General features: G+C 37.5%; 7 protein-coding genes across 9 annotated transcripts; 4 read left to right on the top strand and 3 right to left on the bottom strand.

Moving 5' to 3' along the window:
• Positions 1-8,112: 8,112 nt before the first annotated feature.
• LOC131430467 (galactosylgalactosylxylosylprotein 3-beta-glucuronosyltransferase I) lies at positions 8,113-11,128 on the bottom strand. Its single transcript, XM_058595481.1, has 3 exons — positions 10,529-11,128; positions 10,025-10,370; positions 8,113-9,965 (listed from the first exon to the last, which is right to left on the bottom strand). The coding sequence occupies exons 1-3, from the start codon at positions 10,762-10,764 to the stop codon at positions 9,591-9,593; spliced, it is 957 nt and encodes a 318-aa protein (XP_058451464.1). The 5' UTR covers positions 10,765-11,128; the 3' UTR covers positions 8,113-9,590.
• A 2,597-nt stretch (positions 11,129-13,725) lies between these two features.
• Positions 13,726-19,015, top strand: LOC131431186 (molybdenum cofactor synthesis protein cinnamon). The gene is made up of 5 exons (XM_058596748.1): positions 13,726-13,907; positions 16,981-17,111; positions 17,165-18,252; positions 18,311-18,650; positions 18,706-19,015. The coding sequence occupies exons 1-5, from the start codon at positions 13,886-13,888 to the stop codon at positions 18,949-18,951; spliced, it is 1,827 nt and encodes a 608-aa protein (XP_058452731.1). The 5' UTR covers positions 13,726-13,885; the 3' UTR covers positions 18,952-19,015.
• Positions 19,016-21,530: 2,515 nt separating this feature from the next.
• Positions 21,531-35,980, top strand: LOC131431788 (endochitinase-like). The gene is made up of 6 exons (XM_058597676.1): positions 21,531-21,657; positions 21,714-21,892; positions 31,993-32,381; positions 32,434-32,557; positions 32,618-32,803; positions 32,938-35,980. The coding sequence occupies exons 1-6, from the start codon at positions 21,600-21,602 to the stop codon at positions 33,244-33,246; spliced, it is 1,245 nt and encodes a 414-aa protein (XP_058453659.1). The 5' UTR covers positions 21,531-21,599; the 3' UTR covers positions 33,247-35,980.
• Positions 35,981-42,728: 6,748 nt separating this feature from the next.
• Positions 42,729-44,011, top strand: LOC131431665 (beta-1,3-glucan-binding protein-like). Its single transcript, XM_058597511.1, has 2 exons — positions 42,729-42,961; positions 43,026-44,011. The coding sequence occupies exons 1-2, from the start codon at positions 42,755-42,757 to the stop codon at positions 43,980-43,982; spliced, it is 1,164 nt and encodes a 387-aa protein (XP_058453494.1). The 5' UTR covers positions 42,729-42,754; the 3' UTR covers positions 43,983-44,011.
• Positions 44,012-46,495: 2,484 nt separating this feature from the next.
• LOC131431732 (beta-1,3-glucan-binding protein-like) lies at positions 46,496-48,198 on the top strand. Its single transcript, XM_058597597.1, has 3 exons — positions 46,496-47,086; positions 47,146-47,303; positions 47,357-48,198. The coding sequence occupies exons 1-3, from the start codon at positions 46,835-46,837 to the stop codon at positions 48,150-48,152; spliced, it is 1,206 nt and encodes a 401-aa protein (XP_058453580.1). The 5' UTR covers positions 46,496-46,834; the 3' UTR covers positions 48,153-48,198.
• LOC131431733 (uncharacterized) lies at positions 48,189-49,939 on the bottom strand. The gene is made up of 3 exons (XM_058597598.1): positions 49,743-49,939; positions 48,923-48,982; positions 48,189-48,861 (listed from the first exon to the last, which is right to left on the bottom strand). Exons 1-3 carry the CDS (start codon positions 49,826-49,828, stop codon positions 48,189-48,191), a joined length of 819 nt encoding a protein of 272 aa, XP_058453581.1. The 5' UTR covers positions 49,829-49,939.
• Positions 49,940-55,996: 6,057 nt separating this feature from the next.
• LOC131432228 (protein slit) lies at positions 55,997-501,781 on the bottom strand. 3 transcript variants are annotated; one of them, XM_058598368.1, is made up of 20 exons: positions 500,817-501,781; positions 354,914-355,956; positions 99,267-99,338; positions 89,549-89,620; positions 88,946-89,017; positions 82,260-82,403; positions 81,942-82,177; positions 66,851-66,992; positions 66,631-66,774; positions 66,330-66,545; positions 65,993-66,150; positions 65,770-65,923; positions 65,482-65,700; positions 65,349-65,420; positions 64,918-65,286; positions 64,629-64,844; positions 57,677-59,195; positions 57,437-57,608; positions 56,224-56,366; positions 55,997-56,136 (listed from the first exon to the last, which is right to left on the bottom strand). In XM_058598368.1, exons 2-20 carry the CDS (start codon positions 355,147-355,149, stop codon positions 56,050-56,052), a joined length of 4,443 nt encoding a protein of 1,480 aa, XP_058454351.1. In that variant the 5' UTR covers positions 355,150-355,956; positions 500,817-501,781; the 3' UTR covers positions 55,997-56,049. The 3 variants fall into 3 exon arrangements, with proteins under 3 accessions (XP_058454351.1, XP_058454352.1, XP_058454353.1); XM_058598369.1 differs by lacking the exon at positions 88,946-89,017; XM_058598370.1 differs by lacking the exon at positions 88,946-89,017 and having other exon boundaries at positions 57,494-57,608.
• Between the last annotated feature and the right edge of the window lie 3,384 nt (positions 501,782-505,165).

The following is a 505,165-nucleotide window of genomic DNA, read 5'->3' as shown; positions in this document are numbered from 1 at the left end:
GGCAAACGCGCCTTATGAATTATCCTCTTTGATACTCGTTTATACCAAACATTTCAGAAAAGTTTAATTTTGAATTATTTGAGGTCACACAACTGAAAATTTTATCATAAAATTGTGATCATATTTCCGATGGCATGTAGCAAAAATTATGTTGGTTCGTTAGATACAACAAGAGATATTCACGATCAAAAACTTATCACTCTCTCAGAGGATAAATTTTGAAAAGGCGCCCCATAATAAAGTAAGTCGTATTCACGACAAAATCAGTACATTACAGATAGTTCTGTATGAATGGCACTCTGTTGGTAAATAAAAAAAAATAAGCATAGTCTAGATGACAGACAGATTGTTTTTGGTAGGGTAACGTGGCGCCATCATGACATTTGCTAGTACTGTCCCAACTAAAGCAATATTCGAAATGACCGTTAAAATGATTGAAGAATTTAATTTGAGTGTCCTGTCCGTTAGTCTGTGCTCTAATCGCCCTATTTGTTGGCATGGAACACGGAGGGCGAAACTTACGTAAACAAATGGAATGACAGTTTCGCCCTTTCTAGTTCTTTGTATTGCTACGATTGAGATTTTTGTAGAATCCTAAATAGAATGTTTAGGCAAATTGGAGGATTTTGAAGCATTTATTGGTAGGAGAGAGAAACTCGATTTGTTCACTTTTGTGAGATTCGTCCTTCTTTTAAAAAACAGCTGAAATGTGTTTGCCGAAATTTCGAAATAGGTCAAAGTGGTGTAAGATGACGGTCTGGGAAAGTTGCCACATTTTCGAGTTTGAAGTTATAGAAGTGCTCTAGAGTTGAATTCACTTCGTAAGGCGACAACAAAAAGGTAAGTAAATGTAGCGAATTACATTTTATCTGTAAATATTAATAAACAATAGTAAAAGATGGTATTTCATAATGACTCATAATCATAATGATGATGATTCATAACTTATTTTCGTGACAAATAGGACACATTTACAGCGTTTTTTTTTCGGGAGACTAGGGTAACAGAGGTATTTGGCCCCACTTTAGGATTGATTTTATTTTGGCCCACTTTGTAAAAATATCCACCAAATGCTTCAAATTGATACAACATGGGTTACTCAACATGGATTAAATCCATAAAGTTTGTTAGGTGGGCCAAGATATTCAAATAAAGTTTTTGAAAATATCACGATTGGCGAGTTTGTACTATTAAAACATAACAATCATTTCGTGTTATGTAAAGTATATGGTTTCCGATTTTTGGATGCAAACGATGTGGATTATCGAACATGCCTCTAGTCATTCACGCCAACGAGGAGTTGAAGTGCTGGGGAACTTTTTCAGTATTATTCGCTACAGTGGGGTTTACGTTTTAGAGCTGATCGAAAACTATGGAACTCTGAACATAAGCTGTTATGTTTCTCATATGGAGAAAATAGCAATAGACTCCGATGGTATTTTATACTACACAGAAAAAAATGTAGCGTACATCGAAAACTTCCACAAAATTTGATATAGCTTTTGTCTTATGATTATTGTTTCGTCTAAATATAATTATTCGATGAATTACTATCCAATTACTATGCAGTTTTTTCTATGTGCTAATTTTTCATGAAATAGCATGATAGGTGATTGTATTTTAATGTATTGTAGTCCTTTAAAGGACTACAATAAATCGAAATACAATCCATCTTTATGCTCCCAGTTACTAAGAAAACAAATTTTCAACATTGTTTAACCCTAATCTTATTTTCCCAAACTGCTGACGTGAAGACTAGTAACAGAAACTTTTTGAGAGATCGTGTGTTCTTTGACTTTCTTTTACACGGTTAGAAACGCTTTCAAACGGATCGATATAGATGTTTAGATAGATGTAGTTTTTTTGCGCTTTCCATTGAGTTTTCGTGTTGTATTTGAATAAACCAGATTTGTCGTTTCCCTCGATTTATCGCTCAAAATTCTTCTGCAAAATAAATTATTTTTGTAGGTAAAATGTTTACTATCATGCGGCATTTTTTAATTCAGGATGGTTATTAATACTGTTTTCATTGAGAAATGTATTCATTTCCTTCAAGCACAAAGCAAATCGTTCCAGTATCATACTTGTCGAAAGCCATTGCATTTTATTATAAACGAGGAGCTCGGAAAATTGAGTCTCAATTTTTTTTAAGAATTTATTATTTTGACCAGAAATGTGGCCATTGATGACGCGGTTCGGTGAAAAGCGAATACACATGGTTGAGAGATAGAAGTGGTGTCTAATCCTCGTTATTCTACATATTTCAAGTATCTTTTCATAAAATGAACAATATTAGAACTAAAATGAGCCCGCAGAGTATTATTTTTTTAGTCTTTATAATCTACCAGGAACGTCATTGTGGTTTGTCGAGCTAAATTCGTCCAGGACCCTTGTCGCCATTTTTAATATGGTGATTCATCAGCAATTAAATCGTTTCACTAGAAGAGTGCGTGTAATTTTAATGATTGTAATAGTGTAGTGATTGGACATGAGTCTGGACATCACACGAATGAAATCCCTACAAACATCCAGTCCCCTGAACCATGCCTTTGTAGATATTTTAGGAATAATTGAGTACATCTACCGACCCACATCATCTTTATCCCAAGAAGCTGGCCAGTAAGTGTTTTTTGGCGAGACGCGCTATAGAACTCGTTGAAAGCAATCGGTCTCTCATAAATTTCACCCTCAATAGCACCACGTTTGGCTAAAATATCGGCTCTTTCATTGCCTGGAATGGAGCAATAAGCCGGGACCGTATGTCGTTCAGGCACTGTTTTATTTTGCCCAATAAAAACGGTTCATTTTTGCCAGCAACGTTTGAACGAATGGCTTCAATTGCACTCAGACTATCTGTAAAGAGAAAATAATGGTTTGGAGATAATGTGACGATTACACTCAAACTATAATGAACTGCTGCTAAGTCTGCTATATAAACAGATGCAGGTTCTTGAAGCCTAAATGAGACCGAAACATTATTGTTGAATATACCAAACCCAGTAGCCTCTTCAATTCGTGATCCGTCCGAGTAAAATATTTTCTCAGAGTCAATATGCCTGAACTTACTTTGTAAATATTTTTGGGGTTTCCATCGAGCGTAGGTGTTCCGGGATTCCACGCAATTCGCGCTGCATGGATGTGTCGGAAAATAAAGTCGGCCGGGAATCGAACCCTGGCCGCCCGCGTGGCAGACGAGCATTCTACCACTGAACCACCGATGCTTAAAAATTTAACTGCATCGGTCGGGAAACGAACCCTGCTTATATTTTGTATGTACTTGCTTTTCTCTATTTGAAAAATTTTCAATAACTTTTTGATTTCCCGGCAATGGAATCTGAATGAATTGTTTTTCTAGTTTACGTAAGCTTTAAACCAGTGTTTCACATCAAACTACTATTCTCGACTATTTTGCTCATTCAATTGTGTTGATTAAAGTGTTTTTTCGAATACTTATTCTATTTTTATTCCTTAAGAACTTGATTTTTCGTTAATTTTGCATTTCTACCAATCACACTATACCCAGCCTCAATATGAGAAAATATTCCATTTGACAAAGCGTTTCACTCGGTGAACGAGTTACTACGTGTTACTTTTAAGGAAGTTATAGGTGTCAAGAAGCGTTACATGCGTTACTTTTTTTGTAAGTTATAGGCATTACGGAGCGTTATATGCGTTACATTTTAGTAAGTAATAAACGTTACGAAGCGTTAGTTTTTGTAAGTTATAGACGTTACGTTACTTTTTGTAAGTTATAGACGTTACGAAGCGTTACATGCGTTACTTTTTGTATGTTATAGACGTTACAAAGCGTTACGAAGCATTACATGCGTTTCTTTTTTGTAAGTTATAGACGTTATGGGGTGTTACGAAGCGTTACTTTTACGTAAGTTGAAGGCGTTACGAAGCGTTACAAGCGTTATTTTGTCGTTAATTATAGGCGATACTAAGCGTTACATGCCTTGCCTTTTTGTGAGTTATAAACGTTACGAAGCATTACATGAGTTACTTTTTGTAAGTTATAGACGTTACGAAGCGTAACATGCGTTAATTTTTCATAGGTTATGGGTGTTATGAAGCGTTACAAGTATTACTTTCAGTATGTCACAGGCGTTACGAAGCGTTACAATTGTTACTGTTTTGTAGATTATAGGCGTTACGAAACGTTACATGCGTTACTTTTTTGTAAGTTATAGACGTTACGAAGCATTACATGCGTTACTTTTTCATAAGTTATAGGCGTTATGAAGCGTTACATGTGTAACTTTCATTAAGTTACATTCGTTACGAAGCGTTACAATTGTTACTGTTTTGTGAGTTATATACGTTACGAAACGTTACATGCGTTCCTTTTTTGTAAATTATAGGCGTTACAAAGCGTTACATGAGTTATTTTTAAAAAAGCTATAGGCGTTACGGAGCGTTACAAAGCATTACAAGCGTTACTCGTTTGTGACTTACAAGCGTTACGATGCATTACATTACTTTTTAGTAAATTTTAGGTGTAACGAAGCGTTACCTTTTATAAGTTACAGGTGTTTCGAAGCGTAACTTTTTGTAAGTTGAAGGCGTTACGAAGCGTTACATGTGTTACTTTTTTATTAATTACAGGCGATACTAAGCGTTACATGTCTTACTTTTTTGTAAGTTATAAACGTTACGAAGCTTTACATGCGTTAATTTTTTGTAAGTTATAAACGTTACGAAGCATTACATGCGTTACTTTTTCATAAGTTATAGGCGCTATGAAGCGTTACCTGTGTTACTTTCAGTAAGTAACAGGCGTTACGAAGCGTTACAATTGTTACTGTTTTGTGAGTTATAGACGTTACCCAAGTAACAATTTTTGTTACGCTAGCTTGTTTGTAACTAGTTTGCAACCAGATATTTGAGTGATTGTTACTAGCATCTAACCACTTGCATGACTCAAAAAGCGCAGTTTCTTCTAGTTGTTAAGTCGGCTAAAAATAAGTTGTCGTTACGTTGTAATGCCATACTGAAATAACTTATCTTTTCATAACTTGAAAATAACTTGTTTTCAAGTAAACTAGTTGAAACATAGTCACCATCGACATTATAAACATTAAATGAATCCGGAATACTTTTCTATCATCAATAAAAAAGCAGAAGAGTACTTTAAATCACAAACTTCATACAAGGTACAAATTTCACAACGATTTTAAAACTGTCGAGCGGAATTCAATTTTACTTAACTGTTTTTTCAATCAAAATCTGTTTATAAAGATATAAAAAATAAACAACAAAATAACCCTATGTTCAGAATGCTCAAAATTATTCCAAGTAGAGTGATTTCTCATCATTTAAAATTCATATATCATGAAAATTATAGAATTATCACAATCGATGTTCAATTCCTGTATTATTTTCTTCGTGTTTATGACAGTGCATAGAACAAAAATGACTATTCTGCCTTTCGCTATTTTCGGCAAAAAGTAGTTTTGAAAAAAGTAATATCCTGGTTTTATTTAGGTCTCATACACTTCTTGAGACTCCATATTGTGTTCGCCATATTCAAGCCAACAAAGGATATTTTGTTTGTATTTTCGTTATCATAACGATAGGAAAACCTACCGATAACTATCTGAATCAATGAAGAAATTATATGTTATAATCTTATAATATCTAAGTTATTACTACATCAATTCACAGTAACGATTTACATATACGCTTACGCATTTATAATGGTTTCGCAATGGAAAATAAACCTTTTTTCAACTAGTAGCTAAAAGCATAGCTGTGGTTAAAGATATGTTAAAATCAAGTAACGATAACTTGCAAATGATAATTAGTTCAATGTTTACGTTATGAAGAAACACTGCTGTCACCATGTTTTAACCAGTATAACATAAAAAACATATTCTTGCTCTTGTTGCAACACAGTTTGGACTTTGTCGTATCAGAACTAGTTGCGAATTGCTACTTGGGTACGAAACGTTACTTTTTTGTACATTATAGGTGTTACAAAGCGTTATATAAGTTATTTTTGAGAAAGTTATAGGCGTTACGGAGCGTTACGAAGCATTACAAGCGTTACTCGTTTGTGACTCACAAGCGTTACGATGCGTTACATGCGTTAATTTTTAGGAAATTTTAGGTGTAACCTTTTGTAAGTTACAGATGTTTTGAAGCGTAATTTTTTGTATGTTGAAGGCGTTACGATGCGTTAAATGCATTACTTTTTTGTAAGTTATAAACGTTACGAAGCATTATATGCGTTACTTTTTGTTAGTTTTTTGTGAGTTGTAGGTGCTACCCGACAAAAACTGAAGTCAGCATGAGTGTTTCGAAGCGGCACGAGTGCCTCGAAGGGCGTCTCAGTGGGACGGGAAGATCACGATGTCGGTTTTCTGGAATCGGCATCATATACTTTAGGAGGACTATCTTAAATAAGAAAAAAGTATCAGTATTAGCGTGCATCAATGAAGCGATTGAAGACCAAAATCGCTGTGAAATGGCCTTACATAAATGCATGAGCATTGCTACCGTGGTTAAAATCAACGGGTTAGGTTTCGATTACTTAGGCATCACTCTCGTTTACCCGATTTGGCTTCTTCGTACTATTATCTGTGCTCAAACGTTAATTTATCTCTGAGAAATGTATGAGTTTTGGAATTTCAGACCCCTACTTCCGGAACCTGAATCCAAAACTTGCATAGCCAAAGCAAATTTGTATGACCATCAACGAATATTTAGAAGATGTTTTCCCTTTTTCCCAACAAATTTAGAAGATGTTTTCCATTCTCCACGAATCAGTAAATGATCTCAGAATATATGGCATCATGAAAAGTCTTGTGGATTGTTGTGCTTTATAAATATTTAGAAGATCTTCGACATGTGTTACAGAAATAACATGACAGTAAACGTAAGAAATGTAATACAATAACCTTCTCTCGGGCACAGTCACAAATTTTATTTGAATACTTCATAATGACAGTTCCAGTGGCAAAGTTTAAAGTGTCTGTTAAAAACGCCGATAAAAAGTCACACCGAGAATTAGGTACATAAGTAATCTTCTATAATATTATTTTTTTATTTGTGTTTATTTTGCCTTGTATCTTGAGTAGTCAGTGAACAAACTTTGCCTGAATTATACAACGGCAGCCGCGGTATACAGATAAAAATATTTTGTGAATTTACATCTATTTTCATGCACATATTCGGAGCAGGTAATTAAATATAAAGTTACTTTACAATTCTGTAGGTTTCAATATAATTTAATCGCAAACTAATGGCGTTAATTGAAAGATACGGTTATATTAATTGAAAATTCAATGCAATCCGATTTAGTTTTGCTTCTATGAAAGTTTTCAATCAAAATGTCGATTCAACCCATGTCTATTCCATGTTACTATTCATTATTTCTTTCTGTGTAGTTAATTATTTTAAATGTTGTTCTTTCTATATAGAAAGGATGTAGAGTTCGACTCAGTTCGATGAGATAGGAAAATGTTTGTGTATCTTTCAAAGATTTTCCTCATCACTCAATTTTCTCGGAGATGGCTGATCCGATTTTAACAATCTCAGGCTCGTTATTGATCAAGTTTGAATTAAAAATAGCTGTCATTTCTGGTTCCGGAGATATAATGGTGTAAGAGACGTAACCGGCAGAACGCATTTCATAAGAAATGATCGAAACTTGGTCATGTTTTTTCTTGTATACCAGGCAAATGGAACAGAAGGATTGATATGTCCCTTATACCGTATACGTGGTACGCGTCCTAAACAACTCACAAAAAAAGAAAAAATAAACAAACTAGCATTGATGCGTGGCGCGACCCAAGAAAATTTTCAGAGCGAAACTACGCGATTGGAGTCCGATCTAGAGCGACCTCAGGTTGCTAAAACAAACATATCAAACGTTGCTAGGGTGACTCTTGGTCAGCTCTCGGGCTGCTCTGATCAATAAACGAAAACGGTATTAGTAAATCAAAACCGTCGTGTGATATGCAGTGAGGTAAACACGCGGCATGAGCTTTCAACATAGCATAGCAATACTTCTTTAACAAAAATCACAGCTTACTGCGAATATTTCTGAATTGACGAAGCATTTTGTTTTGGAGCGGGGACTTTCGGAGATACAAATTATACAGGGACTTGATTTAATAACATAATTTTATTCAATTGACATTATACATTTGTGGTCTGACGAGCCTTCTTGAAAAACACATTTAAAATGTTTCTGCATGTTAAAAGTTGTTCTATGAATACGAGTACATGAATGTGCATCAGTTAAAAATATTTTCATTGTGCCGTCTATCGAAATCTATCAACCTCAAATATCATAAATAGGAAATATCTCATATATTTTGTGTTAAATCTAGTTTGTTTGAGCAAACACTAAACTAATCACAAGCTGATTCGAGCTTGAAAATCCTTTCAATGTTTCATTGAATATATCTACGGCTATATGTTATTTCTACTATCAAGCTTTAATCATCCTTAGCAAGGTCTATTCGTGATGTCGGAAGCAGGTGGTTTCAATGTTACCAATGCAGTAGTTTTAAACTTATCACAAGAACTTTTTCGGATTCCAGTTTTGAGGAATTCAAAATATTATTCGCGAAACATTTGCACACCTTAACTGATAGTGGTCCCATACCAAAATTAAATTTATGGCAACTGAGTGTTCTCAGTTTAGTAAACATATTCCAAATCGTATTGAAGACATCGGTAATTTTTGTGTTGAGAAAAGTTCTGGAGTTGCGAATTATTTTAATCTTACGCAACGACAATGTTTAGATCGTTATTATTGAACCAGACAAAAAATGTTAGCTTTACTATAATCTCTGTTTTGAGCGCTTTCTACGTTATTCGGATAAAACGTACTAAACATAGGTACAAAATAGGGGAACTTTTTCAATGCATTCCAATTTCCATTATTATCTGTCATAAATTGGCTTTTCGGGAGGCACAGGCTGTTGTGTGAAAAGCCATGAAAGTCAAGCCGAAATATTAGAATTTTTCGCATGAATATTAAAATAGTTGTATCCAGGAATTCTCGTCGCGTTTTCGTATTTCAATATAACATTTGAAGCACCTCGTAGAACATAAAATTCCGTTTAATATACTATCAAAATTTAGATCGATTTCAGTTAAACCGGAAAGATTATCTGTCATGTGCATGTAGCACTACTAGTGTGTAGTAACAGTATCTCGAAAGAACGCATTATACCGTAATTTCATTACTCTTCCGTTTATAAGATATGATCAAATGTGTTTGTTTGTTTGGATTTATTCTGCATCATATAGCAAAAGCGCTTCATAACTCTAAAGACCATTATCTATTTTTTATGAATTATATCTACATTGAAAAAAATTACATGCTATCTCCGAAACTGATGTTGAAGTCGACGGATTTGTTCACTAATACTGAATGTTGGCCATTTTATACACATCTTTATGCTACAATATCAGAAAGTAACCGAAATAATATTTTTGCTTGCTTTCCACATTACTATGACAACTAGGCAAGTTTTTGTGAACTAAACGTACATCAAAACGACATTCGATTATATCGTATTGCTGGTTTTAAAAGGCTTTTTTAGTCTATCAAATGTGGGCGAGATTTATCATTAAACTTCGAGTCCGTCATCAGATCTTTTGCCAGACTTTATCAATAGCTTTTCCGCGTCAAGTTTAGGTGCCTCAGTACGCGTGTGCCATACCAGCACATCGGTGCACTTATTAGCTAACGGTTGCATTTCATGAACAATGGTGAGGTGCCGCAACAGTTCACTTTCCTGATATCCACGTTCAACTTCGTAGCTAAACTGCGCTTGTGGATTATCCAGAATAAGATCGGAACTTATTGCGAAACCTGCCATATCAAACGGAAACGGTCGCTCCGGTCGCCATGCACTGTTGAATCCCAGGACAATCCCATCCCTATTCAATACCGGCTTCTCAACCATAAGTCCACCGACCAGTCCGACAGGCCAAACGCCAACCTAAAATGCATAATTGTTAAATCAGTTTACGACAGTGTGCAATATTATTTCCAGCTCACTTTATTCCGTTCAATCTTGGACATTTCAATAAACAAATCAGTGCTGTAGGTGTTATCGTCATCCATAAAGTAGATAACAGAGTGTCTATCCCGCCCACCACTTTCAGCGAGATGTTTTCTAATCCAATCCAACGCTTTATTGCGTTGCTCTACGCCGCGAGGTTTTAGCCAATTCGGGTCTTTCCCCTGAAGCTTCATGTTGGTTGGTGTCTTCGCGAATAATTGAACACTTCTTTCTTGGAGACCACTTCTGCTAATAAGATTAGCAACCAGATCTGTGTTATGATCAGCATCCTCCACTAGCACCCAAAACACGTTCGGCACCAGTCGAATCACCTGAGATAACCTAAAGAAAATTATCAATTTCGTCATTACCTCATCAATTGTCATTCATCTTCGTTTACTGCTGCCCATCATACATTATTACTTTCAAGGCCACTCAGTGTTATGTTGTGGAACACACTTCCATAACTCAATCATACACATACTAAAACATTTGTATACCTGGTTAGTTCTGCTTTTTGCACCGGTCGTGAATACGTTGGCGTTATGGCGTAAATTGTTGGTCCCTTCTGGTTAGGCAGGAAGGCTTCCCGTTCTGCAACAAACTCGGGATCTTCCAGTGCCTGATTATTCTCATCACAGTCTCGGCTTGAACTTAAACTATATATCAGCAGGAAGCCTAATATCACTAGCACGACATAGAAGTGCTTTGTCTTAATGCGAATTTCTTGGTTCATTATTTTGAAAAACTTGGATTATAATTTATAGTTATAAAAACAGCAATAGATTATCTACTTGGACGGGCAAATGCTTCCTGGCGAGCTTGTTTCTCACATATTAAAGCAATAGTCAATGATTCGCCGTTTTTTCAAACTCTGCACAGGTGCTTTCGTACGAAGGCTTTCTGAAACTGCACACGAAGGCAAATCTTATGTTTACATTTCGTTAATTGGAAATAGCCGCTCGTACTCGTTATTCATAAATGATCGGTTTTGTGTCGCATTGGATCAAGTGCCAAAAACTAATTTAAAAGAAATGCAGCTCTGGCTTTTGTATAACTTTTAATGACTATTCAACAATAATATGTGTTAGATATGACTAGACTCTACTTGATAAGAGTGAATTTAATTTTAATGTGGAAGATATAGCATTTAAATAATACTATTAAAAACTTGTTTTTTCTAAATTTTCATATTAGTCCTCTTTGATTTGACACCGACGGTACGGAATGACTGTCACCGGTGTCACTGTCATCACGGTGGGTACTTTTATAATCATCAAAGGTCTTACTTCTAGTAGAGACGCCAACCAAATTATACCAGATCACATTTGTGGGCGTTTTTGGAATAGAGATGAACATGCCTAAATTTAGCGGAATGGCAATATCGACACTTTTCATATAGAGATCAATTTGAAGCTAATCACATTAAATTACCTATTTTACAAAATGGACCGGAATCAAATTAATCCCAAAGTGGGCCAAAATAAGTCTGTTACCCTACAAAACCTATGAGCTACAGAACGCAGATGCGTCTAATATTCTAGAAATTCAATATAAATTTTAAGGGTATCCTATGAAACGCAAGAAATATTTCAAATGAGTGATTTTCAAAAATTATGTACAACCCAATCAGCGCTGCCAACTATACCGATTTCTCGGTATTTAAACCGATTTTTGGACTCGATACCGGAATACAGATATGCTCTCTCAAAATACCGATATTTCAATTTTCATACAGATAAATACCGATTTTCAGTTTTTGTGTTGGAATCCATAGGGGCACACCGGTCGAGCGACCAGTTTCCGCACTAAATCGATGTTTGATTTTTCGAGAAAGTTATTGTACAGATAAATTTTTCCGCCAAATACAGTTTTTTGGAAAAACAGTTGACAGCACTGAACCCAATCTTCAGTTCCTTCCGAATAAAAACAAGTTTGTTCGACTGAAACTGATAAAGATAAGGTGAACCCCTTTGAAGTTGTATTACATTTATGGTTGTAGGTGAACTGTCAAAAACGCTAATGTCCTGTAGATCTCCTCTCAAAGTTTCCAAAATTTTTGAATTTAGAATAAGTTCATTTAGTTTCGACACGTGTTTGTCATAAAATTGGGATATGGTGATTCAGGTCTTTATCGATATTTTAAAAATATTTTGAATTCTACTTTTAGAACAAATTGACTGAATACAGAACATTTATGAATCAGCAGGGATATATTCTTACCCACATATTAAACAATTGCTTTCTTATGCAAAAAAGATTATTATTTTTGCAGTGTTTCATCAAATGTTATGAAACATAAAGTTTAATCTGATTTGAATTGTGTTTATGATAAAAAAAATTATGCAAAATTTCTACTAGTAATTGTTTCGTTTAGCATTCGTTTAGTTACAACTTTTGGTTTATTAATGATGATATTTTTCACTACTTTTCTTCGTTCTATTGCTGTGTAAAATGATTTCTCATTTGAGAAGTAACCTGAAAGATATATTCAGAAACCATTATTTACAACCTTTCTTAAAATCTAATTTATTCGACAGAATACCATGTTAACTGAGAAGACATATTATGCAAAAATATATTGCAGTCTACTCGAATAAATCGATGTGAGTTAAATTTAGGAGTTTTTGATCGTTACTTTGAGAACGTGAATTTATTTCACTATAGACTTAAACGACCCAGTCATCATAAATAAAAATTACAGCAGTTCGAACCAAAGAAAACATTCGTTTTACACCATAAATTCAATTTACAAAAAAGTGTTAATACTAAGAACCTTTTAATCACTTTTATCTCCGAAATTGGATGTTAGATCTGGATGACATCAAATTGGAACCATAAGACCTTTCATTTGAACCTCAGATTGTAAAAATTGGTTTAGCAATCTCTGAGAAAAACGGAGTGAGATTTGTTGACACATCAATACAAACTCTCACAGGCATTGCTCAATGCGTTATTGAATGAGTAACGTTATTTTATTTATTAATTAATTTTACTCATCAAAACAATTGGATTTGGAAAGTATATTATATTATATCACGAAGAATTAGACCTATGAACCAAAATAGGTTTATTACTCTACATTCTGCCGAAGTCTCCGTTGATTTTTCAATAGGGCGTATAAGCAAGTTCTCTTTAATCACTCTCTCTTTCGATTATTGTAATGTGATTAAAAAGATTTTCTTTGATATCACTATTCTGTTTGAAAGTCGAATGTTTCGGGTATCATTTCATGCAAAGAGTTGAGTCGACGACGTTGAGTGATAATAGAAGAGAAAGTAAACAAAGAGAAACTGTCACTTGCTTATACGCCCTTTTGAAATAATTAATCGAGAAGTATGTTTACTGTAGTAAACACAGTGGGTACAATTTAATTTTTCACGTGCCTTTGAAGATTGACAGTTCAGCTACGGTCTTACGCGATTCCTATGGAGCACGACACAAAATGAACCATTCGGATTTTGGGCAAATTTAAAATGTTTAAGATTCTGTGCTAACAATCCGCTGAACGTCTAACTAAATTCACACTTACATACTTTTGTCTGCAAACATAATTGAAATGATAAAGAACACACCATGTTCGATAGTGCCATTTTATTATAACTATGTAGCCTGGGTAAATTGAACCAAAAAATCAATCATTTGATTAAATTTTCCTAATATGTGAACAAGCATTAAAATTTACCAAGTCAAGTCAGTTGAACCCGTTACTTTCCACAGCATTGTGTTAGATGTAATAGCCTCTGTTCTAATGAACGCTAAAAATGATTATTTTGTTTTGTTATCAGTTGTTCAAGCACCGCCGTACGCGGTAATTCGTTTTGATATTCCGTTGTAGCGCTTCCTTTCGAATAAAAATGAAATTTACTGTGATCACAGGTACGTTCTCGATTAACAAATATTCGGAGTAAAGTTTGCAAGTTCACACTCAAATTTATTTTCATCCAGTGTTATTTCACTTCGTTTGTGTGGTGTTTGTGTCACTTTTGCATCTAAATATACAGTTTTACGTATGGCATGTGCCTACTAGAGTGCCTATAACCAGAGTGACGACATCTCATCCGTAATTTTGGCAACAATTCAAAACATTCCATTAGCTTTACATTGAATTGACAGGTCGTTTGCTCGTTTGGAACTGGGAGCTGTCATTCCAAACGAACAGCTGTCGCCACTCTGATTATAGTCACTCTAGTGCCTACTATAGCATGCAATTTAATTTACTGTCATGCGTATTTTGCGTTTGGATTGTAATTTGATCGTTATTATGAATAAGTCAGGCTATAGAGGAGATGATATGAAACACTGAGCAAGCAAAGAACATTTAAGGTACGCACAATTAAAATTGTTTACGAAGATCTGGATAAAATTCAAAAGCATATATAACAGGATAGGGCGACCTTTCATTTGATTCTATCCAAGTAACCAGCAGTAACGGAACGATATCGTCTATTTGTTTCATACATATGTATAGATATACAGGTTGCATCATCCGAATATAGTTGAATGCGAAGATTAAATTACTATGACGGTTTTATATACTTCAGCTTGACTAACTGCATATAAACTCAGTTTTACAAAAAGAATCATGAAATAACCGTTGTACAATTGACCTTGATTTCCAAAAACCTATAAAAAGTTAGAGTTAAATCAGTCATTTAATTTAATCAGATGATCTTAACGGCCAGTCTTCCGAAGCAAACTCTACATTGTTGCGTTTGTTGTTTGCTATCTATGGTCTACAAACTAAAATCTGATTTCCACCATGATTTCAAATCCTTATATGAGCATGGAATATCGTAGCGCTCATTAGAATCGCTATTCATCTAGTCAATTATCGATTACATGTCAAAATGATCGGTTAGATGCCGCTTTATTAGTTGTTTGCAAATTGTTGTGTAATAATTATCGGTTCTTTCTGTAAATTTCCATACAAGTAGTAAAATAAACATATAAACTAAGTGGTATTTATTTATTTAAATTACGCGATGTTTGCTTTTAAAAGCTCTCATCATTGTTCATGTTATTCGTCAACGATCAGCAGAAAAATTAAAACTAGAACCGAGAACAAAACAGTTTGAAATGTTTTTGAGGAGTAAACCAAAAAAGAACGAGAATTGGCGAGCATTTAAACGGAAGGCGGAAAATGGAATGTTTTTTGGAATAGTCTCTAACACTAATACGCGGTGGCAAAACCGCAAACAGAGAACCGACATACTCAAAATGAGTTTGGTAATCAACTACAAATACCTACATCCTGTTTTGCGTCTTCACATATATAGGGTGATTTTTTAAGAGCTTGAGAACTTTTTTAAACAATAAAACGCATAAAATTTGCAAAATCTCATCGGTTCTTCATTTTAAACGTTAGATTGGTACATGACATTTACTTTTTGAAGATAATTTCATTTAAATGTTGACCGCGGCTGCGTCTTAGGTGGTCCATTCGGAAAGTCCAATTTTGGGCAACTTTTTCGAGCATTTCGGCCGGAATAGCCCGAATTTCTTCGGAAATGTTGTCTTCCAAAGCTGGAATAGTTACTGACTTATTTCTGTAGACTTTAGACTTGACGTAGCCCCACAAAAAATAGTCTAAAGGCGTCAAATCGCATGATCTTGGTGGCCAACTTACCGGTCCATTTCTTGAGATGAATTGTTCTCCGAAGTTTTCCCTCAAAATGGCCATAGAATCGCGAGCTGTGTGGCATGTAGCGCCATCTTGTTGAAACCACATGTCAACCAAGTTCAGTTTTTCCATTTTTGGCAACAAAAAGTTTGTTAGCATCGAACGATAGCGATCGCCATTCACTGTAACGTTGCGTCCAACAGCATCTTTGAAAAAATACGGTCCAATGATTCCACCAGCGTACAAACCACACCAAACAGTGCATTTTTCGGGATGCATGGGCAGTTCTTGAACGGCTTCTGGTTGCTCTTCACTCCAAATGCGGCAATTTTGCTTATTGACGTAGCCATTCAACCAGAAATGAGCCTCATCGCTGAACAAAATTTGTCGATAAAAAAGCGGACTTTCCGAATGGACCACCTAAGACGCAGCCGCGGTCAACATTTAAATGAAATTATCTTCAAAAAGTAAATGTCATGTACCAATCTAACGTTTAAAATAAAGAACCGATGAGATTTTGCAAATTTTATGCGTTTTATTGTTTGAAAAAGTTCTCAAGCTCTTAAAAAATCACCCTGTATAACTGTCTGACATTCTGACAATACTCAACATCCAGTAATTCCAATGCAGTAAATAGACCTAGATAAAATTCAATAACTGTCTCTAATAAATTGATGTTTCATTTCGGAAACTTTTGACAATTATTTTTGTTGTTTAAAAAAACGGAATTCGGATACCTAAATAAGGTTGTTTGACCCACAAGACCAACAATTTACAGTAGAGATTTGTTTTAGTTTTGTTAAGACAAAGCCGTGCTCAGATTTTTATCAGTATCCAAGGAGAAAAAGAGATTGGAAAACCTGTTTTAATCAATGTAGTGTTGTAAAATGGCTTTATTATCCTTACCATATTCTCCGTATTCTGTACTACATGCTACTGTGGGACTCATCAAATCCCCTAGGATGCGGACTTTTTCTTGAATATGAATTTGTGTGATTTCTTCGAACTGTGTAAACGAACCGGGCCTGTGTTGCAAACCCCCCCGGACCTATTATCGCAGCTTTTTCCTGATCATAAACCTCTTCCATAGCTCAACGATCAACGCCAATGACATCAATGTTACGCGCTAAACCAAGAGAACTATGTCAAACTTGATCATGTTTCCGTTTATTTACACACCGCATGAACTGTTCAATTAATGTATGCTTTATTTTTTAGTACTACTGTTCATACACACGCTGACATTGTTTTAAAATCATCTTTTGAAATAATCTTGATCTACCTCATAATCATCAATTCACTAACATATCTTGTTTATGCATATTAAAGTAAGTGACACCTGCTCAAATGGAACTGCAACTGATACTAGTGGACCACATTTGATTGATCTAATCAAGAATAAGCTAGGTGGATCAGATGTGAACTATTTGGTTATTCCTGATGAAATCGAGATCATAAAGGTATACAGATACTAAATCAAATGACAAATACGCTAATTCTTAGCCCTTCCCAGCAATCTCTTATTTATTCCGCTGATGTTCTGAAGGTGAGTGCGATTTTTACCACCGGTGGCACTGGCTTCGCACCCCGAGATGTGACTCCTGAAGCGACCAGAGCGGTATTGACTAAGGAAGCACCGCAATTGTCACTGGCAATGACTTTGAAAAGTCTCGAAAAAACTAAATTCGCAGTGCTTTCGCGAGCAGTGTGTGGAGTTCGCAATCGCACTTTGATTACGAATTTGCCCGGAAGTAAAAAAGCTGTGGATGAGTGTTTTTCTTCAATAGCCGATGTAATTCCTCATATACTACAACTTTTGGTAGATGATGTAGCGAATGTTAAAATAACACACTCAAATATACAGTCCGGAGAGTCAAATGTTCATATTTGCCCACATCAAACAGGAAAAGGAGGAGATGACCGAAATTCTCCATTTCCAATGATTAATGTGAATGACGCTTTACAGACAGTTATGTCGGCAGTTCCTTCTCAATCGACCACCAAACGACAAATCAGTAGAGTGAACATTCCCCCATTTCGAGCATCAGCTAAGGACGGTTACGCGTTAAAATCAATCGGTGGCAAAGGAGTTAAACGGGTTGTAGAATATGTGGCTGCGGGAGACGGCATAATTCGTGACAACATTAACATTGATGAATGTTACAAGATCAATACCGGGGCACCCGTCCCAGATCAAGCCGATGCGGTGGTTCAGATCGAAGACACAAAACTGGTGTCATCAGACAACGAGGTCGAACAAATTATCGAAGTTTTATCGGATCCAACTCCCAATCTCGACATTCGTTCCGTTGGGAGTGATCTGCGGATGGCAGAGGAAGTTTTCGAATATTACTTTCCGTTGGATGCAGCCCAACAATCTTTATTAGCATCAATCGGAGAACGGTCGTCGGTAGAAAAGCTAAAAGTGGCTATTATATCAACCGGTGATGAACTTATTCATCCATACGAAGAGTTAGATCAAGGAATCTCTTTGGAAGGTAAAATTTACGATTCCAACACGACGATGTTGGTGCAAATTTTGAAACAGTTTGGATTTAATGACGACCAATGTACGATAGAACAGTTCGTTGTGAAGGATGAGTAGGTTCATGGGAATATTAAATGGTACTTCATATAACTATAGTTCTTATTCTTGCAGTTACGATTCACTTCGGCAAATAATAGAAAACATAACCGGTTCTGTGCATGCCATTTTATGCACTGGTGGAGTATCAATGGGTGATAAGGATTTCGTCAAACCAGTGTTGAAAGATTTAGGATATGATCTGAAGCTGGGACGAGTGAACATGAAACCAGGAAAACCTTTTACTTTTGCAAGCAAACAAAAGACGAAATTTTTCGGTCTACCGGGAAATCCAGTATCTGCCTTTGTTACGTTTCACATCTTCGCACTTCCAGCTCTTAAGAAATATTTGAGCTACATCAACGACGCTCCATGCAATCCAGCTAAGCTTCAACTTCCTCGAATAACCGTAGAGGTTTGTAAAATATTTCAATAATTTAGTATTATAAACAATTTTAATACAACTTCAGCTAATCACTGAAAACTACGAGCTAGATCCTCGACCAGAGTACGCTCGAGCTAGTGTTTTTTCCCGTGATGGAAAATTGTATGCAAAAATCACCGGTGCCCAAATCAGTAGCCGATTAAAAAGCATTGTTGATGCCGATGTTTTACTTCATCTTCCACCACGTTCAGTTACGAAGGCAACAGTGACCAAAGGAGAACTACTAACAGCTTCAGTTCTGAAATTTGATTTCATCTCCTCCTATGATTGATGTAAGAATCTTCATGACATACGAGGTAGCTTAATAAAATTCAAGCTTGTTTGTAGAATGAAAATTCAATTGATTCTAACATTACGAAAACGATACCCTTCGACAATTCCCATTTTAGTTATTTATTTTTAATGAAGATTTTTAAATTTTGTCATTCATACATCTTCCTCCCCAGAATACTCGTAGAGCCAACATTGCCCAGTTACACTGCAGAAAAATTATATGATCGTTCGAGTCGCACTCAAGAGGGGGCTTAGGGAAATTTTTTTGATTCCAAAAAATGTCATATTCGCACTCAGAACAGGTCTATCGAATGAATGAAACCACAGAGGCAAACTTAAATTCATAAAAACATCTCTAAAATTACACTTTTAATTCATCCAAGCCTAACCAACTTGTTCACAATCAAACTATGGATACATATGACACAGGCTTGTGCGCAGATGGTGTTAACCGCCCATGGAAGATTTTTCAACATTAAGTTCCATAAACAATACGGTACTTATATAAAAGTGCAAAAAACCTGACTTTCTTTAAAATTTTTGCACCCTCCACATTTTGAACCCCCCTCCCTCCTTGAAACCTTAACCCCCCTCTTGAACTCCACTCTCCTTCTGAAACCTCCTTTAAACACCCCCCTTGAACATGTTGCATTGGCATCGATCAAATACTCCAGCATCCAGTTCGCTTTCACATCTCATCCAAGTCAGTCGATGAAACAAAATCGACCGTCGATACAAGAAATTGAAGGTTTTCATCTTGATAACAAACAAGTGCATTTGCTTCAATGTAACAAGACAAATAATGTTTACATCCAGTTTTGGAAAGAGTGAGAAACAAAACAATTCGCTAAAGATAATACTTACTCTTTCAGTCGCAGACCACGCGGGTCTCTGCTGTATACAGGAGGTGTCTCCATTCAACTCGATGCATGGTTGTTCACCGCCAGCCTCGGTTGCTGCGAAGGATCCACAGGTGTCCTCAACTTGATACATCCTGCCAGCTGCGCGCCTCTTCTTCTTATACCGGTCGGATCGTTATCGAGGATCATTTTAATTGGATTGTTCTCAGATATTCCAACAATATGCTCGGCCCACCGTAACCGCCAGACCTTGGCCGTTTGGACGATGGTTGGTCCGTTCAAAAACACCCAGTTTTGTTGATAGTTAACGTCCTACGACGGCGAATTTTGTACGATCGTAGCGTCCTGCGCATTTCAAAGTTTCTGAATTTCTCCGCTGGTATCATTATCGGCAGTCACCAGTGAGCCCAAGTACACGAACTCGTCGACCAAATTTATCACCGCCAATCAGAACTCGTAATGAATGGCTGACATTGTTTTCTCTCAAGCCACTACCTTTCATATACTTTGCCTTTGACACATTGATGTCTACTTCGATACGCTTGGTCTCAGCTTTTAGTCCGATGTATGTATCTTTCATCTTCTCAAAGTTGCGTGCAATAATGTCAATATCATCAGTGAAACCAAGTAACTGGACGGACTTTCTGAAAATCGTGCCACTCGTGTCTATCCTCGCTCTTGCCACTCGTGTCTATCCTTCGCTCTTCTTATTCTTATTACACCCTCCAATGCAATGTTGAATAGAAGACACGAAAGGTCTTCCATCGTGTGGGCAGTGCACGTTAATGATGCTGTAATTGGAAAAACGGCCTTTAATTCTCAACTTACACATACTAGCGTTGATCGGCGAAACCAGCTCTGATAAATTGAAGTGACTTCCATTTTGGAGTTTTTGACTACTGTTAGTTACGGAAACCAAACACCGGTAGATCTTAAGCCGGTTTGTTGGTTCATGGAAGCAAGATCTACAAATTGGAACCGTTTTCAGTTAGGAAAACTGTTTTATATATTATGCCCGGTCATTGAAAAAATAAAAAAAATGTTCCACCCTATTATACTGGAACCGGAGATCGAAAAAGATTTAATAGCATCATATAGAACCAGAATATATTTCATTTAATCACGAGGTTGCGAAAATCGGCTTAGCCATCTCTGAGAAAAATGAGTAACATTATTAACCAAAACCCTTAGTGACCTTTTACACTATGCTACTAGCGCACTCGCTTTTGGTTTCAAATGCTTACTTGGGATAAGTATTCACTTACTCCTAGTGATCAAACTCTTACATGCAGCTTTTCTTTTTAAACATTCAGTAATACTCAAGCTTGTTGAAAAATTTGATGCACATAGAGATTGCTGTACTTTTCATATGAGAAAGGTAAAAAACTGCACAAGTCATTTGCTCTTTCTGAAGGTCAGTATGCTGATCCTATTCTTATCAAAGATTTATTTCGTGGTGAAATGAAAATTGAACACGCTGGATTAAATCAGAACAAAAGAATAAAACAAAATAATAAATGCTATATCTACCATACTATGCAAAAAGTCATGCTGACAAAAAACGTTGGAATGAAAGAGACGTACAATTAGTTGCAATGTGCACGACAAACAAAGCATAAATGAAAATCACATTACAGTCCCAACACATGTCATCAAGTGAACCAAACTGATTGAGCTAACTCAATATACGACCATTACCTTAAAATCTGTCGTTGATGCTTTAGGTGTTGCAAATAAAAGAATACTCATAACATTCGTCGATTTAGTCTTGTTTTGAATTGATAACATGATTTCGTTGAAACTTTCAGTCTTGATTTTTGTTTGTCTTGTTAACAGTATTGAAGGTAAAATGATAAATTTAATTTTTTTCCGTTTGAGTTCAATTCAAAGTTCTTTTTAGCTATAACAAAAGAAAATGCTATGACAGTATGCTACTTTAGTAACTGGGCCATTTTTAGGCCAGGTGTTGGCAGATACACGCTGGATGACGTACCCGGTGGTTTGTGTACGCATGTGATGTATGCTTTTGTAGGATTTTCGGAGAGTTCGCCCAATAAAATTACCGAAATGAAACCAGCTGTAAGTAAATTGATATCGATTGGAGCTTTCTGCATGGTCTAGATTTTAGGCCATTGACACTGGATGTTGTTTACGGTGTCAAACATTGTTCAGTCTTGTTCTAACTCTTAGGCTTCACGAAATTCAAATCGGTTTATATTCGAAGATGTTTATAAGGCTAAGAACTACTGCGTTTATTTAAAGTTTCGTTTACGCGTTAATTGTAAAAATATGAAAATATCAGATGCACAGCCGATGAAACACACACACACACACACACTTAATAGCTTTGTGTTGCCATATCTATAGTCCCCCGACAGAAGGATCTAACTGCAAATGACAGTTTCTCTTTCCTTACTTTTTCTTTCACGACTTACCGGATTGATTTTATATTTGACACCTCACTCTTTGCAAAACTTTGAAGTTGACACCACAAGCTTAAGATTTATAGTAGAAACTTTCAAAAAAATACAGTAATGATTCCGTAATAATCAAAAGAGAAAGTAAACAAAGAGAATGCCACTTTCATTAGTATTTAATACGTACTTTCTATTAATATTCGAAGGAGAAACAGTTTTTTTTAATATGAGTATCAATACTATAATTAAATTAATATCACAGATACCATAAAAATACATGTTGATGGTAATTTAAAAAAAAATCATAGCATTATTAAAAAAGTGGGTGGGCAATGTCAGAGACATAACTGGATGACGTGAATAAAACTTCAAACTTCTGGATACCTAAAATCATTCTCAAAAATTGATATATTGTGTGAATTGTGGAAGGTTTCATTTTGCTTTTAGAATTGTTACGGTGCACCTATACTAAAGTACGACGAATTAACGACACACTTATTCTAAAGCACAAATTAATAAGACAGGGCACAAGAATTAAAAAAATGATTTCAATGGAAGAAAATATCAAATAGTTCTTTAATAAATTAATCTAGCAATATGAAAAGTTAATTGCACAGACTAGCACGAATGAAACATGTCAACTTTTACATTTTGTACCTACCCAGTTAGTAACCCGAAAATGAAATACTGCTCATTGCATCAAAACCGTCTTTCAAGTACGAGAAAGACAAACAAGCGTCGTTAGTTTTTTCCCTTTAATACACGTTGAAACTAAAATTTTTAGAAAACTGTAGTTTTGAGTTATTTGTGGTTATTTTGAAATAATGAAAATTTATCATAAATTGCTGTTCATATTTCCGATAGCGTGAAGAAAAAAATATGTTGTTGGGTTAAGCACAACAAGAAATATTCACAATTAAGTTCTACCTATTCTTGTACAGGGTAAATTTTGAAAAGACACCCCTTAGTAAAGTAAGTCGTAATCACGACAAAACTTGGCAACCTTGTGATCCGATGAGATGAACACATGGCGAAATCAAGTGAAATAAGTGCAGCTTTTCATCTCATATTTTTGAAGATTTTTATTGCTTAGTGGAAGTCTTCAGTCGTTGATAAAACAGTTATACTAGTTCATGGACATTTTTTTTTGTTTTTCAAGAATCAAACAAATTATTTTGCGATTTATATAGGGTAAGGGCTCCCTATTTCATCGCAGCTCCAATTTCCATCTCATTCCTTCACCTCAGAACTTTGAACATTAATCATATCTTTAAACGTATTTGAACAAAACTGTGGAACGTTTTAAAACATTTATTCTAGGTTTTGCCACACTTTCCAATTGAACAAAATAGTTAAAAACCCTTCAAAGATCGCGTTTTTTATTTAAAATAAACTCACTTTTTGATTTAAGAACCACTTTCGTCTGAAGTTTCACAATTCATCATGTTTCTGAATATTTACTAATCGATTCGTCTCAAAAAATGATCACTATTTCACATAATTACACCACTATTCAATGTTGGATGACTTTATAGTTAGTAATGTTCACTTTCCACTTGTTAATTCAACGATTAAAGACTTCTGAAATTACCTGATAAGCAATAAAAGCAATGAAAAATATGAGATGAAAATTTGCACTTAATTCACTTGATTGCGCTATGTTTTCATCTCATTTCGTATCGCAAGGTTGCCAAGTTTTCTAATAATGTTAAATAAAAAAAAAAATTATCATCAACTAGTATTTTTTTATATCCGTGACATTAGTTTAATTATATCATTGATATTTATATATAAATAAAACTGTTTCGGATTCTAATATTACCAAATAGAGCGTGTTAAATACTAATCAAATAACCATTGTGGCAAATCTAGTAGCACTGGTTCCTTTCCGCTATACGTCACACTCAGAAAAATCTTCACGTTAATGCTACGTGAAAACGTATGTGATTTTTATCCATAGAACTTTTCTTGTAATAATTATGTGATGTATAGATAGCACAGAATGAACTCATGAACTCTTAGTTCACCTTTGTATCACGTAATATCTATGTGACTATTTTCGTTGATTCTATATAATGGTTTTGTGAAATTTATACGAAGCTCATTTAAATTGTACTGTAAAATTAATTTCATCTGAACTTACTTTTTACCAGAATTTTACTTAATAATCTATATTAAATCCTAATAGTGTATGTTGGTACTAGAAACTAATAAATTACATAGTCTATTGGACGAAACATTGCGATAAATTTTGTTTGCACGCAGATATTCTGAAAATTTTACTTTTAAATGGCATAAAATTTCGTTTCTGTTGAATCACTGGTGAAAATCCCTTCTAAGCCGCAAAACTGAAGCAAACGTTGTTTCCTTTAAGGAATTCATTCAGCTGGAACTAATAGTTCAGGATGTGATTTTGTTAATCCACTTTCAGAAGATTGATGTGCTGGAAAACAATTCAGAGGTTTTGCCTTTTGGACTCCACTGTAGAAAAAAAAATTGAATTGTGTTTCAGTCTCGTATTTTTGATGCACAGAGTTCGCGTAATACCAATTGGTCATGCACATAAATTGTTGAAGGTTGGTTTCGTCGAGCCATTAGCGGCCCTTACACGATCATTAAAAGTGTCATTACTAAGTAATGACACTTCTGCTCAAACGCTCGTCATTACTGCATTACTGTACATCATTACTTTTTAGCATTACACGATCATTATTAATGATGAGTATTTGTAACTACTCCAGCAATAGCAATAGCAATATTTTTATTTTCGTTTAGCTGAAGATTAATTTGATTTGCCATTGAAACGTTAAGGTTAATGAAATATTAACAATTTAAATCTACACTTTGTCATTTTTCGCGTATAGTTCTAAAGATATTCAGCACTTCCACACAAAAAATAAGAAGAAGAAATAATGTTGGTAATGATGGAAAATCCGGAATTCCATCATTACTCGTGTCATTACTGGACTCGTAAACCATTACTTTTTAGTAATGACACTTTTAATGATCGTGTAAGGGCCGCTATTCAGTAAACTCAAAAAATGGTACATTTGCTTATAAATTATTCTTCTGCTCGGTACTAATATTAGATCTGAAAGTATAATAAAAATTAGCTGTCGATAAAATCAATGAGCAATTGTTTACCCTAAAATCATTGTGATAAATACCGTAGAAGGGCCAAAAAGGATTTGGCCTATGTTGATCGAAGTTTTTCAATAGACGCCATATTGCGAGCATCAAATGAACATGACAAAATGAATTCAAGTATGTACGTGACACATAAAATATATGCTACAACAGCAATAATGCTGACATATGATTCATTTCATATTCAATCATGATCCGATGGTTGTTAAGAAGATCACGTAAACTCCGATGACAAAGCAATTTTTGGAATCTACGTGTTTTTTCACATAAGGTTAACGTGTGGATTTTTTTGAGTGCACCATAACACTGTTGAATGTGTGTGTTTCATCGGCTGTGCACAGTGATGCCAGATATTTTCATAGAAAATATGTATCTGCTCTATCTGTTTTCACTAATAAAATGAATCAAGTTCAAATTCATATTCAAATTGGTTTTATATTTTAATATAAATGTTTCTCAGTGTTCATCATCAAACATTGGCACAAAAGATTTCCATTTTAAGATGTGATTTGTCCGTTGATTAGTAAACTTTTAAAGAAGTACTGTAATCAAATACTAATAGATACTCAGAGAGAAAAGTCTAACGTTTTACTTCTCACTTTTCATGAACCTTTACAAATCTGTATTAAATTTAGAAAATCTGTAATCTGATTTAACGAACGCGAACGCAAAAATCTATACAATACGCAAAATCTATACAATACAGATAAATCTGTATGAATGGCATCTCTGGTTCTACATTTTATTTTTAGAAGGGCTAATGTCTAAATAGTAACAATTCTTTTTTTGATATTTTTTTAAGTTCTCCAAATTAACTGCAGAGTAAAATTTTAAATTTCAAACGAAAGGTAATAAAAACGATCCAAAAAATTTTAAACGTCGAAATGATTCCAAACTGTTTTGTTTTAAATATCGTGTGTTGTGTCATAGTTGGCATTAGGCCCTTTTTAAGGAAAATTCTGACATTTTGAACCTGAGAGTGTAACAGTGCAATATTTTGGTTTTGATTGCTGTCGCCATTGCTAATTTATGGGATGAATAAAGGACCAACGATAGAATGAATACAAAGCCTTTGAGATGAAATTAGGAACACAGTAGTGAACATATCAGAAGCGTTTTTAACAGAGTTTTTAATTATTATTTTAATTTCCAAGGAATGTGAGCCAATTCCCAATGTGGAGCAAGGCGAATTAAGCAGAAATTTGAAAAAATCGCAGTGATTTTAATGGCATTATATTACATATCAAACATGCTAAAAACTACTAAGCATTTTAAATCGTCTTGTTAGTACTAACGATTGAACGACAATTTGATGTTTTACATTAATCTCTACATTGAATGACTAGGTTTGTTCTAATTTGCGAAGCTCTCAAACATTTACAGAAGAAATAATATATGAAATGGATACCTAAAATCATTCTCAAAAATTGATATATTGTGTGAATTGTGGAAGGTTTCATTTTGCTTTTAGAATTGTTACGGTGCACCTACACTAAAGTACGACGAATTAACGACACACTTATTCTAAAGCACAAATTAATAAGACAGGGCACAAGAATTAAAAAAATGATTTCAATGGAAGAAAATATCAAATAGTTCTTTAATAAATTAATATAGCAATATGAAAAGTTAATTGCACAGACTAGCACGAATGAAACATGTCAACTTTTACATTTTGTACCTACCCAGTTAGTAACCCGAAAATGAAATACTGCTCATTGCATCAAAACCGTCTTTCAAGTACGAGAAAGACAAACAAGCGTCGTTAGTTTTTTCCCTTTAATACACGTTGAAACTAAAATTTTTAGAAAACTGTAGTTTTGAGTTATTTGTGGTTATTTTGAAATACTGAAAATTTATCATAAATTGCTGTTCATATTTCCGATAGCGTGAAGAAAAAAATATGTTGTTGGGTTAAGCACAACAAGAAATATTCACAATTAAGTTCTACCTATTCTTGTACAGGGTAAATTTTGAAAAGACACCCCTTAGTAAAGTAAGTCGTAATCACGACAAAACTTGGCAACCTTGTGATCCGATGAGATGAACACATGGCGAAATCAAGTGAAATAAGTGCAGCTTTTCATCTCATATTTTTGAAGATTTTTATTGCTTAGTGGAAGTCTTCAGTCGTTGATAAAACAGTTATACTAGTTCATGGACATTTTTTTTTTGTTTTTCAAGAATCAAACAAATTATTTTGCGATTTATATAGGGTAAGGGCTCCCTATTTCATCGCAGCTCCAATTTCCATCTCATTCCTTCACCTCAGAACTTTGAACATTAATCATATCTTTAAACGTATTTGAACAAAACTGTGGAACGTTTTAAAACATTTATTCTAGGTTTTGCCACACTTTCCAATTGAACAAAATAGTTAAAAACCCTTCAAAGATCGCGTTTTTTATTTAAAATAAACTCACTTTTTGATTTAAGAACCACTTTCGTCTGAAGTTTCACAATTCATCATGTTTCTGAATATTTACTAATCGATTCGTCTCAAAAAATGATCACTATTTCACATAATTACACCACTATACAATGTTGGATGACTTTATAGTTAGTAATGTTCACTTTCCACTTGTTAATTCAACGATTAAAGACTTCTGAAATTACCTGATAAGCAATAAAAGCAATGAAAAATATGAGATGAAAATTTGCACTTAATTCACTTGATTGCGCTATGTTTTCATCTCATTTCGTATCGCAAGGTTGCCAAGTTTTCTAATAATGTTAAATAAAAAAAAAAATTATCATCAACTAGTATTTTTTTATATCCGTGACATTAGTTTAATTATATCATTGATATTTATATATAAATAAAACTGTTTCGGATTCTAATATTACCAAATAGAGCGTGTTAAATACTAATCAAATAACCATTGTGGCAAATCTAGTAGCACTGGTTCCTTTCCGCTATACGTCACACTCAGAAAAATCTTCACGTTAATGCTACGTGAAAACGTATGTGATTTTTATCCATAGAACTTTTCTTGTAATAATTATGTGATGTATAGATAGCACAGAATGAACTCATGAACTCTTAGTTCACCTTTGTATCACGTAATATCTATGTGACTATTTTCGTTGATTCTATATAATGGTTTTGTGAAATTTATACGAAGCTCATTTAAATTGTACTGTAAAATTAATTTCATCTGAACTTACTTTTTACCAGAATTTTACTTAATAATCTATATTAAATCCTAATAGTGTATGTTGGTACTAGAAACTAATAAATTACATAGTCTATTGGACGAAACATTGCGATAAATTTTGTTTGCACGCAGATATTCTGAAAATTTTACTTTTAAATGGCATAAAATTTCGTTTCTGTTGAATCACTGGTGAAAATCCCTTCTAAGCCGCTAAACTGAAGCAAACGTTGTTTCCTTTAAGGAATTCATTCAGCTGGAACTAATAGTTCAGGATGTGATTTTGTTAATCCACTTTCAGAAGATTGATGTGCTGGAAAACAATTCAGAGGTTTTGCCTTTTGGACTCCACTGTAGAAAAAAAAATTGAATTGTGTTTCAGTCTCGTATTTTTGATGCACAGAGTTCGCGTAATACCAATTGGTCATGCACATAAATTGTTGAAGGTTGGTTTCGTCGAGCCATTAGCGGCCCTTACACGATCATTAAAAGTGTCATTACTAAGTAATGACACTTCTGCTCAAACGCTCGTCATTACTGCATTACTGTACATCATTACTTTTTAGCATTACACGATCATTATTAATGATGAGTATTTGTAACTACTCCAGCAATAGCAATAGCAATATTTTTATTTTCGTTTAGCTGAAGATTAATTTGATTTGCCATTGAAACGTTAAGGTTAATGAAATATTAACAATTTAAATCTACACTTTGTCATTTTTCGCGTATAGTTCTAAAGATATTCAGCACTTCCACACAAAAAATAAGAAGAAGAAATAATGTTGGTAATGATGGAAAATCCGGAATTCCATCATTACTCGTGTCATTACTGGACTCGTAAACCATTACTTTTTAGTAATGACACTTTTAATGATCGTGTAAGGGCCGCTATTCAGCAAACTCAAAAAATGGTACATTTGCTTATAAATTATTCTTCTGCTCGGTACTAATATTAGATCTGAAAGTATAATAAAAATTAGCTGTCGATAAAATCAATGAGCAATTGTTTACCCTAAAATCATTGTGATAAATACCGTAGAAGGGCCAAAAAGGATTTGGCCTGTGTTGATCGAAGTTTTTCAATAGACGCCATATTGCGAGCATCAAATGAACATGACAAAATGAATTCAAGTATGTACGTGACACATAAAATATATGCTACAACAGCAATAATGCTGACATATGATTCATTTCATATTCAATCATGATCCGATGGTTGTTAAGAAGATCACGTAAACTCCGATGACAAAGCAATTTTTGGAATCTACGTGTTTTTTCACATAAGGTTAACGTGTGGATTTTTTTGAGTGCACCATAACACTGTTGAATGTGTGTGTTTCATCGGCTGTGCACAGTGATGCCAGATATTTTCATAGAAAATATGTATCTGCTCTATCTGTTTTCACTAATAAAATGAATCAAGTTCAAATTCATATTCAAATTGGTTTTATATTTTAATATAAATGTTTCTCAGTGTTCATCATCAAACATTGGCACAAAAGATTTCCATTTTAAGATGTGATTTGTCCGTTGATTAGTAAACTTTTAAAGAAGTACTGTAATCAAATACTAATAGATACTCAGAGAGAAAAGTCTAACGTTTTACTTCTCACTTTTCATGAACCTTTACAAATCTGTATTAAATTTAGAAAATCTGTAATCTGATTTAACGAACGCGAACGCAAAAATCTATACAATACGCAAAATCTATACAATACAGATAAATCTGTATGAATGGCATCTCTGGTTCTACATTTTATTTTTAGAAGGGCTAATGTCTAAATAGTAACAATTCTTTTTTTGATATTTTTTTAAGTTCTCCAAATTAACTGCAGAGTAAAATTTTAAATTTCAAACGAAAGGTAATAAAAACGATCCAAAAAATTTTAAACGTCGAAATGATTCCAAACTGTTTTGTTTTAAATATCGTGTGTTGTGTCATAGTTGGCATTAGGCCCTTTTTAAGGAAAATTCTGACATTTTGAACCTGAGAGTGTAACAGTGCAATATTTTGGTTTTGATTGCTGTCGCCATTGCTAATTTATGGGATGAATAAAGGACCAACGATAGGATGAATACAAAACCTTTGAGATGAAATTAGGAACACAGTAGTGAACATATCAGAAGCGTTTTTAACAGAGTTTTTAATTATTATTTTAATTTCCAAGGAATGTGAGCCAATTCCCAATGTGGAGCAAGGCGAATTAAGCAGAAATTTGAAAAAATCGCAGTGATTTTAATGGCATTATATTACATATCAAACATGCTAAAAACTACTAAGCATTTTAAATCGTCTTGTTAGTACTAACGATTGAACGACAATTTGATGTTTTACATTAATCTCTACATTGAATGACTAGGTTTGTTCTAATTTGCGAAGCTCTCAAACATTTACAGAAGAAATAATATATGAAATATAAATAAGTAACATCCAAATCGTAACTGTTTCGAAAGTAAGAAGAATTCTCGGGGGAACTAACATAATTGAGACATTTTTGTCGTGAATACGACTTACTTTACTATGGGGTGTCTTTTCAAAATTTACCCTCTGAGAGAGTGATAAGTTTTTGATCGTGAATATCTCTTGTTGTATCTAACGAATCAAAAAAATTTTTGCTACATGCCATCGGGAATATGATCACAATTTTATGATAAAATTTTCAGTTGTGTGACATAATCTCAAATAATTCAAAATTAAACTTTTCTGAAATGTTTGGTATAAACGAGTATCAAAGAGGATAACTCATAAGGCGCGTTTGCTTTTCTCGTATTTTTAAAGCTCATAGCTCAGTGATCTGTGAAGGGATTTATATAATCTAACTATCAATAGAATTGAAATTTTTCAACTTAAACGTGTATAGCAAAAGCATTGAAGAATTTCAATAGTACACTATTGAAAAACCTGTTTCATTTGACCCATGTCAACACCAGCCAATCAGAACGCGTTCTGAGGAAAAGAACAAAATATCTGCTTCTGTACAACAAATGTTGAACGAAAAATGTTCCGAAAAGTGGTGAATATCGTAGTGAGTTCATCAATTTGGTACTTCTGAATGCTAGAAACGAATCCCTACAGCATATTGATAGTTTCTATCAATAAATTATGCAAATCCGAAATGAAATAATCGACATTAAAATTCTGTATGCGGCTATTGTTATTGCCGTTAGGACCGCCCATTAGTGAAAAAGCTACAAACGAAATCAGGTAAAAACAAGCCTCTCAACAAAAAGTGAAGCCTTCTTTGTTTTTGCGAAAAATGGGCAAAAGGGGAATGCTTGCATAATTCATACAATTGATCAACTAATTGATTTTCGGATGTGTTAAGGAACGTGTCAGTTGTTTTCGTACTCACGACATCCAGTTATGCCCCTGACATTACCCACCCGCCTTTTTTTAACTAAATTATAAATATGAATGATCTGAAACTAAATGAAATGTTCTCATACTTTTTACCAGGACGATGTAAATCCAAATGGTTTGCGTAAATTCTCTGAACTTCGGAATCGTATTCCAGGAATCAAACTACTAGTTAGCGTTGGAGGATGGGGTCAAGACTCGAAAAAATTCACTACGGTGATTTCCAGTGCCGCTAATCGTCGGCAGTTTTCCAATAGCGTCGTATCGCTTTTAAATGCCTTTGAGCTCGATGGCTTCAATTTCCAGTGGCTTTGGCCTGGACATGCAGGTCGAGGTGGAACCAGTGAGGATAAGACGAATTTCGCACTGCTACTGAAAGAACTAAGTGGTGCACTCGAAGTGGACGGCCATGGCAGGGAACTGACAGTAACAGCACCAATTGAAGAATTTAGGTTGAACGAGGGGTATGCTGTAGCGGACGTATGTCGGTTGGTATACCATTTTTAGTCTTACATAAGTGTAATTCCTCGACGGTTGCAGATATGTGGACTTCGTTTATCTAACTGCCTACGAACTACGAGGGCCTTGGAACAATTTTACTGATGTACATACTCCAATGCAAGGGAGAGTCTTCGAACCTGAAACGTTGAAGCATTTTAATGTGGTAATTGTTTCGATATCAAAAATTTTAATAAATAAATAAAATAATATAAAATTGTTACAGATGGAAGGTGTGTCGTTATGGATACGACGCGGATGCCCAGCTGGCAAACTTGTCCTTGGCGTTACCACGCAAGGTGTAACATATACCTTAAAAGATTCCAATAAAAATGGGCTGGGAGCTCCTATAGAAGGAGCAGGAGAAAAAGGCGAATTCACTGCATCGGAAGGTTTCATGGCATTTTATGAGGTTAACATCGCACACTGATATAAATTAACTTTTAAATTGATGCAGATTCCTGTGAACTACCAAAGTCATAAGAAATTTGATCGTCTTCGTTTTTAGTTTTATCACGTAATAATAGTACAAGTTTTTCATTTCAGATATGCAAACGAATTCAAAATAGTTGGACGATTAACCGAGATGGCACAGGAAAGGTTCCCTTTATTAGTCAGAACGATCAGTGGATTGGATACGATGACATTGAATCTTTGGAGTTGAAAGTTAATCTAGTGAAGCAAAAAGGTCTCGCTGGAATCATGATCTACGCTTTAGACATGGATGATTTCCATGGAATTTGCGGTCGCAGATACCCAATATTGGAATATATTTCAGCAGAAATGAAGAAAGTCCCATCAGCGACAAACTATGACATTACATTCGGAATTGACAGAGAAAGTTATTATGATTAATAATATTCCATTGTTCTCAAATGTTAAAGTATGTCACGAAAACTGGTCCTTCAACTCATCTAGCAATAGCCCAAACAACTCTAAGTTTGTAAAATGTATCGTTATGCAACTATTTCATTCCACTGTGCTATATTCAATTACAAATTAAAAACTAGTGTACATCTGCAATTTACATTATATAGGATTATTGTACCAATAATTAGTCAAGCCATGACATTATTTAGTTTCGGTCTACAATCAACGATTAACGGTGAATTAGAAACCAATATCTTCACCTCGGCTTTATATCACTTCCGTAGGCATTTCAAAATTTCCGTAGGCATTTCAAAATTTCAACACATCCTCTTGTAACTTCGGAACTGATCGATTTCGGGGGTAAATTAAATAAATAGAAACATTTAATACAGTGAAACATTTAATTTCTATCTAAATTTGGAAAAATCGGGCAAGTCATCTATGAGATATCCATTGCTTACTGTGTCGAAAAGGGCAGACGCCCCGGGCGCAACGTCTTGGGGGCAAGCGATAGTTCGGCTTATACAACGTTTTGTCTTTTTCTATAGGAAGATAATGGAATTACTGGAAGAACCGACTTTTGATCGAAGCCCCGAAGACCATTTTGTTATATAACATTCAACTCAGCTCGACGAGATCGGAAATTGTCTGTATTTTCACTTTATTCTATACGCCTTACCTTATTCGGAGATGGCTTTACCGATTTCTACAAGCTTAAGCTCGTTTGAAAGCTACTATTGAATTGTGGATCAAATTCGAAGATCAAATGGCTCTTTTGGTTCCAGAGATATTGATGGTATAAGTGACGAAACCGCACTTTTTCGATTCGCATAATTTTATCAGATTTAACCAACGATCGAGTTCAAATGTAATATTTCCAATACATGATGTGCGAGGAATCTTACCGAATATGTGACGTTAGCGCTGCACGGTGGTTCAAAAGCTCAATTTCACACTCTTAATTGATAACTCTTTAAAACGTGATATTTGAGGTACAGTATCTTCAGCAAAGTTGCTTAGAATGATAGACGCCATCTTTCGGAAAATTTTATTCATGTGATTAATCCCCCTAAAAGCGAGATAAAAATATCAGTTTAGCTCTAGGCCAACATAAGGACTAAGTTACTTTGACAAAGTTGTGCAGAAAGTTAATTTAAACAAATTTTCAGAAGGTATATCTGTGTAAAGCATACAAGTAAAAATCCTGTAAAAATCACCGTTGTATGAAAGCTCGACCGCAAGAGGCCAATGAGGGATCACTGGGCTACTCGAAACGCCTCTACAGGAGAATCGCTACTATGTGATCACTTTCTAAAACAACAGTTAAATTTCTTACACATATTGGAATCTCTACTTGGATGTCTGTTCTCTGTGCCTCTACTTTAAATTAGTTACTTGGCAATGTGTTCCGGACAGAATCATCTGTATCTTACGGTTAGACTAGGCTCTAAGCGAAAAACGTTTCTGCGTAAAAAAGAGCTGTTAATAAAAGAATCCTCTTTCAATAACATGTTGTATTTTAGAAGCATTGAAACTTTCGAGATTTCGTTCAAGTTTGTAATTGTCAATAAATTCACCAGATTCGTCAAGGCACCTGAGCTTAAATGGAGGCGTGCAATGAAAACTGAATTGTTGGTCCCCAGCCAAATATTCCTTTCTGCTTCGTTCGAAGTATGTTATTTTACATTCTAGCTAATGTAAAACAAGTTCAAATGTTTGGCGAATCTTCCTCCTAAGAATTTAAAAACACTGTAAACTTTTACTTTCTCTTTTTTATCAACGAACACATTTTGGCTAAGGAACCTTCTATTGTGTCAGAAAGTCGTTTTGCTTTTCATCATACTTTCAAAATCTAGCCAGCGAAAAATCCGTAGACATGTGTTACAATAAAAATAAATACTGATTTGCGTAATGGTAGCATGTCATTAGAAAAGACTTCTATAATATTACTCAGTTATACCTTTATTGGAAATCATTTATGGGCAACTCAAAGAACCAGTAAATGCTCGTTAACTTTTATAGCCGAAACAAACATAAAAAATATTTGAAACGTAGGTTTCGATCTAATCTCCAGACCCGTTCTTTTATGACTAGCCCCCAAAAGAGAGCCATATTTATCAAATTTGTTTACACTTATCAAGCATATTATCAAACGTACGTCTCCTGTAATCATCGAGTGATTGGCAACTTGTCGCTTATCGGTACACGCTGAAAAATCCAAGTTATTTGGAGCAAAAATAAGATTTGTTTCATTGCAACCCAGAAGATGGTTGTTTCTAACAATATTTAATATATGAGACCAGAGAGTAAGATTTTACGATGATATGATTTCTGACGGTAGGTGATGTACTTAGGTACAATCGATCTTATAAAATCGAAACATAGTTTAGATGTTTTTTGAATTGAGAATATAATTAGCTAGATTTATTTCTTCGTTTAGCGTGTATATGGAGCCTAGAGAAATTATTTCTTTGTTCATATTCTGAACAATCACTTAGTGCTTTTACCTTTTTCATATAAAAAGGCATGTAATCGCTGTAAAAATCTAGATTTAGACCATGTTAAAAAAATTAAGGCCCGGAGAGTTGAGTGTCATGTAATATTCAACTCAGCTCGTCGAGATCAACTAATATCTGCTTTTCAATGGGATGGACGCAGGTCTTACAAGCCTGTTTCCATATGTTCGAAACCCATATGTTAATAGACAAAAATAAAAACGATTACATAGTAAATTCAATTTGAATAGTTAGTTTTAGATGAACTAACTTTAGATAAAGTATATAATTGTACTTCTTTGAAATTACAAACTTGAAAGAAATGAACAAACGACTAGTTATTTCAACTAATTCTTATTTTTGTAAATATTATACATTTTTGTTTGATTTTAAGAATAAAACGATTTCTTTTGAATCAATTTGCTAGGTTATTTCTGATACAGCTTTTCACTTATATTCGTTTTCAAATTCTTAAAAACCAAGCTTTTGATTGATATTGGAAACATTAAGACATTTAGCCCTTTTGTCACAAGACGATCGAGTAATTGACATATCACATTCAAGCCCTGGTATTTTAATTATCATAACATCCAATGATTCGGTTCACCATCAGTCCGGTCAGGATAGAGATCATGTATCAAATTTTTTTGTACAAAAAATGTGTTAGTTTAGTTTATATTCCAGCTTGAAATACACATGAATCAAATTAAAAATTCGTATAACTATTTTGTTATTTTAAACATACTCAATTTCTCTGCGTATAGGTTTTTTAGGCTTGTAAGAAACTCACATTTTTTACAAATACTTTGAATAAGTTCCAGAGCTCTGAGTAACGATTTGAACATTGTCACAATGACGGCCTTTTTTCCATCCGGTTTATCGGAATGCTAATCAACAAGAGCAAGTTAGCAAAGTACCTTTTTGATGAGCAATTAAATTTGAATCATAACGTGAATTTTCAAACAAAGAAAGTTCGCATCTTTGAATCGAAAGATAATCCTTTCACCGAAAACGTTTTGGCACTTCGCTTCAGAGCTTGACCATGTGACATGCGCTCTGGATTATTTGTGAAAGCCTGCATCCACAGCGCAACTGAAACGGTCATTTTCTAACTGGGTGCATGTATGCAACGACATTAGGAACCTACTATCCGATGAAACATTGAAAATCCCTTCTATTAGATCATCATTTATTAGATCATCTCCTCAGCCAATAGTCTTCTTCCGTTCCATGCATAATTGTCCCATATATATCCGAAACCCTAAACCCTCTTTTGGGAAAATATCATGTATCCAGCCCCCTCTAAGGTTTTCAAGGTCGAAATTTTGCAAACTTTAGCCGGCATCACTTACCCATATCCGATTTAGCTCAAATTTTCTATAGGGGCTTTTTTGAGGTGCTTAAACTTTTAAGCTCTACCGCTTTACAAGATTAGAGATTATCATAAAAACTAATAGTAGCCTTCAAATGCGCCTAAGACTTTCGAGTGAAAAACACATTATGTCGGTTAAGTCATATGTAAGTTTACATTTCCCGAACCGAGAATATTGACATAATTTTCCAACCGTGATCAAAGACCACACTACAGCTTTCAAATAAGTCTAAATTTAACAAAATTCGTTGACTATCTTCGAGAAGTTTGAGCCAATGAGAAATTAATTAATTTATATTGTTTATTTATACCCAGCTTTAACCTAGTTGCGGTCTTTCGACGGGTTTGTATCGTAGAGGAGAGGAGGATAGGGGATTTGGGGGCGAAGCCAGGTTTTCCAGCAATCATATTACCTTTCTATAGAGTAAGGCAAAAACCTTTCTTAATCCACTTAGTGGTGTGATAATGCCTTTTTCTAGTCATTTAAAACATTTATAAGATCCTGTCCTTGGCCATTAGTATTGCGAGCTTATCAAATGACCAAATAGTAGCTTTCGAACGAGTCTTAGTCTTTCTGAAGTGATTCTCCCATCCTCGAGGTATTTCGTTGTATTGAAAAACACTGGAATTTGTCGGATACGTCACATATAACATTACATCTCTCGAACCTTCCAAATTTGATTGACATGGATAGCTTTAAAATAAACCTAAGTTTTTATTGAAATTTGTTGAATCATCTTCAAAAAAATTCAGCCGAATGTGCGGTAGTACGGTTACGTCACTTATACCATTCCACCTTCAGAACCGGCTATGAAAACCATTTCATTTTCGAACTTCATCCACAATTCACTAGAAGCTTTCAAACGAGCCTATACGTGTTAAAATCGGCTCAGCCACCTCTGAGAAAATTGAGCGGTTAAAAATCAACGCGTTTGGTACGTAACTCTTGATTCACAATTAAATGGTAGCTTTCAAATGGGCCTAGGCTTGTTGAAATCGGTTCAGCCATCTTCGAGAAAATTGAGCGATAAAAAAACCTTTAAAAAGTGCACATGCATACACATACATACACATACATATACAGACATGATCCAATCTCGGCGAATAGAGTTGAATGGTATATAACACTACAGATCTCCGTTCGAAAGTCGTTTTGCCTTTCTCTATAGAAAGGTATTCGAATTGCTGGAAAACCGACTTTTGAACGACATTCGACTCAGTTCGACGAAATAGGAAAATGTCTGTGTGTGTATGTGTGTGTGTGTGTGTGTGCACTTTTCAAGATATTTATACGCGCTCAATTTTCTCAGAGATGGCTAAACCGACTTTAACAAACTTATGCACGTTTGAAAATTACTGTCAGGCCATTGATCAAGTTCAAAGATGAAATGGCTGTGACTTTTAGTTCCGGAGATATGATTGTATAGGTGACGTAACCGACAAAACGCATTGTATTTTTACCGCGCAAGTTTCTCGGAGATGATCAAACAGATTTCATCAAGTTTAGGCCCGTTTGAAAGCTATTGTTAGGTCATTGTTCAAGTTCGAAGATCAAATGGCTGTGACTTTTTATTCCGGAGATATAATGGTATAAGTGACGTAACCGGCAAAACACGTTGTTTTTTACCGTTCTAATGTATAAAAGGGTGCCAATATTTTGGAATCACCTCTAATTTCGTGAAGCGCTATTGTTCAAAAGTTTAAGCACCTCGAAAAAAGTCCCCATGCAAAATTTGAGCTAAATCGGACATTATTTATGGGTTAAGGTTTGAAAATGTTTGATCTTGAATAATTACTATAGGGGGAAGTACATGAGATTTCCGAAATAGAAATATTTTTTTCTGATGTCAAACGTCTTAGAATTGCATGAAACATCGAGATTTAGTGTCATCTAAAAAAAAATGCCCAGAAAGTCGATTTTTCAAAAATCTCAGAAAGTCGATTTTTCGAAAATATTTTTTTTTTCAAGATGACACTAAATCTCGACCTTTCATGCAATTGTAAGACTTTTGGCATCAAAAAATTATTTTGAGACTATTTTGAAGAAAGAGAAAGGCATTATCACACCATTAGGTGGATGAGGAAGGGGTTTTTTCAGTAATTCTATTATCATTATATAGAGGAAGGTAAAACTCGTGAATACGTGTTTTACATTACGTTCATCTGACGTTCATTAACAAAGATTTCGACGACTTTTAAGTTCAATGCGACGATTGAAAGATCGCTGACAATTTAAACCAACGATTTGTTTTTACTTTTGTCTGCAGTATGTACTATTGTTATTGATTTTGGATCTGATTACTTTCCGAGTTGTACAAACTTTTATGTCAAAATTTACACTTTTTTGAAAATGTCTGAAACAATTTACCTTGAAAACTAAATATGGTTGCAAATTTATATATCTTATCGAAATACCAATCAAACAAGCCGTAGATTAGAGAAATCCGTCAATTTTTCACGGAGATACCGATGCACTATGGTCCGAAACGGGAAATTAGCATGACATGTTTTCACTATTAAATATTAGTTTTTTGTAGTTGGTGTCTTCACAAAAGTTATTTGTAATCAAATGGTGCACCTTTTAATGAAAAAAGTTACTCATTTAGATTTTAATCTGAAATCTAACTTTCTTAATTGAACTCAAAAATGATTTTGTTGTAAAATAAAGTTGTAAGAAATTTTATTGCGAGCAACTTTGTTGAAAAAAGCCCCTCTCTAGCTCTTCATTTGATCGAGTTACATCAATTTTTCCAAGTAAAAGTAGGGTGGCCCTGAAAAATCACTTTTTTTATTCTAATTTTTTTGTGAAACGTTCCACCGAAAAGTTTTTTTTAGAAGAGTAGTTTTTGTGTGTCTCATTTCTCGAAAGGGCAATGTATGGAACATTTGTAGAACTAATTTGATACTATTATTTTGCTGAAGAAAGTATGTTGATACGTTAACGCGTTTAAGAGTTAAGCAATGTTTTTGAATTTTTTAAGGTATTTTTAAAACTAATTTAAATAAGTTAAAAAAATAACACCCTTCCAATTTTCTCTTAAATGTTTACTTATATTATGACCTTTAAGAAACTGCATAGGATACATTTTCATCGATCTGGCATCTAATGAATATTGATATTTGAAGGTGGACTAGTTTTTGACAAAAAAACAATCATAACTTTTCACTGATAGCTCATATAAAAAAGTTTGGTTCAGCAAAATTGTTTCACAAAAAAAGTTGGAACAAGAAAAGTGATTTTTCTGGAGCCACCCTACTTTTACTGGGGAAAAATTATGTAACTCGATCAAAGAGCTGATGTCATATATCATTCGACTCAGTTCGTCGAGATCACAAAATGTCTTTGTGTATGTGACAAATAATGTCACTCAATTTTCTCAGCGATGGCTGAATCGATTTTCACAAACTTAGATTAAAATGAAAAGTCTTGTGGCCTCATACAATTTTCTTGAATTTCATTTTGATCCGAAAATTTCTTAACCGATTTCCACAAACTATGAAGTGAATAAAAGGTCTTAGAATTCTTTAAAAAATCCCCGAAAAGTTGATCCAGATCCGACTTTCGGTATTACAGTGCGATTAAAGAAAATTTCATGAGTATTTTTCACAAGCGATGGCGAAATGAGGTGCACATTTTCATAAAACTTACTGCTAAATTCATCTAGTTGGCATATCTTGTTAGTTAGTGAATATATAAAACTACTTTGGAACTACTAGTCTCCGGTTTTCGCTTCCGAAAGCTTCGATAATTGTAAAGAAAATCTCCAAAAATGGATCTTCATTTTCTCAGCAACGGTTACGCCGATTTCCACGAATCATGATTCAAATTAAAGCTCTCATTTCCTTCAAATATACTGTGCAATCTTATCCAGATCCGATTTCCGGTTCCGAAATTATAGAGCGATGAGTGTCAAGTGTATTTCCGTTTTCGAAAACACCGATAATAGCGAAGGAAAGCTCCAAAAATGGAACACGCTTCGAAGTATATGTCAAATAATGTCACTCATAAACTAAAAAATCAATAGTGGTCGAAAACTGTAAAACGATACTCACTCAATTTTCTCAGATATGATTTGATCGATTTCCACAAACTTAGGCTCACATAAATGTTCCTATAGTCTCATAGGTTGCTGTTTCATTTAATCCGGATCCGACTTCCGGTCCCAGATGTATAGGGTAAAGTGTTTTTAATCATTTAGTACGACGATGCAAAATGAAGAAACATTCTGATTAATTTGACATAACTGTTTACAAATTGAAAAGATGAGGTTGGCCCATACCCAAAGAAAATTTTTCAAGTAATATGAGAAAGGCATCATTACACCACTAGGTGGATTGAAAAAGGTTTTTTAATAAAGCAATCGTTTACCATTCTTTCTAGTCACTATTTGGAGAGACAAACGAATACTGATGCAGGAAACATTACGAATCGATAAAAAAAGGGATCATCTCACTGCTAGGTGGATGAAGCACGTAGCCAATGATCAAGTTCAAATGGATTATTGCTGATACTATTTTGTTTCGATACTGTTTTCGATAATGCGATGTAAGCGTTGAGTCAAACTATTCTGAACTAACCGGAACAATCTGAATAAATTTGTGATTGTAATCAGCCCAAATTCGTGTCAGAAATTATCCTAACGAAAATATATGTTTCAATGAGACTATTTGAATGACAAGAGAAAGGTGTTATCACATCACTAGGTAGATTAGGAAGAGGTTTTTTCAAAGTAATCAATTGAAGTTCGCATTGTTTTTTGTTCAAAACCTTTATTTCTGAGTTTTTCTGCAAGACGACGTATATTACATGCTTCTTATAAGATATAATACCGTATGTATTCTACGTAGAAAACCTGTAGAAACCAACAGCGCCGTGCCAGAGGTAAGTAAGTGTAGAGTAAGGTTAGGCATAATACAGAGAGCGAAATATTTGCTAGATAACAATAGACGAACTGGGGCCAGGTAGGTATTAAAATACGACTAGTATAAAATTACTGTAACTTCGTAACTCTAATCAACTTGAAATTCTGATACAAATTTTTTAAGATATTGCGCAGATTTCTAAAACTTCTAAGGAGATTGAGCGTTCCAAAATTTCGTGTAATTTTTATTTCGTATAGAATCTTACACTAGTTATCAAACTTGCCATCTCACACAACTTACTAAATTGACTTTATGATAGTAAGTTACGGATCTACAAGAAGAATTTGGGACACTATTTACTACTGACGTGATTTTAATCCATAATTTATGAATGACATTAAAAATTCGTACACTATGTAAAGTTTTTTGCAAATACTGAAACATGATATTGCACTCTCATTACGCAAAATAAATCAACATAATATAAAAGGTTGACATCAAGATAATAAACACGCCGGGAGGTCGTGTCGATGCGAAAGATTTGTATTCGCTTCATTCATAACATTATTAAAAGATAACTTTAAAATAGCATAGTTGTTAAATTGAGAATAATTTTGAGAATAAAAAATAATAAATGATACTCACGGTTCAAGATTAGATAATCAGTTGATAAAGATTAATTACTGCCCAAGACTTTTTCGGTATAAAAGACAAGTCAGCAAAACTGACGAATTAGTGTCTGGTTCGGTGTTAACGTGTTAAAATGAGGTTAGTGTTATTGCTTACGTGCCTGTTGGCACTTGTAGTGGCTGAAGAAGGTGTCCCCAAATGCACACCTTCGGTGACCACGGCTAGCGGAACTAGAGCGCCTACCGGAACTATCTGTTCAGGATCTCTCATTTTTGAGGATACCTTTGATTTCTTAGACTTTGAAAAGTGGCAACATGAAAATACGCTTGCTGGAGGCGGTGTAAGTATGACTGTGCAAAGTCAGTGAACTACGTTGCAATAAACAATCAATTATTGTTTTACAGAATTGGGAATTTCAATGGTATACGAACCATCGATCCAACTCCTATTGCGAGAATGGAGTCTTCTATATTCGTCCTACTTTGCTAGCCGACGACACTGGAGAAGCGTTCCTGACAAGTGGAACCTTGAACATTCATGGAGGTCAGCCAGCTGATCAGTGCACTGCACCATTTTTCTGGGGTTGTGAACGAGCCGGCACGGATTCAAATCCGATCAACCCAATTAAAAGTGCTCGAGTTCGCACAGTCGAATCATTTAATTTTAAATACGGTCGTTTGGAAATAAGAGCACAAATGCCAACTGGTGATTGGCTATGGCCAGCTTTATGGCTTCTTCCAAAGAACCAGGTTTATGGATCATGGCCAGCTTCCGGTGAGATTGATCTAACCGAGTCACGCGGTAATATTGATTACCATGATGCCAACGGAGTTCATATTGGAGTTGAACAGGTCGGTTCTACTTTGCACTTCGGACCGAACCCAAATATGAACGGCTACGAATCGACAATGAGCCACCTAAACAGTGCTGCGGGACAGGGTTTTAATACTGGATTCCACTTGTATCAATTAGAATGGACAACCGATCATATCACATTCAGTGTTGACAACCAAGTACTGAAACGTATTGATGCAGGAAGCGGATTTTGGGCTAGAGGGGGTTTCCAAACTTCATCACCCGCATCAGAGAATCCTTGGCTGCATGGAACTTTAATGGCACCGTTCGACCAAGAGTTCTATATCATCATGAATCTGGCAGTTGGCGGCACAAATGGTTTCTTCCCGGATGTTCCACCTGCGACCAATGGTGCTCGAGGAAAACCGTGGATAAACCTTTCTGGTACTGCAACTCGTGATTTCTGGAACGGTCGAAGCTACTGGACTCCCACGTGGAAAATGACCGAAGACAGGGGAAAATCATCGTCACTGCAGGTTGATTATGTTAGAGTATGGGCATTGTAAACAAACAATAAAGTGACTGGAACATTGTACTTAGCTTACCTAACAGCTATAGGCCTGGGGTGTCCTTTGCTGTATCAAGCATACGTCTCCACATAACTCGGTCCATGGCTGCTCCTCGCCAGCCACTCAAGGCACGGATGCTTCTGAGATCACCCTCCACTTGATCGATCCACCTTGCTCGCTGCGCTCCTCTTCTTCTTGTGCCAGTCGGATTAGATTCAAGAACCATTTTCACTGGGCTGTCGTCCGACATCCTCTATCACATGCCCAGCCCATCGTAGACGTCCGATTTTAACTGTCCGCACGATAGGTGGTTCTCTTGGCAGCTGTTGCAATTCGTGATTCATACGCCGTCTCCACGTTCCGTCTTCCATCTGCACTCCGCCATAGATGGCCCTCAGTACCTTTCTTTTGAAAACACTGAGGGCGCGTTGGTCCTCTGCCAACATAGTCCAGGTCTCGTGGCCATAGAGAACAACCGGTCTAAAGAGCGTTTTGTAGATGGTCAAATTCGTGCGTTGGCGTACTTTTCTCGATCGGAGGGTTTTTCTGAGTCCAAAGTACGCACGATTCCCTGCCAAAATACGTTTATGAATTTCTCTGCTGGTGTCATTATCGGCGGTCACCAGTGAGCCCAAATACACCAACTCGTCAACCACCTCGATATGGTCACCGTCTATCAGTATTCGTGGTGGGAGGCGTAGTGTTTCTTCTCTAGAGCCTCTTCCTCTCATGTATTTTGTTTTCGACGCATTTATGGCCAGTCCGATACGCCTAGCTTCAGCTTTCAGTCCGATGTAGGTTTCCGTCATCTTCTCAAGGTTACGTGTCACAATATCAATATCGTCAGCGAACCCAAAAAGTTGTACGGACTTTCGGAAGATCGTGCCACTCGTGTCGATCCTCGCTCTTCGAATCACATCTTCCAGGGCAATATTGAACAAGATACAAGAAAGTCCATCACCCTGACGTAGCCCTCTCCGAGATTCGAAGGGACTCGAGAGCTTCCCAGATACTCGGACGTAGCACATCACTCTATCCATCGTTGCTTTGACCAATCGCGTCAGTTTATCCGGGAAACCGTATTCGTGCATAATCTGCCATAGCTGTTCTCGTTCGATTGTGTCGTATGCCGCTTTGAAGTCAATGAATAGGTGATGCGTGGGTACGTTGTATTCACGACACTTCTGGAGTACTTGTCTTATCGCGAATATGTGATCCGTAGTGGCGCGGGCTCCAGTAAATCCGGCAAAGGATTTGGTAGAGTACCTTGTAGGCGGCGTTCAGCAATGTGATTACGCGGTAATTGCAACAGTCTAGCTTATCGCCCTTTTTGTAGACGGGACATACCACTCCATCCATTCATTCCTGCGGCAGAATCTCCTCATTCCAATTCCTAGAAATCATTCAGTGCAGCGCTCTAGCCAGTGCCTCTCCTCCATGTTTGAGCAGCTCGCCTGGCAACTGGTCATTGCCCGCGGATTTGTTGTTCCTCAGCTTGCCGATCTACTCACTTATCTCCGACAGATCTGGGCTGGGCAGGGCTGGAAATCTGTCGTCGGCTGAGCGTGCACCCAGATTGATTCCTGCACCGTTCTCTGTATCTTGTGCTTCGCCATTCAAATGCTCGTCATAGTACTGCTTCCACCTGTCGATCACCTCACGTTCGTTCGTGAGAAGGTTACCACTGGTATCTCTGCACATTTCGGCCAGTGGCGTGTAGCCTCCACGTGAGCGGTTCACCTTCTCATAGAACTTCCGTGTGTCATTTGCGCGGTACAGCTGTTCCATCGCTTTGCGATCTTGGTCTTCCTGGTGGCGCTTTTTCTTCCGGTAAACCGTGTTCTGTCTGTTCCGCGCCTGTCTGTATCGTTCCTCGTTTGCTCTAGTGCGGTGTTGTAGCATCCTCGCCCTTGCTGCTTTCTTCTCTTCGACCAACTGCTGACATTCGCCGTCAAACCAGTCATTTCCTCGATTCGATAACCTCGTACCTAGAATGGTTGCAGCAGTGCTACTCACGGCGGACCTTATGTTCCTCCAGCCGTCTTCAAGAGTCGCCGCGCCAAGCTGCTCTTCCGTTGGTAGCACTAGCTCCAGTTGTTGCGCGTATTCCTCTGCAGTACGAATGCCACGTAGCTTCTCGAGATTGAGTCCCGGCGTTCCTGTGCGACGAGTATTGTGCACCGTCGATAGTTTTGAGCGCATACAAACCGCGAAAAGGTAGTGGACAGAATCAATATTGGTACTGCGGTAAGTGCGTACATTGATGAAGTCGGAGAAGAATCGCCCGTCGATGAGAACGTGGTCGATTTGATTTTGAATTATATTTTTAATATAATTTTAATTATATTACTTGGAAAACCCCGAAAATTAATTTACATCTGATTTAAATGATCGCATAAAATTCATTATATCGTTTCACTACAATTTTTCCTTTTATAGACAGTTTTATTGAATCATTTACATTCCCGAAGCAGGTTGAATGCAATTTACCAAATTTGTTTCTAAATGGCTCAAACCAAGATGTAGTTTGATTATTATTAGTTTGCGTAATATGAGGCCATCGTAACCGTAGAATGTGTTAAGAACTAAAATCTTCATGAAATCTCTCCTGGTCTTCCGCCAAGTGATCACATCTCTGGAAAAAAGATTGATATTTTTATTGCTATATCGTTGACGTTCTCTGACCGGGGAATAGATAAGATAATTACTTAATTTGCATTGACGAGTCATCAGACAGCTAGATTAGAAAATTCAATAGGCAATAAATTAGAATAAATGCATCAATCTGCTATGAAAACTTTGCATTGCCAATTTGTCCTTCTTTGAGTAACGATGGAAAAGAACTAAAAATGGGGTTCAAAATTATTGAAAGTATTTTGTATTTGTCTGTATTAGTTGTCTTTAGGAGCCAGATGACATATGGTTTGTCTGGAAACCTAGGAGCATTGGATCTGAATTGCGAAAGACCATCAGTAACTACAGCCAGTGGATCACTTATTGATCGGAGCCTGTTCTGTCCAGGAGAACTCATTTTTGAGGACAATTTCGATATTTTGGACTTGGATAAATGGCAACATGAACATACATTGGGTGGAGGAGGAGTAGGATTCATTCATTTCAGAACCTTTAGCATCATAACCAACTAACAGGATTTTTTTAGAATGGTGAATTTCAATACTATCTGAATAATCGAGAAAACTCATTTGTCGAAGACGGAGTGTTTTACATAAAACCAACTCTGTTAGGAATTGAACCGGGAGGTGAAGAGTTTCTTTCAAGTGGAACTTTGGACATTCACGGTGGAGACCCTGGAAATTTGTAAGCGTTGTTAAGTGACACTAATATTACTACTGAGAACCTTTTTGTTTCAGTTGTACAAATCCAGCTTGGGAAGGATGCGTGCGAACAGGTTCTCCAGATGCTATATTGAATCCAGTCAAAAGCGCTCGGGTTCGTACTGTCAATTCGTTCAATTTCAAATATGGTCACCTGGAAATCAGTGCCAAACTACCAACTGGCGATTGGATGTGGCCAGCGCTTTGGCTCATGCCACGCATCAATCAGTATGGCACATGGCCGGCTTCAGGTGAAATTGATCTTATGGAAGCGCGCTGTAATGTTGATTATCATGATGAAAATGGAACCCATTTGGGTGTGGAACAGGTTCTATCAACCCTACACTTCGGCCCAAACGCCTGGACGAATGCCTACAATACATCCACTGTTTCGAAAAATTCTCCACCTAGTCAAGGATTCAACAAAAATTTCCATCGTTACCAGCTGGAATGGACTCCAGATTATATGGCGTTCCATGTAGATGATGAATTTCTTTTTCGAGTAGACGGACATTTTTGGGAAAGGGGGAACTTTGATGAACGAGCTCCTGGAACCCGCAACCCGTGGATCACCGGCACGAAGATGGCTCCATTCGATCAAGAATTTTTCATCATTATGAATTTGGCAATTGGAGGTACGAACGGATACTTTCCTGATGACAATGTTATAAATTCCGCTCCGAAACCTTGGTCCAATCAATCGCCGGTGCGAGTCGCAATGACCAATTTCTGGAAACAAAAGGATAATTGGATTTCCTCTTGGAACTTGGAACAAAATGATGGAAAAGAAAGCGCTTTTCAAATAGATTATGTACGGGTATGGGCATTGTAAGTGAAAAGAACTTTTGATTTACTAATAACATTCGCTTTATTTCGTTTGTAATTTTCGTTTCTTTCGGTTGAGATTTCCCTGAATACGGTTAACAGTTAGAGGAACGTAAACCGTACTATCTTTTGTTAGTTTACCAGGACCGTGTTTTTTTCTAGAGTACGACGTTGTTGTTGATCTCATATCGGATTCAACTTCCATTTCTACCGGACTATTTCTTTTAAACGAAATGTAGTCAGTGCATTCTTCGGTCACTGAAGATTTTTTGGGAGCGAATATTGATACTTCTGGGACGAATGCACGCTTCGTTAAATCGTCTCTTGTGAGGTGTAAACGTGTAACAGTTTCGGGATTCAACTCTTCTATAATTTTTTGTTGTTTAGAGTTCGATTTACTGTTTTCGGAGGAAATATGGTATAAATCATCTTCATAACCGTTCGCCTTGGTAATTTGTGTCATCAACTCCAACAAATTGGATACTTGTTGCTCACAACTTGCGCTGTTAGGTATGGCAACCAGTCTTTCCCATGAACCATTGCATCGGAGTTTTTCAACTGCTAGAATTAGAATGTGTGATGAGTTACGTCGGGCCATGCGAATGATTTGTTTCCCTAAAATTTGCGGATGGAAATCAGAGCTAAGAAATACTGCACAAGCCTTTCCTTGGCTTAGCAGTGGCATAGCATCTTTCAGGCCATGTATCATTAGATTACTGAAAAATGAAAAATGTATCATTATAACTGTTCTTGGAATGTTTATCTTGATTTACGAACTTCGGTACTTTTGTAAATATTGTGTTGAAGACTTCAGCATCATTTGCTGGGACCAGTGGCCTATGAATAATGAAAAAAAACATAGTTAATATAATAATTGATTAGATATAAAGTTGTATTCTATAATCAAACATATATTCAAATACTGTATTTCAAGTTGAATTTTAATACATGAAGATTTACACGCATAACATATATATTAAATGTAACAATAGAATTTAGGAGAATAAAACTCTCGACCGCATTTAATAATCAGTATTATTGGGAAGATTAATATAATAGACAGAGATAAAGATGTAATATAATAGAATAGTATGCTTGGAATAAACTGCATATTTTTAACTTAGTGCTGACTCGGCAAACTCTATACAAAGACTTGATTGTTTATTGGTAAATCTTTACAACATATTCAAATTAAAAACTCTCGGGAACAACAGACTAACATTCAGAGGAAATATAGATTTCGATGGGTTTGAATCTGAATTACACCAGAGAATGCCTCCAAGTATAGATGGTTACTTTTACTCATGTAAAAGTTTGTTTTTGAACAAAAACGGAACTATTCGACCTATCTCAACTCATTTGCATGTCATCAGGAAACTCAATACTTCGCATTTTGCAGCATTACCGAACGGTTGAGAACTGCGGCTTGCGAGTCTAACGGTCGAGGTTAATTTTGTAGCAAGTTGGATATTAATTTAATTATTGTAGAAACGAGAACAAAATCATTTCTGAATGAGAGAGGCAAAAACGCCTCAGCACATTGTAACAAAATTGTGAAGAACGCTGGGAGTTAATCCCTGAAATGTATTTCACTTACCATTTGGTTTTGAATGGTTGCACCAAAACGTTACGGGTTGTTTTCACTGGTTTAACACTCTGCACAAATTTTGCCTTGCCGCTCATTTAAATTTGAATTTGTACCGATCAACCTACTAGAATAAATACTTTTTTTACTTCAGATGTCACCGAAACATTTCCTCATAGATGCAATATATTTGTAAACATTTTTATACCAGACCAATCATCCGGTCTTATAATCACTTCTGTCTAAAGACTGGCTTATTATTTAATTGCACGCAATGTATTGCATGTGTACAACATTGTGTGAAAGAATTTCAGGACGGCTGCCAGCGTGCAAAATCTGACTGGCAGCCATCCTGGTGCCCAGCAGCCTCACTGGTGCTTTTTGGAAAATTGTTGTTCATATACCATTCTTACTCTCAAATAAAAATTCACATTCTATTCACTTGAAAATCACAAAAAATGATTTCAAATGTCAAATTGAATATTTTACGTGACGAAAATGAATGTTATACGAACATCCCCTAAAATTAATAGAGTCATCACATAAGGTTATGTGAATTAACCAAACGTCAAACAATCTACATGAATTTCCAGTGTGAAAAGGCTGTTGGTCCACCTAAAACGAGTTCAAAATCGGTATGAAGCTAGAGACACTGGAACCATGTAATGCGACTTCAACCTGCATCGGTAGTGTTGTGGGAGTTTTCGGATCTCGACTTCGGCTTCGGTTGGATGGCAGTGAAAACAAAAACGATTTCTGGAGGCTTGTCGATTTGAGATACCACGACGCTATTAGTTGCTTTTTAAGCTATTGAAATTATATGCTAATACTCTGAAATAAATAAGTTATTTCCATAGTATTTTTCATTTCATAGATTTATATAAAAATCTGAAATCTTCCTTTTGACTTCAACCAATATATAAAATAGTAATTCTCTGGTATCTAAATTTGATATGAACTGATAGGTAAATGTGATATGAACAGTACATTACATTTTACCTATGAAACACGTAACTTTTACTGGATTATGCATGAAACAGCTTATAAATGCCAGTCCATTAATTCTACGTGAAGAGTAGGGTGGAAAATATTCACATAGCTTTTCACGTAACTATAACATGATTATTATTTTGAGTGTATTGTAAATTGTTGGAGTTTCATATTCATATATCATTCATGAAATTGTCGCGACCTGTTTTTTGCTCGCCAAGTCTGTTCAACGTATCATACTTCATAGAGAAATTGCTGCCAGACAAGTCATACTTGCTAACTGCAGATCTGTTTTCGGATATACAGACTTTTACCTGGCATTTCTGAGTTTTATCAAGATTGTTTCACTTCCGGTGAAACTTTCAACGGGTGAGCACGTTGCATCGTGTTAGTCCGGAGAAAATTCGAGTATTTCGCAAGAAAGAAAGGATTTTCAGCCGTACTTTGATGATTCAACGCAGCCACACAGCGAGATTTTCGCTTGTAGTCAAGTGAAAATAAAGTCCATTGGACTATAAACGAAAATTAACTGGCAATATAGCCTTAGTTGCTGTGCCATCAATTCGGTGTCATCTCAGTGAGGTGACGCCAACCAGAAAAGAAGAAGAAGATCAAGCTGGTTGCAAATGCAAGGTCTAAAAAGTATTTACGCTACTGGTTTTGTTTTCAGATTTCTTGATTGTTTTTCAAGTTATACAAACTTTTATTCCAAAAATTTCAGTTTTCTGACAATATCTATCACAATTAACCTTGTAGCCGAAATATGTTTTGAAACTTCAATACGGTCCAACAAGCCATAGATTGTTTTAATCCGTCTATTTTCAAAGATATCGATAGTTTTGTGTAAGCGACTTTTCTCCCTATTCCAGTGCACAGTGGTCCAAATTCACCAAAACTCGTTTTTTGTTTGCGCTTCAGAGGTTGATTTTGGAGACTAAGAATCTTAGAGAAGGCTGGATCGATTTTGACCAAACTGCAATATCTTCCTGAAAATATATACGCTATTGTTTTTGAATTTGATGATTACTTTCCGAGATATATAAACTTTTATTTAAAAATGTACAGCATTTTGACATCTATCACAATCGACCTTGAAAACTTAAAATTGTTCCAAATTTAGATACCTTATTGTAATTCCAATCAAATGACTGATAGATTGTAAGAATCCGTCGACGATTCACGGAGATATCGATTTTTTCGCCATATTCCAATAGTTTGGGTTTTGAACGAAGCACGATGAAATGATGCTTGGAACTAAAATTAGACACAATTTTCTGCACAATCATTTTTGAGTGATTGAAAGATTGAATATAGTCTTCCTCCGCATAGTATTTTGGTTCGATTTATTTTTAGCACGGTTCTACAACTTCTGAGAGAAAAACGATTATTGATGCAGAAAACATGTGGATCTACAAAAAAAGGTATCATCACATTGCCAGGTGGATTAAACACGTTTTTTAAACATAAAAACGTTACCTACCTTTCTATAACTGGTCTCCATTCCCCTTTGCGGAACATTTCGGCAACAATTAAACACAGTTGTTAAATAAAATTTTCTGTATAAGACAGTATATTTTAGCTGCTATTACCTATAATACATGGGTAAATAAAATAAAACTCAGCTTTGATAATTTAATAAAAGAAGGAAAAATTTTGTTATTTCATACTTTTGTAACAATACAGGTTAACATAAAGCTCAATCGCGTAAATTCAAAGAAAAACTTTTGTTTCTTGATTTTATTTGATATTTAATTGCAATATTTGCGTAGCAGTGAAAGTTTTTATTGAAATCTAAACGGAAATGTGTTCAACGTTTTTATCAGAACAGCTGCTCTTGCGTCCACTTCCAGATAGACTGTTTCCCTTTCAGATGTTGCTATGTATATAAAAGTTTCATTTACTCTTTCGTACCAATGGTCAGCTTTTGGTTTCTCTAGGAAAATGATTATGACAATGAGTTTTAAAGGATACAAGAACGGTGAAATTTGAATAGTATGCACATTGGTAGAAATACATCTGTGAGTATATTCGATTAAAAGATACAGTGTTTACTCATTTCTATCCAGTTAGATTTTCTTTGCCGTGGGCAATAGCCTTTATGCTTAATATTCTAACATTCGCTTATCTTGCGGGAGCATGTCACGTTGTTACATGTTGAGTCTACGGATTACATTTGGAGACACCACTGCAGTTAGTTGAGTATAGGTTTTCTTAGAGGGAAGGAAAAAATTAGAAATACCGTATGATAAATACTCTCTGCCAAAACTAATCAACAGGTTCCTTCTTTAGCTACGATTTCGTACCGTTAATAAAATATATAGGTTCCAATTTTTATACGATTTGCATGTTATTTTCAGCGTTTAAAAAATATGTATATGATTATTTTTCACCTTGTTTACGTTTTAATCTGACTGTGTTTTCGTTTCTATCAAATGTTCATCGTTTAAAAGGCAAGATTTACATTTTTTTTATTTGTTCGTTCGTTTGCTAACATTCGCTGTTCTCTTTACGACTATTTGCTTCAGCATCGATCCCTGCTTTCTGCTATTCCACCTTTTAAAAAACACTTGTCTATGCGTTTTTTTATCAATTAAATAAATGCTTGTTCAATTTCTATTCATTGACTTTGTTTAAAATAATGATTTCGCGACTACCCTTTGTATTGTTTTCTTTTTTTATTCAACCGCTGTTGATCATGTTTGAACATATAGCTACCGTCACTAGGATTGTTTGATGAATCGGCGATCAATTGTCGAATGCAGTGTCAAATTGAGTGGCAAGTAAGATATACAAAAATATTTTACAACTATTGACATAAGTGACAATTTGTGTTTGTTCCAATAAATTAGTTTTAATTCTATCTATATAACATTTGCATTTCTCTTTTTTGTAAAATTAACCACTTTCCGATTTCGATAATGAAATAACAGAAGTAGGAGACTCGACTGTATTGTTGAAAATCGATGCATATTTTCTGTGTAGACACCTTTATTTTACACATTAATCCTGGAGAGGGTGATAACCTAACCGACCATCGAGTAAGTTCTACTAGATTATGTTCTAGCTTGGCATATCTTCTGCTACTCTACGACATTAAGTTTCAGTAGAATACCATACACTCATTGTTTTTGTATCTTACGGTTAGAATTAAGCTCAGCCAGAATCAGCTTTCGTTTTGTTAGGTACTCAATCGAGAAACTACTGTTCGCTACTACTATCGACCTACGAAGCCACGATATAGCTGATAGTAGACATTCCGGCCGTCTTCCCTATATGAAGAAGCGCCTTTTCTCAATCGAATACCTGGCAAACTCTACCAGTACAGTGCTCGGAGTTGATCAACGATCCTCGTACGAAAAACAGCTCCAGCTAGGCCGAAAAATGTTCCCATCACGACGCAAGCAACCACAACCTGCATTGCACAGTGAACAGTCGGATGACCGGGTGCCACGTTGTTGTAATGATGTCGATGACGTCGATAATAGTGATCATCACCATGTGGCCTTATATATTTCTCGTCGATTTCATGTTCGAAGGCAGGAATGATAGCCAAGTTTATCACTTCGGGTACTGAGTTATCATCAGTACTGACCCATTCCTCTTCACTTTCTTCTTTGATTACACGTGGCGGCAGAGCAGGTGTAGTTCGTCGATTGATGTAAAACCTAGATCGACTAAAGCCATTCACACTGTAGCCACCACGATCGCCGAGAGAAAGCCGATCGTCGTACTCAACGTTGGCATTGTTTCTAAAGTTTTTACTAACGTAGTTACTTATGATTCTGTTGTTGGCATTCGAATTGTTTGAATTATTGTCACTTCCATTGATGCTGTTTAGCAGTGACGACAACAGGTTGTTACTATTAGTGATCCTCATCTTATGGGTCGATGTTTCGATATTTGGTATTTTTATACTAGTATCTAGGTACAAGTTTTTCTTAATTCCTAAAACCTCCGATAGGGGACGATTGATGAGAAGTGCATTCTCCTGGCGCTCCTCTTGAGCGCTTCCATTCTCGTCAAAGTTCTGTTTGAGCGTATCATCCCACTGGGGCGGTGGTGGCGGCGGCGGCTCTATCGTTGTAGTGGTAGCAGTGGTCATAGTGGCAGTAGTGGTAAAAGTACTCTGATTCACCGTCAATTCTCGTGACGGTGGTGTCGTTTTGCGCAGTTCAACCTGTCTGTTGTTTGCTGCACTGTTGGTCGAATCAGATTCGACAGTTGCCGGGTCTATGATCACATTGTTGCTGTTTCTATTAAAACTATCATAACTATCGTAATTACTATTATAAATACTATTTTTAGTGGTAATATTTTTAATACTGTTGTTAGCGTTACCGCTACCACTGCTACTGCTACTAGTACTTTTGTTGTTGTTGTTGTTGTTGCTATTATTGTCGATTAGTTGGGTCAAAATGTCCTTGTCGGTAATTGGTTCGTACTTGTTCCGAAAGGTTTCGCTGTTGTCCGAGGCACCACGGTACAGAAGTGCCACTTTTCCATCAGCCGTTATAACCGGTGTAATTTTCTGCTGAATTTCCACTGGTTCACTCCGACTCTTTTCGTTTGGTTTCTTTGCATTGTCATCCTCTGGGGATTTTGGCTCAACCTTATATACAATTCCCACCTTTCCGTTTGGTGTGGAGATCACTTTGATCGAATCGTTTTTTCGCAGTTTTCGACTCCCAGACGATAACAGTTCTTCACCGTCACCGTCAGTGAAATCATCAAACCGAGATTTGAAGCGATGTGATGCTGTTTTACCTTTTATATAATCATGCATAACATTTCCACTATCCGGTGACGAACCGGCACCCAAGTGACTACTCTGACCGGGTTTCTTGTTGTCTACCTCTTCGTCACTGTAGTCATCGTAGTAGTCATCGTCATCTTCAAATACCGGTTTCTTGTTCTCTTCGTCTCTTTGCTTCTGCTTCCGAATCATTGAATCGGCATCCTCGTACTCATCATCTTCAAACAGGTCGTCGTCTTCCTTCACCTCTTCTTCTTCGTCCTGTGTAAACAGCGGTTTCGTTTTCATTTGTTCGAGCTGTTTCATTAACTTCTGGAAATCATCCATCGGCTCCTCCGTGGCATTCTCCAGGCCCACGGCCTGATCATTCTGCATCATATCATCTTTGTCGAAATCGGTCTTGAAATTGACCCAGATATCACTAGAACTAGTGTTGTCTCTTTTAACACTATCGGTTGTACTTAACCTAGCTAAATCTACACTTAAACTATCGAATCCTGCTACGTGCACTGCTGCTGCTGCTGATGTTGTTGCTTTAATTGGTGTTGATGTTATTCGGGTAGTCGCGTCTTGCAGTCAGTAGCATTTCTTTGTACAATGACATTTGCGCACGATATCTAGGTGCTTAATGTATTTGGTATTGTTGCTACATACCATGCGTACCTGCGATAGAAAGGAGCCATTAGGTGATTTAGAAAAAAATGGCTATATGGAGCTGATCTTCTCAAGTATCGATAGTGAAATACATACTTTTCTTCGTCGTACGACCTTGGCCGCGCAGCACTGATTTCCGCAGCCTCCAACGCATTTGGCGTACTTTAGCGGCTGCCGGGATCTGCAATCATTCTCTGTGTAGAACTCTCGTACCTGTTCCTTACGACAAGTAGAAGCTCCTGAAACGCAAAAGCATGATTAGATCGGTATTACTAGATTTTCACTGGATGAAGTAGTAGAAATAATTAATCCAGTAGGCTAACACAAATTAAATTACGTCAAATATCCAAATAAAGTTTAATTACTATTTAAACACAAACAACGTTTGTGTTTCTAACAGATGAAATGTAAGGTTTCATTAGAATTCAATAGCAAACTTTTCCATTAAAAAGGTAATAAAATAGTAAAGTAAGTTTGTAACGTCAAATGTGAAGAAAGTTAAACACATAATAGACAAATAATATCGCAAATAGAAAGTCAAAGTCAAAGAATTCTTCAATGTTATTAGCTTATTAAAAAAGATACTGGCCCTTATTACCGGTGTCACTACACGGTGAAAACCAAGTGAAGTGACTGTGACCCTTATTATGGGTATCACTTCACGGTGGAAATCAAAAGAAGTGAATTTAGGTTATTATTACGGAAGTCGCTTCAGAGACAAAAGTAATTACTTGGATGAACTTGATATCATTATGAACATCACGCCACCAAAATTTTGTTGAAAAAATTAGTTTTTTTCCACCACAGCGATCAGTTCACTATGCGTGATACTGGTAACAGGTAAAATCAAGTGAAGTGACATGTAAGTGAAGTGAACGTGAAAGTGGAAGTGAGAACGGTAATAAGGGCCACTTTTCTTTATTTGTCCATAAAGATAAATAGGGGAGAAAGAGTTTAAAAGCCATCGGAAAGTAATACAAAAAGTTTACTATTCTGATTTTTGGATTGAATGAAACGAAGCAACATTGGAAAACATATAAACAAAACATAAAAGAAAGCAAAAAATCAACTTCTAGTCAGCGTTATGCGTCTACTGTTGTCATGCAAAAGTTCATCTCTTCCGTTCGATCGGAATTTCGATACCAATTTTAAAGCAATCGTTAATCATGCATTTTTTTTCGAGGAAGATTGTCACAGCTGCTCATCTGTTGTTGTTCGTGAAGATCTTCCTCAAATCATAATCAAAAGCTACCAAACTGTGATCGCAACAATTTTGATTCAGAATAATTTGTATTTAAATTCGTTATACCGGAAGAGGGAGCTTTGAAGGGGTCCTCGTCGACGACTACCGATACCGAGCCCTCACCTTGGTCACAGAATTTGCCCTTGGCACCGTTCTTACACTTGCAAGAGTAGCTGCCCTTGCCGTTGGGAATGCATTTTCCACCCCGTTTGCACTGATGATTCTCACATGGATCCACCTGTAGAAAAAAGGGTAATAGGTTAGGATGATGGAAATAAATGAACTACAGTCATTTGTGATACCTACCTCCTTGAGTATCATAGGTGTTTCCTGCATAAAGTCATCTTCGACTTCTCCTTCACTTTCAGCATCTAATAGAGCACATCCGGGAGTTACCTTCTGTTGACGTGCGGCGTTCAAGAAGTCTACCTGTTTGTGATTAATCCACACTTCTTTCATGCATCCTTTGAAGCTGGTAAGATTACGAAGGTGCCATAGTTTATAGGCCTGCTGACCTGGTTCAGCTGGTAATCCGCCAAGAAACATTGGACTGGTAAGTTTGAGAAAATCTTTCGAACCTTCGTTTATTATTGATCGCGCCAATCCGCGATCGACACGAAGGGTGAAATTTTTCTTCACAGCGAGTAATTCCACTAGATGGTACTTGCCATCGGCAACCATCTCGAAACTATACATTGTGGAGACCGGATAGTTTCCAACGTCGTAGCTGACGCGAATCCGACCGTTAAAGAGTTCCACGGCCAGATGTTCGTTGTTCCCATCGTACATTAGGACACCGTTCTGCTGCGTACTACTAAACACGATCGTTACGTTTGCTTCCGGTTTAGTTCGCAATGGTTCCAACTCGACGAACGAATCGTTGTGTAGGAATGTTAGGCTAGTCAAATATTCACATCGTTTTCCTGAGTATCCTGGTGCACACTTGCAAATATAATCGGCACTAGATGGATTCGGTTGGAAGCAGACACCGAATTTGCATTCGTGCTGTTGGCAAGGTGATGTCTGTGGGTACAACATAGCGACCATTGGGGTTCCTTCACAGAATTTTCCTGTAAAATCTGAAGGACACTTGCACACGTAATCATTTATGCCATCAATGCAAGTTCCACCATTCTGACACATATGATTAACACAATCGTCGATGTTTTCTGTGCAATTGGCTCCTTGGTACCCAGCAGTACATTCGCAGCTATAATGAGTTGAATGATCGACGCACTTGGCATTGTTCTGACATGGATTGAAATCCTTACTACAGAATTCTATTTTGGCTTCACAATACTCTCCAGTATATCCCGGCAAGCACGCACAGCTGTAAGAATTTACACCATCTACGCAGGTTGCATTATTCAAACATTTGGGATTGATACAGTCATCGATATTAGTCTCACAACGTGCTCCCGTATAGCCGGACACGCACTGACAACTGAAGCGACCTTCCTCAAGTACCGTACAGGTTCCATTGTTCCGGCAAGGATTTCCGTAGCATGCATCGATCATCAGCTCACAATGCGACCCATGGTAACCCGGAGGACACTGACATTCATATTGTCGCTCCGGAAGCGCTCTGCATGCGGCATTATTCTTACAAGGAAACGTGTAACATGCATCACACTTGGATAGAATCTCGTTGCTTACTTTGCCCTTGCAAACAAACTGGCTGGCTGGTGTCGATAGTACCAGCTTGTCCTTCATCGGTTCCGGTTCGGCGCAACGAGCTATGCCAGGTTCGACGTAATCTCGTTTGACCCACTCCGATAGCCACCTTAAAGAGCAATCGCAGTAAAGGGGATTACTTCCGAGGGCTCTGTGAAAGATAGAAACATTCGTTTTTATTCTGATTGATTTAAGAGTGAACTTAATTTAGAAATGAAAAGATAGTAGTCCCCGTTTTTTTTGGAAAAACTGTGCGGAATTTTCCTACCCTTATTTGTCTGGTTCGATTTGAATACGAGCTACTTACGGTAACAGAAATTGAAGAAACCACAGTGGAAAATCATTGGAATGGGGAAAACCCAAAAATTTCGCAAATTGTTACCGTCTAGGCTCGTTAAGATTCTGAGGTCTTTAGTGTAATAAATGTTTCAAGACATATTTGCGTTATAAAGAAGTGAAGTTATACTGATATGAGAATGACCTACAGTGCACATGTACGGCCCCTTGTTTAGTTCAAAATCTTCAGAAAGGATTGATTGACAGAGCAGTTCCATTGATAATTGAAAATTCGCACCGTAGGTAGAACTGAATACCGTTACTTATATTATTTTGTTTATTTTTGGGAGCAGGAAAAAGCCCGATGGAGATGAAATTTAGCAATCTCCCTCTCCAGCAGGCATAAAGCCTCCTCATCTTTCGTAATAAGGCTTAACACTAACAATAAAGACTAATAATTTAAAATAAACCTATAACCGTATATCTAGTAGATGACACCAAGCACTACAGGGCAGCAAAAGTGTTTTTGCTTAAATTGGCGGAGAGAGAAGAGAAAAATGGATATGTAAATGGATGATGAAGGTGGGTGGAGGGGGTGAAAAGTAAGTGTGGGCGAACAACGGGGTTAGAATCGGCATGTAGATCTAATTAGTGATCGAAAAGATGGTTCGAGTCCAGTCTCTGCGGTAACATTTTCGCGGTTTTCATTACATCATTGTGTTCACATGTCGGTTTTACAATTTTTAAGTTCAATGAGCCTTCCCATCGCTTCGCAGAAAGAACTATTTATTTCACTTGACGCATTGTAATTACTTTTTGTTTTGTGTTTGTTGTTTAAAAGATAGTGGTTTTTGCGCCTGTCTGAGAATGGCATGAAATTTGTTCAACTCATATAGGCTTTTTCCCACTTTGTCGGTTCATTTAGACATATGTCCGATGAACCTAATAAGAAAGAAATAAATAAATACTCCCGAAAAAGCTGTTGAAGCGTTCAAAAACCATGTTTTGGGGGGTACCTCAAGAAAAGTGGAATAATTTGAAAACAATAAAACCATTTCCGATCAAATATAATACTGTTATAATTTTTAGGCTAAATACATAAGTAACAACCTTCGTATTGCTTATCCTTCTTTTCTGATTTGTGAAATATTTCTAGTCATCCAAGGACTTCAGTGAATCACGAGTATGGAACGTGAAGATTAAGTTCGTTAGTGGATTTTGTCATTCTGGTAGATCTTATGGTCTGAACTCTAGGTAGTGTTTGGGTGAACGAGCACTTCTTCATAATTTGCCACAATGATCCCATTAATTGAATGTGATACCACGAGTATGGATCACAAAAAAGGAACTCACTATTGTCATCGATTACGTTGGTAGACCTTAAGGCCTATATTCCAAGGAGGTTTTGAATGGACAAAAATTTCCACAGACAATATCACAGTATGTCAATTTATTTGTTTTCCAAATCCTTTCTGGTCGTTTATAATCAATAGCTAAGGAATTCGGAAGATCATACCAAGTGGGCCATTTTGGTAGGCCATTACGAATCACATATTCGCAATTAAACAAGTACTCACGCATCATTCTTCATTGACTATGGCTGAACATGCACCAATACGGATTTCCAGATAAACTGGCGCGATCGGCCAAAGCAACGATGGATAGAGTGATGTGTTGAGTCCGATTAGCTTGGACGCTCTCTAACGCCCGCACCAGGCATATCTCAGCATTGACTGATTGCAGCACACTGGGACGCACCGTAAATTATACTTTGGAAGCCTCTGACTCTCCTGCCTCAGTCGTGCCACTGCAGCCTGCGATCGACAGCCGTCCCGGTCCTGAGAGCAGGTGCGGAAAAGGGGGTTTCCAAACTACTAGCCTGGGCAAGTATCCATTCGTTTCCAGTATTTCAAGCGCTGAATCGTGTTCTAGTTCCAGTTTGGTGTCATTAATCCACCGGCCGCTGGGACGCACCGAAGTTGGTATAATGGAAGCCTTTGACCCCCCGCCTCAGTCGTGCCACTGCAGCCAGCGTTCGACAGCTTTCCCGGCCCTGAGTGCGAGAGCGTAGATGAGGTCTTCCAATCAGCCACTGCCGGCAAGTACAATAGTACCTTGTACAGTTCAAGCATTCACTACCTTCCTGATTCCAGCACAAATCGGTCTCGTTCGCGCTCTCAGCCAGTTTTATCATACTTCTTATTGTATTATCAGAATGTTAGAGGGCTACGTACGAAGATTGACGATTTGTTTAGTGCAGCTTCTGATGTGGAATATGATGTAATTGTGTTAACTGAAACGTGGCTGAATAGTGAAATTAATTCACTTCAATTATTTGGCTCGATGTACACGGTGTACCGTAACGATAGGGATCCAGTAAATGCTGAAAAAAAAACGCGGCGGTGGTGTGCTTATTGCTGTCTCCAATCGGCTTTCGTCTAAACGTAAATCTGTTCTGAATCATGCTCTTGAACAGCTTTGGGTAAACATTCGCAGCCATAATACTGACATATGTGTAGGTGTGGTATATATCCCCCCCGATTCTACCGATAACGTTATTATTGACTCCGCATTTGACATCGCTCAATCTATAGATCCTAGCACAGTGCATTTACTGTTTGGTGACTATAACCAACCAGGTCTAGTTTGGATGGAAACTTATTCCGGTTTTGCAATCCCTGATCCATCTGGATCAACCTGGACAAGGCCGAACGTTTCTTTGCTGGATGGAATGTCGCTACTGAACATGGTGCAAAAAAACGCTGTTATTAACATGCGCAACCGTACGCTAGACCTGCTTTTCGTAAACGAGGAAAATTCAAGAAACTGCATCACTACTGAAGCATTTGAGCCTTTAGTAGCCGTTGACGCAAATCATCCTCCGCTTTCTGTCACTTTGACTTGTCCTCGGCTTGTGCGGTTTGACAATGTGTCTGAAGATACGCTGTTCAACTTTTCGAAGACTGACTTTCCCGGACTCAATAATGCACTGTGTGTTATCGATTGGGGTTATCTACTGGATAATGTTGCTGACGTGGATACAGCTGTAGACTGTGTGTTTTGCGTGACCTTTTCTTAGTATATGTTCCCGCACCCCGCCCTCGTCCAAAGCCACCTTGGGGCAATAGAAACCTACGTGAGCTTAAAAGGTTGCGAGCAGCTGCACTTCGGCACTATTCCAATTGACGAAACCCAATAACAAGGAGGGATTTCGCTCAAGCTAGTAACAATGATCGGTCGTACAATCGCTATCTCTACTCGAAGCACGTACAAAAAACTCAATCCAATCTGAAACGAAATCCGAGGAAATTTTGGTCCTTTGTTAATGGCGAACGCAAAGAAAACGGACTTCCTTCCAGCATGTTCCTTGAAAATGAAACATCGAACACTCTAAGAGGCACCTGCAACTTATTCGCACAACACTTCTCGAGAGTATTCAATACAGACTCGGCTAATTCAACTCAGGTGGAACGATGCCTTTGAAACGTTCCATATAATGTGATAAATATTGCAAACATTCGATTTTCTGATGAGGATATTATGACGGCAATAAGTAAGTTAAAATCCTCAACATCAGCTGGGCCAGATGGAATTTCGTCTATAGTATTGAAAAGATGTTCAAGAGCATTGTGTGCGCCCCTCAAATTAATTTTCAATCAATCAATGTCGCAGTCACGATTTCCTGCATGCTGGAAAAAATCGTACATGTTCCCGATCTTCAAAAAAGGAGATAAACAAAATATTGCAAATTACCGAGGTATAACTTCTACAATCACTAACTTGACATAATTTTGTTCCCTTTGTATTAAGAACATTGAAACTGGATCACAGATAGATACAATATATACCGACCTGAAAGCAGCGTTTGACCGTGTAAATCATACGCTCTTGATTGCGAAACTGGAGCGTCTAGGTGCATCGTCTAGTTTCTCTCAGTGGCTTAAATCATATCTCATAGGCCGAATTTTATCAGTGAAGCTAGGAAATGTCGAGTCACAAAACTTCGTTAACGAATCAGGTGTTCCTCAAGGAAGCAATCTCGGACCATTGCTGTTTTCATTATTTTTAATGAGATTTCTTTTGTCATTCCTCCAGGATGCAGACTTATGTATGCGGACGATTTGAAACTGTTTCTTGTTGTGCAATCGACAGCTGATTGCATGGAACTTCAGCAGCACCTAAACAATTTTTGTGAATGGTGCAATCTCAACCTCTTAACTATAAGTGTGTCCAAATGCTCTGTGATTTCTTTCACACGTAAGAAAAGCCCGATAGTCTGGAACTACACTTGAAAGAGTAACTGTTTTCAAAGATCTGGATGTGCTTCTTGATTCTCAGCTCTCCTTCAGACATCACTACTCGCATATAATTGCTCAGGCAAATAGAAACCTAGGTTTCATCATGAGGATCGCCAAAGAGTTTACTGATCCATACTGCTTGCGAGCGTTCTATTACGCGTTAGTACGGTCTACCCTTGAAGCCGCAGTGCATATTTGGTGTCCTTACGTCAGTGTTTGGATCAATAGAATTGAGGCAGTTTAATCCCGATTCCTGCGATTTGCTCTTAGATCTCGGCCATGGCGTACTCCGTCAGAGCTTCCACCATAAATTGAGCGCTGTCGTTTGCTCGACATGGACACACTAGACAAACGACGAAATATACTCAGAGCAGTATTTATAGCGGAATTGCTGAATGGACAAATTAATGCTCCGGAAATTCTCTCGAAAATATGTATTAATGTCTCTCCAAGAACGCTAAGAGCGCGGAATTTCTTGCGACTCGACTTACGAAGAACGGAATATGGTCAGAACGAACCGATTAGGGCAATGTGCAATGTTTTCAATAGTGTGTACGACCTTTTTGACTTTTGTGTATCTGGTGTTGTTTTCAAGAATAGGCTTAAGAGACTCGGATAGAATATAAGTAGAACTTAATTATTTTTTAGCACTGGACAATGTTTGTATTCGTAATGCTAATGTTTTTGAATTGTAACTATGTAAACTATGATGAATTTCAAATGGGTTTTTCCCACTCCACCAAAAACTCCATTGAGATTAATCCAGGTCAGATGGAAAGAAATAGATAAATAAATAAATAAATAAATAATAAATAAATTAGTGAGATTAACAAAATCCCTAACATTATTCCGACAAGAAACCAGCATAGAATTAGCATTTTAAGAAAAAATGCAGAATCAATTATAGAAATGAGCTTTTCTAAAAAATATGACTGAAGTAATGAAATTTGATCATTATCTAGGGAAAAGAAAAAAAGCAGAAAACTAACCCCGTTATCAAAGTTACTTACATGTGAGTTATCGATAGAAGATCGGCAAAGGCTCCGTCCGGAACCATGGAAATGTGATTTCCATGCAGTGAAAGCACTTTGAGATTTTTCAATCCGGAAAGCGCAAGTTGCTGAACACACTGCAAGTTGTTGTAGCTGATGATGAGCGTCGATAGTCGAGTCAAATTGGCAAACGTGTAGTTGGACAGAATGCTGACTTTGTTGTTACTCAGATCTCTGTTGATGGACAACGTGGAAAAAAAGGGTTGGACAATTGATTCATTAGATGAAAAAAAAATGCTCTACGTACAGTCGGGTCAGCGACTTCAGGTGGCTAATTCTGTCAGTGTGAATCATCGATATTTCATTCGATTCCAAGTACAGCTCTGTTGTTTCCGATGGGATGGATTTCGGAATCTCCTTTAGCTTTTTCCGTGAGCAACGAACTACAGTTCCCGTACATGTACATGACGGTGGACAGTATCCTTCCCCCAGACAGCCTTGGTCAGCCTCCGACAAACACTTGAACTCAAAGTGCGGTAAATCTTTCACCGGAACGTCACGAACTTTAGTAGGCGATGAACAGCGAGCCGGAGGTCCACCAAGTTGTTTTTTGCGAAGCCAATCCGAGAACCATCCGAGGTGACAGTTGCACCGAAATGGATTGGAGGCAAGGTTCCTAAGAAAAACAAAATTTAGCGTACATAGTTCAGGATGAAATATTTTAGCAGTAAAACTTACAGTTGTGAGAGTGATGAGAGAAAGTCGAATGATCCGGGCATGACACAAGACACCAGATTATCGTACAACGACCTAGAATGGGTGAGAAAATTATGCTAAAGATTGATTGTAAAATTAGCATTCAAGTACTAACAGAGTTTTGAGCTGGTGTAACCCAAGGAACATTTTATTGTGAACTTCGGGTAGTTTGTTTTCGCTGATGTATAACTCTTGGATCTTTGTAGCACCTTCAAAGGCGTTCGGTTCAATGTTCATAATTTGGTTTCGACGTAGGTCCAGTTTGATTAGGTTCGGTAATCGCCCAAATAGTCCATCAGAACGAATCCGGTTTAATTCGTTGTCGTTGAGTAGGCTTAAAAAAGAATAATAAAAATTTTAAATTTACATAGCATTCGGTTTTTGGTAACAACTCGATACTCACAGTTCTGTTGTGTAAAGTGGTATATCCCTCGGAATCTCCTTCAAGCCACGAGCCGAGCAGTCCACCGTGGTCCTGTCGCAGTGACAGGCAGCTGGACACTCTTGATCCATTCGACACTCTCCAGCATATTTGATTTTACTCAAATCTTCGGAACCTATGGAGTGAAAAACCAAACATCCTACATGAATGCCAAAAGTATTTATCGATTACCCGAAAAACCTACATTTGAATTTCTCGTCCTTCAGTGCTTCGATTCGACGTCGCTGCATACGTTTAGGTGAATCACATCGTGCACCACTAGTTTCAATTGGATTTTGATGTAAATAATCGCCTAGCCATCGTAGATTACAATCGCAAATAAAGGGATTACGCGCCAAGTGTCTGTAGAAAAGAACATGAAACAAGTGAGCACCACCGGACAGGGATATCCATTGAAAATTATGTAAACTCAAGGGACAGTGGTTGTGTAACGGAAAGTTAAACAGTCGTAAATACATTGGAAGTAGGATTGAGCATTTTAGCATAAACCGATTAGCTTTAGTGAACGGATATTAACTTACAAAGTTTGAATGCTTTTGAGTGAGTCGAACGTGCCGTTGGCCAGTGTTTGTATGTTGTTATCATACAATGACAACAGACTGAGATTCTGTAGATCCTTGAAAGCATCCTTCCGTACGCACGATATTTCGTTGGCGTTCAGCAGAAGCAGCTGCAAGGATGTTAATCCCTTAAAAACACTCGCCGGCAAATCCTTAATTTTATTGCCATAAAGGACACTATCGCAGGCGCACGGCAAAAAAAAAGAAAACAATGTTATTTATTTATGGTAATAATAGAGTAGCTTTTGATGGGGAAACTCACAGCGACGTAAGCGATTTTAGACCGCTGAAGGCATCGTAGGCAACCCGCGAAATATTGTTATTAGAGAGATCTACCCGCTTCAGACGGCGGTGACTGGCGAATGCTTTCGGTGGGATCTCGGTGATGTAATTTTGCTCCAACCGCCTGGAAAAATATTTTCGTTAGCCGTTCATTCTGCGTGCTCGGCGAATCTCGCCCGTCGATTTTCGGCAATACTCACAGTTCGGTGGTATCCTCCGGCAATGTGGCTGGAACGCTGGTTAAACTTTTCTCGCGGCAATCCACGATACCGTCGGCACACCGGCAAGGATGCGGGCAAAGGCTGCGGCCACCGCATTCCATCGGAGCATTTTCTGTCAGACCTGTCGGTGAAACGGAAAACGGTGGAAAATGGTTTATTCACCGTGTGCAGTAGCAGAAAAAGGATGCACGAGGGAAAGCTGTGTGATGGTCTAGTGATTAACAGCTTCCAACGCACACTGTTGATGAAAAATGCGTACCGCAGTACGGGCTTTGTATATTTTTTCTAGCTGAATGGATAACATCCAGTTTGTGTTATGAATATTTTGCATACAGGATAATACCGACGTTTTCTACTTGAAACTTTTGTCTATTAGGATTGGAAGTCATTTAGGGATACCTGAACGATATTGTATCAGTTTTTTTTTTCTCAAAAGGTTATTCAACTGCTTCGATATCGAAATTATATCTAATAAAGTTTAAAATTCAACAATGATAGACACAATAAGATATAATTGAATATAAATATTCAAATCGGATAAAATTTTTAGTTTCTGTTTTAATAATCAATATTTTCTAAGACTTTTATACAAATTCTAGTGATATCATTAAAGTATATTCAAAATGATTTACATGTCTAACAGCTTATAACAACAGGTTTTAATTTTTTGTTTGGTTCCGATTATTAGAAATCACGTCGCTGAATGTTGAATCAAATATTTTTTATTCGTTTATCTATGATACTTCTTTATTGGCTTTTCTCCATTCTAATGGGTAATTTTTGTGCTGATATCTTTTTGGCAACACTGTTTTTGACAGATCACGCGTGAATCGTGGCTTGTGTCACTGTGAAACCTGTTTAGTTTGGTCTATAATTTAATCATGAATCGTCGTTGGGTCTATTATTCAATCATGAATGGGCGCTGGCCAAGTTGGAGGAAGATCCACTCTTTTATCAAAAAATTGTATTCAGCGTTCATTACTGGTTGAATGGATATGTCAAATTGTAATTGTCAAAATTGTATTCAGACGTTCATTACTGGTTGAATGGATATGTCAAATTGCCGCATTTGGAGTGAAGACCAGCCAGAAAAATTGCAAGAGCTACCAATGCATTCCAATAAATGTCACTGACTAGTGTGGATGCATTATTCGTGAAATACTGACCAATAGGTTGGAGAGAGTGTGCCAAAATTGGACCTTGCGTATGGGCCATTACATTTGCATTAAAATCATCTTCAAACATTAAATTATATTGATCGTTCTCAATTTTTTTTGTTTTAAAATCCTATACCTTTAAAAAATCACCCTTTATAAGAAACTGTCATTATAAATTCTTCCTCGGTCGGTCGGATGAAACGAATCTATTTAATTTCACCAAAGCAAATCGTTTACAATTCCAGATTCCAGACCCAGGTCCAGGACTCAGTTGCCGAATTTAGTCCCAGCGAATTCAGGTCTAGACTCCAAGTTAAGATTCCAGGTCCATAACTCAATTCCACAAACCAAATCCAGGCTTTAAATTTAGGTCCAAAATCCAGGTTCAGAATTTAGGAGTAGAACTCAGTTCCAGAAACTACGTCCAGAACTCGAATTCAGAATCCAGATTCAGAAATCAGGTCCAAAACTCCGGTCCAGAATTCAACTCTAGAAACCAGAATGTAGGTTCAGAGCCTTGGTTCAGAATTTAGCTCTAGAATAAAGATTCAGAATTCAGATTTAGAATTCAGGCCTAGAACTCGTTTTCAGAAATTAGGTCCAGAATCCAGGACCAGAAATCGGTTCAATAAATTAGTTCCAGAATTCAGGTTCAAAAATCAAGTCCAGAATCCAGAACTCTGTTCCATGAACCAGAATTCAGATACAGAATCCTGACTCAGAATCTAGTTCCAGAATCCCAATTCAGAGATTAGGTTCAGAACTTTTCAGAGGTTTACAGAAACCAGGTCCAGGTTTTAGTTCCATAATCCAAACTCAGGAATTTAGTTCCAGAATCCAGATTCATAAATCAGGGTCAGAATTCAGGTACGGAATTCAGATCTAGGTTCCAGGTTCAGAATTTAGTTCCAGAAACTAGGTCCAGAATTCACTTCAAGAATAAAGTTTCAGAATCCAGGCTCAGAAATCAGTTCCAGAATTCCGGTTCAGAATTCAGTTCCAGAATCCAGATTTAGAAATCGGTTCAATAATTTAGTTCCAGAATCCGTTTTCAGAAATCAGATTCAGAATCCAGGTGCGGAATTCCGATCCAGAAACTAGGTTCAGAATTTAGTTTTGGAAACCAGGTCCAGAATTTAGTGTAAGAATCTAGGTTGAGAAATCAAGTCCAGAATCCAGGTTCTGGATTCAGGTCCAGAATACTGGTACTGAATTCAGGTGCAGAATTCAGTTCCAGAAACTAGGGCCAGAATTCACTTCCAGATTTCATTTCAAGAAACCAGGCTCAGAAATCAGTGCTAGAATCCAAGTTCAGAATTTAGTTTCCAAATTCAGTTACAGATTTCAGATTCTGAAATACGATCTAGAATTCAGTTTCCGAAACCAGAACCCAGGTTCAGTGCCTCGGTTCAGTATTCAGGGCTATAATCCAGAAATACGCAAGAGAAAAAAAAAACCATCAAAATTGTTAAACATAGAATTATTTTAGAGAATTGGTTAGTTTTAGAAGAAGTAAATTTATTGATATGCAATTTTGTGTTAGATAAAAATCAATCAAACAAAGAGAAAGATTTTCGATATTTAGAAGTTCGAATGATCCGATCAGAAGAAAAAAAGATAAAGCGTACCTTGTTATGCTCTTGTCGTCGACAAGCAAAAGAGCTTAATACCAGAACAGAATATTTAATATTGCCTCTTCCGTGAGCAGAGTAAATATATGATGGAGATATTCCCAATACCAAAATAATAGCACAGTAATATTGAAATGTAGAATACAGTGAAATGCATTTGAATTATCTTTGAGAAAAAACGATTGACAGTTTCGAAAAGTAGGGGAGAGTGTTCAGTTGCCGGCACCCTACCATAACTTATAACAGAAAGCAGATAGCGTCATTCTGACAAATGTCATGTGTGTGTGTAATAGCAGCACGTCCTTTTTGAGCCGAATACCAAAGCAAACAGACGTTTGAACTTTTTTCTGCGCTTTATAGTATCATTAATTGAAGACCATCAATCGAAAAAGTTAGTGGATTGAATATTTCGTAATAATAGTTTTTTCGTAATTTTCAAAATGTCTACCGATGTTGGCTACCGGCACTCCAAGTTAATTCGACTGCAGTAACGTATTAAATGCCACGGAGCCGGTGAAAGACCGATCAAATCAAACCAAAGCACAGTGGTTCAAAAGCGCAATTTCACGCTCTTAATTGATAACTCATAGGATCGTGGTTTTTGAGGTATAGTATCTTCAGCAAAGTTGCTCAAAGTGATAGACGCCATTTTTTGGCAAATTTTATTTATGTGATTAATCCCCCTAAAAGTGAGATAAAAAATTTATTTTAGCTCAGGGCCAACATAGGGGCTAAGTTACTTCGACAAAGTTGTGCAGAAAGTTATTTCAAACAAGTTCGCTGAAGGTACTATTCCCGTAACTTGAGTGTATTTCATGTTATAATGTATTTTTTGTAAAGGGTGTCCAGAAATCAGTTTTTGTAAGAAAATATATATATTTTCAATTTATATGTGTTTTTCATGTTATACAAAGTTTTTCCTCTTTAAAAACTACACAACTTTCTCAAACATACTATGCTGCTATCATTTCAGTTTAATGAAATAGAGCAGGTTTTCATGTTTTTTTGAATAAAATTCTCACTTGTTTATAATCAAAAGGCGCAGGAAGGTGCAGATGAGACTACTTACATATTAAACTACTTCCAAAGAGCTTTCATACCGTGGGTGAATCATTCGTCTGCGATCGTCTGCAGGCGAGATATTGTCTCTTCAAATATCCTTGTCCCTGACATTTGCAATGATAAGGTTCATTGTATATCAGATCAGATTTCAGTATATATTCATTACTATGGTACTTGCCACAAAATATCTACTCATCAATTAAAGTGGAGGTCGATAAACGCTTGCTATATTAGACTGTTCATAATGATTAAGAAGTTTATTTTATACAGATGTCGGGAGTATTATACACGCGAGCAATCCAGATCGGGATCCCATGAATTGGTAATTAGTTTCATTGGATCTTTTGATTACAAATGTTCGTAAATATCCAGTATAGTAGTCCAAGAAGAATCTGTCGAACGATGCTAAGAGTCTTTTAGCTGGTTAAGAACACTATATCAGCTATCATAAAATAAATATACATAGTTGAAAAATGAGTTTTGATAATACTTTTTCTACCAGAAGATGACATAACTTTATTCGATTTGATGATGGCTTTTTAAAAGTCGTGACAAAACAGTCACTAAACTATGCAATTTATAGACTTCGATGTGCAAAAAAAATCATATTTTGTGGCAAGTACCATAGTAATGAATATATACTGAAATCTGATCTGATATACAATGAACCTTATCATTGCAAATGTCAGGGACAAGGATATTTGAAGAGAAACGACGAGTAATTCAACCACGGTATGAAAGCTCTTTGGAAGTAGTTTAATACGTAAGTAGTCTCATCTGCACCTTCCTGCGCCTTTTGATGATAGACAAGTTAGAATTTTATTCAAAAAAACATGGAAACCTGCTCTATTTCATTAAACTGAAATGATAGCAGCATAGTATGTTTGAGAAAGTTGTGTAGTTTTTAAAGAGTAAAAACTTTGTATAACATGAAAAACACATATAAATTGAAAATATATATGTTTTCTTACAAAAACTGGTCTCTGGACACCCTTTTCAGAAAATACATTATATCATGAAATACACTCAAATTACGGGAATAGTACCTTCAGCAAACTTATTTGAAATAACGTTTTGCACAACTTTGTCGAAGTAACTTAGCCCCTATGTTGGCCCTGAGCTAAAATAAAATGTTTATCTCACTTTTAGGGGGATTAATCACATAAAAAAAATTTGCCGGAAGATGGCGTCTATCATTCTGAGCATCTTTGCTGAAGATACTGTACCTCAAAACCACGATCCTATGAGTTATCAATTAAGAGCGTGAAAATGAGCTTTTGAACCACTGTGCAAAGGCGCCGTCATAAAAATCATCGATCAAGAGAACCAAGGCAAAGTCTCCATCAGGCAATGGAGGCTTTTGTCCAAAACGCCTCCGAAAAGAATAAATTCCGTTTTTTCTTAGAATAATGGCAGTTTGCTTTAATTTTTTCATTTTCAGCGAAATTTCTTGGGGTGCCGGTAAGCGAACACCTTTTTTGAAATGTTAAGAATTTATCACTTTACTAAATTGATAATAAAGTTTTTACAATCAAATGAATCAACTTAGTTTCTTGATCAGTTTTTTACTAGGGACCTTAGCTTTCCATTGATGCATATATGTCCGCATAATGTGAGCTTCAGTTCGGTTTTACATCTCATCCAAGTCAGTCGATAAAACAAAACCGCTTACGTTCGGGGCAGAAGAAACCAAGTACAGTAACAGATCGGCTGAAAAGTTCGTATCGTTTCTATGAGAGGGCGCCACTAGAATTAAATCCATACCATTTTCAGTTAGTACCAAGCTTCAAAAGATACGTGTATCAATTTGACAGCTGTCTCATTATTAGTTTGTGAGATATTGCATTTTGAGTGAAGCTACTTTTGTTATTGTGAAAAAAATGGAAAAAAAGGAATTTCGTGTGTTGATGAAACACTACTTTTTGATGAAAAAAAGTGCCGCCGATACCAAAAAATGGCTTGATGAGTGTTATCCAGACTCTGCACCGGGCGAAGCAACAATTCGAAAGTGGTTTGCAAAATTTCGTACTGGTGATATGAGCACCGAAAACGATGAACGCAGTGGACGTCCAAAAGAGGCTGTTACCGATGAAAACGTGAAAAAAATCCACAAAATGATTTTCAATGACCGTAAAGTGAACTCTTCACTCCGGAGTCCAATCGACAGTCAGCTGAGTGGACTGCACGCGATGAACCGAACCCAAAGCGTGGAAAGACTCAACAATCGGCCGGTAAGGTTATGGCGTCTGTATTTTGGAATTAGCATGTTATAATTTTCATCGACTACCTTGAAATGGGAAAAACCATCAACAGTGACTATTATATAGCGTTATTAGAGCGTTTGAAAGACGAAATTTAAAAAAAAACGGCCTCATTTGAAGAAGAAAAAAGTTTTGTTTCATCAAGACAATGCACCGTGTCACGAGTCGATGAAAATCATGCTGAAATTGAACGAATTGGGCTTCGGATTGCTCCCTCATCCACCGTATTCTCCAGATTTGGCCCCCAGTGACTTTTTGGCAAAAAAATGTGTGTTTCTATTGAACGATACGAACTTTTCAGTCGAACTGTTATTGTTTAGTAAACAATAGAACGACCTCCACATGAGTGAACCAAACGAACAAAAGCTACGCCGACACGAAAGAATACAATTGTTGTTGACTTCAGGCAGTGCAAAATTCGACCTTCGATACGAGAACTTGAAGGTTTGCTTAAGGAGCAAATGCATCTTGACATTAAACGTGTGCATTTACTTCAATGCAATAAGACGAATAATGTTGTTTACATCCAGTTTTATAAAGAGTTGGATGCAATTCCATTCGCAAAAGACAATAACAATGTGCACTATGTGGAGCACGAGAACATTAAGTACAACATTCCAGTATATATGGATGATAGTGCTATAGAAGTGCGTGTGCATGATCTTCACTCAAGCGTCACCGATTCTTATATTCGCAAAACTATGTCCCAATAGGGAGAGATTCTCTCTATCGAAAAAGGAAAGTGGAAGAATTTTTTCCCCGGTATTCTAAATGGTGTACGTTTATTACGCATACACTTGAAGAGGCCTATACCTTCTTATGTGATTTTCGGTCAAGATACAAGAATTCGGTGCAAATCACTTGTTATCTATGACAATCAGATGGCCACATGTCAATATTGCCAAAAAGCTGTTCACTACGGTAAGCCATGTGATAAACTGGACAAAGAGACAACTACACCAAAGGACAACAGTGCTTCCTTCACACAAACTCCAAGCAACCCCAGAACACCTGTCACAGCCGCCAAAAACAATGAAACAATCAGTATCCTCTATAGAACAAAGTACACCGGCTGCAGTTAACAACTTACCCTCCAATCAACCAGCAATTGCAACCAATGTACAACAAGGTGCATCTACAGCAACTAGCAACGAAAAGAAGACGGTTATAAGCTTGAAATAAAAGGGTGCCGGTAACCGAACACTCTCCCCTATATTTCTATTGTTGATGCGTACCAAATAAATGACACAATAAAAAAAACGATGAATAACTATTTTACTAAATTTGTACATTTTATAATCCAAAATTTTAATGTATACCATACAGGGCCGCTTCTACAGAGGGGCAGTAAGGGCACGTGCCCCCGGGCCCACGGTCAGCAGAAAAAGATCATTCATTTAGTTAGGGACACGCGTATTCACGTCACCCAGTTATGTCCACCCATCCACCTTTTTTCTCTTACTATTCATAGTGGAAAGTCTTTCAAGTTGTACGATAATAACATTTTCAACGTACGCATTAACTGGATCATTTGATCTAGGATAATTTTCAAACAATTTTCATCATTTGCACAAGAACGATGTCGTTAATAAACGTTTTTAAAGCAAATTTTATTATAGTGGATTGATTCGTTTGATTTAATTGGAAAAGCTCTGCGCGAAATCACTGTTTGAAGTCATCCATGCAATCGTTATAATACATAAATAAATCAGCTTAAATATTGCATAAACGCAAGCCGATATAAGAAATCCTCGGATGTGCTGAACGCAACGCATTATACAGTTCCTGTTCCGCGATGCGAACAATTTTATTGATTAAAAACAAGATCATCTCTTACTGCAGAATATCTATCAAATACTTCTACTACAGTTTAAGCAATCGTTGCACGCTTAAGCTGCTTTTTATGTCATCTTGCACTACGCAAACTTAAAGTGTTACCATTTTCATCACGGGTTTAACAGAAGAAAAATGTATTTGTAAACTTAATCATTTATTTTGTATTCCATTTAGTACAACATTGATCGGCAAAGCGTCCGTTGGAGTGTGAGTAATCTTATTGCGAATCGAGTAACAAATCCCAATGGGACCTTTGGACATGTACTGACAGGATAGGGGAAAACGTGCGCGTGTTACTCAGAATATCAGAACCCTGGTTAATTGAACGTTTGCACGGAAAAGCCAACGATCGCAAAACAACTAAAATATTACTTGTTCTTCTGAATTTGATTGGTTCAAATTTGGTACAGTTAATCGATTGTTGCTTTGACTAATGTGCTGGCAGTTTAGCAATGACACCCATCAAAGACACGCACCACAAACAAGTAATGAAACGTTACAGTTGAGCAATGGCATATACCATAAGTGAAAAATGCCACGTTTCGATTATTCAGTTATTTGAACTTAAGATGCCTATTGCTATAAATATTTATTACTGCTAGTCTCTTCGGGGGCAGCTAATCGTTCACCACTTGAACAACGAAATTTTGCCTAAATAGCTGCTTATAACTTTATCACTAAACTCACAGATGATATAGAAATACAACAAAAGATAAAAATTCCCAAAGGGAATTCACCAGCAAAATGTTCATAGGGCAATAAGAAATTTTTCTTTCACTTGCAGAATGGCTCGCCGGAAGAGCTTTTTTGATTCGGTTTTCAAGAATGTTGCTGATAAGCCTAATGCTACAGATGCACTCTCAAGAAAATACAAATAGTCCCACTTCACTTTAGCAGCAAATTTTTAAGCGTTAAGTGTTTTTAATTATATTGACAGCTCGAAAATACATTACTCGCAGCGGACAGCCTCGAAAATACATTTTTTTTTGTTTTTTTTTTTTGCCCACCACACTCCCCCACACCAAAAAGATTCAATTTGAAGCCCCCTGGTAGTGGACGCAACTAGTCTCAGCGGAAAAACAAGAAACAAATAGACACTGGCAATAATAATACTAGAAATACAAATTTAATTTTGATTCAAAGTCCGCTGAGATTCTATTTATTCATGGTTTGATGTGCAATTTATTAAAGTGGAATCCCAGTGGAAAAGATTTCCTTTTAAGGGATCCACAATTTAATTACTACGCTATGTTGGAAAGAAAGTACAAATTAAATTAGGTAATTAGTTATTAATATGAAATACTGTTGACGATAAATACATTACATTATAAAACAAAAAACTTAATTAGCTAAATATCTCGTTCAGTCTGTGCTTAAAATGGTACTTTAGTCTAGCCGCAAATGTGGCACGATTGCTTATTCCTCGCATGTCAGGCGGAAGTGCATTATATTTAGTTGGACCAACAAAAAGGATCCGTCTTTGACCAAGGCTTGTAGCTGCTCGAACACGAAACAAATTGTTACTACGGCGTGTTGTTCTAGAATGGGATATAGTTGGGAACTGTAGGTTATGGTGTACTGTGGATTTATACAAATTATCATGGATGAATAGCAACGTTTGGACATCACATAAGTATGTTATTGGTAAAACATTATGGTTTCTGTCAGAGTATAACAATAGACTCGAGAATAGTAAGGGTTTATTGAAAATGATTTTTAGGCATCTGTTCTGTAGAGTTTGGAGTTTCTTCAGATGAGAACTAGCGGCTCGCCCCCACACCGATACCAAGTAGTTGAGCTGTGAATGGATATAAGCAAAATAAAAATTTAACAGCACACGCTGGGGAACAAAGGACTTGACTCTCCATAAAACACCGCAGTACGACGCCACGTGCTTGGCAACAAACTTTATGTGGTGAGCCCAGGTTAATGTGGGGTCGAAATATATGCCCAGATACTTGAAATAGTCAACTTTTTCAATAATATTGTGTCCAAGCTGGGGATGATTATGCGTTGGTATAATTTTCCTTGTGGAACGGAAAATCATATACTTAGTCTTTGTGGCATTTAATGATAATAAGTTCGCATTGAAATATTGATCAAGAGTTCTTAAATCACTTTCCATTGAGTTAATAATAGCATTGATGTCACTGTCAGGATAGAACAGAGCTGTGTCGTCGGCGAATAGTCGTGGAGTTCCTTTAAGATGTAAATTACCTATATCATTAATATATAAAAGAAACAATAGTGGACCAATATTACTTCCTTGTGGAACACCAATGTTTATTGGAGCAAGGTTGCTACTGTCACTTTCGATGGATACAAATTGTTTTCTATTAGTCAAGTAACTACGGATAATTGAATTAGCAATGCCCCTGATCCCATAGCAATCGAGTTTGTCCAAAAGTATACTATGATCTAATGTGTCAAAAGCTTTTTTAAGGTCTAAAAATAATGCACCAACTATATTTTTACTATCGATCTCGCTTATAATTTCGTCAACTAATTCAATTATAGCGGTTTGGGTGCTAGAACCTTGTCTGAAGCCATATTGGAATCTAAAGAGGATATTATGCTTACTTAGGAATTCGATAAGTCTAGTGACTAGAAGTTTTTCAAATATTTTGTTGAATACGGACAATGTAGATATAGGACGATAATTATTACAATCACAACGGTCACCCGATTTGAACACAGGAATGACTTTAGCCACCTTGAGGCAATCAGGGTAGTAACCGGTCTGAATAATTACGTTAAAGCACTGAGAGAGTATTTTTGCGAATGCAAATGAATTATGTTTTAGTACACTGACAGAGACGTTATCAGGGCCGTTACTCTTCTTATTATCCAAACCTTGTATTAACAGTATCACTTCATTTACAGATGAAGGACGTAGAAAAATAGAATCACAAACACGACGAACGTTACTTATTGGACAAAAAGATGAGTTTACAGGAATAGCTTTAGCTAATTCGTTACCGATATTTGAAAAGAATTTGTTGAAAATATCACAAACTTCCTTGTTGTCATTAATGTTTTTGCCCCTGTCGATCAAGCGTATCTTATCCTTTTCTTTTGTTATTCCGAACGTAGATTTAAGATTTGTCCAAAATTTCGAATGAGGTACGTTAATGAGAAGGTTTTCGTAATAATTTTTTTTATTCGCCTTTTTCATGGACTCGACCTTTTTAGATATATGTGATAGCATTTGTTTGAGATGCTGATCGTGGGGGCTTGCCTTGATACGTTTGAGGTAATTGCTTTTTATTTTCACTAGTGTCCATAAATCAAAGCTCATCCATGGGCAATGATTACCTTTCACTGTGACTGTTTTAGTTATTATTCTTGTATGTTGTTCGAGTAGAGAGTTATATACGAAAACTATAGATTGAAGAACTGTTTCAGCGTCCTCAATGACATCAATACTATTAATAAAATTGGAAAAATCAAGATTTACCTGACGATAGTTAATTATTTTTTTCGTTAACGTCATAGGTTCTTTATCAGCCAGTATTTTGAAAGTTGTTAAGATTTGAGAGTGGTCGCTTAGTTCATTAAATATTGTGTCGTTGCGAATACGATTAACGTCGTCAAGTTTACAAATAATATGGTCAAGTATATTGTCGCTAATTGGTCTTGTAGTAAAACAATTTGTACACGAAAAGTCATATGATTCTAGCAGAGCCTTATATCTTGTCACAATATTGTTATGAATGAGATTTATAGGAACATTTATATCACCTACAATAAAACACGTATGCTTCGGTTGAATTGAACACATCAAGCTTTCTAGGTAAACGGAAAATTCGTTAAAATCAAAGCTAGGGGGACGATACACACCATGAATATTATAAAAATGTCCTTTGATACAAAGCTCGATGTTTATATGGTGAAATCCATCGGACGTGTAATTCTTAATCAGTCTATGTTCAATATCTTGTTTGACATATATTGCTAGGCCTCCACTAGAATGTTCTCTACAAGCATAAAAGGCTTTATAATGCGGTATTTTATAGAGAGCACAATTTTCATTTTTCAACCATGTTTCTCCGATTACTATAACATCTATAGGAGTTTTAAAATTGTCAATATCAATTAATATATCATCAAATTTTGAAATATCGTTAATACCTCTTACATTCCATTGCAAAATCTTAAGTGTTTTTTTGTCGTTTACTGTATAGTTGTTATTGAACTTATAAATATTTTCGTGAAAAAAATTTTTGGTAGTCGTATTATCCATTTAAAAGAGAAACAAATAACAACACATGTAACATCAATATAATAACTAAATTAAGTTCTTTTACGCTTGAGTGTTACTTGATCTGGGGAAGGAGACGTCAATTGTGTGGATCGGTAAAAATGTATAACACGATCCAGATCTATTTTGTTACGAATTTTTTCCAATTTAGAATAGTCATCCTTTTTTACTAATATAACTCCTCCACGACCTGGCCATACATACTTAATATTTAATAATTTTTGAGATTCTCGCATGTTTTTTAACAGTTCCAAAGAAGCAGTTGACAGCTCCTCACGAACTGCCACTTTCATTTCAGTTCCATTAGTCTTGAAGGATTTGTCAACAGCAGTAGCAATCAGAGGGCCGTGTTCCTGCTTCTTGTCTAGAACTGTCTCTCTAATGGCTTCGTCTTTGAAGACCACTCGTATTGGAATTGGAGCGCCGCTGTTTTTATTACCCGCATACAGTTAACTCTTATATTTTTCTATATACTTTCTCTCACATGAAAAGGCCACTACGTAACTGACATAAATGGAGTTCATTTGCCATTGAAAATATTCTATATGAAACGTTGCTGGTGAAATGAAGAGGATTTTTTTTCTTCATTTTGCTGTCTTTGTTCTTCGCCAAGTGACAGCATTTGAATACAGCAATTTTATTTACCTGAATGGTTATGATAAAATCAACAGATATGTTAGTTAAATTAAAAACATTTTAGTTGAATTTATTGTAAAGACTGTCCCAGAAAGTATGGACGCAACCAAGAACCGCTGCCATTTCGAAATGGCAAGAATCTGTCAATTTTTATGGCTGCGTCCTGTTGTTCACACTCTTCTCTAACCACTTGTGCAGTTGTTTATTCGTTTTCATTAGTTTGGTAGAAAGCTATGGTCTGGCAAGCAATTTTTAGCTGCGGTAAGATTTCGAAACCCTTCATCACCACTGCTTCAATGAACAGCGAAATATACATCATGGAATGTTTTCAAAAACGACTTCTACCCATGATTCGAAGCCACAAGGATCCTGTTGTCTTCTGGCCAGATCTTGCTTCTTGCCGCTACTCGAAATCAACGGTAGAATGGTATACTACCAAAAATGTCACTTTCGTCCCAAAAGACATGAATCCACAAAATTGCCCTCAACTTCGAGCAATTGAGAAATTTTGGGCATTAACGAAGGCACATCTTAGGAAACATGTTTCGGTAGCCGAAACCATTCAACAGTTCGAACAAGATTGAAAAAAAAGTGTCAAAACTTATCGCCAAGAAGTCTGTACGGAATTTAATGAGGAACGTTCGCAAGAAGGTGCGCCAGTTAGTCTACAATGGCTAAGTAGCAAATGGTGAGAATAATATTCTGTTGTTGTAGTCTAATATTATCAGTATATCGAATAAAATTTGAATATCTAACACTTGTGAATTATTTACAGCGAAATCGAAGTGCGTCCATACTTTCTGGGACTTTTGTGATCTGCGGGTTCTCCGTGTGTACAAAAATATCAAACCAAAAGAAGCATCTGTATAAAGTGGATGACCAGTTGCCAGTTGCTAAGTGGACCAGCTTGTATGATGAATAGACTGTCAACAGTTAAACTGATATTGGCATAAACAAACACGAATACATTACTAAAATATGAAGCGCATCTGTCCAAATCTGCAGACCAGACAAAACCGTTCTCCAAACCTGTAACCGTCTCACATGACGGGAAATAAAACCAGAACAATTTCCCACACACAAACAAACCCAATGCAAGTAAATTATTTGGGTACAATAAATGGAAATCATTAACTCCCAATCTCTATAACCGCGCATCGTAGCGGCACATGTGCGTGATGCGTTGGAAATCGTATCGGGAACCGAGTGTTCCGTACCCAAACAGTGGCGCAATTTTCCCAGTAATTTGATTTTATTGATCGCACAGGACGTGCCGGACGAAATGAGGAAAATATCGGCTGCAGAAAAAATACTGACACAATCCCGACACTACAATCTCCACATTCAGCGACACACACACGCAGTGACTGCGACAGAAAGGCGGACAGGTGGTTACGATAGACCCGCTAGAACCCAGCCAGGCCTCCCGGTTATGGGAGAAAAATAAATTAACATTTGCATATTCATGAGTGTCACGTACACATCCGGATGGAAAATTATGGCACGATCGATCTGTTCCTCTCTTGTTGTTAAAGTTTCTTTGTTAGGGTGCCCCGGTCGCTGGGGAGGATTCCCGGTCAGCCGGAACGAGCCGAACATGCTGAAAAATCTTTCCCGAACACGTTTTCACTGTGATAGCTACTCAATCTGGTATACGAAAAAAAATACATCGATTCGATATGGCCTGAATACTGTTTATCAAGTGCTAAACCTACAAAAACAAACAATAGTTATTGAATGTGCGTGTGAGATGAGAAACAAAGTGGCGGTCCGGATCGGTGCTCGGCACATTTAAAACCAAAGTGTCAACCTGACACAAATTTGTTTTTGATCGTTGGCCTGCGGTTTTTTTTTCACTCGAATTTCAATAAAGCTTCCGAAGCGACTCTATTAAAGTAAGCTCATTTGTATGTAGTGTATGGAAATGAAACGATAAAATTTGAATAACAGTGTTTACTTATTATTTATAGTGGATTATTAGAAAAAAGATGTGTACAGAAAACACATATTTATATTTTGGATTTTATGAACGAACGAGGAGTAAATTGAAATTCGATCAATCCAAATTCTTCAACCACTCCAAAACGGTACACAGCTTGACTTGAGAATTCATTGAGATGAAGTCATTCGTCCAACTAAAAAGGTCAGTTGACCAAATCATTACCGAATATTACCAAAATCAAAACAAAATTTTATATTTTCGGCACACTTCCCGCTTCTCCTTACCTGAACACTTGAACTCCTGGTCGTGCAGATCGGCTACATTTTGACCCTTGAGCTGACTGGGAGAGTGGCATCGCGTGTACGGTGCCAGGCGTGGAGCATTTTTCAGATACCGTGCCAACCACGACAGATGACAATCGCACGCAAACGGATTCTCCGAAAGGCGCAGGGCACGCAATCGTGGCATGCCAGAGAACATATCGCGCGGCAACGTGGTGATGTTGTTATTATTCAGCGTCCTGTTGTTAGCCGGATTGGGAAACCAAAATCGGGAAGATCAGTACACTTTACTGGTAAGGAGAGAAAAAAAAAACAACTTACAGGATTTCCAGTTCCGCCAATCCTTTAACGGCTTGCTCATCCAGGCAAGTGATTTGGTTGTTGTCAAGCTGTAGACTCCGCAATGAAGAGGCGCCTTTGAAGGCTCGCTTCGGAACAGCCGACAGAGCATTGTGGGAAAGGTCTCTGGAAGAGAAAAAGGCGAAAGTAATGTACTGAAATGCTACCATGATGCTGGGTTCTGTTATAAGTCAACTTAAATATTTACAACTGCCACTCCATGTCGTTTGAGATCTATGATGCATTATGTAAAACAATTATGTTGTATTGGTGCAGTCTTTGTTGTTATTTTACGTGTTCAGGATGACTAACATACATGCAGGGTCACAAATTGGATTAAATGTTATTTCAATATACATATTATAATTTAAACAATATTTCCTAATATTCTTTAAATAATACGTAGAAATTGAAGCATGAGTCATTTCATATCAGAACGTAAAGAAGTTTTGAAAAAATATTACTACATATTTGGTTTTGATGATTTCTCCATTTTTTCTCCAAACAGGGTCACGGTACTCCCATTCATCTCAGCTTCAGTAGTCATATCACAAACGAAAACCGTTAGTTAGAGTGAGATATGCTGTCTCTGTTCGATAGATTGACTTCAAAGATAAGATGAAAATAGATGCATTCGCTTCGAGTTTTTGCGTCGTTATAACAGCAGTGTAGCTCGAATACTGCACGATGAGTTGTAAACTCGCAAATTTAATGTCATAGAACTGCAGGAACTTTGTCGAACGAGACAGACGGGGTGATAAAGTGTGCTAGGGCTTCATAGTGTTCGGCAAGACGCGTAACCAATCAGCGACAGAATGTGTGTGTTGAAGATTAAATACCGTTTTTTCAATTACAGCAGCATCAACGTACACTGTCCACATGAGACGAGACCCGATGAAGAGAAGGAAGCATTTTACGCGCAGCTGGAACGAATCAGGATGTGAAACTCATCATCGGCGACAGCTACGTAGCGATAGTACTGCCATGAATACGCCCAACAGCTGAAGCTAGTGCTACCAACGGATGACTGGAGGAATATAAGGTCACCCGAAAGTAGCACTGCCACAACCGTACTAGGTACGAAGTTATAGAATCGAGAAAATGACGGAAAATGCCAGCAGTTGGTCGAAGAGAAGAATGCTGCAAGAACGAGGATGCTGCAACACCTCAAGAGAGCGAACGAGGAACGATACAGAGAGGCACAGAACAGACAGAACTCGGTTTTCCGGAGAAAAAAAACGCCACCAGAAAGATTGTGATGGTGAAGCGATGGAACAGCTGTACCGCGTAAATGGTACACGGATGTTCTATGAGAAGGTGAACTGCTCACGTAGTGGCCATACGCCTCAAGACGAAATGTTCAAAGATACCAGTGATAACTTATCATGGACGAATTTGAGGTAATCGACAGGTACTACGACGAACATCTGAATGGCGAAACACAAGATGTAGTGAACGACACAGTGCTGAGGATCATTTATGGCGGGGTGCAGATGGAAGACGGAACGTGGAGACGGCACATGAATCATGAATTGCAACAGCTGCTAGAAGAACCACCCATAGTACGGACAGCTAAAATCAGACGTCTACGATGGGCTGGCATGTCTTAAGAATTGTAACGTTTGGTTTATAAAAACCGAATCATAAACAATCAGTAAATTTAAACATTACGTGCATGTAGGTAGATTTAATTAGGAGTGCAGACAAAACTGTAAATCTGAAAAATTGGGCGCACTGGTTCACTCTGACACGAGGCTAACTTGACAGCCAGTGTGAGAGAGTTGTTTTTCGGTAGTCAATTTCCGCCAGAACGAGAATAGAAGTGGAGTTTCCTCGAAAGTTGCGGCCGTCGAGCCGCGGGACAACGGTTTTTGAGTCTTAGAAGATAAGTGAAAAGAAAAGTCCTGTTTACCAGGGAGATCGAGCGGAAGCAATCTCCTGAACAGTCCGGATTGGTTGGTGCCGTGTACTTTGACCACATGGCGCACCGGAGTATAGCAGCAGACTCGGATCCGAGGTCCCCACTCGCGAGGCAAACGATTCGAGCGTAAGGAAAAGAGAAAGGAAAGAAGTCATCGCCGAAGAGGACACGCAAATTAGCGACCGACGGACCAGAGACTCACCGGCATCCAACGCTAGACCGGTGGGAGTACCGGCATCAACGTCATCACCCACGTGGGCGTCAGCCGGCCCATTTTCGCACAGTGCTTGAAGGGCGGCGGCTAGACAACTGAGTGCGATTCGACAAGAACGGCACTGCTCCAGGAGAAAGGTCATCGTTGAGCTGGTTTAGGGCGGGAAGACAGATTAGTAACAGAATGTCGGACGACAGCCCAGTGAAAATGGTTCTTGAATCTAATCCGACTGGGATAAGAAGAAGAGGAGTGCAGCGAGCAAGATGGATTGATCAAGTGGAGGGTGATCTCCGAAGTATCGGTGCCTTGAGTGACTGGCGACGAGTAGCCATGGACCGAATTATGTGGAGACGTATTCTTGATACAGCAAAGGACACCCCAGGAATATAGCTGTTAGGTAAGGTAAATAAGTGAACGACACAGAACTCAATCTGGGCGCACGCTTAGTGGACGACAGATTCCCAGCGTCTGATCTACCGGAGTTAAGTGAGGAAGGTAATCTGAGAAACAACAAAGCCGCGGGCAATGACCAAGCTAGGAAAGCTGCTCAAACACATGGAGGAGATTCGACCGCAGTAATGGATGGAAGCAGTGATATGTCTCATCTACAAAAATGGTGATAAGCTTGACTGTTGCAATTATCGTGCAATCACATTTCTGAACGCCGCCTACAAGGTATTCTCTCAAATTCTTTGACGCCGTCTATCACCAATAGCTAAGGAATTCGCAGCGCCGTACCAAGCGGGATTCACTGGACCCCGTGTAACTATGGATCACATATTCCAAGATAAGTACTTCAGAAGTGTCGTGAATACAACATACCTACGCATCACATATTCATTGACTTCAAAGCGGCATACGACACAATCGATTGAGAGCAGCTATGGCAGATTATGCATGACTACGGTTTTACGGATAAAGTGACGCATTTGGTCAAAGCAATTATGGATATAGTGATGTAAAACGCTCGAGTATCTGGGGCGCTCTCGAGTCCCATCGAAACTCGAAGAGGGTTACGGTAAGGTGATGGACTCTCTTGTCTCTTGTTTCAAATTGCTTTGGAAAGTATAATTCGAAGAACGAGGATCGACACGATCGACACGATCTTCCGCAAGTCCGTACAGTTTTTTGGTTTCGTTGATATTGTGACACGTAACCTTGAGAAGATGATGGAAACATACATTGGACTGAAATCCGAAACTAGGCGTATCGCACTAGCTATAAATGCGCTGAAAGCAGAGTAAGAGACTCTGGAGAAGAAACACCACGTCTCATAACTCGAAAATTAAAAAAAACGGTATTGATATCGAGACGGTTGAAGAGCTCGTGTATTTGGGCTCACTAGTGACCGCCGATGATGATACCAGCACCGAAATTCAAAGGCGCGTTTTTTTGCAGGAAATCGTGCGTACCTTGGACTCAGCAAAAACCGGTAGTTCTTTATGGCCACCCTTAATGTTTTCGAAAGAAATGTGCTGCCGACCATCTATGGCGGAGCGCAGATGGAAGACGGAACGTGGATACGGTGTATGAATCACGAATTGTAACACTTGCTTGGAGAACCACCTATCGTACGTACAGCAAAAGTTGGGCGGCCTTGAATCGGGTTACACGAAGACGTTTGCTAGATACTGCAATGGACACCACAGGACTAAGTTGATAGGTAAGGTAAGGTAAGTAAGTGTCCAGATAATAAATGACTCAAACTTAATATCAGCTTCGGGGTTTGTTATTATTTATTAGTTGGGTTATTTGAAGCGGATGCAAAAATTATAAAGATCTGATTTATCCCAACAATAGTAGAACTCGGTGTCTGAAGTGATTTCTTGGCTTTTACTGAAGATTGCCGATTGATTAATTGACTGTTCATATATTTGTCCTTATTTGCTTGGAGATCAGAACGCTAAATTTAATAATAATATACGATTAGACTTGTTTGACGAAGTAACCTAGGGCAAAATGACTTATTTAATGAAATAGTTTTCGACGAAATAATTTTTATGGTGAAGTGATTTATGGTAAAATAACTATGGTGAGTGTGTTTAAAGAAACATGTTCAATTTCAATTATATTCGAAGTAGTTTCATAAGTTGAGCTGACTGGTTGAATGCTTTATGAAAAAAACAGGGTTGTGTACGAGACACAAATAATCTCAGAGACATGATTAATACAATTTTCGAAGTGACTGTAAAATTTACTATACAAACCGTAAGCTACCATCTAGAATCCTAAAATTTGATAAAATATAATCAAATCCGTATCGGAAACATAATTAGGTTTCGCACGAACATGACATAACCATAAAAAAATTCACTGAATGAACATAATTTGACAGTTGGTGTTATTGGAAATGTAAAGAAACCACCGATACATGTAAAACATGAACTTCATTCCGATACATGTCAAACATGAGTTCATTTAAAACCTAATTGATATAACGTTTTGAAAAAATATCAACAAACCGGAAACCACCGTTAGCCAAGAAGTTTGTTCAACAGCATTCAAAACAAACACTTTTTGCACACTTCCGTTTCCGTTCGTACATATAGATTTCAGTATACATGACAGAAACCGCCGGTGAATTGTTCGCTATGTTTAGTGCCTATTAGTGTGCAACGTTCTATGCGTTCAATAATGGACATAACTAAGAGTATAGGTTAGTGTTTCCGACATGTCTGATATTATATAGCATATAGCATCGACGAAGATTTTTGTCTTTCTCTACCTCTTAAAATTATCGAATTTATCACTTTATTTAGAGAATCTACATTGATCATGTACAGAAATGTATATTATGAACTGCTTCCCGGGCGACGAACTATTCAAAGAGGTTGAAACCGGGGTAAAACAACAACAACAACAGCATCACCGCTATCGAGAAAATTGGTGTACTTCAGACATACATTTTGGAATCATTTCCACCATATGGGACCGACCGACACTCCATTGTATTCTGTATTTTTTTAATGGTAAAATACAGTTTCACTTTTACATTGAATGACCAATCAGAGTGATGCTTCCGAGTTGATATATCGCTTACTCCTTCGAAATCATAGTCTCCGTTAGGGAAAGCCAGCAAACCTGCATAGTGTCTTAGATTTTTAACCTCATGCTCATACTCATTATTAATAAATATTTCAATCCTATAATAAACGAAATATGTGGCTTGATACAATCTAATAGAAACTTAGAGATATCTAATCTATATGTGACATACCTGGCCGCATTTGTACATGTATTTTTCCTTGAATTTCTAATTCGATCGACTAAATAGAAAACAAAGCTATATTCTACATATAAATATGATGGAGTAACATCTTTTTTGTACAACTCCAATACCCTAACCATGTTCCATTAAACTAATGAATCATATATCTTTTAATAGATGGTACAAGTCACATTTAGGCTTCTTTACTTTTGAACTGTGAGATAATCTAATCTATAAAGTCTTTTTCTAAAAATTACGATGGGTGCTCGATAGTTTTTATCACAATGGATTTGTGGTTTTTCCTATTAAAGAATACAAACATACTTTGCATGAGATTGAACCAATTTATGAAGCGCTTTTGAAGAAAGTGTCCTCAAAACATGTGCTTTGAACGGATCAACCGCCTTTTCGAGCGTCAGGCTGACGACTCATAAATTCAATGGCGAATTATTGAATGTATTTAATTATAATGCCCAGAGTTGTGTGAATCTCACGGTAAGTCATATGTCGGTCTTTTGAAATCAGAACACGAAACATATAAATATAATTTTTGACACAACAACTGATTTTGATTCTCAAGATAATTCCTTTTTTCATCGAAATAAGGCAAAGGCATTACATTTATTTTGTGAAATTCCTTGCTTTGGATCTTTCTGTTTTAACAGACTTCGCGGCCGACTCCTAGCGCACAGAATCATTACATGGCTAATACTATGATCTCCTACTGACACTATAAATCCTTCCAGGTCGGGACTCGAACATACGACTAACAAAGTTTACTGAACATAATTACCCTTTAAACCACTCAATTGCTCTAGCAATTTAAACAGCTCAACGTTGTTGATATCAGATTTGACGTATGGGTATAAGTGTTGCCTATACTTATCGAGCAAATATCGTAACCCTTATTGGGCACGCCACTAGTTTGAAAAGTAGTGTTAGAATACATTTGAAATTTTTCCATAATTATTGAAGAATAGAATATTTCCAAAAACAAAAAAATAGAACAATACTTACATTATTCGAAAGCGACAATAAGCAATGCAAAATACAGAGCAAAATGACGTACTTGATTTCAATTAGACAAATTCCTTGATATAATAAAAAAGCATGGTTATTGGATAATAAATCATAATGACTTCTTCAGAAGCATGCCATGCAGTACGTGCGAATTAATTGATATTTCCAGCCAATAATGATAATCACAGCTTTTAAAATAATGACACCATCGACCGCAAAACAATGAACGCGGCATGGAGTAGCCGGGAGCGAAGCGACAGAACCTATATTCAACAATAAATCATTTCCTACATCCTACTACTTACAATCGTAATAAATTAGCAGCGCTCGATAAAAAATTATCTGGTATTGATTTTAAGCGATTGCTATTAAGTCGTCTGAAAATAAAAAAGAGAGCGTGAGGCGAGAAAAAGGGAAGAGAACAATTATGAAAAATACACACACCGAAATGAAATTAAACGTTTCGTTATGAGAATAACAAAAAAAAGTTGAAGAGGCGGTGCCGAATGACACAAAACACAATACAAAAGTGTATACAATGGATAAAAAAAGCTATAAGCAGACAAAACAGAAGGCAGTAGAATGGCAGCGAAGCATGATAGATTAACAAAATCGATTATTCGATAATGATTTTATCGGATAATTTTGAATTCCGTACGCCCTCGGGTTTGATCGGTTTGTAGAGTATTGTGTTTTGCTCATCGGTCGTCTGCCAACCAGTGTAAAAAGTTGCATAGATGTAAGAAATAAAGTTGGCAAAAACTGAAACATTCAGTGCAATGCATCCTTGATCAATTCCATCACGCTACAATGGAACCTTTTGGCGGAAGCAAAGCATTGAATGTATTATATTATCACATCGAAAGTGAAAATTTTACATCATAAGGAAACTTGAATGCAACACTTACAGTCGTTCCAGAGATATCAGATCGAGAAGGGCATCCTTTTCCACTGTATAGATTTGGTTGTCAGTTAGTTGCCTGTAAGAAATAGGTTGGAATATGCATTATAAACTTTAAATAAAACTAAAAATCGTTATAAGAGCAAATTTTTAGTGGCAGTAGATATTTCAATGTGACCGTTATAATATCAAACTAGATTGTGATAAATAAAACACAACATTTCTAAATAAACATGTTGGAGATTTAATCGTAGTTTATCAACCGAAAAAAATCAGGACGACCATTTTTTCTGTACCCTAATAAAGTTTCTTTTCAACGAAATTAGTGTGGAATGCTGAGCCGTCAGTGATCCACGAATCCCACGAATAAATTATTGCCGTGACCGTGTGATGCAAGATCGCATTCCTGCCGTGAATGGCGACAGTCTTGATTGAAAAAAGATCACAATTTCACAGCGAATAAATTAATTGGTCGGTATACAGTTTTGTGTTGAAAATTCGTGTATAATTAATTACGGATCACCCGGGGCCTGTCCACGGGACATAGACCTTTCTCCGGGAAAGTTTACGAGAAGCTTGTGGCGGCACCCCGCACAGAGTTGCATAGATCTTCGCCATGCTGAGAAACATTAGGTGATAAAATCGGAGAGGAAATTTGATCGCAAACCCAAAAGCCATCGGTTTCATTAGTAAACGAACCTATTGATACTGTTTATTATCACCCCAAAGCGATCGCTTCATCACCCCCAGAGTGCTGATTTAGCTCAGGTAGCTTTGCTTAACGAGCTCATTATTCAAATAACATGTGTAATTTGATTTCTTTCGTTGCTGGCCTTCGGTTTTCGCCATCAATCGTTCCCAGAGACTGGTTGGCTATGGACTGCACACTTTTTCGATGGAACTTTTCTAATCAAAACCCAAGTGGTGCTGACGTTCCAAAAGTGTGCTCATATTTTCGGTCCTAACGAGTAAACATCGATCGAAACATGTTTCACTAATGGTTAATTCATGAATCGGAGGCGTAGTCTGAGATGCCAGCGAGCGCCAGTTTTGGGGATGATATTGTGTGCGTCAAGCTGTGACTTCTTCGTTTGATTTCGATAATTAGCGGAACTGAACAGTATCGGTTTATTCTGAAAATATATTCAAAACGTTGCTGAATGAATTGTTTAGTGCAGCCATGAGAACACAACTATTAGATGAAAATGTTCAATGTTACCGTAGACAGGATTAGATTAACATGAAGTGTATCTTTTTATCTTCTCATGAAATCATGAGCACTATTCATGACTTTATCAAGGAAATTATGGATGAAACTTGCGTTACATGCGCAATATATTACAATTCACTCTCGGATGTTTTCTCCTCAGATATTATTTTGAATGTACCGAATCTAGTAATACTTGGTAAGATGCAATAATTTCTGGTGGAATAATTGAAAGGCAAAAAGCAAAAATTAAAATCCAGGCGCTACTCGAGTTGTTTACTTAATTCTGCGAAATAATTTGAAATTAGTAATGAATTGTTTTTAATAATTCTCCAACTTTTAGAGGATAGACATCATATAAGGTCATGAAAGAAGCTAAGCATCGTTATACCTATCATTTGACAAACACTAAGCTAATGTATTGCATAAATAAATCTAAATGTATTTTTATACTTGGGCAGAACTTCGACTTGAGTCAAGATTTGAGAAAAAGAATGAATTTTCATGTAACGATAATACATCACGATTAAAAGTTCGCGGATCATGAACCAGCGGAACTTATTTTGCTGAATTCTAATAGTAACGCATTTTACATTCCTAGATATAATTTATGGTGTATTTCTTTTCAAATGTTTTTAAGCATAAATTCAGTCATTACCCAAGTAACAATTCGAATACCTTATGGTTCTGATTATAGAGGTTTTAACCATAATGTCATTCGCCTCTTCGAGTCAGGAAAAACATTCATTCGACTAATTCATCACGCTATACCTGTCCCCTGATTATAGTTTATAGGAGTTTTGTAATTTATTTTTCAATCACTGACAACTATAATAAGTGTCTCTTTTGACAAGTAGCATCATAGTTTTCATAGCTTCTATAAAACCCTTTACCCAGACTAACAATTGGGCTGAAAATAAAACAATTTGTACTATAATAAAACCATGCTTACACTCTTAATATTGCTTTCAAACATTTTCTTCGAAACATTATTGTCAGTTCAATTTTTTCATAAATCTACTTTTGAATTTTGCGTGTTGGCAGTTTTACTCAGGGCAAATTTAAGGCTTCTGAAGTATATTTATGACACATTTGTTGTGGGCTATTTGATAGCTACAAATATTTATTAATGTGAAAAATATTACATTGGTATCAGGTGTACAACTTTGCTTCCGCCGTTTTCCGATAGATGGCTGTACCGGCTGAGGCTGGTCAAAATACATAGATGATAATGCCTTTGAAGTGAGTGTGTACAGTACCTAACGAATTGTCATCGCCGTTTCAGTGACAGTTGTTCTTGTTTTCGTATTATTCAAGCTCGGAAATGTCTGTTTATGTTCCCAATTCTCGCCATTTGCGGGAAGTTTTACTTTTCTATTATAATTCGAAGAAAATGCAGCTGAAGCGCATCGAATACTCTCAGAAACTTACGGTGATGCTGATCTGTGTAAAACAACGCGTCGGGAGTGGTTTCAACGTTTTAAAAATGGTGATTTCGATGTCGAAGACAAACGTGGTGGTAGAAGAGAAAAAACCTTCAAAGATGAACAACTAGAAGCATTGCTTGATGAAGATTCGTGCCAAATCCAAAAGAGCTTGCCGAATCGTTGATAGTGAGTCAGCAAGCTATTTCAAAACGTCTCAAGGCCCTGGGCATAATTCAGAGAGAAGGAAACTGGGTACCGTACGAGTTGAAACCGAGGGACATGTGAGCAACTGCTTCAAAGACAAAACCGAAAGGGGTTTTACATCGAATCGTAACCGGTGATGAAAAGTGGGTTCGATACGATAATCCTAAACGCAGAAAATCATGGGAAAAGCCCGGGCATACTACTTCGTCGGAGGCAAAACCGAATATTCACGGCCCCAAGGTTATGATTTGTATTTGGTGGGATCAGCTCGGTGTGATTTACTACGAACTCTTAAAACCGGGTTAACCATCACAGGAGATCGCTACCGAACGCAACTGATGCACCTTAGTCGCGCGCTAAAAGAAAAGCGGCCACAATATCAAGAGCGACATGACACGACAATGCTCGGCCTCACGTCGCAAAAGTGGTCAAAAAGTACCTGGAAACGCTGAAATGGGAAGTCTTGCCTCACACGCCGTATTCCCCAGATGTCGCCCCTTCTGACTTCCACCTATTCCGTTCGGTGGCACACGGATCTGTAAGCACTTTTTCGTAATAAAGCTTAAAATTTTGAAAAAAACTGCGGAAGCAGAGTTGTACACCTGCTATATCTTGATATATAAAAAGATTTTAATTAAATGAAATGTTTCCTTCATTTTAAGATGTTTTTACTTCATCTAATGTTAATTTATTTATCCTACTGTCTCACTTTCGTATAGAAAAACAATGAACAGCAAATATGGAATTTATTAGTTATAACCTGTGGAATAGTTTTTACTTTTTTTCCAAAAAAAACGTTTATAATAACGACAAATAGAATACAATGGGGGCATTCCACACAAAATCAGTCAGAATTTTTTCCCATCTTACCATTTTTTTCGGTTTTAAACTCTGAAATATATTCGATACGTTTGTTTTTTAATTCCAATATGATACGTGAAATTTTCGAGAAATGGTTGAAGTTCCGCTCTCACAAAAAGAGTCTTTTCACAACAGCCTATACTGAAAAATGTAATAAAGATACAAAACTTCGTTCCAGAATTTCAAACAAGTTTCCCTAAAAACAATCTGATTGTTTATTGAATGAAAAAAAGTTCAAAGTTTATAATCAAATAGAATAAAATTCAAACTAAGGACTAATTTTTATTATTATTTTAGTTGAAAAAAGTAGTCTCAGGGCTATGCCTCAATTCTGGCAAAGTTTTATAGTGGAAAGATTAACACTTTCGGAGCAGTGAATAATTACCAAGCCTCAGAAACAGTCGGAACGGTGTTTTAAATGACTGTATCTTCGTTGGTATTGCACCGATTTGTATAATTTTGATACCAACAGATAAAAAAATCTTTTGGAGTTTTGGGATCAATGTAAACTAATACTGACTTGGATTTGAGCACTGTCCAATTTAGAAAACTGAAAATGTCGGAGCAGGTACTGAAAAATGACGTATGCTTCGCAACAATTTTTGAGAATCTTAACATCTATCGCGATAGCCTATTTTTTTATTTTGAATCATTCATGTTAACACTAGTGGTAAGTTATTAGACTTCAAAGGAATCAAATATTTTCACAAAATCACGTGTGATTAAGTAAATTTTGTTAGAAAAATTTACGTATCGTATTGAAATAGAAAAATACCTATCGAATATTTTTGAGTTGTAAACAAAAGAAAAATTAGTATAGACTTCTTTTTGTGGGGTTATCAGTAAAGCAAGGTTCACGCCAATCAACCTCAAACTATAGGCTAGCTCAAGGCAAACATTCGTGCAGAAATCAACGCTACAACACCCGAGATGCTCGAAAAGGTAATGGCAAACGCAGAAAAATGGAGTAATTTCGTAATTGCCAATCAAGGTGACCACTTGATTGATAATGTTTTCAAAAACTTATTCAAAAAAATTGAATAAAAATACATCACTTATAGAAATCGAATATTTCTTCTCAAAGTTATTAAAATGAAGCACCCTGTATAACAAAAAAAATATGAAAGGAACTTATAAAACTATAACAATACATTCATATGTATTTAATAAAACACTAGGGATGAGATTTTTATCAGTTTTCTTTCAAAAATTTTCAATTTCTAAAATAATTGACCGATCTTGATGTATTTGGTATCAAAAAACGTGGGTATTTTTTAAGTAGTATAGTTCTCCGAGACCATAATTCGGATTGGTCAATTTGAAGTGGTTCTAAAGTCTCGATGCAGTTTTACATTGTAAAGGTGATTTTATGCCAAAAAGAAACACTGTTTTTGACAGATCAGTTTGGTCTATAATTCAATCATAAATCGACTTACGAACGAGCATTTGCTATCAAAATTCATGCTCAGTTAAGAGACTAATGTCGTTTTCGCTTGATTCCAAACCTAACCCAGTTTTCACTCTAACTGCTGCCAAACCGTTTGTTTGAAGCCAGGTTCGAACCTAGTTTCAACGTTGTTGAACTGAAAATCGAGTCAGTTTCGAACCTGGTTTTAAATCAGTTTAACTCAAACCCCCGTTGCTAAGTGCGAAATCAACACAGTTTCGTGAAAAGTGTTTGTTTGATGAAACTACCCCGGGTCAGTTTCAGTTTTCTCAAGCAAAAACGACATAAGAGACCCACTTTTTTATCGAAAAATTGTATTCAGCGAGGAAGCTTATTTCTGGTTAAATGGATACGTCAACAAGCAAAATTGCCGCTTTTAGAGTAAAGACCATACAGAACCATTGCAAGAGCTACCAATGCATACCAAAAAAGTCACTGGTTGGTGTGGATCATGGGCCGGTGGCATCTTCGGGCCATACTTCTTCAAAGGTGACGATGGGTGAAACATTACTGGGAATGGAGAGCGCTACCGTGTGATGATTGACGATTTTGTTTACCCAAAATGGAAAAATTGGACATGCTTGACATGTGGCTTTAACAAGACGGTGCCACATTCTTCACGACACGCGAAAAAATGACCAAATTGAGAGCCGCCTCCGGTGAACAGTTTATCTCACGTTTTGAGCCCGTCAAGTGGCCACCTTGATCGTGTGATTTAACGCCTTTGGACTGTTTCTTGTGGGCCATGTTAAAGCTCGTGTCTACACGCAGCGATTGACGCACTGGAAGCCAATATTGGAGCATTTATTCGTGAAATACCGGCCGATATGTTGCAGAGATTGTGCCAAGATTCGACCGTGCGCATGGTCCATCAAAAGCGGAGCCGCAGCCAACATTTGCATGCAATCATCTTCAAACATTAAATTATATTGATCGTTCTATCGATTCCAATAAAAATTTCATTATTTTCTCAAATTTATTGTGGTTTTACCTTTATTTATAAATATAAAAAATCGATTCAGATCGACGAACTGAGCAAATGTCCGTGTGTGTGTGTGTGTGTGTGTGTGTGTGTGTGTGTGTGTGTGTGTGTGTGTGTGTGTGTGTGTGTGTGTGTGTGTGTGTGTGTGTGTGTGTGTGTGTGTGTGTGTGTGTGTGTGTGTGTGTGTGTGTGTGTGTGTGTGTGTGTGTGTGTGTGTGTGTGTGTGTGTGTGTGTGTGTGTGTGTGTGTGTGTGTGTGTGTGTGTGTGTGTGTGTATGTGTGTTGTCAACTAAGAGGTCGAGATCTCAGAGATGGCTGGACCGATTTTGATCAAACTAGTCACAAATGAAAGGTCTCCCCGTCACCCTGAACGCTATTGAATGGTTTTGAGATCGGATGTTTACTTTTTGAGCAATACGATGTTTTATGTCAAAATTTTCAGTTTTTTGACAGTATCTGTCACAATTGACCTTGAAAACAGAATATATTTTCAGACTTAGATTCCGCACGGTAATACCTATCCAACAAGCCATAGAATTATCCGTAAATGGCTGAACCGTTTTAAGATTCAAATGAAGTCTAAGAATTATCTAAGATTCAAATGAAAAGTCTTTAGATTCTATAAGTCATCTTGCTTTTCAGTCAGATCCAACTTCCGGTTTCGGGGATACAGGATGATTAGTATAAAAATGTCTATTTCACACATTAATCAGGTTTATCGGGTTTGCAGATTTGGATAGTCGATAACCAAATAAACTTATTTCATTTTTGGTTGTATTCAGTTTTCATTTCAGAAGGCACCCAAAAATTTAATTCGCACTACGATTCCTGAATGATTTCTACATTGATTTTCAAACATTTTAAAACAAATGTAAACTGTACAGCTACTCAGGTGAATTTGTCTGACTTTTATCCAATTCTGACTTCCGATTCTGGAATTGTAGGATGATGGATTTTTAAAATTCAAAACGATATAGAAGATGACAATCCCGAAAAGCTTTAAAGTTGGACTCAAAACTATAGAAATTGGCCATACGAACCGGTTTGGGTTATGCTGGTTCCTGTATACCGGCTCTGGAAGTACCTTAAATTACCGTAAACTCTAAAGTGGAACTTACATATCATGGCATGTTTAATCGATTATCACACTTTTAGATTCAAATTCGATCCGATTTGCAGTTTCGACATTACAGAGCAATGAGTGATTGTAATCTCAAATTGCCGCTTAAGACGACGGACATTAGAATAATGTCATGAAAACTGAAACACCAAAGAATATTCATGCAAAAAACACATGCGGAAGATATCATCTCATTGCTAGGTGGATTAAGCGCGTTTTTTTTTTAAATCAAATCCTATACCTCTTAAAAAATCAACCTTTTTTTGTCCATTCTTGTAAAGAATTTGTTATTTTTAAACACATTTTTATACCTATTCAAAAAAGTCTTTTCGGGAGTCGGTTTTGGTACACTCGGGGAAGGTTTGCCCAATGATTAGTTTATTCATATTGAAGCGTTTTAGTAAATTTTACTCATTTCAGATTACTGTATAATATGTCGAGCAAGGATTTTATTTTAATTCCAATTTGTTTGCATGCTATGGTAAGTTCTAGCAGGATAGTAGTTACTGAACTACTTGGTAAGTAATCATACACACTAAGATTGGATTTCGCTGTTCGACGAAAAATTACTGTAAACAAAAGAAATAACCGATGTTTCGGTAGATAAATTTCATTTCATAAAAATTATGCAAATTTTACCGAACGATCAGTTTCACGCAAGTTTTTATCACATAATTCTACATTACATAGACATACAATTCATACGCTAAATCTGAATAGTCGTCGAATGGATTGAGGTGGACAAATTTTTAGAACCTTAGAACTGCTTAAAGCTTTTTATTCACTTATAGGCAGGAAATAACATATATCGTTGGAGGGTAATTTCTGGTAGACTCGACGGATTACGCAGTGTTCTGTAAGGCGTTCATTATTCCGGTCAACCGTCACACAAAGTCACTTTTTTTAGTTTTTCGTGGATATATAAAACGACAGGTTCGAATTTTTCAATTCGTTTCTGTGAAAAATATCTAATTCCGAGAAACCTATAGTAAGTTGAAAATTTGTATTGTTTTTTTAAATAATAAAATCCATTCAAATTAAGAATTTTTATTAAAAGAAAACAAACACAAAATAGATTACCGAACCACCGTTAGATTTGTTTGGTTTTCGCTTTACGGTAGTTGTTTGACAGATCAGCAAAATTTGCATTACCGAACGATCGGTAATCAATTCAAATGCCGAACCAGAATAGCGGTTAGAGCAGTCGCATAACTACAAACCAAATAAGCAGATATAAACAATCCTTCGAAATAGATGTAAAGTTTCATCGATTGGGCAGGTCTGATGAGTCGATTGCTAAAAAATTGGATTACGAGTATACCGGAACTCAGCTCCTGATTTAAAAAAAACGGTAGTACCGGATGTAGTGATCAAAAACTTCAAACAAGACTTCACTTCATTTTCTCAGAATTCTGAACCGATTTTCACAAACTTTTTTTTTTTTTTGTTTCAATTATAGAGGCTTTAACATCTTAGGTCATTCGCCTCTTCGGACCAGAAAATCTTTCTGACCCTATGTGCGGGGTTGGGAATCGAACCCAGGCGGGCTGCGTGAAAGGCATCGACTATCCCATCACGCTACACCCGTCCCCATTTCACAAACTTAATTTTTAAGGAAACGTGTTATGAGGAAATATATGGCATTCGAATTTTAGCCGGATTCGACTTACGGTTCCGGAATTACAGTGTGTTAAGAATTTTGAAACGTCATTTAGAATGTCCACACAAAAAAGACGAAAGACGAAGAATATAACAGAATATACATGAGAATATAAGAAAAATCCTTATATTTAGCTTCGTACCTAACAAGCATATTTATTGTTGAAACATCACAGCACTGATTCGACAGATTTCGATTCTCAATGTACAGAATCGTTGTCAATCTAGCTGCTACTGCTGAAAACACTTCCAATGTTATAATTGAAACTGAGGAGAGTATCATCTTATCCTCCGAAGCGGAAGCACAGAAACTTACGACTAAGTTTACCATCGCCACTTTTACCATATTAAAAACCACAACAAAGTGTGAGAATTTTGATTCACTGTTCATGAATATAATATTAGCAATTCCGCACCACTTCTAATGGAAACTAACCTCACAAAAGTAAAATTCAAACTAGAACTGCTTTCATGCGGCGAATGTCGTATATAGCGTCTAATGATTCGGAAATTAACTGGATGTAATTACAAGTTTGAAAGCTAGCTTCTTAACTGCTGCCGTCGAAAAGCGGAACACTACGTAGCGAAAGTTTTCGTAACACTATTAAAAGTACTTGAGCGGCGGCGCGGCTGATTCGCATTAAATTTAATTATTTTCCATTATAAAAGGAATCAACTCGCTGCCGGTGGGTAGCGTGTGTCTAATGTCAGGAATACAGTGACTAGCTACTAGAAGTATGCCAACTATTATGGTGTGTCAGGATATGCGAAATTATACTTTCCGAAATTTGATAAACTCCAGAAGCGTCTATACTTACAATATTCGCAGTTTTGACAGGCTCTGGAAATCTGATTCATAGATGATAGTGATGTTGTTGCCCTGCAGGTCTCTGTAAGTGGAAAGAAGGAAAAAGGAAATTAGTTTACGTTAGTTTTCACAAAATGTTCTCGATAGTAGTTTCGGCCATCCCGCACCCAGAGGGTCCTGTCTCGGATGGTTCATACATATGTGTACTTTGCTGCCAATCGCTGTGTCAATTATTATTAAATGTAAAACTTTTCCGTAGTGGCAGGAAGCACCATTGATAAAATCTCGTTATCGTTCCGGCTTTCCGGCGATGCAACAAGAAATATCGAACGTGGCCAGCAGATGGTAGTGTACTGAAAGTATAGCCGGAAAGGAGTGCTCCAACTGGGAAATTTATTTTCGCAGCTGATAACGAACACTAGATAAAATGAAAAGTTTTTCCGTTTTCTTTCGACTTTCCACAATGGTAGGAGGTCCGGCTGTTGGGTTTGCTCCGTCGTCGGACAAAGCCAAGTGCGGATTTAGGGAAGTACCATGCGATGTGGCGCGATATGCTGTGCGTTAAATAAGCTGAAATTATTTTATGTTTGCAAAAACCCAAAAAGGTGAGGGTGATTAAACAAGTTAAGTAATGGCTGTACGTCACGCAAATGTAATACTAAAGGACGGTTATGAGTTGCGGTGTTTATTATATTTTATGTGACTAGAACTGGAGCTAAATTATGAATAAAAACGTGATTAATCCACCTAGCAGTGAGATGATACCTTTTTTTTATCAATCCGCATGTGTTTTTTTGCATGGATATTCTTAGGTGTTTTAGTTCTCATGACATTATTTTAATTATCGTCATTTCAAACGGCAAATTGAGATTTTAATCACTCATTACCCTGTAATTTCGAATCTGCAAATCGTATCGGATTTCAATCTTAACGTGTGACATTCGATTAAACATTCCATGAGATGTCGAAGTAAGTTCCACTTTAGAGTTTTTCGTCATTATTTATGGTACTTCCAGAGCTGGTATTCAGGAACTAGCATAACCCAAAATGATTCGAATGGCCATAAATTAATACGCCAAACAATTTACATCTTCTATATCGGTATGAATTTTAAAAGTTCATCATCTGTAATTCCAGAATCGGATAAAATTCACCAATTTTGTATGGGACGTTAAGTCCTTTAATTTGAATTTTTGTTTTTGAAGTTCGATTTGGCCTTTTTGAAAAAAGGATTAAACTTTGAGAAACGATTCGAAACTGGATCCGGAGTTCTAAGATCGGTGTAGCCGAAATCAGATAAATTCACCTGAGGAGTGTGTAGACATCTTTGAGAAATTGTAGTGCGAATTAAAATTTGGGGGTACATTCCGAATCCAAAAAAGAATACCGCTTAAACTGAAATAAATTTATTTGGTAATCGACTATCCAAATTTGCAAACCCGATAAACCTGATTAATTTATGTGACATGGACATTTTTATACTAATCACCCTGTATCTCCTAAACCAGAAATCGGATCTGACTAATTTTTATAGGATTTTAAGACCTCTCATTTGAATCATAGATGATTCTTAGATTTCATTTGAGTCTTAGATCGGTTCAGCCATCTACGAGAAAAATGAATTGCATTATTTTAATTTCGTTTCACATGTCATCCTGTGGTTCCGAAATCAGAAGTCGGATCCAAATTTGGAAGTATACTAGTTTTCATATGAATCTGAGTTTGTAGAAAACGGTTTAGCCATCTCCGAAAAAATTGAGTGAAATTATTTGTCACACACGCATTTGCTGATCTCGACGAACTGAGTCGTATGGTATATGGAAGTTATGTTCTTCCAGCTTTTATTGCTGTAAGTAGTTTAAATCAATATAATTATGGAATTACTTTCAACTCGAAAATGCTGATATCATCTGGTTTATAAATGCCATATTCGAACGATTATGTTGCCAAAAACGAACCGTGCTAAAATCGGTCCAAGGCAAATTGTCATGAAAAAGGATGCTATACACAGTCTTTTAAGCACTTAGAAACAATTGTATGTCACAGTAGAAAAATCGTGTTTTCCGTTGCTCCCAAGCATTTCTTTGTCATACAGCGCTCAAAACTTCTACTGCTGGAATAAGGGAAAAAGTCGTTTACACAAAAATATTGATATCTCCGTTAAAAATGGACGGATTTTAACAAACTATGGCTTGTTGGATAGCTATTACCGTGCGGAATCTAAGTCTAAAAACATATTCTGTTTTCAAGGTCAATCGTGACAGATACTGTCAAAAAACTGAAAATTTTGACATAAAACTCCGTATAACTCAAAAAATAAACATCTTATCTCAAAACCATTCAATAGCGTTTTGGGTGACGGGGAGACCTTTCATTTGCGACTAGTTTGATCAAAATCGGTTCAGCCATCTCTGAGATCTCGACCACTTAGTTGACAACACACATACAGACACACACACATACACACACACACACACAGACATTTGCTCAGTTCGTCGAGCTGAATCGATTGGTATATGACATTCGGCCCTCCGGGCCTCGGAAAATTTGTCGAAAGTTTGAGCGAATTCTATACCTATTTTTTATATATATATAAAAAAAGGTAAAACCGAATATATTATCCAACACAGAACAATGGAATTCGCGCACAAATTTGCAACTTTGTTTTGGTTATTCTGGTTTCCAACGTTTAAGTGAACGAGTTTATTTTCATATTAAATTTCATTTGATAGCTCATTCCGACAGGTTTTTTCGATTAGACGAATTGATTTTATTAAAAGATCTGGTTGTTAAGATTGTCGACAATTTTAAATAAACGATTTTCATATTGAGTACGACCGAGTAGTTTCAAAAGATTTAATTTTTTTATTAAATAAAGCTTGTGAAACGTGAATACGCAAAATATTTTGAAAGCTCCACACCTTCCACATATACTAATCGCCATTAGCGGGAGTATCATCCGAAATTTATGGATTATCTAGATAACCAAAGCAGTTTCTGTTGTGTCGTGAGTGAAACCAGTTAGACGGACCTGTTGCTGCGAAGATATTTATTCGCTCCAAATAAAACAAGCAGGTGACGTGGGCTGAAGAGAGCGGAGTAAGTTCCGCAAAGGATCTATTAATGGCATTTAATGAACCATAAAAATCACTGTTTACTGGTGGATTTGAAAATCCATTTATTAAAACTCGCAGTTTTTGGTGGCTAATGTTTGCTTGAATGCTAATGGCACCCATTATCTACCGAAATTTATGAAGAGAGGAGCAATTTGAGTAAGATTAGTATAAAATCAATTTTAAGTTCATTCAAAATAGTTAACAGTTCTATCAACGAATATGGACTATTGAGTCAGTGGGTAATTTGCGCTGCATGCGAATGAAGAAAATATGATTAACTTTTAATATATTTTAGGGAGTGAGCATATTAGGAAATTGCGCTTTGTTGAAAAATACCAAGCAGATTTTTCTTTCTATTTATAACAGAATAAAGGAGTTTTCATTGAAAACTTTACTTTCTGTTTTACTATATTACGAGTATTCCACTATCTTTACGTTTCGTCTTAGACTCGTCAGTGCAGAGCAGTTCAAATTGAACTGCTTACTGCGAACTTAAACAGTCCAATTTGAACCGCTAAGCAGACGTTAAGTTATTGCGATTTGCAACACACTTGTAATAAGCACCGAAGTGCTAAGTCTTTCCTTTCCTGCCGAACGAAAACAAGTTTCGGCTAATACTGAATCGACCAGTACTTGTTTTCGTTTGATTATGCACCGTTCTATTAGGTCACGGCTCAAGGAGATGTTTCCAATATATATATATCAATTCATTTATTCGAATCAGAGCTGCTAAATGTCACTATCAACTAGCAATTTTGCACGATGAAGATTAGAAAGCTTATGTCACTAGACTGCTGCCAACCAGGCTCTACCAATCTTCATATATTGAGTGCCTGAGAACCGATCGGTCATAACTTAAATTCTTTTGATATTACACTCACCCGGACGCTCATTGATTGACGATGTGATTGATATTATCTTCATTTCTCCTGTCACTGCTTGATTACGACGTGACTAAATATAAATCAAGCAGCATAAACATTGATTTAAATTCATTTACCACAATAAATTCCGAGGCCCCATGACTTTTTGCAAAGAACAATGAATTTTATCAATTTGTGTTCATGTTAGAAATTTTCTAATTCAACAGGGAATAGGAGAATGAGAGAGCAAACAAAAAAATCGTCTGTCTTTGACTGAGTATACTTCTACTTGGTCATAGATCTATCGAGTATCTCATTTGACAGACACTTTGACCGTACCGATTACAGTTGACGATGATTTTAGTCAGTCTGTCAAGGTCATTTGACATGTCTGACAATTTGCAACTCTGATTCGAATATGTTTGCAGGAAAAACAAGTTTGGTTCGGGAAGCCATTTGCAGCTGTGGATTAAAATTACCGTTACAAATTGGTCTTAGCTCACCAAGGAAGAATGCCCGGAAAAACGCATTCTATCACTCATCGCAGTATATACAAGTTCTATAAAATTTTGGCTCAATTTGGACAGCAGGCACTGCATTTGAGAGACACGTCAGTAGAACCGCGACAACAGAGTGGAAAATAGCCTATACTTCAGAGATGGAGAAATGAAGTGATTGCTAGAGTTGACGAAAAGAACGTCTAAACGATGATGCAAGGTACATAAATTGACTTCCATCATTCCAAGGAATGTAAAACGGAATGAAATTGCAGATGTTTGTTTAAAATTTGAGTGCAATCAAAGTTAACTATTTTATTTCATAGAAATATCCAGAGATTGAGTTCACAAAAATCAATGAAAACATTCTACTTCTAGGAATTATGTTTTATTTTGCTCGGATACAAAGCGTTGGCAATCCTGAAACGGATTTCATGATTTTCGCTTTTTTAAAATGCATCTAAAATCACTGAAAAACGGACTTTTATTGTTATTCAGGGGTTTTGATTAGGAAGCAAATTTTGTGTTGCATTCGTACATAACCTATTTTACTATACTTTACGTTTCGTCTTAGACACGTCAGTGCAGGGCAGTTCAAATTGTATTCAACAGTTGCATTTAAACTGCTAATTGGAACCAAAATTAACGCTTCTTGCGTGTTATATTGCGCAGAAGTGCAATGTCTTATCTGATGTCCCGACGGCAAACAAATAAACAGGCAACTTTACTGATTGACCACAGTTTATTGTTATTTATGGGTTTTGGTTCACAGCCAATGTTGTGCTACAGGCGCACATAATTGATTTTACCATTGATTTACGCGTCGTTTTAGACGTTTATTGTTTATTGTTGATTTTGCAGTATATCTGACAGTATGTATCATGATGAATAAAAATTAAAACCTCTTAAAATATTCTGCAAATTCATCGAGCGGGGATCAATTTGTTACGGATTTTTTTTATCTGCAGCTACAAATGGCTTGCTGAACTAATTTTTTTTCAATGAACATATTTGCACAAACGAATTAATATCTGTTGGAAACATCTTCTTGAGATGTGACGAAGTAATGATGCAAATGTTGTACTCAATTTCAAAAAATCAAAATGTAGTAAACTGAAACGGTCCTCGTTCGACAGTAGCTGGGTTGGATCAGTCAAAGACAGAAAACCCGTATCTTACGAATTTCCGTTGAATTGTTTTTATTCTGGTAATCCAATTTGAGTGGAACGAGTACCACACAAGAGAATTCCGCAATCTACTCGGTTGAATGTCCACAGTACATATTCCGTATACAATTCGAAATGAAGTGCATGAAATTCTTCGGAACTGATCGTTTTGAAAAGAAAACATGTTGTCAAGTATCTATATAATTGTAGCTTTTTGTGAATCGGACACATACTAAATGGCTCCCAACGCAAGGAAAACTCACCTCGCTGAGCCGAGAGTTCAAACATCAATGCTAATGGGTGACTGCAGAATTACTTTTTCACACAGAGGAGGGAATTCTATCAGCAAACGATGACTTAAGTCGGTAAAAATTCATGTAATTTTTATAATTTTTTTTAAATGAGTTCGATCAAAAGAGATATAATAAGACTACTTGATTGAAAGGAAAAAGGCACACTATTAGTTGAATTAGGAAGCCGTCTTTAAGCGGTGCTACATTATCATCCTCTTAAATGATTTATTTGTGTGCCCCTAACAAAATTAATGACTTTTATTTTTGCTCGGTAGGCCCCGTCAAGGGACCCTTAAGACCGTGGACCCGAGGACATGTGTCGCCACTGCCCCTCTGTAAAAGTGGTCCTGTAATGTAGACATGTAGCCAGTTGATTGTCATACGCGACCAGCGAGCTTTGTGTCATAATCGAAAGTTACATAAGAAGGTATAGCCTTCTTCAAACGCATCCATAAAAAACGTACACCGTTGGGATATCGGATAACAAATCCAAAAGATTGTGCTTATCACTAACTCTTGTAATGGAATCATAAATTTCTTCAAATTCAATTCACCACATTCACAAACGCTAGAATTATCGTTGTCGTTTTCATTGACATTTTTAAGCAACACGAGCAGATTTCACATGTAGATGTAGATGTAGACATGTAGACTTTGTCAAAATAGCATTCTTTTTCCACGATTTATCTAGGCTGTCTTGTTAAAAGGGCCAACCTTTTTCAAACTTTTTTTTTCAAATAGTTGTAGTGAAAAAAAAAGACAAATTCTACAGTAAAGCGTTATACGAGTGATTTGTACAACATCAGTCAAATTTCCGTATAAAAATACTGAAAAAATCCTTATCGAGTCGTACACTTAAGAAAAACAATGGAAATACCCCATTACTAGTTGCCCGATATTAGCAAGAAGCATCAGTGCTTGTTATAAAAACTTTTTTCACTTAAACATGTCCATCAAAATGCATATGGAAGATTGACAAGGAACATAATTATTTATGTTTTTGTTTTGTAAAATTTAAAAATTGAATTACTTTTTTGTAGGATTTGACATTTTCCAGCAATGAATATTAAAAAAATGATTTAAAAGTTAGGCTTTTTTCGAAAGACAGTGTAGGTTCATTTTGAAAACAAAAAAAAAGTATGCAAAGTGGCTTTTTGTGACAAAATTTACATGTTCAGAAGATTTGTCGCGAAATTCGTAATTTTTGTTTTACTTTCTGCTGTCTCCGGAATTGGACAGCATTCAAAACAAAACATTGTTCAACCGTTTGAATATACATAAAATCATATTGAAAATATCAAATATATCATATTTGAATATACGTAAAATCATAGTGAATAAAAGAAACAGTTGAATCACCTATCGCAAAAATCAAAACTTGCGATATTGTAATTTTATGATCGAAGGGTTCTCCCTGTAGAATGCAATGCAGTTGTAGTTAATGAATTCATTTGCTTTCAACTCTTTACGTAACTGAATGTATACAGCATTATTTGGTTGAATTCAGTTGAAGCAAATGCACTAGTTTTAGATCAAGATGCATTTGCTCCTCACAAAAAGTTATAATAACTTGAATCGATTGTGAAGTTAACAGCGTCTGTACACACTAAGATTTAATTCCTTTGTTCGGTAATATTTTTGACGAGATCTTTCGGTAATCTATAGAAATAACCGATATTTTGGTACATGGGTTTTATTTTACAACAATTATGCAAATGTTCACCGAACTATCAGTTTAACGTAAATTTTCATTACAGAATTCGGTATTAGATATACACTTGGTACGGTAAACCTGAATAGTCACCAAATACGGTAAAAATCATACTGTCCGTTTGGTAAAGTTATCTTCCAATGACCGAACTTCTGTGAAAACTGATTGTCATGAACTGTCAAACAGTTATTAAAATATTCAGTGAGTGTCTTTTTATTAACCAAACGAAAAAAAATGTTTAAGGGTTCATCGAATGGATTGAGGTACAGGTGATAAAAGTTTTTAAGACATTAGAGCCACTAACAGCTTTTTGTTTACTTATAGGCCGAAAATAGTTTTGTATCACTTGTCCACTTGCTGCCAACACAAATCGTTCAAGGGTAATTTTTGTTGAACTCGACGGATTGTGCTGTGTGTTGGAAGGCGCTCATAATTCCGGACAGTCGGAACATCGGACACTTTTAAAATTTCTCGTTGAATAAAACCATTTTCTCCATTCGTTTTTGTGAATATGTGTTGTTTTTTGAAATCCGAAAATCCAGAATTTTAACCAAAGGAAAACAAACAAACAAAAATTACCGAACAATCTGTTAGATCCATTTGGTTTACAGTGTACGGTAGTTTTTTGACAGTTCAGCGATTACCGAACGATCGGTAATCAATTCAATTACCGAACTGATTACCGAACGTTCAGCTGTTGAAAATTCGGTAAAAAATTACCGAATACTGAGAAATTTTCTAAGTGTGTAGTGTTTCACCACATTATCTTACGTTCGTTAGGTTTTCTCTATTCGATATTTTCTAACTGTTCACAACTGAAAGCGGATCAGATGTAAAAGTGAACCGAATTTTTTTTTTATTCAATAATATAATATAATATTAAGGCACACTGCTTAAGCTCTAAGATGCCAAGGGTATTTACTAATCTTAATTATCGTCTAACTTAAAACTAGAGTAGTATCATTATGTAATATAGTATCTGGCGATCGGTAGTGGCCGGTGAATTGAATTTAGGATGAGATGATTCCAGATGGCGATGGTAACTTTCTATGTTGGCCGCATTCTTCGGTCCGTGAGGGTCCGCGGGAAACACCCCCAGGCTACAAAGGCCCGGCGGGTGGCCCGCATGCTGGTCATTGACTGGAGCGGTCTTCCGGTGATGGTGATGTTACGGAAGAGAATGAAAAAAAGAAGTAAATATTGTGGGTAACGGGGTAAAAAAGGGGTGCGGGAACAAAATGTTTGAAAACGACAGAGATCTAATTAGTTGCCATCGAGATGGTGAAAAAACAGGGAAAGGGGAACGAAAAAGTTAGTGACAAAAAAAAAAGATCTTGTTAATTCCAATGAAGATGGTGGACAGGGACGGGGATCGAGAGAATCGGGCGGATGTTAGTGTCGAACCTGTAGGTGGAGATTATACTTTCTGAGCGAGGAATAACACATTACACTTTTATATCAATGTGTTTAAGGTACTGGTATATGAGAAGCATATATGAACTATCCCGACTCGCCAACACATCCCGAACCGGCACCTCAGGCGGTCTACCTCGGGCCCTGAGGGATTCCAGTAGCTTCGACCTGGCGTCACGATACTCTACGCACGACCACACGACATGCTCGATGTCCTGATAACCGTCGCCACAGGTGCAGAGCCCGTTCTCCACGATCCCGATACGCCGGAGATGTGCGTTGAATGTATAGTGATTTGACATGAGCCGTGACATAACGCGAATGAAATCACGACTCATGTTCATCCCCTTGAACCAAGGTTTCGTCGATACCTTAGGGATAATGGAGTGTAGCCATCGTCCCAGTTCGTCATTCGTCCATGAAGTTTGCCAACTTTCGAGAGTTTTCTGACGAGAAATACTGAAAAATTCATTGAAGCAGATTGGTCTTTCATAAATATCACCTTCCAATGCGCCCACTTTAGCCAATAAGTCTGCCTTTTCATTGCCCGGAATGGAACAATGCGAAGGGACCCAGACTAACGATATTAAATAAGACCGTTCAGATAAAGTTCTCAAATGTTCCCGTATTTTCCCCAGGAAATATGGGGGATACTTTCCTGGCTTCATTGCCCGGAGAGCTTCTATTGAACTTAGACTGTCCGTGACAATGAAGTAATGGTCTTTGGGCATGGTTTCAATGATCTCGAGGGTGTACTGAATAGCAGCTAATTCTGCGACGTAAACTGAAGCCGGATCACTGAGTTTGTAAGAAGCGGTGATGTTTTGATTGAAGATACCGAAGCCTGTGGACTCGTTGATGTTTGATCCGTCAGTGTAAAACACCTTTTCACAGTTGACTGTTCTAAATTTATTATAAAAAATATTTGGGGCCACTTGAGGGCGCACGTGATCCGGAATTCCACGAATTTCTTCTCTCATGGATGTGTCGATAAACACAGTAGAATCAGAAGTATCCAAGAAATGAGCACGGTTGGAAACAAACGAGGAAGGATTAATATTCTGAGCCATGTAATCAAAATACACGGACATAAAACGGGTTTGAGAGTTAAGCTCAACTAACCTTTCGAAGTTTTCAATCACCAGAGGATTCAAAATGTCGCATCGAATGAGCAAACGATATGAGAGATCCCAGAACCGGTTTTTCAGTGGAAGAACGCCCGCCAGCACTTCGAGGCTCATCGTATGAGTCGATTGCATGCAACCCAAGGCAATACGCAAGCAACGATACTGAATTCTTTCCAGCTTGATGAAATGAGTGTTCGCCACTGATCGGAAGCAGAAGCATCCGTATTCCATCACGGACAATATCGTTGTTTGATACAACCTGATCAGGTCTCCTGGGTGGGCACCCCACCATGATCCGGTTATTGTACGAAGAAAGTTGATTCTCTGCTGGCATTTTTGTTTCAGATACCTAATGTGACATCCCCAGGTGCCTTTGGAGTCGAACCAGACCCCGAGATATTTAAATGTGAAGGCCTGAGCTATGGTTTCACCCCCTAAGTGAACCGAATGTTAATCATTCAATATAGAGTTAGGTCTACCGAGTCTATACATATACGCTTCATAGTACCAGTCCATTATCGACAACGGAGGATACTGGTTATTCCGTAAAGACCGCCATTCACGACATGTGAATCAAAACTATTTCCAGCATAAATCAATCAACTGGCGCAAAAAATACCATCAACAATGTTGAAGATCGCAGAAGCTCAACAAATTGGTTCTTTTCAAGACCAGAAATGTTTCACGATATTTTCTTCAGTTGAAATATGCCAATTCGAAATAAAATAATCAGTTTAGTGCACCGAACAAGTGCAAGTAGGACCAATCTTCAGTAGATTTACATTGTTGAAAAATGTACTGAATTGTGTTAAATATTGGAGCGCAAATTTTTACAAAAATGTATAGCTTATGATCCTTTTCATTTGAGAGAAATTCATCGAACAGTGTGAAACGTCGGAGAAAGAATATGGATAATATTGCGGTTTTAACACTGATTTAATAAATAGTAATTTTCGGATACCCATAGCTTTTTATGGACTCCGAAAATAACATTCAAAAATATACCATTCGACTCAGTTCGACGAGATCGGAAAATGGCTGTGTGTATGTGTGCGTGCACCTTTCAACGAATTTTTACTGCACAATTTTATTGTAGATGGCTGAACCGATTTCAACAAACTCAGACTTATTCAAAAGCTATTTTTAGGGCGTTGATCTAGTCGAAGATCAAATCACTGTGACTTCTGGTTTCGGAGATATGATGGTATAAATGGCGTAACCGACAAAACGCATTGTTTTTTATCGCTCAATTTTCTCAGAGATGGCTTCACCGATTTCAACAAGTTTAGACTTGTTTGTGATACTGCTTGATTTTTTTTTTTAAATAGACTTTTTGGGACTTAAAAAATACATACAATTACAATAAAATTATGCATGGAACGGCAGAATACTATTGACTGAGGGTATAATCTCATGAATGTTTTTATAAGACTATTGAAATGGCAAGAGACTATTTAGATTCCACTACGTGGATTAGGAAGGGCTTTATAGATTAGTATCACTCTTCTCATACAAAAAGGCAACGCAAATATCAAGTGCTTGGTTTGAGAAATGATGCTGAATATAAGCCCAAATTAGTGTTAACAATTATAAAAAATCAATAAAAAGGCAAAAAATATTAAAATGAGACTTTCTCGATGAAAGAGAAAGGCATTATCACACTACTAGGTGGATTGAGAATAGATTTTTTAACACTAGAATTAAGTTTCGTATGAATAAACCGTTTCGTAATTTGAATCTGATAACCGTGAATTTGTGGATGAAGGTATCATTTGGATTTATTCGTGTAAAAAGCCGTGTGGAAAATCTTGATATAGGCGATTTATTGGTTTTGTCAATGCAAGTATAAATGAAGTAAACCTAGATTTTCCAGTGTACTGGCAGCGCTTCTTTGGAGAAGTGGGTGTACTTTTTTCCATTAAATACTGTGGTTGTTGAAATGCGCATAAAACTTTATGCATACATTTGATGAGAGTTTACGCACCTATTTTTCATCCGACGGCGCTTCTGGTGTCACTGACAGCTCTCTTACATTAATATTACACTAGGGTCTCTAGGTTTATTTGCCTTTTGATGTAAGGCAAAACAGTTTGTTGAATGAATCTCCAAACTACTACAACGAATCATACTGCTGATGGGACTGTATGAACAGCAAACTACTAGCATTCTTTAGTTAAATTTCTACCACGTTATTTATGTCAAAATGGACTCTTTTGGAGATATTTTAAATCCATTCACAAAAAAATTATAATTAATTGTTCAAATTCCAGACGCCTTGCACATCTTGCTCATATCTAAATCGTTGAACCATTTTTTAATAGAATATTGCTTGAAAACTGTTCCTTGCAATTTTATCGTTTATGTATTCATGATCGATTGCTTTCAAGAGAATTTCCGGAGATCATTTGATTTTCGAAATTTGACATTTCGAAACTAGGTTGTAGTTATCTAACGAAAAGAAAGTTTAACATAAAACATCTTCGAGGAAGCTGGTATTCCGTAATAAAATAATATCCCATTAAGGCAAAGGGTCAGTCAATATCGTGGGTTCACCAAACTGATTTTTCAAACGACTCTTCCTATTTCTCTCTGAGTTATGGAAGTACACTGCACACTTCGTGGCTGCAGGGGAATGCAAATTAGCGCTCATAAAGTTGCTTTATGTTTTCAGCCTCTAACAGCACACAATTGAGACATTTGGAATTCATTAACACTTTCGTTCCCCATAGCGCTCCCATGCAAATTGAATCTATAAAATATTTTATAGACAGAAGATTTTCGGTGCCAATTACCACCGACCGGGCTTGGTGTGCGGTTTGTTTACGGCGAGAAAAAGGTTTTTATTCTGCTGTTAATCACCATAATCATCTTTTTTTACGAGCTAGAAGCTGCAAAAGTCAAGAAATAATTGCACAGTTTGGTCAGAGTTAGCGAACATTCATCTTAGTTTAGTGCGGTGGCAGCAGATAGGTTAGCAGTTGGCAAAATCGAAGAGCTTCTTTTTTTTACTTTACCAAATTACCAGCAGCGACGATACGCCAGGAAAGGAGATCGAATATTCGACTACAATTTTTAATGTTGTTACTAACGATAAAAATATGTGAATGTGAATTCCGTAAAATGCCACTTCCATGAAACAAAATTAATGGCGAAATTATGCGCATCGATTAGTAACGCAACAACGCCCATTCTGAATGGAGTCAACATACAGAAAATCTCAAAACAGTGCGAAACCTTCTCCCGCATAGACGATCGGCTGAATTTGAAAACGATTTAGGTCTGAAACTGTTTATGTTTGTTGAACTGTACTATTCGGTGTAGTTTTCAGTGCAGTGAAAGACTAGGCAGTCCGGAAGACGGAACGAGAAGAGAAGTAGACCACACAGCGCGATATTTTCGGACGTTCAATTTCCAAATCAGCAAGTCCCCGGCGGGGAAGACTTTTCGGAGCATGCTTCGTGCAGGATGCTGCGGCTAGATGAGAAATGGCAATTTGATTATGTTGGCTGTCAGCTGAGGAAAGTTCACTTTGTGTGTAGAAAACGGATTGCGACAGACAAAGTTTGTGTCTTTTGGCTATCAATGCCGAGTCGGGTGATTTCGAATTTTATATTGCATCATAATAAAGTAGACTCTGGGCGGGATCTTGAAGAGAGAGATACTATGTGTAAGAAGGATACAGATTTCTACAGTGTTTCGGAATATGAACAACTTCTAATATTGGCACAATGATCGATAGTCTTTTTATTATCACACTTCGAACATTGGCCAACTTTGGATGAAACTTTTCAGCACTTCGACATTCTTCCAGTAATCATCACCTACTCAAAACTCGATTGTCAACAGCTGCAAACAATTCTTCCCAAATTCAAATAACATCGGGCGCAAAGCTCCTACGCCAATGTCGGCTCAGTTGCCAGTTCATTCTGGCATCCAATTTGGACGAAGGTTCGAGTGCAGTGTTATTGTTTGTGCAGCCGTATTCCACCTTAGACTTGCTTGTGTCCATGTATTGTTATATTCTGCAAGACAGAGTGACAATTGCTGTGTTTTTCGAATTTGCGCACGAACTTACCGAGTCCCACGAGAACGAATTTCATATCTGGTCTGTTCTTGTCTGGTGTTGACTGTATGCACATGCAAGCGAAGTATCAGCACATCTGCTTGTCTTCTTTTTGCCTTGAGCAGGCAGGGGAAAGGGTGCAAGTTAGCAAACACGGGAGCAAAATTTGACGACTGTTGCAATTTCGTTGCAAACTGTCGCTTCGCTCGAATCAAAAATAGATAAGGACTAGTCGAAACATTGGATGCAGATGTCAACCATATTGAAGTGCGAGAATAATCCGATCTGAATGGATTTGCTAATATCAACACTGTTTGAAATATATTCATGAGAACTGAGTTTTTTGTATTCAGTGAGAGCAAATGATAAAAATATATTACTACAATTTTTGCCAAAAAATGAGTCAAAAAAATGGTCCACTGGAAAATTGACGACGGCCATAATATGGACAAACTGTGTTCCTGCTTCCATGTCTCTTTTCAGTTTGCTTAATTTCATTAACGTTCATTCAACATACAGTTATTTAAAACACCTGTCTTCTTAATTTATCAAATTCTTTCATATAATAGTTCTATCTGGTGAAACTCTTTTTTTATTTTTTTCACGTTATTTCTCGTATTTCACAAGTATGAGTTGACTCTCTTGCAAAGATATAAATAAATAAAAATAAAAATGACTATGTAAATGAATCTGTCACATTTCTTTTGCGATATATCCAATATATATTTCAAATCCCTTTTTTAACCAGCCTAGTGATGTAATGAAGCCTTTTTTCATATTACTTATATTTTCAAAAAACACCACTAGAAGGTTCTGCCAAGAATTTTTTTTCAAACATGAATAATTTTTGGGTATAAACTACCATAACCTTTCTAATGTGTAAACAGTTATGTCAAGTTAATATAGATTTAAATGTGGCAACCCTTCACGCACCCTGCTAGGCGGTGCTGTTTTCTTCTTCCTTACCAGCACGTACCGATGCGTACCGGTTTCGCGGTATTTGTACGGCAGTTTGAAAGTTTTGAAACTCGTCGCCCTATAATTTCGCTTCTAGATTCCATCTTAGTATTCCAGAGAGCATGGTAAGGACACCATACCACAGCGTTTAACTCAAGTATAGAGCGTACAAGTGAGCAATAAAAAGATCTCAAACATAACGGATCATGAAACTCTGAGGCAATCCTCGTGATAAAACCGAGTTGACAATTGGCTTTGGCTAACAATTCGTCATAATGAAGTTTTGATCCAGAATGAAACCAAGATCTTTTACATTCTCCACTCGTATCATGGATCTTCCCGCAATGAAATAATCGAATATGACAGGATCAGTTTTACGATGGAAGGGGACGATACAGCATTTCTCGATACTTAAACCAATAAAAGTACGTTTGTATCATTTGCTGTAACTCAATGCAATCTATGAGACATTTGACAACTTTAAAGATTTTTGTGTCATCGGCATAGGAGAGTCTGCATTCCGGTGGTAACAATAGAAAAAAATCGTTCATGAAAATCGAAAACTACAGCGAACCAAGATTACTGGCTTTGCGGAACTCCGGACAGGTTTGAGAAAACTTCTGAAATCGAGGAGCCAATTTTTACACTGACAGAACGGTTTGTTAGGTAGGATCTGAACCATTCCACGCTCATCGATGAGATTCCCAGCCGTTGCAATTTTAGAATATAGAATATATAATAGAAGAATTCCATGTTGAAATCGGTCAAATGCTACTTTGAGATCCATATACGCTGCGTCGATTTGCCGCATTCCATACTTTGCACGCATTTTGAAGTGAACAGCATGCGATTAGATGACACCGAACGTTTCGGATAGAACCCATGTTGCTCGTTATCTAAGATGTGACAAACTGTAGATGCAGTAAAATATATTTATGAAACCGGCAAGGAAGATTTAGTGAAAGGAAATGATACCTGCTAGAATTATCTTAATGTTCATCAAATACGGACTGATATTCATAGATATCAGACCCACAGATCAAACGTGGCAATTGTAACTCTAAATAGAAACCTACGTATAAAATAGTTCAATATGTTACTAATAATTATAACTACAACTTCTACCTTAGATATTATTCTCGGTTTTAAGCTATTTCGCGTTAGTTCATGACCAATAGATACGGTTAGGCCAATTATATGGTAAAGCTGTACTAAACTTGATAGCATTACGAGCAGACTGTACTTACAGTTGTATGTGCATTCAACAGATATCGATTGTTCACTAATGCTAACTAGGTCTGCCTATACAAATGGGCGCCAAGGCTAATGGTGTTCGTGCTTAGTTTCTAGTTCTGTTGTGTTGAGTGCTGATCCCTCGTACGTGGTGAGGTGCGGTTGCGTTTCGGTGATGTGATCTCGGGCGTAACATACATTTTAAATTATTTTCAATAAAAAAATCCATTTTTTACATTAAAGTCGTTGGATGATTACAGCTGAACAATTTCAGAAATTCACAGCGGAAAAGATGACAAATTCAGTATAAACTTGTTCCGATTTGGATAGAACTTCTTACACATGTTCAGTATGACCAACCAACCACCAGTCTGCTAAGCAAGAACCTGTCCATTAGGATGGGACAAGGATGTATGAGAAAAAGATGAAAAGGTTTATTTTCTCGCTCCACCAAACTTTTCGTGTTCCTTTTGGGTCTCATAAGCACCATGCAAAATTTGATCTGTAAAACTATATTTTCGCGTCCGAGGTTTAAAGTTTGTATGGAATTAAGTATGGAGAAACTCACTTCTTACAAAAAAAATTGACTGGAGATCAATAATGGAGGGCGAAAATATAGTTTCTCCGATCGAGCTAAAATTTTGCATAGTGCTTATAAGACCCAAAAGGAACACAAAAAGTTTAGTGGAGCTGAAATCAATCTTTTGTCCCACCCTAGTGTCCATCATATCTTGCGATCGGTAAGATACATCGATTTAAAATACTTAAAATAGAGGGAACCTCTGTCTTTGACGGTGTGAAAGAAAATCACTCAAAAAACTCAAAAACTAAACACCCTAATGGATCAAAATTACTATGCAGTGATGACTGAATACATTGAAAAATCGGTTCAACGATTTAAAGAGTCAAAAACAGTCGACGGTCTTCCAAATCGTGGTGCGGTAGTCCAAAAAGGACGAAAAACAAATCGTGGTTTTGTTTTTCCGCAATCCTGGCTTGTCCTTACGTCATGGATAAGCGAAATTGAAGCAGAAAGTTTACATTTTGAAGCAGTCTCCTGAAAAATTCGACTTATTTGGAATGCGCTTACCCTCGAACACGCGGAAAATTTAGTGGAAAGTAAGTCTCGGAGATGCCAAACAATAATTGATGCTGTTGGTGATTGGGCTCACTTTTAAACTGAAAGCGTGTTACCTCAGAATGTATTTGATGTATGTATAAGTCAAACACTATCATTAAACAAACTATTTCAAAACTATGCTGGACACGTTCTTACCTAACCGAAACGCTTACCGCTCAGTAATCAATTCATTACCGAAATTATCGAACGGACAGCTATTGACAATTCGGTAAAAAGCTACCGAATTCTGCAAAATAATTCAAGTATACACGGAAAGACCGAAATCAGCATTTTGGCGAAAAAAATAGTTAACTTTCTGATTTTAGTTAGTTTGAGACAACTAAAAAAATCTTACTTTTGCTAATTTAGATTTTTTAATTCTCATTCACTTAATAATAACAAAATATTTGTTGAAATGGCTATTTCTTTAGTTGATTTCACCAATTAAACGTGCTGTCATTTCTTAGCTAAGGCACACTTCATTTCTATTCAACTAATTTTTTAGTTGAATTAGAGAAATAATACGGTGTCTTCATCCAACATAAATGGTTGAATTGGCTTCAGCAATTTGGAGCTATATGGCGCACTGTCACCGAAAAAAACGTTAACACCGTAATGGCTACTAGCCACTAGATGGCACACTACAACCGAAAAAAATTTCAGTCGCGGTTGTCTTTTCTATATTGGCAGGTATAAATACGATGCTGTATTGGAAGAAAAAACATAAACGAAACATAAACTTCTTTTTGAACATTTTTCTTCTAAATCGCTGTTTTCTTCATTCGACTTCGCGAAATCGACTCTCTCACTGAAAACTTTGAGCACTCGGAAAACAAAAACCGAATACAAGTAGTACACCGGACGGCATTTCACATATATAATTAAAAGTGCAACATTCGAAACTCACTTCACTGTTCCGCGTAAAAACATTATTACGCACAATCGCTTCAAATGCGCACAAATTCTGAACAAATACTTTTTCCACTAAGAGTTCACGTAATTTTTACATATCGGTTTAGAAATTTATATATGGATATATCGTAACACATGCGAAAAACATCAAAACAATTTGCAAGCAGTTTCAGCAAGACTGACTAGCTTTAATGGATTATTTTGCTTTGACACTTCTCATGAGTTTTTTGCTAATAAACTTGTTAATAAAACTAATTTCATTTTTGTTTTCTTTGTGCTGTCCATCAGCAATGATGGTGGTATATAAATAGAAACAAATTTTCTGATTTTAACAACAGAATTAGTTGTCAATGAGAATTTCGTGTTGGATTGAAATATTGCTGGTTTGTGTCCAGGATATTCGCCAACTAAACACGTTCTCTAAAAATAAGAGTTTTTTTTCAGCAAAATAAATTCTCAATTTTAACTAATTTCATAGTTATTTTGGAAATTTTGTTGTTAAAATCAACTAATTGAAAAACTGTAGCACGAATTAGGCGCAGAGCTGATTTCGGTCGTTCCGTGTGTACATGCATGATTCGTTTTGTTTATTGTCATTAAAATGACATACTGAAACATATTGGAAATCGAGGAATCGGTTAAATTATAAATCTAGAAATTTGGAAATTATGTAAATTAGCTCGCTTTACCAAAAGCAAAGCTATTACAGATAAAAATATTTTGTGATTTTACATTTCTACTGATAAAAACTAACTTTACCGTCTACTAATAAAAAACATCAATTGGAGAAGATTTGAGGTCGATTCAGAAAACTTCTTACGATTATTCGCCCTTTTTAGTGATGATAAATTTTTTTTAACACACTTTACCCTATATTTCCGGATCCGGATGAAATTCAGGAATTACGTATGGGACCACAAAACCGTTCATTTGTGAAAATCGGTCGCGCCATTTATAAGAAAAGGAAGAACACATATTCTCATTTTTTGCACATTTTACCCCATAACTCCGAATCCAAATAATATTCAGGAATTTGGTATGGGACCACAAGACCTTTCATTTTAATCTAAGTTTGTGAAAAAAAACATTATATATATACATACGTACATACACACACACAGACATTTTCGACGTAGTTCGTCGAAACTGAGTCGAATGGTTATACCCGAGCATAAAGTAATTGCAAACTAGTAGCTAATAGCTGAAATTGTACAGGGAATTTCTAGATGATCCGACCTGGGACTGGTGAATCATCCTTCAATGTACATCTTCTGGTAACCCCAGATGCTCGGATGCACCACTAAATTCATTGACTTCCCGAGTGAACGTTTCAACAATATCCGACACTGAAGTCCCGGAAAGTCGTGATTCACAGTTCTTATTCGTGAACACTAAAGGACAATTTGAAATACTATCACGTAATGAATAAAAACTTTCCTATTTTTTCCAAATGGAATTATATGCTACAAAATAAACGAGTGAATAGTATTTAGACAAAATAGTTGATTTATTTTGTAGTGACAAAGGTCAACAGATTTCACGCGCGATTATTTCACGCGTTTATTATTTCATTTATTTATTTGAAACATTGAAAAACATCTGATAACTGAAAGAAAAAAGTAGCTCCTGCAATTGTCGCCTTTTACGACATGGAAGCAGGGACCCAGTGGATCTATTCTTGGCTCATTTTTTTCATTTTTTTCCGTTGGATTCCATACGGCATCTAGGCTGGTACTGTCCGGAGGAAGATAATGGGCCGTATGAATAAAACGTAGCATGCTTGAATTTCGGTAGTAAATGCTACGTGTGGATCACGTTCCTGTCAAAACATGCTACAAACTGTAGTATTTACTACAAGTTTTCGGTAGATAGCTCTAGAGGTTGCTACCCGTGTGTTTGCTGATAAAGTGAAGTACAGAAATGGAAAAAGTGGCATTTTTACAGATGTAAGTACGTTTCTTGCTTTGTGCATGCTTATGACAGCTTTTCCGGCTCTGTGTCGATACGGTATGCAGTAAATGCTTAAATTCGGAAGTAGCATTAACTACAAGTTAAAACTTGTTTTATTATTCATACCAAACCGCGTTATACACTGTAGACTTTGTTTTTGAGAAGATACTACAAACAACAGACTTTACTACATTTTATTCATACGGCCCAATATGCACTATCAATCTCCTAGTACACCCCAGCCCCTTTATTCGTCGTTTTATTTTATTGTGTCATTCATTCGGTATGCATCAACAATAGAAATACATTTTTCGAAACCGTCAATCGCGTTTCCTCAAAGAGAATTCAAATACATTTTAAGTTTAGTCACCGTATTCTACTTTTCAATGTTGCTGTGCTATTGTTTTGGTATTGGAAATACTTCAATTAGATATTACTCTGCTCGAGCGAATGACAATTTTAAGTATTCTGTTAAACTATTTTAGCTCTTAATTCAACCTCACGTATATCACAATAAGCTCTTTTGCGAATTGAAGATAAGAGCATAATAAGTTATGCATTAACTATTTACGCTTGACGTAAATTCAAGCATGCCGTAATTTCTTCGGTTATGACAAAATATTACATCTATTAACATGTAAAAATAAATTTTGCATCTGCATTAATGTAAGCTAAATAACTGTGATGTTAATGATATGACTTATCTTCACATGCTTTGAATTGTGCATGTAAATGAGTCGCGAAGCTCCTTTTATGTGCATCTACAAAGATGTAAATTTTTCTAAGTATGCTCAAGACGACGCTATCGTCTCAACACCAAACTAAAATGAATCTATAAAATTTGTAACTCTATTTTATTGCTTTAACTTCCGTTCTCCATAGAAAATGAATAGAAAACAAACTGCACATTGTGAACATTCAATGTTTTAGTTATCAGCAAAAAATATTCTAAACATGTAGGCAAAAGAACTGTACTGAATTTGCTCTATAATAACATTTTTTTTATTCAATAATATATATTAAGGCACACTGCGTTAAGCTATAAGATGCCGAGGGCATTATTTTACTACTTAAAATTAGAGTAATTTATTCTATTTCGTGATGTGATTTCGAGGAGATCAGATTTCCAGGATGTAGTCTCCAACTAGTCATCGGCAGCGTCTGGTCGGTTAGAGCTTGTACGCTGAATTATCCTGGTGACGTTGGTACGCATCGATGGTTTTCGTATTCTTTCGTGTGGGTCCGCGGGAAACACCCCCGGGCAGCGAGAACCCGGCGGGTGGCCCTATATAATAACATTGCTCTTAAATAAATAGCTTCCCCGACGACAAATTGAGTCTAATTTCAAAAGACCTCTACTGTGAAACACTACCAGTTCAGTTGTCGTGTTTCTAAAAGAATCGTTCGTCTGAATAGAAAAGCTTTACCGTAGTCCAATCTGCCACAATTATTTTGCTTCCCAGTAAAAAGCCTACCTAGTTCCCTGACTAACAACTGCATATGGATGGTACGTTGGTTTTGAATGTGCTATCTATTGAGAAAGCCAGGCACGCGAACTCCATTCATTCAGTATCATTGTAATAACAATTACCGGAGAATTTGTGTACATAAAACTGAACAATTCACTTCCGTGATAATCGTACTGTGCTGAGCGAACCGATAATCAGTATTACATATTCGAATCGAAGTGCTCAGAGGGTTTTTCGCGTACACTCGTGAAACCTTCTTCAGACTGCCTTCAGACACCTTACCAATAGTAGGATTATAGCAATCGAATGCTTCCCATGTCGCGCCCCAGCTTCTTCGCGGAGGTGGTCTGTGGAGCCACTGCAATATGTGTGAGAATGGCAGAGCAATGAGAAATTGTTATTGCAGTACATACACATAATCGGCTGACCCGGCTCGACTCGACTTGGCGTACTGCGGCCAGGCACGTTTGGTTCTTATTTTCTTCGCTTTGGACCTGGAAGACGTGGCAAACGGTGGGATGTAGCCAACTTTGGTGAAGAGTCGCAGATCACGACTTCTCATCCGGAGCGTTGGGCTGGGGAGTGGAGCCTTTCTTTCACTGGACTATGACTAAGTCAACCCGGTTGGTCCTAATCGCTGAATCCATGAGTAAGTACGCGCCTTCCCTAATAGCGCAGTGACCATTCAACCGGCCGAAAGGGTCTCACCGCGAGAGATGTTATCACAACTCGTGTATTTTGTTGCCTGGTGTCGAGAGGGAAGACATTGGAGCGGGGAAATCAATAGTTGTGTTATTTTTTTCTCTAGTGGAAAAATATATATATACATTCGAGCATGTTTGCATTACAATACGAGCTCACTAGTTGCAAGGAAATTCAAGAAATATGATCATGTTTCCATTCAGTCCGAAATGAGACGAAAAATGGCGAAAGCATGTTCAATTCAGCCAAGGGATGATGAAATGATTACTGCAATCGTGATGCATTGTCCGGCACGACTTGTTGGCTAACTAAGAAATGAGGCCGATGCGAACAATTAAACAGCAACTTGCCAGGAGTTTTGTTTTCCTCATTCGCCGAAAGCTGCGGTGAATTTCGCAACGGTAACCCTTCGTTCGAAACGTTCACTCGAGATCAATCGTTGCATCAAAATTATAAGTATAATTTGTACGATATACCTTCATATCTTTATTTTTACGACTTTATATCAAAATAATGAAAATCGTAAACCAAAATCACTTTATCGAAAGGAAACCGTAAAATTAATTTGTTACTTTGAGCTTGTTTTATCTGGCATGAACGCCGCATGTGAATTTTATATGCATTTCAACGATCGCCAGCTCCATTTTCAGCAGTCTCACGCATTATCTGATTCAACCGGGGCCCTGCTTCGGTCTCTTTCTGGCGAAGCGCTGCAAAAACAACTATATTACCATACGTGCTTCAACTTGTTCGTCGCAATCGTCCGGTGCTTAAGGAATGTGAAATCCTTGTGGGCGGATTCCCGCAGCTCAGCCGCAGTGAATTGGTGAAAGGAACCACCACCACCGAAAAAAAAGTGCAGTTGAAATCAAATTTCTGACCCGTATAAATTATGTACGTCTCTCGATACGAATCTCGATCCGACTAAGATTTATCTTCCGCCGATCCGCCCGTGGTAAGAGATTTGCCGGGGCGATTTTGAAAATACACACAAATTAATGTCAAACGGTTAAACATCGGTCGTTACAAATTTGAATGATTGTGCGGTGCACCCATTGACACCCACGCACCTACGCCAATTATTCCGGCCATCAACTCTGGCTATCGCGGACAACGATCTTCATCAGTGCACCAGTTGTCGCACCATAAAGAATTAGTGTTGACCACGATCGTGCGGCCGTTGTTGTTCAGATCCCACGACTAATGGTGGATCTTAAAAATGTGGTTTGCGATGGGGGCACATAAACGTTTAAAGCGATCAAGATATGGATCTCAGCATTGTTGCGTTTGGTTGGCTCGTGTCAGCTGCCGACACCAACTCTAGGAGTGATAATACAACGGTTTAACGGTTGGAAGTTATTACAGTGTTATTTAGCTATGCTCCACTATCGTAGCTCAAAATAACTCGGCCAAAAATCGTAAGCCTCATACTTTTTTACGGCTTTTTAAATATACTAAGAAAGATGTCAAGAATACATCTAATATTGTAGAGCACAATTCCATTAAAAATGAAACAATTCTAAGGCTCACATAATAAATACAATAGTTTAAGCGCTAAGATTGTTTGCGTAAGAGTAAATTGACAATTAGATTCTTTCATAATAACTATTATTTCTTTTTTGACCCTTTTTCAGACATTTCTATATTGCAAGGATTTCAAAAAATATTCCTAAATTATCGTATATAGTTCTAAAGATATTTAAAATATTTAAGACCAATTTTAGATACGAACAACCCCAAGATATAAACCAAGACGAATAAAAAGAATTTAATATAATAATAATGATAATTTTCGATACATAAGCGTTAAACTCGTCCCAGAATAAATTCATGTTTACATTCTACTGATTACATGATTTAGTTATTGTTATTAAGAGATCATTTTCTGTGATTTTTGCTGTAAGATAAAATGTAGTGTCTTCTGTTCGATCGTACCGTCTTATTAATTTCATAAACAGTAAATCAATTGAATCGAAGATTGTATATATTTTTGTCGCATTTTATTTATAATACTATCAAAGATAAACTCAGGATAACAACTCAGGATTTGTTATATTGTAACTTGATCAGTGTTGGGAAAAAACACGAAAATCGAAATTTGTTTCGTGTTTTCAGACAAAAAAAATTACGTATCAGAAAACTCACTGCAGAAAAGTTCAGTAGTATTTTTTTGATAACGCAATTCTCACTGAAAGTGTTTTCACATAGCAAAAAATCAGTTGTGAAAAGTTAAATAGCGACCACTTTTCTCGTTGATATTTAAGAAAAGAGTTCCCCATTGAATAAGGAGTGTATCGAAAATAAGCTACCCACACATTTTTCTTTCAAATTATGATAAAAAACGATATTTTATTCAAACTAAAAATTGATCCTCTATTGTACGAGGTTAAACTTGAGCATAATGGAATTCGGATGAAATTTAAGTTCCTTCACGAATTTTCCTTCACGAATTTTCGAACTTTTGATCGAACGCTCTTCATCAAGTTCCGGACAAGTGTTGCATCGCATTTTTTGGACGCTTGAGCCCAAATTTTTTTGAACTCCTGCATGTTCCCAGCTGCCTTACCAGTCTTCTTGAAGACCCTCTTCACGATTGCTCAGTAACGTTCGATAGGTCGAAGCTGAGGGCAATTCGGTGGATTGATATTTTTTCAACGAAATTTATACCCTTTTCCGCAAGCCAATTGAGTGGTTTTGGCAGAGTGAGCCGACGCTAAATCCGTCCAAAACAGTGAAGGGGTACTATGCTTCTTATAAAAAGCCAGCAATTTCTTCTGGAGACACTCAGATCGATAGATTTCTGCATTTATAGTTCCGGTAGTGTAAAAAATAGTTGACTTCAAACCACAAGAACACATTGCTTGCCATACCAGTTCCTTTCGACCGAATTTCTCCACTTGAATCGACCTATCAGCATCGCTCACATCCTCCCCAACGACGACAGTAAAGTATTGTGCACCTGGACGGGTTTTTGAGTCCTCTTTTACATAAGTCTCATTGACCATCAAAACGCATGCATCCGGACCCTGCAAAAGACGCGAATACAATTTCCGGGCCCTTGTTGCTGCTTGCTTCTTCTGTTTTACACTTTGTTCCGATATTTTATGCTTCTTGTAGGTCTTCAGGTGATTTCGCCTCTTGATTCGTTGGACCATTCCGACACTTGTTCCTGCTTTTTTGGCCAAATCACGTATTGACATTGATTTGTTCTTCATGTTTAGAGATACCACTTTCTTGTCCAGTTTCGGGTTGGAAGAGCCGGGTTTTCTGCCTCTTCCTGTTAGCTCATCCAAAGAATAGTGTTCCCAAAACTTATTTATGATGTTTTTAACACTGGCATGATGAATTCCATACCGCTTCGCCAATTTTCGCATAGTAATACCCTTCTCACTTAGCCATGTGTCCAGAACCTTAATTTTCACTTCCTTTTCAATACGCGACATTTTTAAAGCACAGAATTTCAAACGCACAAACAAGTAAACAAACGAAAGCTGACAGCCAAACGCACAGCATGCTGTGATCTGAGTATAAAAACCCATCACAAATACATGCGTACAACACAAATGTATGTGGATAGCTTATTTTCGATACATTTCTTATATCCAATATGATTCTCGAACAGAAGACTTTTGGGAATTGAATTTCCATAGCCGTTATAACTCACCCCTTCGCAGAATACATGTTGAATAAACTCAACGATGAACGAAAACTGAATCTTTCTAACAATGTTCAGTGTAATTAATAAGTGAATCAATAATGGTGATGTATTTGATATTTATTCGGCACTACCGGGGTGGTGAAATTATCTCATTAATAATAGCAAGTGTTATAATTAATAATAGTTAGAATGATAATCAAAACAATCATACATCGTGTTATGCAGCTGATTAAAAAATATTAGCCATTTATCTTGAATAACGTACGCAGAAGTAACAGGAGCGCAGACTACCGCTATGCCAATTCAAAAGTGCCATGCAAACGCTGCGCCTACTGCGTGTTTGAGATATGTTGATAATGCTGCGCTCCTGTTACTTCTATGAATTATATTCATGCTAAATAGCGTTTTATTAGATTTAATCTGACAAGTGCAGTGAAATCAGCAAGCTAGAATTAAAGCTGCCTTTCGTCGCTATAGACACTGTTTGGAATGTTTATATTGACCACCCTACGTGCATCGAGAATATCGCAGTTATTATTTATCAGTTGCGGTTCAGCTGCGAATTTATTCAGCAGAGATTTTTTTTTCTTGATAAAGATATAATATTTAAATCTTGCACGAATCACTTCTGTGTTGAACTGAAGCGTAGTGGAAATTCAGTTTTGAAATATTATCGGAGACTCTTCTCCATATCTATTATCTCTTTAAATATATTTCTTTGGGTGAAAACTTGCCATCAAGTATCGCTGACAATTAAAATCACTTGTGAACTTCGAGATTCAGAGTTTTGTGGATGTTTGTTTTATGAATGAGATATTTGAAGTGATTTTTTCAATCACTAAGTTTTTTTTAGAAAATCTTTTGAACTGATTTTTTCACGAGTGACAGTGAAATGAACTTTTTCTGATCATGATTTTTTCAACACTGAACTTGATGTTATTGAATCTGTGAAACTGTGCTTAACTGAAAAGGCCGCTTTAGGATAACTTTCTGCATTTTTTCTGGATCTTTTGAAGCTTTTTATTCCTTGTGGGACAACAACTTGATCCGATTGGTACTGCATAAAAATTTATTGGTTTTGTTACACTTAGTGTGGATTCCTTCTGTGTGATTCTTAGAAGCAAGATTAGACTAAAATACTACGCTTCATAAAACTACAGGGTGCTCCATCTTTTATGTCGGTATATAAACGCTGAATAACTTTCACATTTACCAACCGAGCGATTGCATCAGATAGGGTAACAAAGGTATTTTGGCCACTTCATATATTTTGGCCCACCTAACAAACTTTATCGATTTCATCGGATTTTATCGATGTTAAGTAACTCATGTTGCATCAATTTGAAGCTAATCACATTAAATTACCTATTGCGGAAGGGGTTTTCTAAGATATTACAACATTTGGTGGATATTTTTACAAAGTGGGCCAAAATAAAATCAATTCTGAAGTGGGCCAAAATACCTCTGTTACCCTATATTTTGGAAACGTCAAAAAATATCGCGGCGACATTGACTGGCCATCCAGATCACCTTAGTAAACCCCCCACCCCCCCTCCCCGCGGACTTCTTTTTTGTGGGGTTATCTGAAAAGCAAGGCTTACGCCAACTAGCCTCAATCTATTGACGAGCTCAAGGCAAACATTCGTGCTGAAATCGACGCTCTAACACCCGAGATGCAAACACAGAAAAAATGAGTCATTTTGTAATTGCTAATCAAGGTGGCCACTTAATTGATATTGTTTCAAAAACTAGTCCAAAAAAATTGTAAGGAATCAAACTGAATTAAAATATATCACTTATAGAAATCGTTTGTTTTTTCTCAAAGTTATACAATGTTAATATACCGAAATAATAGATGGAGCACACTGTATATCAATTTCAAACAATTCAATTAGATTACATGTTTATTGTTTGTTCAATAAAAGTAGGTAAGGGCTTATGCTGAAAGATAGTGCATTGTGTTTAGTCAAATTTTAGGAAAAAAAGTATCGATGATCATCTTCATAATACAACTTTCAACTGAATTTATTTGCATGCCACCACTCGTAAATGGAAATTCCAGTATGCACACGATCACGTCAACAAATCAATCAATTTTTAAGCGTATAATATTAAAGTAACGCATTCGAATTAAGTTAAATGTGGCAAATCCGACGTCTCAACAAATAATCGAGATTCAAGCATTTCAAATTAGGTCCGAAAAATCTATCACAGTGCAAAAATGACTATCAAGCGAACGAATAGATGTAACTTGCAGTTTTGTTATCCACTCGGTAGTCAAACTACCTGACTCGCTCACAGCCAGTCGTTGACTGAGTAAAAAAAAGTACGGGTGTGTAATGTCAGAGACATAACTGGATGTCGTGAATACGAATAAAACTGACACAATTTCTTTACACTTTCGAATTCGAATTGATAGTTGATTGATTGTGTGAATTGCGAAACTTTCGCCCTTTTCACTACTAAAATTTTCAACGATTTTTGACGTCGATTATCTCATTTCGGATTTGCATATTTCATTGAAAGAAACTATCAAGGTGCTGCACAGGATTCATTTCTGCCCTTTAGAAGGACCAAACTGTGGAATTCTCTACGATATTTAGCACAGTTCGGAACATTTATCTCGAACGATTTTCGCACAGCGAAAAGTGCACGAAGCAGATCAAATTATTTTGGATTTTTACTAAATTACTGATGATTTCTACCTTCGATGTACAAAGAAGTAATCTTAATAGTTCTTTAGATAACATTTAGAGCCATTAGAACGGCTAATTTTATATAATGCTGTTCACTTTTCGTTTCTTGTTTTCTTTCTCTCCAATACAAAGCACCAGCAGCTGATGCAATCGTTCTTGCTTGAATTGAAACTAGCTTTGCGTACAAACCGCAAAACATCCGCTCGCATTGCCAAATGATGCATAACTGGTTTAATGCATCTTCTCGCCTTGACGACCGGAAGGCAAATGAGGTTTTTAACCACGCAGAAGGTGCGCTCTCCGATGCCGCTGTTTGAATGCGTCTTCTCGCCCCGACGTCTGCTTTCATCCAACGCACAAGAAGAAATGATCGATTTTCCCCTTTTACAACGTTCAGTTGAAGATATGTGCCTGACTACCTCAAAATTGTCGTCATTGCGCGAAAAACCCGAGCAAAAGTAACGAGTTTTCCGCGTTGTTTTAAAATTTTCAAAAAACCTCATTTTTGAGTTGTTTGTGGTTGTCTCACTCTGTTCAAAATATTATCCTAAATTCCTGATCATATTTTTGATGAAATAGTGAAAGAATTATGTTGCTGCCATTAATACAAGTCGAGATATTCACGATTAAGTTCTGCCCATTCTTCCATATGGCTAATTTTGAAAAGGCGTCCCATAGTAAAGTAAGTCGTATTCACGACAAAATTGTGACAGAGCACATATTTTTAGACTCCGTTCTGTGCGATAGTTCGTGCTGTTTAATATCATTATGGCAATCTGTTATTGGCTCCTGAAAACATAGGAAAAACCCTAATTTTCGAAGAAGTCAAGTTGAATTCATTTTAAAATTTTATTTTCTTCGATCGTTATTCACATAAACCAATGAGAGTTTCTCTTTGTTTACTTTCTCTTTTGTGAATATCTCCTTAATTTTCACGTGTTCCTACAAAGTATTCGTGTATCCCCATGTTTCCAACAGTACCAAATATGTAACGAACGTTTGTATAATAACGCAGATATAGTCAAAAGAGAAAGTAAACAAAGAGAATCTGTCAATTGTTTTAAGGCCCTTTTGAAATGTTGACGTCGAAATGTGCGATACGCTAGCGTTTGCATTGAACTTTTTTCGGATGAAGTAAAAAAAACTAAGGCTGATAAATTACCCATGGAAAGTATTGATTTAAGCTTACTTGCAAAAAATTCTATGCCATTGCGAGAGAACTTCTGGCAGTTAACCGTAACATTCGCCATGGCGAACGAAAACATGCGTGTAGTCATGGTTTTGAGTTCTTTCTTCGTTTTATTTATCGATTCCTCCTCAGTTTTCGCGAAAAAATTGTTGGAGTAGATCTTACGCTTCAGGTTGGCTCAGCAATTTTCGATGGGACACAGCTCGTGTAGTAGTAGTGGGCCGACGCCAGATCCAGCCAGAATACCTAGTCTTTGCCCTTATGGTATTTCTTGATGAATGACGCAATTTCCGGCAGTAATATCGTATCATAAATTTCCCGTTCATGGTCCGGAGCGACAGAAGTGCGGCTGAGACATCTCCTTCTCGCTGATTGTCAGTGTCTTGGGGAATTTTATGTGTGTAATGAACTTCACCTCGAAGCTTAAATAGTAAAATACGAACTGCCCTGCCAGTCGTTGCATTCCGGGTGAAATAGGCCTCACCGTCCATCACTACCGTCCATCACTACGTCGCGATTCGGCGGGAAAATCGAGTTTCGACCATCGTATCGTATTCAGCCATCATGCCTGTGCATCATTACCGAAAGCTGTCAAGTTCATGTTTGAACATATAGTCACTGTTCCCTTTGTCTTCCTCTTCAGTTTCCTTTGGAGCTTCTTGTTGCTCAAGGTCCACCGCCGTCTGGAACCGGGCTCTGATTATTGTCTAATAGTACCAAGATGTTGTAGATACCGGAATGGGCGTAACCGACGTCCACAATGTGCCGCACGATGTTCGTTTTTGATGCGACGGGGTGCCGTTCATTGAACGCGCACTATTTTGAACGGAGTTGCTTCACTGTTTTTGCCATCACAAGTAGAACTGTTAAATTTTACCTGCTGACTCATGGGTTACTCTGATTGCTGCTGCATGGGTTTCGTCGGTGCGGATGAAAAATCGAAAATTTTTGCAAACATTACTTCAACATTGTTCCTAAATCGTTTCTCGCACAATGGCGGAGCAAATCCGCGAGTTACTAATGATTTGGCGGTCCGGCCTATTGGGGATACTTTTTCGATCATGTTTATTCTGGTATTTTATTCATACACAAACTTTGATCGGTGGGTAAATACACAAAATCACTAATTAAAATCCAGGATAAAAATGTCGTTATGCTAAACTTGAAACTGATCAGAAGTACAGATTCAAAGGTACATGTTCTGCTCTAACGCATACCAATTACACTATGGAACAAAAACTGTAATGGACCCACATGTATTTATTGGTATGAAAATGCTAAACATAATCACATTCTTCTCCGAGCAGCACTTTACCGCGTACCAGTTGCCATAAGTCACATTCCGCACGTTGGTATTTTAATGCGAAACACAACAAAAGATATAAGGGAACAACCAACGATTTATTCTTACAAGTCCTCGGCAAGTGAAGTGCACCGTCTGTACCAGGCAGGTAATCAGTCACAGTCGTTAGGCTAATGGGAGCTTATTTCGAGTTTCGCACACTTATCTGCGCCATTGCCTGCCGCTGAGTGTCACATCGTCGCCCTTTAAACGGGATTACGTGTTTAATTTGCCATCTATCGAGACTGACAGAGGACGAACCGAACTACGATCCGGGAACCGAAGAATGCTGAACATCTCGTTAGCATAGGATGTTTGTGTATCCTCGATTACGGCGAGTATCAGTTGATGCACGAGAATGATGTAATCAACACTTACCTGAAAGTGAAAGATAAAAAAGAACAGTATGAGTGATAAATGTTGGTCATTATTCTAATGGAGAGAAAATTAGGTGTCAATTGACATTGCTAGAAAAATAGTAGGAATTCTCTTCTGTACTAGAAATCTGAATTTTTAAAATGCAATTATTCCAAATCAAGAAAAAAATCGCTGCTGGATACTCTTGCAGCTGTGAACCATCGTAATAATTAGTTTGAGATATTTGGTTCTGATTACCCAAAATAAATATTAGCTCGCACGAATGCAGAAAGCTTCCTTGAGCACAGCAATATAGAATCTTAATTTTGCGTAGGCTCAGTCTGCCGCGGTGGGTCGATCCTGTTTCTTTTGTGTTCTTACTACCCGTCTTTGGGCGTTACTCTGTACGTAATCAACCTGTCATCATTAATTAAGGAACTTATAATTTAGGAAAACTGTGCACCGAATATCGTGCACACCCGATTTTCTTGTTTTTCAACTGGTTCGCTTTAAAATTACAAACCCTTTTGGCGTCCCATAAATCGATGGGGCTTCTGGGTGGCAACGAACACGACTCATGCGGTCCGATACAAGCAGCGGGATTTTTGATAAGTCAGCCAAATTCAGTTCTTGTGCTGCAGACATGACGGAATAGATTTTTTTATTGCTAAAAAATAATCTAGATTGTTTTCGGTAATGATATCAATATAGGGTAATTGCGCTTTGGAAAATTTTCACTTTTCCTAGCTCCGGTTTATAACGTTCAACAGTGTCGATCAACTTCAAATGTACTTATGGAAAAGCTGAAAATAAATTACTCAAATTCACTACTCATTGTTTCGTAATCATGGTATCTGATTGAACATAAAGATTTATGTATCACTAATCCAGCTCATCTGTTAAACCAGCTCAGGGCTCTGGGAAATATGCTCTAAATTTTTAACAAGTATGTTTTTATCCGTCAATAAATTCGGAAATGTATCGGAAACAAACATCTAACATCAATTTGTATCGCAAACATGATCGCTCAATCTCTCCCTAAAACAACCATTTCTAGTCAGCAAAGATAGAGTGAACCAGAGACACAACCGAGGAGAGCTGAGGCAGAGCGAAGAAGAAAACGATTTCCATTAAATTGATTATGATTGTCGAATGATTTTTTTTCTTTTCGCTTGAGGCGCAACATAAAACAAAACCGACGTGAATGCGACTCCGGCAGTGAGCAGTCATTCCAGGCAACGAACGGAACCGCGTCTGGCCCGGATGACCCATTCCGGGTCTGGCAAATTGAGCATCGAATGAGACGTTTACTCTATGGAAAAAGATTGATCGCCCAAATTATATAGTCTCGTCGCGTATAAAACATTCAAATCCTCACATACCGTTGAACATCGCCGTCTGTAAGAAGGAAAATGCCGCTCCAATGCTTTATTTTCGAACACTGACAACGGTGTCGGATGGCATTCGGTAGCAATTTGCATCTCGTATCTCCGTTAGAAATTGAATATCGACTAAGGAAATCTGTGCTGTCGATTTATTGGGTTTTAGCATTAGATGAATATCAATGTCCCGAATAAGCTTTTGATTGGATTTTAGAAACAATGTTTGCTAAACTTGTTGTCTTCAACAAACAAGAAAGAAAAATCATAATACATTGCATTTTTACGTTATTGCATAATTATAATGTAACTAGAACCTAATAAATTTAGAAGTCAGAACAATAGTGGTTCTTTCTCAAATATACGGATAGATAATATCCTTTGTCGATTATAACTCATTATGACTCACGACAAGAAACACCAAAGTTTTTTTTTCAAATTGAAATCAATTTCGTACTTGGTTTTGCCTCAATAGTTTAGTTGTAGTATGTATACTATTTAATATAGATATAAACACAGAGTTCGTTGAAATGCCAAAAACCGGAAACAAACAGTGGCTCAATAGAACGAAGAAGCATCCTTGTGGATAACGAGACGAATATCAAGGCCACCATCAATCAGATTCGGGTACAGGTCTTCTGTTACGTCAAATTCTGGCTGGCCGTTGCTGAGACCATCCGAAAGAAGAAGTAGTTGAAATACCCAGAGAAGGTAGTTCTTTGGCAGGCACATTTTATTGTTGTTCTTGGTCTGTATCTTTTCTTTGGTGGAGTGGTGCTCGCATTGCTGTCCAGTGAACTAGGCAATAGTTCTCGATTTATCGAAGTCATAATTGTGTGGTTTTTCAACTCCATTTTTCCTGGCATTGGGTTCGTTGTTAGCTTGGGAGTTGTGCATCTGTGTTTTATTGTTGTAGGGCTGTTTCTTGAAAATACTAGGATTGCTTGCGGTGGGTGTATAAGAAGCACCGTTGCCCTTGGGTGTTGGTGACAACTTGTTCAGTTTTTTCACAATATTTACCACAGTAAACAGGATTTCGGCGATATTGACATTTGACTGGTTATTGGTCGTAGGTAACATGTGGTTTACATGGAATCCAAGTGTCCTGAGTCACATAAGAAGGTAGAGAGGCTATTTCAGCGCATGCATAACACACGTAAGCCATGCAGGTTATTATGAGCAAGTTTTCCACATTTCTTTTTCGATGGGGAGAATCTGTACGGAGAGGTCTTTATGGTGTCTCGAATATCCAAAACGTTAGTAGCTAAGTTCGTCTATATCTCCAACGTTTACAGACGTTGCTATTTAATGTTTACATGCTCAACATAAGGCATATTGTTGTTGTCTTTAGTAAAATCAATTGCAAATACACGTCATCTAGGTGTATTTGCTACCCAAGCATAGTTTCAATATCTTGTATCGAAGGTCGAGAATTTAAGGGGGAAGTAATGGATAATTTGAATCGAAAAACACGTTTTATTGTAATTTTTTACGGAGAAACAGCTTAAGAAAATTCATTCATACTTTTTTTTACACTATAAGGCATCATTTAAAGAATATTTAGTTAAATTTCCTTATATTAATATTTAAAAATAAGGCAGTAACAGAGAATTCTCCAAACCCGTTTTTGAGAAACACGTTGCGCGGGGAACACGATAACTCGACATAGAATTATCTGATATTAAAAATGTTCTTAAATTTACTTAAAGTAAGAGTTATTTCTCCCCCCTCAGTCGTTCTCAAGTTATTATTTTGATTTTTTAACAGTTCGTGGAATATTTAGGCAAAAAACGCGATCTTACGCTAAATTTTGCTGCCAATTCTGAGGTGAAAAACTACCATAATATGAAAATGGAAAAATTTCAAGAACGTAGGGGGAGGTATTTCAAACCAAGAAAGTATTGTCCAAGTTTAAAAAGAATCGGTTCAATAAATTTTGCAGGATCGTTTTCACGGACTTTGAAAAATTTGGTTTGAATTTTTCTCTCAAAAAGTGAACAAAAGAATACTTTTGGCATTTTACACTAAATCTTCGATCCCAGGTCCTACACTTACAAACTACAAGAAAATGTAAAAAACGGATTTCCGAAACTATTCATCTCATCTATTAGTTTTCGATGCCATTTTCGCAACTGAAGAACAAATGTAAAAATCGAACAGTAATGCTATACACATTCTCTCTCTCTCACACACACACACCCACACACGCTGAAACTTTGAAGCTTGTTTTCCCGAAAGCCCTCGTTTACACGATGAATTCAAAACTACTGAACCAATCGTCACAAGATTTTTTTTATTTTGAGATTTCGTACAAAGAAGTTCGTGAATCTCTAAAAGCGCAAAAAACGTCTTTCCAAACCTTTTATATTTTATGAAAAAAAAAAAATAAACGCCCCAATTTGCTTGTACGCATGTGTTTATATGTTTAATCCGGTTTCTGGATCCAGAAATACAGAATTTTGAGTGCTCAAAATCTCAAACAGTTATACACGTTTATGTTTCTTCATTGACTTCTATTAGATTTGAAGAAGTACTCGTCTTCTTTTGCAGAGTCGGTAGGTAGAATGGTACTGCCCGCAGGCAGAGCTCGCGATTAAGAATGATACTCACGTTTTTAACAGACAGAACTTCTTCAACTGGAATTGTTATTATTATGTTAAGTATTGATACAAAACGTAAGACTGCTCCCGAGAGAAGGTTAATGTATTACATTCATTAATGTTTACTTTCATGCCATTTCTGCCACACATGCCTAAGTTCTTCTAAATATTCATTTATAGAGCAAATAATTCACAAGGCTTGTGATGATGTGATAGATTTTGTAAGGTTTTCCGAGATAGCTCCCTTACTACGATTCGTGGAAAACGGAAAACATCTTCTAAATTTGTAGATCATATTAGTTGGTTTCGTTTCTGATTCCGGAAGTAGTGGTCTAAAATTCCAAAACCGAAACTTGCATCGATTTCTTGAGATTTGGGGACAAATAATAGTTCGAGGAAGCAAGATCATGTGAATAAGGTGAATGAGCCGCTAATTTTAACCATGATAGCGATGCCCCTAGGCATCATGTACGGTAATTTCACAGTGATTTCGTCCATCATTCGCTTAATGATTACACGCTAATACTTGCATTTCTGTTTTGAAGTAGTTCTCCAAAAGTATACCATAACATTCCCAGCAAACTATTTAGCCTCTTTTGATCCTCGTGCCGTTTGAAAGCATTATAATTATGGATCTAGCCAAACATGTATTCGAAGTGCGCTTGCGAAAATTTTTTTTTAGTGCATAAATTTTTTTAGTGTAAGTGAACTGAGGTAATCTCATGGCACGATTACCTCAGTTAACTTACATTCAAACTTTTCAGAGGCGAACAGGCATACTTAAATAAGTTTCAGGATGCTTATTAATGACATAACATACTTGGATAACCATAAAATTCAACTCTCCCGATTGTTCGAAGTTAACATGAATGACATTCTGTTCAATGCCCATCTTTATTGGTAGAACAGTTTAACAAATTGGAGAAAGTTTCCAGTGCTGTCTTTGAAATAAACAAGGTTTTATTTTCACAATTTCATTCATGTACTGTTTCCAATCTGTCTTTCGTGGAGTATTGATGAAAATAAATATAAGACTACGTAGACTTTGGACGAGACTACGTAGACAAACGTAGACTGTTAAATTCCCTAAACTTCTTTTTCACTCAAACTAATTACTAAACTAAACTAACTTTACTATGGGGCGCCTTTTCAAAATGAACCCACTGAGAGAGTGATAAGCTTTTCTTCGTGGATATCTCTTGTTGTATCTAACGTATCAACATAATTTTTGCTACATAACATAGGAAATATGATCATAGTTTTATGATGACATAATCTCAAATAATTCAAAATTAAAGTATTCTACGAGTACCAAAGAGGAAAACTCATGACTGAGAAATGAACTTTCAAAATACGAGAAAGTTAATCTCTCGTATTTTGAAAGCTCATTTCTGAGAGACCTGTAGACGGATTTATAGATTCTAACTACCAATAGATACGACATTTTTCAACTTAAACGTGTATTGCAACAACATTGAAGTGTTTCCACCATCCAATCAGAACGCGTTCTGAGGAAGAGAACAAAATATCTGATGCTGTACAACCGTATCGGTATAAAAGGTGAACAATTCACTGTTTCTCATCATTTTTTGAGCAACATGAAATGAAGCGAGTGCCGAACAGCAGAACTGTGCCAAGTGTTATGATATGTCCCTTAAGAAAACATTGAGATATTTCAAAATGTACTGAAATATTTTCTTCGAGAATGTATGTGTTTCTTTGCAATATGTCTGAGGAACATAATTTTCAATGAACTTCGGTAGAAGTGAGGAGGATTGATTCCAAAACAACCACATTCACAGTTTTTTTCGCTTGCCTTATAGTATGCCTCACAACAATGATGCAATATGCCCCTTGAAATATCGGTATAGAAGAAAAGCAGATAAAGAAGATATTCTTTGCATCAGAAATCAATTGCATAATCAATTAATTCAGGCCCGTGCGCAGGAATCATCCATGGGAGGGGTTTCAAGGGGAGAGGGGGTGTCCAAAAGGCGAAAAGGCGCCTCATCCACTATATTGATAATGTAAAACGAATTTTGACAGGCTCGTGCGCAGAAATCATTAAAAGAGGGAGGGGGGCTAAAATAATGTCAGTTTATAAATTGATAAAAAATTGAACTTTTTTGTTCAAATGAAGGCATTCTATTGTATTAAAGTGTTCAGTTACAATTCGTCAATATATTAATTCTGCGTGGTACTGAAAAAAACTTTTCAAGAACTCTTTGGGTATCCACCTCGACATCGCGATGAATATTGAGTGAGGCTAAACCATTTAGCCGCTCTTCAGCCATTGTCGACCTGAGGTAAGTTTTGAGACGACGCAATGTTGAAAAAGACCGTTCATTCGTCGCCGTTGTTACCGGCAAAACTGCCAGAACGCGAAGCATTTGGTGGACATTTGGAAACGCGTCTTCATTACAAATATCAAGTGCTTCAAGTGAATTTCTGACGTTCCCCTGCAGGTGAGTATTGGGCTTTACTCTAGAGAAAAGATGCGCGTTATTGAGAGCGGTGGTAGTCGGTACTTCGGGCACGCACTATACAAATGCGTAACATCGATGACTGCATTTCCAGTAACACTTGACAGAAAGTGGGAAAGGCGTCAAAATTTGAAAAAGAAAGTTGCGTCATCCACAATATTGAAACTGTAAAAAAAATTCTGAAAACGTAGTATGAATTGTCAAGTTATTTGCACTTTAATATAATAAGTACTCCATTGTTCATGAAACTTAATTTTAAAAAAATTCTTCATGGGGGGGTTAAAACCCCCAAAACCCCCCCCTGCGCACGGGCCTGAATTAATTACAATTGGAAACCAACAGTTTTGATCCTCCCAACGCCACTTTTCGTTTTATTAACCGGTGTAAATCTAGATTTTTATACTGTAAGTAGAGACATTAGCACTGCTGAAAGTTAATTACTAAGTAGCAACCGACCGAAAGACGTGTTACACAGTTCAAATGCTTGTTTAGTCGAAGCAAAATCTTACATCGATAAGGTGCCTAATGATATTTTCAGTTTTTTCATATTTTCTTGCAAACGACAACTGCCAAACTTGCATAGCAGAAAGATCTTAGGAAAAGATACTGTTAGTGATAAAACTTTTGTGTAGAAAAGTCTTGAATACTTAAAAAATGAAGGGGGATTTCCGTACCACTTCAAACATCATTTTCCGTCATCTACTCATCAATTCCGTTCCAAAAATACCCATATTGTAGTAATTTCTATGGAGCCGGAAATTGTTTTCATTGAATGAAAAGACCTCTTTTTACGAAGTTGGTTCGTAAACAAAGTTTACGTTATTTGTGACTTGGTTCATAAAAAAAGATTACGTTATTTGGGGTTTGGTTTGTAAAAAGAGTTACGTAAAAAGAGGTAACGTAAAAAAAGTGTTCGTAAACGGAGGTTTGGGTGTATTCGGTTGTGAACGTTATACCTAAGTCAACCATATCAGTATCCTATCCATGGACAACAGATCAGCTTGGAAATAGATGACGGAAGTCAGCGACATCCATCGGAATTCGAATTCAACTCGCCACTCTCCAACACGAGCACCTTCATAAAAGGTTTTTTCAGAACCACCATTTTTTTTATTATAAAGAACTATAAAATTAACTTCGTAGTATTTAATTGTGTATCAGCATGTTTGATGGAGCTTATCCGTAATTTAGTGTGGGTGCGAAGAAGAGGAATGCTTGCACAATTCACACAATTGATCAACTAAATGTTATTCGGAAGTGTGAAGGAAGCGTGCCAGTTTTATTCGTATTCACGACATCCAGTTATGTCGCTTACATTATCCACCCGTTTTTTTTTCTTACGATTACAGAGACTTTAACCTCGTCTCTGGAGTCAGAGACCTATGTGCAAAGATGAGAATCCAACCCCGGCGGGCTGCGTGAAAGGCGTCAACTTACCCATCACGCTACATCCGGATTATGGCAAATATGAGAACAACATCATTACATTCATTAAAATAGGTTTTAATCCTATGCACTGATGGGTAAATCTCGCCCGGAATAGTGGTTAATAAAAAAAAGCTCTCTTTTTATGTTCTTGATATAGGTGTTTAGTTTGAAAGTGCATGAATAACGTGTCAAAGCGTAAACGAACAAACTACATTCCGAAATGAAAGATAACATTCATTTTTAAAAGAGTTCACGATTCGTCAGTGTATAGAACAATTGCGTAGTTAGTGCTACGATCTTAATGACACGAATATTTCTTCTTGGTCGGTGCTTGAACATACGACAACTTGCATGAAAAAAGACTAGCACTTTTTTTTGTATCGGAAAAGTATAGTGTGTCGATAAAATCTTGTTTGTTTCGAGCTATGTTAGAGTCTTACCTCTGCGCTTTATGTTTATCTTTCTTTAACGATACATCTCCCTCGGAAGTTCAAACAGTGATAGAATGATTTCAATCCGTGGTGCATCATTAGCTTCGGTAATGATAATTAATTATAGTTCGAGGAGATTAAATAAATAACACGGAATGAAACAAATCAGACTATGGAGAATGAAATTGGACGGACTCGCGGGGATAATGATGATTAGCTGCAACGCTTCACCATCATTCGAAGAACTCCAATCATCATATGGACGCCTTTCGAACGCACGATTCTGATATTTTTTAGTTATTTAATTCCCCGATTATCCCCGGTTATCTTTTACACCGGGAGATTATTAGCTATTACTATAAGACGAAGGTTAATGTCTCAGAAATTGCTTCGCGTTTGAATTAAGAAATAAGATTGATTGAGGTTTTTACTCCAACGCGGACCATCCTACCACCTAGCGTTCCGCCCGTAAACAGCTTTCGCAGGGGAAAGTCGAAGGAGACTTAACATGTGTAATGCAGCAAAAACCCCAAGCTATCATCGCAGAGCGGCACAGTTGTATGTTTTTTTTTTAAATTCAATCATTGCGGGACCCAACGAAAGCCTGTCTACCCAAGCTGACCGTGGCTAATAAGGATTTAAAGGTTTTCAATTAGCCACATTGCTTGTGCATGCTTTCGACAGGCTCAGAAAAGGTAATTGAATCGCACGGAGACATCGAATTAATTTTTGCTAGACATCTCCCTTTCAGCCGGAGTCTATCGGTGTTGTATCCAGCTGAGCAATTCGCAGATTAATTGCCGCATCAAAATGCTCACTAGACTAGCTGTCCAGTAGCTTACAAGTTGCCAGCCGCCGCCCATCGCGTTGAGTCCTAATTGAATGCACACTCCTCCAGCTAGCACTCGCTCGCCATACGCACTATGGGACACTTCCTAGGCCACCCCTCCGCCCTGCGCAGATTCCGTGATGCAAGATTAATTGAATGCGATAAAATATTCATAAACGACATTCAAATTAACCTGTTGACTTTGGTTTCTCCCATTTGCACCAATGTGCATCTTGATGTTGACTGGCTGTGGACAGAATATAGCAAGGAATGGTGCGATGTTTATGCAACTACCTCTTTTTCGCACTTCGAAATGTTTTCCCGACCAGAGATGAAATGTCGACAGCATCCTTTTGCCCATAGCTGTTGACTTCCTCCCACCCGATTCGCCTGGTTTCATCTCGCGGAAGCTGCTTTCGCTGGCAATGTTTATCAGATCGTTCTGCGGTTTGAAGGTAACTGCAACGATTGTTGCCTACGAGCAGGATACGCCGATGCCGGGATGGCTCACTGCCGGCATTAGCAACCAACCCCTGCCAGTTTGCATACAGCATAACATAATGTGTAAAAACGGGTGAAAGAACGACCAAAGAAATATGAAACAAACATTTCTCATTTCGGTGAGTCTTCGGTGGAGTAGGTCCCGCTGAAATGGCAAGAGTTTTAAAAGCAAAACAACGTCAGCAAGTTGAGTTTGTGGTTTGTACCTTCCTCCTCGATGTGTCCAACCAAGCACAGCGTAATGCAATTGAAAAGAAACGGTCATAGTGTTGCGGTCAGGGCGGCTTGGGCAGGAGGACAGGAGGAAAGGAGGCAGTTCCACGGTTCAGGGATGCGTTTATTATTCGCTGCTGCGGCGCTGATTTATGCGATGATGAAATTTATAACTGCAGGGCAAAAGCGAACTTTTTTGTTCGTTGCACTACACAATAAGCAACTCGAGTGTGCTGTCTGGCTCATCATGAAAATAAATTCCTCTGGGATAGTTTGAGTACTTTATTCGATTGCGAAGCGAGAGATTTTTCGGGTGGTCTCAGGTGCGTTTTAAAGTTGTGGTTTTTCTGACGGACACATTGTCAGATGCCAGCTGCTCGGATTGTTGTTTTCATTTAAACTCTTGTGGTACGTTTCGTGTCTATCACACCAAACCCGGTGGCCATTATAACCGAATAATACTAATTATAACCGAATACTATACTAATCCATAGGGTGAAAAAAAAATGACCCATCTTCGGTAATGAATGACGCAATCAACGACTCGAAGCTTAGTCGTGCCATTTGAATAAATTAAAACTTTTATAAACACAGATCAAATTATGTCCGTAAACATCATAAATCTTCCTGTCCGCTCTCCATAAATTGCCGCTCAAACCAACTGGCGGTGAGTTGAGCCTGGTGACCTGCGTGCGTAGACAGACGTCCCACATTTTCCGTCTGTGTACGGTCACAGTCTCCAACTCGTCGTAAATTTTAAATTAGCTGCTGCTCCATATTGTTGCTGGTTCGGAGTTTTGTTGCCGTAGTGTCCCATTTCATTCATTTCAAGTCTATTCGAAAGGGCATTCCGACGAGTGTCCTCCGTCATGGATGGATGAACGGCCGGTTGCTTCTTAGTCTCGTTTGTGTGCGCTGGATTTGCACCAACTAACAGGAGGGCTAGAAACATTTGTTTTGTTGAGATGAATTAATCATACTTTGAAACTGCTTGGCTCATTCCACGGGTTGGTCAAACTGCAAATTGTCAGGTTCTTGAAATGAATATGGGAATGTAGTGAATGTAGCTAGTTTCTGAGCTGTCATTATTAATGTCTTTGAAAATGTTGAACGATGTTTCTATAGAAATTATCTGACAGCAAGCTATATTTGTTCTTCTAATATACAATATGTTAAAGTGCATCACTTTGCTGACTACATCTGAGTGTTGTTCTACATTTAGCATCTGTCCGTATTATTTTTCGCAAAATTCTCAATATTGCTTATATCTCTGATTGTAGAATGTAGTAAACTTTAATTTTAGATGATTTTAATCATCAAAAGAAAGCGATGAAGCGAAACGATGTTAAAAATTAAAAAAGAATGTTCGTGTTTTTCTCAAAAAATTTTGAAATTTACCCAATCAATTCTTTGCTTACCGAAAAATAAAAGCGTTTCGCTGCAGGAGCCGCAAAAATAACAAAACATGTACTATTCATGGTTTTTAATTAATAGAAGTACAGTATGCGTGAGAAATTAATGAGACTCAATCATTTTTAATTTCATTGGAACTTAGCATCTTTATTACAAATTACAGACATAACCTGTATTTACATAAAATGTTCATAGAAGATTAAGCTTCCTCTTCACTCAATATGTCCGCCATTTGCATTTATGACCGCTTCTAGACGACGCCTGAAGCTTTTGCAGAACTTGGCAATAGTAATCTGATTTCTTTATAATGCTGTGTTATGGAGATCCGTTGAGAGATCAAATTCAAGTGAGGCTGTTCACACACACGCAGTGTTGGTGATTGCCGAAAATTTGACAGAAGCTGCTATATTGCTATCTATATTGTATACAACATTTTCAATCCGGTAGAAGATGCTACAAGAACTCGAGTCTATCAATGCATGAACCGTGAGAGAATGTTGCTACATTTCTTCGCTCCACTTCATACTTTGAGTATTTCACGCCCTTAAAAAAATTTACAGTCTGATAATGATCGTTGCTGTGTGGAATTCCCCAAGAGAGAATCGCAAGTTGACAATTATCGCAGAAAATCGAATCGATGATTCAACTTGATAATTCTCATACTAGGTTGAAATATTTCAAAACCCTTGTGTGGAGCATTCACAGACATTTTCATAGACACAACCTATACAAAGCTTATATGCACACAGTTAGAATAAGCGGCAATAGTAGAATGATTCTATCGCAATTATCAACTGCCTGTATAGAATCGGATCGCGAAACGAGAATAAGCGACCGTTTGTTGCTTCAGCGAGGATCCCCACAGCAGCGTGTTAACCTTTGATTCTCAGAAATGTCTTCGAGAGAAATTCGCTCTCGCACTGGTGTCTATTTTATGTTAAATGAGCCATGCCGCGTGTTTGTTGTTGCGATGATATCCGTTTCTCTTTGATGGCACTGATTCAGTAGTGTGAAGAGTTGCTGGTGAGCGTTCTTTGATACGATAAAAGCCATACTTGAATACACGTGCTTCAATATTCGCCCATACACTGAAATTCAAAGGATTTAAGTCGGGCGAGTTAGCTGGTCACATTTCTTTGGACCAGAATTGAGTCATGTTGTCCCTCAACCACATTTGTGTTTTCTTCGACGTGTGGGTAGGGGACCGTCTTGATAGAACACAATGTTTGCATCCTTGCCGTTGGTAGATGTAATCCAAGGCAAAACATTATCCTTAAGGATTCTTAAGAACACATCTGTGTTCACTTTTAGCCCTTTCAGGATAAAAACGGGGTCCATTTTTTGGCCATCAGAAGTTGCAAATCCAAACATCATCACCCCTGCTGGATGCTTGGTCTGAAATGTGAATTTGATGTTATCTTTCTTCGAACTTCGAGTTTTAGATTTTCCTTTTAAGGGCTGAGGACAGTACCGTAAAGTGGTAGGTAAAATTTTCTTTGAAACGGTGTAGAATATGGAAAACCCCACCTGACACTGTCTTCGAAATTTAGTTGAGAATATTCTGTGAAATTTCCAGAATGATTCATTTAGTTTAGCGGTCGTGTTGTATTTTTTTTGACTGAAAAACTGCTGAAAATTGAAACGCTCGGAAATGCATACCTTTACTTATTCATCGAATATCTTGGCTTTGAAGGCTTGTATCATAAATCTACCGTGACAAAGCCTAGATAATTTAGTTTAGATGCGATTAGTACATAAAAACATATATGTTATGCGATAAAAATAAAGTCTTGTATTTTTCTGTGAAACAAAGTCAGTTTCAATGCATCCGCCATTTTTTTTCGCTTTGATTTCCTGATAGTATTCTGACAAAGGAGAGAGAAATAAAATTGGCTCGACATAGCTGCCAAACACGCAGACTTTTTATTGTATATAAACACATTTTTTGTTTCGCATTCAATCTTTGTGAAAGTTGAATATTTTTTCAATATTCATTGGAATCCGTGTAATGTCCAACCCATATGATAGATTTATGTGATAAAACTTCTCATCAAAATAATAAAATGTATGCTGGCAACCCGGTACAGATTGCTCATATACGAGAGAGTACAAGAGAAATACGATGCGCAAAGGAAATTGAGCGAGCCACGTGGTCGATTTAAAACTCAACACGCGACCCTCTGTCCTCATACCTTGAGTCATATTTCACAACTTTTCTTACCATTGCTTCTGATACATTAGCCTGCATTGCCATGCACCGAACATGATTACGAGTTACTTTCATCTTAATGGATTTTATCAAGTCTGGCATTCTCACAGATCGCTTCCGACCACTTCCAGGTTTTCTTGGTACTGTTGGGAGTCCAACTGACGTCTTGACACGAAATATAGTAGTCCTTGAACATTTTACAAGAGCCATGATATCTGCAACTGACTTCTGGGCGTGAAGGATGTCATCTTTATCGAATATTTTTCATAAAATCTTTTTTAATAAAAAAAAATTAAATATGCCAATCTGTTTGTAAACAATAATTGACACTTGGAGCAAAATTTTTTAAAACTAGGTTGAGTGACTTCAGCGCATACTGTAAATGAAAATCGGATAAACCATATTGGAGAAATTTGAACGAGCTTCATTTTAGATGTTTTGACCACAATTTACCGGAACCGGAAAATGAAAACTGTTTTAGCCACAGTTGGTTCGTTTGATCATCAACAAGTAAGATCGTCAATTTTAAAATTTTTTTAGTGCAAACGTTTTACATTTTTTGTATCGTCACTTGAAACGACGGTTTGTAATCTTTAATTTTCATTAACCTGTAATTTTGGATGCGCATAAAATTCAACACTTACATACAGAAACATTTACTAGCCTCTTATGAAACTGCAATTGAATTGATCATTGTTTTCGGTACTTACGGATCCGAAAATCGGGTATCGGTGAACGAGAAATGAGATTATTTGATCATCGACTAATTTCAAGGAAATCACACTCCTGAAATTGAGATTTTTACTTTAATTACCCTGTAATTTCGGAACCAGGAGCTGAGTCTGGATGAAATTGAGAGATCTTTCATTCGAATTTCAGTTTGTGAAAAATCTCCGGGAAAGTCTCGTTTGCGTTACACGCACAGTCATTTTTCGATCTCAACAAATCGAGCCGAAAGGTATACTGAAAGTCGAATGCTCGGAAAATCATACGAAACGATTCGTAGGCCCTTGCTTGCCAATAAAGCGAGATATCAAAGAATTTTGAAAAACCTGTTTTGATCCACCTAGTGGTGTAATGATGTCTTTTTCATATCAATCATACTATCATTTACAGTACTATGGTATTCTTCAAAATAATTTTCCTCGATTCTTGAAGGAATAACCGGAATCGATTTGGCCATTTATTGATAAAGACTACTTCATAGTTCTGTTTTTTGTTTTGCTCCTTCAAGTGATGATATAAAATTCTAGCACACTTTACACTTATTCCGGAACCGAAAGTTGGATCCGGTTGAAATTCAGAAATTACGAATGGGACCATCAGACCTTTCATTTGAAGTTTGTGAAAATCGGTCTAATCATCGCTAAGAAAAGTGAGTGAGCCCTATCAGTCACGTACCCAGAGGGGGGCCCGAGGGGCCATGGCCCCTCCCGAAATCAAAAACGATATATAATTATTTAAAAGATCTCAAACATTTGTTACAGAAATAACAAGACAGTTAACGTAAAGAAATGTAATACAATAACAGTTCCAGTGGAAAAGTTTAAAGTGTCTGTTAAAAACACACGTGAAAGGAACTCCGAAAATTGGGTACATAAACAATCTTCAGTAACCTTAATGTTTTTTTTATCTTTGGGCCCCTCCCGAAACGAAATCCTGGGTACGGGCCTGAGCCCTATATAGGAAAATATGACCACTATTTCCGGCGCCTCCGGAATCGGATTTTTTTTGTGTTTTGTTTCACCCGTTCAAGTAATAGTGTAAAATTTACCCTATATTTCCGGAACCGGAAGTCGGATCCAGATGAAATTCAGAAGTTTTGTACAGAGCCATGAGACCACGCATTTAAATCTAATTTTGTAAAAAGTGAGTATGTAATATGATATTGAAATTTTTCTACAAACCGGAACTGGAAATCTGATCCAGTTGAAATCCTGAAGGTTTTCTAAAAGACTATAAGATCATTCATTTGAATATAAATAGATAAAAATGGTAACGCCGTCTCTGACAAAAGCTAGTACAAATAATATCAGTTTTTACGCACATGGGAGTCAGATCCAAAAAAAAATTTAGAACTTTCATCTAAATCTAGGTTTGTGACAATCGGTTTAGCCGTCTCCAAGAAAAACTGGTGCACTTATTTTAACATTTTTTTTTTGCACATTTTACCACATAATTCCGAAATCGGAACTCGGGTCCAAATAATGTTCAGGAGTTTTGCATGAGACCACAAGAGTCTAAGTTTGTGAAAATCGGTTCAGCCATCTTCGAGAAAAGCTAGTGTAAAGGAACGTTACATACACATATACGCACATACACACACAGCCATTTTCCGATCTCGGTGAATTGAGTGGTATATAACACTAGGGGTCTCCGAGGCTTCGATTGAAAGTCAGGTTTTACCTTTCTATAAAGGAAAACAAAACTTATTCTTGTTCAATTCATAATAACCTAATCTGTTAAGAGACGGAAAATTCCATTTGTGGTGATTTAATGTTGGATTAGAATGAAATTTACTGGTTCTGGCTGTGATTTTAGTCAGCCAGCAAATGCGAATTTATATGTATCATTTATCAACCAAGTAGATGTTTGCTTTTGTGGCTCAGTCATTTAATGAACGTACTTTATGACCCATGATTCTCGGTTCGAGTCATCGCAGTCGCTATCAGGTTTGGTTTTTATTTTAATTCATTGAATTTCATGCCATAGAGTTTTGAAATCACATAATATTACATGTTTTTGAACGTAAATTTTCATAAACTGCAACGCTGTGCATCTTATAATATGTAAAATCACAAGGTTTTTCCGAAGTGTATAGTGGTGTGATTTTGTCTTTCTATTCATTATCTCCTATTTATCACAGTATGTTTCATCAGGTTTAGGAAACAGTTTTTAGTTTTACCTATTTACCATACCATATACAGAATAAAATAATTAAATTAACACGACATGTAAATCAATGATACTATGAAATAGACATCAGTTAAATAAAACAATTGATTGGAAACCATCATCGATGTGAAAGTAAATTGATATGTCTTGATTCTTCAATAAATACCATAGCATATTTCAATTTACGCTTAGTTTTGCTTTTAAAGTTTATTGAAAAATAAAAACCTGAGAAGTAACTTTATGTTCAATTCCCTGCTTCAAATATGTGCATGAAAATATTTTATTATTTTTATCTGTGCACCATTTTGCTTATAACTATACCATCATTCATTTGAGTCTACACATAATGAAAAAATCATGTAAATTTACGTCTCAATAAATGCCCTTAAAAGAATCATCGATATTTACGTAAATTTGCATCCAAAAGCATGTAACTATTAATTGATTACAACTTATCCAACTGAACTTTATAGCGAAATAGACACAAAACTTAAATTTATATGTTAATGAGAGTAATATCGCCAGAGAAAATACGGCATTTTTTCTAAGAGTGTAAGTTAGTGAAAATTGATTCAGTCATATTAGCGAAAAGGAAGTGCATTCCCTTTTAAAGATTTTGACCACTATTTCCGGTACTTTCAGAAACGAAAACTGGATACCGTCATAGTAAAATGAAGATCATTCAACCATCAACTAATATAAACTACAAATTGAAAAATTTTGAGCCCAGTATTGAGGAATTCTTAAATTTTCTGCATCTTCTGCACCCTGTAACAGTTCAGGAACTTCTGGAACCGGAATCCAGGGACCAAAATAACAAAAAACGTTTCTCCTGACCATTAACTAACACGACCTACAAACTAGAACAGTTTTGAGCCGATTTACGACGTTTGGCATTGTCGTTTCCTATGACGGTCAAAAATTTGAAAAACTCATCACTCTCTAATTCCAAGACCGGGAGTCGGACTCGGAAAAAAATTGTGTGAAATTACAAGTCCTTTTATTTGTATTTGATATTGTGAAAATCGATCCATGAGAAAACGAAATTAACTCCATTTGGAAGCTTTTCACAGCTATGTCTGGTATTTCTGGAACCAGAATCCGGAGTCGGTTAAAATTTAACAGTCCCCTATGAAATTGTAAGATATTTCATTTGATTCTACGTTTATGAATATCGACACTGCTAGTCTTTGAGCAATCGGACATTTGAAGAACTATTTGTAGTACTTCTGACACCGGGGGGAACGTGTCACTTGAGCCAATTAGTTCCTGATCGAGATCTGCAAACTAAAGAAAGCTATTTTAAAGGAATTCGCTACTCGTCACATGGTTACTTATGAAAAAATAATCTTGAAATTGATATTTTTAAACTATTAACAGTATCCCTGTAAACCCTGTATCTCTGCAACCGAAAGTTGAATCTGAATAAAGATCAGGAATTTTTGTGGCATCTGGTGAATCTAAGACGTTGTAAATAGATTCAGCCACTTTTACCCAGTAATTCCAAAACCGGAAGTTAGGCGCAGATAAGATTCAGTAATTTTGTATGGGATCATGATACATTTCATTTTAATTTAATTTTGTGAAAATCAGTCAAGTAATCTATCAGAAAAGTTAATGGCATTATTCGTCACACAAACAGACATTTTCTAATCTCAACGAACTTATTCAAATGAATTATGAAACTCGGCCCCCTGGGTTTCGGTTGAAAATTCGATTTTAACAGTCATCAGGCGCATATGTAGGGATGGGTTTTAGGAGTTGAAACCCTTCCCCGAAGTTAAAAAAATAAAATAATTCTTCACTTTGAATATTGAATAACTTTTAACAAACTACTTTAAAACCAACAAATGTTCATGTAATCTTATGCATGTTTTCATACGTATGGATACGTAATTGATCAATTTGTTTTACCTTTTTTTATATATATAAAAAAATAGGTATAGAATTCGTTCAAACTTTATAAAAATTTGCCGGAGGGCCGAATTTCATATACCAATCGATTCAGCTCGACGAACTGATCAAATGTCCGTGTCCGTGTGTGTGTGTGTGTGTGTGTGTGTGTGTGTGTGTGTGTGTGTGTGTGTGTGTGTGTGTGTGTGTGTGTGTATGTGTGTGTTTTTGTGTGTGTGTGTTCTTAACTAAAAGGTCGAGATCTCAGAGATGGCTGGACCGATGTTTATCAAACTAGTCGCAAATGAAAGGTCTCCTCGTCACCCTGAACGCTATAGAATGGTTTTAAGGTCGAAGAAAGACAACTCACTGCTTCCTCTTGCTTTGTCGCCGAAATTTCACCCTAAATTGCAAATTTCTAAAATACTAATCCGATTCACGAAAAATCAAAAACATACGATTGTAGGTAATTGATTTTACTATGCATTTAGCGAAAAATATCAGTTAGAAAGCTTTTCTTTCGCGAGATTTCGTGCGAGTTTTGTTAAAATTTGGTTTTCTTTTTTTCCTTTTCTCGCTATAAACAACTCGCATATGTAGGGATGTGCTACGTTTTCAACAAAGCGTCAAAACTAGTAGCGATGAAAATCATTACTGATTTCTGGTTCTACTGAAACATGAATAAAAATTATTTTACAAAGTAGTAACACTTACTTACATTTTCTACTCATCTATATTCAACGTTTACGCAGAGAGAACGGACAACGAAAACAAAAGAAATGTTGTTAGCGTCTACCGCATGTAGCATTTTGCACACCCCAATGCATGCGTTGACATTGTGTGCGTGCGAAAGAATAAGGAAAAACTCATTTATTTTTATAACTCGCACGAAATCTTTCGATAAATATGTTTATCAGGCCCATTTTATATGAATCGATAGAAAAATCAATCGTATGTTCTTGGAATTTCCGTTTTCTTCCCCGTTTTCTCACAATTTTGGGTAAAGTGCGTGAAACCCCGGGATAGGCAGCGAACTCCCGTGACCACGGCGAAGCGCTACCTTAAGATCGGATGTTTACTTTTTGAGTTATACGAAGTTTTATGTCAATTTATTCAGTTTTTTACAGTACCTGTCATAATTGACCTTGAAAACTTAGACTTAGACTTAGATTCCGCACGGTAATACCTATCCAACAAGCAGTAGATTGTTAAAATCTACTTAATTAGATTCATATGAAAAGTCGTATACTCCCAAGCAAGGTTCCTGAATTATGTTTGGTTCCGGAACTACAGGATGATATGTGAAACGAAATTAAAACTGTGTAACTCATTTTTCTCGTAGATGGCTGAACTGATCTAGGATTCAAATGAAATCTAAGAATCATCTAAGATTCAAATGAAAAGTTTTAAGATTCTATAAAACATCTTGTTTTTCAGTCAGATCCAACTTCCGGTTTCGGAGATACAGGGTGATTAGTATAAAAATGTCTATTTCACATAAATTAATCAGGTTTATCGGGTTAGCAGATTTGGATAGTCGATAACCAAATGAACTTATTTCATTTTTGGTTGTACACTGAAGTCTTTTTTTATGCGAATTTACGTACCGCATAAAAAAACCGCATAAAAAAAAACCGCATAACTCTGAAAATTCGCATAAAAAAAAACCGCATAACTCTGAAAATTCGCATAAAAAAAAACCGCATAACTCTGAAACTTCGCATAAAAAAGACCGCAGAAGGGCAAACCGCATAACTCTGAAAATTTGCATAAAAAAAAACCGCGTAACTCTGAAACTTCGCATAAAAAAAAACCGCATAACTCTGAAAATTCGCATAAAAAAAGTCGCGTAAAAAAAAACCGCATAAAAAAAGACCTCAGTGTATTCAGTTTTCGTTTCGAAAGGCACCCAAAAATTTAATACGCTTTACCATTTCTCAAAGATGTCTACATAGATTTTCAAACATTTTGAAACTAATGTAAACTATACAGCTACTCAGGTGAATTTGTCTGACTTCGGCTATACCGAATTTCGAATTTCGGTTGCAGTATCGAATCATTTCTCAAAGCTCAATCGTTTTCCCAAAAAACAAAAAAATTCAAACCGGCCATATGGCCATACGAATCGGTTTGGGTTATACTGGTTCCTGAATACCGGCTCTGGAGGTACCTTAAATTACCCTAAACCAAAGACATTATATTAACAAGATATCCAGCTCTCACATTTCCCGAACAAATAATTGGCAACATCCTTTTTTGCGAGCATGTCGCCCTCAGGTGAGTCCGCATCGAATCTCATACATAGAAGTAGGGGAGAGAAATGTCAAATTCGTACGCGCCAAAATAGCAGGGCTGCGCACCCATACAATTGACATGACATGTTGAATGAGACGCCGTGCGATGGCGTTGCTGAACTGAAGATTGAGATCGCTCCAAGCTGACAGGGTCTGCCTAAACTCTAAAGTGGAAATTACTTCGACATATCATGGAATGTTTAATCGATTGTTACACTTTTACATTCAAATTCGATCCGATTTGCAGTTTCGACATTACAGTGTATTAAAATCTCAAATTGCCACTTAAAACGACGGACATTAGAATAATGTCATGAAAACTGAAACACCGAAGAATATTCATGCAAAAAACACATGCGGATTGATAAAAAAAAAGGTATCATCTCACTGCTAGGTGGATTAGGCAGGTTTTTTCAACAAGAACTGTTAACGCAATAATTAGTCGAAGACGAAACGCAAATAAATAAAATACTAGTTTAATAATTATCTGCATTTAGGCTCAACATTAGTGCGAATCTTTTTCCAAAATTGAATGAAGACTAAAACTCGCGAATCAAGAGTCGTATGTAAACTTCCAGAATTTTCTAGTCAAATAACGAATTTTGAATGTGTCGATTGAAAATTTCAAACAAATTTTACATTAAAAAAAGGTTTTAATTGGTTTGTCGTTTCAACTTTATCACATTTTTTTATTCAAAAAAGAAAATAAAGCACTGTGCCGATCGGATCTCACTGCTGGGAGGAGTGCACCTACCACAACTAATTGGGCATGATAGAACTTGAGCTTTGCTTCCTGGAATCCACAAAACCGAATGTGTTCCAGCAACAACATCGCCTGTACAGTTCTAATTTGCCATCATTGATACTCTCCTTCCGTTTCCCTTCTTCTTCTTCTTCTTCTTCTGACCACATTCCCATTGGTCGCAAATCGTTGAATCGTGTGACTCCGGTGGTGTTTAGTACGACAAGCAATGCTCCTGTCGGCAGAAAACAGTATTCTCCATGGAAAAGCATTTTTTTTCTGCAATCCAACGGAAAAGAAGAATAACGAGCAAAAAATTACACTAATTGCAGCTGACAATTCGTTGAAATTTTACGGTACGGAAACCCAGAAGTCAAACCTCATTAGAGATAAGGATTGCAATTTTCCTTGGGAGGACTTTAATTCCATTAATTATTGGTTAATTATATTTTGATAATACTCGAGAAAAATTAAACCAACAGCTTGAATAGTACCGGTTGGCAAGTTGTTGAAGAACAGTGAAAAAAAAACAACCAAGCCAAAGATCTGATCCCATTCGGTTGAAGTTTTGGAACGTCCTCCGAAACTATAAATTTTCATTAACGGTTATCAACTTCTCCCAAGTCGATTAAGATTTACTGCAGTGTTTTCGTTTCGGATGAGCGAAACAAATTAGTGAACAAATTCTTTCACCAACTTGGTCTTGCATGAATGGATGGAAACTATCAGTTTGTTCAACTATTTTACTTGTTGGACGGATATTGTCGGTTGCTTTTGGGTTGTTCAGCTTCGTCAACAAAGACGGCAGGCAGGAGTAGAATTAATGTTCGAATCTTATCTGAAATCGATTGCTATATATCAGTACGTAGCGTAGGGAAGGGTTTCCCATTCTCCTGCAGCGAAGGGCGAACCACGGAAAAACGAGTGGCTTCCAGTGAAGAGACCGGCTGCAGTTCGGATAAAAACAAGCACAAAACAGTAATTAAATTTGTTAATGAGGCGTGATGATGTTGATTCGTGGTTTCCCATTGTGTAATGGCGTTGTTGGAACAGCACAACCTTTTGTTCCCGGTCTTGTCAATCGGGTTTCCTGTTATCTTCGTCTTGATCTCTTTTATCACTTCACTTATTTTTAATCAAATATTTAATTACTTTTCGATTGGCACGCATTGTTTTAGATAAAACTTGATGAGCTATTTACCACAGATACCCTGCATAAAAAGGGTGGATGATTTCACCGGGCAGAATTTTGAATAAAACAATGTTGGGTCTATCAGAGCATTTTGTAATTTAAAAACAAAATCATGTCACAAAATATTTGAACACCCGGAAGAGAGGCTGTTTGTAAAATGTAAATATTTCACCAAGATCGTACGATTTCAGCACAACATCTTCCAATTGCTCTGCTCCGTTGAGGGTCGTCGCAGTCAGTCACGATTCTGCCGACTTGCCAAACTTCAGCGTTGGTCAATGTTCGCAAAAGTACAACACGGTGAATAAATATTCATCGATGTTTTATAACTTCAGATAGTGTTCGTTCCACGAATGCAACAGCGGTGCTGGTCAGCGCATTCACCACGATTTTCTGTTGGTCCATCGACGCTGTGTCGAGATTGACCGGTTTTTCTGGTTAAAACAATGCAATCATTCGCCAACCCGACCGGACTCCTCTGCGCCTGGAATGGTCAGGAGACCTCTCCTTGACCGCAGTCAATTTTTCATCTGTAATGACTCTGTGGCATATTACTTTGGATCCATCGTTAGCTGCTGCACCCATACAGTCCACGTTGACGGCCTGCACCAGTTCATTGAATGTTGTTTTTTTTATGAGTGGTTCGGAGCATGTTTTCAGTTTCAGCCCGAACTGGATGAGCAGATCACGCGCGGACATGTCTTTCCAGATGCACAATAATAACTTCAATTTTACGAGCTCTGAATTGACCAGAGAACAAGATGATTGACAAAGATAGGAATGGCTGTTTTTTGGGAAACTTGATATCATCGTCCCAGTCAGGCAGGCAAATCATCCTCCTCATTGGGACCCAAGTGGGAGGTCTGGCGACTGACGCTTCCAAGTAGTGTAACCAATCCTAGTGCAGTAAAATGTTAATTCTCAATCTGATGGTAGTTTAGATTGTTCGACTGCTAGATGATGAGAACTTTCATCAAAGTCTATGGCACATTTCCAAAGGAAATGTCAATGTCCATCTCGTTGACAGCGAGAATGGAAGTCAATTGGGAAACGTGATATTGTGCTTGAATGTCGGATTTCAAGACACGAGACGAAGAACTTTCTCACTAGACATTGTTTTCAACACATATGAATGAGATGATTATTAGTCAGTCATATTTATCATGAGATAATGAACAATAAGTCATGAATTATTCCCTCACATAAGTTCACAATTAGGAAATGAGATAGTGATGCATCTCGCATGTTAGAACACAAGACAGAAGAGTCTCTGTTTCCTTAATAGTGACATTTTATATTTTTTGAAAATCAAAAAAACTTGTGCTGACAGCTTGTCTGCACAAATGACTCAGTACAGCATAGCTTCTCTTAATAGTGCAATTTGCTGTGAAAATAGAATAAAACTGGAAAAATCTGTTTCAATACACCTATAACAGTGTAATGATACCATTATTATTACCATATTACGCGGAAGTGGAAACTTGCTTTTTGGGAACAATTTCCGGTGGCTCCGAAACCGGGAATCGGGATGGGAATGTACAACTACACCTCCCAATTGAGGCAGTTTTGTAGATTTTTTAGGTTTCTCGCACCACTACTTTAAGATATGGTTGGAGCTATTTAGCACCTTTCGCCTTACAAATCCGGATTCGGAAGTCGGATCTGAATTAAAGTCAATATCAACATATCAATATTGGACCTTATTGTGAATCTTTGAATATCTTCCGGTACGGTTCGTTTTTGGCAACATAATCGTTCGAATATGCCATATGTAAACCATATGATGACAGAATTTTCGAGTTAAAAACAATTCCATAATTATATTGATTTAAACTACTTACAGCAATAAATGCTGGAAGAACATAACACCCATATACCATTCGAATCAGTTCGTCGAGATCAGCAAATGCGTGTGTGACAAATAATTTCACTTATTTTTTTCGGAGATGACTCAACCGTTTTCTACAAACTCAGATTCATATGAAAAGTCGTATACTCCCAAGCAAGGTTCCTGAAATATGTTTGGTTCCGAAACTACAGGAATACTTTAAGATTTGGTTTGAGCTATTTAACACCTTTCGCCTTACAACTCCGGACCCGGAAGTCGGATCTGAATAAAACTCAATATCAACATCTTATAGTGAATATTTGAATATCTTCTGACTGATTCGCTACGAGTGTCTTCACGTCCGTTTTTGATAATTGCTAGTATGAGAAACAGGGCAATCGATGGTCACGAGTATTCAGGTGTCAATGCTGACTTGGAACTTGGTGCTTGATGACTTATCGAGCCAAGTTATTCGTTAGGTGATATGTGTAGTACATCACACCTATGAGATAATGAAACCTAATTAAACCTAAATTTGTGAAAGTCGATTCTGTTATCTTTGAGAAATCAAAATAAGTTTCATTTAGAAGTTTTCGTCCACTATTTCCGGTATTTCTGAAATTGGAGACCAGTATAACTAAATTTGGTTCCTTAGGCAATCAACTCACAAGACCTCTAGATTGGAGTAGTTTTAGGTCCCGTTTTGCTTCTACTTTTCATACAATGCACAGTGGGGAAAAACGATAAAAAACGCGACTTTGCTCAATAATTTTATAAAAACATGAACAAATATTTTCCAAATTAGTGTTTCTTATGCAAATTTTTCTGTAGAATCGATTTATGATAGTTGGAAGATCCGAAAAATTCACTATTATGCCCGTTTTGCTCCAATTCCTCTTTATTTTGACTTTACTTTGAAAACTAACTGTGAAACTCAGGAAAAAATTCAATTCCAATGACATGCTCATAAGTTAGATAAATGGATTATTTTTAATAAGATTGACCGCAAACAACTGTATTCTGTTTTACCCTCAGTCATCTTCTTCCGTGATTTTACAGAAAAAAAAGTTCTATTGATCGGTGTTGGGACCAATTTTAGTTAAACAGGACAGTTCTATGTTTCGCATATAACCTCAAACAATAATTTACTGATAGTGTTCATGATCACTTGCTTCGTGCTACATCGTTTTACCCCAATTTTCCGACAAATATAATTTTATGTTGAATTCAGTTTTACAATCCCGAAGCAGATTCAATATGACCTACCAATATTGATTCATATTACGTTCAAAATATCTGTGATCCAATTAAACACAATGGGAATGACAGTACAAGCCTGTTTAACCCGTTTTACCCCAATTTATTTCATATTTCGTATTTCTGGTCAAACTTTCTTTCGCATACCGAAAGCAGGCTTATTGCGGTTAATGAAAATAGATTGATATTACGAAGAAAAGCAAAATCTTAAGACTCAGTTAAAGGATAAATTTTGGAAAAACGGTATAACAAGATTCGTGCGGTCATTGAATTCATTTGTAATCCTATTTTCAGGTCTTTCTTCGCAATATCAATCCATTTTCATCAACCGGAATTAGCCTGCTTTCGGTATGCGAGAGAAAGCTTAACCAGAAATACGACTTTTGATATAAATTGGGGTAAAACGGGTTAAACAGGCTAGTACTGTCATTCCCATTGTGTTTAATTGGATCACCGATATTTTGCACGTATTATGAACCAATATTGATAGATCGCATTGGATCTGCTTTTGGATTGTAGATAATATTTCAACTGAATATTATAACTAGAAAAGAAATGGGCTAAACGGTGCAAAGAGTTTTCTGCTGTCAATAAAACTATATGCAATCGATTTGTTAGACTTTTTTATATCGGAAACACTCTATTCGCTCTTCTGCAAGTTATTCGGTTTCATGTTATATAGTTAAGCTTGAATACAATGCAGTATAAAAAAGGAACTTGGGGTAAAATGAACATGATAGCGTTTCGTGCGGTCCTTCTAAATACATGGAATCGATTTTACTGACCATTTTACACCAAAAAGTGCTTTGTGGTCAGCTGTATCATGCCTCCAAAATATCGTCGCGTTTTTGGTCCATTTTTCCCCACTGTGCAATGGTTTGATTTTGGGTAAACCGGAAGTGAGAACTAAATAAAATTGCACAACAGCCTATAGGGACATAAGAATCGTTGTTTGAATTCTAGTTTGTGAAAATTGATTCAGCCAAAAGGTTTTCTACACTGCTTTCAGTACTACACGGACCGGAAACCGTGAAGCAGTAGTACGGAAATAAGTTCGTGCTACCACCAACTCACAAAGAATTCACCAATTAGTTGCTTATTTGTGAAAAAATTGTAATCGAAATATTTCCACTTTCCGCTCTGTGGCTACGAAAGTTTATGAAAGTCGGTACCGCTAGTTCAGAGAAAATTGAGTGTATATTCCCTGTGATTCCGAAACCGAAAGCCATATCGGAATGAAATTCAATAGCAATGTATGGAACTATAAGACCATTCATTTAAATTTTAGATTGAGATAATCGATTCAGAAATCTCGGAGAAAACAAAGTGAGTTCCTTTTTCTATCTTTTGACCGGTTTTTGTTGTCATCAGTTCTCATGACCTACACGCAAAAGCCTGCGATCGCAAAACGTTAGTTGTTTTTCTGAATTTGATTGGTTAAAATTTAGTACAACTAATCGACTGTTGTTTTAACTAAACTGTCATTTTTGATTTATCGTGCTGACAGTATAGCAATGGCACCCAGTAAAGACAAGTACCACAAACGAGTAATGAAACGTTACAGTTGAACAATGACATAAACCCTATGCGAAAAATGCAACGTTTCAATGAGATGTCACTCGTGCAACTGAGCAATGACACAATTCCAGCAAAGTTACCTGCAAAGCAAAAAATGTCTCATTTTTTTAAACTAATTATTCAGCTATTCGACCTCAAAACGTCTATTGCAATGAATATTACTTTACTGCTAGCCTCTTCGGGAGGCAGCTAATTGATGATATAGAAATGCAACAAAACATTATAATTCCTAAGAAGGAATTCACCAGCAAAATGTTCATAGGGCATTAAGAAAGTTTTCCTCCACTTGCAGAATGGCTTGCTGGAAGAGCTTTTTTGACTTTTTTGAGCGTTTTTAATAACATTGACATGAACTGTCCGAAAATACGTTACTCGCAGATGAAATCAAAACATTTATACTGTGGGAATATCTATTCAGTACATGGAAAACTTCTTTTACAATTAACTCTTATAATCTTCTGCATACTTTCACTTACATGAAACGGCCACTACGTAACTGGCATAAACGATGTTCATTTGCCATTGAAAATGTTCAATATGAAACGTTTCTGATGAAATGAAAAGGATTTTGTGTTGCGTTTTGCTGTCTTCGTTCTCCGCCAAGTGACAGCAATTCCGTTTATCTGAATGGTTTTGACAAAATAACAATTAACAGATATGCTAGTTAAATCAACAACATTTTAGTTTTAGAAAATTTTTTAGAAACAACCAGGGCGTGAAACAACAATTGCAATATTATAATTTTGTGATTTGCGGGTACTCCGTGTGCAAACTGTAATAGTTTTGGGTCTAATTTAAAAATATTTTTACCGGTTTTACATCTATTCTTTCATTACACTCTTCATCCTGTTAGTCCTAAACCGTCGGATCCGAATAAAATTTAGCAGATATCTATAAAACTGTAAGTCCTTTCAATCAAATCATTTGAAGTTTATCGAAATCGATTAATCCATCTCCGAAATGAGTTCCATTTTGAAACTGGAGGGCGGTATATCCAAAGCCAGTTTGCGTGACCATTAATTAACAAGCTTTACAAAACGGACCAGGTATTTCAAATTCTTTGCGTTGTTACATTAAACGATAGATTGAAACATTTATTTATCCTCATTACAATTCTGGAATTGGTTGTCGAATCGGGAAAAATTTCAGCACTTAAATATGTTACTATAATTCCTTTTATTTGAATGTATGTTTGTGGAAATTAGCTCTACTATCTGTGAGAAAACGGAGGGAGTTCCAATTCATAGCTTTTAATTTTAATTTTAATCGATATGTGTTCTACATGAAGAAATTTTAGTACATTGTACTAAAAAACCTGTTTCAATCCACCTAGTTGTGTAATAATGCCTTATTTTCATTTTCTCCTGTAGATTACAGAAGAAATTTTCTGAAATATAACAATTTAAAAAACACAGATTAACACTATTTTGTGAATTTACATTTATTTTCATATTTGGAGCAGGTAATTGAATAGAAAGTTACATCACAAAACTAAGTGATTTGTAAATATACAGTCTTGTTCAAAGAAAAAGTAAATGCATTTCAATGTAATTTTACATCAATCATGGTTTTAAATCAGATTTTCGTTTTAACTGATGTCTGTTTAACAGTACTATTGGTTTACATGTCGTGTAAGTTTCATCTTTTCGTTCTGTGAAGTTTAGCAAATAGTTTGTAAGATTTCTGCTGCATAATATTACAATATTGATACACTAACATTTGAATTTAAATTAGAGAAAATCTGTTCAAAAATATGTGAAAAAGTGAAGTGAACCCCATTTTATCACATTTGATTACTATTGTTGATACATCCGAAACCGAAAGCTGGATATCGGCATAGTGACATTCGGTTCATTCAACCATACACTAATATGACCTACAATTTTTACGATTCTGTATGCCGATTTGACGATTTGGAAAAAAATGTACTGGTAATCGGACTTGGATAAAATCCAGCAAATTATTTATAGGACTGTCAATGGTTTATTTGGTCACAGACATGGTCTGCAAACTATAGAAATTCACTAGCCAATATAAAGAGGTAGCTTAAGAAAAAAAAATTGAAATTGACATTTTTACACTAAGAACCCTACCTCCGCAACCAGAAATACGATCCGAATGAATATATTGGGATATTCATATGGCATCTCAAGACCTTTCATTTGACTCTAATTTTGTGAAAATCGGTTTAACCTTCTCCGAGAAAAGAGAGTGACATTATTTTCTTATTTTTGGTTCATATCATCCTGTAATTCTGGAACCGGTAGTCGGATCCAAATAAAACTCAGGAACTTTGTATAAGACCATAAGACCTTTCATTTGAGTCTAAGTTTGTGAAAATCGGTTCAGACTTCGGGCCTCGGTTCTAAAGTCGGTTTCCACAATAATTGTATAGTATTTCTATATGAGAAAGGCAAAAATGCGCAAAAATCTAAGAAAAACTACAAGGGTCAGCCTCATGGGGTTGTTCGAGCTATTGATGTGGAACAAGGCAACCAAACTTTCTAATGATCTACAATCAAATAGTTCAATCAATCGTCACACTTTTGAATCCGCAATTGCACGAGAGTGATTTTGATTAGGAACAACACCGAGCATTGTTTGTTTTATAGCCGACGAAATTACACCAATATCCAAAATGTATGCAATTATATCTTTGTACATACTTGTGATACGGATTTTGATATTAAAGCTTCTCTTCGCCAAGCTTGTGTTCAAGTTTTGTATGCAAGCAGTTATGTTTATAGCGTTAAGTTTTTCTACCATTCTGCGATAAACTTTTCCTTATTATCAATCGAGTTCATCTTATATAAATTAGAAATTTATCATAAGCACTCAAAATTTACCCTGGGTTAGTTGTCAATTTTTTAGGCGAAACGACATAACATGGAATTTCATCCGAGCTTGCATGACACAAGATCAGAGCAAACCAATTAAAGTTTCAAATCGTTTTATGGCACTTTTTGTCTTGCTGTCTAGCAACAACCTACCTCTAACATGCTACGCGTAGGACTGAAACCTTAGCTATAATTTCGCTTATATTTATAGATTCGCGTGCTTCCAACAGCTTCACTTCTGCATCGATTGACCAATCAGAGCGATGCTTTCTCTTTGATATATCGCTTACTCCTCCAAAATCGTCGTATATGGCAGGGAAATCCTGTATGCCGGAGATTTTTAGCAGACAAAATAAAACACTGTTCGCCACTAATCATAATTTCAAACATATATAATTGAAAATACGTTGCTTGATACATTCAAATTGAAACTTAGAAATATTTCCTATCAAATGATGAAATAATAATAATAATTGATACAAAATAGACTGAGCTGTAAGTGTTAAAAACCTGACCACATTATTACGTGTATTTTGTCTTGAGTTTCTGATTTGCACCCCTATATAGAAAATAAAGATGTGTTCCTCATCAAAAACATGGCAAACATTTAAGATTTTAACGAAAAATGTTTCTCTTTTTCGTTCAAAACAAACAAAGCTTCGTTTTTTCCTGGAAGCTACACTATAAAAACTATTCAAACACGCCAGAAGTTTTGCAATTGGTTACTAAAATTAATTTTAAACTGCTACGTACTGATGAGTTAAAAACCAAGTTTTCTAATAGCATTAAAAAATTTCACCTGCTTAACTTTTACACAACTGTCAAAAAAAGTGTACAAGAAATGACATGAATTCGACCGCACAAATTAAGAGTCGTGCTCGAAAAAATTGGTGCATACAAAAATGATTACCAAAAATTCATTTTAATTTGGGTATTTTTGAAATTCCGATTTGGCCGTTGACTCTGCTGGTCGTTATATATGACATGCTGAATTGACCGCACTTACAAATCGCTTGCCACAACAAGTACTTCTTTCCAAGTTTTTCGATCTTTTTCATCCTACTTCGGAATATCCAAGCGAAACTTCTGGCTGGAGATTTTCTAGGTATCCACTTCAGTGAGCGTCTCATAGTCCATTACGATCGCATCAAACACATGCAGTACAGCTTCTTGGTGTAGAATTTGACCATCGTATTCTGTTTATTAGTTCGATTAGATCCTTTCGTTACCTTGAAGTTATAAAGTCGAGGTTTCTTTTTCTTGTTGAATGTTATTTATATTAGTATTATTATAATTATGCTACAGTGATCTTTAACAAACCTGCATTAACGAACCAATATGACTTCATTCCACATAGTAAGTTACGAGTAACAGTGTAAGAAGCAAGTAAACAATAAAAAAAATTAACCATTCCTCAATTGCTCAGTAAGCCAAACAACAGTTCGAATACTTCTCGAACTAATGCACTTTGCCGCCGACGCAAATTTAATTAAGCAATATTTCCTGCGTCTTCCATTATGGGGCGTTGAACGGACGACCGGACGGATGCGAAAGGCTGAGCTTGTCTGATGTCGGAAAATTTAATAAAAACTGATTTTACGACTATACGATACAGTGTTCCTGTCTGGGTCTATGGGCAAATTGTAGCCAAAGAGTGTTATGATACACACAGGACGCAATACCACCCGTCCTGTCTTCTTGTCCCGTCGAAACGGACGCTGAAAATGCTTTTAGTTTTGTGGTGGCCGCCTGTTACTTAGGTCTATCAGCCCATAAGAAAAATCATAAAAAAGCGTATGAAAATAATGAGGGTTTCCGTGCCCCTTCGCACGCGTCGTTTCTACCCGTCGCCGCCGCAGTTAGCACCGGATAGCTGCCAAGAAGGGTCCGGGAGGCAAAGTAAACGTCAAGGAAAATAACGTGAAAAATGCGGTATGTATCGTACTTGGAATGGAATGAAGAACGACGGTGCGGTGGAAATTCTGGAAAATGCAATAGTAACCGAGGGTGCAAAGAACGCGGCCGATGTCGATTTTCTTGAACAGTTTCTTAGGCAAGAATTTCGGATCTACATGTAACTATCGTGCAGTGCTTATGGCATGGTTCCCCAAGGCAGCCGTTTTTACGTTTCGAAGTGATTCTATCGCACTTTCCACACTACATCAGGGATCACTGTTAGTGGCCGCATCATTCCGGCGTCGTTCGTAGGATGAGCAAACCCCAACTGGCAGACGGCATTTCTACCGGTTGAAATAATATTTATCAAAAAGTGTATTACATAGAAATAACGCAATTGGGCACCGAGGGGAAGCAAACCGAAGCTTTTAATAAGGGGTGAAACCGTGGAGATGTATTTCGCATTTCGAGCAAATTATTTCACATCTTTCCACGGGAGGTCGGTCGGTCGCCTGGTCGAAGGTGTCAGATAGGCTGGTTTGGTGTCGGTAGGTTTGAGATAACCAACTAGGGAATTGAAACAGCAAACATGGAGCACACCAAGGTACGGTGCGTCATCTTCCTGCTAGAGAGAGAAAGAGAAAGAAAGCTGGGCAGGGAAATATCATAAATAATTCATTATATTCAGGAAGGAAGGAACGTTAGGATTCAAGGCTCCGATTAGGCATTACGCGCCATAGAGCTTTCCTTTTGTGCACGGAAAACGATGTTTACACCTAGTGACAATGCCAAACAAATCAGTTTCGATAAGGCACCGATTATGGATAAACATGTCGGAACAGATTCCTGCAGCTCGGGACTTAATTGGATGCGACAACTGTGTCTACGGTGTAGCAATCTGTCAATGCTTATGAATATAATTGCTTTTCCGAACTTTATGGAATAAATAATTATCTCATAAACTACGCATTCGAGTTTCGGCCCAGCCGTCGGCAGTAGGTTTTAACGAAACGTATCTAATTATAACACAGCATGAAAGTAGTAGCAGAAACGTTAGTCGCCCTGGACGAGTCAACCTCGCTTGTTTCGGGCAGTAAATAATATTGATCTCGAAGACCTTAGGCTTCCTGTCATAGTGCACTGTGTGTGGCAAAACTTTAATGCCGTTTGGAATTGGCTACTTTCGAAAAAAAAAACGCTCTAATCTGAACTCAAATTAGTGTTAACTATCATTCTTCGGTAAGCCACCCATGCTTAAAATTAACACCCAAACTAGTTGCCTTCGGCCACCGAAAAGAGTTCGGTTCCCGTTACTAATTAGCATGTACAACAGATTTATGCTTGTTAGATAATCCTGTGAAAGAACCTCCCGGCAGATATCGGCCAACGAAATCGGTAACATAGCTGTGGTGATAAAAATATAGGTCGATGGCTTATGTAGCTTGGATAGAAATGTTTAATTCATTCACATCGATTCGACTTGAGACGGCCGCAAGCCTCCGGTAGGAATGATTGAAAACGGCCATTAAACGGTTATAAATATTTAGACACATTCTCTCAAGAATGCTACCGTCAGGTTGGTTAAGAAATTTCTAAGCGGTCGAGAAATTCAATAAACTGTTAGATACAAACCATTAGGAAGCCCGTGTAAATTATTTTGCTTTTATCGTTTCAAAATATGAAGATGAAAGGAAAGTAATTTTCCGATGGGCCGCCGCTAATTGCCTGCTGTTGTAGATTGGAGCTATGAGGCCACTTTTCTCCCCATCTAAAGTGATTTTACTTTTACTCTTCTCCGACCATCGGGCGAATGCAACTCGATCATCTTCCACTGGCCTAAGATTGCGATTATCCGCTGGACTTTGTAGGTCAATTGATAGGTGGTGTTTTCATAGGGAGCTTGAAGACCGAAAGGAAAACTCGGCGGTGAAAAGATTACGTGCAGCTGATGCTGGTGATTCGAACAAACATCCGCTTCAGTGATTGAATGATGGAGAGGTAAGATACGTAGTTGGAAACTTCAAAGAGCCGGTTTTAAATGTTGTGACTCTCAAATCACAAAACGGACCACATGAAATAAAAAGTCCCGGACCTCTAACAGAAAAGAATTGAATATTTTCGAACCGTGTATATTTTTGTTGAGAACAAACCTCTAGATGGCCCAATACCAAATTTAATGACAATCTATCCACTAGTGTTTGAATAACAGCTGATTGTGTCAGACGAGTTCTGGATTTCATCAAGCTGTGGAAAAAAACGCATTCTTGCATAAAAGCAACGGTGAAATTGATTGATTTGCGGTACGGATTGGTCCACCATCCCCCGTATTCTCCAGACCTGGCCCCCATCGACTATTATCTATTTCCAAACCCGAAAAGGTTTCTACAGGAAATGAAATTCTCGTCGAATGATGAGGTCATTGCAGAAACGGAAGCCTATTTTGAAGTGCTCGACAAATCTTCTTTCTTTTTTAAGGGGCATCAAAATGTTGGAGGGCCGATGGGTCAAGTGTATCACTCTAGATGGAGGTTATACTGAAGAATAAAAAAGTTTTCACGGTGAAAAATCGGCTTTTTTTAAAGCCAGGGACTTCTCATTCCATGTAGTCATTGTAATTTTCCAGATTTACATCATTGGATCATTGGAGATGGGTTGAAGTTAAATTGTTGATGCATTTTTTAACCGATTTTTTCGCTAGTCTTCGCGATTAGTGAAATAGTTTCATAAAAATCGCATCATTTGCGTTTATTTTAAATTTTTTGGGACTAACTACTTTTTCTTTTGCGATGGTGTGATAAAGGGTGTACCGCTTAACATCAGCACACACACAATTCATTCTCAAAAGTCGAGTTTTTATCGCCAAATTTTCAGGGAGTAAAAAAATAACTAAGGTTTTTTACTAGATGTATTTTTTATTGTAATAACGTGATTTGATCAATTTATATCGTAATTATTGTCTAATTTAAGAAAAGAAGCTTTGGGCTTATGAGGACTTTTTTGTGGCATTTTCCATTGTGACAGTCACTGAAAATATTTAAGCTTCTTTGTAAGCGACTACAGATCATTCGTAGATTTCAACATGTCGCTAACATATTTCTGACAACCAACGAGTGAATTTGGACGATCAGAATTGAAAATATTATACAAAATTGGAGCTCCGCTCGAACCTTGCGGAACACCTACCCGTACGGGTAGCAACTCAGATTTACATTTCTGATAGCTAACCTGGAGAGTACGATCAGTTAAATGATTTTGAATCATTTTGATCAATTAAATAGGAAACTAAAAATCAGTCAGTGTGTCAAACACTGTCGGATGAAGAGCAACTCCAGTGCATAACCCAAGATAACATGTTGATGAGTGATTGAAAGCTCAAGCCAAATCAAAACTGTTCAAGTAAAATAATAGAATTCTCATTTATATGAGACGTCATTCTTACTAATATGAGTTTTTGAAAAATATTACTCATAGAAGAAAGTAAACGAATTGGTCGATAACTGGATGTTTCTGATGGGTTTTTACCAAATTTGAGGATAGGAGTTACTTTAGCGTTTTTCCATCTCTTAAGGAAGTAAACTAATACTTACATTTGTAGAAAATTTTGTCCAAGAGTCTCAAGAGAACGTCGGAATGATTTTTAATAATAATAATAATTAAAATTACATCATTACCTTCGTGTTTTTAAGTTTCCTAATAATCAACATTCGTCTCAGAAATGTCATCTTGTAACAATACTTGAGTTAAAATGTGATCATATTTCAGTGAGATATCGTTTTCAATAAGACTCACAACGTTCAAATTAAAATTGTGGAAGCATTTGATTTCCTTCTTTAGGAGAAAGAATTAGTTTCTTAGGTTTCTTAAGAACCCTAGAAAGTTTCCGGAAAGGTTTAGAATATGGTTTAATTTGTACAACTTCTATAACAAATTTTTCATTTCGCAAAAGCGTTAATCTATGTTTAATTTCTTTTTGTAAATCTTTAGCTATGATTTTTTAGCAGGATCACCAGAACGTTGATGTAGCCGTCCACGAACATTCTTTAACCGGATGAGCAGTTGAAGATTGTCATCGATGATAGGAGAATTTAATTTAGTTCGAGCTTTGGGAACTGAAAGATTCCTAGCTACATTTGTGTACTGATATAAATTACCTATTGCTTTGTCGATGGCCGTAAAATTTTCTAAAATATTCTATGTGAGATCTTCATTCAAACCAATTAGCTCTATGATAGTTGAATATAGAACTAATTGAATTTAATTGGAAATTCTGAATGTTACAGAAAGATGATCTGAGTCGAAGTCTGCATGAGTAATCAGTTCATTACGAATAGGACTGTTAAAACTAGATCAATTTTAGAAGGGTTTCTCACGAAAAAGCAAAAGGAAGGACTACTGGGAGATTAAACTGAAAACAATAATCAGCAGAGTGTTAATTATGAAGTACTATTCCCATTTCGATTATTTTGCCCACAATTCAACTGAACATGTTTTACAACTTGAAATGTTTCGTAAAGTGATGGAATCGAATCCGTTCGGAAAATCTTTTTAAAAAAGCTTTTAAATCGTTTTGTTGATTTTCAGGTATATTCTGTAAATTTGAAGTCGTTGAGTTAACTCGTTGTTGTCGGAGCGAACGAACGTTTAAAACTTTTTCCTAGACAAGCTTTTTTTTTGGTACTGAAGAATAGTTGTAAATGAACGGAAATGATTAAATTCAGTGAAACAAAACTATCTTATAGAATCTGAGGAAATTAACTAATGAATGATAGTTTTTCAGTTTTTTCTTCTTTGTACCAATAGGGCCGACTTTCAATTCGAATCAGTTCGCTCGATCAATTGAAGTAGTGAATTGTCTGTACGTGTATGTATGTCGATTGGCGGGTATATTTGATTAAAATGTGCACTTAATTTTCTTGGAGATGGCTGAATTAATTTTCGTAAATTTAGATTAGAAAAAAAAATTCGAGAGTCAGTGAAAAATCAGAAGTGTATATAACATCGATTCGAATAGCAAGTTTTTATGATTGATGATCAATCAATTGCCTATTATTCACATTAGTTTGCGATATCCGCAGCCAGAAGCCCCGGAAGTAATATTCAAAAAGCATCAAAATTAAACCTTTATTCCGGTTTGATTGTTTGATATATTCCTAGATTGACTCACAGAAAAATGATTCAAATGGAAAGTCTCATAATGCGGGTCGGTTGCTTTAAACTCTACATTGCAAATTTCGAATGCCAGCTGATGGTTCCGGATTGGAAGTAATCAAAATACTACGAAATGCGACTATCATAAATTTATCTGATATGGATAGATTGAACTTTTCAAATCGAAGGTATTATGTTGCAATAAATCGTTTTTGTCTGATTCATGAATGTAAATATGTTCATGCAATGAAATTGATGACAACGGGCAAAATTCGATATCTGCAATTCGTAGATCTTATTAATCGATGACCTAACCAACTCATTTCGATTTTACTGATTTTTATTCAAAAATTGTGAAAGTGATTCGATATTACTTTAGTTTGCGTTAGGCCATGATGATATCATCAGCGCCACTAGTGAACATTTTTCAATGTAATATTAACAAAGTTTTTTATTTAGAACGACGTAAAAAATCATCAGATCAACATAGTATAAAGTAAAGCAAGAACTAAACATAAATCGGTACGAATTTTTTAAGATGTTTTTTCTCTATTTTCAGTACATCCGGGGTTTGTTAAACAAAAGTCGCTATTTTCAATCTGCAACTAAAAGACCTATAAATCGAGAAAGTATTGAGCTGAGTTTATATTTTGTTTTTGAGCCCAGTTTAGATTTTGTTTTCCGTTTATTGTAGCGTCACTTTTGAAGACAGTTTGAAATTTTTAATACTTATCACTCTATGTTTTCGGAAACAAAAATTGGCCACCGACAAAATTGAAGAATTTAAGCATTCAATTTACACCAAGCTTATGAAAATCATCTCTTAGGAAACATTGCGGATTCAATGAACTGAATCGAATGCTATAACACTATTTGCAATATTCATTAGTCGAGTTTTAAAGCTTTTACCTTACCTTTCTTTGTTCATAAGAGAAAAAAAGCGCAAAATCATCTTGAAAAATATTTGTTTTCAACTTAAAATTAATATTTGAATAAAAACTTTACACAATTTAAGTAGGAATTACTTAGGAACGTTCTCAAATTTAAAATTTAGGCTGTCATTTCAAATTCAAATATCAAATTATTGTTTTCAAAAGCATCTTCAGATATGTGAAATTGGTAAAAATATTTGTTACTGCTCTTTATTGAAGCATAGCATTTTTCGGATTGAAAGTCAAAAACCTGTTTTAATCCACCTAGTGGTGTAATGATGCCTTTCTCATATCAATCATACTATCGTATATAATACTGTAGTATTCTTCACAATAATTTTCTTCGATTCTTAAAAGAATAACCGAAATCGGTTTGTTTGACCGTCTACTGATAAAAACTATCAATTGGAAAAGATTTGAGGTCGATTTAGAAAATTGTTTAAGATTTTTCCCCATTTTCAGAGATGGTATACAATTTTAACCCACTTTACTCTATATTTCCGGATCCGGAAGTCGGATCCGCATGAAATTCAGGAATTATGCATGTTACCACAGGACCTTTCATTTGAACCTAAGTTTGTAAAAATCGGTCGCGCCATCTATGAGAAATGTTAGAAAACTTTTTTTTTTGCCCATTTTACCCCATAACTCCCGAACCGGAAGTCGGATCCAAATAATATTCAGGAATTTTTTATGGGACCTCAAGACCTTTCATTTGAATCTAAGTTTGTGAAAATCGGTTCAGCCATCTCTGAGAAAAGTTAGTGCAAAAAAACGTTACATACACACATACGCACATACACACACATACATTTTGCGTACTCGACGAACTGAGTCGAATGGTATATGACACTCGGCCCTCCGGGCCTCGGTTCAAAAGTCGGTTTTCACAGTGATTGCATAACCTTTCTATATGAGAAAGGCAAAACATGATCGACAAAAGTGTTTGAACTTTTTTTTTCAATTCTCTAGTATAATTTTAACTGAAATATAACGGCCCTTAATATAATATCTGGACTTGCCATAATCTTAATAAAATCTAAATGTTTGCTTCTGATTTGGAATCATATTTATAACATAATGAGATATAAATATTAAGATCACATATAGTTTTGATAGAATCCTGTTATGCTCTGTTGATCGGGTAACGTTGAGCAAAACGGGTGTCAATTGTTGCTACAACAGCTTAGTGTTGAAATTAGCATTTACTACAAAAATATGTACATGGTTTGTTCACTTGCAAACGAAACATCCCGTGAATGTGTCAGTAGAAACAACATTCAATGTGTCATTAAATTCGCTAATCTCCCGGTCCACCTCGTGCACTTTAGTCCATATCGTAGCTCATCCGCTTCGATAGTCCGACGCTCAGGGTGCAGCGGCAATAGTTGCGTCAAAATGGTAAGCCAGGAGTCAAGCCGCACTCCATCAAGTGCCCATTAGAGCGGCATTATCTTTCCTAAACATCTTACGGCACGCAACCTCGGCCGGCAGAGCCGCGATGACGGGCCCTAGTCGAATGATGATGATGACGATGAACGGTGCGGTTTAGAGGGTAAACAACTGAGGCAGGCACAGGCCAGACCCGGTGTATAATTCTTGCGCACACGTTCAGCAAGTGGAAGTGACTTTCGGTTAATTATCGGGAAAATATATTTCATTCATAAAATTTAATTAGCATCATAAATTAGAAGAGGCAACAGCCGAGGAGATGAAACCACATGGCAGATGAAACCTCAGTGCTGGTTACATTTTGGAGTATCACAAATGAATCCCTGGTAGTCCAACCGAAGACAGCATCACCTCCGTTGGTGATCACCCCGATCGGTGGATGACAACGAGTGGCACGCAATGAAAAAGAAATTATGTTTACACCGAACGAACGTAATCTTCAAAACATCGAGCACGGGTAGACACATCATTTATGCTCCATTCCCATGTCTCACGTTTCATTTGACTCTTCTTATTGCGCAATAAACAAGCAGCAGTCGTGCGCTGTTTCGATTTGCATCGTGGGGTGGGCAGCAGTTTGTTGGTTGATCGGAATCTGACAACTTTGGATGGTCAATTGAAGATATGGAAGGTATTTTTATGAGTGGAATTAGCCTTGAATAGCGTTTAAGGATTCATTGAGTGCGATTAGTGCGCTTAGTCTCTAGGTCCACTACATTTTTGCAGTCCATAACTTTTTATGTCTAAAAGTACGATGATACCTGCGGTGATTTTCCAGTTTTCAGTCACACTGAGATCTTTCTGAAATGTACCTACTAAACTTTTATTCTATATACTTTTAGATCCGCCCCATCCTATTCAAAAGCTGGTGGTATGTGAAAAACCAACCTCTCCCGGGACCCATGACTCTGTGTTTTGGTTTCGTCGTGGACGACATGCGAACAAGTGCTTCATCACCAGAAAGTCATACTGCACAGTAGCTCATAAAGTTGCAGTAAAATATAAATGCCAAGAGGAAGGGAAAATATTCAAATGTATTTAGATATGGGAATTGTTGTGCCACCATCGTTTGCAAAATGTTCCGTGAATGTTAAATTATGCGGTACGGAAAAAAGGCAACGATGAAAATCACACGCTTGCCAGCTGCGAATTTTAGCGCCAGAGGAGTTGGGTTCACATTTGAAATATCGTACTTCACGCCATTGCCGATGTAGATGTTGCAACTGCAATCTCCGGTGTAACGAAATAGATCAAACAATAATGCTGAAGATGGTTGCAATGATCATAAACCAAACCACGGAACAGTCTGGCACACCCCTGGTAGTCTCGCCTGCTGAAAGGATACAAATTGAGCGCTGATATACTCGAAAGCCAGAAGCTTCCATTCTTTGTATAAACAATTTATCGCTTCGCGGGAATTGCTTTGAAGCAACTCAATTAAACGTGCCGTGCCAGGCACTACAATCGCCGGTACCATCAACACCGACCATCGTAGATCAAACAGAGCTGCTACCGCGAAAAATTCCATCTCCCAACCGATCGATCCCCGGAACCGCATCTCGTCGAGATTAAGGTGAAAACTCGTAGCGACGTTATCGCTCATTGACCAGTTGTAAGCTCTCTGGTGTGTGCCAGCCCTCCGGCTTTGATTTTTTGCCATAGATTACTGGCTACCGGAATTGTTGGTTTCCTCAGTTAGCGCCCTAACGAAGCGGCTATCTTGTATGCAAAGTCCATTAAAGTCGAGTTTCAGAACAACAGTCCCTCGGACGAGGCAACAAGAGTGTACCTACACCAGAGTGAGAATCGCATTATCTCAATCAATCATTGCCGCACGGTCATCCCGCTGAAATAGCATTTACCGATGAGTGATGTGTCCGTTCATCCGTTCCTTCCGTGGGTTGGTCCGTGTACTCGTTCCGCGTAGAACCGAGCAATGAAGAAACATCAAGTAGGCTGCGTCGTCGTTTACCACATCGAGTTCCATTGAGATCGATCGATTGACGGCAAGTCAATACAGAGGAGAGGAGACACACGCACACGGACCTACCGAGGCACCAAAACATAAACGGTGTTACTCGTGCAGACTGAAAATCTGGTTAAATGCTTTCTACGCTAAACGGTTGTGCGCACGATGAGGGGCTACTCAATCGGGAGATATTGTGATAAGATTGGAATTTTTCCTATTCTTGTTGTTGCTCGAATTATTGATTATTGAATAAAATAGCGAAAAAAACATATTTTGACATCAGTTTTCGATATATTGTAGAAAAATTACATTTTTATGCATTTCCCTGATTATATTGAAGAAAATCCTAGTTTCTGTGAAACGCTCGCACTTTGGACTTGACATTCTTCCTTAAATTCTGCACAGTTACTTTGGTGACTATCCTGGCAGCTGTCCAGTTTTTTTAACTCCTGCATGTTTTGGGACACTGTACCATCTTTCTAAAAGTGCCGCTTGACAATTGCCCAATACCTTTCAATTGGCCGAAGATCTGGGCAGTTCGGTGGGTTGATGTCCTTTTTCACGAATTGTACATTATTTTTTGACAACCACTGTAGAACGGAGTTGGCGTAGTGAGCTGAAGCCAAATCCGGCCAGAAGAGAGAGGAGCCTTATGCTTTCTGTACAATGGCAGCATTCTCTTCTTCAAACATTCTTCCTCGTACACCTTGACGTTAATTGTGCCCTTCGTGAAGAAAATCAACGACCGCAAACCACAGGTACAAATTGCTTGCCAGACCAGCACCTTCTGCCCAAACTTTTCCATCGCCACCGTGGTGTCAGCGTCGTCCAGGTCCTGGTACACCGATTTCGTATAATATTGCGGTACGGGCAGCGCTCGAGAGTCTTCCTGTTGGCGTAGGTTTCGTCGTCGATCAGGATGCATCCGTCTTTATTCTGTAGAATCCGGTTATACAGTTTTCGCGCTCTTGTTTAGGCCTGAACTTGCTGTACCAGGGACTTTTTCGGCACCTTCTGTTTCTTGTTCGTTTTCAAGGAGTTCCGAACTTTGATCCGTTGAATCATCCCGATGCTGGTGTTGAACTGCTTGGCCAAATCCCGCGTCGACACCGATGGGTTTTTCCTGATGTACTCAACCACTTTTAAGTCCCGGCCGGGCTGGCTGGGATCCGTTTTCCTACCGGATCGGGGCAAATCCTTCATGGAAAGGGTCTTACCGAACTTCTCGATAATATTTTTGACACTGGTGTGGTGCACTTTCAACCGTTTTGCAATTTCGTTGTACGTGACACCACTTTCTGAGTACCAAGTGTGCAGAATTTTCTTTCGCGTTTCCTGATCAATTCGACCCATCATTGAAACGATAAACCGTACCGAAACTAATCGATTGCGCAGCTGTTATTGACATGTAAACAAACATGTCACCGTAAAACACGCTGCAAAAAATTTAGCCATTTCAGAGTAATAACTGTTTGAATATTGCTAACTACTTATCGATAGACTCCTTATACATCAAGAAATGTTTACAAAAACAACTTCTACCCATGATTCGAAGCCACAAGGATCCTGTTGTCTTCTGGCTAGATCTTGCTTCTTGCCACTACTCGAAATCAACGGTAAAATGGTATACTACCAAAAATGTTACTTTCGTCCCAAAAGACATGAATCCACAAAATTGCCCACAACATCGACCAATTGAAGAATTTTGGGCAATAATGAAGGCACATCTTAGGAAACATGTCTCGGCACCCGAAATCATTCTACAGTTCGAAAAAGATTGGAAAAAAGTGTCAAAACTTGTCGCCAAGAAGTCTGTACGGAATTTAATGAGGAACGTTCGCAAGAAAGTGCGCCAGCTAGTCTACAATGGTTAATTAGCAAATGTTGAGAATAATAATCTGTTGTTGTAGTCTAATATGATCAGTATATCGAATAAAATTTGAATATCTAACACTTGTGCATTATTTACAGCGAAATCTTACCGCGTCCGTACTTTCTGGAACAGTCTTCATTTATTCTAAAGTACAACTTGAATCATTGTAGATTTGAAAAATGGAAGCTTGAAATATCGCTTTGCTGTCAAAACCGATGGTGCTTCAAATTAAGTACAGTTTATTTCGAGCCATAATCACTATTTTGTTGGTTGGGCCCCTTCTTCAAAACGTCATATTTGTTTGCTTGGTTTCGAGCTTTAAACATACTTTATTTTCGTGATAAATCGCAGCCAAAGACAGAGCTTTTCCGGCATGTGATGATTTTTTTCTGTTCAATCGAAAGCAGGAATTATCAAAAAGTCATCGAATTCTTGCTAAGACTTCAACCGTAAAAACTGGTGAACGCGGGTTTAAATATTTCAAAACAATCGATTTTAATGTTATTAGCCAGAAAAAAATCGACCGAAAAAATTTGAAAATGACGAACTACAACCATTATTGGACGAGAATTATACACAAACACGGAACTGTTAAAAGGCAAGCCATTTTCGATCACCTGAGAGCTATGGATCAAATACAAAAGGTTGGCAAATGGGTTCCACACAAATTGAACGTACGAAAGAGGGAAAAACGATTTTTTTACGCAACGAAAGAAAGCGCTTTTTTACATCGAATCGGAACTGACGACGAAAAATGGATATATGAGGAGAATCCGAATCGCTAATCATGAGTAATGCCAGGACAGCCATCGAGATCAGATGGAAGACCAAGTTGTAATACGATGAGTGTGGTGTCATCAGAAGAGAGAAGTGACGCTTAAACCCTGTCAACAAATGATCATTTTGAAGCAAAGCTTTGGTATTACATTCCTGTAGTGGAATTTGACCTTCTGTTTCAACAGATTTCGTAGCCGATTCAGAATGTACAGAACCATTGCATGGCTGCTGCTACGATTCTACTGACACTACGAATCCTTTCAGGTCGGGGCTCGAACATACAACAACTCGTTTGTAAGACCAGTACCCTATGCATTGAACCGCCAACAATAGTTTTCTCTTTTTTTAATTAAATTCACCAGTTCAGGACGAATGTTATATATTAACATTAATCCCAACTGGATCAGGATAATTCAAATTGGTGACCAATTCCAGGCATAAGAATGCTCGAAACCACCTAATGACCTATTGTAAATTTCAAGCAGTATTAGTCATGTCCACTCCATGATCGATCCAGATAACATAATAATGTTCATCTTTTTACATGTATAAGCGAACGATCGATCTCGGTATGGTCCGACTTTGTCAATACGCGAAGTATAAATGGACTCCCACCACCTTCCGCCAAGCGTTCATTCTAAACTTGCGATAATATTTTCAATGCAATTTATTGTTGCGGTATGAACTTTTTTTATCACATAAATTTCACTCAAACATCGAATGTAATAATACCTTTCTGATATTACTCAATCCTCATAACTATGACTGTGATAAATCGAAATAGTGTTGGGCCAACATTAGAAGAGTTTTTGCCGTTTTTTTGCAGCCGTACTCTAAATGACAGACACCTTGTAATTTCGGAACTGAATGACCTATCCGGACAAGATTCAAGACTTTCGTATAAACCCGTAACACCGTTCAATTGAATCTAAGTTTGAGGAAATCGTTATGACCATTCCAGAAAAATGGAAAAAGTTTAAAATTTTTGCCACTATTACCGGTACTTTTGGAGCTAGATTACAGGGTCAGGTATATCAGAAATCGGTTCATAAGGTCGGCAACTAATACGACCTATAAATTGAAATAGTTTTGAGCCAATTTTAGAAAACTGTATTCTTTTTTCCGTATCGTCACTCTAAGCGACGGCGACGGCTTGAAGTTTCAAACCCGATCACCTTATTATTCCAAAACCGTAAGTCGGATCTGAAAAAATATTCCGCAATTCCGTATAGGACCATTAGACCTTTCATTTGAATCTTAGTTTGAGTAATTTCTGTGATTTGAATCTTAGTTTGAGTAAGTGAATGACGTCAGTTTTGGAGTTTTTGATCAATATTTCCGATACTTCTGGAGCCGGAGTTCAGAGACTACAAGTTCGTCGATTGGTTTGTGTGGTCAGCATCAAACATAACCAGTAAATTGTGTCACATTTTTTTTCGTACCGGGTGTCCCACAAAAATTTCGAATTTAGAATGCCATAATAACAAAACGGTTTGATAGATTTCAATGATTATACATTTATTCGAAAGGTGATTCATGAAATTTATTTATGAAAAATGTTAGGTTTCAACAGGACGGTGCTACGTGCCACACAGCCAATGAAACAATCGATGTTCTGAGAACAATATTTGAAAATCGAATAATCAGCAGAAATGGTGATGTGAGTTGGCCTCCGAGAAGCTGCGATTCGACCCCGCTGAATTATTTTCTTTGAGGAGCGATCAAAGATAAATGTTACGTCAACCATTTAGAAAAAAATGAAGATCTCAAGCACGAAATTCAATTTGCTATTGATGGCATAAGGCCACTAACAATTAAAAATGTACTCAAAAATTTGGAGGATCGGACTGGCTACTGCCAAGCCAGCCGAGGGGATGATGTGAACGAAATTATTTTTAATAAAACTACAAGGATCAGCCCGATGGAGTTGTTCGAGCCATTGATGTAGAACAAGCAACCAAAATTTCTAATGATCTACAATCAAAAAGTTCAATCAATCCGAACCAACACCGAACATCACTTGTCTTCATTTGCATTTGTTTTATAACCGACGAAATTACACCATATCTTATATCTTTGTACATACTTGCGATTTCGATAATTAAGCCTCTATTCGCCAAGCTTGTGTTCAAGTTTTTTATGCAAGCAGTTTTTTTAGCGTTAAGTTTTTCTACCATTCTGCGATTTCGGTTGAAGCGATAAACTATTTCTCATTATCAATCGAGTTCATCTAATATAAATTAAAAATTAATCTTAAGCACTCAAAATTTATCCGGGGGTAGTTGTCAATTTCTCATGGGGAAATGACATAACATGGAATTTCGAGCTTGCATGACACAAGATCAGAGCATACAAATTAAGGGCTGCGGCCAGTGTGTTTTAGGGCGTTTTAAAGGGCTATTTTCGCGCTTCAAATCTGATTTTCTCAGAAACGGTGACGAATATCAAAAAAACCAATTGACAATCTCTTAGAAAATTAATTTAGATTATTCTGTAAAAATTTCAGAATGATTGTTTGACTTTAGCGGTTAGGAAAGTCTTTTTTCTGAAGGAAGAATTGCATAGCTGAAAACGGCAACCTTCAACTTGTTCATTGAATATCTCGCCTTCAAAAGCATGGATCAAAAATCTATCCTGACAATGTCTAGATAATTTAGTTTAGATGCGATTAGTGCATAAAAACATATATGTTGTCGCGATAAAAATTAGAATTTTTAGCAGCCAATTAGGATACTGCTCGATACTAATCAAAATTTCAATCATTTATTATTGAAAATACGTTGCTTGATACATTCAAATCGAAACGTATAAATATTTCCTATCAAATGATGAAATAATATGAATAATTGATACAAAATAGACTGAGCTGTAAGTGTTTAAAACCTGACCACATTTCTACGTGTAGTTTTTCTTGGGTTTCTGATTTGCACCCCTATATAGAAAATAAAAATTTCATGAATCAACCTTTCAAATAAATTTGAAATTTTTCGTGGGACACTCGCTAGTTCCAGAACCGGAAGTCAGATTGATCTGAAATTTCTATGGGAAAAACGTGCATAATCCACCTAGTACTTAGATGACATCTCTTTTTATTATTCCGCGTGTGTTTTCCCTAAGGTTATGGTCATTTTATATGGTACTTCCAGAACCGGAATTTATTATAACTCAGAATGAGTCGTATGGCCCCGAATTAACATGACGAACAAATTGGAAGAGTGTTGAGCCCAATTTTACTCATTTCGGGTCGACAGTTCTATTATTCCAGATGTTGTATGTTCGTGTCCTGTCTTGGGAGGATTCTTAGTGTTCGTAAGATCATAGTATTGACCATGCTACTTACGTAGTATACTTACGAGTCAGCTGCGAAGTCTGTTGAAACAGAAGGTCAAATTCCACAATGGAATTCCTGACTTTGTTTTGCTTTTGAGCCCAACTTTATAGTTTTTTTTACGGTTTTTGGTATCGTCTTTTGCTTCGACGGTTTGAATTTTTAAAATTCATTACCCTGCAGGTGCAGAATCGGAAGTCGGAATCGGATAAAATTCAGCAAATTTGTATGGGACTACAAAGCCTTTTTATTTTATTTTTAGTTTATTAATTTCCGTTTTGCTCTATTTGAGAAAACGATTGTGGTCCTTTATTCTCGATGTTTTCGGAACCGGGTTTCGGGAGCCGGTTATGCTGAGTTCAACAAAACTTTAACAATGGCCAAAATAATTGTAAGCCATTTCATTCGACTCGAAATTTTTGAAAATCAGTATAGCCATCTTTGAGAAATCAGAATGCGTTTCAATTTGAAGTTATTTTTCTTTGCCGGGATCAAAAAGCGGATACCAGTATAACTGAAATAAGTTTGTTTGGTCATCACATGGTCACTTATGAAAAATCATCTTGGAAATGTCTTTCAAGGAAGATTTAAAAGTGAAATAAAAATCGGTCCTGCCATCTCTGCGATCTACACACTTAAAAAAATCCCTGTGATTTTACATCTTATTAGATGCACATAGATGGTACGGGAGCGGGTCATATCGCCGAAAGCCATTTCGCCGAAAGTCGTTTCGCCGAATGCCATTTCGCCGAAAGTCATTTCGCCGAATAGGTCATTTCGCCGAAGGTCGTTTCGCCGAAAGGGTCATTTCGCCGAAAGGGTCATTTTGCCGAAAGGGTAATTTCGCCGTATGGGTCATATCTCCTGCATGTTATGTCTCCTGTATAACTGATGTGGCGCAGCCACATAACCGAAGCCAAGATGGCTCGGCGGCACAAAGCCGCCGAGCCGACGCCAGCTGAGGCGGCCGCCGACCCGCCGTCGGAAGCGGCGGCCTCTTGCATACAAACCTGTAACCGCCTCGTTTGCCCGGTCTACTCAAAGCTAGATTTCTTTGCTTTAGTTAGGTCCGAACGAGCGGTAGCGAGGTCGGACAGCACATGAACCAAAACGATGTGGCGTAGCCGCATTAGATATTTTTTCATTTTCACTTAATAAACGGAGAATACCACCCACATTTGCCTGGTAGATACACCTATGCAATTGCTTTGGTGCTTACTAGCTGATAGTCAACAAGTTTTCTTGGGAACTACTTTCTGAGGTTCATGAATCAATCTTTATTCAAGAAGTACAATGGTAGGTCAACAAAACGGGCGTTAACGCTATCATCTTTCGTTTGTCTTTAATTTAAATTTATTCTAATTACGATTTCAAGACGATTTCAGGATTCGGCGAAATGACCCTTTCGGCGAAATGGCATTTGGCGAAGTGACCCATTCGGCGAAATGACATTCAGCGAAATAATCCTTTCGGCGAAATGACTTTCGGCGAAACGGCTTTCGGCGAAATGGATTTCGGCGAAATGACCCTGATCCAGATGGTACGTCGCAGTTCACGCAAGTTCACGTGGAAGAACATTTTATATTGTGTCTAAAACTCCACGACATGAAATTCGTTGAAATAAAAAAAGAATAGCAACCGCCGCGACTTGAACCGAGAATCATTGGATCGCAAGTACGTCTGTTAATCGACTGAGCCACAGAAGCACACATCTGCTTGGTTGGTAAAAGGTGCATTTAAATTCATACAATCGCACCTGCTAGCATAATGCAAGTTACAGTCGAAACCAGTAAAATTCAAGCTAATCTAACATTAAGTCAAAACAAATGAAATTATCCGTCATTTGACGAATTAGGTCTTTATGAATTACATCGTATGAGGAAAAAAGTCACCTGTATTATTCAGATTTTTTTGGTGTCTCTTTGTTATATACATGTATACAGACCCATACAGGGACACACACTGATATTTGCTCAATTAGTTGACACTCGGTTATCTCCGGGACTCTGAAAAATTTTCCAAAGTTTGAGCGAATTCTATACTATACTGCTAAAATGACGTTATTTTAGCACTGACTTTTATTCGTGTGTACGCGATCGAGGTTAACAGTACAATGAGCTTTAAACATCATTTTGGTGAGCAAAACAAAAAAAAGGTCTCGCTACTTTCAACCGTTCTGTCGGACATTCATTTTCTCTCAGTTTTCCCTAGCAAATTGAACACTTTTTGGGGCTCATTGCCAGTCTGTGATCGATTTCAGAAAGCTGTGAAAATCTGTGTCAATTTTAAAATCTATGCAGAAAATTGAAAATCTGTCAGATACAGATTAATCTGAGAATCGGCAGGTATGCACCACTTCCTGGGCACAGTGTTGCTAGGAAGAGCCATTTTTTAGACACTCTGATTCTAAGCAAATAACATATCAGTACATCCTACATGCTAATCCTAACTTCATAGGTTTGGCACTTAACATCGTACACTTCACATCGGAACTGTACGTAATACTACAATACTTATTTTTAATATTTAGAAAAGGTAAAAAAGTACCTTTTTGAGCCTAAATTTGGGAAATTCGGTTAAGTCGTTCTCGGACAAAAGGTAGTGCATATTTTTGTCACATTGCCAGTTCTCACCGTGATATTTCATATTCTACTGCTTTAATGACTATTTTTCATCAGAAACACAAATTCTCAAAAAATAAGAAAAGATACCAAAACATTAATTCAGCTGTAACTTTAGAGCTCCCCATCAATTTTCGATACCAGTTTTGTGTAAATATGTAAATATCCTTTTTCCGAGCTACAACGACATGGAAAAATACCTACAAAAATTCTTTTACCCTTTTTTACAACTTAGTCTTATTGGTCTCCCTATCCGCGAAAAATGATGGTTTTTGTCATACTAAAGATGTGTGCAAAGTTTCATTTAAATCGGAATATGCGAAGTCAGATGATCTGCTTCAAATTTCTGGAATGGGTCTTGCGTTTGTGACAAAAACAGATTGAAAATCTCAGGTAGAAAATATTGATAATTTCTTGATCAGCCATCAAAATATAAGCACATAAGTTTAGAAAAACCCATTTGAACCTGTTTTCAACAGGAAATAGCAGATATTAGTAGAGAAGCACATTCGAAATTCAGTTTTAGATCTAAGCGTATGACTTCTCTCGAAAACATAAGCTTGCCTGATTATCTTGATCTTCTTCCTTCCATCCATAATCACCAATAAAGATTGATACTGTGATCAGTTAACAACTGCAACAGTTTAAACGAAAAGATATATCACTCCCTTCGCAGCCATGCAGCCCCTCGTTGCGACTGAGTTCCACATGCAGCAGTACAGTAACTAATGCGCTTCAGTCGAGCGATTTTCCCTGCAGTCGATTGCGAAGAATATTAAACCATGGCAGTGATGAAGAAAGAAAGAGAGCGAGATGCCAGGACAACTTTCGTTCCGGGATGCTGATGGGTGGCAGAGCGTGATTCAGATGTTTCCCTGCGCCATTTCGCTATTGCACAGATCCAGCACATCCAGACAGGCCAAGTACGGAAAGTTAACAGCGAACGGAGATTGCCTCTTTTGACAAAATCTTCGTTTTTTTTTGAACCGGGAATGTTGTTTATATTCGCCTACCTACCTCTTTTGTACAGTCGATCGCTGGCAACTGGCATCTACACTGGTTTAGTTCGTGTCTACGTTCGTTGTGCCACCGTGTACTCTTCCAACCAGCAACGATGGGTACCTGTACTAGAAAACCGAAAGTTCCCTTGAATTCCATCCACTGTATTTGCTTCCCGCAAGACCTACTCGCGAATGAGGCACAGTGAAGGGAGGTGTGCATTTTCTCGCCGCGTAGCGTCTTCCGGCTCCCACTTGACAGGAATGATTAAGAAACATGAAAACTGTCGGGCATAGAGAGGACTAAAAAAACCTTGGAAGGAAGGCTCAATATAATTTCACACCACTTTGGTCGTAATTCGATGCTTAAATCGATTTATGTTCGACGCGTTCCTTTCCCACTAGTTACTCTCTATGGTGGGTGAGGAGCGGTCGGAATCCACACTGAAATTGATCTCGCTTTATGCTCGGTACACATTATTGCAATAATGTTCTGTTGCTTTTCTTTCTTATTCTAGTGTCATAATCTATTTTCTTATCTGTATCTGTATCCATTGTGAGTGCTGCAAGTTTGACGGCTGACAGTACTTCTTCTGGCTCCGGAGTACTTCCCTTGGCCGTGTCCATTACCGACAGCCAGACGATACCCCACTTTATTGGAAATTGAACAGATACGGCATGTGCAGTTTTTAAGTGTTATGAATCCTGGGATGCGTACTGCGTTTGTGTAGATGAGCTCGAGTGCTGTAGTGCCCAGTGCTTTGCTATGGGACTAAAGAAAGATAAATCACATGGAAATAACTAGAATCACAATCATATGCTGGAAAGCACTCGGCTAAATTGATGCCGGCAAATTGCATTTATTGTAGCTTATTCTCTTTGCCAAGCATGACTGACTAAGCAATCAGGTGAGGTGGTAGTTCTTTAACATATGCTACCCGTTTTGTTTGAACAAAGAATTCAGTGTGAATTGAAACCAATCTTTTGTTGCAATTTTAAGTAATGTTGTAACACTAAATTTTGATGCGAAAATTGACTGTAGTCGGTTCTAAGAGAATATGACAGTTATTGACTCTCTACAAAGTTCATTACAGGTAGTGCTCATCCTTGGAATGAAATCGCAAAACAATTATTCTAATATTTTATTTCCTATTTAGGTTTTTTATTATGGTCGGTGTAATACAAATTACATGAAACTCAATCTCAAAGTATCACTTTTCAACCCATAACTTAAGAGCACAGTGAATTCGTATTGATTGCAAACATTTAGTGATAATCAGATCCGAAGCTGAGCTGTAAAATCTCTTTCCGTCTATCTCTATTTGGGCATTGTGCAGTGTGTTAGTAAAGTTGAGCTTTCAAATTGAAACTAACACAAATTAGGAATACAGTGAATACAATTCAGTTTTAACAATTAATTATTAACTTAAAATTGAAGATTTATGTGCTTAAGTCAAACACTATTCCGAGAACCAAAACAGCAATTAGAAATCTCCAATTAATTTCCATTTTTCCCGATAGATGACATTCTATATTCTGTGTTGCTATTGGTTACACATAGGTGTCATGTACGCCACACATTGTTTTTTATGTTTAATTAATGAAAAAAGTGTGTGATCGTACTGTAACACTTCGAACATGTAAAACGTGATACCGAAAATTAAAAAAAAAGTGATTCCGGCCTTAACGGCGTCGCACGCTTCGGCGAGTGAAAATTGTCTGATGATGCCGAATCGCAAGCATGATGAAAGCTTGGGAGCTCAACAGGAAGCTATTTCCAACCATCTACCTGCCATGTAAATGGTTCGAAAGTGTGAAAAGTGAGTGCCGCATGAACTGACCTAGAAAAAAAGGAAGAACAGAAAAGTGACGTGTAAAATACTGCTTCAACGATACAAAAGATAAGTTTTCCGGCATCGTATTGTTATTGACGTGACGAATGAAGTCAATTTAAAGTCACGTAAATAAAATAATGAATGAATGAATGATTGTATTGTTACTGGTTACAAAAAATGGATTTTTTTCAAGAACCCGAACGCACGAAATCGTGCCTGAACCCAGGTGAAGCATCGATATTTATGACACGGCCAAATCGATACGGTCGGACGTTCGTACTGTGTGTGTGGTGGGATCTACTTTGAAATTCTGAAATCTGGTGAAACTGTCAACTGCGTTCGCTACCAACAACAAAAGAATGATTTGATCCAAGAAACTGTGAAAAATTGACCAGAATTTAAAGTAAGACAGAAAAACCCGAGGAATGACTGAAACTAATGGCGTTTTTCATTGAAAAGCAATGGTGGCGTGGATTGCTCTGGTTTTGCACTTTCGATCAGAAATCGCAATGAAACACCGTCAGAATGTTGCATTTCTGCTCGAAAGTGCAAAACTAGAGCAATCCACGCCACCAGTGTTTTTCAATGAAAAACGCTTATGATCTAGCAAGATATTTGCAGTCGCGAACAAAAGTTCTGGCTTTCGCAATAAACAATACTATGGATTTCCAAATGTACAAGCAGAAGTGTCTACAAAATGGTATTTTTCGGCACATTAGAGCCCACAATGGACCTGTGAAATTATGGTCTTGATACCAAAGACAACGCACAAAGGGAAAAAACCCAGGAAACCCGCAAAGATATCGGCAACCATGGAAAAATGCAACAAACAAGAGTGTTTCTTATGTAAAAAAATCCAAGAAATTCAATGTAATGTTTTTTAATGGCCGCTCGAATCGCCATACTGCTCGTTTTACCCAAAATGTCCAGCAGTTTTAGGGTTTTTTTTTGTAGTATTTGTTCTGTAACTTGAAAAGAAATCGAGTGCGGTCTACTGAAATAGCTTGATTTCTTGTAAAAATGTGGAGAATCGAATGGAAGAGTGTAGACTGGCCGCACGAAACGTTTTGGTGGCTATTTTACCCCATTTCCTCCATTTCATGATATCTTATTGTAAATCGTCCTTAAATCTCGGTAAAACTTATTGGAAGTTTACTAAATCCAGCTTATCTTATGTAAAAAAGTCTGTAGAACCGAATGGAAAAACCTACACTGGCCGCACGAAACGTTTTGATCACTATTTTACCCCATTTCCTCCATTTTATGAAATTTTATTGTAAATCGGTCTTAAATCATGGTAAAACTTATTGGAAGTTTACTAAATTTAGCTTATCTTACAGAAAAAAGTCTGTAGAACTGAATGGAAAAACCTACACTGGCCGCACGAAAAGTTCTGGTGACTATTTTACCCCATTTCTCCATTTCATGATATCTTACTGTAAATCGTCCTTAAATCTCGGTAAAATAGTGATCAAAACGTTTCGTGCGGCCAGTGTAGGTTCTTCCATTCGATTCCAGACTTTTTTTTACATAAGATAAGCTAGATTTAGCAAACTTGCATGAAGTTTTATCAAGATTTAAGGACGATTTACAGTAAGGATCTCATGAAATGGAGGAAATGGGGTAAAATATCCACCAAAACGTTCCGTGCGGCCAGTATGGGTTCTTCTAATCGATTTTTCAGACTTTTTTACATGAAAGTAGGCTATTTCAGAATACCGCACTCAACTTCTTTTCCAGTTACAGAGCGAATGTTATATGAAACCCCAAAACTGCTGTACATTTGGGGTAAAACGAGCAGGATTGCGATTCGTGCGGCCATTGTAAATCATTCCATTGAACTACTTGGACATTTTTACATAAGAAACGCTTTAGTTTGTTGACCTGTCTCAATTAGTTCATGAGTTACAGAATTCTTTGCGGATTTTCATAGATTTTTTCCCACTGTGAAACGGGAAGGACAAAGACACAAATCCTAACAACTATTCTCGATTTCACCTAATTGAGAAATATTGGACAGTTATCAAACAGAAGTTTATGAAGAATGGAAAGATGGTTAAAATTACCGCTCAGGTTATCCGAAATATTTTGAGTGATATTCCAAGATTATGAATAGTACAAGTGACATAATTCTACAAACGAAACAATTCAACTTGTCAAATGACGCAATATTCCATTCGTACATTTTCCAGTTATATGCATCTTGTGATTTTTCTTTCAAATTGCAATGAATTACCATTTAGAGTAAGCAACATTTTTATTAAATTAACCATATTCCGAAATAAATCTGCTTTTTGCGTACAGATATTGACTCAAGCTTATAAACCGGTTTCTTTTCTAGAACGAACAGACATGCCTGATGCGCAGTCCTGCTAGATGGGTATAAAGGTATTGCTTTTACGTCAGTCTTATCAGGGTGGCTCAGGGGAAGTATTTAACACAATCGAGAACGCTCCCACAAATGTTTCAGCCATTGGAGGATTTTCGGTACGCTTTGGGTAGCTTCAAAGACACGGGGTTTTCTTCCAATGCCATTTTGAATCGAGCCGCATCCAAATACTCCAACATTGATACAGAGAATGTTCTTTTTCCATTGAAACAATCCTAAAAAAATCCCATTTTTTTCTTTAAATTCACACAGGAAGCCCAACTTAAATTTTGTATTTTATTTGAAGTCTTTTAGTTAAGTCCTCGTTATCGATTCAATTTCATCGTGCGAATAAGAAACCGTTCTGTTTTGCTATTCACCACCGACACCGTAGTTGCCTTTCGGATTGCGTTCGATTAACATTTCGTTTCATTTCAAAGCAAACTAAGCAGCTTTCCACTCGGAAGCTCTTCGAAATGAACTCAATATTTAGAAGGTGCACTGCTCGCCTGATGCGATACTGGTACGACGTGACGAGCATTCCGATGGCCCGGTTGTGTTGAGCTAGTTCTATCCTACGGAGGACCCTTCCGCAATCATCAATCATTTCCATGTACCCCATATCTACGGGTGGGTCGTCCGTTAGTGGAGTAACATCAGTGATCCGACGCTGTTTGTTGTGACCCATTTTCCGGTGGTTGGGGCGAGCCGGGAATTCGTTCAATTTCGTTATGGAAAAAAATAACACGGTTCTGTCCTAGACTTGAATGCGAAGCACAGCTTCCGAAAGTTGACACTCTCAGTCTATCAATCTTTTTCCCATCTATTTGAGAGAGAGAGAGAGAAAATAAAACTTCGATGCAACCATTCCGTCATTACCGCTCCTTTTACCGGACCGGACCGAAGGAACAAATTCCAACGAATAGAATCACTCACGCGAGGGTGCACTTGTTCCGATGTGCAAATTAAATGTCCCAGAGGAAAAACAATCTCATTCCCAGTCGGTGGGAGAACATATGGGAAAATTCCGAATTCATGGACCGAAGTGTATTCACTGCACGCAACCCCGAAGGCATTCAACTGTGAAGTTGATGAAAAATAAATGCTTCAGAACGAGTTTTTGGCTCCGCAAATGAACTGGTGCACCTCGATACCAACGTACGACGGGTGGACGAATGGCAGCTCTCTGACTGACTGATTGTCAGTGCCTGCCAGCAAAGGGACAAGGGTACTCCACGCATGCATTCCAACTGCCTTATTTACGTCACGCTGATTTACTCCGGATGACTGTGGGAGGCATTCCTAGCGATACAAATTGGGGATTTCAATCTGCTGCCCCCGGATCTCGTTCTCTCGTCCAAGGCGCAGCCAGTGATACTCATTGTTAGAACAAACGAATCGGCAAATTAGGAGAACACACACGCGATCGGAGTTGATAAATTTCCTAGTGAAACTAATTAACATCTTCCGGCGGGTGGACAGACCCAGTGCACCACATTCCGTATGATGGACATTTTTCGTCGTTCGAAAGAGCTGGGCCCTGTCGTAGATGTGTACGCCGCCGCCTGTGAAACACCTCCGCTTTAGGTTGCATGTCTTTTTGAACGAATTCCGTTTCCCCCTCTAGCTGCGTTTTGACGAATATGTCCAAACAAGTATTCTGCCCAAACTGCACTGCTCTATGGCATCTACCGAATGGCACCGCCTGTTTCATGTTTTGAGGTTCCGTCCTTCCTGGTCCGACCTGCCTTCGAACATCGAAGATAAACGTGGGTTTGGCAACGTCGAAGGAAGGAAGGAAGGAAGGAGTATCACTTTACAAATGTTTTTTTTTTTCTTCTCCCGCGCTATCACCATGTATGTGAAACGGTTCTAAATGGCGCGATGTTGTAGTCTGGTGGTTGATAAAATACAATAGAACTGAACCGCATTTTTACGACGATAAATTGTCAAACGGAGGAACATTAATTTTATCACAATTGTCTACCAGACTGATGTCTATGGCAGTCGGTGGGCCCATTTGAATAAGGAGGGCATTTATCTTGACGCAGGCCATTTGCGAGATTAGGTCAATGGGAAAAAGTTATGGCATACCGACTCATGATTCGCACGTGCAGACGCCCGCTTTTGACGCAAGCGGATGTTGGAATACTGCCAGGCGAGTGTGTTTTGTTATTTAAAATTTACGACAAGCGATGCAGGTTAATGCGTAACAACAGAAATCAGTGCCAGACACCCTGAAATGTACGGCCTGTCACCTAACTTTCGTTTGAAGCTTTTATTGGATTACATAGGTATTAAGACGTCAGGTCTGATCAGGTATTTGTGTTCGTTTTTATTTTACATCATTTTAGCTAGGAGCAGGAAAATCTCCGATGAAGCTGTAATCTCATCGTCTTGCTCTCCATAAGGCATACAACTTCCTTATATTTTTTTTCAATAGATGAAATAATCCAAAATCAATGTCATGGTATTAAATTTTTTTTGAGGAATTTTATTTTCTGTTAAACAGATCCACTGATACTCGGTTACGAAGAGGTTTAACCGAACCAATAAACAAAATACAATGCCCAAAATCCGCACTAGGAAGCTTTACCGTGAGTGGTTTCCCAAGTAGCGCGTTATGTTGCTCTTCTTTGTTATCATATTGATTATACAACTTATCAAGGGAACTTTCAACTCTCTCCTCGTAACTATTGTGTTATTGAAAAAGTGTGCTTTTCCTATGTTGTGCAACAAGTTATTCAATTTGTCAGTTTTTATGAAAAACAACTGTGCTGCATGACTAATATTTCGAGAAGCTTCGCCTGTTCGACGATCAGTGTTATTAATTTGAGATAAATTTAATACTCAACTGTTTGAGTTATGTTTGAATATATATATATATATATATATATATATATATATATATATATATATATATATATATATATATATATATATATATATATATATATATATATATATATATATATATATATATATATATATATATATATATATATATATATATATATATATATATATATATATATATATATATATATATATATATATATATATATATATATATATATATATATATATATATATATATATATATATATATATATATATATATATATATATATATATATATATATATATATATATATATATATATATATATATATATATATATATATATATTATAACCGTTCATAAGAACTTAGGAAAAATGAAATTTTCTATATTATGAACCAAATTCATTCTACGATAATAGTTATTTGAGCATGTAAAGCATTGATTGTGAAACTAATGAGAGAATCTCAGGCAGTTACATTAGCTATTAAAAAATCATTAGGCAACACTTACAATAACTTCGCATCGATTATATCACAAATGCAGCTATAAGAAGAACAGTGTAAATACGACGGTAGAATTTATTGGAATTACTAAGTCATATGAAATGAATTCCTAAATGTTTACAAAAACATATTTAACTTTCACATCTTCAGAAAAAATTTACGTGTGAGTAAATGGTAATTCTTAATATGTGTTTATTAATTTATTTATTAATTTATTTATTTATTAGGGAGCAGAGAAAAGCCTTCTGGAGATGAAATTAATAATATCTTTCTCCAAAAGGCATAAAACCTCTTCATCTTTTATGCCACCAGAATTACAATATCCAAATGGCACAATTTAAGACTTAAATTAAACTAAATTGCATTACAAGTTGGTTGTATAGCTATTGCTAGTAAAATTGCCCTGACTCTACAACTAAGGATAGATAAGGAATCACAGAACAATCACAGGTTTGTTGCATTTCGAGATAGATGAAAATCAAAATCATCAGAGTTACTATTAAACAAACAACATATGCTAGAAAAAGGGTCATCATATCCGTAGTTGATTCTAGCAGCGAGAATTCTAAGAAACGGGTTTGAACGAAGACTGCGACGAAGAATGTCGAAATTGACCAACCAAGCAATTGTATCAAGTCTGCGATGAAAACGGCCTTGTAAACATTCCTTCGAATAGACAGCAGGTTTAATTGATCACTTTATGGTAGATTGCAAAGTGCGAATCTAAAGAAATTGCGTTCAATAGCTTCGACACGATCGACCTCAATTTGATAATGAGAAGACCAATCAATGGCTGCATATTCGAGGGTTGACCGGACTAGTGCACAATAAAGAGCTTTCAAGCAGTGTATGTTACGAAAAGTTTAGCAACTCGAAAAATGAAACCTTAGAGTTTGGAAGCCATTGAAATTACGTAATCGACGTGATTCTTGAAATCAAGTTTCAAGTCTTTCACAAACGGTTAAACGTTTAAGAATGTTTTGCGAGAGGTTGTAGTCATTTATAATTATTGAACGCTTCAGAGAGAAGGATATAACGGAGCATTTAAAGGCATTCAGTTCCATTCTGTTGATATGACACTATTTCGTGAAAGCATCAAATTGAGCTTGCAAAAGCATGCCTTATCATGGCCATTTATCAGATGACATAGTTTGAAATCATCCGTGAATGCTAACTTTAAATATTTTACAGTGAAGGTAAGATCGTTGAGATAAAGTAAAAATATAAACGGTCCTATCAGGAATCAGGAATCAGAACAAATTGACTCAAATGGCACGTTCCCCTTGATATTTGGAGATTTGTGCCTTGCCATCAATTTGTTTTTAGCATCATTTTCCCGATATATAAGAGGGAAGGATTGAAAGGAAATGGTAAGGGTTGGACTAGGAGGATGGGAAAAATTGACGACACAAAAACACATAAAAGCAAAAGTAAATTCTGCACCCCTAAGGGATGCTGAACAATCTGCTGAGGATCACATTTAGTGGAAGCAGAAGGAAATTCTGAACCTCTACGAGGTCCCGAACAGTCTGCTGTTAATAAAACCTCCAACCCCCGAGAGGATTTAGAGATCTTACAAAAGCGACACCATTCTGCACTCCCGGAAGAATGCAGAACGACTCGCAGTATGTACGAGCAGAAGTAAATTCGGTACCCCCAGAGGATGCCAAACAATCTGCCAAACCCTATTTAAGGTTAATACAGAAGGGATTCATTCACTCCAGGAAGAACGATGAACCCTTCTGACTATAGCTCCTTACCACATTGGGTGAGAAACGAGAGAATATCCTTCAATTTTAGCTCCGCATACACAGACTCAACCATGTATGGAGAACCAAAAACCCGGATACGTAGCTGCCTCAATGCGGGACAGTTACATATCAGATGATATGAAGTACCATAATCGCATTCACACAAATCACACGAATAATACTCAGCACGTTGAATAGTAGCCATGTGATAATTGAGTTTGCAATGTCCAGTCAGAGCTCTGACCAGAACACTTCAATGATACTTGGAGAAATGCAGTAGACACTTTGACATTTTCAGATCTAAATCTGGTAGAAATGCTTTGTCTGAGCGCAAGTTTGCAAGCTGCGCCAGTAGCTGGCATGTTTGGATGCAGCCCAAGAACGTATCTTGTGCCCAAGTAACGTATCAGATGACATAGTTTGAAATCATCCGTGAATGCTAACTTTAAATATTTTACAGTGAAGGTAAAATCGTTGAGATAAAGTAAAAATATAAACGGTCCTAAGCGACTTCCTTGAGGTATTCCAGAGCTAACTTCAAATGGTGTTCTTATCCTGTTTTCTATGTCCTCAGACATCTCCCGATCAGTTAGATATGATCCGTATCCATTCCAGTAGAGCACCGTTGAAGCCAAGTCTGTCAAGTTTAGCTATTGCTATTTGATGGTGTATGTATCAAACGCCGCCGTGAAATCTGTATAAATTCCGTCGACCTGTGGACGCGATTGCAGAGATCGATTGATAAACAAAATTTGTAGATGTAGATCGTTTAGGCATAAATCCGTGTTGCGTTTTAGAAGTGTAGTCGTTGCAATTGTGGGTTAAAAAGTCAAGAACAGTTTTCTTTTCAAAAAATCTTGAGAAAGCACAAAGTGAAACAGTTTCACGATAATTTTTTATGTCGGATTTGTTTCCTTTTATAAACACTGAGAAGATGTGTATATGACTTCTAGTTTTCGGGTAATATCCCCGACTCGAGAGATGTGTTGAAAAGTATTGTCAGTGGTGTTAGGAGACTGTTCATGCCCTTTTAATACTATTGAAGGAATACCATCTGGTCCTCCGAACTAGAATATTTCAACTTGGAACAAGCCGTAATAATCATGGTCGTTTTGATAAGATGATGAAGTCCAATAGGAGAACGATGAGGAACGTTTATGACTGCTTCGGATACTTCATGGCTGTTGAAAACTTATTTACAGAAAACGCTATTAAAGTGCCTCCGGCATAGATCACTGGTATTAACCAACGTTGACGCGGGGGAGGAGGAAGGGGGCATTCGCCTGACTGACTCTGTGAACTGAACTGAATTTTTCATTCTGAAACTTAAAAACTGAGCTCTGGACCTGAACCGACCGGAATGATGCACTTGTTTACTTCCTGCTCAGTCAACTTCGCAGGCATGAATGAACGAAATATATCAAGTGTTAGCCTTTTATACCTAGGTAGGTACGAGAAGGCTATCACGAGTTTTCACCTTTGATACTCGTTGATACCAAATATTTCAGAAAACTTTAATTTTAAATTATTTGTGATAATGCCATACAACTGGGAATGTTACCATAAATTGATGATCATATGGCATGTAGTAAAAACTATGTTGATACGTTAGACACAACAAGAGATATTCGCGATTAAAAACTTATCATTCTTTCAAAGGGTAAATTTTGAAAAGGCGCCTCATAGTAAAGTAAGTCGTATTGACGACAAAAATCAAAGAATGGATGACCATAGACCACAAATTGACTATTAGAAAGATGGTAGAGGAGATATGAGACGTTTAAGTGAAGCGATTGGCCGAAAAAGACCAGTTTTATGGGCGGATCTTTCTCCCCGATAACACGGTCATTCCATGCCGTCGTTATCCGTGAACATTTGGCTAAAAACGAGACGAATAGCATTCAGTAACCGCCGAATTCACCTGATTTGGCTCCCTGCGACTTTTTCGCATTTCAGCACCCGAGATGAGATTATGGAAAAATCGCAGATGGCTATGAGTACTTTGAAGGGGACAATATCAATTTTGATGGATAATCTTGTATTTTTAATTTTCTGAAAAAGTTCCTGGAACTTTTTGATCGAGGTAGCGTAGTAAGACAATTGTTTTAAATCAAAGTTCAATCGACTCAACCTGAGTTTGTTTTCAAATAAACTAATTTGATCTGCATGCAAACTGACTTGAAAGACTAGTTTTAAGGAATTTGTTCCATATTTGTTCTCCGACCGACATATTCGAGCGTCACAAGTGACTCGTCTTTATAGTTGATCTAACACATATTAAGTACTTCTGAAATATTTTTAAGTACAGAAACACGTAAGTTTACACACCTGCTAGAAAAGGGAAATAGGTTCGACACATATTAGAATCATTACTGTAAAATTCAGTCATTTTACGAATTACTTTCTCATGAATTAAGTAATATGTGGATTTGCGTCAAACGGAAAATGGGAATTAAACATCAATCAAACGAGCCAAGCGAAATTCTGCGCTTTTATTACTTTTGCATATGAAATTCACACTAAGCAGGGAAACATTTTTGAATCAGCAGCATAAAATATGTTTTAGGGCTGGAATTTTATAATTATTATTATAGTAATCATTATAATTATTTTCATTCACAGCATGTATGTAAATATTATTTACCTCCGTGCGGTCAGGTTATCAAAGGCCCGAAGTGCTCGGAAGCAAACGAATTCGCTCCAAATAAGCATGAAAGGAAGTGAATGAGAAATTCTGCCTCATACGCCGTATAAGGAACTAGGACTGGGATTGAACCCAGGAAAGCAGTGGTAAAGATGATCATCTTATACATGACGCTATGCCCTCTTTCATCTTAACGACTGAAATTCATATTGGAGAGTGTCATCATCTGATTTCCACTTGTTTCGATTGATGAAGAATGCTTGCATCGTTTCACTCGAGAGAATCACAAATTGGCTCGATTTCTTCTTGGGTTCAATGTACGAAAACATTCACACTCAAATTATTGATAACTCCGCATCGTACATACTGTGAAGGTTAGCTTACATTCAAATTCAAGGTTAAAAATATTGTCAGAGTTATATATTTCTACATAATATGAGCGATGATCGACGAAAACAGATTTTATGTTATTTTTATTTCCCGAGTCCTTACGTGATCTAATAATAATGTTTGAATGAAATCCAATTTTACAACTCAACATTTTCAACAGTCGCTGGTAAACAATTTTTATGATTGAACGGAGATAAAAACATCCATTCCAATTCCATCAGCTGAAAGCGTAGAGACTATTGTTGAAAAACGTACACAAAAAAGTCAATACATCTGAAGCAATTGTTCCCCGCCAGAAGCGGCACGTCAGCGTCGGGTTTTATTGAATTATAATACTGCTCTGCTCCGTTCGGCAAACCGTCGCCCATAACGCATCCATCGCAGCGGATTGAAAAGAACCAAAAGCAATTACCACCACGGATTGACAGTTATCGAGAACCATAAAACCGGACTTCTATGGAGTGTACGACGGCTGCGGTGGCTCCGAGTTCAACCGTCAATGCCACCATGAAAGTGGACACTTTAGTTCTGTCTGTCATCATCAATTGTGACACTACAATGCAAAAACTTCAACAAATAACAACAACTAGACTGTCGATGCTTTTACCGTCATCGTCATCATCAATACGCAATTTGCAATGAATGTTGGAAATGATTGGATGAGTGTCCCGTGTGTGTGTACGCTTGAAATTTATTGCTGTCGGCTGACTGGCGGGAACCAGCTGCGGTCATTTACGACCTGCCCGGGCTGGTTAATTAATTTCATTTCGTCTCATTTCAGACTCAATCAGCAGGTATTAGATGGTGATGTACATAACGTCTGCGGTTCGATACGGATCCGAGTAATGACCTGTCGTTCCTCTGGGTGCGTGAATAAACCAAAGCAAATACTTGGTTGCTGAGAAATTGAGCCAGCGTATTGTGTAAGCAGATGCAGGTAAATTCAACTTACGTAATAGTAGAGCAGTAGCTTCAAACTTACCTGGAAAGAGAAACAAAAAAATAAAATGAGATGAGAATGAATTTATTTGTGAAAAAAACAGGTATTTTTGGAATTTTTTGATAATATTTAGATTAGAATCCAATAGCAAATCGGTACGCACAAAAACACCTGCAATTTGCGATTAAATAAGTTTAAAAAGTCAATCACTGGTTACTTTGCAGTACTTTTATTAAAACTTCAAAGTTACAGCATTAAATAGTTACTTTGCTCCAGTTCGAACCAAATGTTGGATGTCCTTGACTACCGCACCACTTCGTCGAAGTTGCTGCTTTGAAACTAACCGATATTTTTCAATTGGTTACCACTCTAAAAACCACAATGCAGTAGTGGCAGCTAGTCATATCGGACCAGAAGATGACTTTGTCCCCATGCTTGCGGATCAACAGCGATACACGTTTTTTCAGGCATTCTTCGATTTACACTTGCGATGTCATCGTCGAGAAGCTGACGAATGGTTCCGTTTCTATACCACAACTGCAAATCGTATGCCAAATCATGGCTTTCTTTGCGAACTTGTCAGTAAACACGAACTTGTATTTTTATGGTACATCCTCTCGTTCTGTCGCATTGTAAAAATTTCGACCGGAATTCTGATTCATGTGTCGATTCAAGGGTATACTGTATATTCCTTTGGCAAAGATGTTCTGCACCGTTTTAAATTTGACATTGTACATTCTGGTCACATCTTCGATCGAAATACCGGTGACGATCCTTGGTTTCAGATTTTTCGTAGGGCCGCTGATTCCTTTCATCACATAGAGTTTCCTTGTAGAGTACTCGGCAAATTGTTGTTTTTGGTCAGCTTGAAATCGGACCATCTTTCGAGTTTCAGTTGATGTTATTTCTAAACGCAAGTGTAGTGTGCGTTTGTGAAAGTGTATGCATACCACTGTCAAAGATTTTCGACTCCCAACACTAGAGTCGTTAGTTTCGTAAATCTCTCAAATTGAAATATGAAACTTATATTTATTGAGGGCTACTGGATTACTCAGCCTTACTATCAGAACCGTAGTGAACATTCCTGGGGCCCGAGGCAAACTAAAAAATAATCGCCAGTTTTTAACAAGCACCATGAAGGCGAACACACATTATGTAATTTTTCTGCAAGGTTATCTCAAGTAACATTTTCAATTACAGTAAATACTTGTAGTTCTTTTGAGTGTTACATCATAAATCACACATTAAAACTGTTAACGCCACTAAAGCGTTTTAAGATCATATTGCAGCCAAGTGGACAGTTCCCACAGAAACAAAAGAATACGGCCACTATCGACAAGTACCCAAGTCATCTGGACAATCCCATCAGCCAATGCAGACTAAAACTGGGGACTGGATCCCCCAGAGTTTCGGTTGTCAGCATACGACAATGTGAACCAAAAACAACCACGTTACAATTCATGAAATTATACTAGTCTTAAGTACAGTTAAGAAATACTCTCGGCATCTTAGAGCTAAGGCAGTGTGCTTCAATTAAAATATACTGCTAATTCAAAAAAGTGGACAGTTCTTCATAAGGTTTACCATATAAAGCGACCTGGGCTCTAGAAATGAATTTTAGTTCTGAATTCAGATGCTGAACCTGGAAATGAGTAATGAAATTGAATTTTCGGTCTGAACTTTGAAAGCGGAATTTTGGAAATGAATTATGAACCTGAGCCCTAATTTTAAACTCTCGACTTACTTATGGATTCTGGACTTGGATTTTGAGCTTTAAAACAGAATTCTGGACCTAAATTCTGAACCTTGATTCTGGAAATTAATTTTGGATTCGAATTTTAGATTCTACACTACAATTATAGAGTTTGATTCTGTATCTGAATTATAAATTTGTATTCTGGTTCTGGGAATGAATTCTGGACCTTTGTTCTGAGCTTTTATTCAGGACCTGGACTCTGCATGTGATTCCTGGACTTGAATTATGGACCTGAATTGGGAGTCTGAGTTCTGGACCAGAGTTCTAGAACTGTATCCTGTATCTGAATTCTGGACATGAATTTTAGTTCTGTATTCTGGAGTAGGATTCTGTAAATGAATTCTGGGTTAGGAGCTGAATTCTAGACTTGGATTCCGGTTCTAGCGACTAGTATGGTATTTTTATACCAAATGTTTTAGAATATAAAACTTCGGGAACTAAAATCGAGATTCAAAATTTTAAAATTTAATTTAAAAAAAACTCGACTTTAAAACTATGAAATGATGAAACATCGAGATCTAGTGTCATATAAAATAAAATTATTTTTAAATTAGATTCTCTGGAACTTGGAAAAAATTTGAGCATAGAATCCTTTTTCATGGCACAACCGAACCGCACAGAATGCAAGTCGGTTCAATACTAATTTAGATTGTGTGGGGAGGCTCAGTTTAAATGATCGCGTCCGTTCTATGCAAACTGCAAAGAGATTGAATGCATACGAAATTGTCGTTTTATTTATGAGAAGCTATGAGTACGGCTTGGTAAAGATGTAAAATTATACATTGTTCGTTATTTATTATTAAGTTTCGACAACCATTTATCTCAAATATATAGTTTTATCTCTTCGAATCGATACGACCTAACCACTGTTTGCACTTTTTTTTTTTCGTATTTTGAATTCTTATTCCTATATAGAATTGAAAGAGTAGTCACGTCAAAACGTGGGATACCAGTTCAGTGAATCAGATATCTGCACGGAAAGACCGAAATCAGCATTTTGGCGAAAAAATTAGTTGATTTTCTGATTTTAGTTAGTTATTTTTTGAGACAACTAAAAAAATCTTACTTTTGCTAATTTAGATTTTTTAATTCTAATTCCCTTAATAATAATAAAATATTTGTTGAAATGGCTATTTTTTAGGTGAATTCACCAATTAAACGTGCTGTCATTTTTAAGCTAAGGCACGCTTCATATCCATTCAACTAATTTTTTAGTTGAATTAGAGAAATAAAACGTTGTTTTCAACCAACATAAATGGTTGAATTCGTTTCTGCCATTTGCAGCTATATGGCGCTCTGTCACCGAAAAGACGTTAACACCGTAATGACTACTAGCCACTAGATGGCAGGTATAAATACGATGTTGTACTGGAGAAAAAGACATAAGCGAAACATAAACTTCTTTTTGAAAATTTTTCTTCTCAATTGCTGTTTTCTTCATTCGACTTCGCGAAATTGACTATCTCACTGAAAACTTTGAGCACTCGGTACAAGTAGTACACCGGACAGCGTAGCCCAGAAGGTTGGAAGATACAAAAAACATCATTTGACATATACAATTAAAGTGCAATATTCGAAACTCACTTCACTGTTTCCCGTACAAACATTATTACGCACAATCGCTTCAAATGCGCACAAATTCTGAATAAATACACTTTCCACTAACAGTTTTCGTCATTTTTACATATCGGTTTAGAAATTTATATATGGATATATCGTAACACACTGTCCCTTTTAGCTTTTTAATGGATTGTTTTGCTTTGACACTTCTCATGAGTTTTTAGCTAATAAACTTGTTAATAAAACCAATTTCATTTTTGTTTTCTTTGTCCTGTCCTTCAGTAATGATGGTGATAGATAAATAGAAACAAATTTTCTGATTTTAATAACAAAATTGGTTGTCAATGAGAATTTCGTACTGGATTGAAATATTGCTGGTTTGTGTCCAGAATATTCGCCAACTAAACACATTCTCTAAAAATAAGAGTTTTTTTTCAGCATAGTAAATTCTCAATTTTAACTAATTTTATAGTTATTTTGGAAATTTTGTTGTTAAAATCAACTATTTCAAAAACAGTAATACGAATTAGGCGCAGAGCTAATTTCGGTCGTTCCGTGATGGGCACTTGCACATTTGATTAATAGTCAATTTTCGGGAATGGTAATCATCCCTTTCAGGAAACCTTTCAGAAAATCTAATTTTTGCTTTTTAAGAGGTTTGCAGGTTTACTCTCTGAGACTTAGAATCAAGAAGAGAGCGTCTCTTGCTTATGAAAAATAATTTTTAGGGTCGTCGCTAAATGGCGGTGCTGTATTCTAAATGACTGTGAAATTGAATTTTCATGTTTATTAATAATACTAACAATACAACAATACTAAATACTAGTAATAAGTGATAGTCCTAATCTGCAAACATAATCTAGTTTGAAAAGTTTTCTCAGAAAAACCTTATGAAATTAATTTTTCATTGAATAATTGTACATATTTCTTCAATTCCATCATGTTTTGGCGCCCCCCGTCTGTTGGCGCCCGAGACGGTCGCCTCACTCGACTCACGCTCACTACGGTACTGCTTACTATTCACTTCTTCAATCGTAGGTCACGCGAGTCTCTGCTGTATATAGGAGGTGCATTGTCGAAAACTCGTTCCCGTAGAGGACTGCCGATCAATTTTAAATTTGTCGACAGTGATCTTCGAGCGAAGGCGAACTTTGCTTTTGCCTCCTGTGAATTCCAAAGTAAGCACAATTCCCTTACGAGACCCGTTTCTGAATTTCTCTACTGGGGTCATTATCAGCAGTTACCAGTGAGCTTATCCCGGTTAGAAGCGATTTGCAGACTAACAACAAATTTTATTATTAAAACCAAAAATCTCAACGATAGGAATTAACATTATTTAGTTTGAAATAAGAGTTAAAACGTCAAAAATCATGACAAAGTCTGCATGAGAAAATAGCAAGAACAAAAAATTCTGCCATTATAATTGTATCACGAATTTTTCAATCATTTGATATTCTAACATTTAGAATAGAAAAATATCAGAAGCATTTATCCTATCTGATTCTGATGGGTTCTATTTCAATAGTATTTTATTTGAAGATAGAACTACTAGACAGTGTTGGTGATTACCGAAAATTTGACAGAAGCAGCTATATTGCTATCTATATTGTATACAACATTTTCTATCCGGTAGAAGATGCTACAAGAACTCGAGTCTTTCAATGCATGAACCGCGAGAGAATTTTTCTACATTTCTTCGCTCCATTTCATACTCAGAGTATTTCACGCCCTTAAAAAAAATTACAGTCTGATAATGATCGTTGCTGTGTGAAATTTCCCACGAGAGAATCGCAAGTTAACAATTATCGCAAAAAATCGAATCGATGATTCAACTTGATGATTCTCTTACTAGGTTGCAATATTTCAAAACCCTTGTGTGTAGCATTCACAGACATGTTCATAGACACAACTCATACAAAGGTTATATGCACATAGTTAGAATAAACGGCAATAGTAAAATGATTCCATCGAAATTATCAACTACCTGTATAGAATCGGATCGCGAAACGAGAATAAACGACCGTTTGTTGCTTCAGAGAGGATCCCCACAGCAGCGTGCTAACCTTTGATTCTCAGAAATGTCATCGAGAGAAATTCGCTCTCGCACTGGTGTCTATTCTATGTTAAATGAGCCATGCAGGGTTTTTGTTGTTGCTATGATATCGGTCTCTCTTTGATGGCACTGATTCAATCGTGAGAAAAGTTGCTGGTGAGCGTTCTTTGATACGATAAAAGCCATCCTTGCTACTAGATCAATTGAACATAAATAAAATGAAATAACTTATCAATAACGAAATAAGATATAATAACTAATTTTGATGATAAACATATCTTGTACAATTTCTTGATTCTTTCGATGAAGTATAAAAAAAGTATCAAACTGACAGCACAGAAATATCAAGACAAGATATGATGATAAAATTTGTTATTATTTTGATCTTTGTTTGTTATTCACATTTGTCCGAGATAAGTACACGCACTTGTGGTGGATGGCTGATATTATCTTCTCTTGAGCCCTCCTTCCTTTTACCTATAAAACATTGACGTCAAGTCCACCTTACTTCTGTTTTTAGTTCGGTGTATGATTCCTCCATCTTCTCAAAGTTGCGTTATTTAATGTCGACGCCATCACCAAGCAACTGAAAGGAAATTTTAAGTATGTGCCACCAGTGTCTATCCCCACAATTCTTATTCTCATTTCAACGTTAGAGACCTTAGCACTGCGTTCTTCTTTCTCGACTTCTTGCAGATTTGAGGTCGGCAATATATCGTGCTCCGCTAGTGTTTCAAAGTTCGTTATCGCACTGACACCACCCAACCTCTAAGGCTCTCGTCAAAATGATACTGTCACCGTCACCACGCAGTAGAATTACGGTTTCGGAATTATGGCGTGATGATTGTTTGAAATTTCAACCCGTCGTGTAAAGCGACGTTGCAACAAACGTAAAATTTATAATGAATTGGGCTTAAATCTTTTCCAATTTGTAGGTTATGTAAGTTTTTGGTCATACAAACCGACTACGACTATACTGGTACGGTTTTTTCGGAGATGGCTGAACCGATTTTTCAAACTTAGGTTCAAATAAAAGGTCTCGTGCTTCCATACGGAGTTCCTGAATTTCATCCAGATCCGACTTATGGTTCCGGAATTGTAGGGTAAAGTGTGTTAAAAACCTAGGGTAAAGTGTGTTAAAAACCTATAGCTTTACTTAAAGCGACGAAACAAAAAACCTAAAAATATTTCTAAATTGGCCTCAAAACTACTTCAAGCGGTAACTTTTATCAGTAGGCAGTCAAACGAATCGATTTTGGCTATCGTGCTTGGCGGGTTTCGATTAAGAACCGGAAATGCTCAAAAATGGATCTCATTCACTTTTCTCAGAGGTAGCAGAACCGATCTTCCTAATCTTAGGCTAAAATGAAAGGTCTTATGTTCCTACCAAAACACTGATTTTTTCAGGATGCAACAAAAGTTTACACCATCGTTCGAAGTACATTGTCAAAATCGTACAAAATCTTTTGAATTTGAACAAAATTAGTAGAGTGTGTACGTCATGTTAATTGATGAAGAAGAAAATATTTTAATAGGTACCACAGTTTTATATATGAGAATATGATTGATATGAGAAAGGCAGTATCACATCACTTGGTTGATTAAGAATGTTTTTTCCACTTGATTAATTGTACCTGAACTATTTATATCCAGGTTATTTCCTCACCGAATGAATCTAGTGTATAACCGAGCTGTTATATTTATTTTGATCGAATAATGCATATATAATTTCAATCGTGCATTTATGGTAAAGGACGAAGGGACACAGCGAGGAGTTTTAAAGCATCTTTTTCTGGGACAAATATTGTTACCTAACCTTTTACCCTAACCTAAACGAGGACTATGTTGGTTGCCAAAAGAAGTTGAAGTCGACCACTACAACATCCTAAGTAAGGGAATCATAACGCGCATCACATCTGATTCAGACTTATAAAATAAGTTACTTCATGTATTTTAATCTGTTCGTAACCTAGCATTCATTAGACATTAATAAATGTGTTTAAATTACATTGCCCATGGTTTATTCAAAGTCCCCACTTTGACCCGCTCTTGAGGCAAAATGGGGAGAAATGAAAATTTTCGTTTTCAGAATGTAATATTGACAGATGATCGAGTTTTGCATGCATTATACTTTTTACTATTAGTTTATCGGTCTTAGAAAAGCTACAATTTTCTGCGTACATAAATTTTATTCTACAATATATGCAAAAATTCGGTGATCATTAGGATCCCAACTTTGTGCTGCATTTCCGCAATAGTAAAACACTCTTTCGTGAATAACTTTTTACTGCATGGTAAAATTTTTAATAAAACTTGTTTAGAGTGTAATTTTTACATGTGTTAAATTTCATAACAATCCGTTAGGTAGTTATCGAGGTGTTCCGAAAGAAGAAGGTCAACAAATTCGAAAAGAAGTTCTAGATGTGGCAGACGATCTGTAGATGCGGCACCATCAAGTGGCAAATATATAACGAATAACACTTTCAGAAGCTCTAGCTACCTTTCCAACGGTCCCGTGAAGGTGGAACTCTGTTTTGGCTGAATCTGGTATCATGCCATTACGCGAAACCATGGATGGAGTGGTTTGGTGCCGAAAAAGACAAATTAGTCAAAGTTCACCCAAGATGAAAAATTCTGAGCGATTATGAAGAACACGTTCCGGAAGGCTAGAAAAATCTTCGAAAATGGTAAGGATTTAAAAAAGTTGATGAAAGCATGTAACAAAAATGGCGTGATTGTTGGACCGATGGGATCGGTAGCGTTAAGACCAAATAGCGAACATTTAGCCAAGGAGAGGAAGTTGAATAAAACAACTTTGCAGAAATATTACTGATAATTTATAACCTAAAATGAATATTTACCTAACGCATTTTTTCCAACACAGTCTTTAACAGACAAGTAAGAAATTCTTTAGTACAATAAAAAAAAAATCATTCCGTGATAACTAATCACTAATTCAATTCGTAAAATACCACACCGTCATACAAATTGGTTTCGTTCCAGTGTCTCTGACACTGAACCAAACAGAAGCGATTATCCGGTGAAGCTCAATTTACTTTCGATAGTCAGGATGCTATGATGTGTATTCGTATATGAATTGGTCAATTGAAATAAAACTACAAACATGAAATTGATCCCGTAAAAAGTTCTCATTCAACGAGATTACAAACAAAATAAATCTCACTGGAATGTGAGCGCAATTTTGAAACCTAATCCGTTACGGTCAATTTTCTAGTGATGCACGGGGTCCATCCGGAATGTTTGTCCCGATGTAGATCTCGTGTTTGCCAGCATCAGCTATGATCGGTTGTTGCCCGAAGGAGTTGGCGAGTAACAACAGCATCAACAACAACAAAAAAAACAGCAATCAAAATCTTCATTGTGCGCTGAATCAGGATCCAATGTTTCCTTCCTTTCGCCGCACAGCCGGAAAATATTGAACCGAGGAAATGATTGTTTGAACAATTCCTCAGCAGCCGGTGGAGTGTGGAACCCAATAGACCGTGAGGCATAGCGAACGGACAATGGAATTTGATTGCTCCATTTTACCCACCAGGTCATTTCCGTGCAGCACCAGCATGCGAGGGTGCTCGGTGCGGAAATTACGGAAGGATTGAGCACAATCTTTTTCCGTCGCCTTCTTCGGTCCGTGTCAAACAACTGTCGTGACATGATTTTCGCTGGCGGATTGGCTGCCCTGGGAAAGGGAGGCACCGAAGCTGCACAGCAAACTTTTCATCTCAAACTTTGTTTGACCCATATGTAACTACGTACCGACGGGTGAAAAGAACCACCAAGTAAAAACAGCCGGCGGGTGTGAAAGAAGGAAGCTTTCTTTTTGTAATCCAAACTCATGAAGGGACCTAGCTAGGCTTGTATAAATGAAAATGTTAAGAAAACAAACCGAGCGAAAGGCCGGCGGAAGAAACTGGAGTGAAATATGTAATGCAGAAAGTTCATCCGGATAGCATGAGGTCAACTCCTGACGGTCAGAATCTTTTGTTCTAAGAAAAAGTAAAACAGATTCTAGCTAAAAGATGCAGTAGATTTGAAAAATTTGAATTCAGTGGCGTCTCGTCCTCATGTGCACCCCGTGCACTGCAGAACCGGTCGAATTGAAGGAATGAACTGCGTCCCCAACCCCATCCAAATTCAATTATTATTTTGGAAATTGCGTGTATTTACAAGCATCTCATATACATCAGACATAAAATTTCAAGCATCTGTTGTCGCTGCGTTAGTGACTTTTCCGTGTACATAAGTTACTGCACAGATTCAAGAAGAGAAAGAATTACCCAGCTCAGCTCTGAGATTTGTTTGTTCTATAAAAAGTCACATCCGAAAGTCTATCGTTATCTCATTGTATTGAAAAAAAAAACAAGCGAATCTCCATTCCTTAATCTTTAGTTTTCACTTACACTGTTTTCACTTACACTGTTTCACTGTTACATCTGCTATCATACCACATAAGAAGTGCACAACTAGTCAATTTTGTCACGAGACGCCACTGCTTGAATTGAAGACAATTTTGCACGAAAACTGAATTTCGGAACAAAGTAAAATAAAAAATCCAAATTTCTTCAGACCTAGTACTATCGCGTATAACGAATGCAAAAACCACCTACGTTAATAAATAATTGTATTATTTATTGATAAGAGACAATCTACCTGGCCAAAGAAAGGTTCTGTCCTGTAAATTGAATTAAATATGAACTTGAAAGAAAAGCACGTGAAATGTATTCCAGACACGCTCATCGTACATGTGCCACGGGAAAGAAAGATATCGTTTCAGCAGCACAAAGTGCTATATCCGGTAGGAGGAAGGATCCTTTCGGGTTCAACCTGTCCGACCTGTTGTTCTCCTGCACGGGCACCAGTAGGTCGTGCACACAATAAAAGAACAGTCTTTGGTAAATAAGAATAAGGACCTTAAGAACCCTACCCGCAACGGTTGGCAATAAATTGCAACATCCTTCCTTTTGTGAGCGCACCACCGGTTGTGCTTGCGGAAAGAAACCATTCACCTGTTTTAATTTAATTAAATTGTGATACTTGATAGCATCAGCACACGGTCAGTCCGAAAAAGTTCTCCCGAGTGCACGTTTCGCACGAAACCTGCGAGGGGGAATCCATTTTCGACTCATTATTCTTTCATGTTCATTCCTATGACAAATCGTTTTTCTTTCCGCCCCATCTGCAATTACCGACGACAAATTTCCAGCGTTGGTTTCTGCTTTTTATTGCGATTACCGGTGCTGCTGAAGTTCGGTTTGTCATCCAATAGGAAAATCTACAAGATAATCCAGTGTTTACAAGTTATGATGAAAGTGGAAGCAGCTTCTTTTAGTGAATTTATTGGCATTTTAGGAGTGAAATTTTACCTTTTCAAAAAATTTCTCAAAAAGGCTGGAAACTAGCAACAAATAGAACGAATTCGGCAAAATCTCAGTTTCTTTGTTTCAATTATAAAGGAGTCTCGACCTTTTTTGACTCTTTGTGCTGGATTAGGAATTGGGCCTGGACAGGGTGCGTGGAAGACATCGACTTATTTATCACACTTAACCAGTCCCCCTGGATTTTGGGTGTAATATTTTGTTCAAATACTTTATTTTAGTCTTGCTTAAATAGAAGCTGATGAACAGTTTAACAAGCCGTAATATTAAATGACAGCCGTGATTTGTAATAGCTAGTCTAAATTATTAATTTTATAAGTAGTTTTTTGGTTTTTGAAAAGTGTATGGTTTTGGATTTTTTAATCTTTGGACCTAGTTGGCTTCCCAAAGTTAAATATAAAATGATGACTTTATAAGTCCGAGCTAGCAATCGTAGGTAAATAGTCTTAGGTGGAATTTTACGATCTATAGCGTACAGAACCATTTCATGACTAGTAATGGGTTAAAATATTGACATACATGCATGTAAAACTACCGCCCTATGCACTTCACCTTCTAAATTTGCAGCAAAAGCAACAGCGTTTTACACGGATGTATCCCGTCTTGATCACAAATGATGTACGATGGAATTGCTTTACGTAGTTGCATACGTACCACTCGCACGCCATTCCGGATACCCGGAAAAAAAATCCGCCATACTTCCCTTTCGACGGAAAAAACTTCACCGTACTGCGACATACTTTCCCGAACGAACTCATCCCTGGTCGGCGGGGGAAGGTCATGCACGCGTACTTCTATGGCATTGTCCACCATGTAAACAGGGATTTTATATTTAACATTATCATGATCAACACTGTGCACACCGTTATTAACCGAAGCAAATGCAATTGCATCTTTTTCACATTTGAACATAATGTACACACAGTTAGACGCCTTGTTGAATTGAATCTCACTTACATCAGTAACGTTTAGATGCATTCGTTCCTTAAGCAAGATTTCAATTTCGGTTGTTGGTCTAACTTTGCAGCGCTTGAAATCAATACAAATTGAATTTGGCCTTGTAGGCCAAGTTTCAGGCTTTGTTAAATCGTATTTGCCCATTTCGTACACTCTATTGTTCACTACACTGTATTGTCTTTGTTTCTTTTGCTTCGACCGCAAACGATTTCCGACTGTGTTGGGTGAGATGCGAGCTGATAGTATGATTAGTTTACGATAACGTGTAATATGTATCATTTGGATAAATATAATTTTCTAATTTTCATCCATTATAAATATCGCCACACGAAAATTTTTCAACTTCTTTGTATAGACGCCAAACAAAAACTAATACGATATGCGCCAAAATTTTACAGAATGTGTATAAAAGTGTTGCCAACGTTGAGAGAATAAAAGTTTACCGATTGGACAAGCGCGGGAATTTTAAAATGAAAATTCCGGTTCTTTTTTATCATAAGGTATGCTCGGGTTCGGGATTAAAAAATTACATACCTGACCATCTCTAATTGCTGCCCACGATCTGTTGGTGGAACTTACTTTTGCCTCAGAATATTAGACATAATGTTATTTTTGATACGATCGAATCGATGCAATGCTATAGAAATTCAGAACTTTCATCGTTCCAAGCGTGATAAGCAGATTAAAACCGGTAGATAAATGAAAAGCTAGAATGAAACAGTCGGAAAGGTATCCCGAAACAGAAAAACTAGCAGGTGAAACTTCTTTACCAAATAGAGATGTGAGGAAATATATATATCAGAAACAAAATTCCAGTATAGATTCACTGTTCTTGATCGAAGAGCTCCATTCTACGCAATGTTTACACTACATAGTTTGGACCAACTATAATAATTACGTAAGTATTTGAGAAAGCTTTAAAACACGCTTTCAGTGTGAATTTAGTTTCAAGATTAGCAGTTATAGTCTCTTATCGAAGGCAAGAAACACAACTATGCAGATTTTCGACAGGTCTCACTATTTAAATTATCTATCTTTTTAAACTGCATCACATAATAAAATTTGACGGAATGATTTGATTATAATCTCAATGCAAGTAACCCTTAGAAATAGCACCGAAATGTAGTAGTCAAATAATGTAGTTTTTAAACATTCCGACGATACAAAGGTGACTGACTAATTTTTATGCGACCATAAGAAACGGGTAGAGCAAAAACTCTGCTGTAAAAAACGGCAGCGAAGTGTTGCTGCAACTTTACGACAAAAATTCCCTCTTCTCGTCCCGTATTTCTCTTTTCCCTCATTCACTGGAACTCCAGACGGCTCCACCGAAACGTACAATAAATAATTAATCAACTTCACGGCAAAACCGTTTTACGATTATAGACTTTTTCGGCGGTAGTGAACCATACTCAAATAAAAATTGTAGGAAGCAATTTATCTCTCTTTACTCCCAAATACCATACGGGGCCATTCCCGAGGCACAGGTTCACGTGAGGCACGTATAGCCTACATTTACCCTCCGTCTTGGATCGTTCTCCTTCCTCCGATCGAAATAGGAATGCGATTTTCCTGGCGCTCAGAATAAATTTGCACCAGTCGTCTTGCCTCTGTGAGTGTGTCTGTACATAGTTCGGCAGTGGCACGGCTTCGCACGGTAGGAATATTTTACATCTCTCTTATTCGCCAGGTCGTGCAAGGAAACGACGTGGCCACCTTCTACACGCTGGTCACGTAACGCACTTTTTAAAGCGAAATTTGTGAATTTTGTAGCCAACATATTGAGGGGGAGAAATACAATCCAAACGTTCACGTTTCGAGGGATATGGAAAATAATATGGCCGATAGGAATCCTTGACATTCTCCGCAAAATGAAACGAATATCTGCGAAGAGGTACATTTATTCGTGCTCCCCAGTCGAAGATGAGCTTTTTATATGCCCAAGTCCTGCGTGAGTTTTCCTTCGAGACGGAAATTACACCTACAATTTTCAATTTGCACGTGTTCTAATAATCTCACCACAAATTGAAGAGTTCGGAATAATATCGTAGTAAGATACTTGCTTTTGAATTTTGTTCTCCCTGGCATCTGGGTGAAATAAAAAACAACATATGAAGAAATATCTTTACGAAAACGAAAAAAAACTTCATTGCCTTGCCAGAGGTCCAACCATTACTTTTACTCTTTAATGCATCGATCCATATTCGAAAACCATCCGAGTTCAGCAGTACCAAATCGCACAATATGGCACTTCTGCTGCCATGAAGGGAACTCCGCTTGTTTTGGAGAAACCGAAGTGGTAATTAAATTTACGATTATGAGTGCATACTCTTTGCTCGTTCGCCAACCGGCGGTCAACTTCCGTAGCTCTCGTGTGGAGACGCAGGCACGAAATTTCCCTTTCCAACGGTAAGGATCAGCAATTTATTGATTGATTCATCGCCGGCTGGTTGCGAAATAAAAGTTTACAATTTTTTTGTTATGACTGCCATGTTCATGTTTCTTCAGGCAATTATTTGTTTTATCGGAACCATTCGCCCTGGGTGGTGACGACGATTGCCGTAACGACATTACTTACGAAAGCCACTTCCAAACAAGTGTAAAAATAGGTCAGCCATGGGGATATTTTGGATTTTTAGCATAAGAGCGTTTTTCACGCGATAACCATACATTATTTCTAAAAACGGGAATACCACCTTAACTGACTCTATTTATTATTTCCGGGTAGACAACTATTTTCAAAATATTGCACACTAGCTCACCGTTCCAATAACCCTCGTGATGACTCAGCCTGACGGAGTACAAGAAGAAGCGATGGAATTGATAACAGTGCTGTGCGACATCCTTCTTCCAATCAATATTCATCGCTGTTGCGGATTCCAATGATGAGACAGGATGCTTGTACCTATTTTCTACTCAAAATTTTAGTCTTTGCACTATCTTATTGATCACTCAGACTAAATCAAACACAGAAAGCTTTACATGAAAAATGACTCAAATTTTTGTTACAGCTAATCAAAAGTTTGAATCACGCTCAACGGTCGTCATTCCACCTTTGAATGTGTGAACTGGAGTTGACAAAGGTACGGTTACCCTACTACTTTGTCTGACTCACGAATACAAATTTACCGGGACACTGGAAATGATCGCAATCTGATTTAATACTTTTCCGATTTATTAGCATTCATGACAATGATTTATGCAAGGCAAGCATTTTAATCCGCTGAATTTACTCATGCTGTTTGACGTACCGACTTCTATTTACTGCAGGAAATACAATCTTCTCAATGTGGCGAAACGTTTTAGAATTGCGGAAATTGTTCTGGAGTTCATTTCTCGCTTGTTCAATGGGCGTGCTAAAATAATACACATAAACGAGAATGTTATCGAGGAATTCATATTTAAAAAATAGGAACTTTGGAAGGCCAAAAGCGACAGAGTCGCAATTCTTTGTGTATGATTTTCAAGGGTGCATGAATAATGTGATGTTTAATTTACTTATGCGCACATGTCTTTCCGGCAGATTATCATTGCATTTGATCTTAGGATTGGAATACGTTCGAGGCATACTGCTTCCAAACTGGTGCTGATCTGGAACTGAGCCCACTTAAGTCCAAGATGAACAATACGTTGGAACGGATTGAGTAACAATGTAAATTCGAGTTCTGCCTCTGGGCGATATTTTTTCTGTTTCAAACAACTTATACTCAATGAGAAAGTGCTCAAAACTGTAAATAAAACCGAAATTATTGCTAATGCGTCAGTCTAACAAAAGACACACCAGAACAAAGTTGCTACCAGACACTAAGTGTCACGCGAAACGATTCAAAAATACGCGATGCTGTGACAAATTTTGCCGTGATCAAACGCAGCTTAATCACACTCGCTTGTTGACAATTAGCGAAGACTCGCATTCTACAGCAAGCTGAGGATATGAGTGAACGCGATTCGTGAAGCGTCCACACGCGTTTGCGAGATTGTTACATTCAATCAAAGCAAACAAGCGAACGCGATAACAGTGCATCGCATCAAAACGCTAAGCTTCGCTTCGCAAATCGCGTTCACTCTGACATCAATCTAAGGTTGATGTCAGAGTGCGCGCGGAACGCGGACCGAAGCGAAGCGATTCAACGCGATGTACTATTTTCGCATCGCATTTCATTCTGACAGGCTTGTTTTGATTAAATGCACGCGCGCCTACACGCTTCGTGTGACGCTTTCACTCTGACATTAACCTAAGGTTGCTGCCAGTGTTCAAGCGTCGCGCGAAATGTCATAACACGCGTTCGAGTTGGATACTTTCGAACAGAGCAAACCTTTCAAAGCGAATTCGATGCTTTCACATTACATCGCATTGTGTCGCTTGTGTCGGTTTCGCTTGAGAAAACTGAAACTGACCCAGGGTAGTTTCATCAAACAAACAACACCGATTCGAGTCGTCGAGGCGCCAGCGAACCGGAAGCCTTGCTCCAACCGGAATCGCGGGACCGACCTCGGCACTCCATCGGGTGTCCCGTGTGGTGTAAGAGAGGAGTAGGTGTCGGGAGAATCTGCTTCGCCGGGGAACTCTCCGTCGGAGTGGTCTAGATCCTTTGTCGGGGACTAGATGAGTAGATCGTCGCGTGGTACCGCTAGGATCGTCTGAGCGCCAGTGAACCGGAAGTCACGCTCCAACCGGAATCATTGGATCGACTTAGGCATCCTTTCGGTCGGGTCGTAGACGCGTACCGTAAGCGTCGGTTCGGGAGGACTTCCCTCGTCGGGGAACCCTCCGTCGGTGTAGATTAGATTTTTTGGCGGAGACTAGTTGAGTAGTTCCGCGACGTAGCATCAGGTACCCTGCAACCGGCATCACTGGACCGACCTCGTCATCCAACTGGTCGATCCCTCGAGAGCAGGATGCTGATCCACATTCTGCATAAATCTGGGGAGGGTGCTGTGAGCACCAAGAGCCTTCCACCCCGAAGTAATACCTAGCGGTGGTGCCGGGAAGGTAAGGTTGGAGATCCAAGGTGTTTTAGTGGGTAGTTCCAATCAACAGTTGGGTAGTCCTGTGGAGAGTCCCAGGAATCAGAACAAATTGGCTCAAATGGCACGTTCCCCTTGATATTTGGAGATTTGTGCCATTCGAATATTAAAAGCTGCTTTTCATAATATCTCATTTTGGCGAATGAAGGCGTTTTTTGCATTGTTATTCAACGTATTGTCTATTTCAACTTTGATGAAACCCAATGAAAAAACGGACTGGAATAGTGAAATGACCACAATGGAAATTTACGAAAAAACACCATAGAATTGAGACTCAATCTGCAATGTTGCATATCCGAGGAAATAGTTTTTTAATTAATTTACTCTGAATATGGCATCAACCTCAGAAATTAACCTACTTAAGCAGAACCAACACACATGTTCAGCTTTGTACGGTCGCTACGTATGTCAATACGTAGTAACGTCTTATGTGGCATCTTCCTGTGAGAAAACACTCCACACGCAATCACTGATCTAATTCACCATGTGTCCCCGCAAATTGAGATATATTTTTATTGTGTATCGTCTAATATGGAACGCATCATTGTATTTAATATAGAGGTACTAATTAGAAATTCAAGAAAAATGTATGTAGAACTGTAGTATGGTTTCGAACACTTGCAGTGCGGCAAATTTTATTTCAATTAAGTCACGTATTTTAAATTACTAATGTCGTTTTCCGTTGAGAACACTCGTGGAGTGATTCTCTCGATTCGTGTACTTTTCTTGCAATCGTGCAATTAAAACAGGTGCACTGTGTTTCATTGATTTGTAACGCACGAAAAAAATGCACTTTCAGGGCAATTTTCGGGCAACTATTTTGCACCCGTTTTCTTTACCGAGCAGCAAGCGTGCAAACCAAACTTCACAAACCCGTTTCATTGATCGGCTGTCAGGGCAAAATACTGACACCGAGCGAGTGGAATCAATGAAAAACGACATAAAATGCTAAGACGCTATGCTGGCTTACTATCTTTTCTGTACGTAGACGATGGCTTGAAATGAGTAAACCACATATCAGTTGCAAAGTATCGCTCTGATTGGTCGTTCAACGCAAAAGCGGAACGCGAATCTGTAGAATATAAGCGAAAGTATGGCTAAATCCTAAGGTTGCTGTCAGAGTGAACGCAATTCACAAAGTGAGGTGAAGTGTTTTGATGCGATGCACTGTTATCGCATCGCGTTCACTGTGACATGTTGGCTTTGATTGAATGAAACAAATTCGCACTCGCGTCTTGACGCTTCGCTGCTAGACAGGATGTTGCATGTTGTGTTGACATTTCGCATGACTAGGAGGGGTATGCGAGTTTCGATGAAATGCAATTTAATGTTACAACATTTAAATTTGATCACCGTTGAATTCTACTACACTACGTTACTGCACACTTTTACTATGTATCTCACAACACTTTCAATGTGTATATTAAGCGTCACAATACATATACGAATTACGGAATGTTTTACATCCTTTATCAGTGCATCATCATCACCATCTCACCGCTGCCATTTCGCAATGGTTCAGAATCTGTCAGTTTTTATGGCTGCGTCCTGTTGTTTACACTCTTCTCTAACCACTTGTGCAGTTGTTTATTCGTGTTCATTAGTTTGTTTCAAAATGCGTGGACTTTCAGCAGAACAACGTCGAAAAATTGTGTACAAATGGTGCACAGATCGCGGACTGTCACTGAGAAAGATAGCAAAACTGGAAGGAGTAAGTGAAAAAGCCGTGCGAAATGCAATCAGGAAGTTCGGTGAGGATAACACCTTTGAGGATAAACCGAAAACGGGACGAAAAAAAGGTCCTGCTAACCCTCAGTTGGATAAACGTATACTGAAGGCGTTCGAGCAAAAGAATGAGGTTTCAGTTCAGGATGTGGCCAAAAAAGTGGGCACTTCGAAGTCAAATGTTCTTCGTGCTAAAGAACGTTTGAATCTTCGAACCTATAAGAAGCAGAAACTACCTACACGTAGTCCGAAACAAGAAGCATCGATCAGGCCGAGGATTCGAAAGCTGTACAATACGATTCTTGCTGGAAATTTGAACTGCATAATCATGGACGATGAAACCTACGTGAAACTCGATTACAAATCCTTGCCGGGACCACAATAATATACGGTGTGAGAGGGGCAAGTGTTAAACCAGTCCGAGACATCGATTGAAGTCGAAAAATTTGGTAATAAAGCTATGATCTGGAAAGCAATTTGTAGCTGCGGTAAGATTTCGAAACCCTTCATCACAACTGCTTCAATGAACAGCGATGAATCATGGGTAGAAGTCGTTTTTGTAAACATTCCTTGATGTATATTACATCAAGGAATGTTTACAAAAACGACTTCTACCCATGATTCGAAGCCACAACGATCCTGTTGTCTTCTGGCCAGATCTTGCTTCTTGCCACTACTCGAAATCAACGGTAGGATGGTATACTACCAAAAATGTCACTTTCGTCCCAAAAGACAAGAATTCACCAAATTGCCCACAACTTCGACCAATTGAGGAATTTTTTGCATTAACGAAGACACATCTTAGGAAACATGTCTCGGCAGCCGAATCCATTCAACAGTTCGAACTAGATGCGAAAAAAGTGTCTTGGCGACAAGGAGAAGTCTATACGGAATTTAATGAGGAATGTTTGCAAGAAGGTGCGCCTGTATATTGGCATGATTTTTTTCTTTTTTCCATAAATACGTTTATTTCATAGGCAATATACATAAGATAATTTGTTTTACATCTATTTGGCTTTTAACTTGATGCATTTTCATTTTCAACCTCACGAACAATTGCGAAACATTTCTATGGTGCAGAAATAATAAGATTTTCGAAAAGTAGAGAAAAAATGCTGCAAAATCAATTACTAGTGAACAATTACAGCCGTTTCCTACCCATTTGAAATTCTAAATACAGAATACAAAACATCGTCCTTACGCCATACATTTTGAATGGAAGAAATAAAACAATGTTATGGATTAGTCGATGCCTTTCATGCAGCCCGTCTGGGTTCGATTCCCAACTCCGCACATAAAACCAGAAGGTTTTCAGTGTCGAAAAAGCAAATGACCTTAAGGTTAAAACCTCTATAATCGAAACAAAAAAAAAATAAATCTCACTGCACCTTAATTTTAAAAAATTCTGGAATGTTTTTTTCTCATTCAAAATTTATCAAACTACGATTCTTGCTTTTATGGTAAATTGAATAACATTTATGTTTCATATGAATAAAAAAATTGTTGGATTTCTGCCGCCTTGGCATCACTGTGCACCTGCAAAAAAACTGTGAATTGTACAATCTACGCTAACTGATGATTTTAATCGGTACAATGAACGTTTAACTTTTGATCGGAAGGGAAAAATTGGAGAAAATGGAGTAAAAAGAATCTCAAGCGGGTACTTCAAGCTTTCAAGAGGAATCCAAACAGTTCTGTAAGAGATGTGACAAAAAACTGTGGTCAACTAAATCTTTCGAACAAAATGCGACCAAACGCGAAGAACTACACACGTACAAAGATTAAATGGGTACCGAATCGCAATGAGCGGCAAAATACGTTGGGAATTCACGTGTACTGAAGCTCTACACCCAGATGTTGATATTACCGCATTGTCTCATTGTCGGTGACTCCCGTGACTCTAGTTTTTTTTACTGCCCATCATAAGTTTGATGTTCCAGAAGATGTTGGAAAGCAGAGGATGCCTAAGTTTGCCAAAAATGACATGATTTGGCAATCAATTTGTTCATATGGAACGGTGTACTTCATTTATGATAACCGGCACGACCAACGGACAGGTATACTACATGAAATGAGAAGTCCCGGGTTTCTCACAGAAAAGACGTGAACAGTTTCGAATTTTTGTTGAGAACAAGCCACTAGATGGCTCAATACCAAATTGCGTGACAATCTACCCACTGCGTTTGAATAACAGCTGATCGCTTCAGACGAGTTCTAGTTTTCGTCAAGCTATGGAAAAAATGCATTCATGCATAAAAACTACGGTGAAATTTAATGATTTGCGGTACGGATTGATCTACCATCCCTCGTATTCTCCAGATTTGGCCCCCAGCGACTATTATCTATTTCAAAACCTGAAGAGGTTTCGTCAGGAAAAGAAATTTTCGTCGAATGTTGAGGTCACTGCACAAAAGGAAGCCTATTTCGAAGACCTCGACAAATCTTACTTTATCAGAGGGCATCGAGGACCGATGGGTTACACAATACACTTGCTCTAGATGGAGATTATCCTGAAGAATAAAAAAAAATCGCGGTAAAATTTTTTCTTCGTTAGGTCCGGGACTAATCATTCCATGAAAAGTGTCCACTTTCACTCCTAAGGTAACACAAAGGTCCTATCCTTTTCTGGCTGGATTTAGCCTCGTGCCCTTACATGAAAGATGTAGGTTAATAGGTCAATGACTTAGATAGATCTCTCGAACGCACGAGAACTACGGCCAATTGAGATTGATTTGATTCTCTGAAAGTTTGGAGATGATCGGTTAAATGGGTGCATTTGGCGAATATTTCTTTGTAATGCAATTTGAATCCGTACACTCTTTAAGTCGCGGAAACTAAATCAGTTTTGAAAAAAAATTTAACTCGATGTATCGCTTCAGTTTTTAGATGCATATCTGTTTTTAGGGTGCTCTGCAGTTAGTGCCAACCTAATTTGTGATATACAAACAAAATGGTTATCAAAGTAACAAGTACTTCAAGTGATAGAGCAATACTGAAAGCTCAGCTTTTAGTAAATATATAAATTATTTACTGGTTCCAATTATTGATACAGGAAACATTTCTTTTCTCTAAATCGAACCCATTCGACACATGTTTTAGAAGCAACTTCTTTAAAAAAATGATAAGAGTTTGAGATTTGCCTTCATCAGAATTTAAAAATCAGTTCATTGAACTATTCTACTGCTTCAATTCGTATTTTGCATTGAGCAGCATACCATTCCACCTGCTTCCGACGGTTACGTAGTCGACCCACCTAAAAGATTAAAAAATAATCCGTAGGCCGTCGGTTGGTAAAGCTTTTTTTTTGTTCCCGAATTATCAACAAAGATAGCGTTTGTGAAGTATGTACTAACGCATATTTACTGTACCGGAATTTTTGACGTCCGGGTTTATCAAACACGCATGTACCATGTATCGTGTTAATCCTCAGCTTTTCATGTCTCTTTGAAAATCTTAAAGTAAATTTACATTTTTTATATAAGTGGTGGAAGTTTAAAGCTCTCTGTTAACTTTAAGTTGAGTACGATGATGCCCTGATACTGAATGAAAAAATCTTGTTTTCTACGAATGGTCAGACCTGTTGGTTGTCGTTAATGTCTAATCCTGTGGGTTGAAGGCGGCGAATGATTAATGGAACATCCTGCTAGCTTTAATTCGAACTGAAGAAGAAAAAAAACAGAATAGTAAATCTAGCTAAGCATTTTCCAACGCAAAATCTGCTCTGCTAGCAAAAACCATCATTCATAAAACAACATAAAAGTACATACACACATAATTTCCAGTCTAGTGGTTCCTTTCGTATAGTTTCCTCTCGAAATGCAACATTACCCGGAGCTCTAAGATTGCCCGTGGTGGGGTGGAGTTCAACAGGAAAAGCTACCCGCGAAGAACGTTGGCGGATATCCCCGCCAATATTCGAGCAGTTCCGTTTTACACCAATGCGCTCTTCGGCCCATTGAACCAAAAGTTTGGTGAATTGTAGCGCACTGAAACTTAACGGCTCTTGGCATCCACACACACACGAGTATATTCTACAAAAATACCATTGCGAATGGGTTACTGGTGAAGCGTGAAAATGCGCTCGCAAAATCGGAATGCCATCGTAACTGGGACCGAGAAGTTTGCGCTGCTCCACAATAGTGTCATTCCTCCGGTAGTCCTTCAGACTGATTCGAAATTGATTGTTATGGCTAAACAATTCCAAACGATATACCTTATGCAATCAAAATTCCATTTTATGCAAACGACTCGTATGTGCATGGCAGCAGTGCGGGCGGGATGGATTTAACTCGATATGTTTTGCAATTATTGACCGCAAATGTACTTCGCAAAACAAACATTCCGTCGGATGATTTGAGCTGAATGGGAAACGAGAATCCTGTCAGCATAATTGACTTAAAACATGAAATTGAATTCGGTGCCTTCGAAGTCGATTTGATGTGCAAACGAGAGTCAGTATGCATACGTACGCACAACACTTCACACACACACATACACATCCAAAAGGGATCCAAACGATTGTTATCTGAGCTTAGTTCTGACGGTCGTACGTTCGATATTGCTCCGAATACCGCAAATCCCGCATTCAGGCTTCCGAATCAAAACATCGTCGGCTGAACAGTTTCGAATGACGTCGTAGCAGTAAGCTAAATATTTCTATCGAAAATTCCCAAATCTCCGTTTTATCGAGAGCTTTCGAACTGGCAAGGTATAGATAAAATTTCCTTTCCCTATCTAACATTTCACCGTTCCGCCCTAGACAGGCAAAACTCTCCACAAGACCGGGTCCCGCACAACCCGCTCTTCTTGCATGTTTCGACTTTGATAGCAAAGAGCAAATCAAAACATCCTGTCCTGAATCGGATCGTAACTAATTCAATCAAATCAGTCAGACCGCAGTAATTTTAATTCTGAACAAAGTTTGAAAAACTCGAAACGAGGCGTGTGTCCGCCTGTCAGTCAGTCAGTCAGTCAGTTGGTTGGAGCTCGGAGTCTCGACGTAGATTCGATGGAGACGCATTGTATTTTGTGCCTCTTGAACGGCAGGGCAGTAGGGAAACAACACGACCAAATCCCCCACATCAATCCGCGGCCGTTCCAGATATGCGCGCGGGTTTTTCACAGATCCCGCGATGCTCGTATGCGCTCGTTTATTGAGTCGTCAATATATATGGAGCGATCGCCGTCGCGTGTGGCATGTGACTAATTGAATTGGTCAGCGCTTAATTTGGGTTGAATGGGTCCAGCAATGAACTGAATGGACAGCTGCCCTTTTCCGTTGGAGTGGGGTTCAGCTTGGCGTACAATGACAGTTATCAGTGTTCTTGGCGCAAACGAACTGGGTTACGAATTAACTGGATTAGGATGTAGGGGGATGTACCGCACCGATGAACCGAGCAGTGGATTTTTACCGTCGAGCGACGTTGATGGCTAGCAATTCGGTGGCAATCAATTAGCCATGAATAATTGCAGCGGAAATTCGAGCATCGATTTGAAGTGAGGTGATTTGAAAAGCAATTCATTAAAACAATTATGATCTGACGATACTTCCGATTGGACCCTGCATAACATGATTTTCAAACTGGTAGTTTTGTTATTTGAACTGAAGCTAGAAGGATGTTCCATATCGAGTGGATGTTTCATGGGCGAAGAGTGATTAAATCAAGGAAATTTTTAATTCTTTTCGCTGAAGTGAAGGGTATTTCTGTTAAGGCGTCACACGGATGAAAATCCAGTGCCGGTACCATAAATGGCATTAGCAATTCTGCAGTGGTGATTCTGGCTTGGAAAAAGAAAGATTTTATGTTCCCATTTTTTTCTAATCAATCAAAAAACACGTTGTCGAACTATCACTCCCCTTCAAAACGTTGCGCCTGGGGTTACCGCCACTAGATGCATTTGTCAACTGTCAATGGACGAAGAAAAACCTGTTTTTATCCACCTAGTGGTGTAACTATGGCTTGCTCATTTTCACTTTTTCCTGTATATTACAGCAGAAATTTCCCGAAATACAATTTCTGTTGCATAATACTACAACATTGATACACTACATTTGAATTTAAGTTAGTGAAAATCTGAAGAATTTAAGTTAGTGAAAAAGTGATGTGAGCTTCATTTTATCATATTTGATTATTATTGCCGGTACTTCCGGAACAGAAAGTTGGATATCGGCATAGTGACATTCGGTTCATTCAACCATGCAATAATATGACCAACATATTTATTTATTTGGGAGCAGGGAAAAGCCCGATGGAGATGAAATTTAGCAATCTCTCTCCAGCAGGCATAAAACCTCCTCATCAGTATCAACAGATTACAATGATCCAACAGATACATTTGGACTTAACACTAACAATTAGAACTAACAATCAAAACTAACAATTAAAGCTAACAATGAAAACTAAATCTATAATCCTATAACTAGTTGATGACACCAAGCATTGCATGGCAGTAATAGTGCTCTTTCTTAAAAGGTGAGAGAGTAGAAAAAAGTGGCGAATGGAGTACCAGGGTTGGTGGAGGAGGTGGTAAAGGAGCGTGGTTTGTTTTACGGTTCTCTATGACGATTTGAATTTTGAAAAAAAAAATGTACCGGTAGTCGGACGTGGATAACATTCAGCAAATCATTTATGATCGTTTATTTGATCGGAATGAAAATTGGGATATTTTTATGGCATCTTAAGAACTTCCATCTCCGAGAAAAGTGAAAGACACTATTTTCACATTTTTTGTGCATTATTTTCACATTTCCGGAACCGGAAGTTGGATACATATGAAATTCCGGAGCTTTGTTTGGTTTGTTTTATAAGACCTTGAATGTGAATCTAAGTTTTTGAAACTCGATTCAACCATCTTCGAGGAAATTAAGTGATATTAGTTTCACATTTTTGGCGCATATCATCCTGTAATTCCGGATTTTTGGTGTATAACATCCTGTAATTCCGGAAAAAAGTCAGGGATCTAAATGAAATTCAGGAACTTTGTATAGGACCATAGGACCTTTCATTTTCATATCTAAGTTTGAGAAAATCGGTTAAGCCATTTCCGAGAAAAGTGAGTGACATTATTTTCACTTTTTTTTTGCACACCACTTTATAATTCCGGAAGCGGAAGTCTAATCTAAATGAAATTCAGGAACTTTGTATGAGACTATGAGACCTTTCATTTGAATTTATGTTTGTGAAAATCGGTTCAGCCATCTCGGAGAAAAGTGAGTGACATTATTTTCCTATTTTTAATGCATTATTTTCACATTTTTGGTGCATAGCACTCTGTAATTCCGGAACCTGAAGTCGGATCCCAATGATATTCAGGAACTTCGTATGAGACCGCAAGACCATTTATTTGAATCTAAGTTTGTGAGAATCAGTTTTGCCATTTCCGAGAAAAGTGAGTGACATTATTTTCCCATTTTTGGGGCATATTACCCTGTAATTCCGGAAGCGGAAGCCTAATCCAAATGAAATCCAGGAACTTTGTATGAGACCGCAAGACCTTTTATTTGAATCTAAGTTTGTGAGAATCAGTTTAGTCATTTCCGAGAGAAGTGAGTGACATTATTTTCCCATTTTTAATGCATTATTTTTACATTTTTTGCAATATGTTTTCTTTGTATTTGTCATGATAATATATTTTGTCTAACTTTCAAATCAATCAAAGCAGAACTCTTGGGCCTGTGCGCCGTGCTCTTGTCTCATCGCAGTATAAGATAAGAAAAGATAAAGGCCCATAACGTTCATAGTTTTGTTTTGCTAGGTTTGAATATTTGACGAAACATTCTTGAATTGTTTTACTATAAGAAAATATAGCAATTTTATGATCTTTATTCAAACCAGTTCGCTCTATGATAGTTGAATGTAGAACTAATTGGATTTATTGCTGCTTTATTTGAAATTCTTGAAGTAGATGATCAAAGTCAAATTAATGAGTGATCAGTTCAGAACAAAGGGTGTAGTCGGGTTTTGATATAATAACTTCCCTTAAACAGAACAAAAATTGATATACGCTGTTTGAAAGGGTTTATATTGGAGATGATTTTCCCAAAATTTCAACCCTTTAACTGCTATATTGGTGGAGTTAGGGTGGTTCTTCTGATTTTCATTTGATTTAAATTTTTCTGATTTTTTTCAGAATTTTTCAAAATGTATTTCATGTGAAAAAAAATCTTCAAAATTTTCGATTTCTTTTAATCGCACTTACAATGTGTGTACCACTCTAGATTTTACATCGAAAATAAATCATTTATCAGTGCATTACGCTGTATTTTTTTAAGATTTTTAAAAAATGTGGACGAGTATAATATCAGATTTTCCAAACGTGGTTAAAGCCGATAATAAACGACAACAACAACAACAATATCACATTTTAAAAAAATAAATCATTCGGGAAAGCATGCGTCCCCATCAAATTGTCATCATCCGATGGAGACACATGGTATTTAGTTGTAAAATCTTTAATTTTGATCTGTTAAAACAAGAGATGGGCTGAACCGTTCATGCGAGAGAACCGTTTTGAACTTGATATTCTAGCAAAATAGCTAGTTCTGTTGAACCATTGCTCTGACATTTTGTATGTTTCTTGGAGAATAAAGTGAGAACTACGAAATATATTCTGTAGTAAACAGACTCAATAATAGTGAGCCGACACGATCGAAACCACGTACTCGTCCGGCACGCCGGTATAGACATTGCACTTCGATGCAAAACAAAATAGTGTTCGATTCAAATTGTATTAAGCAGTTCAATTTGAACTGCTATGCACTGATGAGTCAAAGACAAAACCTGAATGATAGTGAGTATATTTTGCAAGAATTTCTACCAATAACCACACTTCCTTTTGTATACATTTTCAAAGGTCGCGAAAGTATGCAACTTTTACCAGATACTTCCGACCTACCACGGTTAGGAAATACGTAGGTATCCTTAATAAATCCGATTAATTCCATTTCTATTGGAAAGGATTGAAAACTATCATTTTTTCATAAAGAACTCCAGTTCACTCATTCTTCGATAGGAACTAGTTCTTTTGGACCGTTCGCGAACGGGTTGCCCATCTCTAGTTAGAACTAGATTCATTATAGAATGGTTTATCACGAAAGAGAAATACGTTGGACTATTTGGAAATAAAGCTGAAAATAACCAGCGAAAAGTTGATAATGAAGTAATCTTTTTCCGCAGCACCACTCAAAATACTTTACATTTAGGTCCCCTATTACTAAAAATTTGGATTAATCTCTTGAGAGTTTTGCAAAATTACTTTTAAGGAAATTAATTTGTTCACCTGTTGCATTGGAACGATAGTTATTTAATCTTTTCGAAAGAACGAAAAGCGATTGAATTTTATATGAAAGTGTATAGAATTAATAACTGTATATATCGAAGCGATCGTAGTTTTCAAGAGTGCAGTATAAAATATATATTTGCGACCTTTGAAAAAAGTGAATAAAAGTGCACGATTGCTATTTTAAAAACATGCAAAAATGTCATTCCATCCACTATTGAAGAGTTTGCTACCAACGAAACATAATTTTATACTCATGTACGGTTTATGCAAAAAATTTCTGAACAACGAATGAACGGTTCAAGACAACTACTTCTTTCGGTAGACCTATTATATTCCGAACGGTTCTTTGAAATAAGATATTTTACTCATCTTTAAATGAAATGGCAAATATGCTCCAGCGATAAAAAAGATTCTCTGAAAAGTTTGTATTCCGGTTCCCAAGCATTCGATAACTTTAGTATTGAAGAATTGGTTTGTTGAAGCACTCAATCAAATTCTAACTTATCTAAAATCTTTCATTTCATTATGTGATGATAATCACAGTCCGAAATTCTTCGAATCGTGCTGGTCACTAATCGGATATTATTGATCATTAAGTGACAAGTAGAAAAAAAAGCATCTATACGCCCGTACCGGGACACCGGTTAGCTAGAGGAAATCTACGTCGTAGGATTAAACCTCACCAACTAAGCAATTCACTGTTGGTTCCGGTAACCATTCGCCAACAGTAAGCCCGGCTATATTCGCAAAGCTAATTCGTTCTATCTTATCGCACGGCAACACCGAGCTAACCGAATAGCAAAGTCACAAGACAACAACGTAACTGGATACAACTCATTAAATTTAAATTTTTATTACCTTAACAAGCCACCATCGTCGACTTCGTTGGCTCATACGTCGGAGAGATGGGATTCAACAACATCGAGGATGATACTGGGAGAATGAGGCACTTTCGAGATTAAAGTTGTTGAGGGAAATCTGTGGCGGCGATATGCTCGGAAGAAACGCTAGGAAACTCATTGTCGGGAAAGCCGTAAACAAAACGAAGGATAGCCCCGCACAGAGGAGGACAAACAGTGCAATGTTGTACTTCACGAGTTTCTTTTCTTTCGCTCCGGTCCGGTGTGCGGGATGCGGGCAGCGGATGCTTCTCGGGAAGATGCGAGCTGCTGATGATTGCTGGAAAGGCAATTAGCCCGTGAGAGACACCAACTGAAACGCGAAGAGCCAACGGTAGGGCTAAGTACTCATGGCTTATCTCGTAATTCCAGTCGCAATTATTTGGCGCTTGGGTTTTCAAGGATTTTTAATGATGCCTAGCTTTGACTTGTTTTAGATTTTTTTTACCAATAGGGATTGATTTAATTTTATGATGTTTTTTTCAGTGTATATAGCAAAAATTGTTGAATCAATACATACTGCTATATCTGAAAAATACCCAGAATCGATAAAATTTAAACGTAGCGGGTTTTTATGTATTTTCAACCGTTTTTGCCTTTCTATATGGAAAGGTAAAGGAATTTTTATAATTAATTTTTTTTATGTAAAGTATGGCGACTTTAGTTCATTTTTTAGTTTTTGCAATGACTGAGTGGAGCATATTTTGGAGAAGCTAAATGAATGAGGAACTCACAGAAAATGATGATTTTTTGAAAAAAGATACACTCAGAGACAGAACTCGAAACTGCGTTCTTATGCAATCCGTGCATACGCGTTTACCATTTCCGTCACCCTGAGCTGTGGCAGACATGACTCTACCAAAAGACTGGGTTTGGTAAGCTACATCGAACATGGTCTAAATCCTAGCCGCCTCATGACCGGTACCTTATATCCAAACATCTTCTCTATTCATCAGACAACAAACACTAGTCTTCTCGCTCTATTCCGCACGTATTCCGCTCAGAGGAGCTGGGTAGGAGAGTATATTTTTAATCACTCGTGAGGTGGCTTGGATTTAGATCATGTTCGATGTACGCTTACCAAAATCAGTCTTGTGGTAGAGCCGTGTCTACCACAGGTTCGAGTTCTGTCTGTGACTGAATCTTTTCCCAAAAAATCATCTTTTCTGTGAGTTTTTCATTCATTTGGCTTCTCCAATATATATTTCCATTCAGTCTTTGCAAAAACTGGTAAAAGAATTTCTATAAAAAACAATTTTCGAACGGAGCCTCGAAGACTCATATCATTCGACTCAGCCCAAAGAGATCGGAAAATGTCTCTCTGTGTGTGCAGCTTTTCGAGATTTTTAACAGCTCAATTTTCTCGAAGAACTGATTTCAAAAAGCTGAGATTACTACAGAACTTTTGATCAAGTTCGAAAATCAAATGCTTGTCACTTCCGGTTCTGGAAATATGATAGTATAAGTGACGTAACCGACAAATCGCACATTTTTCAACAGCTGATTTTTCTCGAAGAATACTTTAAGAATTTCAATATTCTCAGCCATATCTGAAGGCTAACAATCAAATTTTAAAGGGATATGAGGAACATTTTCGGTTTGAAAGATGTATCTTAAATGTAAAGTAATCAACTAATCCCAGTATTTTTTACTGCAGTAAAATTTCTCGAAGATGTAAAAGTGTTATATCGACATTTCAAGTGGCATATTGCATCATTATTTTGGGACATAATGTGTTTTGCGTTTACGCATTTTATACGACTGTAACGACGTGGTCGTTTTGTAAAATATATTTTCATCATCCAATTTACATCACTTATACCAGAATAATGAAAAATTATATTTCTTGGTCATACTGCAATGGAATACGCAAATTCTCGAAGAAAATATTGAAATACATTTAGAAACATCTAAATATTTCCTTAAGGAGGCATATTATAAAATTTTATCCTACGGATATATTTGTGAGACGCTCAAAGTGAATTTTTCGAATTTTACGATGTCTAAAATTGTTTAACAAAGAAGTACGTTTGAGTTTTTGCTGCGGAAACATTGCAAATGGTGCGGAAGCCTTACGGAGACCAAACTCTATCGAAAAAAAACATATTTTAATCCACCTAGTGGTGTAATAGTGCCTTTCTCATTAACATTTAAAGATAAATCGATGCAAGACTCTTATTGGACATTTTAGATAACTGTTTCCAGAACCGGAATCGGGGGAATATCACAGTTGCAGTAAATTTTTAGGGCCTTCAAATAGCCAGGCCTACAAGCTCGAATAGTTTTACAATCTGCTTCGAAAATTTTTGTACTTTTTTGTGTCGTGAGCTATATGAAGGTTAGACCTTTTTTATTTTCATCGTCCTAGAAGTCGGATCCAGATAGTATTCAACCTCATTCAAAACGATAATAAGACAATTGCAGCCACTGTTAGTTTGTTTGATTATAAGGTAATCAGACAATATTCCATTCCATTCGTGCAGAATTTTACTGGCCTCTAATGTAATTTGCACTTGGCTAGCAAGTCACACTGTATGGGTTTATATGTATCAATTATTCATTTAGCAGATAAGCCACTTGTCGTATGTTCGAGCCCCGACCTGGAAGGATTCTTAGTGTCAGTAGGATCCATAGTACTAGCCATGCAAAAATTTGGAACGCTATGAATCGGCTGCGAAGTCTGTTGAAACAGAAAGGCCAAATTCCACAAAAAGAAGGTAATGCCAAAACTTTGCTTTAGATATGTGCTTCTGTGGCTCAGTCAATCAACTGGAGGGCTTTGTGATCTGATGGTTCTTGGTTCAAGTCGTGCTGTTGTTATCGATCTTTTGTTTTTTTATTTCATTCGATTTCAAATCATGTAATTCTCAAATCATACAATTTTACATTTTCTTGCATATAAATTTGTCTGAAATACGACGCTCCATTTATGTGCATCTTATAAGATGTAAAATCACAAGATTTTTTCGATCTGTACGTGTATGATATCGCACACGGCGTTCTTCGTTCGTAGAAGCGGTGTTGTGTACCACCGCATGTACGTATGTACTGTGCGCTTTATAAGACGGTTTGAAATTTGAACACTCAGCACCTTGTAACTTCGAAATCGGAAATCAAATCCGGATGATATTCAGGAGTTATGTATGGAATCATAAGACTTTTGCGTACTCGAAGAACTGAGGTATATGACACTCGGACCTCCGAGCTTCGTTTCAAAGATGTCTCTTTTTTCTTACTTTATTTTGAAGATTGGCTGTCAAAATCTGGAAAAATTGAATTCGACTAATCAAAAGGTACTCCTGACATTTTCATAAGTTCTATAAATGAACTGCTGTTAATCAGAACGACCGCAAATAATTTTCATATTCATATCCAGTTTTATCCCAAATCTTCTTCGTTCAGAAGTTTACTTTAAAAAGTGCTACTAATCGGTGTTTGGATCAATTACGGTAAACCAAGACAGTTTTTTGTTTCACATATAACCCCCATAAATTAAGTAACAGTTTCTATGATCCCAAAAAATTTCCGAATTCTAAGTTTTTTCGATGCCAAAAGTCTTCATTGCACGAAACATCGAGATTTGGTGTCATGAAATTTTTTTTATATCGACTTTTTGGGACTTGAGATTTGAAAAATCAAAAAAAATTTGGCGTTGAAAATACGGGGCCAGGTGTCAATTAAAAGTTTCAAAAATAGCCTGCTTGACTTCTCTCGTACGACCGACTGTTACGATTGTTGCTCTACATCTCAAATTTCATTTCAGTAGCAGCTCTACTTCCATTTCCATAGTTCAGTCGCTGGTCACCTACGAATGAAACACGTTACTTGTTTAGTGAGTGGATGACAGTACTGAATTATATCCATTCGATTACTGAATAGTTGCGTTTGTGTGTGAGTGTGGATATCATTTTCCATCTGCTACACACCGTGTTCGCTTGAGTATATCGAATACCGATCAACTGTTGATTCTATGAGAACTAGCAGGCCAATTCAGAACTATCGGCTATAGATTTTCCGGACCTAATTTGAAGCTCTCGTATCTCGGTGTTTTGCTAACGGATTTACCTGATTTAACTTGATTCGAAAGCATTACTTCAATATTGTACGCTTAAAATGGATTGATTTATCGACGTGTCGTATGTATACTGGAATCTCCATTTAAGTGCAAAATGGTGACTTGCAAATGTATTCAGTTCAAAGTTGTGTTATGAAGATAATCATAGATAATTCTTTTTCAATAAGCAAGGTTAAACACAATTCTCTTAGCTTATATTATTGAACCAAACGACAATCATGTATCCTAATTAAATGGTTAGAAATTGAAATAATCTTACGAAGCATAAGATCGGCATCAAAAATGCTTGAAATTCGCCTCATCACCCGCTCGGACCGTAGTGTGTGCAAAGCACTGTGCACTGTGTTCGTTTGTGTGGGTGATCTCTGCATTGCAATTCGCTATTAATTTTGGTTCACCGGTGAACGATGGGGTTGCAGAAAACGCTGTACTTAAGGGAGGGGTAGCGTCTGAATGATGAAAAAAATCATAATTTTTGCGATTTTTTTCAGAACTATCGTTCAACAAAATAAATTCAGTTCGGTTTTACATCTCATCCAAGTCAGTCGATAAAACAAAACCGCTTACGCTCGGGACAGAAGAAACCAAGTACAGTATTGTGTAGTGAACATAAGACTCCAACGAGATCCAACTCAAAAAAAAAAATTTATTTAAAAAATCGTCTCAATCGGCCACGTAAAGCTTGTATGCAAATAGGCCTGAATAAAAAAATATCTTTTAAATAAAAAAAAAAAACAAAATAAATTCAAACGTTTTACATAATACAAAACATCATTTTGTAATTTTTTAGTGGAAAAATATAGAGAAATAAGTCGGAGAAGAGGTATTTTCGAGGACGCTTCTTAAAAATCATGATTTGCGGTGTCCACTATATCTCAGCGCAGACTAATCAGAAGTCAACAATTCAGCATAGATAGAGTAGATGTTTTTCTAAACCACAACGTTTCTGTTTGTTAATTTTTTTTCTATTTATAGTGGTTGTTTAAAGTCAAAACTACGATTTTGTGCAAAAAAAATCCGTCATGTTGTAGCTGTGAAACTTCCCCAAAGTAACAAATAACAAAAAGGAAAACGTTGGGGTCTGGTATTTCACCAGTAGAAAGTTTGTGTAAAATTTGAAACAATTGGTGCAGTAGTTTTTGCATGGCGATGGACACGGAATTTCATAACCTGCTTTCGAGAAAAACGCGTTTAAAGTTTTTGTCTATAAAATCGAAGAAAACAATATTTGACTCTAGGGAACTCGTAGGGTCTAACATTTTCAAAATATCATATTTTCCTTTTGTATTTAGTTATAACGAAACATTTCAAAAATGTTTTGTCAAGTTTTTAAGTCAATTGAAGCAGAAATCTTGGGCCTGTGCGCCGAGCTCTTACTTCTTCGCAGTATGAGATAAGCGAAGTTTAAGGCCCATAAGTTGCTGAGTTTTGTTCCGATTGGTTTGAGAAATTCACAAAATATTCTTGAAATGTTTTACTATAAGAAAATACAAAAAAAATTTTTTTTTTTTTCAAATGTGTTAGACCCTACCCGCCCCTTGAACAGAAGGTTCAGAATTATCGCCCAAAATTACCGTATCTCGACGTTTCATGTAGTTCGAAGACTTTTGGCATTAAAAGAATATTTTCGATTTTGGAAATCTCAAAATTTCTCGAAGTCTAGAGGACTTTATAAAAAAAAAAAAGTTTTTCGAGATGACACTAAATCTTGACGTTCTAAGTTTTTTGGTATAAAAAAATCGTTTTCGGAAATTTCATGTAAGCCACACCTTCTCCTGGAGTGAATTTTCGAGATCGAAATTTTTCGAACTTTGAACGTCGGATGGCACCCCTTACCAATATCCGATTTAGCTCAAATTTTGCATAGGGACTTTTTCTGAGGTGCTCATACTTTTGAGCACTTTCGCTTAACGAAATTAGAGATGACTCCAAAATATTGGCGCTCTAATGGTCATGTTAGCTGTTTTCTTTTTCTTTCGCCTGACCAAACTGTCAACAAGCAATATTATTCGGGTTATTTATGCGTTATGCGTCATTTGTTTGAAGCTATACGCCTCAAGAGGCCAGAATTACGGGTCAACAACGACGACTGGATTTTGCACCAGAATAATGCACCGTATCACACTATTCGTCTCATTTGTCCCCGTGTGACTTCTGGTTGTTCTTCAAACTCACAAGGCGTTTCAAGTCGATTTATGAGATGAGAGCCGAATCGAAGAAGGTTCTGAAAGCCATGTAGAGGGGGGAACAATTTGGCATGTTTCTAGGACTAAAAAAAACAATGGCATAAGTGAATTTGGTCAGGAGAGGATTGTTGTGAAGGTGGTGAAATTGATTAAAAATCCATAAATACTTCTCATTTTATAACCATATCCCGGGTATTTATCAAACATAGTAGTAGTCTTCATAGATAATCTCTTGAGGCGGTAAAATATAGTGGAAATAAATAACTTACTAGCACTGGAAACAGCAGTAACATTGATTGGTTGGGAACACTTACCTGAAATAGAGAAGAAAAAGAAACATGTATAGTTTGTTGCATACATTTAAAACAGAACGTATTGAATATGCAAAAAAAAAACTCTCTCTCACTCTCTCCAAAAAATAAATAAATATTATACCAGTGAAATTGGTTTCCTATTTCCGGTCCTCGATTCCGGTTCAACGCCATCCGGATCCTCGGAGCAGACGGTGACGCATTGTTTGCAACGAGTGACATGAGTGAGAAACGAGTCGAAAAATAAATAACATTGTATCATCGATGATATCGGAATCAAAAGCGAAAGGTGAACCCAATCCGATACGACACGTGCAACCGACAGCCTGTACCCGTGCTGACTGGATTGGAGATCGGCTTGGTTCTGTGTCCTTGTCATTTGCACACGCGACGAGGACATCTCCCACCTCTTGTGTGAAGCATCAGGAGAGTCATCCTGAAATTTCAAACCTGATGAAGTGCGTTCTCCATCCATCAGTGCGCTTTGTGTGGCAGACCATATTGCTACTTTTCGTTTATCATAAATATTTATGAAAGCATCAGCAACCTGTTTGTATCTGTTTGCCACCATGGGCTCAATCCAGCCCGACTTGATGAATACCCTCATCACACGCCCTGGTGGATCTTTTTTAAGGTACCTCCGATATGCGTCGTCTAGTGTGTGCGTGTGTGTGTGGGTGTGTGTGGGAGCCATCACAAACACGCATCAGCGGAAATTTAACAATTTCCATATGAACCTATCCATGTTCAATCTATTTCCCCATATCCTACAACGGGACAGAGTACCTTTCCTCACACATCAACGAAATTGGATATCGGCTTCGCCCGACTGCACGTTCGGTGACTCAAGCGGATTAATAATGTATGCCTGTGTGGAGTTATCCTTTCGAGGGGAATTGACGGCGATAGGTCACGTTTATTCAATTACAGGAATGACATTAAAATGAAACCAGACTGGCTCCACGGCTTCGATACGAGTACACTTTCAATTTAGTCCATCCACAAACAGAAGTGCCTGTTTGAACATAGGTACAGAGCATTATAAAAACGTCTTGTCGCAATCCCTAGCCTAGGTACAGAGTACTCATCAGCATATGAAGTAAACCATGCGAACAGCTGCACGAGGACATACAGACATCAAGCAGTGGAACATGTCGGGAAGGCACCTGCCATACACGGTTATGGTTGTACTACCAGCAGAACCCAGCACAGAAACGACATCTTCATTTTTTACGCCCTGTTAGCATTTGAAGAACACGGACGTTTTGAGCTCCGATTGATGGAGGCTTTACTTTTCCTATTCCGAATAACGTCGTCGTCGTCGTCGTTGTCGTCATCACCATCGTTGCGCAGTCAGGTGCAAAGGGCACTGGAGTCCTTTGATGCATCTTGAACAGGGTAAGTTACCCGCTTGATGATCCTAATTGCGCCATCTCGCGATGAAAGCCGACTACAGAGTGGAGTTGAGTACTCGGGGCAAAGATTAAGCGGGAATGGTTCTTCTGGGTTGGCACGATATGGCCATTGAATACAGTTTAGAGTGGTGTTCTAGTCTCTTTTGGCTGAGAAGTGAATTTTCAGGTGTTGAAAGGGTTCTAGAGTAAGGTCGGTAAAGTTTAGTGTGTGCCATTAAAGCATGTGTTCTTCAAGGTTAAGGACGAAAGGATTTGAATTGTAAAATGAATAATCCTGGGAGGGAGGATGAAGATTGCATTTCGTTATTGATTTAGTAGACGTACAACTATTTAATTCGAGAATTACACACATAAAATATACTTTTTTCCATACAATGAAGTATCCCAAACGAACATTTAAATACCCCTTTTCCTTTAATTTTGCATGTTTGTGACTATCTGCTATTGAAAACTACATACTTTTCTATTCAATCCGTAAGTAATATTTTCCAATTCTATTAGTTTGTTCAGGTTATTTTGTGAAATGGACCATTGCATCTCTTCGAAAGTCGAAGTCGCAAAAAACATTTTTTTCATGTAACAAAAATTATAAACACTTAATTCGACAAATGACCGAATTTTACAAAAATGATTTAAATATGTGACAAACATACATAGTTTTCACGCAGGCATGACACAACACATAATAATACACCAGAATGCATGAATGATTAGCTAAATAAATTATAAGGTTTCTGTCAGAGTGAATGCGATTTGCGAAGCGAGGTGAAGCGTTTTGATGTGATGCACTGTTATCGCATCGCGATCATTGTGACATGTGAGCTCGGAACGCGAAGCGTCAAGTCGCGCGTGCAAGTTTGTTACATTCAATCAAAGCAAGCAGGTAACAGTGAACGCGATGCGATGATGGTGCATCGCATCAAAACGCTTCGCCCCGAAAATTGCGTCCGCTCTGACAACAACCTAAGCAATGTCACACGAAGCGTCAAGCCATGCGTGCGAGCTAGTTTCATTTCATCAAAGCAAACCTGTCAGAGTGAAAGCGATGCGATAACAGTGTATCGCATCAAAATGTCTCGCTTCGTTTCGCAAATCGCGTTCACTCTGACAACAACCTAAAGGTACAGTCAGAGTAAGCGCGGAATACAAAGCGTCCAGACTCGCGGGCCAAAAAAATTAAACTAAAAACCGTGTCTCCATTTTTTTAGTATTTCTTTTTAAATAGTTAATTCTGATTTATTTACATTAAAATTGGCTTTAATGCAACTAGTGTCTTTAAAAATGAAGCAAAAAAAAACAGATATTTGCAAAACTTCAAGTTCTTGATGTTAAATGATCATTTAAACACTCCAATACGATTTAACTGATCACAAGCATTAAATGTGCCTTTATCTTAGAAGGAACCATTCTTGCGATATTCAAACATTAAGATTTTTCTATCTATTCATTTTCCTCGAAAATGGTTCAGTGGATTTAATGAAGCGTAGATTCTTTTGAATCAATTCCGCTCATTTTTCTCGGAGATGGCTGAACACATTTCCTTAAACTTAGGCTCAACTTGAATCCCTTACGGGAGTATGTTGCTATCAATTCATCCGGATCCGACTTACGGTTCCGGGGCTACAGGGTGAAGTGTATTAAAAAATTCAAACCGTCATTTAGAACGACGATGAAAAATAGGGAAAAGTTTATCTAAATTTGGTTGGAAAACTGTTTCAATTTGTAGGTTATGTTCGTTGCTGGTAGCACAAACTGACCTCGGCTATACCGTTTTCCAGGTTCCGGAAAAACCGGAAATAGTGGTCAAAACCTCCAAAATGAACTCACTTCATTTTCTCAGAGACGTATTTACCGAGTTTCACAAACTTAGGCTTAAATGAAAGGTCTTATGGTCTCATAGGAATTTCATTCGGATCGGAATTTCATCCGGACGGACTTCCGCAACTACAGGATGAAGTGAGTTTTTTTTTCTGAATTTAATCTAAAACTGTTTACAAATTGAAAAGGTTATGTTAGTTTATTCCCAAATAAACTCGTTTTCATTAAAGTTTCAAATAAATTGTATTGGGAGAATCCTCTAGTGATACTTAAGAAATTTTAAATTAGTTTGTTTTCTTTCGGCGTTTTTTTTCTGAGGATTATCTGGCACTTCACCTTTGGTTTTTTATTTCCTCCCTATCTACCTTAGTGGAAGCTTTGTCATCTTCACTGGACCTTTTTTACGCGATGCAGTTCTGTTTCTGTTTCAAGCCTAAAATATTAGTGGAAGAATGATGGAATCCATTTTGTTAGCAAGTTATTCTCATTCGCGAAAACTAGATAAAAACTTAGTAAAACATAATATTGGAAGTATAAATTAATTCGATACGTTTTTTGGGGCCAAAAATGCATTCATTTTAAAATAAAAATATTTTAAAGATTAATCAAAGTATCGTTAATCGCTAGCTACTACTTTTTCCCACCTGTCAGGCAATATTCGAGTTCCATCACGAAAAAATGTTTCGTTTGTTTAGGTGATCCAAGTTTGACGCCAATTTCAGATTTCTTCGAAAGAAGTAAACCGATAACCTGCCAGATCATTCATCATTCGTTGGAACAACCAGTAATCAGAAGGAACAATGTCAGGAGAATACGGCGGGTGTGGTAAAATGTCCCACTTGAACGTTTTCAAATATTTTTTCGCTACTTTTGCGACATGAGGCCGAGCGCTGTCATGCAGAAAAATAACGTTATCATGTTTTTGTTTGAATTCCGGGCGCTCTTCTTGTAATGCACGGCTCAAACGTTTGGTTGTCCCTTGGTTTCAGTTCATCATGCGTTTCAATGTCCCTTGGTTTCAGTTCATAAAACACCCGATTGCCTTGCTTTTAAATCATTCCCATGGATTTTAATCGTACAGAAACTGCTTCTTCGATTTTGTTTTTGGTTTTCCAGTGCGAGGCCAGTCTTTAACGCTGAAATCTTCATTCTTGAAAAGTCGAAATCATTCCCCACATGATTTATCTGTTAGCATTATCGCCAAAAACATTCACAAGCATTGGATGCGATTCAGCAGCACTTTTTTCCATTTAAAACACAAAACTTCCCGCAAATTCTGTTAGTTAGCTAACACAAAATTGCTTATAATAAGCACAGTGAAAAATAAGGTTTCAGCCGTTATTGTTCAATATTCCTCACTTTGATCTGCCAGGCCGTGTGCCATCGAACGGAATAGGTGGAAGTCAGAAAGGGCGACATCTACGGCGGGTGGGGCAAGACTTCCCATTTCAGCGTTTCCAGGTACTTTTTGACCACTTTTGCGACGTGAGGCCGAGTATTATCTTGATATTGTGTCCGCTTTTCTTTTAGCGCGACTAAGGCGCATCAGTTGCGTTCGGTAGCGATCTCCTGTGATGGTTTCATCTGGTTTTAAGAGCTCGTAGTAAATTACACCGAGCTGATCCCACCAAAATACAAATCAACACCTTAGCGCCGTGAATATTTTGTATTGCTTTCGACGAAGTAGCATGCCCGGGCTATCCCCATGATTTCTTGCGTTTAGGTTTATCGTATCAAATCACCGGTTACGATTCGATGTAAAAACTCCTTACGATTTTGTCTTTGAAGCAGTTGCTCACATACAAATAGACGGCGCTCGATGTCCCTCGGTTTCAACTCGTACGGCACCCAGTTTCCTTATTTCTGAATCATACCCAGGGGCTTGAGACGTTTTGAAATTGCTTGCTGACTCACTCCCAACGATTCGGCAAGCTCTTCTTGGGTTTGGCACGAATCTTCATCAAGCAATGCTTCTAGTTGTTCATCTTTTAAGGTTTTTTCTCTTCCACCACCATGTTTGTCTTCGACATCGAAATCACCATTTTTAAAACGTTGGAACCACTCCCGACACGTTCTTTTACTCAGAGCAGCATCACCGAAAGTTTCTGAGAGCATTCGATGCGCTTCAGCTGCATTTTTTCGAATTGTAACAGAAAAGTAAAACTTCTCGCAAATGGCGAGAATTGGGCACATAAACAGACATTTTCGAGCGTGAATAATACGAAAACAAGAACAACCATCACTGAAACGGCGATGACAATTCGTTAGGCACTGTACACACTCACTTTAAAGGCATTATCATCTATGTATTTTGACCAGCCTCAGCCTGTACAGCCACCTATCGGAAAACGGCGGAAGCAAAATTGTACACCTGATATTCATATATGAATTGCAACCAGTTCATCAAAGTGGCTTGCACGATTGAGTTTCAAACAATCTATTTTAGCAATAATTTATTCTCAAACGAACGTTAAGTCAGACTTTTTGGATGAAATATCAGTTCTGATCAATTTTTTACCAATGTTTGATGGAAAATTGCTTACATTTTATTAATGTAGATTCCAATTCCCTAATAAAAAAGTTAGCAACACTGCTTCAATGGATTTGTATTAGATTGCGCTACACAAAAAAAACAAAACTTAATATTTTCTGTTACAAGAGCAGTTTTCGGAAAAAATAACGTTTTACGACAACATTCCATATCCATTGCCTTTCCCGTGTTAAATTAAAGGTTCCTATTTTGCGGGCTTAATTATAGAAGGTACGTAAATCATTATATCGTAATAATTTCTGCAAATCCATATAGGAAAGAGTTTGTTGCTAACCAAATGTGTTAGTGGATGTAAGCTGAAACTGAAACATTTTTTCTCGAGCAGTTTTAAGGAAAACGGAAAAGTTTTAGACTAAGATTTTCACTTTTCTTGAATTGCACTTTAAAGCAGAATGATCTGATTGGTTTATTTTTCAACCATATGGACGATTTCTTGATTAAAATCAGGAAAAGAAACGCCGGAAATTGTTTTCACGCACATATTGTTGACATTACTCATACGCTTGCAAAGTGTCTTGCTCCTCAAACGCTACAACCGTATCCACCAGGATTTCTGAGATAGACGTGGGTGGCTGCCAGCCGTTTGTCATACCGATGGAAATCTTTGACATTTTCAGCAAAGGTGAAAAGATGGAAGCGCTCGGTTAACTAAGATTCAGGTGACTATGTTTTGCCAAATTGGATTTGACAGCCGTCACTGAAACAATTTTGGTAGCCGACTGATGCTCATGGCTGTACAAGTAGCCTGAAGGCCGTACGGGTCATAACAGACAGAGCCATCTTTTGAAAACGAACCGAACTGATTTGTATACATATATCATCTATCATACATTCATTATATTTTCACTTTTTCTTAAACTTAAGAACACTTTTTGTTTGCAAAAATGGCTGTCCAATAGTCACGCTTATTTTTTCGGGAAATTGCGATGGACTCTGACGTTTGTCATGGAAAAAGTATCAAACATGACGAACTAATATAAACACACTAGCTGAATTACCCGGCGTTGCTCGGAAATGTTTTGGGAAGGTAAGGCCCAAGTTCGAAAAAAATGCCAAAAAAATCTCGAAATTTTCCTGCCCTGTGAAACACAACTTAGACGTCAACCCGATTAAACAATACCTCGTACATGCATCTGGCTTAATTTTCATGGTATTCTCGTCAAATCAGGTCAGTTTTAAATTGTCACGTTTTTCGTAAAATCTGATCAATTTTACCTAACACTTCCTATGTTTGGGGCACTTGCTACATTCCCTTTTACCTGAAAATAACCTGTTTGTATAGAAGCGTCGTTTCTCGCCGAATAAATTTTATATTAAACTCCTATTTTTTAGTGAACTAACTACAGCTCTCCTCCATGATTACCCTTATGACAAACTCTGAGTAGAGTAGAAAGCATCTGTGCTCTTCAAAATGTACCGATTCCCACATTTGGTACATGTGCCAAGCTTGGTGGCGATGGAAGATTTTGAAATTATTTAAAGAAAATTGGGATGTAATTAAATTAAAAACAGCAATACTGTCTACTACGACCTTGAAATTCTTGCCATTCTATTGTTTTATAAAAAATAGGAGATGAAAATTTATTTTCAAAAACCCGTCCTCCTAGTCTAAATGTCGATTCTCTTCAAATTATATAAATTTCATGATTAACCCATTAACATGGGGAGACGCATGTCAAGGGCACTTATTACACATTCTCCCCCCTGAAATTCTCCTTATGATCATCTCTGAAGAGCAAGAAGTATCTGTGCCAAATTTGATAGCAATCCGTTCAGCAGTTCCGGAGTTATGCCGTTAAATCCCCCTTTTTAAAGGCACTTACTACAGGGTCCGGCACTCGAAGTGTAACCAACTTCAGATTTTCGAGCATGGCGTCAAGGTAAATGCGACATATTATCGGGAAAGTATTCTGGAGGTTGCTTTGAAGCCGTGGGCAGCCAAACATTTCGGTGGCAGACCATGGACGTTTCAGCAGGACTCGGCACCGTCTCACAAAGCTCGAGTGAACCAAGAATGGCTCAAAAACAACGTTCCGAACTTCATCACGTCCACATAATGGCTCTCGAATTCACCAGATGCGAATCCAATGGATTATTCTCTTTGGGCCATTTCGGAGAGCAAAGTCCGAACTAAAAGATACACCAGTCTCGAGGCGCTGAAAAAAGTTATTGTCCGCGAGTGGGCAAAAATACATACCTGCAAGTCACATTCGGGCAGCTTGCGATTCGTTTTTTTACCGTCTCAAGGCCATAGTCAAGGCAAAAGGTGATCATATCGAGCAAAAGTGAATTGATTCTGAATTTTGTATTATTTCTACACATTTTGTACTTTGAATTAAGTAAAAGTAATTTTCCAAACTGAATTTATGGCCTTTTTAATTGGTTACACTTCGAGTGCCGGACCCTGTATATCCAGCCCCCATATATGTCATATCTTAGGTATGGAAAATGTTTGCATGGTCTTCAAAAATGATCGATTCGTGTCAAATTTTATGAATTTTTTCATAACCCCCCTGTTAATGATACTTGCTACGCTTTCGCACCAATACCTGAAGAGTAAAAAATACCTGTGCCAAGTTTTATAGCAGTTCGTGCAGCAGTTCTAAAGTTGTGCCATTAAAAACATCACACTCCCTTTTTTAGAGGCACCTACTAAACTCTCCCCCCACCGAATATATTTTTAATCAGATCTAAGTTGTGAAAAAAGTATCAATGGTCTTTAAAAAGTACCGATTCTCGTCAAATTAGATAATGTTTTTAATGACCCCCTTTGTTAAGGACACTTGCTACGCTCCTTCTTCCCATAAAAATTTTCTTATAACCATCTCTGAAGAGCAAGAAGTACATGTGCCAAGTTTGATAGCAATCCGCTAAGTAGTCTCCATTTCAAACATTAGACCCCCCCTGTTTAACAACACTTGCTACATCCATTCCATATAATCATATTTAATGTATGCAAAATGTTTCTAAAAACCTCAAGAAATATCGATCAAGTTATATGAGATTTTGCATGACCCCTCCTTGTTAATGACACTTGGTACGCTCCCTCTCCTATAAAAATACGCTTATGACTATCTCTGACGAAATAGAAGTGCATGTGCCAAGTTCGATAGCAATCCATTCAGTACTTTCAGAGTTATGCCGTTTCAAACGTTACACCCCCCTATTTAAAGGCACTTGCCACATCCACCCCCATATGATCATATCTAGTATATGCGAAATGTTTCTATGGTCCTAAAAAAGTATTTTTATATAAACACATAAAATGTTGTCAGTATGTATAAAATTTCGAAATTGAAACACACGGTACTGATTTTCTTTAAACAAAATTATTTTTAGTATACCGTGGTCTTTTAGAAAGCATATAAATTAGATATTAACAACATTACAAATTTCACATTACTATATGTTAACTATAATTTTTAGAAGATAAATGATAGAAATTAAAAGAATGAGATGGGTACTTTATTTCGCCTATCTGTGTAGATACGAACGGTTTATTAAGGCAAGAGAAAGTAAACAAACATGTCTTAGGGAGAATATTCTTGTTGGAACATTGTTGTGAAGTAGACGGTGAAACAAGATTGTTGCTGGTTATTTAATATTTAACTTGAAATGTTAACCGTGTTCTTGTTCTTTATGTTATATTTGTACATCGACACCTCAGCGACGCCCAGCACTGTTCTAGACATCCAGATGGGATCAATAATTCTCATTACGATTTGTTGCCTCCTGCCGTTTGATCAAATCTGACGGCCCACTTTCGGCACAATTTCATGAGTCATGGTGATAAATAAACAACTCTGGTGAGTGAATTGCCTTGGTGAGTGATCCGTTTCAGTTTCGCCGCGCTGCCCGTGAATGGGTTGTTAGTTTATTTTCGTGTTGATTCAGTTTTGTTTAGAAATTTGCCACTGCAGTATTCTGTGAGGGCCGGCCACCAATTCCTTGGCATGTACGTTCGCTATCATTCATCGGACTGATTTGTATACGACGAATACAGAAGCCGGGAGAGATCTAATTGGTTGGTAACATTCGGCAGGTACTTTGAAAAACGCTAACAAGCCGCTCCACATCGAAACTGGATCGTAATTGAGTTCATGACGAGTGGAAGTGTTAATCAAAAATATTTCCAATTAGGCACGTTTGGTTTACATAGCAATCGACAAATGTTACGTCGTGTTTGAAAATAAAGAGGTTTAGGTTGAGTATCACAGGTAGTTATGAAACACGATTACGGATTTGATCTTTATGTAAGCACTTTTCAGGAGGGATTCCATAGATTATACTTCATTAGCGAAGCATACCAACAGTAGACCTTTGTCTGATTTGGCATTCTCCATCACTACTAGCAATGAGCAATGAGCAGTTAATTGATGTGCACCTCCGAGGACTGTGGTCATTTGAAATGGATTCATGACCATGCAAGAGTCTTGAAACTATTGGAACTATTGTCCACGGGACTTCTTCCCTCGTACGGTCCCAAAACCAATTACCATGACTCTGCCGACTGCGTTGGCAATCGAAAATACCAACAAATGAACGGCCAAATAAGTCCCAAGGACTCTTTCCTAATTAGTAAATGAGCAGTCACTTCTATGCGATATCGATTCGTCATGAATGGCACCTTTTACCTCTGACCTCCCCCGAGCACTAGCTAGTGCTTCTAGTTAATGTATCCGACGAAAGATCAGGCCACACCGGCACAGCACGGGGGGGGGGCTCATGGAAGCCCATGTTCTTCGTTGAAGGCAGGAAAGGTTATTTGCATACATAATAAATGAGCCCCAACTCAACAGTTGTCTCGTTCAGCTTCGATCCTACAAGGCAGCGGCGACCTGTTTGGCGTCAGTCATCGTCATCGTCGGTGTCATTGTCGTCTTCGTCGCCGTCGCCGTCGGAGTTCCTTTATATTCCCTACTGAGCACGCCGACAAATAGTAACTCGATTGTGTATTCTGAGAAAATGGTTGTTATCCTGAATTATTTCGATTCAAGCAATTACTACCAATAAGCGAAATGTTATTAAGTCTCAATCACGGGTTTTGACTAGCGTTGCTTTTGTTAAGTGTATAGCCATTCTGACTATTCTGACTTATTCCCACTAATTGGTTCCGATTCAACAAATGTTGCTTCAGTTATCGGGGAAAAATTTTATCGCACCATAGAAAACTTTTCCCGGTTTGACGGGCGACGAGTGAAAGCTCTTCGCACTTACCGGTGAGGGATTATGCTAAAATCGATTAATGCTTGTTCCAAAGTTCCATTCCCATTTGGTGCCAACGACATTTTTCGCGGATGGTAGCAAACGGAAGCGGATATTAATTTTCCACCCGCGCACAATCTTCATGCAGATTTGGAATTGAAATTTTAATTATTTTCTCATTAATAAACATCTAATTACTTTTTGTGGCTCACTGGCTTATGCAGGATCCGAGAAACTTCTATCCCTGCCCACTCGTTTCAGACTTCTTGTGGTTTTTATTGTAATGACAGTGGAGACCGGTTTTCCCTCGAGTGATTTCGGTACAAGTTTGAGTCCCACAGTGAGCGAGTTTGCGCTGCAGGGCATTCCAAGTAGCCAACAATTTGATTCAACTCCAGCTGTGGTATGGTGAGGCAATTTTACGTATGGAACCATCACGACAGAAGACGCGACATTGACTGGATTCACTTTTAGTGTCACCTTAATTAACCTGCCTCATACGCATTCCAGTTGTTCAAAATGAGATAAAGCTTTGTTTTATTGTGACTTGTATCATCACTGCAATAAAACCGACCGTACTACGCTTCTTAATGACACTCTGCACACATCGCGTGCAGCATGCAATTCAGCAATTCCTTCGGTTGGTCGATGACCGGCATTTTTTTATACTCACAATTGAAGTTGTTTCGTACGAAGATTATTTTAATCGCTTTTGTCATTCAGCTTTTATATTTTTCTTCCTAATCATGTCTTAGTTTCGGAGCAATGATCTTTTGATTTACAAACCAATCTCAAGACCAATAATAAATTATGCCTTCCGGACACGTTTCGTCGTGGAATAAAATTATCGACCGTATTGGTATAAAAGAACACGTTCGGTTGCTGGAAACTACGATGAAGATTGGTAATGATATTTTTTTCCAAAACAGAACGTACCAACTGTATCGGGTCAATGGAATGATTTATTAGTTTTAAAAAATATCATCATACTAAGAAGGCTATTCGGTTTTGTGAAACACGATCCGGTACAATCGACATTCATTGAGAGCACGGGATTTAATAGTGTTTGTTTACATGAAACGTAATTGTTTAGTTGTGTTAACATACACAGAAAAAAATGATGAATTTTACAAGTGACGTAGTTCTACAAACGATAGAATTCATAACTACTTAACGCGTCAAATAACGCAATATTCCATTCGTACAGAATTTTACTGGCTCCGAGTGTAATTTGCGCGTGGCTACCAATTGCCGCTGTATGGATTTATATGTATCAATTATCCATTAAGCAGATATGTGCTTCCGTGGCTTAGTCGATTAACGGGTGTTCTTTGTGATCTAATGTTTCACAGTTCAAGTCGCGCTGCCGCTACCAATCTTTTGATTTTTATTTTATTTGATTCCCAGCCATGTAATTTTCGGAGCACACAATTTTACATGTTCTTGAATATAAATTTGTATGAGTTACGACGCTCCATTTATGTGCATCGTATAAGACGTAACATCACAAGATATTTTCGAACTGTGTAGGGTAGTGATTCTAACATATTACGATTCATAGCGAGAATGTCGTCGGTTACCCGCCGTCGGAAGTATCGGACTAAGCGGAGAACCACAGAAATTAAACAAAGTTGACTCACTTCACCCGTTTTATCGTAGCTGTATTATTATGACATAAGAATATTTGACCGCATTTAAATGTTATCTAAAGCTAAATTGAATCATTCAGTAGCTTTCGTTAGCACTAACTACTTTATAGCTTTGTTTTGTTTCAACTGCTAAACTGCTGAGTAGAACTATTAGTTGAATATTTATTAGCTACTAATGCACTGAAGAATGAAAGATGATATGTTAAAAACGTGCTTAATCCACCTAGCAGTGAGATGATACCTTATTTTTATCAATCCGCATGTGCTTTTTGCATGAATGTTCTTCGGTGTTTTAGTTCTCATGACATTATTTTCATGACCGTCGTTCTAAGTGGCAGTTTGAGATTTTATTCACTCATTACCCTGTAATGCCGATACTGCAAATCGGATCAAATTTGAATCTAAACGATTGAACATTTCATGAGCTGTCGAAGTAAGTTCCACTTTAGAGTTTTTCGTCATTATTTACGGTACTTTCAGAGCCGGTATTCAGGAATCAGCATAACCCAAAACGACCATAAATTAATATGATGAATAAATTGCAATAGTTTTGGCTCTTCCATGACGGTGTGAATTTTAAAAACTCATCACCCTGTAATTCCCGAAACGGAAGTCGGAATCGAACAAAAAATTGCCAATTTCGTATGGGACCATAAGTCTTTCGATTAGAATTTTTGGTAATTAAATTCGATTTGGCCTTTTTTAAGAAAACGATTGAGCTTTGAGAAAAGATTCGATACTGGAACTCGAAAATCGGTGTAACCGAATACTGCTAAAACTTAAATAAATTTATCTGCAAATCCGTCTAATCTGACTAATTGATGTAAAATGACATTTTTATACTAATTACCCTGTATCTCCTAAACCGGAATTCGGATCTGTCTAAAGAGCAAGATGTTTGATAGTATCTTAAGACCTTTCATTTGAATCTTAGATGGTTCTTAGATTTCATTTCAATCTTAGATCTGTTCAGCCATCTACGAGATAAATGAGTTACATTATTTTACTTCCGCTTTACATATCATCCTGCAGTTCCGGAATCAGAATTTGAATCCAAATGAAATTCAGGAACCTTGTTTGGAAGTATATCACTTTTCATATGAATCAAAGTTTGTAGAAAACGGTTGAGCCATCTCCGAGAAAATTGAGTGAAATTATTTATTGTTTGAACCAATATAATTATGCAATTGTCTTCCACTCGAAAATGCTGCCATATTTGCCGTCATTCTGTTTACATATGTCATATTCGAACGATTATGTTGCCAAAAACGAACCGTGCTAAAATCGATCCGAGGTAAAATGTCATGAAAAAGGATACTGTACACAGTCTTTCAGGTACTAAGAAACAATAAAAAGTAACTCAAAAAGTAAACATCTGATCTCAAAAATATTAAAACATTAAATAGCGGTAGACCTTTCATTTGTGGCTAGTTTAATCAAAATCTGTCCAGTCATCTCTGATATCTTGATCTCTTTGTTGTTACACGGACATTTGCTTAGATCGTCAAGCTGAATCGATTGCTGTATGACACTCGGCTCGGAAAGTTTTTCTAAAGTTTGAGCGAATCCTATACCTATTTTTTTGCCTTTCTCATAGAGAAAGGTTATGCAATCACTGTGAAAACCGACTTCTGAACCAAGGCCCGGAGAGCTGACTGTTATATACCATTCGACTCAGTTCGTCGAGTACGTAAAATGTATGTATGTGTGTATGTGTGCGTATGTGTGTGTATGTATGTATGTAACGTTTTTTTTGCATTCACTTTTCTCGAAGATGGCTGAACCGATTTTCATGAACTTAGATTTTAATAAAAGGTCTTGTAATTCCACACAAAATTCCTGAACTTTATTCGAATCCGACTTCCGGTTCCGGAAGTACAGGGTGATGTGTGCAAAAAAAAAGTGCACTTACTTTGCTCAGAAACGACTTAGCCGATTCTCACAAACTTAGATTCAAATGAAAGGTACAATTGTCCTATACAAAGTTTCAGAATTTTATTTGGATCCGACTTCCGGTTCCAGAGTTACAGCTTTATTAGCAAAAAATATCTTATTTCAAATAACTTTTTCACATTTTTCAGAGATAGCGTGACCGATTTCAACAAATTTAGATTCAAATAAAAGGTATCAAGTTCCACACAATGCTTCAAAATTTTATCCGGATCCGACTTCCGGCTCCGGAATTATATGGTGAAGTGTGTTAAAAATTGGATACCGTTACTTGAAGCGGCGAAACAAAACACGTAAAAAAATTTGCCCAGAAACTATTCCAATCGGTAGCCATTATCAATAGACAACCATACAACCCGATTCCGGCTATGCTGGTTATCGTTTTCTGATTTCGGAAGAAAAATAAAATAATAAAAAGTAAATTAATTTCTAAATTCTATTATCTATCTATTCCAATCGGGAGTCATTGTCAGTAGACGGCCAAACATTAATTTAACTTTCCTTGTTCTTGGGTTTTTGATGAACGACTGAAGATTGTAGCCATAGACTCAAAATCCCAGTCACTTTTCTCGGACCAACTTTGATTATATCGGTTCCCAGATTCCAGTTTTAACTCATATATGGCCTAACCGACCTGAGTACTGTTTCACTCTTATTTTCAAGAATACCACACATTTATATGTGAGAATATGTGAGATATGAGAAAGGCATCATTACGCCACTAGGTGGATTAAAACAGGTTTTATATTTATAAAAAAAGTTAAAAAATAGATTAGATGGCTAAGTTAAATAAGAACAAGTGAAAGAGAGAGTTTTTCGCTGAGATGACATTCGGCAAAACGGCTATCAAAGAAATAAATCTGATTTTTTTGACAACTTCTTTGTGTTTGATTTCTCAATCTTGTCTTCACTTTTCGTTGCATTCCACGGAGCGGTTTCTTGAGTCGACCGATTAGTAAAAAGTCGCAGGGAGCCAAATCAGGTGAATTTGGTAGTTGCTGAATGGTATTCGTTTCGTTTTTGGTCAAATGTTCACGGATAACGAGTTTTTCACCCACAAATCTGGCCTTTTTCGGCGAATTGCTTCACGCAAAGGTCTCATAACGCCCAAATAATACTCCTTGTTGACGGGCTGGCCTTGTGGAAGGAATTCATGATACATAACACCCTTGTAATCGATGAAAACTGTGAGCATCGTATTCTTTTTCGACTGAAAATGACGTGGTTTTTACGGTCGCGGCTAATTCGATTTACGCCATTCACTCGCTTGATGTCTGGATTGCGTATCATACTCGTAAATCCACGTCTCGTTTCCTGTAATAATCCGTTTCATGAATGTTGGGTCAGATTCGGCCTTGAAAATCATGTCTTTGCGACGTCGTGAATTACCCGGCGTTGCTCGGAAATGTTTCGTGCTGAACAAGGTCGCAAAGAGATTCTAGAAATGGTCCTGCACATCGGAATGCTCTGAATGTAGTGAAACACGGCAACCCGATTGAACAAAACTCCGTACATGCTCAGATTACGCACGACTAGTGTGCCATCTCAGGTATATTTCGCTGTGCATTGAAGTAGTGTTGATGAAGGGTTTCGAAATCTTACCGGAGCTACACATTGCTTGCCAGACCATAGCTTTCTTACCAAATTTTTCGACTTCAATCGATGTCTCGGACTGGTTTAACACTTGCCCTTCTCGCACCGTATAATATTGTGGTCCCGGCAATGCAGTTCAAATTTCCAGCAAGAATCGTATTGTACAGCTTTCGAACCCTCGGCCTGATCGATGCTTCTTGTTTCGGACTACGTTTTGGTTGTTTCTGCTTCTTATAGGTTCGAAGATTCAAACCTTCTTAAGCACGAAGAACATTTGACTTCGAAGTGCCCACTTTTTTGGCCACATCCCAAACTGAAACCCCCTTCTTTTGCCTTCAGTATACGTTTATCCAACTGAGGGTTAGCAGGACCTTTTTTTCGACCCGTTTTCGGTTTATCCTCAAAGGTGTTATCCTCACCGAACTTCCTGATTACATTTCGCACGGCTTTTTCACTTACTCCTTCCATTTTTGCTATCTTTCTCAGTGACAGTCCGCGTTCTGTGCACCATTTGTACACAATTTTTCGACGCTGTTCTGCTGAAAGTCCTCGCATTTAGAAACAAACTAATGAAAACGAATAAACGACTGCACAAGTGGTTAGAGAAGAGTGTAAACAGCCATAAAAATTGATAGATTCTGAACCATTGCGAAATGGCAGCGGTTTTTGTTTGCGTCCATACTTTCTGGGACAGCCTTTTGGCGTTTTTCATTGAGAAACACTGGTGGCGTGGATTGCTCTGGTTTTGCACTTTCGAGCAGAAATGCAACTTTTTGACCGTGTTTCATTGCCATTTCTGCACGAAAGTGCAAAACCAGAGCAATCCACGCCACCAGTGTATCTCAATGAAAAACGCCAAAAGACTGTCCCAGAAAGTATGGACGCAAACAAAAACCGCTGCCATTTCGCAATGGTTCAGAATCTGTCAATTTCCACGCCACCAGTGTTTCTCAATGAAAAACGGCATTTACTACATTCACCCCACACGAATATCCTAATAGTCATATCTAAGGTATGCTAAATGTATCAATGGTTTTCAAAAAGTATAAATATATAAATTTTTTCATGACCCCATGTTAATGACACTTGCTAAGCTCCACCTCCTTTAAAAATGCGCTTGGTGGCAATCCGTTATGTAATTCCGAAGTTATGCCGTTACAAACATACAAACTCAAATTCTTCTTTATATATAGATTTATTTATTAATTAATTTATTAGAAGCAGGGAAAAGCCCAATGTAACTGAAATCTTACTGTCTCTCTCTCTCTCCATCAGGCATAAAACCTCCTCATCTTTTTATTTTAACAAATTGCAATAATCCAACAGATATATTGTCATATAAAGGGTGATTTTTTAAGAGCTTGAGAACTTTTTTAAACAATAAAACGCATAAAATTTGCAAAATCTCATCGGTTCTTTATTTTAAACGTTAGATTGGTACATGACATTTACTTTTTGAAGATAATTTCATTTAAATGTTGACCGCGGCTGCGTCTTAGGTGGTCCATTCGGAAAGTCCAATTTTGGGCAACTTTTTCGAGCATTTCGGCCGGAATAGCCCGAATTTCTTCGGAAATGTTGTCTTCCAAAGCTGGAATAGTTACTGGCTTATTTCTATAGACTTTAGACTTGACGTAGCCCCACAAAAAATAGTCTAAAGGCGTCAAATCGCATGATCTTGGTGGCCAACTTACCGGTCCATTTCTTGAGATGAATTGTTCTCCGAAGTTTTCCCTCAAAATGGCCATAGAATCGCGAGCTGTGTGGCATGTAGCGCCATCTTGTTGAAACCACATGTCAACCAAGTTCAGTTCTTCCATTTTTGGCAACAAAAAGTTTGTTAGCATCGAACGATAGCGATCGCCATTCACTGTAACGTTGCGTCCAACAGCATCTTTGAAAAAATACGGTCCAATGATTCCACCAGCGTACAAACCACACCAAACAGTGCATTTTTCGGGATGCATGGGCAGTTCTTGAACGGCTTCTGGTTGCTCTTCACTCCAAATGCGGCAATTTTGCTTATTTACGTAGCCATTCAACCAGAAATGAGCCTCATCGCTGAACAAATTTTGTCGATAAAAAAGCGGATTTTCTGCCAACTTTTCTAGGGCCCATTCACTGAAAATTCGACGTTGTGGCAGATGAAATTATCTTCAAAAAGTAAATGTCATGTACCAATCTAACGTTTAAAATAAAGAACCGATGAGATTTTGCAAATTCTATGCGTTTTATTGTTTGAAAAAGTTCTCAAGCTCTTAAAAAATCACCCTTTACTTATTACTAGTAATTAAAACTAACCTTATTGCTAACCATAATACTTAAGAACTAGAGAAAGAATTTAGAAATAATTTTATTACGACGTTGCGAGATAGGTGAAAATTGAACACGTGAGAACATCGATTATAAAGATGAAACATGCAAGAAAACAGTTCGTTATAGCCGTAATTAGTGCGAGCAGATTGAATTCTGAGAAATGAATGAGATCGTGACCTTCCATACATGAGACTTATTTATCATTTCATAAAGAAAATTGGAGTTTCAATTTAATAAAGGCCCCTTTTAAGACTTCGTTCTGATTCCAGCTGCGTCCATGAGTTTAACCAATAGCTAAATTAGAATAAAAATTATGTAATGATACAAACAAACTCGAAACAGTTTATGAAATTATCAACAAAATGTCTGAAAATAACAGCTTATTTTATAATTTATAGAAGTTAATCGTTTGGTTCAAACAATATTTCCGAGTAGATTTCATAATTAATGACGAGTTACCTAAGATGATATTTAAGTAATAAGAGAATATGTTTTAATAAATTCAAAACGTTGTGACTATGTTAGAATTAATTTAGGATAAGAATATTATGTAAAAGTGATGCTACGGCGAAGAAAAACTCATGTAAACTGCCTTAAGAAATAAACGTATTTATGAAAAAAAAAAATGGATGAGATTAGAGATTGCGAGAGTCAATAGCTAGGTTCAGTTGATGTAACAATTCGAGACAATCAGTTCGAGATTGTAACAAATCCGCCACGAAAATAGCTCGTGAGAACTTTCGGCGAACGGCTAACAGCGCTCACGATAGCTGGGAAGATTGTTGAGATCCCTCTAAGGAAGACTGCGAATAAATTTATGCTGAATAGCTATAACAAATGTTACTTGGCCAAGTTTGCCTCTCCCCTTCAGCTTGGATTACGCATTTTTCCGTAGTTAGCACAACATTTAGCATAACATACGGATTTGTGTATTTGCATTGCAACATATGGAAATGTTATCTGGGATAACACGAGTCCAAGCCAAAATGACTCGACAAATAATATTGACCTACAGACTGAACGAAAAAAAAGAGAACGAGCTTCTGTTCGTCAGACACGATTTATACGATAGTGTACTGTTTATCTCTACAATAGCAATCAAATAGATTATTTCACATTTACGGGGAACCGTTCATGATTAATGATCGTTTTTTGCTTTGTCATTATTATTACCTGAACTGAGAACCGAAACATAAAAACGAGCTGGAATGAAATCCTTTTTGGAGAGCATGTTGATCTTGATAGTCACGCATGACATGATTGTCCGAAGTTCGCCACCGAAATCGATCAATCATAGTAAAATAGATTTTTTGCTTTAGTTGCTGATACAAATGATGCCAGGGTGAGATCTTTATTTTTGATCCAAATGATGGCAAAAGAGGGCAAAAGATCCTTCGCCGAATGAAAATGAAAGCAATAAAACAAACAACCGAAATCGATTACATATTAATAATATTTATGAGTTTCTCGTTAGGCGTGAAATTCCAAAATGGTATGGCTATGGTAAAGACGTCACGGTGTCGGATCGGCACACGCACCGATCGTGTAAATAAATAATCCCTAATCCCCATGGTGTCCTTTAGTTCGTTCCCCTCGCAAGCGGCTGAAGCACTCGGAAGCAGCAATCTTGAGTCGTAAAAGCCCATTCAGTCGTGTCGTTTAAAACAATAGCCGCTCAGCGAAATGTATTTCCATTATGATGAGCAATATTCAACATTCAACATTCAGCACACATAATGCATCGGTCCTTGTGAACGTGTCAGGACCTTTTTCCTTTCTTGTTCAAAAGTGTCAAGTGTCTTCGGTCGCTGCCTAACAGAGCAACCGGGAGTAAGAACCTCTCGACTCGACGACAGTCGCTCACCGCACAGTAGTCGATAGCAATAAAATGGCAAACAAGTGAGCAAGTAATCGAAATCGAGCGAAACGTTATAAATATTAAAACGTGCCCCGGCCACGTCGCGACATCTTACATATGGGCCGCGGAGGGTGCATTCTCATCGCCACCCGGGTCGGTAATTTTCCAATATTGTCTCGTCTAGCTGGGTTGCAGCAACAGAGAGAAATTGCTAAATTCGTAGTTTCTTTACTTCCCCGCAAGGGTCGTCCCTCGGTGCAATTGAATTCCGTCTAAAAGAAGACTAACCGGGTAAAACCGGGCCCGGCGGCTCGGTTGACAAATTGCTGGGGGATGATTCAGTGGCTTTGTGGCAGCCACCAGTCGCACGCACCTTCGTTATTCGCATATATTGATGTGCGGCGGTCCGATGCTGGGGTGGATTCCGGGATCTCTGACAGGAAGAATGTAATGAATCAAACAGATGCTAAATCGGTTGCAAGAGTTTTCGCAGAACATAGCCGCCCAGGGTTAGAAGGTTCTGAAGTCCACTGAGAACCACCCTGACAACTGCTAGGTTTTGCTCATATTTTTGCGTGTCGTTGGATATCCGAGTGAATGAATTATGGTCTTATTCACTTGTCGGTTTGAGCTAATGCCCCAAACCGGCTGCCGCCGATGACTGCAGGGGTTTTACAGCCAACTTTGTAATGGTGAGGTCGCCTAAACTTGACACCGGGGGATTAGTCGTGCATTATTCGAACGGGAAGTGGTTCATTGTGCTGGTTTTCTTCCGGGTTTACACATCTTCCTTCGGTGATTATGTGCCATTGTGCATTATTAATGATCCCCAAGTGGCATTTGTGGTGAATATTGAGCGTTATTGTGGAAGCCAAGCGGAGCGCATTTAAATTTTATGCGTATTTGGTAATCCTTGAAGAGCTCGACGAGCATCGAAAGGGCCTTCTAACAAAGATGTGTCTAACGTGTTCGAGTGGTTTGTTGACAAATATGTTGCGATTCGTAAACAGATTAGTCGATGCAGTTCCGCTCAACGAGTTAAATTTGAATTCGTTCAAATCGAACAGTAGATTAGGTAACACTTGAGGTACTGTAGTATTTGTTTTGGTTTCGCCGGACTCGATATTACAACTGGTATTAATGATTTATTTACGAGACAGGTGCATTTACTTTATGCCACCAATCCTGGGCATAGTTTAAAAACCCACCGTTTCAACATGCTGTGTCAAGTACCGCTTCGAAAGGTTACTCCGATATACCACCACGTTAAATTTATAGCTACAGATCGCAACACCTTCAACACCACTCAGTCGGGCACACATGCTGCAAATTTGTAACGATTATACGACCATACAACCATTGACTGGTGCAGGGTTTTCCTCGTGTCCCCCGCGTTCCAGTCGGCAGATTTCGCAAAACCTCCGTACTCAAGCGGGGATGAGATAAGCGCTGTTCGCATCGGACGCAAAGTACTGAGTAGCAGGAAAGTGAATGATGTCTTAACGCATAAATCAAAGAAGCTAAGCCGAGACGAAAGAACCTATCCTAGCTAGGATGTAAATCATTTTTATAGCATCTGTCTTCGTTGCGGCCGCCACCGACGCCATCGTCGGAACCGCAAAACGGCAGCCGATGTGTCTCGAAGAACTGCCGGCCGTCTGCGTGCGCCGCATTTTCCCCGGAGAAGATGGTCCAACGTCAACAATGATGATGTGTGGAATAGATGATGCATAAGGCACATATTGTCCATTTGCCGGAGTAGTCGTTTGTTCGGTGTCGTGCCGCTTCTTGGTTAGCTCATTACGTTTATGGGCTCGCATTGGATGTCGGACTAGTTGTAGTCTTTGAAAGGGAACCATTTCGAGAATTGGCATGGAATATTTACTGCATGTTGTCGGCATGTTACGTCCCTAGCCCTGAGTACTATTTTTAGATGCGTGGGAAAATCTTCGAGTTCTCGTTTAGAATTTGAATATTCATTTGTTGTGAAGTGTTCCACGGAGCTCTCCAATCAATTCGAAATTTCTTCGTCAAGGGTTTTCGATTCATAAGAAACGACCAGAGGAGTAAGAATCAGCTTTGGAAGATTGGAAGTTTACTACACTAACAATATATCAAGGTTTTATAAGCACATTTGTTCAAGCAGAGCGAAAATCTTGCTTGGAAAATAAGGAATGAAACCTGAAACACAGAACTTTCCATGAAGAAATGATTTATTGCAAGTATTCAGACACACGCAATTGGAGTTGATTGTTTTTAATCATTCTTGAAAAATTGGGCCAGATGGATAAAATGGAAGCGAAAGAAATGTGTACTGCTTTGACGGTCTAACACAAGTAGATTGTTTTGCCTTTATTCTATAAAAAGGTTATATAATTACTGGAAAAACCTACTTTTGATCGGAGATCCGGAGACCCTTAGTATTACAGGGTCCGGCACTCGAAGTGTAACCAATTAAAAAGGCCAAAATTTCAGTTTGGAAAATTACTTTTACTTAATTCAAAGTACAAAATGTGTAAAAATAATACAAAATTCAGAATCAATTCACTTTTGCTCGATATGACCACCTTTTGCCTTGACTTGATGACTTGAGAGAGCGAAGGAGTTGCTTCGTTTGGCCGAAAGCGGTCAATTTCCGAACATTGTATTTTCTGACGAGAAAATTTTTCCAATTGAGCAATTCGTAAACTCTCAAAACGATAGGGTTTACTTGACCGACCGTTCATACGAGAATTTGAGTCATCGATTGGCCACCAGGAGGCAGCACCCACAACAGATAATGGTTTGGGTCGCTGTAACCGCAGATGGGCGCTCTCCAATCGTTTTCATCGAGCCTGGCGTCAAGGTAAATGCGACATATTATCGGGAAAGTATTCTGGAGGTTGCTTTGAAGCCGTGGGCAGACAAACATTTCGGTGGCAGACCATGGACGTTTCAGCAGGACTCGGCACCGTCTCACAAAGCTCGAGTGAACCAAGAATGGCTGAAAAACAACGTTCCGAACTTCATCACGTCCACACAATGGCTCTCGAATGCACCAGATGCGAATCCAATGGATTATTCTCTTTGGGCCATTTTGGAGAGCAAAGTCCGAACTAAAAGATACACCAGTCTCGAGGCGCTCTCGAGGAGTTATTGTCCGCGAGTGGGCCTAAATACCTGCAAGTCACATTCGACCAAACGAAGCAACTCCTTCGCTCTCTCAAGTCATCAAGTCAAGGCAAAAGGTGGTCATATCGAGCAAAAGTGAATTGATTCTGAATTTTGTATTATTTTTACACATTTTGTACTTTAAATTAAGTAAAAGTAATTTTCCAAACTGAATTTATGGCCTTTTTAATTGGTTACACTTCGAGTGCCGGACCCTGTATATGCTATTCGACTCAGTTCGACGAGATTGGGAAATGTTCCAGTGTGCTTGCATTTGTGTGTGGTCCTTTTTTTTGTTCCAATTAGAGGTTTTAACCTTAAGGTTATTTGCCTTTTCGGGCCAGAAAAGCTTTCTGACCCTATGTGCGGGGTCACTTGTCACTTCTGATTTGACAGAAACTTAGTTTTATCCTTCCGCTGAACGAAAATGGTTGTGTATACGCTTGAGGAACGCGTGAAAATAGTGCAGTTTTACTTTTAAAATCGTGGTAATGTTGCGGAATGTGTGCAAAAATTACGTATGAAAATGGGATGAAAAGAGGCGCCGTCAGCTCCGTATGTGCGTTTTATTTTGAAAAGAATGAGAGAAACTGACAAACCAACGCGTGATAAGCCAAAAACAGTGCGCACAACCAAGAATATCGCTGCTGTTGCCGAGAGTGTGCGTGAGATGCCAGGAACATCAGTGAAGTGTCGATCTCAACAATTGAACATTTCGGAGACATCGCTGAGACGAATTTTGCAAAAAGCCTTTGGTATGACACCGTACAAAGTTCAATTGGTTCAGGAGTTGAAGCCACGAGACCATCCGATGCGTTATCGCTTCACCAACTGGGCTTGAGATCAGCTTGAAGAAGACGCCGATTTTTGCCAAAAAATCATCTTCTCGGATGAGGCACATTTTCATTTCGGCGGGTTTGTTAATAAGCAAAATTGTCGTATCCCAGGGACGGAAAACCCGCACGTTATCATGGAGAAGCCGATGCATCCTCAGAGAGTGACGGTTTACTGCGGATTTTGGCCTGGCGGCATCTTTGGGCCATTTTTCTTCGAAAATGAAGCAGGAGCAGCTGCCACGGTCAATGGCGAGCGCTACCGCGCTATGATTAGCGATTGGTTCTACACAGTCAACGCTACGATCGATCTTCGGCCAACAGTCTTCGAAGATCGAATTATCAGTCGAAATTCGGATGTCGTTTGGCCGCCTCGGAGCTGTGATTTGACGCCGTTAGACTATTATCTTCGGGGGGCTGTCAAAGATAAGTGTTATGTGGACAAGTCAGAGACAATTCAAGCCTTGAAGGACAACATTCGTGCAGCCATAGCTGAAATAAAGCTGCATACAATCGAAAATGTGCTGAAAAACTGGACCGGCCGAATGGCGTACTGCAAGGCCAGCCGAGGCAGCCATTTGAATGAAATTCAAAATTCCACAATTAACCGGAAGGATTCTACTTTAATATGAAAAAAATTTGAAATCATTTGTGTTTTATTTCATGTTTAAAAAAAAGTTACATGGCGGAACCTGGTTTTGTATGCTCAGATCACAGCATGCTGTGCGTTTGGTTGTCAGCTTTCGTTTGTTTACTTGTCTGTGCGGTTAAAATTCTGCGTTTTCAAAATGTCGGGTATTGAAAACGAAGAGAAAATTAAGGTTCTGAACACATGGCTAAATGAGAAGGGTATTACTATGCTAAAATTGGCGAAGCGGTTTGAAATCCATCATGCCAGTGTTAAAACCATCATTAATAAGTTTTGGGAACACTATTCTTTGAATTAGCTACCAGGAAGAGGCAGAAAACCCGGTTCTTCCAACCCGAAACTGGACCAGATAGTTGTATCTCTAATCATGAAGAACAAATCAATGTCAATACGTGATTTGGCCAAAAAAGCAGGAACGAGTGTCGGGATTGATCCAGCGTATCAAGAAGACCTACAAGAAGCAGAAAATCTTGAAATAAAAGTGTAGAACAGAAGAAGCGAGGCTCAGAAATTGTATACGCGTCTTTTGCAGTGTCCGGCTGCATGCGTTTTGATGGACGATGAGACGTATGTAAAGGAGGACTCAAAAACCCTTCCAGGTCCACAATAATTTACTGTCGTCGTTGGGGAGGATGTGAGCGATGCAGACAGGTCGATTCAAGTGGAAAAATTCGGTCGAAAGGTACTGGTATGGCATGCAATATGTTCCTGTGGTTTGAAGTCAACCATTTTTTACACTACCGGAACTATAAATGCAGAGATCTATCGATCTGAGTGTTTCCAGAAGAGATTGCTGCCTTTATATAAGAAGCATAGTACAACTCCACTGTTTTGGCCGGATTGAGCGTCGACTCGCTATGCCAAAACCACTCTCAATTGGTTTGCGGAAAAGGGTATATCAATCAATCCACCAAATTGGCCTCAGCTTCGACCCATCGAACGTTACTGGGCAATCGTGAAGAGGGTCTTCAAGAAGACTGGTAAGGCAGCTGGGAACATACAGGAGTGCAAAAAAATTTGGGCTCATGCGTCCAAAAAATGCGATGCAGCACTTTTCCGGAACTTGATGAAGAGCGTTCGATAAAGAGTTCGAAATTTCGTGAAGGAATAACTTAAATTTCATTCGGTTTTCATTATGCTCAAGTTTAACCTCGTACAATAAAGGATCAATTTTTAGTTTGTATAAAATATCGTTTTTTATCATAATTTGAAAGAAAAATTTGTGGATAGCTTATTTTCTTGTCCCCGGTTGGCGGTTCAATGCATAGGACACTGATCTTACAAGCCAGTTGCGGTATGTTCGAGCCCCGACCTGGAAGTATTCGCAGTGTCAGTAGGATCGTAGCACCAGCCATGCAATGGTTTTGTACACTCTGAATCGGCTGCGAAATCTGTTGAAACAGAAGGTCTAATTTCACTACAGGAATGTAATATCAAGGCTTTTCTTTTTATTTTCGATACACTCCATATTTAAAAGCTACTCTTAGAGTATGAGTCAAGATAGGAAATAAGATGACTGTCACTTCTGGATCCGAAGATATAATGGTACAAATGAGGTTATCCACGAAACACAATTTTTTTTCTCTCCGCTCAATTTTCTCGACTAATTCGATTTGAACAAACTAAGATTTGTTTGAGCGCTACATTTAAAAGGCTAAACCGATTTTTACAAACTAGGGCTTACTTAAAAGCTACTTTCGGGTTGTAAATCAAGTTCGAAGATCAACTTGCTGTCATTTCCAGTTCAAGAGATATAATGGTATAAGTTACGTAATCGATAAAACGCAAAGGTTTTCCCACCGCTCAATTCATTTAGTTTACTTTTTTGTATCTTCGCAGTAAGTTTTGGAACATGGTTTGTCACTTAAACTTCATACTGAACAGAGTAACCTTCGTAAAGACATCCAACAACTCAGATCAACAGCATTACAAAAGATAGTCAAATCATACTACGACCACTAATTGCGATAAACAGGGATGTTCTCAGGTTACACTGAATCCATACAAGCGAGGGAGAAATCCAACACGGCAACGGAAAGTAGAAGAATGGAGGTTTATTTTTGTCTAGTAGTTTTCCATCATGGAGCGCTGAAGAGTCACTCATCGCGTTTTTAAATCTCGATCTTGAATCTTCAAGGGTTTAATAAAAAAAAACATTTTGTATTAGAACCGAAAATGTTCAATCCGCTTTTGTAAAAAGACACGCGCGTTCGGGTAAGAAACATGCGGCTGCTCATCAAATTTATTCGTTATTCTTTCCATCCAATGGTCAAGGAAGATATGTCGTTACATCCATATAATGCCATTTAATGCCGAGACGAATCTTTTGATTTTTTTTAAATCACGACTAGTTGTAACGTACGACTGATTCTTTAAACACGAGTTATAAATGAAAACGCGATGAGCGATATTCCAGTGTTCCATGATGGAAAACTACTATACGAAAACAAACCTTCATTATTCTACTTTCCGATACAGTGTTCGTTTTTTCCTTGTCTTGTTTGGTTCTAGTGTAACCGGAGAACACAATGTGTCAGATTCTTTTGTGCAACCCTGTATTAACGAATGAGTCATTGTTCGGATCTTGTGTCGGGTATCAATTTAATAACTTTTTCTACAAATATCGGATTGTTTTAGGGTTTCCAGCGGTTTTCTTCCTCGTTAAAAATTTATTTTGTAAAAAGTCAGTTTCCCCATACTAAATCTAATACACACTTTAAGCCTCGGGTGCGAAAATATGGTTTCACCGATCGAGCAAAAGATTGTCATAGCTTTTATGGGACATGAAAAGAACACGAAAAGTTTGGTGTAGCTGAAATCTACATTTTGTCTCACCCTAATGCTCACTCTTACTCGCATTTTTTGTTGCAATCTTGTAATCGTAATCTAATTTGCTACTAGCAAACCCATGTTCTATGTCTTTGTTTTCTACTCGAAAAAGTAAAAGTAAAAGGTTTTCGCTCCTTAATTTCCAGTGTGGATTATTCTATGGATTCTATGGGATGCCTACGTTTAAAACTTTTGGTAGTTATTATTATTTTTTAAAGACTGCTATAGTGCTTATTTAACATAAAAATCGAGTCAAATCTGATATTATTCAAAGTGAGAAATGCTATTTTCACAAAGGTAAATGGCGTGGATTGTTTAGTTTCAGAAGTTAACTCTGGATCAAACAATTTTAAAAGTTTTCCCTTTCTCACAAATAATGGTTATTCTAACATGTTTGTGCAACTACTTCACTCGGAGATGGCTAAACCGATTTTCACAGACTTTGATTCAAATGAAAGGTTTAAAGATCTCATACAAAACTCCCGAATTCTATATCCGTCATCCGGTTTCGGAGTTACAGGGTGATTAGTGTGAAAAATTTAATATCATATTAATTACTCACTTTCCTCAAAGATGGCGTCACTGATTTTCACAAGTTTAGATTGAAATGGAGCCACACAAAACTCCTGAATTTCATCCGGATTCAACATCCGGTTCCGAAATTACAGGGTGAGAAGTGTTAAAAATTGTATTCCATCATTTAAAGTGGCGTAGCAAAACACGAAAAAAAACATTTAGAAACTATTCGAATCGGTAGTGATTGTCAATAGACGGCCAAACGAACCGATTCCGGCTGTTCTGGTTACGTGTTTTCGATTCTGAAAGCACCGGAAAGAGTGGTATCTGATTCCAAAGTGGAACTCGCTAGCTTTTCTAAGAGATGGTTTGACCGATTTTCAAAAACCTGGGTTCAAATGTAAGGTCTCATACGGAATTCCTGAATTTCATTGGGATCCGACTGCCGGTTCCAGAACGCTCATTTATCAAATCCAGTTAATAAGCTAAATATTATAAAACACATTTACGTTAAATTGTAACGCTAATTAATCGTAACTGATGATGCTTGTAATACCGTTAAGTTCACTAACCATGGGAGGGTAAAAACAGTCAATGCGAACATGTCGTAAATATTAGGTTATTGATAATTTACGTTTCACTCATTGCAACCTTATAGGATGAAATGTATATTCGTGATATTATTGTGTTCATTGTCACCATCATAACCTAACACTGTTACGTTGCACAGTGACGAAAAAAGGATCAGAAACGCTACTTTACTCAATAAATTAATAGACATCTATGTAAATATTTTCAAAGTTATCAATTCCTCTTTATTCTAACTTTACTCCGAAGACTGACTTTAAAACTCAGACAAAAATTAATTCGAATCATCAAAAGATACTCCTGACAATGTCATAAGTTCTATGAGTGGATTGCTGTTAATCAGAACGACCACCAAATCTTCTTTTTCCATAAATTTACAGAAAAAGCTCGGCTTTTGGGGCCAATTATGGTAAACCAAGACAGATCTATGTTTCGCTTATAACTCAACAAATGAATTAACAGATAGTTTCCATGACCGCATAAATATCGGTTTTACCTCAATTTTCCCTCAAGCTAATTTTAAGTTGCATGCACAATGCGACCTATCAATAGTGATCCATATTACGTTGAAAACTTCAACATTCAACCCTTTTACCCTAATTTATTTCATAAGTCGTATCTTTGGTTAAATTTTTTTTCGCATCCTGAAAGGAAGCAAACTTCGAACTATGTCGATAAAATATAGTATCGTGGAACATTTTTCCAATTTCCAATTTCTTTTAAACTTGTGCAGATAATAGGTTCACGTTCAAGGTAATGAAATGAAATTTATGAAATCTTAACACTTCAGTTTTACGTTTTACTTAAATTTGGCGAATGTCGTGAATTATTGCCGCACTTAATGGGTTGGTGATAAAATTCGCGATGCCAATGGAAGGCCAAGAGAATAAAAAAAAAACAGATTAAGTATACGTTTAAAATGGTTTCTCTACTGGTTTTCTTACCGAAGATTCACAAAATGCCATGCCATCGATCAGCCTGTAGCGGCGAGCAAAGCGTAATGAAAAACAAAATGTGTGTCATCTCAGTTGAACTCACACTATTCGTGACCGGTTGAAGTCGTTTCATACCAGAACAGCAGAAGCTTTACAAGCAAATGGTAAAACAGTTAAAATGTCACGAGAGATGTTCACAACATTCAGTGCTAACGTATGGAAACTATTCTTTAGAACAAATGTTAATGTTTAAAATTCATACTTTTTATTGCATTTCAAATATAATTGTAATGCAGGGTTACGCAAAGGAACCTGACACATTGCGTTCTCCGGTTACACTGGAACCAAATAAAAAGGTTCCAAGGTTCCTTTGCGCAACCCTGTACTTAATTCAATTTCGTAATACATTATTAAGTTTCAGTTTTATAGGTTGCTGAAACTATGCTTGCTCATTTGTGAGTTACCTACGCTCTTTGAAGATACCTGATCTTTTTGAAATTATTTGTCATTTATAATAACACATACACAGAACAAAATAAGGAAATTTACACGACATGTAGGGTTACCATTTCCTTTTTTCATCTGAGCTCCTATTTCCATCCCTTCACCTCATTACTTTGAACATGGATAATATCTTATAACGTACTTGAACCAAACTGTGAAATGTTTAAAAATGAATATTTAGGCTATTGTCACACTTTTCCTTTGGAAGAAATGGTTTTAAATTCTTCGGTGATCGATTTTTTTAATTAAAACAAACTCACTTTTCGATTTAGGACACATTTTCGTCTCAAAATTTACAGTTCGTCATGTTTCTGAATATCTAATAAACGATTCGTCTCAAAACATGGTCACTGTTTCGCCCAATTACACTACTATTGAATGCTGGATAAATTTAAAATTAGTAATGTTCACTTGCCACTTGTTTAATTAACGATTAAAAACTTCAAAAACTACCCGACAAGCAATAGAAGTCTTCAAAAAATATGAGATGAAAGTTTTCCACTTAGTTCACTTGATTGCGCTTTGTTTTCATCTCATTTGGTTTCGCAAAGTTGCCAAGTTCTCTCAAAACGTTACAAAACAAAAATTGATTTTCTTTTTTAAATTATCATAAAAAAAATATGTTTTTGGTATCCGTAACATTAGTTTAATTATATTATTGATTTTAATATTTCAATAAAACTGTTTCGGCTTCGAATATTAGCAGAAAGAGCGTGTTAAATACTATTGAAATAACCATTGTGGCAAATCTAGTAGCACTGGTTTCATTCCGCTATATGTCAACATAACACTGTGAAGTGTGCATGTTTCATCGGCTGTGCACAGAGATGTCAGATATTTTCATAAAAATATGTCTTGCTTTGCATAAAAAGTAAAATTGGTTAAAATTTTAATATAAATGTTTGTCAGTGGTCATCATCGATTATCTACTCAAAAGATTTCCATTTTAACATGTGATTTGTCCGTTGATTAATAAACTTTTAATCACTTGCAATCAAATACTAATAGATACTCAGGGAGAAAGTCTATTTTTTTACTTCTCACTTTTTGTGAACCTGTACAAATCTGTATTAAATTTAGAAAATCTGTATAAAATCTGTACTTTGATTTAAATCAGTATGCGAACGCAAAAATCTCTACAATACAGATAAATCTGTATAAATGGCATCTCTGACTTTGCCTTTTTTTAGAAGGGCTAATGCCTAAATAGTAACAATTCTTTTTTTGTTTTTAATAAAACTTCACCGAATTAAAATTACAGTAATATTTTAAAATTAAAACGAAAACGACCGAAGAATTTTTAAACGTCGAAATGATTCCAAACTGGTTCTAAAAATGTCGTGTGCTGTCTCAATATTTTGTTTTGATTGCTGTCGCCATTGCTAATTCATGGGATGAATAAAGGACCAACGATAGGATGGATAAAAATCCATTGAGATGAAATTAGGAGCAGAGTAGTGAACACATCATAAGTGTTTTTAGCTGTTTTTATGAATATTAGTTAAATTTGAAGAAATGTGAATCAATTCTCAATGTGGAGCAAGGCGAATGAAGCAGAAATATGAAATATTTATAGTGATTTTAGTGGCTAAATCGGGGTATTGTGGCAACGTCCTTACAAATGAGATGAAATAGGGAGCCCTTACCCTAATTCAATGATACTTTGGAATAAATATCAATTGAATCAAAAATTCGATTGAAAATCATCATCGATGTAAAAGTAAATTAGAATTCCTTAATTTTTCAATGAATTTTCCTACTCCAAATAAGTGCATAAAATAGAGGTAATTATTTTTATCTGTGTAGATATTTCGTGAGAGTTACTCACGATTCTTAAGGCAGTATGTTTCGACTGTATTTTGTTGCTTTGCATTGAGCTTTAACTGATCTTAATCAACTTTTAAATTCAACGTTGCACACAACACTCGTTGACATTTAAACTTTTCAAGCATCTATTTGTACAGATTTTCTAGAATCTTAATTCGGCTAACCTTGTTTCAGTTTGGCTTTTCGTATTTATCATCCTTATTTCGAATCGTAAGATGAAATACTTCAACTATGATCATTCGTTTAAATAGTTTAAAACGATTTTTACGACTAAAGAGTATAAAACGGCGGCTGTTGAATTGGATCCTTTCATTGGTAATATTAAATAAATCAAAGATCTGTCTGCGCAATTATATTCGAAAAATATCAGGATCAGTGAGGACGGCTTTTATATCGGCGGTTTTCCTATACTTGTTCTGAACAGTACCAGCACAGTTTCCCAACCAGACACGCTTCATTCATACGTATCATTTTCGGTAAATCGCGATTTTTATGTTTCTCCGGTCAGCTTAGCAGGACACCAAGGAGTCAGATTCAGCACGCCACGGAGAAACATCTAAGTACGTCCTCTAATGTTAAATAAGTCATAATAAAGTTCACATTGGAAGGATGGACTTGACTCTGCTTCATGTAGAACATATTCCATCGTCACCGTACTCGCCTTTGGACACAACTTCTCTCATATACTAGTGTGTAAACAGTGCTCATGATGCATGTTGTCAAAGAACTGCCAAATCTCAGGACAGTATAATCGGTCACAGAAGGCAGTCACAGTTACTCGAAAGAAACTAATTACGCAACTTGCTCAAGCCAATATCTTATGTAACGTGTCAATTTTTCGTCGCGTTCTCTTCCGGGAAACCAAACCAAAAGCCCAGTATGCTTTGTGAGGTTGTGCGAAAAGTAATTCTAAGAACAATTAAAGGAGAGGACAGTTCAGTATCGTTCTTCTAATGAATGTTTATCTTCTGTACCGAAGCTTCGGTAAGCATTTGTCTTCTGAACCCCATAATAAAGAAAAGTTTGTTTTCTCTACGTGCTCTCTGGTATCTGGTACTCTGCCTCTGGTATCTGGTACTAAAGTCAACAGGAAAAGTTTGAATGATACTGTTACTTCATTTCAGAGACCCAGCATAGCACAGAATATCTTCCACCTTACATTTTGAAATTGCACAACAGACTGAAATTAATAATGCGAGCAAATGTAAATTTATGAAGCGCTAGAGTGTGAGTGATTAATGGTCTGACACTCCGAACGGTGTTGGGAGGGGGGAGGCACCGTCCTCAGGATCATTTGATGCTCGGAATGATGTGCCGAAATGGACCAGCAAGATATCTCACGTTGTTGCGACTTCAAAGCAGATGTACGTCATGCTTAATTCACTCTAAAGAAGATATCATCAATCTGTTACGAATTCTGTTTGAAACGACAAGATTTAGATATTGTAAAACATGGTTATGATTATGTTCCAATTTAAACGATAAGCTAATATGATAATTCAAAGCTCCCTCGGAGGCATTTGAATCGTGACCCAGTTCAGGAACTCGTTCCCCTATCGCGATTGTGCGTAGGTGTTTCCATCCTCTGCCACTTTAATCCCCCGATCGAGGCCGTTTTCGGACCGAAAATGTGCTAAAGGGACACCTTTCGGGTCGCCGTTATCAGACCCATCCCGACCTTATTTTTAGCTAGTACTTGCGCTTTGAGCGAGGGAATTTTTAATGTTGGGGTACGCTCAGCCCGAAACAACAACAGCCTGTCGTCTCTCACTCTCCGCTGGACAGGATAAAGGTGCGACCCGAATCGAGATCACGCACATTTTACTACTAGGCGCGTGATGGAAAATTTTAATGGTTTTCTGACACGATATCTAGAGCAGGTACCGGAGTGCCGATTGTTTAGAAGATATTCAGATTTAGCTTTAAATTTAATGAGGTAGTTTCACTGATAAACACATTCTTTTGTTTAGAACGGATTTAATAGTTATGTGATTTTTGTCAGAGCCTAGTGACACTTGCGTGTAATGTAAATTTTTATCTGCTTCGAAATACGGAGATTGTATTTTTTATTATGGATCTACAACGAACGACCAAATGAATAGCATGACCTAAGTTGAAAGTTATATTTGCAGTAAATTCAACTTTGGATATGCGATACAAATAAATCAATCGTCCCACAAACCAGTTGCTTCATCAATTTATTTATTTTGTTTATTAGCACGTATAAATCGTCTTGTATTTTACACATATAAAGGCTAATTTTTTATCGTACTCAAGAACAGAACAGAGTGAAAAGAGACCGATGGAAAAAATCTATTTTATTTCACCAAATCTATCTTATTCCACCTAATTTTATTTGATTTTAAATAAGAACAAAACAGAGCGTACACTAGCATAATCTTTAAAATTTATTATAGTTTTTAACAGAGTTTGTAGGAATTCTTTGTTTTCTTTTGCTTTTCACCTGTTGTTCCGAAACCGGACGTAACATTCGAACAAAAGTCAATAGCAGTCTATGAGACCATTGTGAAAATTTATTCAGCTATCTGAGAGAATGAAGAGAGTTTCGATTTTGAGTTTTTAACCACTATTTTCAGGGCTTCCGGGAACCGTGAATTGAGTACCCGCATGTCTGAAATCGGTTCGTTTGACCAGTAACTAATACAAGCTACGAATTGAAACAATTTTGATCCAAATTTAACCGAATTAAATTTAGTTTTTTTTTCATAAATACGTTTATTTCTTAAGGCAATTTACATAAGTTATTCTTCGCCGTAGCATCACTTTTACATAGAATTCTTATCCTAATATAATACTAATATAGTCACAACGATTTGAAATTAATAAAACATATTCTTCTTATTTTTAAATATTATGTTAGGTATTTCGTTATTTATTATTCAATCTACTTAAGAACATTATTTGAACCAACTGATTAACTGCTATAAATTATAAAATAAGCTGAACTTTTTATACATTTTGTTGTTAATTTCGTAACATATTCTGAGTTTGCTTTTATCAGTACATCATTTTTATTAAAATTTTGCTATTGGATGAACTTTTGCAGTAGGAGTCGGAACTAACCCTCAAAAGGGTTACACAAATTAGATTTAGTTAAATTTAGAAGAAATTTGAACATTTTATCCCGTTATTCTCAAACCGGAAGTTAGATCCGGATAAAATTTTACAGCAAGCTATTGAACCGAGAGACCTGTCATTTTAATTTAAGTTTGTGAGAATCGGTTCATATGAGAAAGGAAAAAATGCAAAAATCAAAGTTTTGCGAAACTATTTCCTCAGAGTCCTGACACTAAACTCCAGTCACAAAATGAAATTAAATACCTTAAATACCTTATAGTATCATAGAAAATATTTGTATTTTATCCAGATGCAACATTCGGTTCCTGTATTACAGGTTGATGTTTGCGAAAAATAACGTGCACTAAGTTTGCTCGATTTTTACATACTTCTATGAAAATGATGTTGAATTTGATACCAATCTATCATCCGGTTCCGGGTGATAGGTGATAAAAATTTTGATGTCAGGAGTGTGTTACTATTCGTGAAAATATAAAGAGGAGGGAATTTATTCTCTCGGGACTAGTTTACAAATCTTATTATTTGACAGCCAAAAAACCCTGCATCATCCGGGAGCAATCGTAAAGTAGCGAATTGGGACTGACGTTGATTGCTCAAAAACGATTACGATTTTCATGAATTCTGCCCCAAACCGACTTCCGGGTAAGGGTAATATCTCATTTTGTAGGTCTTCTTAGTTGAAGGCCAAGCGTAGTGTCGAAAAAAAAAAGATCAAAAAATTTCAAAATGGTACATGCATCGACTTCTTATATAAACGGTTATTAGAAAGGCTTCATCATATCACTAGGCAGATTAGAGCAGGCCCAGGTAACCAATAAACACATACTCATGCCGCATTTAGACAGCAAATTATCGTTAATTGGCATTTATTTGCTCTTGAGACTGAATTAAAGCCAACTTTGGCAAAATATACTGCTACTCATAGATAATGCCTATTTATGACAGGTGAGCATTTTGAAAGCTGAATTTTGATTGCTTTACAACAGATGAGCTGTCTGATGGGAGATATAGAGCTTTAAGAATTTTGGGTGCTCATAAAAGGCTATTTTACTGCCATTAGTAGTGCTTAGTGCTTACCTGGGGGGTTTTTACTTTTAGCTGACATAGGAAAAGCTATCTCACTATCTTCAAACGATACCATTTATTCAAGCTACTCTTGCGGTAAAGAAACTTAAAGAAATCTCAACTATCTCTACAGGGTGAACGATAGAAAAGAAAACAGTTCAATGGCTTGAAATACCTGTGAGTGTGTGTATTATGCATGGTTAAGGATAAAAATAGATCTACACCGAATAGAAGTGTACAATGGGGAACCTGGTGCGAAAATGGTAACTTTTGGTTTTACGCAAAAAATAATACAGCAAATATTTTGAAATTTTATATACAATTTGCACCAATCTCAGGGTTTAAGAATTTATATACCTAACAATATCTATATTGCTCTGATGAGTAGAAGACGAAAAAAATATTAAAAATTGTTCACCAGAATTGAAGCTTTCTGGAAAATTGTTCGTGATTCCTAGCAGAGACTAGTAATTATAAATGCTTGAATATTATTAACCTCGAATGTGATTTTGGATGGTTTTCCGTATCTCACTGCTACGCAGCGAAGGCCCAGCACACGAGCCAGCTCTTATACAGTCCGTGTCCTTTTCAAAAACACGCACACGAAGTCTGAAGCGTACGCTCGTGTGCCGTGTTGCTACTAGATCGAGAGTCGTATGCTTCAAAGAACCAGCTCGCGATGCTGGCTCATGTGCTGACTTGAGTGTCCGTTTTTTTTTAATTTTATTTAATAATATAATATAATCTTAAAGCACGCAGTGTCCGCTGCTTATTGTTTCTTGTCAGTAGGTGGACTACACAAATAGCACACGCTCATGAGTCTGGTTAGAAAAGCACAGCACACGAGCTTAATAGGCACACACTGTAGGTATAGAGCAGCTCGTGTGCTGAGCTCGGACATCAGTTCTACGCAGCTGAAATTTCGCACTGCCATTAGGCAATATTTATTTTCACAGTCTGTTACATAAGAGCGTAGTCACTGTTGTGAGAAAATGAAAAGACTCAATATGAAAATACTTTTGAATATTGTTTTATTAGATCAAAAACTTGCATGCAAATACATCAATAGCAAGTCCAATCCCCTTCAGCGTTAATAATGGCTTGTCACCTTCGAGGCATACTTTGAGCGAAATTTTGCGCGTATTCTTCTGAAAACGGCCTCCAAATTTGTGAATCCAACGAACAAGCTGTTTCAAATTGTGTGGTCGGTTTTCCCAAGATTCATCTTCATTTGAGCCCAAACATTCTCTATTGGATTGCCATCGGGCGACTGAGAGGGCCAATCCAAGGTCACGACATCATTTTGCTCCTTTGCCCATTCAAGACGTTTTTGCACATATTTTTCACACAATATCGGTTTTTGCAAAGTACTTCGAAATTATTTGCGATCAAATGCCTGCGAACAGTTCCGTACGATATATTTAAACTTTTTTTGGTCAATTTTGAACCACCTTCGCGTGAAGTTAATGTCGGATTCTTCAAAAACAGGTCAAAAAACATTTTTTCGTCCTTTTCCGACAATACACCGACAGAGCCGCGATTTGGAAAGTCGTCTACATTTTTCACCTTTTTAAAACGATTCACCCACTTTCTCACAAACTGTTTTGACTTTTTCATGTATTTTACCGCAGCAGCTTGGGTCATTTTGGGGCGAGAGCACAAAAAACTGTTTCGAAGCGCGAAACGTACACGGTACTCATTTTGGAAAAATGCTGAAATCGAATCGAAGCTGATTTATTCTCGCATTGCATCAAGGACACTACTGCTCTCTGTGTTAAAAAAATCACAGAGCCGGTATAATCGAAGTCGATTCGTACGGCCACCAACTAACATGACGTACAAACTCTACTAGTTTTTATTAAAATTTTGAAGATTTTATACAATTTTGCCATTGCACTCTAAATGACGATTTATATTTTTGTTGTGTCCGAAAACATGCAGTAATTAATGGTAGAACCATAAGACCTTTCATTTGACCCTAAGATTGGGAATAACGGTTTTGAGTCTAGTTTACAACATTTTTTACGGTTTTTGTTCCGCCGGTTTAAGTGACGGTGTTCCTTTCCCTACAACTCCGGAACCGAAAGTCGGATCCGGATGAAATTCAGGAATTCCGTATGAGACCGTGAGATCTTTCATTTAAATCTAAGTTTGTGAGATCCGAAAACATGCAGTAATTAATGGTAGAACCATAAGACCTTTCATTTGACCCTAAGATTGGGAATAACGGTTTTGAGTCTAGTTTACAACATTTTTTACGGTTTTTGTTCCGCCGGTTTAAGTGACGGTGTTCCTTTCCCTACAACTCCGGAACCGAAAGTCGGATCCGGATGAAATTCAGGAATTCCGTATGAGACCGTGAGATCTTTCATTTAAATCTAAGTTTGTGAGATCCCTTTTGGTATATATGACCACTATTTCCGGTGCTTCTGGAACCGGAGACCGGGAACCAGGATAGCCAGAATCGGTTTGTTTAGTTGCCTACTGATAATGACTATCGATTTGTGTAGTTTAGAGACCAGTTATAAAGTTAGAAAGGTTATGCAATCTCTTGAAAAACCGACTAGTGAGAGTTGGCCCAAAGGTTATAGTGTCATATACCATTCGACTCAGTTCATCGAGCTGAGCAATGTCTGTGTGTGTGTATGTGTCAAATAATCTCACTAGGTTTTCTCGGAAATGGCTGAACCGCTTTTGACAAACTTAGATTCAAATGAAAGGTCTCAAGGTCCCATACGGAATTCCTGAATTTCATCCGGATCCGACTTCCGGTTCCGGAATTATAGGGTAAAGTCTGTACCATCACTTAATCACGTGTAGTACGACGGCGAACAAATTAATTAATGCTAATTGAAACACATTCAAGACTGAAACTGCGACGATAATTACCAACAACAAAATGAAAACACAAACAGTGCCGCGCGGTGTAAGACAATTCGAGGATTTCTTCGGGAAAAATCAGACGTAAGAAGCGAAACAAAATTCAGACAAATCTGCCCAGACATTGACAAATTCATATTAAATTACTGTTAGCAGGTTTTTTTTTATCATTTTGTTCCGCTCGCCCAACTAGTCCGGAGAGGTTCTTATCCAAACTCAAATAAAAACTCCACTCAGTCAGCCTTTGCCATGCACCACGACATACACAGAGCCACTTTGGGGGCTTCTGTCGGTGGCACTTGTCGAAGTCGTTGAGCCGTGCGCAAAAAAAGGAAGAAATTCAAATGAAATGTTGATGCAGCAGAAAAAAAACTACAACCGCAACCAATCACGGGCTAACTTCATCTTTCCTTCTCGTAGATATATAGTTGACAGGAGACATAATGCAATTGGCGCACTTCTTGTCTGCGGTCCTCCCCGAGACCGCTCCAGCCCAGACAGACGCGGACTGGATGGATGGCTGATGATGCTTTGCAGTCCGGAATGTGCGACTTCTGCAGCATCGAAACCGCAAGCCTTGGTGGGAAAAACGGTAAATGGAATCGCGCAGGCGGGTGTCACAGAAAGCGGATAGTATTTGTCGTTGTGCCTTGGAGACCCGGCGAAGGAAAACCTCAAATCAAAACATTTACATATAAACTATCTCTTGGGTGGCACAAGCTGAACTTTGCGGTAGTGTTGATGCCGATGGTGGTGACCCAGGGGAAACCCTTCGGAAGGAGAGCTCCAGAAGCTGCGATCAGGGCGACACATTGGACTTCTGCACTTTGGTAGAAGCTGTGGGGATTGGCAAAAAAAACAAAAGAAGGAATGAACTGGCATCAATTTGTGACTCTTTTTCATTCGGCGTCGACAGTCGACAGGCGAACAGTGACTGGAGGACTTAGAGGTTAATCGACTTCAGTGTTTTTGATAGCTTGAATATTATGGCAACTAATCATCTCCAGTGTTTTTGACAATTTGTATAAAGAGAATAGTTTTTCGTGTCAAGTCAAAAAAAACGTCAGACGGAATTCCACAACCGCACAATCATATTTAACCAACTAATAAAAACAAAAAGAAATCGGAACGTTTTGTCTGAGAACTAATCAAATTGTATCGTTAGCCAGACAACTCTGCTGCAACTGTTCTAATGTTAACAATGCACCACTTTCCGGACGTGCTTTGATTGTTCAAAGTAGACACCAATTGTCATCCGAAACCAGACTACAAAATAAAAAGACAAATCCAACATTCAAAGCAAAATCCTTCGCCATAAAATTGTTCTTTTACCCCGAGGATTTAGGGTGTGGCAACGAATGAGTGAAGAACGGTCTGCCAAAACTTGTAGTTATTGGTAGCTTCGCAGGCCTCCAACATATTCCCAGGGAGCAATCCTCCCGCAAGTGGTGCTGAAATTGGAAATCGTGGTTGAACATAAATTTTCGATTAGACACACATTCATGCTGTTTCGTGTTATCTCGTACTTGACACTTTTTTTTTGTCGACTTTTCCCCGACGGTTCCGTCGGAACAGCCGGAGTTCGCTAGGGGTCGTGTGGGAGTTTAACCACATGCCGTCGTTAAAAGATGTTGGATTGTGCGATGTTTTTTTTGTTACTTCCAGCTCAGAAACTGATGAAAAGCTTTGGAAAAATGTTTTGGTTGCCGTCCTCCGTCGTTTTTGATTGGGCCTTTCGGTCCCATTTGATGGCTGATACACGATTTCTGCTCTCCGGAGAATTCGCAAACGAAAGCTTTCGGATGGGAAGATCTGATCTCGGTAAACCCATAACCGATGCTATCTTTAAACGCAATTACGACGGTGTCCCCCTTCTTTTCAATCAATCAAGCCGCCACGAAAACATGTTGTAAAACAAGCTTTTCATCCTACCAATAAATCTCGACACATGGGATTCAATCAATCTTGTCACAGCTCATTTAAGACGATTTATACGATTTATAACCTGACGACGGTAGCTGGCTGTTGTTGTTTTCGATTCGCTGTTGCTTGAAAATGTTGCCGCTGAACACGGTTCGCTTGTTCAATTTGTTTAATTCAACGTCAGAGTACTTCTTCAGCACCGGTAAGTCGGTGGGTCGGTTACTCACTGCCGTTGCGATGCGGAGTTGTTTCATTCAATCGAAACAACACTGCGGCAACAGCATCACGGGATGATTGATTGAGCACCTGTGCGCACAACTTGCCGGTTGGCGCTATGGAAGCCATTTCTAAACCCATTCCACGATGGCCAGCAGTGTAAACTGACTGATGAAATAAACCGAGCGAGTAAATGTTGTTTAACGAAATACAATATAACTTCAAGTGCTTCGAGAGTTACGGGCGGAGAGTTAGGTTCACCGGTCCAACCCGTTGCCACAGGTGTCCCAGTGGATCCTTTTAGCTGTACTCAATCATCGTTACAAAAGTTACGGTACGGTTCGTTGAGTGAGTGATTTTGCAGGATTTGTTGTGGGAGTTAATCTATTATCTAATTACGATGGCCCGATTAACAAAAGGTAGAACAGTAGAAAAGTTTCCTTAGCAAATTAAAACATAATTGAATAAATCGAAAGTTCCTTGAAATATATAATGGCGACAAGCGGTCTGATGATCAGGTAAATAAACACCAAAAATTGCTGATCTACTTTATCAATAGAATTCAGTTCAATCAGTTTGGGGTGGTGGTGAGCTCACTTCGTCTACGTCACTTGTCGTTTTTTTAAATAGCGATTCGTCGGCAATGCCAGCATTTTACATCAGTTCCGATCTCATTGCAAACTTAAATTGTGTTGTAATCTTATCATCAACTGCATATTTTATGTCGCATGTACACGTGACAATCCAACCCACACATTTTCTTACTGTTTAGTGTTTTCAATAACAAATTAGGGATCTTTCCAATGGAATGCAAATGTGAAAATGGAGAACGAAGAATTTGCAGGTTATGGGTTCTCTGGTGTATGAAACTGAAATAAATCACAATTATTTTTCAATCATTAAAAGATGATTTTGCTTTAAAGAACCTGTAAGAACCTGAGACATATGTAAGAAAATTTAACGCAGTTTCGTACTTTGTACCAGAGCTTAAAATTGTCATGCAAAGCTTGATGAAAGAGTCCAATCCAACAATCTCATATTCGTTTTTTACTGTCTCAATCGTAAATGACCGCATTGAAAAACAAACGAAGAGAGACGAAGCATTTTCGTCTCTTTTTACACATAAAAGAAAGTATCACTATTGAGTCACTTGTTCCTCTATGACAAGACGAAACCAAACTAACGTCTGCAAGGAGAATCGGTAGAATTTCAATTTTCATTCTTTCATCGATATATTGAGAATCTGTGACGTTTAGCTGTACAGAGTGTTTTAGATATGATAAATCGAAGTAATTACACCCCAGAAGCTCTTTGGAAACCAAAACTACTACAGATTCGAGCACCAACAGGCAAAAGTCATTGTGAAACCTTTTTCTATCATTTTCGATTCTCAAAGCTTCGGTTGAATATCGACTCTGCATACTACGGGATTTTCATTGAAAACCGTAAATGACTGAAAAGGCGAATGAAAGAAAGAACAAAATTTTGAAACTACTGTTCCGCTTATGTCATTGACTGGACATGGACCTCGTTCTCATAATTTGCAAGCGCAGCTGAGAGTGACATTTATTTCTCGTCATTTTCGTATATTTTGAATCAACGAAAATGACTTTTTGTAGCTCTGCTTCGTACTGCCACTATCGCAGCAGTATTTCTGGTCCCAATTTCGATTACCAGATTTTTTTTGTCGTGAATACGACTTACTTTACTATGGGACGCCTTTTCAAAATTTACCCTCTGAGAGAGTGATAAGTTTGTCATCCTGAAAATCTCTTGTTGTATCTAACGAATCAACATAATTTTTACTACATGCCATCGGAAATATAATCACAATTTTATGATAAAATTTTCAGTTGTGTGACATAATCTCAAATAATTCCAAATTCTGGATTCTATCGCCACTGCGAGCAGATGTATTGTATGTCGTTTGTAAAGCTAGTTTCGATTCCGACAAGAGCGATTACGTCACAGCTGTCAGTCGTTTGCATTGGTGAAAAAACAACAAAAAGAGCCGTTCTAATGGCTCTAAATTTTTTCTAAAGAATTATAAGGATTTCTTGCTCGCAAATCGAAGGTAAATATCCTCAGTTTAGTGCAAATCTAGAACAGTTTGATTAGATTTGTGCACTTTTCGCTGTGTGAAATTCACAGCTCTCGAGATCAAGTAAAGCCTTCTTTGTTTTTGCGAAAAATGTTCCAGAGTTTAATGTCGTAGAGAAATACGCAATTTGACCCTTCTGAATGCTAGAAACGAATCCTTACAGCATTTTGATAGTATCTTTCAATGAAGTATGCTAACCCGAAATGAAATAATCGACATTGAAATTCTGTATGCGGCTATTTTTAAAGCCGTTAGGGCCGCCCATTAGTGAAAAGGCTACAAACGAAATCACGCAAAAAGAAACCTCTTAACAAAAATTGGATCAGTTTGGATTGTATCGCCACTGCGAGCAGATGAATTGTGTGTCGTTTGCAAAGCTAGTTTCGCTTCCGACAATAGCGATTACGTCATAGCTGCTAGTCATTTGCATTGGTGAAAAAACAACGAAAATGGGACAACGGTGGAGATCATTGCATAAAATCAGCCGTTCTAATGGCTCTAAAAAATTTCTAAAGAATTATTAGGATTTCTTCTTGGCAAATCGAAGGTAAATGTCCTCAGTTTAGTGCAAATCTAGAACAGTTTGATTAGATTTGTGCACTTTTCGCAGTGTGAAATTCACAGTTCTCGAGATCAAGTGAAGCCTTCTTTGTTTTTGCGAAAAATGTGAAAAAGGGGAATGCTTGCATAATTCATACAATTGATCAACTAATTGATATTCGGAAGTGTTAAGGAACATGTTAGTTGTTTTCGTATTCACGATATCCAGTTATGTCTCTGACATTATCCACCCGCCTTTTTTAACTTTGGTTGTTTTGTTTTTACTAAACTATCCCTTCATTTAACATGCTTGTTTGAAAATATTCATTCTTAGTTTTGCGAAAGAACCCTTTTTTATCAATTTCGTTTAGCTTCTAAGAAAAGTTTTATCTGACTAATTCCGTTTTCTATTCATATTATTTCTAATCTTTAGGACTACAATTTTACTGAAAAAATCATCTCTCGCGAAAATTCGTTAAAATTTCTTTAATAATAATGTAAATAAATCAGCCCTACTACTTTTGTGATAAGTTGAATAAATAAAAGGAAAATTCAGGTTCTAACTCTTGATAACCGATAGTAGATCTTTAGTTAGAGTACACGGCACACATCAAACCATTATAAGAAAGACCAATGATTTTTCCCAGTAGCCAGCGAACAATTTGTGTATTTTCGGAACGGATTTAAGGAATAGATGCCGGAAAACGACTTCCGATTTATAGATATGCTTAAAAACCCTTACAATACGGATATTTTCAGAACGGATTTGTTATGAGTCCAAAGCACAAAAATGGCTTTTAGCCAAACCCCGAAATAACCAAAATCTGTGGTCGGCCAGTTCAATTGCCTATTGGTTTCGCTCGGGCCGTCAGAAAAGACATTCTTCGCAATTTAAAAAAGTGTTTCGCAAATAGCGTTAAATTTACGTCTGCTTAGCGGTTCAAATTGAACTGTTCAAGTTTTTGCGATAAGCAGTTCAATTTGACGAGTCGAAGACAAACCGTAAAGAATAGTAAAGAATACTAAAAAAGCAATGTTTGAGAAATCCTGGTGGCAGATTCGAGGGATCTCTCCACGGTAAGATCCGTATTGCTAAACGAACAAACCGTTTTTAAACTCGTTCAACTCGCATGCACCATGAGAGCTGATACGGTAACCAAACTGATGAAGCGTTCTCAAGAATAGATCTAACGAGTGAGCAATACAATGCTTTCAAGCAATGAGAATCTTTAAAATCGTTAGCTATTTTTTTAGATAAATCCCAACTGATGTTATGCTTTTGAAATGATCAGTGATCGATTGGAATCAAAGGTCAGTTTATCATCCGTATTCCTAAATCGCTCACCTGGTTAACTCTAGTCAGAACAGAGCCACCAATACTGTAATTAAATTTCACAGGATGTGACACCAATCAACGAACAATTCTAGTAAATATTTCGTTATAATACTAACGTAATAATGACAGACAGATACTAGTATTTCGAATTCTATTTGCACTCATCCCCAGTGTATCAATTTAGAAGTCAGTTTCTAAAGACTCCAAAACTGATACACTGAGGATGAGTGCAAGTAGCATTCGAAATACTAGTATCTGTCTGTCATTATTACGTTAGTATTATAACGAAATATTTACTAGAATTGTTCGTTGATTGGTGTCACATCCTGTGAAATTTAATTACAGTATTGGTGTCATTATTATGTTAGTATTATAACGAAATAGTTAAATTTCTTCATAGTGGAATTTAAGGGAACTTCATTTTTTTCAAAAACCGTTTTGTTTCATTCCACTAACCGCTCAAACCCAAAACCCTTACACTGAATCTTTTCAGATCGGATTTGATGTCCAGGTTCCAAAAAACGATGTTTAAGATCGTTCCAAACCCAAGATGGCAACCTTTGGTGTATAATATTCCTTAAAAATCCTTTAAATATTATTTATTGAAATTCTTTAAATATAAGTCGTTTCCAAATCCAATATAACGACTTCCGGTTTAAAGATATTCTTTGAAAACTCTTATAATTGGAATACTTTTGGGACGGAAATGGCGATTAGATACAAGAAAACAATGTTCGCGGCAGTCCCGAAATCCAAGCTTGTGACTTCTGGTATATCCACATTTCTTGAAAACCTCAAATTGTAAACCCGGTAGTTGTCATCTTGGATTTCATATCAACCTCAAAAATCGTTTTATGGTATCTACACATCAAATCTGTTTCGAAAATATCCATATTGTAAGGCCTTTCAAGACATACCAGTAAACCGAAGGTTGCCCTTTTGATCTTCGGAACGACTCCAAACATATTTTTATAATAACTATTTATTGGAATATGAGTTAAAATTAAATGATTAGGTTTTAAACTGGGTGTTCAGCCACAAGTGGTGATTTTTCAGCCCTATTATATACATGATTTGGTTATTACCATTAAGATATTTTATAAAATTTATCTTCACTCGATTTTAAAGATCGAAGATTCCAATTTAAAATATTCAAATAATTATTTAGCATCATTGTTAAATTTTAAATTCATTATAATATTATTTGCAAATTGCCATCCGATTTGAAATGCTTCAAAAAGTGATGAAGTCGAATTCATTCGGATGATCAATTGAAAAAGTTGATCTTGTGGGTAGATCGTTTTATTTTCAGTTATATCGCCTAAATCAACTTCATTTAAAGAAGCGAATGGCATTGAAGGAATATTTGTAGGTAAACTGCCATTAGAAGAATATGATTTGGCCGATCTACCTATTATTAAATTGTTTTCGTTAGAAATGAACTGGAATGCTTTCCTGTGTTTTGAAATTATTTACATTAATAGAATTAATTGGTAGTTGTCTACCTGTTATAAAAGCATAACTGTCATTAGAAAAAGATGATGACGAGGTCGATCTACCTGTCAATAAATTGTTTTCGTTAGAAGACGAATTGGAAGGCGTACCTGTTTTTCGTTTTAAATTCGAATAAATAAGTGCCTTAGAAGAATTAGGCGTGGCATTTGTAACGGTTTTTTGATTTTCAGGTGTTTCTGTAAAGTTAAGGTAGTTGATTTGACTTGTTGTCTAAGCGAACGAGCGTTTAAAATTTTTTTCCCTGACAGGACATTTCAAATAATTGGATTTATGATTTCCATCGCAATTTGAACATGAAAATTCATTGGACAAACGTCTTTCGAATGTGATTTACCACAATTCAAACACCGTATATCCATATAACAATTTTTGGTTCCATGGCCGAAACATTGACAACGACGACATTGCGTTAAGTTTGCAATACCATTATGCCGATTATAATGTTCCTAATGAATTTTAATTTGGGAAATGAAACGTACTTTTTCTAAAGTTTTCAAATTGTTTACATCACTTCGATTGAAGTGTATTAGGTAAAGTTCGTGGGAAATTCCAGAGCGTGGTTTAGAAGTACCATTCGCTCTTTTTTTTCATAAGTATTACTTGGGATGGGGCAAAACCAAGCAATTCTTTTAGTTCATTTTTAATTTCATCAGTATTTGATAAGCCTTCCATTTGATAAGCCTTTCAAGACAGCCTTGAAGGGTCTGTCTGATTTAATATCATATGAATAAAATTTATGAAGTTTCTCGGACAAATATCGGATAAGACGTTCATAATCTTCCAATCCATCAACCAAGACTCGACATTCTCCTCTTCGTCCGATTTGAAATGAGATTTTTACTTCCGTGAGAAAAGTAGAAAGCTCAGTACGGAATGCTTTGAAGTCGGAAATCATCACCGTCACTGGTGGCATAGATTGTTGTTTCTTCCCAGAACGTCAAGCGTCTATTTTTGGAATTTTTGAAGAATTTTCTTCTATGTCGCGACAATCGGATTCAGGAAGAATCTCATAAAGATTCTTAGACGGCATAGAATTAACGGAAGGGAAGTCCGTTCGTTGTCTTTTATTTTTACATTCAGATTCTATAAGATCGTGAATGTTATTAGAAAAATTTTGAACAACGGATTGTGATTTATTCCGTTTTGAATTATTTTTAGCCTTAGGCTTGTTGCCTTTCCTTAATAAAGACTGATTAGTTCGAAGAATAGTTCCTTGAATAGCTAGTCTTAAAAAAGGCTGAATAATTTCTTAGTCTTGAAAAAGACTGATTATATTAGAATATCACTCTTTGTATAGCCTTGAGAAAGGCTGACTAATTGTTAGTCTTTAAAAAGACTGTCAGTGATTCAGGAAGCCTTGAAAAAGACTGAAGCCTTGAATCAACGAAACTCTAGGTAGCCAGAAAAAAATTCCAGGAGCCAAGAGCTATACGCGTGCGGTGCGAACGACTGTTCAACACCGACTGACTCCAAACATTATTTTCTATCACCACTTTATCAAATCCGATCCGTAAATACCCATATTGTAATGACATTCAAAGATTATAAATAAACCAGAATCGCCATCTTGGATTTCAAAACCACCTCAAACATCGTTTTCCGACATCTACTCGTCTAACCCGTTACCCAAATTGTAAAGGTTTTTAGGGAATATCAATAAACCGGAAGCCACCATCTTGGATTTCACAATCACTTCAAACATCGTTTTCCGATATCGACGCATTAAATCCGTTCTCAAAATATTCGTTCGAGGATAATAAATAAACCTGAAGTCGCCATCTTGGATTTCAGAAGTACGTAACTGGCAACTGAAATATTTCAACATGAAGAGTTTCTGATTTTTTGTTGGCGTTTTGCTGTCTTCGTTCTCAGCCAATTGACAGTATTCGAAAACAACAATATTGTGTACCGAAATGGTTATAGAAAAATTAACAGATCCATTAGTTAGTTAGTCCATTGCAATATTGTAATTTTGTGACCTGGAGGCTCTCTATGCTGATGAATCGAAGTCGAAGCGTGGTAATAAGTGCATATGGCTTTCCAAATCTACAAGCTTTTACATCATCTTTTAATTTCGTCGCTTCAGTTTTACCACGTGTCGATATTGAGAACGTTGATTTTTTCCATTACCAGAGCAGAACATATTTTCATTGTTGTACATTTAACAATTTATATAAACGTTGAATCTAGAAGCTACTTCAAGTTACATTCTAAATTAATCCCCAAAGCGAGAAATAGTTTGTTTCATTATTGTAAAACAGTGAACAAAGCTGCTAGTGATGGATGGACTTGTACCACGTGCTGCATGCCCCTGGTCATAGTCTTTCCCGAGCAGACTACGGTAATCGATTAAAGATATTGCCGTTGATTACTATTGCACAATTCCCAGCAGACCGCTCGGCATTGACTACATGAGCTCATTCATTGTCTGTCCTGGCTACCTAGAAGTACACATACACTATAAATGTACCGTGTTGCAATACCCACATACAAATATTTGATTTAATGAATGATCAATTCACATCGGGATGTCGACCCACCTTTGGAAAGCCGGTCCCGGCCAGTGGGGCTCCGGAAATACAAATAAAGGTCCTCTTATGTTCTAATGCATGTGGTACGGTTGGGTGTGCCTGTATATTTGTAGCTAATCGACTCTCCAGTGCTACCAAAGAAAAGAGCAACTACTGGAATGGTTGTGAATAAAGCACATATTATTGATCCCGAAAGGAGGTCCCACTTGAGCTATTACAGTTGCTTCAATATTGAATTATAAGCTTCTTAATGGTTTAATAATTTTTCAAAATCATTGTCGAATTCAAACAAATGAGACCGGGGCCATGATGAAATCTACAACAACGCTCAAATGCTCTCATTATTCCCACTCCAGCAAAGTACTATCGTGATCAAAGCATGTTTTAGCAAGCGCCATTTGACATGCCGAGTAGTTGCAGTTATGCTGGAGGGCGAAGAACGTTCAAACTAGACAATAGTGCACACTGTTGTACTGGCATAAAGAGCCTGAATCGGTGTTCGCAGCCAAGGTTTCACCCATTCGCTGGAAATACAATGGCCTGGTTCAAATTCTGTACTTGAAATCTGTTCACGGCCAGTGAGTTGCAAACTCGGTACTCCACATTCCGTCGCTCGCTCGTGTCAAACTCCCATAGCAATAACTTTCATCTGTCGCAGGGAGTAAATAATCATTCCATGGTGACTGAACCGGGAACTTCACCCAAGCACAGCGAAAGCTGTTCCATTCGGTTGCAATCGTAAATTTGCGCATCTCGGCGAGGCTAATTAATCTCCAAATAATTGACATCTCCGGTGCCTGCTGGGGGGGGGGGGGGGACTGGTTCGAGAGGATGAGGATATGTACGAACATCAATGCTAACAAACCCATTTCCACCGATTCCAATTTAACAGAAAATAAGAGAGGTAGGAGTGGGGTGCGGGTTTATCCCACGGGCTGCCAGACACAAGCCGCATCAGTATCAACGTCTTCGCTGGCAGCAATTTAGTCGCGTTGCGCAGCCTAGCGTAGGCAAACCCACGATGAGATAGCAAACTCCACCAGCGCCAATTCAATACATATTTTATGAACTTTATAATGATTCGGTGTGTAATGCAGCAGAATTAGCATCGTGATCGACTAACAGAAACGAGTGCTGCCGGCGAGGTACTAGCGTAGCTCTTGGAAAGAAAATTTCCTTCATCAATATCTGTTTCGATTAATCACAATTTTGGCAAAGATCCAGAATCCGTTTCGCACAATGGAAAACTTTATTTCGCAAGAGAGAAAAAGAAACATTCCCGCGTAGTACGATTTGATTATATTTCAAGTTGCAGTACTTTCATTCGCTTCCGGTAGTCAATTTCAATACGAATTTATGAACGGGTATTGCAAACTGTTTGCCAGCATCGAACCACCCTAGACTATTGTTTGGTATTTGCTGACAAACCCCTTCCATAACCCCCAGGACTTACGCTGGATAGGGGTCTTCAATTTGATGGCTCCAAGTTTCCATCGAGTCCTCGCGGTTGACTTGTAATGGAAACGTTGGGATTCGCGGAGCACAATCAAGTTGAATGAAAATCCATTATTTTCATGCCACAGTATGTATGGTTAGTGAGTGACGATTCTGGCTGGATGGCGCCTGTGGGGCCACGAACCGAGTTTCTGTGTAAACGCGATTGCAAAGAACAAATAGCGCCCGCTCTACAACAGTACAACCGTCACAGACACGACGAAGGGGGAACTTAATGTTTGTGATGGTGGAGGTAGTAGGAGGAAACGGAACGCGGCAATGGAACGGTTTCGGTTCGTTGATAAGAATATGATGACAAAGTGATAATTAACTGTTGAATAAAAGATAGTAAATTAAAATGACGACAAAGGTGGAAGTTCACCGAAAAATGAAACAAGCTGCTTTACCGAGTTTGCTAAGCTTATTAGCAAACGAAACTTGGAACGCCCATCGTTTCGGTTTGTTGGAAAAGCATTATTTTTCTCCGTCAACTTTCATGCAACTAGAATCTTTGCTGACAGTTTATAGATTTATAGAAGACATCCTGACCGCTCCATGTTATAGACAAAAATACGTCGGACTTTACTATGGGGTGCCATTTTAAAATTTCATAATTCTTTCTCCATGCCATCGGGAATAGGATTATTTTTTTATGGTTAAATTTTTCAGCTGCTTAAAATAATTTTAAATAACTCAAACAAAAAAAAAACGCGTATTGTAAAGGGTCTCAAGAAATATCAATAAATTGGAAGTCGCGGCATCATTTTTCGGCACCTACACACTTAGAAAAATTTACATTTCATTTAGCTGAAGCCTACATCGATACAGACGCAAAAATTATTTTCACATGTTAATAGATGTAATATTATGCCATCACTGAAGAAATTACGGCATGATTGAATTTACGTCAAGCGTAAGTTTCATTTTTGTAGTGTACTTATTGACTTTGCACACTTCGAAAAAATCCTGTGATTTCACATCTTATTAGATGCACATAAATGGAGCGTTTCATGCAGTTCACGCAAATTCACGTGGAAGAATATTTATTATTGTGTTTGAAATTCCATGGCATGAAATTCACTGAAAGAAAAAAAATGAATACTCATAGCGACCACCGTGACTTGAACCAAGAATCTTTGAAACGCAAAGTACATCTTTTAATCGACTGAGCCACAGAAGCACACATCTGCTAGGCTGGTTCAAGGTGCATTTAAGTTCATACAGTCGTACCTGCTATCAGAATGCAAGTTACAGTCGAAACCAGTAAAATTCAAGCTAGTCTAACATTAAGCCATTACAAATGAAATTTTCGGTCATTTGAAAAATTAGGTCTTTATAAATTACATCGTATGAAGTATTAAGTTACCTGTAAAATTCAAAATTTTTTGGTGTATGATACTAAAATATACATACAATAAGGGTTTCCTAGAAAATTATCCGAAAGTCGCCATCTAGGATTTTAAAACGACCCCAAATTTGAAAATGCCGAATTGTCACGATTGTTGAGCAATACTAAAACTCAAAAACGAAACGAAACACGCGGATGGGTAATGTCAGAGACATAACTGGATGTCATGAATACGCAAACAACTGACATGTTCCTTAACACCTCCGTATATCAATTAGTTGATCAACTGTACGAATTGTGCAAGCATTCCCCTTTTTCACATTTTTCGCAAAAACAAAGAAAGCTTCACTTGATCTCGATTACTGTGAATTTCACACAGCGAAAAGTGCACAAATCTAATCAAACTGTTCTAGATTTGCACTAAACTGAGGATATTTACCTTCGATTTGTTAGCAAGAAATCCTAATAGTTCTTTAGAAAACTTTTAGAGCCATTAGAACGGCTGATTTTGTGTGATGCTCCACCGTTGTCCCCTTTTCGTTGTTTTTTCACCAATGCAAACGACTAGCAGCTGTGACGTAATCGCTATTGTCGGAAGCGAAACTAGCTTTACAAACGACACACAATTCATCTGCTCGCAGTGGCGATACAATCCAAACTGATCCAATTTTTGTTAATAGGTTTCTTTTTGCGTAATTTCGTTTGTAGCTTTTTCACTAATGGGCGGTCCTAACGGCTATAAAAATAGCCGCATACAGAATTTCAATGTCGATTATTTAATTTCGGATTTGCATACTTCATTGAAAAATACTATACTATATGCTGTAGGGATTCGTTTCTAGCATTCAGAAAGGTCAAATTGCGTAATTCTCTACGACATTAAGCTCTGGATCATTTCTCGCAAAAACAAAGAAGGCTTCACTTGATCTCGAGAACTGAGAATTTCACACAGCGAAAAGTGAACAAATCTAATCAAACTGTTCTAGATTTGCACTAAACTGAGGATATTTTCCTTCGATTTGCGAGCAAGAAATCCTAATAGTTCTTTAGAAAAATTTTAGAGCCATTAGAACGGCTAATTTTGTGTGATGCTCTCCACCGTTGTCTTCTTTTTATTGTGTTTTCACCAATGCAAACGACTGGCAGCTGTGACTGTGACGTAATCGCTCTTGTCGGAAGCGAAACTAGCTTTGCAAACAACATACAATACATCTGCTCGCAGTGGTGATAGAATCCAGAATTTTGAATTATTTGAGATTATGTCACACAGCTGAAAATTTTATCATAAAATTGTGATCATATTTCCGATGGCATGTAGCAAAAATTATGCTGATTCGTTAGATACAATAAGAGATTTTCACGATCAAAAACTTATCACTCTCTTAGAGGGTAAATTTTGAAAAGGCGCCCCAAGCCAAGCCATTTCTGATCATCTATGAAAAAGATTCAGGTGGTGGAAAAATAGGTTCCTTATGAGCTGAATGATAAACGACATAAAAAGCGAAAACTGGAGATGAATCTTTATTTCTCAGTAAGGTTTTCTGCACCGGATCGTGACGGGAGATGAAAAATGTGTTCATTTTTAGAATTTTAAGCGTATGGTTTCAAAATAAATATTTTTTTTTGCGACTGGATATTAAGTGATTCTATCTGTTTAATTTTGAATAGTCTCATGAGCAAAGAGCCTAACTGCGAAGGGCTTACAGTCTGTTACATTAGAGCGTGGTCACGATTACTCGCTATCGGTAAAGTGGAATGGTTTGATTTTTTTTCAATACACAGAGCAGTAGTGAACAGAAAGAAATAATAAAATTTACATGGCATGTAACATGGAATAGACATGTGTTGAATTGGAAATTTGATTGGAAGCCATTATCGATGCACAACTAAATTGGATTGCATTAAATTTTCAAGGAATATACCTGTATCTTTCAATTAACACTTAGTATTGCGATTGAATTATATTGAAATGTACACAAATGTAAAGTAACTTAATGTTTAATTAGTTGCTCCAAATAAAAAAGAAGAAAATTCACAAAATATTTTGACTGTATGCCTTCATGCAATGTGAGGATAAATCCGCTGACTATTGTTTACAATTCGATCTCAAAATTTTTCCAAAATCAGTACCGCGTACGCTTCGCGCTTCGAAGCAGTATTTTTTTATGATCGAAAGGTCCCAAAATACATGCAAATGTCGAAACAGTTTATGAGTAAGTGGGTGAATCGTTTTAAAGAGATGAAAAATGTCGACGACTTTCCGTTTTTGAAACCGAGAATCCGACATTAACTTTGCGCGAAAGTGCTTCCAAATTGACCAAAAAAGGTTTAAATATATCGTAAGAAACTGTTCGAAGACATTTGATCGCAAATAATATGTAATTTCGAAGTACTTTGCAAAATCCGATCTTGAGTGAAAAACATGTGCAAAAACGTCTTGAATGGGCCGGAGATAATTTGGATCGTGATTGGGACCAAGGATGGCTTTCATCGTATCAAAGAACGCTCACTGGCAACTCTTCACACGATTAAATCAGTGCCATCAAAGAGAGACGGATATCATCGCAACAACAAAAACCCGGCATGGCGCATTTAACATAGAATCGACACCAGTGCGAGAGCGAATTTCTCTCGATGACATTTCTAAGAATCAACAACAATGGGTCGCTTATTCTCGTTTCGCGATCCGATTCTATACGGGCTGTGGATAATTGCGATAGAATCATTTTACTATTGCCGTTTATTCGAACTATGTGCATATAACCTTTGTATAAGTTGTGTCTATGAAAAGGTCTGTGAATGCTCCACACAAGGGTTTTTAAATATGGCAACCTAGTATGAGAATCATCAAGTTGAATCATCGATTCGATTTTCTGTGAAATTGTCAACTTGCGATTCTCTCTTGGGAAATTCCACACAGCAACGATCCCGGGTTGGCGGTTCAATGCATAGGACGCTGGTCTTACAAGCCAGTTGTCGTATGTTCGAGCTCCGACCTGGAAGGATTCGTTGTGTCAGTAGGATCCATAGTACTAGCCATGCAATGATTCTGTACCAGGCCAAATTCCACAAAAGGAATGTAATGCCAAGACTGACTTGACGATCATTATCAGACTGTAAATTTTTTTTAAGGGCGTGAAATACTCAGAGTATGAAGTGGAGCGAAGAAATGTAGCAAAATTCTCTCACGGTTCATGCATTGGGAGACTCGAGTTCTTGTAGCATCTTCTATCGGATTGGAAATGTTTTATACAATATAGATAGCAATATAGCAGCTTCTGTCAAATTTTCGGCAATCACCAACACTGATTGGGACAATGTTATCTTCACCGATGGGTCTTCGTTTTGGACCTTTCCTATCATCAGACATGCCTGGACCACAAACTAACAAGTTGCTCCAAAGGACCGTAAAACATCCTGTGAAGGTCCACGTTTGGAGATGTTTCTCAGAAAGAAGGTTTGGGAAGTTGTACGTGTTCACGGACAACCTGAACTCTGTGTAAATGAAGCGGTGTTGCCGAGTGCTAAAACAGTTGTATAATAAGAAAAGTGACAATTGGATTCTCCAGGAGGACAAAGATTCGAAATATTGAAGCAAGGCCTGTCGTTTGTGGAAGGAGCAAAATGGTGTCGTGACCTTGGATTGGCCCTCTCAGTAGCACGATGCCAAACCAATTGAGAACGTTTGGGCTCAAGTGGAAATGGAGCTTGGGATGAACCGACCACATAATTTGAATCAGCTTTTGATTGATTTGATCTACTAAAGCAATATTCAAAAGTATTTTCGTGTTGAATTTTTTTCATTTTCTCACAACAGTGATCACGCTCTTATGTAACAGACTGTACTTTATTTCTATTGTTTTACCGTTTCGAGTTCAAATCTTCGCATAATTTTCAAGAAAAAACCATCATCTTACTTCGATTGGGGATTTCGGGTTTCGTACTAGACTCATCAGTGCATTTGCGGTTTTTGTTGCACCTTGGTATCATGACCATAAAAAAATTTATTTAATGTAAGTCGTTTATTTATATCCGGCTTTAGCCTAGTTGCCTGTCGTTCGCCATGTAAGAAAACGAAACAGAAAATAAACAAGGATCTAATCAATTCAACAGTGATTATGGCTAATTAGCCGATCCGATTTGAAATATGTTATTACCGAATTAGTGGTAATTTTTGCATCGGTATGTATTCGACGCATTTTAGGAAAACGTTGCATGGTTCATTCATTCCGAAAAACGGCAATAAATCTGTTTCAACATGAAGGAAATTCAAAAACTCAGTTCTCGAAACCAAAAATTTAAAAGATACTGCAGAGACGGGACTCGAACCTTCAACTTCTCCTATCCGTGCAAATCATTTCACAAACTTTCTTCATTTTAACTAAGCCAATCTACAACAGAACAAGCCCAGGATAGTGATTCAATGTATAGAATTATTAGTGTCAGTAGGATCGTAGCATTAGCCATGCGCTCTGTGCGCTAAGAATCTCCATTGCGAAGTGCGTTGAAACAGAAAGGCCAAATTCCACAAAAGGAATGTGGAATTAGTTTTTTTGAACTAGGATTAGCGCCACTTTATTGATACAAATTTTTAAAGAGTGCCTTTTATCATTAATCGTTAGTATAATGCAATATGCGCCGTATGCGGTTCTGCTGACGGGGTATGTTATGTCTTATGCCTTACGTTCGTCAGACACCAGCGAATAAATCAGTAGGGTAACGGAGCAATTTTGGCTACATACTTCTGGATGTAATAAACAAAAACTACATCGTGTCTCAGAATTTAAAAGCTTATTCCATTCTTTAACATATTAGGTATGAATATGTACTTCACCTTGATTACAATCAAAAATATTAGCACCGGGCCAAACTATATTAGAGTAGCCAGAATACCGTTGGCGGGAAACAAATGTAAATTTTTTTCAACAAACACAACAAATGTTTCGCATTCAAGGAGTATGCACTAGATTATGTTTTACACCGAATTTTACGCTGATACCTATAAATCTATACCAAAAAACGATTTGATACTTTTTTCATAGAAGTAATTCGACTATTCGGTCTTTCCAAAAACTATATGTTATGTCCTTCCATTACAATAAACAAAATAAATATACAAATTATTCTACAACTGCTTTTCTGCTTTTTGTTTTGTCTCGTTAGCCTCGCCTTGTTGACTGTAACCGTGGGTAATGACGCAAATATTTAAAGTAAGCACTTCCATTCAGCTTATGTTAGTATTTATGTGATTCGCACCGTTAGCAGTACTGAAAGCAGTGTTGGTGATTGCCGATAATTTGGCAGAGAGCGGCTCCATATTTCTCTACATTGTATACAACATCGTCAATCTGGTAGATGATGCCACAAGAGGTCGCTGCCTCTCAATGGGTGAACCGTAAGAGAATTTTTCTACATTTCTTTGCTCCACCTTATACTCTGAGTATTTCACAGTTCTTGACAAAATAGATACAGTTTTGCAACGATCAGCGCTGTGTGGAATTTACCAAGAGAGAATCGAAAGTTAACAATTATCGCGGAAAATCGAATCGATGATTCGACTTAATGATTCTCTTATTAGCTTACAATATTTCAAAATCCTTGGGTGGAGTATTCACAGATATTTTCATAGACACAACTTATACAAATATCATATGCTCATAGAATAAGCGGGAATAGTAAAATGATTCTCTCGCAATTATCTACTGTCCGTGTAGAATCGGATCGCAAAACGAGAATGAGCGACCGTTAGTTGCTTCAGAGCGAATCTCCTCACAGCAGTGTGCTAACCCGTGATACTCAGACGAGTCGTCGAGAGAAATTCTCTCTCGCACTGGTGTCCATTCTATGTTAAATGAACCATGTCGGTTTTTTGTTGATGAGGTGATAGACGTCTCTATTTGATGGCACTGATTGAATCATGTGAAGAGTTGCTAGAAAGCGTTTTTTTTACAAAACTATGATTAATATCATTAAGGATTATTTATATCATTTCCTAATTTTTAACTACTTGCTACAACATGCTTCTGGAAGTTAGGAAGTGGAAGTTTTCAAAATCGATATTTTGGATCACTGGATGTATGTCAGTTTATTTCATATTTGCGTCATCCAGTTATGTCTCTGACATTATCTAACCTCAATTTTTAAAACTTACTTCCATACAAGAATAAACAAAACAAAAATGTTTCAACAGATTACTCGAGTTCAGTAAATTTACGTATGTTAATTACAAATTCCCACTAGGAAATGCTCCACCCTTTAAGTTCACTGGGCGCCGAAAAGTACAGAAAGGTGATGCTACAATAAACAAAATTAGGTAATTTATAACTTTAACCAAACAGAGACACAGATATTTACTAGAGGTTGTTTTTTATACACTTTTCAGGAAATTCCACCTTCACGCTTTATGAAAAACTGAAGCCACCAAAGGGTGACGACGGTTTCGGGAGGGAAAAAACAAGCATTCACATCCAAAACGTGAAACGCCATCAAAAGCTATTGTCGGTAGAAGTTTGTATTTTTTGCCGGTTCTCGGCTTTCACCCACTCTCCACGGGGGATGCAGATCAGAACAGTTAGTAATGTACCGACTTCTTGATGGTAGGGAAAAAGGTTCGTTCCCAGTTGTACGTACATAACGTAATTAGCATAACTAACTTTTTCCATTTTCCATCGTATATGTGTCGCAACTTTTGCCAAGTTTGATGGTTCTCCATCAGCGAACTCGTTGATTTTATTAGATCCCTTTCACCGCACCGAACCTGGCTCATAGTTTTTTTTCTCTGTGGTGGAGGGCTTCGACTTTGTGATGTTTCACTTATTGGATAAAAACTCCGGACTGTATGGTCGAGAGCTCACAGTCGAGTCGAGGTGCGCCGCGTACCAGGGCAGTGGAACCAACAAACACTTTGTCACCCCCCGGCTGATATTGGTTTTCATGTTTGGTTCATAATTTTGCTGACTGCCAGAAGGATTAATAAATTGTACTTAACTTCACATTAACATAAATAAACCGTGCGATAGTTTTAAAATGTGGCAATATCCTCACTCTTAACTTACGATAACGGTGAACAATTGGCAATTGAGCGACTTACCTGGAAAGAGAAGGAAAAAGAAAAACCATTATTCACAAACCATGAAGCAATCGATTCGCAGTAACGTTAAAAACTATTGCCCATTTCGACGTGACTGAGCAAATGATCGTTTCCGTTTTAATCACAATTTGCCCACGTACCGACCACCACTTCACATAAATTCTGTGGCAAACATTTGAAACATCTGTGGTGGCACCGGGTCGGAAAATATGAAACAACAAAAGCCACCCGAAAATCCGAACGTTGTGCACGGCGCTCACCATATATTAACAGACACACACACATAGCAGGGAGCCCCGAAAAGAGACAACAACAAAAAAGACACATAATAACAGAGGCATGTAATTTGTAAATGGTTTTGTCAGACAATGCGATGCGGTTTAATTGTTATTGTTCCCTGGGACACAGAAAGGGCTGAAAATGGAAAAAGCTTTTCCTCGCTCTCGGTTGTCATCAACGCGCGCGTTAGCCGTTCCGCTGCTGCATGTGTTGACAATTTGTTATGTGTCTTTTTTTTCCCCGGCTGTTCTCCATTTGATGAGGATTTCGTTCGGAACAAGCTTTTTCACTCTCGTATTATGATGGAACAGTAATCAAAACAATCTGTGTAACCATTTCCTTTCGTAATTGTGCTCGATTCCGCTGTGCTGGACTGACACTAACGCGAAGTGTGAACTTGGCTGATGTTCGACTATTAAGGGGGATTGTGGGAATAATTAGAGGGGGAGATGAGGTCGTCAAATGGTGAGATAACTAAGTCCTCACAAGTCCCTATCTCATGCCTCCCCGAGCGTCTATGATGACATTTGGTCAATAGAACGGCGTCGACTGGGTGCTATCGCCTTCTGCGTTAGTAGCAGAATGAGAGGGTGCGAAATGGCTTGTAGGTTGAAGTCCATTCTAAAATGCAGTGTTTATCATAGTATATTACAACATATAATTCTGTTATTTATTACATCATGTATTATTATTATTATTATTATTATTATTAGTAGAAGAAGAGCGTAACTTACATTACGACATCAACTGTTATATTGTATCATAGCATATTATTTCATATATTATCGTCTTACACTATTTTATGTTATTATATAACATGTTGTATGGTATTATACTGCATTGCATTATATCATATTATATTGTATTATATTATATTATATTTTACTATATTATATTATATTATATTATATTATATTATATTATATTATATTATATTATATTATATTATATTATAGGGTTTATTATGAGTAGTACTACGTACCTCTGTGCAAAATATAAATTTGTTTTCCTTATAAGTTTTAAAGTAACTTTCAACAAAATATCAAGGTCGTCACAAGGTGAGCTTGGTTCTCACTGGTTCCTGTTTCATGCCTACACGTGTGTCTGTGGACAAATGGTCTATGGAATGCGTTGATGGCAGAATGAGAGGATGAGAAATGACATATAAATTCAAGTAATATAATATCATAGCATATCGCAACATATCATTTTATCTATTCTATTATTTATTATATAATTCATTGTACTATATTATATTGTTTTTTATTGTTATTTTCATAATTATATTTATTGTTATTATTATTAATTTGTCATCAATAATAATAACATATATTATTTTTATAGATGTAGATATTATTATTGTTATTAGAAGAGAAATATTCTACTTCCTGCAGTATTGCGAAGATAGAAGAGCATAACTGACACTCTACATTAACTTTTATTTTATATCATGTTTTGTAATATATCATATTATATTGTATGACATTGTATTATATTACAATTAATTAAAATATATTATATTATATTATGTTATATTATATTATTTTGTAATCTATTATATCATTTTATGTTATATTTATTTCATTAAACTATGTTTCATTGTATTTATCAATATGAAACATTTTGCACGGGGGCGGAAAGAGGAGGGAGCATCAGGGCATCGGACGAATTGATGACTGGACGAGGGATTGTGGATAGCCAGCCCAAGTCACTTGAAGGAAACTTGTATCCTTCTGAAGGTTTGACATGAGTCTGACGCGCCCTTCTCAAACAAACCATCAGGCGGGTTCAAGCATGTATAGCGATATGCTTCATCCATGCACTGGATATTATGGTTGGAAGAGCATCTTTTATTCCCGCGGAATACGAGTAAGTGACTCTACTTACGTATCCGCCCAACCCTTTTTGTTCGCTTTTCGGTAACAGCTATAGTAAGAAGGTGAATGGATGAGTCATATCGGGGCTACTGTAAGTCTACCCGCATCCACTGGCAAGTCCTTGAACTGATGGTGGCTTCACTTCACATCACATCACATCACATAATTAGAGGGGGAGATGAGAGAATTATTGTTGCATTTATCTTGGTTGGATGATGTGTGAAGTGCATATTGGCTTCTCTAGAGCAAATTGATAATTGAAACAATTTTTTCCATCTTCAGGTAGAGTTACAAATAATTTTGGAGCATTCTAAAGAGGTCTCCACCATTTGCACAGTAGGTGAAAGAGCATCAAAATCTTGTCTAATACTACTCAGTGCAAGTGCAGGCTAACCAGAATTTGTTAAGTAATTTTTTAAGAGGATTTAATTTACAAAAAAAACACAAAAAATTTGAAAACATTAATGAAATTTTCATTGGAATCGACAGAGTGATAAAAATAATTCATTGAAGATAATTTCATGCAAATGTTGACCGCGGCTCCACTTTTGATGGTCCATGCGCAAGGTCCAATTTTGGCACACTCTCTCCACTCTCTATTTCAAGAATAAAGAATGTCCCAGAAAGTATGGACGAAACCAAAAACCGCTGCCATTTCGCTATGGTACAGACTATGTCAATTTTTATGGCTACGTCCAGTTGTTTACACTCTTTTTTAACAACTTGTGCAGTTGTTTATTCGTTTTCATTAGTTTGTTTCGAAATGCGTGGACTTTCAGCAGAACAACGTCGAAAAATTGTGTACAAACTGTGCACAGAACGCGGACTGTCACTGAGAAAGATAGCAAAAATAAAAGAAGTAAGTGAAAAAACCGTGCGAAATGCAATCAGGAAGTTCGGTGAGGATAAACCGAAAACGGGTCGAAAAAAAGGTCTTGCTAACCCTCAGTTGGATAAACGAATACTGAAGGCGTTCGAGCAAAAGAAGGAGGTTTCAGTTCGGGATGTGGCCAAAAAAGTGGGCTCTTCGAAATCAAATGTTCTTTGTGCTAAAGAACGTTTGAATCTTCGAACCTATAAGAAGTAGAAACAACCAAAACGTAGTCCGAAACAAGAAGGATCAATCAGGCCGAGGGTTCGAAAGCTGTACAATACGATTCTTGCTGGAAATTTGAACTGCATCATCATGGACGACGAAACCTACGTGAAACTCGATTACAAATCCTTGCCGGGACCACAATATTATACGGTGCGAGAAGAGCAAGTTTTAAACCAGTCGGAAACATCGGTTGAAGTAGAAAAATTAGGTAAAAAAGTTATGGTCTGGCAAGCAATTTGTAGCTGCGGTAAGATTTCGAAACCCTTTATCACCACTGCTTCAATGAACAGCGAAATATACATCAAGGAATGTTATAAAAAACGGCTTCTACCCATGATTCGAAGCCACAAGGATCCTGTTGTCTTCTGGGCAGATCTTGCTTCTTGCCACTATTCGAAATCAACGGTAGAATGGTATACTACCGAAAATGTCACTTTCGTCCCAAAAGACATGAATCCACCAAATTGCCCACAACTTCGACCAATTGAGGAATTTTGGGGCATTAACGAAGGCACATCTTAGGAAACATGTCTCGGCAGCCGAAACCATTCAACAGTTCGAAAAAGATTGGAAAAAAGTGTCAAAACTTGTCGCCAAGAAGTCTGTACGGAATTTAATGAGGAACGTTCGCAAGAAGGTGCGCCAGCTAGTCTACAATGGCTAAGTAGCAAATGTTGAGAATAATATTCTATTGTTGTAATCTAATATTATCAGTATATCGAATAAAATTTGAATATCTAACACTTGTGAATTATTTACAGCGAAATCAAAGTGCGTCCATACTTTCTGGGACAGTCTTTAATGCCACCGGCGCCCATTCACCAAATGTTAGACGTTGTAAGTCGATTTATGATTCAATTATAGACTAAACTGAACAAGTTAGACAATGACACAAGACACGATTCACGTGTGATCTGTCAAAAACAGTGTTGCCAAAAAGATACCAGCAAAAAATGCCCTTTACTCTCGTGATTTGAAATTGAGTGGAAACGATAGCAAAGGATTTACTTTTTTTATTTTGAATATCTGACTGTTTTGACATTTTAATTATGTTTCCGTGAACGAGAACATATTAGTGATCTTGAGGCGTTTTATAATGGCAACTGCATGAGTAATTGAGTGGTTTGTAATTAGAAAATTTTTATCATCAAAGCTGGGCTGCACCCGAGTTGGAAACTTAATGCGTAGGGCACTTGTCTCCCGGTCAGTTGTGTGTTCGAACTTCAACCTGGAAAGGTTCTTAGTGTCAGTTAGCTCGTAGCACAATTTTTCAAATCAGCTCCGAGCAGTATAGCGATGTGTTTTTTAAATAATTCGAAAACATACTCAAATTCAACCAACATATTTATGAGCAGTAAAAATTCTTTATTCGGTTTGCACTACAACGGCTTTCTTCGCAATTACCCAATGCTTGATCGCGACAAATCTGACAATTAAATAAATTTGCTGTTAGTTCAATCCAAGATGCATTTTTATTCATTCAATTGTGCATTAAATTACTTAATTAGACTGCATGAAGAAACTACGACTTTTGAGTTAATTTTTGCCATCAGGGTCTGTGCAGATTTCCGTGCAACCGATTTAGCTACGTTGGTCCAAGATTTTCGAATTTTTTTTATAGTTGTAGCTTGTTGTTTATATTGAAAGAGTTCTCTCTTCACGAGAGCCCAATACCGCTCAAAAGGTTGCAACTCCGGACAGTTAAATGGATTCGCCTCTTTCGGTACAACATGGTCTCCATTTGCTTTATATCATTCCAAAACATCGTTAGCGTAGTGATAAGATACCAAATCAGGCCAGCTTTATGGCTGCGTTGGAATGATAACAACTGCTTATTTATACATTCTTCACGGTACATCTTCTTTTTTACCATTCCGGTAATGATTAAGTTTTGACTTGCTCGACCACAGTTGCATATTTCCTGCCAAATCAAATATTTTTTGTTCACCGCGACCTTTTTCTTAGTCCTAAAATGCACCTATTCACCGTTATGTACGGCAGTTTGAAAAGACATTCCAGGAAGTTGCTTAAAGTCTTCTAGCACATATGAAAAAAAAATTTAAGATAAATGTCTTAGAAACTTTTGAGTAAAGCCTAAGTAGAAATCTAATCTCATAAACGATTTGTTGAATTGATTTAATGTTTTCGACAAAGCTTCAGGTATTTTTTGGTGCTATATGGAGAAAGTATATACGAGGAAATAATATTTTTTGTTCTGAGAACAAAACCTAAATACATGTTTTGTCTTTATCATATAGATTGTAGTAAGATTTGGCCAAGTGTCATATACCATTCGACTCAGTTCATCGAGCTGAGCCATCTCTCTCTCTCTCTCTCTCTCTGTGTTGTGTGTGTGTCATATAATCTTACTAGGGAGATGGCCAATCGATTTTGACAAACTTAGATTCAAATTAAAGGTCTTATGGTCCGAAAAAACGTAACAAAATTTCTAAACTGGTCTCAAAACTACACAAATCGATAGCCATTATCAGTACGCAACTAAACAAACCGATTTCGGCTATCCTTGTTCCCGGCCTCTGTTTCCCGGCCTCTGGTTCCGGAAGTACCGGAAGTAATGGTCATATATTCCAAAATGGATCTCACTCACTTTTCTCAGCGATGGTTTGACCGTTTTTTACAAACTCTCACTCTCGGCGAAACAAAAACCATAAAAAAATTCTAAACTGGACTCAACTGGTTTGGTTATACTAGTTAATACACAAATAATCCCTTGGTTTCTTTCAAAAATCGAAGAGAAACATTTTGAATAGAATTATATATGAGGAAGGCATAATTACACCACTAGGTGGATTAAAACAGGTTTTTTTTTCTTTTATTTGTTTTAGCTGACAACTGATAAAGTTTATTGCACTACAGCTCAAGATGGAGAAATAATGAACCAGTAATGGAGCCTTTTAAAAACGATTTTATGATGCAACGAAAAATGATCAGTCGAAATTATGTTAGGCAAAATTTTACTAAATGCAATCATTTGCAAAATACAGCGACTTAAAATTAATGATTGCTGGAAGTCTGTAACTTTCGGTCGTTTTCAAAAGTTTTGTCTAATCTCGTTAACTTAGAAGTAATTTTCTTTTAAAAAAGTAGATAATTTTTTTATTTCTATTCTTGTAGTAGTTATTCAATATAGTAATTTTATAAGGAATAAGAATCAGTAAAGTCATATACATTGTAAGAAACTTCAACAGTTTTTCAATTGTCTGAAAAAAGATCTTCTCAGAGAATATTCCATCGATGATGAAGTTGAATTGTATTGTCAGATTTGGCCAGTCTTCAAGCTGCGCATGTGCACGAAAGTTTTTGCACTCTCTTAAATTCCGCCTCTCATGTTGAAGCTTGTACACGCTGAATCGTATCCAAGTTTGTGAACAAGCGCAATGTACAAGTAGTTTTAAATTCGTACGCAAACTTGAGTACAAACATCACGTTTATAGCTCAGTGTGCTTCTTGATGCGAACAGTTGAGTAGAGTTGAGGTTACAGCTTCGTTCTTTGCAAAACTATATTAACTAAAATTTCAGAATATATTAGTGAAATTAGAAATATAAAGAAGTAGCGTAAGTCTATCAAATCTACCTTTGTTTCAATTCACTATACTATGGGATTATTTAAACTATCTTTCCTCCATTCCTGAGACAAAAACAATTTTTTTTTCGGACAACAATATACAAGACATAAAAATTGAAATAATTTAGATATCAGCTTTAAAGAGTTCTTAGTTTAAGATTTGAGTCTTTATCCACATAACAGTTTTTTCCGGTACTTTAGAAACCGGAATACATTTACCGATATAGCTGAATCTGGTTCATATGGTCAGCCACTAACATGGCTTACAGATTAGAACAGTTTTGAGTCCAATTGAATTCAGCTCTGAACTTTTCTAATTAGTAGGTTGTATGTTAGTTATTGGCCGTACGAGTCGACTTTGGTTATATCAGTAATCGGAAAAAGGTTCCGAAAGCACGATCTCACAGTAATATATATGAGAATATAAGTAATAAGAGATACACAACTAGCTGATTTAAAACAGGTTTTTTAATCATTATTCATTTATTATTTTACTGAAATGCTCAGGGCATGTGCAGGAGTGTTTTAGTTCTAGATGCATAATTTATGTCAGTAACAAAATTTAAATCTGAATTTTATAACAAGAAAAACTGGCAGCCTCAGCAGTGTTTTACTCGTGTTTCAAATATACAAAAAATAGAACGGCATCGTAGGCCAGTTTTAAATTTGACAGAATAACTGGTCGAATAAATAAAACTAGAACGGCTTGCTGGGGCTTGCTCTTATAAAGCTTTTCTGTGCTAATCTTGGATTTAATAAAACTTGGTTTATTAAAACAATCATATTGTAACACATAGTCCTAACACACATAAGGCGCTAGTTTTATTGCAATCACCTTTGTTTCAGTTAATACTAACCTTAAAAAGACAGCTGTTAAACAATTTATTAATTTTAGTTTGACGTAAAGCCGCCATAACTAAGTTCAGTTTTTGCAATGACTGAGCGGAAACATATATTGGAGAAGCCAAATGAATGAAAAACTAACAGAAAAGATGAATTTTTGGAAAAAGATACGCTCAGAGACAGGACTCGAACCTGCGTTCTTATGCATTCCGTGCATACGCGCTACCATTTCGCCACTCTGAATCTTGTTTTAGTCACTCTAAAACGCCAAACAGGCACAATAGCGCGTACATCGAACATGGTCTACATCCTGGCCGTCACCCGACCGATACCTTATATCCAAACATCTTCTCTGTCCATCAAACACTAGTCTTCTCGCTTTATATCTACTTCTCCGATCAAGCATTGAGTAGGAGAGTGTATTTATAATCGCTTGTCACCTTCTTTAATGGTGCCAGTCGCTGGCTGGACATCGTCAGCGACAGACCCCTATGGAGGTAGTATTGATTGTCTGCCCTTTTCTACCAGAAGCAGATTGTTACGGAAAATCAAACCGCAATTGCTTTCAACGATTTATTAATTTTAGTTTGACGTAAAGCCGCCATAACTAAGTTCAGTTTTTGCAATGACTGAGCGGAAACATATATTGGAGAAGCCAAATGAATGAAAAACTAACAGAAAAGATGAATTTTTGGAAAAAGATACGCTCAGAGACAGGACTCGAACCTGCGTTCTTATGCATTCCGTGCATACGCGCCTTGTGTCTATTTGGCGTTTTAGAGTGGCTAAAACAAGATTCAGAGTGGCGAAATGGTAGCGCGTATGCACGGAATGCATAAGAACGCAGGTTCGAGTCTTGTCTCTGAGCGTATCTTTTTCCAAAAATTCATCTTTTCTGTTAGTTTTTCATTCATTTGGCTTCTCCAATATATGTTTCCGCTCAGTCAGCTGTTAAAGTTTTATGATATTCTATTCATTAGTTTGTAAGTTATTGTGCTAAGAGCGACGCTTCTTTTGTTATTGTTAGAACAATAGAAAAAAAATCGTGTTTCAATTTTACACTACTTTTTGATGGGAAAAAATACCGTTCAAGCAAATCAATGGCTTGAAAAGTGTTATGGAGACTCCACTCCATCAGAAACAACAATAAAACGTTGATTTTCTGACTTCAAACGTGGTCGTAGAGACACCGATGATGCAGAACGCAGTGAACGTCCAAATGTAGCGGTAACACCAGAAAACATAAAAAATCCACAAAATCGTTCTGAATGATGGAAAAATGAAGTTGTATGAGTTAGGTGACATTATAAAGACATCAAAAGAACGTGTTGGCGTTAAGTTAAGTGGATGCCGTGTTTGCTCACTGTTGACCAAGAAAGAGAACGTGTTGATGATTCGGAGCAGTGTTTGGCCATGTTTAAACATAACAAACCGGAATTTTTTCGTCGATATGTGACAATGGATGAAACATGGATTCATTACTTAACTCCAAAATCAAAACGATCGTTATCTGAGTGGACAACAACTGGTGAATCTCGTCGAAAGCATGTGGCGAAACTACATGAATTGAATTTCAAATTTCACATCCACCGTATTCGCCAGATTTGGCTACCAGCGACAACTGGCTGTTCGCCGACCTGAAAGAAATGCTCGTCGTTAAGATATTTCGAATGAATGCAGAGGTTATCGCTAAAACTGAGGCCTATTTCGAGGCAAAAGATAAATCCTACTACAAAAGTGGTATTGAAATGTTAAGGCGTCACTGGAATGATTGTGTTGCTCTTGATGCCCATGTGCTATTGCTGTACAATTTTCAGAAAACGAAGTAAAACATATAATGGGCATAAGTGAAAAACAAAACACCTTTAAAACTTCAATTACCTATAGATCAAACAAGTTTTCAATCGAACCGTTGAACGATCTAGAGTAGTGCGTCATACACAGCCTCTATGATTAAACATATGTCTAAACATGAGTTCACGCACTTGTGTACAACTTCTGTGCACGATGTTCAGATTTGTAACAAACCTGGGTACAAGTCCGTGTAAAAGTTCAAAATAAGCTTGTTCACGTAAAATTGTAAATTGAACTCACACGCGGTGCACGTTTTCTTGAAGACATGCAAAAAGATAATGGGTCAAAAAGTACACTATATGGACAAAAATATTATAAGTGTACAAAAAATAAATAACTATTTAATGGCAATTAATTTACGAATATTTAAAAATCGAGTTTAGATAAAATAATCCGTGCTACTTTGGTTTATATTTCAATAGTTTTTGAAAAGGAGAAGAAGAAATAGATTTTTAATAATCGGTGTAGAAGTTTTGTTCCTTTTTCCATTTTTTTCCACATGTTCATCAACAAATCCATTTTGTGTAGACCTGGATCGAACAAAATGATCCTAACAGTTTGTGATTTTTAAACAGTAGTTTGTACGTGCCAGAAATTGCACCTAGAAATAAACATCGAGCGCTTGGTTCCCGGGTACCGTAAACTTTTCATGAGAGGAAAATGATGGATGGCTTGTAAAATTTTAGGTAGCTCAGTCAATATTGAGTAATTATTTTTTTTAAACTCCTTCACGGTAGCGAATATCTTTTCACTATTATTATTACATTCGTATATTTAACTCGGTTTCACCATTCGCTGGAAGGAATGGCAAGTATCAACCCATTTCGAAACCAATTCAGAACCCATTTATCTCCCAAAGCCCCACTCTGCGCATCGAGCAGTCATTTCCGACGGGACTGCGGTGTTATGTGACTGCAAAACCCGACTCAGTTATGCGGTGCGAATCAGATCCCCTGTCGGGGTGTTACTTACTTGACACCGTACGTGGCTCGTATGACTAGACACCTAGGCTTACACTCTCGGCTGCATGCCTTGCGGAGATTAAACCTCAACTGGATTTGCGCGGCTGCTTTGGTTTATGGACCAGCAAAACCACCGAACGGGTGATGATATTGGAACGCTGGATGGCTTATAAATCTTGCTGATTTATCTGGGCTACCTCGGCCGGGAACCACTCGGTCTGGAGGCCTAAATGAGAAGGTAATAAAAAACCGAACTGAACACACTCCCTGGGAATGAAATTCAACGCTGGGGAAATTTGTACACGGCACCTGCACCTGCACGGCCCACAGTTAGTAACATTCTCGCAAGAAAATAGATTGCGCGTTTCACAAACATGAATAAAAGTCAATTTCAATATACAAACAGCTATTAAATTGTGCTTCGTTTCACTGCGAGAATAAATATGAGCGCACATTTTTTCATGATTATTTAGGGAACAATTTTCATGTAACGTTAACCCACCGGAGAGTACGAAAATGATTTCGTTTGGCAAGACTTTCTGGTTGCTTCCGCTACATGTGTTTCAATTTCCTTTCCTTTTCAATTTTCCATGTTTATGTTGCTCTCCGGGAATATTGCCGTCGTACGTTACGTACGCCCGAGAGCCTGCATGTCAGGGCTGACTTTTTTGTTCAGCAGGAAGGCGGAAGGGAGTCGTGGCACGAGAAGAAAAAAAAGAAACCTTTCTCCCTATGCGATGGCTCGCTGCTTGTCAGAAGGGCTTTGGGAAAACAACGAACGGAAAAATTCACGATTTTCTGCATGTAGCTGGCTGGAAAACATCCTCGTTTTATCTCTCGGTTGCCTGATACCGGGCTGAATATATGGAAAGATAGAGCGAAGATAATATTCAAATAAAGTTATTATTTATTCCGCTTCTGGATATGTGTCCTTTGTGAATCTTCCCGTAAAGTCACCAAAAGTTCGCGTAGCCACAGTTTGGATAGAGAAAAGCTTAGCAGTGGGACCTTCGTAAGTGGCAGAATGTTTGCAGCGTACCAGAGACGCATTCGGGAGGGTGCACTTTGCGAGATGATACACCGGTGGGATGTTTGTTTTGGAAGTTCATATGCTACATTAACACGACTGATTCGGAATAAGTAAGTTGCTTGTTTCAATTTAGTGGGTGATAAATCATGAGTATTAGTATAGCGCTTAGTGCTAAGATTTTTTTTTACTGTTATGGACTTCTTTAGAAAGAAGATTACGAAACATACGATGAATTTATAGTTAATATGTCAGTGGAAACTATCTAACAAACGAGTGTGAGGTGATCGAAGCAGTACTTCGACAATAATTCCACTAGACAATGAAATATTAAGTGGGTATTAAGTATTTTATTTATTTACGAAGTTACAAGTATCGGATTTTAATACCTACCCAACCCGAGCGCACAACCCAATCAACGGACAAATGTCATATTCGTTTTACATGCGCATATAAAGCAGTTGTAAGACACCATTGTTTAACATCTGCTCTGTATGCACCTATAAAGCATACATATGACTTTATGGTTACGTGACAGTTGTTTCGCTCTCTGTATAATGTCTAATCTTACTCTACAGTTCTATTTATGAAAATTTCAACGCAAGCTCAAAGCCCTTTTTACCTATACTGTATATTTTAAAAGTGTACAGTATGAAATTCAGTGTAACAGTAAATAATAGATTCAACCTTTTAGTGTTCAATTAATTTTAAAGCATTTTCTTAACAATTAACGTGTTTAAAGTCGGCGCCCCTCATAAGTTCAAAGTGACTGCATCGATCCTGTTGAAATTTTAAAAGTATTTCTGTAAACAATTGACGAGGTAAGGCTGGAAGTTTTTGCCTTTATCTGTAGAAAAGTAATAGAATAGCTGAATAACTGACTTTCGAAAGAAGTCTCGGATACCCATAGTGTTATATACCATTCGACTCAACTTGACGAGATCGGAAAATGTCTGTGAGTGTATGCATGCGTGTGTATGTTTGTGTGTTTGTACTTTCCTACAATTTTTCTCGGTCATGGCAGAACCGATTTCAACAAGTTTATGCTCGTTTGAAAGCTACTATTGGAACATTGAAAATGGTATTTCGAATTGAAAGTTCAAAGATCAAATGGCTGTGATTTCTGGTTCTGGAGATATAATGGTATGAATGACGAAATGAGCAAAATGTGTTGTTTTTTTCGCTGAATTTTCTCAGAGAAGGCCGAACCGATTTCACCAAGCCTAGACTTGTATAAAAGCTAATATTGAATTGTGGATCAAGTTCGGAGATCAAATGAAAGTCACTTTCGGTTCCGAAGATATAATGGTATAAGTGACATAAGCAACAAAATGCGTTGATTTTTATCGCTTAATAGCAGAGTCGAATTTTACAAGTCTATGTTCGTTTGAAATCTACTATTAAATTTATGATAGAGTTTAAAAAACCAAATAGTTGTTACTTCCGGCTCTGAAGATATACACTAAAGTCTTTTTTATACGAGTTTACGTACCGCATAAAAAACCGCATAACTCTGAAAACTCGCATAAAAAACCGTATAACTCTGAAACTTCGCATAAAGAACCGCATAACTCTGAAAATTCGCATAAAAAAGTCGCATAAAAAACGCATAAAAAGACCTTAGTGTAATAGTATAAGTGACATAACCGACTAACCACGCATTTTCATCTTCTGAAATTTCTCAGAGATAGCTTAATGATAAACTTAAGTTTATTTTAAAGGTAATAATGTCAATCGAATTTGCATGAGCTCTGGTTAACATTTCTCTGTATTTTTCAATGCAATAAAATTTCTCGGAGTTGAATAAATCGACTTCGAAAGACTTAAACTTGTTTGAAAGTTTCTATATCAGGTTGTGTGATGGCCTCATAATCAAATTTATTATTATTATATTAAGTTTCGTCTTAGACTCATTAGTGCGTAGCAGTTTATGTTGAACTGCTATCGCGACCTGACGATTCAACATAAGCCGCTAGGCAGATGTAAAGTTAATGCTACTTGCGAAACACTTTTTGCTATTACACCGAAGTGCAATGTCTAAACTGACTGCTAGCTAACCGTACAGAATGACAGACCTTCCAATACTAATGACCGAGGATAGAAAATTAGTGAAAAATTAAATTCCTAGAAACCCTCCGAGCGATAGTCGAGAAAAACTGTTATCTAACTAACAAAATTTAATTTTTTATTGCAGATGATTAAACATCAAGTTATGAGGGACCTCAATTTCTCTTTTTTCGAGACACGTCCAAATAATAACTGCCATTTAAGTGTTATACTTTTATGTGACATCGATGGTAATAAAAAGAGAAGAGCTGCATCGTTACAAAAACTTGCTGGAGCGGCTCAACATAGTGTCTGAGCTGAATGGGTAGCAGAAATAAAAATGTGAAGCTTCGTAAGCTATATCTAAGATGTCAGCCCCACCCACTGGCTAGATATTGGAACCCTAGTAAGACGGCGTGCCGAGTCATTACCCCAACCTTAGGAAAACGAAACTAAAATATCAGGGCAACACAGCAGCTTTCAATAGGCTGGCCATGTAGCAAGAATGCCGAAAGAAAGGATACCTTACGCTCAGTAGAGAACCTGAAAATGGTCGACATCCACGAGCTAGCGAATGTATGCAGACTGGAGAATGATTGCCCAAGATCGTATGTCCGGGAAATATACAATTCATTCGGTCATGTTCCAGACGTTGAGACGTTGAGTTGTTGAGATGTTCACGAAAATATTGTCTGACCAGAGTCCAATATCATTTTTGTATTGAATTAAAGTTACCACATCCTCTGATTTGTACTAGCCCATTACTAAAGTAACAAATAATGTTTAGTTTGCAACAAAAATGTTCATGAATCGGCAAATTTCCCAAATCGAACCACACAAAGTGAAGTGTTCAATCGTCTATCCAAAGTAGTTCAATTAGCAGTGTAGTTTCATGGAACAAATTCTAGTTATGTCTCTCCGGTATTCTTTTTGCCTTTCTCGTATAAAAAGGCTATACAATCGCTGTAAAAACCGACTTTTGAACCGAGGCCCGGAGGGCCGAATGTCATATACCATTCGAGTCAGCTCGACGAGTTGAGCAAATGTCTGTGTGTGTGACCATTATTGTCCCTCACTTTTCTCGGTGATGGCTAAATCGAATTTCACAAACATAGATTCAAATGAAAGGTTTCACGGTCCCATATAAAGTTTCAAATTTCATTTGTATCCGACTTTGGGTTCCGGAATTACAGGGTGATATGCACAAAAATGTAAAAATAATGTTACTCACTTTTCTCGGAGATGGAAGTTCTTAAGATACCATAAGAATATCCCAATTTTCATTCACCATTGATAGTCCCATAAATGGTTTGCTGAATTTTACCCAAGTCCTACTACCGGTACATTTTTTTCCCAAAATTCAAATCGTCATAGAGAATCGTAAAAAAATGTGTAGGTCATATTAGTGCATGGTTGAATGAACCGAATGTCACTGAGCCAGCTTTCTGTTCCGGGAGTACCGGCAATAATAATCAAATATGATAAAATGTAGCTCACTTCACTTTCTCACATATGATTGAGTATATTTTCACTAACTTAAATTCACATGTAGTGTACCAATGTAGTAGTATTATGAAACAGAAATCTTGAAAACTATTCTAAACTTTTTAAATTGTAGTGAACGTGAACGTGAAAGATTTAAATCGATGACCTACCAGATCGTGCTGCATCCGTCGGAACAACCCGTAATCAGAAGGAGCAATGTCTTGAGAATACAGTGGGTGTGACAAAATGGGCCACTTGAGCGTTTCCAAATATTTTTTCACGACTTCTACGAAATTAGGCCGAGCGTTGTCTTGCAGGAGAATGAACTTATTATGTCTTTGAATTTGTCCATCAATGTCAACTTCCCTTTCTGAGCAGCCTAGATAGCCGTGTAGTGTCGTTAGCGGTTTCCCAACTGGCTAAGAATAATGCTACGGTCCACTTGTATCGGTGGTATAAGTCCACCAAACAGGTAAGCCGTGTGGCATCCGGCGGAATTATTTTCTACCAAGAATTGAACCACTGGTTTCCTGTTCTATGTCGTAAAAGGCCACAAAAATAGGAACTCCTAAGTCAAGGTGTATTTCCGTGCCGAGGACTGAATGGCTGCAGGAGGTTAAACAATGCAGTCGTGAATGGAATATCTTGGAACCTAGTCGCTGATGGTTTGTTACGGAAACTTAATAACCTTGGATTTCCGACTTATGGTTTTGCCGACGATTATCATATATTGATGAACGGTATAAGCATTATCTGTGAATCTGGGCAAAACATCAATGGTGCTTTTCACTTATCGTAGAATAATCACAGGAGCTCGTCCGTTACAGTTCTTCGGTTCAGAGGTCACTGTGGTTGATCAAGTTAAATACGTCGAGGTTATTCTTGATTCAAAACTGAATTGGTCTGCTCACATTGACTTCAGGATTAAAAAAGCTTGCGTGGCTTTCGGCCAATGCAGACGAGCGTTTGGAAAGTCATGGGGACTCAAACCCAGATACATTCATTGAATCTACACAACTTTCGTTAGACCAATTTTGGCATACGGATGTCTTGTATGGTGGAGGAAAGGAGAAGTTGCGACAGTTCAGTCAAAGCTAACTCATCTCCAGAGGATGGTCCTAATAGCGATGACAGGAGCATTCACGACAACTCCTACTGCTGCTCTAGAGGCGCTAGTGTGCATTAAACCACTTCATTTAGAATTGGAACAAACTTTTGCTCATATTGTGGCGCTCCTGGTGGACGGATTTGGAAGTTCTTGGCGCCCACGTGTCGGGAATGTAGTCAGCTGCACGTATGAAAAAAATTGTGCACAGTTATTTGGAAAATCCATTGTGGTCTACATCTAGGTTAGCTTAACAGCTGAAATTGTCCAGAAATACCGTATGGCGCGTTATCGAACGGTATAAGGAACAATAACGACGTTTCGGAAGCCTCAAGCCAATCGTCAGAGTGGAACTGTCGACCGGAAACTGCGTGGTAAGATTTTGAAGACGATTAAGAAGAATCCTAATCTGTCGGACCGTGATTTGGCCAGAAAATTCGGTGCTGCCCATAGTATCGTGAGGAGAACTTGACTCCGGGAAGAAACCAAGTCGTATCGAGCTAGCAAACAGCCAAATCGGACCATAAAACAGAATAGTGTGGTCAATATTCGTGCTCGGAAACTTTATGACCAGGTGCTGACCAAGTTCGACGGGTGTCTTCTGATGGACGATGAAACCTATGTCAAGGCTGACTTCGGGCGAATCCCAGATCAAAAATTTTACTTGGCAACGGCTCGGGAGAATGTTCCAGCCAAATTAAAATTTGTTTTTGCCAACAAATTTGCAAGAAAATTTATGATTTGGCAGGGCATTTGCAGTTGTGACAAAAAACGAAAGTTTTCGTTACAAATAAGACAATGACATCGGAACTATACCAAAAAGATACCATTCTACTTTTGCTTGTTTCAATAGATGCAGTATATTTTTACCGGAGTACGTTCCATTTCTGGTGGTGGTGATTCAAAATAAGAATTTCCATTGGGTACTTATTTGTTGACCAATTATAAAATCAATTTACAAAAGTAAATTGCTGCCCGGTTTTCAAATCTCCTTTGACCTAAGATGAAAGCCGGTGGTCATACACTTCTACGCTATGCTACCCAAGAAATTGACGAGCTACGACGAAGCACATCATCTGTGTGTTCGGACTGCAGCAATGCTTTCAGCACAATCTTTCTGCGGTATGTCATTCAATTTGTTCCGGGGCTGATCACAGCATCGTCGCTAGATCCAAAGACGTCTTCCAAGAAAATCAGTGAACCGTGAGCATCAATTATTCAAGAAACAAAATTGCATTATTTTCCCAGAACTAATTTACCAGCCATTTCGACTCTGTGTCGCCTCGTTCGTTTGATGCAAACGCAAGCAGCAGAAGAGTCAAACTCGCAAACTTGTCTTACAGGGAGAAATGTTCACTTACTATAGTTGCAACCAGCTCGAATTACCCATCACCCATTGCTGGTCCCCCCGAATGGCACTTCGGGTTTGGCGACCCGACATGACGCCAGCCGGGGTAACAAACGGTGAAATAATAAAGAGATAGTGCAGCGTTCCTCAATGAAAAGCTCGTCTCTTTTGGGGTCCTAAAACTCTACGAATGCCTGCCGTAACGTCGTACACACGTGAATATACAAGCAATATCAAGGGAAATATCGTGGTACAAGAAATGAGTCAAACTGAAACAAAACGGGCTCCACCGAAGGATGATGGAAGCGGACGGCACCGAGGAAGGTGCCGATCCCCTTTTATGTTTGCAAACAGGGGACAAAACCTGCTGCATCGAAACATTTTCAAGTCTCCGGGGAAGCGCCCCGGTCTCGCCGGAGAGTAAAGATGAGCAGCCTCTGCAGTGTCGCCGGCCAGGGAGTGGAACCGTCGCCGCAACTGCAGGCACCGGCAACGAACCTTAAATGAATGAGTGACTGTGAATGAATGAACATAGAATCCAACGGCAGCAGGTAGATCTGCCATCGTTCCGGTACTATGCGGCGCCTGTCGGTGGCTCGAGGTGAGCATAAAAGGAAACGGGTGGGAAAAGATAGTGTACATTTGGCTGATAAAAAGGAGTCTTTGTATGCTTAAAGGTGTTTTTGAACTGACTGACGGGCGCGCTGTGTGTGTACACTTTTTGCTCGGTTTGCTTTCCGTGTCACAACTCTGCTCATTTGAGGATACGGCAAATTGTATGAGATATGGCTGGCCAGATATGAAATGAAAAGATAAAAAACGAAATGCTAGAATGGACAAAAAAGCTGTCCTAATGGTCCAAATAAGTGGTACCACTTGTAAAGGAGAACGGTGTTTACTCGAGTTGTTAAAGTTGGAAGTGTTATTTGCGGGAAAACAGTAGCTCGAGATTCATTTGAATGGAATCAGATTTTGAATCTGTGTTCTTATTCTAAATGGTTAGTTGTCTGTTGGCTACCAGAACACTCACCATGAATCACAGATTGCAGAAATTGAAAACGCAATAAAAAATGATCTCATCGAGACATGTTTAGATATATATTATGTGGTTGAATTATTCAGTCAATTGTACTCAATTTAAATACATTTACTATTCGAACGGCACTCTCATCAGTTCTGTTAGCACACTGACACGCTTATCAAGTCACTATACATTTCGATCCGATCTCGCGTGTGAATTTCAACGCCGGTATTGAATGATGAAACTTCTAGAGTCGTTGAATACAAAACAGTAGGGTTACGTTGATTTTTGAACGAAATTGAAATGACGGATTTCATTGAGATTGTTGTTATGCGTTTAATTATTATTGCCGATTCCAAATTTGAAGTACAATCTCTATAGACTCAATATAGGCTATTTTACGCCCAATAGAAAATAGTTTTTGATTTTTTTTTTCAATTAGACTTTTCGGCGCTACATGAAGACTATATCAGGTCAAATAGAGAAAGAACAAAGAATAACTAAATATCTGAGGCCGTGGCACTTTGAGAGATTGAAAAAAGCCCCTAAGTGTATGCTAACTGCACATAACCAATTAGCATTAACTTTACGTCTGCTTAGCGGTTTATATTTGATTACTGCACTAATTAACAATTCAATATAAACTGCTAACGCACTGATGAGTCGATGACGAAACGTAAAAACCTATCTGAGGCGGTGTTAATTTTTACAACGCTCCTGGTAATCAGTTCTCGTGGTTTTGTCGTGAATATGACTTATTTTACTATGGGGCGCCATTTCAAAATTTATCCTTTAAGAGAGTTTATCCTTAAAGATTCGCGTCCGAGAAAAATATTCCGAACAGTGTTTAATGTTGTAGAAAATTTCACAATTTGGCCCTAGTGAATGCCAGAAATTAAACCCAAAGTGCCAAGTCTTTTCTGACGTGTCGAACGAAAACAAGTTGCGGCTAATAATGGCCGATTCAGCGTTGCAAAATTCACACAATCAACTAATACGAACGAATTTAATTTTTTCGGATTCACTTCGTATAACTTGTGTCTGTGATATATCTCACTCACCTTTTTTGATAGCATATTGTTTGGACAGATTTACTCTTCCAGTTGAAAATGGTTCGTCACGATTCAGAACGATTTTAAAGACAGTGTGTCTGATAGAAGCCAATAAAAACAAATCCCTTTTGAACACCCACAGGCACCCCACCATTTCAAAATAATTGAATATTATTTATCAATATGTGTACCATGTTTCAAAATGTTTCAGTAGGCAAAGAGAACTGTGACTTGTTTTGTGTAGTCTGATTTCACAAGCAATTTATACCTGCGGAGTTTTCTGTAGCAGAAAATTCCGAAAACTCGAAGATCTATATGGAAAAGTGCATGAAAAAACACATTCATACAATTCATCATAGCACACAAAGACTCAGTAAACTTATCAAGGCTAGCTACTACTACAGTGGTTTTTTGTTAGAAACATTTCTTCTCCTTAGACGAATCAATCTTGCATTGTATGAACGATTGATATGGAAAATAATTAAGGGGATTTTTTACAAAATTGAAAAAAAAACATGTAGTGGATGTTTTTATGCCATTTTGTAGATTCAAACTTTAGCTACAATTCCGAATTTGTTATTTGGAAAAATATGCATTAGTTTTCGTACCAAGTCGTGACGCAACCCAAAATCAAACATTTTTAAAAGCGGCGGGGTCAAACCGGACAACTTTTTGAGCTAAAAAGTATCACGCAAAAATTAAGAACGAATACAGTAGGACGCATAATCTCAAGATACCTTAATGAGCGCAAATAAAATGAAACCATGTTGGAATAAATTATCTGTTGGTTTCAACCTTTCGTGAGACAGCCAAGCCGATGTGTGGTTCTGTGGCTCAATCAGCTAACGGGCGTACTTTGTGATCCAATGATTCGCGGTTTGAGTCGCGTCGGTCGCTTACCGTTTTTTTCTCTTTCAGTTAATTTCATATCATGGAATTTTCCAAACACACATTACTGCATGTTCTTGCACGTAAATTATAAATCTTATAAGATGTAAAACCACAGGTTTTTATCGAAGTGTGTCGTTATCGTGCACATAAATCCAGGGTGGCAAGTGAATTAGCGATTTTAATTTCCCGGTTTTTTCCCGGTTTTCCCGGTGCGCGAGACTAAAAATTCCCGGTTTTTTTAACATGTCCAAAAAAACATCGAGAGTTGTTTTCGGGTATGTCCTTGGAACTACGATTAAAACTCTCATCCACAGTTTGTCCAAACGTTCATCTTCTGAACTAACAGTACCATCCAGCTTAATGTATTCCATCTTTTTTTTGCTTCGCCAGTAACTACGATGTAACAGTAGGATCAAAACAAGAAACATAACTGGTCAACGGTGATGAAAGTGATCAGTCTTGCATTTCACGAAGAAATGAAGCATCAAAATTCTTTCAATTTTCTTGAAAAATCAACACAATTTTTTTTTAACTTTCTGCTTTTTCCAATAATGCTCTTAAGCGCAGCTTTCACATCATATTCGACGATTATTGGTGGTTTTTTGTAGTTTTCCAGAAATATCATCAGTTATTTGAAAGCCTAATGCTGAAAAATTAAATTTAAAGTCTTACAATTAAAATAAAATATTTATTTTTCGAACTATTCAATCTTTTTCAAGACTACCACTGAATCAGTCTTTTGAAGGCTATCTGGAAAATCAATTCTTCTTTAAACTTATGCAAGCTAGGAGTGTATTCTAGAAATGGGTAAAACCGTTCATTTCAAAGAACTATTTAAAACTTGATAGTTGTACCGAAAGAATTAGTTCTATTGAACCGTTCTTTCGTTTTTCTGAAACTTTGTATGTTTCTTCGAAAACAATATGAGATTCAATAATAATAAAGTCTTTTTGCATGTGTTCTACCAATAATCATTCTCTTTCGTATACATTTTTAAAGTTCGCGAAATTCTACCAGATTCCTCAAACCAGCAAACGTTTTGAAAGACTATTCTATTGAGAAGAATAGTGAGCTATCATTCTTCAATAAAGAACTCCAGTTCACTCAATCTTCGAGGAAAACTAGTTCTGTTGGACCGTACGCGGCCTGACCATCTCTAGTGAATTTCAATTTTTTTTTAGTTTGGTATAGTATAAGGTTAAAAATTAAAAATGAATGAACTAAAGCACAACACTCCTCCCTCAAACCCGATTACTTCTAACAACCAGCGGCGTCTCGTGACAAAATTTACGGGTTGTGCACTGCTTGTACGGTATGATATCAGAACCGTTTCGACGTTGCAACTGAGACAGCAATTTGTTTTCAACTGCCATAAGCATAAGGCACTGAAGCCTCTCCTGAATGTGTGCATACAAGTTCTCACAGAGCCTATTTCGCCAGATGTGCAGTGCACGAGGTGCACACGAGGACGAGAGGTCATTGCTAACAACATATACGATATTCTTTCAGAGTTGGGTTCTGGCGAGAGAACAAAATCCTTCTAGAATTCTTAAAATGTACGCTTGTCACTTTGGAAAAACAACAACAATCTATGCCTCTAGTGACTGAGATGATCTAAATTTGACTCTCCTATCATCGAAACTGAACAAGCTTTTACGAACTCTGAAAAACAAATTTCAGCTATCAAAGAAGAAAATCATATATTCCTTGCAAACTGTGGATAAAATGAAAGTCGACAGCTCTGTCAACAATTTGACATTACTGAGACAAATTTGAGTGAAATTAGGGAAATTATTGGCTGGCAACTAAAAACACGGCCCCAAGATTTCTTAAAAAAATTATCATACATGTTACCTGAGGCTACTTTTACCATTATGCATACTTATTCTGAAATTTGAAGAAAAACACTAGAAAAGGTCCTGAGTGCAAATGACAGTTCCTATTTCTTTCGATTATTATGGTCCTATAGGCAATCATTCTATCTTTCACTTTGCATAGAATAACGACTGAAACTATCAACTTTCGATCTGTTGTTAAAAAAATGTTGGAAAATACAGTAATAATTGAAAGAGAAAATAAAAAAAGATAAACTGTCATTTGCACTTGGAATCTTTTCTAATATTTGTCGAGATTTAATAGAAATCCAGCAGAAGTATCCAAATTATCCTTATTTTTCATTATGAGCATTCATTGTGCTGTTATTGATGCCACCTAAGAAAGCGCTTATTGAATTAAAATTGATGAGGTTTTGGCTCCATGTACAATGGATTGTGTACCATTGAACCTGTGAGGGACAATAAGAAGTTTCAAAACTTGTACTGAACTTCTAGTTCAAACACAAAATGGCCTTCATCTTTTCATTTGTTGTATCAGGAAAATCAAGATGCTGAAAATCGTTACTAAGATTAGGACTAGTATATTTATTCCCGGATTTGCACTAAAATTCCCGACGTTTTTCCCGGTTTTTCCTGGTAAAACCGAATTCCCGACTTTTTCCCGGTTTTCCCGATTTTTCCGGTCACTTGCCACCCTGTTTTAAATCGTATGTTACACGTACATTTAACTTAATTTGGGATAATTACTAATACAACACATTTTCTAGGATTTGTCATTGTCCGACTAGAACGCTTGACAAAAAAAATGGTAAAAAAATTGATCCGTTTTCAAAAGACAGTCTTGATCAATTTTGGAAAAATAAATCATGCAAGGTGTTTTTTTTAACAATGTCTACATGTTCAGAAGGATTTATTAAAATCTGAGAGGGTGCTGCCCACTCCGAATGCGATTTGGTGTAAAATTTGTCATTATTATTATCCGTCTTCGGGTTCAACTGCCAGGCGCACAGAATAGAAACGAATGTAATTTGTCCCGTTAGTTTTGTTCAGTTGAATGTTCAGAACTTTCTTTGAATTGGAAGTGCATTTGCTTTTCAGCAAAGCTTCAACATCGCTTACAGTAGCGGTTGAATAGTGCTCTATTTTTACCTTTCGTAGTTATCAAAACATTTTTCTCGAGCAACAATAATTATTCGCTCACTCGCTGCATTTTTTTAACAATGTTTATTAAGAAAATGGTCCTTTTTTTAATTGTCAATGAAAAAGAAAACCTGTTTTAATCCCCCTAGTGGTGTAATGTTGCCTTTCTCATATCAATTATTCTATCATAAATAATACTGTGCTATTCTTCAAAATAATTTTCTTCGATTCTTCAAAGAATAACCGGAATCGTTTTGTTTGGCAGTCTGACTACCGACTGGAGCAGTTTTGATGTCGATTTAGAATTTTTTGTAGTGTTTTGCCCCTTTAAGTGATGGTATACAATTTTAAAAACACTTCACCCTATATTCCGAAACCAGAAATCGGATCCAGATGAAATTCAGAAGTTTTGTATAGAATCATAAGACAATTAATTTAAGTTTTAGTTTGTGAGAATCGGTCACGCCATCTTTGAGAAAATTAGTACGCTTATTTCCAGTTTTTGCTCATTGGAGTGATTTCCGGTTTAGATTACGCGATCACTTTTTTCGATACTTCGGAATCTGAAACGAAGATCCGGTATATCCAAAATCAATGTATTTGGTCATCAACTATCCAAATCTGTCCAATTCAAGAATTATACGGGTATTTGAATGTACTTGATTGATTTTTTTCGTGTCATGTATAAAAACAAGCCTTAAAAATGAAATTTTTATACCTACCAGCAAGGATGGCTTTTATCGTATCAAAGAACGTTCACTGGCGAGAGTTGGAAATCATCGCAACAACAAAAACCCGGCATGGATCATTTAACATAGAATCGACACCAGTGCGAGAGCGAATTTCTCTCGATGACATTTCTGAAAATCAAACGTTAGTTCGCTGCTGTGGGGATCCTCTCTGAAGCAACAAACGGTCGCTTATTCTCGTTTCGTGATCAGATTCTATACAGGCAGTTGATAATTGCGATAGAATCATTTTACTATTGCCGCTTATTCTAACTATGTGCATATAATCTTTGTATAAGTTGTGTCTATGAAAATGTATGTGAATGCTCCACATAAGGGTTTTGAAATATTGCAACCTAGTATGAGAATCATCAAGTTGAATCATCGACTCGATTTTCTGCGATAATTGTCAACTTGCGATTCTCTCTTGGTAAACTCCACACAGCACCAATCATTATCAGAGTGTAATTTTTTTTAAGGGCCGTGGAATACTCAAAGTATGAAGTTGAGCGATGAAATGTAGAAAAATTCTCTCGCGGTTCAAGCATTGAGAGACTCGAGCTCTTGTAGCATCTTCTACCGGATTGAAAATGTTGTATACAATATAGATAGCAATATAGCAGCTTCTGTCAAATTTTCGGCAATCACCAACACTGCCTACCAGTATGTAATTCCGGAACCGGAAGTCGTATCCGGATAAAATTTGGTAGGAATACATGGGGTTGTAAGACCTTTCATTTGAACACTTACCAAATGCGATCGTAAATTAAAAATAGATATTAGTCCTAAACTTATTGTTAATCATATTCACTGAAAATTTGTGATATTTTTGAAAAATCCTACTTTCGTATACTTCAAGCAAAAATGTAAACGTTTTCGAATTAAATTATCTTTGTAGGCCTACCATACAAATGTACTTGCTGTTTCCATCATTTTGCTCAATGGAATCCTCAATATGACCCCGGAAAATATAACAAGCTTTTCAAACGTATTCGTTCCCGTTCCAAACGTATTCTGCTGTCGAAAATCGCGTTATTTCAAATAAAACGTGTAAAATAGTACCGCAAATTATATTCGCGTAAATTGAGGTTTCAATGTATACATTCCGATATTGATTTCAAGACCAGAAAGACGAATCAGTCGTAGCTCGTTTACTTACTTCGTAATCAAGTAGCGTTTCACTCAAACTGAATAACCGTTTCAATGGAAATGGTTTCCTGTTGCAAAGTGTCGTGTACTTAATCGGTCGTCTTTGACTCGTCAGTAAATAACAGTTTATGTTGAACTGTTTTGCCACTCAGCAGTTCAACATAATCCGTTAAGCAGATAGGAAGTTTTTGCTACTTGCAAAACATTTTATTAGTAGGCATCGAATTGCTATTTCTTATCTTGGGGTAGGGGTGTTGAACGGCCTAACAGTTATACATACAATGTTATGCACTGACGAGTCCAAGACGAAACATGAAGTTTAAACATTTTCGCATACATGGATACATTCCAGTCTCTAGAGTTCAGTCTCCTAAATGAACATTCTAGGAGTATCGAATACACCGCAATTTTTAAATAGCTCAATTTCCAGACGCTGAACCAAAGCGATATTGCAGAATGACGTCCAGAAGCAAACCGAAAAAGATTTAATAAGACATTTAAATTTATAATCTCGTGTAGGTGGTATAATTTACACAAGTTAAATCTAGGGATGTGATTAGGAAATATTGTTGGAACTTGCGCGTTTATTCAATGAATAGTACTAAGAATTTTACTGAATATGCATTTCCGTTTCAAAGAAACTGAACCACTAGGAGAATAAGTTGGGAGCGTTTGAGTAAACTCACCCTTTAAATGACCATTCAAGTAATTTTCGAATTTCGAATAACCATTTGAATAATTGTCTCACCATTTGGAAGAAACTGATGCAAAATGAAATACTATATAACAAATATTATAATTGAAAAATATCCATTCATTAAATACTCTACTTTGGAAGTGATTAAATAAAAACTGAGTACTGCTTCGAAATAGTATTGAAATGAAGATTAATTGGGTGGTAAATCCAAAATAAAATGAAAAGCTTATAAAATTGTGGAACAGTTTTATTCCCACCTCGAGTTGTGACAACCGAAGCAAAAAATAAACAAATGACTTTACCTACGCCACACGCTAAATCGACTCATTTGCCAGCGGTGATTAATTTGCTACGATAAGGAAGTACTCTGAATTGCTAATTTATCGATATCTGATTGTTCATTAAAATTGTTCAAACTCATGCTTTGCCCTTGTGCTTCTGTTCTGAGTCTGCCCGTAAACCGCAGCCAAATGATCAGTTGGCGACCCCGTAGAACTTATTTTACTTGCGACGGAAGCATGGTCCGATGTGAACCAAACACAGTTCAAATGCGTGATTTCGTGATCCGGGACTGTCTCGAGTCAACATCGCCGGCGGCACCTTCAGTGTATGTGTGCTTCGTGGCGGTAGCAAAAAAAAAACGACCATAATCGGAACTAATCATCTTCTTCCCGGCAGCCTACTGACAATCGAGCCCGGACCGAAAGCAAAACGACAAGTCTCGGACGGGCACTGTCACTGCCGGAGGTATTTAGGTTTTAATCCGGTGCTGATTCTCTTCAACCGTAAGTCAGCTCTAATCCACCGTTGCTCGGTTCGCCGAAGCGAATTCCAAATACGAGGCGGGTCTGTGACTTTCCGATCAGTCAGTTGCATGCCCCGCGTTTGGTTAGGCCACTGTTGACCTATTTTTTCCGGCTAACCGAGTGAGACTCGAGTCGGCGGGCCCTGCTTGGGACTGTGTTTTTCTTGTACCCAACCAACCAACCAACCAGATTACCAGGTGACATGAACATAGTTCTCGTGTTGTTGTTTTGACACCGTCAACTAATTGAGTTGGGAAGTTGGGGAGGTTAGAAGGTTTGAGAAAAAAAGAACGTTATTTAGACAGCGGTTGTGTTGTTTACACTTGGCGTGATGCATTGATGAGTTGACTTTACTAATCGTCAGGTTTCATGGAAATGATATATTTCACAATTTGAAGATAATTTTGTTGTTCCATGTATGTCAGAAATTGAATATTTACTTAATGCAAAACTGTCGCGATAATTTTCATCTAACTACTCAGAGATTCCATAAAGCATAAAATTGAAATATTGCGATTCATTGCTTCTAGACTTTGTTGTTTCATTTACAACGTTCAACTAACATATCTGTTGATTTTCTTATCATCAGAAAAAGTTATCGTTTTCGCAAACTTACATTAATCTATTCTTAATCCTCATAGTGGTGTGATAATACTTTTCGCTTTCATCGAAACAGTCGCATGAAAATATTTTTTGACTTTTATTTTTTTAAGATAATATCTGACAATAATTTGGGCTCTTTTTTGACACCAATTTATTCAGATTGATTCGAGTAGTTCACAAAAGCAAGCTTCAGTGTGTATGTGACATATTTAGTAACTTCTCTCAAACCAAGCGTATTAGCAATAATATATCTGAAACAATTATACGGATAGAAAAAAATGATGATTACGTCATTTGTTCGATTATATCTCCGAAACTTGATGTATCAGCCATACGATCTTTGAAATCGATCCACAGCCCAATTTTAGTCACGAGCGAGCCTAAAATTATTGATATCAGTTTATGCATATTTGAGAAAATTGTGCGGTAATGAGATTTGACGTTTACGTCACTTATGCCATTATATCAACGGAACTGTAATTGACAGCCATTTGAACTTCAAACCTGTTCAATAAACACATAGTAGCATTAAAACGAGCCCAAGTTTGTTAAAATCTGTTCAGCCATCTTCGAGAAAATTCAGCGGTAAAAAATAAAGTGAATTTTGTCGGTTACGTCACTTGTACCATCATATCTTCGGAAAGGGGTGGACAGCCATTCGATATTCGGACTTGATCAATTGCCCAATAGTAGCTTGCAAACAAGCCTAAGCTTGTTGAAATCGGTGCAGCCATTTTCAAGAAAATTAGGCAGTATATAATTCACGCACATACACACAAATGCATTTTCCGATCTCGTCGAGCTGAGTCGAATGGTATATCATACTATGGGTCTCCGAGACTCCGTTAAATAGTCGGTTTTTCCAGCAATTCTATTACCTTTTTATAGAGAAATTCAAAGCGCTTTACTCATGTAGCATTTATCAGGTGTACAACTTTGCTTCCGCCGTTTTTTTCCAAAACTAAAAGCTTTATTGCGAAAAAGTGATTACAGATGTATTATTCAAAGTACTGTCCCTTGTACGGCGCATCAGTTGCGTTCGGTAGCGATCTCCTGTGATGGTTTCACCCGGTTTTAAGAGCTCGTAGCAAATCACACCGAGCTGATCCCACCAAATACAAATCATAACCTTGGCGCCGTGAATATTCGGTTTTGCCTTCGACGAAGTAGCATACCCGGGCTTTCCCTATGATTTTCTGCGTTTCGTATCGAACCCACTTTTCATCACTGGTTACGATTCAATGTAAAAACCCCCGACGATTTTGTCTTTGAAGCAGTTGTTCACATACAAATAGACGGCGCTCGATGTCCCTCGGTTTCAACTCGTACGGCACCAAGTTTCCTTCTTTCTGAATCATGCCCAGGGCCTTGAGACGTTTTGAAATGGCTTGCTGACTCACTTCCAACGATTCGGCAAGATCTTCTTGGGTTTGGCATGAATCTTCATCAAGCAATGCTTCTAGTTGTTCGTATTTGAAGGTTTTTTCTCTTCCACACTATGTTTGTCTTCGACATCGAAATCACCATTTTTAAAATGTTGAAACCACTCCTGACACGTTCTTTTACTCAGAGCAGCATCACCGTAAGTTTCTGAGAGAATTTATAACTAAAGTAACATGACTTGACAATTTTAAGCTCAAATGAAAGGCGCTATTGCTCCATAGAACTTTCTAAATTTTCCTCGGATCTGACTTCCGGTTCCGAATTTACAAGTTGATGAATGGTAAAATCGTAGGTTCAATAGTTTTCTTTAGAAGAATATAAGAAGAGTCAATTTCTCTAAAATATTAAATAAACTCCTTTATTTTACAGGTCTTTTAAGTTGATGACCACACAAACTCATATCGGACATGCCTGTGCCCGAATTTTGGTACCGGAAGTATCGGAAATAGTGTTTCAAATCTGCAAAAATGTAACTCTCCTCATTTTATCAGATATTACTAACAAATTTTAACAAACTTAAATGCAAACCAAAGGTCCTACGATAAAATGCAAAATTCCTGAATTTGTTCCAAACTCGACTTCCGGTTCCGGAGTTACTGGGTGATGAGTACTAAAATTTCAAACCGACACATAGAACGGCGATTCAGAAAGTTTTTTGAAAATTTGAGTTTCATTAACCGTAAACCGGGGACCGGTATAACCGAAGTTCGAACTGGAATGATTAAAAAATTGGATTAGTTTTGAGTCCTATTTAGAAGATTTTGTGCGTTTTGAAAGTTGAAGCCCTTATCACTTTGTATTTCCGGAACCGAAAGTCGGATTCAGTTAAATTTCATGGGGATTGACAATAATACTTTTTAATTTAATCATAATTTATAAAAATCAGTTCAGTCATCTCCGAGAAATTGAAGTGAGCTTTGTTTGGGAATATTGGTCCAATATTTTCGGTACTTCCGGAACCTAAAACTAGGGATCTGTATAATCCAGCTAGGTTCAATTGGCCATCAACTAACACGTCCTACGAATTGGAATGGTTTTTAGCACAGTTCCGAAGGCTGAATTGTACTCTGTATGACAGTTCGAAATTTTCAGTATTCATCGCTTCATAATTCGGGATTCGGAAGTAGGATTCGCATAAAATTTAAATCTTACATAAAATACTGTAAGACCATTCATTTTATGTTTGAGATTGTTTGTAACAATCTCTGAGAAATTCAAATCAAAAAATCATTTTAGAGTTTTTAAATACTATTTCCAATACTTCAGGAACCGGAAATTGAGCACTGATATAACTGAAGCTAGGTTATTTGGTTATTTGAACAATTTACAATGAAACTGCAGCTCTTCAGATGGTCGATTATGAAAAAACACCTTCAATATCGACATTTTTGCACTAATCACCTTGTAATCCTGGAACCGGAGCTCGAATCGAAATGAACTTCAGGAATTTAAAATTGCATCTTATGGCCTTTCTTTTTATTTCTAATGTCGTTTTCGCGTGAGAAAACTGAAATTGAGTTTCATCAAACAAACACTTTTTACGAAACTGTATTGATTTTGCACTTAGCAACGGGACTTTGAGCAAAACTGATATAAAAACCAGGTTCGAAACAGACTCGATTTTCAGTTCACCAACGTTGAAACTATGTTCGAAACTGGCTTCAAACAAACGCTTTGACAGCAGTTAGGATGGAAGCTGGGTTAGGTTTAGCATCAAGCAAAAACAACATAAGCTAGCACCCACTTATACAATAACAGTGTTATACAATACGTTATAGAATAACAGTGAAAACATGCTTTTGAACCATGGCTTGAAAGGCCGAGTGTCATATGTCGTTTGAATCAGTTCATCAAGTACGCGGAATGTCTGTGGTTGTAACGTTTTTGTTCTCTAACTTATCTTGAAGTTGGTAGGACCGATTTTCGCACATCTTAATTCAATTGAAAGGTTTTAAGGTGCTTTACAAAACTCTTAAATTTCTCCGGGTCCGAGTCTTCCAGAACCGGAATTACAGGATGAAGAGTGTTAAAAATTTCAAACAGTTATTTAGAGTGGTGTGGGAGAATGCAGAAAAAATTTTCAAAACGATCAATTCCAATCGATGAGCCTTACTAGAACTGACTTCGGGTTTACCAGTCCCCGGCTTCCGGGTCCGGCAGCATCGGAAATTTACTCAGCGATAGCTTGACTTATTTTAACACACTTTGGTTCAAATGAAAGATTTTACTAAGGTTATGGTTCAGGAATATATGGTAGACAGGGTGATGAGTTTAAAAAAAATTACTACAGCGGCGAAACTAAAAAATTAATAATGTTTAAAACTGGATTCAAAACTATTACAGTTGGAAATCATTGTCAGTAGACGGCCAAACAAATCGAGTATGGGTATACTGGTTCCCGGTTTCCGATTCCGGAAGTAGTTACCATAGACTTTAAAATGGATCTCATTGACTTTACTCAGCGATGGCTTAATTTTCACAAACTTAGATTCAAATAAAAGATCTTATAGTTCAATTTCTAAATTTTGTTCTGATACAACTTCCGGCTCAAAATCACAGAGTGATTATTGTTTGAAATTTCAAGCCATCGTTAAGAGCGAGGATGCATAAAAGCAAAAAATTCTTTTTAATTGGGCTCAAAAGTATTTCAATTTGCAGGATATATTTGTTGTTGACTTTTCGAATCGGTTTTGGCTCTAGCGACTTCCGGAATCCGGCTCCAGAGTTACCGAAGATAGTGGTCAAGAAGAAGATCCTTTCAATAGTGTATCTCACTCATTTTTTCCCGTCGATTTTCAGAACATTAGGTTCAAGTGATAGGTATCATAACTTTATAGGCTGCTATTGAACTTCATCCGGATATGACTTTCGGTTCCAGAACTACGAGGTGTTTTGAATCGTACGTTGAGCATGTTTACATTCGAAAAAAGTTTTCAGTTTCTATTCAATAAACAGTTTTTCTAATAATTTTATTGTAATATTTATGATAGTATGAGTAATATGAGTAAAGAGTCATTACACTAACACTAGGTGATCCAAAACAAGTTTTGATGTAGGATTACGTCTTTCTTCACTATACTCCCCTGGGAGCATTTTAAAAATAACACGACAGTGTAAAGGAATAAATCCAGTTTTGATTTCTTAATAATTTTTTCCCTGTTTGAGTATCTTTTATTAATCTTTCACGAAAAGAGGAAGGTGTAAGATTGTTATAAATAGCACGTGTATTACGGAACCGTTATTTGAATAGCGAAAAAATAGGTCCAAATACAAAAATCAACCGATTCTATAAATAGACTCTGTTTGACATTTGCTAGCTTTAGTCTATGATAATTCATGAACAAAGACACATCGAGTGCGCAGACCGCCATCTACGTCAAGACGCTACACCCAGAATTATTCAACTGGTTCTTCAATCAATGGCGAATATGTGATTCCGTTCCTTAATTCTAAATGCAGAAAAACAACAATAACTGATTCTTCTGTGAACATCATCACTCGCTGCTGGTCGTTTGCATTGGAGCAAAATATACCGTAAAGTGAACTACAGCGGAGAAAATTGCCCTTGTTTACAAAAGAGCTATAAGAAATGTTCAACTATTTTAATTGGTGAACTTCTCACCATACAAATCAATATTCAGTTGTTTTTTTGCTACAGAAAAAATGTTCCGATTAGTGATCGATATAGAAGAAAATTCCACAATTCTTTTCTTCTGAAAGACAGAAATAAGTTCCGTATAGCATTTTGATAGTTTGTTTCGTTGAACCATGCAAATCCGAAATAAAATAATTAACATCAAACTTCTGAATTTTGGTATTTTTGTAGCCGTTATGACCGCCCATTTGTGAAATATCGTAGAGAATATAACAATTCTACCCTGCTGAAAGTCCGAATTTAAGTCCGTGTACTATTTTGATAATCAACTTAAAAATTCAGTATGTTGCTATTTTTGCAGCCGTTATGACCGCCCATTTGTGAAAAATCTGCAAACGAAATCAGCAGTTTTTTTTTGTCGAGTAGTTAAATTCAACTAAAACTGCGGCCCATTTCAAAATATGACGGATGGAAAGTTATTCGGATTGTTGTACACTAAAAATAAAATGATATCAATTGATATAATCATTGCAGTACAGAGAACGTAAGATGAATTTCGAGAAAAAAATACGTAGTTTGACAATGTATTGAAACTTTCTATTAGGGTATTTTTTGCTGAAAGTATAAAAATAAATTACAGGGAAGAAATTTTATTAAAGATTTGAAATTAGAATTACTTTTGCAAGATTTTTTTTTTCAGTATCAGTAAATAATTAGCGAACTGTCAAAAAGACCCATGCTTTAGAGCAGAGTTACCTCATCAAAACCTCATCAAAACGAGATTACTGCCGAAGAATCTTTTCATGATCAGTTGATCAGTGAATTTTAAATCACATCGATCAATATCGGTACTGATCTTCCGTCACACAATGGGTAGTGATTTTGAACTAGAATGATTCTCGATTTATGTAAGTTCAATCATTGGATGATTCTATAAGCTTTGATGTTGGTGGAGGAAAATCACATATGATCAAGATAAGACATGACATGATCTACGTCTGAAATCGTTGATCTCCCGACCTTTTTCAAATGGAGATAAAAGAAATTCTTATGATATACTATTATCAATGCTAGAAAATCAAATTACTGAAAAAATTGTCAGTGCATAACTTAAGTTAAACCGTTTGAAGGCATCTTTTTCTTTTTTACTCATATTAGGCAAAATATATTAATTTCGTTAATTTACTCACACCTCCGTGCATTTTTTTTATCACAACAGAAATGATTTCCTGCATCATTCATTTCCGAATTTACAAGAAAAAACTTTTACATCAACAAATACACGTTTTCCTATAGAATGTAAACGTTTATTGTGGAGATTTTTTTCAGAAAATAGGGCAAAGCAGTAATATAATAAGGTATTTCAAAAATGCGCTCATTGAATATATTGGACGTCACATTCCAAAAACCTCCCCCCTTCCACCTGTCACAAAGGTCACGTTTTATGAAACACAGCTCCTCATGCGAAATTCTGAATACACTGTTTTTTTATATCTTCATGATGCCAGCTACCTCCTGCAATCTGAACAATGCAACGAAGTTTTGAAACGATTTCCGGAACATCCGCTTCATATGTACGACCAAAGCGTGGTGCATCACCTGTACTTGCACCACCACGTTTAATGCACCCGGATAATGCAGATAGTTTTTCAGCTAGCAGAGTATATTGTTTTCATTAAAAACCAGTGTTTTATCTGCGCTCAAAACTCATTTTTATCCATTGTTTCAAATTTTGTTCATTGTTTTGTTAATTTCCAAAAGAAGTATCGCTGAAAGCACAATAACTAACACACCAATGAACCGAATGATACAAAATGTTTACAAATGACATCTGAAGAATGTCTCTACTAAACGCTAGAGGATTTTTTTATTAGTGACGCCATCTGTTTGCTACACCAGGAACTTATTGACCGACGCGTTACGTTACCCAGTTGTTTGAAGATTTGACTAACGTTAAACTGTCGATCGAAAAATCTCAACTAAATTGTCAGTTTTTTGCTTCGAAACAAATATGACTGTTTATAAATAAAAACAACAAACGATTAGTTGTTCCCCAATTCAAACCAATAGGGTTCGAAAAAACAACTAACATCCAAGTTATAATGCGATCACGGGTGGTTCCGTTTATGTCTAAATGCATTAGACTGAAAAACATGAAGTACAAATTTTATAGATTATGTTTGTTTTTCATATACAATAATTAGTTCCACATACGCGAATTCCAATTGTATTCTAACTACACGACACTTTTGCATTCCGCCAGTTGCATGCCAAACGAATAATGAATATGCTAATTATTAAACACGGTGTCACTTCTCCAGCCAACGAGAGAACCCATCCGTGTTGCTACAATAAAAGCAGAGCTAGCCATTCTTGCTGCAAACGTTTATCCCAACGAAAGTTTAGTGTAATTAGATTTTAAACATTCACTTTCAATTATCGCCGTCGGACCGAACAACCGCCGCCTCGCCGACTCGCTTAGTCCTAATCTTTAATTACTATGCGCTAGCAGCGACGCTTACTTCAGATGCAAATAAAGTAATTAAGCAATTCTCATCTGCCCGCTGGCACGACACACTCATTGCATTCATCCCAACCCCCAGTTCGCTTCGACCACATATTTAAAACAGTCACTCTGACAGAAACGGAGCGTGTGTGTGTTTGTGTGAGGGAGAGAAAGATAGGACGAGTGGCTCATAACTGGCAACATCAGGAAACCCAAGTGAGCTCACTTCTCGAGCGCACTTCATAAAAGTGATTTCAATTTTATTCCCCACCCACTGACTGGCCCGGCTTATCCGGCCGACCTCACCGGGAAAGCTCATTAATGCGCGGACATGATATCCAATGAGATACTCACCGGCGGCGAGTCACACTCGGCTCGACTGCTGGTCTCAAACCCAGGGCCCAGCCGACGTGGAGCCTCCGTACGATTCGCTCAACACGTACAGTCAGAATTAGCATCATAAATGGGCTCGCAATCGGACTTCTGCCCCAGTCGCGGGCCAGGATTGGTGCGAAATCATAAAAAAAAAATGTTTGCCATCGCGCACCGCACAGGCCCCGACCGGCCAAGGTGGAAAGAGAAATAAAACAACTGTTTTAATAAATTAAAGTGAAATGCGCACTTTAATAGTGACTCGGTTTGCGGTTCGGATTGTAAAACGGCAATGATGTTCATGTGGATGGTGGTGGCGATGATGATGATGATGATGATGATGATGGTGGTGCAGCAAATAATCTCAAATTGCGATAAACCTTTTTTCCGCACGCTTGATGTGCTGTAGTCTGCTGCTTGATTTTTCAAAGCACCGGGAAATTATGAACACCATAAAATGCTTATTTTATGGTCAATTAATTTTTTTGATCATTTTCATCACCATCGTTTGACTCGAAAATTATGTGAGAAAGTAATTGGATTAAAAGAAAGAATGTCAGTCGGGAAGAAGTGGACTCAATGGACTTCACGACACAATGCAAATTCGTTAATCTGCATCGCGTGTTAGTGGAATTCGGCGAAATCGAGCGAATAAATACTTCTCTTAACGTTAATGAGTGATGCCGAGAGCTTGGTGCAAGTGCAAAAGAACCGTTGCTGATCTTTATCTATGGAGTGACGGCAATCTGTACAGGAATGTCATTTCAGTAAAATCGCTCTTGCGAGTTTATTGACCTACTTTCCCGGAGTGTTTTTGGCAAGTATTCATAAATAACCGTTGCTCGGAAAATATGAAACAAAAATTTAAGAAACTTTTTATACAGGTTGAGTAGCGTTGCGTTCTGATTTTTACATTTACTGAATAGTTTTCAGCAACCAATAGATGTTGTTTGTCGAATCTTCAAGCTTTCCCGCAATTGTCTTCTCATCATTTTTTATAGAAAGAGATTTAAGGATAGGATATTTAAGAGACAGGAATGAAAACTACTTAGAATAAAATGCGAGTGGGTGATGTACGAGACACAACCGGATTGCCGTGAATACTGATACTGAAACTATGCCCTCATACATATCAACTTCTGCGAACGATCCCGACAAAAATCAATGCAATCTTCAATTGAATCGATTCGCTCTCTGTATTAGTTAGTAAGATAGTAAGATATATGTTCCTTTTCCTCATTACACAATACAAGTAGGTTTACAATTTTAACTACACGAAAATCACAGAATTGCGGAAGCAAATGATGTCTTAATGGTAATAACCAAATCATGTATATAATAGGACTGAAAAGTCATCACTTGCTAGGCACGAGATGGCAGTTCAATTTGAACTGCTTTAAGCACTGACGAGCCGAAGGCGAAACGCGAAGAAATAGAAACAAAATATGTGCTTTTTGCACAAACCAACGAAGCCCCTAAATGTTCACCACTTGTGGCTGAACACCCAATTTAAATGTATATAATTAAATTTTAACTCATATTTCAATAAATACTTCTGCGAACGACAAATACAGGATAAAATTGAGAATAAATAGGACATATAATAAGTCCAATATCAAATATGATAACACAAAACAAAAGTAAAGGAAATGAAAGAAATAATTTTTTATAATAAAATTGGAGCTATATTTTTATTTTTGCATTGCATGTGAGCATTGCCCGTCGTGATTGAATGTATTAGCGCTACGATCCTATTAACAATAATCCTTCTAAAGCAGGGCTCGAGCATACGACAACTGCCTTGTAAGAACCAGAGCCCTGTGCTTTGAACAACCAACTTTGGACAAGGCTGGTGCTGACGGTTCTGCCAACCTGAGACAAGGCTGATGGATCAGTTCAGACATTTGTATTATTGAAACTCCTGAACGATCAGTTTTTGCAATGACTAAATGGAAACATTTACTGGAGAAGCCAAATGAATGGAAAACTTAACAGAAAAGATATGTTTGCCTTTCTCATATAGAAAGGTTGCCTTTCTCATATAGAAAGGTTATGCAATCAGTGTCATATACCATTCGACTCAGTTCATCGAGCTGAGCAATGTCTGTGTGTGTGTGTGTGTGTGTGTGTGTGTGTGTGTGTGTGTGTGTGTGTGTGTGTGTGTGTGTGTGTCAAATAATCTCACTAGGTTTTCTCGGAGATGGCTGAACCGATTTTGAGAAACTAGGATTCAAATGAAAGGTCTCGTGGTCCCATACGGAATTCCTGAATTTCATCCGGATCCGACTTCCGGTTCCGGAATTATAGGGTAAAGTGTGTTCAATATTGTACACCGTCACTTAAACCGGCGAAACAAAACACGTGAAAATTTTTCTAAACTGGTCTCAAAACTACACAAATCGATAGTCATTATCAGTAGGCAACTAAACAAACCGATTCCGGCTATCCTGGTTCCCGGTATCCGGTTCCGGAAGTACCAGAAATAGTGGTCATATATACCAAAATGGATCTCACTCACTTTTCTCAGCGATGGTTCGACCGATTTCCACAAATTTAGATTCAAATGAAAGGTCTCGTGGTCCCATACGGAATTCCTGAATTTCATCCAGATCCGACTTCCGAATCCGGAGTTATAGGGTGCGTATTAGAAGAGTTTGTATGTCATGTTAGTTGGTGGCCGTACGAACCGACTTCGATTATACCGGTTCTCGGGATCCGGTGCCGGAAGTGCATATAATAGTGAACCCATTTAGTTCTCTTAAGGATGGCTTACTCAATCAAAGCACTGTTTTATTCTGTATGTTATGCATAAACAATCACTTGGTTTCTTTCAAAAATCGAAGAGAATATTTTTGAATAGAATACCACAATATTATATGTACATGAGAAAGGCATCATTACACCACTAGGTGGATTAAAACAGGTTTTTTGGAAAAAGATACGCTCAGAGACAGAACTCGAACCAGCGTTCTTATGAATTCCGTGCATACGAGCTACCATTTCGCGACCAGTTGAAAGCAATTCCATAATTACACTGATTTAAACTACTTACAGCTACAAATGTTAGAAGAACATAACACCCATATACCATTCGCATCAGTTCGTCGAGATCAGCAAATGCGTGTGTGACAAATAATTTCACTCAATTTTCTCGAAGACCGTTTTCTACAAACTCAAATTCATATGAAAAGTCGACCTAAACAAGGTTCCTGAATTGTGTTTGGATCCGATTTCCGGTTCCGGTACTTTAGGATGATATGTGAAACGAAATTAAAACTGTGTAACTCATTTTTTTCGTAGATGGCTGAACCGATCTAAGATTCAAATGAAATCTAAGAATAATCTAAGATTCAAATGAAAAGGTTTAAGATCCTATAAAACATCTTGCTTTTCAGTCAGATCCAACTTCCGGTTTAGGAGATACAGGGTGATTAATATAAAAATGTCTATTTCACAAAAATTAATCAGGCTTATCGGGTTTGCAGATTTGGATAGTCGATAACCAAATATACTTATATCAGTTTAAACGGTATTCAGTTTTCGATTCGGAAGGTACCCAAAAATTTAATTCGCACTACGATTTCTCAAAGATGTCTACACTGATTTTCAGACATTTTTAATCAAATGTAAACTATACAGCTCTTGAGGTGGATTTAACTGACTTCGGCTACACCGATTTTCGAATTCCGGTTTCCTATGGTACCATACAAAATTGGTGAGTTTTATTCGATTCCAGCTTCCGATTCTGGAATTACAGGGCAATGAGTTTTTGAAATTCAAACCGATATAGAAGATGACAATACCAAAAAGCTTCAAAGTTGAATTCTATTGAGCTATTGAAATTTATTCGTCATATTAATTTATGGCCATACGAATCGTTTTCGTTTATGCTGGTTCCTGAATACCGGTTTTGGAAGCACCGTAAATAATGGCGAAAAACTCTAAAGTGGAACTTACTTCGACATATCATGGAATGTTCAATGGATTATTACACTTTTTGATTCAAATTCGATTCGATTTGCTGTTTCGACATTACAGGGTAATGAGTCAATAGAACTTTAAATTTCCGCTTGAAACGACGGTCATTAAATTAATGTCATGAGAACTAAAAAACACCGAAAAATATTCATGCAAAAAATACATGCGGATGATAAAAAAAAGGTATCATCTCACTGCTGGGTGGATTAAGCACGTTTTTTATTTCGTCTTCGATTCAACAGCAGTTTTTGTCGAACTGCTGACGTCACCTAAAGCTTCAACGTAAACTGCTAGGCATACGTAAAATTAATAGTTTTTAGCTCTGAAGTACAATGTTCTTGCACGGAGAACCCGCAGATCACAAAATTACAATATTGCAATTGTTGTTTCACGCCCTGGTTGTTTCAACTAAAATGTTCTTGATTTAACTAACATTTCTGTTGATTTTGACATAACCATTCAGGTAACCGAAATTGTTGTATTCAAATGCTGTCACTTGGTGGAGAACGAAGACAGCAAAACGCAAAACGCAAAACAAAAAACCTCTTCATTTCACCAGAAGCGTTTCATATTGAAAATTTTCAATGGTAAATGAACGTCATTTATGTTAGCTACGTAGTGGTCGTTTTATGTAAGTGAAAGTATGCAGAAGAATATATCAGTTGATTGTAAAACAAGTTTTCCATGTGTTAAATAGATATTCCTACAGTATAAATGATTTTATTCCATCTGAGAGTAATGTATTCTACAGTTCATGTCAATGTTATTAAAACCGCTTAACGCTTAAAAATTTGCTGCCAAAGTGAAGTGGTACTATTTGTATTTTCTTGAAAGTGTATCTGTAGCATTAGGTTTACCAGCGAGTCATTCTGCAAGTGAAGGAAAAATTTCAAATTCCCTGTGACCATTTTTCTGGTGAGTTCCCTTTTGAGAATTGTAATCTTTTGGTGCATTTCTATATCCTTTGTGAATTTAGTGATAAAGATATAAGCAGTTAATTAGGCAAAATTTCGTTGTTCAAGCAGTGAACGATTAGCTGACCCCAGAAGAGGCTAACAGTAAAAAATATTTATTGCAATTGGCGTCTTAAGTTCAAATAACTGAATAATTGGTTGAAACAACTGAGACATTTTTTTGCTTTCATGCATACAAGTAACTTTGCTGGGATTGTGTCTTTGCTTAACTGCACGAGTGACACCTCATTGAAACGTTTCATTGCTCGCTCAGGGTGTTTGGCATTGTTCAACTGAAACGTTTCATTACTTGTTTGTGGTGCGATTCTTTGTTGGGTGTCGTTGCTAAGCTGCCAGCACGATAAATCAAAAATGACAGATTAGTTAAAACAATAGTCGATTAGTTGTACCAAATTTTAACCAATCAAAATCAGAAAAACAACTAATATTTTAGTTGTTTTGAGATCGCTGGCTTTTCCGTGAGCTGAAGTGCCGAATGAATGAAATTTCCTGGTCGTCAGAAAATAAATATAGTGTTTTACAAAAAGATTTTATTTTACGTCTACTAAGAGTAACGGTGGCGTTATCAGTTCAACATAAACTTCTGATACATCGATTTGTCGAAGACAAAACTTAAAAATAAGTTGTGGGATGTTCGGGAAGTTCCGTCTTCAAATGGTGCAAAATTTCTCGCGAAGTTCCGTTAAATTTGGTGGGTTCATATCTTTTGGTAAAAAACTGACTCCGTTGGCTCGATAGTCGGTACTACTCCAACACGTTGATGCTTTGTGCTTCCTTATGAATGGCAGACGCTTCACATGTAAACGGGGGTTTACGTTTCTTCATTCCAAATGTGGATTAAAAATACTTTGGGTTGCCTAATCTTCAATTTTTCTGCAGTTTATTAAAATGTATCGAGTTGTTCCTGAGATATAGTTGCTCAAAGTGAAACAAACTGTCAAACTGGTTTACACGATGGATCAGGGTCATTTCGCCGTCATTTAGTCATTTAGTTCATGTGCTGTCCGACCTCGCTACCGCTCGTTCGGACCTAACTAACAGTTCGGCTGAGAGTTCGTATCGTTTAATAGAAACACACATTTTTTTTTGCCAAAATTTGTTTTTATTATTCAACATCAGAGGCAATACAGCGATTATAGCGATATTCCAACTTTTCGATACCATTTTTGTAGTACGATTTATCCTTTGCCTCAAAATAGGCCTCAGTTTTAGCGATTACCTCTTCATTGCTTCTAAATTTTTTACCAGCGAGCATTCTCTTGAGGTCTGAGAACAGGAAAAAGTCACTGGGGGCCAAATCTGGAGAACACGGTGGATTAGTAATTCGAAGCCCAATTCGTTCAATTTCAGCATGATTTTCATCTACTTGTGACACGGTGCATTGTCTTGATGAAACAAAACTTTTTTCTTCTTCAAATGAGGCCGTTTTTTTGAAATTTCGTCCTTCAAACGCTCTAATAACGCTATATAATAGTCACTGTTGATGGTTTTCCCTTTTCAAGGTAGTCGATGAAAATTATACCATGCGAATCCCAAAATACAGACGCCATAACCTTACCGGTCGATTGTTGAGTCTTTCCACGCTTTGGGTTCGGTTCATCGCGTGCAGTCCACTCAGCTGACTGTCGATTGGACTCCGGAGTGAAGTGATGGAGCCATGTTTCGTCCATTGTTATATATCGACGAAAAAATCGATTTTATTTCGATATAACAGCTCCAAACACTGCTCAGAATCATCAATTCGTTGTTGTTTTTGATCGATTGTGAGCTCACGCGGCATCTGTTAAAGCAAAGAAACCTAGCTTTGAGTAGACCGGGCAAACGAGACGGTTACAGGTTTGTATGCAAGAGGCCGCCGCTTCCGATATTCGCAAATTTTGCCTTTCGTTTCGCTTATTTTCCCACATTCGCAAATCGTCTGCCAGATCAAGAGCATCGTTGAAAATTGAGATATTTCCCTCTTTCGAACATGCTCTGGTACATCAAACTTAGACTTGCGAATGATTATTACTGGCCCAGAAAGCGGTGAATAACTTTGAATAAAATTTTCGGGTGCGGGTTATCGCAGTGATGTTTTGGTTTCCATTCCAGTTTGGTACCTTAAAAATAAATTTATACTCTTCTGGAGAAAACCGATTGATAATTTGAGATTTTCAACGAGTTCGCAACATTGACGAGATATCGGTAATGGACATGTTTACTGTCCCTTAGACCATTTTTAAGGCAACTTGTTTTTTATTCGTATACTCAGACGATCTATAAAAGTTCCTATCACACAATGCATCTGCAATTACTAGCTTTTCAGTGATTTGTCTACTCTGGATTTTGATTGTAAGTACACAAGGGCAATTTCTTGTTTCTACAACAGAAACATTTGACAGATGTGAACAATACACTATCGAATTTTCAGGTTTCTCTCTCACACAGTTCAAAAGTTTCAGAGGAGTTTCGATTGTCTTTAATACTAGCTATGCAGATCAATTACTTGCATTTCCGTCAATTTCGCGTCGTATTGAACCGTTCACATTTCTTGGTTGGATACGCCTGATAGATCAAAACTTCCTGTTCTCAATCGTAATATCCATCACCAACCAACCATCAAGTCAAACCTAATGTCCGTTGTCACGGCAAATCGCAGTATCTCATTCATTTTAACTGCCAACGTCGTCTGTTTTGTCATTATTGCCGCACTCAGCAAAACCACATATTTGCATCCGACCAGATTCGCACGCACACACACACGTACCGACACGTTAAATCCTACATTACATTGAACAGTTCGAATCTGTCCGCGAAGGCCTCCTCACTCAATCCCTTCGTGCAATCGAAAATTGACTGAACGCTTCGATATCTCCCCGAGGAAAACATGTTCTCTCACCTCCCTCTTGGTCCCGTTACCCGTTCCCCATACGTTTAATGTTGAAACGGTTACTCGATGCCGCTGCCGGTACAGGACGTGACTTTTGAAATCTTGATTAACGCGCAAGAATTGAATGGGGTATGCACTGAAAAAATGTGCTTCATCTCTTTGGATCTTTTTTTTCTCTCTCTCTCGCTCTCGCTCTCTCTCTGACGAAGAGCATCGTCGGTCGTGCTCCAATAGACCTTTGACGTTATTGCAGCTATACCTCGCTCGACAGCGATATGCTGGAAAGTCGTCCTCGTCTTCGTCGCATTGCACTCTCAGTTGCACTCAAACCAGAAGTGTAGGATATTTATGGCTTTAGACTGATTTTAATTAAATCGTTTTCCTATCGATTCCAAGGCAAAAGAAAGAAGAATCCCATCGATGATTGCTGAGCTAGGAGAAAAAAAGTATATGCTTCGAACTGCTGGACCCGATCGACCCCCACCGGAACGTCTTGGTCTTGTCTTGGTGAGATGGAAAACCAGCATCATTTCCGTTTAATTGAGATTATCGAGATGATTTAATATCTAATTTATTTCAACGAGATGGGTATGTACTGTGAGAAAAAAAAACGAACGAGCATTCCGCACCGCTTGAGGATTCCCGTGCTGTCCGTGGCACTGCACGGTCCTGAAGGGGCAAATAACTGGTACGGGTTGGATAATACGAAGTCATTCCGCTTACCTACACATATTTCTGCTTGGTACTTCGGTTGCACCGCCGAAGCTGGTCGAATTGCAGCAGCCAATTTTCCATAAGCTGTATGCGCTTCGGTGCGTTTCAATAATCTTAATTGATGGTAATTTGTTTGATGATATCTTTTTGCGATTTCTCACTTCTAACTTGTTTCGCGAGTACGATTTTATGAGTATGTTTTCTGTTCAAATGGACCGACTTTTCCACACTGGGCATGAGCCCAAGATCAGCGTCATCGATTTCGATACTTACCGGAGGAATGTACGGTGGACGGCATGCTTGGCCTAGGTCTCTAGATTGTCTAATTAGTAAATGAGTAACGATGTGGGATTTTAGCCGCCAGTTGTAGAACAGGTGTTTCATTGGAATGTTTGTCTTCGAATATGACTTGTGAGCACAGCGAGTTAATCTCAGCAGAACAGCCAGTGCCTGTTTCTCGAACCAGAATCTATGACCATTAGCAAATTGCAATACCCACACAAATGGACCCTGCACGAGCATAGAATTCTCGCTGGTAAATGCATTTTTATTTTTATATCGCTGTAAATTGGCTGCAAATCGATTGCAATGTATCTGCTGTGATGGTTTTGTGTGAATCGTTCATCAATTCATAATGGTCAGCAATTTGTCGTGTAGCTTATGCGCCCTAGTTTTAGAACTGGTCTCCTGCTTCTCGTAGCGATTTGGTGACTTTGATACCTTGAATGACCTATACCCTGATGCTTTCTTCACTTTTTGAACGCGAGAATACAACGTTTTGATCCTTTTAGCCACATCTGGGTTGGGAATTTTTGTGTTTTGGTTAATTAGCCTAAACACTTTATTCTGCGGAGGTTCGATGTTGTCTTCCCTGCTCACCACCAGATCTTGGTTTTCGATCGAGATCTACAACTAATCCCGGAAGCGTTTAAAATAATTTTGCTATGCCTTGAGGCGAGTAATTTTGCTATGCCTTGAGGCACCATAACATAACTTTTGAAAAATTAGAAGCGTTAGAGAAAAAAGGCGGGTGGGTAATGTCAGAGACATAACCGGATTGTCGTCAACACGAATAACAATGGCTCACTGAAACTCAAACTGTGTCCTTATAAAGCACGTGTATGAAACAGATATAATAATGATAAGTTTAATGTCAAATATGATAACACACAACGAAAATATACTAGAAATAGCTCTTTATTACAACGCATGCGCCATCCAATATAATACACATTTAAAATATAGTTGTTTTACAAAGCAGTGTAAATATTCTTTGAAGAATATTATTCCGTGTATCTAGAACCTAGAATCGTGACCTCCACCATTAATATAATTTCGTTAAAGCTTCAATTACTGCATTTTTATTGTAATCGCTATCGGTCGTTCCTTGTGACGTTGTAAGGTGATTGATGTGGACGTTATATTGTTGCTTTAGTGAAATCAAATTTCCCCTCTTTATATGGCACCAGGTTTCGTCAGTCTTAATTTTCAAAATATACAGATTTTTATTTTTGCCTGTCTCATATAGAAAGGCTAGGCAATCGCTGCGTAAACCGACTTTACAACCGAGACCCGGAGGGCCGAGTTTCATATACCATTCGACTCAGTTCGTCGAGATCGCAAAATGTGTGTGTGTTTGTATGTATGTATGTATGTGACAAATAATGTCAGTCAATTTTCTCAGAGATGGCTGAACCGATTTTCACAAACTTAGAATTAAATGAAAGGTCCCATACAAAGTTCCTGACGTTCCATGTGGATCTGACTTCCGGTTCCGGAGTTACAGGGTGATATGCACCAAAAAAAGTAAAAATACAGTCACACACGTTTCTCAGAGATGGCTGAACCGATTTTCACAAACTTAGATTCAAATGAAAGGTGACCTCATACAATTTTCTTGAATTTCATTTGGATTCGACTTCCAGTTCCGGAATTACAAGGAAATATGTACAAATTTATAAAAAAATGCGCCCTCGATTTTCTCGGAAATTTTTCAACCGATTTTCACAAACTAAAAGGTAAAGAAAAGGTCTTCAAATCCTTTAAAAAACCCCAGAGAAGTTAATCCAGATCCAACTTCCGGTTCCGGTATTACAGTGCGATTAGTGAAAACTGACTGGTAAATTCATCTAGTTGGCAGATCTTGTTAGTTATTGAATATATAAACCTACTTTGAGATTACTAGTTCTCGATTTCCGCTTCCGAAAGCACCGATAATAGTGGAGAAAATCTTCAAAAACAGAACTCACTTCGATTTTTCAGCAACGGTTAAGCCGATTCACGAATCATGTTTCAAATTAAAGCTCTCATTGTCTTTAAATATACTGTGCAATTTAATCAAGATCCGACTTCCGGTTCAGAAATTATAGGGCGATGAGTGTCAAAACATTCAAATCGACATTCAAAATGACGATGCAAAACTGGTACGCGTCGATACGTGCGGCTTTACTCCGTTTGCAGCGTGCTTTGTTCAATTTCGTATATCGTGAAGGGCTGCCACTATAAAATGTATATTTTTCAGGTGAAAATAATGTAAATTATTGATTCTTTTATTCAATTTGTACCTACTTGATAGTGTTATGACAAGATCATGATAACGATGCTCTTCTATAAAAGTGCACTCATTTCCATTCTCATATCGAAAGTTTATGCAATCACTTAAAAAATTGACTAGTGAAAATAGGCCCAGAGGGGTAAGTGCTCTATATCATTCGACACAATTCATCGAGCTGAGCGATGTTTGTGTCCATGCGTGTATGTGTTTGAGTATGTGTCAAATAAAGTCACTCATAAAGTAAAAAATCTCGTAGTCTCATAGGTTACTATTGAATTTCACACCGTCATTTAGAGCGACGATACAAAAAAAGGTAAAACTCTTATAGATTTGTATTAAAACTGATTCAATTTGTAGGCTAAGTTGCCGGTTCCAGAAATACCGGAAATAGTGGCCAAAAAGCTTAAAACAAGACTCACTCACTTTTCTCATAAATCATTTGATCGATTTCCACAAACAGGCTCAAATAAAAGTTTCTATAGTCTCATAGGTTGCTGTTTAATTTCAGTGTGTTCAATCACTTAGTGCGACGATGCAAAAAAGTTTTTTTTTTATTAATTTGACATAAGTGTTCACAAATTGAAAAGGTTATGTTAGATAATACCCAAAGAAAATTTCTTTACAGAATCTTCTAGTGATATTTTTGAAAACTAGCTGGATTAAAAAAGGCTTTTATACTTGACATCCCTGTCCCGGTTCAAAGATTTTATCGTTGGTATGAAACAACACCCATACTAGTATAGAGATGTGTTCTACATCTATACTTTATTTTTGCATTGCATGCAAACGTTGCCCGTCGTATTTGAATATATTAGCGACGGCGCAAATTCGCAAACTCACATTCTGAAGAACGCGATGCTTTTGGTAAGAAAGGGAGAGAATTCAAATAATTCTTTATGATAATTTGTGGGACTGAAAAGTGCTTGGAATTGCCATGACCTATGGAATCTGCATTTAGACAAAACTGAGATGGCATTGAAATATTTCATTTTTGTTGCAATACATGTTTATGCTTAAAAATTTCGAATTTCTTTATAGTTAGATTACTGAGCTTTTAAAATTGTTACTGAAGACCTAATTTGATACTCATTGATACCAAACATTTCAGAAAACTTTCAGAGTGGAAGCATGTATCGAAAAAGTGAAATGAATAAAAATCATTACGTACTTCTGATTTCGAGCTTAATTTGAAGACAAGTACTAAAGAGAATTTTCATATATCAGGAAATATTTCTTCTTTAGAGATAGGGGTTTTAAGTGAGTGTAAATGTCTTGTTATGAAAATTATAGTCATTCAAGAATTCTGGTATAAGGAAAAAATAATTTCGTTCACGGTCTATCTTGGCATGTGAAATATATCTCTCTAGAGAAGAATTGCCGAATAAGTAACAATTTCCAATACTGTTATTTCCAGTAAGACCGTCTGAGTTCATTTGGGAAGGAAAGTTGTTACTTTACATTTTTGTTATCACAAATCACGTCTTTACCTCCTATCTGATAAATACATCTCAATCTACAGTAACACAATTCCATGTAGCCATGCTTTGTTCAATGCTTCTAACAACATCATATCGGAACAGTTGTTGTGTTTCTTACTTACTGTCTTCAACGCCACATGCAATATGTTGTGCTTGCATGCTATAGCTCGAAATTTAAGTATTTATGATGATTTTTCACGAAATGCGGTTGACGAACGTTGTTCAAGAACTTGGTCATAAACAACATCATCAGGCAATGGCCTAATATAAAACCTGGTTTAATCCACTAAGTGGCGTAATGATGCCTTTCTCACACTACCTATATTTCCATAAATATCCCTGAAGAATACTTTCGAAAAAGTGTATTCGAAGCTTTAATAAGAATCAGCAATTCAAAGTAGTAATCTAGAATAATTTGATTTGTGCATTTTTCGAGCGCAAAAAAGCCGGCATTTGGCTGTATCGCGTTCTAGAAAAATGTTCTGAGCAGTGTTTAATATCGTAGAGAATTCCACAATTTGGCCCATCTGAATGCCAGAATTTATTCCCGTACAGCGTTTATATAGATTCTTGCGATGAAATATGCAAGCCCGAAATTAACTAATCGTCATCAAAATTCTGTATGTTGCTATTTATGTGGCCGTTTAGTACCGCCAATTAGCGAAAAAGCTACAAAGGAAATCACGTAAAAAGAGAGCTCTTAACCAAAATGCTGCTGGTCGTTTGCATTGGAGAAAAAGATAACGATAGGGAACATTATACAAAATCAACCGTTCTGATGACTCCAAATATTATCAAAGTGACGAATGAACTATTAAGATTACTTCTTTGCAAATCGAAGATAGAAATCATCAGGTTTGTGCAAATCTAGAATAATTTGATTTTGCTCTGCGAAATTCGCACCAAACGAGCGGAAATAAAACTGGCATTTGGCGGCTTCGCGTTCGAGAAAATGTTCGAAAAGTGTTTAATATCGCAGAGAATTCTACAATTTGCCCTTTCAAAAGCCAAAAATGAATCCGATATATCAGGTGTACAACTTTGCTGCCGCCGTTTTTTTCCAAAATTAAAAGCTTTATTGCGAAAAAGTGCTTACAGATGTATTATTCAAAGTATTGTCCGTCGCTAACGACAACTTTCTCCCATCTTTCCGGCAATTTTCGAATCCCGGCTCGAAAAAAGGAGTCCTATTTTGACGCTATCCATGAAGCAATCCATTTTTCCAACTCTTCGAAGGATTGAAAATGTTGATCTGCCAGGCCGTGTGCCATCGAACGGAATAGGTGAAAGTCAGAAGGGACGACATCTGGGGAATACGGCGTGTGGGGCAAAGCTTCCCATTTCAGCGTTTCCAGGTACTTTTTGGCCACTTTTGCGACCTGAGGCCGAGCATTGTCGTGTTGGAGGATGACTTTGTCTTGATATTGTTTCTTTCACTCAATTATTGAGATGTACGCAATATTAAAAAATATGTGAACGATTGTACGACTTGTGTTAAGATTATATTTATGTAATAATTTCTTCTAGGGCTAGGTTCAAACTTACAAATTACTTTGACTGGCGCCCTTCTTCCTGGCATACAAACAATCATTCGTAACAAAATAGTTCTAGTTCTAGTTTCCAGGATTCCAAAGCCACCAACAGTCCTTTTCAGGACCCTAAAAGTAACGTTAAAACTGTCACTCTAATTCTTAGAATAAACACGTAATCTTCCGAAAGCGAATTATCCTTTTCGGGACTACAAAATCCTACACGATCAAACGGTATCAAATCAGTTAATATCTATACACATCTCGAATTCAGTCCTACGTCAATCTCGCGGCTATGTCTCTGACATTTCCTAATCCAAGTTTGTATTGCAACAACATTTGTTTGATTTTCCGTAACAATCTGCTTCTGGTAGGAAAGGGTAGACTATCAATACAACCTCCGTAGGGTCTATCGCTGACGATATTCAGCCAGCGACTGGCACCAGTTGAGAAGATGATAAGGGATTAATAATACACTTTTAAAACTTTTTTTAATAATCTTTTAGTAATATTCATGATTAGTATGAAAAATGTATCTTTGAACCACTAGGTGGATTGAAGCAGGTTTTTTTTTGGTTTTGTAATCGCGAGATTACCAATTCGTGCTCGATACGAAAAACAATTTTACGCGCTTTGGTGCAAATCCCACTCCGTTCATCCCAAGCATTAAAATAAAGCACTTCCTATCTTGGTGCCGAGCTTCGAAATAAATCAACTCGAACAACTCTTTCATGCGGTTGATTCCACATCCTTGCCCTCGAACTTGAGGAGTATAAGAATGCTCATTGAAAAGTTGTCGTCTTCCGGTCTTTGGTCGGTGCTGAAATAGAATTCAACAGTTGTAGGAGTGGGAAAAGACTGTGCCTTGTGCTCGTTCGCCAGGCGAGTGGATCTTTCCAGCATCCGATGCAATGTAGAAGGACAGTACAGTTGGTGTGAAGCCTTGTGGCTTGTATATTCGGTATTAGCCATAAAATTTTGGAACTGGAATGCATTATGCACTTTGTGAGCGTTCGTTATCAATGTAGAATCGAGTATAAAATGATACATTTGATCATAAATTTTCTGATAGTTTCGAATTTATAAATCCCTTCGAAGAAGTTGCAGCCAAAATTGAAGCATTAGGAAATAGCTCCGTAGAATTTATGTTTTATTTCACTCGGATTCCAGTTCATTAATACCAAAGTACCAGCCGATTATCAGGCTTAAATATTTAACAAAACCACTCACCTAGCCACCTAGCCACCATTCCGCTACTTGGTTCCACGTGGAAACCAAACCGCCCGACGGTAATAATAGGTTGTACCGGTGTTGCGATAACACAGAATTATGGTTTTTGACAGGACACACTCTCGGTTGCTGGATTCCTCCTCCTTTACCGGTCTTCTAGTCAACCGGAGCATATTTGTGCAAACCAACGAGGTAGCCGTTGTGATATTAGAAGGTATTTTGCACGGAAGCACACTCTCGGCACTCTGTTCGCTACCGGAATGCCGGTATTTGCTCTCACGTGTCATGCCAGGATCTAGATGAGAAACCAATCCACAGCATCCAGAGCAGTGACGATGATGGCACTGCGGTATGGAACAAGTAGTTATTATAGTGGAGATTCTCCAAACTATGCGGTTTGGTAGAATGGACGAGAATTTGAAGTAGAAATTCCAAGGATGGAACAAGGATTGAATTCCATGCACACTTGGCCGCCCAAGCACATATTATACACTGGACGGGAAGAGGTCTTAATGCGGTTTAATCGTGCCTTTGATCTGTTAACCAACCTTCGCCAGCAAACGAGTGGATATGTTTGAATAACTTGGAAATTCTGGTGATTATTAATCACGAACTGGGCAAACAGTACCACGAATCATGTTTCAAGTATTTACCTAGACAGTGATTGATGACGGAGCGACGGACACATTGGACTTGTTGTAAATCAGTAAGTAACAGTAATTTTTTATGGTATCGATCTTTCCTCCGATCAGGGAAATGGTATCAATCAATCTTTGGCAGCTTAAAGATCATTTGATATCCGGCAAGTGAGCGTCATTTAATTCATAGTGAATGATATTTTTTATTACATTCTATAAAACAACTTTATGATGCTAAACTGGACTTTTCATTGATTGAGCCATGTGTCAGTGTCTGGAAAAATTTTCTATAGATTTGGTCTGCGATAGTGGTCTGAGTCAACGTAAGAGTCTTTTTCACAGGATCCCCTCAACTTTTGCAGCGAAATCTTATTTAGGATAATTTGTCAAACAATCCTAATTGTTTATCGAAAATAATCGCAAATCGCTCGGAATGGAACAGCAAACTGTTTCGAATGTCATTAGCACGTTCCTACAAACCAGCGGTGGAAATAAGCTCATTTTGCGCACGAATATGTGAATCAAGAATTCCGATTGTGAATCATAAAATCGAACACCGTGAATTAAAAAATTGAGTTACAAACTACAATTACGATTATTTTTTAAATTGTAGGAACTCTATATTACACAGAGTAGCAGCAGGTCTTATGCATAAGCACTGTTTTTATTACGCTACAATCATGCGCGGGCGAAAAGCTTTAACTGCTCTCACAAAAACTCGTTCGCGCATGTATGTACAATGCTTCGAATGTTCTCAGCGCATTTAGCAAAGAACGAGGTTTGAGTGCTCCAGGTGCATGAGAATAGGCGTCGCAATCTGTGCTAATGAACTTTTCGTTAAGTCCCCGATCACAATATAACATTTATACAATTTTATAAGAATATTAAATCCTACATTTTTGGCAGTTGGGTTTTCCGAGATTTGTTTAATTACTTTTCTTAGCGTACGGCACAATTATTCTAAAGCTTTTTTATCTGCTTCTTGAAAATCGATCTTGTTCAACACCACCTTAAAGTTTATTTAAAATGGTTTGTGTGGTCGTACATAAAAACCATTCAAGTATAATCTAGAATTACTATAGTAATCACGTTAGTAATTTTAATTATATTAAACTACTTTTTAAAAATGATCATATTGATAATTGGAGTAATTTTTTAATGAATTTTGATTCCGAAAAATATTTTAATAGACATTTTTTATCGAACTTAATTACTCAAGATGAAAATATCTGATTTCTACACAATTAGATTAAAATGAATCATCAATATACAGTTCAGTTCGTGCTCGCATCTCACCCGACGTAGTCGAAAACCGTTTACGGTCGAAACAACAGAAACAAAGACAATACGCCAGTGAACAATAGAGTGTACGGAATGGTCAAATACGGTTTAACAAAGCCTGAAACTTGGCCTGCGAGACCGAATTCAATTTGTATAGATTTCAAGCGTTGCAAAGTTAGACCAGCAGCAAATGAAATTGAAATCTTACTTAAAGAACGAATGCATCTAGACGCTAATAATGTAAGTGAGATTCAATTCAACAAGGCGTCTAACTGTGTGTACATTATGTTTAAACGTGAAAGCGATGCACTTGTATTCGCTTCGGTTAAAAACGAGGTGCACAGCGTTGAGTGTGACAACATTAAATACAAAATCCCTGTGCACATGGTGGACAATGCCATAGAAGTATGCGTGCATGACCTCCCCCCGCAGAAAACCGATCAGTACGTTCGGGAGAATATGTTGCAGCCCGGTGAAATCCTTTCCATCGAAAGGGAAGTATGGCGGAATTTTTTTCCCGACATTCGGAATGGCGTGCGAGTTGTGCGTATGCAACTACGTAAGGCAATTCCATCTTACATCATTTGTGATCAAGGTGGGACACGTCCGTGTAAAACGTTGATTACCTATGAAAATCAGCTGGTTACATGTCAGTTTTGTGAACAACCTGCTCACTACGGTAAACCTTGCACTGAAACTGCGAAAAAGACATCTTCAACCAAAGGCAAGGTCAACCGTTCAACAACGAAAACTAGTGAGCGCAGTACTCATATTTTACCATCAAACCAACCAGCAACTGCAACCAATGTACAACAAGGCGCATCTAAAGCAACTAGCAACGAGCTCAAGACTACGACCAACAAGGAAAACGAAACGAAGACGGACACCAACAACAATACAACCGATGAGGCAATGGATGACGAGACGAGCCACGAACAAAGTGCCCCTCAACACTCGCAGGAGGGAAATGGAAGCTCTTCTCCTCCTAGAAAAAGAGTGACAACGAGATCCACTTCAAAAAATTTATTATTTAAAAAATCGGTTAATTCGGCCACGTAAAGCTTGTACGTAAATAGGCCTGAATAAAAATATCTTTAAAAAAAATCAATATACAGTATTCAAAAGCTTTAAGATCTCAAACAACTTGTAGATTAAATAGTGGGTTGCTAGCGCACCCGTTTAATTAATACAACAAACGACTTTAAATCTGTTAAATAAAATAGACAACTTGGGAACGGGTATGGCGTGATAGTATAGTCGATGCCTTCCACGCAGCCCACCTGGGTTCGATTCCCAACCCCGCACATAGAGTCAGAAAGTTTTTCTGGCCCGAAAAGACGAATGATCTTAAGGTTAAAATCTCTATAATTGGAACAAAAAAAAACTAGACAACATTCAATACGTGGAATGAATCCCGGAGCCGAGGGAAACACGTAGAAAGTCTGCGTGCAAAAATCAACACATTTGCACTGAAAGTGCTAAGATTTTATCCGGTTATTCAAAGTTTTTTGCTCGGTTCTTGCATTAAAAATATCTTTAAACGTTTTCTGCTCAGGTTTTTCGGTTATTCAAAACTACTCAAAGGGGCTGTCAATGATAAGTTGCAATTATCAGCCGTTATAACGCTCAATCATTTTTTGAAATCTGCTATGTTTCAAACTCAGCTCACAGCGATTTTTTGATAAAAAGCTTTGGAAATTAATGTTTCATTTACGTCTTTTCAAGTTAACTTGAATATGTGTATTAGGCCGCAGAAAATTTTTTTGTTCTTGTCGCTCATTTGAATCTAAAATTTTTGCGGTCTATAACTCCAAAATCGATCGAACTGGTATCGATCGATTCCCACGAACTTAGATTCAAAACATATCTATTATGAATTGAATTTACCATTATATCACCGGAACCGTAAGTAAAAGCCATTTGAACTAAAAACCTGTTTAATAAACTAATAGTAGCTTCTAAACGAGCCAATCTTCGAGAAAATTGAGCGGTTAAAAAATTTCTTTAAAATGTGCACACACATCCACGTAACACTATGGGTCTCAGGGGATCCGTTCGAAAGTCGTTTTTTTTCAGAAATTCGATTAACTCCCTATAAAGAAATTCAAAAAGATCGATTGAGAATTTTTTAGCAATAATGATATTGGCTGATTGTCGGAAAATGAGAAAGTTAGCCAAAATTCCAAATTTATTGAATCTTACTTCAACCGTCAACACTTGGGAATGATGGATTCAACGTTTCAAAAGAGATGGTTTTATTTTTAATAACAAACAGCGCGAAAATCATCAACAAATGTTGAATGTCCCTTGACAAGACATTTTCTATTACGTGGAAGCCAGTGTCAAATTCAAAAGATTGGTAATTGGGTTCCACATAGTCTGAATGAACGACAGAAGGAAAAACGAAATAACAGTACGAAATGTTCGTTATACACCACGAAAGATGAGATTTTATTGTATCGAATTGCAACTGACACAAAAAAAAACGGTTATATTAAAAGAATCTGAAACGTCAGAACAACCATCACCTTCTTGTAGAACAGGAAGGAAGCAAAATGTCTTAAGCGCTATCTTGTTCTGTCACGCACTGCAGAGTGACTAATGAGGAAGACCCAATCGTTTTGAGAAAAAGACATTGATATGTGTGTGTGTGTGGTGGAATCAGTAGGAATTATTTAGTGTGCTACGAGATCTGGCAATATTATCGTCAGTTACCACCAAAAAATGATTGATTTAAAATACGCAGTCTTCGAAAAAACAATCAGAAAGAACTCGAAGATACGGAAAAGTCATTCTGCAGAATTACAACGCTCTTCCACATTCAGCCAAAGTTGTCCAAGAAACAGTATCCACGCTTGATTGGGAATTTCTACCGCAACCGCCACATTCACCAGATCGGGTACCTTCTACACGGACAAAAATCCATTCCTGGTACCATGATTAAAAATCATGATATCACGAAACATGTCAATCATGCCTTATTATTCATGATTTCATGAGCAATGTTTTCGATATCACGAAAAATAACTCATCTTCCATGAAAATTTTCATGATATCGGTCATTTTGCTCGTGAAATTTCATGAGAAGACATGTTTCATGATTTCATTATTTTTAATCATTGTTCATTATTTTTAATCATTGTATCCGTATAGTTATCATTTCTTTTCCACGACGAGACACGCACTGACTAAGCAATTTTTCTAAATTTTCGAGAATGTACGAAAATGTCTCGATGAATAAATGTCAATTGCAGGTAAAGATTTCTTTCGAGATAGTATCCATCGATTGCCAAAGGGATGGACAAATATTTCGCCATCGTTCTCAAATACTCGTTTATTTTTGATGAAGAAAACCTGGTAAATTCCAATTTACCAATTTAACAGCTTGCAATTCTAAATCGAATCCGATTGGAATTTCATAGCAACAAAAGGATACATAGGGCAGTTCAATCAATTACGAACATTATGTCTATAATCGGTAACAGAGATATTCGGTATAACCGTAAAGAATGGGTTCGATCTTCTACTAAAAATTTCTGCCCACTAGAAAATATGTGTGCAGCAAAAATAGCTTTGAAACAAGTGATACTCTACGAACGCATCAAATTGTTGCTCGCGCATAACGAAAATCCAAACTTCTCGCACGACAAGTTGATGAAATTATTTATTGTAGCCAAACCAAACATCACTTACAAAATGAAAGAGTTCGGAGAACGTTTATCTTTTATTGTTTTAACTCATCGCATAAATAAGTCTGATAAGTTCATGTAATTCTATACCTTTTAGACATTGTCGAAGCCTTTATATATTTTGTTAAGGTAGATGCTTTAGTGAATCAAGATCGATAGTTTATTCGAAAAAGGCACGGATCGCGATGTCCGTAACCTGTGTGCCTATCCCGAAGTAACAATTTAAGAACCAGTAAAATTTTCTCACATCATCCACCGGACAAGGTCTTCGGAAACAGCCGAATAGCTAGCTAGAGGTAATAAGGCACTCACGGTCACGATCAATCGTAATCAAAGGCCTGAGCTTTTGCCAATTATACTGCCTTGAGCGTAGAAAATAAACAAACCTCTTGGAATCATTTGGCAAGCATTTTTTTTTTCTTTCTACTTTATGAAATTGCACCTCGACAGACACATAATTGCAAGACAAACAAAAACTGTACTGGGCCCAGCCATCGTGCAAAATTATATTATTAACGTATCATTATAGTTTCAATCGTGTGAGTTATTTCGACATTTCGTTCCGACACGCCAATCCGACCGGTGAAACCAGGCTGGCTAAAAGTGCCAAATCACGTTGGCATAGTTCAGCATTTTCACGTGAGCAAATCAAACTTGTTTTGTACAACGGAAAATCTGCACCTTCACCCTGTTTTCTCAGCCCAACCAACGCGCCATCCAACACGATAGTTAGGATATCACAAGTGGCATTTCATGATCGCGGACCACCCAAATAATTTATTAACAACTATTTCTTGACTACCTTGGCTCATAAGTATGACGGACCAAGTCAGGCCAGGCCAGTCCAGGTATGCAAATCGATAACTTAATAACGATAACAGGAAAGGGGAAGAAAACAATTTATTGTCTAAATAGGTTGCGTGTGAATTTCGCCCTTGTTTGGCTTGGGACGGCGTTCGTGCTGCTTGAGAAATGATTCTCGGTTAAAAACCCTTTTTTCTGAAGTCCCGCCAATTATGTGTGCATTGGCTTTCGTGATATAGTTGTCTGCGATTATCGGGACGGTTCGATTCGACAGCACATCGTAACAAGGTGCAGACAATCAACTGAAATAAATGTAGGAACTGTATTGCTAATAATGAAGGCGTTTGTACTCTAGAAACGGAACAAGGGATATTGATAATCGACGGAGGACGGATAATGTATGTTTAACTAAGTGATACATTTTTCGAACAAGAAGGGAACTGGAAGACTAATTATGTTGTTATTACCATCATGTTTTTACACAGTTAACATTTGTCATGCACACGGAAAATGTTGTTGTTGTGATTGGAAAGGTTTGATTAACAAGTATCGAAGAAGTTTATTTTTCGCAACGAACTTTTTTACGGAACGAGAGCTGATTGACTAGATATAAACGTGCTTAGTGCTAAAATATTCGGGACATTCTCAGTGACAAGTATTTCATCCAATCATACGAAAAACATTCAAAACATATAATATTTTAGAAACTATTTATTTTCTGGCAACACATCCAGATTGTTAAAAAAACTCATAAACTCGTCGTGTTGATCGGTGTAAATCTGAAAATATTCTGTTCAATGATTGGAAAAATGTTCAGAGATTGATTAAATCTATTCAAAAAAGATATGAGATATAACAATTATTTTGTTTCAATTAATAGATTAAAGTTTGAGAGCTATTGATTGTACAATTTTTCCAGAACACTACTTGTATAGCTCTTTCGGGTGTTGTTTTGATTCAGTTGTCGATTTGTCTATCTGTGCGTACAGTGCACAATGTCCGCAATGATTGTTACCTCATCCAGCAGTGAAATTCGTGCTGTAATAAATGTGTATTATTTTTGTGTGCGAAAGGATCTTCAGCTGCTGAAATTCATCGGGAATTCTGCCTAGTTCAAACCTACTGCCTAGCTCAAAGCGGAGGAACCGTTAGACATTGGTGTCGGAATTCCAAAAACCAAAAAACAAAAAGAAGTGGAAAACAAGCCGCGTCAGTCAAACCAGTACTTCACAGTCCGTGCTGGCAGTGATGGCACTTCACTAGAGTGATACACCGGTGCGTAAGTTTTATGCCTGCACTGAGGATACAGCCGACGACCACCGCACAGAAAGGAAATCACACTAGTGCTTAGTATCGAATAGAGGTCGAGTAAGAATTTTTTCAAACCAGAATCCAACCCGTATCCGATCGAAAATAAAAAGTATTACCCGTACCCGACTCAAGATTAATTTATCTTCAAAACCCGAGCCCGACCCGAACCCGATAAAAAATGAAAATCTTAACCAAGCCCGAAAAAGTCCTTGAGCTCGAAAAAAAAATCGAAACTAAAAAATTTTTTAACTAACTAAACCCGACCCGTATCCGTTGAAAATAAAAAAATCGGCACTCGTCGGGTTCGGGTTTCGGGTACAGATGCCCGAAACCCGACCATCTTTAGTGTCGAATTTTGGGAATGCATTTTCGGCTACAGTAGTCGGCACGAGATAATCATAGCCAGATAACCAGTAAGCACTAATAGTTGCAGTAAAATAGCCACCAAAATTTCTTATAGCTCTATATTTGCAAACTGAAAGCTAAACTATTTTAAACCAAACGAAATTCAACTTTCAGAATACACAACTGTCATAAAAAAAACATTATCACACAGCACACATCATCACAGTGGTATATTTTGCCAAAGTTGGCCCTAATCAAGCAAGTGACTTTGAGCGCTCTCAAGAGAACTCACTCACACTTTCAAACTTCGTTATATAATCTCATCGCATTCAGTCGATAACGAGAGTCAAGCGCATTTTATACTTGATTAGACTGCTTCGAGAAAATGATTTGCACAGTCCGTTTCCCGCAGTACACACATACCAATTAGTCCAGTATATGAAAACCAGTGATGCCGTGTATGCAGATTTATCTCTGAATTTACAGATTTCTGATTTTGATATTTATGGACCCGCAGATTTGTAATGATTTTACTTATTGCCAAATGTTAAATGGACATTTTTGAATTTTACATTTTTCGAGCATTTGACTTTCATTTTTGCTCGCGAAAAAATGATAATTTTTCCACTAAAATTGAAAACGAAAACTTTTCCTACAACTGAAAAAGTAACAATAAATAAACAGCATGAATTTTTGAAGGCCGCTCAACCATAACAAATCTTCTAGAATTTATCACTTTCACTCTGAATGCCATGGATTCCGGCTACTACGTAGAAACTCTAGTAAAGCTTCCGACCGAATTGACATACCATTACTATTATACAAAATGCAGAAATATGGCATAGAACACAATCTACTAAAATGGCTCGAATCATATTCAACGAAACGTGTACAAGTAGTTCGCTTTCATAACATTCTGTCTGAACCAATCAATGTAACATCTGGCATACCTCATGGTTCTCATTTAGAACCTCTTCTTTTAATACTGCATGTAAACGACATTCCCTTCATACTCAAATATCTAAAAGTGCTTGTATATGCTGACGACATGAATCTCTCAATGAAAAACAGAAACATCAACGACGCCCCCCAGAACTAAATCAATCTATTACATGATTGGTGCAGAAAAAGTCTACTCAAGCTCAATGTAAGAAAATGTAACACAATAACATTCTGTAGGGAAAATGAAACTCTATCTGTAGACATAGGGTAAGGTGTTCGGTTGCCGGCACCCCACCGTAACTTTTGACCGAAAGCGTCATTCCGATAAATGTCATGTGGGTGTAATAGCAGCACGTTTTTTTTGTGTCGAATACCAAAGCAAACAGAAGCTTGTACTTTTTGTTGCGCTCAAAACAAATTTTAATTGCGTGAAAATCAACTGAAATGTTTTTTCTGACATTTTTTTATTAGTGTTATGAATTGAAGAGCATCAATCGAAAAGGTGAGTGGATTGAATATTTATGAGGTGAAATGGATTTATTTCGAGACTTAATACCGGATGCCATCAACATTTTCGCAATCAAAGTTTTTGTTTCTCATTTTCTGTAGAATATCAAATTTCTTAGTTAGCCTTTTTTTTCGTCTGAAGACTGTTTACAATCTTCGATTGTTTGCAGACATTCGTTAGAATTTACAGACTTTCGAAAATTGGCGCAATCTTTCTGTTTTTACTAGCTAAACTTATTGTGTTAACTGGCATCTCTGGTGATACGCAGCACGTGGACAAATTGACAGCTTCAATACACCCGTCGTATAAGTGAAAACTTAAAACAAATCGTCAAAGTCAAGGGAAATAAACTTTAATGCACTGAATAATGCCATTAAACGTTGCTTAGTCGATAAGAAGCCAATAAATTCGACTGCAGTAAAGTATTCAATGCCGCGAAGCCGGTGGGAGGCCGGCCAAATGAACACCAAAGGCACCACCATCCCAATCATCGACCAAGAGAGTCAAGGCGAAGTCACCATCAGACTTTGAAAGATTTTGTCCGAAACGCCTCCGAAAAGAATAAATTTCGTTTTTTCTTTGAAAAATTGCAGTCTTTACTTATATTGTTCCATTTTTAGCGTAATTTCTTGAGGTGCCGGTAACCGGATACCTTTTTTGAAATGGCCAAAATTTTATCGTTACTAGTTTCTTAATCAGTTGTTAGCTAGGGACTTTAGTTTTCCATTAATGTATATATATCCGCATATTGTGCACTTAGTCCGAAGTTATAAGGTTTAAATAAAAGAGTACCGGTAACCGAACACTCCGCCCTACATCTAGGAAACCAACATGTAGAAAATTGTAAAACAAAACGAGATTTAGGTGTAGTCTTAAACTCCAAGTTCACTTTTGTGGAACCCTAGAAAGCACTAATCAATTAAGCAAATAAAGACTGTCCCAGAAAGTATGGAACTGCCATTTCGCAATGGTTCAGAATCTGTCAATTTTTATGGCTGCGTCCTGTTGTTAACACTCTTCTCTAACCACTTGTGCAGTTGTTTATTCGTTTTCATTAGTTTGTTTTGAAATGCGTGGACTTTCAGCAGAACAACGTCGAAAAATTGTGTACAAATGGTGCACAGAACGCGGACTGTCACTGAGAAAGATAGCAAAAATGGAAGGAGTAAGTGAAAAAGCCGTGCGAAATGCAATCAGGAAGCTCGGTAAGGACTAATACCTTTGAGGATAAACCGAAAACGAAGTCGAAAAAAAGGTCCTGCTAACCCTCATTTGGATAAACGTATACTGAAGGCGTTCGAGCAAAAGTAGGAGGTTTCAGTTCGGGATGTGGCCAAAAAAGTGGGCACTTCGAAGTCAAATGTTCTTCGTACTAAAGAACGTTTGAATCTTCGAACCTATAAAAAGCAGAAACAACCAAAACATAGTCCGAAACAAGAAGCATCGATCAGGCCGAGGGTTCGAAAGCTGTACAATACGATTCTTGCTGGAAATTTGAACTGCATAATCATGGACGACGAAACCTACGTGAAACTCGATTACAAATCCTTGCCGGGACCACAATATTATTGCGAGAAGGGCAAATGTTATACCAGTCCGAGGCATCGCTTGAAGTCGAAAAATTTGGTAAGAAAGCTATGGTCTGGCAAGCAATTTGTAGCTGCGGTAAGATTTCGAAACCCTTCATCGCCACTGCTTCAATAAACAGAGAAATATACATCAAGTAATGTTCAAAAATACGACTTCTACCCATGATTCGAAGCCACAAGGATCATGTTGTCTTCTGGCTAGATCTTGCTTATTGCCACTACTCGAAATCAACGGTAGAATGGTATACTACCAAAAATGTCACTTTCGTCCCAAAAGACATGAATCCACCAAATTGCCCACAACTTCGAACAATTGAGGAATTTTGTGCATTAACGACGGTACAGCTTAGGAAACATGTCTCGGCAGCCGAAACCATTCAACAGTTCGAAAAAGATTGGAAAAAAGTGTCAAAACTTGTCGCCAAAAAGTCTGTACGGAATTTAATGACGAACGTTGGCAAAAAGGTGTGCCAGCTAGTCTACAATGGCTAAGTAGCAAATGTTGAGAATAATATTCTGTTGTTGAAGTCTAATATTATCAGTATATCGAATAAAATTTGAATATCTAACACTTGTGAATTATTTACAGCGGAATCAAAGTGCGTCCATACTTTCTGGGACAGTCTTTAATATGGAATTCATATAATATTGTTAACGAGCTAATTGAATCGCACTTCTGGACTGGACTTAAACTGAACAGCATTTCCTCTGCCATCATGTAGAGCACGCTGTATGCTTTTAAACACACTTAAAGAACGTCGTAATTTTTCAATGCTTTATTTTATTAACGACATTATTTTGTCAATTATGAACACGAAAATTATTTTTAGAAAGTCACAAAAAAACAATTTGTGTCCAGTCAATCGATTAATGCCTTGCTAAAGCGTGATTTTCCAAGAGGTATAGAATTTGATTTTCAAAAAACAAACACAAAAAATTTGAGAAAACTGATGGAATCATTATTGGAATTGATAGAACGATCAATATAATTTAATGTTTGAAAATGATTTTATGCAATTGTTAGCCGCGTCTCCGCTTTAGATGGCCCATGCGCAAGGACTAATTCTGGAACACTCTCTCCAACATATCGGCCGGTATTTCACAAATAAAGGCTTCCAGTGCGTCAATCGTTGCTGGTTTTTGCTTGTAGACATGAGCCTTAACATGGCTCCACAAGGAATAGTCCAGATGCGTTAAATCACACAATCTAGGCGACCACTTGACGGGCCCAAAACGTGAAATAAACTGTTCACCGAAGGCGGCTGTCAATTTGGTCATTGCTTCGCGTATCGTGTGGGATGTGGCACCGCCTTGTTAAAAACCACATGTCAAGCATGTCCAATTCTTCCATTTTACGATACGATAGCGCTCGCCAGTGAGTTTTTTGGGATTGTATTGCAAATGCGTTTCGTCGCTGAACGCAATTTTTTGATAAAAAAGTGGATTTTCCTCCAACTTTTCCAGCGTCCATGCAGCAAATGTTAGACGTTGTAAGTCGATTCATGATTAAATTATAGACCAAACTAAACAAGTTTGACAAGGATACCAGACATGATTGACTCGTGATCTGTTAAAAACAGTGTTGCCATGAAGATACCAGCAAAAATCAATCACCCCTTATAATCAATTCTGTAATCATCTTGACCTGTCAAAAAATCAAATTCAAACCCAACTTTATCGTAGAAATTATGCGTAATATAAGTGTAATGTAAGCCTTTAACACTAAATCTCTTCACACATTCCAGGCCATGTAAGATGAATATTGAGGACTAAATCTTTCACACACCCCAGACCACACGCACTTAACCAAAACCCGTAAAAGCACACTTTCACGAAAACCAAAAAACCTACATAAAATAAAAACATTACCTACATGAAGGCAACTAAAATATCAACCCTTGCTCGTTCTGGTGACCCAGAGAAAGAAACACCGTGGTCATAAAATTCGACTACAGAAACAAGGAAGCATCAAGTTTCAAATCGTCATGTCATCGAAAAAAGCAGAACACACAAAACATATAACAGACTGTGTCACTTCCCACTTCTTCACGTCCCTCATGTCCCACAATTGAATACCAGCCAGCACGACCTAGAATAACAGTAACTCAGGAACACACACTAACTCAAACCGACATTCACGAGAATAACCCAACATGCTATCGCCCTCTCCTCTCCGCATCATACCCGCTCACACTCATCAAGAAGCTTTACTCACTCTCTTACCCACAAAATATACAATGGCCGACACGATACAACGAGTCCCATTGGTTAAACCCGATTCACACTGCGCGTTCTAACTCCTCCTCCCGGATTCTCAGTAATCCCAATTGTAAAAACTAATTAGCTAGGCTAGGAGAGAATAGATTATATAAGTTAACGAACTGATAAAAATAAAGCAATCTTAATCTCAACCTTAATCAATTCTCATAAGTACACATTGTAAATTATTTGTATGTAGTCTACATTTCCTGTGAAATAAATAAATGAATGAATAGATACGATGAGACCGGATGTTCTCTCCATGATCCAAAAACATTACAATCTAGCACTTGATTGGTCGGATTTCGCATCAGTGCATTATGTAAATGACACAGTAGGCTGGTTAAAAACCAACGGAATCGAATTCGTATTCAAAGAGATGAATCCTTCTAACTATTCCTAGATCAGACCAACTGAATCCCATACAAAGGTATATTTTCGAACAAATGTAGAGACAGCGGATTTCAATATAACTTATGAAAAAAAAACTGTAAAAAAGTATCCGAAAGCGTTGGCAAACAGTCTGTACTGAAGCTAGTAAGTAGCATAAGATCAAAATCAAGTAGCATAAGATTAGAGGAAATGTCACGTCGAACTGTAGTAGAGTATAACAGAAATTGCTCGTGCTGTTTGTTTCATATCCTGCTCAGACTGACTGGGACACCCTACACTTCAGTTATGGCAAAGCGATCACAATGAAATTGCACAAAGCAAAATATTCTAAAACTATGCTGATACAAACTTATACTGTTGTTTTATTGCTATAGAACAATTTTGTACATATATCTAACAAAAAAAACCGTTTTTTCGATCATGTCCCAGATCAAACGCATCCAACTTTGCGGATGAACGAACAGAACTAATCAACGGGCACTGCACGCTCAACCGACTGTCCATCCCGAGCTATCACGACGCAACCCAGGCTGTGTTATGCAAAATACAATCAATAGTAATTACTTACAGTCTATCGGTATCCAGCGGAATCTTCCTCGGCACCTGCGTGAGTCCACGATGCGAACAATCAACTGTCTGGCCGGTGCAGGAGCATAGCCTGGGGCACCGCATCATCTCCCCGTTCTGCCCATAGTGTCCTCCGCCGTACGGTTCGCACAAGGAATGGCCGGCCAAGCTCAGCAAAACTACCGCTAGAACTAACATTTTGAACGGCGGTATGGACCAATACCTGGCACTGCCCATTTTGGCACTCCGCACATTAAATTTCTACCCCTTTTGTAATGGTTATTATTTTATTCAATAATCAAATCTTCCCGATATGATTTCATTTAATTGCGCACATACACAGAACAATAATACAAAAAGGAGCACCAAATTTTCACACTGTTAGCTTATTAGCTATTATTTGTTTGGATTTCCCACCCAGGAGCGGCATCATGTTTCGTCTGGCCGTTCTGATCGCCGCTATTAAATGCCGTACATTCTGCGCGACTTATTATGCACAATTCCACAATTTGGGCAAAAAGTCCTCTGCGCTGCTGCTGGTCTCCAGTAACCCGAAAAACTACTATCCACTAATTTAATTATAAATTTTAACACTCTCGCCGAAACTGCTGGCGGCACCAGGAAAATTCTGTATTCAATTAATTTTCATAACGCTGCTCTTGCGATACACTTTTCGTTTCGTCGCTACTCAGCACGTGTTTCGCATTTCGATGAGTCCGTTGCATGCAAAAAAATAAATAAAATAACGAACTTTCACAACATGCAAGCGCCACTGCCAGATACTGCACTGCGAATCGTGCACCAGAGATGTTCCAGGTTCATCTGCTAATACTGCTGGTTCTTTTCCGGTTATTGCCGTTTTCCACTCCAGTTCAGACAGGACCAGCCAGCCAGAGGTTAACTTTTAGTAATAATTAAAATTTTACTTCTGCATCAGTTCACCGAACCTCCAGGGACGACGAGTGAGTCTTATTTCCGAATCAAACTCTACGGTCGTCGGAAGGATGATGCCGTGGGATTCGGGTTTCTTCGGTAGGCACGAGTCTGGAAAACAGAGTAGAAAAGAGAACAATGTTAATCACATGCAAACGCTCCATCTGGTAGGCATTAAAAATAAGTCAACAGCTATACGCCAGACAAGTGGGATTAAATCGTTAAAATTTATATGATTTTGGACTGTTTTTTTAAGCGCTACTCCCTGTTTTCTCTCAGCCAACCATAAATCGGGAGTTATTAATTAGTGCAAAAACAGTAATCCTTCTTCCATGACAAAGTACTGCTATTCGGCGCCCCGGTGGTCACAGTTTGTTTTCCACCCCCGGTTCCGAGCGAGACTCACACGCTGCTAATGATGTCACAGGCAGTGGAAAATCGTTGATTTTTCCTACCTTGCCACATAGCCACAACGTTTTCGTTTCAATCTGGTGGGAGGATACGACAAAAAAAAAACCGCCCGCCGAGTTTTTTCACCTCACTGGAGAGGAATTAATTTTCATAAGTTTAATATTTTATCATCATTCCAGTGATCAGAACAATCACAACGAGAACGGGGGCACCGGTGGCCAACGAATTTGCAGTGTACTCTTTGGAGCTGAATAATTGACGGTTATGACACACAGCTGGTCGCGCCTCATTGAATGGTGGGAGTGAGTCACAGGCGCCGATGGTGAAAATGGTGATAAGCATGAATTTTGGGGGAAATAAAAGCGAAGGGAAAATCCTGGTCGGAATTCCGGAGCCGATGGGAAGCGAAAACCATTTCTCTTTTGTCCTCGCGGTATGCAATTTGATTTCCGTCGTACACACAGCATTTTGAATGAGGAAAAAAATGCCCATGGGACATTAATTTGAATTATATTTTAGATCGGTTGCGCAGCAAGCTGGAAATGATGAAAATGGTGATTCTTGGTATCACAATCATAGCTCATAACTCTCCGTCTCCGATAATTTGGCGACTCTAACATTTGGAACATTTTCCGACTTCGCTTACAGTACCAATTAGCGAATCAGCACTGTCCTTTGCAGTACCACGCAAACGGTTCGGAATAATTCCAATTCCAGGTATCTAAGCTTTAAGTGTTTCCTTTCGAAGAAATTTACTACCGAATCTCATCAAACGCTTGAAGATACTTTCGGTTCTTATGCTCATCTGAAGCAACCTGTAAGAAATGGTTCGAAAAACACCGAGTTTCTTGCATTAGCGAGCGAAAATGACACACAAACTCAGAAACGATTGGCTGAGGCTTCAAATTTGCCACGACCAGCAATTCCCGACTTCTTGAGCGCCATGGGATAAATGCATAAGATGGGAAAATGGGTACCACATTAAATGAACGAAAGACATCAAGAAAATCGTCGCACCATTTATGAAATGCCCCCGAAGTCACTTTAACTATCGAATTGTAACTGGCGATGGAAAATAGATATATTGTAAGAATCCTAAGCGCAAAAATCAACAAATATGCAGCAACATCGACTGCAAAAGCAGATCAATTCGAAAGAAAATAATGTTGTTCTTCTTCTTTTTCACTTCTGGTGGCGTCACCTCACTTGAGATGACGCCGATTGATGGCACAGCGATTTAGCTATATTGCCAGTTAGTTTTCGTTTATAGTCCAATTGACTTTCTTTTCACTGGACTACAAATGAAACCCTCGCTATGTGACAACGAGGAGTCACCGAAGTACAGATGAAAATCCTTTCTTTCTCGCGAAATACTCTAATTTTCACCGCACTAACACGATACGACGTGTTCACTCGTTGAGGGTTTCACCGGAAGTGGAAAATAATGTTTGGTTAGATTAGGAAAATAATGTTTGGTTATATCAGAGAGATGTTAGCTATTATGAGCTGTTGAAACCGAATGGCATAACTAATACTCAACGCAACAAATGAGTACTTTGAATCAAGAAATTCAGTTAAAACGACCAGAATATGGCAAGTGATACTACTTCGAAATCGGTCCGTAATCAGATAGAAGTTTTCGAATGGGATAACCTGTAGCATGCGGCCTGTTCACCAGACCTAACCTCTTCAGATGATAACTTTTTTGCGTTACATTCGCTAAGTAGCACTCCGCTTACTTTTAGGAAAAAAAACAGATGATTGATTCATTCTTAGAAATGAAAAAGGGCCTTCAATACTACTTTCATGGCATCGCAATAACTCGAAGCAAATGTACCTATTTTCATCTTACCCTAAAGCTCAATCTATCGAACAGAGGCAGTCTGGACTGGACCCGTTGCTCTAATTGTGTTGTAAACGGACATCGAGCGGATACTTTCTAAAAGACCAGTGATACTCTAAACAGATGTTCTACAGTTCGGTTTTACATCTCATCCAAGTCAGTCGACAAAACAAAACCGCTTACGTTCGGGACAGAAGAAACCAAGTACAGTATTGTGTAGTGAACAATAGAACGACCTCGAAATGAGTGAACCAAACGAACAAAAGCTACCGCCGACACGAAAGAATATAATTGTTGTTGACCTCAGGCAGTGCAAAATTCGACCTTCGATACGAGAACTTGAAGGCAGTGTTGGTGATTGCCGAAAATTTGACAGAAGCTGCTATAGTGATATCTATATTGTATACAACATTTTCAATCTGGTTGATGATGCTATAAGAACTCGAGTCTCTCAATGCATGAACCGCGAGAGAATTTTTCTACATTTCTTCGCTCCACTTCATACTCTGAGTATTTCACGGCCCTTAAAAAATTTACAGTCTGATAATGATCGTTGCTGTGTGGAATTTCCCAAGAGAGATTCGCAAGTTGACAATTATTGCAGAAAATCGAATCGATGATTCAACTTGATGATTCTCATACTAGGATGCAATATTTCAAAACCCTTGTGTGGAGCATTCACAGACATTTTCATAGACACAACTTCTACAAAGGTTATATGCACATAGTTCGAATGATGATTCTATCGCAATTATCAACTGCCTGTATAGAATCGGATCGCGAAACGAGAATAAGCGACCGTTTGTTACTTCAGAGAGGATCCCCACAACAGCTAACCTTTGATTCTCAGAAATGTCATCGAAAGAAATTCGCTCTCGCACTGGTGTCTATTCTATATGTTAAATGAGCCATGCCGGGTTTTTGTTGTTGCGATGATATCGGTCTCTCTTTGATGGCACTGATTCAATCGTGTGAAGAGTTGCTGGTGAGCGTTCTTTGATACGATAAAAGCCATCCTTGCTTGAAGGTTTGCTTAAGGAGCAAATGCATCTTGACATTAAACGTGTGCATTTACTTCAATGCAATAAGACAAATAATGTTGTTTACATCCAGTTTTATAAAGAGTTGGATGCAATTCAATTCGCAAAAGACAATAACAATGTGCATTATGATAGAGATTCTCTCTATCGAAAAAGGAAAGTGGAATAATTTTTTCCCCGGTATTCTAAATGACGTACGTTTATTACGCATACACTTGAAGAGGCCTATACCTTCTTATGTGATTTTCGGTCAAGATACGAGAGTTCCGTGCAAATCACTTGTTACCTATGACAATCAGATGACCACATGTCAATATTGCCAAAAAGCTGTTCACTACGGTAAGCCATGTGATGAACTGGATAAGGAGACAACTACACCAAAGGACAACGTTGCTTCCTTCACACAAACCCCAAGCAACCCCAGTACATCTGTGACAGCCGCCAACAACAATGAAGCATCCTCTTCAACGAAACCATCAGTATCCTCTATAGAAATTGCAACCAATATCCTATAAGGTGCATCTACAGCAAGTAGCAACGAAAAGAAGACGGAAATCGACAACAATACCATCGATGCGACAATGGATGACGTGACGAACCACGAACGAAGTGCCTCTCAATCCTCACAGGAGGGAAATGGAAGCTCCTCTCCCCCTAGAAAAAGGGTGACAACGAGATCCAACTCAAAAAAAAAAATTATTTAAAAAATCGGCTAAATCGGCCACGTAAAGCTTGTACGCAAATAGGCCTGAATAAAATATATCTTTTAAATAAAAAAAAATGTATACTACCGATACCAGTCAAGAAGATCCGATGAAAAGAAGGTAGATTTCTTCGTTTAGCTAGAATGAACTTATGACAGCTGAGCAGTTTCAGAAATGGGCAACAAGCTATCAGATTTCACATACTTCGATTTGGATGAAACTTTGCATTTTGAGTATTGCATCGTAACTTAAAAACTATTATTTTCTTTTCAAAATGGTGTCTAAGAAGAAGAGTTATTTTGAGGATTGAGATTCGAGTTTAAAAAATTTACGGAACAATAAGTTTAAAAATGTTATATCCTAATTTTAGAACATTTGGTGGTAATTTAATGACTGGCTTGTTCAAATAGAAGAAAATACAGCTAAAACAATGTATAGGCATTTGAGATATTCCTGAGAAATTCCCGATGTAAAATAGCCATTTGAACACTACAGTATGATCCCACACTTCAAAGAAAATAAATCTACCCATTATGATATTTCTGCTATCCGTACTTGAAATCTTGAAATTCGAAGATCTTAGGTTTCTTATAATTTAATTTTTTATATAAAGTCTGCATACACATGTGACCTATTCTAGATCATATAGACGAACCCGGATGACCAGTAGATTGAAAGGTCCATAATCAATAAACAAAAATATTTAGCGGTATTTTCAAAACATATTTATTTGTTTCTTGGGCTTAGTTAGATCGACTTTTTGCAGCTTTCATTGAAAAAGCGCTTTTTCCGAGAATTTTTGGCGACTACTAAAATAATGGTTAAGAACATAAAATTTTAGAGGTGAAATCGATGTTTGAAATTGCATTCGTTGAGGAATAATGTCGCGGATAGTGTAAAGCATGGTAGCTTTGCGGTGTTCTTCGAGTGTATGTAAGTTTATGTGCTTACAACGCGCTTTATATGATGGAAGAGGAAATGTAGCCCAGTTGAGTCTACGAAGCGCATACAGTAGGAAATGTTTTTGGACTGATTCGATCCGTTCTTCGGGTACGGAGGTGCATGGGTTTCATACTATGCTGCAGTATTTCAAAATTGGCCTGACATCCCGAATATAAAGCGATAGCTAACTTATATCAAAGTAATAGATCATTTTACTATCAATGCTAATTAAGATATTATTTTACTATTGAAATGGCAAAATAATGTATTCAATGAATTGTTAGAAAACTTTGATAACGTATAGGGAAGTTTTAGAAATTTACAAACATAGTAAGTTATTCATCGTTTTATTTTATTGTGTCATTCATTTGGTACGCATCAACAAAAGAAATATAATTTTCGAAACAGTCAATCGTGTTCCCTCAACGATAATTCAAATGTATTTTGAGTTTAGTCCATATGTTCTACAATTCAATGTTACTGTGCTATTGCTTTGTTATACCTGAATTTGATATTACTCTACATATATTGCAGCGACGTTGAAAATTCGGACGCTGGAAATTAGCAGTCATCAATTATCTCGAACGAGTTGACTAGAGCTGGTAGTACGAATGAAAGATCCAGCTTTATCACTATCAACTAGTTGGATAAAGCACTGGATTCGTTCTCGGACTGCATTCAAACAATCCAGTTACTGGCAAAGCTTGCAAACTTGCGCTCAACTATCACATGGCTACTATTCAGCGTGCAGAGTGCTATTTTTGTGATTTGTGTAAGTGCGATTGCGTACTTCATAGTATCTGATATGTAACTGTCCCGCATTGACGCAACTACGTATCCGGGTTTTTGGTTCTCCATACATGGTTGAATCTGTGTATGGGGAGCTAAAATTGAGAGATATTCTATCGTTTGTCACCCAATATGGTAAATTCTACCCTAAACGGGTTTAGAAGATTGTATGGCGCCCTTAATGGAGTGCCGAATTTACTTTTGTTCATACATATTGCGAATCTTTCTGCATTCTTCTAGGAATGCAGAATGGTGTCGCTTTTGTAAAATCTGTAAATTCTCTCGAATGTTAGAGGTTTGCAGATCGTTCAGTATCCTTCCGTGGATGCAAAATGATTTATTTATTTTCTTTTGTGCTGTTTCTCAACTTACCTACTTCACATTTCCTTTCCATGTTCTTTTTATCTTTCGCTTTCCATCATGAAAATTATGAGAATCTACGGCAAGGCACTCCAATTAACTAAGGGAATGTACTTCTTGAGCCAATTAGTTCTGATTACTGATTGTAACAATTTTGTTATCACCTAGGTGCAATTAAGTTATAATTTCAATTATTTTAACTATTAACGAGGCCAAGATTATGACTAATCTAGATAAAAAAAACGAAACAAACCTCAGATACAATTTTGTTCTCTCTTGTTGATCGGGTAGTGCTGGCAATTATTTAATTTAGTGCTCCATTTCCGCTTGCGATTGGCATTTAGTGCTCTATTTTGTGCTTGCAATCTTCTCCCAAGTATTAATTCGAATGCCTTATGGTTCTGATTATAATTTATAGGAGTTCTGTAAGTGATTTTTCAATCACTATCTGCTTCATTACAACTATAATCTCTTTTGACAAGTAATATTCAAAGCTTCTATAAAAACCCATACTAACAGCTGGACTAAAAATAAAACAATTTGTTCTAGAATAAAACCTTGCAAACACTATTAATATTGCTTTCAAATATTCTCTTTAAAATTTGTCAGTTCAATTCTTTCATAAATCTAGTTTTTAGTGTGTGCGTGTTCATTGAATAACAGTGTCACTCAGAGCAAATTTGTGGGTTCTTTGATGATTGCTTCTTAGGTTAAGTGTAATTTGCATTGAAGAAAATTTCATGGCCGCCATTATAATGTTCTATACCGTAGCATTTATTGATATCAAACAAACTATGAAATGAAAAAACGAGAAAATATGATGGACTTTTATGATTCATTTTCAGAACGTATGCACAAGTTTTGACGCCACGAAATAGATTTATACAAAAAATGACGATGAATCACATAAAATACTTTTCATAAGACATGAAAACTTTCTCAAATAGCGCATTTATTTCAAGGCGATTAGTTTGAAGTTGGAGTTCAAAGCTTCAATGCAAGGTTTATAATGTAGCATTCTAGACAGCTACAAGTATTTGTTTATATTAAAAATGTCACTTGGGCTAGCTTGCAAATCTTGTTAGTTTATAGAATTCGACAACACCCGTTTTTTCGATCCGGTAGTTCGGTACTAGTAATTAAAAACTTCAAATTGAAACTCATTTCGACACTAAATCTGGAATTTCTCAGTCATCCGTGAAATGACAATCAGATACATAGAAATGTTTGCTTTATTGTAAACAACTTAACGCGGATCTCTAGAAAAAAAACTTCTACGTTCAATTCATCGCACGCAGTTTTTTTTATTGTCGACGATTGCGCAGTTTTATTATGATCAAATATAAGTTTAGATAGGGTTGTAGTTAAGCAGTTCTACTCTTGCAACATTGCGTGGTCCAACAATTTTAGGTTGTTCTGTGCCAACAAATTTTTTCCCTTTTTCCGCAAATTCATATTTCTGTGTTTATAGATCTAGCAATAAAAATTTATTGTAACATAAGTACATAGTTCCAGTTTTCTGAAAATTTTGAAAGAAACATATGACAAATGTTAACAAATATGAACTGTTTGTTTGGGCCTAAATCACGATTGGAAATGTTATGTTGCAACTTCCACATCTGTAACTTGCCGAGATAATTTCGATTCCATATAACGAAATCGAGCCAATATTGCGAACACATGTGGCCCTGTTAACGGGACTGGTTCAGCCGCAAACGAAGGTCTAATCTGATAACGAAACCAATTATCCCATGGGAGGGTTGAAGTTACACTATCTTCATCGGGAAATCAAACACTGCCACTTACAAGGCAATTTATTCTGCCTAATGATTCGAAAAAACACTTACGCAAAACAAACACTTTCGGCTTTCACTCGGCCGAAGTGTTGAATGCTGTACCAAGAAGTTTCGGTAGAAAGAAGTACACACGCGTCCGAGCTTCGATTTCAGTCTGATAACACACACCGAAAATTACCTAACACTCTACGGTTTTTTTTTTGTTGCTTCCGGATATTTCCGGGCAGCTGGCAGGCTTCTTGCACGACAGTCACAGCACACACGCACCGAACTACCAAATCTGATTGACTAATTTTGGTCTCCATTCACACATGTTCGATGTTCGAGCGATGATAATTTGCTTTTCGATTTGTTATTCTTTCTCGGCGCAATCCGAACCGAACGGTAACTGCCACCGATGGCGACAGCGGCGTGTTTATTGGACTAGGAAATGGTTGCGATAGGAATGAAAGCACCAACGCCGAGAAGACATACCATAGCAGTCCTACAGATAGCGAACCCGAACAAGCGACGAGTTTGTATCAAAAGGTAAACACTAGCGACTCCCCGGGACGACTGCAGGAGACGGGGACAGAAGCAACTCTACAATGACTCGTTTCGGCGGGAAAAGGAAGTGAGAAAGTAATCACGAAAACTCGCCGAGAAACACGTATAGGGCCTGCATAAGTAGCCTACAAAGAACCATGATTCCATCAAGATTTTGTTTGCTTCCTCGCGCTTCCCTCCATCCCCGGGACCGACCGGAAAGATATTCGTAGAAAAGGCATTCCGTACATGCCTGCTGCTTTGTGCCGGAGTTACTACGTGAGGCAATAATAAGATGCTGCCATTGCTGGTATTCTGAACTCTGTATCATCATCAACATCGCAATCAGCATCAACATCGGTTTGCCGATGTTTCCTAATTAAGTTCTTCGTGAGTTTTCTTTGGCAACCGTAATATCGAAGGGAGTGCTTTCTACTTGCAAGTAGACAGAGCTACTAACACGAATGAATGTTGAGTTTTCGACACACAGACTAGGATCTGCAGAAGCGATAAATTTCGATTGTGGTGTGCGGTTTGAAATTCGTTTCTCATCTGTAACAGAAGCCAATAGAGATCGAAAGTAAAGATCGGTCACCGTGAGGAAGGGTACGAAGTGGATGTTTTGAAATTGACTTACGTTCATCCATTGATCATTCTTCCTAGGAGGTGAGGTTGATGGGTTCAGTCAGCCTTTGGATCACGATTACAGCCTTCGGTGGGATGATTGCGGTGGGAATTAACGATACATCGCAACGGCTGAAACCCACACATATGACCGCAATCTGGATAGTTTCATAGATGATTAGTTTTGATTACATCGATACAAAATATAAAATGTCGTTTCATGTGTAGGCGAACTGTATCGGGTTCATCGCGCACAAGTCACAAGGTGACCACAATCCGCGCTATTTGTAAAATCATTGCCGTTCTGATTATAGTGGTTTTAGCGATCGCGATCATTCTGCTCTGATCCTATTGCGAGGGGGGTTATACCCATCGCGCAACATTTAATCCATAGAAACTTGTTTCCAGTGAGCATGTTTCAGTTATATACCTTATGATCAAAAAAGAACCGGAATTTTCATTTTAAAATTCCCGCGCTTGTCCAATCGGTAAACTTTTATTCTCTCAACGTTGGCAACACTTTTATACACATTCTGTCAAATTTTGACGCATATCGTACGATTAGTTTTTGTTTGGCGTCTATACAAAGAAGTTGAAAAATTTTCGTGTGACGATTTTTATAATGGATGAAAATTTAGAACAACGGCTCGCCTTCTAAGCGTCATTCGGTCGATTGTTGTGCGGTTTCGACGTCATATTCATAGATACACACCTCATCACCAGTTATGATGCATTCGATGAATGTGGGGTAGCTATCTGCGTTGGAAATCATCTCTTTGGCCACATCAACACGACGCTGTTTTTGAATGAAATTAAGCTTTTTTGGCACCAGCCGAGAAGCGACGCATTTCAACCCAAAACATCAGTTAAAATGTGTTCGGCTGATCCATAAGAGATGCCCAACAACATAGCAATCTCTCTAATCGGTACAGAACGATTTTGCAACACGATTTGCTTCGCCGATTCAATGTTTTCTTCAGTAACAGATGTTGTTGGGCGGCCAGGGATCTCATCATGATCCAAGCTTGTACGACCACCTTTGAAGCGTTTATACCACTCGTATGCCTGTGTTTTTCCTAGACACGCCTTTTCTAACATTTTCAACGTTTCGGAACACTTAAATCCATTTGCAACACAAAATTTGATGCACGCACGTTGTTCTAAATTTTCATCCATTATAAAAATCACCACATGAAAATTTTTCAACTTCTTTGTATAGACGCCAAACAAAAACTAATCGTGCGATATGCGTCAAAATTTGACAGAATGTGTATAAAAGTGTTGCCAACGTTGAGAGAATAAAAGTTTACCGATTGGACAAGCGCGGGAATTTTAAAATGAAAATTCCGGTTCTTTTTTGATCATAAGGTACTGTTGAAAAGTTACTTTCGATGATCTCGATCCTAACAGCAACAATGTATGACCTAAAATGGAATACTAGTTTAGACAGAAACATGTTTGGCGTTACCACGAGAAAGAATACGTTTTGCTATTTAAGCTATAGCTTAAGTCATCTCCCAAAACCAATCACATGAGCTATCATGTATGGATGAGGTGAAACGCCAAAATGGTTTTGCTAGATTCTTTACCATAAACTTAAGATCGATATAATGCGAGATATTTACAGATGAAATTCAAAGAACTCAGATTTCTTTTCAATACTAGAAAAGTCAAACTGGTACAAGTGCAAACCAAAATACATCCACTTCTAGGGTCAGATTAGTCTCTCCATCCATGCAAATCGAATTTACTGTCATGCTGAAGATGTGCGCAAAGTTTTATCCGAATTGCAGTATGTGAGGACTAATCCCAAGTAGCAAATGTGACTTATCTAAATTTCAAGATGTTCTACAATTGTTTAAGAATTGTTATTTATGTTAGATATGTTCATGAAGATTTTTAATTATAATAAAATTGGTTGTGCAACTTATCTTTGCTAAGTTCCACAATACTATCGAAAAAATCACTGTAGAACAACTTTAAGTACATCTAAAACATTTGTGCAGCAAATAACTAACTTGTTCATGTTTCACTAGCACTTATAGGAAGTTCTACAAAAACTTTCTCATCGTCATGTAAAACGGGAGTAACTATAATAATTGTGCAACTTATCAAAAATTTCCCAGACGGCTGTCATAACTGTATCAGACACAATATACGTCGAAATTGCATCGCAAGGCAAAAAATGATAAGCGAAATTGAAAACCTTTCTGTAAAAAATATTTTTCTTCTGAGTCCGCATAGTTTTGGCTGCCTCGTGAATTTTTAGGTCAGTGTGTGCAGTTTTCTTCAGTTTTAGAAAAACAATGGTATAAAATTCAAAACTTGCAAACAAGTTGTTTATATGTTTGGTCTGTTTGGAATGAACGCAAAACTTGCAGACATAATTATCATAAAAGTAGCAGAAAAACAGCATTACATACACAATGAAAACAAAAATCAATCAGATAATTTGTTTTCATCTGGTGAAACAAAAATAAGTAGACCTGACATCACTTTCAAAAGATATTGAACGAAAAGTTAAATTCATCAAAGTTACTCTAATAGGTATATTACTGCTTTAGCAACTTATTTTTGCAACTCCAGCACATGGGCTTACCAAAATAATACCCACAGTGCGTATCACAAAAGTCGGGCCCACTAAGATCAATGACTATATTGTATTGTTGCTTGATTCAACTAGAAGATTGTAACTGATGAAAAAATAAACAGAACGTAGATCATTTCTTTCCGAAATAATAACATGGTCATGTTTCCTGTTATTTAGATAATATAAGTCATTACGTTCCGTGAACCATTTTCTATTCAACTCACTGTTACCATCGATGCCATATTGGAAAATTTTCAAGAAAAATTCATTTCGAGATTTTTCAGGTTCAATAAAACATTAGTTTGATCAAAACCGTCTGAAAATTTTAAGAATGTTTGAATACACATATTTCAAGCACCATTCCGAAGATTCTCACTAAAAATAATAGATTATTATTTTCATAGAAATTGATGTACAATCATTAAAACACGTTAATTCAAAGACGCTTTAAAATTTCGATCTACGAATACATGTTTCACCTAAAAATGCAGTTCGTTTTCGATTTTTCTTTTACAAAAACACAAAGGATCAATTCTAAAAAATGTAGCATTATTACTTTTCATGTGCAGATTTTTTGACAAGATTCATGTTTGTGTTAAGAGCAGTTGTATTGAAAATCAAATGTGAAACTTATTCATTAGAAATTAAGTTTGCATGTTTTCGCAAACGTCATTCCATTTCTTGTTTACATTACGTAGTAGTTTTCATGAGTTTCACAATTTCTTTTTCGCTAATTTTATTATTGCCTTTGTGATGAGATCGACGTATGAGTTTTTGTATCAGTTCCACAATCGTTGTGAATTAGTATTCGTAATAACGGATGAACTTAACACAGAAAAATTGCGCTTGTTCCATAACACAACAGTTACTAGAATAGTAATATAAACTATTTTAATAAATTGCACAATCAGTAGAAAAATACAGGACAGCAACATGCTACTTGGGATGAGCTCCTGGTCATTCCGAAAATTGTTCAATTTTTTAACCGTATTAAACTATGTCAAATAATATTCTGAGTAAATAGATTATTAAAAACGTGCTTAATCCACCTAGCAGTGAGATGATACCTTTTTTTTATCAATCCGCATGTGTTTTTTTGCATGAATAGTGGCAATTTAAGATTTTAATCACTTATAACTCTGTAATGTCGAAACTGCAAATCGGATCGAATTTGAAGTGTAACAATCGATTAAACATTCCATGATATGTCGAAGTAATTTCCACTTTAGAGTTTAGGGTAATTTAAGGCACTTCCAGAGCCGGTATTCAGGAACCAGCATAATTTTGTTTCTGAAATTCGATTTGGCTTTTTTTTAGAAAACGATTGAGCTTTGAGAAACGATTCGATACTGGAACCGGAATTCGAAATTCGGTGTAGCCGAAGTCAGACAAATTCACCTGAGTAGCTTACATTTGTTTCAAAATGTTTGAAAATCAATGTAGACATCTTTGAGAAATCGTAGTGCGAATTAGTTTTTGGGTGCCTTCCGAAACGAAAACTGAATACAATCAAAAATGAAATAAGTTTATTTGGTTATCGACTCTCCAAATCTGCTAACCCGATGAACCTGATTAATTTATACTAATCACCCTGTATCTCCGAAACCGGAAGTTGGATCTGACTGAAAAGCAAGATGTTTTATAGAATCTTATAACTTTTCATTTGAATCTTAGATGATTCTTAGATTTCATTTGAATCTCAGATCGGTTCAGCCATCTACGAGAAAAATGAGTTACACAGTTTTAATTTCGTTTCACATATCATCCTGTAGTTCCTGAACCAGAGGTAGGAACCAAACATAATTCAGGAATCTTGTTTGGGAGTATACGACTTTTCATATGAATCTGAGTTTGTAGAAAACGGTTGAGTCATCTCCGAAAAAATTGAGTGAAATTATTTGTCACACTCGCATTTGTTGATCTCGACGAACTGATTCGAATGGTATATGGGTGTTATGTTCTTCCAGCATTTATTGCTTTAAGTCAACTCGACAATTCTGCCATCATCTGGTTTACATATGGCATATTCGAACGATTATGTTGCCAAAAACGAACCGTGCTAAAATCGGTCCGAGGCAAAATTTCATGAAAAAGAATACTGTACACAGTCTTTTGGGTACTTAGAAACAAATGTATGTAACAGTATAAAAAATCGTGTTTTATGTTGCTCCAAAGCATTTCTTTGCCAGACAGCGCTCAAAACTTCTACTACTGGAATAGGGGAAAAAGTCGCTTAAACAAAAATTCTGATATCTCCGTTAAAAATGGACGGATTTTGACAATCTATGGCTTGTTGGATAGGTATTACCTTGCGGAATCTAAGTCTGAAAATATATTCTGTTTTCAAGGTCAATTGTGACAGATACTGTAAAAAAAAATTTTGACATAAAACTTCGTATAACTCAAAAAGTAAACATCCGATTTCAAAATCATTCAATAGCGTTCAGGGTGACGGGGAGACCTTTCATTTGCGACTAGTTTGATCAAAATCGGTCCAGCCATATCTGAGATCTCGACCTCTTAGTTGACAACACACATACAGACACACACATACACACACACATGCACACACGGACATTTGCTCAGTTCGTCGAGCTGAATCGATTGGTATATGACATTCGGCACTCCGGGCCTCGGAAATTTTTTCTAAAGTTTGAGCGAATTCCATACCTATTTTTTATATTTATAAAAAATTTTAAAAATATAATTTCGTACATTGACATAACCAATCCTGGGATTCCCAAACTATTTTGAGCAAAAGACTCCGATTATGAAAAATTCTTTTCAAACAGCGACAATTCCTTTCTTTTGTCATTCAAACAATTTCATTAAACATAATTGTTTCATTGGGATAATTTCTGACGCCAATTTGGGCTGGTTTTCGACACACATTCACATTCACACTGATTGGTTTGGATAGTTCACAAAAGCGAACAACAGCTCTTACGTCGCATATCCGACAACATTTTCGAAACAAAAGATATCAGTAATAATAGTAAAACAAAAAATATCAGTAATAATACATTTGAATTTGATTATTTCAACTTTCATAAAAAATGTGTGAATTGAAAAAAAGGTAATTTGTCGGTTACTTCTTTTATATGATAATATCTTTGGGATCGGAAGTACCTGCAATCTAATATTTAAACTTGATCAATAATGCGATACTTGCTCTCAACGTCATTTATATCATTATATCTTTCAAATTGGAAGTGACAGCCATTTCAACTCGGAACTTGATACACATCTCAAGATTAGTTTTCAAACGGGTCTAAGCTTGTGAAAATCGCCATCTGAGGAAAAATGAGCGGAAAGAATATATGCGTTCTGTCGCTTGTGTCACTTATACCATTATATCCCCGTAATCGAAAGTGACAGTCACTTGATGCTCGAACTTGATTCTCTACCCAAAAGTAGCTTTCAAACGAGCCTAAGCCTAAAGGAACCGTGCTAAAAAAAATCGATCCAAAATCATCCAGAAGCGATTGTATTATTTATCGTGTCTAATGTTTATTCCAAGGGTGCTTCATTCAAAACCCCTACTATTGGGATATGGCGAAAAAAACTATTACACAAAAATATCAATATCTCCTTGAATCTAAAACACAAAACATCAATAGATTTCTAGACAGCACACCTAAGAAAGAATGATGTAAATTTATGTCTTCTGAGACCTTGTTCTAGACATAGAAAAAGCATTCGACAGTGTTCGGCACACAGGTTTAATAGCAAAAATGTCTAATTTCCAGTTTCTTGTTTATTTTTGATTAAAATGATTCAAAATTATTTAACTGATCGTACTTTTCAGGTTAGCTGTCAGAATTGTAAATCTGAACTGCTATCCGTACGAGTAGGTGTTCCGCAGAATTCGAACGTAGCTCCAATCTTGTATAATATTTCCAATTCTGATCTTCCAAATCTACCCGTTGGTTGTCAGAAATCGCTATTCTGTGACGACACAAGTCTGTTAGCCACAGGTAGGTGATTTGCAGTCGCCTACAAAAAAGTTTTAATATTTTTAGTGATTATCTGTCAAAATGGAAAATTGCACCAATTGCAGCAAAAACGCAATTAATTATCTTTCCTCACAAGCCAAGAGCTTCTTTTCTTAAACCAAACAATAATCACATTCTCAAATTGAATGGCTTGGAATTGATATGGTCTGATCAAGCAAAATACTTAGGTTTAACGAATAACAAAAAACTCACCAAATTGAAATAATCCAGGCAAAGTGTAATAAATATATTAAATGTTTATATCTTCATATAAACAGAAATTCTGAGCTCTGTCTAAAAAACAAATTATCAACTTATAAGTAAATTTTCCGACCAACCATGCTTTATGCAGTACCAATTTGTTCAAGTTGTTGTTCTACCAGGAAGAAAATGCTTCAAAGAATTCAGAATAAAATTCTGAAAATGATTTTAAAGCGTCCTCCCTGGTTCAGTACAAATGAGTTACACAGACTCACAAATATAGAACCATTAGATGTAATGTCACATAATATTATAAGCAAATTCCGACAAAAATCGATGCAATCTTCAATTGAATCGATTCGCTCTCTGTATTAATTAGTAAGTTAGTATATAAGTTCCTTTTCCCCGTTACACAATACAAGTAGGTTGAGAATTTTTCCTACACAAAAATCACAGAATTTCGAAAGTAAATGATGTCTTAATGGTAATAACCAAATCATCTATATAATAGGGATGTAAAGTCACCACTTGTGGCTGAACACCCAATTTTAATCTTAATAACATAATTTTGACTCATATTTCAATAAATATTTATTTAAAAAAATGTCTTCTGAGACCAACATATCCAAGCGTTCTTTCAGTTGATCTAATACATTTTCGATGCATTTTGACATATTTTTAATTACTGAAAAAGTAAATTTACACGATCGTTTGAAAAGCTGAGTATATTTGACATAGATTTATGTCATTCTTCTGAAAGTCAGTCATTTTTCGAATTACGTTCGTATGAGTTTAGTCATATGAGAGTTAGCATCACCTGTAAATTTAGTAATTTTTTGCAGTGAGTATTGCTGAATAAGGATGTAATCAACGTCCGAAATATTCAAGTATTCAATAGTATTTCGAGTTAGTTCTCTCATTTCATATGCAGAAAAAACCGTGTATATTTACGTCTTCTGAGATTGACATAATCGAGCATCACAAATGACTCATTTTTACAGTTAGTCGAACACAAGTTTGATACATTATCTAATTGAGCTGAAACATGCATGTTTACACTTCTGCTATAAAAGCGAGATATGTTTGACGTACACAGAAAGAAATAATGAAACTTACATGACATAAAAGAATCAATAGTAACATGAAATAGACAATCGAAAGTTTGATTGAGAACCATCATCGATACAAAACTAAATTGGATTGCATAGAAATTTCAATGAATAGAACTGCATCTTTCAATTAACGCTTAGTTTTGCGATTAAATTACTTTCAAAGGTACAGAATTGTAAAGTAACATTGTCTGCTCGAAATATGTACATGAAAATAGATGTAAATTCACAAAATATTTTTATCTGTGTACATCATTTTTGTAAAATTCAGTCATTGCGAATAACGTTTTTATGATTATGGCATATATGGATTTACGTCACCTGTAAATTTCATTTGCTTTGCTGTGTACCTACAGGTAAACTCCAAAGTTTCAATTCATTCGAGTTGTGGCATGATGTACGGCTTACCTGAAAAATATTAAGGTAGAGAGAAAAAGAAAATATTAGGTTGTTGTATTGTTTTTAACTTACGGTAGAATAATTTTATACAAGAGAAAAGTTTTTCGACACCTGTTGGAAATGTTTCAAACGGACTGAAAGTTTACTTAATATATTTCAAAACTTTGCAACGTGAATCATTGTTTTGCTTAGAAATTTCAAAGTTTATAAAAATGTTCATCTGTCGTGGTCAAAAGCATTCTACTGTTCCAAAATTGTATTGCTCTCATCCCAGATATGGTGATGATGGAAGCTTTTTACAGCCCCGAACCACACTCTGACCGCTTCGGAGAAATTCTGGTTTTCAATCGAGTAGAGAAAAATCAGTTCATCGGTAATCAAACTTTCTGAGTACCGTTAGACAGAATTGGAAACCATACAGCGATCCACATCCCACCCGATTGGAGAACCCTATCAGAACGCCCCATTGCCCCGTACCTTTCCACTTTTCTTCGAGCTACACCACCGCCGTCATCATCGGACCGACGGAGAACATTGCGTCTGGTGTACGGTTTCAGAGCTAAGTTTCGATCGAAATCCCTTCTGGTAATTGAAAACGTCGGGAAACGTGATCGAGACTAGATTTAGCGTGCTTAAATAGTAATTTTCTTCGCTGTTTATTAAAGCATTTACGATGATAAACATTGAGCATGAGCACACACTGGCAGTCCCTTCCCGCACCAGAGAAATGGTGTGCATGCCAGAAGCTCGATGCTTTCATAATAATGCTCACAATGTGTACCAGCATCAACAGTCCTACCCTAGCCCAGATAGAGCGCCGGTAGCATAATGCTGCTTCTAATGCAAGCGGCTCACGGTCGATCGTTGATGTGATGCTACTGGTTCTAAGGACGGGTTAGTTGACTCCGCTTGGTAATACCGAAGCTAAGCACTAGGGAAGAAAGGGCTACTCTGTTGGGAGCAGGACAGGAGCACCGTCATCATTACACTGTGGATTGTGGAAGCAGCGGCTCGGGGAGGAAGGGCGGGAGCTCTGCCGTACGGTGAAGTGGCAGTAAACGGTCGTAAATTAATAAGAGAATGGGTTTGATATTTCAGGGAAATCTGAGAGTTTCCATCAAGTGAAGTGCGTAAAATCTTGCGGTACGGTGGAAAATGGTTCTTGTTGTTTTTCGCTTAAAAATAGAAGAGTTTCCAACAGAAGCAGCACTTACATAAATAAAGAACCTCTTAGGTGGCACGTGCGCGTATCTCGCGGAACCCCTCCTCGACTGTATCCAGTTGAAAACAGGAGAAAAAAGCAATTCCCATCAGAGGGCGAACAATGATGAAATTATTGAATTATAAAAATTTAACAGTGAAACCATTGATCCCGAACCCTTTCCGGTGAGGAAAATTTGCACTGCCCCGAAGTTGGATGGGTTTCACAGTATGTGCGCATTTTGTTCGGTTCGTTGCATCTTGGGTGCCCTTGCCTTTGCTACACATCCACATCAAAAGGAAAGCAGCGCAGGTTGTGCGCCGTAATGTATGTGGCTCCGTAAGCCGCCCGGTCGCAACGCAGTGCTAAGGGTAAATGCAAACAGCATCAAGCAGGCAAAAGTTTCGTCACAAAATTTCATGCTACTGTTGTCAGCTCACTGATGGATGCTGCCCAAGACGGCAAAATGACACTGCCACATCAGAATACCGAGGCTTTCCGTCATAATCCGAAAAACCGGTTGTTTGTTGTTGTGTTTTCGTGGGTAAATTTACATTTTTCATTTGCCGGGCTCAAGTTCGCTCTTCACGTTCCGTGATACCGTTCGCTGTTTGTCAAAACAGATTGATTGAGACGCCATGGGATTTGGTATGTAGCGGGATAATAATTGAACGAGGTCCGGGACTCCGGAGGGATGCGGTTCGTTTCGTGTATAACTTCATTCATTGTTGTGTCAATGGATTGTGGGGTTGAGGCTGTACTATTTCGGTAGGATTTGGATCAGATTACGCGTCTGGCATAGATTTGGCGTTCTCGGTGAAGCTGCTGCCGGAGCAGTCTATCTGCGTACCGCGAACGGAGAATCGTTCGGAACAAATCCTTCAGTGATTTACGATTATTTTCTTTTTTGGAGTTCAAATCTGGTCTCGTTCCAAAGAAAGAAAATATATAACAGGTGGAGGCAGTACAGTTCATGTAAAAAATAAAGAAAAGAATTTTCTGAGCATCTTCTATCGTTTGAGAGAGACATATATGCGGGTTTTGAATGGATCAAATTGAGTTATAATGCGTAGTAACTTCAAAATTAATACAAAAGCTAGTGGGGTCACGTTCTGTCTAAACACTGGAGAAAACGTAAAAAAATACTATTGTATTGAAGTTTATTCGTTTTGCATTTCACTTCAAAATATTCGATTTTGGAGACTACAATCAAACTCATTCCGGATCTTACTACAGATTTCAATATTACGGCTTCATGAAGGCACTGGAAAACGAAATTTTGTAAGCGTTCTACACAAAATTTATCAAATGGGTTGTGCTTTCTATTAAAAATAGAACGGTGTGGTAATATGTAAACACTGTACCTGTGGTGTCGATAGATGTTTGAAAATAAAATTCCTTGATTATACCTGATTTTCCAGGTCGATTTGAGAAAATTTCCGAAATTCAATTCCACGAAGAGAAATATATACTATTGCTTTATTATTATTTTTGCAATATTTTTTGTAATCGAACACAACTTAATCGATTAAACATTCATTTCTACTCAAAAATACATATCACTTTTCTATTGGCTTTCAGCCATTTCGTCGTATCAACTTACTCTAACCGAAAAGGGCTCTTCATCGAAGCCATCGGAAGCACCGATTACTGCGGAAAAGCAACTCCTACAGCAATCACATCGGTCTAGGTTTACTCGACTAGTCCAGTTTATTCAAAACTAGATTATATGGCTACTTAAAATTGAAACGATAGTAAGGACTGATGGAAAAAAATTGACCAGTTCATGCAACGATTGAGTTTTAAGATTAATTTACTATTCGGTTTCGATAATTTGACCCTATTTATCCTCTAACTTTTTTACGTTCCAATTATTTTACCTCAGCTGCTTGTCGTTTGATTGTCACAGGACACCCAGGAAGATGTACACCGTGGTCTTTTCGCACGCGGTTTTTTTTATGTTGTTTCTTTTTACAAGGATTTCCGAAGTTACCCGATTTCGCCAGGCGGATTTCTGCAGTTGCGCGGCTTTTTCTACGCGGATTTGCGAAGTAACGTGTTTTTTTGTGTGATCCGAAGTTACGCGCATTTTCAAAATTACACGATTTGTTTCCTACACGAATTTCCGAAGTTACGCGATATCCGGAGTTACGCGATTTTTTCTACACGAATTTAAGAAGTTACGTGGTTTCTACGCGGATTTCAGAAGAATCACGTTTTTCTTACGCGTATTCAATAAGTTAGGCGACTTTCTTACACGAATTTTTCAAGTTACGTGAATTTCCGAAGTTACGCGATTTTCTAACGCGGATTTTCTAAATTACGCGTTTTCTCTACACGGATGTTTGAAGTTACGCGATTTTTTCAGGCGGATTTCCGAAGTTACGCGGTTTTCTTACGCGAATTTTTAAAATTTCAAGGATTTTCTAAGCTACTCGGTTTTTTCTACGAGGATTTCCGAGGTTACGCATTATGCAGTTTTCTTACGCGGATTTTCGAAGTTACGCCGTTTTTTCTAAGCGGATTTCCGAAGTAACGCGGCTTTTTTACACCGTTTTTTATTTACGCGGTTTTTTATGCGGATTTCTGTTGCGGAGTTACGCAGATTTTCGAAGAAACGCGTTTTTTTCTACGCGGATTTCCGAAACGACGCGGTTTTTACGCGGATATCCTAAGATGCGTGGTTTTCTTACGCAGATTTTTGAAATTACGCGGATTACCGAGGTAAAGCTGATTTCCTAAGATACACGGATTCTCGAAGTTACGTGGGTTTTCGAAGGTTTGTTGCTTTTTTCAACGATGATTTCTGATGTAACGCAGTTTTTATATGCGAATTATTTTTGAAATTGCGCGGTTTTTTTCTACGCGGATATCCGAAGTAACGCGGCTTCCTTAAGCGGATTTTGGAAGTTACGTGTTTTTTTTCTACGCGGATTTCTGACACTACGCGTTTTTCCATGTAGTTATTTGAAGAAAGTCGGTTTTATTACGCAAATTTTTGAAGTTACACGGTTTTTTTTATATCTGGATTTCTATAGTTATACAATTTTTTACATTTTCCGAAATTACGCTAAATTCCGAAGTTACGTGGTTTAGTTACGGAGATTTCTTTTCTACGAGAATTCCATACGTAACACAACTTGTTTTTACGCGGATTTATGTAATTACGCGTTTTTTTCTATGCGTATTTCTTAAGTTACGTTAATTTTCTTTTCGGATTTCCGAAACGACTCAGCTTTTTACTCGGATGTCCGAAGATAAGCTGATTTCTAAAGTTACACGGTTTTTTTACGCGGATTTTCGAAGTTTCGCTGATTTTTTCTGCGAGGATTTCCGAGGAAACGCAGTTATTATCTACAGATTTTTGAAGCTACGCAGTTTTTTCTATGCAGATTCCCGAAGATACGCAAATTTCCAGACTTACGCGTTTTTTACACAGATTTCTGAAGTTACGCATTTTTACGCGGATTTCCGAAGATACGTGGTTTTTTCTACGCGGATTTACGAAGTAACGCGTTTTTTTATGCATATTTTTGAAGTTACGCAGATTTTCTAAGCAAATTTTCGATTTTTTTTTAAACAGGGATTGCCGAAACAATGCGGTTTTTTACTCGGATATCTGAAGATACGCGGTTTTCAAAGTTACGTGGTTTTTTCTACGTGAATTTCAGTAGCTACGCGTTTTATTGTGTAGTTATTTGAAGATTTTATTATGCAGATTTTCGAAGTTACGCGTTTTTTTTTTACACGGATTTCCAAAGTCACATGAGTTTTAACGCGGATTTTCGAAATTACGCGGTTTCTACGCGGATTTCCAAAGTATTGCGTTTTTTTTTTCTTCACTGAAAGACTTCAGTGTATTTGCTTCCGATTTAGTAAATTGCCGTACTGAATAAAAGACGGTTCAATTTTTTCACCACGAAATATTTAATTTTTATTGCTTTGAATCTTATAATCGGGATGGAAAGCTTTCTGAGCCTACGTGCTGAAACAGTATTCGTTTTCTAGTTCGCTTTTCTACTTCGTCCGGGACAGTTAACATAATCAACCGCCCCGGTAATCAATAGGCACATACTAATGCCGCATTATGACAGTAAATAATCGCTAATCGGTATTTCAATCGCACTTGAGGCTGAATTAAGGCCAACTTTGGCAAAATATACGGCTATTCTTAGATAATGCTTGTTTCTTGCTGGTGTGCATTCTGAAAGCTGAATTTTGACCCAATTGTAAATGTGTAGGAATAGTTGTTGTACTTAGGCTTATGTGGAGAGTTTCAGCGGGAAAATATCGACAATAAACACATTCAGTCAGGAAACAACACTGCAGGAACTGTTTTGCTGTTTGCCTTGCAGCTTTTCCGGATGTGGCGTGATTCCTTATAATCCGTGAGCTGTTGAATGTAAGCAAAATTCCCCTGAAAAAAGTCGTGCTACAGGATTTTTTTTGCTAAAACTATCTAGTACCATAATGAACGACGAAACATACGTACTCGAAGACTTTAAACCGCTTCAGGGTCTAGTGTTTTATATCACAATACGAAGGAACGCCTTTGCCAAGCATTTCCTGACAAAGAAAATTTCAACATTCACGAATAAGTATTTGATTTAGCAGGCCATATGTAGTTGTGGTCTAAAATCCAAGAGATTCGTTTTTACCGTTACTATCAATTAGGATTAGCAGGATAAAGAATGTCTCTGAAAGCGATTGCTACCATGTATTAGAAACCACGACTCTCCTGCTCTCTTTTTCAGTCTGATTTGGCCTTTTGTTACTATGCAAAATCCGTCCTGGAACAGTATAAGATACAAGAGGTCAAATACGTGCTAAATACCTCGGGGTGTGGTTTGATTCCAAATGCACGTGGGGAGGACACATTAGGTATCTGACAACAAAATAGCAACCAAGAGTAAATTTTCTTCGAAAAATAACAGGATCTTGGTGGGGTGCTAATCCGGAAGATGAGATCATCAACGATACTTTCAGTGATGGAATATGGATGCGTTTGCTTTTGTTTCGCTGCTAACTCTCATATTATCAAACTGGAGCGAATTCAGTATCGATACAATGAGTCTTGAAGTTCTGGCGGGAGTTCTTCCATTGAAATATCGTTTTTGGGATCATTCATCGCGACTGCTAATAAGATGTGAGGTACTGAATCCCCTGGTTATTAATAATTTCGAAAGGCTAGTTGAGCTTCAATCTCAAACAAGATTCATGACAGTATATTTGACCCAAAGGTCACAGGAAATCGACCCTTCAAGATATATTCCTATCCGTGACAACCTCCTAAATGTCCCTGACTGAACTTTATTTTTCGACACATCCATGCAGCTCGAAGTGCGTGGAATCCCGGAATACATACACTCGATGGAAATCCCAAAAATATTTACAAGTAAGTTCAGGCATATTGACTCTGAGAAAATGTTTTTCACGGATGAATCACGAATTGAAGGGTTTGGTATATTCAACAATAATGTTTCGGCTTCATTTAGGCTTCAAGAACCCGCATCTGTTTTTATAGCAGAGTTTGTTTCGCTTCACAGATAGTCTGAGTGCAATTGAAGCCATTCGCTCAAACGCTGCTGGAAAAAATGAACCGTTCTTCTTTGGGCAAAATGAAACAGTGCCTGAACGACATATTACACAATAATTATCAAATCATAATAGTTTGGGTCCCGGCTCATTGCTCCATTCCAGGCAATGAAGGAGCCGATATTTTAGCCAAACGTGGTGCTATTGAGGGTGACATTTATGAGAGACCGATTGCTTTCAACGAATTCTATAGCGCGTCTCGCCAAAGAACACTTGCCAGTTTTTTAGCATAAAGATGCCCTGGGTCGATGGATGCACTCAATTATTCCTAAAATATCGACAAAGGCATGGTTCAGGGGACTGGATGTGAGTAGGGACTTCATTCGTGTGATGTCCAGACTCATGTCCAATCACTACACGTTAGATGCACATCTCCTTCGAATTGGAGTTTCCGAGACTAATCATTGTGCTTGTGGCGAAGGTTATCGCGATATTGATTATGTCGTTTGGACATGCGTGGAGTATCGTGATGTCAGATCTCTACTAATAAATTCCTTGCGTACCCAAGGTAGACTATCCAATGTCCCAGTTCGCGACATTCTTGCTTGTCGTGGCCTTCCTTACATGAAACTTCTCTATCATTACATTAAGTCCATTGGAGTTCCAATTTAAATTTTGTTTTATGTTAGACTATTTTCTGTTCCATGAGTTCAACCAATAGTCAACTATATGATATTGAATAAAAGTGATGAACTGATACAAACAAACCTGAAATAGTTATAATATTCTGTACAAAATAAATGTATTTTATTTAATGTAATTTATAATAGCAACTCGCTTGATAAAAACAGTGTTTAGATTAAGTAATAAATATCAACATACTAATATGATATTCGAAATGTATTAGGTTTAAAGTACTATGTATTGTGGATGAAAAGGCGAAGAAAAACTTATGTATATTGCCTATGAAATAAACGTATCTATGGAAAAAATACGTGCTAAAACAAGCCAATCCACCAAACTGTCCAGAACTTCGCCCAATAGTTCCTTTCTTGGTACGAACGTACGTGCAGTTCCTTCCTCGTTCGTCACGAAGAAAGCGCATAAAGATTTTATGCCAGTGTTGGACAGAAAATAAAAAGTTCTCATTACGTTACTGCAATCAAGGGCGCATTTTCAACAAGAGATTGCATGCAAAATTTTTCGTAACATTCGATTACTTCACAATGAACCTATTGTTCGGAACGATGAAGTGCTTTTTTAGACATCGAATGATAAACGGTTTCAGTCTAGAGAATGTAATGAATGAGTTTTATTTTTAACTGACACATCTCGATAATGCTTGGGTCTAGTGAAACTATGATGACAAGACAGAATTGTTGAAAAGTCAGATAAAATGACATACACTGATTAAAAACTTTTGTTCCAGCTTTCCGAATCGTTTTTGCAATCACCTGCAAGAAAATGCAAACTACTTTTATGTCATCACACACAAGACTGATATTTTATCGAGCGTCAGAAGCAGCAAATTATGAAATGTTCTGCTTTTGTTTGCTTGTTTCGAAGTATAGAAAGTCTGATTGAAAGTAACTTCATCAACATCAATGCCGTTCACAAAAAATCTACTTGCTTTCAAGTTTCATTTAATGGAAAAAAAATGTATCAGAAAAATGAGAATTTTTCCCTAATTCTTGCATAGTGTCAACAATGATATTAATTTTCGTTTTGAAGCTTTGTATTACACGTTTGATCTTTGAATTTGATAAAGAGAAGAACTAAATTTTTCACCCATAAAGCATTAAAACATTGGCAAACCCATTCTCTTTTCTGTAAATTTATTCTTACCGGTTACTGCATTATACTGGTTTGTTTTAACTTGTCATCAACAAAATATTGGAAGGGTAAACAACATAGTCACAATATACAATTGCATGACGAATATCGTGTACTATTTGTCATGCATAAGGTAGCTGATATTATTATCAGGTATAAGGCCGAATAGAAGCGATAAGCCAAATCGGCGAAGAAAAATAAACTTGAATAGTAAAATTAGTTTGAAATAAGCTTCAATTCCAGAAGATGAACAGCCGTTCGTTTATTGCCACGGATCATGCAAGTATTGTGACACAGTTTGAAAATTTGTTTCAGTTCAAACTCACGTCTAAACATTATTTCTATCATTGCAACCGTAGATAAAATTCGAATTAGCACCAAAGTTTAATTAGCAAAATTATCGACCAGATAGTGGAACGGTGCCAAAATGAACAATCATCGTTCGCTGACAGAAATTAAAATTCTTCGGAAGAAACCCCCCGAAAGCCCGTCCGTCGAACGGCGGTGCGATAAAACTTTTCCCTCTCAGTCAAACGAAAACAAAAAAAACGACAATCCCGACAAGCCGAAGTCCAGGTCCCGGCAAGGATGTATGACAAGCGCGTCTAACACAAGTTTAATTTCGTTTCCCACAACCAATAATCGGGAGGGAAATTAAAATTCCTGTCACCTTCACAATATTTACCGACTGTCAAGCAATGATGTGTCTTGCAGCGAGGGAACACGACGGCATGGGGACCAAGTGACCCCTTTTGCGAGCGCAAAAACTTTGTCGTCCCTCGGATCGGCGAGACACGAACGGAAACGCGCACATATGGTATGGTGACCTGAGGGTCCAGCGGTTGACGAGTTGAGTTTTCATTTTGTTTTTAGTCGTCAATTCCTCTGAAATCCTGATTGTTCATCAACGTTAATGACGTGTCCAGAGGAAAAAGGTGAACAAAACACGGAAATTCCATTTCATGGTTCGAGTTCGGTCGGATTACTGCCGCTTCGGGGCGAGTGTAGTTCGACGCATCAGCCGGCGGGATTAGGGAGGTGCCCTCGGAATTAGAACCGTTTTCCGGCGATTATACGGTGCAGAATTGCGGAGTCACCCTTTCGGTAATTTGCGTTCGCATTCATAACTCACGGTCATACACCGCCACGAAAGGAATCCTCGAATATCCGTCTCGAATAACAGAGAGCATGAACCATATTTCCACAAGTCATTATTCACACTGGCACACAACAGGGCACCGTACTCGAAGAGCTGGAAGAGCCGAGGCTTAGCCATGAATGAAGTTATTTACATACGAATGCGTTCTTGGCCTATACCGTGTGCACATGCAGCATATTTTTCCAACCGACCCTCCTCTTTGGTGCCTTATTTTTTCGGGGTGTTTATGCTAGCCGCTTTCGCCCGTACCCTACTTTGAATTGCGCTATCTTTTTTTTTGTTGTTTGGCATCTTTCATCAAATTAATAAATGATTCAGCACCCAAACATAAATAACGTTTAATCTCACAAATTAATTCAGTAACTAATTCGTTTACATTCATAGGTACCCATCCTTTCAGTGGCAGGCGCTAGTTTTCATGCTTGTGTGTGAAAAAAGAAAGCACACACTCGAATTCGTTGGACAGTCTCTTCAGGCACTGTTTATGAAAAGATACTCTTAAAAGCGATAGCATTCATGAAGGTGAAAAAAAATGCAAAGAAAGCTTAGAAACACCCTTCTCGGAGATGCTGGTGTGCACTTTTCTGTTTTTCTCCCAGTCAGATTAGCAGCTTTCCCGGTAACAAATTCAAACAGAAAATATAACGAAGAAACCATCATCATTCACCGAAACACTTCTGCTGCAGTCCGGCTGCAGTGCTCTGTTTATCTTACTTTCTACAGCAGCAGGGAATTATTTACTTTCTAGACAGAGTACCTACTCTCCGAAGAAATGTCTTTCACTGAAACGGTAAACTGAGTGGCTATAAAATGGAATAAATCGTACGAATTTGATGACGAAAGCTGAGTCCCCGCAGGGATGCGGAGATGTTTTATTTTGTATCGGGTAATTTTCTAAATGGAATACTGAGGCCATGTGGCGATGGAAGTACGATACGGGTAATGTCCGGTGTCCACTGAAAGGGAAGAAGGCTTCGAAGAAAATGGTTTGCCGTTACGCTGGAAAATTTTTCATTTTCGTCTAAAGACCGAAACATTATTCTGTGATACCGTAGCAAACCGAACATTTTTTTGTTTTGCTTTTCAATTTCTTTTCGACGTATTTCTTAACTCTCTGAAGTATATTTGCCTCAGCATATAACACGTTGGTCAAAAATCACCCGGATTGACAAAGAAACCAACACTTTTTTGCCTTGTTTTGAATTAATTCATCAATGTTTTCTCCTTGAAGAACACTAGGTATTTATTTATTAATGGAGCAAGGGAAAAGCCCTATGGAGATGAAATTTGTTAATCTCTCTCTCCAGCAGGCATAAAACCTTCTCATTATTTGTATCAAAAGATTACAATGATCCAACAGATACATTTGGACTTATTACTAACAATTGAAACTAACAATTAGAACTAACAATTAAAACTAACAATTAAAACTAAATCTACAACCCTATAACTAGTTGATGACGCCAAGCCTTACATGGCAGTAATAGTACTCTTGCTTAAAAAGTGAGTGAGAAGAAAAAAGTGGGAATAGTATACAAAGGGTTGGTGGCGAAGGTGGTAAACGAGTGTGGGCTAGCAACTGTGTTAGAATCAGCAGGTAGATCTAATTAGTGATCGAAGAATGCATTGCGGAAGACAGAGAGAAAGAAGAAGAGAAGACCGAGTTAATTTCGGCGAGCGAATCTAGTTAGTTTCCAATGGAGAATGGTTGAGAGGAGTGGGGGTTGAACGAAAATACAGTAATGTATGTATGCATGTATGTGGAGCAGGGAAAAACACACTGGAGTTGAGAATTTTTAAACCTCCGGCTCCAGCAGGCATAAAACCTCCTCATTTTTGTACCAATCTTTGATTCTAAAACTAACATGATAAGTGACTAAGAAACGATCGTTTGATTACATTACGAGATACATGAAAGACAAGACATTATATAAGTTAACGAATAAACGACACATACTAGTAAATGGTTCATTGAGTCCATAGTTTGTTCTGGCGGAAGGTAATCTAAAAACGTGCTTAATCCACCTATCAGTGAGATGATACCTTTTTTTATCAATCCGCATGTGTTTTTTTCATGAATATTCTTCGGTTTTCATGACATTAAGTCGTTTTAAGCTGCAATTTGACATTTTAATCACTCATTACTCTATCTAAAAAGGTTACAATCGATTAAACTTTTCATGATATGTCGAAGTGAGTTCCACTTTAGAATTTACGGTAATTTAAGGTACTTCCAGAGCCGGTATTCAGGAACCAGCATAAACCAAACCGATTCGTATGGCCATATGACGAATAAATTGCAATAGTTTTGAGTCCAACTTTCAAGCTTTTCGGGATTATCATCTTCTATATCGGTTTGAATTTTAAAAATTCATCCTCCTGTAATTCCAGAATCGGAAGTCAGCATTGAATAAAATTAATTAATTTTGTGTGGGACTATAAGTTTATTTTAATTTGAATTTTTTTCTGAAATTCGATTTGGCTTTATTTGAGAAAACGATTGAGCTTTGAGAAACGATTCGATACTGGAGCCGGAATTCGAAAATCGGTGTAGCCGAAGTCAGACAAATTCACCTGATTAGTTTACATTTGTTTCAATATGTTTAAAAATCAGTATAGACATCTTTGAGAAATCGTAGTACGAGTTAAATTGTTGGGTGCCTTCCGAATCGAAAACTGAATACCACTAAAACTGAAATAAGTTTATTTGGTTGTCGACTATTCAAATCAGCAAATCTTAGATGATTCTTAGATATCATTTGAATCTTAGATCGGTTCAGCCATCTACGAGGAAAATAAGTTACACAATTTTAATTTCGTTTCACATATCATCCTGTAGTTCCGGAACCAGAAGTCGGATCCAAACATAATTCAGGAACCTTGTTTAGGAGCATACGAGTTTTCATATGAATCTGAGTTCGTAGAAAACGGTTGAGTCATCCTCGAAAATAAGGTAAAAAATTGAGTGAAATTATTTGTCACATACGCATTTGCTGATCTCGACGAACTGATTCAAATGGTATATGGGTGTTTTGTTCTTCCAGCATTTATTGCTATAAGCAGTTTAAATCAATATAATTATGAAATTGTTCAGAATTCGGAAGTACTGCCATCTTTCCAATATGTCATATTCGAACGATTATGTTGCCAAAAACGAACCGTGCTAAAATTGGTCCGAGACATGAAAAATAATGCTGTTCACATTTTTTTTGGTACTTAGAAACTATTGTATGTAACAGTATAAAAAATCGTGTTTTACGTTGCTCCCAAGCCTTTCTTTGCCATACAGCGCTCAGAACTTCTACTGCTGGAATATGGGGGAAAAGTCGCTTACACAAAAAATTCGATATCTCCGTTAAAAATGGACGGATTTTAACAATCTATGGCTTATTGGATAGCTATTACCGTGCGGAATCTAAGTCTGAAAACATATTCTGTTTTCAAGGTCAATTGTGACAGATACTGTCAAAAAACTGAAAATTTTGACATAAAACTTCGTATAACTCAAAAAGTAAACATCCGATCTCAAAACCATTCAATAGCGTTCTGGGTGACGGGGAGACCTTTCATTTGCGACTAGTTTGATCAAAATCGGTCCAGCCATCTCTGAGATCTCGACCTCTTAGATGACAACACACATACAGACACACACACATACACACACACACACACACAGACATTTGCTCAGTTCGTCGAGCTGAATCGATTGGTATATGACATTCGGCTCTCCGGGCCTCGGAAAATTTTTCGAAAGTTTGAGCGAATTCTATACCTATTTTTTATATATATAAAAAAAGGTAAAAAGGGTTGATAACGCAGACTACGAAGATGAATGTCGAAAATAATTAATTTCAAGAGTTCGGGACAATCGATACGTGATTGTAACAAATCGGCTATGAAAACTGTTTTTGAGAAATTCTTACGAATAGATAATAGATCCAAGTCTATAAGTTTACAGCGATCTTGATAACTAGGTAGATTTGCAGGGTCGTTCCATGGTTGCGTAGAGCAAACCGAACAAATTTTCGCAGGATGGCTTCGACGCGCTCATCGTCGATTTGATAGTAAGGTGACCAAATAATAGCGCCATATTCAAGCGTCGAACGGACTAGTGCACAATTTAATGCCTTAAGACAGTATACATTGACAAAGTTTTTGGTTATGCGATAAATAAATCATAGAAGCTTTGAAGCCTTGGAAATTATATAATCAATGTGGCTTTTGAAGTTTAACTTGGCATCAAGAATAAGTCCTAAGTGCTTTACAAATGATTTGCGTTTCAGCACTTTTCCCGTAATGTTGTATTCGTATCTTATGAACGAGTGTTTGCGAGAACTGCTGTTTGCAATTCTGTTTATTTGACACCAATTGGCGAATGAATCAATCTGTGATTGTAGAAATATTGTGTCTTCTTGAGATTTAACCTGGTGATATAGCTTGAAATCGTCAGCAAAGAACAGCTTACAGCATTTAAGCAAAAATTGAGATCATTAAGGTATAGTAAAAATATAAATGGTCCCAAATGACTGCCCTGGGGTGCTTCAGAGCTAACGGCGAAGGGTGTCGTCGAGCAGTTTCCAATTTTTACAGACATTTTGCGGCCAGTTAAATATGAATGGAGCTAGTTCAGTAAGGATCCATTGAAACCAAGCCTATCGAGCTTAGCTACTGTTATTTGATGATTTATCTTGTCGAAGGCTGCGGAGAAATCTGTATAGATTGCGTCAATTTGGAGACGTGCTTCAAGAGAACGGATGATAAAAGATGTGTAGGAGAGTAATTTCGTTGAAGTTGAACGATTGGTCATAAAACCATGCTGAGTTTCGGAGATGTAGTTACTGCAATTGTGAGTGATAAAATCCAGGGCAATAATTTCGATTTACTTGTAAACTGCGCATAATGCCGCAATCCAACGATAATTGGAAGCGTCAGATTTATTTCCTATCTTGAATACTGGAAAAATATAGGAACTCTTCCAAATATCAGGACACGTTCGTGAGGTGAGTGATGAGTTGAATAGCAGTGAGAGTGGGACTTAAAGGCTTCTACAATTGTTATAACGGCGTTTCAACACTTATGCACCACTTGAATACCACGTTCGATGCAAATCTTTTTCCAACAAGCTTCTTATTTAAATCTGAGAATAGTAAAAAGTCACTGGGTGTTGAATCCGGCGAAAATGGTGGATGCGAAAGCAATTCATGTAACGATAAGTTATACTGTATCAGCTGTGAGAAAACGCGGAACTCACTTTGCAAACATTCATGTTTAAATTCTCTTGCAAAATTGTGAATATATTTTCTATTGATATTTTTACGATGCTGTCTATCTCCTGCAATATCACTTCGTTCAAGGAATATCAGAATATTCTACGGAAGATAAGCGAAGAAACATCGAACATCGTGAACGCAAGAAGGGTTAAGGATTACTGCAGGCACACGTGGCTAAGAAGATCAATTAATCAATCCGGTTCGTCCAGCACACAGCGAAAGCATTAACAACTAGAATCGAAGAGCTCAGGTAACCAAAAACTTTAAAATTGGCAGTAAAGTTGCATCTCACGTGAAATCCTCCTAGCTCTAAATCTGCCATCTGAAGGCTGCTGAATTTTTTCCACCAACCTTGTGATGTATTCGGTTCTGGTGGTCAATTAAAAAAGAACCCTTTTTTCCGACGTTTCGGCCACTAGTTTTGACCTTTATCAAAATCGTTTTTCGTCTCAGAATCATTAAATGCAAAATCAGTCATGGAAGCGTCGGGTAATAAAACAGCTATTCTTATTTAAGAGTCCAATAATGCAATATTAAGGAGTGGGTACACTTTTGAAAAATGCATCTCACGTGAAATCCTCCTAGCTCTAAATCTGCCATCTGAAGGCTGCTGAATTTGATTTTTTCCACCAACCTTGTGATGTATTCGGTTCTGGTGGTCAATTAAAAAAGAACCCTTTTTTTCCGACGTTTCGGCCACTAGTTTTGACCTTTATCAAAATCGTTTTTCGTCTCAGAATCATTAAATGCAAAATCAGTCATGGAAGCGTCGGGTAATAAAACAGCTATTCTTATTTAAGAGTCCAATAATGCAATATTAAGGGGTGGGTACACTTTTGAAAAATCATTTATTTTTTCTTGATATTTTCTAAAACATTTCAAGAATATTTTGTCAAATTTTCAAGCCTATCGAAACTAGTTTTTATATCTACACACTTGTTCAAATGGCGCAATCTAATGAAAAGTTCTTTGATTTTCATGTCAAAATATTTTGAGAACAGTTACTTCTAGAGAAGAGATCACTATGATCAAATCTATTGCATTCGAGCCGTATAATAATATTCGAGTGTAAAACAACATTTGAGTAATAGGCTTTAGTTGCAGTGATAACTTCCTCATCCGAGTCAAATCTTTTTCCCTGAAGCATCTTTTTGAGATCAACAAAGTGCTAGTAGTTGCTGGGAGCTAGATCAGCAGAATATGGTGGGTAAAGAATCAGATCGAAGACCTAATCATTAAGTTTGGACACTATTTTCATTGACTTGTAGCTTGGTGGAAAATAATGTTTTCCTTCTTCATAATTGCATCAATAACTTAATGTAATAGTTACTATTGGTAATACTTCCCTTTGCAAAATAATCGATGTAAATTATACCTAGAGCATCCCAAAAAATTGACGCCTTGACTTATCCAGCTGTCGTTTTCGGACGCTTCGTACGGCTTTCTCCGGCTGTACGCCACTCAGCTGACCGCCGATTCAACTCCGGAGTGAAATGGTGGATCCATTTTTCGTCTACTGTCACATATTGATGCAAAAAATCCTGTTAATTGCGACTAAATAACGCCTCTCTCAATCGTTGATGCGTTGTTGCTTTTGTTCGATTGTGATGCTAATCTAAAAGCACTTTCAGTGGATATGGTTTATACTTCTCTGGTAAGTCCTGGGACTTTTTGAACGATTTTTAATCTAATTAGTAAAATTCCAGTATTTAACCGACAATGTTAGAATTCATAGAAAATCTGAAGTTTTTAAATTTTGCCTTCTGATATAGACAGGTAATGCAATCACTGTGAAAACCGACTTTTAAACCGAGGACCACAGGGTCGAGTGTCATATATCATTCGACTCAGTTCGTCGAGTACGCAAATGTCTGTTTGTGTAACGTTTTTTTGCATTAACTTTTCTCCGGAATTAGGTCCTGCGGTTCCATACGGAATTTCTGAATTTCATCCGGATCCGACTTCGATTTTTTCGATTTCGAAAATTTCAGGTACACCCCCCCCCCTATGATGATTTTTCAAGATATATGAAAATTCCACTAAGTGTACTAAGAAGGGGTTTTTTAGATTAGCATCACTGTTCTCATACAAAAATTATGCGGACTGTGTGACATAAACACTGAAGAATGCTTTTGTGAACTACTCTAATCAATCTGAATCAATTGGTGTCAAAATTAGTGTCCGAAATTATTTAATATGTATGAAATATATTTTCATGAGACTGTTATGAAAGAAGAGAAAGGCATTATCACACCACTAGGTGGATTAAGAAAGGTTTTGCCTTTCTCATATAGAAAGGTTATGCAATCACTTGAAAAACCGAACAATGAAAATTGAAAAGTGTCATTTACCATTCGACTCAGTTCATCGAGCTGAGCAATGTCTGTGTGTGTATGTGTGTGAGTATGTGTCAAATAATCTCACTAGGTTTTCTCGAAGATGGCTGAACCGATTTTGACAAACTTAGATTCAAATGAAAGGTCTCCCGGTCCCATACGGAACTCCAGAATTTCATCCGGATCCGACTTTCGGTCCCGGAATTTTAGGGTAAAGTGTGTTCAATATTGTACACAGTCACTTAAACCGGCGAAACAAACAACGTAAACAAATTCCTAAACTGGTCTCAAAAGTACACAAATCGATAGTCATTATCAGTAGGCAACTAAACAAATCGATTCCGGATATCCTGGTTCCCGGTATCCGGTTCCGGAAGTACCGGAAATAGTGGTCATATATACCAAAATGGATCTCACTCACTTTTCTCAACGATGGTTTGACCGATTTCCACAAACTTAGATTCAAATGAAAGGTCTTTCGGTCCCATACGGAATTCCTGAATTTCATCCGAATCCGACTTCCGGTTCAGGAATTATAGGGTAAAGTGTGTTCAATATTGTACACCGTCACTTAAAATATTTTCGGATGCAACAAACATTTAAATCGTAATTTAGAGTGCGTACTAGTAGAGTTTGTGTGTCATGTTAGTTGATGGCCGTACGAACCGACTTTGATTATACCGGTTCTCGGGTTTCGTTGCCGGAAGTGCATATAATAATGAACCCATTTCGTTTTTTAAGGATGACTTACGCAATCAAAGCACTGTTTTATTCTGTATGCTATACACAAACAATCTCTTGGTTTTTTTTTCAAAAATCGAAGAGAAAATTTTTGAATAGAATACCACAATATTATATGTACATGAGAAAGGCATCATTACACCAATAGGTGGATTAAAACAGGTTTTTTTTTAGATTAGCATCACTCTTCTCATACCAATAGGCAACGCAAATGTCGAGCGCTTGGTTGAAAAAATGATGCCTACTATATGATATAAACACTGAAGAATGCTTTTGTGAACTACTCGATTCAATCTGAATCAATTGATGTTAAAAATGAGCCCAAATTAGTGTTACAAATTATTTAATAAAAAGCTAAAAAATGTTTTTATGAGACTGTTTTGAAGAAAGAGAAAGGCATTATCACACCACTTAGTGGATTGTTTTTTTTGTTTTCCCTTCAGCAACAAAAATTCTGCTAATTTGAAGGTTACACGATGGATAATTTCGTAGCTACGGTGAGCCTACCCGGATTCCTTGGTAAATCCTTGAACTGATGGTACATAACACATAATAACAAGGCAAAAAATAAAAAATAAATTAAATGCTTTAAGTTTTGTAATTTATAAAATTTCCTCAAAAAGCAAAAAAATTTTTTTTAATGTTTGATTTGTTCAGAATATCCGAATGATTTTCTTCAACTTCTTCATAGACGAATTTTTTATATAACTGTTTCCAAATAACAACAATTTGATGAGAGTGCATAAAAAATGCATCCGTATTCATTAAATATCAACATTGAGACGAATAGGATTATCTACCCGTGCTTAATTAAAGGTTTGCCATACTGAAGACGTGTGCAAAGTTTTATCAACATTGGGATACATCGATTTTTATCATTTTTTTCTGTTAATGTCAAGAATTGAATCCTTGAATTAACTGTGTTATGCAGAAAATTCCTCGGTCAATGGAGTAGCATCAAGTATTGAACTAATATACTAATACAATCTTCACTTGACCACTATGGGTTATTATGGTTATTTACGTTATAGATAATTTTATATTCAAAGTTGGTTTAAAATGTAAGCTTTTAACCTACCTGTACCTCTTCCGAGTGTTTGAAATTTGGGTCAATATGCAGTTTCAGCTAATTAAGGAAATCCCACTAACTCAAACTAAACAAATATATCACACTTGACATTCAAAAGTTCCGGTAATAACTGTAGTTTTAAGGTTGAGAATGAGTCACAATAAAACAAGATGTTCACAATCTGTTGGTAACAAAACTCGAACATTAAACTTATTTACTTCGAACATTTTTAAAATGTACCGGTACGACGATCTCGTAAAATTCAAAGAGGTTCCAAAACTATTGATTGTAATGGACTCCCACTGATGTTGAACTCCATTAAAATCCACCCTGCACCTAATGTACTGAAATTGGATATGGATTCGTTCACTTCTTTACTTCAGAATGGGAAGACGGGAAGCCGTCCCTCCTACTCGATGATCCCAGCGAGGTCAGAATACCTTGCGCATTTGTGAGAAAAGTTTTATTTTAGGAACAAAATTATTTTCTATAAAATGCAACTCAATGCTACCGCCCGTATCCTCGGTATCATCCCTGGCGGTACACTACACCGTGCTTCGTAATAAAGCGTTCGAGTTTATGACAGTGACAGTGAAATTAATATGCAACCTATAGACAAGCGGCGATAGCGAGGAAATTCTAGATTGCTCGAATGAACGCTGCAATAACCATACAAACTTTAGCTGCTGGCTGAGATTCTCCCCCGGAGGGTCCGTTACTCAAAACAAATCAACTCTCAGAACAAAACCGAGACGGAGAGATAGTGTGAATGATGGCGTAAGAAGTTTTTCAATTCCAGAAGCGTGACCCCATGCGGAGATGGGGCTGAGTGTCAGTTTCTTTGTTAGAGCAGTTTTGCATCGTTAAGGATCTTCTATAGCTGATGTAGATAAGAAAAGTTCCATTCCATCACACTCACACATACATACAATCCACAAAGGCGCGCGCGTATACCCAACCACTGTGTGAGACAACCAATTTCATTGGAATCCTTGCTTCAATCAAGCAGTTATTTCATTTGTAAGAATACCGCCAACAACATAAATACAAAAGCAAATCTATCCCGATAACGAGAGCTAATGGTTCCTCAGCCCGAGGTGTGCCCAATTGTGAATAATTTTCTGTAGCATAGTGGGAAAGATATTAAAAGCACCCATCCGCCTTTCGCCTTCCGTTCATGCGATTCGCACGTATATTCCCCCTGAATTCACATCAACGCGTATTATTTCCGCACTTTTGTTGGTCTCCAGTTAGAACGAAAGCACGGAAAAACATTTCGCCCCCTGGCGACTGTCAGCGCGGAGAATGCGAAATCCTCATCCGAAGAAGGTGCAGAAAGACGCAACGCATTTCTTGCGTCGAAAGGAATCAGGCTCGTCTTGTGGAAACACTTCTTGCCCCGAGGTATTTTAATTTCTTCCTCGCCTTCGCCATTGCAGAGTAAACTTTTCATTCTACGCCACTGAGGAATCGGTACTACGGGTAAGAAAGAAAAAAAAGAGAAAAGGAAATTTGTCTGCGCGAATTCTCGCCAAGCATCCGTCAGCGGGTTTCCGATGTGCCAGGTTGAGTAATGTTTCTACAGTTCGGCACCATTATTCCTGTAGTATAGTTTGCCCCGAAGCTAGTTGTTGGAAATGCTAACAATGGGGAAGCCATTGTTGAGCCAAATTGAATAGCGCTTCGCCTACGCTGGCATTGATTGTATCAGAAGCGTGCTTTTCTCGAAGTATGAAGAGAAAAATTTTCTGCGCGAAGTTCGCTTAGAAACGGCCAGATGCGGATTCTTTCTTCCGCATTACGATCGGTCACCGATGGAGGGCGTCGGGAGTGGGTTTGGGTATGGGTAATACTCGAAAAAGTAGAAACAGAAACAATTTGAGCATAACTACATTTCGCTTTTCATTCCACTGAACAAGATGCCGTAATCGGGGGCAACGCGGACAACTGTTGAAATGTTTGTTATTTTAGAATGAAAGTTTACGGTCAACCGCAAATGATCGGTCCATTGTATCGCGCTGATAGACGACAAGAAGAAGACCGCGCAAAGTTTGACCTAGTTTGTAATCGGGGATTCCCTTTGTCCTCGAGAAGAAATAGAATCGGAATTGAGAAATCGGGTAAACGATGCTAAACGGGTTTAAACATACTTTATTCATGAATATTAAATGGCATTCGAATAGACCGAAGAAACTTGGAGGTTTCAGAACTTGAACTAGTCTTTTTGGCGTATTTTCGACCTATAATTACCTCAATTTTCTACTTTTTGACGACGTTGTATAATGGCTTTGTGTGTGCAGGTAATTTTTGACTTATCAATCCATTAATTTTTTCTGAGCTGACAGCACTGATTTCAACAATCGGTAATTTATTCAAAGGAACCTTAGATTCATTATGAAATAATTTTTAAGTTATCGATAAAGTTCGAAGGGCAAATGGCAAACATTCGGATTCCGGAGATGTAATCGTAGCGGTGACCAAAGAATCGTCCATCTTCTCTGGGTGACGAAGAACAAGTATAATTTCTTCCCTCGCACATCAAAGAGAGCTTTTTTCCTTTTATACATATACACCTCTGTTTTATACAATGTGAACGCATCATGAAAGCGCGTGTTTATTTTTTCTTTCACTTGTAGTACCGGATCACTACAAAGTGCTAGAGTAGAGCTCTTAAATTCAGATATTTTCGCCGAAGTGTACACGCCGCTGTGCACTCTGGTGTATGGTTCGCATAAGAGGAGCACGGATATTTAGCAAAAATACAGATTATCGTTGAATTTTATTTTTTCTTACTACAGTAAGAATTTTCATAGCAAGATTCGCTCTACTCTCTATAAATTCTTTAGTCCTACAACAAAAGGGCCAAACTGCAATTGACAGTTTCTCTTTGTTTACGTTTTCTTTAACGATTTACCGGACTGATTTTTCAAGGAGTGTATCGAAAATAAGCTATCCACAAATTTTTTTTTTCAAATGATGATAAAAAACGATATTTTATTCAAACTAAAAATTGATCCTTTATTGTACGAGGTTAAACTTGAGTATAATGAATACCGGATGAAATTTATGTTATTCCTTCACGAATTTTCGAACTTTTGATCGAAAGCTCTTCATCAAATTCCGGACAAGTGTTGCATCGCATTTTTTGGATGTTTACCCGAAACTTCTTGAAGACACTCGTCACGATTGCCCACTAACTTTCGATGGGTCGAAGTTGAGTGCAATTTGGTGGATTGATATTTTTCTCAACGAAATTATATCCTTTTCCGCAAGCCAATTGAGAGTGGTTTTGGCATAGTGAGCCGACGCTAAATTTGGCCAAAACAGTGGAGGTGAACTATGCTTCTTATACATAAAGGCAGCAATCTCTTCTGGAGACACTTAGATCATTAGATTTCTACATTTATAGTTCTGGTAGTATAAAAAATGGTTGACTTCAAACCACAGGAACATATTGCTTGCCATACCAGTACCTTTCGATCGAATTCCTCCTCTTGAATCGACCTGTCGTATTGTGGACGTATTGACGTAAAGTATTGTGGACCTGGAAAGGTTTTCGAGTTCTCTTTTACAGAAGTCTCATCGCCCATCAAAACGCATGCATCCGCACACTGCAAATGACGCGAATACAATTTCCGGGCCCTTGTTGCTGCTTGCTTCTACTACACTTTGCTTCGAGATTTTCTGCTTTTTGTAGGTCTTCAGGTGATTTCGCCTCTTGATACGCTGGATTATTTCGACACACGTTCCTGCTTTTTTAGCCAAATCACATATTGACATTGATTTGGTTTTCATGATTAGAGAAATCACTTTCTGGTCCAGTTTCGGGTTAGAAGAATCGGGTTTCCCGCCTCTTCCTGGCAGCTCATTCAAAGAATAGTGTTCCCTAATATTATTAATGATGGTTTTAACACTGGCATGAGGAATTCCAAATACATGCGTACAACACAAATGTATGTGGATAGCTTATTTTCGATACACTCTTTATTAGACGCCTTTAGAGTTAAAGCCACAAGCTCTCGATTTATATTGGAAACATTAAAAAAAATAGGTAATGACTTCGTAATAATCAAAAGAGAAAGTAAACAAAGAGAGGCTCTCATTTGCAGTTAGGCTCTTTTGTCATGGGCCTATAGAATTAATAATTGGGGAAATTACACTTTTTTTTCGCTTTATTTTCTCAATCTTTGAACCGATTTATGCCTTTTTATATAAAAAGGATATACACTGAGGTTTTCTTTTACGCGGTTTTTTACGCGGCTTTGTTTATCTCCGAAGTTACGCCGATTTCCGAAGTTACGCGGTTTTATTGTTTTGTTTTAGAAATACATGAAACGTCTAGATCTGGTGTTATCAAGAAATTTTTTTCAAGTCAACTCTTTGAAACTCTGATTTTTGTTTTTTTCAAAAACAAAAAAAATATTCAGATTACACCAAATCTCGACTTTTCATGCATTTCTAAGGAATAAAAGAAATGTTTTTTCGTGAATACGACTTACTTTACTATGGGGCGCCTTGTCAAAATTTACCCTCTAAGAGAGTGATAAGTTTTTGATCGTGAATATCTCCTGTTGTATAAACGAATCAACATAATTCTTGCTACATGCCATCGGAAATAGGATCACAATTTTATGATAAAATTTTCAGTTGTGTGACATAATCTCAAATAGTTCAAAATTAAACTTTTCTGAAATATTTGGTATAAACGAGTATCAAAGAGGATAATTCATAAGGCGCGTTTGCCTTTCTCGTATTTTTAAAACTCATAGCTCAGTGATCTGTGGAAGGATTTATATAATCTAACTACCAAGAGAATCGAAAATTTTCAACTTGAACGTGTATTGCAACGACATTGAAGTTTTTCAATAGTACACTATTGAAAAACCTGTTTGATTTAATCCATGACAGCACCAGCCAATCAGAACGCGAGATGTCTGCTTCTATACAAGTGCATCCATATAAAAGTTGAGTGGTTCATTTTTCTTACCATTTGCTGAGTAACTGTTCCCGAAACAAGACACACGAGAGCAACATCGAGGACCTGTCGTCTCACTGTTTCCCGTTCTGCGAACAGGAAAAGGAATTTTGGCAAAGGAGCTGTCCGTACACCGCTGCCAGTAGCAAGTATAAAATGAAAAGTGATGTGAGAAATGTGCGTCATTAAAGTAAAAGCAGCTACTCTGAACGTACGAGACCACCGTCAGCACGATGGCACCGAAAACCGGTGGAAAGGCAGCCAAAAAGTCCAGCAAGGCCCATTCAAAGCACTTTTCAGTGCTAAAGATCATCATAAAGAACTAGTTTAATTTTGTCGCTTTCCTACCATTTTCTGAGCAACTGTTACCGAAACAAGAAACACACGAGAACTATCTCAGATCTTGTTGATTGTGACTATTCAAGGCACTTTTTAGTGCCACAGATAATCATACAGTTAATTAAACCTTTAATATTTCCTGCCAAATAATTCATCGAGATGGAAGTTAAAATAATTTGCATCGTCACTAACACATTCAATTACGAACGACAATGCGAAAGTGGAAGTGATGATGTTGAACACATCTTTATACTAGTATGGGATCGTGTGAAAATATGCCATGCGAAACAGGGTTTCCATATATACAGATTAATATATATATATATATTTATCTGTATTATTATAATTATTATTATTATTATTATTACCATTATTATTATTAAAATTACTCTTGCATACCGAATATCGTCGATACATTTCAGACCAGGCCATTGCAATTGTCTCGTACTGAAATTTCGAGAAGAATCAGATATCTTCGAACTTTATAGCTTTAATAAAAATAAACTACAAATTTGTCGTACCTAGCATCCTATATTAGCAAAATAAAAAGGAATTGTTTCAAGTTTGGAATATATAGTTGTACAATAGTAGCCGTTTAATGTAACTAATCTGTACTTTAATGTAGGTGCATCGCTTCAAACTCTATTAGTGAAAAAAGGGAAAGCTTGCACAATTCATACAATCAATCAACTAACTGATATTCGGAAAAGTGATGGGAGCGTGCCAGTTTTTTCGTATCCATGACATCCATTTATGTCTCTGACATTACCCACCCGCCTTTTTGATTTCGGAAACCTCAATATTTTGCTATGTAACAAACTCGAATTTTTTGAATTTGTTTTTCTTCGAGATTTCTAACAAATTTTTTATCAAATTTTTTTTTTTTAATTTAGTGAATTTCCCGAGTCCCAAAGCAGATTTAAAAAAAAAAATTTTATTACACTTAATCTGGACGTTTTAAAAAATAAGAGGAATATGTTTCATTAAACTCAAATCGTTGTGACTATATTAGTATTATATTAGGATAAGAATTCTTTGTAAAAGTGATGCTACGGCGAAGAAAAACTTATGTAAATTGCCTTAAGAAATAAACGTATTTATGGAAAAATCATTTATCATTAGGGTAGTGGCGTATTCCGGTCGCAATTAAATCTGGTAGATGATGCTACAAGAACTCGCTGCGAGAACGAGCGACTGTTTGTTGCTTCAGAGCGAATCCCCACAGCAGTGTGTTAACCCGTGACCTCGCACTGGTGTCCATTCTATGTTAACACTCCAAATACCAAGCCCGAAAAAAAGTTGGAACGGTAACTTTGAGCTGTCATAGCTCAGCTGTTTTTCAACGGATATCAATAAATTTTACACCCTCGAATTTTGTATAGTTCGTAGATTATTTTAAGTATATCATTATTGACAATCGATTAGGATCAATCAATGAAAATGTGATTTTTCCCGTTCCAGGTTTTTTTCAGGCACAAAAAATGCCCTATCTGCTATCTAATTTTGTTTACTTTGGCATCAACGTCGTGACTGAATATTGAGAGCTCCAACTTTATCGAGTAATAACTTTGTTGATAGTCAACCGATTTTCAAAATTTGTTCACCATTGGAATGGTACTAGTTTCAGAAATAAAATGCACTAAAACATACGTAAAATAGAGTTGTCTACCTAAAGTTATAGAGAAAACTGTAAACAGAAGACCACAAAAAAGATGTGATTTTTTACAATGGTCGTAAATCGTAAATGGTAATTGCTGCGGTGAGGCAGTCAAGGACATAAAGCAAATATTGGAAAAATGGGATGAATGCACTGATTCTGTGCTCGTTTCATCTGTGTGGACGCTGATGGGCTGCATCAAAAAGGAGGTTCGAGATTTCGCTCGAACTAGAGAGCTACGATGTAACTTTGAAGTTTTCATAACTGTGTTGTGAAGCAATTATTAATAAACTTTACTTTTAATCAGTTTAATTAATAAAAGCGAACCAATTTACTTTTAGTCAACTTTAAACCCTCACATCCTTTAAACCCAAAAATAGGGAAGCGGCGCGAGATATTTCCACTACCGTACTTTTGTTGTGATTCCTGAGTTCCTTTAGGCAATCAGTGTTTAATTGGTTGCGCGTGAAAGCTAATATTTGCTTTCACAACATATTTTAATAGTGTTTATTTAGCAGTTGAAGCAGTGAGAGCAATCATAATTGATTTGTGTATAATTCTGAATAATAATAATAAGAGAAGTTGTTGATGCACTACTTAACAGTGTTTGTGGAAATTCGAATCAATTTAATTGACCAACTTATTGTAGCATCAGTTATTCGCTTTCGCTCGCGGACGAATATCTTTATAAGTGATATAAATATCCAAGCAAATATTTTCATTTTCATGCTGTCACAAATTCTTTTCGTAACCTCGCTCGGAATTGCAGTTTGTTGCACATGCAGAGAAAGTGGTTTGATTCGGGAACCATAAATCTGCTGACCACCGGTCATGCATTCCGACGTGTGTTCCCGTGCTGTGCTGCTAAAGTGTCTGTAGCCGGGTTAGCTCTCGGGTAGCCGCGGGTGTCCGAAACAGTAGCCCCCGGTATGAGACTGACGGCCAACAATATGCGAGCAACAACAACAACAACGAAAAAAAATATCACAGACAAAATTGCTGTAGCGCACGGAATGTGCAGTGATTTGTGGGAGAAAGATAATTCCGTTCGTGAATAGTGGCAGCCGCAACAGCTTCATTGGCCGGTGTTATGATCTATGAAAACGGTGTGTTTTGATATATTCCTGCAGTGAGGTGCAGTTTAATTAAACATAACTAATCTGATGATGTGATACTTGCTTGGGTCGGGATTCTGAATACCAAGCTAATTGGTTTGATAAATTTGCGTTGTTTGAATGCTCGATTTTGCAGTGGAGTGGAAGCAATGCATTTATGAAACAAATAATATTTTCCGAAAGGTAGCTTACCACAGTGCAATTTTACGAATATTTCCAATCAACTTCGGAACGATTATTTTGAATTTAGTGCAAGCCTCTGAATTCCAACAGTTTACTTGTAGTTGTTGTTGTTGTTGAAAAACAATATCGTGACAACATCAGCATCAAATGAAATCAATTGCTCTTCTCCAATGCAAAGTGTAAGTACAGAAGTTGACACTCGTTCGATTATATCTGCTTCGGACTAGGGGCGGGTCAATGAAACAACTTTTGATTACCGATAGTCGATTATATTGAAATACTCAATAAAGCTTCACTCCTCCTCTGATCTGCTTCAAAAGTGTCTGTCAATTCGGGTTGGGTTCGACGTTATCAAAACCACCATCCGACTGTTTCTACTCATCATCATGACCATCATCGTCATCATATTTACGACTCTGGAGAGAGAGAAGAAAAAAAACTACGATAGATAAAACTTCATTCGATATCCCTCGTTTATCGTTGCTTTTTCGAGTTGATCCTTTGCTACTGTACGCATCGAATTTCAGTTCCCGGAAAAATAATTACCCGCTTTTCGAGGCGATTTGAGTGATGTCTTTGATTTATAGCTTGAATTGACTTCTTCGGAATCTGTTGATTCGGTTGGCCATGGAATTATTTATCTGATAATATCAATTTAGTCATTTCGTTCAGTTGGAGAAAAAAAAATTCTTTTCTGGCAAAGCCACTTTAAGAGTGATTTTAGTTTTCACCTAAATAACCGAAAAACGGCAGAAACGCTCTTATAAGCTAAAAAACTGAAAAACCAGCAAATTACTAAATGAAACCAACTAAAAACACGCAACGCTTCACTAATCTGAAACAACAACAAAAAATCATGATTCAAACTAAAACTTTTTATTAGGCTGTTGCGCAAACTAGAAGCGGAGCACTCGAACGAAAATAAAAATACCCTATAACTTACAGCTGATTCCGATATTTACTGACCAAATCGATCCGGATTGCCGGAGCTGTTCGAAAAATAAATCGTGGCGTTCGATTGAAACCCGCGGTGGTCCTTCCTGCACCATTCCCGCGATCCGTACGATCCTAACACGGCTCCGCAAATCATTCGCCGTTCGTTCGTTCCGAGCGATGCCGCCCGTGGGACAAAATCCCGTACACGTGAGATGAGACAGAAGCGCCACCGTAAATGTGGATGAAGTGGGAGAAAAAATAAAGCATTTCAGCTGATTTAGCATCATCATCTCGATGAATGGGGAACAGTGGACGTGGCAACTGTGGCGGTTTTGACGGAACCGTCATAACCATCACAAAATGCAAACGACAAATTTATCGGAAAAAGTGTATTGATAAATTGGCTTTTTCTCAAACCAACTGGGAGGCACTTTGTGTAACAACGAAGGAACGATGGCAGTATGGCCAGATAATGGACCCAACCACCGGGACGGGATTGACCGGGGACGGAGCTATTTGCTAGAGTCAGTGCTTGCGGTGTAACGATTTTTCATTTCACAGGGAAATGGAATTTTGTATCAGCATAATTTGAGAGCCGACAGTAATCATTTGACAGCTTCGATTTGACTAGTAATTAAGTGACCCGTTTGCATCGCATTATGCAAACGGTTCGTCGGTTTGGCAGATTTGGAACAGAGAAGTAATCATTTTAATGAATGACAGAATTTCAAATTAAGTGTTCGAACATAAGTTGTACGGAGTGTTTCTTTGTTCAAAATACATAGGACAAAATCTTTCGATAAGGTCCAATTTTTAAATAAAAAAAACTATACAAGCTGGAACAATAATCATTTCCATTATTGTTTGAATATGAAGACATGGTGATTGTCAGGTAGATTAGAGATTCATATGCATATGCATACAAATTTTCAGAATTTCATTTGGATCCGACCTCCGGTTCCGGAACTACAGGGTGTTATGCATCAACAAATAAAAATCATGTCTGTCACATTTCTCACGATTTCTACCATCTTAGATTCAACTAAAAGGTTTTTATTCAGGTCCAACTTCCGGTTCCTGAGATAGGGAGATAGTAAACAGTAACGAATTCTTTAAATTGACTAAAAAAATTCAAGATAGTAAAATATCTCCAGAACTGTTACAGTTAGTAGGTCGTGTTAGTTTATGACCATACAAATTGTTTTTGGCTACACTGGTCTCACTGGTTTCATTTTCAAACCCGAATGAGCAGAAAATTTGGATTTTTTTTAAATTGGGCTCAAAACTGTTTTAATTTGAAATTCATAATATCTGATGGTTGAATGATCCGAATTTCATTATACCGATATCCAGTTTTCGGTTGTGGAAATAGTGGTCAAAATCTTTAAAATTATTATTTAGGGGTTAGCCAAATTTTGCGCTAGGGCACATAACCGTTTTTCTTATTTTAAAGTTTCGTCATTGACTCATCAGCGCAGAGCAGTTCAAATTGAACTGCTTAGTGCTAAACTAGGCAGTTCAATTTGAACCGCTAAGCAGACGTAAAGTTTCTGCTTACAAAACACTTTTTGTTTTGCAATGGAGTGCAATGTCTTTTCTGACGTTCCGAACGAAAACGTGTTTTCGATTATTTCTGGCTGATGCAGGTTTGGTCATTTAGGGGTTGATTTTGACCACTATTTCCACAACGAAAACTGGATATCGGTATAACGAAATTCGGATCATTCAACCATCAGATATTATGAATTTCAAATTAAAAAAGTTTTGAGCCCAATTTAAAAAAAAACAATTTTTTTGCTCATTCGGGTTTGAAAATAAAATAAATTACGAGACCAGTGTAGCCAAAAACAATTTGTATGGTCATAAACTAACACGACTTACTAACTGTAACAGTTCTGGAGATATTTTACTATCTTGAATTTTTTTAGTCAATTTAGAGAATTCGTTACTGTTTACTATCTCAGGAACCGAAAGTTGGACCTGAATAAAAATCGGGATATTTTTATGGCATCTGAAGACCTTTTAGTTGAATCTAAGATGGTAGAAATCGTGAGAAATGTGACAGACATGATTTTTATTTTTTGATACATATCACCCTGTAGTTCCGGAACCGGAGGTCGGATCCAAATGAAATTCTGAAAATTTGTATGCATATGCATATGAATCTCTAATCTACCTGACAATCACCATGTCTTCATATTCAAACAATAATGGATATGGTTATTGTTCCAGCTTGTATAGTAATATTGTGCGATAGAAGTCTTCAAAACTGATTTCAAAACATTTTTGATTCGTAGTATATTGATGACTCTTGCTGTAGAGAGATAATGAATAATATGAAAAAGGCATCATTACACCAATAGGTAGATTCAAATAGATTTTTCTTCTAGAAGATTTTGATGATATGAAACAGATGGTTGAATTTCTGAACATAGGACATTATTATAACTAGATCGAACCAAACTGCTCATAGCTATAATTGCTGCATGAAAAGAATTTCATGCATTTAATTCTGTTTTCACATGTAACTTTTTGATCGGTTTCTAATACACAACTGTTTTCGCACGGTTCGTCAAGAAAATATTATTGACTAGAGTTATAAATCATAATCTATAATCATAATGGTTGATTTGCATATAAATAAAAACTAAATTCCGTGTTAAAATTCCGAGATATTTCCAGAAACCGTGTAAATTTGTCTACAACATTTTTTGCGAAATTTTTCGAAATAAAGACTGTACCAGAAAGTATGGACGCACTTTGATTTCGCTGTATACTGATAATATTAGACTACAACAACAGAATATTATTCTCAACATTTGCTACTTAGCCATTGTAGACTAGCTGGCGTACCTTCTTGAGAACGTTCCTCATTAAATTCCGTACAGACTTCTTGGCGACAAGTTTTGACACTTTTTTTCCAATCTTTTTCGAATTGTTGAATGGTTTCGGCTGCCGAGACATGTTTCCTAAATTTCTCAATTGGTCGAAGTTGTGGGCAATTTGGTAAATTCAAGTCTTTTGGGACGAAAGGGACAGTTTTGGTAGCATACCATTCTACCGTTGATTTCAAGTAGTGGCAAGAAGCAAGATCTGGCCAGAAAACAACAGGATCCTTGTGGCTTCGAATCATGGGTAGAAGTCGTTTTTGTAAACATTCCTTGATGTATATTTCACTGTTCATTGAAGCAGTGGTGATGAATGGTTTCGAAATCTTACCACAGCTACAAATTGCTTGCCAGACCATAGCTTTCACCTTTCGAACCCTCGTCATGATCGATGCTTCTTGTTTCGGACTACGTTTTGGTTGTTTCTGCTTCTTATAGGTTCGAAGATTCAAACGTTCTTTAGCACGAAAAACATTTGACTTCGAAGTGCCCACTTTTTTGCAACATCCCGAACTGAAACCTCCTTCTTTTGCTCGAACGCATTCAGTATACGTTTATCCAACTGAGGGTTAGCAGGACCTTTTTTTCGACCCGTTCTCGGTTTATCCTTAAAGGTGTTATCCTCACCGAACTTCCTGATTGCATTTCGCACGACTTTTTCACATACTCCTTTCATTTTTGCTATCTTTCTCAGTGACAGTCCACGTTCTGTGCACCATTTGTACACAAATTTTCGACGTTGTTCTGCTGAAAGTCCACGCATTTCGAAACAAACTAATGAAAACGAATAAACAACTGCACAAGTGGTTAGAGAAGAGTGTAAACAACAGGACGCAGCCATAAAAATTGACAGATTCTAAACCATTGCGAAATGGCAGCGGTTTTTGGTTGCGTCCATATTTTCTGGGACAGTATTTAGGCACGGTACGTATTCTCGAAATAAAAAAAACGTGCTTAATTCACCTAGCAGTGAGATGATATTTTTTTAACAGTTCGCATGTGTTTTCTTGTTTTTAGATTTCATGAAATTATTTCCATGACCGTCGTTTTACAATTTGTCGTTTTGACAATTTGAAATTTCAGTCATTCATTGCCCTATAATTTCGGAACTGCAAGACGGATCGTAAAGAAAAATTGTATGAAACCATAAAATAATCCTTTGCATCTTAACGTGTACAGTCAATTAAGCACTTCATGATATATCGTAGTTTTTGCTTTTCTCGTATAAAAAGGCTATACATCACTATGAAAACCGACTTTTAAACCGAGGCCCGGAGGGCCGAATGTCATATACCACTCGACGCAGCTCGACGAACGGAGCAAATGTTTGTGTGTGTGGGTGGGTGTGTGTGTGACAAATAATGTCACTCGATTTTCTTAGAGATGGCTGAACTGATTTTCACAAATTTAGATTCAAATACAAGTCTCACGGTCCCATAGATCGCTATTGAATTTTATCCCGATCCGATTTCCGGTTCCGGAATTACAAGGCAATATGTGCAAATCTATGAGAAAATGCGAATTAAATTTTCTCGGAAATTTCTCAACCGATTTTTACAAACTAAGATGCAAATGAAAGGTCTTGAAACTGTTTAAAAAGTCCCCCAGAAGATGATCCAGATCCGATTTCCGGTTCCGGAATTACAGTGCGATTAGTAAAAATTTTCAATTTCATGATTATTTTGTCACAATCGATGGCGAAACGAGGTGCACATTTTTATAAAATTAACTGTTAAATTTATCTACTTGGCAGACCTTGCTAGTTGGTGGATATATAAATCTACTTTGGAACTACTAGTGCCCGGTTTCTGATTCCAAACGCACCGGTAATAGTGGAAAAAATCTCCAAAACCGGAACTGACTTCGATTTCTCAGCAACGGGTCAACCGATTTTCACAAGTCATGATTCAAAATAAAGCTCTCAGTGTCTTAAAAGACACTGTTCAATTTCATCCAGATCCCACTTCCGGTTCCGAAATTATAGGGCAATAAGTATCAAAACTCTCAAACTGCCATACAAAATTATGCAAAATCGGTACGCGTCGGTACATGCTGGTACGGAAGAAGAAGAAAACGCACCCGCCTAGCACACAGTGCGTTGTTCAATTTTGTATAGCGTGCAGGGTTGCCACATTTAAATCTTTTTTACTTTACATAACTGTTCACAAATTAAAAAGATGATGATAGTTTATACCGAAGAAAGCTTTTGATTTTATTCAAGTGTCAAACAAAGAAACTTGACAGAATCTTCTAGTGATGTTTTTGAAAATATAAGTAATATGAGAAAGGCATCATTACACCCCTAGGTGGATTAAGAAAGGTCAGAGTAGATAATTGTTATCAGCAGGCGTCGTTTTTTTGAAGATGTGTGTGGAACAAAGAAATGCTTTAGTGAGCTTTAGAGCTATCAAATGTAATTCCCAAACTATTTTGGGTCATGGACCCCTTTACTAAAATTAACTTAGGCCTCAGACCCCCATCAACAAATTCCAATACTTCAAATTCAATTTTTTGCTTCTTAAATATTGATGTAAAATTCCTACCAATTTCTGCGGATGGTCAAATAAACACAACTTTCTTAGTGTAAATATTTCAAATAACAACTTATATCAAACAATAGGGGTTCGATTTCTAGACCTCGTCGACCCCCATAGTCAGTTTTTGTTTACGTCGACCCCCGCAAAAAGGATATCGACCCCAAGGGGTCTATATCAACCACTTTGGGAACCCAGTCTAAAAGAATCAGGTAACTGAGAGTAAACAAAACACCTGTTTTAATCCACCTAGTGGTGTAATGATGCCTTTCTCATGTATATAATATTCAAAAATTTTCTCTTCGATTTTTGAAAGAAACCAAGAGATTGTTTCTGCATAACATACAGAATAAAACAGTGCTTTGATTGCGTAGGTCATTCTTAAGAAAACGAAGTGGGTTCACTATTATATGCACTTCCGGCACCGGAACCCGAGAACCGGTATAATCAAAGTCGGTTCGTACGGCCACCAACTAACATGACGTACAAACTCTACTAGTACGCATCCTAAATTACGATTTAAATGTTTGTTGCATCCGAAATCATTTGAATCTAAGTTTGTGGAAATCGGTCAAACCATCGCTGAGAAAAGTGAGTGAGATCCATTTTGGTATATATGACCACTATTTCCGGTACTTCCGGAACCGGATACCGGAACCGGATACAGTTTAGAATTTTTTTTTACGTTTTTTGTTTCGCCGGTTTAAGTGACGGTGTACAATATGTAACACACTTTACCCTATAACTCCGGAACCGGAAGTCGGATCCGAATGAAATTCAGGAATTCCGTATGGGACCATGAGACCTTTCATTTGAATCTAAGTTTGTCAAAATCGGTTCAGCCATCTCCGAGAAAACCTAGTGAGATTATTTGACACACACATACATACATACACACACACACACACACACACACACACACACACACACACACACACACACACACACACACACACACACACACACACACACACACACACACACACACACACACACACACACACACACACACACACACACACACACAGAGACATTGCTCAGCTCGATGAGCTGAGTCGAATGGTATATGACACTTGGCCCTCCGGGCCAATTTTCACTAGTCGGTTTTTCAAGTGATTGCATAACCTTTCTATATGAGAAAGGCAAAAACTCCTACAATTGTCGCTTTTCACAACATGGAAGCTGTATTGGTTAAGTTTATGACCGCCGAATACCAAACGTCTTCTAGGCTGATTCTGTCCGGGGAAGGATAGTAGATAAAATAGCTTAAAACTGTCATGCATTCGAAATAATCCAATCCAACAACCCAATATTCGTTTTTTTACTGTCTCATTCGTAAATGATCGCATAAAAAAACGAAAAGAGACGAAGAATTGCACGAAAAAGAGAGTATCACTGTTAAGTCACTCTATGACAAGACGAAACCAAACTAACGTCTGCAGGGAGAATCAGTAGAATTTCAATTCTTATTCTTTTTTTTGCAATTTAATTTATTCTGTTTATCCGTCAAACAAATGTAGACTACAGACAAAAAAAGTTACAATGGTTTCTTATATGCTATACATTATTTCTACGATTTGGTTTCAATTTTTCTTTTATTTGTTTCCTGGACATAGTTGGATCGATTTTTGGGCAGTTTTCGTTATAAAAGCGCATCATTTGATTAATAGGATTATTTTTGGCATAATTTATCGTCGAATATTCTGACGACTTCTGAGATGGCGACTAGGAGCATAAAATTTTAGTTGTGAAAGCAATGATTCAGATTGTACTCGTTGAGAAATAATGTCGTTGATAAAATAAAGCATTGTAGCTTTGCGGCGTTCTTCAAGTGTTTGTAAGTTTATGAGCAAACAACGCGCTTTATAAGATGGAAGAGGGAATGTAGTCCAGTTTAGTCTACGAAGCGCATACAGTAGAAATTGTTTTTGAACAGATTCGATGCGTTCTACGTGTACAGAGGTACATGGGTTCCATACCATGCTGCACGTTAATTATTTCATCGACGTTTGGCTATAAAGTGTGTCTAAAACATGATAAATCGAAGTGATTAAGCCCCAGAAGCTTCTACTAACTCGAACACCAACAGGTAAAAGTCCTTGTGAATCGTTTTCTGTCATTATCGATTTTCAAAGCTTCGGTTGAATATCGACACTGCATACTATGGGATTTTCACTGAAAACCGAAAATCACTGAAAGGGTAAACGAAAAAGAAACAATATTTTGAAACTACTGTTCCGATTATGCCGTTGACTGGACATGGTTCTCGTTCTCATAATTTACAGGCGGAGCTGAGAGTGACATGTATTTCATGTCATTTTCGTCTATTTTGAATCAATGAAAATGACTTTTATTAGCTCTGGTAGGTACTGTCAATTTCCTGGTAAACCCCAGACCCCTACAGATACTTTGTTTTTTACCGGATTAATTACAAACACGAAACAAATTTGCATATTACCAATGCATTCTCAATATTTCAATCTTTAAATATATGTCTGTTGAAGGTACAGAACTGATCATAAATTGGATTATTACCAATTATTGTTTGAATGTAAATAAACCATTCAAAAACACATTTGCAATATTTCAATCTATACTTCATGGGACAACCTTTAAAGTATTGCAATTTTATGTCGTTTTCGTTTTTAAAATTGCACTACACCGGTGTAGCGAAAGCTGCACTTAAACCGTTCGTTTTTACCAATTGCACTACACCAGTGCTACACTTTTTCTGCACCGATACCACTGGTGTAGCACTCATCAAAAGTTTGGTGTAGCTCTGTGCAATGGTATCGTTTATTGTAGTCAATGGTTACTGTTTATGTTTTCGTCATTTGTGTTCGTTTATTCATGCCTCAGTGCAGCACTGCACCGGTGTAGTGCAAATTAAAAACGAAAACGCCATTAGATTGAGGCCATTCATTTGAATGGCCAACTTGGACCTACATTGCACTGCATGCGATGTAGTTAAAAGTTTCAATTTAAGCTACCCACCCGTAGAGGCCGACCCTTTGATTGATGTACGAGTATGCATCAAATTCTCTCAACATATGCTTTGAATTGAAGTTTGCAAACAAACGGTGCGCTCGTTGTACTGCCATTAAAATCTATACATACGATACGGGCACGGAACGTTTCGGACCGACGATCGATACTAATAAATTTCGTAATAGGCCTACTATTCCTGTTGGCAGGCCCAACTGGAACCGGTAGACTGTGTCACCGTGGCGCTTGCATCGGAAAATCTATTGAACGTGTTCAAATTGGTCGTTCGGAAAAAGTGGCAAACATAAGCACGACAATTAATTATAAGCGGTCCGATAGGTCCTACGTCCTTCGCCGGTTTAATTGAAACGTTCGTACATTCCCTACGTCATACAACCATACAGATATCCGAGAAGCAGATAGAGGCAATTTAGCTAATGGCTTCCGGTTCAAAGACTGACCAAGAGAATGAGTGGGCGAGAGAGAGAGGTGTAGCATGTTTACGTGTGGACAGATCATGACTGGGTTGTGACTGAGCTGCTGTTGCCAGATGTCTCGTCGTGTCTTGTCGTTGGCTAATTCTTCCGGTCTCGGGAAATTAGAACTCTTCGCAGTCGTACGGTTTTCAGCGGTCTGGCAAAAGGAGTGAAAAAAAAGAACACCCGACAAAAAGACACCATAAGTACACAAAGGCTCGAATGGAAATTGTGAAAGGAGATTTAGTTTTGATCCGTGACTATTCCTCCGGTCGGCTCATTGGCCTCATGCTTTGTGTGTCTGCCTGCAGTCCAGAGAGCACAAGCTCAGGGAATGCACTGGTTTTTTGTCTTCGAGAAAAGCCGTACAAACGACAGGCTAAGTCATACATAACGAGATTAAAATCAAATATCAATTTGGATATTGGCGTTGTGTGTTATTGAAATATTGAAACTAATGGTATAATTTGTTATGAATAAGGGCACAACTACGGCTGCAGCCGTTGGCGAAAGGAACCCATTAGAAGGGATGTGGACAGTCGGAGGGCGAAAGAGAAATTTAAGCCGATTTTAGGTCAGTGACAAAAGGTAGGATTTTTGTTATTATTGCCAGATCGCTTAACGTTTCCATTCTCGTCGCGTAGTCGGAGATTCGGTTTTGATTGAAATTCCGATTCCAATCTGACGGGAACAGTGAAAACGCCCCCTCCCGAAACGATTCCGCAAGCTTCCTTCCACCATTCCTGGCCGCAAAAGCTGAAACAATCTCTAATCGACCACGATGCGAGCTAAGCATAGTGCGATCTAATTATCCGTTCACAACAGTAGAAGCTTTTCAAATTGGTTTTCAATTTAACTTTCCTCGCCCAAAGTGGCTGATAGCGTGCATAAATTCGGTTTTTCTAAGCAACGGCAAAGGAAGCGTTGGAAGTTGGAGATTGCCTTGTGAATTGTTACATGCCGAGAGAGAGAGAGAGAGAGAGAGAGAGAGAGAGAGAGAGAGAGAGAGAGAGAGAGAGTGAAAGAAAGGCACAGAGGTCAGGCGAGGATGTGCATGCTTTGAAAGTAATTGCCGGCAATCGTTGACCCCAATTCCGGGAGTAGTTTCTTGGCACCTTTCACGAGAAAACTTTGTCGTTTCACCGTAGTCCGAATGGACGTAAATTGAAGAGCTTAAAAGGGGCTGCTACTCAATGAAACAAACAAACTGCTGCCGGGCTTAAACACCCGTCGAGAACCGAATCATATCAAGCGTAATTGACAGTCTGTTGAACAACCGTGGTCGGTCCTTAGCCGTAGTCGCCGTTCAATGAATGGGATCGAGTGTTGCCGACCATCGTCTTTTGCAACTTCCAGAGAAAGCAATTTTAAATCATCTGTTCAAGTGGTGGATTGAATTTTGTCTGACATCCTTCAGGTATTCTGACAGCACTGTACAGAGAGACGGGAAGAATGGTGCATCCCCTTGGGTTTTGTTGGTAATTTATAAACTACAACTGATCCGCATCAAATCCAGTCTAAGACCAGTCAGCCAGCCTAGCCAGCTGAGATTGTTTTGTCCTTTCAAAGTACGGCACAGATAAAGAATGTTTTATTCATAGCAAACGTTTTGGGGTGATCCAGGTGAAAAAGTTGACTCGTAGTTCCGGGATTGGAGGGCAAAATGCGCAACACCGCCACCGACTAATTGATTTTAATTGCGAATGCAAAACTTTACGGGCTAACATTTATATACAACCGAGCAGCCGGCACACATACATTAAATTAATTTTAATTCAATTCCAACTTGGAAAGTTTAAGGTTACATTTATTGTATTAAACTCTTGCACTCTACCTCGCCGCTGGAGAGCCTCCAGAATCCCGGCTTATCACATTAGAAGTAACTTTTCTCCCTGCATGGCAATAATCAACTTAATCAAGAATGTGTCCATGGCGAATGTCGTTCCGCTCTGGGTGGGAGATAGCTCCGAGACGACATGTCGCATCAGTCCACATCGTTATCAACCTTAATAGAATTAATGAAGGGGACCCATCTAGTAGTCCAATTCGTCCTCATGATGATGGTAGTGTGACGGTTTTGTGACAGCTGCCGAGATCGAGAGAAGGTTCCCGAAAGGGGTGTCCCGAAACGGACGGTCGCCGGTAGGCACACTTTGGCGTGATTCGTTTATTGGGGGTAATGATTTGAAGATAAAGAACAAAACTCTACGGCTTAATAAAACGTTGATTGTAGCTGATAAAGGGGCAACCAGAATATGCGATACGTTGATTGGATTGAGATTGAACTACTTTTGACTAGCATGTCTTTTTGTCGCATTCGCCTTTTTCATGAATATTCCTCGGTGTTTTAGTTCTCATGATATTATTCTCATGACCGTCGTTTTAAGCAGTGGTTTTAATCACTCATCACCCTGTAATCTAAACGTGTGACAATCGATTGAACATTCCATGAGATGCCGGAGAACTGACTTCGACAGAGTGTGAGAGAGAGAGAGTTTTTCGTCATTATTTACGGTACTTCCAGAGCCGGAAAAACCCAAAACGATTCGTATGGCCATAAATTAATATCACGAATAAATTACAATAGTTTTGAGTCCAACATTGAAGCTTTTTTGTTTTGTCATCTCCTTTATCGGTATGAATTTAAAAAGTCATCACCCTGTAATTCCAGAATCGGAAATCGGAATCGGATAAAATTCATCAATTTTGTATGGGACCATAAGTCTTTTCATTTGAAGTTTTGTTTATAAATTTGATTTGAAGAAAAAAACGATTGAGCTTCGAGAAACGATTTGATATCGGAACCGGAATTCGAGTCAGTTAAATTCACCTAAGGAGCTATATAGTTTACATTCGATTCAACATTTTTGAAAATCAGTGTGGACATCTTTGAGAAATCGTAGTGCAAATAAAGTTTTTCGGTACCTTCCGGATCGAAAACTAAATACCGCTAAAACTGAAATAAGTTTATTTGCTTATTGACTATCCAAATCTGCAAACCCGACAAACCTGATTAATTTATGTGAAATGGACATTTTTATACTGTATCTCCTAAACCGGAAAACGGGTCTGACTAAAAAGCTGAATCTTAGATCGGTTCAGCCATCTACGAGAGAAATGAGTGACATTACTTTAATTCCGTTTCACATATCATCCTGTATTTCCGGAGCCAGAATTCGGATCCAAATAAAATTCAGGAACCCTGTTTAGGAGTATACGATTTTCATATGAATATGAGTTGGCAGAAGTCGGCTGAGCCAGCTTCGAAAAAAATGAGTGAAATTATTTGTCTGAACGAACTGATTCGAATGGTCTATAGTTGTTATGTTCCTCCAGCATTTATTGCTGAAAGTAGTTTAAATCAATATAATTATGGAATTGTTTTCAACTAAAAAATGCTGCCATCTTTGCCATCATCTGATTTACATATGTCATATTTAAACGATTATGTTGCCAAAAACGAACCGTGCTAAAATCGGTCCGAGGTGAATTGTCATGAAAAAGGATGCTGTACCAGTTCCGCTTTTACGTATTAATGGGCGCGGGGGTAAGATTTTTTGGTGTGCCCCTAGCTAAGCGTCTTTTTTATGCTCGCTTGGTTCTGTCCGGGCCCCCTAAGACCGTGGACCCGGGGCCATTTGCCCCCACTGCCCCTATGTAAAAGCGGCCCTGTGCTGTACACAGTATTTTTGGTACTTAGAAACAGTTGCATGTAACAGTATTAAAAATCGTATTACCGTGTGAACTCTAAATCTCTAAACATATTTTGTTTACAAGGGCAATCGTGACAAATATTGTCGAAAAACATTTTGACATAATACTTCGTATAACTCAAAACGTAAACATCCAATCTCAAAAACATTCAATAGCGGGGAAACCTTTCATTTGTGACTAGATTGATCAAAATCGGTCCAGTCAATTTTGAGTTCGCGACCTCAATGTTGACAACACACATACAGACACACGCACATTTGCTCAGTTCGTCGAGCTGAATCGGTCTCCGGGTATCGGAAGTTTTTTCTAAAGTTTGAGCTAACTGTAACCTATTTTTTTGTTTCAATTATAAAGGTTTTAACCTTAAGGTCATTCACCCCTTCAGGCCAGAAAAGCTTTCTGACCCTATGTGCGGGGTTGGGGTTCGAACACAGGTGGGCTGCGTGAAAGGCATCGACTTACCCATCACGTTATACCCGACCCCTACCTTTTTTTATATTTATAAAAATGAGGCAAAAAAGGTAAAACACATACAACTTGAGAGTCTATGACTCAAGCAGGTCCTATATTTAAATATATTTATAAGAAAAAGATGGGTGGGTAATGTCAGAGACATAACTGGATGTCGTGAATACGAAAACAACTGACATTAAACTTCCTTACCATTTCCGAATATCAATTAGTTGATCAATTATATGAATTATGCAAGCATTCCAGTTTTTCACATTTTTAGCAAAAACAAAGAAGGCTTCACTTGATCTCGATTACTGTGAATTTCACACAGCTAAAAGTGCACAAATCCAATCAAACTGTTCTAGATTTGCACTAAACTGAGGATATTTTGCTTCGATATGCGAGCAAGAAATCCTAATAGTTCTTTAGAAAACTTTTAGAGCCATTAGAACGGCTGATTTTGTGTGATGCTCTCCACCGTTGTCCTCTTTTCGTTGTTTTTTCACCAATGCAAACGACTGGCAGCTGTGACGTAATCGCTCTTGTCGGAAGCGAAACTAGCTTTGCAAACGACATACAATACATCTGCTCGCAGTGGCGATAGAATCCAAACTGATCCAATTTTTGTTAGGAGATTTCTTTTTACGTGATTTTGTTTGTAGCTTTTTCACTAATGGGCGGTCCAAACGGCTATAAAAATAACAGCATATAGAATTTAAATTTCGATTATTTCATTTCGGATTTGCATTTCATTGAAAGAAACTATCGGGATGCTGTACGGGATTCGTTCCAGCCTTTCAGAAGGACCAAATTGTGGAACTCACTACGATATTAAGCACTGTTCGGAACATTTTGCTCGAACGATTTGTTGTACAGCAGCAGATATTTTGTTCTGTTCCTCAGAACGCGTTCTGATTGGCTGGTGCTGACATGGGTCAAATGAGACAGGTTTTTCAATAGTGTACTATTGAAATACTTCAATGCTGTTACTATACACGTTCAAGTTGAAAAATTTCGATTCTATTGGTAGTTAGGTTATATAAATCTTTTCACAGATCACTGAGCTATGAGCTTTAAAAATACGAGAAAGGCAAACGCGCCTTATGAACTATCTTCTTTGATACTCGTTTATACCAAACATTTCAGAAAAGTTTAATTTTGAATTTTTTGAGATTATGTCACATGTATGTAGCAAACATTATGTTGATTCGTTAGATACAACAAGAGATATTCACGATCAAAATCTTATCACTCTCTCAGAGGATAAATTTTGAAAAGGCGCCCCATAGTAATGTAAGTCGTATTCACGACCAAATTTAAAAGTCGACTTTTTTTTCAAAAAACTTTTTTTTAGATTACACCAGATCTCGACGTTCCATGCATTTCCAAAATTTGTCATCAAAAAACAATTTTCGATTTCGGAAATTTCAAAATTTTTCTAAGTTCCAAAGTTGATTCTTTTCACAAAACTTTTTCTGGGATTACACCAGTAGCCAAATTCCGGTTAGAAAATTTTTGAAAAAAAAATTGAATTGTGATTGATTTTAAAAAACAAAATGTTGACACTCAGTTACCTTGAAGGATAAGAACCCAAACTTTATTTGTCGTGTTTGTGAACAATCGTCTCTATTTCGAATACGGTAATCAACCCAGAAAATGGAGAATCATCAAGAAAGATAAGGCTCAAAACAGGAACATGTTTACAAATACTCCCTACTGATACTTATCTGTTGCAATAATTACTTACCCGAGTGTTACATGATGGGATCCTATAATATTTTTATTATATAGAGTAGGAAAATTTACTAAATTTATTCTTGTGAGCACTACAGTTGATTGTTCTACAATATTACCTGGTTCAAAATATCTCAACGTTGTAAGAACTTGTGAATTGAACGTTTTTGTTATAGTATTTTCATCTTTTAGAGGAATCGAATACAGATTTCATCTTATAAGCTATTAAACTCCTCTGCCAAATATTTAGTCATTCGAATTAACTCCTCAAAGTTACAATTCGGCATTTTAAACGGATTGCTAATATCTTTAAAAAAATCGACGGTGGTGAAGTATCTTAATTTTTTCTTACCGGCAGTTCCACTCTTTCTTATGCGAATACTATTGGACTAACATTAATTTTCTTCTTCAATAGCACAGCGGCATTGTTATTGATTAATAAAAGGAAAGTTTTAATTAAGTGAGTAAGCACCGTCAAATTGATTTGTTGGTTAGTTAGCATCATTTTGCTACTAAATTATGCATTTTCAAACATAATAAAAAACTTTTTCAGTGAACCTAGTGTTGCATAAATAATTAAATTCAGTTTGTGCTCGATCACTGAAAACATCGATTGAAAATTTGAATCGTCCAATATAACCGATCGGTTATGTCTCTAACCACTTTTTCGTTATAGTTACTTCAGATATAATTCAAAAACTGTGACTAGTTAAAATGAAAAAAAAACATTTAAATGAAATTTTCGATATCAATTTACTGCTTTACAGTTGCACAAGAAAACTTTAACTAGAAATGTGGATACTTTTCTTCCTACGCCAACCTCCATCTCATGTTCCGTCAGGTTATTATCATCCGCTGAGCACCCGGTAGGTTCAGATTAACGCATGACTTCCCTCTTTACACATGATTCCCACAGCAGCAACCAATCACTTGTCATAGTAATTGAATATATGATTAATCACTTCAAGTTTGAAGAATGTGTCTGTCAATCAGTAAGACATTGTGTTTGTTTGAAAGATGCGATGCGTGTGCAGCAGGCGGGCAGTCAGTCAGTTAGTCAGTCAGGCAATGTTTGATCCCGCACAACAGAATCCTCACCGTCAATCCACGGTACGCTGGCAGTCACACTCATAGACCCCACTTTCAGAACGGAACTATTCACACCAATCCCGTCACGATATCACACACATCATGCTGTGGTCGTGGAACAGACAGCCCTCGACAGTGCGATACACGGACAAGTGAGTAAACGGTCTCAATCTCTTCTCGCTTCGAATTAATGTGATTCTTCATTGATGCCTCGTAGAACTTCGAATGCTCAATGTGCTAAAGAGCCGAGAATAATTGACAGTTCAAAAAGATTTCCTTCCCGTTGTTGTTTATTTCGCTCAACGAGTTCCCTTACCCGACAGGAAACGATGAATTCCGGAGGCAGAGTGGTACTTTTCTTGTCCTTTTCCGTGCTAAATAGAGTAGCACACATACAGACATGCATACCGGGGCGATCCATTTCCAACCGAGAATACCTGCCGCGAGACTGTGGCTGCTTCCGTCGAAACCGGCGGTGCAACCGTTCGACGTGGAATCGTTGGCATGCCGTACGCCGTGATTGATTTACATGTTTACTTTGCATTAGTTTTGTATACTTTACATATTATGTGTATCTCGCCAGTCAGTGTTTTCTCGTTCAACTTGATGATTTTTTTATTCACACGTCAAACAGCACGATCCATCTTCGGTTGACGCCGGAGAAAACTTGGCTGGGCGGAGTAAAGGGTCAGGGCTAGGATTTTGCATAAATTAAGTTGCAAGCGTTTCAAAAGCAGCCTACGGTTAAAAACAGGGCTTTTGAGTTGTACGAACGGTGCGTGAGTCGTACGAACAAGTGATCCGAACACTCTAGCGCCAACCGAACATACAACAGAGACTGATTATTGATTGCTCCATGATCATAATTTCAGGAGAATGATACTCAAATGAGCTAGTTTCAGTTTTTGTACGGCAGACAGTATCAACGATAGAAACAGGTTATGGAAACTCTTGATCTCGTTTTCATGCTCCGGATTAATGCAAATGGTGATGCATTCAGGAGCTATAATCGTGACTCATTCCATATTTAGATAAGTTTTATCAAAGATTTTTAACAGCCTATGATCATTTTTTGCTTTATTGAAACATCAAAACTCAAACTGACTTAACAGTAGGTAGATAATTCTAACAGTAGGTAGAGAATTCTAGAAATGGGAAACAAGTTCACCTACTCCGATTAAGATGAATTACTATTTAGGTTAAACACACATCAAAGCCTTGGTATTACATTCCTGTAGTGGAATTTGACCTTCTGTTTCAACAGACTTCGCAGCCGATTCAGAGTGTACAGAACGATTGCATGATGGCTGGTGCTACGATCCAACTGACACAACGAATCCTTCCAGGTCGGGACTCGAACATACGACCTATAATTTGTACAACCAGTGCTCTATGCATTGAACCGAAAACCCAGGACAATTGAGATGGAACGTTGCACAAATCTTCTTCATAGAAAAACCATTTTTTTGCAGGTCAATTTAACGCGACACTGACTTTTGGAAAGGACATAAGTTTGTTACTCGCACTTTCTTCCGCAATCATTGTAACTCGAAAATTGTTACTTGTCCAAGAAACGATCAAACTTTCTGGATATGTAAATTTTGTAACAAATAACTACATCGTACACTTTTTTCTTCCAAAATTTATCTACACTCTTTTTAAAAAAAAACACATTTTTAGCGGTTTTATTCAAACGGTTATAATTGAAAAATGAAGAATCATTCACAACGTGTTGCATAAAGTGACTTGTGCGGAATCAATCCACATTGAAAATAAAAATATAGCGTCAAATACAATACAAATACAAAGTGATAATTTTTTATCATTCTTTTGGTGCATATCACCCTGTAATTCCAGAGCCGGAAGTCGAATCTGGATCAACTTTCATGATAATAAATAAATAAATAAATAAATAAATAAATGAATAAATAAATAAATAAATAACTTTCCGAGGACTGTTTTAAGGAATGTCAAGACCTTTCATTTGCATCTTAGTTTGTAAAAGTCGGTTGAGAAATTTCCAAGAAAATTGAGTGTGCATTTTTAATAGATTTGCACATAAAGACTGTCCCAGAAAGTATGGACGCAACCAAAAATCGCTGCCATTTCGCAATGGTTCAGAATCTGTCAATTTTCATGGCTGCGTCCTGTTGTTTACACTCTTCTCTAACCACTTGTGCAGTTGTTTATTCGTTTTCATTAGTTTGTGGACAACGTCGAAAAATTGTGTACAAATGGTACACAGAACGAGGATTGTCACTGAGAAAGATAGCAAAAATGGAAGGAGTAAGTGAAAAAGCCGTGCGAAATGCAATCAGGAAGTTCGGTGAGGATAACACCTTTGAGAATAAACCGGAAACGGGTCGAAAGAAAGGTCCTGCTAACCCTCAGTTGTATAAACGTATACTGAAGGCGTTCGAACAAAAAAAGGAGGTTTCAGTTCGGGATGTGGCCAAAAAAGTGGGCACTTGGAAGTCAAATGTTTTTCGTGCTAAAGAACGTTTGAATCTTCGAACCTATAAGAAGCAGAAACAACCAAAACATAGTCCGAAACAAGAAGCATCGATCAGGCTGAGGGTTCGAAAGCTGTGCAATACGATTCTTGCTGGAAATTTGAACTGCATAATCATGGACGACGAAACCTACGTGAAACTTGATTACAAATCCTTGCCGGGACCACAATATTTTACGGTGCGAGAAGAGCAAATGTTAAACCAGTCCGAGACATCGATTGAAGTAAAAAATTTATTAAGAAAGCTATGGTCTGGCAAGCAATTTGTAGCAGCGGTAAGATTTCGAAATCCTTCATCGCCACTACTTCAATGAACAGCGAAATATACATCAAGGAATGTTTACAAAAACGACTTCTACCCATGATTCGAAGCCACAAGGATCCTGTTGTCTTCTGTCAAGATCTTGCTTCTTGCCACTACTCGAAATCAACGGTAGAATGGTATACCTTATGATCAAAAATGAACCGGAATTTCCATTTTAAAATTCCCGCGCTTGTCCAATCGGTAAACTTATATTCTCTCAACGTTGACAACACTTTTATACACATTCTGTCAAATTTTGACTCATATCGTACGATTAGTTTTTGTTTGGCGTCTATAGAAAGAAGTTGAAAAATTTTCGTGTGGCGATTTTTATAATGGATGAAAATTTAGAGCAACGTGCGTGCATCAAATTTTGTGTTGCAAATGGATTTAAGTGTTCCGAAAATGTTGAAAATGTTAGAAAAGGCCTTTGGTGAATCGTGTCTAGGAAAAACACAGGCATACGAGTGGTATAAACGCTTCAAAGGTGGTCGTACAAGCTTGGATCATGATGAGATCCCTAGCCGCCTAACAACATCTGTTACTGAAGAAAACATTGAATCGGCGAAGCAAATCGTGTTACAAAATAGTTCTGTACCGATTAGAGAGATTGCGACTTTGGGTTTGAAACAAGAGACTGATGTCTTGGGTTTGAAACGCGTCGCTTCTCGGCTGGTGCCAAAACATCTGAATTTCATTCAAAAACAGCGTCGTGTTGATGTGGCCAAAGAGATGATTTCCAACGCAGATAGTGACCCCACATTCATCGAATGCTCCATAACTGGTGATGAGGTGTGGATCTATGAATATGACGTCGAAACCGCACAACAATCGACCGAATGGCGCTTCGAAGGCAACCCGTGTTCTAAATTTTCATGCATTATAAAAATCGCCGCACGAAAATTTTTCAACTTCTTTGTATAGACGCCAAACAAAAACTAATCGTACGATATGCGTCAAAATTTGACAGAATATGTATAAAAGTGTTGCCAACGTTGAGAGGATAAAAGTTTACCGATTGGATAAGCGCGGGAATTTTAAAATGGAAATTCCGGTTCTTTTTTGATCATAAGGTACTACCAAAAATGTCACTTTCGTCCCAAAAGACATGAATCCACCAAATTGCCCACAACTTCGACCAATTGAGAAATTTTGGGTATTAACAAAGGCACATTCTAGGAAACATGTCTCGGCAGCCGAAACCATTCAACAGTTCGAAAAAGATTGGAAAAAAGTGTCAAAACTTGTCGCCAAGAAGTCTCTACGGAATTTAATGAGGAACGTTCGCAAGAAGGTGCGCCAGCTAATCTACAATTGCTAAGGAGCAAATGTTGAGAATAAAAATTCTGTTGTTGTAGTCTAATATTATCAGTATATCGAATAAAATTTGAATATCTAACACTTGTGAATTATTTACAGCGAAATTAAAGTGCGTCCATACTTTCTGGGACAGTCTTTATCACCCTGTAATTCCGGAATGGGAAGTCAGATAAAGATAAAATTCAATTGCTAACTATGCTACCATAAGACCTTTCATTGGAATTTAAGTTAGTGAAAATCGATCACGCCATCTCTGAGAAAAGTGAAGGACAATTTTATCATTTTTATTTTTGGTGCATGACATGTTAACTTTAGAACCGGAAGTCGGTTCCGGATGAAATTCAGGAATTCCGTATGGGACTGTGAGACCCTTCATTTGAATCTGAGTTTTGAAAATCAGTTCAGCCATCTCTGAGAAAATCTAGTGACATTATTTGTTACATACCTACACGCACACACAGACACACAGAGATATTTGTTCAGTTAGTCGAGCTGAGTCGAATGGGATATGACATTCGACACTTCAGGACTCGGTTCAAAATTTGGTTTGCACAGTGATTGTATAGCCTTTTTAAATGAGAAAGGCAAAAAACTCTCATCTTTTGCCTTTCTCATATAGAAAGGTTATGCAATATTTTGAAAACCCGACTAGCAAAAATTGGCCCGGGGGCCAAGTGTCATATCCCATTCGACTCAGTTCACCGAGCTGAGCAATGTCTGTGTGTGTATGTATGTGTGTGTATGTGTCAAATAATCTCACTAGGTTTTCTCGGAGATGGCTGAACCGATTTTGACAAACGTAGATTAAAATGAAACGTCTTACGGACCCATACGGAATTCCTGAATTTCATCCGGATCCGACTTCCGGTTCGGAGTTATAGGGTAAAGTGTGTTAAATATTGTACACCGTCACTTAAACCGGCGAAACAAAACATGAAAAAAAAATTCTAAACTGGACTCAAAACCGCTATTCCCAATTTCGAGTACGATCGCAAAATCGAATAAAATTTTCAAAATTTGAATAAAAATTAGTAGAGTTTGTACATCATGTTAGTTGGTGGCCGTACGCACCGACTTCGATTATACCGGTTCTCAGGTTCCGGTGCTGGAAGTACATGTAATAGGGAACCCACTTCGTTTTCTAATGGATGGCCTAACCGATAAGAGAACTGTTTCATTCTCCATGTCATACTAGTTGCAATGCACAAACAATCTCTTGGTTTCTTTCAAAAATCGAAGAGAAACATTTTGAATAGAATACCACAGTACTTTATATGAGAAAGGCATCATTACACCACTAGGTGGATTAAAACAGGTTTTTAAGTGTAATCCATAAAAAATGCTAATTTTATTCCCGACAATTTCTGTTTGGACATCTACTATGTTCAAGAAATAGTTACAACACTGAGGAACGATTATGCACAAAATGCTTTAGCTCTTTTTAATACCTAGTATCTCCATCCGTGCAAAATGAATAGTTTACCACACTGGAAACGTGTGAAAAGTTTATTACGAATCGGAGTATGTGAAAGCTAATGACTTGTTCCTCATTTCTGCAGTTGCTCGAAGACAATATTGAAGATCGGCTGTGAGCAGAAAACATTTCCTATAATAATTTGAACATTAATTACACCAGTTCAGTAGTAACATCATTTCACAATTGCAAAACTATTCGCTGGAACGGGCACTTTGTCGAGTGTTCGTGTGCCTGAAGTGAATGTCAGTTCCACGCACTTCAACGTGTCTGTTTCCGTCAAACAATGAAGCGATGAGGCGCGGTGCTGAAATCAAGTATCACAAATCACGAGAGCTACCGCACTGTCACCGATAGTATGTTAATGGATGATGTTTATCACAAAATCCATCACCTTGTCATGTCAGCTCCACAAAGACCATCGACCACAGGCACCGAAGTATTCATTCATACACATACATTTATTATAGTCACTTTCATGTCTAGCGACGTAGAAGCAGTGGCATAATAATTAGATAGCACAGCCCTCCAGGAATCAGAATCCCGTCAGCCCATGCCAGTCGATGCCCTGTTCCTCGATAGTGGAAGCTCTCGCTGTCTCTTCTTGTGTGGTTTCCCCACGGAGCTACTATGTGTGTGATAAAACAAAAGATAAACGAAGCTGACTGCAACCATCGAACCACGGCAAACCAAGTCAAGCCAAGCCAACCCATGCCGAACATCCCAGCTCCTCAGCTTTAATGTGATACTCTATCGGATTTGGTCGAGAAGAAGGCTCGGCTCGAACAGCCACTCAAGAAACGAAAGGTCCGACCATGTTGCATCCATCTTTGGAAAGCCGCAATCAAATCACTCGGCATGCTTACTTTTCGGCTATAATTTTCCTCGTGAACGTAAAGTAACTGGCTGGGATTCCGAGGCAACTAATGCCGGCTAACCATCGAAACAACTCCACCACGGCTGCTACTGACATCGCAAGCCGAAAGCGAGAAGACCGATGGGTAGCAGGAGCTGCTGATGCTACTGTTATCAGCCAACCGCCAGCAAGCGAAGATTATAAACAAGGATGGATGCTGCATGGTGCGCTGATTTGAATATCTTAATAAAGTTAGAAAGAAGAAATACTTTCAGTGGCCCTCTTGCCGTATCCGTATACGAATGCTGAATTTTTCTTTTTCGCTCCTATTCGGAATAATTCGGGGTAAAATCAGTCGACCCACTCGAGTACAATAAGGACGACGGCAAGATGGAATCGTTGGGGCTAGTAGGGCATAAATTTTCCACACGATTTGAATAAATTTGTGTTAGACGAGGTTTTTAGTGTAGCGAAACAGTGGAGGCAGCATGTCGGCTGCCGGTTTTCCACGTCACTGCGCACACCAATTCCGTTCGGTGGCGATTTGTTGTTGGCTGTATTGAGATGTTTATCTGTGTTACCTTCGTATCCGCTAAAAATGGTACCGAGATCCGTCCGGTTGTTCGGCACAGAGCGATCCTGGGGATGGAATTTGTTTCCTTACCTGCAAAACGAAACGAATGAAGAAAGGTGAGTAATGTGTTGCATTTGCATAAATAATTTTGAGGGTTCAGAGCAAATATATATCTGCAAATTTTTAGATAATATCAGGGAAGATACACAAAGAAAACGGTATGCACTGTAGATCAGGATGACAAGGTAATGCTGATTAATATACTGGGACACGCTGAAGAATTATCCTAATAGAGGTTTTCCATACATCTTCCCAAATCCAGTTCAACTTACGTAGTAGCAGGTGTTATTATATTACATTACTACTACTACTAAACGCGTCATTAATCATCTTCAAATCCTTTCGTAACAGAATCAAACAGACTTATATTCTTCCTTCAAAAGTGATTTTATTTTTCTGTTTTTTTTAACTTTGACTAATAAATAAGATATTCAGATTAACCCTTTAAACTGATGCATTAATATGAGCCACCAGGAAGGACATGTGACCAATGATGGACCCAACTACCCGCCGGATTATGATCGTATTGAAGGCCCAGTCTTGTGTGACGCGTCATTCGCAGCGTCCAACAGAGCTGTAGCCGACCCAATAGGATTATCAATTGAATGGAATAACTTTGACTAGGGTAGGATTAACTTCAAGTGAATTTGGATTTATCGGAGCCAGTTCGAATTAAATTGGTTTGGGTTGATTGAAAAGGACCGGTCCAAAATGATTTGAATTAAAGTAATGTAGATTAATGAGCATTACGAGGGATTCTATGAATTCTCCAACAAAGATGATTTACATTCTCAGGGCGAGACTGGGGTCATGGAAAATAACTCATAGGTTCGATGTGTAATCCAAAAAAATGAAGTTCTCATAGTCATTTGCAGAGTTAGAAGTAAAATATGGGTTTGGTTCAAGCAAAGTTTGTAGTCAAACCAACTGATCAAAGAGCTATCTTTTGTTTCAAAACAATAAAAGCGGTCGTACGCGTTGTAAATTAATATCTACAGTGTTGATATAAGTTAAAACATATTCTATTGGTAATCTATATTAATATATATATATATATATATATATATATATATATATATATATATATATATATATATATATATATATATATATATATATATATATATATATATATATATATATATATATATATATATATATATATATATACATACATTCGGAACTACCGTGGAATAGCCATTATCTCATGCATTCCAAAATTATTTGAAAAAATTGTAAACGAAAAACTTTTTCATCAACCTAAAAATGTAATAACAAACAAACAACATGGCTTTTTTAAAGGCCGCTCAACTACAACAAATCTCTTAGAATTTATTACATTCACTCTGAATGCAATGAACGCTGGCAACTACGTAGAAACTCTTTACACTGACTTTAGCAAAGCCTTCGACCGTATTGACATACCATTACACAAACTACAAAAATATGGCATAAAACATACTCTTCTGGAATGGCTCAAATCATCATTAACGAATCGTGTACAGGTAGTCCGCTTCCAAAAAATACTGTCTGAACCAATTAATGTAACTTCTGGCGTACCTCAGGGTTCTCACTTAGGGCCTCTCCTTTTCTTTTTACATATAAACGACTTTTCCTTCATACTCAAAAATCTGAAAGTGCTTATATATGAAGACGACATAAAACTCTTCATGGAAATAAAAAATATCAACGACGCTGTAATATTCCACAACGAAATCAATCTATTCCACATTTGGTGCTGCAAAAGTCTACTCCAACTCAATGTAAAAAAATGTAACTCAATAACTTTCACCAGGAAAAATGAAACTATATCTATGAACATACATCTAATCAAGGAAATCAACTTGTAGAAAAATGTAAAATTGTACGAGATTTAGGCGTAATCTTGGACTTCAAGCTCACTTTTGTGGAACACTACAATACCATAATCAATAAAGCAAATAGCTTGCTGGGCTTTATTAAACGCTTCAGTCATAGCTTTCAGGACCCATACACAATTAAATTATTATACAGTACATATGTCAGACCTATTTTGGAATATTGTAGCCTAGTATGGAATCCATACAATATTATTCACGAAGAACGCATCGAATCTATTCAAAAACAATTTCTTTTATGTGCACTTCGTAAATTAAACTGTACAGCATTTCTCTTACCATCACATAAAGCACGCTGTATGCTCAATAATATTCAAACACTTAAAGAACGCCGCGACCTTGCAATGCTTTATTTTATTAGCGACATTATTTCTCAACGCATTCAATCACTTTCTTTATTATCGTAATTAAATTTGTATATACCTAGCCGTCAATTACGAACCAGGAAATTATTTGTAGAAAGAAACACTAGAACAAATTATGCAAAATATAGCCCAATCAATCGAATAATGCGCCACTACAATCAATATTGAAAACGTCTTGACCTTGGTATGTCCAAAAATGAAATGAAATTCCAGCTTAGTCGTAGAAATAATGCGTGGTATCTAAGTAAACATTGTAAACCATTTTTATGTAGTCTAACATTTGCTTGACGAAATAAAAAAAATATGATTCTCGAACGAAAGGTTTTTGAAAAATGAATTTTCATAGCCGTTATAGCTCAATTAAAACATATTACCCATTCTAGCTTGAATATCATACGCAGAATCAACAGGAGCGCAGGTTATCGCTACATCAATTTAATCACACAATTAAAACGCTGCGCCTACTGTGTGTTCGAAACATGAAAAATACCGCGCTCCTGTTATTTCTATAAATCATGTTTATGATAAATAGCGTTATTTTGGATTTAAGGCCCTCGTCCAAGTACCATGCGCGCGGGTGGTTTAAGGAAATTTTCGATAGAAATTTTGAAAAATTTGACAAAACAAAAAACATACAGACCATTTAAATACTTTTATCTATCTACAGGGTGAAAATGGCTGGAAAATTCGGAGGATTTTCCGAGTCTTATCGAAAATAGCACTGAAAAAATGAGCTTTTCCTGTAATCTTTCACAATAATTCGATGGAATGAAATTTTTTTTCAAAAAAACCTTATGCTGGCATCAAGGTTCACATTCGGACACATTTTTGGAAAACCTTTACACGCTTTTCATGGAAAATCAACAAATTTCATATAACCGATTTCGTGGAAATTTTTGAAATTCGAGGATTTTCTATGAAAAGGGTGAAAAGATTTTCCAAAAATGTGTCCGACTGTAATCTTTATATCCATCATAAGGTTTATTTGAAAAAAAAAAATTATGTCATCGCATTATTTTTCCAGATAATTGTGAAAGATCACAAAAACACTCATTTTTCAGAGCTATTTTTGGTAAGACTCGGAAAATCCTCCGAATTTTCCAGCAATTTTCACCCTGTAGATAGATAAAAGTATTTCAAAGGTCTGTATGTTTTGGTTTTGACAAATTTTTTAAAATTTCCATCAAAAATTTCCAAAAACCTCCCGCGCGCATGGTACTTGGACGATGGCCTTAATCCAAATAGTGCACTGTAATCAACCGGTAATCGAATGAAAAACAGCACATGGAAACATATATTTAAGGAGCCAAACAAATGAAAAACTAAACAGAAAAGATGATTTATTGGAAAAAGATACGCTCAAAGTCAGGACTCAAACCTGCGTTCTATTCATTGCAAAACTAAACTTTGTTATGGCGGTTTTACGTCAAACCAGCTAAAATTAATAAATCACTATTTGGAATGTCGAAAAAAATATTTTTGATCATAATGACCATTTTTTCAGTAGATTTATTGATACAAAAATAATATTTAAATCTTGCACGAATCACTTCGGTGTGAACTGAAGCTTAGCAAAACTTCAGTATCGAAATATCATCAGAGACTCTTCTCCCTTCCGATTAGCGATAGTTCTGTGGGTGAAAATTCATCATCTAGTCATCAAGTGTTTCATGAATGAAAATCTCGGAAGTAATTTTTTAAGTCACTGAGTTTATGTTTCTTTAAATCGATGAAAAGTGGGTTCATTACGATAGTCAAAAACGTCGGGCAATCTATGGATATCGTAGTCATGTATCATCATCGACGGTAGTTCATAATATTTATGGCCTGTATATGGTGGAACTAGTTTGTTGAAATGTATTATAAGCAGCTGCAACCGAGTGAAAGGATCACAGGTCTACCGACGACAATTGATGCGTTTGTCCCGAGTATTGCACGGAAAACGGTCACAATACACCGATAGGTACGACAGGGTACTTTTGCAACATTACAAGGCACACCCACAGGTTGCACAGTCCGATTTGAAAACGCTCAAATGGGAAGTCCTACCCCATTCGCCATATATCCCAGACATTGCTGCATTCGATTACTTCTTGTTCCGGTTGACGCAACATGACCTGGCTGATCAGCACTTCTCTGATCTCCATGGATCTACATTCCAAAAAATGGATCGATTAGAAGATTGTTGCTAAACTGGTCCAATTTTACAAATATGTTATCCGTGATTTGCCAAAATAAAGAAAAAAAAGTGGCTAGCGATGGGTAATACTTTGAATATGTAACCATTTTTTGCCAATAAAGTCTCAAATTTCGAAAAAAAACTAATGAATTTATCTACACCTGTAATACTTTCATTACATTCGATATACTCTTTTGTAAAACATTTACTTTATGTTTAGTCTCCGATTCATAAGTATGTAAAAAGTACAGTTTATGTAACAGTATCTGCTACTAATTTGCTAGGCCGTCGAGAGTGAGGAGGGAGGAGGTAGTCTTCCGGGCGCGGACTTTTTCAAGGAGCCCGGAAATTTGAAGATTTAAAAGTGTTTCTTATTCTTCATAATGAAAAAATATTTAAAACCCCAAATTTGTGTATCGTTGCGACCGAAAAATCTACAAATTTTGCCGGATTTATCATACCAATACATGCACAAACAGCACGCTCAGTCCAGGCATGTCCAAACACTGCACTGCACGGTGTGCTTCATATAACCACCACCACCGCGTGTATTGAGAATGCCATTGCGTGTCAGTGTTTCAAGCTTCGGCATACACCGAAACCGCGTGTTTTCAGTTTCGTTAAACATCGGAGCCGAGTGTTTTCAATTTCGCGAAGGCACCGAAGAGCACCCATGCGTTGGTTATATTGTCAATCAATTGAATTCAATCAGACGCGTATTGATGGAAAAAGAATTAATCATTCAAACGCATTTTTCGTCATACCGTGGCGCTATAGGTGCTTATAGTACAAGCAACGTATTTGGCAAAATCGGAAACACTCGGCATCGGTGTTTGCCGAAGCCAGGAACACTCGACTTCAGTGCTGCCCGAAAATCCAAGCACCGGTGTTTGACAATTACACGACCACCGCTACGGGTGCTTTTTCTACTGCGTTCGGTGTGTGTTTCTCAACACGGGCACGAAGCGTAGCATTCAATACTCCTGGTGGTGTGCTCACTAGTGAAGGTGAGTACCGTGCAGAACGGATCCGTGTTTTGGCCATGCCTGGTTCAGTCAAAGTCCAAGAGTAAAAAACGTGTCTGGTTCGAGTCCATTCTTCGGGCGATACTTTTTTGGAAATTTTTCATTTTTCACTATTTCATTCATTTTCTTTTTTTCTTTCCGTCTGTTGTCGGCAGTGATGAGAATATACTACCGACTCTTTTAATGTGAATTCCTATAAACAGCAGAGAGTTTATTTATAATAAAATTTTTATTCTGGCCTTTTTGCGTAAAAGCTTTACGTGCCCGATTGGCTTACATTTTTGTTACTTAACAATTTTTTTTGGCTTTTGGATCTCGTTGTCACCCTTTTTCTAGGGGAGATGAGTTTCCATTTCCATCCAACGAGGATCGGGGGTCACTCTGTCCGCGGCTTATCTCATCATCCATTGCACAGTGGGGAAAAAACGATCAAAAACGTGACTTTGCTTAATAGTTTTATAAAAACCTGAGCAAATATTTTCAAAATTAGTATTTCTTATGTAAATTTTTCCTGTTGAATCGATTTATGATAGTTAGAAGATCCGCAAAATTCACTATCATGCCCGTTTTGCTCCAATTCCTCTTTTTTCTGACTTTACTTTGAAAACTAACTGTGAAACTCAGGAAAAAAATCAATTCCACCAATCGGAAGGTATTCCTGACATGCTCATAAGTTGGATAAATGGATTGTTTCTAATAAGATTGAACGCAAACAACCGTATTCTGTTTTACCCCCAGTCAGCTTCTTCCGTGAATTTACAGAAAAAAATTCTACTGATCGGTGTTTGGACCAATTTTGGTTAAACAAGACAGTTCTATGTTTCGCATATAACCTCAAATAATAATTTACAGATAGTGTTCATGATTGCATGCTTCGTGCTACATCGTTTTACCCTAATTTTCCGACAAATATAATTTTAAGTTGAATTCAGATTTACAATCCCGAAGCAGATCCAATATGACCTACCAATATTGGTTCATATTACGTGCAAAACATCTGTGATCCAATTAAACACAATGGGAATGACAGTACTAGCCTGTTTAACCCGTTTTACCCCAATTTAATTCATAAGTCGTATTTCTGGTTGAACTTTCTTTCGCATACCGAAAGCAGGTTGATTGCGGTTGATGAAAATCGATTGGTATTACGAAGAAAGACCTGAAAATTGGATTACAAATGAATTCAATGTGGAGCAAAATCTTAACACTCAGTTAAGTTAAGTTAAGTCTTTCTTTGTAATATCATTCGATTTTCATCAACCGCAATCAACCTGCTTTCGGTATGCAAGAGAAAGTGCAACCAGAAATACGACTTTTGATATAAATTGGGGTAAAACAGGTTAAACAGGCTAGTACTGTCATTTCCATTGTGTTCAATTGGATCACAGATTGTTTTGCACGTATTATGAACCAATATTGATAGATCGCATTGGATCTGCTTTTGGATTGTAGATCATATTTCAACTGAATATTATAACTAGAAAAGAAATGGGATAAAACGGTGCAACGAGTTTTCTGCTGTCAATAAAACTATATGCAATCGATTTGTTAGACTTTTTTACATCGGAAACACTCTATTCGCTCTTCTGCAAGTTCTTCGGTTTCATGTTATATAGTTAAGCTTGAATACAATGCAGTATGAAAAGGGAACTTGGGGTAAAATGAACATGATAGCGTTTCGTGCGGTCCTTCTAAATACAAGGAATCGATTTTACTGACCATTTTACACCAAAAAAGTGCTTTGTGGTCAGCTGTATCATGCCTCCAAAAAATCGTCGCGTTTTTGGTCCATTTTTCCCCACTGTGCATTGCTTCATCGTCGGTGTTGTGTGTGAATTCCGTTGTATTTTCGTTTTTCTTGTTAATCGTAGTCCTGGGCTCGTTGAGAGCTGCTGTAGATGCGCCTTGTTGTACATTGCTTGCAGTTGCTGGTTGGTTGGAGGGTAAGTTGTTAACTGCAGCTGGTGTACTTTGTTCTATAGGAGATACTGATGGTTTCGTTGAAGGGGATGCTTCATTGTTGTTGGTTGAAGTGGATGCTTCATTGTTGTAAGTTGGTGTGAAGAAAGCACCGTTGTCCTTTGGTGTGGTTGTCTCCTTGTCCAGTTTATCACCTGGCTTACCTGGCTTGAACAGCTTTTTGGCAATATTGACATGTGGCCATCTGATTGTCATAGGTAACAAGTGATTTGCACGGAATTCTTGTATCCTGACAGAAAGTCACATAAGAATGTACAGGCCTCTTCAAGCGCATGCGTAACAAACGTACGCCATTTAGAATACCGGGGAAAAAGTTCTTCCACTTTTCTTTTTCGATAGAGAGAATCGTAATACGGAACATAGTTTTGCGAATATAAGAATCGGTGACGCTTGAGGGAAGATCATGCACACGCACTTCTATAGCACTATCTTTCATATATATTGAAATGTTGTACTTAATGTTCTCGTGCTCCACATAGTGCACATTGTTATTGTCTTTTACGAATTGAATTGCATCCAACTCTTTATAAAACTGGATGTAAACAACATTGTTTGTCTTATTGCATTGAAGTAAATGCACACGTTTGATGTCAAGATGCATTTGCTCCTTAAGCAAACCTTCAAGTTCTCGTATCGAAGGTCGAATTTTGCACTGCCTGAAGTCAACAACAATTGTATTCTTTCGTGTCGGCGGTAGCTTTTGTTCGTTTGGTTCACTCATTTCGAGGTCGTTCTATTGTTCACTACACAATACTGTACTTGGTTTCTTCCGTCCCGAACATAAGCGGTTTTGTTAGATCGACTGACTTGGATTGATGTGAAAGCGAACTGACCGCAGAGCGTTGATGGCAACACGGAAATTTTTTTTTTGTTTTGAACCCAATTTTTTGTGCTCGACTATAGAGGTTTTAACTTTAAGGTCATTTGCCTCATCGGGCTAGATAAATTTTCTGACTCTGAATCGAACCCACGGGGGTTGGCGTGAAAGCCATCCATTTACCCATTATGATATACGTCCCTACCAACCAGATGTTGATTCCTAACCTATCATTGGATTAATCGATTTTTTCAAAAGCAACTCTTTTTTCAACTATTTATCATATAAAATGTAATATTGATCGATCAAATTTCTTTCGTTAACGTGAGTACACTTGTTGTTTAAGTTTAGAACCTTACAACTTTCTTTGTCAAAAGCCCCGATATAATCAGAGGAGATTGAGAGCTTAGATAATCATCATTGAAAACCTATCGAGTTGAGTTCTATCTTCGTTACATTACTAATTTATAATTTAATAGCATTTCATCGATGTTAGTTCCAATTGGGATCAAGATATGAGTTGTGTTGGCTTGTATCATTGGTACACAATAAAAAAGAACAATTTGAATGGTTGGATGAAACTAGATCGCCACCAACTTGACACATGAAACCGGCACTCATTTTTCAATTCTGCGGAGAAAAAAAAATACACCGTTTTATCAAATATCTGAATTGACGGTGGAGTACGAAGAAAAAATCAATTTCCTTTCAATCGCCTTCGTGAAAGGTAAACCGATGCAATACATAGAACGATTTGGTGGGGGGGGCGAAAAAAAACCGTCCTATTCGAAGGAACCGGAATATGACACCCCCTGTCATCGGTGCCAATCTGCTAGATCCAATGCAAAATGTCCCCCCTGGGGAAGCGTAGCGAAAAAGGCTCTGCTTCGGGTAAGGAAGTGCTGACAGCACATCGACTACTCAATACACTTCCTGTGCCGACCGAAGTAAGGATGCGTATCGATACGATCAAACACCGAAATCGTTGTTTATTTCTTTATACACTTGAGATATTTTACATTCTTTCCATTCTTTTTTGTTCGGCGGCATTTTTCGTGTCTGTTCAACCCCTAAGCCAGTCTGCAAACACAAGAGGGGGGCAGGGAACGGATTATTCCGCAAGACGGGAGCAAGGAAGGAGTTGCAAATCGCCTGAAGTGCTTCTGTAGAGCCTTTCCGTGTGTGTGTCAGTAAGAGCACATCTATTGTACATGCGACGGAAGCATTATTGCGTCGCTTGATTGGTTCGACCGTTTCAAGAGGATATCAATTGAATGCTTCTGCACCATGCTCGTGAGGGGACGATTTGATGAAAAAATGAAACCAGATGTGCGAGAACGGTAGCTGAAAGAAAGAAACACACAAAAAATAGATTTCACATTTCAGGATTCTGGAATCCATATCAGCATGTAGCCACTCAACCGTGTAAATAAATAATAAAGTGTGAAATAGCGAATTTTTATCTAGTTAGTCAATGTACCTTGAAGTACGTTTTGTTGAGAGTTTACACGAACAAAAAGTGATGTAAATGACCCCGGAACTGCGGCGGTTGCATCGAGTGCCCTTTGCAACACATTTTAAGAACCATTGAAAAACTGAAGCATCAGATTTATTCTCAGCAAAAAAGAAAATCAAAATGAAGATAAAGCACGACAGTTTCCGTAACTATACAAGCATATTGTGTACCAACTGGTAGTTTAAGATATGATACCCAACTGATTCAGGGAAACCTTCCATCGCTCTGCGGCTGAGAAATTGACTCCAATCATTTATGGACCGAAATCTGCTGCTGCTCGTTGTCACCTGCTGTCATAACTTCTCGGTTGCTATAAATATGTATGTCAAGGATGGAGTAAATTCCCTCTCGCTTCACCATAACGACCAGTAATTTGAAACATCCCAAGTTATCTCATTAGCGTAAATAAGAAACTCCCATCCCATTCGGAGTTTTCCTTCGCATTTTTTGTCGCGCCTCCGTTGCCATTCATGCGATAGAAACGACGAAACGATGAAGAACTCCCATTCACAACTCACAGGAAGTAACTTGACACTGGTGAGGTCGCGGAACGGTTCTTACCTCGGTTCCGTCTCCCGTCTGGCACCCAAAAAGAAGTCTTCCACCGCTGCATGGCATTCGATGGCAACTTCATCGTCCTCGTTGACGTCGGTCGTTGAAAACAGAAGCGCAAGTTGGTGGCACCTCGGCCTGTGTCTGTCACGTGGAGCTGTTCGTTTGGCTTGTCTCTGCGTTTCCAGATCAAACAATTTTCACACGTTTTAGTTTTGCGCTTTTCTCACTGATTCGCACGCGAAGCCGCCGGGAAAAAGGGAAGCAATTTTTCCTCAAATGTCATCCTATTGCCTGTTGACTGTGAAGGCGATGAAACACCCCCCCGTTCGGAGAGCAAGTGCCGTGTGCCGTTTCAGGGCCGGTTCGTTAGGGTTGTGCACGTAACGGAACGTTACGAAAGGTTAATTTGCTTACTGTGAGTCTACTATTTCATAGTGGAGAGTTGGCATCACTAGGGAGAGTTAGCATCACTGGGGAGAGTTGGCATTACTAGCATCAGACCACTTATAGTAAAGTAATTGATCGAAACAGTTATTTTGAGTGATAGTGCAGTTGTGGCGTGTGTGTTTTGATCAGCGAAAAGTGTTAAAAGTGTTATTTATTGAACATTGTTGATTCGCGAATATAAAAAATGTTCAAGCGACGGAAACTGCGAATTTACCGCCATCAACCGATCGAAACGCCATTTGCATATCATTGTCGGTGTTAACAGATTTATGTCATCAGATTTATATGAAATGTGCGCAGGCCCGTACCCAGGATATCGTTTCGGGAGGGGCCCAAAGATAACAAAACTAATGTTACTGAAGATTGCTGATGTATCTAATTCTCGGTGTTCCTTTAACGGGTGTTTTTACAGACACTTTAAACTTTTTCACTGGAACTGTTATTGTATTACATTTCTTTATGTTTACTGTCTTGTTATTTTTGTGACACATGTCTGAGATCTTTTAAATAATGAAGCAAACCATTCCAACAGTCTCATTCTTAATGTTTTACTGTCTCATTCGTAAATGACCGACACCAGAACAAACGAAGAGAGACGAAGCATTTTCGTTTCTCATCGAAAAAATGAGAGAGTATAATTGCCAACGTTACTCTTTCCTCTATGACAAGACGAAACCAAACTAACGTCTTCAGGAAGCAACAGCAGAATTTCAATTCTCATGCTTTCATCGACGTATTGAAAATCTGTGACGCTTGGCTATAAAAAGTGAATAAAATATGGCAAATCGAAATAATTATATCCCAGAACTTCTTTGGAAACCAAAAATACTACAAATTCGAACACCAACAGGTAAAAGTTATTGTCAAACCTTTTTCTGTCATTTTCAATTCTCACAGCTACGGTTGAATATCGACACTGCATACTATGGGATTTTCATTGAAAACTGAAAATGACTGAAAGCGCAAATGAAAGAAAAAACACTATTTTGAAACTACTGTCCCGCTTATGTCATTGACTGGACATGGATTTCGTTCTCATAGTTTGCAATCTAAGCTGAGAGTGACCGTTTGTTGTTGTTGTCAGACGTATCGTTGAGGGATGATTTTTGTTCATTTTCATTGTTGTTCGCAATTTTGGAATCGTCGCTATTTACTGATGTTGCGCCTTGTTGTACATTGATTGTACTTTCTAGTTGGTTCGACGATGAAAGTGTTTTTGAAACAGTTCACCATAACTGAAAGGGTTTCCTTGTCTTTGATTGAACATGGCTTTTAGCAGTTCCAGAGTAGGGTAAACCGTAAGGTGCAGTTTGTTCACAAAACTGACATGTAATTAGTTGATTCTCGTATGTTACCAGTGATTTACCGGGATCCCGTGCACCCAGTCAAAAAATCACGTAAGATGAGATCGCTTCATATAATTGCAAACGTAACACTCATACACCATCTCGGAAACTGAGTAAAAATCCGTTATACTTCTTTTTTTATCGAAAGACTTTCTCCAAACTGTGACATATTTTCTCGAATGCAATGCCCAATGTTGCAATGATGCTAATGGCGAAGCATCTTGATGACGCCTAAACATGATAGACACTGACTTACAAGCCATGTTGAATTGTTTTTCATATACATTTTTTACATTTAGATGAATTCGAATTGAATTTGTTCGCGAAGGCCAATTTCCAAGCATTCGTAGATTGTATTCGCTCAATTCGAATTCACTATTTTTCACTACACTATATTGCCTTTGCTCTAGTCGTCTCAAACGTAGGAGATTTTTGACTGTCATATATAATTTGACTGTGTTGGATGCGATGCGAACAAGAGTTGTAAAATTATTAGTTGATTCCATTCATAGCCAAAATGTTGATCACAGTTGAAAATTCTTAGTCACAATTAGATGTTTTCTAAACAGTCAAAAATTATCGACTTACAATTTTTATCGCAAATTCAATACAGAAAATAGAGTCGCTATTATTCGTTTTGTCTTTTTTATATAGAAAGGCTATGCAATCACTACGAAAACCGATTTTTAAACCAAGGCCCAGGGGGTCGTGTGTCATATACCATTCGACTCAGATCGTCGTGTGTGTGTGAGAGAGAGAGAGAGAGAAAAAAAAAAGAAAATATTCACTCACTTTTCTCTGAGATAGCTGAACCGATTTTTACAAACTTAGACCCAAATAAAAGCTACTATTGTCTTATAGAAATTTGGTATGGATCTAACTTCCGGTTCTGTAATTCTAGGGTGGTGAGTGAAAAAACTGCAAATTCAAAAGTTTGCTTTCAAAGGAAACGATGTAAAGGTGATCTAATTTTCAAAAAATAGTGAATTTATTCCTCTAATTCACAGGCCTTGTAAGTTGAAGGCCACACACGTTCACATCGGTTCCCGGAATCCAGTGCCGTAAGTATCGGAAATAGTTGTCAAAATCTTCAAAATGGACCTATCTCACTTTTCTTCGTAACGGCTCAACCGATTTTATCAAACTTAGATTCAAATGAAAGGTGTTACAATCTTCTAACTTGAGTCCAAAGCATTCAACTTGTAGGTCATATTAGTTGCTGACCATACGAACTGAATTCGGATGTATATGGTCCTTTGAAATTGTGGCCAAAAACTCCAAAACAGAAAACACTTTTCTTCGCGACGGCTCAACCGATTTTCGCAAACAAAACGCCCAAAGGAAAAGTAATCCTGAGCTACCGGGGAAAAAGTGTTTAAAATTTCAAACCGTCACTTAGACTGATGCTGCCAAAAACTGGAAAAATATCTTCTAATTTTGGATCGCAATTAATTTCGATTTTTAGGCTTTACTAGTGTGCATCCGATCAAGCTTCCATGTTTCTATTCAATGAGCAGTTTTTTTTAAGAATACGACAATAATATTGCAGAGAATACAAGTCACATGAGAAAGGCATCATCACACCACTAGGTGGATTAAAACATTTTTTTATTGTCTCATTCGTAAATGATCGCATCCAAAACATACGAAGAGATTCTAAGCATTTTCGTCTCTCATTACCGCAAAAGAGTGTATCAATTCCAAAGTCACTCATTCCCTTACGATAGGCAGAGTTGCCATTTTAAAATCTATGTTTCAACTTGAAAAATCTGTGTACCATCTTTGTTGCATATTTTCGATCATAATGTATGAAAATCTGTAAAAGCAATTTGAAAATCTGCCATTTTTATGAAATATTCATAAAAATCTGTAGAAATCTGTGAATTTTGATAAAATCTGTGTTCTGTGACACAAAATCTGTGTGGAAAAATAATCCGAAAAATCTGTGGTTTTACAGAAAAATCTTACGACAGGACGAAACCAAAATAACGTCTGCAGTCTAATTTCAATTTTTCATCGATAAAATGGAAAAAACCGGTAACGTTTAGCTATAAAAAATGTCTAAAATATGATAAATCGATGTAATTAGACACCAGAGCCTCTTTGGAAGCCAAAACTGCAATGGGGGAGCACCAGCAGATAAAAATCATTGTCGATTCTCAAAGCTTCGGTTGAATACCGATACTGCACAGTTTACGATTTTCACTGAGAACCTAAAATGACTGAAAGGGTAAATGAATGAAAGAACACAATTTCGAAACTACTATTCCGCTTATGTCGTTGACTACACATGGATCTCGTTGTAATAACTTACAAGCGGAGCTTAGAGAGACGTTCATATCTCGTCATTTTCGTCTAATTTGTGTCAATGAAAATAACTTTCATTAGCTCTGTTCCCTATAGAACAATTTTAGGCATATTTCTACAACTCCGTATGTAATTTATCAGTTCGACTCTAGCAATATTTTCGAATTGTTCCGCAACTTCATTTCGCTAGCCAAATCATAATCTTGTTCGTACATATTTAGCGAAAATTACTAGTGATAGATAAATAGGACTAGCTACAATCATTTTTTACTATTAGGCAGATTTTATCTAAGGAAGCAAGCAATCATACAGTAGAAAAAAAATACCACTCGTTGGTTCCTATTCAAAACTGCATTTCTCAGGAAAGTGAAGAATTTAGTCGAAAACTCTTCGATTATTCGAAAACTGCTTTCGACAAATATTTCGATATCTGCTTTATTGCACATTCACATTCTATCAGTAACTCTCACATTTCCGTATGGATTTCACTGATTTTTGTAGCAAAATAAAGTCGCACATTCCTTTATTATTATTCCTGCGAAATCGGAACTTTGTTTAGGTGGTATTTGCTATTTCTTACCAATCTGCATGTCTTACGAAAACAATTATTCCAGTTGTTTCGTATAGCGCAATCCGATTAAGACAAACTGAAACAATTAAACTTCAAACTAAGCAATTAACAATATAAATTTTTATCAAATATTGACGAGAGATCTTACTTGTTATTTTCTCAAAAAATAAGCTTTAATTTCGTTTGATAATACATTTTATAAAAAAAAACCTGTTTTAATCCACCTAGTGGTGTAATGATGCCTTTCTCATATCAATCATACCATCATGTATAATACTGTGGTATTCTTCAAAATAATGTTCTTCGATTCCTAAAAAGAATAACCGAAATCGGTTTGTTTGACCGTCTACTGATAAAAACTATTAATTGGAGAAGATTTGAGGTCGATTTAGAAAACTTTTTACGGGTTTTCACCCTTTTCAGTGATGGTATACAATTTTTAACACACTTTACCTTATATTTCCGGATCCGGAAGTCGGATCCAGATGAAATTCAGGAATTACGTATGGAACCACAGGACCTTTCATTTGAACCTAAGATTGTGAAAATCGGTCACGCCATCGATGAGAAAAGATAGAAAACATATTTTCATTTTTTTGCTCATTTTACCCCATAACTCCGGAACCGGAAGTCAGATCCAAACAATATTCAGGAATTTTGTATGGGACTACAAGACCTTCCATTTGAATCTAAGTTTGTGAAAATCGGTTCAGCCATCTCCGAGAAAAGTTAGCACAAAAAAACGTAACATACACACATACGCATACACACACACACACACACAGAGAGAGAGAGAGAGAGAGAGAGAGAGAGAGAGAGAGAGAGAGAGAGAGAGAGAGAGAGAGAGAGAGAGAGACATTTTGCGTACTCGACGAACTGAGTCGAATGGTATATGACACTCGGCCCTCCGGGCCTCGGTTCAAAAGTCGGTTTTCACAGTGATTGCATATAACCTTTCTATATGAGAAAGGCAAAACACGATTTAATCCAACTAGATGTAATGAAATGAATTTCATCTTGATACGATTCTCGGTTCCGGAATTACAGGGTAATTAATGTGAAAATTTTTATTTGAAAGGTGTTTCTTTGAGAATGACCATATGAAGAACTACAATTACCTTGAAAATTGTTCATAAATTTCTCTAGTTTGTGGATCTTGTTGACAGAAGTTCAAATAATCACACCTAGTCTCTAGTTTCCGGTTCCGGAGGTACAGGAAATAATGATAAATTACTCAAAAACGGAGCTCACTGGAATTTCTCAGATTAGGTGAGGCCAATTTTCACGAACTTATCTTCAAACTTATCTCACACTTCTTCGACTTCCGGGTCCAATATTATAAGGTGATGAATCCTAAAAATGTCATAATCAAATTCATGATGCAAATAATATAAAAACTCTTCGGGACAGTGCTAAAAACTATTGCAGTGAATGAGCCTTGTTAATTTATGGCCTATCGGACCTACTTTGACTGTACAAATGCCTAGTTTCTGGTTCTAAAAGTACCGGCAAATGTGTTCCAATATTCCGAAACGAAGCTCAGCGCGATTTCTCAGAAATGGCTGAGCCGATTTTCATGAACTTAGATTCAAATGAAAGATGATCATATGAGAACTCAAAAACCCGAAAAAACATCCCGATTCGACTTCCGGTTACGGAATTGCAAGGTGATGGGGTATTAAATTTTCAAACCGTTGTTTAATAGCGAAGATGTTAAAAAATGAAAAAATCTTCGTAATACGGTTCAACGTTAAAAATTTACAAAAATGTTGCTAAAATTGACTTTCTCGTTTTCATTTAAGATTTATTGAAGAGATTTTAAAAGATTCCCTTAGTAATATTTATGAAAATATGAGTAATATGAGTTGGGCATCACTGAAGTCTTTCATCTTTTTTTTTTTTTTGACTAATTTTGGAAAGCGCATCCTACTTTATTTTCAGTGTATAGGTTCTCCAGAGAACCCTAAAGATTTCTAGTTAGACATCATTTTTGCACAAAAACAGCGATTTGAAGCAAGTATATAGAAAATGGATTTTGGAAATTAGTCTCGATTAAAATCGGTCTATCCATCCGTGCTAAACAAATGGTTTGCTATAATGAAGACGTGTGCAAAGTTTCATCTAAAACGGAACAAGTCGAGTTTAATTTGGTTACCATTTCCGTTGTTATTTTCGGGAATTGCTATTCAAGAATTTTTTCTCATTGGCAAAAATCACTAACCAGTGCTGCCATGAAACTCCAATCTGCACGTTCCACCTATTCAATTTGCATTTAAGTACTAACTCTCCTCCACAAAAATGGTACCATAAATCAGGATGTGTAACGAGCAAAGCAGTAAAAGGCTCATTTTGAACATCTCTAACATAAGTAAGTCCCGCGAGAGATCTTCCGTGTGCTGTGTTCGTGGTACAATGGAAACCCATCAAGCGAAAAGAGCTTGTTATCTGGTGTAAAGAAAAAAAAGTCTACCATCCTTGTTTCTTGACACATTTTTGAGGCAGATCATGAGTAAAGTCTTGTTTTCTCGGTTGCCTCGGTACAGCAGCTACCGTTTCTTCCGCTCGGTTTCTCGGAAGCAATTTCGGTGTCGTTGTAAAATCTTTTATCTCCGTAGCGCCACCACGGGATGTTCATGTCCTGTGGTAGCAGGAGCTGTCAGTCTTCGCGTTCTGGCACCAATACGGGGGAAAAAAAGCAAATTCCCCGAAGGAACGCACATGTACTGTACACCATCTAAGCCACTTTTTTCTTAGTTTGTTGCTTTTGTCTGATATCTTCTATCGCACCACACATGCAGCAGTCATTGTTTGCAACGGCACCGAAAAAGATAGTGAAATGACTACCGTTATCCCGGAGAGTAGCATCCCATGGTAGCGGGAAAAATGTCATCCATTAGAATCACATTCACGTGTTAAGGTTAATTTTATTGCAGTTTTCGCACCCTGCCGACCGTACCCACTAAGTCATATTCACATATTACACCACGGGGTGGCGCTTCATGAGCCTTGCGAAGGCGCAGAAGAAAAGCGAACATGCGATGCTCGGCCGGTGGGTGAGTGGCGAATCATGTAGGAAAACCCGGGCACTGTTGCTGAAGCTGCATAGTTATAATAATGGCATGGCAATAAATTGACACCGCATGAGATCTTTATTTTTTGTTCTCTACTATTCATGTTCCGGAACAAAACTTCCGTACCAAACTGTGCTCGCGGAAGCAGGACCAGGAACCAGGAACTAGGAGTATATTTAGGACGAAAAACTGTTCCGAGGTGCTATTTGGCTGGCCCAAAACTTCCTCAACGGAAGACACTCGCACACCGGGTGTCGGCGCGTCGACAGTGGCGGCGGCTGTTGCACTGGAACATGCCGTGAAAAGCCACAGCCCCTCACCACCGGTTGCCGGTCGTCTCATAAATAACGTTATTTGATAATATGTCTGCGCCTTATTGTGGTGGCTACCGGTTGTTTCAACGCGGCAAGGGGAGGAGATTTAACGGTTTTCGATTAATCGGATTAATTAAATTGATCGGAGGCGCTGCATGACGGATTACAATTCTATCAGATTATGACTAAGGTCTTAGGCAGCGCAAAATAAACGAGCTAGAAATATGGTGCTGGACAATCTGGTAGTTTTATATAAGTCTAACTAATCAATCTGGTGAATCGGATCCGAATCCTTTACATGAAAGGAGTCATACTTCCTTCACTAATATGGGAAGTATATATTAGTGGTAAAAAGATTCATATCGAGTTTTGGGAGATTTATGTTCGCAATTTTTTTTCAATTTACTGTTAATTACTGTTATTTTAGATGATCCCATAACTGTGTGCGGTGGATTCTCACATCTAAAACCTCAGAGGACAGCCTTACAACCTAGAAAATGCTTCCCCTTATATATTAATAGGAATGCAACGAAGATTCAACTGTTTGTCGATATATAAGTCTAGCAGTAAGAGCTAGGTAAATGTGACATATTAAAACTTTATAAACAAAAATTAGACAAAACAATTTGATACATTTCTGATTTCGGTTCGGCATCACATACTTTTGTTTGTGCGAGCATATCTAATTTTTTGTTCCGAAAAATTGTCATTGGCGAAAAGTGGTGATTTTCTTCTTCTGTTTTCAAAAAAAGTACAGGAGACAGCTCTATAGTATTATTCGAACTGTAGGCGAAGGACTAAACAACTAAAGTTAATATCACTACCAACATTTGTTTTGAATATTTAGGCAGCAGATTTTGGTGTATTTCATAGAAACTCATATGTGTCTAAACGAAATTTAGTTTTTCGAGAATAACTCTTTGAGAATTTCGGATACCCTGAAAAAGATCGTTTAGTTTGTTGATGTTGACGATAAAAAGTGATCCAGTTTTTCTTGATCGAGGTCACCCTGAAGTTTTGTCGAATACGAGTAAACAGCAGAATTTCGATGAAAATGTCTCTCGTCGAAGCGAACGGCGCACAAAACAAATCCACAAACGGTTAAGTTATTAATGTGTATAGCTACCTTCGCAACGGCATCAACGAACCGAAACACGGAAAGAAATCCGTCACAGTTGTCATGATTAAATAATCGTGGAACAAACCATTTTATATTTTCATGAAGTGATGACAATTATTCATGATTGCATGATCGAAATGATCCAAATCATGACTCTTATCTGAAGAAAATTTATCATGGTCGGAAAATGCGTTACTTGCAGAGTTTATTTCATTCGAAGCATGTAACTCCAACTTTTAACCAAGTGATAATACGAAAATCAGACATTGCAATAAAAGTACTAATTAAAAAATTACTTTATTATTCATATTCATTTAATAAATGGAAATTATTTTTTAGTTCCTGACTGACCGAGAATTGACACTATCAAGGTGGCAAGTGAATTACCCGGATTTTTCCCAGTTTTCCTGGTGTGCCAGACAAAAAATTCCCGGTTTTTAGAACAGGCTCAAATTGCCTATGTTCTGTATTTTTTGAATATTTAAAGAAATCCCATATCCAAAAGAACATTGAGAGTTGAGAAATAAAGTATTTTTTGGATATCTCGATTTAGAAATAGGAAATATTCATTACGCCAAGTCCACATAACAATGGGAAGAAGTCGTTCTTGGCTTTCTTATATAGATAAGTTATGCAATCACTGCGAAAACCGATTTTGGAACCAAGGCCCGGACGGCTGAGTGTCATATACCATTCGAATCAGCTCGTAAAGATCAGAAATTGTGTATGTATGTATGTATGTATGTAACGTTTTTGAGCGATCAATTTTCTCAGAGATGGCTGAACCGATTTTCTTGTGGTCCCATACGAATTTCATCCGGATCCGACATCCGGTTGTGAAAATGTTGAACAGATGAAGATCGGCAGAGTGAAAATATAAACTCTAATCTTGATTAGAAACTGTTTCTTCGGTTCGACAGCCTCCTTGTATCGATTATACGATTTTGAGTGCTGTTTTTTTAATTACGCTCCCAGCATTCAATATACAGGGTCCGGCACTCGAAGTGTAACCAATTAAAAAGGCCATAAATTCAGTTTAGAAAATTACTTTTACTTAATTTAAAGTACAAAATGTGTAAAAATAATACAAAATTCAGAATCAATTCACTTTTGCTCGATATGACCACCTTTTGCCTTGACTATGGCCTTGAGACGGTCAAAAACCGAATCGCAAGCTGCCCGAATGTGACTTGCAGGTATTTTGGCCCACTCGCGGACAATAACTTTTTTCAGCGCCTCGAGACTGGTGTATCTTTTAGTTCGGACTTTGCTCTCCAAAATGGCCCAAAGAGAATAATCCATTGGATTCGCATCTGGTGAATTCGAGAGCCATTGTGTGGACGTGATGAAGTTCGGAACGTTGTTTTTCAGCCATTCTTGGTTCACTCGAGTTTTATGAGACGGTGCCGAGTCCTGCTGAAACGTCCATGGTCTGCCACCGAAATGTTTGTCTGCCCACGGCTTCAAAGCAACCTCCAGAATACTTTCCCGATAATATGTCGCATTTACCTTGACGTCAGGCTCGATGAAAACGATTGGAGAGCGCCCATCTGCGGTTACAGCGGCCCAAACCATTATCTGTTGCGGGTGCTGCCTCCTGGTGGCCAATCGATGACTCAAATTCTCGTATGAACGGTCGGTTTGAGTGTTTGAGCTCACGAACAATCGCTGGTTGTGATTTTCCATCTAAATATAAAACAATCACACTATTACGTTTTAAATCCATCACTGATTTTTTTTTCGCGTTCACTTTTGGCAAAATGCTTTCTTGCGCTTGTAAACGATACAACTCCGAACTGTCATTTAGCAAATTTCTAGAGAGCTGATGCCCGTGCGTCAGCTGCGCGAGCGGTCTGAAGTTGGTTACACTTCGAGTGCCGGACCCTGTAGCATTATCAACGTAACGCTGAGCCACAAGACTTTCAAAACGTTTTTGTTTAAGTATGAGGATTTGTTCATCTTTAGAACCAAAAGTACCACCCAGCTCAATGTATTCCATCTTTATTTCGTCTGTTACTTTGCTATTAATGTTATTCGTATGTACTAGCTCTTCAAGATCAAAACTCAATCTTTTTGATTATTTCAAATTAATTCCAGGTAAAAGTAGGAATAAAACAAGAAACATAGCTGGCCAGCGTATATGATAAAAGTGATAAGTCTTGCATTTCACGAAGGAATACAGCATTACCATTCTTAGAATTTTGTCTAAAAATCAACACATTTTATGGAGACTTCATGCTCTCATCAATAATTCTCTTAAGTGCAGCTTTTACCCCACATTCGATTATTGTCAGTGGTAGCCAGATGGTAAAATGGTAGCCAGAAATACTATCAGTCATTTAAAAGCCAAATAATTAAGCATTAAATTTAAAGCCATATAAGTAAAATTGAAATTGTTCTTATCCGAACTATTCAGTTTTTTGTAAGACTACCACTAAATAAGTCTTGTTTAGGCTTTCTGCAAAATCAGTAGTTTTCAAGACTCTTAGGATTCAAACTAGAAGTGTATTCTAGAGATGGTCAAAATCTTTCATTACAAAGAATCGCTCAAAACTTAATACTTCTACCGAAAGAATTAGTTCTATTGAACCGTTCTTTCGTTCTTCTTTTTTATATATGTTTTATTTTATCCTGGTTTTAACCTTTTTGGTTTCGTTCTTCTGAAACTTTGTATGTTTCTTCGAAAATAATATGAGAGCTACAGATTACAGATTCAATAATGGTGAGTACTTTTTGCGTGTATTTCTACCAACAATCATTCTCTTTTTATACGTTATCAAAGGTCACGAATGTGTGTAACTTCTACCAGATTCCTCAAACCAGCAAACATTCTGAAAAACGCAACTAACTTGAATACATCCTCTAAGAATACGATTTTTTTATTTCTAAATAGAGAACTATCATTCTTAAATAAAGAACTCAAATTCACTCACTCTTCGAGGAGAAATAACTCATTGAACTGTTCGTGAACGGATTTCCCATCTCTGTGTTCCAATACTATATTAGTATAGTATAAAAAAAAAGTTTAAGGTTAAAAATGAACAAGAAACAATTCTCCTCCCGATTCCATCTAACAACATATACGATATTCTTTCAAAATTGAATTTCGGCGAAACAGAACAAAATCCTTCTAAAATTCTTAAAATAGACTCTTGTCGCTCTGGAAAAACAACAACAATCTGTGCCTCTAGTGACTAAGATGATCTAAGTTTGATTCTTCGTCGACATCATCACCCACATTCTTGTAAAGCCTACTGTGAAATCCATAGGTAATAATGTTTAATATAAATTAAACATTAAATATTGACTGAAGAAATCAAACCATCTTCTAAACCTTTCTAAGGTTTCACAAACTCTCAGAAACCAATTTCAGCTCCCAAAGAAGGAATTCAAATACTCATTGCAAACGGTGGACAAGGTCAAAGTCGACAGCTTTTTAAATTTTGTGAATTCTATTGAAATCAATACCAAGATTACAACACAAGTATTGTCTCAAGATGACATTATTGAGAAAAATTATGATGAAATTAGGACAATCATTAACCCACTCAAAAACATAAAGGCTCCTAAGAATTTTTCATAATTTCATTAAACACGTAACCTGATATTTCTTTTGCAATCATATTATGCAAACTTAATCTGAAATTTAATAGAAATCCAGCAAAAGAATCCGTTCGATGTGCTGTTGTTGATAACAACTAAGAAATGCTTTCTGATCCACTAAAAAACGCTGCCCAACCCTCACAATTGTTGAACGAAACATGAGATGTTGGCCCCATCTCCAATGGATTGTGTACCATAAAACCTGTGTGGGACAATACGATGTTTCAAAACAGGGGTGGAAATAAGCAAATTTTTTGATTCACAATAATTAAAAATAGTCAGTATTATTGTAATGTATTATTAGTATTATGAAATGAAATTAATGATTTTTGATGTTGGTTTTACTTGAAATTTAAAAAAGTCTTCAATTTCACAATTTGAAACATATTAGTAATTTTATTGTTACCCAATTTTTCAATTCACGGTGTTCGTTTTTTTTTTGATTCACAATCGAAATTCTTGATTCACTGAACTTCTCACTTAAACACAAAATAGGGTATTGCCTCCAACTTTTCATTTGTTTCATCAGGAAAATCATGATTTACTAAGATTAGGGCTAGTAAATTTTTCCCCGGATTAGCACTAAAATTCTCGAATTTTTCCCGGTGAAACGAAATTCCCGACTTTTTCCCGGTTTTCCCGATCTTCCCGGTCACTTGCCACCCTGTCACTATGAAAGATCATAAAATTTAAATTTATCAAAACTAAGTATTCTTAGTTACTACTCCGTTCCACGAGAATCATTTTAGGACTGAAAAAAGCATTTCACAAATAATCTGAAATCGTATCATCATTTTCTACATTGCGCTGATGTTTCTTATGGTGGTGGTGTGAAAAATGCACGGTGAGCAAAAATTTTATATAAAAAATGACACAAATTTATGCATTGGGTTTAGTGTTGAAATAACAAGCTGAATGCAATAAAATGGTTGTTATAAAAAGTCGTTCATTCTCTAAGGTAACTGACGTTAATAATGACCAACTCTGTTTAGCTCAACGAATTGATGATACTTTGTCGTGTAATATCATGTAATAGATATTACTTCTAATTGTAGCAACACTAAATATTTAAAAGTCTACTGAATGAAATGTATATAATCCAAGTTTTCTATCGTTTATTTAGAATATTGAAACATATAACATTCTTATAACCTGGTGCCAGAATCACAATTCAAAAATATGTACGTTTATGGAAAATGTATTTATTTGGTACATTTTCGAACAATTCTTATCTCAACCGTTTTTAAATGATAATGAAATTCGCTCGCTCTCTTTCATGCGGTGAATTACTATTTGATACTGGTAAAGATATCGAAAATAGGGTAACGGTACCCCCATTCATTTAAGGTCCATTGGTCATCATAACTCATCTACCATTAGTTAGAGAGAGTTTTTTTTTTTTATTCAATAATATAATTATTTTTAAGGCACACTGCTTTAGCTCTAAGGTGCCAAGGACTTTTTCTAATTTTATTAACGACTAACTTAAAACTAGGATAGTATGATTGGATAATGTTGTATTGGGGTCGCAGTGGTCGACTTTGGCAGATCCAACCTTCAGCTGGCGATCGGCACCGGCCGGTGGGTGGAATATATCATGAGTCTTCCAGATGACGTTGGCCGCATCCCTCGGTCTGTGTGGGTCCGCGGGAAACACCCCCAGGCTACGAATACCCGGCGGGTGGCCCGCATGACTAGAGCGACCTTCCGTGGGCGATGATGGTGATGTAAATATAATGAAAAATTATAGAGAAGTAAATATTGCGGAAAACGAAGTAAAATGGGGATATGGGAACGAAATGACTAAGAACGACAGAGATCTAATTAGTTGACATCGAGATGGAGAAGAGACGGGGAGGGGGGAAGCGAAAAGGTTAGTGACAGCAAAAAGATCTTGTTAGTTCCGATGAAGATGGTGGACAGATGAGGAATCGGGATAATCGGCGGAAGTTAGTGTCGAGCCTGCAGGTGAAAATAATTCTTAGCCACAGTTGAAATAACGTCGATAAATAGGAGGAACTTTCTAAGCAAGATGTAACAGATTACACTTGTATATTAATGTGTTTGAGGAACTGGTATATCAGAAGCATATATGAACTATCCCGACTCGCCAACACATCCCGAACCGGAACCTCAGTCGGTCTACCTCGGGCCCTGAGGGATTCCAATAGCTCCGATCTGGCGTCGCGATACTCTACGCACGACCACACGACATGCTCGATGTCCTGATAACCGTCGCCACAGGTGCAGAGCCCGTTCTCCACGATCCCGATACGCCGGAGATGTGCGTTGAATGTATAGTGATTTGACATGAGTCGTGACATAACGCGAATGAAATCACGAGTCACGTTCATCCTCCTGAACCAAGGTTTCGTCGATACCTTAGGGATAATGGAGTGTAGCCATCGTCCCAGTTCGTCATTCGTCCATGAAGTTTGCCAACTTTCGAGAGTTTTCTGACGAGAAATACTGAAAAATTCATTGAAGCAGATTGGTCTTTCATAAATGTCACCTTGTAATGCGCCCACCTTAGCCAATGAGTCTGCCTTTTCATTGCCCGGAATGGAACAATGCGAAGGGACCCAGACTAACGATATTGAATAAGACCGTTCAGATAAAGTTCGCAAGTGTTCCCGTATTTTCCCCAGGAAATATGGGGGATACTTTCCTGGCTTCATTGCCCGGAGAGCTTCTATTGAACTTAGACTGTCCGTGACAATGACGTAATGGTCTTTGGGCAATGTTTCAATGATCTCGAGGGTGTACTGAATAGCAGCTAATTCTGCGACGTAAACTGAAGCCGGATCACTGAGTTTGTAAGAAGCGGTGATGTTTTGATTGAAGATGCCGAAGCCTGTGGACCTGTCGATGTTTGATCCATCAGTGTAAAACACCTTTTCACAGTTGACTGTTCTAAATTTATTATAAAATATATTAGGGGCCACTCGAGGGCGTACGTGTTCCGGAATTCCACGAATCTCTTCTCTCATGGATGTGTCGAAAAACACAGTAGAATCAGAAGTATCCAAGAAATGAGCACGGTTGGGAGCAAACGAAGAAGGATTAATATTCTGAGCCATGTAATCAAAATACAAGGACATAAAACGGGTTTGAGAATTAAGCTCAACTAACCTTTCAAAGTTTTCAATCACCAGAGGATTCAAAATGTCGCATCGAATGAGCAAACGATATGAGAGATCCCAGAACCGGTTTTTCAACGGTAAGACGCCCGTCAACACTTCAAGACTCATCGTATGAGTTGATTGCATGCAACCCAAGGCAATACGCAAACAACGATACTGAATTCTTTCCAGCTTAATGAAATGGGTGTTCGCGGCGGATCGGAAGCAGAAGCATCCATATTCCATAACGGACAATATCGTTGTTTGGTACAATCTGATCAGGTCTCCTGGGTGGGCACCCCACCAAGTTCCGGTTATTGTACGAAGAAAATTGATTCTCTGCTGGCATTTTTGTTTCAGATACCTAATGTGACATCCCCAGGTGCCTTTGGAGTCGAACCAGACCCCGAGATATTTGAATGTGAAGACCTGAGCTATGTTTTCACCCCCTAGTTGAAGCTGTAGTTGTGCTGGTTCTCGCTTCCTTGAAAATACAACCAGCTCAGTTTTCTCCGTAGAGAACTCGATACCCATTTGAAGAGCCCATGTGGATAAGTTGGCAAGAGTATCTTGTAACGGCCCTTGCAGATCGCCAGCTTTGGGTCCTATAATGGACACAACGCTGTCGTCGGCAAGTTGTCTCAGCGTGCAAGATGTGTTGATACATTTATCGATGTCGTTTACGTAAAAATTGTATAAAAGGGGGCTTAAGCATGAGCCCTGAGGAAGACCCATGTAACTGAATCGTATTGTCGACAAATCACCATGCGCGAAATACATGTATTTTTCGGACAATAGATTGTACAAAAAGTTATTCAAAATTGGTGAAAGACCATGCTGATGCAACTTCTCAGATAGGATATTTATAGAAACTGAGTCAAAAGCCCCCTTGATGTCTAGGAAAACTGACGCCATTTGTTCCTTACGAGCAAATGCCATTTGAATTTCGGTTGAGAGCAACGCAAGACAATCGTTCGTTCCTTTGCCCCTGCGGAAACCAAATTGTGTATCTGAAAGTAAGCCATTAGTCTCGACCCAATTGTCTAGACGAAACAGAATCATTTTTTCGAACAATTTCCGGATACAGGAAAGCATAGCAATCGGCCGATACGAATTGTGATCGGAGGCTGGTTTTCCTGGTTTTTGAATGGATATCACTTTCACTTGTCTCCAGTCATGTGGAACAATGTTGTCCTCAAGGAACTTATTGAATAAACTCAGCAAGCGCCTTTTGGCGGGGTCAGGCAGATTTTTCAACAAATTGAATTTTATTCTGTCTAATCCCGGGGCTTTATTGTTACATGACAAGAGCGCAAGTGAGAGCTCTACCATCGAAAACGGTGTTTCGTTTGTATTTGGTGTCGCGGCGCGGGTGATCTTCTGTTCCGGAACAGAGTCTGGACATACTTTTTTAGCGAAATCGAATATCCAGCGGTTAGAATATTCCTCGCTTTCATTCGTTGTGTTATGATTGCGCATTCGTCGGGCTGTGTTCCAAAGAGTGCTCATAGATGTTTCTTTTGTTAGGCCGTCTACGAACCGACGCCAGTAACCGCGTTTCTTAGCTCTAATCAAGTTCTTAATTTTAACGTCTAACGCCGCGTAATTCCGGTAATTATCAGGTGTTCCATTTTTTCTGAATATTTTATACGCGGAGGCTCTCTCCGCGTTTAAATTTGTGCACTCTTTGTCCCACCACGGGTTGGGAGGACGGATGTTAGTTTTTGCGCCGGGTACACGTTTCGTCTGAGCTTGAGTCGCGGTGTCGAGAATCAAGCCAGCCAAAAACGTGTAGTTAGAGAGAGTTGTCCGTTGTCTCTGTTCGATAGATTGGCTTCAAGGATAAGATGATATTAGGAGTATTTGTATCGAGTTTTCGCGTCACTATATTTTTTTTTGCGGTATTGCTTTTTAGAGTTGATTTTATCACAATTAATTGAATGAAAATCGAATAATTCGAAAAATAACAAGGTGGTTCTACTAACTAGATGACGATTGGTAAAATAGCCCTACTTGAATATTTTGTTGTTTTCAATCGTTCTTTAGAAGGAGAATCTACTTGCTACTAAACTCAGGCGTATACATTTGTTATCGTGTTAGTCAACGCATATACATATAACTTCACGTTAGTAAATTATTAATACTAATAGTTCAATTCAAATTGTGTAATTTTCAAAAATCCATTAGGAATCAATCAGTCTCTTTTACAAGCCAACAAAACGTGCGGTTAGCCCACTGCGCTCAATCACAGAAAATATTCCTGGCTTCCATGTGCCGGTTTTGTCTGTTATGCTTTGTGCGACGATTCGTTCGACTCAAGCGGTAAAAAATTGGGCGCGCATTTTTGGGACTACATTTCACCTTTTGTTAGGGAAGTGTGGAAGAAATCTTTCGGCAATTTTTGAAACGGTGTAAGCAGAGATGTCATTTATATAGATTTTTACATGCGCTCACAGATTTTTTTTTACAGAATACTGATTTTATACACAATACAGATTTCCGATGATCAATACAGATTTATACAAATTTCACCCAAAAAAATAGGAAAGAACAAATCGTGTGAGCTCTCTTTGGTATTAGTAACGAGATAAAAGTTTCGTAGTCAATGGACGGACGATTCACAAAATGATCTGAAAATCTTAAAATTGTGTTGGTATTTGATAGTGTTGAGAGCATAGATCCCACAATAATTTACCAAGTCAACATTTTGAAAGTACTGGGTGATTTTTTAAGAGCTTGAGAACTTTTTTAAACAATAAAACGCATAAAATTTGCAAAATCTCATCGGTTCTTTATTTTAAACGTTAGATTGGTACATGACATTTACTTTTTGAAGATAATTTCATTTAAATGTTGACCGCGGCTGCGTCTTAGGTGGTCCATTCGGAAAATCCGCTTTTTTATCGACAAATTTTGTTCAGCGATGAGGCTCATTTCTGGTTGAATGGCTACGTAAATAAGCAAAATTGCCGCATTTGGAGTGAAGAGCAACCAGAAGCCGTTCAAGAACTGCCCATGCATCCCGAAAAATGCACTGTTTGGTGTGGTTTGTACGCTGGTGGAATCATTGGACCGTATTTTTTCAAAGATGCTGTTGGACGCAACGTTACAGTGAATGGCGATCGCTATCGTTCGATGCTTACAAACTTTTTGTTGCCAAAAATGGAAGAACTGAACTTGGTTGACATGTGGTTTCAACAAGATGGCGCTACATGCCACACAGCTCGCGATTCTATGGCCATTTTGAGGGAAAACTTCGGAGAACAATTCATCTCAAGAAATGGACCGGTAAGTTGGCCACCAAGATCATGCGATTTGACGCCTTTAGACTATTTTTTGTGGGGCTACGTCAAGTCTAAAGTCTACAGAAATAAGCCAGTAACTATTCCAGCTTTGGAAGACAACATTTCCGAAGAAATTCGGGCTATTCCGGCCGAAATGCTCGAAAAAGTTGCCCAAAATTGGACTTTCCGAATGGACCACCTAAGACGCAGCCGCGGTCAACATTTAAATGAAATTATCTTCAAAAAGTAAATGTCATGTACCAATCTAACGTTTAAAATAAAGAACCGATGAGATTTTGCAAATTTTATGCGTTTTATTGTTTAAAAAAGTTCTCAAGCTCTTAAAAAATCACCCTGTATATGAAATTGAAACTCTATTTTGTTGAAATCGATTGTGGATGAAAGATTGCAAACATTTAATTTTGTTATTGTAGATTGAGATAAGAATATTGAAAAATTATTGAGTTTCTCATTGAAAAAATGACAGGGTGGCAAGTGACCGGGAAAATCGGCAAGAACGAGAAAAAGTCGGGAATTTTAGGGCAAAACCAGAAAAATATTATTAACGATACAGTAAAAATTTTCAGCATCATGATTTAGTTTTATTCAACAAGTGAAAAGTTGGAGACAATGCCCAAATTTGCGTTCGAGTGCAAGAAGTTCAGCAAAAATGTTGAAACAACTTATTGTCTCATTCAGGTTCTATGTTGAACAATCCATAGGAAATCGGGTCAGCGCCCCATCTCTCGTCCAACGATTTTTTAAGCAATTTCAAATCAATCAGAAAACATCAGAGCTTTTCTTAAACTTTAATAATGATTGTCTTAATTTCATCATAATTTGTCTCAGTAATGTCATTTTGAGATAATACTTGTGTTTTGCACATATTTGTGGGAAATAGTTGTCGATTTTGACTTCATCCACCATTTTCAGGAAGTATTTAATGTTCTTCTTTGAGAACTGAAACTGGTTTGAGAACTGAAAAGAACCGTTCATTTTTTTTTTAGAATATGGTTTGATTTGTTCAATGCTCAACTATGGATTTCTTAGTAGGGTCATAAGAATGCTGTCACTTGGCGGAGAACGAAGACAGCAAAACGCAGAACTAAAAACCTCTTCATTTCACCAGAAACGTTTCATATTGAAAATTTGCATTTGCAACATTTTTTTGCTTCATACAAACAAGTTAGTTTGCTGGGATTGTGTCTTTGCTCAATTGCACGAGTGACACCTCATTGAAACGTTCATTGTTCGTTCAGGCTGTTTGTCATTGCTCAACTGAAACGTTTCATTACTTGTTTGTGGTGCGTGTCTTTGTTGGGTTGGCTAAGCTGCCAGCACGATAAATCAGAAAGGACAGATTAGTTAAAACAACAGCCGATTAGTTGTACCAAATTTTAACCAATCAAAATCAGAAAAACAACTAATATTTTAGTTGTTTTGCGATCGCTGGCTTTTCCGTGTAAGCATTTAGAACCCCATTACGAAAAAAAAGATCGATCAACACGAGCAAGCGACTACCAATCTCCTATCCTTCAAGACTATTGAGACGCTACACAGACCTTGTCACCCTGATAAAATATTGGAACAACATTACCTCAATCTATTTTCACTATAAAAATTGTGATTTTTAGTGAACACAGATAAATACAGAAGTTTCATTCAGGGTAATACAGTTTTTTTATAAGTATATCTCCGGACATATCCGGGTGTGTGTTGAGCTAAGCTATTCCTTTCTACACGATTACGGTCAGCATTCAAAGTATATATGCGAATCGCTGATCACCTGCGATAATCAGATGGCAACAATGTCAGAAACCAGTTCGCTAGTGCGAGAAACTGAACTAGAAGACAATATTTCATTCAAGGAAAAAGAATCTACTTCTAATCCGGTTCTACGAATCGAAATGGTCCCTTAATTCTCGCAGGATTGAAAGAGAAAATTTTCGATTTATAAAAAACCTGTTTTAATCCAATGAACCAGCTGAAATAAAACATTGCAATAAAGTTAGCACAGAGACCAGGTAACAGCACCAGGATTGCCACCTGGAAAATGATAAATTATGATAAAGAGTCGCACATTCACTCTGGTTTCGTAAATAAACTTATGAATATAGTGTGGAACTGGAACCAGAAATTCTAACAGATATCAGTAACACTATTAAGCGAATTCTTATATATGGTGCAATCTATGTTTAAGGTAATAAAAGTACTGTACATTCGTAACTGATTTAATAATAAAGCTTTCAGTTGGACAACGACCAGTCATGACAAATAAAGGAATAATTCATTGTTTCGATTTAGTTGTAAAACAATTTGAACACGGTAATTTTTTTTTATCTTTCGTCACGAGAACAGTCACACGATGATTGCTAATGGCGTGGTAAACAATTAAACCAGTTCGCTACACTTTCTTTCGAGCGCATAAACTTACTACAAAATATTCAATACCCTAGCAACATTTCTAAGTTTACAAACAACAACAGCAATTCAAAATTTCTGTTTTTGAATAATTCACATTCATTTAAAACACTTCCAGAAGAAAATTACCACTCCAGTCATGAACCACTAAAACACGGAATGCGACGGTCCTGCAAAACAGGCAATTGGTCGCTGGTTACTTGGTCGGATGGCTGGCTGGCTGGCTGATTAACATGCCTTTTCTGACTAGTGCCATAAATTTACTTACCCGCAAAGCCATGCATGCAAAGCGCAAGAGAAAAAAAAAACTTGTTACCCCACGAACCGACCCACAATCAGGCTGGTGGCTTTGATAAACACTGATTGTAGCACATGTAGCATTCGCCAGTGCAGCAACTTCTAGCCGGGGTCTATTTTTGTGTGCCATTTTTCCGAGTTTTATGCTGTCGAGTCGCGTGTAGCTTTCAATGCAATAAAAAATCTCTAACAGTGTTGGAATTCTAATTGCTGCTCATATAGCCCAATCAGAGTGCAGCGCACGGAGGAGGTGATATTTATGAGTCTATTGTTGCCCCAGGAATAGTTTCTTTCCGTTGCGATACGAGCGCCTGTTAATTTATTCTTAACTAATGACATTTAGGATACGGTGCCGGTTAAAGTGAAATGAAATTATAACTTCTGATTTGACGTGGATGCTGTTTGCTGAATAAATAAAAATACTTTCGAAGCACTAGTGATCGAATCAGCTAAGATTGTCAAAAACCATTAGAAAACTAATCGTGTGCTACATTTCCGCTTACGCCTTACGCATGGAAAAGTATTTTTCCACTAGGCGACAAGTATCCGACGGGTGAAGCTTTTCCGTTATCATATTCTCAACAGAGAAGATTCTATGTTTTCTCACCAATCAACGCGAGCTCATTACGTCAATAGCTCATATGCTATCTGTCGGAATATAATAGCGAAACGGAGGGCGAACATAAAATGTCCTTGGTCGATGGATGTGATCATTTCTGCCGTTCTGTCGTGTCAGATGTTCAATTGTCATCACCACGACTCGTACGTCCGAAACGAGGAAGACGAAGGCGAAGGCTACAATAAAAAAATATATATTAGATGACCGGTCATTTTTATGTCAACGATATCGTACAGGGAACGACGTTTTCGTGAGTCACTATTTTCCTTCGCCGTTAGGATTGCTTTGTTCGGTTTGCTTCTAATAAATGGTGTCATCTTACATTTTCCTCTTTTTACGGTTCTGATTTGATGTGCGGCTCTAACGATGACCGGATCTGTGATTTATACCGCTATTAGTTATATTCTAGACCAGCGATGCGACAGTGTGGAAGTGTTTGATAAATCAATACCCGGTCATGAATTGGACTTACTTGCATCAGGTGAATCTTATTCGAATCTAATCCCTCACAAATCCTCCACTGCTCTGCCCACTGACAACCCATGAAATTAAATCTCGTTTGTAATGCTACTCCGCTTTAAACTTTACTCGAATCGGATGCTGCAATAAAGGCTCAAAATTATGGCTATTATCATTATCCTCATTCACCCATTTATTCTCAAAACGTACATAATATGCACATTTCCTGGCAGAGACCCTCTCTCCTCCCAAACATGCCATGCAGTCTGTGTGTAGTGGGAGAACAAAACCCGCCTTCTTCTCCTTTTTGTGTCATTTCAGTGCGGTTATGTCTCACAGACTGTGGCGTCTTGCTTGAATGCAGCAGCAACAGCAGCCGACGGGGTCTGCAACTGCTTTAATAAACTGCCTGCCTAAGTAGGCATGCTGCGCCCTTTAGCCATTGTTCACCACGAGACACAGCACTTCGGCTTTCTTTCAGGCGCTCTCCTTTGGAGCAAATTTTTCCCATGCGCTTCTCAGTTCTGTTATTATTCCACGCTTCTTCTTCAAACTTTTTTTTTCGGGCCGCATAAAAAAACCCATTCATACCGCTAAGCATCAAGTTTAAGTACAGATGTATCCGAAATTATAATTAACGCCGAGCTGATACTAGATACTGTTCATTTGAAAGCTGCCTTTATGGTAATTGGTATTATGGCTTTCGGGAGTCTAATGATGGTTGATGCAGTGGCAGATCTGTCATGTAGATAAAAAAAAGTGTTATGCTGATTTGGTGCCGTCATTAGGTTTTATGGTCAACTCGGATGAATCGTGAAACCTGTTTCAATCCACCCAAAGTGATGCCATATTCATTATCGTTAGTATTAGAAATATAAGTTTTAATACAGATTTCGGAAAGTCCAGTAAATTTGTATGGCTATTGTCATATTAAATGAAGACTTGAAATTTTAACAATCTTCACCTTATAAATCCGAATTCACTTTAAAACAGTCGGATCAATTTAAAAATATATAGGGGAGAGTAGGGCAAGTTCGATCACGGGACAATTCCGATCACTAGCAATCTTTCAAAATGTTGTTGACATTTTCAAATTGAGTTCTCGCCAACAGTTTGCTCCTTCAGTGACCTTCTTTCAAATGTGCTAAAGATGGCGGGCGTGTATATCATGCGAGATAACACATGTGCTAGAAGGTCCCGGGCCTAACACATAGATGGCACTAGGTTTAATGCAGTCACCTTTTTCAGTTAATACTATCCTTTAACCCCCTAACGCTCAAGGGAAATATGTTTCCCTTTTATAAAAATCGTTATAGATTCTTCAATTACTATTAAATCGATGTTTTTTTACTGAATATTGAAGAAAACTGATTTCCAAGGCGACAAATGTGTTTCTGAACGAATAAGTAAAAAGAACTATCAATCTTTATTGCACTGAAAAAGGCGGGTGGGTAATGTCAGAGACATAACTGGATGTCGTGAATACGAAAATAATAATAATGTTCCTTAACTCTTCCGAATATCAATTGATCAATTGTATGAATTATGCAAGCATTCCCCCTTTTCACGTTTTTCGCAAAACAAAGAAGACTTCACTTAATCTCGATTACAGTGAATTTCACACAGCGAAAAGTGCACAAATCTAATCAAACAGTACTAGATTTGCACTAAACTGAGGTTTTTACCTTCGATTTGCGAAGAAGAAATCCTAATAGATCTTTAGGAAATTTTTAGAGCCATTAGAACGGCTGATTTTGTGTGATGCTCTCCACCGTTGTTCTCTTTTCGTTGTTTTTTTCACTAATGCAAACAACTGGCAGCTGTGACGTAATCGCTCTTGTCGGAAGCGAAACTAGCTTTGAAAACGACACACAATACATCTGCTTGCAGTGGCGATAGAATCCAAACTGATCCAATTTTTGTTAAGAGGTTTCCTTTTACGTGATTTTGTTTGCAGCTTTTTCACTAATGGGCGGTTCTACCGGCTATAAAAATAACAGTATATAGAATTTTAAGGTCGATTATTTCATTTTGGATTTGCATTTGATTGAAAGATACTATCAGGATGCTGTACGCGATTCGTTCCTGCCTTTCAGAAGGACCAAATTATGGATCTCACTACGATAGTAAGCACTGTTCGGAACATTTTTCTCGAACCATTTGTTGTACAGCAGCAGACATTTTGTTCTCTTCCTTAGAACGTGTTCTGATTGGCTGGTGTTGACATGAGTCAAATGAGACAGCTTTTTCAATAGTGTACTATTGAAATACTTCAATGCTGTTGTTATACACGTTTAAGTTGAAAAATTCAATTTCAATTCATAGTAAGATTATCTAAATCCTTTCACAGATCACTGAGAAGCTTTCAAATACGAGAAAGGCAAACGCGCCTTATGAATTATCCTCTTTGATACTCGTTTATACCAAACATTTCAGAAAAGTTTAATTTTGAATTATTTTGTGTGACAGTTGTGTGACATAATCTCACAACTGAAAATTTTATCATAAAATTGTGATCATATTTCCGATGGCATGTTGCAAAAATTATGTTGATTCATTAGATACAACAAGAGATATTCACGATCAAAAACTTATCACTCTCTCAGAGGGTAAATTTTGAAAAGGCGCCCTATAATAAACTAAGTCGTATTCACGACAAAAGTTTGTGCCAAATGACGTATAGAAAATATAACACATAATAAATGTGTTATGTGCAACGTCCTGATGTACATGATCGTTTCGTAGAATGCCATAACTAACTATTTATTTTACTATTCTGATAATTAAAGAAAATGAAGCAATAAATTGAATTACGATATAATCAACTCAACTCTTCTTTTACTTATTTCTAAGAATCATAGGGAAAAATATTTCCCATGACATTATAGGAAACTTGTGCATCCTGGTATGTTTTTCTGATGATATTCTCTTAATTTACACCCCTAATAGCTAAAATATTGTCTTGTACTGACATATTTCGTCCTGCACATCTTATGGTCGTGAAAGGGTTACAGCTGTTAAAATTTCATGATATTCTATTCATTAGTTTGTTAGTTATTGTGCTAAGAGTGACACTACTTTTGTCTTTTTCAGAACAATGAATCAAAAAATAATTTGGTGTTTAAATTTTACATTGCTTCTTGATGGGAAAAATACCGTTCAAGCGAAGCAATGGTTTGAAACGTTTTATAGAGACTCCGCTCCATCAGAAACAACAATAAAACGTCGATTTACTGACTTCAAACGTGGTCGTAGAGACACCGATGATGCAGAACGCAGTGGACGTCCAAATGAGGCGGTAATACCCGAAAACTTTAAAAAAATACACAAAATCGGTTTGAATGATCGAAAAGTGAAGTTGCGTGAGTTAGCTGACATTGTAAAGATATCAAAAGAACGTATTGGCTTTGTATTGCAAGAGCGTTTGACTATGAGAAAGCTCTGTTCAAAGTGGGTATCGCGTTTGCTCACTGAGCGAGAACGTGTTGATGATTCTGAGCAGTGTTCGACCTTGTTTAAACGTAACAAACCGGAATTTTTGCGTCGATATGTGACAATGGATGAAACATGGATTCATCATCATCTGAGAGAACAGCAACTGGTGAACCTCGTTCAAAGCGCCCGAAAGTACAACAATCGGCTGAAAAGGTTATGGCCTCGGTATTTTGAAATGTGCATGGTGTAATATTCATCGATTATCTTGAGAAAGGAAATACCATTAACGGTGAATATTATATAGCGTTATTGAAGCGTTTGAAGGCTGAAATAGCAGAGAAACGACCGCATATGGCGAAGAAAAAAATTTTGTTTCATCAAGACCGTGTCACTAGTCAATCAATACAATGGAAAACTACATTAATTGAACTTCGAATTGCTTCCACATCCACCGCATTCGCCAGATTTGGCTCCCAGCGAATACTGGCTGTTCGCAGACCTGAAAAAAATGCTCGCCGGTAAAAAAATTCGCACGAATGAAGAAGTTATCGCTGAAACTGAGGCCTATTTTGAGGCAAGAGATAAATCGTTCTACAAAAGTGGTATTGAAATGTTAGAGCGACGCTGGATAGATAGCGTTGCTCTTGATGGAGATTACGTTGATGAATAAAGTTAATTTTGAACCAAAAAAAATCGTGTTCTCTTCGTTAGGCTCAGGACTTTTCAGCCCATGTGTTTGAATAGGAACAATGGTAGTTAAGCTGCCAAAAACGTCTTATCATAAACTTTGGGAAATAGTTTATTTTATCGCATGAGTTTTGTGTATTCTAAAAATTACTTAATCTTGTAAGTACACAAGTCTCCTAATATTTTTACACCATCCTTTTGGCGAAAAATTGTTTTATCAATTTCTAAGCTAAAGCCTTGGTATTACATTCTTGTATAGGAATTTGACCTTCTGTTTCAACAGACTTCGCAGCCGATTCAGAGTGTACAGAACCATTGCATGGCAAGCGCTAGGATTTTACTGACACTACGAGTCCTTCCAGGTCGGGGCTTGAACATACGACAACTGGTTTGTAAGACCAGTGCCCTATGCATTGAACCGCCAACCCGGGACTTTCAATTTCTAAGCGTATTTTCATTTTGTTCATCACTTGTGCAGCAGGTTCAATCAACTTAAAAGTTAGAGATGTTTTTCGACGTACATTACTATGGGGTGCCTTTTCAAAATTCACTCTAAAGAGGAATGGGTAGAACTTAAACGTGATTTTCTCTAGATGTGTTTAACGTACAAACATATTTTCCTTTCCAAATCATCAGAAATATGTTTAGCAATCAATTATAAAAAATTTAGTAGTATAAGATAACTGCAAATAAGTCCACATTGATGTTTTCAAAAATGTTTGGTATGAACGATCATTAAGGTGCTATTCAGTGCCAAAAACAGGCGCGCACAATTTCAACCGCATGAATAGGACGAATCATCGCACAAAGAGTATCGTGCAAAATCAGCACATAACGATACGGAATACATTCAGTGATTGAGAGCAGTGGGCTTACGAATTTCCAAAATCAAACATGATACACGGTTTGACGATATCACTGTATAATTTGTATTTTGTTGTAAAAGCACGTCAGTTTTGTTCGTATTCACGTCTTCCTGTTATGTCTCTGACATTACCCACCCCGTTTTTATTGTGTATTTCTAATTTTGGCACTTATGTATCAAATTATCGATTTTAAAACTCGTAAAAATGGCATAAACGACGTAAATGTTAAAACTTATTACTTATTATCATTTCTGGTATATGGATTAGACCATATTAATAATTTTTGAACTGCTCGAAACTAAAATTGTGCTGTAAAAAGTCAGAAAAGACTTTTGAGTTGATTTTCACGCAATTAAAATTTGTTTTGAGCACAGCAAAAAGTACAAGCGTCTGTTTGCTTTGGTATTCGGCACAAAAAGAACGCACTGCTATTACACACACACATGACATTTGTCGGAATGACGTTATCTGCTTTCTTTTAAAAGTTACGGTGGGGTGTCGACAACCGAACACCTCCCCCTGCCCGCAACATCATAAATATATTACTGTGAAATTCGCAAAAACAACAGTTCATTGAATAGAAATATGAAGGTTTGTTTGGACCTAATTCAACCAAATCTACAAATGCTGTTTACCCTGTAGTTCTAGAGCCGGAAGTAGAATCCAGAACAAATTTAGGAATTCCATATAAAACTGTAAGACTATTCCTTTGAACCAATAGGTTTGTGAAAATCGATTTGGTTATTTTGAAGAAAAGTGAGTGAGTTCCTTTTTGCAACTTTTGATCACTTTTTTCAATACTTCCGATACCGGATTCAGATGACCGGAAGTTGGTTCGTTGGCCAGCAACAAATATGACCTACAAATTGCAACAGTTTTGAACCTAGTTGAACCTAGACTTACTATGTCATGTTCTATTTCGATTAAACCAATTAAACGCAGCGAACCTGCGTTTCTGTTACTTTTACATGGTATGTAAGTCTAGATAAACAGCATGAATCAGCAACATAAAGCATGTAGTAGAATAATAATAATAATAACCATTTCTATTATTATCCAACAACATGTTGCACTTATCATAAAATAGCTAAATTTTTTATCAACTGGAGCACCGTTTTTCACCAATACTACACACCAGTAGCAGATATCCGATTTTTTTTCGGTTTATTTATAGCGTGTACGAAATACAACAAAGCACGCATTGTTCGTGTTTTGTTTTCTTTTTCCACGCTGCACGTCCCGGTGTTGTATTATCATTCTATATGGCGGTTTGAAAGCATTTTACTATACCGAGTTCGAGAATTTATTTCAAGTGTGTAGATCCGGAATCCAGATCCATGTCCAGAATTCTGGATCGGGTCCGGAATCCATCCAAGGACCTGAACCTGAAACACTTGGCAGCCGATTTATAGCGAACAGAACCATAGCGTGGCTGGTGCTACGTTCCTAGTGACCCTTAGAACCCTTCCAGGTCGGGGTTCGAGGATACGACAACTGTCTATGCAGTGAGTGCACTATGAATAAGGCACTATGTATGTATGTACATGGAACTAGATATAGTGCAAATGATTGAACGAAAAGATATAGAGGAGTTAATACCACAACAATACTTGGCTAAGCGTGCAAATTCATTCGTGGCATTAGGAATTTGAGAAAACCCTTACAAAGCCAAAGTTCAAATGAATGAAATAAAGCAAAGTCTTGGCATTACATTCCTTTTGTGGAATTTGGCCTTTCTGTTTCAACAGACTTCGCAGCCGATTCTTAGTGTACAGAATCATTGCATAGCTAGTACTATGGATCCTACTGACACAAAGAATCCTTCCAGGTCGGGGCTCGAACATACGACAACTGGCTTGTAAGACCAGCGTCCTATGCACTGAACCGCCAACCCGGGACAATCAAATAAACAATATATTATTTTATCCAGAATCAACTACTGTTGGGTGAATTCACGCCATCTTGTATACCAGAACTAGCAACACCTAAAGTATCTCGAACGTATCAAAAGCATTAGTAGACACAAAAAAGGATGAAAATTTTTTTTTTAGAAAATGTTTCATAATAATAATCAGTATCGAATTTTTTTTCCTGATTTATTCAATGATTATAAACAAGCTTCAATTGCCCGATAGAACTAATAAAATTGTTGTTTCTTCAAACACTTTAACTGTTAGGACTTCAAATGTACTTACTTCCACTTTATATGTTAGCAAACTGTTTGCTGTTATTATAACGTAGAATAAAATGTAACAAATTACCTGAAAATAAGAGAAAAAAGATTTCGTTAATATTTCCGTAAGAAATTTTCAAAAGTAAACTGTTTAAAATAACGGTATGATAGGTTAAAATCAACTGACGTTCGAAATCGAGTTCAATTGTAATGCTCTAATGCGCATACCCACAAGCAATTCCTCATTTATCCGTTTGGCAGCTATATCATTACGTCGTCAGTCAGTGCGCTACAAAGTGCTTCATTCTGCGCTGCTGAAATTCCCAAGCCAATTAGCCCACCTGAACAGTGCATTAAACGCTAGAAATCTCCTCGTAATCTATTCCAGTTTTACTGTTCCATTAAAAGCAAACACGTCATGCATCTTAATGGTGACAGCAGCTCGTCAAGCTGGAACGGCTATCCAATCCAATCCAATCCCCGCTTACTCGGTCCGTCGTCCGGTCTCAGCTCAACATATCTTAGTTTGTTTAATGAAATAAGTCACAACAAAACGGCGGGCAGCTTAGCTGGCTGAATACGCGTGCTGAAGTCTAAACTTTTTGATGAATATTGCCGATTTCGAAACTCGTAAAACCGTCTACTTTATTACGGCCCCAATCGTTTCGCAGTCCCTGAGTTGTCCTACCAGAGTGTTTCGTGTCCGAGACCCGCGAGGTCCGAGGCTGCGTGGGTCAGATTCGTCACCCTGAGAGCCAGCCAGTCTCCGGAGGCAGGTTTCTTTTGCGATTTTGGTTTTGAAAATTCCGCACATCGAGTGCGACCTCCTGTGATCACACCGTTTCGGCCGCTAATGTTGGCTTGGGCGTGGAACACATGCTGTCTTTTGAGTTGAAAAAAAAATAATGCTGCAACTGGTCCCAGCTAGTCACGTAACGTAGATAGCGAGGAGACAACAACCTCCGGACACCTGACCGAACGGACTAGATGATGGCGTGCTGAGTGGGTTTCTGGCGTGGGGGAAATAGTGTAGATATCACATTTGATTCGTTTCGCTGGAAGTGCACATTCGGAACATCACGATTAACACAAATTGATTATTTGGTGATTCGTCTAGTGATTCGATGGCCTTCCAAACGGTTGATTGAGCCCAAACTGGATCTTTTAATTATCTGAAAGCCGGACTCATAATACCGATTGACGGAGGTTGATTGAAGTGGACAGCTCAAATAAAAACGTACAATTTTGTCCATAGTCGATTTCATTCAACAACTTCGTCAACATGCATTTTCGGGGTTTGGTACGCGAGTCGTCGCGCGGAGTTCATCAGTAAATGTATGTTATGCAAATGATCGGACAAGGGGGCGTTGCAACATTCGCTTTCGTAGCAGATAATAAGACACAAACATAGCTTTTATCTTTTCACCCAAACGAACTGACAGTCAACGACAACGACAACAAAGCCGCAAACGACGAGAAAGGCGCTTTTTTTATTATGATTGACATAAATTGGTGACAATCATACAATCATCACGTGTGCCCATTTCAATGTGAAAGGGCAAACCCTATAGACATCTCCTGTTCCGTTTCATCCATGCTCCGTGCACACACGCACACCGCATATCCCGATAGATTTTATGATTTATGTGCGTTATGTTTTACTGTCAGCTGTATTCATACCCATAAAAACCCATACCTGATGAGATAGCATGGATTGGATGGGATGATATCGTTCAGCCAACAAAACGGTACAAGTTCGGAAGATAAGCTTAGTGCTAGGAACCAGGACGGTTGAAACCGGGACAGACGAATGCTGTTTTGTATCAATGGCGGGTAGACAACAATACGATAACGGAAGAGTATGGGTGGTTTGTGAATGATTACGCTGCAAAACAAACATTGACGACGCTCTTGGAAATTCAAATTCAAAGATCTCATAGACGATACAATTTTGTTTCCATTTCTATTGTTTAGCTAGTGATGCAATTTTGTCTTTCTCATATTTTCATACATATTACTAAGGGATTTGTCAAAAAAAATTCTATTGAATCTTGAATAAAAACCAAAAATATTTTTATATTTGGTTAAAAACTAGCATAACTTTTTCAGTTCACATTCAGTTTTGAACCAAATTTAGAAAAACAATTCAGTTATTTTGAATTGTCCTCTTTATGACGGTATAAGGTTTTAAGCACACTTTACCCTGTAATTCTGGAACCAGAAGTCGGATCCAGATGAAATTCAATAGCAATTCTGTCGTATGTTCGAACCCTGACCTGGGAAGATTCTTTGTGTCAGTAGGATCGTAGCACTAGCCATTCAGCTGCGAAGTCTGTTAAAGAAAAAGGGCAAATTTCACAAAACGAATGTAATACCAATGCTTTGCTTCTAGGTTTCATTAGCGCCCAAGATTGTGAAAACCGTTTGAGAAAAAATGATAAGTTCCGTTTTAGAGTTTTTCAACCGCTTTATCCGGTACATCCGGAACCAGGAACTGCGAACTGGAAATTAAATAAATTGGTCATCAACTAACGAAACCTTTTTCAATCCACCTGGTGGTGTAATGATTTTTAAAAAAAATATAATTAGAAGATTCTGTCAAGAAATCAATTTTGAATAAAATAAAAACTTTTTTTGGGTATGAACCAACTCAACCTTTTCAATTTGTAAACAGTTATGTCAAGTTAATAAGAGTTTTTCTTTGTTTTGCATCGTCGCACTAAATGATTAAACAAACATTAAACAACAACCTAGGAGACTATAGAAACTTTTATTCGAGCCCTAAGTTTGTGGAAATCGATCAAATCATCTCTGAGAAAATTGAGTTACTCTCATTTTAAAGCTTTTTATCACTGGTAACTTTTGGTAAGTAACTGATATAGCCTACAAATTCAATCAGTTTTGAGTCGTTCTAAATGACGCTGTGCAATTTTAAACACACTTTGCCCTATGAAAGTATAATGAAATTTAATAGCAACATATGAGACTATGAGACTTTTTATTTCATGAGTGAAATTATTTGACACATACTCACACACATACATACACACACCATTCGACTCAGCTCGATGAACTGTGTCGAATGATATAGAACACTCAGCCTTCCGGGCCAATTTTCACTAGTCAATTTTTCAAGTGATTGTATAAAGCTGTGCGGCGAATGACCAGAAACGGTTAAGGTCGCTAATAAAATGAAACAATGATATGAATGAAACAATGATTGTATAAACTTTCTATATGAAAAAGGCGGTAAGTGTACTATTATAGAAAAGCATCGTTATCATGATTTTATTATAACACTAACAAGTAGGTACAAATTGAATAAAAGATTTACAAATTTACATATTTTTCAACTAAAAATATAGATTTAAATTTAGCAATCCTGCTCGCTATACAAAATTGAACAAAGCACGCTACGAACGGAGCAAAACCGCACGTACCGACGCGTACAAATTTGCATCGTCATTTTGAATGACGATTTAAATGTTTTGATACTCATCGCCCTATAATTTTGTAAGCGGAAGTCGCATCTGGATGAAATTGCACAGTGTATTTTAAAACAAAGATAGCTTTAATTTGAATCATGATTTGTGAAAATCGGTTTATCCGTTGCTGAGAAATCGAAGTGAGTTCCGTTTTTGGAGTTTTTCTTCACTATTACCGGTGGGTTCGGAAGTGGAAACCGGGCACTAGTAGACCCTAAGTAAATTTATATATCCACCAACTAACATGGTCTGCCAATTAGATGAATTTGACAACAAATTTCATGAAAATGTGCACCTCGTTTCGCCATTAGTTGTGAAAAAATACTCATGAAATTGGAAATTTTCACAAATCTCACTGTAATTCTTGAACCGGAAGTCGGATCTGAATCAACTTTTCGGGAACTTTTTAAAGAATTTCAAGACCTTTCATTTACTTCTTAGTTTGTAAAAATCGGTTGAGAAACTTCGGAAATAATTGAGTGCGCATTTTCTCATAGATTTTCATATATTGCCTTGTAATTCCGGAACCGGAAGTCGGATCGGGACAAAACTCAATAGCAATCTATGGGACCATAAGACCTTTAATTTTAATCTGAGTTTGCGAAAATCGATTCGGCAATCTCTGAGAGAATCTAGTGGTATTATTTGTCACATACACACATGCATTCATACGAGGTCTGTTCAAAAAGTTCCCGGAATTTTTTAATTGCGCGCGTCTGGAGAGTCCGGTGGTCAAATTTTTTTTTATTGTGTTGGTACATATGTCCCTAATGTATGGTGAAATTTTCAGCTGTATTCATTGTTTACATTCTGTCTTGTAGCGGCTGGTGTAGACGTGTTTTTTTGAGCTCGGCGATTTTTGTTAGTTTAAACAATGGAAGAATTGAAGAATTTGTATTAAATTTTGCGTGAAAAATGAAATAAAGTGTAACCAAGTGTGCGAAATGTTACAGAGAGCCTACGGTGAGTCTGCTATGAAAAAAACAAGTATTTACGAGTGGTATAAGCGTTTCCAAGATGGCCGCGAAGACGTTGAAGACGACGAACGCTCCGGTCGACCCAGCACGTCAATAATCGATGAAAATGTGGGAAAAGTGGAAAAAATGATTATGGATGATCGCCGAATCACTATAAGAGAAGTTGCTGATGAAGTTGGCATATCAGTTGGCTCATGCCATCATATTTTTTCAAATGTTTTGGGCATGAAACGAGTGGCAGCAAAATTCGTTCCAAAACTGCTGAATTTTGATCAAAAAAACAAACGCATTACCATCGCTCAGGAGCTGTTAAACGACGTCAACGACGATCCAAATTTACTTGAATGGGTCATAACTGGTGATGAAACATGGGTGTACGGTTATGATGTCGAAACAAAAGCACAATCGTCAACGTGGAAGCACCCAACCTCACCAAGACAAAAATCGCCGAGCTCAAAAAAACACGTCTACACCAGCTGCTGAAAGACAGAATGTAAACAATGAATACAGCTGAAAATTTCACCATATATTAGGGACATATGTACCAACACAATAAAAAAAAATTTTGACCACCGGACTCTCCAGACGCGCGCAATTAAAAAATTCCGGGAACTTTTTGAACAGACCTCGTACATACATACATACATACACACAGACATTTGTACAGTTCGTCGGACTGAGCCAAATGGTACATGATATTCGGCTCTCCGGGCTTCGGTTTGGGAATACATGTCACTATCTGCGTCGGAAATCATCTCTTTGGCCACATCAACACGACGCTGTTTTTGAATGAATTTCAGCTTTTTTGGCACCAGCCGAGAAGCGACGCGTTTCAAACCCAAAACATCAGTTAAAATGTGTTCGGTTGATCCATAAGAGATGCCCAACAACACAGCAATCACTCAAATCGGTACAGAACGATTTTGCAATAAATCCATTTGCAAAACAAAATTTGATGCACAAACGTTGTTCTAAATTATCATCCATTATAAAAATCGCCACATGAAAATTTTTCAACTTCTTTGTATAGACGCCAAACAAAAACTAATCGTACGATATGCGTCAAAATTAGACAGAATGTGTATAAAAGTGTTGCCAACGTCGAGAGAATAAAAGTTTACAAGCGCGGGAATTTGAAAATAAAAACTCCAGTTCTTTTTTGATCATAAGGTACACACATTTTACGATCTCAACGAACTGATTCGAATGGAATTGGATCCTCGGCCTTGCGAGTCTCTGTTCAAAAGTCGATTTTCACAGTGATTGTATAATAGGTGCAATAGGTAAAAAACGAAAAATGTTGCATTACAATAATTTTTCTACTGAATAATCTTTAAAACTGATCGAAAGTAGTTTTATTCTTTTTAAATCTAATCTAATATTATTGTGCTACAAAATGTGCAGGGATTCGCTAGTTGGGTCATAAATTATTCTAGTTTGTATAAATCATTGGTTGATGACCAAATAAACTTACTTTACTTCTGCCGGTCTCCCATTTCCGATTCCAGAAGTACCGAAAATAGTGATTAAAAATTTCGAAACGGAGTTCACTCTGATTTGAATTAGATTGAAATAAATGGTATTATGGTCACATAGGTGGCTGCTAAATTATATTCGACTTTCGGTTCTAATATTATAGGTTAGAGAGTGGTAAAATTTTCAAACCTTCGTTAAAATGACGAAAACATTGCAATTTTTTTAAAAACCGGTCACGTTAGAAATTTAATTTCGTTACTTGCGTTCCTTAATCCAGTTAGAGAAGGATTTATATCAATATTGCTCATTACCGATTATGAGAAAGGTTTCATCACATTACTAGGTTTTTCAAAACAGGTTTAACATTTTTTTGTTCAATATTAATATCGAAATCAACATTTAAATAGTTTCATTAAAACATTTGTAACATTTTATAGTCGGTCAGCTTACCAAATAAACTAATAGTAATTTTCAAACGAGTCTAAGTCTTTCGAAATCGATTCTTTTGTCTCCAAGAAATTTAGTAGCAATAACTGGGATTCGTCGGTTACGTAACATATAACATTAAATCTCTCGAAATGGAAATGTTCGCAATAGCCCTTCAAAATTTGATTGACATTGTAAGCTTTCCAATAAGCCTACGTTTATCGAGATTTATTAAGTCATCTTCGAGAAAACAACAGCCGATGAAAAATGAGCGGTTAGTTGTTTACGTCACTTATACCATTATATGTCCGGAATCAGAAGTGACAGCCATTTGATCTTCGAATTCAGTCCATAAGCCAATAGTAGCTTTCAAATGAACCTAGATTTGTTCAAATCGGCTAAGCCATCTCTGAAAAAATTGAGCGGTGAGAAAAAACAACGCGTTTTGTCGCTTACGTCATTTATACCATTATATTCCCGAAATCAGAAGTGACAATCATGTGATCTTCGAACTTGATAAAGACTGTCCCAGAAAGTATAGAGGCACTTTGATTTCGCTGTAAATAATTCACAAGTGTTAGATATTCAAATTTTATTCGATATACTGATAATATTAGACTACAACAACAGAATATTATTCTCAACATTTGCTACTTAGCCATTGTAGACTAGCTGGCGCACCTTCTTGCGAACGTTCCTCATTAAATTCCGTACAGACTTCTTGGCGACAAGTTTTGACACTTTTTTCCAATCTTTTTCGAACTGTTGAATGGTTTGACATTTTTGATAGTATATCATTCTACCGTTGATTTCGAGTAGTGGCAAGAAGTAAGATCTGGCCAGAAGACAACAGGATCCTTGTGGCTTCGAATCATGGGTAGAAGTCGTTTTTGTAAACATTCCTTGATGTATATTTCGGAGCAAGAATCGTACAGCTTTCGAACCCTCGGCCTGATCGATGCTTCTTGTTTCGGACTACGTTTTAGCTGTTTCTGCTTCTTATAGATTCGAAGATTCAAACGTTTTTTAGCACGAAGAACATTTGACTTCGAAGTACCCACTTTTTTGGCCACATCCCGAACTGAAACCTCCTTCTTTTGCTCGAACGCCTTCAGTATACGTTTATCCAACTGAGGGTTAGCAGGACCTTTTTTTCGACCTGTTTTCGGTTTATCCTCAAAGGTGTTATCCTCACCGAACTTCCTGATTGCATTTCGCACGGCTTTTCCACTTACTCCTTCCATTTTTGCTATCTTTCTCAGTGACAACGGTAGTGGTATATAACGCTATGGGTCTTTGAGACTCCGTTCGAAAATGGTTTTTTTCAACAATTCTAATACCTTTCTATAGAGAAAGGCAACAAATTTGCACAGAGCCGCTTTTCTCCTACAGGGTGCGCCATCTAGACAGGATCTATTTAAATGTTTAATGACTTCGCCATTTTTCTGCCGATTTTAGAAAATGAACATTGTCTATTTACGGTATGCAATACCATTTATTGACAATTTACTCTTTATTTTACGATATCGATCAAATGACCGCCTCCATTAGACACACAAAAAGCGGCCCTTTTTTAGCACTTCGGGTGTAATTGCAGTAATTGCCGTAGGGATATTAACTTGTAGTTCTTCAATAGTCTTCGGTTTGCTGGTATTAACCTTACTCCTCAAATGGCTCCGCAGAAAAAAGTCCGGCGAAATCAATTCCGGAGAACGAGAAGGCTTCGCTACACAGATAAAATATTTTGCAATTTTATAAGTTTTATTCGTGCACATATTTGGAGCAGAGAATTGAATATAAAGTTACTTTACAGTTCTTTATTTTTGATAAACTTTTAAAGTGACACTAATCGTAAATTTAAGAATACATGCTTATTAATTGGAAAATCATTGTAACTCAAATTTAGTTTTACATCAAAGATGGTTTCCAATCAAATTTTTAGATTCAATTTGTATTACTATTGGTTTACATGGCGTGTAAATTTTTTTTCTATGTGCAATTTCAGTCCACCTTTTTTTGGTTTAAATCGATACATGAATAAAATGGCCAAGACTGACGTTTTAGAATCTGACTGATTTGTCAGAATCTGGCTGAAACACGGCGAAGTTGTTCAACATTTCAATAGGTCCTGTGCAGATGATGTACCCTGCAGAAGTAGCCATTCTTTTTGAAATATTTAGACCAGAACTTCAATGAACTCACATTTTTGTTGAATTGCGCAAAAACACATCCGTCCTTCTTGAAATCAGTTTAAGAATCACTCAAGCAAACTTGTGCGAAACCACCTCAGACTACATAGTAAAAAATGCGGAAGGTTTCATGCTTTATTGTATTTTGCACCGTGTACGTTAACCGACGCGATAGTTGGGTACACAACGAATAAAGATTTGGAAAATACGAGGCAATAGCTTCCGGTAGGAGAAGATCTATTTTATTTAACTTTCCGGAAGCCACATAGTCCCGACTGTTTCAGCTAAGCCCAACTCGTTCCATAACGGCTGCAAAAACACAAAGCAAATAAATTTTACCCATCAAAACTAAGCCCCAGCAATTTCAGCCAGCAGAACCCCTAACCGTCCGAGCAACTAACTGACCAGACTAATTGGTATGACATTTCGGCTATCAATTTTCTTATGTGGAACTCGACTCTCCTGCCGGTGCCGCCAGGGGCAAGCCAGTCTGAATCCTCTATTGTTCGAAACCAATGGTACGGAACACAAACGACGTGAAAATGTTGCCCGAAAAAAAATAAACCAATTGTACACTTTATGGTTATAAATAAAACGGAATCACATTTGCCTCACCTTGCATGCATCGTTCGTTCAGGTTTGACTCCGTGATGCCCGACTACGACTACGACGACGTTGGCGCGCCGGTTCACTTTGGCCTCTAGGACCAGGACGCAATTCGATACAAAAGAGTCGTAACTTAATGCAATAAAAACAATTTCATATTTACATTTCCTACAATTACCATATTATTGCCTTTACACGACTCAATTTCAGTTGCACTAGTGCAGTGTGTGTTGTCCTAGCGGTCTAGCGGGGCTTCCTTTTCGGTTCAGAGCAAACTCACAGTGGCTGGGCTGCCGTTCGGCTGTAATTTCTAGCTGTTGCACTCGCCCCGACTTCCAAACATCTTGGGACTCTTTTTCTACCCGAACAGACACGAAGCCGTTCGAGACGCGAGAGGAACAGACATTAATTTCCGTGTGGCAAAAGTGTCACTGGCCACCGCAGGAGCATGTACGAAATAAATATTATTGTTTTTATTTGCCTTTGGCTGTGTTTTGTTTTTATTTGTCTTACAGTTCTGTGAAAATCACGACTTTAGAGCGGACTACACGGGAGTTCAGTGCACACACAAACGGCATAATGTGCGATGATGGTTCAAACCATGCGTTAGCAGCGGTTCGCCGGATCGTACTGCGGTGCTGCGGGGAGGTGAGGGCAAGTGCAAATATTTAATCTCGGAACCCGGTTGCCCGGTTTGTTTTGGATCATTAGACAGACACACTGGCCAGTACAGGTTGGAAGGAAAAGAACCGTTCATGTCGTAAGCCAGCACTGAAAAGTCGCTCTGACAAGTTGATCTCGTTGATCCTCTGGCTCTCGGTGGTGTATCAGCAGGCTGTCTTTCGCACCGTCTACTATTTCTAGCTTACCTTGATACGCTTTTGAATTCATTTTCCCCGCTCTCTCGATTCTGGCCGGCCCGCCGTCGCAACCTGCACCATGCTCCGTCATCTCGTAAACATTACACGGCGACTATCGGATAATAAAAGCCATTCCCACCAAGAATCAGTGTCTCTCTTGGGAGATTTTCTGTCGAGATAAATCAGAAAAAGTGCTTTCAACACTCACACATTGTGTAAATAATATTGAATTATGTGCATTCGATGTAGACGACAGTCCAACAGCACTCGAGACTGGTACGGAGGGGAAGGGAGGGATTGCGGAAAGACAGAAGACCGCTGACATACCGAGTATATCAGCAGGAATGGTTCGAATGGGTTTTGCTGCATCAACAGCTGGCCGTGGCGATCCCCAACGGGGTACTGGAAGTGTATTTTTTCTTCAGTTATAGTCACGATGCCAATGAGTAACAGTAGATAATTCTCCTCTTTTTTGATCTACTCTAATGTGCGTTTTTAGAGCACATAGAAATAGTACATTCTGAATGGAGCTAATGTTTTGACGTTTCGTATTGATGATGTGTTATATTATATAGAGTGAATATCAACTAAGCGAATCATCTATCGTCGATGATAACGCGAAAAGGTGAATAATTTGTTACTAATTAGTTGGTAGTTAGTTACGGTAATATCGAATTTGCTACTCAATTTTTTTTAATTTTTTCAAGTGCTTCGCTACTTAACGAAGCGCCCCTCTAAAAAAAGCTCAAATACAAATCGAAACCCAGTGAATAAATTGTTGTTGAGTAGTTGCTGATTAGTAACGGTAATTTTGAATTTGTTACTCAATGTTTTTGAGTACTTTATTAAGCTCATATAAGGTAGACAAAGACCCTCTAAATTAACAACTGCTAATAAGTTATGTATTTGTTGTTCAATGTTTTTGAAATACTTTGCTCAGCTCATATGAAGTTAGCGAAGCATCCCTTCTAAATAAGCTTGAAAACAAATCGAAACCCAGTCGATTATCTGTTGCTAATTAGTTACGGTGGTTTTGAACTTAGTGAAGTATTTGAAAAGGTCCAAAAAAAATTGAGCAACAAATTCAAAACTACCGTAACTAATTACAACAAATTATTCACTGGATTTTGATTTGTTTTTTACTTATTCAGAAAGGGTGTTTTGTTAACTTCATATGAACTTAGCGAAAAAATAATTAAAAAATTTAGCAACAAATTCTAAATTACCGTAACTAATTAGCAACAAATTATTCACCTATTTTCATCGGCGGTAGGTGCTTCGCTAAGTTCATGCAGAAGGTATCTTCTAGAATGCTATTCGTGTAAGAGATGCGGATTAAGGTTACTTTGATCAAACTAAGTGTTAATATGTATGAAAGGTAGTAGTATTTTCGATAAATTTTCATCGTTTCATTTTTCCCCTTATTGGCTACTCTGTCCAAGGCACAGTGATGTCTCCCCATACAGAAGTTGGTAAAAAACGTAAATATTCGATAATTGCCAGTTTAATAGCTTACCATCAACATATTTAGATCACGTAATTTTTTTTCATCTTGATATTATATAAAACAGCCCTCGTTTCCTCTGAATGGAGTTCTTATTTATTTCAATTTAAAAACCTAAATTTCATATTCGATCAACTGCGAAGAACAATTACTTGCGAGAACAATTACAATCAATAGCGAGAACAATTACTATCAATAGACATAAAAAATCCATAAAGAGATAATAACTTTATGACTCAAAATTGCTGCTATAAAACACACTTTGAAAAACTCGATACAGAACATCGTATTTACGCCATATATTTCATATAAAAAAAAACAACATAAATATCACCACACCCAGCTTCAACAAATGTTGGAAGGTTTATTTGTCATCCAAAAATTGCCAAATTTCGTACTACGCATTAATGTTTCATAAGAATTCCATCTTGGCATCACTGTGCGACGATCCGAAGATCTTCTGGCCGGATTTAGCATCAGTGATATAAGACGAATGAGGTCGATTTTGCTCCGAAAAATCTGATCCCTCTAAAAACTCTGGAACTGCCCCTAATAGAAAATTATTGGATCAATTTAAATACTCACCATTGTAAAATTCCAGAATCGGATAAAATTCACCAATTTCGTATGGGACCATGAGCCTTTTAATTTGATTTTTTTGAATGAAATTTGTTTTGGTCCTGTGTTCGCAATACTTTCGGAACCGGAGTTCGGAAATCAGTGTAGCCGAAGTCAGTTGAATTCTTCTAAGGGATTGTAAACCATTTCATTAGAATCAAAATTTTTAAAAATCACTTTGAGAAATCGTAGTGCGTTCCAAATAAAAATTTTGGGCACCTTCCGGGATCGAAAACCAAATACCGGTAAAACTGAAATAAATTTATTTGGTCATTCACTATCAAAATCTGCAAACCCGATTCATTTATGTAAAATTTACAGTTTTACACTAATTATCCTGTATCTTCTGAACCGGAAATCGGATTTGATTTAAAAACAATAAGTTTGTATGTGATTTTAAGACCTTTCATTTGAATCTTACGTGGAAGAAATGCGAGAAGAATGAGTGATATTACTTTAATTTAGTTACACATATCACCCTGTAGCTTCGGAACCAGAAGTCGGAAATTCATGAACCTTTTATGGGAGCATAGGACTTTTTATATGAATTTAAGTTTGTAGAAATCGGTTAGGCCACCTCCGAGAAAATTGAGTGGAATTATTTGTCACATACAAATTCATTGATTTCGACGAACTGATTCGAGCGGTCTTTCAGCAATTATTGTTATAAACAGCCTAAATCAATATAAATATGAAATTGTTTAGAATTCGAAAATACTACCATCTTTCTAATACATATGTTTGAACAATTATGGTGCCAAAAACGATCCGTGATAAAATCTAAACGAGGTGAACTGTCATGGAAAAGGAAGCTTAGACATAATTGCATACAACAGTATTAAAAACTTTGCTTCCAAACAAAAAAGTCCTACTGTTGCAATAGGGTGAAAAGTCGCTTACACAAAAATATAAATATTTCCGTTAAGAATGAACGGATTTCAAAAATCTACGGCTTCTTGAATTTAAAAAATCTTTGGCTATTGCCGTATAAAATCTAAACATTTTGGTTGCAAGTACAATTGTGATAGATATTGTCAAAAAACTTAAAAGTGTGACATAAAACTTCGAATAACTCTAAAAGTAAACATTCGAAGCGCTCATGCTGTCAAGAAGACTCTCATTTGCGACTGGTTTGATTAATATTGGTCCAGTCATTTCTAAGATCTCGACCTCTTTGTCAACAACACACATACAGACACACACACGGATATTTGCTCAGTTCATCGAGCTGAATCGATTGGTATATGAGTCTCAGCGTTCCGGGCCTCGGAAAAATGTTCTGAAATATTCTATACCATTTTTATATTTATTAGAAAAGCGAAAAAGCTGCCAATTCTGAGATCGTCTGATGTCCAAAATAACATTAAGGTGAAATGCAGCATAGCGCGCGATCAATTGATCAATTACACTGGGGTCTCTTTTTACGCGGTTTTTTATGCAGTTTCTTGTTACGCGGTTTTCCGAAGTTACGCGGTTTTTTTTGCGCGAATTTCCAAAGTTACGCGGTTTTCTTGTTTTGTCTTAGAAATGCATGAAACTTCGAGATCTGGTGTTATCCCGAATTCTTTTTAAGTCAACTTTTTGGAACAAAAATTATGTACATATTACACCAGATCTCGACGTTCCATGCATTTCTGAGACATTCGGCATCAAAACAAAAAAAATCGATTTTAAAAGTCTCAAAATTTTGCTATGGGGCTGTCCATAAAAGACGTCACGCCGCAAGGGGGAGGGGGTGTATCATAAAACGTGACCTTTTGTGACAGGGGGAAGGGGGGAGGTTTTTGGAATGTGACGTCCAATATTTTCATTGAGCGCATTTTTGAAATACCTAATTATATTACTGCTTTGCCCAATTTCCTGAAAAAATCTCCACAATAAACGTTTACATTTTATAGGAAAACGTGTATTTGTTGATGTAAAAGCTTCTTCTTATAAATTCGGAAATGAATGATGCAGGAAATCATTTCTGTTGTGATCAGCAAAAGTGCACGGAGGAGCGAATATATAAGCGAAATTAATAAATTTTGCCTAATATGTGTAAAAAAGAAAAAGATACTTTCAAACGGTTTAACTTAAGTTATGCACTGACAATTTTTTCAGTAATTTGATTTTCTAGCATTGATAATAGTATATCATAAGAATTTCTCTTATCTGATTCTGACGCAGTTTATTCTATTGTACTCCATTTGAAAAAGGGCGGGAGATCAACGATTTCAGACGTAGATCATGTCATGTCTAATCTTGATCATATGTGATTTTCCTCCACCAACATCAAAGCTTATCGAATCATCCAGTGATTGAGCTTAAATAAATCAAGAATCATTTTAGCTCAAAATCACTATTCATTGTGTGACGGAAGATCAGTACCGATATTGATCGATGTGATTTAAAATTCACTGATCAACTGATCTTGAAAAGATTCTTCGGCAGTGATCTCGTTTTGATGAGGTTTTGGTCTTTATTTTCTCAGCTCTGTATGCTACACTAAGGAAATATTATTCTTTGCCTAAAACAATAATATATAATATATAATAGGAGGAATAAAACAGATGATTTAAATGTTTCATCAATTCCAACCAAATACTTTTGTTAATGTATATAATTGATACTAATAAAATAATTCCGATGATTTTGTAGTTTTAGGGATATTTTTTAATCTAATGACAGCATGTAATAAATCGATTTTTCCCTCATATTTGTATGGTTTGTCATACATATTGAGAATGTATTGAGATGAATTTTATTTATTTTGAATTCGTGACATGTGACATAGGGGGGGTGGGTGGTCTTTGCTTCTGTGACAATTTGTGACAAAGGGGGGACGGGGAGTCAAAAATCGTCAAAAAAGCGTGACGTCTTTTATGGACAGCCCCTATGTCCCAAAGTCGATTTTAACAAAAAAATTGTTTTTTGAGATTACACCAGATCTGGACGTTTCATGCATTTCTAAGATATTTGGCATCAAAAAAATTTTTTTCTTTAGTTTAAAGTTTTTTTACGCGGATTTCCGAACTTACGCGGTTTTTTTTATCGTGTTTCCGAAGTTAAGAGACCTCAGTGTATTACAGAACCAAACAGAATTTCTAAATTCCAAAAACAGTTTTCGCTATTAAATTTATCACAACTAAGTATTCTTAGAGTTTTGAAATTTTGTTTTGCCGAGCCGTAATTGGTTTTTAAATTGTATAAACGTATACAGATTCGTTCCACGCGTATGATTTCAAAACTGAAAAATGATATTTGTAGCAAAATTTCATAAACGATTTGAAAAAGTATCAGGAATCAGGAATCAGAACAAATTGGCTCAAATGGCACGTTCCCCTTGATATTTGGAGATTTGTGCCTTGCCATCAATTTGTTTTTAGCATCATTTTCCCGATATATAAGAGGGAAGGATTGAAAGGAAATGGTAAGGGTTGGACTAGGAGGATGGGAAAAATTGACGACACAAAAACACATAAAAGCAGAAGTAAATTCTGCACCCCTAAGGGATGCTGAACAATCTGCTGAGGATCACATTTAGTGGAAGCAGAAGGAAATTCTGAACCTCTACGAGGTCCCGAACAGTCTGCTGTTAATAAAACCTCCAACCCCCGAGAGGATTTAGAGATCTTACAAAAGCGACACCATTCTGCACTCCCGGAAGAATGCAGAACGACTCGCAGTATGTACGAGCAGAAGTAAATGCGGTACCCCCCAGAGGATGCCAAACAATCTGCCAAACCCTATTTAAGGTGAATACAGAAGGGATTCATTCACTCCAGGAAGAACGATGAACCCTTCTGATTATAGCTCCTTACCACATTGGGTGAGAAACGAGAGAATATCCTTCAATTTTAGCTCCGCATACACAGACTCAACCATGTATGGAGAACCAAAAACCCGGATACGTAGCTGCGTCAATGCGGGACAGTTACATATCAGATGATATGAAGTACCATAATCGCATTCACACAAATCACACGAATAATACTCAGCACGTTGAATAGTAGCCATGTGATAATTGAGTTTGCAATGTCCAGTCAGAGCTCTGACCAGAATACTGCAATGTTGCTTGGAGAAATGCAGTAGACACTTTGACATTTTCAGATTTAAATCTGGTAGAAATGCTTTTGTCTGAGCGCAAGTTTGCAAGCTGCGCCAGTAGCTGGCATGTTTGGATGCAGCCCAAGAACGTATCTTGTGCTTTATCCAACTAGTTGAAAGTGGTAAAGCTGGTTCAGGACCAACGAAATCATTCGTTGCACCAGCTCTAGCCAACTCATCAGCCCATTCATTTCCAGTAATACCAGAATGGCCGGGTACCCATATGAAGTAAACAGCATTTGAAATGCTGAGGTCTTCAATTTGAGTTCGACATGCGATCACTAGATTCGACCGTGAGTCATTCGAATTGAGTGCTTTTAAGGCTGCCTGACTGTCGGAACAAAAATAAATACGTTTACCACAGATCCTCTGCTGAAGTGCCGATTGTACTCCACACAGAATTGCGTAGATTTCTGCTTGGAACACAGTACAGTATCTACCAAGTGAATGAGACTGCTCCAGCCTATTTCACGACAGTAGATACCAGCACCAGCACGACCATTCAACAGAGAACCGTCCGTAAAACAAACTATGTGTTCATCAAGTTGTCGTTCCAGACAACCAGACAATCATTCCTAACGAAGAGGATAGCTCACATTGAATGTTTTAAAAGGAAAACTGCATGTGAGAGTTAGGTCACTAGGAGCGAGTAAATACTCATCCCACGGAACCATTTGAGACCACAAGCGAGTGTGACTGGTAGCATATTCTAATGGGTTACTGTTCCAAAGCCCTGTAACCCTAAGACGGTATGCACAAGATAATGCTTCTTGTTTTAGGAACACATGTAGTGGTTTAATGCACAGTAGCGCCTCTACAGCAGCAGTAGGAGTTGTCGTGAATGCTCCTGTCATCGCCATTAGGACCATCCTTTGGAGATGATTTAGCTTTGACTGAACTGTCGCGACTTCTCCTTTCTGCCACCATACAAGACATCCATATGCTAAAATAGGTCTAACGATAGTTGTGTAGATCCAATGAATATATCTGGGTTTGAGTCCCCATGATTTTCCAAAAGCTCGTCTGCATTGGCCGAAAGCCATGCAAGCTCTTTTAATCCTGAAATCAATGTGAGCAAACCAATTCAGTTTTGAGTCAAGAATAACCCCGACGTATTTAACTTGATCGACCACAGTGACCCCTGAACCAAAGAACTGCAACGGACGAGCTCCTGTAATTATCCTACGATGAGTGAAAAGCACCATTGATGTTTTGCCCGGATTTACAGATAATCCAAACCTGACAACACCATTGTTCAACAGATCGCAGGGCTTGCTGCATTAAATCAAAGAGAGTGTTAATGCTTATACCGGTCATCAATATATGATAATCGTCGGCAAAACCATAAGTCGGAAATCCAAGGTTATTTAGTTTCCCTCACAAACCATCAGCGACTAGGTTCCATAAAAGTGGGGATAGTACACCACCTTGAGGACACCCACAGACACTCAGCTTTCTAATCTCTGGCCTGCCGAAGCGATGATCAAAGAAGTTGATTGCTAAGCATTGCGTGTATCCAGTAAGGGAAAAACCCAAGATATTCCGTTCACGACTGCAATGTTTAACCTCCTGCAGCCATTCAGCCATCGGCACGGAAATACACCTTGACTTAGGAGTTCCTATTTTTGTGGCCTTTTACGACATGGAATAGGAAACCAGTGGATCAATTCTTGGTAAAAAATAATACCGCCGGATGCCACACGGCTTACCTGTTTGGTGGACTTATACCACCGGTACAGGTGGACCGTAGCGTTATTCTTAGCAGTTGGGAAACCGCTACCGACACTACACGGCTATCTAGGCTGCTCAGAGAGGGAAGTTAACATTGATGGTCAACTTCCATGGATGGCCGAGCAGCCGGTAAAGTAAAAGTAACTCAAAATTATAAAACTTGAGCCGAAATAACAGAAATTTGAAAAAGGTTTCCATCATTTTCTATATTGATAATATTTTTATCTGACTTTTAGGGGGATTAACACATAATTAAAGTTTTCGAAAAATTACGCCAGTCATTCTGAGCGTAAAATTAAGCTTTTGAGCCACTATTGGCCTATTTTTGAGAAAGTAGTGCGGAATGAAAAAAGTGAAGTTTGTGGTTACGTCACTTATATGGTTATGTCTCCGGAACCATATGTATTCGTCATGAGCTTTGACAACTTAGCAGATATATTAGCGTCTATGAAATTCGAATGACGCTTCATGGATCAATAAACTCATAGTAGTTTTTAGGCTAGCCTAAGTTTGTCTAAATTTTTTGAGACATATTCGAGAAAGGTAAACGAATAATGAAGATTGCGGTTTGACGGTTACGTCAGTTATACCATTATTTCTCCGGAATCCAATCCAGTTTCAGCCATTTGATCTTCGAGCTTGTTCAATGACTTGTTATGCATCCATCATAATCCTCTTCTCTTCAAAGACAATGGTAAATTTCTTTAAATGACTGTGTAAAATTGTAAACGTCCCTAATTGCATAATTTTTTCCCTTTTTTAATCCGAAACTATTATTTCGCACTACTGACTACTGACTTCATCATTTTTTTAATCATACAGAAAACTTTCAGCGTTCAACTCAGTCTGGTCGGGTAAATATTTTGTTCGCGTCTAGCGACCACGCGTGGGTGCAGAAGGTGAACGAATTGATTAAAACTTCGAAACAAACTATTCATTGACACACATATTGGCTTGACGAACGAAGCTATTGCTACGCACTCCTCTCCGCCGGCTACCGTGACCAGAACTAAACCACAGCCTTCCGGAAATTTTATTAACACAACCCGCAACAACGGGTTTCGGACAAAATGGAAAATCAATCACGGCCGATCAAACCGCTTGGTTATTGTGGTTATGCGGTGGCGAAGATGAAGCGCGAATGTGTGATATGAAGTGTAAGAAATGCTCGCTGAATTCGAAAACGACATAAGCGCTGTTGGGAATGGTCCAGCTCGTTTTGTATCCATTAGCTAAACCGGCTAAAGATTCGATTCGTACACTCACACACACAGACAAGCACACGCATCAAGGCACATTTCCGGACTCCGGAGCCTGACCGATGCCTGGAAGCAGTGATCGATGGAGGACCGGATTTCGTTGTCGGGACCGTCGGGTAGGCGGAGGTGTGAAACCGTAAAGCAAAGCTGTTCGGATGGAAGATAATTAGATAAGACTGATCTCTCTCTCCGAATATAGCCGAGTATGCAAATGAATGAACTTAATTGACTGTTTTGGTATTCATTGAGTCGATTCAAACTTGAATTAATATCGCAGTAGTAGCAATCCATTAAGGGGAAACCCGCCGGTCCAAATCAAATATTTTTGACGTTGATATACAACGATTTGAATAGTCCCGTCGGCAGTCGAATGGAATGAGGTAAATTTATTCAAACTGACAGCTGAGCATCGTCAGATCCTTATCAGATGAGGCAAATAAAAGAAAAACAACGGAACGCAGCGCACACATCACATCACATTTTGGGGACTTTCGCTCCAATCGAGTATGGTCGTATTTCATAACAGCAGGATTCCAACGAAGATAATTAAATCCTTGAGAATTACTTTCAGATAATAATTTTGTTTTGCTGAAAGGTATTGTGTTACATCTTATTTCGAATTCGAATTAAAGGTATCAAAGATGAACCGAAGGAAAGGCAGCTCCGAATAGGTCTACTATGTGACCGGTCGGATGGACAGAAGGGACCAATGTTACGCTATAATCACCTGCGGTGCAGTCTTACATGGGTCTAAGCGCCTGTCGCTTTTCCATGCTTTGAAAAAGGACTCATGAACGGTTCATATCTTAGTTCGAAATCTTCGTAACCCTCGAGAAGCTCAATTTGTTTCTTGTTGTGTTGTGTTTCTCATTTTCGGTTAAGTTGTTTTATGGATTTAAACATTCCTCGCATAAGCTATCGAAGGCTCAGGCGTTTCGGACCCTCTCGGTTATTTTGTGTGAAAATTTTTGAGCGCAGAATGAATTCAAGCAGAAGAAAAACATATTCACGTGTCGTTTGTCGTAGTTTAAATTCCATTGGAAAGGAATTACCTCGCAGCTTCTCTTTCAATAAAAGTAAGGCCATATCGGTTTCCGCTGGTAATAATCATTTATCACAAACATTTATGCTTCCAGAAGAGTGACAAACCGTTTGAAAGTACCGTTGCTTGCGCTCTGCAAACGGAACGGGTTTCGTACGTGCCATTAGTTACATCGCCCGGCTCTCGAACGTAATCCTTGAACACTTTTCAAAAGTCATGTCTCCGTTTCGGATCAGCTTTGAGTCCATCGGCTGAGTTCACATGCCATTCCAGGGCTAAGGTTGATTCCGAGTCAGCCAGCCGCTCAAACTGTTATACATGCAAAAGTTAGAACGAGCCTTTGATAATAAATTTATGATCACGTTTCAAGAGTAAAATCAAATTCCGTCGAAAAAGAAAAGCTTTGTAAAGAAACGCAACTTTCCAAAGACCACCAGAACTCCGACGTTTGTTCGGCTTTGAAAAGTCCGGATTGTTACGTTTGCTGCACGGTTCAAAACGCACGTTTCCGCTTCATTCAGCACCGTACGACGCGTAGCGGAACTCTCGGAATCGACTGTGGCTCTGGCAGAACTGTTCCCCACGAGGCAGAACTCCCACCTCGGCACCTAGCACATATGTACATATACTTGCAATGCTCCATTGAACTCGTCACGTAAAATCAATTTATAGAAGAAATAGAAGCAAGACCAGATTTCCTTCACGTTTTATGGCTTTGTGCCTTTCGGAACTTTTATTTGTAGCTCCTCTCCTTTTGTCGAACGCATCACACATTCCCAAGTGCCATGGAAGTGGCTAAATAAACGTCAAGGAAATGCTTGCTCGAAACGTGCTCTATACACCTTCAAAAGCATTTTTTTTGTATTATTACCTGTAGGACTAAATTAATGGCTGTTATTAGGATACCATGCTTTTGGTGTGACTAATTGGGTTGGGAATTTTTTAGAAATATGCTGAGTCATGGCCTTAAAATGTTTTTTTTTCATAGGATTCGGATTAGTTGGCTAAGAAATTGATGACATACGTACTTGTCACGAATATGAAGGATAAATATGTTTACTAATTGTTTACATGATAGCTATGTAGTTAAATGCTCTGTACACTAGGGATAAATTTCGCATCAGAATGTTTCATTAACATTTTTAAGTTCAAGTCCAAGAACTTCAATATACATTTCTGGAATCGTTTTGTTAGCAGAAATTAGCTGTGTACGAAATTCTCGTTTTGTGTCAAGTAGATGCCGCTAACTTCTCTCGATATGAATCTATGATTTTTTTTTGTGAGTTGAGATTGCGTCCCAAATGTGGAATATCATGCGATCGGTTAAAAATATACATTACAACGCTTTGTAGAATGTTTTGAAATGTGTGTCCCATATTTGGGACTCAATGCAGTTCAGCGTTAAATTCTTTGTTTATGAGAGGACTCAGACATTTAACATATTTATTACAATTCATCTGGATTCCTTGCATGAGATCATTTTAAAAGGGCGATTTTTATCATAGGGTAAACCTAAATATTTTGTATGATCATACTATGTCAATTCCAAACCATTCATTTTGTTAGTGTGATTATGCTTTGGTATAAGAAAAGAAGCTCTAGACTTTTCAATTTTGTAAGGCAATCATAGAAAATATTCAAGCTGCTTTGTGGACTACATCACTCAAAGGTCTACAGACTAGTATCAACAGAACAGAATAGAGATTCCTCACAACAAACCGATAGATGTGAAAGTTCAGAGGTAAAACTATTATACAGGAGCTACGCTAGAACTTTGATGAACATCTGCTCATATCGATACTTCTATTAATAACAAACAATGCTCCCCCTAATGAAGATGACAATTTCGTAGATGCTAATGGTTGAACAGAGACCCTTAACATCCACAGAATTAATATTGAAACTATTTACGCTCTGTACGGTACAAGTGGATCATTTGTGGATTCATTTTATACGCCGTTCATCTGACATAAACTGAGATAAAATCATTTTCATCGAAATTTCTCCGATTCTTCTGAGTACCACAATCCTTAATGAACATATACCAACATACAACTAAATGAATGTTTCTGGGAACCACCTGAGATTCAAGTCACAGTCGCCAAAATAAACTACTCACACCGGTACAACAAAAACAGTGTGTGAAGAAGAAGACGATTTCGAAATTAGTAAAACAAAAGATACCGACACCAACACGAAAAAATACTGCTTCCTTTTGACTTCAAACTGTCTTGCTTTCGTTTTTCGGTGGAAAAATTGAATCCTTGCTTTTAAAGTATGTATTCTGCCGCCAACCGCCAAAGAATATATTCGAAAAACCATATCGTAGTACAGAGATATTCTGTCCATGGAAAAGTGAATGTTGAAGATTTGTTCCCCTTGTCTTCTTGTGTGACTTTCGATCAAAAAACACTATGATTCCATGATAATCGCTTGTCACTTTCGACCATCAACTGATCACATGTCAATACTTCCAAAAACCGGTAAGCATTGCGAGAAACTAAACCAGAAATAATCTACACGCAAGGACATCGGTACTTCTTCTACACTACCCAAGTAACCCCAGTGCTGTCATCTACAATTGATGTGCCACAAAGTACGCCTGCTTTAGTTAACAACGTACTCAATGCCTAAGGAAACAAAAAAAAAGGAAAATCTCAAAACTATGCTTCCAACAACAACTGTGATTCAATGGACGAAGGCGTAAATAGTGAACCAATGAAAGCTCTTCCACCACAATGAGCAGAGTAACAATGAGATAAAATTATATTTGTTTCGCTTAAGTAAATGAGACAAAAAAAGGACTGCGATTGATTTTTTGCTTCAATTTAGCCTCATAATTCAAGTGAACTACAATATTCTAGCAATCTTCACAAAGAAAAGCCAATCAAATCAAACCAGAATGGTATTTCAATTTCTTCTCAGAACAGATCGTTTGATACAAGTACAAGAGAAAAAACCAAACCTATAGAATCACTTCAATTAAGATGTTTTCGATTCCTTCGAAAATTCTCGGCCGTTGGATTGCGGACAAGTACAAAAACATCCACGTTTGCAATGTATTACAGCTATTCAAAACATCACAATTTGTTTGATCCTATTTTGAAAGCTCACCGCAAAGGTTTTGGGATCAAAATTTTTCCAAGCAGTACTGATGAAAAGCGGCGGCTCACGACAAACAGAGCATTATGAATGCGACCGACCATTGCGTCTTCAATTCTTTCCAGATCGAAGAGCATTCCAACAAGTTGAAACGGCGAGTATGTTTGTAAATATATGTGTGTGTGTGTGTGTTGTTCATTCGTAAATAGGTGCACGCGCGGGGGTGACAGTATAAAAGTGCCATGAATCAATATCCGCTTCATGCGCTCCCATGTCAGTATTCGTTATGATTTATCTTTTCTTGTCAGAAAATTATGATTTATGTTACTTCTTCGCTGGATCTGAATAATACATTAGTGTGAGTGTGTAAGAATGTGCGACTGTAATGAACGTGCACTCGAGTGTCCTGTTAGTATCTCTGCGAACAGCGCAAATATTTATTACTCTCAAAACGTAAAACTTTTTGTCGCCAACCGAAGGTCTTGCATTCCGTCGGGACCGTCGGGTCCACATCGCTGTCGTTGACTCCAACGCCGGGCAGTGACATGCTGTAAAAATCAGCAACATCCTTTCCATTTAGGGAAGCTCTACTAACTCGTGTTTTTGCTATTTTTGCTAGTGCCATTCATTCAATTTGGTTTTATCGTTCTCTCCGTGTGCGATTTAGTGTAGGAAGGAAGGAAGTAAGGAATTCTTAGGTCGTAGCAAACTGGGACAAGAGAAGACGGACGGACAGCAAAGCGGGGAGGTTTTTTAGGAACGCAACACTTCTCCGCCCCTGGCGCCCGGCAAAACCGAGTGAGACCCGGCGATGAGAAAATTTAGGGAGCCTTCCATTGTTTGTCGACCCCGTTCGGTCCTCTGCCGACGGTGTCCTTTATGATGTCCTGTGAGATTTCCAAACAACATAGATATAAATTACGGATAATAATGGGGTGTATAACGGCTAGACTAACGAATGTGGAAAGGAACTCGATATCACGTTCGACACGAACAAGTTTTTATGCGGATTGAGGAGGTGAACCACAGGCATTATTTTATTATTAACTTTTCACCTCCTTGCAGTCACACGAATGAAAACGTATGTGAGCGTGTTTGTGAGCGTGTTGATGCGTGGTTGAAAACAGGCCCCAAATGAGGTTTGTTATTCGTGTTATTAATACCGTGGTCCGTCTTCATGGGGAGTGATCGATAAAATCACTGCCAGCGGGGAATGTATCGAGTAACTGAGGACCGGCAGCAGGAATTTCGTATCAATGGAAATGTATCAGTTGTCTGCTGTTTGTCATGAGTACAGCAATTGTAACACACTCATTCGTAATTTGAATATAGTAATCGATCTATACTTTTCATATTAAATTTATTGAAATAGGATACTGCAAGTACTGCCAATCGAAAGCCATAGTTAGAACAATATGTCAACTTTTTTTTCATCATTTTTGGCTCCGGGGTTTCGTCTAGTGAAACTGTTGTTCGGCTTCATTGTAACATCGTATGGTCGTATCTACAAACGTTGGTCTAATATAACAAATTGTTTGCTTGGACGAATCAGAACCTGCACTAGCGGGCTTTCGAATCTAATAAGAGTTACAGAAAACGATCGAATTTGACATCTGTTTGTCTATGCTATATAGGTAACGAATGAAAAGTGAAAAATCCAGGTACATAAAAATGTGTGTCTTTAGGGTGCCTGTTATGTTGCTATTAAACACTAATTTCATAGCAAAATCGTATTGATCATCCGATTAATGCTGATTAGAAATTGGTTGTTCTGTCTATCTCTGTATCTCATGGAAGAAAGTAGTAAACGATAATTTATACTATCAATAGCAGGCCTAATTACCGAGTCGGATAGTTAAATATGCATGACTTTAAGTTTTTAATAATGAGCAATTCTTGAAATGGACAACAAGGCATTAAACCTCACATACTTGGATGTAACTTAGCATACGTCTTCAGTACAGCAAATCATTTGTTTGCACGAATCCGATCTGATTGAAGACTAAATTACAAAAAAAGCGTAAAATGTAAAATTAGTCGTAAACGGTTAATCTGCAAAATACTTCTCTTGGTCTCTTGAAAGAAAACGAAAAGGTTTGTTTTGGACATCGACAAGCACAACCTACAAACAGTTATCAGAGCGGTTACGCCATTTCTGAGAAAACGAAATAACTACTTTAAGATATTCCGGGACCGGAATCCGTGGTCCTGGATAGTCGAAATCCGTTCGTGTGGTAATCAACCGAAAGTTTTTACATTATCCAGGGTGGCAAGTGAATTGCCGTTTTTAATTTCCCGGTTTTTTCCCGGTTTTCACGGTTTTTAGATAAAAATTCCCGGTTTTTGGAATAGGCTCAAATCGCCCCTGTTTAGTGTTTTTTTTTGTAAATATTTTTTTAATTTAAACCTTAAACAGATATCCCATGTCCAAAAAGGATCATTGTAATAGACCCACTAATTGAGGATTCAATTACTTTCCAGGCATTTCGATGAATAAAAAAAATATATTCATTATAACATGTGCATATAAGAAAAGCATAAAGCCTTTTTCAAGTCATTCAGGGATTTTGGTTACACGTAACCGATTTCTGCCGAGTGCACATGACTGTTTTTATTATTTTTTTGGTATACATATTATTGAAAATAAATCAATAAGGAACAACAATCCCAAAAACGGACGCATGCCACTCGGAAAAAATAACAACAATATATGCTTGCAACTTCAAATCATTTTGCACAGAGCTTTCTTCGCTTCTTCCGGAAGTAAAAGTGGAAATCTCTGTTCAGCGGAAAAAAATAAACGGCATGATGGCCAAGGATGGCTTTTATCGTATCAAAGAACGCTCTCTACCAACTCTTCACTATATTCAATCATTGCCATCAAAGAGAGACGGATATCATCTCAGCTACAAAACACCGTCATGATTCATATAACATAGAATGGACACCAGTGCGAAAGCGAATTTCTCTCGATGACCTGTCTGAGCATCACGAGTTAGCACGCTTCTCTCTGAAGCGACAAACGGTCGCTTATTCTCGTTTTGAGATCCGATTCTATAGGGCAGTGGATAATTGCGATAGAATCATTTTACTATTGCCGCTTATTCTAACTATGTGCATATAACCTTTATATAAGTTGTATCTATGAAAATAGCTGTGAATGCTCCAGACCAGGGTTTAGAAATATTGTATATTGTAACCTAGTATGAGAATCATCAAGTCGAATTATCTGCGATAATTATCAACTTGCGATTCTCTCTTGGTAAATTCCTCACAGCGCCGATCATTGCCGGACTATATATATTTTGTTAAGGGCTGCGAAATACTCAGAGTATGAAGTGGAGCGAGACAGCGAGTTCTTGTAGCATCTTCTGCCAGATTGAAAATGTTGTATACAATGTAGAGTAATATCGAGCCGCTTTCTGACAAATTATCGGCAATCACCAACGCAGTTGATGGCACAGCGAATCTAACATAATATCGTCATTGCCAGGGCTTCAGCCATGGTACAATAAATTGTTATACTGTTTAAATTATGTCGCTTGCTAGCATATCTGTTCAATGAACGATACCCTCAGATGAATTATTATGCTGTGATTGTGATGAAAACCATAAAACCAATTAATAACAAAGTCATGTCAGACCAAAAATTGGAAATTTTCATGTAATAGAATTGAATTTAAAATCATTATATGAACCCAAGATTTCGCAAAGCCGTTCGGCTGCCACGACTTGCTCTTTTAAAACCCCAATTTATTCTAATGTATCTGTTAGTCAATAAACAATGTTTACGATTTCAATGCGTTGACGGGCAAATAAATCAAATGATAACTGTTAAAATGCACAATATATCGATCTGTTTTTTCCTAATAGGATTCTAAATGCTCGTAGAGGAATCAGAAAAATAATCAGGAAGTGCGATTTGAATACTCTCCGCTGGTTTTAAACCAGTTTTATTTCCAATAGCTTAACTAATTTATCTTCTATGAGAAATCTTTCTACAATTGATCTGATTCTAGCAGATCAATCAATAACATTCAGAGTTTCAAATCAAGCAATGATTAGTTCAATTAGTTATATATTCTACCAACTTAGAACTAATCGACTAGAACACTATCGAATGTAAACCCTGAAATTGTTTTGAGAAATATAGATATAGCCGTGTATAATTTAAATCATTACTTTATTGAAGTTCCAAAAGCTCAAACTAAATTCAATTAACCTTCATCTACATCAATATCAACGTTCTTGTGATCTTACTGTGGAATAGTTGAGGACCTTTAAATGAAAATTAAACATAGATTCACTGAACAAATCAATCCATTTTCTTAATCTTTCTAAGATTCTATACTGGCCCTCAGAAACCAGTTTCAACTCTCAAAAAGTAACTCAAATACTTCCTGTAAACGGTGAATAAGATCAAAGACAATCGACAACTCTTCCAATTTTGCGAGTCCTTTTGATATCTAACAGAAATATAAGAATAACACAAGACATGATGAAACAATGGCAATCATCAGCAAATTTTAAAACATAAAGGATCCTTAAAATGTTTAATAATTTTGTTAAAAATTTTCCCTATGTTACCTTGAGATTTTGTCATAAATTTTGCAGGTGTGTTGAATACTCATTTAAAAATCAATCAAAAACCAACAGAAGCATCCGAATTATCCTTATTTTCGAAATGAGCTTTCATTATGCTGTTATTGATAACAACTAAAAAAAACTCTGATGCTTCCTGTTTGATTTAAAACTGCCTGCAAGCCTCTAAAAATCGTTGGACGATATATGGGGTACTGGCCCAATTTCCAATGAACAATAAGTTATTGTATTGTACTGAACATTTCGCTCAAATGCAAAATTGGGTATTGTCTCCTATTTTTCAATTGTTGAAAAAACAGCTAACAACTGTTACTCATAGGTGAGCTAGTAATATTATTGCCGGTTTTTCACTGAAATTCCCGACTTTTTCCCGGTGAAATCAAATTCCCGACTTTTTCCCGGTTTTCCCGGTCACTTGCCACCCTGATTATCTCGTTCATACTGAAACGTAACATGAATGAACTCACTGTTTCTTTATTGAAAATATTCAATCTGTCGCATCAAAAATCGAAATTTCTCTCCGAAGGGAAAAAATCATTTATGTTCCCTATATTCAAAAACCTGTTTTAATCCACCTAGGGGTGCAATGAGATAGGCATCTCATATCTCACATATTCTAACCTACAGAGTGAAACAGTACTCAGGTCGGTTATGCCATCTCTGAGCAAACGAAATAAGTACTTCCGAAACCGGAATCTGGGACTAAGCGAAAGCGAAGTTAGTTCGAGAAAAGCGACTGGGATCGATCTATGGCTACAATCTTCGGTCGTTCATAAAAAAAACCCAAGAACAAGAAAAGCCAAATTAATGATTAGCCGTCTACTGACAATGACTACCGGTTGGAAAAGTTTTGAGGCAAGTTTAAAAATTATTTTACTTTCTATTTCCGGTGCTTCCGGAATCAGAAAACGAGAACCAGCAGAGCCGGATTCGAGTTGTTTGGTTGTCTATTGTAAATTGCTGCTGATTGGAATAGTTTCGAGGCAAATCAAGAACTTTTTATGTGTTTTGTTTCGCTTCAAGTGGCGGTATCCAATTTTTAACACATTTCACCATATAATTCCGGAACCGGATGTCGAATCCGGATGAAATTTGTAGGTTTTATACAGGACAACGAGACCTTCCATTTGAAACTAAGTTTGCTGAAATCAGTCACGCCATCTTTGAGAAAAGTGAGGAAGTAATTTGAAATTAGAATTTTTTCACTGTACTCCGGAACCGGAAGTTGGATCAAAATAAAAATCAGGAACCTTCTGTAGGACAATTATTCCTTTCATTTGAATCTAAGTTTATGAAAATCGGTTTAGTCGTCTCTGAAAAAAGTGAGTGCAAAAAAATGTTACATATGCAAACCATCGTGGAATAACACTGCTCTGTGCGGGCTCTAAATTATTTGGATGTAATATTTATTGCCATACGAGTTAAATTTAAATTGGTAAAATTTAAGTTGGTTGTTCAGTCACGAGTGGTGAGTTTTCATTTGCTTACGAAATTCTGTGATTTTCTGTAGGGAAGCTTTGTAAAGCTACTTGTAAAGTGTAATGGGGAAAAGGAACTTAAATACTAACTTACTAATACAGAGAGTATTAGTATGAAGATTGCATCGATTTTTGTCGGAATTTGTCAGCATTGATAACAGTCAATCATTTTTGTCTTGTTCATATAGAAAGCCAAGCATTCACTGTGGAAACCGAATCCGAGACCCGGGTGGCTGAGTGTCACATACCATTAGACCCTAGTCGTCGAGACCGCAAACTACAGTACGCGTCAGAAAATTTTTAGGCTCTCACTAATAATACACTAATACCGCTACCGTCACTCAACCTAGTTTTACATAATTTTGCTTCAGCTGCCAGTTATTGTTTTCAAACAGATTGGTATATTTGAATTAGTTTTTATTAAGAAAATATTTCTTTAAAAATGTACGACAAGGATGAAATTCGTAGATTACTTCACGCCCAGAAGTCAGTTTCTGATATCATGGCTCTTGTAAAATGTTCAAGGGCTACTGTATTTCATGTCAAGTCGTCAGTTGGACTACCAAGAAAACCTGAAAGTGGTCGGAAGCGATCTGTGAGAACACCAGGGTTGATACAATCCATTAAAATGAAAGTAACTCGTAATCCTGTTCGGAGCATGAAAAAAATGGCAAAACAGGCTAATGTATCAGAAGCAACGATAAAAATATTTGTGAAATATGACTTAAAAGGAAAATCTAGAGCTTGAGTTAGAAGACAATTGATTACTGACAGAATAATAGCAGCTAGAGTGGAGCGAATCAAGAAACTGCTTAGTAATCTAAAGAAGAGGTTCACCGTCATTATCTTCACGAATGAGGAGCGGTTTACTGTCGACAGCGTGTCCATCAGTCGCATCAACCTGCATTAAAAGTTCGAAGAAAGTTTATGATGTACCTGATAACATCAAATTCACGTTTCGAACCTAGCATCAGCAGGGGTTATGATGTTTGGATTGGTCGCTTCCGATGGCCAAAAAATGGACCCCGTTTTTAACCAAGAAGGCCTGAAAGTGAACACAGATGTGTACTTAGAAACTATTAAGGATCATGTTTTGCCCACAGGTCGTAGAAAACACAAATGTGGTTGAGGGACAACATGCCTCAACTCTGGTTCAAAGAGATGTGGCTACCTAGCTTGCCTGGCTTAAATCCTCTGAATTTCAGTGTATGGGCGAATATTGAAGCACGTGTATGTCAACATCCTACGGACGTCCATAACAAAGCATTGGAGAGAAATGTCATCAGATTATATTGCCACACGGAACGACCGAAATTAGCTCTGCGCCTAATTCGTATTACTGTTTTTGAATTAGTTGATTCTAACAACAAAATTTCCAAAATAACTATAAAATTAGTTAAAATGTAGAATTTACTGTGCTGAAAAAAACTCTTATTTTTATAGAATGTGTTTAGTTGGCGAATATTCTGGACACAAACCAGCAATATTTCAATCCAACACGAAATTCTCATTGACAACTAATTTCGTTATTAAAATCAGAAACTTTGATTCTATTTATCTATCACCGTCATTACTGAAGGACAGCAGTGTCAAAGCAAAACAATCCATTAAAAAGCTAAAAGGGACAGTCTTGTTGAAACTGCTCGCAAATTGTTTAGATGTTTTTCGCATGTGTTACGATATATCCCTATATAATTTTCTAAACCGATATGTAAAAATGACGTAAACTGTTAGTGGAAAGTGTATTTATTCAGAATTTGTGCGCACTTGAAGCGATTGTGCGTAATAATGTTTTTACGCGGAACAGTGATGTGAATTTCGAATGTTTCACTCTAATTGTGATGAAGGTTTTTGTATCTTCAAACCTTCCGAGCTGCGCCGTCCGGTGTACTATTTGTATTCGGTTTTTGTTTTCCGAGTGCTCAAAGTTTTCAGTGAGAATGAAGAAAACAGTGATTTAGAAGAAAAAAATTCAAAAAGATGTTTATGTTTCGTTTATGTCTTTTTCTCCAATACAACATCGTATTTATACCTGCCAATATGGAAAAGACAACCGCGTCTGAAATTTTTTCGGCAGTAGTGTGCCATCTAGCGGCTAGTAGTCATTACGGTGTTACCGTTTCGGTGACAGGGCGCCATATAGCTGCAGATTGCAGAAGCCAATTCAACCATTCATATTGGTTGAAAACAACATTATATTTCTTTAATTCAACTAAAAAATTAGTTGACTGGATATGAAGTGTGCCTTAGCTAAGAAATGACAGTACGTTTAATTTGTGAATTCAACTAAAAAAAATAGTCATTTCAACAAATATTTTATTATTATTAAGGGAATGAGAATAAAAAATCTAAATCAGCAAAAGTAAGATTTTTTTAGTTGTCTCAAAAAATAACTAACTAAAATCAGCAAATCAACTAAATCTTTCGCGAAAATGCTGATTTCGGTCGTTCCGTGCAAGGTCTGCAAAAGCTTCAGGCGTCGTCTAGAAGCGGTCATAAATGCAATTGGCGGAAATATTGAGTGAAGAGGAAGCTGTTATATACGTTATGTTTAAAGTTGATAATAAAGGTACTAAGCGACAATGAAATTAAAAATGTTTGAGTCTGACGCATACTGTACCTACGTGTATATGACAAAAAATATGCGGTCACTTTTATCGCAAATTTTTGTATCCGATTGTTGATTTAAATAAAAGTTTTCCACTTCATTTAAATAAAAGTTTTCAACTTTATACCCAAATGAAAAATCCTGTGGTCCCAAACATGATGTTGAGTTTTATAAAAAATCCAAAATTCCGAAACATCCAAAATTACAGTGTAATAAATGATAAAATTATCAATTTAAAAACTGTGTTTTAATAAGTGACATCGTTTTCTTTAATAAGGCATCATTACTAGGTGGATCAAATTGTTTTCGCCACAATTCGAAGTATGTGGGGTGACAAACAATGCGAATAACAAAACGGGCTAATGTGGAATCGAAGTATTGAAAGTTGTCAAATCATACATTGAAGTCATTTGTATGCGGAGATACGTTCCGCATTAAAAATTTGCATAACTTCGGAAATCCGCAACAAAAACTGCACCGTTTCTAAGATCCGCATTAAATACGAATAACCTCAGAAAACCAGCATAAAAACCAGTATATCTTCGGAATTCCGTGTAAGAAACCGCATAATTTCGGAAATCCGCATACAAACCGCGTAACCTAGAAATTCCGCCTAAAAAAACTACATAAAACGAAACCGCATAAAAAACCTTAGTGTGTTTTACTTTCAAAAATAACTACAGCCTTCCTCTTAAGCATTCAGTAGAGTTGTGGTATGATAAAAAAGTACCTCACATAACAATAGTAATATCACAGCGAATAGTTATTATATTCAAACAATTTGAACTGAAAATTAAAGGGTGAATTCGATAAAAATGGCACGAAAAAATCTTCTGGCACTATATGAGTAAAAAGCTTTAAAACTTGAGTAAATCTTATCCATAGTGTATCGTTTATATCTATTAAGTCAAACAGTTATTCATAGAATTCTATTCATGCCATCGAAACAAGATATTGTCCGTGAAAAAAACACAGCGGGTGAGTAATGATACAGACATAACTCGAGAACGTGAATACGAATAAAAATGACAATCGTTCGTATTAGTTGATTGTGAGAATTAGGCTTCCAAAATTGTGATGGTGTATTTATACAAAAGATTAACTTATTGAAGACAAATATTTTCTATCAACAATTAAATACCGCGGAACAAATGACAGTAAAAAAATAACAGCATACTTGATGTCGATTATCTCATTTCAGATTTGCATATTTCAGTGAAAGAAACTAGAAAAATTCTTCACGGGATCCATTTCTGGCATTGACGGAACAAATTGTGGAATTCTCTACGATATTATACACTGTTCGGAGCATTGTTCCCGAACGCGAAGCAGTCAAATGCTAGTTTTATTCGTACTCGTTTGGTGCGAATTTTGCACCACGGAAATTGTTCAAAGCAAATCACATTATTCTAGATGTGCACTAAACTGATAGTTTTTATCTCCGAATTGCAAAGTAGCAATCTTTATAGTTCTTTACATAACATTTGGAGCCATTAGAAGGGCTGATTTTGCATAATGCTCCCCGTCGTTGGTAACTTTTCTTTGTATTTTGATCCAATGCAAACGACCTGCCGGAGGATGAAGCAATAGATCTTCTTTTAAGAGAAATAGACTCTGCGAACATCCCGCAATTGATTCAATACGGAGCTAAATTTTGGGGACTAGAACTGGAACTGAGCTCTGGATCTGAACCAGTCGGAATGATAGATTTACATAGTAGGAAAACTTCGTATACTTCTTTGGGAATATATTAATAGTTCTAAAATGAACCGATTTCTATAATTCAGAAACTGGACCTCAGTTCAAGAACCAAACAGGCTAGAAATTCAGTAGTAATTTAGTTCAAGAACTGAATTCTCAGTTTGAATTCCAAAACTTAATTAAGCTATGAAATCTAGTTCCAGAATTCAGTTCCATCATGCAGGTTCTGGAACTAAATTCTTCAAACAGACCAAATGAAAGCACGACCTGAGCATTTGTGGTTTACTGTTCCTCCTGACGACCGAAGACCAAATGAGAGCACGACCTGAGCGTTTCGCGTTTTATACCTGGGTTGTTCTTACTGACTTTATAGCTGGGTTGTTCTTACTTCAGGAATCAGAACAAATTGGCTCAAATGGCACATTCCCCTTGATATTTGGAGATTTGTGTCTCGTCCAGTAGATAATCGGAACTGATATGTGACCTCAAAACCGTCGTCCGGGTGCGAAAATAGCAAGCAAGCGTGATGAGGTTTCCTCGTTATTTCCAAAAGTATTAGGAAGCTTTGTTTGCCAGTTATTTATGGTTATCTCGAACTGTGGAACATTTAATCACTAATCATATCATATTTTCGATAGCTTGTAGAATTATATTCTCGATAGTTTGTAGAAAAAATATGTTGTTGGGTTAAGTACAACAAGAGATTTTCGTGATTAAGTTCTACCTATTCTTGTACTTTAAATAAATTTGAAAGGTCAAGACAAAATGTGTGCAGTTACTATCAAAATTCAGAAGTGTCCCACCAATGTTGTGGTAATTGACTCTGCAGTTTGGAGTTACAAATACGATTGTATTCCGTGTAATATGAACCGTAAAAGTAAAATCATGAAATCTTCTGAGTTTTACGTTAACAAGGTGCAGAAAAGCTTAAACCGGAATGGAAAGGAAAACATCGCTGTAAAAATCCGCGCCCGGAAACTTTACGCGAAGTTGGTTACCAAATATTATGCCAGGGCCAACTTCAGTCAACTTCCTAGCAAAGTATATTTCGTTGCCAAGTCCATCTTCAATGTTCCGGAGAAGGAATTTTCGAAAAAGTTCTTGATCTAGTAGACGCTTTTTCAGGAACAAACAACGATGAGATTCACATGGAAAAGTGCCTTAAGAAGCGTATTTTGCCATTCAAAACGAAAGTTCAAAAGATTAAGACTGTTTGGGCATGATCTAGCATTCGGCAAAAAATCTAGCCTTGATCTAGTATTTGGAAAAAAAACAAACTGAATAACTCTATTTTTATTTCCTCAACATGTATGCTCAAGCAGTTTGGTGTAAAATCACGAAATATCTTGCCTCAACCAAATTTTCACGAAAACCATTTTACACACTTGTTCCCGCTTCATTGATTTACTAATAACCATGAGTCAACAAATAAACATTAAACTTCTAAACAGATCAGTTGCGATATGTTTGAATGCAAGACCTTTCATTTGGTTAAGCTCAAATCGGTTCGGATATCTCAAAATCGGTTCGGATATCTCTAAGGTTTTAATAATCTCTGCCGCTTATTATACTATAAAAAAAATCTCCGCCATGTTTTAAAAAATATATGACTTCATGTATAATGTACATGAAAATTTAAATGGTGCAATATCAGAAAAGGCCATGCAACAAAGTGTTTTGATTTGCTGGTTTTCGAGAATTGAAGATCAACCGATTTGCTTATTAGAACGAAACTCTCATCGATTTCTCAAAGATAGCTGAACCAATTGAATTAAATTTTGTCTTTCGCGCCACTAGTAATGTTATTTCCATTAGTGATTCAACTTCAAAAACAGTTCTAGACATTAAAATTATTAAATTATTATCAATTGTGTTTGAAGCTTGTATCAGAATTCCTAATTCTAAGACATCATAACTAACGATCTACGATTATCACAATCAAAAAAACAATTAACATTTAAGTTGTGCAGGGTCCGAGAACCAAAACTAGTCCAACGGAATGATTCGCATTGCATTAAATTAAACAACTAACGATAAAACAATCAACCATAAATATTAACTGCCACAGTTTGCCGATTTAATCTGAACAAAACAAAACATAATCGGCCCTACCTGCAAGGAGCAAGACATTTAATCCGTTTCACTCTCCCGAAAAACCAGCGCCTGTAGATCAGCGATAAGAACTCAACGTACAACTACCAGCATCGGTGGAAGATTAATTCTCTTCGTCAAAAGGTCACTCCTTCACACCAGTATTGCTAAACATAAACGCCCGTGTGCCGTTTTCAGTAACAACAGTTTGAAGCAATCTTCAGGAAGCCTTTAATTTTGCTTACAAACATCCTGCACTAGATTTTGAGCTGCTCCTTCTCTTTCTTCCTTCGTGAATATTTTAGATACCGAGTGCTTTCTTCATTACGTTTCACTTCATCCGTTTGACCATTTCACTGCATGAGCTTACTTTTCCATCAAACTCTTTCTTCTTTCGTTGTTTAAAAAGCGTACACTTCCCACAGAACGCTACTTGCACAAACGATCGCACACCCGAAAAAGGATTTTCGCTGCTGAACCGGTATTTATTTCTTCTGCAGAGGGCAATGCATCCGCTCACTTCAAGTACGGTTTTGTGTACATGGCACTATTTTTCATTCAACTTCCACTGGCGGCTATCGATCAGAACCAGCGACATTCATAACAAATCCACCGGCGGAATTGTGGAAGTTTGCGCGCAAACGCGCCAAAACTCTGTTTCTACTGTCTCCAACTTCACTACACTAATCAGCTTCCTATGTTTGGACAAACAACTCTAACGACACTCTTTTATCGAAACAACAAATTGGAATTCACTTCAACTCTTCTGACCACCAGAATTTGACCACAATCCAGCCAGGAAATGCACTAAAACCGAGCTCCCTCCATCCGATTGTAGAGAGTTAAATTGCACAAAGCCAAAGAACAATAATATCCATCAGGATAATAATTCTCACTCCCCCTTCCACAAGGAAATCAAATATTCAAACATGAACCTGGGCTGAGAAGAGCGACAAAATCCAATAACATCCACCACGCGCGATAGCCAGAACTCAACTGAGTCTGAATCGGTGGAACCGACGAAGTGAAAGTCGATCCTTGCCGAGTGCATAGAAGTGAACATCAAACGAGCGGCAACCGAGAGTTCCGAACAAGATGCATAAACAACGAAGAATGGTAGAAGAGAAGCTGAGCAAAACATAATTGATAAAAACACGGTGGTGCTTTGTTATGGCGGCGTACATATCCAACGGAAAGATGCTAAACTTTGTAGGTAGCCGCCAAAAAAAATACCTATCCGATAGAACTTTAAATTTCACACAGATGCAAAGCCGTAGTGTATGAGGGTAGAATTGTTTTGAAATCGAAACATAAGATCGCTACCGCTACCGCTTTACCATTGTCTTGATATTCATATAAGACCACGCGGAACAGCAGAAGGAACAAAACGAAAAATGAAACGAACACAACCGAACGAACACTACTGCAAACGGATTTTGTAGTAACCATGTTTGAATCGGAAATCGTAGGATCATAATGAACATAAACAAAATTCATCCGTGAGTGCTCGGAAAACGAAGCGTGGTTTTTAGCGAGAATACTCGTTGGATTTGAAGCATTGGCATGATTTAAAGGAGACGCTTGGTAACTGACCAGAGCTACGAGTTTTTTTTTTCCATAAATACGTTTATTTCTTAAGTTAAGTAGCATCACTTTTACATAAAATTCTTATCCTAATATAATTCTAAAATGGTCACAACTATATAAATTTATTAAAACATATTCCTCTTATTACTTAAATATCATCTTAGATAATTCGCCCGGGTTGGCGGTTCAATGCATAGGACGCTGGTCTTACAAACCAGTTGCCGTATGATCGAGCCCCGACCTGGAAGGATTCTTAGTGTCAGTAGGATCCATAGTACTAAGAATCGGCTGCGAAGTCTGTTGAAACAGAAAGGCCAAATTCCACAAAAGGAATGTAATGCCAAAACTTTGCTTTTAATTCGCAATTAATTATGAAATCTACTCGGAAATATTATTTGAACCAAACGATTAACTTCTATCAATTATAAAATAAGCTGTTATTTTCAGACACTTTGTTGATAATTTCATAAAGTATTTCGAGTTTGTTTGTATCATTACATAATTTCTATTCTAATTTAGCTATTGGTTGAATTCATGGTCGCAGCTGGAATCAGAACTAAGTATTAAAGGGGTCCTTTATTAAATTGAAACTCCAATTTTCTTTATGAAATAATAAAGAAGTTTCATGTATGGAAGGTCACGACAAGCAAGAATGTCTCGAAATGGAACATTGGATAGTCTACCTTGAATACGCGAAAGAATTTATTAGTTGAGATCTGACATCACGATACCCCACGCATGTTCAAATAACATGGTCAATATCGCGGTAACCTTCGCCACAAGCACAAGTCTCGGAGAGCCCAATTCGAAGGAGATGTGCATCTAACGTGTAGTGATTGGACATGAGTCTGGACATCACACGAATAAAGTCCCTACTCACATCCAGTCCCCTGAACCATGCCTTTGTCGATATTTTCGGAATACCCAAATCATCTCTATCCAAAGAAGTTTGCCAGCTGGCAAGTGTTCTTTGGCGAGATGCGCTATATAATTCGTTGAAAGCAATCGGTCGCTCATAAATTTCACCCTCAATAGCACCACGTTTGGCTAATATATCGGCTCTTTCATTGCCACGAATGGAACAATGAGCCGGGGCCCATACAATAGTGATTAGATAATAATTGTTCAATATGTCGTTCAGGCACTGTTTTATTTTGCCCAAGAAAAACGGTTCATTCTTGCCAGGCATGTTTGAGCCAATGGCTTCAATTGCACTCAGACTATCTGTGAAGAGGAAATAATGGTTTGGAGATAATGTGACGATTACATTCAAGCTATAATGAACTGCTGCTAACTCTGCTATATAAACAGATGCAGGTTCTTGAAGCTTGAATGAGGTCGAAACATTATTGTTGAACATACCAAACCCTGTCGCTTCTTCAATTCGTGATCCGTCCGTGTAAAACATTTTCTAAGAGTCAATATGCCTGAACTTACTTGAAAATATTTTTGGGATTTCCATAGAGCGTAGGTGATCCGGGATTCCACGCACTTCGCGTTGCATGGATATGTCGAAAAATAAAGTTGAGTGAGGGATATTTAGGAGGCTGACACGGATAGGAATATATCTTGAAGGGTTGATTTCCTGTGACATATGGTTAAAATATACTGTCATGAATCTTGTTTGAGATTGAAGCTCGACCAGCCTTTCGAAGTTATTAATAACCAGGGGACTCAGTACCTCACATCTTATTAGCAGTCGCGATGAAAGCTCCCAAAAACGATCTTTCAATGGAAGAACTCCCGCCAGAACTTCAAGACTCATTGTATGTGTCGAATGCATACAGCCTAAAGCAATTTTAAAACAACGATACTGAATTCACTCCAGTTTGATAATATGAGAGTTTGCAGCGGAACGAAAGCAAACGCATCCATATTCCATCACTGGAAGTATCGTTGTCTGATACAATTTTATTAGATCTTGCGGATGAGCACCCCACCAAGATCCTGTTATTGTTCAAAAATAAATTACTCTTTGTTGGCATTTTATTATCAGATACCTAATGTGTCCTCCCTACGTGCATTTGGAAACAAACCATACCCCGAGGTATTTGAAAGTCAAAACCTGCGCGATCATTCTTCCCATCATATGGAGCTGGAGATGCGCGGGATCATGCTTTCTTGAAAAGACGACCAGCTCAGTTTTCTCCGCAGAGAATACCCAGATGAACAGCCCAAACGGACAAGTTATCTAAGGTATCTTGCAATGGTTTTTGCTGTTTAACAGCTTTTGGTCCAGTAACTGAAACCACGCCATCATCTGCCAATTGTCTTAGTGAGCAGGGGGTTACTAGACAGCTGTCAATGTCATTCACGTAAAAATTATAGAGGAGCGGACTGAGACATGAGCCTTGCGAGAGACCCATGTAGCTAATTCTGAATGATGCTAAGTCGCCAAATGAAAAGTGCATGTGCTTTTCTGACAAAAGGTTGTGCAAATAATTATTTATAACCGCTGGAAGTCCATGTTGGTGGAGCTTGTCTGAAAGAACATCAATGGAAACTGAATCAAATGCTCCTTTTATGTCCAAAAATACAGATGCCATTTGTGGTTTTTGAGCGAAGGCAATTTGGATTACAGACGAAAGTAATGCAAGGCAATCATTCGTCCCTTTATTTCTACGGAAACCAAACTGAGTATCTGACAACAAGCCGTTCGTCTCGACCCAAGTGTCGAGACGTCGTAGAATAATTTTTTCGAACAATTTTCTGATGCAGGACAACATTGCAATGGGTCTGTATGAGTTGTGATTGGAAGCTGGTTTACCCGGGTTTTGAATGGC

Source organism: Malaya genurostris, chromosome 2 (assembly GCF_030247185.1).
Source record: "Malaya genurostris strain Urasoe2022 chromosome 2, Malgen_1.1, whole genome shotgun sequence".
Taxonomy (NCBI): domain Eukaryota; kingdom Metazoa; phylum Arthropoda; class Insecta; order Diptera; family Culicidae; genus Malaya; species Malaya genurostris.
The sequence above is the reverse complement of the archived record's forward strand: the minus strand, read 5'-3'. Positions and strand labels throughout refer to the sequence as shown.

What these genes read in the sequence shown, in the direction of transcription:
- LOC131430467 (XM_058595481.1), bottom strand. Translation starts at nt 10,764, where the DNA reads ATGAACCAAGAAATTCGCATTAAGACAAAGCACTTCTATGTCGTGCTA. An exon ending in CAAAAAGCAGAACTAACCAG is followed by an intron (nt 10,371 to 10,528) that starts GTATACAAATGT and finishes AATTTTCTTTAG; the next exon opens with GTTATCTCAGGTGATTCGAC. An exon ending in CCAAGATTGAACGGAATAAA is followed by an intron (nt 9,966 to 10,024) that starts GTGAGCTGGAAA and finishes TATGCATTTTAG; the next exon opens with GTTGGCGTTTGGCCTGTCGG.
- LOC131431186 (XM_058596748.1), top strand. Translation starts at nt 13,886, where the DNA reads ATGAAATTTACTGTGATCACAG. An exon ending in GAAATTTACTGTGATCACAG is followed by an intron (nt 13,908 to 16,980) that starts GTACGTTCTCGA and finishes TGCATATTAAAG; the next exon opens with TAAGTGACACCTGCTCAAAT. An exon ending in TTCCTCGAATAACCGTAGAG is followed by an intron (nt 18,651 to 18,705) that starts GTTTGTAAAATA and finishes ATACAACTTCAG; the next exon opens with CTAATCACTGAAAACTACGA.
- LOC131431788 (XM_058597676.1), top strand. Translation starts at nt 21,600, where the DNA reads ATGATTTCGTTGAAACTTTCAGTCTTGATTTTTGTTTGTCTTGTTAAC. An exon ending in TTACCGAAATGAAACCAGCT is followed by an intron (nt 21,893 to 31,992) that starts GTAAGTAAATTG and finishes ACTTTTTACCAG; the next exon opens with GACGATGTAAATCCAAATGG. An exon ending in CGTTGAAGCATTTTAATGTG is followed by an intron (nt 32,558 to 32,617) that starts GTAATTGTTTCG and finishes AAATTGTTACAG; the next exon opens with ATGGAAGGTGTGTCGTTATG.
- LOC131431665 (XM_058597511.1), top strand. Translation starts at nt 42,755, where the DNA reads ATGAGGTTAGTGTTATTGCTTACGTGCCTGTTGGCACTTGTAGTGGCT. An exon ending in ATACGCTTGCTGGAGGCGGT is followed by an intron (nt 42,962 to 43,025) that starts GTAAGTATGACT and finishes ATTGTTTTACAG; the next exon opens with AATTGGGAATTTCAATGGTA.
- LOC131432228 (XM_058598368.1), bottom strand. Translation starts at nt 355,149, where the DNA reads ATGGGCAGTGCCAGGTATTGGTCCATACCGCCGTTCAAAATGTTAGTT. An exon ending in CTCTCATCACTCTCACAACT is followed by an intron (nt 65,287 to 65,348) that starts GTAAGTTTTACT and finishes TGTTTTTCTTAG; the next exon opens with GAACCTTGCCTCCAATCCAT. An exon ending in AGGTCGTACGACGAAGAAAA is followed by an intron (nt 56,137 to 56,223) that starts GTATGTATTTCA and finishes TTTCTATCGCAG; the next exon opens with GTACGCATGGTATGTAGCAA.
- LOC131431733 (XM_058597598.1), bottom strand. Translation starts at nt 49,828, where the DNA reads ATGAGCGGCAAGGCAAAATTTGTGCAGAGTGTTAAACCAGTGAAAACA. An exon ending in CAACCATTCAAAACCAAATG is followed by an intron (nt 48,983 to 49,742) that starts GTAAGTGAAATA and finishes CATTATTCATAG; the next exon opens with GCCACTGGTCCCAGCAAATG. An exon ending in ATATTTACAAAAGTACCGAA is followed by an intron (nt 48,862 to 48,922) that starts GTTCGTAAATCA and finishes TTCATTTTTCAG; the next exon opens with TAATCTAATGATACATGGCC.
- LOC131431732 (XM_058597597.1), top strand. Translation starts at nt 46,835, where the DNA reads ATGGGGTTCAAAATTATTGAAAGTATTTTGTATTTGTCTGTATTAGTT. An exon ending in ATACATTGGGTGGAGGAGGA is followed by an intron (nt 47,087 to 47,145) that starts GTAGGATTCATT and finishes GGATTTTTTTAG; the next exon opens with AATGGTGAATTTCAATACTA. An exon ending in GGTGGAGACCCTGGAAATTT is followed by an intron (nt 47,304 to 47,356) that starts GTAAGCGTTGTT and finishes TTTTTGTTTCAG; the next exon opens with TTGTACAAATCCAGCTTGGG.